Genomic DNA, 576716 nt, shown 5'->3' on the forward strand with positions numbered 1-576716 from the left:
CTTTGCTGTCTCTGGCCCAGTTTGCCGCAGCCTGTGTTTGGGGAAACATCTAATGCTCTGGGTTTCTGATTTATGGATTTTAGGAACTACAGAGAAAACCTCAATTCTCATATGTGAGTCATTCAGAGTAAATGTTGGGGCTGAAAATGACCTTCTTCCTCCTCCTCCTCCACATCCTCCTCCTCCTCCTCCTCCTCCTCCTCCTCCTCCTCCTCCTCCTCTTTCCCCTTCTTCTTCTTCTTCTTCTTCTTCTTCTTCTTCTTCTTCTTCAACAAGTTAAAGAAAATATGAAGGTTGAATCTTTATATTTTACTTAAATATGTCATTTGGTCGTACCCACAAAAGCCTCAATGTTAAAGTTCTCTTTTCCAAGCAAAATGACTTCATTAAAATGATACTAAGTCATTATGGTAATAAACAACATGGTATTTTATAGGGCACTTATATTCTGGTTCATGGGATCCTCAGAGGATACTGATGGCGAATAGTTACTCTGTGCCAGGAATTGCTCTAAGACTTTTATGTATGTTAATTCTTTATCAACACAGGGATGTTAATTAACTTGCTCAACATCACACAGCTTGTGAGTAGCTTAGCCAGAATTGGCACCCAGGCTATCTAGCTTTAAAATCTGTGTGTTTAACCATAAAGCTATAACTGACTCATAGGAAGGTAGATTTTAATATTCCTATTTTACATATGAGGGATCTGAAGATGAAAGAGATGAAGTGACTTATCTGGGTAAACCACTACCGCCTTTTTAAGGTGGTGACTCAGGATGTATAGGGCATACCACCTGAATTTTAGTGGCCATGTTCTTAAGACCAGTGGAGGAACACCTAAGAGTCTGAAGAGGGCCATGAGAATGAGTCTGGAAATCCTGGTGATAACTTCTAGGGTCAGGAAATCCCATTTTTGGTGGATTTGGTTGGCTTTTGGTGCTTTTCTGTACACCTACGGAGAACCAATTAAGTTCATATTAATGCATATGTTGTTAAAGCGAGGCATTGTACTAGGGATGGAGGGTACTGAGATGGATAAACTGTAGTCCCTCCTTGGCTTCAGGATGCTCACGGTTTAGTGTGGAAGAAAGAGAGAGACAAAATCATTTAATTATAAACAATGGTTTACCTGTGGGAACCACACAAAGGTATTATAGACAAGGGTGTGAGGAATCAAGAGAGAAGGATGGAGTTGAGTGAATAATATTAAGGTGAGATTTTCGGGCGAAATGGCATCTGAGACTAAAAGGGTGAGTTTGCCAGTCAAAAAGGGGTGGATGCACAATTGGTTCTGTGCATTAGATAGTTGTTTATGATGTACCAATTCTCCTGCCAAAAATAACTGGAAAGGCTAGGTTACAAATCAAACAAACAATTGATAAAACAAAAAACAAAAACAGCTGTTTGAAAGGACTGAGAGCAACCCAGGTAACTAGGACTTGAGAGCAACCAAGGTAACGAGGCCTTGAGAGCAACCAAGGTAACTAGCAAACAAGGTGACTAGATTGTAGACAGAAAGGAGCTGGAGAGAAGTGGGTGACAGTGTACACCACTTTCCCCCTTAAGGCATGTGCAGTTCATCAGGAAAGTCAATTAGAAGATGACAGCTGGAAGGCCAAATTTCTAAGCAAAATTTTTGTCAATCTCAAGGTACTGGGGGAATTCAAGTTCTGCCAGAAAGGGAAGGTCCTGGTAATTAGACCAGACTTTTAATGAGATCACTGAAGGTATATGTCCTAAGAGAAAGGGCAACTGGAAATAAATAGATCAGACCTTACAAAAACAAACTCACACTCAAACCATTTCAATTTCTGATTGAATTAAGGGGAACTGTTCCTATACCAATTATATCCAAGAAGAAAAGTAAAACTTCTCTAGAGAACTATAACATCATCCAGATTCTCTATAATTTTTTCAGAAGAATTCCAAGGCTTTTAGTTAAAAATATTACCAGATATTCCAATAAAAGAGAATTGAAAGATCAAAATCCAAAGGAAAAAAATCAGACAATAGAAACAGACCCACAGGTGATCAAGACTTTGAGGTTAACAAACAGTCTTTAAAAAACTGTTATTAATTTTTTTCAAGAGAGTGATGGAAAGGTGGAGAATTAGGTCTATAGAAAAAAATCATATAAAAATCTAGAACTAAACAGTCCAATAATTGAAATTAAGAATTTAATAGGTAGATTTATTAGCAACTTTGATATGATAAAAGAGATGGTTAGTAAACTTGAAGAGAGGATAACAAGAAATATCCAGATCTAAGCACAGAGGAAAAACTGTGTAAATTATAAGAAAGAAGGAACAAAATATATAAAATACGTTGAAAAGGTCTAAATGCAAGCAATTGAAGTCCCATAACAAAAAGGGAGAAAAGTACGGTGAAGAACTATTAGAAGATATACAAGCTGAATGACGTCCCAGGATACTCACTGCTTGCAGTAGTCTACTATTCCATTTGATCCTCACAGCACTTTGTGACCACTGTCAAAAGAAATGAGTTATCCATTTCACAGGAAAGAAATGGAGTCTCAAAGAAGCTAAGGGCCTTCATTCATGTGTTTAAAATGCAATAATTCATTTATTCAGCAAACATTAATTGAGTGGCATCATTTGTAAACTTATTACACAAAGCAATAAAGAGCTTTAGAAATGACAAATGTGTGAATAAATATAAATTAATCTTTCTTATTTTTAATAAAAAAAATAATTGGCTGTTTAAGCCAAAAAATGTAGACTTTATGTGGAAGCATCAGTGTGACAACAACAAAATCACACACACACATAAACACAATCAGAAGGGAGAGAAATAAAAGTATACTTTGTGAAGGTCCTTACAATATATATGAAGTTTTATAACACTATTTAAAAATAGAATTGTTAACTCAAAGGTGCATAATATAAAACCTAGAACAAACCCTAAAATATACTTAACAAATCAAAAGAAGGCAAAAAAAAAAAAAAAAAGAGGAAAAGAGGAACAAAGAACAGATAGGATAAATGGAATATAAGTAACAAGATGGTTGGTTTAAACCTGACTATACAATAATTACATTAAGTGTAAATGGTCAGACACTTCTATTCAGAGGCAGATATTTGTCAGACATAGTTTTAAAAGTCCAACAAAATAGGTACAATTTAAAAACTGATAATCTCAAGTGTAGACAAATTTATGGTGCCACTAGAACTCTCAATATTAATAGTGGAGAACTGGTTGGCAATATCTATTAAAGCTAATTCAATCCAGCAATTCAACCAGCAGAAATGCACATATGTGTTCAGGATCTTTTTAATCGTTAAACCCTGGAAACCACTCATATTTCCACCAACATTAGACTGAATCAATAAATTATCGTATAGTTATACAATGGAATATTATACGACAATAAAAACACACTGCTGCCATATGCAACAACATGAGCAAATCTCACAAAATAATGTTAAATGGAAGAAACCAGGTTTTGAAAAAGCATATACTGTATTATTCCATTTAAATAAAGTTCAAAATCAGGCAAAAATAATCAATTTGGAATGAAGTCAGAATATCAGCTACCTTCCAGGGCATGGTGTCTGGGAGAGGGCAGGATGGAGGCCTCTGCTGGGCTGATGATACTCTAACCCTTCATTTGTATAATCATTACTCCAGTACATCAATTCTGTAAAAAGGCAGCAAGCTCTAAATTTAGAACGTGTCCATTTGCTATATTCATCCTATATGTCCATAAAAGATTACCTGCTTTAAAAAATAGAGATGAATGACATTCCAGGCAGGGGAGATAGCATAAGCCAAGGCATGGGAAAACAAATAATACGGTGTGTGGAAAATGACAGCTTGCTCGATGAGCATAAGTGTGAGGCAGATTATAGCGGGGCTGAGGGAAGACATTACCGTGGCCAGGTCAAGAGGGCCTTGTGTGCTTCACTGGAGGGTGTGGACTGCCTAATGAGGTCAATTAAACACTGAAAGATTCTAAGCCAGAGGTGACATAATGAGATTTGAAATTATTTTTTAAAATCCTAGTGTCAATTGTTGAAGAAGGACAAAAACAGATGCAGAAAGACTAGTTAAGATGTTCTTGCAAAAACCCAGATGAGAGATGATGAAGTCTTGAATCAAGGCAGTGGCTGTGGGCATGTAAAGGGAATACAACTCCAGAACATTGAGGAGGCAGTATTAGTAAGATCTTATTGGATGTAGGAGGTGAAGAAAAAAGCAGAGTTGAGGGTGATTCCAAAATTTATGACACCAATGACTGCATGGCTGATGTTTCCACCAAATGAGGCAGGGAAAAGTCAGGGGTAAAGGGCAGAAGACTCATTTGATTTTTGTGATGGACAAGTTTACCAGATAAGGCAGCACTCAATTGAGGGGGATTCTCTGGGAGTTATTTTGAGCCCCCTGTTTCCTGGAATGGATGATCGAATTAAATGTCAGGTCTCTGAAGTTCTCTACAATTACTGTTTGGTTTTCTTGCCCTTGCTGGTCCTGGTGCACATTCAAGACACAAAGCCATGGTTGTCAGTGGTAGATGCTGCAGCGCGGCTGCCCTGGGGTCTGAAAGACTTCATCTCGCTCTCCTCCACTGCTCCGGACAAAGCCTGTCTTATGCACCATCTATTTCAGTCATTTTCATGAGGGCCGGGGAATATTTTCAAGCTACCCCTTTTAAGCATTATCTCTTGGCAGTTAAGAAAATAGATCCATTGCAAGCACTGGAGTTTCTGAAAAGGGTTTTAAAAATAGCTCAGGGCATTAGACAGCTGCAGCTACTGGGAAATCGAGCCCTTCCCTTGCACTTTTGCTGGTTTCCATTTTAACCTTGCAGCTGGAAATTGGTAGCTCTTCCTCTGTTGCGAACAGATGCAAAAAGAGGAAGGGATGGGTCAGGGTCCTCTCTTGACTTGGGGTCACACTTGGCAATCTGTAAATGCTGAGAGGCAGCGGGGTAGTGGAGAGCAGGGCATAGCAAACTCTTGGGTTTGATAAAGCCTATTCAATATTATGATATATCTTTAGATTTGGAAATGAAAAACACAAGCCTATTGGTTTTGTCATGCAAATTATAGGAAACAAACAGGGCAAAATTCTCTTGGCTGGTAGGGATAGGCAGAAAACACAGTGACTGTTCATGCTGTGCTGGCTTCTCCCACGGAGCACTTGACATTGCTAGAGGTAGTGTAGCTGTTATCTCCAATCCCATCTCATGGGTGTGAAAACTGGGATTGACCCAGGCTGAGAGGACATCCCCCAAGGGGGCTAGCTGGGCATGATGACAAGAGCTGTCTCTGAATTTAGTTAATAAATTCTGGCTGCAGTCTTATTTTGTAAAATAGGGACCACACTTTGCTTTCACAGGGTTTCCATGATGATCGGACCTAGATGAAAGTTTATGATTGTTGAAGGCCCTCGAAGAAGATTCGAAGAGAAAGTTCTGAACATTAAGGTGACACATTGCAACTTAAAGGGAGGCCTTTGCTAGACAAATGACCTCACAGTTTTCACTTCTAGATAACTCTTCTGCAGAAACATTGGCTCCTGTCCCAGAGATGTACGTACAAGGAAGTTCCCTGCAGTTGTGACTGCAACAGAAAAAGATGGGAAACAACCTGGATGTCCGAAGATAGAGAAATGGCTAAATATACATTGAGGTACATTCTTACAATGGACACGATGGAGCCATTGACAGAACGCCAAGGTTCTAGAAGGACCAGTATGGAAAGAGCCCTAAGACACAAGGTTAAATGAACAGGGGGAGTCTCAAAACAATATAATTTGATCTGGTATTTACAAATGAAGTGATATATATTGTAAATATAGGTATATATTTAAAAAACAATTTATATATTATATAAGTATATATTAAAAACCCAATCACATATTGTAAATGTATTATTAAGTGTATTGAAAAAGTCTGCAAGGATTTGACACCATTTGTTAACATTGGACACCCCTGGGGAATGGACTGGCATTGAGGAGAGGATAAGGAGGTGCAAAAGAGAACTTTTAAAGATTTTATAAGCACATTTGGTCTTTTATAAAGATGTATAATGAAAATGTATTTGTTTACTACTTAAATATCTAAGTAAGACTATCAAGTTGTTTGAAAAAATACGTAACAATTCCCAATGATGAAATTTCAGACACCAGTAAACAGGTTGTGTCCATTTTCCCTGAGAGCCGGGATCTCTGGGTTCTATTGCTTCTATCGCTGTCTCTGACCCTGGCTGTGTGATTTTAGACAAGTTGTTTTCTCTCTCTAGGCTTCAGTTGCCTTTTGTAAGGAGGGGCTGAACCAATTGATAAGCGTTTTTATTATTTACTTTTAAGTATCTGACCTCTCTTTGCAAATGTGTTGATGTGCGTGGAAGCCCAATATATGAAATAGAAGAAAGTGTGTCAACCGCCCGCCATGTGTGGCCCGGATCCATTTCAGTGCTCACATTTTCTGACTCTAGTTAAACGCAGTGAAACCACATCCCCCAGTCAGAGCTGCACTGCCTGCCTCTCAACTGAGTGGAAAATAACTAGGTGATGTTAAGTGACCCAGCAAAGCTCACATGTAATCGTTGCTCTTGCAAAGCGTTTCCCTGAGCACTAAGCCCAGATGTTGGCAGCTGTCTGATAGCTCAGGAACTGTTTGGGCTCTAAGGAGCCCATTGCTATTTCTAGAAAATTCTGTGAGGACCTGGGGTCTTTGGAAGAACATCCATGGGTGCTTTTCAGGAGAATCAGATTCCAGGTGACTGTGCTCAGACCTCTCCAGCCCCAGCTCCAGCCCAAGCTTCAGCCCCCGACCCAGAGCCATGACTGTGGGACTGCAGAAGGCAAGGCGCCTGGGGGAAGGGTGGGGGCAGGAGGAGGAGCCAGGTGCAACACACACCATGTTGTGAAATATGAGGAAGGCTCACCAGTGTCCTTTCTCTGCTTTGAAAGGCGCCATCTGGACTTCTGTGCAATTGGCTCCCGCCTCTCTGGCTATAACTAAGTAAACAGGATCATTTTGTCTCCTTTAGGGACAGGGCAGGACGCCCTATGACTCTCTGCATCATTAGAGCCCATGGACTGTAACGTCCATGTCCTGAGTTATAACGAGCAGCACAGCACCCAGAACAGAGCCTGGTTCCGATGCTCATGGGACGCCATCTGCATCTGGCCCAGGCTGGCAAGACTCAACCTCAGAGGAGGTGGAGCAGAAGGAGCGAATCTTCTAAAGAGGACCGTTCAGAAAGTTTCCTTCCCAGCCCAAGTCTTCTCCATGGACGGAAGCAAAGTTGGCAGCCAGTGTTTCCTGACTTTTCCTGACCCTTTGTGGGACGGAAAACTAAGGACCTTGGTGCATGACCAGTTGCAGCCCAAGTCCCCACTCCCATCAAGGCAACCCTGTCTGGGAGTCAGGAGACCTGGGTTCGAATCCCTCGTGAGTAACTTTTTCATTTAAGGCTGTCACTTGTCTTTCCTTGTTTTCAGTTTCATTTCTTAAAGAATGTGGAAGTAGATGCTTTTCAAGGTCCCTGCCAGGCCCAACAGTGATGCAGAAGCTAGATTAAGAACCTTGACAGGGTTCCACTTCCTTAGTAAGAGGAAGGGAGTGAGCTATAATGGTTACGGGTGTGGAGCTGGGAATCAGACTTCCTGAGTTTAAGTCCTGATACTCCTTTCCTTGCTGTGACTTTTGAAGCAAGGATTTAGATGTGAGTCTCAGTTTCCACATTGGCAAAAGGAAGATAAGAGTTGCAATTACTCCATAATGTTATGAGGAATGCAAGAGATAACCTGCATGAAGCTCAGGGCCTGACACAATAGTGTTCAATAATCCTTAGCTTAGGATTTTTATTCCTTCAGTCTATTATGGTGCAGAGATCAGAGCAAGTACTGGCTAAAATTCTTTCTTGATAAAACATCACACCTTACCATAGATTCAATCATACTATAAGTCAAACCATGCACCCGATAAATTTCATTCATTCATTCAATACTAATCAATCAATATTCATTGAATGTCTTAGGCAGGCATCCAGGGCTGAGGATGCAAAAACATCAAAATCCACTCCGGAACTTACTCTAATACAATCATAATACAGAACACACCTTACTGAGTAAAAAGTGTTTGTTGAGCATTTATGAAATTCAGAGAAAGAGCTGTTCTGATGTCACTGGGGAGTCAACATGATTACTCATTTCCTGCCAATAAGGAGTTTAGAATTTCAAATGAGAAGAAAAAGATATACTTATGAATTTAAGTGAATTTAAGCCCCCACCCACACATAACCTCCTATGGTGACTAATTTGGACATTTGTGATATATACAGAGCATTTATGTGTCAGGAACTGTGTCTAGAGTATTCCATGCATTATCTCACTCAACCTCAATGAGGAAGTCCCTAGTATTAACTTCATTTTCACAAATAAAGGAACTAGTCTTAATAAGAGTAAATAACTTGTCCAGGGTCACATAGCTGCAAAGGACGGAGTCTGTTCTTGCTCCCTGTACCCCACAGTAGCCATTTGCTAGGGCTGTCATAACAACGTACCACAAATGGGAAACTTAAAAACAAGAAATTTACTGTCTCACAGTTTTGGAGGCTGGAAGTCCAAGATCAAGGTGTTGGTAGGATTGGCTCCTTCTGAGGCCAGTGAGGGAGAATCTGCCCCCTGCCTCTCTCCTGGCTTCGGCCGGTTGCAGCAATCTTTGCTGTTCTTTGGCCGGTAGATGCATCACTCCAATCTCTGCCTCCATCTTCACATGGCATTGTCCTTACGTTTGTCTGCATCTGTGTCTAAATTTCCTCTGTTTATAAGGACAGGAGTCATATTGGAGTAGAGCCTACCCTAATGACTCCATCTTAACTAGATCATCTATAAATTCTCTATTTCCAAATAAGGTCACATTCACAGGTCTTGGGGTTAGGACTTGACATCTTTTTGGAGACACAGTTCAACCCGTAACACTTACCTTTGAGGCGTTGGCATCCCTCAGGCACAGCTCTTCTACTTCCTTTCAGAGACAGCCTCAGGTAGCCCGAGTTTAGCTCCAACCGGCATCCTAATTAGCTGGTGCTCATCTGCACTTGTCAAGGGTCGTTGGCTTGTTGAGGAAAAGCAGTGGTGCCAACCACTGTCCCCGCTGGAATGGGTCAGCTGCATGATAAGAGGGTAAGTAAGAAAGGCAGGTCATCTTCTTCTAAGTGTAACTACACCAAGAAGAGTGTAACAATGACTTCTTGTCGATCACTTACTATCTGCCAGGCACTGGCTTAAGTATTTTACGTGCATAATCTGTGTATTCTGCACAGCAACCCTGAGAGCTAGGTGTTTCATAGATGGGGAAAAACCAACAACTAAGGTTCATAGAGTTGAAGCTTTAATCCAAAACCACTGACTACAAGCCTTAGCCCAACACAGTGTCTGGCATACAACAATTACGAAACATTAGCAAATATTTTTACTCTGTTGCCTCCTTTCTTGTGGGGCTTTTGGGTTAAAATAACACTCTTTTCTCTCCTCTCTCTTCTGGTTAACTTGGAACCCTGCCTGGGCCTTATTAGTTCATACCCTGGGGCTGTGGATGAAGTCCGTGAGTTACAAGGGCAGTAGCCACAGGCAGTGTGGCCTTGTAACAAAGCTGGGCAAGGACACAGGAGGAAGCCTGTCCCCAAGGGCGCACCCTGCACAGCTTTCCCAGGGCTGTGGGGCCTTCACACACTCTGCTACCTCACACAGGGATTGAAGTGAGCCCAGGCTTATTCTGGAAATTGCTCCTGACGCTGCTGTGTAAAGCACCATTGTTTTAATTGTTTCAGAAAGTGGGCTGGGCAGCCTTTCCCAGGGGCTGAGTCCTTGAGCAGAGCCGCAGCAAAGGCCAGAAGCAGGGTCAGGGCTGGAGGGACCCAGGCCAGGCTGCCTCCTGCTACACCCTGCGCTCTCCAAAGATTTTTCTTATTAGAAAAGTAATCAGTGATTGTTTTTCAAAAACTACAGAAGTGTGTACAATGAAAAGCAACAGTTCTTCTCACAATGCTAGCCTTTGGTGTATAGGTTTCCATAATTCTTCTACTCACAAATAACATAGACACATACATATCAATAAAAAGGCATGAGTATTATCTGCTTTTGCCTCTTAGTGTATGGGAACATTGTGTTTTGTCTATATTAAATTATTTTTTTATTTAACTATTCTACAAAGTTTGATTGTTTCATTGTGTGGATGAAGCATAATTTATTCAATGATACCTTTTCATCTCCTGGCCACATAAACTAATTACTAAAATTCTGTGGCACACCAAAAAATATATTTTTTGCTTATCTGACAAAAAATAGGTATAGTTTTGAGTCATTCACACCAGATGGCTATTGTTGTGTTGGCTGTTGTCATTTTTTATTTAACAATCTAAGGGAAAAGAAGTCAGTGTCCCTGGCTAACTAGTCAGGTATGGCACGTTTTAACATTCCTGAGGCACACTGGTTGAAAATCACTTAACTAGACTGTTCCAGGCTTTTGTACTCTTTTCTACTTGTTATGCTTACAAACAATATGTAAATAAAAATTCTCATACATAGCCTTGGTTCTTTGCCCAATTATTTCTTTGGGATTAATTCTTAAACGTGAAGTTGCTGTATCAGAAGCTAAACATATTTCCAAGTTCAAAATTTTTGATGTGTATTTCCAGATTGACCCCCATAAATGTTAGATATGGTAACATTCCCACCAGTATTGAGACTAGTACCCGCCTCTGCCCACAAAGGGTTATACATTTAATAAGAAAAAGTTCTGTCTCATTTTAAATTACACTTTTAAAAAATCATGGGTGAGGTGGACCATAGTTTATATTTCTGCCGATCTATATTTCCTTTTCTGCAGTTGCTGGTGATGTTGTTTCTCTGCTGGGGTGTACTCATGGGATCCCAAGGAAATTCTATCCATAGCTTGTATCTGGGTTTTCTTTACCAAGGCGGGATCCTTGCATGGTCTGGGGAAAGGGGGCCAGTGACCATGAGACTCAGTGGTCAGTTATAATCTTTCCTTCATGAATTCAGGACAATTCATTCATTTACTCTGTCATCCACTTGGAAATTATTCCTGCCTTAATCCTTTGCCCTGGATTATTCATTTTTTCAAGTAGTTATTGAGCATCTGCTGCCTATGAAATGCCAGGTTCCCTGGGGTGTGTGTGGGGGGCGGGGAAGGAGGGATATCTGCCACGGTCTGGAGTAGTCTCCACGTCTAATGGGCACATCAGTCCTGTAAATGGTGTCCCAGGAATTCTGAGCCAGCCTGGTTGGTGGAGGGAATGGCAGGAGTGGTTGTGATCTGGGAGGTCTTCCCAGAGGTGGTGTTAGCGGGGCAGTGTGGTTTTGGTATGAAAAGACGGACAAAGGGGAGAAAGGAAAGGGGACAGAGGACAGGGGACAGGGGGCAGGGGGCAGGGGAGAGAGAACTTCATAGGTGAAGAGACCAGTATAATAAAAGCGACAGAAGCCTTAGGCTGGTATGAGGGTGACTGGAGCCAAGGCCCTCATTCAAGGTGACAGTGGGACGGGCAGTGGTGTGTGCGCGCGCTGATGCATGTGCACTCACCTCTAACCCCCAGGAACGGGGGTAGGAGCTGTGCTTTACTCCCGCAGCAGCATGAGGAATTGGAGGGGGGGAGGGAGCAGGAACTTCAGTGGAGCTGCAGGAGCAGCAGCACAAAGGTGAGCGCTGGGAGAGGCTGAGTTCTGGAGGAGGGGCTGTGTGAGGAGATGGAAGACCTGGGTCCCACTCCCTTCCCGCTCCCCCCCGCTTGTCTAGAAAGGGATCTGCTTTCAGAAAGGTCAGAAGACGCCTCACAGACAGCAGGCCCCCAGCTCCTGTCAGTCCAGGAATCACAGTGAACTGTGGAGCATCACTTGTTTGGGGGCACTCTGCTGGGGGGTGGGGGGCAGGGGGCAGGGGAGGGTATACTCTGCCAGGTGTGGGGGGACTCTGCCAGGTGTGGGGGGACTCTGCCAGGTGTGGGGGACTCTGCCAGGTGTGGGGGACTCTGCCAGGTGGGGGGGCTGATTGAGAAGGCATGATCACAGGCGACAAGGAAGGCAGCCCAGGGTGAAGGCGTGACTGCACGCGAACCCGTGAGAGAAGAAATGAACTGTAGAGATATTCTTCTTTCCCTTCGTGCTTTCTGACAGCTGCTGAGCAAGCCCTTCTTACGGCAGCTCCGTGATTTAGTTACCCAATTCCTGATGGGTGAACACCGGCGAGTTAGTTCTGTGAGGCAGTTTCTTGGTAGTGGAAGAGCTCGTGTCCCGGGCATTTCGATAGCTGTTGCTGAACAGCCCTCCCCAAAGCATCCTCTTTAATGTTCGGGCAACTAAAGGTGCAGGGATGCTGTGTCACGTGCCTCAGGCCATGTCAATGATGTGATTTATCAGAATTTGAGGCCAGGTAGGTCTGTCTTCAAACCTCTTCTTCCTCCATGATTCTAATCTACACTATACACTCCTGAAAAGTTCCCCTGTGACTCTCACCGCGCCCTCCTGCGCTGCAGCCAGCAAGAAGACCCTTCAATCAGGCCTCAGGCATCTGTTTGGAAGATAGCGAAGAAACAGGGTGGGCTAGAGTTCCACTCCAGGCTTGGGAGGGGGACAGGGCACTCCCCAAAACTGGAGCCTATGGTGGCAGCTCAGTGTGGGGAAGGAGGCAGGCCGAGTCTCTGGGGAGTGAGGAAGGCAGCCCAGCCTCAGAGGGACCCTGGGGGCTTCCTGGGAGAACTGAGAAGTGCCCAGGCAGAGAAGTCTTTATAAAAGGCGTGGTCAGCTCACATGTGACCTTTCCACCCCATAAGGTGCTGGCGAGGATATGTGTGTGCTGGTGTCAAAAGCATTTTTCCTGGGCCCCTTCACATGCAGTACCAATTCCTGGCTTCTCTCTCCTTCTGCTTCCGTGGGTCCCCAGCTCCCACATGCCATCCTGGCAGACTTGAAATGACAATTCATGAAGCTGGGAGCTTCTCACAGTGCGATGCAGCCTCCCTTGGTGCCTGCCCTACAGGGTGCATTGTTGGGCGGGGATGGAGGGCTGGAGCCAGGCAACCAGGGCTCAAATCCTGGACCATTGTCTTCGGAAGCGGAGGTGAGTGATTCAAGTTATCATCACCGGTAAAATGAAGATTCTGATGTGTCAGTCATAGGGTTGCAGGGAGGGTTACAGGAAATCATCGTTTTTCATTTCCCAGACTCCCCAGGCTGCTAAGGTGATGACTTCTGACATTCAGCACAGAGGTGAAGGATGATAAAAATAATGATAGCACTGAAGGAAAGCTGACTATGTGCTAGGCAGTGTTCTAAAGTCTTTGCATGTATCGTATTAGTTACCTATTGGTCCATTACAAATTCCCCCCAAATGTAAGCAACAAATATTCAACAATATTTTATTCTATACATCTCCCATTTTCTGTGGATCAGGTGTCTGGGAGCAGCCTAGCTGGGGGGCTGTGGCTCAGGGCCTTTCATGAGTTTGCAGCCAAATGTCAGCTTGGGACTGTGTCATCTGAAGGCTTGACTGGGGCAGGTGGATGCACTTCTAAGGTGCCCCTGATGCCTGGATGTCTGTGCTGGTTGTTGGCAGGAGGCCTCAGGGCTTCACCATGCAGACCTCTTCAGAGTGCTGTGGGTGTCCTCATGACAGGGCGGCTGGACTTCCCCGGAGCGAGTGCTCCAAGAAAGTTACAATGACGCTATGACCCAGTCTCCAAAGTCAGTCTCCGTCCTTTTTCCAGATGCGTAGGTTTGTCCAGTAGGAGAGGAGATTGCGCAAGGACACGAGTACCAGGGTGAGGGTCATGTGGAGGCTGGCTGTGCATGTGCTAACTCCTTTAACTGCTGAAATATGCCCGGAGGCTCAGTTAGAAGAGACCCAGGTGAAGAAGGAGGTGCTGAGTGTGGGAGCTCCAGCCTTCAGAGGTTCTGGGGACACACTCCATGCCGGCACCAGTGATGTGAGCGCGGCCTTCCTGTTCCATGTCACCAGTGTCACCAGTGGAGAAGCTGGGCCGGGGCAGTTAGCAAATTGTTCTTGGCTGTGTCCCTTCCAAGCCGGAATCCTCATCTCTGCTGGAGATTCTGTGAGCTACCAAACATGGTATGTTTACCCGCTTAAACGAATTTCATGGTTCTCTTATCTGCAATGAACATTTGCAACAACTCTCACAAAGGGTTCCGAGCACAGGGACAAAGGATTCTCGCAGGTTCAACAATGGGATGGTCCCAGCGCATCCTCTTCGTTTCATTGGCATAAACTTGGCACCTGGAAGAAAGGAGGTGAGAGCATGGTCTGATTCTGCGCTGGTCAGAAGACACAGGGGCAGTGTGTCCGGAGGCTATTTTTTTCCAAGAGGGACAGTGACAAAGTGGAGCATGCCCAGAGGAAAGAGGTCAGGAGTTGTTTTCCCTGGAGAAGCGGAGACACTGAGGGGCCACGTGCGCTGTTTTCACACGTGTGACGATCTCCTGCGGTATCACGGTGCAGAGTGTGGGGCACACCTGGTCACTCTTCTGCGTGGTCCTGGACAAGACCCCCGTCACTCGGAGTCACTTACAATGACACCTGGGACATAGTCAATGCTGATAACGATGGGCCCCCTTCCTTTATCCTCAGCATCAGTGAGGGTAACAGAGATTTGCAGCTGTTCTGAATGCGGAAGGCAGGCAGGGCGTGCCTTGTCCTCGGAGGAATCCAAGTACAAATGGATAGTCCACTGGACCCTCACTGAGCGCTTCTGGAAGGCGGTGTCCCAAGCCAAGCATGTTTCATACATTTTCTCACTATGCCTCCTGGCGATCTTAGGAAGTTGGCATTATTATGCCCCTTACAAATGGGAAACAGAGGCCCATCGAGGTTAAACAGCTGGGCATTTTAAGTGGCAATGTCAGAATCTGAGCCAGCTTTCTCTGCCCCGAGATGTCCTTGTAAACACTGTAGTCCGCTGAAAGGCGGGCGCGGGGGTGGAGGGTGAGGGTGGGGAGGGCGGGGAGGGCAAGCGCTCAGAGGCTGGCGCAGAGGCTGTCTGGGACTCTCTAATGCAGAGCCTCAACATCCTCTGGTTTCCTCCGGGCTAAGAAACAAAGCTCTGGCTCAGGCTGTGCCTCAGCCCAGACTCCCAACCCCCTGCAGAACGCCTGGCTCGCACTGCACCTTCCCCTTCTGCAGCCTGGCAGGGCCCAGACAGCCAAGGAGCCTGCATGCTCCCCAAAAGCCATGGCAGGCCCGCGCGGTGGGGCCCGACAGCCAGCATTATGCGAGCAGGAGAAGCAGGGCCCCGGCTCCTTTCTTTCCCGGAGAATTTCTGTGCAGGACAAAGGGAGCCATTATCCCCAGGGCTGCCAGGCCTGGTGCCCAGGCCTGTGGCCCAGGTGTCACATGCTGTCCCGTCTCCCAGTCTGCTTTCTCCCTTTGTCTGTGGGATCACAGAGTCTTGGCCCTTGCTCCCTTCTCTGACACCTCCCGGCCCCCTTTGGGCTTCGGTCTCTGATCACTGATTTTCTGAAATGAACTTGAATGCACAGGAGACGTGGAGAGACCAGAGGCAGCTGTGCGGGAGCTTTGGGGTGCTGCTGCCACTGGCTCCCCATTCTAGTCCTGTGGCCAAATCTGGACCCCAGCCCTGGGGGTGGGGGCCTGGCGCTCTGCCTGGTTTTGTACCAGGCTGTTTCGGGGATTTCCCTTGACTGCAAAATCCAGCCTGAGCTCCCTGGCTGGGCGGCCAGGCTTTCGTGCACTGGGCGCCATCTCCCTTGCTTTCATCTCTCTCCCCACTCCTCACTCCCATGCACAGCAAACCGGAACCAGCTTCGGGAAGCTTCTTGTCAGCCAGCACACATTGCCCACCTTGGTGCCTTCACCATGCTTTCCTCTTCACTTAGAATCCCATCCCACCCTCCTGCTGGCTAGCACTGCCTCACCCCTCAAAGCTGTCCAAGAAGGCCTTGGTCGCCCTCCACTGTGCCCCGTTAGCTCCTGAGTTGACACACTCAACTGCTTCAGGCCAAAGGTGACATGGTGTGCTGGTTGCGAGAGGGGCCTTGGTTCAAGTCCCAACTCTGCCATTTACCAGCAAGTGACTTTGGACAAGTCATGTAATCTCCCTGGGCCTCAGCTTACTTACCTAGGAAATGGGATGATTGGGCTGCTGTCAGGATTAGTGAGGTCACCCTGTGGTCATTGCAGCCTCGGCACATACTGAAATGGAGCTGGCCTATTTCCATCATTCAGTAAAACACTTATTAGATGCCCCCAGTGTGTCGGTATCTGGGCTAGGCTGGGGAGACACAAAAAACAAGATACATGTGGTCTTGCTGATCAGGGAAACAGGCAAACAGAAACCCAAGAGACCTCACAGCTCCTGGATTACAGGTTGTAGGAGGGATGGGTTGAGGTTCTGCAGAATCAAACCTGGAGAGGGGAGTGGCCTGAGATGAGATTCTGTGTCCACGTTGTTGGGGGGAAATCCTGTACCCCATGAAAGGCTGGGTTGAGGGGTTGATTTTCTGTCATCCTTCACCCCTGCTCCTGGCTCAGGGTGGATGGAGCACAGAACTCCAGGTTTGAATCAAGTCTCCTTCTTGCTTCATCAGATTTCTGCTTTTCTCTGAGGCCATTCTTATCAGCATGCAAGCACGTGGTAATATCTCTCATCTTCAAAAACAAGAACAGAAACTCCCTTGAGGCCACATTCAGCTCTACCCCATGTCTCGGCTTCCTGTTCTAGATTATTTCCTCCAAAGATTGGCCTCTCCCCAGGTTTTACTCCTCCTCTCCCACATTTCCTCAGTCCTCTTACATTTCCTTTCCTGCCCATCGAACATATCTGATCAAGGTCCCCGTGACCTCCATTTTGCCCAAAACACTGGGAAATTGTTATTGTCATTTTACTGCCGCTTTGATGGTGAGTTGACCAGCTGATCACTTCCTCACTGTGTTAGTTTTCTGCAGCTTCTGGAGCAAATCACCACAAGTTCTGTGACTTAGAACAACTCGGGTTTATATTTGACGGCTCTGTAGGTAAGGAGGTGGAGGGGGTCTTGCGAGGCAAAGATTCTGGAAGAGCTGCACTCCTTTCTGGAAGCTCCAGGAGAAGAGGTTTCCTGCCTGTTCCAGCACCTACGGCTCCTAGAGGCTGCTCACCTTCCTTGGTTCGTGACCTCCTTCCTCCACCTCCAAGGGCGGCAACATGAATTCCTCTGACCAGTCTTCCATAGTTCTGGCTCCCTCTGGCCTCAGCCAAGAAAGGTCCTCTGCTTTGAAGACCTACCCAGGTAATACGGGAGGATCCTGCATCTCAAGGTCCATGACTTTGGTTATACCTGCGATGTCTCTGCCAGGTTGAGTGCCATTTACAGCGTCTGGGGATTAGAAAGTGAATATCTTTCGGAGGCCATCATCCTGCCTACTGCATTCATTCTTAAAATTTTTCCTTCACTTAGCTTCTAGAACTCTGCTCGTTCCTTGTTTTCCTCCTTTTCTGAGCTTAGTTTTAGCCTCTTCACTGCATCTTCCTTCTCATCTCAACTTTTAGATGCTACCGGGACCAGAGCTCACTCCTCAGACGCCTACACTTACTCTCTAAAACTCTCATGCAGGCCATTGGCCTTGCACATGTCCTCAGCTTCTTGTCTCCTCCTGAGCTCCAGGTTCAAAGACCAGTAAAATACCTGCTTCTCATCTTCTCTTTCCCAGATAAATGGCACTTCCATGTCCAAGCTGAACTCTGAATTTTATCCAAATATCTTCTTCCTCATCTTCTTTCCTCAAAAGAAACACCGCCCTTAGCTCAGGCCCAGAGCCTGGGAGTCATTCTTGAGATGGTTCACTTTCTCACACTGCACTTTCTATTTAGCAGCGAGTCCTGTTGACTATTCCTTCAAAATAAGTCTGGAGTCCACCTCTTCGTCATCACTGACACCATCAGCACGCTGGTCCAAGCCACCTCATCCCACCTGGGCCACTGAGCAGCCTTCTAAGTAAGAGCCTGCTTCCACCGGCATCCTCCATCCCACCCCCACCACCAGGTCTCCGCACAGCACCCAGAGTGAAGCTTTCAAACGGAGTCAGAGCATCCCCTTCCCTGCTTAAGCCCCCTCCACTGGCCACAGCTTCCCATCCCTTCTCATCAAATGCAATATCTTTGCCATGTCTCCCTAAGCCCTGATATCAATCCAGTTCTTTCACCGTGAGTTTTTCCTCATTTCCGGCACCCCCACCCTATGGCTGCTTTGCTGTTCTTCAAACACACTGAGTATGTTATTGACACCAGGTCTTCACACTGGCTGCTCCTTTGCTTAAAAGCCTCTGGTCAGATATCCATTCTGGCCTCTGCTTAAACATCACTTCCTCTGAGAGGGCATTTTGCATTATTTTCTTTGTGTCATACATTTATTTGTTTATTCTTTCTCTTCCCCACTAGAACATAATCTCTGGGAGGGCAGGGACTCTGTTGTCTTGTTCATTCTGGATCAGCAGCATCTACAATATGACCTGGCATGTATATAGTAGGCATCCAACATGCTTGTTACCTGAATGAATGAGTGAATGAATGAAGAATGAAAAGGGAGGCGGAGGTCAGCCTGGGGCAGGGGCTCCCTGTCAAGAACATGCGGGACTCAGAGATGGGAGGCAAGGCCTCTGAGGGAGACAGTCTCCATGGCAACAGTGGCCAAGAGGCCCAGTGGCTGCTCTTGGGGGAAGGCCAGAGGAGGCAGGCGAGCTGACAGCTCCTATGGGGACACCAGGGGAAGCAGAAAGTCAGTGCCCAGGCTGGCATCCAGCTCAGACACTGTGACTCCTTCCCGGCTTCTATATCTTGGCTCTGGCCTTGGCAGACCCAGCAGATGGGCTCCCAGCAGGGACCCGGGTCTCACCCGGCACAGACTCTGCTAGTGCAGGACAGGTGCCCAGTCTCCGGCTCTCTAGCTGACAGAGGCGCCCAGAACCATGTAATCCCGGGTTGGAAAGCTCAAAGGCAGCCCACTAGGTAGAGAGCAGCCCAGCAGCAGGGCTGTAATGAAGGCACAATAACCATGCTGCCTCGAGTGGTAATAGGAATAGTACAATTGGAGCGGCCAGCCTGCCTCTCCCTGTGTGCGGGGAGCCACTTAGCTCACCCACCTACTCCTCACAGCAACTCTCCGAGAAAGGGGTGTCTGTCCTCATTCAAGAAATATGCCAGAGAGGTGAAGGCGCTTGTCCAAAGTCACACAGTGCAAGAGCGCTGGACTGGAGACTCAGTAGCCCCTTGTCCTTCTGTTCCTCTCTGGCAATCAGCATGGGCCCCACCTGCACCTTCTCCCTAAGCTGCCACCGTGGGAACCTTTGTCCCCCATGTAGCCATGGCACCGTGTATCTTGTCCTCTGTGTGCCGTTGATTCCAGACCATTTTATTTTAGAAATAAATACACATCAGGTGGGCAGTGATGAATAGTAACAGCTCTAATGTGCTCTGCATGCATAGACCCTTTCAGTTCTCACAAGTACCCTCTGGGGTAGGAAATGCTATTGTACCCATTTTTCAGATGAGGAGACTGAGCTATCCCAGGTGAGTGAGTGGGGTGGAAACCGAAGCCATCTGACTCCAACTCTTAATCCCTGGTCTATACCAAGTATTAGCTGTGAGAGAGGAACAGACCTGGTGCTACGGGGATGCAGGGAAGGGAGTGACATGTTTGGGTGGACTCCCATGAGACAAAGAGGATGTAAGGACTTCACCAGGTAGAGGAGACAAGCACAGTCAGAGGAACAAAAGTCTAGACCAGTGGTCGGCAAACTCATGAGTCAACAGAGCCAAATATCAACAGTACAACGATTGACATTTCTTTTGAGAGCCAAATTTTTTAAACTTAAACTGTATAGGTAGGTACATTGTTATTAACTTAATTAGGGTACTCCTAAGGCTCAGGAAGAGCCACACTCAAGGGGCCAAAGAGCCGCATGTGGCTCGAGAGCCGCAGTTTGCCGACCACGGGTCTAGACAAAAGCACAGAGGCTCTAAGGTACAGAGTGAGTTCATGGACATGATGGTTCCTAAGCTCCTTGAAGGCAAGAAGAGTCTTATTTACTCCTCCATAAATATTAGTTGAATTAAAAAAATTAAAGATTTCATCTGGCATGGCTCTCAGCTTTGGGGTAAGACAGGAAGAAAGGTGCATTTCTTTTTTTTTAAAGTATATTTTTATTGATTTTTTTTTTTTACAGAGAGGAAGGGAGAGGGATAGAGAGTTAGAAACATCAATGAGAGAGGAACATCGATCAGCTGCCTCCTGCACACACCCTATTGGGGATGTGCCCGCAACCAAGGTACATGCCCTTGACCGGAATCAAACCAGGGACCTTTCAGTCCGCAGGCCGACGCTCTATCCACTGAGCCAAACCAGTTAGGGCAAAAGGTGCTCCTCGAAGCGCCAGGCCCTTTCGTGTGTGTATGTCAGGCAACCCTCAGACAGGCCTGTGTGGTAGCATCTCTGCCACTTCTCAGACAAGGAGACTGAGGCGCAAACAGGAAGTGCCTCCCACTCACTTCCCTCAGACCTCAGAGCCCATTTCCTCCACTCTTCCCAGGCCTCTAGAGCCGTTTCCAACTTTTGAGGTAACAACTGTGAAACCCGGGAAGGAACGTCTGTGACATAATTTCCTCTCTGCCCTGTGCATTTCCTCTCTCCCCTTCCCCTTGTCCCTCTTCACCCACCCAGGCACTGCGCTCCCGGGACCTAGCAGTCCACTGCCCTTCCGAGTCATGTGGGCAATAGGACTTTCAAGGGAATAAACATTTTTAAAAAACACACACTAAAATTTACTTTATTATTCCTTTTTCTATTACAGACCACTCCATGTTCGTTGTTGACAAAGAAGATTCAGAAAAGCCACGTGCCCACTGTGTAACTAGGGGCAAGCTTCAAAGGCAATGAGCCTCAGTCTCTAAAAAACATCAAAGGGGAATCAAAATTATGCATCCTGAGTGCACAAAGACTTTTATGTACAGATCTGCTCACCACAGCATTGTCCGTGCTCTTGAGAAATTAGAAACTAACCCTGGGTCCATCAATAGGGAATTGGTTAAATAAATTTGGTACATTCACATAAGGGCCACTAAAAAGCATAAAGCCAGTCTATAGTCATTGAGTTAGAAACCTCTTGGCTTGCCATGGAGTGACAAAAGCAGTATTATAGTGGATGTAATGGATATTTTCTGCTTGCCTCTCCTACTTGCTCTGTTTTTCTCCACCCTGCTCTGTGCCCTGTGGTATTGGCCTCCATGGACGGCTGTCAATGGGCTTCTATGCCTTCTAACTCTGGCTGGGTTGGCCAGTGGGAGGCATCAGCAGTTGAGGGTTGGGGCAGAGTGAGGTCAAGGTATTTATTCCTCAGGCTCCATCCCTGTTGCTCTTCTGGGGCTGGCTGTATCTCTACTGAAGGGTCCACCTCCTGAGGGGCAACCTTCTCTGTACAGCTCTGGTTTGCAGCAACCACTCCTTCCCCTTGACCTTCAGACCTAGGGGTGATAATGGCTCTCCCCTGTTGCTAGCTGTGGTATAAAGCACTATTCCTTGCTGGTGTTCCTAACCTCTGCCCAGACCAATGTAAATAGTCTCTTTATTAAACTCTCCTCAATTACTCAATTGAATGTTACATCTATTTCTATCAAGAGCTCAACTAACACACTGATATAACCCCATTTAGGTAAAATTATATCCACCTGCAATCCAATAAGGGCAGTTTGAAAGGATGTCCATGAAAACATTGCTGTTTCAGTGTGGTGGGAATTGGGTGAAATTCTTTCCTCTCTATGCTTTTCTGAAATGTTAACACTTTTCTGCCACAAGCAGGCATTTCGCTTTGATCTAGAAAACCAAGCAACCTGGAAAGGGCTTGTACATCGGGAGCTGTTCACTCTTAAGGTCCTAGTGAGTGAGCCCACTCATGTGGGGATTTCTCGATGTTTGCATTGAGATGTGATTTCCTCAAGAGTGAAGGACTCTAATGTAAATGGGCCAGCCCAACATCCCTGGCTTTCTCACGAGGGAGCATCTCAGAACAAGTTCAGTCAACTCAGTCAAGTTCAGAGGCTCTTTCTGCCTCTCGTGCCCTCACGTCAGTCAGCAAGCCACCAGCTCTCTCCCAGCCCCCACTGGGTACAAGGGCAGAAAGAGCCAGATGAAACCCAGGCTAATAAACTCACAGCAAAACTGCCCCTCTGGTCTCGTGGGTCAGCATATCTCATCCAGAATGAAAGAGAGGACTTCCAAAGGAATGCCTCCTTTTTTCATAGAACTTGGCAATGAATTAATCTTTGTTTATTGGGGCTGTGTGATCCTGGGCCCCAGTAATGGTGCTAAGACATAAATCACAGCTCTTTGGGGGTGGGGTTGAGGAGGGGGCCCAGGATGGCAGTAAAGAGCTGTTCTTCTAGCACAGGGGGAAAAATCCTGTTTTCAAGCAGCTGGGAGTGCACTCAGGGCTATTTATAATCTGCTGCCGAGCTAAGGCATTTCTGCAGCTGGGCCTGGGAGATAATCAGCCCCGTTTTCTTCTCAAGCCAGGTCTGCAAAACAGAGCCCGCTCCTCAGTGGCCCACCCCACCCCATCTGCCTTGGGGCTAACGAGCCCGGCCTCCTTTGCTTGGCTTCAGCTTCCAAAAAAGCAAAGGGTGCATTTAAAAGCAGAAAGGCCAAAATACCTCGGCTCAGAGATGAAGGCAAGAATTGTGACCCGCTGGCAGATGGATTTGTCTAGGGCAGGCCTGTGGAATGTCCATGAACTTGGCACAAAGGGCCTTTCAGAGCCTTGGGGAAGGGGCACATGCCACAGGCTCTGTTTCCTTCTCCCAGAAGTTGCTCCAGATAGAAAAACAGAGTTCCAGGGAGGGTAAATTCCAAAGTACTCCCTGTGTATGTCTTGGCAGGAGAGTGAGTGTCCAGTCAAAACTTGTGGGACAGGGCTCAAAAGACCAGCCCCCTGGTCCTGTCTCTGGATTGACTGCCTGAGGACCCAGGGCAAAGCCCTTCATGTCTTTGGACCTAGGTTTCCTCATCTATATAATAGGCTCAGGTTTTTTTTTTCACACTTTCCAAACTCATTTAACACGTTCTTTTATAAAAATAACATTGCGTAGAAGCAGAGTTTATAAAACAGATACAAGCAGGGAAACTGGTTGACGTGAAGTGGGGAGGGAGGTGGAGATGGACGCCCACCCATTCGGCCTCTTTCTCCGCCTGGCCTGATGGATGATGGCTGTCCAGGAGACGAGGCTCCATGATAGTTCGCTCATTGCTGGCTTTGAAATCATTCATTCATTTATCCATTCATCTTCCACAAATATTTACTGAACTCCTACAATGTATCAGGCTGGGCTTGGTGTTGAAGGTAAAAAGACAAACAAGGCCTGGCTAGTGTTGCTCAGTGTTTGAGCATCGACCTATGAATTAGGAGGTTGCAGTTCGATTCCCGGTCAGGGCACCTGCCCAGATTGAGGGCTCGATCCCTAGTAGGAGGTGTGCAGGAGGCTGTTGATCAATGATTCTCTCTCACCATTGATGTTTCTATCTCTCTCTTCCTCCCTCTTCCTTGCTCTCTGAAATCAATAAAAAAATATTTTTAAAAAAGACAAACAAGAACTTCATTGTCCTTCCTTGTGGAGTTTGTAACCTATTTGGGGAAATAGATATTGATTAAATATGCACATTAGTTAATATATTGATTAATTAAGTACTTTAATATAGATATTGATTAAATGCATATATTTTTGAATTACAAATAGGTAAAATAAATGTATATCTGGGTTAAGTAGAGTCCTCTCCCCCAAATTCATGTCCTTCCCAGAACTTCAGAATGTGATCTAATTTGGAAATAGAGTCTTGGCAGATGGAATTAGTTAAGATGAAATCATATTCAAGTAGGCTGTGCCCTAAATCCAATATGACTGGTGTCCTTACAAGAAGAGTGAAGAGACACAGAAACAGAGTCACGTGTGAGAGAATGCCCTTTGATGACTTAGGCAGAGATGCAGCTGTGGGCCAGGGAGCACCAAGGACTGTCCGCAAACCACGGGAAACTAGGGAGAGGCAAGGGAAGGGTTCTCCTCTAGCACTATTGGAGGAAGCGAACCCTGCTGACACCCTGATTTTGGACTTCCAGCCTCCAGAACTGTGAGAATAAAATTCTGTTGTTTTAAGCTACTCAGGTTGTGGTACTTGCTGCAGCAGCTCTGAGAAACCGGTAAAAATACAGTTCATTCTTATTGTTTATGGAAATTATGTTTTATAAAGTTACCGTAAGCATTGTGTTGGTGAATATGGCACCATTGCTTCTAGGGGAAATACAGGGTTAGGTTCCTACGAGGATCCAGTCACAGCATTTTCATCAACCAATCCATACATGACCTTATTTCATGTGTACTTCTGTTTAAATACACCTTTTTAAATATACAGTGATTCATTATTGTTGCACTCATGGCCAACCGCAGTACAACTCATGCCTGAATGAATCTCTTCTCCACAGGACACCTCCCAGCCTTCTTGAGCCTGGGAAGTAGCACTTTAGCACTACACTGGGGGGCCATTCCAAACAGCAAAACCACCAACCAAAAGCCCCCAAATGAAAACATGGTACAAAATTGGCCGTGAAAAGGACACTTGTATGGAGCTTGAGAGCTGAGTAAGAAGCAGAGTGTCACCCTGTTGGACCTCATCTGCGAATGTGGGCGCTGAGTGACTCAAATGTTTCACCTTTTGTGCGTGTCCACAGATGACCTCAAAAGCACTGGGAGTACTGATTGGGGGGCTACAAATAAGTTTAGGGTGTAGGCAAACTCACAGAATCTATAAATAGTGAGGGTTGACCACACACACACACACACACACACACACACACACACACACGCACGCAAATAGTAAGACTGTAAAGGAAAAGAACAGTTTGAAAGAGGGGATACTTACCGTAGCTACTGTTGTCAGGGGGCCGCCTAAGTGGTGGCATTTCAAGCCGAGGCCTGAAGGACAGAGAAGAGCCAGGGACAGAGGGAAAAGGTCAGCCAGCAAAAGAGGCAGCTTGCAGGAGGTCCCAGAGCAGGGAGAGCTCAGAGCATTTGACTGAGGTGGGAGTTCAGTGAGCAAGATGATGAATGTATGGGTGAGGGCTCTATTTAAAGTACAGTCAGAGCTATTGGAGCATTCTGAGCAGATGAATGAAATGTCCAAGGCAGAGAGCTCATGCTCTCTCTCTCGGCCCCACAGATTTGCCAGAGCAAGATCTGGTGGCCTCAGCTGGCTACTCTGAGAAATAAACTTGTGAGAGTCTCAAATTCTTCCTTGGATTTACACATGGATATAAATAAATGCCAAGTAAGGCGTCATGGTGTGGTCATGCCTCAGTTTATTCTGCACACAGTGCTATTTAATTTTTAAATCAGATCTACTAAGAATATAAAGCCTCAAACTAAGAGAGTAGCACTCCCACGTGACCATTCCAGCTTCCACAGCAGGAAGGGGGGAGGTATTTTTAGCAGGGAGACCTCTTGGTGCCCCGAAGCCACGCTGGGTGGCTCCCTGCCCCGGCATTCGGCATTCGGCATTCGGCAGCCTTGCCTATCAGCTTTCATCACGGACCAGGCGTGGGAGGCCGAGGTGGCCCTGCTGCCAGGAATGCCTGACCAGAAACTGCTCTGGGGTGTGTCCCGGAGCTGCCTCCCTTCATTTGACCCCCAGACTGATGGCTTCCTGGCCTGGTGAAATCTTCTAGAAGCAGGGAGGAGCCTGAGCTCTGGGTGAGACAAAACTTCACGGGTTTGTCTCCGGCCCTAGAACAAACTGCCTAACCCGGTGATGGCGAACCTTTTGAGCTCGGCGTGTCAGCATTTTGAAAAACCCTAACTTAATTCTGGCGCCGTGTCACATATAGAAATTTTTTGATATTTGCAACCATAGTAAAACAAAGACTTATATTTTTGATATTTTATATATTTAAATGCCATTTAACAACGAAAAATCAACCAAAAAAATGAGTTCGCGTGTCACCTCTGACATACGTGTCATAGGTTCGCCATCCCTGGAGCCTCCTCATGCCTCAGATCAGGATGTCGGTCTCACATGAACCCCCAGCCCCACGGCGACCACCACCAAGTCCGACGGGAAGAAACACCGAGCTGGTGGCATATTGGGCACTGGCAGGGGAAACACTGAGGCAGCCATTGTCTTTCCTTCCTCGAGGAGCAAGTCCTGTTGGCCACGGAGACAGCCTGAGGCAGCTGCTCCCTGGCATGTGATGAGTAAGGAGGCCTCTGCTACCTCATCATCTTTTCTTCCTCTTCCCCGGGGCTCACCCACACTCCCTTCTGTAGGACACGCTGAGGAGTTATGAGGAGTCAAAAGGAAGAATGACGAATAAGTGATTTTTCTGGTCTGGTATTTGGAGGACTAATTCAGTTCAAAGGTTGGCGGTGTAGAGGCTATTGGGCGAACACCTTGCTGTTTTAATATGAAAACTGCCTGCCTGCCCCGAGAGGCTGCCTTTGTTCCTCAGTTTACCTGAACACCAGCCTTGTCAGTCAGCAGAGGGTTGTAGTCAGTTCTGGGCAAGAACTGTGAGCCTTTGTCCTGGTTCTGACGCTTCCAGGGGGGCCCCGGGCAGGTCACTCACCCTCTTGAGCCCGCCACCCCCACCCCACCCCCGGCCGTCTGCAAAGGCAGCCGAGGCAGCCGCCTCCACGTCCAGGGGCAGGCATTTTATCACATTCTTCTGTGCTTAAGGACTCCAGAATTAGATCCCCAAATATGCCTGAGAAACATCCACTCCACAGGAGTTCAAACAAGTAATGAAAACCGTCACAGACAAGGAGGCGGCCCTGTCCTGAGGCCACCTCTCCCTGGGAGGCCCGGGAGCCTCCCGCCCCTCACCCTGAACGTGACTTCCCTGCCCGCCCCACAGGCAGTGCCCGCTGGTCAGCAGATGCAGTGTTTGCACGAGATGGGCGACTGCACCCTCAGCGGGAGACACTGGCCCAGGGGAGGGCCCGCTCATAAAGCAGGACTGGACATCTTGCCTCTGTCCTCGAAGGTCATCTCTGGCTAAAAGGGTCTGGAGGGCTGCTCCAAGGCGCCCACGTTCAGCTGCGTCAGCAAGAGTGGGCAAGGCACCTCTGGGTGCAGGCTCTGGGCTGGGAGCTGGAATGCACACAAGGAAGAGAGTTTCTGCCCCAGATTCCAGTCTGGGGAGGGAGGGGGGCCTGAGGAAGTTACCCCCTCCCCTGGCCACAGTGTTGTGACGGGGTAAATACAAGTGCTAAGAGGAGACAGACAAAAAGCTCCGCTCTCTGTGAAATGTGCTGGTAACTCTTTGATCCATCACTTCTCGATTTTTTCTTTTTGAGTTTACCAAGCATTTTCACACAGAAGAGCTCATTTGTTCCTCACACACGAGGTGACTTTCCCCGCTTGAGGCTAAAGTCCCACCTGGGACGGCTCCACGGCAGACACACAGCAGGTGCTACTAATCAGAGTCATGAGCAACGCTTCCGTCGGAAGCACCTTCTCCGGGCAAGGCCTGTGCCGAGCCTTGACAAGCGAGGCCTCTCGCCTCCCAACTCCAAAACACGCATTAGCATGTTCCCTTTTTTAAAAAATTGCGGTAACATATACATCACATAAAAGTCACCATTTTCACCATTTTGAAGTGCACGCCCAGGTCAGCGGCATTCACACTGTCTTGCTACCCTCACTGCGTCCATCCACGGAACTTTTGATCTTAGTGCTGCGAACGGTCTGGATTTGTGTCGTCAGACTCTCTGGGTCCAAATCCTGGGACAGCTGCCCACACGCCGTGTCACCCTGAGCCGAGGGCTTGTTACCGCTCCTGCCTCTGGCTTTCCCATTCCTGAGATAATGACAGAGCCTGAGTCACCAGGCTGCTGGGAGGACTGGGCGAGGCAGCGTGCCTGGCATCATGAAGCGCTCAGGGCCAGCAGCCTGCAGTGTTCTGGTGAGGATCAGAGTGAGCATCGACTTCCTGGCTTTGAGATGAGAGACCATGAGTAGCAAGAAGGGCTGTGGTGACGCCGAAGGTAATAGTCATCTGTGAATCTTGGGGTCCCCCTGACAACGGACCGACATTAAAGGTTGTGGCGGGGATTAAATGCGGTGATAAGTGTAAAGTGCCTGGCCTAGAGTGGGCGCTTAATAAATGGCTATCTGTGGTAGAATTACTCCTATTTTAAAGTTTTACAACTCCGTTCCTTCTCTTATGTTCTTGGAGAGAATGTAAATTGCTACAACTCCCATGACGGGCAGTTTGGCAATAGCTATTAAAACGGCCCGGCGACCCCACGCCTAAGTACAGATGACAGAGGGGAAGTGACAGCTGTCAAGGTTTTCCGTTGCAGCATTGGTTGTAAATGTCCACCAGTTCAGGGCTGATTAAAACAAGCTATGAACTGGAAAACTGCACGGCCATGAAAAAGACAGAGGAAGCTCTTCCAGTTCTGACCTGGAAAGATCTCCAAGGTCTAGTCACTGAGGAAAATGAGGAACACAACACTAAGTATCACCATACAAGGCTTATCATATTTACAAAAAGGAGTGGCGGTAGATAATCATATTAGCATGTGCATTTTTAAAGCTCTGGAGGGATATACCGAAGGCATCGAGTCCCTGAGAGCTAGTGAAGGGAGGGAGAATTCTTTTTTTAATTGTTATTGATTTCAGAGAGGAAGGGAGAGGGAGAGAGAGAGAGAAACATCAGTGATGAGAGAGAATCATTGATTGGCTGCCTCCTGTGTGCCCCACACTGGGGATCAAGCCCACATGTGCCCTGACCAGGAATTGAACCATGACCTCCTGGTTCACAGGTCTATGCTTAACCACTGGGCAACACCAGCCCAGCAAGAGAGGAAGAATTTTAACTGTACAGTTGTAATAGTTTTTTGTAACCTCTAGAATGTATTACTTATTTAATTTAAAAAATTAACTAGAGTAAAATTTTATTAAGAAAAGAAGAAAGGGTCAGGCTGTGGTGGCTCATTGAACTATGAACCAGGTAGTCACAGTTCAATTCCTGGGCAGGGCAAATGCCTGGGGTTGCAGGCAGGGTGGGCTCCATCCCCAGTGGGGGCGGGGGTGGGGGGGCGCGGGACGTGCAGGAGGCAGCCGATCAATTGTCTCTCATTATTGACGTTTCTATATCTCTCTCCCTCTCCCTTCTTCTCTGAAATCAATAAAAATATTTAAAAAAAAAAAAAGAAGAAAGAAAGGCAGAAAAGCAGGAAGGCAGGCAGGAAGGAGGCAGGGGAGGAGGGAGGGAGGGAAGCAGGCAGGAAGGAGGCAGGGGAGGAGGGAGGGAGGGAAGCAGGCAGGAAGGAGGCAGGGGAGGAGGCAGGGAGGACAGGAGGGAGGGAGGCAGGCAGGAGCCTGTTCCTAGCAGACCTGGGCAGGGTAGGAGCGATCAGGCAGGGCTGGGGAGAGCAGGTCTGTCCGGGCTGAGAAGAGGGACGTGCAGCGGGCAGCGTAGCACTGCGCCCTGGATCTGGCTGAGCCTGATGGTGATAAGGGAGAGGACGCTGACTTACCAGATAGCACCTGACGCTGGAAGTCTGGTGGCCCGTGGCAGGCCGTCTTTGGGGCGTGGCAGCAGCGTGGAGCTTTGGCTCGGCCTTTTTTCAGCAGCTGCTCCCACACTCGGGGCCCCCTTCTTGGGTCCCGCCCCACTCCCAGAACGGAGGACACCCTTTTAGCCTGTGGGCACTCCCTCCCCCTGAGAAAAGGACGGAAACATGAAAGCAAGGGCCTGGTGCATTTTCCCTCCTTTGTACGGTCTGATTTCTTAGGTTAATTTACATGCACATGTACGAGCCAGGGGTATGAAAACCTTCTGGAAACCAGAAAGTCTTCTCCACATAAAAGGCAGCGGTGGTGACATTCAAGCCCCTGGCTAGCACCTCTCTGCTTTCTTGGAAAATAATTTAGAGATGTGATTGGCATTCTCAGCCCAGGAGTTATAATAATTTCTTGTCATTGATGGTATGAATATAGACACGAATCCACAGTCGTATATTTCTGATTGTTTTCTCAACATTTGAATACACAAATCTCTTTGCCTAGGCTTTGGCACCTATTACTATTTTAATAATATTACTAACGTATATATTACATATGTAATATAATACAAAATAATATAATAATACATATGTCTGTTTGTATAAAATTCATAAATGTACCCATGGACAATAATAATAAATGTAATAGTAATTTACAGTTTTGTTTTCATATTCTTTATCTAATTTAATCTTCAAATATACCTATAAGGTGCATATTTATTTGCCAAATATTTACTGAGCACCCATTGTGTCCAAGATGCCGTGATAGGTCTTGGCACTTTTTAAAAATTGGATTGCGAGAGAGGGAGGAAGGGAAAGGGGGAGAGAGAGAAACATCGATATGAGAAACATCAATCAGTTGCTTCCATTTGCATTCCAGCCAGGGATCAAACCCACAACCTGGGTATGTGCCCTGACTGGAAATCGAACCTTCAACCCTTCAGTGTATGGGATGACACTCCAAGCAGCTAAGCCACATGACCTAGGGCCGGCCTTGGCATTTCAGAGACAAAAACGACACCACAATGGTGTATATAAGGTCTAGATTAGTCACAGACCAACACACAAATGAACATGCAATAATAGAGCTACATAGGACATGCTGTGGGGGCCCTGAGAAGTGGTATCCAACCCAACTGAGTGATGGGGAAAGACCAGAAAATATTTTCAGGCAAAATGTGGCTGAGTTTAGACTTAAAAGGTGAACAGGCCACAACTAGGCAATATCAGGGACCTGGGTGACCTTTGGCAGTAACCACCCCCACAAGTTTTCATCCCCTGAGGGAGGAGGTGGAGAAAGAGTAAGGCATGGTAGGGGGAGGGACAGATGGAAACAAAGTTTTTGAGATAGAGACCCATTTTATTTATTTACTTATTTTTTTGTTAATCCTCAACTGAGGATGTCTTTTCATTGATTTTGAGAGAAAGAGGAAGGGAGAGGGAGAGACAGAAACGTCGATGTGAGAGAGACACACTGATTGGTTGCCTCCCGCATGGGCCCCCAACCAGGACCAGGGATCAAGCCTGCAACCGAGGTATGTGCCCTTGACCAGATGGAACTCAGGACCCTCCAGTCTGCGGGCTGACGCTCTATCCACTGCGCCAAACCAGCAAGGGCGAGAGACCATTTTATAGCAGAGAAAACTGAGATGGATCCTGACCACTCTTCAGTTCCCAAGCCAAGTAACCCTTACCCTACCCTTTCCTCTTAAGAGGAAAGTAAACCAACTAGGACATTAACCTTGGCAGTTGCAAACAATGGCCTGTTAATATGTCTTGAATTTTGATTCCATGTGGACCAAGATAGGAGAACCACTGAGTCAGATGTCTTAAAGGGACCATTGGGTGTCTAGCATATTTCTCCTTTGAGCTGCAGCTAAATGATGGGAGAAATTCGACTCCATCTTAGGTGGCGAAGCTTAATGTCATGTTACACATTCTCCAGGAAATCTGTCAATTCAAGATGTATTCTTTTGTGCTGGGCCTTTATTTATCGGTTTGGCTTCCATCCCTGGGGAATGGTCTGTCTGGTTCTCTCGCCCCAGACACACCAGGCTGATCCCTGACACATCTGGCTCAGCACCACCCACGAGTCTGAACAGGGCCCTGAAAACCACCGCTGACTTTACAGCCCGTTGTCCCACGCCCGGGAGGTGGGCTGTGTCTGGGCTTGCTCAAGCCTGGGAACTTCGAAAGCCTGCCAGAGCCTGCTCAGCTCAAACCCTGCTGAAGGTGGGCACAAGCTCCCACATTGGCCTCTGGCTGGAGGTGGCTCCAGGGATCTGCAGAGGGAAGCCCTGTGGGGCATGGGGGCAGTGGGTGAGGGGTGGGAAAGGAAAGTTTGTCTCTGCTCCCTGGGGGGAATGTGAGCAGCTCCTAGAAGGTAAGAGTGCTAAGCAAAGGCATGGTGCCCTGATAGTGGTTCAGAAGCCAAGGGAAAGGGCATCAAACATGTCCCAGCTCAGCTTCTACCTTCGTGACCAAGGGCAAATTATGTTTAGCAGAGGGACCGGGACATGTTAAGAATTATTTATGGCGTCTAAGCCCAGCAGGTGCCCTTCTGACCCATGAACTTGAGTTCCAATGCCTCTGCGTCTGCTCTGGGCATTTCATTCCCTTCCAGAAACCCAGTCCCTCTGGGCTCCTTTGCCTCCCAAAGCCTCATTAGGTAAAATCTTAGGACCTCGGGCTCCATCCAAACCCCTGTCCCAGTTGCTTCCTCACCTTGGCCTTGCTGCCAGAATCATGATAGAACAGGGGTCAAGAGTTATGGAGCCAGGCAGTCGGTTCTAGCACAGAGTGTGTGAACTTGGCAAGGTGCTTAGTCTTTCTGTGCCTCAGTTTCCCCTTCTATCTAATGGAGACAACCATTGCCCTACCTCTTGGATCTGCTGTACGGTGTTTGTGAAATGATGCAGCAAAGTGCTTGGGGCACAGTGCTCAGTGCATGTTTGCCAGTGTGCTCATTGGCATAAAAGTCCTCCTGGGTCAGATCCCATCTTTGTTTTCTGCCCTGATTCTGGGGTTTATAATTTCCTGACCAGCCCCTGCTATTTTCATCCTCTAGCTCCAGGTTGGGCTCCTACTCTTGTCCCTGGGACAAAAGGTCACTTCCTGTTGGAGCCCAGATGGTCAGCACTAGAAAAATCAGCAGCACGTGCACAGCACTTTCTGGGTTTCTATCATCAGCACAGGTCTGATTTGATCTGTGCCCCCTTTTTTAAATGAGGGTACCGAGGCCCAGAAGGATTAAGTGACTTGCCTGAATTCACCCAGGTCCCAAGCAATGGAGCCTGGATTGCCACCTACCAGGAGAAACCAGGTCAAAGAAAGATTTTGGGGGCTACACAGGCTGCCTTGAGGAAGGGGGAGCAGACTTTTTGTGTGGTCCCAGGAGGCGGGGCTAGGACCAGGGGGCCTTGGTGGGATGAGTCTTTCTGGCTCAGGCAATGAGGAGTGTGTTGTTTGTGGAGAATTTGAAAATGACAAAAAACACATGAAAAGTTGATATGCTTTCATTAGCATTGCACAGTAGAAATTCTAAACAACAAAGTGGTAAAATATTTGCTCCTGCTGGGACAGACAGCTCCTACTGCCCCTCTATGTACTCAAGAGGAGAAATTATAGGGAGTTAAGTTTCAACTTAGGTACAGAAAGATCTTTCCAACAGGGCATAATGGAAAGTGTGTCTGATGAATAATCCATCACTGGCTCTGTACAAATACAGGCTGGAAAACCACTCTTCCAGGACACTATTCTGGAGGCTATGGAATTCAATGGGGATGACCTTAAATGACCTTGAAGACACCATCTAATCTCACAAGTCACTTCAAGCAACGACAAGTGATGGATTGAAATGACCCTGTTCAAGTTAGAAAAGGGTCTTTGAATCATGGCCAGCTAGCTTAGTTGGTGAGAATATTGTCCTGATATGCCAAAGTTGTGGGTTCAATCACTGGTCAGGGCCCACATGCAAGAATCAATCAATAAATGCATAAATAAGTGGAAAAACAAATTCATCTCTCTCTCTCTCTCTCTCTCTCTCTCTCTCTCTCTCTCTCTCTCTCGTCAGTCAATCAATAAAAAGAAAAGGGTCTTTGAATGAAAGGATACTTGGGGTCTTCCCCATTAGACTGTGAGAAGCAATAAGATAGAAATACTCCAGGGTCCTCTGAGCACTAATGTGCTCATGAACATTGCAAACCAAACCAATTGAGGGTCTGGAAAATAGGAGATTGAAGTCTTGTTACTAAAGGTCAGAATCATACAAAGTCTAAGATCCAGGGCATGAACTAAGGGAGGTCCAGAACCCAGAAGGTCATGGAGAAGAAGACCCAAGGACTAGCAAGGAGACCTCAAAGTGAGCATGATCCCATCACACTTACTTAACCCTTCTGCATAGGTGCCACACCTCATTGACTTACAGAAATTAAATGAATTAATATGCATACAGCACAGTGCCTGGCACAATGTAAGTGCTACATATATGTTAGCAAGTACTATCCTTTTTAAAAATATGTTTTTTAAATTGATTTTAGAGAGAAGAAGGGAGAGGGAGAGACAGAAACATCAATAATGAGAATCATCGATAGACCGCCTCCTGCACTCCCCTTACTGGGGATTGAGCCTGCAACCTGGGTATATGCCCTGACTGGGAATCAAACTGTGACCTCCTGGTTCATGGGTTGATGCTCAACCACTGGGCCACACCGGCTGGGCAGCAATTACTATCTTTTGTTAAAGGGCCTATCCTAGTGAGCTGTAAGTCTCTTTCTACTCTACACATTTGTCTGGACAATGTTATTTATGCCACTCACATCCCATTCCAACTCCTTAAAGCTATTACTTGGTCTCTTGAAGTCTAAATTGTTATTTTCAATATAATACCTCAGTGTCATTAGAATATGTTTAACATTACATAATATTTACTTGTTCCTTTTTTTTATTCATTAACATATATACTGAGCACCTACTTACAAATTGAGGTATGAGGGATAGAATGAACGGTCAGTAAAAATAAAGACCCTTGTCTTCACGTAGCTGACAGTCTGATTGGGATAAGGCGGTGGGAGATACTGTGGGACAGACATAAGTTAATAATAACCACCAAGATGCATGTGAAATCACAGGTGTTGGTGCTATCAAGAAAGGAAGACTGGGCTGTTAGACTCTGAGATTAGGCAACACCTTGGTTTGGGGTAGGGTTTTGCTGAGTAAATGATGCTTGAGCCAGGATCTTGAATGCATCTTAACAAGGAAGTTGGAAAAGTTCCAAGCAAAAGCATCATTGTGCTCAAGTGTTCTAACGTCCATCTATCATCGACCAAGTGCTGACCTTGTGTCAGTCACTCTGATAATAACTCTATGTTCATTATTTCATCTAGACATCACATCAACTTTTGAAATGGAAATTATTGTTTGGTCCATTTTACAGATGAGGAAAGTAGGACTCAGAGGGGTTCAGTAACTGATGCAAGCTCATCCATCTGTCCTATAAGCAGGATTTAAATTCAGCTCCACCTCCAGAGCCTGGCCCTTAACCATGAGGGCTGAGCAATATAGAGAAAAAGGGAAGGAGAATGGGCTGTTTGGCAACATCTAATGAGACAAGAAAGAAGGCTGAAAGAGGAGAATGAACAGTGCAATACCTAGAAGGAAGACCGTGGGAACCACAGGATCCTAGAAACTAAATTGAAGGCTTTTTCCAAAGGGAGAACCTGAGAAAGATTAAATGCTTTCCATAGTCACACAACCAAAAAGTGGTATAATTATTATCTAAGTTCAGTTCTTAATGAGGGAAAGGGAACTACAGCCTTTGTGTGTAAAGCCTAGAACAGTGCCTGGCAAGTAGTAGGTGTCAGTCAATAAATGCTGTTGTATAAACTCTAAACTGAATAAAATTGTACTGAGGGGGAAGAAAATCTCCAATGTATGGGGAGATAGGTGACTGGACTGTGTATTGGCAGAGGGTAGGGAAGGAAGGGTTTCAGGAAAAAGGCACCCCACCGGCTAAGCCTGCAGGTGGGAATGCACATGGTCTAAGTGGAGATGCTGCTTGAAAGAATACTCTTCTTTGATAGATAGTGTGCTCTTTGGTCATTAGAAGTATTCAAGTGCAGATGGAATGAACACTTTGGACAACCCTGAAAATATATAGGTGTCAGTGATCTTACACACATCTTCCGTTCTGGTGGTGATCTCATACAAAATGTTCTTGCAAACAAGCACCAAAAACTTACCATTTTCCAATACCTATGTGGGGACTTCAGGAGAGTGAGGGTGAATGGAGTGAGCTGGCAGCCACTGAAAGAAGCCAGACAACATGGCAGACACCAGAGAAAACAGAGCTACCACCTGGATATCAGATGGCTTCCAAACCACAGCCTTAGACAAAAGAGATGGGCGTGAGCCCCTACGGCAAAGCCGAGATATAACATCTGAGAGGCAGTACTGTTTCTCGTTATTAGGCACTCCATTTTTGAAAAAAAAATTTTTTTTTCCGGATCACTGCTTTTATTTCATAAAATAGGGCTTTGGCTCAAACTGGAATCCAAGGGGTTGAGGAATAAAAGATTATTTTCCCTTCCTGCCAAGAGATTGTCCTTCGGAGCTTGCAGGGTGGATGCTGGCAAGCACTGTGATTTCATTTTGTTTTGCTCATGCAGGTTAAGTGAGTGTTGCCAGGGACCCAGGTCCAGGCCTTCTGTGGCCTGCAGAGCCTGGAGATGTGTGGTTTTGGGGAAAGGGTGCCTAAAGCCCAATTTCCCCTTTCTGGGTTCAAAAAGTGAAAATGAATATTCGAGTACATTTGCGAATTCCAGGTCTTCAAAGCATAGAACCCTAACCTTTGTGCATTGCGGACAATATATGATCCTGTCCTCATAATATTGCAGAGGAGGTACTATCTTTTTAGGGGGTACTTTTATTGTCCCCAGTTTATTGGTGAGTAAACTGTGGGCTAACTGTGCCCTAGGTCATACAGCTGGAAAGTGGTAGGGCCTGTAGTTCCCTTTCCCTCATTAAGAATGAACTTAGATAATAATTCTACCACTTTTTGGTTGTGTGACTATGGGAAGCATTTAATCTTTCTCAGGTTCTCCCTTTGGAAAAAGCCTTCAACTTCGTTTCTAGGATCCTGTGGTTCCCATGATCCTCCTTCTAGGTATTGCACTGTTCATTCTCCTCTTTCAGCCTTCTTTCTTGTCTCATTAGATGTTGCCAAACAGCCCATTCTCCTTCCCTTTTTCTCTATATTCTCTTCTTGGCAGTCGTGGTCACTGTGGCACAGGAAAGCGTGAATGGAGAGTTCCATACTGGCTTTTAAACTTCCACTTGAAAATATGACACACCCCTTGTGCTCACACATCATTGGACAGAGCAAATCATAAGTTCATATCTAACTTCAAGCTGGATGTGCTCTTGAATGGGAGGGGGACCAGGTGAGGAGGACATCTGATGTCTCCTTCAGAGCTCTGTTGTATAAATCCGAGTCCTCACATCTCCTGTTCCGAACATTTACAGATGTGTATTTCTCATCCATTAGAAATCTGACAACTGACCATTGCTTCCTCTTTTTGTTTTGGTTGCTAGGAAGTTCAAAGCCACAAGTACTTTCCACCTCTAGCAATTTGACAGGATTTTATGGCATAAAAATGATATGTTTACCTTATGGCTTAAATTTAATTTTGTTTCTCATCCTTGTGCTTTCCTTTGTCTAATTTCTCATTTTAAAAAATTCTGATGTGTATATTTGTGTGTCAGTCAAATCATTTTTTTAATGAGTCGGGGTATTTAAAAAATGCAGACATATGCAGGTATTACACATCCATATAGTAGTTCTCATAAGAAATACAAATGATAATTTATCACTGATCACTGGGTATGTCCTCCACTGGGATGTCCTACAGTTACCTCAAATGCAACATGTTCTACACAAAATGTATCTTTCCCCCAAGTGGTCTCCTTGTCTTAAAATCCTCTTTCCACTAGTAGCTTAACCACATGTGGGAGACAGCAAAAAAAGCTAACAATCTTCTACCCTTCCCTGTTTCTTCATCCTATAGGTTTATCTTTCACAACTTCTTAACAACCAGTCAAATGAGTCACTCCATTTTCTCCAGATATACCAAGTGTTTCCCCCTTACCATATCTTTGCTCATGCTATTTGTCTCCATCAGCAACTCTCCAGATGTAGGAATCCTTCCCATTCTTTAAAACTCATCTCAGCTGTCATTCTTTTATAATATCTGGCCTCATCAGCCTCCAAATAAGAATATCCTTTCCTTCCAATCTCACTTACTGCACTTGACTTCATTGACTTCACATTATCCATTTCTCATATACTTACTTTACTTCCTAACATTTAGGAAGCTTCTTGGGGACAAATTTCTTACTGTGCATTTTATTTGTAGCACCCAACTCTTTCTGGCATAGTTGTGAATTGTCTTGAGCGAACTTGATTACCTATCAAAATGGAACATGTGTATGCCTGGTCCCTACCTGTCCTTCACCCATCACATCTTCAAGTACCTCCCTCATGTATCTTAAATCTATTCTCTCTTCAACACTTTTTACTACCTAGGCTCAGACCCCATGCTTCCCAGTGCATCTTCTGAAATCCATTGATTCATCTTTTATGTTGTCAAAATTTTTTCTCTCTGTTCCCTTCATCCTCTTGCTGTGACCTTGTGCTGCCTGAGGACCAACAACCCCAAAGGTTATGTGAAGAGGTGAAAACACTCACTGCCCCTTCTGGTTGTAGTCCTTGCCAGACCCATGTGATTTCCCATCATTTCCTGAGGATTCTAGTTCCTGGCTTCTCATTCTCTCCTAACCTAACCTAATTTTTGGTAATTTCAAGGTCCATGTAGACAATTCTTCCAATGTCCTGGCCTCTCAGTTCCTTGATCTCCTCCTCCACCAAAGATCTTACATCTCAGCTACCCACAGCCACTGTCATACCCTACACCTTATCATTATCAGCATCTGCAACCCTGTCTATAATTTTAATTTTATTTGTTCTTATCTCTGATCAATACCTCTTATCTTTCCAGCTCACTCTCTCTGGTATCCAATGTCAACAGTTCTTCAGCTCCATCAACTATGGTCTGCTCAGGAAAGTACAACCCTTACAAGGATTGACAACTTGGGCTCTTGCTCTAGTCGTGCCTGCACCCTATTAGCTTAACTCTGTGGCTTTGGGCAAACTAACTTTGCTAAGCTTTAGATTTCTATAAAACACTGATGATGACAACAGCCCCAACCTCATAGGACTATTTGAGGATTATACAAGATATGTAAAATGACTAGCACAGTGCCAAACATATATAGAACTCTCAATGAAGAAGATTGTTTATTATATGTAATAAATGCATGTATGCCTGGTCCTGACCTGTAATTGTTGGTCAGCCTAGCAATTGTTTTTCTTACAGTAGCAGCATCCCAACTTGAGAAACAGATCTTTTCCTGGTGCTGGAAGGGGCTCTTAACCCAACTCCACAGCGGACACTGGCCAGTAGGAGTCCTCCATCCCCTGAGAGTGAATAGTGACTGACTCAGAGATGGGCACAGGATGAAGCAAGGCCATTGGGACTCTCCTCAGGGACTTTTTGTGGGAACAATTGGGACAGAGAGGTCCTCCGCTGGATGTGGGGTTGGTAGGACTTAAGCGTGCAGCAAGAAGAGCTCACCTGAGAGCAGCTAACATAAAGGAACATTGAGAGGAGGGCCTGAGGAAGGCTGAGATGGTTGTCCTCGTATCCAGCCATGCTTAAAGTCTGCTTCTGCCTTTTCAGTTACATGAGCCAATAAAACCCTCCATGGTGCTTAAGCCAGTTTGACTTGGGCTTCTACCTCCCTCAGAGTTCTGACTGCTCCATTATATTACAGTGAGATACTGGTCTGCCATTAAACAAGGTGATATAAAGCAACACTGAGACACAGAAAGGTGCTTATTTTATATTTCATTTTTTTATTGAGTAAAATAACTTAGAGAATAAGAAGATACTAATAAGAATGAGAATAATATTCTATTTTATAAAAATATATAGAAAGAAGTCTGGAAGGCTATATGACAACAGATTAGCAAAAGGTATGTCTATTAACAGTTACTTATGCTACACAGCTTAATGCTGAATTTCTATGGGTGATGGGACTGTAGTAATTTGTATTTCTATGTTTTGGCTATATTATCTAATGTTTTTACAATGGATGTAGATTATTTGTTCAATTTTTAAAAGGAGGTTCCCCAAATGAGAAAAAGCAGCTCTTTCTTGCCACACCCACAGCAGAGCATTAAATTCTAAGGACCCCTCTTGACATCCTTCAGGGCGTCTGGGGCTGGGTTAACCTGTTCTGTGGGTTTGTGGCTCCTGGGTGTGCCGGGACTCACAAAGGTTGAACCAGTTAGAATCACAGAATCATCATTTACAAGTTTAAACAGTCTCAGGGCTGTTGAGAATTTCAGAATTAATCAACTGTGCCCCCTTGGGAGACGGGCAGGCAGAGTGATATGTATGCAGAGCTTTCAAAAGGGATTAATCATGGCTTTGGGAATTGCCCACGTGGTGGGAGGGGCTATGGGGATATTTACATGTGGTGTTATCCAGCACACACACAGCACCCTGTTCATTGCTAAGTGTTTTACATCATGAGAGAGTTTCCCAGCAGAGAAAGGTAGGTTTGTCCACATTTTGAGGGTGGAGAAGTGATGGATCCAAAAATCATAAATGACTCTCTCAGGAGTAGACAGCAGGAAGTGAGCTGAGATTTAGGGTTCGTGTCTGTGCCCTGTCTGGGTGCCAATCTTTTTCTATTAGGGCTGCCTCAGACATGTGCAGCATGCTGCCTCAGACAGAACAGGCCTCCCTCCCTCTCCTTCTAGGGGTATATTTTAAAAATTCATAGCAAAGTTTTCTCTGGGTTTTTCCTTTTAGAAACACCCAAGGTTCTCTCCTGTAGACTATTTTTATCCATGCCCTAACTCAAGAAGCCAGATTCATTGTTGTGTATCTGCAATAGTCTCTTGGCTTCAAATTGGGGTTATTCCGCGGAAAAGTCGCTACATTGCACACATGCCCTCCACTGAGGTTTAGCTCACCTCCATCCTAGGCGTCCTCCTCCATCCCACTTCAGCCCACTGCTGCCCACCCTTCCCATCCCTTTGTGCACGCCGAGCTCCAGCCCTTGAAGCATGCGCTGTGTTCCCATTTGCCACGTGTACCTCCTGTGGTTCCATGGCTGGAACACCTTCCTGCACCTTTCTCTGCTGTCCATCCTACACTGGAGTGTACCAGTCACAGAGTGCTCACTTGGTGTTAGGTTGCTGTTTAAGACTATGAATGTTAACTCGCTTAATCCTCACCAGAACCTAATGATGTAGGTACCATTACTATTCTCCCATTTTACAGATGAAGAAACAAAGGCACAGAAACTTGTTCAAGATTCCAGAGCTGGCAGGTGCTGCAAGCAACATTTGGACCAAGGCAGCTGGCTCCAGAGTCCACCCTCTTAAACCACCCTGCTTGGCTTCTCTTCTACATATCCTTTTACTCTGACCTGTGAAATCACTCCTGATACGTATTTCGGGAATTGTCCTCCTGTTCTGTGTACCCAGAGCCCTTTGCTGGTCCATATAGGATTCCCGTTGTCTTTGAGTGAGGCTTTTATTAGCCTTCGTCCCCTACCAGTGGGGAGCTTTGTACGGACTGGGATTTGGTGCATCCAGAGCATTCTCACTTCCAGATTCTTTCCTGGTGATTTGAAGCATTTGTGGGCTAAAATGAACTGAAACTTAATTAATTAGAAGGTCCCATAATGAATAAACTCTTAAAGACAGTCTTGGTAAGATGCTCCATAAAAGATTTAACTTAAGCTTCCAAATGTAGATACGTCTCCATTCAAGGGCTGGTTGTTTGAGATTTTTTCAACCTCCTGCTTTTCCTTCCATTTCTTCTGAACTTTTAGACATTTCATAATTTGAGAGAATCACCATGAGGAGGTAGAGGATGAGGAAAAGCATGTTGAGGTCATAGCAGTTCTGTCTCTTACCAGTTCAGTGACTTTAGGAAAGTCACTTGAGCTTCTGGAATCTGTTTCTTCAGCCATAAAGTGGGGTCATTATCATACTTAGTGACCTGGTACTGCATGTAAAGCAGCTGATCCAGGGCTTGGCTAATAATAAAAGCTGCATAATTTTCTTTTTCCTTCAGTCTTCAGTTCCTTCTTAAATAAATAGAAATTGGAAAAAAATATATCTGAAGCTGTGCAATGTCCTGACAGAAACAATTGCATAAATTTGCCCTGACCCATTTGGCTCAGTGGATAGAGTATCAGCCTGTGGACTGAACGGTCTCAGGTTTGATTCCAGTCAAGGGCACTGCCTGGGTTGTGGGCTCGATCCCCAGTAGGGGGCATGCAGGAGGCAGCCAATCAATGATTCTCTCTCATCATTGATGTTTCTATCTCTCTCTCCTTCTCCCTTCCTCTCTGAAATCAATAAAAATATTTAGAAAAAAAAGAAACAATTGCATAAATTCAACTAAACCCATATTTACCATTTGATGCAAAATTATTAAGTACCTACTATGTGCCAAGCACTGAGCTAGCTTTGGAGTTACAAAGCCACCTAAGACACAGTGTGTCCTCAAGGAGCTCCCAGTCTGGTGGGGGGAACAGACCTGTAAGTAAATAACTCAAAATCAGAGCCAATTCCAAGGATTTGCTTTTCTATTAGAGAATTTATAGGACTGTGGAAGAGGGATGGCTTAAAGAAAAGCTTTGTGGGGAGGTAAGATCTAAGCTGGGCCTTAAAGAGGGATATGTTAGACAGAGTTCTTAGCTGCAAGCAACAGAAAGCTTCTTTAGCTAGCTTAACCAAAAAAAGAGCAAGGTATAAGAAGGAGATCAGGAGATCATGGAATTTACAGGAGGCTGAAATGACCAAATGAGCAGAATCAAGGGAGCCATGGATGAAGAATACACACCCCACATGGGAAAAAATGGGCTGGTTTGGCCTTGTTGCTACTGAGAATGTCCTTTTATTACCTGTCAAAGTCCCAGGACAGAATGTATAACAAACTGAGCGAAGTCACATGTTCAGCCACTGGCCAAGTCAGGGTGAGGAATTGAAGGCTAGTAGCTTTGGCTTCTTTAGCAAGAGTTGGTCATTCCTTTCCAACTCTAAAAAACACACCACTAAGTTATTGTACTACCAGCAAAAATTAATTTATTCAGGAATAGCAAAGAATTGCAATTCAGGATATTCAAGTTATGGCAAAACCATAGGCAAGTTTGGAGAAAGAGAAGAACTTTGTTTTTTTTAAATAGAGGAAGGGGGAAGTTAGGAGGAATTAATACAGAGTCCATTGGAAGAAACTGGAAGTTTGAAGTGTAGTGACTTTTCATTGGCTGAGTTGTGACAGTCTCTCATTGGCTGAGCTGTTGCCAGGTCAGGAGAAAAATCTTCCATTCTCCTGCCGTGGTAGTAAAGTAGAAAACATCTTCCTGTAGGAGATGCAAGGTACGGCTCTTCCTGGTTGGGGTAACTGACGAGTAGTAGAGTGTGAGAGCTCCCCCTACAAATCCTCTTGACTCCAATTGTAGTTGAGGCTTCCTTTATTCATTTTCACACCATCAAGACCACAGACATGGAGAATGCCTTTAGGATCAGCATTCTACTAGAAAGGTAGGGATGTTGGGTACTGGATGGCAAAAAGAACCCCAAGTTCCTCTATGGTAAGTAGAATTCCAACAGTAGGTGGCAAGGAAGGAAAGGCATGCCAGGAACAGAATAGAATCTGCAAAAGTAAGGGAGGGGGAATGTTCAGGATGGTGGAGGGAATGCAAGACAGCTTCGTGCCTTCAGACTGCGGTGCAATGCAAAAAGAGTTATATTGAAAGACAAAGGCAAATAGGTGGAGCCCAAATCACAGGCCTTATAAATGCCACAATTAAAAGCCTAGACCTTATGTTGTAGCCAAGAGCAGTCACAGAGGTCTTTCAAGAAAGGAAGCCATGCCTGGGAGAGAAGACCAGGTTGAGGCTGTGTTTCTAACCTGTTTTCTCCACAGGCTCTCATGGGTGCTGGCTGCACTGTCACAACATCCATGAAGACTATGGGAGCACAGCCAGTGGAGGCAGGAAGGAGTTCTCCCTTTGAGATCAGATTCAAGAGCATAGCTGGAGCCTGATGGCCTCGCAGAGCCAGAACTCAGAGCAGGAACTGAACTAATGAGATCGGCTTCACGGGAAGAAAAGCTTTTAAGTTGCTTCGTTTGCCACTGGATTTGCTCTCCCTAATTAGTCAAATTTAAGGCAACTGGGCAACTGTCCAGGTCTCCCTGGAAATATGGGGTAGTATTTTCCTACACAATATCCATTTCCATTTTCTGTGGTAACAGACCCTCAATTTTTTAAAAAAAAATTGAAGGCCTCCACACACTAAGTCCGAGAATTTTTAGAAGGGGTTGGCTACACTGGGGAAGATATGTGGTGAGAGGAGGTCACTTTCCCAGTGCTACTCAATTCATAGCATTTGGGAGACCTCCCAACTTAATTTTTATTCAGGTCAGAAGTTACAAAATGGCGGCTCATGAATCATTGCTGTCCATGGGATTCTGTTTGGCCTGCAAAATAGTGCCATTAAAAATAAAAATCACTAATTCACAGCACCAGCTGTGACCTGGTGCAATGCCACCACAGGGTCCCAGGCCCGATGCTCACCCCAGGGCCGAGCACTGAGTGCTCAAGGCCCCTCTATGTTGAGCTCCCCAGCAGCAGCAGCAGCAGCAGGAAGCGCAGGCCACGCAGGCACCCAACTGAGACAGTGTCGGCTGCAGAAAAAGAGAAACCACTGAAATGGCGGAAGCTACCAGAAACGTCATAAATGGTTTCATTCCGTTGAAGAAGCTATTATTGTAGCAGTAAATGGCCCAGCCATTGGACTGGGAGCATCCCCACATATTGCCTTTCTGTAATTGGTTTGGGCTGATGAAAAGGCTTGGGCTCAAACACCCTTTATTACCTTCGGACAGAGTGCAGATGACTGTTCCACCATTACGTTTCCCAAGATTATGGGAGGAGCATCTGCATGTGAAGCATGGATAGACGGCCCAGATCTGGCAGCGAAAGAAGGCCTGCTCCCCTGGGTGTCCTGGCCTGGGACCTTCACCCAAGAAGTCATGGGTCGCAAGCAGCCTGCCTTGTGCAATCCAGTTGTGCTGAGGAATCCAAAGCATCCCTGCACTGTAACATGATGATGGAGTTGGAGCCGGCCAATGGGAGGGAGTGTGAAGTGCTAAAGAATACCTGGGGTTCCGCCCAAGGGAGGGACTCCCTGTTGAAATACTTGAGAGGAAGATGGATGAGTTTTGATTGGCAGGCTGCCCGCTGATGACCCTGAAATTATAGAGCGGGACATCTGTAGCTCCAAGGTGCTCTAATCCATTCCCAAAGCCTGAAACAAGTTCACTCCAAGGTCACACTGGATGCAGGACTTGAAACATCCAAGCTATTTATTACCAAGGAGTTTTTAAGTACTGTAACTTTCAAATAAATGACTGCAAAGCTCCTTTGTCCAAAAGTCATTATTTTATACTTAATATATACACAAGTATGAACGTACAATGGCAAGTTCTAGACAGCTCTTTGAAGCTCTCGGTTTCTGTTTATCTTTTGGCTTGTACTGTATACAAAAGGAAAGTATGTTTTGCTGGTTTGGGGTGGCAGAAAAGTCTAGAATAATGTTTGGTTTCCTTATTTTTTCCTTCTAGAACAGACTCTAAAGAGGCACCAGACAGCCTCACCTCCCCTACACCAAATAGAGATACCGAAAGACCTGAGATGTGCTTTTGTTTCCAGGAAGGTACAGGTACCTCAGATGAAAAATCTAAATCAAAAGTAAGACATCTTTTCGGATATTTTTGATGAAAACTCCACTGATGAACATGGCCCCAAACTAAAGTATGCTTGGGATTTATGCCGCAAAAAATTAATTGCCTTTTCCTTCCTGTTTAATGTGTCTGGTTCTTACCCAGTTAACATGAAGAAACCACTGTCTCCAGAAGAAAGCTGGTTTTGCAGAAATAGCGAAGCACTGGATAGCTTAGGTGTAAATATCTAAGTTACACTAGCCTTCATGGGATTGATTTAAATAGTGTCTCTGACCCATTTGGAAACATGACTGCAATGCTTCTTGTTGCTGGGTGAGAAATACTACTTCATATTACACAATTTTGGTTTTCTATTTGCAGATAAGATTGATGGATTACACCAAAAAATATGTTTATGTTTGTAAAGTGCAATTTTTAGGTTCACTTAGGATATGTTTTATTTAGTAAGTTAGAATTTTTTTGGCCCTAACTGGTTTGGCTCAGTGGATAGATAGACCGTGGGCTTAAGGACTGAAGGGTCCCAGGTTGATTCTGGTCAAGGGCATGTACCTTGGTTGCGGGCACATCCCCAGTAGAGGGCGTGCAGGAGGCAGCTGATTGATGTTTCTCTCTCATCAATGTTTCTAACTCTCTATCCCTCTCCCTTCCTCTGTAAAAAAACAATAAAAAATATTTTAAAAAATTCTTTTGGCACACTATTAAATGCAGAGACTCCTTTTTTCTTAAAAAAAAAGAACTACCTTATATTTGACATTTAATGTTCTTGGTATCCGCTTTCATGTCAACACAACATTCCGAGTACAGTGCAGTGCCCAAGAGTGCCCTGCGTAAACAGAGGTGCGCATTGCTCTCAGGAGTGGCGGCTGGTTCCTGCATACAGATGCCTCTTATTAGTCAGGCTTCAGAGCTTGCAATCATACTGAATGTCTGGAAAGTGAAGTCAAAACCTTCCTTCTGTACAGTTTTGAAGTTTATACTTAGAACCGACCGCCTCCTGGCTGCAGGGAGAGCTCTACAGGGGGTAAATCTGCCTTTACCTGGGATTGGTTGGTGCAGTATTTTTGCATCAAACAAGGGCTCAAACACCTTTTTTTTGTTCAGTATGAAATGTATATAAACTATACAATCTGTAAAGTTTTTATAAAACATTCAGCTGCCAGAACTGGTTAAATAAGATTAAGATTTTTAAATAAAAAATCATTAATATTTAAAAGCCAGGAGATTTTATCTATATTTCTGATTATCTTGAAAAAAAAAATGGGAAGGTCTGTCTACACTGGATTATTCTGCTCCTGGCAATTCTAGTATGGAATTGAGCAGCTGCCCCTTTTAGACAGGTGTGAGCACCATGATTTTTCACAGTCTCCACCCAGCTGCTCCATTCACTTAGGTCACCAGCCTGGCACCTGAAGCATATGATGCACTGGAAATATCTCAAATTCTCCAGAACACAGATTTGGCTAAACACCTGCTTGTGGGTTTGACTTGCTATTGTTGATAAAATAATTCCCTGGAGGTATGAATAGACAAGTTAAAAATCTCTGGGGGTTTCATCCTGTCACACACACATACAAATAAACCCTGATTGGGTTGGAAGCAAAAGTTCAGGACATCCGGAGAAAAAGAACAGGAGAATAAGGCCCCGTCCTCCTTGCCCTTACTCCATACCAAAAGAGTAGAGACCCTGGAGCCAGAGTGCCTGAGTTTGAAAGCCAGTTTCTCCAATCATTGTCAACATGCTCTTAGTCAAGTTCACTAACTGTGCAGTGCCTATTTCCTCATCTGTACAAAGCACTATATTCCCCTCTTCTGTAAAATGTAATGAAATTCTCATCTCATAGGGCTGCTGTGAGGATTCAAAGAGTTAAAACTCTTTAGAACAGTGCCTTGCACACAGCAAACTCTCAATGTTAATGTATCCATTTTAGATAATGTTTTTAAATATATTTAAATGTAAATTACATATGAGGCCATATTTATAGATATATCATTTATCCTGGAAAATTACATGTTCCACATACATTTGTTGGAAGCACATTTCTATATAGCAAAATTATGATAACTTGGACCCTATGCCCTATAGTCCATGAAATATTTGGAATGCTTTTCCCTGGGGTAGGATTACCTAATGACCATGGGTCTCTTTGGGAAAGGATGAGGGACATCATTGCCATATGTGTTTTCCATAGTGTTACTGCTCCTCCCTCCTGAGGACTTAACCATCTCCCTCAGGCAATGTGCTCTGCGTTTGAAAATGGGCTCAGGCCTGGAAACTGAGCAAGGAATCAAGTTTTTATTGGAGCAGCTGCCCATAGCCTCCTGATTGTCACTTTTGGTTTCTTTTGTTTGTAGGTAGAGCAATATTTTCCTTTGTTGCCCATACAAACACAGGAAAAGAATTAAAGCCAGAAATGGAGATTCCCTCATTGCAATTGAGGAAAACCCAATTATTGGCTTAGATTTTTCTATTTGAATTTTCATCATTGATTCAACTAGATCCATTTAAAGTTGTTTTCTCAAAGCTGAAAAATTCTACCGGACTGGTGCACTAGGGGGTTCAGTCTCCTGTGATTTTCACAATTTGCTTCAGGTGGGGGAGTATAATTCTGACTGGGAGTATAATTCTGACCGGGAGGCGTGTAGAAAATCACCCCTCGGTTGGAGGATTGGCCAGAAGCATCTCTGCTTCCCCCTTTGTTGTGTGCTCATCAGCAGAGCAGGTGTTTTCCTGGGAATCTTGGCTGCCATCCTGGGGAGGTGAGATCACCGAACAGTGGGGGTGTGGGAGAGTTAGGTGCTGTGCGCAATAACCGCTTTGGAGAATATTCTGGATTGAGGTAGTGGGGTCAGGAAAACACCCACAGGCTAAAGTTCTCTCATGAGTGTGCTGGCAGCATCTCAAACCATCTGGGTGGTCGGACAGAGTGCTGGAAAGCCTCAGCTAGAAAAGCAGGAGGTGATGGGATAGTGTGATGCTGGGATTACCAGCCTCTGCTGAGGTTTGTTTTGGGGTGAGTCATCTCAATGTCTAGAACAAGCAACTACGGCCAACTTCATCAGCTAATTGCTCGGTCCTCATCTGCATCTCATGAGCATGGACAGAAGCTTTTCTTCTCACCAGAGATTTGTGCTCCTACCATAATCGATCAACAGGTCTGAAATCCCACAAGTGATTTTCTCTTTCTTCAATCCATTGATTTATTTGGTTCTATCCTTCCTTCTTATGGCCCTAAATCTATATATCATATACATTATGTACCTATATTTTTGTATCATGTATTACATACTTAAATATATTGATTATATAACATTAGATATATTTTATACATTAGAATACAAAAATATATTAAATATAAATAATGTATTATACATATACTAGAGGCCCGGTGCACAAAATTTGTGCAATCAGAGGTAGGGGGGTCCCTCAGCCCAGCCTGTGCCCTCTCGCAGTCTGGGAGCCCTCGGGGGTGACCACTTGCTGGCTTAGGCCTGCTCCCCAGGGGATTGGGCCTAAGCTGGCAGTCAGACATCACTCTGGCAGCCCGGCAGCCCTCGGGGGATGCCCACTTGCCAGCAGGGAGCAGACCTAAGCTGCAGTCGGACATCCTTAGCGCTGCTGAGGAGGCAGGAGAGGATCCCACCACCACCGCTGTACTGGCAGCCATCAGCCTGGCTTGTGGCTGAGCAGAGCTCCCCACTGTGAGAGTGACTGACCACAAGAGGGCAGCTTCTGCATTGAGCATCTGCCCCCTGGTGGTTAGTGTGTGTCATAGTGACCAGTCATTCCCAGTCTTTCTGCTATTAGGGTCAGTTTGCATATTACCCTTTTACTATATAGGATAGAGGCCTGGTGCATGGGAGGGGGCTGGCTGGTTTGCTCTGAAGGGTGTCCCTGATCAGGGTGGGGGTCCCGCTTGGGTGCCTGGCCAGCCTGGGTGAGGGGCTGATAGCTGTTTGCAGCTGGTCACACCCCCTTCAGGGTGGGGGTCCCCGTTTGGGTGCCTGGCCAGCCTGGGTGAGGGGCTGATAGCTGTTTGCAGCTGGTCACACCACCTTCAGGGTGGGGGTCCCCACTGGGGTGCCTGGCCAGTCTGGGTAAGGGGCTGAGGGCCGTTTTCAGGCTGGTGGGTGACTGAAGCTCCCAGCCTCTTTTTTTCTTCTTCTTTTTTTTATTCTGGGATTTATTTACCTTCTATGGCTGTCACTGGAGCTAAGAGCCAGCTCCAGCTCTGAGGCCATGGCTGGCTGAAAGCAGGTATCTGGGTTTGTTTAGCTTCTATAATTGAAACTCTGTTACCATCACTGGCGCTCTAAGCTCTGAGCCTGCTGCCCGCTGAAAGCAGGTATCTGGAGTTTTAGCTTCTATAATGCAACATTGTTGCATCCGGAGCTCAGAGTTGGGCTGCAGCAGGCGGGGAAACTTGGCTTCCTCTGTCACTGGAGCAAGCAAGCCTCATGTTCGCTTCAGCTGCATGGCTGCCGGCCGCCACCTTGGCTAGCAGTTAATTTGCATATCTCGCTGATTGATTAGCCAATGGGAAGGGTAGCGAAGTTACGATTTACTACCATGTTTCTCTATTATTAGATAGGATATATGTATATTTATAGTAATATACCTTCATTAAACCCTTACCATATGTTCGAGTTACTTGTCTATTTTTTTCCCATTGGACTGAACCCTCTCCAATTATAATTGGATTATATTAATCAGAATTTAATTAGTACCTTTTGAGTGTCTGGTCCTCAGAACTCAATAAATGTTTGTTGAATGATTGAAATTAGTACAATGTCTGCTCATAGATAATATTAAGCAAATGCTTGATGGATGGATGAATGAATGAATGAATGAATGAACAAATTAATAGATGAGCATAGTCTTGGGCCCAAAGTGGATCAGTCCCATATGAACATTTTGCAGGGCCTGAGCAAGAAAACAAGTTGAGACCCACTTACTAGATGTCCAAATAATTAAAGTTACAAAACAAGTTAACATACTGCTAAATACAATGTTGTCTCCTCCTACCTCAATAATACATCTTTATAACAAAAAAGTCAAGAGATACATGAAGTTATATATGTATATATGAAAAAATATCAAAGATGTCCAAGTCTAATTAATATCACAAATATTTAGGTATTTTGTTGAAAGGCTGATGATGTTGGGATAAATAATAAAAGAAAGGCATACATGATGTATACATTATTACAGAAGTAACCATTTACTTTTCTCACCTTTATTTTAGCAAAAGCACTGGTAAGTTTTTTGTTGTTATAATTGAGCCTTTCACAAAGTTTGTGTTCTATTGACAGTAATGCCAGATTATACAACCTTTCTTCATTAACAACAGTGTGTAGCTCACTTTATGCAGGAATTAATTTAAATTTGAGAACAAATATACAAGCTCATAGGGACAAGAGTATCAAGTGCAGCAGTCTATTTTAGTTAGGGTTAGAGTGACTAAAAGAGAAACAAATGGGGCTATCACTGTGGGAATGGTCGAGTAAATTGTGGCCTAGCTACACTGTTAAATGCAGACAAAGGAATAAGTAGGTGCCATTAACAATTGACATGGAGGGATTTCCTTGAGTTATTTCTGAGAAAAGCCATATGTAAAGAAATGTGTATAATTCAGCTCAATCCTGTAAAATAGACAATAACAAAAACCTGTGTGTATGTATTTTTTACATATTTATATATGATTTATTTGCATATGGAGAAAAGTATGACAGGAATCACAATTATTCTTAACCTAGATATATATATATATATGTGTGTGTGTGTGTGTGTGTGTGTGTGTGTGTGTGTGTGTGTGTAGTGATATAGGTATAATAGGGAGGTGGCTATGAAAAGGTAAAATCTGGCTAAAATGAATTCTCCACGTTTGATTTGATCTCAATTATTAAATACTAGAGGCCTGGTGCAGGAATTCATGGGTGGGGACAGGTGGGGTCTGGCTGGCCCCGCTCCCAGTCGGGGTGGGGGGCCAATTGAGGGTGGAGCCAGCCAGGGGGAGGGGCCATGGGTGGTTGGCCAGCCAGCCCTGTCCTCTGGTTGAACTTCCGGTAGAACTCCTGGCCAAGGGGACAATTTGCATATTAGCCTTTTATTATATAGGAAGGATTCTATACGTGTTTTATGAAAGATAGGAAATTGGGGGAATGTTTGTATTCATATTTACTGATATGTAGGGGTGATAAGATATATAATTGTCCTGAAAAAAAATACTGTGCTCGTCTTCTGTGTCATTCACAGTGAACAAACTAAACACCCTGTCCATATGTGTCTGTGCTTTTAGACGGATGAAGAAGGAGAAAGATATGGAAAGACATGTACCAGGCTTTTAACATGAGCTCCCTTGGGGGGGCTGAATAAAATATGAAGCAGAACGAAGACACATCTCTTTTTTTATTTTACTGGTTAATGTAAACTTTAATATATTGCATTTATAATTTGAGAAATAACAAATCAGGACTTTCTTAAAAAATAGAAGTCCTTGGAGACCAGCTTTCTTAAGATATAAGGCCAAAGTGGCAAGACCATAGAACTTTAACATGCATCAGAATTACTGTAGTAGGGCATTTGCCCTGTGGTCAAATCTTGAAGGCAGAGAACTCCAAACCCAGCCATCAACATCTGTAAGAGGCTCAGGTTACAGAGAGACTTGAGTTCAAATTCTTGCTCTATGACTTAAGAGCTGGAGAGTTTGGGCAAGTCATTTTATTTTCCCATGGCTTAGCTCTTTCACCGGTAAAATGAGCATAAAAATAACTACTTCAGAGGGGGGATGAAGAAACAAAAGGAAATGCAAGCCAGTGCCTGACACCAATTCAAATACCAGTTTCTGCGAGTGTTAGTGGGCAGGCCTGTGAAATCTGTGTCGGCAACTCTGCTGTGGGTTGGAATGTTTCCAGATTCTTAGCTCTAGGGGTTGGAGGGGACTGCTGGGCTAAGCAGCCTTGCTTAGTGAGCTGTGGCCCTGGCTTGTTAGGTAGGGCTCTGTTAAAGGTGCTGCAGGCTCCCAGGCACTGTTCCCTACATGTCCTCCCTTGGGGAAAGGCCTCTCTATTGAGGGACAGTTCCTGCCATCCAACCTGGGAGTTGCTGCTATGGAATAACACCGACTTAGGCCTGTCTTCCTCGGTGTGTCTAGTTCATTCCACTAGATCATTGGACAGGTGTTGTACCCATAAACTTCAGAGTAAGTCTGGGTGCAACCCATAAACACGGCTCCTCCTCTTCATGGTACATACTTGCAGTGGCCAGGATTTCAAAATTAGATTGTTATGGGTTTGTCCTTGGCTATGCGATGACAGAATAAATAAGGATTGACATATGAGTGCTCTTATTTATTTCCCACCCCCTGCTCATTAAAGAGGATTCTGACTTGGACTACTTAGTTCTCACCCTCCTCCACCCTCCGAGAAGGACCTGGTGTTGCCAGACCAGTTGACAAATTAGGGACACCTGCTTTGCTGTATAACGTGGTAACCCAATCACAGAGTGAAAGCCCATCATACTCTCAAGTCCCTCCCACCCTCCAAGGGAAGGGATGTGCCTCATAGCAGGAATCTTGGGGACCGTGTGAGAATTCTGCCTACAACCATATCTAAAAATCCAGGGGATGTGGCAGTGTTATGAGGAAACTTTGATTCCCAGTTTCTTTATGTGTCTTCCTGCTCCACCTGAGGGCTGTACTGGAAGTAGCTCTCTAGATGCCCCTAGATTAAGAAAACTTATTTCCTACTCTTTCTGTAGCCTTTCCTCCATTTCCCCTCAGGTTGCCAAGTTGCCCTGGGTAGCAAATAAACTTCAGCTTTCTCACCAACCTGCTGTCTACTGTTTATTTGTTGAGAATTGTCGGATTGCATTTGGGGTTCCTCAGAAAATGAAGCCCCAATACCCTAAGCACTGATTGTAAGAGATTAACTTCTCTAGTGCAGCCATGGTGGGACTAGTTAAGTAACATTCTTATGACAATTGAGAAAATGGTTGTCTCTGTCTCTGATTCAGATGAGGAACACTGGTTAAGATTAGGCCGTCTGATGAGCTGCTGCTGTTGGCCATGGGTGGTGGTCAGGGAAATGATATCATGGGTGCTGTGCATTTGTCAACCAAGTCCCTGCCTTCAGGATTTATGCATCGCCCTGCAGACCAGCCCTTCTTGAATTTCTCCCAAGTAGGCAGTTCCAAGGCCTCCACTGCTGTGCACACAGAGCGTGAGGGAGAGGGTCCTTCTAATAGCTGGGGGGCTGAGTTTCTCCCCTTGAGCCCCCTTTCTAACGCTACTGTACTTTTCACTCCTCTCCTTCTTCCTAGTATTAGTAAAAGGAGTCACATCCCAGAGCTAAAGCAGAAGGCACTGGGCAAATCATGATTGTCCATCGAAAGCCTTGCTTTGCCTTTGAGTCCTTAATACTTAATAAGAAACAACAGGCCCAAAATGGAGTAACTCGTGCTAAGCCCCACCAAGACTTAATGGCCAACCCGGCTGAAGTTTCAGCTCCTCCCAGGAGTGAAATTTTAAACCAAGAAGACATCAATCTTAGTAAATATGAGCACTATTGTCTTTCCTCAAACAAAGGCAACCCTGCCTGGGAAAAAAAATCATTCTTCTTTGCTAATAACTTTTTTTTTTGCTAATAACTTCCTTGTCCCACCCAGTTTCTGCCTCTAAAAACTTATTTTGTACAACTTCTCTGAGTACCTCTTACTTACTTACTAGATGGGATGCTGCCCAATTCATAAATTGTTCAATGCAGTCAATTAGATTTTTAAATGTACTTGGTTGACTTTTTGTTCTTTAACAATACATTGTTAGTAATGAGAATGCCTTGACAATTTCAACCAGATCAAATCAGCAGAAATCATCCTTCCTTCATTCACCTAAAACATGAAAATGCACTTTCAACAGTAGCAGCTAAGCTAATTCACACTGCCCTCCCTTGTAAATGCCTGGGGTGTTTGTGTTGTCTACAAAACTGTGAGTTGACAGAAAGAGACCACATCTTGTTCTTCATTTAACTGCTAATGCCTGCATATGGCTCATTCAATTCTTGAATGAGTGAGCTTCAGTAAATTCTTGGTGGAATGAATGAATTAATGAGTACATTTACTACACGACTTCTCTGTACTCAGGACCAAATAGCCTTGTTTTCTGTCTGTTTTTTAATAACGTCCAAAAGTGCAACCTCTCTCTTGCCTTCATCTTTATAAGACAGTCTGGTTTGATGGCAAGGGAAACAAGCCGTGGGAAGAAGGTAAGTGAATTACACCAGGATCTGAAAGGAAACAGATAATGCTGGTGATTGTTCTTGCCAGCTTGTAACAGGCAGGATATACATATAAGTTAGAGAAGAGGAAATTCAAAACAGACACAGGGAAGCAGGTTGGAGATTTTGAAGAATAGCATGATGGGAATCTACTTACTCAGAGGCAATTAGTCTATGACCCTAGGCATATCATGTGTCACTTTGCTGTTATTGTTTGAATGAAATGAAATTTCATAAACCTGGAAGCCCCACCCCTTCCTGTCTATTTCATTGGAGCAGGAATTATTTTTTAAGGGGCGAGGTTTGGGTTACGAATGAGTGCTTTCCCCTTCATTGTAAGCTCATGTTAACAGAAGGGGAGGGCTGTCTTTCTTCTCCATGATCCCCCCTCAACCCCCACAATCCCATCTTTTTTGCTGAACTTTAATTTTCAAGGCATTCATGGAACATAAAACCCTCGATTATAGCTTTTCACTAGACATACCATGGACAACTTAAATTTATCTTGGTTTTGGAAAAAAAAATGTAGCTGCTTTCATCTAAAAACAAAAGTAGTTAACAGACGGCTATTTTGAGCTCAGGAGAATGACTTCCCTTACCCATGGCAACTTGCAACTCAAAGCCCTTGAACTGCCCCGTGAACTAAATGGTTGCTACTCTAAATGACAGAGATGGGCCCACAAATTGTGCTTCAAGCACTGCAGGGGTTCAGAAGCCAGTGCTTTGCAGTGGAAAATCTGGGCCTGATGGTGAGTCTGGTTAAACTCCAGACCAGACAGATAGGGTACACAATGGGGAACTGAAGGGTAAAAATCATGTGCTTGGCTCCCACGGAGCTAGCAAGCTTGGCAAAATGCTGGAAGAGGACCCAGGGGAGTTCTCAAGACAGCCAGCCCCCTGGGTTCTACCTCCAAGTGCCCCAGCTGGCCACCTATTACGTTCAACTTGAAATAAGCAAATATGCAACTGCCTCCTGTCCCTGAAGAACTCCAGGACTCGGCCATCCATCAGTCTTCCCTCACGTGCAGTGTGTGCACAGTGGCTCTTTCCTAAACAGGGTCCTTGCCCCCATGCATTACCTTCCTTGTAGGATAAAGATTTGCCTCATAGATATATTCAAATCCATTAGCTCCAAGTCTCCGATGGATTCCTAGAAAAACGGGAAGAGGGGCTCAGGAAAGCTTCCTCAACTGCTCCCGGTGCCAAATAAAGGTTTTCTAGAAGGGAGGCCACATGAACACTTAAATGCCTTCGGGACAGCAGGGAATAAATGAGAGAATTAAGTGGGGGAGGTTATGACAAAATCCATTCCGTGTCTATAGGCATTCAAATTCAGTTGTTTGTTTGTTTTCTTACACTGTTGACCTGCCAAACCAAACACAGCTGCGAGCTGACTTTGGTTTCTACACCAAGAGTTTGCCACACCCTGCCCAGGTGGTCTTCTGGACTGGTTGGGTGTGCTGTGTTCCTCACATGGCCGTGGGAGGAGGTCAGATAAGCGCTGGGTCTAACCCTCACCCCAGGCCAGCACTACCCACGTGGGGACTTTGGACAATTACCTCTCCTCTCTGAGCTTCAGTCTCCTCATTTGTAAAATGGAGATAATGCCCTCCTTGCAAACTCAATGTGCGAGGACTGGGTGGGATTTTGTATTGAGAGTATTTGCCACTGCACCTGGCATCATTGAGAAGTGGCAGTGAAGCCACCAGCCATGCTCACGCATCAAGCCTCCAATACAAAGCAGCTGTGAGCATCCAGCCGGGTCATGTCTAACCTCAGAGCCTCCGCTTGCACAGACAGCTGTCTGGTTCCTCACCTCCTGATCCGTTCCTGGGTCTCTCGCATTCTGAGCCCCAGCTTTCTTCCCTCCTGGACCCCATTCACTCCTGGTCCCCAACTATAAGTTCAGCTTCTCTGGTTGGACTCTGAGGCTCCTTCCTGGAGGAAGGTTTGCAACTATCCTCCAGATGTAGAGCCAGAGCATCCCTTCAAGAAATATCTGGCTGCTTCAAGTCTAGATTCTGAGGTGCCTGGTTCTATCACCCATCAGAAGGGGAGAAGATAGTGATATTGGAAACTGATTGAAAATGTGACACAGAGGGGCTCGGCTCCCAGCCCTCATGGGGTTCCAGCAGTGGCCCAATTCTCTATGGTCTCAGAATCTTCATAGATGCTTTTTCCTTGCTTCTCTATTTTCCCTGACCAAACCATATCCATGCTTCAGTCTCAGTATAACTATCCCTTTCTCAGAGAAGCTGTTAGGAGTAAATGTTTGTGTCCCCCAAACCCCAATCCATATCTTGAAGCCCCAGCTCACAAAGTGATAATATTTGGAGGTGGGGCCTTTGGGAGGTAATCAGGTTTAGATGAGGTCATGAGAATGGGACTCACACGATGGGATTGAGGCCCTAATGAGAAGAGTTAAAGACCAGAGCCCTCTCTCCCTCTGCCATGTGAAGGCACAATGATACACAGCCAGCTCAAACCAGCACCTTCATCTTGAACTTCCAGCTCCAGAACTGCGAGAAATGTTTGTTGTTTAAGCCACCCAGTCCATGGTATTTGGTTACTAGAGTAGCCTGCAATGCTAAGACAGAGCTTTCCTTGACTAACAATGATACATTTGAGCTCCCCCCTCAATTCTATTCCCTCAGGGAAAATTCTATGTATGTTCTTTCTTGTTGATTATAATTTGTACTTATACAAATTATGTCCTTGAGTGATGATTTGTGTAACATTTTCTTCTCCTATATTTATTAGGAGATATACATACCCAAATGACATAACAGAAATTTATTTCTTTTTCACATAAAACTTGGACTTGGTATGGGTCCCCTAAGTGGCACCTTCACTTATGTGGTCCGAAATAGCAAATCACAGGATCCTCTTGCCTGCCCGCGGAAGCAGGAGAAGGGGAAAGGGGAGTCACAGCCTTTCTCTTTAAGGGCTGGAGCCAAAAGTTGCATGTGTCACTTCCACTCAAATACCATTGGTCAAAACCCGGTCACAGACCCACATGCAACTATGAAGTAGGGGAGGAAATGGAGTCTTTATTCTGGGCATCTGTTTCCCCAGCTGAAAAGACATTCCATTGCTGTAGCCGAAGAGCAAGTGGATGCTGGAGGACAGGCAGCAGACTACCTGCCACCCCCTCTGACTACAGGAAACATGGCTGGAGGGACCAACTTTCTAACTGTCAAGACCTTGGATTTAGCGTCAAGTCTAGCGCTTGGTGTAGGTGAGAGATGGGTTAGATAGCAGAGTGGAGATTTACCATAGTGGACAGGCTTGGGATGCAGGGCTTGCCAAGGGGGATAAGCTTAGGTGTCTATGGGGAAGGGCCATGCACCCAAATGTGTTTTCTCTTGTATCATTTACCTTTTCAAGCATTTCTTCCTTAACTACCCAACTAAATTCTAAGCTATTTAAGTAGAAATTCAGGAAAAATATAAATACAGGTTCAAATCCTGTTTCTACCATTTAACCAGCTGTAGGAACTTTAGCCTCAGGAAAATTGACGATTAAAATACCATGTAAATGTAAATGCTTAGCACTGTGCCTGGTGTATCTATTGAGAACCCAATAAATCAATTGTGGCTTTTACACTGCTGTGTAGCCAGCCCGCCCCTTACCCATTCTAGAACCTAGCGCAGGGAGTGGCAGTCACTATTTGTTGGTGGATAGGTATGGGAGTAGGACAATCTCTATGCACTGAAAAGACCGGCACATTTTCTAGGGAAGAATTTGTGTCTGCTGGGCCTCTACCCGACTTCCTGTTCAGAGTGGTGCCTTCCCCAAGGGCCCAATGGCTCCTCTTTCCCAGGCAACAGCCTCTTCTTCCTGGATAGGACAGGCTGAGTTCTGTGGCAATGACCAGTGGCTGGTTTTCAGAGGCTCAGCACGCACACCCAGTTCAAATGTCACCTCTTCTGTGAAGCCTCCCATTCCTCTTCCTCCCATCACTTCCTGCCCAGGAAGGCCTAGTGGGATGAGTCACTTCCTCTGTAGTCTTGCTGCTCCCTGCCCGTTTCAGGGGGAGATCTCAGGCTGGTTCCATTTAGTATCACCCAAGCACAAGCCTATGAAGCTTTTCCTTCTGCCCCTTAACTACTCAGGGCCTCAGGCCATTAAAAAGAAGGTTATCTATGCAATGTGGGTCAGAATGTGGTTGAGCAAAGTTTAGGGGGCACACACGGAACCACTTTTTCTGGTTGCTGATGAGAAGTTCAAATGCCAAGGACAAATAGTATCTTCCCCAGCATGGGGGATCTGGGCAGCTCAGAGGTAGAGAAAGAAAACAGGCTGCAAGTGAATGCCAACCAAGTAGGAAACCCTATTTCTGGCATTGAACAAGTGATTGCTGGAATGGAGACCAGGTGGTTCTATGAATACTGGTTCTGCAGGCTTCTCTCTACCTACTTCCTCTAGGTTGGACCATTTATCTCGGGCCTCATAAGCCCCATTTCCAGCTCCCCTTCAGGAGTGGGGAGCCTCGTTTCTCATCTTGGAGGTGGGGTGGCGGGGGCTTCACCCTGCTTCCCTTTGTAATTTCTACACTTTTAGTCTCCTCCAGTTCAGGCTTTTGACTAAACACTCAAAACCTTTTTCTCTAATTCCTCTGTATCATCCCTTTGCTGAGACACAGATGCAATACCATTTGGTTATCTGGGGGTGGGGTAGGGGAATGGGTCACAAGGCAGCAAAAAGCATGCGTGGGTGGTTGGAGGGAAGTAGCCATTAAGATTTCAGAGATCTTCCACCACATACAGTCTTGTGAGTGAAGCGTTTATTTTCATCTCCCTCATTAGACAGTGCCTTGCCCACTGAAACTGTGCATTATTATTTTTGCGTTCAAGGCCTTTGTGGGGTGACATTTTTGGTAAATACTTATAAATGAATGGCCATAAATGTGTGTGGGAATTCATTTGGAAAATGATCCTTACATTGTGAGCACTTTCCAGATTTGTCTCCATTACTTTTAATCCTCAAAACAATCTGTGTGAAAGGACAGGCATTATTTTTTACTTTATGGAGACTAGAGAATCAGAAGACTTATCTAGGGTCCCTTTGCTGCTAAAAGCAAAGCTGAGATTGAGACCAAGGTCTACTGGCTTCAGCATGAGGAGGGAGAGCAGGAAAGGGACAGGGTAAGGGTACGTGCCATCACTGGAAGTCTGGGGCCCCTGTGAACATGCTCAGCTGACCTTTGAAGGTCCTTATTTTAGGGACTTTCATACTGAACCCTGCAGTTGGAGAATAATCTGGAAAAGGATGCTAATACTGGGTAATTCATCACTTGGTCGCAGGAGATAGAAGGTTTCACCACTTTAGCATAAAGCAGTTCTCCAACTTTTGGATCCCCTTCGCATTCTTAAAATTATTGAGGACCTAAAAGAGCTTTTGTTTATATGGGTTATGCCTATTGATCTTTGCAATAATCAAAATTAAAATGGAGTGTTTTTAATGTTTATTAATATAAAGATATTTAGTGTAAATATCATTTTACATTTTTACATCTTCACAATAAAATATGTTTGTTGTTGTTAGTTTTTGTTTGTTTGTTTTCACTTTGTCTCCAGTGAGCAGCAGAATCAGTCCATCCCCACATGGGAAACAGATCCCAAGTCAAAGGGCAGCATCCACTTAGGCAGTTGAAGGCAGGGACTTGGGGGCGTTATTCAGGCTCAGACCACCCCACCCACTTGGTGTGAACTGTATTTGGAGAGCCCACACCCCAATTCTGGATAGGTGGCATTTCACCTTCTTGGCAACAAGCCCCTGGGGGCATCACAGAGGACAAGGGCAGGGGGAGAGGAGGAAGGCTGGGACCCCTGTCCCCTGGGACAAGTTCAAAATTAGGGGAGGTTGATCCTTGCCCCTAGGAGATGTTAGAGATTTGGGGGCAGGGCAGCTGGAACCCTCCTTTGGGGAGGGAGTGGCTAAGAGATTGAGGAAACTTTCTGAACTCCCCTGACAAGAGCTGTAAATTAGAGGGGACTAGTGTGGGTTGGGGCTCAGCTGTCCATTAAGTTGTCTGGCTTAATGGATGGCAGCTGGATTCTCTAATCTGGCTCTGCATTCAGTCTCCCCCACCATAATATTTTTAAATTGAAGTCCATGTCAAATGTCCAGCCTCTCATAGCTAGGTAATGGGGAAAGGAAGAAGTATTTTAATAGCCTCTTCAGATAATTGTGGGTATTCTTTTTTGATACGCCACAAAACTCGACAAGTGGAAGTTTCAAGATTAATTGCAATATGAAATTTGAAAACATATTAATGAAATGTTTATACTCTGTCATATTAAAACCAATTGATGGATCTTATGCTTTGAATGGACCTTTGATCCATGCTGACTTGTACCATCCTGCATTGGTCACTTGCAGATTACTAGTTTGCTGAGTTATGCTGCTCTCCTAAGTGTAAGCAACCCCCCCCCCAAATCACTTATTAATATGACCACTAATATCACTGGAAAATCATTTTTAAGTATTGGAAAGCTCTCAAACTCATAGTGGCAAGTTTTTCTCAAAATTCTAATTTTCACTTGAGAGCTCAAATTTTATCATTAGCAACAAATATTGTTTTAAGATCACTGTTTAAGTGACAAGTTCACTTCGTTCATTTGTTAGGAAAATGTCTGCCAGATATCCCAGGCTAAATAACTACAGTGTATTAGTCATTCTCTTGTACTCCATTGCGGGGAAAGAGAAGATAGGTTAGCTTGCAGCAGCACTTTTCCTCAAGACAACACCTTATTTTGGTACACAGCAGAAAGCTTTTTGTGGTCCCATTTAATCACACGTTAGTGTGAAATTGGCTATTTTGCCACCTGTGAGTACTTGTGGGTGAAGAACTCAATGACAACCAGTACATGTTGGTGTCACTGCCTTAATTCACACTACCAGCAGTTTTATCCACCTTTGCTTTGGCACCATGAATTAAAATGTGAACACAGTAAAAAGGCAACTGTTGTCTTAGTATTATAAAGGAAGTAACTCTGACCTTGAAGACCTTCTGAAAAATCTTGGGGATCCCTGGGGGTCAATGGACTATCCTTTGAGAACCACTCATCTCAAGCAATAACTAGTGGTAGAAATTCAAGTCAACTGATAGAGGAGAATAGTCATTACTTTGGGTAGCAGGAGATTTGTGTTTAGACCCAGCCCTTCTCTGGACCTCAGTAGTATCTTCTGTAGACAGGGATAGACAATTCTTAATTCTAGGAGAATGGAAGCTTGGGTCTCTAGTCATATTGCAAGAGGACCATCTGCTAGACCTATGTAACTCCAGCCAGAAGGAGACGGAGCTCTGACCCCATAATGTCACCACTTCCAGAGAGTAGAAGGTGCCTCTTCCTGCACCTACCCTTGAATCTCAAGTGGGCCCTCAGTTCTGTACAGCAACCCTACATTTCTTTAGTCAGGTACTCTTCAACTTTCCAAGACAAGCACAGAGGAAAACCTCTGGGCTCTAGGGCAAAGAAAAGAGGTCTTTTGGTTTGGTGTCAAACCAAAAGCACAGTCCATAAAAGAAAAAACTGATAAATTGGATCTCACAAAAATTAAAAGCCTTTGTTCTATGAAAGATCTTGTTAGAATGGAAAGACAAGCTGCACACCAAGTGAAAATATTTGCAAGTCATGTAACAAAGGACTTGCCTCTAGATTATATAAAGAACTCTCAAAAGTGAACAACAAAACTGTTAAAAACAAAAAAAATAGAAAATGAGCAAAAGATACAAACTTTTCATTGAGAAGGATGTATAGATGGTAAATGAGAATGTGACAAATGTTCAGCATCGTTACCACAAGGAAATGCAAGTGAAAACCACAAAGTTATCTTGGTTATGATACTGTACTGGAGTTTAGCAAGATGTTACAATTGGGGGAAAATAGGAAAAGGGTACACAGGGTCTTTTTGTCTGATTTATTACAACTGCATTTGAATCCTCAAGTCTTTTGGGCGGGGGAAGTAGTTTAAAAATAGAAGCTGTCACACAGCTCACACAGCCCTGCTCCAAACCCCCAAGATTTCCCCATCATGCTTAGAATAAATCTAAACCACTGATCATGTTTGACAAGTTCTCCAGGGTCTCACCCATCCCTCCAACGTCATCTCCTACCACTCCCTTCCTCACTTATACTTCTCCTGGAACACTGGCTTACTTGTGATTCCTTGAATATCCAGGCCAGTTCCAACCTCGGGCCTTTGTATTTGATGATTCCTCTGCTGGGAATTTTCTTTCCTCAGATCTTTGCATGGTGTTCCCTCATCACTTGGTCTTTATCAAATATTATAGAAAGCCTTTTTTTTTATTATCTAGCCAAAATAGCATCCACACTCTCACTCTTGCCCCTATCACTCTACTCTGACAGTATTTGCTTATTTGTGTATCATTTGTCTCCCTAACTAGACTATAGGCTGCTTGTGGGTAGGGTCCTTGTTCACAACTGCATCTCCACATGCATGGCACATGGCAGGAGCTCGATAAATCTTGTTGAATGGATGAATGAATGAATGAATGAGTGAAAATGGCAAGTTGACATAGGGGAATGTTTGCTTTGCCACACATTGCTCTGTACTAAGCTCTCCTCCTTACATTCCTAGCAAAGCAAATCTGCCCAGGCATAGGAGAATAATTCCATCAATAGACATACCCAGGCTTGAGTCCCACCTCGGACACTCTACTGGCCATGTGAATTTGAACACATCACAGTACCTTTTTGAGTCTCTATTTCATCATCTGAGATAAGAATTGCCCCAAGGAGCCTGGAGATAAGAAGATATTTATATCTCTCCCTCAACCCTGCTTCTCCCGATTCCCATCTCAGCACATGGTCCCCCATCCACTTGCCCCGCCAGGAACCTGGATGAGTCAGTCTGTGCCTTTCTCCTTCACTGCCCCCACGACAGGCAGCTGCCAAGTTTTAACTAGTCTACTCGTAAATCTCTCCCACATCTCTCTTCCACCTCTCTTCTCAACTCATCATCTCTTACCTAAACCATTGCAATATCTGCCCTAATTGTCATTTCCCATTCATCATCCACGCTGCAAAAAAAAATTTTTTCTACTAAGCAAATCTGGTTATATCAGCACCTTACCTAAAACCTCACATTGCTCCTCATTGCTTTCCAGATAAAGAGTAAATTCCTTACCTCGGCACTGACCTGGCCCCTGCTCCTGTTCATCTCTTAATCCCAATTGTTCATCCCGCCCCAACACATCCTGTAAGCTCAGCTATTTGTGAAACAGGCAATTCTCAGTCACCTCTACCTGACTGCGCTGCTGTTCCATCTGTCTGGATGGCCCTCTGTTCTGCCTGGCACCTACGAGATTGTCAGGGTTCAGCTCAGCATCACCTAGTGACATCCCTGACTTACCAGTCTCTTCTGTGCCTCTTTCAACTTTCATGATAACCCATGCCTAACTCTATCAGAGCACAGAGCTTAGCACATAGTAGGAACTTAATGTTTCTTGAAGGAATGATTTGTGTTAGGCAATAATATGAATGTTAAACTTGCAAATCCTTGTACAAGCTGTATGAGCTGTTAAGGGATATGTTTTCCCCTTTCTCTAGCACTAATTTAAGATAGCATTTGTAATCTTCTAGAGACAATCTGGTTTGACCCTGCCCAGGGGCAAAAAAAAGTGGCTAAGGGGACCTCTGAGATGACCCATCTTTGAAGTTCTTCCAGCTCAGTGTGTGATTTTGGCTAAAGAATGAAGTCTGGATTCAAACAGACATGGGTTTGAATCGCAGCTCTGCCACCTGGTAGCTGAATGACCTTGAGCCTTTACCTCAATGAGAAAAATAGTGGGACTTCTACAAAGGGTTGTCATGAGGAGTCAATGAAATCATGCAGAAAAGGCACACAGAATGGTGGGTGCTTGGCACATAGTAAGCATCCAGTAAGTATTAGTATATCTCCATCTAGTGGTCTTGGCACAAGAAGGCAAAAAAAATAATACTAAGGGGCAAGAGGCACCAGCGACTCAGTGAGCATAGGTGAGGAGCAATAGACGGTGAGCTTGGCCAGGACTCTAGCTCCTGCAATGCAAAGCAAATGAAGCGACATAGAAAGACAGAAAGAAAAGTGGGCAGTAAGTAGTTTGTGGGGGTGGACTTCACTGTTTAGAAACAATTACTAGAGCAGCCAAGGGTTTGAGGCCTGGGTGGCTAATCCCCGCCTGTAGGCAGAGCTCGATGCATCAAGGTGTTTGCTAAGAGTTAGAGAAAGTAGAGGCCTGGGCCCCCCTGCCATCCTGGGGTAATCCTACCTAAAGGTCATTTCCTGCCTACTTTCCACCATCATGTTACAAGCACCTACTTGATGCTGAGTACTGACTGTGCTAAAGGCTGAGCCCCGGGTTGAAGTCCAAAACAAAAGTCCTGAATGGTCAGCCTTCTGTGCTGCAAAGAACACTGGCTTTGGAAGTTGAGCGACCTGGGCTACACCTCTGGGTGAGCCTAGTACCATCTGTGTGACATTGGCTGCATCATTTAATTTTTCTGACACTCAATTTCCACTGAACAATGTTCATAAACTACTTCAAAGTAGTTGAGGATACTAACTGAGATAAAGACAAAAGGTGTCTAGTAACTAAGCAATCTGAGTTACAATTCTCTCCCTTTTATCCAACTTGCTCATTTTCTTTTATTTCTAGTACATAAGGCCTAACGTTCTATAGAATTTACTTGAGATCAGGCACTTTGTCTAGTGTCTCGCTTGCCACTGAAATCTCCGCACCCTAAATTCTACTCATTCCACCTCTTCCACCAGGATGTGAACTTTGTAGAAAGAATCGCGTCAGTTCCCTATCCCTGCTTAGCAAACTCCAAAGCTTAGTGGCCTAAAACAGCAAGAAGCATGGCGTCTGAGAGTCAGGAACTTGGAAGAGGCCCAGCAGGGCTGAACGGGTCTCTCGGGTCTCTCAAGGTTGCACCTCAGATGCCAGTGGGGCTCTAGGCATCGAGAAGCTTGACAGAGCCTGGAGGACCCACTTCCAAAGCGGCCCACTCTCATGGCGGACAGGTGCTGCCAAGCTGGTTCCTCGGCCCATGCACATTTGTCGGGGCTGCATTCCCGTCTTCCTGACATGGCAGCTGGCTTCCCCTAGAGCAGCAATCTGAGAGACCCCAAAGAAAGCTGGACAAAAGCCTTTATGATTGAGTCTTATGCTGCAGAGCATCAGTCACCTGTCATCATTTCTGCCACATGCTGTCAGTCATACAGGGCAATCCTGACTCAGGTGGGAGGAAACCAAACAAAGGCATTGAGTATCAGGGGCTGAGGCTCATTGGGAGCCATCTTGGAGGTTGGCTACCGCAGGGCAGTTTATTTATTACTGTAACACCTTTGCCTGGCACGTGATCAGCATTCAAAAAGCATTGGTTGAATCCATGAAAGGATGCCTATGTTATTGTGCAGGGCATTGTAAAGAACTCAGGCCCTGCCTTCAAGAAGCTGTCATTCTAGTGGAAGAGAGGGACACACAGACCTTTATAATTGTGTGTCCTGTGGCAGAAGACAGCCTGAAAACTCTGGGGAGGTATATTCCTGGTCAGTCTGCTGGGAGAGCAGATCAGGGAAGAGTTCCCACAATGGCTGACATGGTGGGCTGAGTGCTGAAGGGGAAGGGGAAGCAGCCACAGGAGGAATAAAGAAATGAAATTCCAAATGTTAAAGAGAAATCACAGGCCCAAAATGGCATCACTTGTGCTAAAGCCCATAATCTAGAACCGAGACTTAGTACCTGACCTAATTACAGTGTTTTAGAAATTATATACAATTCCTGGAAGTCTGATACATCTGGCATAAAATGTTGTCTGTTGTCACAATTGAGGCTCATACTAAAAGGACTGAACCTGAGGATCAGGGAAATATCCGAGCTGACTGGGATGCAAAGGTGGTGGCAGCAGACTTTATAGTGATTGTGGCACATAGGGATGAAGTCCATTCTGCTTCTGCAAAAATGACACTCCCCCCACCCCCATTGCCACATTTTTGCCCTCCCAATCTCCTTGTAACATGGCAACAGCCTGCTTCTAAATAAAAATTAGGATGCATAAACCATCTTAATTTTTATGAGTAGTTGAGGCTCCGGGAAACCCAAGACGGCCACTTGGTTCTCACACGCTCCCTTTGCAATCCTATTTCTGTATTCCTTCACCCACCATAGTGCACAAAAACGGTTTCTGCCCCCAGTGACCTCAGAATCCTTTGAGGACATGCCACAGGACTTCAATTGCCACCAGTATGGGTTATCAAAATGTCCCTCTTGTGTGTATGTGTTCCAGACGGGTTGCCACCTTCCCCTGCCACAAGGCTGATGCCCTCACAGTGGCATACACTGTTAGAAATTGTGTTTTCACTCTGCAAGAATCCATCACAAATAGACAACTGTCTATATTGCCTTCTGCTACTCTCTTGTCCCATGCTAGCATGACCAGCTACTATAAGTCTTCAATGTCTTGTGCTCAAGCCTATCATTGACAGGTTAAGAAAGCTTCCCAAAATACCAATTCTAGGAATCCTGTTGGTGACAGTACAGAGACTGCTAACTGGGTGCTTTAGAAGTGTCACCAGAGAATGACAGCCTCAAGCACTGACACTGCTGAAAAACTACAAAGCATTGAGCTTTGGATGCACACCTTACGGCTGAAGAAGGCTCCACCTGACATCTGATCCTGTACAAATGCCGGAGACCCTCAAATCAAACGGACTACGAAGAGAAGTAGCTAACATCATGTAGACTGCTGTCGCTCAACACACCCCATCAAGACTTGCTACTTCATCTAAACATAAAAACCCTTCTTTCCTTTCTCAGATTTCCAAGGCCATTACTACGTGGGGGTAACCACTGGAATTTGGAACAATGTTTTCTTTCAGGCCACGAGAAAAACCGAACTGATCCCTGGCGCAAGCAGGTCATTGTGCCCTATCAGGATTTAGCTTTGTGGCGGTCATTATTCTCCTTGGCCCTATGACTGCCTAGTTTGCTGGTGCATAGCAGGGCAATGCCTCTTGGGTGATCTGTGTCCCTCACACTCTTGTAGAAATGACCTCCCAGGAGGCATTTATAATTCAGGAGTTGCTTCCTTTGGCAGGGCTATGTTTTTCTGGCAAGGAGTAAAAGCCAATTGGAATAAATATGATCAGCAACTTTTTGACATTGCACACTTCATTGCTGAGACATGTGCTACCCAGAGAAGATCCTTAGACTCTCCAGCCAAAATTGTTCTTGAAAACAGAATATCCCTTGGTTATCTTCACCTGAGCAAGGAGGTGTCTATGCTGTGGCTAACACCACCTGGTTGCACCTGAATCAAATGTTTCTAAGGAAGTTGAAACTCAATCATATAAGATCATCGAGCAAGAAATTCAATTATATAAGATCATTGAACAAAGGAAAACCATAGGGTTTTTTCTTTGATTGGTTTGGGTCTTGGGGTCTATGGCTCTGAAGTGCACTCCAAACATTGGGAATTATCCTACTTATAGTTATCATAATCTCCCTGGCATTTTATTCTCTCAAAAGGTTTAAAGGTATGCTTGCAGCTGCTAAATGCCAAGCAAATGATCTTGCTAAGACTGGAATGTCAAAAAGGGAATGCCGAGAATGACCAATTTAAGGGTTATTAACCTGAAACTGTGACCTGTGAATGTCACGGAGATTAAAAGCTTCATGCCACACCAAGGAGCAACAGAGCTGCAGAGTGGTTGGTAGCCCAGACTGACATTAATGTCTCAATTTTCTATTACATCTCTTCATGAAGTTGAGAGTCCCATCAACAGAAGGGAATTTTTAAAAAGAAACCTGCATTCCCAGAATGGTGTCACGTGTGCTAAAGCCCATGATATCAAACCTAGACTTAATATCTGATCTATTGCAGTTTTGACCTTCCTCAGAAATGTAATCTAAACTAGTCTGGAATTTCTGGCCAAAACCAATGATATAATCTGTCCACCCACAGGAAGGAGAAGCAGATTATCTGCATGATAAAAACCCTTGCCGTTCCCTTCCCCCCAAAAGATTAAAATCATCCTTTTCTTTCTCTGAAAACTTCCATCACACCCTTCTTCCTGTACAAACCTTCCATCGTACCAACCCCTCAGAGTGTAGCCTGGATTCATGAATCACTTAATAAATCCAATTAGATCTTCAGATTTACTCAGTTGAGTTTTGTTCTTTACCACAAAGAGGAAACAGATTATGCAAAGACCCAAAGAAGGAAAGGAATCCGTAAGTAAAGGGAAAGAGAAGGGATAGATATGTATAATCAAAGTTATGTTTATTTGCCTTTTTTATCCGTACATTAGATTGCCATTAGCTTCTTTGCCTATAGTAATCCTATCTAATAATAGATAAAAAGGGTAATTGACCATACCTACGCTATGCCTCCCATTGGCTAATCAGGGTGATATGCAAATTAACCGCCAACAAATATGGCAGCTAATTTGCATACTGCAGGCAGGGTGGGCCAGTGCGAGCCGCTATCTGGCCCCCATGTGCCACCTAAAGCCCGCCCCCAGCTGGGACCCCTGTGAGTGGCCCTGGGTGGACAGGGCTTGGCGGTGCGATCAGCCCGAGGAAGCCCTATTCTTGCAGGAATCCTCCTGCAATGGGCTTCTAGTAATAAATAATACTGTTCATATTATATATTAGTAATAACATAATATCATATAGTACTAGTGATATATAATGATAATAAAATGAGGGAAGAACTGAAGACAAATGCCAAAATTATGTGTTGAGTTTACCTCAGGGTTGTTTCTATTCAACAAGTGTGGAGCACCTACCAGGGTCAGGCTCCATGCTCAGTGCTGGAATGCAGAGATTAACAACAGAGACGGCCTTTGTTTGTAGCAGCTGAGGATATGAGGGGGTGGGGCAAAGGCACTACACAAATTACTGTGGTGGGAATCAAATATATGTTCCTTGAGAGAGGCACATAGCAAGGGCTCAGAGGGCCAGAGGCGCACACTACTACAGGCATTTGGAAGAAGAACTGGCTATACACGGAGGCCTAAGAAAATCTAATAGACCATTCTGACGCACTGTCAACAAAGATCCAGTTCTTTGTACAGACCTATTCAATCTTTTTTCAACACCCTTCCTATCTGCCTTCATGAACCGCCAAGCCGCACAGCCCTGCCCTGCTCACCCGGGAGCTCTGGGGAGAGATCACCTGGGGTAGGGACTGGTGGCAGGGGGAGGTCTGTGGGGGTCCAAATGCCTCCTCCAGTCTGCTGCTGTCCTTCAGCTGTGGAAGTGTGGGCAGCCACACTCCCCAAGCCCCAGCTCCTGACAGCTCAGGCTTAAATTATTACTTAATATTACTTCTTCTCCGTGGGGTTTCCTCCACATTCTTAGTCATAAGGAAATGAAAGTACTTCTTACATGGTCTCCCCTGGCACACATTGTCAAGTGCAATGAGTGGAGGAGCAAGTAATTGCTCCATTTTATTTATTTATTTATTTATTTATTATTTTAAAATATATTTTATTGATTTTTTACAGAGAGGAAGGGAGAGGGATAGAGAGTTAGAAACATCAATGAGGGAGAAACATCGACCAGCTGCCTCCTGCACACTCCCTACTGGGGATGTGCCTGCAACCAAGGTACATGACCTTGACCGGAATCGAACCTGGGACCCTTGAGTCTGCAGGCCGCTGCTCTATCCACTGAGCCAAACCAGTTAGGGCTAATTGCTCCATTTTAAAAACGAAGGGCGGACACAATGGCATTGCCTGTGGAGATCGGGGACCAAGAGGCAAAGGCAATTTGCCTTCCGCCTAGAAACCATGTTGTAAGCGCTTCAACCATCACAATTGTGCGCCCAAGTGTAACTGTTTCATCAACAGTGGGCAGAAGTGTTGCTGTGGGCACTGGGTTCCTGCTCGCTGTCTTCCCTCAACTATACGACGTTGGAAGCCAATCATTAAATCCATATATACGAGATAACAGAGGTGTGCTAATGAAGCAAGGAACTTATCACCCTTGGACACCTCCTGATGGTAAAAGGCCGACAGCTGATCATGTCAACTGCATTGTCAAGTGCGCTTTAGGTATCATGTACCACATGATCGGGAAGCCTCAACCAAACCCGAACACTCAAATCCAAAGAAGATTGAGTGCACTGTACTCCACAGTGAAGCCAGGTGTTCAACCTCCTCCTGTCGATATAGATCCTATCTTTGATCTTAAGGAGACAGCAATGTGGCTATCCTCTAATGGGCTAGACACAATCATCCTGGGAACCTTGCTTGAGCTTGAAGATCACAGCACAGTTGGGCCGACTGGCAAGGCATTCATATCTCAGCTCAAGCTTGTCTCATCATATGCTGAGATGACACCTTACTTGACCATAAAGTCATTCATCAATGATGGGTTGTCAAAAGCTTTCATGCTACCTGGTGTTGGCTTGGAGATCCAGGCCTTCTCAAAAGCTGAGGAAGAGCTGAAGGAGCAACATGGGGACAAAATGTTCCCATATCTGAAGTGCTTGCGTCTACCTGGGCATGAGCGTCTTGCACCTGTGAATTTCCCGAACCTATGCAAGGTGACCAACACAAGAAAACGACGGATTGACAGAACATTCCGGGACAAATCCACCAAAGAGTCCATGTCTTCATTGACCGACAGAGAGGTAGAGGAGGCAGTTGCTCAACCACCCATGAAGAAGAGAATGATGAGCCAAGCAGATGCAGAAGGGCTGAAAGCAGTATTTAGAGTGAGTGATCAAGATCTAAATGAAGCAACCAGTAGTGCTCAAAGCAGCATGCCTGTTGGCCTAGAAGCTGCCCTGTTGACACTTACTGAAGCTCTCATACGCCCTTAGAGAATCTGTTTCAGTTAGAGATTAACAAAAAATAAATAAATAAATAAATAAATAAATAAATATAAAAACGAAGGGCACTGAAGCAGGGAGGCAGTGACAGACTTGCCCAAGCAGGGCTTCTGCCCACCAAAGGAGGGGCGAGGCAAGTCCTTCAGGGATGGCCTGGGAACAGAGTTCCAAAGATAGAGCCTGAGACTCCAGCCCACCAGTAAAGGGCTGGCCAAGGCCAAAGGACATTAGAAGTAGGTTCCACTGTGTCACGGACTGGCTCTAGTCTCACAAGACCCCTTGGGGAATTTGTGGAATTTAGAACCAAAAGGACAGCAGGCAGCTCTTCGCACCTTTCCTTAGCAGTCTGCTTTCCCAGGGAAGCCACTTCCAAGGCTCTGAGGGCCTTCATGCTCCCCAGGCCACGTCACAGCCCAAAGACAGCAGTCAGCTACCAATGCATTCTTCTGTATACGAAGGGACATGAACTTCACAGCTGGTTATTATAGCCCACACCACTGAGACAGTGAGAAGCAATTCTCCAGTTGGCATGGGTCAATCAGGCCACAGCAGCCATAGTTATAATATTCATACAGCACAACCACATGGAGAGGAAATCAGACTCCTGCCCTCAACCCTTGGTCATAATATGTAGGCCCAGATAGGGCAAAGTCCAAGGGAGGAAGAGGTCAGTTCTCCAAGGGGTTGGGAGTACAACATCTGGAAAGGCTTCATAGAGGAGGCGTTCTTTAAGTTGAACCTTGGGAGATGTGTCTACCAGACAGACTGCATGAGGAAGGCATCTTGGGGAAAGGAAAAATTTGAATGAAGGCTAGCATGATGCATGAGCACCTTCAGGCAGCTGTGGATGGCTCCACAGGGCTCAATGCTCAGGTGTCAGGGTGGAGCACAGTGGGTGATAAATCTGGACACACAGACAGAGCCTGGGTCACCAAGGACTCTGTGACAAAGCTGAAAGTGTGCATTTTGCCCTGGAGGTCAAGATTTGGGGAGTTATGGAAGGGACAAACCATTGAAAGAGGCTTTTCCTTTTAATGGCTATGAGACCACAGACAAGATGCTCTGTACCTCAGTCTCCATATCTGAGAGACTGGAATAATGGGAGTAGCTTTTTCATAGCTTTTTTAAAAGGGAGATTTTAAAAGAGATTAAAATGTAAAGAGCTCAGCACAGTGACTAACATATATAGTAAATGCCCCCTCAAGTTTACATTAGCTTTGGTACATTCTAGAAAGATCACTCTAGTTTCCTGGTGGGGAATGAAGCAGAGCTGAACAAGAAAAGACCACGGGTGCAGTGATGATGGTCCAGGTGTGCAGTGATGATGGCCTGAGCTAACACAGAGGCACTGGGGAAGGCCTGCACAGGAGTGAAATGGGAGATGTTGAGAACAGAGAACCTTCTGGAATGGTGGCTCTTGATGAGGGAGAGAAGGAGTATAGATTTTCCTGCTTGTAACCGAGATGGAAAATCCAGCTTGGGAGACTAGAAGAGGGAACTATTTCTATATCAGTGGCTACATGATGAGTTTGAGAATGCCGACTAAGGTCATCCAGAGCTGAGCTGAGAGTCAACAGCACAAAGCTGGCAAATGAAGTCTTCACAGAAGACGAGATGGCTTGGAGCCATGCGCAGCCTCAGAGAGAACCTTGTCCAATTATGTGAGGAAGTGGGCCAAGGCCTCCCCTTCACCCACAGTCATGCAGGAAATAAAGAGACCCTTGAAGTTCTTGGCTATATCATCCATTGCGAATGCTGAGTCCTCTAGAAATCAAACCTCATTTTCCATGCTCTAGATGTGGTTGCAAATCAAAGTGAATAATGAGCTCTTAATCTAGTCTATTTTTTAAACACAGATAGTCATATCTTGGGGAAGTTGGACTACTTTAACACTTGACATTTGAAGCAGGGCGTTATCCCATTTCATGGTTTTAACCCCGTGCCTTCTGCAGTTAAGGACGTCACAGAGTGCCCCAACTCTGCTGAGCTGCAGCCGCCTGTCTTTCCATGCCTGGAAAAAATGCCACCTCTTCCACCTGTTCCTCCTTTCCCACCCAAGGCTGCCAACATGGAAATAGTTCTGAATCACCTCCCACAACAATAGCAGTGAGACAGGATTTTTGGTAAAATAAATTTCTCAACTCTGCCTGAACATCAGAATTACCTAAGGAAATAAAAGAAAAACCCCTGCAGAAAACAGAACCCTCCTTTAAAAAAACAGATTTTTACTCATGAGAAGCAAGCTCATGATAACTGGCTGAAAGCTCACGCTGCAGGAGCAGCTATGGCTGAAGAGAAAAGGGAAGCAGCCAACTTGAGAAAATTACTGGTATTAACCCAAAAGATGGCAATGCTATAAGAACCTATATCTGTAAAACCAAGGCCAGGAAGACCCAACGCATAAAACCCTCCATGAAGAGGTCCACTGAGCCAGAACGGCTCATTTGGCCCACTGCCTGTGAGTGGTGGTGAACATGGCCCTCCACTGAAAGACCCACCCACCGAGAGACCCCTCTCTGCTAAGCAGCTCAACTGAAGAGATGTGCCCAGAAGTAAATTTGCTCCACAAGCTGGAGCAACTCCAACGATGAGCAGCAGCCGAAGCAAGTCTTCCCCTTCTAAGGTGATGAATGAGGGCAAGGTGTCCCTCATGAGCTCCCTATGGGAGGCCCTCTGCTATTACCCATCTGACGTGGACTACCTTCTCAAGTCTGCAGGCCTGTCGGCCCTCAGCCATCCACTCCCCGCCGCCCCGCTTCTCCCCAATTTGGTCCTGGTTTGTGGCCACCTCTAGGCTTAAGACAATATGCACCAGGTGTTCCGCCTGGAAAACGGGATGTGCCTTTCAACCCTCGAGAATTTGCACCAGGATCCCACACACGTTTGAAACCACAAGGCTCTCTTGGCCCTCAAAAAAACGTTTTAAAAGATCTAACCCTGTTTTTGAATTAAAATAAACCTGGAATGCTTGGAAAACTATCTTTTGCATTAAAAACATGTTTTTCATAACACAATGGCTTTTAACCTCCCTTTCAGTTATTAAATTAGAAATGGTTTTAATCATAAAAAAAAAAAATACCCCTCCCGGGTTAATAAGAAGCTACGTTAATAAGAGGTTAGGAAAATTTCCTGGCAAGTGGAATGGGGAAACTGAGATAGCTAAACAAGGCTGCGCAATTTATAACCAGCTAATAAATTGAAAGATCTAATCTCCCCTAACCAAGGATGCTTAGGAGCAAATGGTTTACTCATTCCAGACTATACTAGGGCAGATCTGCCTAGTCAGGTCTCTTTCCTGTGTGACATTCTTTGAAGGTGAAACTGACCAGAGAATGACCTTGATCCCTCTATATGCTCATTTTGATGCACTGGCACACTCATTAGTCAACAGAGCCAAATATCAACAGTACGATTGAAATTTCTTTTGAGAGCCAAATTTTTTAAACTTAAACTATATAGGTAGGTACATTGTTATTAACTTAATTAGGGTACTCCTAAGGCTTAGGAAGAGCCACACTCCAGGGGCCAAAGAGCCGCATGTGGCTCTCGAGCAGTTTGCAGACCATGGCACTAGCATATCAAAGGACACACCTGGAAAGCTGATGAATATTCTATTGAGATCCTCCCCTGTGATCTCCCCTAAAATTCCTGCCTTTAGAAAATAGATAAAAGCCCTTAAGAAAAAGGACCCAGTAGGTGCTCTCCCTTGGGCATGCCCACTCCTCCTGCCCCCAATTTCTTTCTCAGGTATGTAGTACCTTTGCTCTCTTTCTCCTAAGCTCCAAGAGTCCCTGTGAGGCTTGCAACCAGGGGAACAGTGGGCAACAGCAGCTTGTCCTGGGCTAAGGGCCCTCCTTTAGCCTAACTTTCAGTGAGCCCAAAAACCTAGGCTCACTCCTATTGCTGTAATCTTACCTCCTCTATCTTAAGCCCTTCCATTGTTTCATTGTCCCAGTTTTAATAGACATGTACTCTCAAAATCATCTGGATTCATATTGTGAGATCTTTCCTGCATGAAGTCAAGAACCCACACATTCCAGGCTGTGCTAGGGCAGATCCACCTTGGTCCTGGACCCTTTCCAGTGACACTGCCCCGGAGCTATCAGAATCCTTGCAGGAATTTGTTGCAAGGTCAGGATTGAGAACCACCACAAACCAGTAGCCTGGTCAATGGTCACTGGCGGGATAGTAGCTCCACAGACCAGGGTGAGAAAGGGCAGCTGCCAGCTGCATATGCCCCGCCCCCAGTCCCTAGTTCCCATGGACAAGGCAGTTGTCTTGCCTTGGACCTCAATGACAGCAGCCTGTGCTAGTTCACTTTGCCAGACCAGAGGGGGCTGGTATGAACTCTTTGGATCTTTTCTAGACAACTGATATCTGAAATTGTGTGGAAAGGGCTATGAGCTAAAATCTTGGCTCTTCTTATCCCAGGCTATCTCCTTGTGATTAAAAACTCCCAGGAATATTCCATCTGTCTAGAAATTTTTCTCTTCAGTAATTTTTGTTAGATGAGCCTCTGGCACCACTGGCTTGTCATTTTCTTCTGCCTTGCATGACAGTTCCTGTCCCATTCTCGTCATGATTGATGTTTTAGGCTAAAATTTCTTACTGGGTGGGGGGGCCATCTGGTGCATTGTAGGGCATTTAGCAACAATTCTGGCCTCTACCCACTAGATGCCAGTAGTACAACCCCATCCAGTTGTGACAACTAAAAATGTCTCCAGGTATTACCCAATATCTGCTGGAAGCCCAAATCACCAGTGCTCTGGGAGAACTGTTTGAGGGTGGGGTTCATACCTAGTTCATGTCTTTTTCTTTCAGTGCTTGGCAGAGTACCTAGCACTTGGTAAGTGTTCACTGGTGACTGTGAGACAAAGTCCCTTTGGTTTATAGATGTGATGTGTAGAGAGCTTTGCAAGATGGTGATATATGATTTTTCTCTCTTTCCTCCTCCCATTCAAGGCCCTGTGCTTCTGTCTCTGTAGAGACTTGTGCCAGATGCTTGTTTCCAAACATTCATTGAGGTGAAAAAGATTAGAAAAACAAAAGGATTTTCCTCTGGATTAAGAAGAGATTTCCAGAGACTTGGGCAAGTTGTAAGAGAAAGGTTCTTAGATCCAAGAGTCTTCTGAGGATGCAGCTGGAAATGCACAGGAGACTGTGCGAAGGCCCATAGGCTTGGCCAAGCCCCTGGGACCCAACTGTGGCACTGATATGGCAGAGACCTCCTGGACGAAGATAAGTACATCAGAGTGGATGGGGGACTGATGACTAACAGGACCCTCCAGAAACCTGGTCATTATGTTATATCTTAGGAAGACTCAGGGAAGAAACTCCAAGAAGTACTGAAGCAGTAAGAAGTTCAAAATGAAACCCAGTTGATATTTTGAAAATAAAGATGCCAGTGTTTCTAACACACCTGCCTTTCTGACTTGGGATCCATACATGGTAAATACAAAATGCAAAATTAATAATAGTTATATTTATTGAGTGCTTATTATGTATCCCTTTTCTTTCAGCATTTGGTGAATTGTGTCTTTTAATCTTTAAACTATTTGTTAGTAGGGTCTCCAAGTCAGAGATAAGGAATTAGAGACATATTTTACCTGGGTGACTTGCTCAAGGTCTTGCATCATCTAAGTGGTAAATGCAGAACAGTAACAATAACACATAACACTGTGTCAGGCCACAGTGTTTCATGGGCTTTCCATGTGTTAATTTAATCCTCACAACAATCTGATGAAGTATGTATTATCATCATTCCCATTTTATAAACAAAGAAACAGAGGTTAAATGATTTACCCATTTCTCCCAGATCATAGTTGGCAGACCTGGAATTTGAACTTGGAAAGCCTGGCTGCAAAGTCTATGCATCTAATGACTAAGCCATGCTTCTGAGACTCCAGGACCCACGCTCTTAACCAAGCTTTGCTGGATGGGCAGCTGGGTATTTCCAAATGACTGACTGGTAAATCAGGTTTTTAGTGGGAACCAAAGGGTGGCTAGAACCCAAATGGCTTGTTTGTGATCCAGCAAGAAGAATCAGGCAAAGCTATGAGTTGTTGGCCTACATCTGGAATTTACAACTAATACTGAGCTCACGACCAAGTCAGCCACCAATGAAGCTATGAGCTCTATCTCTAAAGTAAGAGATATCAATGCTGACCTGAGGATTGATAATTGAGGATAGCAACTCCTTATGTCTATTAGAGACATTAACCAAGTGGAAGATGCTAAGAAGGGAAGAATGGGAAGGAGGAGAGAAACTATGTCATAGAGAAACCATGGTGGGAATTGAGAATGTTCAACTTGGAGAAGTCCGAGGGGAACACAACCCTATATATCTGGAGTCAAACAAACCAGGAGCTAATGTGGCGTGATCCTTGACAATTTATGTTTGGCCTCCCAGAATGTTTCGGGCTCAGTTGTATCAGTTCATATCCCATAAGCAGGTTCCCCCAAATACAATGAGTGGACTTTGTGTAGACCCTGATTTAATGTAACAGTAAAGACAGTTGGGTTTTTTTGTTTTAGATAATCAGGTAAATTTAAATTTGGACTCAATATCGGATGATATTAACAAATTGTTATTTTTAACAGGTGTGCTACTGACATTGTAGTTATGTAAGAAAATGCTCTGCCCCACCCTGCCACCTAATTTTTTTTCAATGCATTTTTTATTATTTATTATATTTTTTGGGGGGGGGGGGGAGGAATGTGTCAGCATGTGCTTTTATTTATTTTTTAAAAATTTTTTTTGGTTGATTCTTTTTTTTTAAATTGTTTTATTGCTTAAAGTATTACAAAGAGTATTATATATGTCTCCTTTTTTTCTCTCCCCTTGACCTTCCCCTAGCGTCCCATACCCCCCAGTGTCTTGTGTCCATTGGTTATGCTTATATGCATGCATACAAGTCCTTCAGTTGATCTCTAACCCCGCCCCCACCCCCCCAAACCTCCCCGGCCTTCCCGCTGTAGTTTGACAGTCTATTCGATGTTGCTCTGCCTCTGTATCTATTTTTGTTCATCAGTTTATAATGGTCTTACTTATCCATAAATGAGTGAGATCATATGGTATTTTTCTTTCATTGACTGGCTTATTTTACTTAGCATAATGCTCTTCTCCAGTTCCCTCCATGCTGCTGCAAATGGCAATTCCTTCTTTTTTTACAGCAGCATAGTATTAAGAGTGAAATGACTTATTAAGTGGAATCTGCTTTGAAATACTTTAGAAAATAATTGGTTGGGAAAGATGAAACAAGTGTGTGCTGATGGTTGTTGAAACTGGGTAATGACTAAGTAGTTCCTTGTATTTTCTATTTTTGTTTATATTTGGAGATTTTTATAATAAAAAGGAACACATTTATTCATATGTAACTTTTACCCATTGATATTTTGACAATTAAGGTAGGTAGATGTTAAGTGGTTAAATTTGACTCTCTGAGATTTTTCTTTTCTTTTTAAATATGTTTTTGATTTTAGAAAGAGAGGAAGTCAGAGAGAAATAAAAATATCAGCGAGAGAAACATTGATCAGCTGCCTCCTGCACTCCCCCTACTGAGGACTGAGTCTGAAACAGGGCATGTGCCTTGATCTGGAATTGAACCAGTGACCTCTTGGTTCATGGGTTGATGCTCAATCACTAAGCATCTTTGAGATTTTGCGACTTTGAGATTTCTTGATGTCTCACTTAAAAGAATCCAGGAGCCAATAACACAAGTGTGGCAGGGGTCTCAGTCTAGGTCATTCCTCTCATTTTTAACACTAGCTTAGCATTCTTATGAAGATAAAAATGATAAGCAGTTGTTCCAAACTGCCTCACCCCAATCATTTTTTAAAAATTCTCACCCAAGGACATGCTTAGAGGGAGGGAGGGAGGAGAGAGAGAGAGAGAGAGAGAGAGAGAGAGAGAGAGAGAGAGAGAAACACCATTGTGAAAGAGAAACATCAATTGGTTGCCTTCTTCATCTGCCCTAACCAGGGATCAAACCCACAACCCAGGTATGGGCCCTGGCTGGGAATCAAACCGGCAATCTTTCGGTACACAGGACAATGCTCAAACAACTGAGCCACTCCGACCAGGCCCAATCATTTCTTTAATAAAGAATATCCTCATCCAAGGTTACATGAAGACTTCTCAGTCAGCACATTTAGCCCCAGAGATATGTACTTCACCAGAGGTCAAAGTTAGGATGGCCCCCAATCACATGGCAGAAATCAACTATGGTATTTGAAACCTTGGCAATTTGGCCTTGACTAATGGAAATAGATTCTGTATTAGTCTTTCTTCTCCAATAAGGCAAGACTCTTAATGGCTACACAGAGCTTTGCATGTGGTAGCTACTCAAATACTTCAGTTACAACAGATGAATAGAAATCCTTGCTTTTATTATATGCAACAGGGCTTATAGTATGGTGACTTTCCTATTAGAAAGGAAGTAATAAAGTAAATGTGCATATAAATATATATATATATATATATATATATATATATATATATATATAATGGTAGGATAACCCCAGGGAGCAGGGTAGAGATGTGAAAACTTCTTTGACAGTACTGCTATTCAATATTATGCTTTACCTAATTACAAAACAAAATTAAAATACCTGGCTGCAAATCTTGATTTTTGGAATGATGTAAAACATTACGTTTTTTAAAATTAGACAAGTAAAAAGCAATCTCTAAAAACTTAAAACCACTGAAACAAGTGAACCTGACTATACATCAAGTTAGTGGCATCATCAGACAGAAAATAATGCTATCAAAAGAATTTTAGTTCAGTATTTTGACTGTATATTCATTCCTAAAGCAGTAGTCTTTAACCTGGAGCAATTTTGTTCCCCAGTCAACCTTTGGCAGTGCCCAGGGTCATTTTTGGTTGTCACAACTGAAGTGTTGTTACTGGCATCTAAATGGAAAGAGTGTAGAGGCTACAATGCACAGAGGTGTTTCCACAGTAAAGAATTATCCAGCCCCAAATGTAGTGTGGAGGTTGATTCTAAAGGAATCTACATAATAAAAGCCTAAGTGACCATTACGGCAGAACAACCAGGACAACCAGCCGCTATGATGCACACTGACCACCAGGGGGCAGACGCTCAATGCAGGAACTGCCCCTGGTGGTCAGTGAGCTCTCACAGGGGGAGCGCAGCTCAGCCAGAAGCTGGGCTCATGGTTATTGAGCCCAGTGGCGGTGGCAGGAGCCTCTCCTGCCTCTGTGGCAGTGCTAAGGAGCAGCGAACAGTAAGGAGTGAGGGGTCCTGGACTGCAAGAGGGTACAGGCCAGGCTGAGGGACCCCCCGCTCCAGTGCAGGAATTTTGTGCACCAGGCCTCTAGTCTACACTAATAAAAGAAAAACATGGTAATTGGCGTATGACCGCTACCCTTCCCATTGGCTAATCAGGGAGATATGCAAATTAACTGTCAGCCAAGATGGCGGCCGGCAGCCAGGCAGCTTGAAACTAACATGAGGCTTGCTTGCTTCAGTGACGGAGGAAACCAACGTTCCCCGCCTGCCTTGCAGGCCTCTGAGCCTGCAGTTTCAAACATTGTAACAAATATAGACGCTAAAAAAACACACCCAGAAACCAGCTTTCAGCTAGCCTGGATCTCAGAGCTGGAGTTGATACAGAGTTTCAAGAACCGAAACAAACCAGATACCTGCTTTCAGGAGCAAAGGCCAAAGAGCTGGAGCCTCAGAGCTAAAGCTGGCCCAGAATAAAAAAAGAAAAAAGAAAAAAAGGAGCAGTTGGGAGCTTCAGTCCCAGCCTGAAAACAGCCCTCAGCCCCTCACCCAGACTGGCCAGGCACCCCAGTGGGGACCCCCACCCTGATCCAGGACACCCTTCAGGGCAAACCAGCCAGCCCCACCCATGCACCAGGCCTCTATTCTATATAGTAAAAGGGTAATATGCCTCCCCGCACTGGGATCAGTGGAGCTGAGAGGCCTCCCAGCACCCGGATCAGTGTGACAGGGGGCAGTGCCCCAACCCCCTGATCTGCCCTGCTCTGTGTGTGACAGGGGCGGTGTGCCAACTCCCCTATCGGCCCTACTCGGTGAGTGACAGGGGGGAACTCCTCAACCCCCTGATGGGCCCTGCTCTGTGCGTGACAGGGGAGAGCTCCCCCACCCCCCAATCGGCCCTACCCTGAGCGTGACTGAGGGTGGCATCGCAACCTCCCAATCCACCCTGCTCTGTGCATGACAGGGGGCGGCGCCCCAACTCCCCAATCGGCCCTGCTCTGAGCCCAACCAGGGGCTGCACCTAGGGATTGTGCCTGCCCTCTGCCACCCGGGAGCAGGCCTAAGCCAGCAGGTCGTTATCTCCCAAGGGGTTCCAGACTGGGAGAGGGCACAGGCCGGGCTGAGGGACTCCCCCCTCCCCCCCGAGTGCACAAATTTTTGTGCACCGGGCCTCTAGTATATTATAAAGACCAAAAGAACTAAAAGTTATCTTTTCAAGATCACAATCTCAATCCTATATAATAAAAGGCTAATATGAAAATAGACAAATGGCAGAACAATCAAAAAACCAGTTGCTATGTTGTGCACTGACCACCGGGGTGGGGGCAGAGGGTGTGTGGAACATGGTGGGCGTTGGCTGCAGCGGGATGGTGGAACAGGTGAGCGGGGGCATCAGACCAAGGTGGGGCGCTGGTCACTGTCATTGGGGTGAGCCTCTGATGGTTACTGAAAATTCTTTGCTCCTGCGTGCAGCGATCCTGCCCAGCGTTCACACCCACTGCCGGCGCCGGCCCTGCTCACACCTGAAGCTGGCACCGGAATTGCCACTCGCACCTGTTTCCAGTGTCTGGCGCTGGTCCCAATCACTCGGCACCATTAGCTGGTGTGAGGGGTGGCTACAGGCCCTGATCACCCCTGAGGGCTTCTCCACCTCCCCCTGCTCCTGAGGGGCGATTGGGGCAGCAGCAGCCACTCATACCCACTGCTGGTGCCGGTCCCAATCGTTCTGTGCACCATCAGTGGGTGTGAGCGGGGCAGGCACCCTCAGCATGTGGGAGCGCCAGCGGCAGGAGCGGCACTGCCAGCAGACAGGAGAGCGGGGGCTGCGGAGTGAGGGACCAGGTGGGGGCACAGAGGATGGGCCAAGACCCGCCCCTGTCCCTACTGCAGCCTTGTGGACCACAGTTCCTTTCAAGGTGCATGAATTCATGCACTGGACCCCTAGTATTCTAGTAAGGTTGGCATTGCCCTATTTATTATTTGAAATGTTTGTGGGTATATTTGTAAAATAAAACTGATGATGTTAACATCATTAGGATTCAAGATTTTGAGCATGAGAGAAAGAGATACAAGTATAAATTCCGAGAGGAATTAAGTTAAAATTCTATCATTTTAGGTGTTTCTATGTCTGGGGCCTCAGTGCTCCTGATCCTTGCTCCCTTCCTTCGGGCATTTCATCCTCCGGGGCCGCTCCCAGTGGGCTTTTGTACTGCTCACAGCAGAGTTGTCTCAGGGTATAGATGGACTTCTTAAGTCCTGGCTGGCTTCTGAGCGGCAGAAATCGAAGCCCCAGGCCAGCCCAGGGCTGTGCCGGAAGTGTGCAGCAGCACTTCCGCTGTGTCTATTAGTCAAAGCAGTCCCAGGGCCTCCTGGCTGCAAGGGGGTGGAGGAAAGAGACTCCACCTCTTCATGGCAGAGTGGCAAAGTCACAGTGCAGAAGATTATACAGGATGAGAGATCCTGTGCCGACACCTGGGAAAACACAACCACAGTAGGGCGGCGCAGGCGGATGTAGCAAGGCCCAGCCTTCCCACCGGTGGCTGCAAACAGAGCATCTGACTCCAAGAACCTCAGGGAATAGCAAATCTCCAACCCATCTGACAAATTCCCAATCCACTTGACATTAGCTACCAACCCCTGCAGGTTCATCAAGCGTCTTTCCAAAACTCTCGAGTTACTCTTGACTTTGAGACACAATTCCACATTTACCCCAAGGCCGGGGCAGTGTGGTCAAGTGGGAAGTATTGGGGGCCCGAGACAGGAAATCCACAGCAACCTTTGCCTTGGAGGACAATGAGCAGGGAAATCCCTGCTCAAAGGAGGGCCAGGTTTCCTTCCTGAACTGAACCCTAATGGTGAGTGCTGCCTGCAGGCTACTGCTGAGGGAGAATCGGCAGGGCCAGGAAACCATCCTCAAAACCATGTGGCAACAGTGCTGCTCCCTTTGACCCGTATCTGCCTGTCAATCATCCTGCCAGCCAGAGTGAGAGGATCAGACTAGACCAGCCGTGGGCAAACTACGGCCCGCGGGCCGGATCCGGCCCGTTTGAAATGAATAAAACTATTGAAAAAAAAGACCGTACCCTTTTATGTAATGATGTTTACTTTGAATTTATATTAGTTCACACAAACACTCCATCCATGCTTTTGTTCCGGCCTCCGGTCCAGTTTAAGAACCCATTGTGGCCCTCGAGTCAAAAAGTTTGCCCACCCCTGGACTAGACGCTGGAAAGATGGAGCAAGATGGGTCCTGGAGGAACTCAGGAAGGTGGGTTCAGGTAGGGTGGTGGGTTAGAGTGGCACAACTTCAAAGGAATAAATGTGGTCCAAGTGCTATCATCCTAAGAGCTTCTCAAACACGTGCAGACCAGCACCATTATTACTGCAGTGCTCATGCTCAGAGAGTTCTAGGGGTGAATATATGGGTGAAAGGAGGGCCGGTTGGTGAACGTGGAGTCATGTAGGGGAGTGGAGGACTGTGGGCCTAAAGAGCAGTGGGGTGTGCAGGCTGGAACATACCCTCGCTGTTCTCGGCCTGCTCCTGCCCCTCCTCCAGGGGTAAAGGATTTAACTTTAACCCTCCTTGTTTTCAGCCAAAGAACACTCCTCTTGTGTCTGAGTCTAAGCCCACGCTCAGAGGCCCCCCTCTGCCCCAGACCAGGGCAAGGACACTAGCATGAGAGAGAGACTCAGTTTTGGAGAGGGAGGCAGAGAGAAAGAGGAGGGTGAGGACAGAGGAGCTTCGTTTGGAGCTTCCTCCAGCCCGGGGAAGGACCAGGCAGGGGCCATGGGCAGGTTTAGGGGCACACTCAGGCAGATGTGCATCAGTTTTGAAGAGGAAATGATGCTTCTTGGTCTCCCTGTGGTTTCCACCTGGCTTGAAGAGGCATGGCCCCCATTTTAACAACTCATATTACATGAAAATGAGTTACTTAGCAGTTCCACCCTCTTTACCAAGAGCATTGTTGCCCCAGTTGGTGGCCCAATGTCCTGGGTCTCTTTCCTTTGTGCTGGCCAGCCATACCCGCCCATTCAGTCTGATAGCACCCCCTCAACTTCTTTGGGGCAGCTGATATCTCTGCCTTTTCAGTGGTCCTGGCCAGGTCCCCTGCCATGGTGGTCTACACAACGGCAGACTAAGCCAAAGAACTCCATCTCCTGGGCATAATGACTGATTTGGGGTGGGCCAATCGGGAACTTCCCTAAGACTTCACGTATGGATGCTGGTGTGATTGTGTATGCCCTCCTCAAAAATCAGGACCTGGTATATTTAGGAATGCAGGTGGAATCTGCCTGAGTGAGACCAAACCCAGAGGACAGCACAGGGGAGATGGTGAAAGAGAGAGAGACATCTGATGATACCCTTTGAGTCCTTGGAGGGGGCTTTGAGGAGTTTCCGCAAAAACTCAGACTCTGTCCCCAAGCTTTTCTCAAGCGCCGCTATGCAGTTTTCTGCCGGATGGCACACAAGCCAGAACTCAGGACTTTGCCTTCCCTCTCAAGCCTGTTGATTTCAGGCGGACTCAGGACAACTGCACTTAGATTGAGCCATGGGGGCTGGGCAGAGCATGGCAGCCAGTAAATGAAGTGTTTAGGCTAAACCTCTGTCAAACCAGGTATTGGCTGTCGTCATTATTTGCACATGAAATGGACTGGAAGCAAATAGACTCACAGCTTCCTCGGGGGGCTTCTTGGGGAGGTTTATTGCCTGGGAAACTGCAAAGCTGACCTAACAAAGCCCGGGACCCAGCAGCAGGCTCCAGGCTCCAGGGCTGCACCTGCAGGGACGGCCCGTGAAGGCCCTGCACACCCTGCCAGGCACATAACCTGGAAATGCTATTCCGGCTACACAGGCAGAACCACCCAAAAGGAAAAAGTCAGAACAGGGTCCCCCTGGGTGGGGAGGCAGGCTAATAACCAAGCAACTCACTCGGTGGAAGAAATTTTCAGTTCCTGCCCTGCGAGACGTGATCACTGCTCTGGGCCAGTAACTTAGGTGTGCTTCCTTTTCATCCTTTTTACGAATGGCACTTTTTATTGCAGCTTTCTTGGGAAGAGATGGGGGTGAAGGTGACCACTTGTTTCAGCTGTCATACCACCAGGGCCTATTCCCAGCTCTGATTGCTTGTCACTCAGGCATTTAAGCTGTATCAGTGCATTTGGGGCTTGAGGCTTGTTTCCCTTGGAGAGGAGGTAAGTGTGCCTGTGGGTGAGGCGTGCCCACAAACACTGGGTGGCCAAGAGCATGGACAGTGACAGGCACTTAGATATCACCCAGTGCTGGTTCTCTTAGATTAAAAGAATACTCGATTTTTGTCTAGGCACCTGGCCAAGACTTTTCCAGCCTCCCTTGCTGGCTAGGTGCCACGTGAAAACAGCAGAAGGGATAGAAACAGCCTCCGGGTCAAGCCCTTGAAAGGAAGGGACGTCCCTTCCTCCCCATTTCCCCACGGCTGGGACCCATTTGGGACCATGCGGTCAAGGGTGCTTCTAGCAATGACCGACTCTATATGAAAACTGCTGAACCTGTAAAGTTGGCTGGCCAGAAGTTGTCATCTTTTCCCTTTTGAGGCTTTTATCAATCGATCAAATCTGAGAGAGCAGAGAAAGCACACCCTATAAAAAGGACTAATACTACAAAGACTTAAAGTAGTGACCCTGGAAAACAAAGAGAAGCAGCTTAAATTCACGACATTAGCACTTGCACTACTGGTTTTTGTGGTGCGAGTGCACGCAGCTTTTCAGGTGGGCTACGTAACAGGGAAAAGAGACTTTCTTCTTCCTACTCTTGCTCTCCTCTCTCTCTAGAAAGTTCCTGATAGAATTAGCCCAGCATACAGAATGTGAGCAGAAGTGTGGGGCCATAAAGAGCCTGAGTTGTTAACCACATCCCCTGTGCAGAGCCCTGGGGCCCCAAAACTCCCCAAAGAAGTGTGCCCTCCGGAAAGCACTGTCCTCAGGTGGGGGAGAGTGAAGGAGGTCGTCCAGTGCAGCAGAGCCCCAGCTATGGCTGTGCTACGAGATTATGTCATCATCTTAGGAAGAAAGGATGCTAGCAATCCATGCACTTAACTGCACAGATCTCCTAGACCGCCTCCTAGTTTTTGAGCCCCGTGGCATCGGCAAGGCCCCTTCTCGTCCAGGAGGAGAAAACACACTCGCTTCCCTGGCCTCCAGGAGCAAAATAATATCTTCCCTCTGGCTCCCCAGCATCTCAGAAACCATTTCCCCATAGTACAATTATTTCTGTAATCAAAGGGAGGTTCTGTTTATTGTCTACTTCTTAAGTCTTTAGAGCACGTAAAAGAATCTGATTTATTAGATTTGTAGTTTTAATTGTTTGTTTATATAAGAGCTTGATTACAAGTTCATAATCAATGTTTAAATGTCCAGGGAAATTTAATGTTAAGCTTTTATGCTTTGGTTGATTATGTGTAAACAGTGAATATTTAGGAATGTGAAGCTAAATATTGGAAAAGGTGTTGTTTTAGAGATTGAGTTAGCACATTCATTAACTAAAAGACCGGTGAGTTTTTCATTTTTCTCTCAGGATTAATAGCTATTCAGACACTATTGCTATGCCTAGCCAAGAATAAGTGATATAAAAGCGAGTTTATTAACTTCTATGAGTCTTAGTTTCTTTATCTATTTAGAGAAGGGATTGGACTCAAACATTTACCAAGATTTCATCCATCTCTAAGATACCAGAATATTAAGATTCAGGAACTCTTTTGCTCACGTATTTACCAGATTTGTACCATTCCAGCACAATTAAACACACAGATAAACGGAAGCCATATCCTCCATAACAACTTAGACCTCCAGCATGCCTTTCATTCCTTTAAAACATCACAGCTGCTTCTGTGTAAATAGACTGTCAGCATTTCATCAAGGCACATGTCTCATTGATAGGTTTGCCTGGCACACAATCAAAACTCAGCCCATCTCCGAGATAATTACCAGCTTCAGCACATCTCAGCTGCTCTCAGTAAACTTATTCTGTGCGCCAGCTTCCCACAATGTGGGGGGCGGGGGGGGGGGGCGGGGGGGGGGGCGAGGGGGAAAGAACTGCCCACTTCTTATGACAGTTTCCATTGAATTTTTACAAAAGCTGAACATTTCAGTAGTTCACTGTTTACAATTTCCCTTTCTCCCAGACACCCTTGCTCAAAATGAAGAAACTAAAAATCGGAGAGACCAAATGACTCCTCAAAGTCACACAGCTAGTGAGTGGCAGGGCAGGACTCCAACCCAGGTCCGTCCAACTTCAAACCCAAAGGCTTTCCCACAGAAACACCCCCAACTTCAGCACTATCTCTACCACAGAGGCTTGTCAGGAAAGCTGCGTCTCAAGTTTGCTAAATTTTTTATGCAGATCCCCAGTATTACGAGTGACACCAGTTCCAATATACCTTCTCTGCACGATTTAGCTCTGGCAGAGTTTGTCTCTAAAGTTTGGACAGAAAAACACCTGTGGGTTCAATTAAAACCAGTCAAGAGAACTAAGAAGAGCCCCATAATATTGACACCTTTCCGCCTGCTGTCTGCGCCTAGAGCTTATCTCTTATGTAGCACAATGGTAACTGCTGCTTCCTCTCAACTGTCAACTGCCAACTGCCAACTGCCCAAGGTGGCCTTGCTGATGTCATGGTCACATGACTTCCTCCGGCCAATGAAATGCAAGCAGAAGTGCCATGGGCCACATGCTACAGAAGAAGCTTCCAAAGCCTCAGAGCTGTTCAGTGGTTCCACTCTCTCTTTTTCCTTTGTCATGAGGTCAGCATATTCTACATAGAGGCTGTTCCCACTAATTTGGTCCCATAATGGGAAGGTGTGGAGCGGAGCTTCAGCCAACCTATCAAGATCAAGTAATATGAGGGAGAAATAAACCTTGTTATAATAAGCCACTGAGATTTGGGGTATCATTTGCTATCACAGCATAATTTGGCCTAAATAGATAGATCAGTGGTTCTCAACCTTGGCTGCACATTAGAATCACCTGGGAATCTTTTTAAAATCCTGATTTCCGGGCCTCGTCCTCCGGAAATTCTGTTTCTTTGTTATGTGGTGGGGCCACAACATGAGTAACAAAGAAACAGAATTTCCAGAGGATGAGGCCCGGAAATCAGGATTTTAAAAAGATTCCCAGGTGATTCTAATGTGCAGCCAAGGTTGAGAACCACTGCAATAGATTCAAGTAATTATGCTATTGTATTGGAAATGTTTGTCAACTCCATAGGATACAAGGCTCATTACTATACTTTAGCTTTCAATCCCAGAACCTAACAAAGTCCCTGGCATACAATAGGCAGTGAATGAATCTTTGATGACCATCTGGGTGGATGGAAGGAGGGATGGATGGACAGCAGGATCTTAGAATGTTACTCTGAGTTCCAAATGGAACACAAATGCCTCAAAATAAACCATGCACTAGTAAAGCTCACATGGATACTCCTCTGTGCTCTGATTTTATTGATTTTATCAATTCCACTGCTATCCAAATATCATGTAGGATATGGCTGATTATTTCCTATCTTAATATTCTAATACCTACCATTCAAATCCACACTTCCTAAAACAACATCTTTAGTTCTTGCAATTTGTGTCTCTACAAGTCAGTAAATTCTGTTGATTAACCAGGAAAACCCAACAGGAAAAACACAATAGATATTGGCTCTGTCCCCAATCACATAAGTATAGCTGACCCACCCTCCCACTATGCCTCATGAGCAGAGAAAGGCAGGTTCAAGCTCCTGGTCCAAACATTCACCAAGAAGATACCATTATGGTTCTTCCTCCTTTCACTTCTTGCTATTTTCTGCCTGGTTTTATTCTAGCACAAATGGCATAGTAGTTAACCCATTGTCTGCCATAAGCACCTGTAGACGCAAGCAGAGGACCTTCCTCACACGCCACATGCATCTATAAAAGAAAAATGTTTTCCCTAAGTGGCAGCCCTGACCAAATTTATAATAATTTTTTGTGAGAATTTTCTGCTGAAAATATTCAAGAACATCTGAATTGTGAGCAATATATTTATTTGTATAATATTCATTGCACATTGAGTTTTTAAATTAAATTCAAAATATTGTGGCGTGTGGGGATGGTTTCCATTTTGGACACATGGTAGTCAACTGGTTAACAGTACAGTTTCTTGAGTCAGAAAAATCTTGTTCATATCTTGATTACACTACTCACATGGCATTGATGCCACGAGGAACTCTAGAACCAGAATGGCCCTTTGCTATTGTCCCAAGTTGAGAAGAGCAGGCCTTCCTACTCTCCACAACAGTCAGTCATTGGATGCAGGCTATGCAGAGAGATCCATTTCTTGAACCCCTTTTCTCCAAGTCCCCGGTCACACTTTCCAGCTTTTTGAAGAGCAACCTGTTTGCTATAACCCTGAACTCAAGAAACCTGCTCGACCATGGATGGCCTGGGAGCTAGAATTTGCAAGTTGAAAGCAACCTATTATGACACTTCTCTTCTTGCTCCTCTTCCAGCTCTGACAATAGACCAATACGTTTTTCCAGAATCTGCCATGAAAAACCTGACCTGAAGCTGTCAGGACAAGCCATCTGTCATCTGCTCTATCATAAAAGTCCTTCAGAGTCATCAGGAACTTTTTCTCCTTGGCACCTGCCATGGCCCATACAATGGTGTCTGCTGTTCCCAGGGGAAGCAGAGTAATCATTCATTTCATTCTTTTCCTCCTTGCCCCAAGTGATCAACTTCCAGTACCTTTTTCTCCTCTTGATCTCTATTCTAAGTCACAGCCTCCACCTGTGGGCTCAACCATTTTCTCCCTCTGAGGTAAGCCAGGGTTGGAATGCTGAGATGGAATTCCACCTTTGAGAGTGGCTAAACAACAGGAAGATAAGAAGCAGTGCCTGTCTTTAGTACAGTGCATTGGTCTATTGTCAGAAGTGTCATAACAGTTTCTTTCAACTTGCAAATTCCAGCTCCCATAACATATACTAGTACAAAAGGATGCACCCAAACTGTGCAATACCAAGGTGTTCTCTTGACACCATGAGCTAAAGTTTGCATTAAGATCCTCAGACTTTACCCCTTTCCCAAGGTGGTTCCACCAAGTTGCCAATGTATGAGTAAGCTCTTCCTGCAAGGTCCCTTGTAGGCTGCTTCCTACTGGAGCCTCATGCTCTAGCTCTGACCTGGCACCCTCTCATGGGCCACATCCATGTGGACCTGCTCTGACTTCCAGCTGGGTAAGGAGCTCACTGCCTTTCCAGTGAACCCCCAACTTTGCCCCCTTAGAAGCTGTGAAGAGTCATCCACAGATTGTGAAGTGGCAAGGGGGGATTGGACGTGAAGCATGAGAAAGCACAAAAGGTATGGCTGTAGGCCTAACACAAGTCTGTTCTTATAAAGCTTGTTCAATTTACATTTCCAGTGACTTCACTGGAAATTCTAACTCATGGCATTGTGTTTCTGAGGAAACAGAAACACAAATGCAAAAGGTGGTTCTAAAAAAGGGAATTCCATGACTTGTTTCTACCTGGACATTTTCAAGTTATTTAGTTCTTAGAAACACGGAGAAGTCCCAGCACGCATGCTCAGTGTGTCTGGCACCCTATGGACGGAGAAGAACCAAACCTAATACATGCTCTGTGTGCTGGGTCCTGTTCCCAGCACTTTCCACATATTAACCCTTTCAATTCTCCTGACAACCCCATGAGATGAGTCACTCAATTCTCTAATTGAACTCTCAGAAACTCTAGGTAAGTATTATCGCCTCCTATTTTACAGGTAAGAAAACTGGGACTCAAAGAAAAAAAATTTAAGTAACTTACTAATGTCGCAGAGCAGGTAAGCTAGGATTTGAATGCTGAGATGGAATTCCACCTTTGAAAGTGGCTAAACAACAGGAAGATAAGAAGCAGTGCCCGATTCAATACAAAGGCGCTGGGCACGCTTGTGGCAGGAAGTGGAAATGAACCTGTCCAGTGAGGCTGGGCACTGACAGTGTCCTCGCAGATGGCCCCCTTCTGGTTCCAGCCTTGGCCAGCAGCCCTTCTATGCTCATGCCATGACCTATTTTTGCTCACCCAGTTAGCTCTATGGCCTATTTCTTTCCCGAAGAATTATTTCATAGCTTCGCCGAGTCGCTACCGCATGCTGAGCACAGCATTCATGAACTTGAGGATGAAAAAAAAAGTCCCTTCAAATTGTGCAGAGCAGTGTTTGTGATCTCGGCAGAAAGACTGGAAAGAAAATTAAGCAGAGTCTTGGACCTGCTGTTTGCCTTGCTTTCTGGTTTCGTTTATACAGCAGCTGCCCTAAATCACCGGCAATGGGGGCCCAGATTGCTGGAGCAGATTTCCAGCTGGTCCCTCTGCATCAGAAATTTCTACAAAATAATAGGATAAAACTCTTTCTCCCTCCTGCTTTTTCTTCATCGTCACATCTATGGACCTCAAGTTGTCCATGTAGGGCCCTGCAGAAGTCAAGGAAAGAGTGAGTTTAATGTGGGTAAGTGATGTAAGTGTTGCTTAGGCAATATAATTAGGTACTGTTAAAAGATCTGGCTATAAAGTTCTATGTGATAAAGGGGCTGCCTATATAACTAAATGATTTAAGTAGATGTAAGAGCTCCCTTTCTAAACACCCCCCCTCTTCCCTGTTCTCAAGCCCGAACCTGCTGGTGCAGTTGTTTCCATTTTTTGCTGCAGGCCCCAGGGACTTGGCTGGCTTTCTTCTCCTTGGCCAGCTGCTGCCTCCTCCTCTACACCACCGTAGGCTTCCTTATCCTCAGCTCCATCTGATCCATGAGGCTTAAGGACTTTGCGGAGCATAAGGTTGCAAAAACAATAAACATCAGAAAGTTCAAAAGTCTACACATTTCTTACAGGCTGCTTGTCTTTAATCCCGGCTGCCTCTGAAATGTTGATTGGAAGCCCCAGTTGGGGACTAGGACTCAGTTCTGAAGGCGGAGCTAACCCACTCTTCACCTTCTCACCTGACTCCCACCTTGGATGACCTTTTCAACATACAAATCAAAGCACATCCCCTCCCCCACCAAAAACCTTCCCATTGTACTCTGAGTAACCTCTGGGCTCCTTATCTGGGCCTCCAGGCCCTCCCTGACCGGGTCTTTGCTTCTCCAGCCCTACCTCCACAGCTCTCTTCATTCTGTGCTCCAGTCCAATCTGGTCCCCTTGCTTTGGTCACCTCCAAGTGTCTCCCCCATCTATAAGGCAGGCTCCTTCTCATCTTGTGGGTGTCGGCTAAAATGTCACTTCCTCAGAGAAGCATTTCTTGATCACTTTATCTGAAGAGCCCTCACCCCAGCCATTCTCTAGCACAGTGGTTCTCAACCTTCCTAATGCCGCGACCCTTTAATACAGTTCCTCATGTTGTGGTGATCCCCAATTTCATTGTTACAAATTGAACATAATTAAAGCATAGTGATTAATCACAAAAACAATATGTAATTATATATGTGTTTTCCGATGGTCTTAGGCGACCCCTGTGAAAGGGTCGTTCGACCCCCAAAGGGGTCGCAACCCACAGGTTGAGAACCCCTGCTCTAGCATAATTCTCTTATTTTCTTCAAAGCACTTAATTCACCACTATCAGAAATTATTTTTTCACATCTGTGTCTCTTGTCTACCTTTGTTGCTGCATATGAGCACAAAGACCATGTCTGTCATATTAGCTGGTTTTCCCCCAGAAGCAAACAGGATACCCTCAAATATTTGTGAAACAAAGGAACAAGTGTTATTTCACTTGCCACTACCTGGTTAATTGGATTTACCCTTCATTTCATGCAATTGCATCTGCTCCAAGAAGCCATTGTTGACCATGACCTTCACATCCCACACTGGGTTACCTGAATTGCACGCATTCATCCACTAGCCTCCATTAGGAGGCCATGTACCAGATGCTATGTTAGGCAATGATTTCACAAGTCAAAGGAGGCATGGTCCCTGTTTTCAGAAAGTTTCTAATCTAATGGAGAGCAGGCAGGTAAATTAGTGGGAGTGATCCCTGCCAAGATGCTATGCTAGAGGAATACCCAAAGTGCCAAGGGCTAGATAAGAGGGGCACCTCACTCAGACTAGGGCAGTGATGGCGAACCTTTTGAGCTCAGCGTGTCAGCATTTTGAAAAACCCTAACTTAACTCTGGTGCCATATCACATGTAGAAATTTTTTGATATTTGCAGCCATAGTAAAACAAAGACTTATGTTTTTGATATTTATTTTATATATTTAAATGCCATTTAACAAAGAAAAATCAACCCAAAAAATGAGTTCACGTGTCACCTCTGACACGCGTGTCATAGGTTCACCATCACTGGACTAGGGTGTTCTGGCTAGGCTTCTAAGAGATGACTTTTGAGCTACATTTCTATAGGTAAGTGAAAAGCAGTGTGTGTAGAGGTGAAGTAGGTGGGGCCATTTAGTCTCATGAACTAGAAAACTATGGTGTGGATACCATGGGTGCTGTCCTGACCTAAGCAGGCAGTGGGCTCGGAGGAAGGTATGCTTGGCAGGGAGCTTGGGGAACGGGTTTCTGCCTAGTCTGCCTCTAATGCACTGTGTGATTTTGAGTGGGTCACCTCTCCTCTGAGTTTCAGATTTTTTCTCTGGCTGCCATTTAGTGAAAACAGAACTAGTCTTAATATTTCAGACTTCCTACTTATTGCATAAGTGTTCAGTCTCTATACTTGCTGTCCCCTAACACCCATTTACTGGGTGCTCACTTTATGCCCCACATAGCACTAATTAATGGAAAATGTGATCTTTGCTTTGGATGTAATTATATTTGGAAAGGCAGAATATATGCTGCAATAAAATGAAGAGGACAGAGCAGTTTAACACAGCATCTTATTTCATTCACTAACTGTTTCATATGGGTTGGTCTTGCCCCAATCACATGCCAGGCTTAAGGTTGAAGACCCTGTATTCTATTTCTATTTAATCCGGTCTCCCACTTTCTAGCTGTAAGACAGTGGTCTAGTTACTTAACTAAGTTCCCATTCCCGACACATAGCATGCCCTGCATAATAACCACCACCACCTCCCCCTCCCCCTCCCCGTACAACCTCCTCCTCCTCCTCCTCCTCCTCCTCCTCCCCCTCCTCTTCTTCCTCCCCCTCCTCCTCCTCCTCCTCCTCCTCCTCCTCCTCCTCCTCCTCCTCCTCCTCCTCCTCCTCCTCCTCCTCCTCCATGCTGCCAGGCAGAAAGGGACTGGAAGGCACAGCAACAGAGGTGAAACATTAACAGGGCTGAGGAGTGATAAACAAGCAGTGCACACACACCTTCCCGGAAGACCCTTGGTGGAGTTTATTTAAGGAAGTAAATTCACTGAATTGTTGGTGAAAATAGGCAGGAACAAAGGCAGGAGACTGTTGTAATGGTCTAGGTCAGTGGTTCTCAACCTGTGGGTCGCGGCCCCTTTGGCGGTTGAACGACCCTTTCATAGGGGTCTCCTAAGACCATCCTGTATATCAGATATTTACATTATGATTCATAACAATAGCAACATCACAATTATGAAGTAGCAACGAAAATAATTTTATGGTTGGATCACAATATGAGGAACTGTATTTAAAGGGCCAGAAGGTTGAGAACCACTGGTCTAAGTGGAAGGTGGATTTAGGACTACGAGCTCTGAAGCTAGCCTGTAAGGAACTAACTTTATGTGTAACAAAGTGTGAGAAAGTTCAAGCCTAAGGGCATTCTCAAAAAACAATTATTTTTTTTTTAATTTACTTTTATTGTTGAGGGTATCACAAATGTCCCCCATTTCCACCTCCTTTGCCCCCTCTACCGACTCCCGCCCCACTCCAAGGCCTTCACCGAACTATTGTTTGTGTCTGTGGGCTATGCATGGAAAGCAATGAAGAGGAGGCCCGCAGCTTCATGAGAGATACAGGCTAAACCATAGGCCAGCTAGTTTGTCCCTGGGAAGGAGGTAGTAAGAAGAGCCTACCTGGAGTCAGAACAAAGTTAACAATGACCTCAAAACCAGCCTTACAAAGGAGCCCAAGTTTAACTGGTTAATTGTGGAGCAATTTATACCCCAGAGCAGTGCCCCAAAAAGAGAGCGTTTGCCTGGCAATTAGTGAAGCTAAAAGCTGGGTCTGCACAGGGAAAGAAACAGGGAAAGAGAAAACCTAGTCATCCCAGGATGACAGTACACAGGCCCAAGGCTGAGCCCTCTGAAGAGCCTTCACACCGTGGGGGAAATAAACAGAACAACCAGTCGCTAAACAAATAAGCAAACAATAGCAAGTTTAGGAGAAGGGAAATTCAGAATTGCTACAATACATTATCTGAAATGTTCAGTTATCAACTAAGAATTGTGGGACATACACAGGAAGAAAGCAGGAAGCAGAAATTGTCTGTGAGAGGGACCAGATGTCAGACTTCACAAAGAATTCAAAGTAGCCATTAAAAATATGTTCAAAGAATTAACAGAAACTTTGATTAAAGAAGTAAAGGAAGGTATGATGTCAACATCACATCAAATAAAAACTATCAGTAAAGATATAGACATTATTATAAAGAACCAAGTGGAAATTCTGGAGTTGAAAAATACAATTGAAATTTAAAATTTATTAGAGGGGCTCAACTGTAGATATAAATTGACAGAAAACCTAGGAACACCTCTGTGATATTTTCATCCAAAGGACAAAACCTGAAACAGATCATGGGGAAACATCATATGAAACTGACATTCAGGGACATTCTATGTGCAAACTGGCCTGTACTCTTCAAGGATGTCAAAGTCATGAAAGTCAGAGAAAAACAAGAATTGTGCCAAACTAAGAGAGACTAAAGAGGCTTGTCAACTAAATGCAATGTGTGGTTCTGAACTGGATTCTATTGTTGGGATCACTGACAAAACTTTAATGAGTTCTGAGGATTATCAATGTTAATTTCCTGATTTTAATGGTCATATTTTTGGTTCGTAGAAAAATTATTTAAAAGTCACATTGACAAAGGTAAGCGACTGTGGTAGCTTGTCTCCAAGATGGCTGGGCACCATGGATTCCTTCTCCCTAATACACAAGCCAGAGTTACAGTCTATTCCACTGCTCCCTTGAGTGTGGCCTGATTTATGATGGCTTTGATCAACAAAAGACTGCCAATGTCATTCTGAGACTAGGTCCTAAGATGACTTGCAGCTTCCTATGTTTCTTAGAACACTTTCAGGAAGGCAACTGCTGTGTAAGAAGGCTCAGTACCCTGAAACCACCATGTTGTGAGGAAGCTCAAGCTAGCCACGTGGAGAGGTTGATGCCCTTTGACTGTCACCATCTGAGGCACTAAGTAAGAATTTCCCCACTAAGCCCATCAGATCCAGAACTCTAAAATATAACAAATTGTTGTTTTAATGACTATGTTTTAGGGTTGTTTGTAACACATTTATATATAGCAAGAACATTTATATTTGAGTGGTAATGAGACTATGGATGGATGCAAGCTTCTTGGTTTTTCTTTCTTTTTTTGCATTCAGCATATATTAAGTTTGTAATTAAAGAAATCACTTATTTTTCCCCAGCATTTTGGGTTAAGAGTACCATTGCCTAGAGCAGCGGTTCTCAACCTGTGGGCCGCGACCATTGGAAAACACATATAGCATATCAGATATTTACATTACGATTCATAACAGTAGCAAAATTATAGCTATGTAGTAGCAACAAAAATAATTTTATGGTTGGGGGTCACCACAACATGAGAAACTGTATTAAAGGGTTGCGACATTAGGAAGGTTGAGAACCACTGGCCTAGAGTGTACCTCCCACGATATGGCTATATCCTCTTCTAGACAGAATAAATTATTCACCATGATATCCATCACATCCAACACAATGGCTGGATGTAGTAGGTGCTTAATATTTGCTGAATTATTAATGTATGGGAGAACATTGAATAAATTTTCCAAGGATTGATGGCTTTTTATTCATTCATTTATTTACTTAGAGAGATTTATATTAGTCTGGCATCATACTATTTTTCCAATGACTTATTGCCTTTTCCCCCTATACCGGTGGTCAGCAAACTCATTAGTCAACGGAGCCAAATATCAACAGTACAACGATTAAAATTTCCTTTGAGAGCCAAATTTTTTAAACTTAAACTATATAGGTAGGTACATTGTTATTAACTTAATTTGGGTACTCCTAAGGCTTAGGAAGAGCCACACTCAAGGGGCCAAAGAGCCGCATGTGGCTCCCGAGCCGCAGTTTGCCGACCATGGCCCTATACATTCATCCTTCCATGGAATTTTTTTCCTCTGCTTCCTTCTGTGACTTCCCCACTCTAGCTATGTAGACATCTGTACATGCCTAGATAATGGTAGCACAAAAAAATAAAATTATAAACCAAGATTTTTTGTGAATAAAACTTAGGTGAAATACCAACAGCTCAAATCAACAATATGTAACAAGGATAATACTCATGATCAAGTAGAATTTCAAGAATACAAGGATAACATAACATTAGGAAATTAATTAACATTAATAAACTATGTTTCACAGATCAAAGGAGAACAATATAATTATCCTAGTGTTTTTAAAAAAATTTAAACTGTAAACTGTATCTTGAGAGATCTTTGTTGACATTAAGATTTATGTTAAATGAACTCTTATTGAGATATAGCATATGCAGGACATTGTATTAAGTTTGAAGGATTTAAAACATTAAATAGGTAAGTCCCTGCTTTTAAGAACCTAAAACATAAACTATTACTCACAAAACATTGCCAGCCTCTTTTTTTTGGCAGTGGACCTTTAACCTCGTGACTGGGAATTAATCCAAAAGAAATATTTCAAATTAAGGAACTTGCACAATGATCATCACAGCGTTATTAGGGGAATAGTTATGGAAATTTCTTTATATGAACTCAATGTTCATATAAAGTGCATTATGCATTCACTAATACATGTAATCAATACCTACAATGTAGATTAAATTAGTTCAAAGACAATGTAACAATATTGAACACTGTAGATGAAGTAAAATTAGTTCTAAAAAGTGTAGCAAAGTTTCTGAACCTCAGCACCACTGACATTTTGGATCAGATAATCGTTTGCCTGGGAGTGGGGTCTGGGAATTACAGGATGTTCTGCAGCATTCCTGGCCTCCACCAGTTGGCCATAGCATACTCCCTGTAAGACTGACAACCCAAAATGTCCCCATACCTAGCATAATGTCCCCTGGGGATAAATTTGCATTTGGTCAAGGATAACACATGTTTAACCTATAACACTATGTCCCATATATAGCTTGACTACAATTATATAAAAAGCTGTGTACAAATGAAAATTAGAAAAAAAAATGAATACTTGCTTTGATTATTGATGAAATTTTGGTTGTGATTTCTCATATTTTCTAATTGTTTTAGCAGTAAGTACAGCCCTTCATATTTTTGTTTTTATTTAAATATATTTTTTATTGATTTCAGAGAGGAAGGGAGAAGGAGAGATAGAAACATCAATAATGAGAGAGAATTGGCTATCTTCCGCATGCCCCCCACTGGGGATTGAGCCTGCAACCCAGGCATTCCTGACCAGGAATGGAACCCTGACCTCCTAGTTCATAGGTCATGGCTCAACCACTGAGCCACAATGGCCCTTTTTAAAAATGTACTTTCTAAATAGATTTAGGAATAGCTCTCAGCACAGGAATACCAGCTATACTCTCTGGCAATGTCCATTTTCCCTGGTGGGCTGATGCCTGGTTGCAATTTCCTTTATGTCTCCCCTGATTTCTAGCACTCCACAAACAGGCCTTGGCTAGTTGCATGCCTCCTTATGGGAGTCGGTCAAAATCACTGACTTCTGCTTATAGCAGTTCCCAGACCACTGTCTGTTAATTTTGATACACCTTTGATACCAGCTATGATGGTCAACTTGACTGGGCCACAGGGTGCCCAGATATTTGGTCAAACATTATTGTAGGTATTTCTGTGAAGGTGTTTTTTTGGATGAGATTAACATTTACAAATCACTAGACTAAGAAAAGCAGATTGCTCTCTATAACGTATATGGGCTCATCTAACCCATTGAAGGCTTGAATAGAACAAAGAAGTTTACTGTCCCCTGAGTAGAAGAGAATTTTCCTGCCTCAGAGCTTTGTACTGGGACATTGGCATTTCTCGTGCCTTTGGACTAGAACTGAAACGTGGGCTCTTCCTGAGCCTCAGGCCTTTGGACTTGAGCTGGAATTAAACCATTGGCTTGCCTGAGTATCCATACTTATTGTCGGCTCATTTTGTAGATCTTGGAACTTGCCAAGAGCAAATTGTAGGAGCAAATTCTGTATAATAAATCTATTTATATGTAGAAACAGAACCAGTAGGTATGTAATTGTATACCTACCCACCATTTTGGTTTCCACACCTAATTCACAAATGGCTTTGACCTTGGGTGGACCTGCCATATCCTTACTCAGATATGACCTTTCTCAATAGGTAAACCCACAGTGACCTTTCCCTTTGATTCTTCTTTTACTCTAAGAACACAATTTTGGCAAAAATAAATAAATAAAATTTATTTAGATATAGCTTCAACTTGCTATTTCTATTGATTTCACTTCTCCACTTTCATGCTGGAAGCTGACAGAGATCAGCAATGCCCTGCTATGTGGTTGAGAGAGGACAATTCGTTCCTAGCGCATTGAGTTATGACCACTGACACAACCGATCACACAGCCACAATTGTAGCCTTAGGATGTAAGTGAGCTTTCAGGTATAGGCAAACTTGCTTCAAGATTCCAATATCCAAGTGTACTTGTAGTATCATTACCCCAAAGGCCTCTGACCAGGATCGTGCTGTTGAAACAGGCTGGGTAACGATGGAAAATAAACTTAGCCAATCTGTGTTTATTTTTCTTCTTCTTCTTCTTCTTTTTTTTTTTTTTTTTAGCATTTGAAGAAATTATATTTCCAGAAATAAAGGTACAGGATTCGTGTTTTCAGGAATAAACAACTGTGAGATCACTTAGACACCCCAGTATACAGAGGATCTGATCCTGAACAAGTCACTTGGCTTATCCATAATTAGTTCCTTACGTTGCTTTAAATAGGGACAATAATGTTTTCTTGTGCTTTCACGTCACTTCACTCTGACATCACCATGGAGCAAGTGAGTCTGTGCTCCCATCCAAAGGTGTTTAGTTAATGAATTACCCAAAGTCCTTGGTTATAAGGAAATTCCACTTCTCTGCTGCAGTAGAAGCTCTCTTAACAGCAGCAAATGGGGAAAAAAAATAGTCAAATTAACCTGCTCCACCATCCTGCCGAGGCCGACGCCTGACATGGTCTGCATGCGCCCCCTGGTGGCCAGCACACGTCATAGTAACTGTTTGTCCAGTTGTTCGGTTGTTCGGCCATTCGTTCTAGGGGTCCCTGTTCGGGCACCAGATGCTGGGGTCCAACCCCAGCAGGTCCAGGGGTCCCCAAAGGTGTGGACGGAGTCGGCGGAGAAGGAATGACACAGAGACAGCGTTCAGTTGATCAGCAGCCTAGCCAGGATCTCTAGCCAAGTTCTGGTCAGGATCTCCAGCCAGGTTCTGTGTCCATGTTCTCTTGCTAGGTTCTCCAGCCAGGTTCTGTCCAGGTTATCCAGTCAGGTTCACTCACCAGGTTCTAGACAGGTTCTCTTGCCATGTTCTATCCAGGTTCTGTAGCCAGATTCTGTCTCTAGGTTCTTCAGCCAGGTTCTCTTGCTAGGTTCTGTCTCTAGGTTCTGTGTCCAGTTTCTGTCCAGGATCTTTTGCCATGTTCTCTTGCTAGGTTCTGTGGCCAGTTTCTATGTCTAGGTTCTTTTGCCATGTTCTCTCGCTAGGTTCTGTCTCTAGGTTCTGTGTAGGTTCTGTGTCTAGGTTCTGTGTCTATTTTTCTTCTTTGTCAGTTCTGCTCAATCCATTTTGTAGGGTATTTGTGCAAGTCAAGGGAAATAATAATAATAGAAAATACATTGTACTTATGTGTCAGGCACTGTTCTAAGCACTTTACATGTGTGAACTTATAACTGTGGTAAAAACACTAATAATTACAAAAGCATTCTGCAAAGATTATGTGGTATTATTAGAAATATAACTGTAATCACTGTTATACACTTTTGCCTGAGGGACTATATTCAGAAGCAAATTCTTGCTAAAATAGATAATGTAATCACCAGCGAGATATTAACAGTGACCAGGGAACAAAATAACTAGCTAGCCAAATGGGGCAGTGTATACCCACTTTAGGAAGCTTCATGGTCTTATCCACATGGTAGAATTTGCCTTTTCCAGTGGAAACACATGGACACAAATAATAACACCCATGCTGCTTGCTGCCCAGCTATCAGACCATAAGTTACCCAGATGGTCCTTTCTGACGATTCTCATCAGCCTCTTACTCTGTGTCCTGCAAAAACCATCTTTCTCGTCTTTCCTTCATTATTCTTGAATACATCCTCCAAGCACTGGTCATATTTCTGGAGCTTTGTGGTCCAAACTGGTCGGACACGGTGGCACAAAACAAAGAGAACTGGTTCCTCCTTACTTGACCCAACTGAGTCTGTTCATTGAACTCTATTCTCAGGACTGAAAAGTCACTCCTTTCAACAAATAAGAAAAAAAATGTATGTCTCCTGCCAAAGAAAAGAGATGGGCTGGGCAGTGTGTAAGGCACCTGTCTCCTCTGCTTCTGCCCCATGATGAAGGAGACTATTCATCCAAATATTCCGGAGATAGTCCTGGTTTCCAGTTGTTGTCTCAGAATAATTATTCATAGAGCCTCTTTCGTGCTCCAAAGTAGGTGACCTATCACATGGTCACACTACATATGACCTACCGTGGAATCTGCATCCAGGTGGAGTATAAGACACACTACAATGGGGCTGGGAGACCAGGGCTCTTGACTGACTCCTCCACTGGCTCCATGGACTTAGACAACTCACTTCCTCTCTCGGATCCTCAGTTTCCCTGTCTGAAAAATGGACATGATTCCTGCTCTGTCCTCTTCACAGACTTGTGGTGACAAGTAAGTGGCATATTGTGTGAAAGTACTCAATCAGCTTTGCACCACTAAGCAAATGAAACTGACACAGAAGGATCAGGAGCCCATTGTTTCATCCTATTATCCAATAGCTTACTAGGTGGTTTCTCCAAAGGTAACAAATGACTTATTCTGCAAGTGAACTTGGCCTTAGGCAGATGTCACATGGTAAAGTTTCACACCCTTTGTGGACCCACCCTTTCTTCTTCCCTTTCCCACCCTAATAATGAAGCACCATGTAATTCATCCCAAAGGAACATGGTTGATCTTTCCCGATACTAATAAAGAACTTGATGGTTCCAGTCCTTTGTGAAGATGCACGTTCTTGGTCACTTGACCTGACCTTTCCTAGGACATTTATTCTTTTGTGGCAAAGAAAAGTCTCAGTGCCGATTGCCAGAACTCAGTGATCTGAATGCACACGATTTCCTGATAGGATTGTTTTCTAATGCAAAATCTGGTCTCCACCTTTTCACCCATATTCGCTTCCCACAGGCATGATGGACCAGGAGGTGTGACTTCCTTCAGTAACATGAAATGCTTCTCTGGGCAGTTCCATTAAGACCTACTACCTATTAGGTCCCACTGCTTGGAAGGGGGAAACATGACCAGGTTTGCTTGCCAGAAACAGGCAAACACCCAGGGCTTCAGCTCTATTTTATCTGTGCACTTCCTGAACAATCAGTGGCCCAGTGCCATCACTTGTGACACTATAAATTGTGCAAGGGAATTTAAAGTAAGAAGACACGGAGTGCAGAACAAAGGACACTGAATCAGAGATGCGCCTGTCCTTAGATCTTTCAGGATGCAGTTTTACAAAGCCTGCTCTTAGGAAATCCTCTGCGAGTAGAGGAAATCCAACAAATGACTTCAAAAGCTTCAAAGATATCCCCTCAAATAAAATTATTTCTTCTACTCCTTTGTTTAGATGTGGAAGGGAGATGAAAAGGAAAGAAAATTCATTCATTCATTCAATAAATATTTATTGAGCTACCTAGTACGGTTTTAGATGTTGGGAACACAGCAGTAATTAAATGGACAAAGAACGATCTTATGGATTTGACATTCTAATAAAAGGGAAAGACAATAAACAAGGACACAAACAGGTATAAAACGAGATGAACATGAGTGATGGGGGTGCAATTTAAAAATATATGTATATTTTATTTCAGAGAGGAAGGAAGAGAGAGAGAGAGAGAGAGAGAGAGAGAGAGAGAGAGAGAGAGAGAGAGAGAGAAACATCAATAATGAGAGAATCATTGACCGGCGCCTCCTGCATGCCCTTCCTGGGGATGGAGCCTGCAACCCAGGCATGTGCCCTGACTAGGAATCGAACCATGACCTCCTGGTTCATAGGTCAGCACTCAGCCACTGAGCCACATCTGTGGGGTTGGGGTGCCATTTTTAGACAGATTACCATGGAATGGAGGAGCAGATAAGAGCATTACAATATTAAACACATTAATCAATAAGTCTTTTGCATATGATTTCCCTATTAATACCAGCCCCATGTATTGAGCAGTTACAGTGCCAACCAGCCAACCAGGGTTACCTTTCTACATCTCAAGTTCTTCACCTTCAGCAGAAGGGCTTCCCTGCCCCAGAACCACCCCCTTCATCTTCTTTCTCAAATTCCCATTGGAAGAATTTTTTCCTGAGCCCCTAAAGAAGGCCCTTGATATGTACGCTGAAGGACTCTAACCAATCCTTCCTCCAAACAAGAACTTGGAAAAAAAATGCTATTATTGTCTTGCAGCAAAATCTAATTTTTGAATGTCGAAAGGTAAATATTACCACGGTCTCTCTTTGTAGTCCCTCAGTAACATGTAATGATATCCACACCCACGCTGCCCCGACACAGATGGATGGCTCAGGTGAACTGAGGCAAAAGGTAAAATGCATAATAAACACATGAATAATTTTAAAGATATCACACCCTCACAATTACTAAGCTCCTATAGAGTGCCAGACACTGTGCTAGTTCCTAGAAGAACTAAGGTGAATAAAATATGGTATCTTCCCTCAATGACAAGTGTGATTGGGTCAGCTCTAAGATGGAGAGTTGAGACCAGATAGGTGTTTCTTTAGAGAACATTTGCATTTGGGGGTAGGATAATTTTTCAGTCTGCAAAATCTGACATCCTGTACTTTGTAGGGCATTTAGTATTCCTACTCCTTACTGTCTCAGTTTGCTAGGGCTGCTATGACAAAATACCACAGGCTGTGTAGCAGGAGTGTCAGGCAGGAGTGTCAGGTGGCGTTGGAGTGCTGGTTTCGGCCTGATCCCCGCAGGGCATGCTGAGGGACCCCACCTGTGCACGAATTTGTTCACCAGGCCTCTAGTAGAAACAGAAGAAGACAAAGCATGACCTGCTAGCTGAGCTGCGTAACAATATTAAATACATTAACCAAGAAGTCTTTTGCATGTGATTTCCACATTAATACCAGCCCTATGTATTGAGTAGTTACAGTGCCAAGCACAATAATATGAACATCCCACATATGCCATCATTTGTTTTAATATTGTTAAAAGGCAATGATGATATCAGGATATTTCTTCAGCACTTCACTCTTCCTCAACTGCCCCTACTCCAGACATACCCTACTTGATCCAACCTGGAGACAGAAACACGTTAGGTACGAAATGATGGTGGACTGACCTAGGAAAGTGACAGTGGGAGAGAGCTGAGTAGTGGACATGTTTGAGTTATTTAAGAGTGGGATCAACAGAATTTGGTGAGTGGTTGGTTATGGGGTAAGGGAAAAGCTATAGTCAAAGATGGTGCCCAAAATATGGTGCGGGCAACTTGTTACCTGGGAATAGCATTCGTTCACTACAGTAGAAAATACAGGAGAAGTAAGTTCATAAATTAAATACCAATTTCTATATCATATAGGATGGTTGTGAGGGTGAGGTGAGAGGAGCATGTGACAGTGTCTGGGCTGGGAAAGGCACTGACTGAATACTATTCTTCTTTACCTTACCTCCTTCCAACGCTTGGTCTGTGATTCCACAAATATTGTTCAACCTGCCCAGCACCCATAAGGATGGGTTAAGAGACAAAGAATAAAATGCAAGGGCTGAGTCAAACCGGCGTGGTTCGGTGGTTGAGCGTTGACCTATGAACCAGGAAGTCATGGTTAGACTTCCCGGGCAGGGCACATGACCAGATTGCGGGCTTCATCCCCAGTGTGTGGCGTGCAGGAGGCAGCTGATCAATGATTCTCTCTCATCATTAGTGTTTCTGTCTCTCTCTCCCTTCCTCTCTGAAATCAATAAAAATACATATTTTTAAATGCAGGGGCTGAAAGAGGTAACAACTGGTAAGGGCTCACTGATGGTAGATTAATCTGAAATTGGAGGGCAGGTGCAGAGTTGGAGGTAGGGGGTTGGAACCAGAAAGAGGAAGTGGAAAGATGTCCTGGAGAAATGTTGCTATTTTTAGTTTTGGCTGGTCACCACCCTTCTTTTCCAGCATTGGGTGGATTTACAAATGAATCAAGTGCCCTTTGCTTGCTTCATAGCATGTCATGCTTCATGACACGTACTCAGACCTCACATTTCGAAATGGTGCCCTTCTCTTCTAGGTTCCTGCATAATTTGAGACCAGTTTTGTAGGTTTCTACAACTCCGTGGCTCCCAGAACGGAATTCTCCTATAGTACTACTAGGAATGCAGCCTGTCTGGTCTTGACCTTTTGTCTTCCAGAGGAAGACTGATTTGCAGTTGGGTGGGAGCCTCGAAGAGAACATTTGAAGACAACTAACCTTAGAGAAAATCTCTGGCCAAGGAGGAAAACTGACCCTTAACATTCTGGAGAGTGGTGTGGCACTCAGGACAATAGTCTCTGTTTCTCTTTAGTAATTTCACATGGTTCACATGACAGCGTATCCATGCTCATAATCTCCTATTATACTCAGGTTTATTCCTATTTAATCTAGTTGGAACAGTATCACTTTATGTCTGCGTCAAGATTCCTTTGGATCAGTATACAAGGTTGGGTTTCTCTGCAGCATAATTTACATTTTGCTGCAATTCCACCAAATAGTTGCCTCTGGAGCCACCTGCTGACGCAGTTTAGAATATTGAATTTAATATGAATAAGGAAAGTGCCATCCTGAGTGAACAGGAAAGAACGAGAAGCGCAATCTAGACTCTGCCCCATTGATGCCCTTGACTTGCCATTAGCACCTGAATCAAATCATCCTGGACATTTCCTCCCCTCCCAACCCTCACACCCAACCCTCCCACCCACCTTCAAAAAACATGTTGCAATCTCCTTTGATATCTGTTTCAATATCGTCATGCCCCTGCATTGGGGACCTATGGTTCTTGGGCTTCCAATAGCTTTGGAGCTCTGTGCCAGCCTATCCGCTCTCCCTAAGCCAAGGCGCGGCTCTGTTTCACTCCATCCTGTGGATACTAAACCAGCGAAATGTACTTGGAGCAGCGATTGTTTCAGTAGCTATTCTCTGTATATACCCCCAAATAATGCAGGAAGCAGTGGGAGGTGGTATGATGGAGAGAAGGAACCAGACACCCCAGAAAGCCCACCACTAAAAGGAATCAGAACAATCCCCATAGCTCTGGAGCATGGGCATCACTGTACCCAAGTTACTGAAGCTTAGGAAAATTGAGTTTCTTGGGAAAGGGTCACAAATCTTATACATGAGGCAAAGAATTTGCTGATTATGACATCACACTGCCCCTCACCAGATGGCTCTGAACCACCTGCCAGTTAATGAGCCCATCATTTTAACCAGCTTCTCTTTTAAAATGCAAATGTTCCTGCAAAAAAGGAAACCTGACCATTGACAACTTAGTGTGAGCTGTTCTGATCGCATAGCTCGAGCTGCCATAACAAAATACTGTACGATTGACTGGGTGGCTTAAACAATTGAAATGTATTTTCTCAGAGTTCTGGAGGCTGGAAGAATGAGCGCAGGATGTCAGATGGTTAGGTTTCTGGCTTGCAGGTGGCTTCTGATAGTGTCCTCATGTGGTGGAGAAAGAGCATGATTTGGGGGATTTGACACCAAAAGCAAAAGTGTGAAATTAGATCAAACTGAAGAGTTTCTGAACAGCAAAGTGTAAAGGCAACTTATGGAAAGGGAGAAAATATTTGCAAACGACACACCTAATAAAGGGTTAATAGACCTCAGTAGACATTTTCCCAAAGAAGACAAACAAATGGCCAAGTACAAAAAAATGTGCTGGATATCATTAATAATCAGTAAAATGCAAATCAAAATCTCAATTAGATATTACCTCACACCTTGTTATGACAACTATAACAAAAAGACAAGCGATAACAAATGCTGGCAAGATAGCAAACACTATTAGTGGGAATGTAAATTGGTACAGCCACTATAAAAAACAGTATGGCTCTGGCTGGCATGGCTCAGTGGTTGACCCTTGACCTATGAACCAGGAGGTCATGGTTGGATTCCTGGTCAGGACACATGCCGGGGTTGTAGGGCTCAATCCTCAGTGTAGGCATGCAGGAGGCAGCTGATCAATGATTATCTCTCATCATTGATGTTTCTATCTCTTTCTCCCTCTCCATTCCTCTCTGAAATCAAAGAAAATATATTTTTAAAAAAACCAGTATGGATGCTTTTAAAGTAATTAAAAATAGAACTACCATATGATCCAGCAATCCCACTTCTGGGTAAATATCCTAAGGAGACAAAATCACTATCTTGAAGAGATATCTATACTTCCATGTTAATTACAATGTTATTCACAATAGCAAGGAATGGAAGCAGTCCCAGTGTCCATCAATGGATGGGGTCATGGGTGAAAGTACTGGAGTTATATTTGAAGGAGTTATCTCAGATCCATGCCCTTCAGAAAGCTGGTGGATACCGCTGTCCAGAAGCTTCTCCTTCTGTTTCATGTTTGTCGTGGCAGACAGTTTGTTACCGTCAGTCTTCCCCTTTTTACTAATCTGGTTTGGGCAAAGTGTTCAGTTCCAGAGGATAAATCATGTTGGCCTCAGCCAATCACAAGAATCCCATTTCCCCTTGCAATGATTGGTCTAATCAGAGGGCATGGGATCAATTTCTGGCCAATGAGACAGGAGTGGAAGTCTAGGGGGAGGGGGGTTGAAAATATGTTCTTCCTTAGGAAAAGAAAGGGACATAAAAATAAAGTATTTTGTCCTCTTCCCTTTGTTTCTTGCTTTGCATACTGTGGTGATACAGTGTGATGCGAGGAGCTGATGCAGCCATCTTGTAGCCAGGAAGTGAGAAGCCTGAGGGGGCGATGCCATCACAACGCTGAGGATGATGGAGAGTAAGGAGTGAAATGGCATGGGTTCTTCAAAAAAATCACTGACCTGTTTAATCCATCCCGCACTGCCTGCCTTAGACATTCTTAAGTTAATAATAATTTCCTTATGGCTTAAACCACTGTAACTTGAAGCGGAAAACACTCCTAGAGCATCCCTATGAAGACAGGTTGAACTGTTTCATCATTGACACTGATGCCTGAAAGCAGCCATGGCTGGGGAAGGCCAAAGTTCACCTGCCAGTGCCTGTATCAATCAGTTAGGGGTGAGGAGAAGCTACACCAACTTCAGTTCAGGTTGACCCTGTAGGAGTCAATAGTAATTGACACTACATATCTGCTGAATAATTGAGTGAAAGAACAAGGAAACAAGAAAAGTGAAAGGAGAAATAAAGGGACTTGAATTGTCCAGGCTTCACAATAGGATATACCATCACTGACGTCTATACCTTGTAACCTAGGAGTTTATTTAACCATTCAGTATCCATAGCATTTTACTATGTGCTGTGTGCTTGGAATGTAAGACTAAAACAGGATTCCTGTGTTCAGAGAACTCTCCTGCTAACCTGGATGACAGATATCCACATAGTTTATAATATAAGACAACCTGGTGAGAAAGTTTGTTCATTTATTCTTGTTTGAATCCAGTCTGTGATGTTTATTGAAAGGCACCTTCAAGAATCTTACAGATGTAAAGGAGAGCAATTATTTTCTGATCCCCATATTTCTGCAGCTTTATAAAATAAGAACTTCCATTTTTGTGGAAATCTTCTGCCCTTCATTCCACTGCCTCAAACTTTACCCCTTATCACTTATGGGGTCAGAAACAACAGCTTATTTAATAGCTGAGACAGGGGGAAAAAGGACTGAACATGTGTGTGTGTGATTTATCCCTCCTTGGGGACTCTAAGATCTTCCCACCATGGAACATTACCTGTCATCTGCTTCTTGTGCATGTGGTCAATAACATTTCTAGGGCAGGATTTCTCTGTCCTACAACTGAGAGAGTAAGCCAGTCTAATACATGGGGACCTGCAGGAAGTCTTGGACCCAAGGCCAACGCTCCAATCCAGCTTTACCTGTCACAAAGGTGTTTGTTTTGATCCTTCTCTGATACCCCTGTCTATTTCTCAGTTGGTTCAGAATTTTTGGGGACATAGAACACTGTAATCTAATAAACAGAATACAGTTTGGGGAGGGAAAGGATCTAAGTCTTCCTGGGAGAGTAAAAGGGTACTAAACTAAGGAGAAGATACTTGAGCTGAAATGAGGAGTGGACATTTTCTACACAGCTGGAGGTAGGCAGAGGGACACGGCTAGACGTGCCAGAAGCAGTGATATGGTGGAAGGGAGTAAGGCACAAAAGCGTGAAAGAGCAAGCTGTGTTCTGAAAACCACAAGCAGTTTGGCATCCAGTGGGAGGAACACAGTTGCCAAAACGAGGCTCAACAGAAAGCTCCTAAAATTTAGATATTCTCGTATTGATAGTGGAAAAGAGGAAAAAAATCCTTTTCCTTCTACGTTCTCAGCTTGGACACACGTAACAAAAAACAAAACAGCCAGATTAAAAAACGAAAACAAACAGAAGTTTATTAACATGTATTATCTCATTTACTGGGTTGGGCAAAAATAGGTTTACAGTTGTGAGTACCGGTATATGAAAGTTTATTCTTGTATTATTTATTAATTATTGTATTGTTTTTCCATAGGAACAATTGTAAACCTATTTTTGCCCCACCCCATGTACATGGGAGAAACTCAGGGAAAGAGTAACTCAAATAGATGACTTAGAACTCTGGCTCATATAACATCTTCAACAAAGAATAACACATCTATAGAGAAATGATAAGACAAAGTAAAGCAGTTTTAGGCTTCCAAGGGAGGCAAACTGTAGGAAGGTAAATATATGGTGGAAGGGGAACTGATAGAGTAGCGTTTGTTTGCAGATTCCTCTGGTTCTGATAGGAGTCTAGAGCCATCTCCAGTGAAGGAGCATTGATATCCTGCTTTATGCAGAAAAAGAGGAGAGTAGAGAGAGCTTTCCCTGCATTTGTTGCTTCTTGATTGCCCTCAGCTCAAAATAATGTTTACGTTAAAGAGGCATATTTGGAGTAGCATAATTTGGTTCCCTTCAACAGTAGCCCATGTTTGTGCCTGAGTAGTTTTCATAGCCTTCTTTCTGCCAGTAAAACTTGGGGGATCAAAAGATCTCCTATCATGTTGTGCTGTCTCTGTGGCCCTCAGTTCCAGCTGATATAATCTTTCAGAAATCTCGAGGCTTTTGGCATGTTGATGTAAAATTCACTCTATTAGACAAAAGCTACACCCATAAAACCTCATGAGAGAAGCCCTTTTCTGCCATGGCTTCTTTGTGTGGTTGCTGTGGGACAAGACCCTTAAGGCTCATTGGTATCCTTCTGTTTAGCAGAGAAGTTCTTCAAGACACACAGGTAAAATGTGTAAAAGGCCTTTTGTAAGTTGCTGTACTTGGACCATGTTTTTTGAGCCTGACTAGAGATTGTGGAGAAAAAGGAGGACAGTGTGCTATCACCTCAAAAGAGTGTTTCTAGGAGTTTTCAGCAGTGTCTAAACTGAAGGAAGGATCCCGCTAACAACACGGAAGTCATCACTAATCTTAGTGATTTATTGTTTTTGCTGCAGGAGAAATGGTTTAAAAGGTAAGTGGCAAGTGATAAAGTAGAAACATTGTGAGGAAAATAATTAACACTGAGGGACTATTTTGGGATGGAGCTGTGAGAAGTGAGAGGTTAGTTGATAGTGTAAGGATTCTAAGAAGGTGGGAGGGAAGGTGAGCACTACCAGTAAAGGCAGCGGTTCTCAACCTGTGGGTCGCGACCCCTTTGGCGGTCGAACGACCCTTTCACAGGGGTCGCCTAAGACCATCCTGCATATCAGATATTTACATTACGATTCATAACAGTAGCAACATTACAGTTATAAAGTAGCAACGAAAATAATTTTATGGTTGGGTCACAACATGAGGAATTGTATTTAAAGGGCCAGAAGGTTGAGAACCACTGAGTAAAGGGCTTGTTTTAAATGCAAGGTCCAGTCCTCTGATGTAACAGGAAGGAAGAAAGCGAGTGTGACCATTGCAGACCTACAGAGATTTGCAAGTTTGGTATGAAGAGGTTGGCTTCTATTTTCTCTGTAACAAGAGGAGAGGTTAACTGTTTCTCCGAATATTAGTAATAACGGTGCTTTGTAAGCGACTTGTTTTATATGTGGATGGATGCCTTAGCTCCTCAAGTTTCACAGGGAGCTAAATGACATATCCACAGCGGTGAGAACAGAAAGAATAGGTGCTTAATAAATACTCCATTTATTTTGATTCTAATGGTTGTAATGATGATGTTAAGTAATGATGCCCTTAGGTCAAAGAAAAGCATATGCTCTAATCAGGCCCCTATTACAGGAACCTGACTAGTGTGAGGGAAGAGAATCACAGAAGGCGAATGGCAGCCCAAGGGAGGGAACCCCACCAGCTCCCTCCTTTCTGTCCGGGGCCCTAAGAGTTAAGAACAACGAGCTGGCTGCCGCTGTTTCCTAGAGAGGCCCCGGAAACGCCGCTGGCGGCTGGGCCACTTCTCGCTCCCATCTAGCGGTTTGGGTTTAGGACCCTGGGTTGGTGGGGTCAAAAGGAGAGGGGCTCCCTCCTCCCGGACTGCTGGGCCTGCGGGGGGTGCAGGGCGCCTTGTGTGTAGCCCCCAGAACAGTGAGTTCCTTCTTGGGGCGGGGGGCGGGAGGGAGCAGAGGGCTGCGGGCAGGAGTGGAAGCTGCTCTGCGGGTCCCAGAGGGGGTCCCGCTGCGGCGGGCGAGCGAGGGAGTCCCTTAAGGGTCTGGTCAGCTGGTGACGCTCCGGTCTCCTGGAACCTCACCTCGCAGCGCACCCCAGCGAATAGTCCCTGCCAGGGGTTCGTAATTAGCCCAGCTTCGGTCAGTGCACTCAGGCCCCATCCTAAGGCCCCTTTGGGCGCTGACAGTGAAGACTGGCCTGCTCTATAGAGTGACACCGTAAGGACAGACTTTTAGTACCGGCTGTGGCTTGGAGTGTGCTGCCCTTTGAGGGAGCCAGTGCAGGGGAGGACCCCTCTGCTGTCAAAAGTGATAGTGTCTTAGCAGGGAACATGCTGGCACGGGCTGTTACCCAGGCTCTCGCTTCCTTTGTAAGGACTTTGATAGAAATATGTAGTAACTTAGAAAGCAAAACACTGAGACTGGTTCCACCTTTTAACACACCCCTAATTGCTCAGGATGCTTAGGGAATGCCAGCCCCGTTTGGTATAAGGTCTAGGGATGTAAATCCGTTCTCATCCAGTCAATGTATTCTCAATAAAGGCCTTCTTTGAGGGTCATTTGAAGTTTGGGGTTATGCCCAGCTCTCTGCTTCCTGCTCTAGTTTACTGTAATAGCCGAGTGTGTGAAAGTCAGTGTCCAGACAGACTTGGGACTGAATCCTGCTCTCCCGCTTTCGGATTATGTGGCCTTGGGAAAGTTTCTTGATGTCTTTTTGAACTCATCTATAAAATGTTGGTAACCGTTTATATGCCTCAGAGGGTTATTGAGAGAATTAAATGAGAAATAGTATGTGCAAGTTACTCAGTTTACTTCAGTAGTAGTCAACTTTTTTCTTGTTTTTCATATGCACACCTTTGTATATCTTTCTTTTAGGCTTTCATTTTTCCCAAGTTATGTATTCTTTCTATCTTAACTCGGGTGCCAAGTTCATACATAACTGCCTTCCAGTGATAGATCACATTTTTTCGGTCCCTTAAAGTAGGTCAGGGATTGTATTTGCCCGAAGAAGATAAAGTTGAGGCTGAAATGGATACTGGGATTATGATAGACTTAGAGGCAAGAAAGAGATCTCGCATTCGCTTTTTTTTATAGTTACTGGTTATTGTTTAAAATTATTATCCGAGTCCTGCTTTGCACTGATTTCTTGTTACTGGTTATGGAAATCCTAACTTTCTTTTGAAATTGACTTGAAAGGTTTCATCCTTTTAAGAACCAAGTTATTCTTTCTAAACTAAACAGGGTGCTTTCTCTTTAGTGGCTTCTTTACCTGCATGTTGATTCCTTGAAGTCTTATGATTGGTTCCTTTCCCCTGCCCCAATAAAAAAAAACTTTGTTTTTTCCATTAAGTGTTTCTAAGCTCTGAGTGGACAATTAGTATTGTATTCATTCTAATGATTTTTGAAGCCTGATCTTCATATTTTAATGTGAAAATTTAATTTTTTAAATTATTTCCTTGGAAAAGATATATTGGGTTAACTCTTAATTCTAAACACTTGCATATGAGAAAGGATTTTTCTAAAAGGACTTCTAAAGATCATATTTCTTATTTTCAGGATTATTAGCAGACCATTCTATGCCTACAACTGTTATGTTACGATGACTGGGAAGGAAGAAGAATACATTTTAACAAATGCCTCCCAACGTGACCCGTTTCCTTCCGCAGGATTTCTGACCGCTAGCGTGGCTGTGACCATTGTGATGGAGCAAGAGAAAAGCTTGTTGGTCTCAGATTCTAAATGCTTCACTGAAAGGAAGAGTTCGAAAAGCTCTTTTACAGGTGAGGGATCAAGAAGATGATCCGAATGCTTTGGAAATCCATTATAAGATGCGCTATAGGGTGTGTAGAGAGAACAGGGCATTAGAATGAGACAGACTTTAATTGTGTTAACTCTTACAGCCTTAATTTTTTCTTTAAGAAAAAGAAATGTGATAATATTTGTCTTACATATCTACGCTAATAAAAGAGAAACATAGTAATTGGCGTACGACCGCTACCCTTCCCATTGGCTAATCCCCCTGTCACTCACAGAGTAGGGCCGAGATATGCAAATTAACTGGCAGCCAAGATGGCGGCCGGCAGCCAGGCAGCTGATGCGAACAGGGAGTCTTGCTTGCTTCAGTGACAGAGAACTCCAACGTTCCCCGCCTGACTTGCCGGCCTCTCAGCTACAACTCTAAGCAACTATGTTGCGAATAAAGAAGCTAAAAAAACCCCAGAAACCTGCTTTACTCAGTGGAGCTTCAGCCAGCTGGACTGCAACATTGTATCAAATACAGACAGTAAACAAAGGCCAGAAACCTGTTTTCAGCAGCTGAGGCCTCAGAGCTAAAGTTGGCCCAGAATAAAAAGAAAAAAAGGAGCGGTTGGGAGCTTCAGTCCCAGCCTGAAAACAGCCCTCAGCCCCTCAACCAGACTGGCCAGGCACCCCAGTGGGGACCCCCACCCTGAAGGGTGTGTGACCAGCTGCAAACAGCCATCATCCCCTCACCCAGGCTGGCCAGGCACCCCAGTGGGGACCCCCACCCTGATCCAGGACACCCTTCGGGGCAAACCAGCTAGCCCCACCCATGCACCAGGCCTCTACCCTATATAGTAAAAGGGTAATATGCCTCCCGGCACCGGGATCAGCATGACAGGGGGCAGCGCCCAAACCCCCTGATCGCCCTGCAGCTCTGTGTGTGACAGGGGGCGGGGCCCCAACCCCCCTGCCCCCCACGGGCCCTGCTCTGTGTGTGACGGGGTAGAGCCACAACCTCCCCATTGGCCCTGCCCTGAGTATGAGAGTGGCGGCGCCCCAACCACCTGATCGGCCCTGCTCTGTGGGTGTTAGAGGGTGGCGCCCCAACCCCTGCCCCGCCACGGGCCCTGCTCTGTGTGTGATGGGGTAGAGCCATAACCTCCCCATTGGCCCTGCCCTGAGTGTGACAGTGGCAGCACCCCAACCCCCTGATTGGCCCTGCTCTGTGGGTGATAGAGGGTGGTGCCCCAACCCCCTGATCCGCCCTGCCCTGAGTGTGACAGGGGGCGGTGCCCCAACTCCCCTATCGGTCCTACTCTGTGAGTGACAGGGGGGAGCTCCTCAACCTCCTGATCGGCCCTGCTCTGTGCATGACAGGGGGGAGCTCCCCAACCCCCTGATTGACCCTGCTCTGTGCATGACAGGGTATGGAGCCCCAACCCCCCTGATAGGCCCTGCTCTGTGCGTGACGGGGTGGCGCCGCAACCTCCCCATCGACCCTGCCTTGAGTGTGACGGGGCAGTGCCCCAACCCCCCAATCGGCCCTACCCTGAGCGTGACTGAGGGTGGCATCGCAACCTCCCAATCTGCCCTGCTCTGTGCATGACAGGGGAAGGCGCCCCAACTCCCCAATCGGCCCTGCTCTGAGCCCGACCAGGGGCTGCACCTAAGGATTGGGCCTGCCCTCTGCCACCAGGATCAGGCCTAAGCCAGCAGGTCCTTATCTCCCGAGGGGTCCCAGACTGCAAGAGGGCACAGACCGGTCTGAGGGACCCCCCCCTTCCCCCGAGTGCACAAATTTTTGTGCACCAGGCCTCTAGTATATATATATATACACACATACACACACACACACACACACACACACACACACACACACATATATATATATATATATATATATATATATATATATGGATTAATGAGATATTATATGCAAAGCTACTGTTCTTAGTAAATACATGCATACCTTAGAGAAACTACAGTTTCAGTTCTAGATCACAATAAAGCAAGCATCTCAATAAAGTAAGTCATAATCTGGTGCAGGTATTTGCTGTCAATTTGTAAAAAATGCAACATCTGTGAAATATAGTAAAGCTAAACACAATAAAATGAGGTATGCCTGTAGTGGCTATCATAGTTATTTCTGTATACACTCAGACATTGTCTTGTTTTCACCTCAGATGGTGTCCTATTCAGTTTCTCCCCTACTCAGATCCCCTTTTTTCTTTCAGGTCTTTAAGAATAAAACTAGTGAATTAATTTTAATGAATACATCCCTTGGCAATTGCTGACAACTGTTCAAATACTTGATTAGTGTTGTTACTAAGTACAAAAATTTCATTTGCTTCTGATGTTAAGTAAAACTAACTTAAAAAAAAATTATTTACAAGGTTTTACTTTGTTATTTCCTCTTTCCACTGCAATTCAGAATTCCCCTGTCAGAGGTTAGGAACTATATTTAGAATATTTATTTATTTTTGCAGGACATGAAAGTAAGAATAATTTAGAAACTATTCAACACAATAACCGTAAGGCAGATAAACTTAAAGAGAGAGCCTCAAAATGGTCTAAAAAAGATGGCCTACAAAATTGTAAGCATGAGGATACAAAAGAAATACCACTGACAGGGTCCCAAGGAGATGAAACTTGGCATGATGGTTTCTATGAGAATAATGGCAAGTCAGAGAATCAGGAAAATTCTACAGGAAAAGAGGAAGAAAAACCCAATGATGGGGGTTGGGACCCAGGAGAACATGCCAGTGCCTCTGTCCAGCAGAATTCATCCTTCAGAGACAAACCCTACAAATGTTCTGAATGTTGGAAAAGCTTCAATAACAGTTCTCATTTGCGTGCTCACCAACGGACCCACTCAGGAGAAAAACCTTATAAATGTTCTGAGTGTGGGAAATGCTTCAGTAACAGCTCTCACCTGATTCAACATCTGAGAACACACACAGGAGAGAAGCCCTATCAGTGTGGGGAATGTGGGAAAAGCTTCAGCAATACCTCCCATCTTATTATCCATGAGAGGACACACACAGGAGAGAAACCCTATAAATGTCCTGAGTGTGGGAAGAGTTTCAGCAGCAGCTCTCACCTGATTCAGCATCACAGATTACACACTGGTGAAAAACCATATGAATGTCCTGTTTGTGGGAAATGCTTCAGCCACAGTTACGTCCTAATAGAACATCAGAGGACTCACACTGGAGAAAAACCTTACAAATGCCCTGACTGTGGGAAGGGTTTTAGTCAGAGTTCCAGCCTGATTCGCCACCAGCGGACACACACAGGTGAGAAACCCTACAAATGTACTGAGTGTGGAAAAAGCTTTGGTTGTAATTCTACTCTAATAAAGCATCAGAGAATACATACAGGAGAAAAACCCTACCGGTGTACAGAATGTGGGAAGAATTTCAGTCGAAGTTCAAACCTCATAGCACACCAGAAAACACACACAGGAGAAAAACCCTATGAAAGTTCAGATTGTGAAGAAAGTTTGAGTCAGAACTGCAGTGTGATAGAAGAATGTAGGACTCAGCCAGGAGAGAAACCATATAAATGTTGTGAATGTGGAAAGAGTTTTGGCCTCAGCTCCCATCTCATCAGACATCAGAGGACACATACAGGAGAAAAACCTTACAGATGTTCTGAGTGCTGGAAAACTTTTAGTCAGAGTTCCACCCTGGTGATTCACCAAAGGACACACACAGGAGAGAAACCTTATAAATGTCCTGATTGCAGTGAGTGCTTTAGTCAAAGTTTTAACCTTATCAGGCACCGGAGGACCCACATAGGAGAAAAACCTTACAAATGTACTGACTGTGAGAAATGCTTTAGCAGAAGTGCCTATCTCAGTCAGCATCGGAAAATTCACACACAAAAGTCTTTTGAGTCTCCTGAGGCTGAAGATTTTCCTCCTGAATGGACTTGGGAAGACTGTTCAGGGGAACTGGCCCTCATCTCATCATTTTCAGTCCCAAATTCATCTTCCTCTTAAGTCCCAAAGTCCACTTTTCTTTTTGGGACATTATTATTAAGGTGTTCTCTGATCACTGCACTACAAAGTGAACCCTGTCGGCCAGGCGGGAACCTGAGGAGGGGCGGTGAAGGATTAAAGCAGACAAGAGAATACACTTGGGACCAGGTGGATCACTGCCTGGATGAGGAAACAGTGACACAGCCTGTAAGCCGAAGCTTTATTTTATAGTCAGATCACACAAAGCAAAACAAAGGCAGTGGTCAACATGTTTACAATAATCTATTTTGTTACTCAAGCCTTGTTTTGGCAGCAATTGATACATATCCCACAGCCCATTAACTAGACCTAGGAACAAGGGAGGACTATAAGGTCAAGCTTAATTGTGCTAGGAGGGCTCTGCCCTCCAACCTGGGACTTGTATGAGGCTCTGCCACAGGTCAGTCTGAGGCTTGACCCTATAGCTGCTCCCTACACAGTTTCTTTGGTTTGTTTGCCAAAACATCTAGAAAAGGTGAACCTCTTGGGAGGATGGGAAGATCTAGATCACTAACTAGGTCATTGAATCTGCCCAGTGAGAGATACTGCCATGGATGGAGAAAAAGAAGAAATTTGTTTTGATCTAAGGTAAAACAGGAAGAGCTTCAAAAGAAAACTTTAAGTGTGCCCTGGCCAGTTTGGCTCATTGGATAGAGCATTGGTCTGCAGACTGAAGGGTCCCAGGTTCAAATCTGGCCAAGGGTACATGCCTGGGTTGCAGGCTTGATCCCCAGTAGGGGTTGTGCAGGAGGCAGCCGATCAATGACTCTCTCATCATTGATATTTCTCTCTCTCTCTCTCCCTCTCCCTTCCTCTCTGAAATCAATTAAAAATATATTTAAAAAAAGAAAGAAAAAAAACCTAAAGTGTAACCCAGAGAGTAAACAAAATGACACCCAAGAGCCTGCAGCTGAGATACCCGTTGAATTGCCTTATTTTCTCTTTCCTGATTGGGTGGCAATAAATCATTACTGGTCTCAGGGATTTATCCAGAGAAAGATTTTTTTGAACAAATAATCTGATTTCCTGGCTGTTCTTTGGGTCTTAAGGAAGAAAAGATTCATTTTAAAAAAATGCATTTTCAATTGCTGAACATTAACTTTTGTAGTATTAGAACTGCACTAATAGAATAGCCACTAGCCACCTGTGTCTATTTAAATTTATATAATTAAGATGAAATTTAAAATCCTGTTCCTTAGTCACACTGGCCAGTTGGATCATCTTGAACAGGGGACCTCAAACTATGGCCCGCGGGCCACATGCAAATACAAATACTGTATTTGTTCCCGTTTTGTTTTTTTACTTCAAAATAAGATATGTGCAGTGTGCATAGGAATTTGTTCATAGTTTTTTTTAAAACTATAGTCCGGCCCTCCAACGGTCTGAGTGACAGTGAACTGGCTCACTGTTTAAAAAGTTTGAGTACCCCTGATCTTGAAGGTAGCCTCAGACACCTGGGTGTCCTTTGGACCCACTAAAATTGCACAATCCTTTTGTTATTGTTTATCCTGTGAACATGAAGTTCACGACTAAGAGTGAGTAGGCTGATAATGTAGCACATCAGTATCGTAATATGGCAAGCATTTGGGTAACTGCTGCCTTTTCTGTTGGAAATTACCCTTCCTGTTACTCCCCTCTCTCTTTCATTTCGCGTTTGTTTTCTACCTCTCTTTGACCCTAACCTCCTCTGCCTTGTTCAACTGTATTCTAACCCAAAATTAGTGTGTGTGTTTTCTATCATTTGTTTTGTTTCCCTTCCTTCCCTCTCCCACCTTCCCCTCCCAATGAACTAGGAATCAAGTCAAAGCTAAGGATAGTCCAAATGCTTGGTTATAAAAGATACAGGATGCTTGGCAATCATTAACATCATGGGCATGTGGCCACTTACAAGCAGAGGTAGCTTGTGGGTGCTAAGATAGATTGCTGGTCTAACATTGCTTGACTGGTAAAAGCAACAAATATCCTAGGATTTGACACAGTGTGGGATGAAGTAGATGCTTTAGTTGAAAAAGGGTCAGGATTAATTTTGAGCCATGGATAAATGGTCAGATTTTAAAAAGTATTAGTTGATTAGACTGACAAATACAGGTGGAAGATTTTCTCTTAAAATAGCTTACTTTCTGATCATTAAAGTCAGAGTTGCTAAAATATACAAAGAAGTATAAAACATATAAGATTATGAACACCAAAATAAAAATCACCTGAAATCATTTTCCTCTGAGATCACTTACCACGAAAGTTCTGGGATCTTTACCTATAACCACTTTTCTAATATATTATTGTGTGTTACACACACACACACACACACACACACACACACAGTCATATATTATTGTCTTTTTTCCTAATTTCACATCATTTGTCAATTTACTTGTTTTAAATTATTATGCGGTTTTTCATGGTTTCATAATATTGCATTGAATGATGTACCATAACCACTTGTTTGATGTTGGATGTTTATATTGTTTCTAGTTGTTTGCTATTAAAAATAACACTACAACACTACGGTAAACAGGGTTTATTTGTCTTTTGGTGTTGGTTTTGTTTTGGTATGGTGGTTGCGATTGCTTTTGCTTTTTTGCTTTGTGTTGTTACACAAATCTTAGTGTACATCTCTATTTCCATAGAGTGAATTCCTAACAATGAGATTATTGAGTCAAAGGGCATAAAGTTTTAAAGGCATATTACTTAATTACTTTCCTGTGCTGAGCCAGCTCCGCCAAGGGTTCACAAGCCTGGGTGAGGGTGGTGAAGGATGAAGAAATGACAGAGAGAATAAGCTGGGTCTAGGTGGATCTTCCTGTGCCTGGCTGAGGCCAGAGAGAGAGATCTAGAGGCAAGCTGAGCCCTTATTTTATAGCCAGAGGTAAACAAGGTAGTGGTCACCATAGTTAGTGTTCTTGTGAGTTTCACGTGTTTTGGTGGCACTTGCTGCATCTCCCTCAGCCCATTAGCTTCCCAGATAAGATCTAGGGAGCATCAGAAGGTCAAGCCTAATTATGCTAAGAGGACTGTGCCCTCTAAGCTGGGACTTGTTTGTGGCTTTGCCAACAGGTAAGTCTGAGGCTTAACCCTATAGTCGCGCCCTACACTTTCCAGAAATGTTTATCAATTTAAATGACTCCAGTGAAATAATTTTGTTAAATACCTTTTGGAGGGGGTGGGAGAGAAAAACATGTAATTCAAGGTCAATAACTTGAAACCTCTTTTAAGGCAGCTTGTTTGGATAATCTTTCCCCAGCCTATTCCTTCCCCTCTCTTGGGTTAGGGTCAGCTGTGTGAGACTTTGGTTGAATCATTTTAAGAATTACTTGGATATTTTCTTACGCAGCCCAGGGCACAATTCCAGTAAATGTCAGCAGAAGCTGCTCTAAGAACTAGAGAAGTGATCTGAGGCCAAAGCCCAGAAGTACTAAGAGGAAGAACAGTTGAGGAAAGCTGCTTTGGGGGTCATGTGATGCTCAGGAAAGTGTTTTGACACGTGATTATTTTAGTAGCAGAGAAAACATAGTATTTGGGGTGAAAATGGTAACTGGTGCCATACTTCCTTAAATTCAGCAGGGTTGCGCAGGATGGCAAGGAAGATGGATGCCCCCGCCCCCATGGTGACTGACTTTTGATTTGTCCAAGGTCACAGAGCTGGTTCCTGGCAGCCAGAATTTAGGTCTCCTGATTCTAGTCACCCAGTCTTCCTACTATACTACTGTCATTCATCATTCATTCATTCGTTAACTACATTCTTACGGAGGATAAATTAAGTTCAAAGCATTGTGGTAAATGCTGTGATGCTGTGGATGATTCTGATTTATCAGACACAGATCCTTCCCTCAAGGAACATAGGGACTAGTGGGATGATAAGACTTAACCCTAGATGCACTGTCAGAGCTTGGAACAATAAGGTATGAATAGTCTATGATGTGACTTGGTGAGGGTCAGTGGAGACTTGGAAAAGGTGACAATTCAGCTGTGCTCCGAACGGCAGAAGGGATTTGTACATGAGCCATAGGGTTTAAAGCTGGTCATCCACCATTAAATAATGGGTGAGCAAGGCACTTACCTCAGGCCTCACTAAATTCTATGGAAGCCCTAGCCAGTTTGGCTCAGTGGATAGAGTGTCGGCCTGCAGACTGAAAGGTCCCAGGTTCGATTCTAGTCAAGGTCACTTATCTCAGTTACAGGCTCAATCCCCAGGGAGGGGTGTGCAGGAGGAAGCCCATCAATGATTCTCTCTCATCATTGATGTTTCTATCTCTCTCCCCCTCTTCCTTCCTCTCTGAAATCAATAAAATATATTAAAAAAAAATTCTAGGGAAGTTTCATCATTTTATAACAGGGGCCATCTTTCACCCTGACTCTTGCACACTTTTGTTGTTCTCGTTAGCACGCTTGTCCTGAACAGATTCAAGTTTAATTTCCCCAGACCTTACCTGAGTCCCTCCTGGCCAGTGAGGACTGTCTCCTGTTCGTTTCCATGGTTCCTAGTCCACCCACTCTCTCAGGGCACTTATGACACACCTCTCTTTGTGTTACTTCTTTGCCCCTGGTGTGTACTGGTTATGATTTCAAATGAATTTGTTTGTGACTTAAGTGAAGTTGCTTTGACCCGTGGATGAATTTTGTTTAAATCAGGGGTGGGGAAAGTTCGGCCCGCCCTCGGACCATATAAGACCCGTGAAATCATTTAGTCTGGTCCTGCCCAAGGCATTGGGGGTGAGTTAATTAAAAGTTTGACCAAGTATAGCAGGCTAATTTTTAAGTTGACAATTTCATATGGCCTGCACATGATGTTATCAATACCCGAATGGTGCTTGGTAGGAAACAGGTTTCCCACTTCGGGTTTAAATTAAGGGCGCTGTGCCGGGATGTCACTGACACCTGTTGAGGGGCATCACCGGGACCTTATCTATAAGAACCTGTGGAGGAAAAACGATCATGTGATACTGTTTTCTTGTGGTTTAAGACAACATAAGTTTATTAACTTACAGTTCTAGAGGGTTAGAAGTCCAAAATGGGCTAAAGTCAACAGAGCTGCTTTCGTCTGGAGACTCTCTGGGACCCTTTTCAGGCCTGAAGAGGCCTCGTGCGTTCCTTGGCTCCTGGCCCTCTTCCTGCAACTTCAAAGCCAGCACTGTTAGGCCGAATTCTTCTCATGGGGCCATCCCTCCGGTCCTGCCTCTGAGTCCTTCCTTCACTGGTGAGGACCCTCATGACTACCGGGGCCACCCGGATACTCCGAATGGGACATTACCGGGAACTTGAGGCTTTACCGAGTGTGTGTGGCTTGGACAGAGCTGCTCCCCGCTGGCCTATCTGAACAGCTCCAAGAGATCTTGAGCCACTGGGTCCGGGTGTGGTCAGGCCGCCCTTGCAGGCAGGGACCGTGGCCATACACCGTGCAGCAGCATCAGGAAGAGAAGGGACATGTTCCTGGCGTGGGAGGCCCTTCTCTGTAGGCAGTGCTGTGTACCAGGGACAGGTCCCTGCAATACCCTTAGGAGCAACCCCCCGGCCACTGGCCCCGGCAAGCCAGGGACTACGCTGGCAGCTGGCGGGAAGCGCGGACTCCACCGGAAACAAACCTGGAGAAAGTTATTACGTCACTGAAGCTGGACTCTCGTCCCCCCTTTGCCTGGTGCGGTAGTGAATCTGCCATTGGTTTGTAATGTTGCCAGTTTAAAGGACGGTATCCTATATGCTATTGGCCTGTGAAATATTACTATTGTAAGTTATAATGCCCACAGCGAACCCGTGTTAAGGAAATATCTGGAGAAGACAATCTCAGTCTCTGAACGCAACACGCCCATGCCCCCCCCCCCCCCCATGTCTTTGCTTTTGAGAGAACAGGGGCGAGGCACGTCAGGGCATCTTTAGTCTGAGCACAGCGACGAGTCTTCGCCGACAATGTGTGAAGGAAGGGGACACCTGGCAGGGCCTCTCCCTCAGGCAAATGCCCGCCTACTCGCTCTTCCGTTTTCGGCTCGAAAGTCACGTCCTCCAGCCCTTCCTGCCTACACACCGGGCACAGGACCAAAAGGTTGTCTCTGACTCGTCTCGACAACCCCGGGGCCGGCAGGTTAGGAAGCGCCGAGTAAGTGCTCACGGAATGAATGGGAACATCCAGACTCTAGGCGGGAGCGCTCCGGGCGGGATTTCCTCGGAACCGACCCCACCTTCCCCAGGACAGGACCTCAGCGGCTGGGGCTGAGGCGGGTACACTGACCTCGGGACCCTGGGCCGAGCCCCACCTCCTCCGGATCCAGCCGGGCCTTCCCCACCGCCCACCGAACAGCCAGCCGAGCCCCACGCCCCCAGCCCACACCACGCAACATCGCCCTAGCGCCTGCCGGGGCGTCACCGCGAGGGCTGCGCCGCCCGCGATTGGCCAAACGCGGCATAGCGCCACCTCGGCCTACCGCGCGTGCGCGCCCTCATTGGACGGCGGCGGAGGTGGGCGGGGCCCGCGCGGAGGGCGCGCTGGGCGGGGCGGGCTCGCTCTCCGGAGCCACGCCCCCTGGTCCCACGGGTGGGTCGGGATCTCGGGCCGCCGGGCGCGCCGGACCCGGCGACAGACGCAGGGCGCGCGGCCGTTACTTTGGTTACCGCGCGGGGGATGCTGGAGAGGACGCCGTAGGGAGCCGCCGCCGCCGCCGCCTGGAGACCTGTATTCACTCGCGGGGACACGAGGTGGCGGACTGGAAGGTGAGGAGGCTGGATCGCGAGCCGCCGCCGAGGAGAGTCTCCAGGTAGGGCCGCTCCCCTTTTCCCGGGCGCCGCAGCATGGAGTCCTCGTCCACCTGGGGGGGCAGGAGGCAGCCCTGCCGGGCAGGTTCCCCTCGGCCGCGGGCTGCGCGGGCTCCACCCGTGGGATCGCCCGGGAGAGAGAGGGGCGGGTCGAGGACCCCGACTCCGCGCTCGCCCCGCCATCGCCGGCGGAAGAGGCAGGGCCGCATTTTTCTCGGCGCCAAGGTATTTGACTTTTTCCTCCTCCATCTTCTTCTCGTAGGGCACCTGCTGCTGTTGAGAGAGCGTTTTACAGCACGATGAGCCACCATCAGAACTGAAACCATCATCCGCAACAACCCTCAGGGAAACCCATCTCACAAAAGAAAGAAAGAAACATAAATGGATGGCCCCAGAGAGAGGAGAGTCTAAGCCGGAGCCGTGGGAGCAGGCGGTTTTGACAGACTGCCAAGCCCCGCCTTCCCCGTTCAGATACTTTCACACTCGGTTAGGATTTTCTAAATGAGCCCGATTGGAACTGTAATCCTGTGAGGACGGTCCTTGGAGCGGGGCCGGCTCCGGTGCTCCTTTTGGGAACACATTCTGGGGAGAATCCCGAATCATCCGCGTCCTACAAGGACCGCAGAGGACCTCAGCATCGACCATGTGGACCTTCCTCGGCCTTGCCACCTTCACGTACTTTTATAAGAAATGCGGGGACGTGGTCACGTGGGCCAACAAGGAGCTGCTGCTGTGCGTGCTGGTGTTCCTGTCGCTGGGCCTGGTGCTGTCCTACCGCTGCCGCGCCCGCTCCCGCGGCGGGGCCCTCCCGCGGCGCCAGCAGAAGGGCTCCCAGCTCGCCGTCTTCTCGGACCTCCTGGCGGCCCTGCCTTTCATCGGCTTCTTCTGGGCCAAATCCCCGCCGGGGACAGAAAATAACGAGCAGCTCGGGTCCAGGAAGGTGGGTTGAATATTCAAAGTGGTCAAAGGAATGCGTGCCTTATTTTAAAACTAGGGTTGGGGCCACTCACATGTCCATTTTCTCTAAAAGGCGTAGATACTCAGGTATGAATTCTCATGTACTTGTTTGGGTTTTTTTGTGTGTGTTTTGTTTTAAAAAGCTTTTGACTGTTCCTTGGCACTCTTAGCAAGGACTTGGAAACATTTCATGTAGTGTTGGCGGGGCCAAGACTAAATGAAATGTTATTATGAATGTTGATTTCATCATGCATATCGGTTTGACTATGAAAGGTGACATGGAAGGTTAGAATTTCATTTTGAAGGAGGACAGAATCACTTTCTGTGATGGAAAAAAAGACTTATTTAAATCCCTGGGTGAGGTTGGTATCGGTACCCGGAAGAAGGACACCTGCTGCAGGTGAGTCCTCCGTGTCCAGAAGTGACAGCTGGCCGGGCAGAATGAAGGTGCCCAGCACTCTGCAGCCAGGGGCACAGTGCTCTCTTTCCACATCGCTGGGGCCTTGAGCAAATCGGTGCAGCGATGCCCTGATGAGGTGAGTAAGTGAGCAATGTCCACAGTGCAGTCGTGTTTCCAAACCAAAGACGGCCTCAAATCCACGCGAAGTTACGATCCGTGGGAAAGCAGCGGAGGAGGACAGTGGAGATGATGGCAGTTAAGCCAGAACTCTAGGCCTGTTGGTCACTTGGTGTTGGACCTCTTCCCGAGAGCACTGGAGGATTTGAAGCACGGGAGTAACAGTATTGACTTACTTTTTAGAAAGAGCGTTCCAATTGCCGTGTGAAGACTAGATTGTAGGCAGACAGGAATGGGAGCCAGGATTTCAGGGCCGAGAGCAGCGGTAGACCAGGTGAGGGTGGGCGTAGGGTAGAGGCCCGCAGAGTCAGGGTTCTGGGGCTGCGTTAGTTTTACATCCACAGTACAGGCCAGCAAGCCTGCAGGAGGCAGGGGCTTGGTTTAGAAGTTCTGTTCTGCTGCTTGTGGCTGTGAGGCCTTTGGCAAATGGCTTAGTCTCTGTAAGACTGTTGTCCCTTCTGTTAGATGGGGACGGCAGCAGCCTTACTGGTAGTTAGGGGATTAAATGATTTAATGCTGGGTCCATAACTGTCTAATAGTAGTTATTAGTGTTAGTCTAAAGGTAGGATGCGTCTGTTAGGAGCCTTCTGAGTAGTGGGCTGGTGGGTGTAGGCTGGAGGAATGAGAGCAGGGAGGGGGAAACTTTGATTCTCAGATTGAAATCTTGGGTATTTTTGTCTGCGATAATGTCCCTCAGGGTCCTTGAAGGAATGGTGTCACATCATGCTGTGTAGACAAATCTTGGGGTAGGAGCATTGGGTTAGCTGCAGTCTGCCTTGCTCCCACTCTGAATGCCTCAGGCTTTCTGCTTTTTATTAAGTACTAAGTTCCCTTCAGTGCTGCTTCTCCTGACTAGGTTCTGACTTCCTCCCGTGTTGCATTCCACCAGGATTGAGTGTGTGTGTGTGTGTGTGTGTGTGTGTGTGTGTGTGTGTCTGTGTGAGTGTAATAGGGAAAACCTTGAAGAAAAACTAATTTAAAATGGCATAAGATGACAAAAGGAGCTTATCTTGCTCTCTGGCCAGTATATAAGAACAATACTTTATATATACTCAGTTACTCTGGCCAGTAAGAAATGCTATACTAATGGGAAGAGTCTACTCTTGGCTTCTCTTGGTAAAGGACAGAAAGTTAATTTCCCTAAGAAAAATGATAAAAAAATGGAATGGACAAGGCCCCAGTCCATTATGGAAACATAATAAAAGAATATTAGGATCACAGAGAATTAAAGTTCTAAAGGATTTTTGGGGTTATTTCCTTCCTTTCTGCCTGAGGTCTCTTTTATTAAAAACACTTCAAAATGACAATTAGTCTTATTTTAATCCTTAAGGTCAGAGAACTCAAGGAAGATGGTTCCTTGCAAAACTTTACCTGAAATGAAATGTAGTCATATTTGTGAATCCATAGGCCAAAAAAGAAAAAAATTACTTATTACAGCATTGAATTGTTCATAAAAAAAACCCCCATACAGTCACTGTTATTATCAGTGGGCATAAATCTCTCAAAACAGGACTTTTTCATCTTCTTATGTTCAAAGTTGAAGTTTTTACTGTCAGCCCAATTAGTGATAGGTTTAATGTTTGTCCTTATTAGTAAATTGGAGGACCAACTTGGTTGACATTACTGACCAGGCTCTCTTAGAGAATCAGAGTTAAAATGAAGGAGTAAATTAAATATGTTCTTACATGTCAAAGACTAAAATTGTGAACAGGTCAAGTTCCAAGGGACAAGGAGTTATTTTGTTCTTTTTGGAATTTTATAGAGTTAAATAATTCTCAATTAGTAGATGAGTAGGCAAAATCTGACAATTTGTTACATAGAAGTGATTTTAGATTGAGGTAGATTTTTCAGATGACAGCGCAGAAGGAGAAAATAAAGGTGAATAGTGGCAATAGGTAAAAGGTGCTGAATAGTAGTTTGCAACATGAAGTCCAACTGAAAGTTGTATGTGATTTGCATTTGGCAGATCCTCAGACTATGTTTGAAGAATTGAGTAATTAATGATAGAATTTTCCCTATGATAAGCCTGTGAAGCTCCTTGTAAACATTTTTCTTATATTTCTTATATTATATATTGTGAATTTCTAAATATATCTGTATCACAGCATTTTCTAAATACCATATTTGGAAAAGGAATATACACTTAATTTTATTGGGATATTATTATACATTTTTATTTCTTCAATATTTTAGTGTTGTTGGTTTTCATATATGATCAGGATTTAAGGACATAATGGTTCATTTGGTTTGGTAATGGTTAGGGGGTAGCTTTGCCCAGATGCAAAAGTCCAATGTGTCTGTATAGTAGCAATAAGATTTAAGGATAGTAAAAAAAATAACTTACTTTTTTTTTTTGAAACAGTGCAAAAAAGGAACCAATATTTCAGAAACCACCTTAATAGGAGCAGTTGCCTCTACATCGATATCTTCTCAAAATGACCCGGAAGTTATCATTGTGGGATCTGGTGTCCTTGGCTCTGCTTTGGCAGCAGTGCTCTCCAGAGATGGAAGAAAGGTGACAATAATTGAGAGAGATTTACAAGAGCCTGACAGGATAGTTGGAGAATTTCTGCAGCCAGGTGGTTATCATGTCCTTAAAGACCTTGGTCTTGAAGGTAGGTTCATATTGGTGTTGAGGAGTTCTGTGGTATAAGGAAGCACTGTTCATTTTAGACTACCCTATCCCTGGTAAAAAGGTATTCTATTTTATTTTCATTTAAAAAAGATACTCTACTCACTTTTAGTGTAATTAAAAAGTGTATCAGAAAACTATTTTGATCTAGGCATAGATGTGTGATAAAAGTTTTTCTTTAATCAGAAATGAAATTATTTTAATGTACTTTATCTTAACATTGTATTTTAATGTATTTAAACATATAGTATGTGACGATATTAATATACTTGCTAAACTCCACTTTTTCATGTAACACAAGTATATTTTTATTACTGTTAACCATTGTTTTTCATTAAAATTGTATGTCTGTGCATAGTATTTTCTTAATTGATAGTTCATAATGTACCTTACCTTTCTAACTTACATTAATATTTAGGTTTTTTATTAGAGATAACACTGTAGTGAACCTATCCTATATATTAAAAGCCTAATATGCAAATTGTCCCCTTGACTGGGAGTTTGACTGGGGGTTCGACCGCTCGCTATGACGTGCGCTGACCACCAGGGGGTTGCGTGGGACATGGTGGGTGTTGGCGACATGGTGCTGGCAGCGGGTGGCAGTGGAGGCACTGCCAGCCCCGATGGGCCCTGATGAGAGTAGAACCCTGGCGGGATGGTGGAGCAGGTGACAGGCAGCACCAGGCCAAGGCGGATGGGAGCGGGCTGCTGCTGGGCTCCCAGGCACTAAGGAAGCCTGGCAGGGACCCAATGACTCAGGCAGAGAGAGGCGCAAGGGGGCCCAGAGGCCCAGGTGCTGCCCAGGGCCCAGAGATCAGCTGGGACCTGCCCTTCCACGCCACACGCTTGTCCTTCGATCGCCAGCCAGGCTTAGGGACCGCACTCGTGCACGAATTTTATGCACCACGCCTCTAGTTCTTGTATATAACTTTAAAAGTTATTAAAAATTATATTTTCAGCGTGAATGTCTTAGATGAATTTTCAAGACTAAGATTACTAGTATAATGTCAGTGGATAACTTTATGATAATTATTGCTTTATTATTTTCTAAAATGTTATTAGTTTATCACATGACCAATAATATATAAATTTATCAATTTCCTCTAATCTTACCAGCAATTTTGATAGATTTCGTATTTTGTTTTAATTTAATTTATTTTTTTAAATCAAGTTTTGAACCTTTTTCTGATATGTTCAATGTTTCTAGATTATTTAATGTGAATCATCTGTATACTTTCTAGCCATTGTTATTGGGTCTTAATATTTTTCCTATGGATTTTAATGTGTGAGTTTTATATATAAATATTAATCTTTTGTGATACTATAAATTTGCTAAGAGTATCATCTTACAGAAGCATTAAAATTTCTCAAATAGTTTCACAAATGTCTACCTTTTTGGAAACAGAGACTTTCCATGCCTTCATGTTCTCTTCATGCCTACCATAACTCTGGGCATATTAACAAAATTGATTTTTTTTAACGGAATTGTTTTGTAGATACAGTGGAAGGTATTGATGCCCAGGTTATACATGGCTACATAATTCATGATCGGGAAAGCAAATCAGATGTTCAGATCCCTTACCCTCTGCTAGAAGACAATCAAGTGCAGAGTGGAAGAGCCTTCCATCATGGAAGATTCATCATGAGTCTCCGGAAGGCAGCTATGGCAGAGCCCAAGTAAGACTATGGCTCCAAATATATAATGTTAAAGAATTAACATTTAAGTACAAATACTATTTTATAAATTTCCGGAAGTGTTCAGATGTGGGCTAGACCATAGTCTTACGCTAAAATAAACCGTAAGTTAGAAGAGTGTTAAATCTTTTCAGTGCATTTATTAAGAATATCATATAGAGAATTCTTTTTGGAATGACATGGAACTGTTGTGAATTTTCCTTTGAATAAATAAATTGTGGGATTGTTACGTGGTTGGAATTGAGAAGATACAGTTATTGTAACTATGAAGTCAGTGCATGTGTGCCTATTGGGAGTTAGGGTTTGTGACTATAATACTTCCTATTACATCAGGACAGAGGCCTTCAAGGGAAAGTCCCTGTTCCATTGTTATGAAAGACCTAGTGTGACAGGACTGGCTTCTTCTCTTTTCTATTAACTTGTATTTGCCTCTAGCCTTTAAACATTATAATTGAGGAACTTTTAAAATATGAGAACCTCATGTCATTGGCATAAGCTTAAGTGTTGAAGTGATTTTATCTTTAAGACTGAAAGGATTTTATATCTATGGAACTAGAATATGTTTATTGTAGAAAAGTGCCCCAAAATATAAAGAAGACTTAAAAAATTATCCATGATCCTTCTGACTAGAATTAACCACTCTGAATACTTTGCTGGATAAACTTCAATTCTGTATTCTCATCTGCGTATGAATTGGTTGAGGGTGTTAAGTTTATTTGCATGTAAATTAATTGAGATAAAAATCTAACGTTACTTTTTAAAATATTACATTAGTAATGTAGTCAGTTCTTAAAAATTAGATATTAAAAACCACACATAATTCTAAAAATCATTAATGATGTTTTTGCCTTTTTTGTCACTCCATACCTTTTTTTATGTACATGTGTGCACCCACATGCATGTCCAGTTTACGTGGGTAAATAAGATGAGGGATAAGGAATTTATGAGTCTTTACTTAAATTGCTCCAGTGAGCTACTATAGAATGTATTTGTTTATCTATCTTTTAGTACGAAGTTTATTGAGGGCGTTGCGCTCCAGTTATTAGAAGAAGATGATGCTGTGGTTGGAGTTCAGTACAGGGATAAAGAAACCGGAGACATCAAGGTGAGATATATCAGGTGTTAGCTTCTCCTAAGAGATTTTCCTCTTTCATTTTCTCCTCCTCCTCCTCTAAAAAAGTGGGCTCAGCAAATTATTACTCAACAAATGGAGTTGAGTTCTTTTTAAGCGTAACACATTGTCTTTAGTGCACCTCAGAATGTTATACAAATAACTTTGCAAACAAACACCACTCTATTAACAGTATTAAAAACTGAATGAGAAATATACACTAGCAGAGAAGCTGAGGGGAACTGGAAGGTGAAGGAAGGATTCAACATAAAAGAAATGACTAAGCTAAAATAAACAGTTGTTTAAGTAAGAAAAGCAAAAGTAAGAGAATCTAAGGAAATAGCAGAAGAAAATAGTTTCCAGTATCTGCTCCTGTTGGCCTAGTAAAAGGCTAATCTGTGGATTCTTCTGAGCTGCTCTATAGGCTCACCCCCTCCTAGAAATTGTACTCTAATGAGGGTGATTGCCCGGTAATAATAAATTGTATGTACACCCATGCACACAAAAATTCTTCAAAGTCCTAGCCACTGATTGAAGTACTGTATCAATTATGAAATTCTAGAATACAAAAAATTAGCTCGTCCTTGGAATTTGTAAAGAATGGGATTTCAGTCTTCTATTGGCTATGCTTGCTTTATGGTTTTCTTCATTGTTTATCAAGTGCAGCTTAATCCCAGATGGTTTGGATGGTAGAGCTTTGGAGGAAGGTGATCCTCAGGGACGCCAGGAAGTGTCTCTAAAGATTGGGCATGCATTAACCTAAGCCCACATAACAGCTTCCTCAATAGTATTATCTTCAAATATCCTCTATAATGTTATCCGGTAACATATTAAATCCGTTCATGCACATTTTAAAAGAATGGTCCTTTTACTGTGTATTTCTAACTGCTTAGCTGAATGTTCTTTATCTTTGTTGTAGGAACTCCATGCTCCATTGACTGTTGTTGCAGATGGACTATTTTCCAAGTTTAGGAAAAACCTGATCTCCAGTAAAGTTTCCGTTTCATCTCATTTTGTTGGCTTTCTTATGGAGGTATTTACTGTAGGGGTGTGATTATAAAAAAATAAAAGCAACTTGAAATTCTAAAATTATTAAAATATTTCATTTTATTTTTTCTAGAATGCACCACAATTTAAAGCAAATCATGCTGAACTTCTTTTACTTAATCCAAGCCCAGTTCTCATCTACCAGATTTCATCTCATGAAACTCGAGTACTTGTTGACGTTCAAGGAGAATTGCCAAGGAATTTAAGAGAATACATGGTTGAAAAAATTTACCCACAATTACCTGGTAAGAAATAGGATTTCACTTTCATTGTAATCTAAGTGTGAAAGCACATCTCACAAAAGGTTCTTCATCTTCAGTCCTCACTAACGCTGTGTCTAAAGCAGGCCAGATTTAGTCACATAGGAGTCCACATTTCCAGTTCTAGGCAATAAATATACAAAGTTATCATATTTACTGGTTTTCAGATTCCAGAATAAATATATGAACAAAACACTTTTTTACAGTTGCAGAATACACTGCACATAATTTATCTATTTTTAGCCAAATGGAGTATTTGTGTGAATTATGAAATAGCAGCCCCATCTGCAAGAGACTTTACAGCAATAACTATACAATTGTATGATGACTATGAATGATGGAACTGCCTGGAGTTGTCTGTAAAACCATCAACTGTGGCCCTGGATAAATTAACACAACTTTTAGAGACAAAAAAGGCGGGATTCCTGGAGATGCACATTTATATGTATTACCTAATAGGGAGTCAAAATATACATATTTAAGGTTATTGGATTAATAAAATATACTTGTTTATCATGAAAAACTATTAATATTAAGCAAATGAAAGCCAATATATTTTCACTAAAATTTGTAAATTAGAGGAGAGATTGGTATTAGTATATGTGAGCTAAGTTTCTTTCATAATGTGTATCCTCTGATAAATCCCTAATGGAGTTATGAAATTATTATTGAAGTCATGAAAGTAGGTATCAAAAGAATAAAAATAGAAATGGTCTAAATCTACTGCATATACAAAGAAAGATGAGAGAATATAATTGGACAGAAAACTAATTTTTTATTTCATACCATTCAATACTGTTCTTTTTAATATTCATTTTAGATTGTTTTTATAATCCTTTTAAGTGATATTTATGAACAAATGTATAAAAGATACACCAATAATAGATTTGTTTATGTCTGGGCTATGGAGCTAAGTGATTTTGTTTAATTTTAGATTTTGTCTATTTTTAATTTTTCCAAATAGTCTTGTGTACTATATTATAAAATATAAATTATCATCAAAAACTGAAAGAACCAAAACAAAACAAAAACAGGCCAGAGATAAGATTGGCAGGTGAAAAATGCATCCAGCCAATCAGATACACTGGAGCTGAACTATTTATTTAAACTAGCACATAGCCGAAACCGGTTTGGCTCAGTGGATGGAGCGTCGGCCTGCGGACCGAAGGGTCCCGGGTTCGATTCCGGTCAAGGGCATGTACCTTGGTTGCGGGCGCATCCCCAGTGGGGAGTGTGCAGGAGGCAGCTGATCGATGTTTCTCTCTCATCGATGTTTCCGACTCTCTATCTCTCTCCCATCCTCTCTGTAAAAAATCAATAAAATATATTTAAAAAAAAAAAATAAACTATCACATAAGAAAATCTCCATGTTAAAAAAAATAGTTTCGATATACTTTTCATATCAATGAAGCATAGTTTTCAGAATAATTATCATTATTGACAAAATTTTAATATTTTTAAAAGTAGTCTGGCTAGCAATGTAAGGTCTGTGAAGTTTTGAAATATCTTTATACTTAATTACTTAAATACTGTTTCTAGTATACATAGCCTTCTGCTGTTTGTGAAATGTTAGTATATTTCATCTGATATTACCAAAATATGGTGGTGACAATAAATTGTTAATTATGACAGCTGTCAGTTAACATCTGGAGCAGAGGCAGGTGGTTTTCTCCCTATCTCATGTCATCTGAATTTGCTTCACTGTACATCTAGTTTTTTATTTATTTAGCTGTATTTCTTTTTACATTAATTTTCTCTTAAGATTCCTTAGTCATTCCTTAGCATGAATAAGTGCTTAATAAACAGTTTTATTAATAAAATAATTAGCTTTTTATTTATCACAAGGAATATATGTAACAACCATAACAGATATATAGTAGTTATTTCTTTATATTTGATAAGAAAATGTGGTAATTGGTAATTGAAATGTTATAAACCGTTTATTTGGTGGGGTGGGGTTTATTGCAGATCACTTGAAAGAACCATTCTTAGAAGCCACGCAGAATTCTCGTTTGAGGTCTATGCCAGCAAGCTTCCTTCCTCCTTCACCAGTAAACAAACGAGGTATTATTTTATTGGATTTATTTTATAAATGTTATTCCAAATATTCACATTCAGTATTCCAAGTGACAAATACATGGTTAAATTTATGCTGCTGGGAATAACATGTGGGACAGAGAATTGGTTTCCATGAATTAACACATTACTAATACCAAAATTAATTTATGATAGCTGTAGTTATTATTTAATAAAACAATTATCCATAATTCTGACAATGGACTGGGAATCTCAGTCGGGCAGCAGTCAGGAGGTGCATCTAGAGGCAAATTGTGGAGCTTCCTAATTTTCAGATAAGATTCAATCAAGGTTTATTCTCCTAAATTAACTTCTGATGGTTTTGAGAATATCTCCCCTGATGCCTTTCAGCTTGAACTATGATGTGGCTGGAAATAATCTTCCTAGGCCTACCCTCTTTCCTTAGAATTGTACAGACATTTCTCTGTCGTGTGCTGGCAGTGAATATTGCTGTGAAATGTCCATGACCTCTTGGGTTTTCCCCCCTTGTTAGAAGACTTGTTTCTTATGCCTGGATACCTGTAGATCCTTTTGATTTTTTTTTTTTTCATGAAAGAGGCCTTATAAATGTCTTGACATTGTTTAATATTAGATTCGCATGTGGATTTCATGAGGGCAGAGATCATAGTCTTTTTCTCACTGTATTCCCAGCATCTGGCACATATTAGATATCCAGTAGCTATTGACTGAACCAACTCTTGAATTTTTGCCTCAACAAAATTTAGTCATGATCTGTACCCTTGTTATTTTCACATTACTATTTACTAACTCCCATCAATAACGTTTTTTTTTGGTCTCAAGTGATGCTGCAGAATGATGTCATACTTTAAATTACCTCTTTCTAGGTGTTCTTCTTTTGGGAGATGCATATAATATAAGGCATCCTCTCACCGGAGGAGGAATGAGTGTTGTTTTTAAAGATATAAAACTGTGGAGGAAATTGCTAAAGGGTATCCCTGATCTTTATGATGATGCAGCTATTTTCCAGGTAAGAGATTAAATTATTCTGACAAAAAACGTCTCAAAATAGATTTCTTTGTGGGGCCTAAGAGGAATGGGGCCTTGATGGGGAGATCTGATGCTTAATGGTTCTTATGCAATCCTCTGCAGGCTTATAGAACCTGATGGGCAACCTGTGAATCTTAGAGAATCTCAATTTCTGTATTTGAATATTAGGTAACACTTGATTGCATGTGCCACTTTGCTCATATCGATTGTAAACTTAGCTGCGGTGATACTCTTTGCTTCATAACTCATTGCTCTGAAGACGTTTTGGTAACTGGCAGGGCATAATTCTACGTGGACCTCAGGATAAATATCTATTTGAGGGGATTATAAACATCAGTTGGTGCTTTTTTTTTTCCTTCCTTACCATATAATAAGTGATCTTTTCCTTTTTTAGGCCAAAAAATCATTCTATTGGTCAAGAAAAGCGTCTCATTCCTTTGTTGTGAATATCCTTGCTCAGGCACTTTATGAATTATTTTCTGCAAAAGATGGTAAGTGCAGATTTTTAAAAAATAAATATTATTGTAGATTTTTAGTAGATGAACAGAATTGAACTATAAAAAATTTAGCAATTAGGCTAGAAACAAATGTTTCCTGAGTTTGCTGACTCTCAGGTTGGTAATCATTTTTAACTCCATCCTTGAGCATCATCATCATGAATCTGTTAGACATGGCTGCCGTCTTCCCCTTAGACAACCCTAAAAGCAATACACTGATAATGTATTGTTACTTTTAATTCCCTTGGTCCAAACCAGATGCATAAGATTGTAATGGAGAATCTTGATGGTCATGAATTAAAAGGCAATATAGTTGTTCATTTTTCTTCCCAAACACTAGTTTCCATTTTTCCCCCAAATAGAATTTTATGAAATGAATGTGAGCTCCAGGTAACATTGTTTTTGTCATCACACGCACAAGTAGCCCGGCCAGTGTGACTCAGTGATTGTGTGTCAACCTATGAACCAGGAGATCTCGGTTCTATTCCTGGTTGGAGCACATGCCTGGGTTGTAGGTTTGATCTCCAGTAGGGGGTGGTCAGGAGTCAGCCAACTAGTGATTCTCATCACTGAAGTTTCTCTCTCTCCCCCTCTCTGAAATCAATATATATATTTTAAAAATGGACAAAGTAGCAGAACGCATCCACCTTTTGCTTATTTGAAATCTTCCCCTGCTTTTGTTTTCATATTCCTATAGAGAGGTGGTGGTCAATCTATATAGTAAGGAAAACATGACTGAGGAGAAGCCAATGTTAGAAATGGAGGGAAGGCAAGACTGCCACCTCCCAACCACAGCAGTGTACAAATCAGTTAACAAAACTAGACCTTCAGGTTTTCAAGAGTAACTATAACTCAGATCCCATTCCTTCAGATCCCAACACTATTTCTATAACCTGGACAAGGCCTTTAGCGATCTGTGGTTTGGTGATCTGATTACAAACGATAATACACTACAAATGCCTTCTGTAACCTCTATAACCATTATTCTTGTTAAAAGAAAAACCCCCCAGAAAACTCAGTGATGGTGATTTGCCAAACAAATCTCTCTTGCTAACTGGTAAGGAAGTTAAATGTCTGGTTGGGCAAGTAAAAAGAACTCAGTTTTGAGTTTTTCTAAGTTCTTTAAAGCTTTTCTAAGCTGTTGTGTTCCTTACATTATGAATTTGAATCTGTCAATCTGTGATAAAAAAGTTATGAAAGATTGGAGAAAAGAGCTTTATTGAAGTACAAGCTTGTTTTTTGTTAATCCTCACCTGAGGATATTTTTCCAGTTTTTTTTTTTTTTTTAGGGAGAGTGGAAGAGAGAGGGAAAGGCAGAGAGAAACATCAATATGAGAGAAGCACATTAATTGGTTGCCTCCTGCACAAGCCCCAACGAGGGCCTGGGCCTGGAAGGAGCCTGCAATTGAGATATGTGCCCCTGAAGGAATCAAACCCTGGACCCTTTGGTCCGCAGGCCGACACTCTATCCACTGCCAAACCGGCTAGGGCATATTGGAGTACAAGTTTACCTGTTGTATCCTATTTTATTGGTTTTTAAGAAAAAAAATCTAGGCAGACCTGAAAAGAACATTAATTCTAAACTATCAAAATAGGTTATGGATTGATTATACTATGTTGTGAGTATTTAATGAGTTATTTTGAAAAGTGTAAAAAGCTATATAAATAGGAGACATTTTTTATTATTCACAGCTGTTTTTTTAACTTGATAATTTACTGCCTAAAGGTATGGGTTGGGCATCTCAGACACAAGGTATTTGGTTTCCAGAATTGTGATTTTATAACAAAAAGAGTTTACAGAATATTTTGCATCATTGAATGAATTTATAACATAATCAAGGAAATAGTTTAAACAACTCTAACTTCTGGGACCTACAATTTTGGTATAGTCATTATTTATTAACAGAAAAGTTTATTCATATCACTATCCATAATGTTGATTGTGGAATGTAAAAGAAATCTTAGATTGTTGAAATTTCACGACTAGATTTAAAAAAAAAATTATAGGTTTGATATTTGTTACACTTTTATTCTGATATGTCATTAGCACCCTAACATAAATGTATAAATAATTTGAGAGTAATTTTTAAATTTTATTTTAGATTCCCTACATCAGCTAAGAAAAGCCTGTTTTTTATATTTCAAACTTGGTGGAGAGTGTGTTGCTGGTCCTGTTGGGCTGCTTTCTGTGTAAGTTGTTTTGACACAAAGGGAACATAGTCCAGATGTCCTTAAGATTGTTATGAATTACTGCAAAATTTTCTCCTTATATATTTTGTCATTTTATTATTCATTAGTATGCAAATCAGGATTCCCAGAGAAATGAGAAAAGACAACATTTATGCTTGTGCTTTATTTGGGGAAACAGCATTGATTAGAAGTTGTCGGTAGACGAGGCTAAAACCCTTGATTAAAATAGAAGCTTGTTTTTTGCCTGTGGGCTGATCCACATCTGATCTATGGGAGCCATGGATGACTGAAAAATCTGTATTTAAAAATTAATTCCATTCAAGTGCAGGGACTCAAGAAACTCAGTGATAATTTTCACAGTGCAGATGTTGTCTTTTCTCTTCTATAATCTGAATGTCAGACTCCCATAGCCCAGACTCAAGATTACCGAAACACAGGACTCGAGTAAACTAGACTAAGAGCAGTCACTGAATTCTCTGACAGGTATATTCCAAGTAGATTCTTGTAAAAATATGTTTTAAAAGTTCATCCCTGCATCAAACTTAGCAGGCAGACACAAGCTTATAAAGTCCTCTAAAATGTAGAATGTTTAGCTTTATAGATCATACACACAATTGAAACTCTTTTCTAGTAAATTTGATTTCTGTGTCTTACCAATATTTGTTTTGTTTTTCTTCTATTACAGGCTCTCTCCTAATCCTCTAAGTTTAATTGGACACTTCTTTGCTGTTGCCATCTATGCCACATATTTTTGCTTTAAATCAGAACCTTGGATTACGAAACCCCGAGCCATTTTCAGTAGTGGTGCTGTATTTTACAAAGCATGTTCTGTGATATTCCCTCTGATTTACTCAGAAATGAAGTACTTGGTTCTTTAAAGAGGGACCATTTGTGAATGAATATTTGGAACTCACCAAGTCCTAAGTGACTTTCGGAAGAGGATTTATGCAGTATGGTACTATACCACTTCTTGGAAACTCTTGGACCAAGACAGGAATTAATTTGTTTTTGAAGTTATTTGTATATAAACATGTAAATATATACTTTAATTTTCAATTTAAAATGAAGGGTCAAATAAGATAGTTCAAAAGAAATGATTGTTACCATAAATTAGTGCTAATACTGAGAACAGTTTTTCTTTTGAATTCAGTATTTGGAATGAGTTACTGAGGGACATACAAATAAAATGAAGAATGCACCCTCAGGTCGTTTTGTTTCTTGTTGTGGACTTCTTTACGTAGCTTCAGGATGATGGAAAAGAAGACCACAGTGGGATGCAAAATGTAGAGGGAAACCTGTTCTGACGCTGATGCTGGGGGAAGTTGCCTTAAATCTCTGGACCTGATTTTCCTCATCTATCCAGGGAGACGGTGTGATAAGGTTCTTTTCTGAGTTCTTAGAAAATATCACACTTATACATTCATACAGGAAAGCAGCAAGGGCTTTATAAGGTCCACTGTAGAGCATTAATAAGCCAGGCTAGGATTGTTTCAAGAAACAGTGAATGAATAAAAAGCACTTGTAATGCCTGGTATAATGCCTTAAAACCAGTATGTTTTTCCAAGTTTATGGTGTATTTGAAAAGATTATAGACGTGAGTTAATCACAATATCAGTAATGCTCCCCCTGAAATCAGAGCAGTAAAATATAACCTGGACTATTAAGTAATGACTTTAGATTCTAATGATTAGGGCTAAAATCACATGTAAGCTTTTAATAATAAAACTTTATCTTTTTTAACTTTTAAGTTCTTTCGGTTGAAAAACTTCCTCTGGCCAACTTACTAGTGGACTCATTTGCATCCATCACTTTGCCTTGATTTAGCAGAGTGTCCAGCTAACTCATTCCCTTGGTTCCCAAAGTTCTATTTTCTGTTTAAAAACTCACTTTCTCAGAAGAGATGCTGGAACCCCTGAGGGTGTCTGAGATTAGAAGAGGGACTGTGAGCCACAGACACTAAGAAACTTCCTTACTCTGTAGTCCACAGATTGTGTGGTCACTGCATTTGCTGCTAGTTTGACTATCACTAGGAGCCACCAGCCTGTCCTGGGTGTGTCCATAGGACCTTCCAGACAAGGTGTTTGCACAGTGAATACATAGTTTTCGAATAAACCGGAGCACTGGGTACTGGCAATACTATTTTACTGAAAATCTGGAGCTGCACAAATAGTTCTTTAGAACATAAAACTAAATGGATTTATACGTACATTCAGCATTTTTAAAGAGGCAGTACAAAAGTGTGTTCTGCTCCTACATGATATAAATTGCAATAATACCATGATTTCAACAATAGTCTTATCTATTCCATGAGATACATCTTACTCAGAATGTCTGATGTTTCCCACGATAAAGGGAAAACATGCAGTTTACATGAGCAGTTGAGTTTCGTCCTCTTAATTCATTTTAGTGATGGTGGGAAGATTTAGGGATAATCCTTTCATCAAAGTAGAAGAAGAAATCAAGTTACAGTACTGTTCTGAACTCATCAAAAATGAAATTAGGCACGTGTGCTTCAGCAACCTGAAATAATAAAATGAGTTAAATTATTCATAGTGTTATTCAGAACACATGCAACATTTCCCAAATGAAAACTGAAGAAATGAGATCCTTCTAGCAGGAGGAATCCCAGGGAGCCCTGGCCTCAAGGGGTGGGCCACGCCTTGAGACCACGCTTCTGTTCCTGGTGTTCTCCATTCTGGTGCCTATTTTCTTGGCACTGCTGACATCTCAGGGGATGCTGACCAGCTCCCCCTGCCTGCAAACCTGAACTCTTAAAGGCACTGTGATCTGCTCGGAAGTACTAAGAGGTAATATCTCCAGGAAGATCAGGAAGTCTGGCCAGTGACCAAGCCAGAGGGGGATGAGAAGAAGGCCCACATAGGCACCCATTCCTGAGCTGTTCTGAGGGGTGGGATGGGGTGCGGTGTAGAGCTAGGCAATCTCCAGGTGCTAGAAATTGGTATTTTTTTAAAAGCAGTGCTTAATTTTTTATTATAAAGGTATCAACTGCTTATTAGAGGAAATTTAACAAATGCAGGAGTATAAGAAAGAATCTGATCTCAATCCCTTAGAGAGAACTACACTGATAATTATTTTGTATTGAATTCTTCCAGATTACACACACACACACACACACACACACACACACACACACACACGAAAACAATTCTTAAAAGGTAAAAAGAGGTGTGTCATTTTTGGAACAGTAGTCATATGTAACGTTAGCCGTAACATGAACTTAACCCGGTTACTTGGAGAGAACACACCACACCTGGTTGTTTCTCTACCCTGGCACTGAAGGAATTCTCTCCTGGACTGCACATCTCACCTCAACTGGGGAAGCTGCTGCCAGGGGTATGGCAGACATTCTGTCTCCTTGCGAAGCTCTTAGCATGGTGGAGAAGGAAGGACGTATCAGAGCTGTGTGCAGAGCAGTGGCGAGGGGACAGGCATCCCCTGAGAATGAGCTACTGAACTTCACTTCTAAGTCGGGGCCACGCAATACCACCTTTTTACAAAAGGCATAATGCTGTTCTTTATCACTTACCCTCCTGGGTAGTTTTGTGTACCGAACATAATCCTCCAGGAACAGAAGGGCACCCACAACATCTGCAGGCATTTCAGGGACCTTCTGGCTGTAAGAGAACACTCTGGATCGATTAACTGCGTTGCACATGGGAGACCCCCAGTCAGGATACTGAAATACGAACTCAACGACAGATTACTAAATGCAGTCAAAGAAACACCTACAAGAACACCTCGATTCATACCAAGTCATTATCTGCTCACCTAGCTTCACAGTAGAGCATAGAGGATAAACTGTGGTTCGCGTGGACCTGGCCGTCTGGACTCACCCCTCGGTATCCCTCAGCACTTCATGGTTCAAAGACTGGCAGGACCCCGAACAGGCCACACTTCCCCATGCCCTCCAGCCTCTGCAGCTACTTTCGCTCTGCATGCGTATTTGAAGGTAAACTTCTACCCAGCTTGGGTACTTCCTCCGCGGCGCAGTCCGCCCTGGCGCCTGTGGGCGGATGGCCTTTTCCTGGTGCTCTCAGTGTGCCTGGAATCTTCCCCAGGCCTCTGACATTTTCGGTTGTTCGTGTGCTGGTTTCCCCGAGGGAGGGCCTGGGTCATGTTTTCATCGTTCTGCCTCCAGTACCTGGGACTGTGCCTGGACCAGTACTGTATATAGGAAGGTGTATATTTTCCATATGGAGCCTACTCATGTATTTATTCACAGTTATAGTGGCAGCCACTCTAGAGCTGGGAATGCAGCCGCATGCATGATGGTTGTCTTGTGCAGCTTACATTACTTTTCTCAAGATGAGTTTTTGGGTATGAGAACTATTTCCAATTTATGTACAGATGGGCATTTTCTAAATAAAGAATGCTACGGAAATGGATTACTGATGTATTTCTCTAATGATTTTTTGCTTTGAAAAGGACGTTTAAGATGATTGCAACTGGAAAAGTCCCCACTGCTCTCAATCTTTCAGGTGTGGCCAGGGCTACATTTATATTTGCTCTGCTTGGAACCAGGGAAGGAAGGCGTCTCCATACATCTCGAGTCCCCACGTCACTTCACTGAGCCGAATCAGAAATCCTGAGCTGCAGCTTGACCCCTGTAAGCTGGTGACCTCTCTCGGGTTGCCAGGAACAAGCCAGACCAGAGGCACACTTACTCCTTTGTAGTCATTGGCGAAGAAGAAACAGGAGGTGGACCCGCCAACCCCTGACAGACGGGGCACTACGACTGGGGGTGGCCGGGTGTGGAGGTGACTGGAAGCCACTGCCCTGGTGCCACCTGAACGAGTCCTTGGCCTCCTCTCCCCTCCCCATGGCCATGGGCGAGATGCATCAGATTTCTGGGGCCTGCTACTTTCCTTTGCAATTATTTTGTGATTGTGACAATTTCATTATTGAGATTTCCCCATCCTTCCAAGTGCTCTTCTATATTTCAATTGTTAAAAAATAAATTTGCTCTTTGAAAAAGGCTGACCACATGTCCTAGACAAATATCCAGTGTTATTCTAACCGTGACATAAGACCAGGGAGGGCTGGCCTGGTTGAGGCCCATGGAGAAAAGATGGCAGGATTTAAAATGAATATAAAATCACTATGAGCCACTGGTATACAGTGGATGCCAAGGACCCAGTACTGCGATTCTGGGTGCACTGAGGGGGACCTCCCTAAGGGGAGGCTGGATTTGGAATCTGGGAAAACACATTGTGAGATGGCCAAACTAGTAACAAACGAGAACCCCCGGAGAGGTCACCAGTACATCAGGAACAGGTGGAAGCGCTACCCCAGAGAGAGAAGCCCTAAGGCGGCGGGGACAGTAACAACCTGTGGTGATGCTGCCAAGGAAGGAGACGGCTTTATTCTGTTTAATGAAAGGGTCGGAGAAGGCCCAATGAATGACATTTCCGAGATGGGAGGGCATTTTCCACTTATTGTGTGCAATCGGGAACCTTTCAATGATGAGAATGATGCTACCAGTGTCTGGTGTTGCCTTGAGAGGTAATGAGTGCCTCATGGAAGGGCGTGTCCCAGGGGAGACGGGATTACTACCTGCCCGGACATCTGAGAGCTGATCTTGCCTGTGGAAGGAGGCAAAAAAAATGGCCTCTGAAATGACGTCCGATCAGCAGAGGGCTGGGAAGACCATCCTCGTTGTCTTTAAGTCACACCGACACGTGTGGCCAGATGGTAATCTCCCAGGTTTTGGATGTGTGACCTGACAGAATTTCAGTTAGCCGGGCTGAGCCAGTAGGGTACCAGAGAAGGAGGCTCAGGACCCAGCATCTCACGCAAATAACTTTTTGGGGAGGGGGGAGAATGAAAGGTTTACAAGCTTTGTATTCAGTAGGAACTGGGGTGTGCTTTCGGTCTCATTACACACTGGGGCTTGAGCTGTGTCCAGCGTCTGACAGACATGCTCCCTGCCTCCCTCCAAGGGGTGGAGCTGTCCCTGGCTGTGGCCCAGGCAGGGCACGAAGGCTCCTGAGGTCTGAGAGAGGCATCCCCGCACTAATCATGGTCGTGACTCATTCATGCAACATCCCTGTGAATGTACCTGGAGCACCCTGGGCGGGGCAACTAAGGAGGGGCCCACCTTAATTTCCTTGAAACAAGGAGATGTGCCCTGACTTGCTTTACTGAGCAGGCTGAGCAGCCCATCCCCATCTGCCCGGTGAGGTACTAAGAACGCCCCTCCCTTACGGGTCCCATGCACTCCTGGCCTCCGTACCTGGTACACTGCTCCACTGTGGAGCGGATGAACTGGCCGATCAGCGCCAGGAACTGCTCCGTGTACCGTGAATGAAACTGCTTCAGCAGGGTGAGCAGTCCCAGGACGAGCGGCGGCCAGTCCACGGGGTCGGCAGGTTTGCGGCAGACCATTCCTGCAAGGAACCGCAGACCACCAGTTACATCACCAGGCCAAAGGCTGGCCTCTGGCGACGTCCAGTCAGTAGGGACGCTCCTGTTTGGCCACATCCTCACTGGCACGGGACTATTTGGAAGGAATAATAACCCTGGGCATTTTGAGTTAGACCCGGGATTGGTGGGGGCTGCCTGTGGTCTGAAGGATTCAACATGATACAACAATTACTCAGTTTTACAATTGTCATCACTCTGTCTTTTGGATTATATAATTACAGCATGCGATTGTAGAAAAATTTAAAGATATAAAAAATATAAATGAGCCTGGCTGGTGTGGCTCAGTGGTTGACCATCAACCTATGAACCAGGTCACAGTTCAACTCCCAGTCAGGGCACATGCCTGGGTTGTAGGCTCGATCCCCAGTAGGGGGCGGGCAGGGGGCAGAACCATAATCAGCTGCCTAAATGTTACAGAAAGGAAAGAAGCCAAGGCCCCACACCTTTTACAAGTTGAATAATCAACCACTGGAAATAACGGTGGACTGTGGTAGGTTGATAGGAAATTCACTGTCCCCATTTCATGGAGGGGCATTAAGTTTCAGAGGCCCAAAGATATGGATTTTATAAACATAGATTTAATTAAGAAAATATCTCATATGTAACATAGCATCCTATACAAAGAGCTGTTTTGTTAGTTATTGATCTATTGATATTGCTACTTATTGCAAATAATAGATTCATCTCATACCAAGGTTTTTGTTGTACTGAAGTTTTGGCAATTGAGCGATCAGAAATAGAAAGTTGACAACGGGGAAGTAGGGTAGGCGCTTGGTTGTTATGTATATCTGGAAAGAGAAAGGTACAAAAAATGGATGTTTTTTCACATTGCACAACACTGCAGAACACATTTATAAATGGAAGGGTTCCTTTTTATTTCAATTTCCTTTTCAGACCACCTAAGACTAGGATGTTCCACTAATTTGCTGCCTTCAGAGTTTATTTAACATCACTGGATCCCCGAAAACATAAATACCTATATAACAATTAGCCCTCTGGGAAAGGAACAATTTTGCTTAGAGATTAACAGCTACTCCTCCCTCCTCACAATCTTCTGAATGTCATTAACAAAGGGAGGGAGGAAAAGAGTGATGAGCAAGAGTGGGATAGAAAGGAAAGCAAGTACAATAGTCAAGGCAAAGCTGGAGGGACGAAGGGAGGATAGAGGGAGGGTGGGGAGGAGGCAGAAGGAAGGAAAGCTCCACAGGGCTGCGCGTGGCAGGACACACGCAGAAAGCAAGCAGATGTCTCCGGTCATTTGCTGAGCCCTGGGCAGTGTCACAGAGCAGTCTCCCTCCCAGTCCACCTGGCAGGAGGTAGATACTTAGTCCTCTCCCTCCCCCCAGCAGCCCGAGTACAGGGTCGTTCTGGCTGGGGAGCAGGGCTCTGCTTCGACTGCCTGGCTCCACCCTAACTAGTGAGGAGCCCGGGAAGTGATCTGCCTCTGAGCCTCGGGCTCCTCGCCCAACAATGGCACACTGATCGTTGTAAGTACTCAAAAAATGTGAGCTGCTATCTAGGTTCATGATCTTTTAACCAAAAAACCCAGGGGATCATACAGATTTCAAAATTTCACACGTTATAGATTTTACCAAGGTAATATAGGGCTAGATAACACCCTATAATCAAAGTCATCAGAACATGAACATTCACAGGAACAGGTGTTGCCACCAAAGGAGATCTGATACCAACTTGTGAGAAAACGTCCAGTTCTTAGAGGACTTCGGTGGTCAGGATTGCAGGGACGTGAGGAGCCCCAGGTTACAGCTGTGATACATCAGACACAAGCAGGAAGGATCAATGCCACCATTTGGTTGCAATTCAGGTATCAAACCCTGGACAAGCCTAAAAGGAGTCTCTTACAGACAGAGCACGTTTTGCTTGCTAAGGAGCTCTGGCAAACACTGTATCGTCTGACCCTCAGCCAGAGTCAGGCAGGAAAGGTGTGAGCACACCCTCCTGTTACCTGTGGGAAAAGGCGCTCAGAGGGGGGGGACTTGAGTGAGGAAGGGAGGTGCTGGGATCTGAACCCGGGTTCTCCCAGGACTTTAGCCCAGTGACCTGCTACCCGGGCCAAAGCGCCTTTGTGGACCACGTGTCTCCCACCACACCATTATACGTTTTAATCATCAACCTTATTTAGTGGGTTGTGAATGCCAGCTGCCTCCAAGTAGGCTGTGATTTCATACAAGAGTGTGTTATCTTCTTTGGGGTAAGGCAGGGAGGGGTCCTGGTAGTGGGCTTCGATGTCTGCTAGGAGAGCCCTGCGTGGAAGAAACACAAAGCAGTGATACATGTTCGAAGCTCATGGAATTTTACAACAGTTAGTACAGACTATGATGTAATCTTTAAGGGCCTCAGTCTCCTCATCTGGAAAATGAGGGCTTGATCCTTCTCATTCTCTAGTGCCAGGCCTGCGATTGGGTACACATGAAAAATTTAACCTCAAATTGCTTTATCTTCTGGAATTCACCCAGATCAAATGCTTTTACCACTCAAGTTTTGTGAACTGACTGAACTGTTTGACCAAGAAGCATGATTTACTTATCTTAAGTAGGAAGCTGGGAATGAGAACAGGTTGCTGGGAGGAGGAGGACTGTACCCAGGATGTGTGCCCACAGCCACGCCTCGCAAAGAAAACACTTCTAATTGCCCACAGGATGCTCAGTGACTCAGTCCTATGGACGGCCAAGTGGGGGTTTTGGTAACAGTTGACCCTCGAACAACATGCGCAATCGGAAACCCATGTATAACTTTTGGCTCCTCAAAACCTCAATACTAATAAGCTTACTGTTGACCAGAAGCCTTACTGATTACATACACACCGATTAACACATTTTGTAAGTTGTATGTATTATATGCTGTTTTCTTAAAGTAAGCTAGAGAAAAGTGTTAAGAAAGTCGTAAGAGAAAAAACACTTATAGTATTTATTGGAAAAAAAATCTACATTATAAGTGGACCCAAACAGTTCAAACCCGTGGTGTTCAGAGGCCAACTGTAATTGCTTTCTCAATCTGTGCAAGTACCTAGAATGGTGTCTAGTATGTGTTAAGTGATCAATATTTGTTGGTTGAAGAAATGAGTCCATCAAGAAAAAGACACACACACACACACACACACACACACACACACCCAAGGGACAATAGGGAAGCAGCCTATTCATCCAGAGAGCCTTCTTACCCACAAAGAACTTAACGTTTTGAGTAGGTACGGAAGAATCGGGCTCTTTCAAATGCTGGCACTTACTTATTGAGATTCTCCAGGGCGGCTGCCAGATGTTTGGAGTCGAATCGACAAGAGTAATTTAATTCGTTGGCAATCTGTTGTCTCAGAATCTGCATCTGCCCCACCTGTGAACAAGCGAGAGCAAGAACAGGGGGGGCAGGTGGGCATCTCAGCGACGGGAAGGAGGCAAACACTTTTCACTGGAGGGTCACAGGTTCTACAGGAAAATGGGGGGACCGCCTGGACTGGCTGCCTGCTGAGAGCAAGTCGCCCCGATTGTGCACAGGAGCCCACGCCAGGAAATCGGACGGACCCCAGGGTGCCGACCTCACACAGCCCGGGTCTAGTATTCTGCAAAGGGGCCGGGGATGCTCAGCGTCCGTGTGTTAAAGGTGTCTCTGTTTTGGAGTTCTGTTTGCTCTTTGGGAGTAAGTTCTCCAAGTGCAGTAGCTGTTAGGAGCAGCCCTACCTCCTTCATTTGTCCTCATCTAAACAAGTGCTCAGGATGCCATTCCCTTCAATACTCTAAAATTGGGTGAATATGTGTTCCCCATCACTCAGGATAAACATCATGTAATAATCTGGATTAAAAAATAATAATCCACATAAAATCTACCAAGAAAGTCCCCTAACGATGCTACACCCAAGTCTAGGGGTCCTTAACCTTGTTTTTGTACCTTGAGCCCCTGCTGGAATCTGGTGAAGCACACAGACCCCATCTCAGAGTAATTCTTTCATGTGCACAAAATAAAGCAGACAGGATCCTGGGAGCCAACTGTAACCAAAGGTAATTACCAGACTATTAAAAACAGATTGGTGATACAGTTATGTCAACACAGTGCATCAACCACTGTAATTCCCAAGGAACGAGGTGATAGAAACTACTTAGGGATCTGGCTTGAGATAGATTTCAGCCTGCTCCCATAAACTTGTTGGCATCATAAAGACAACAGCATAACTTTCTGTGCCAGTACATTTCTTATGTTCCATTCTAGGAGAGGTATCCCTAAATGGTTAGTGATGGGGAGCGGAGGGGCAGGAGGGGAGGCTGTTTTATAAAACAGCAACAACAAAGGGGAAATGAACACATTTACTCTGAGTTGTTGGGAGCAGAGAAAAATTAAGAAAAAGAGAGTGGCCTTCTCTACAAACAAAAAGACAAGGTATCATTTAGATAATGGAGCTTGTAACAGTTACAGTGTTAAATAACCTCAAATGTATTACTTTCGACCATTATTCTTACCAGGCTATCATTCTACTTGCGTGAGGAAAATAAAAGCCTATGTAAAAAATGCTATTTATAAGTGAGAAACTGTTTGTTACAGAAAAATACTACTTTAAAGTCAAAATAGGGCAAGCCAAGAAAACAGTGGGTTCTCTCAAGCCACTCAAAAATGTGCCTCCAACCTTGTATCTGGCCCATCTAATTCCTTGCTTAATTCCAGATACTCAATGTCAAGGGTTCCCTTGAAAGTACCAATCTAGAAATGGAAACAAACAAAGTCAGTTTAACATAACTCGTTCTCATTTAAAGCGCACTGAATACCGGTGACCAACACTTTCTCTTTTTGGTGCTTACTTACTTACTCCAAGCCTTCCACACAACGCTGCAGCTCATGCTACCCATTTGATTGCCGATTTAGAGATATTTGGATAGAAATACAGCAGCCACTAGCCACATGTGGCTATTTGTGTAAGCTGATTAAAGTGAAATAAGATTAAAGGTTCGGTTTCTTGGCCCCCCCTGGCACGTTTTAGGTGCTCAACATCAACACGTGGCTAGCGGCTATGGTCACTATTGCACAGCAGGTTATTTCCAAGGTGACAAACTTGTCCCTGGGGCTTTAGGCAAAGGTCACTAAAGCACAATACTTGGCTACTGCAGAGTCACCAGCTAGGACAAGGAACCGTGGTCCGTAACAGACAGTGGCCTTCGGACTGCCTGGCCACCAAGCAGAACACACCCAAGCCTTCCCGGAGAACCCGTCGCCTCCCTCGGCTCCCACAGACCGACCTCAGGCCACTCCTCACTCGGCCCAGGTTTTCCCACGATTAGAAACTCGGCCTGGGAAGCTCTCAGTATTTGAAAGTCACTTGGGTTTCATAACAAGAGGCCAAAGGCTCCCAGTGTTGCCTATTCTGTTAGTTTCTAAATTAAACACACACCCATAACAACTCACCAAAATGATGGGAAATACATTGTGAGTTTGGCCAAGACAACAATGAGTATTGACTCAATGAGCAACTTCTGTATGGAACTTTTGCAAATTCCTATGCCATTCTAGACTTTTCCTTTATGGGACACTTAACCATGAATCAGTTTTCCAGCAGGAAATCTAGCAGACAGACTGTCAATAGGTATTCTGAGGAGACAGGTAGCGTTTCCTTTAACTTTGTGTCACCCAACAACTGACGATGCTTTGTACATAACGAGTGCCAGGAAAGGGCTGTCGAATGTCTGGGGTCATCAAGCGACAAGAGAAGGACACTGGGAAGATTCAGAGCGTCCGTCACAGTGCCAGGCGGGAGAGCAGAGAGCGGGTTCCACAAGCTGATTTCCATCCAGCAAATTAATTTCCTCATTTCACTTTCCTGTTCATTTCCAGGGACACAGTGTCCTATTTGCAGTGTAAGGACGATTGATGCCCCAGAGAACCTGGCTTTTAACATCCATGCAGACAGAGGGGAAGGAGATAAACGACCTGTAACCGGACAGAGCAGTCACGGAATGGACGTTTTTGTAAGATGGACGATTAATTTCCCGTTTCCTGTGGAAGCACTTCCTGCCAAAAGGCATTTCAGAAAGAAACAGATTCCTTGAGCAAAAAGAAAACCACAGGCCAATGAAAAGCACAGTCAAGAACGGCCCCAAGAGAGGACGATAAAGAGACAAATAAATGACAGAAACAATGACAAACTGAAGTGTTTCTGTTTTAGTGACAAAAGAAGAGTGGCTTTCTTTGAGCAACAAAGTTATAAGAAATTAATAATTAAAAAAACACAGCATTATCACTCTTTCTTCCACAACATACCTTCATTATAGCCTCGAGATAAGCTGTCCAAATCTTCTGTGTTTTGGCAATGGCGGAAAAATAAATTTTATTCGAATTGGCTGAAAGGTTAAAATATAATTTTCTATTTAGTGAATTTGGAAAGGTTACAGTGTTATCTGCACCTCAGGCTAGTTTCAGAACACTTACCTACAATGCTTTTGAGGGGGCTGACAGCATTCATGAGGGTTTTTAAAGTATCCTGCACAGTTTTGTCTCTCATGATAATTTTCTGAAACATACTGAGGAAATTCTAGAACAAGAAGAAGGTAAATCAAAGAACCAAGTATAATGAATAAGATGAGCAAGTACTCCAGTTACCTAATCGTTCAGTAGCACACAGACTGGCCCATGTCACACCACGCTGTAACGAGGGTCCCGGGAAGCAGCCGCCTCCGGTTCCCATCAGAAACACCCACTTTTTGGAGGAGCTAGTTGCTGGCTTCAATGAGAAAAGGTCTTATCTTGCCGAAACCGGTTTGGCTCAGTGGATAGAGCGTCGGCCTGCGGACTGGGGGGTCCCGGGTTCGATTCCGGTCGGGGGCATGTACGTTGGTTGTGGGCACGTCCCCAGTGGGAGATGTGCAGAAGGCAGCTGATCGATGTTTCTAACTCTGTATCTCTCTCCCTTCCTCTCTGTAAAAAATCAATAAAATATATTAAAAAAAGAAAAGAAAAAAAAGGTCTTATCTTCCCAAGATGAAACGCACAAAAACCATCTGTCCACAAAAATACTATGCTGGCTGCGAGATTCTAGTTGCTTCTCATCCTTACCTACCTATGGGAGTCTCATACACGTCAGTACGCGAAAGGATGAAAGGAAAGTCGAGTGGCCCACTCCCGTCTCGCCGAGCTCACCTGGAGCTCCTTCACGATCATAAAGCACAGCAGCCTGTCCAGCCCGTTCAGCCCGAAGGTCCCCAGCGTGGTCTGGATTTCCGAGAAGAGGCGGCTGCTGGTCACTTCTTGGTGCGTTTTCATGTCATACCATGTGTTCAGCTGGTCGATGTGACATGTCATCCTGCAACACAAAACACACCCAGAGCCCAGAAGCAGCTGAGTCATCCTTAAGAGATGGAGGACTCCGCGGCTTTGGGGCATCAGACCTGGAAAACAGCAGGGACACGGCTCGTGCTGAACCTCTGCCTCCAGGCACCCAGCGTATGCACCTTCACGGCGATGCCCGAGGGACCAGGGCGGTGCACTGCACTGCACCCCCGTTTCCTGCCCTACACTACGTCGCTGGTTGGGCTGTTGCTTGGAGTCATGCCAAGAGGACAAGGTTAGACTTGGGTGTCAGGCTGGAGGACTTTAGGGCCCAGTGTCTCTCCATGGGGCCTTTCTTTAAATTTCCAGAAACTGGGGACAAGTCATGTATTAGCTGCACTCTGGTAAGAAAGAAACTTTGAATCCTATGTAACATGTGAGAGTACAATGACAAGCCATTTCCTCTTTTCTCCCAGTTCTGGTAGAAGAACTTCGTTTAGACTCAGGAGCGTGACCAGGACGATAAGCAGCCTTTTGCTGAGCACTTCTCCCAGGCCAGGTGCTGGGCAGAGCTCCGCCCGTGTGCTCTCTTTTTCTTCCTCATGAGAGGGAGTGGCCCTTTCTCTACAGGTGAGATGACTGAGGCTCAGAGAGGCCTGATTCCAACACCACACTCTCAACCACCACTTTAATGGTTCCAAACGTGGGGCCGGGACCTTGAATCACTGGGAAACTATGGTCAAAGCAGACGGCCAAACCCACTCCTGGGGAGTTTGACTTGGCAGGTCTGGCGTGGATTCCCAGCCCCTGCAATTTCACACTCCACACATGACGTGCCCAATTCTAAGAACCAGAATGCGACTTTACCGAAATGGAACTTGGGAGGCAGTGAGAGCCGCGAGGGCCGGGAGATGTAACTCTGGAAGTAAATGAGAAGAGCGAGAGATTTCCAGAACTGCACACGGAAACCTTTCAGGCTTCGAGGTGTGCCCTCCGTCGCCCAGTGCTGGCACTTTGTGTCACTCAGGAGGCTCCCAGCACCAACAATCAAGTCAACAACTGACCCGAAAGCCCCTATTGCACTTAAACCCTCTGTAACTATTGGTGTGGCATCTGGGGTAGTTTTCTAGAAAGGATTCAGTGATCAACTCGTGGGCACCAAGAAAGGAGGAGCTACAAAAGGTTGGATCAATTACTCTTAGACAACACTCATTTCCGATGGGATTTTTGGATTAAGTTTACATATTGACAAGGGCAGTTTTGATTATCTAAGTTTTTGTGACTCTATAAACTGACTCACTGCATGCAAACCTATGTGCATATGTGGTCTGCCTTTGATCGCCAAAGGACTTAAGGGCTGGTTCCTGGTGTGTATTCTGGGTCCACCATTTACTAACTCTGTGAGATTTTGGGCAAGTGACTTATCTTTTCTGTGCCTCAGTCACTTCATTTTTAAAATGGAAAGAGTAACAGTGCCTACCTCATAAGACTCTTGTAATGAGTAAGTGAAAGAACGCAGATCACGTTCTGGGAAGAGAGCACAGGGAAGTGCTCAGGAAAAGGTTAGTTCTTGCTATCAAAGGTGCCTTGGTGCGGGCTAAGAAACAAGAGGGTCATCTTAAAAGGCCAGGATATGAACCGACAAGTGCAAGACCCTGTGGCTGGAATGTGTGTGTGTGCGTGTGCATGCGCGCACGTGTGCTCGTTTGCGCACACACACTACTACAGAGAAGCAATTTGTAATTTAAAAAGTAATTTGATATATTGGGATGTCCACTGGTCCAAGCAAGTAGAATGTTAAATGGGGAGCAAGAGGAGCATAGGTGGCCAAACAAACCTTAGGGTTGTTTTGATCTCTTATCTCTTTGGACTGAGGAAAATATGTAGTCTCAAAAAAGTGAATTTCAATAAGCAAAGCTGTGACCTCAGTATATGCAACACATGTGTAGACGTCTATCATCCATGGTGTTCAAGGCCAGTGGAGCTCAGATGCACCTACTTTGGGTCTGTGATCCGCAAGATTTCTCTGCAGAGCCGACCAATAAACGTCACAGACTCATCCACAGGGGTAAACTTTGGTATTGGAATATGAGTGGACTGGTACATACTTTGCCAGTCTTGAATCTAGAAGAAAAAAACAAATGTTTGGTACATCTTTGACCAGGTAACCTAGTTATGCTTTTCCCACATCTAATAAAAGAGAAACATGCAAATTGACCATACCTTCGCTAAGCCCCAAGCCATGCCCACCAACCAATCAGAGCGACTATATGCAAATTAACCCAACCAAGATGGCAGCCGGCAGCCACAGAGCTGGAGCAAGCAGGAGACTTGGTTTCCCCAGCGATGGAGGAAGCCAAGCTTCTCGCCTGCCCCGGCTGGCTGTGGCCTCTGCTAAAGGCAACAAAATTTCAATTATAGAAGATAAATAAATCCCAGATACCTACTTCCAGCCAGCCTCCACTGGGAGCCGTGGCCAGCCTGCAAACAGCCATTAGCCCCTCACCCAGGCTGGCCAGGCACCCCAGCGGGGACCCACACCCTGAAGGGGCTGTGGCCAGCCTATAAACAGCCATCAGCCCCTCACCCAGGCTGGCCACACCCTCATGGGGTGAAGGTCCCCGCTGGGGGGCTTGGCAGCCTGCAAACAGCCATCAGCCACTCACCCAGACTGGCCAGGCACCCCAGCAGGGCCCTCCCAACCTGAAGGGGCTGTGGCCAGCCTATAAACAGCCATCAGCCCCTCACCCAGGCTGGCCACACCCTCAAGGGGTGAGGGTCCCTGCTGGGGGGCATGACCAGCTTGCAAGCAGCCCTCAGCCTCTCACCCAGGTGGGCCAGGGACTCCAGCAGGGACCCCCACCCTGAAGGGGGTGTGGCCAGTCTGAAAATGGCCCTCAGCCCCTCACCCAGGCTGGCCAGGCACCCCAGTAGGACCCCCACCCTGATCCGGAATATCCTTCAGGGCAAACCAGCCAGCCCCCACCCATGCACCAGGCATATAATAAAAGGGTAATATGCAAATTGACCCTAACAGCAGAATGACTGGGAATGACTGGTCACTATGACACACACTGACCACAGGGGGATCTCTGCTCAGCCACAAGCCAGGCTGATGGCTGCCAGGACAGCAGTGATGGCGGGAGCCTCTCCTGCCTCCTCAGCAGCACTAAGGATGTCCGACTGCAGCTTAGGCCTGCTCCCCGCTGGCAAGTGGACATCCCCTGAGGGCTGCCGGGCTGCCAGAGGGATGTCTGACTGCAGCTTAGGCCCAATCCCCGGGGAGCAGGCCTAAGCTGCAGTCAGACATCCCCCGAGGGGTCCCAGACTGTGAGAGGGCACAGGCTGGGCTGAGGGACCCCCCTGAGTGCACAAATTTTTGTGCACCGGGCCTCTAGTAGCTTTATAAGGATTATGTTGCATAAAGAGCGACAATGAGTGCTCCTTAGTTTCAAAAAGGAAACTTCTAAAACTGTGTTAATAGTCATTCCAAAATGCCACATATAACATTTATTAAAAAAGAAACATTTGTGAAAAAGTAACATGAATGAGGATAAATAAGAAGAGACACAGAGACATCTGGCTTTTGGCTCATGAGCTAACACATGTCAATGAAATAACAAAACCCAAAATATCACAAGGCTGGAAGATATTTAATGTTTCAATGCATGAATCATCAATTCTCTAATTAAAAGCGTATGGAGTAGCTCCTTGCTAACTACTAAAATCTAACTTCTCAGCTATGATACTTAAGAATTTGGTGCTCAAACAACCCAATTAAAAAACAGGCAAAGGACTTGTGTAGACATTTCTTCAAGGAAGATATAGAAATGGCCAAAAACACGGGAAAAGATGCTCAACATCATTAGTCATTTGGAAAATGCAAATCAAAACCACATGAAATACCACTTCATACCAATGAGGATGGGTATAATACATTTTTTTTTTTTTAAAGGAAAACAAGTGTTGGAAAGGATGTGGAAGAATTAGGAAATTAGAACCCTCAGATATTGCTGGTGGAAATGAAAATGGTGCAGGCACTGCGGTAAATAGCTCGTTGGTTCATCAATAAGCTACACACAGAATTACTATATGGCCCAGCAATTCTGCTCTTAGGTATATACTCTGATCAAACCCAACTGACCCCTAAGTCTTCTGAATTCTCGATCACTTGAGTTATAACAATGACAACAAATGGATTCATTCTGCAACCATTTAATCATGTTTTCTCCATAGGACAGTGAACTCCCAAAGGTCAGGTATCATATAAACTTTGAAACCCTCACAGCTCCTATAGGTACTCTGAAGATATTTGTGACTTTCTAGTGCTTACTGATTTTTAGTCACTGTTCAAATAAACTTTCTTGTTGGCATTTCTGAAGTCTAGGGTATGTATTTTAAAAGTCAGAAATAACAAACACAGTCAAGAATTTAAAAATGCACTTAGATACCTTTGTTCGTAAGAAGTTATTACACTCCTGCTCGACATTGTAATTTATAATACGAGATACTTCTTCCTGCCAAATCTTCAGAGCATAAATGTTGACATAGTCCTGTATGTATTCAAAAGAGCGGTGAAATCCGTCCATGGTCGCTCCCAATTCTTTCAGCTTGGGCATCAATTCACTTGGCTGTGCAAAAGGGGAACACAAATTCTATCATATTGCAGGAGGCCATTAACCACTAATGCCCATGCTGGGCTTTAAATGATGCCCTAAGAGACGACACTGATAGTTCACGGCGCCTTGGAAAATGCTCATTTCCTACTCATCTAGGATCAGTGGTAACCAAGGTCCGACATTCAGCAAGGAATAGGTTTCATTCACCTGGGAAGGAAGCCTCATACAAAAGAATATAAAAAATTAATGTTGATTTCTCACACATCATTTGATGAGTATATCTATCTTAAAACACTTCAACTATTTTAAATTGAATTTCCTGATGTGAAAAGTGCCTATTTCTTTTTTCTCCTGAGAAAAATGACCATATTCCTTAATACATTGAACAAAATAAAAACTTACTTCCTATCTGCTTTACGATTAAGTTCTGTATCTAGAAGAAGTAACTCTGAATTACAAACATCAGTTCAATTCTTGAATTAGGGGTTCAGCCCTGGCTGGTGGCTGAGTTGTTTGGAGCATCGACCCATACACCAAAAGGTTGGGGGTTTAAACCCTGGTTGATGTATGGGAGGCAACCGATCCATGTTTCCCTCTCACATCAAGGCCTCTTTCTCCCTCTCTCTTTCTGTCTCTCCCTTCCTTTCTCTCTAAAATCAATAAAAACATATCCTCAGGTGAGGATTAAAAAAATATTAGCGAATCAACAGGTAAAGAAAAACAGGACCGATTTTAGAAAGGATTTTTTCATAATATGAATACATTACCATATTGGATCAAAAGGCACATCTATTGATTGTATTGTAAATCAGCTATCAGATATATGTTAGGAGGAAGGGTTTTGTTTACAATAGTTAAAAGTGATGCTCTAGTCCATTTTTTCAAACTGAATAGACAGCAAGAGAAAGGACAGATGTAGTTTGGTCATGTGGTACCTTGGCTCGAGGGTTGAAGATCAATCCCCGATGAAGAGCAAAAGCAACACGTTTAACGAGCTCTTTCCTTATCCCGTCTTCCAGCAACTGTTTGGGATCCACCTGAGTGAAAATCGAAGAGTAATAAGTGGCAGTGAGAAAAAGCCGGGCCCCCAAGTCCAGAGGAAAGAACTTCCAGTGGAGCGCTTTCCGCCTCTTTTCTGAAGGACTGGGACTGCTGTCCCTCCCTGTCCCTCTGGGATCTGCTCAGTAGGACGGAATTATCAGGCCTGTCGCCTCTTTAGGATCTGGTTTACCTCAGTAAAACTCATGATAATTTTACAACATGACGTTTCAAAGGTGGAGAGTGGGTATGGAAGTTTCAAATTGTCTCACGTTTTAATCACTTCATTACAAGTTAAACTTCCTTTTTTATCACCAGGAGGGGGCAGAATAAGGGGTCTGCAATTGAAGTCAGTGTGTTTTTCCTCTGGATGTTACCTCAGGGCCTCTATAGCCATATGGGCAACTCAAGGTTGGGGTTGGACGCTCTGCAGATGGAACAATTCTCTCTCCTTTCAGCACCCTGGGAATGGTGTTGGAAATTAGGGAGATAAAATATGAAAGAAAATCTGTTCCCTAAGCTTATTTTGCTGATTCTTTTTTTCTGTAATGAGAAAGCTTTTGTTGTTCCCCAAAAAAGTCTACTATCAGATCCGTAAACATTAAATAGCTTCACGGCATCCTCTGGATTCCTTGAGACTTGTCTCTCTTTTTAATCTGTAAAGAACCATTATTTCAGAACGTCATAAAGGTAATTGATGGGTTCCATCTGCATTTGGTTACATCTAAACTTCAAGGAAGATAAATGCAATGAAAGCTACAGAATTACAAAAGCCAGAAAAACATGTTGCACGACAGCATGGCTATGCAATCAGCAAAATCCAGACTGGGAGACTACCGGTTGAAGGCCTGGGTTCTTCAATAGAAAAAAAGAATAAAGAAACCTGGAGATTAAAAGAGACGTAAAAGACATGATATATATATTTTAAATGTAAACCATAGCGTCGAGAGATTTATTTTTGGATAATAAAACTATAAAGAGAGAGACTGAAATTAGGTCAGAGCACATGAGTGGGAAGATAGGTATGGGAGCTGGCTAAATTATGTGTCTTGACTTAAGTGTTGGTAAAAACGAATGATATTTACCTTATAATAATCTACTAAGCTTCACAATTGTTTCTGCAGCTTTTAATATCTATGCTTTATAATAAAAAGGTAAATTATAAATAAATAAAAACAATGAGAGTAAAATCAAAGAAGTAACGTGAAGTTTTCAAAGAAACATTCCTCATAAGAACAGGTTGATGAGAAGAAGGTCAATGTTTTCAGGAATCTAAAGGTCTCCAATGGACCTTCCCGTTCTCCCTAGATTTTCACTCATCTATGGAGTGTTCACAGCAGAGAGAAAGCCCCCCTCACACACCCCGTCCTCACCTTTCTAACCCTTCCCCTAAAGTTAGCAACAGGGAACCATTTTCATATGGATCTTCCAGAACTTTCTCTATTCGTTTACATACATAAATATTTGCCCTTAAATGCATATTTAATTTCAAAAATCTAAATGGGATAACACACACACAGTTCTGCAATTCACTGTTTTCACTTTAACTCCTGGAAATCTTCCAGTGGCAAATTCATTTTGAACGGCAGCAGGACCAGCCATAGCATGAGCACACCAGGATGTATTCAGCCAATCTCTTACCATTAAATACTATTTAGATTATCACTATTTTAGGGGGTAACTCTAACAATGAACACATATCGCTGTGTACATCTCACTTGCTTTAAGTCATGACTAAAGTGAACTTCTACTTTTTACAAGTGTCTGAAATAGATCCTTCACATTGGTAGGTTCCAGATCCGTAAGGGGCCTGGGCTGTCGGACTGGCAAAGACCGTCGTCTCCCGGGTGGGATGGGGTCAGGACGATATGCCCTCTGCTCTTATTACCTGAAAGTGTGGGGGAAATGATGTACACCTTTCTTAAGCAGCCTTTGCTTTGATAATTAGTGCTAAATGTTAGGTTTTATTACATCCTTCTTATGAGGGTCACTTTACATGTAAGATACTTAATCTGGTCCTAGGATTTATCACTACTGGATTAGTCAGAAGTGGTAAGCTGCATGCATAATTTCTCCATATCAACTGAATCCAACTGTCATCAGGACTAGAGCATGTTTAACGGATTCTATTAATACTCCAAGGGTAAATGTACTTATTTTAAAGCACTCCCAGAGATCATACACTAAAGTTCCGTATCTCTTTAGGTTCATTTCCTCTAGTTTCTTGGATTTTATTAACGTAAATGTTACCCTGGGTATTCAATAGCTTTACACTTCATTAAAAATCAGAAATGTTCAGGTTTTACTGCTCTCAGATAAACAGAAAAGAAAATGAAAGCACCTTGAACATCATTAATCTCAGGATAATAAACTAGAACAGCAGTGAGATACCACTTTATACCCTGTGGCAAGCAAACATTAGAAAGTGGAAAATAACAAGTATTGGGGAAATGTGGGTAGATACAAAGAAAATGGTCATTTCAGAAGGCAGCCTGGTCGTTATTGAGACAAATTACATATAAATTAAGGCATGCCTGACCCAGTGACCGCTCCGGGTGTGTGGATCTCAGAAATTCTCATACAGGTCTGCAGTGGGGATGTGTTCCAAGATGATAAAGGGGAGGGGCACAGGTGAGACCCTGGGCAGCACAGGTGTTTGCCCTCAGGCAGTGGTTATGTAAAATGTGAAATCAGTGCAGCAGTTAGAAGTAACCAACTACCTGACCCACAGCAACGTAAATGTATTTCAAAAGCAATACCTAGTGAGAAGAGGTGGAGAAAGAATCAGAGACAGAACACAGTAATTTAGGTAAATAAAAAAAACACATGCACTCATAAAATAATAGCACATGCTAAAAAGAAGGATACTTGCATGTTTAGGGACAGAAACCAAACATAGAGTGGGCTCTGTGGGTACCCAGGAAAAGAGAAAGAGAAAAATAAGAGACAGCTTACATGCATCAGTGTTGACAATGACCTGCTAATGACAATAAGGTAGGACGACCTCAGCTCTCTGCACCTGGGTGCAATATAAAAATACTCAAAAGGAAAAGGAAGCGGCAGAAAGAGAGAGGACTAGCCAGCTATTTTGTCTAAGGGCACTAACCATTTTTTTAAAATTATAAAGTCAATAAAATGGATTTTTCTTAGATTTAAGTAACTCTTGGGTATTACGAGAAATAAAGATTATAATGCTCTCTCTTCCTCCATCAATACGTGAGTAATATAAAGCTCGGAAGCTGAATGTGAAACAGCAGGCACACAAGGGCATGATGTCATTCCCTGTTCCCCAGGGGGTAAATACCACATTCATTCAAGCTAAGAGTCTCACGGTGAGGACACACAGACCAGCATCAAAGCCGTTACCTTGATGATGCCGACCAAAGTCGTTTTCATCATTAAGATGCCTTCAGTGAAAATGGAAATCGCATGAGTCAGCTTGGCAACCTTTAACAAAGACAAAGTGGTTAGTGAAGCACTTCAGATAAAAGACCCATTGTTGGTAGGGGAAGGTAAATAATTGGCCGAAGGTCCTGGAATGGGCAAAGACAACTGGAATGAGCGTGTAGCTTTAGGACCCCTGTGTGCACGTGTCCTAGTCAGAAATGAGGCTTCGGGGTGTCCCTGAGAGACATTTTGGAAAACTGAGTCTGAAGACATTAAATAGTTCATTAAACTTTGACCAACTGTTTTCCCTTCTTTGGGCCTCAGTTTCTCATGCACAAAGTGGGGGCAGGACTCAATGACATGGATGATCCCTTCCAAGTAGAAAAGGCCGGTGGAGCCTCTACGCAGGTATCTCCCCTTACTGCCGTCCACATTGTTTTCAGGCAACACCAGGAGACGCTGATCAGGTAGATGCTATGTTGGAACAGATGTGGCAATCCCAAGCTGGGAATCTAAATTTACGGTATATAAATTTATGGTATAATTTTGGAGCTGTGTCAGAGGGTGTGAAATTGACACTGGGATGAATGTGAGGACCCCAGGCAGCACATTTCAATTTTCACTTGATTTCACTTTTCAGGGAGAAAGAAAAGCAGAGGTGTTTGAGAATAATGACCTCAGAGGCTGCTTAACTACTGAGTGGACCTCTGAGTCTGGCTGTAGGCAATGGTGAAACGACCATCGATTATTTCGAGCCACTGGTTGGATGTAAAAGCAGGGATCCAAACATGAAAAGTCTAGGCACTCCAGCCCCGGGAGACTAAGGCCTGATTCACCAGGACTACTCTAGAGAACAGTGATCAGCAGACCCCCACTTCCTCTGAGATTACTCAGGCAGGCAAGGCCTCACATGACACCAGGACAATGCAAGAACTTCCGAGGCACTAAAATAGCAAACGGAGTTAGCACTGAGAGTAGGAACAAACAAATCAGAATTGGTCTGGTGGTCCCGGGCATATGGCGGGTGACACAGACCTGGGATATTTCATGGTTTAGGTTTTAAATAGCGAAAGGCAGGAGTCAAAGGGACAAGCCACCTGGTATCGTGGGCCCAGCTGAGCGTAGTCCCTCAGCTTGTCCTTGTCCAGGCGGGTGGGCACCTCGATGATATCGTGGGTCTGAAGCTTTATGATCTTTAGAAGAGAAGTAAACATGCTTTCTGGAATGATCTGCAAAACCTTTAAGGAAAGAGAAAAGACGAAAAACAATGAAGCACCTCTTTTCTTTTTCTTAGCTGATAAATGCTCTGATGACAGCAAGGAGGGTACCAGCGTGTCAAAGCCCGCTGCCTGCAGGAAGGGACGCTCAGCATGGGGCTTAAAGGAGCTTTTTCAATACCTGCTCTCAGGCACAGGGCTACGCCCCTTCAATCTTCAACTGCTCACAGGACAGAAAGCTAATCCTCATAGAAACGCTACAGAAAATGTAGCTTTTTCACATCACCAACTTTTATTTATTTTTTTTACAGGCTGCTGGAGACCTTTAATTAATTAACTAATTACATTTATTTTTCAATTACTGCTGACATTCAATACTGTATTAGTTTCAGGTGTCTAGCATGCTGGCTATTTATATAACTTACACAGTAATCCCTCTGATAATGCTAGCCCCCATACAACTATTACATTATCAGCTGTATTCCCTGTGCTGCGCCATGACAAGCTTTTAAAAGACTGAGGTTCTGAGATGCTAAGTGACATGGCCAGAGGCCATTCAGCTAGTCTGTGACACAGGTCAATTTCGAATCCAGGCCGGTGCTGCCTCCTAAGTTCTTGAAACAAGGACCAAAGTCCCCTGAAAACATTATGTTCGGACGAGGACATGCTGGATCTAGATCTGGCTCCTTTCACCAAGCAGTGCTGTGACTCTGAAGCCACTAGAGTCTGTTCCTCAGTTTCTATGTCTACAAAACGGAAGTTGAAACCACCCGCATTTAAAAAACAGGAATGGAAGTTCTTTCAAAGGGAAGACACACCTGCGCATCCACAGTAACAATACGCTTATTCTCAGCCATTGCAAATTGCTGGAATCAAATACAAACAAGGGAAAGAAACGTGGGTGGACTTTTTATAGGGGCCCAGCCATACTTTTTGTATTTAAAATAGCAGCTACTTTGCCAAGAAAAACGAATACAGCTTTGACGCACTTCTTACCTTTCTCACATAGGACACCAATTCGCCCGAATAATACTGAGACACGCTGAGAAGGTCAGGGCTGTTGGCTTGATTAATGCGGAGAAGGGGCAGGTCAAGGGCAGAGGCGAGCTGGAAGAAAAACGATAGGTCTGCCATTTCCGTGTTTCGGAAAGCCCGAGAAGTCTCTCTTTTTCCAGCGATCGTAACATATAACAAAGCTCCTGGGCTTTACCCAAGAGAGAGCAACAACGGCTGAGCTTTCCAATGTCACTAACAGTTTCTGACATGGATGTAAGTTTAAACAATGAAAGTCTTTGCCTGCAGCAGGGGTTCTCAAACTGCGGTCTCTGGACCAGCAGCACCAAGAGCACCTGGGAACGTGCTGCAGAGGCCAGTTCTCCTGCCCCACCCAGACTTCCTCAGCCGGACCTCGGGGCGAGCCCCACGATCAGTGTGTGACACGTGACACCCCCCACCCCCCACCCCCCACCCCCGGGGATGCTCATGTGCCCTCAAGTCTGAGAGCCACTGTGCTAGAGGACAGCTGTTCCTCTGGAAACCAGACGTCCTGGTGGATGGACCCTGCACTGAGTCCACGCAAATCTGTCATGCTGTGAGGCGTGCCGTTATTTATGTCCCTCTCAGAAAGAAACACCCGCCCAGTGGCTCAGCTGGTTGAGCTTCATCCTGTGCACCGAAGGGTCGCTGGTCCATTCCCGGCCAGGGCACACGTCTGGGTTGTGGGTTCTATCCCCAACCGATGGATGTTTTTCTCTCACATCAATGTCTCTCTCTCTCTCTCTCTCTCTCTCTCTCTCTTTTTCTCTCTCTCTTTAAGCTTGTCCTTGGTGATGATTAAAAAAATAAAACAATATTTTTAACAATTAAATTAAATTTTTAAAAAAGACAAAACATGCTGACAACAAACGACGATGTGCCATCGATGATAAAACCCATCCCCAACGACAGAGATGTTAAATATGAAAGAAAGTGCACCTCAGAATTCATATACATGGTAATTCTGTCAGAAGACATTGCGGAAGTTACTTGTCCATTTATCATGACCTGATATTACCTTGAGAGCAAGGCCCATGCAGAATTTTTAAAAAATGAATAAGTAAAAGGATCTAATTTACATCCAGGGAATAAAAGACCCATAGGGTTCACATTTTTAGTATACTGGTAAAACTACAAAAACTATTTCTTCATTTAAAAATAATTTTCTGGAAGATGCTCCAACTTATTCACACTTCCAGTATTTCTGGCACTTTTGAAACCATGCTCTCATAGAAAAGCTGCTAACGATTTCCAGTCTATAGCAATACTTAAGATTATCCAGCTTTCTAAAAGGATGAAATGTTGGGCTGAATGAATGACTGAGGTAACAATGAAGGCCACCTCTCTCCTCGTGGCTGAGAATGTGATCTCACTGGTCTTCACTTACCTTTAGGAATGTAGCTCTGAGTTTGGTAACCATGGATGGGTTTACCCTTATGCTCTCTTGCATGATAGACGTGAAGCTGTTAAGAGAGATAAATGGTAAGAAGCCATTCACAGTGGTTTCTTCAAGGGCAGATGTCAGGCTCTCCACATTACCTGTCAATCAACTGCCAAGCGAAAGAAAGGTCCCCCGCGATGTGCATAGTGATGAGCACCTCCTCCTTAATGTTAATGGTTCGGATCATCTGGTGCAGGAACTTGCGAGTGTCAGCGAGAAACTGACACACCTGCAGATTTGATTCCAGCTGGTGAAATTCCTGAACCTGTTACAGAAATACATGTCCTTTTAAAATCCTGAATGGCCTCTGTGGAGTTTGCTTTTCCTTGAAAACACTTCAAATAAAGCACACTACTAATGAAGAATTTCTTGGCAAATTTTTAATTTCAAATGATAATTTCAGGAATGTGTAAGCCAGGTCATAAGCCCATGCGAAACTTTCTAGGATTAGAAATTGAGCGGGACTTCTTATCCTGTAAATATAGGATTGATATAGTAAGTGACTTCTCCCCATTTCCAGTTCGGAATCAATAAACACGTACTGGAAATCCTCTTAATTCTGAAGATTTGCAGGGTTGCTAAAAAACAAAGCAAGTTCCTTCACAACCAAGGTGCTGGCACATGGGCATTATTGAGTTCCTTTGATGTGCTCTTTAAAACAAAATAATGATTCCACGGTGTCCTGAACTTTAATGTATATAATTCAAGGGGCCTGGGCTACATGCCAGATTAAATAACGCAAACGATAAAAAGCCATCCGAGTTTTACCAAGTTGTTTATAGTTATACCACAGACTAGAAAATCCAAAACAACCAAATAAAAACAGTACAAGTGAGCAACTGTTCTGGAACGGTCAGGGAATTTGGCACGCTAACAATGCTCGATTATACTTTGTGGCCATTAATGGTGACCATCCTAAAAACCTTGCAAAATTAACAAGCCTGTAAGAATGTCTGCCAAGAAAAAAATATCATGTATCTTTTAATTACAACAATTAGTCCAATTGGACTGGGTTACAGAAGAGTATAGGTGATGTTTTAAAAATAATAGAGTTTATAGTTATTGCTCTGATGTTTTAAAATGTCTCCATTTTAAACCTAGTTAAACATACACTTAACATTTTAAGAGTGAGACGGTATAATAATTCTTTTTGGTCCATCATTTTTGAGTAACTAAAAAAATAAACTTTTATTTCACAAAAGAAAACATACCATTTATAAGCATATAATTATCATACAACTATTTCACTTTTCTGTATGCCTTCTAGTTTTTTCTAGGGTATATTCTTTTTATAAACTTAAAAATGATATATGCAATGCAATTTCCTTTTTGCTTTTACTTCCTTACCACAATTTTCCCAATGTTTCTATCTTGTTTTCATAATTATTTTTCTGAGACATCATGTTTCCACAATTGAAATATCACAGTTTTTGCAACCATTCTCTTCTTGCTGTCCATTAAATTACTTTCCCAAATTAAGGACACTATATAATATTACAGTGAGCAGATTAATTTGTATTACTTTTGCTTTTGATAAAATATTTTCTTAGATACACTTCTAGGAACAGATTGGTGGGTGGGTCAGAGGTATGATTCATGATCCAAGAACTGTCATTTAAAAAGACTTCCCTGCCTGGCTGGTGTGGCTCAGTGGTTGAGCGTTGATCTATGAACGAGGAGGTCACGGTCTGACTCCTGGCCAGGGCATATGCCTGGATTGCAGGCTCGATCCCTAGTGCAGGGCATGTAGGAGGCAGCCGATCAATGATTCTCTCTCATCATCGATGTTTCTCTCTCTCTCCCTCCACTCTCCTCTCTGAAATCACTAAAAATATATTTTTAAAATCACTAATTTCATAGAAATAAGAGCATTAAAAAAAAAGACTCGCCTTACCTCCTCCAAAGCCTGTATCAGTTGCACAGTTTTTCTGCCTGCAGCAGTAGAATCATCATAATTTAAAGACAGTATTTGCTTGGAGATCTCTCTGAACCAAGCTTGAAGGTTTTCTATTAATACAGAAAGAAGGAAAGACTACTGGCTTTGAATTTAATTAAATTATTCTTCACAAATCTAGTTCTTACTCACAGTTTTTACTATGTGCCTACCACTGCTCTCAGGAATTATCCAAACAACAAAAATGCCCAGGGCATATGACCTAGAAGAGTGGTTCTCAACGTTGGCTGCACATTAGAATCACCTGGGAATCTTTTTAAAATCCTGATTTCCGGGCCTCATCCTCTGGAAATGCTGTTTCTTTGTGACTCATGTTGTGGCCCTACCCCATCACAAAGAAACAGCATTTCCGGAGGGTGAGGCCCGGAAATCAGGATTTTAGAAGATTCCCAGGTGGTTCTAATGTGCAGCCGAGGCTGAGAACCACTGCTCTAGACCTTTCTTACCTTAGACAAGTGCCACATTTTTAAGCTCTGGTTTCCTTACATACAAAATAAGAACGAAGATGTTTAATCTCACAGGATTGCAAGGGCCAAATGAGAAAGACTTGTGGAAGTACTTCCTAAGCTGAAATAGGCTATGTAGCCAGAAAAAGTACAAGACATTGTTTTGAATGACCTCTGAAACAATGCCGGTATTTATGAGGACTTGAAAGAGACTGAACAGGGATGAATGTGCCAATTCCAGGTAACTAATCTGGTTACAGGTGGCTCTTTGTTTTTCAGTCACAAGATGGTGACCTGCAAAACCTGTTGGCAATTTAAATCACATCATTAAAAACTGGCCAACTTTTTCCAATAGGAATAATGACGTCATTTGGAAATATACTTTAGACAACCATTCGGCATCAAATAAATCAGTGGTTCTCAACCTTGGCTGCACATTAGAATCACTTGGGAATCTTTTTAAAATCCTGATTTCTGGGCCTCATTCTGGAGGAATGTGCAGCCAAGGTTGAGAACCACTGAAATAAATCAACAAAAGCCAAATATAGTAATCACAAGCTCATATTGATTAAAAATAGTAAAGTTTTTAAAAATAAAAATCTATACTATTAAGCAATTTTACGGTATAACTATCGAAATGGATTTGATAGTTAAAACAAACATTAAACATTAAAAAAAAGTGTAACTTGTCATCTTTAAATTCAGAGTGGCAATTTGAAAGTTTCCTAGTTATATAAAAAATGAAGTAATACCATAATTTTCCTATAGATAAAATTTCTTAAATGAAGCAGGATTACTAGTAAAATCAAAGTTATACTTAAGTTTAATTTCAAAACAGTCTGCAGGTTCCTTCTTCTGCCACTAGATGGCAGGCGCAACAGTGAAAAAGAACCAAACAAGATCAGAAGGTGAGAATCTTCCTTATCATCTATGTTAGTAGTTATTAATGTTTTGGGTGAAGTATCCTTCTGAGAAGATCATGACAGTTATAGGTCCTTCCCCGCCCCAACACACATAAACTGACACTCTAGTATTGCATACTATAGTGGGGGTTGGGGGATGGATTATCCTTTATAATAAAAGCCTAATATGCAAATTGTTTGAGCAGGAGTTCAACTGCTCACTATGATGTGTGTTGACCACCAGGGGGCAGCGCGGAACATGGCTGGTGTCAGCACTGGCAGTGGGCAGCAGTGAATGTGCTGCTGGCCAAAGGGCCTTGATGAGAGTGGGACTGTAGCAAGATGGTGGAGCAGGTGAGAGGGCGGTGCGAGGCCAAGGCGTGTGCAAGTGGAAACCTGATTGCCTGGCAATCACCCCGCAGATGGTGACCAGTGACAGTGGCGGGGGGCCCAACCCCAATCAATCTCCCCACAGGCGGGATGGAGGAGCAGGTGAAGGGGTGGCAGGGTGCCAGGCAGGGCTGCGGGGCTGCAATGCTGGGGGTGCGAGCTGGGGCCTGATCCCCGCAGGCCACACCGAGGGACCCCACCTGTGCATGAATTTGTGCATCGGGCCTCTAGTGATTCTATAAAGACTATGAACCAGAGAATAAGAACCCTTGATTTAGTTTAATCTCATTCTTCAAAGATAAGAAACCAGAGAGGATATGGACATTGCCCAGGGATCTTCATTAGCAATGTCCTAGCCCACAATGGATAACAACTAAGGACTTTTGTCTGCCCATTTCTTCTTCAGCAATTACCATTTTTTTCCACTCTGGTTAGGGGTTTCACTCCTGAGAAGACGTCAGCAAGCTCCGTCATCCGCTCTGAGCCCTCCTTCTTGTAATGCTCCCACTTGGCTTGCTTTTCTGAAAGCATTTGCTTGAACATCTGTTGAAGGGACAGACGAGATTCATTTACTTAAGAGAAAATCCAGATTAGGCCGTTTACTAAGAAAGCCTGGATGACACCCAGTTTATTAGAAAAATATAATGTCTAACATTCACATTACCCTGCTAACATCTCTTAAGCCTAACTTCTTATACAAATGGAGGGGCAAAGCTGGCCCCTCCCTAATGCAGTGTTTCTCAGATCAACTGCACATGAGCACCCCCTGGAGGGCTTTCATGGTTACAAATTCCTGAACTCCACCCCTGAAGATTCTGGTTCAGAGGTCTTGGGCACACCCAGGAATCAGCATTGTTAACATGAAATGAAATTTGGCGACTACTGCTCTACGGTCCTTTCGAGGCAACAATTTCTATGATGCTCAATATAAATAGAGCAAAACAATGATAATATGACTTTCTGATGGTTCAGTTTGGTTCCTTAACCTATGTGTTCATCTCTCCTACCTCCTTCTACCCAAACCCTTTTTTGAGCATCACTTTCTGATTCTCCTATAAACCCACTAATTGAAACTGTGCTGCTTCTGATCCTTACAGGAAGGTGCATCTCCTAATTTAAGCCCCACCCCCTACCCCAAATCCCCTCCTATAATTTATGAACCTGTGGGTTCAACCTGTGAATGAGTGTTTGAAGGGCTCAAAGCCATTTGGTCTGTAATGAAGGCCTCAGGCTGATAGTGTTGTTGCTATTGCAGGCCAAATGGCATTGATGGATCCTAGGCACTCAAAAAGATAGGGTGAACTCTATAAATAATTCTCACTGTTCCTCATCCTATTATTTATTTCATTGGTCACTCATCCTGCTCTATCACTAAGATTCCTCTACCACTGGCCCCACAAAATTCCACCGAGCTTCCATCTGCAGATGGAGTCTCCCCACTCCATTGCTCGTCTTTTCAATATTCACTATGAAAAAATAAAGTATTTCTTAAGAGGAAAACCAGTATTAATGCGTACTTTCCTATTAAAATCCCAGGGAAATAAACCCCTGTACTTTTGTGGTATTTCTCTGATAATACAAAGTTATACGGAGACTAGTCGCTGAAATCATGCAGCACACACATTAACACCAGGTTAATCATCAACATCTACTTTTTCTGAGCGCCCTCATAGGAGAACACAGTGTCCTCATACCTAGGAGCTAAAGAAACATCCAGTATACTTCTCACCAGACTGAGGTAAGCTTAAGTATTGGTTCCGAATGGGCATTATTGTCCCAGGCTAGTTACTGGGCTCACCCGCTCCAAACCCCCAAGGTTACTATTTCCAGAACCTGGGCATTCCCAGCTATCTGCAATTTTTTGTTGTTGTTAATCCTCACCTGAGGATATTTTTCCATTGTTTTGTTTTGTTTTTTGAGAGTGGAAGGGAGAGGGAGAAACAGAGAGAGAAAAACATCTATGTGAGAGAGACACGACTGGTTACCTCCCACACATGTCCCGACCAGGGACCCAGGGACGGGGGATTGAGCCTGCAACTGAGGTACGTGCCCTTGACCAGAACTGAACCTGGGACCCTTCAGTCCAGGGGCTGATGCTCTATCCATTGAGCCAAATCGGCTACGGCAACCTGCCACTTTTATCATGCCCAGAGAAGCTTCTTTCGGGGTAAGACAAAGCCCAGAATTTCAGTGAACTCAAACTCCGAAAGTCCTTACAAGAGGACCTGTTCCAATGCAAACCACCCACCCACTTGGCCCTTTGCAACAGGCTATCATGGCTTTTACATGAAGGCAAATCCTGCAGGGCCCAGCATAGGCTGGCTCCAGCCCCCTGTTCAAGCTCATTCTTTACCTCTTCCCACTTTCATTCTCTCCCCTCCAGCCAACTGGTCTTTTAGGTTTTGAGCTGGCCAGGCTGTTCCTCACCCAGAGGACTGGGACGTAGTCTGTCTTCTCTTTGGAATGTTCTCCACGTTCCCTATCACTGTCTTAGCTAACTCGGACAGGTTCCTTCTTCAGGCCCCGTCAGAAGCTTCTCTTCTCAGGGAAGTCATCAGAGCGACGACAGGAACCTTTACTTTAGGTTCCCAGAGGACTGTGTTCCTTTCCTTTGCAGTGATTCTCAACCTTCTGGCCCTTTAAATACAGTTCCTCATGTTGTGACCCAACCATGAAATTATTTTCATTGCTACTTCATAAGTGTAATGTTGCTACTGTTATGAATCGTAATGTAAATATCTGAGATGCAGGATGGTCTTAGGCGACCCCTGTGAAAGGGTCGTTCGACCGCCAAAGGGGTCAAGACCCACAGGTTGAGAACCACTGCTTTAGAGCATGCATCTCAGCTTGTATTTGCATCTTCGTCAGGGGGAGTCTCTGGGTCATGTCCATATCCCTCACTAAACTGTAACCTCCACAATCACGTGCACTTCCCCCCCATCACCGTGGCTCCAACGACAGCTGGCACTAAATGCTTGTTCAGTGGTTAATTCTGTCCTTTTTCATAAGAATTATCTCAGACAGTGAGAATCTGTAGCTTGAATTAAAGATACTGCTACTAAATCCCAATCTTTCAAAAAAAACCCACACAAACAAAATACTAACCATAAAAAAACTTAGACTTTGGTGATTATCCATTCAATATTTTTACCTCTTTGAGTATGAACTCAAACTGTGCAGTATCCAACAGAAACTGGAAGAGGATCTTGGGATTGTACCTCGAGTCTGTTAGGATCTGGTCCTTGATCTGACGAAGGCGTTTGTTGTTTGGGTCACAGGCTAGAATAGAAAAGAGTTTCCATTTATTAAATGTGTAGGGACTACCTATGGAATATGAATTCTTAAATATTTTCCTTCATTTTAAGATTTTAAAAGGTAATCAGCAAAATGTATATCAACAACATGATAAAATTGATTGTAAGTACATGTATGCTATGGGAGAAAGTATAATTGAACTGTTGAATGGAATGTATTTCCAGATTCTGCAAGCATTTGGGGGTTGATTTATTATCGAGTGTCCAATAGTGGCAGGCAGTGCCTCTGACACTTTCTTCAGTAGCTGCAGGCAGTCCTGAGCCTGGGTGAATGCCTCCAGCCGGTTTATAGGAGGCAGATGAAGACCACACTTTCCTTCTGCACATATGACTGAAACACCATAAAAGCGAAATAAGCAGTTATTCTTCCCACATATGACTCACAGCCAGATAGGCGGATCATCTGTTTCTGGTAAATTATGACCTTGTGCAATCAGGTCAGACAGTTTCCAGGCACAGAAATGGAAAACAGATGTGGCTGAAGATAAAAGCAGAGGACCCTGGCCGGCTGAGGTGGTCCCCGGCAGGATGCAAATCCAGGGAACCACTGGCTCCAGAGTCAGAAACATGGAGATGAGGCTGAGTCACTAGAAAACCACAGCTGGAGAGGATAAAGTGAGGGCTTAAGTTGCTTATAGGCTTGAGAAGGTAAGACTTTTGGTAAAGAAGATTATAAGCTGAGTTGATAATAATCCACAAATTAGAACTAGAGTTTATGTAAGACAAACTCAACTAATTAAAAAAACAGATCTACCCTAGCTGTTGCTCAGTGGTTAGAGCATTGGCCTGAAGACTGAAGGGTTTCGGGTCCAATTCTGGTCAAGGGCACGTATCTTGATTGCAGGCTCTATTCCTACCGCAGCCATGCCTGTGAAGGCAGCAACCAATCAATGTGTCTCTCTCACATCAATGTTTCTCTCTCTATCTCTTCCCCTCCCTTCTACTCTCTCTAAAATTCAATGGAAAAAATATCCTTGGTGAGGCTTAACCAAAGAAAAAGAAAAAAACCAAACAGATCTATTACATAACTAAAAACTTTAGCTATCAAATTCATGCTGTGAGTAAGCTATACTAGTAAACTGAAGAGAGATCTGGGCCAAGAAGCAAAATAATGGGAAGAGCAAAAACAGCTGGAAAGTAGCTCTAGTGCAGTGGTTCTCAACCTTGGCTGCACATTAGAATCACCTGGGAATCTTTTTAAAATCCTGATTTCTGGGCCTCAACCTCAGAAATTCTGTTTCTTTGTTACTAATGTTGTGGCCTCACCCCATAACAAAGAAACGGAATTTCCAGAGGATGAGGCCCAGAAATCAGGATTTTAAAATGATTCCCAGGTGATTCTAACGCGCAGCCAGGGTTGAGAACCACTGCTCTAGTGAGAAAGGCTTAAGAAGCTGAAGACTTCTATTGAGAAGACAGGCTGAGGAGAATTGCCACACATTTTCAAAGATACAAAGGATGAGGAAGTCCAACTACTGACCACTCACAGGAAGTGGAAACAGATGGCAGCTAGAGGGACATTCTACCATTGAACCAGGGCTCCCCTGTGGAGGTGTTTCCCACAACCTGTGAAGCGCTCACCTTGATGGCCAATAGGGTCTCCGAGAGGACCTTGACCCAGAAAAGGTCAAGACCAATCTACCTTAATTAAGTGCTCCTGTCTAGATAGTTCCTCAGCTCAGTGGGCCCATGCTTTCCTATTCTTCCCAAATCATACCTTTTCTTCTAGCATTTCTTCAGTCTACAACAGCCGTGGGCAAACTACCGCCTGCGGGCTGGATCCGGCCCGTTTGAAATGAATAAAACTCAAAAAAAAAAAGACCGTACCCTTTTATGTAATGATGTTTACTTTGAATTTATATTAGTTCACACAAACACTCCATCCATGCTTTTGTTCCGGCCCTCCGGTCTAGTTTAAGAACCCATTGTGGCCCGCGAGTCAAAAAGTTTGCCCACCCCTGGCCTAGAATCTCTTCTGTGTTTTTTTTTTTTTTTTTTTACTTTGAAACTTATCAAAGGCCAGTCAGCTCCTGCCTCCTGCGTGGAGCCTTCCCTGACCACCACCACCTCTCCATCCCAAGCTATGTTTCTCTCTTGCTCTGGACTCAGATCCCACCATCTGTCTGGCTCTTAGTCATGGGCACAGCCCTTGCATTACTTTCCTATTGCTGCTATAACAAATTACCACAAACTTAGTGCCTTAAAAAGACACAAATTTATTCCCTTACTAGAGGCCTGGTGCACGAAATTCGCACACGGGTAGGGTCCCTAGGCCTGGCCGGCAATCAGGGCCAATCTGTGGGGTGACCAGCGGGGTGATTGGAGGGCCCTCTGCTGGCACCCGCCTTGGCCAGCCTGGGGCCTGTAGGCAGCTCCTGTGTTGATCATCTGCTCCCTGGTAGTCAGTGCGCGTCATAACGACTGGTTGTTCTGCAGTTTGGTCGATTTGCACATTAGGCTTTTATTATATAGGATAGTTCCAGAGGTGGAAAATCTGAAATGGGTCTCACTGGGCTAAAAGCAAGATGTCAGTGGGCTGTGCTCCTTCTGGAGGCTCCAGGGAAAACCCACTTTTTCATGATGCCATCTTTCTAGTTCTGACTCTCGCTTCCTCTTTACCTGACTTAAGGACCTCTGTGACTGCACTGGACCCACTGGAATAACTTCCTCACTTTAAGATCAACTGATTAGAAGCATAATTCCATCTGTAACCTTAGCCCCCCTACAATCCTCTTTGCCACATAATATAACACACCCACAGGTTCCAAGGATTAGGCCATGAACATTTTGGGAGGGAGTAGAGAGACATTATTCTGCCCACCACAGATCTAGTTATATTTTTCATATGTATACATCTGATCTTCCCAGTTTGATCAGTGACAAGATCCTTGAACAAGGGAGGTAAATTTATTCAGATTCCAAGCACCTAGCAGTACCTGACGAAGGGGTTGTTCAGGTGGGCACTGACTTGTCCAAGTAGGCACAGCATGACTAACTTAGAAAGCAACTCAATTCTCATCCAAGAGCTAAACCACTTTGCATCACGAAGCAGACCTTGGCTCTGAACGCCTTCTCGTGGAGCGATGCAGACGGCCACACCTTCCGTGCCTTACCTGCGTCCGCCGTGTGGAGCATGAGCCATCGGATGGCCACATTGCAGTCTCTCAGGCAGTTTAGAAGCCTTGGAATGTTGTCCAGGACCATCTCCTCCCTTAGGTAACCTTCTTTCAGGAACTGCTGCACTTGAGCGTGCACTCTTTCACTGGCAGTGGCATATCTGCTTGCCTTTGCAAATAAAAAACGTGAATCACATTTAAAAAGCGAATCACATTGAAATGAATCCCTGGATGGATGATGACATTTCTATATAAGATGCCTAACATATGGACTGGAGTGGATAAGGCTCAACGGGAGTTTACTGGACATTTTTAAAAAGAGTATTGGACTGCCCGGCCAGTATGGCTCAGTGGTTGAGCGTCAGCCTATGAACTAGGAGGTCTTGGTTTGATTCCTGGTCAGGGCATATGCCTGGGGTGCAGCCTCGATTGCCTGTGTGGGGCATGCAGGGGGCAGCTGATCAATGATTCTCTCTCATCATTGACTTTCTTTCTCTCTTCCTCTCTAAGATCAATAAAGACATATTTTTTTAAAAAGAGTATTGGATTTAGGATTGAGAGACTAAAATCTCATTCATGCTGTGATTAAATATTGGTGTGACTCTGGGTTTAACCGCTGTGTATTGGTTTCTCCAAATGTAAACTGGAGAACTGGATCAGGTGGTTCCCTTCTATTCTTGGGTGGAAAAGAAACATAAAGGCAGAAGCTAAGTTATCTGTTCTTCCCATTACTATCAATAAAGGAGTCAGAGCAGAGCAGAAATACTCAAAAGATGAGACTTCTACAGACAGATGAAAACTTCACAAAAAAACACACCTCAGTGCATCAAAACTGAATTTGCAGACCTTTGGTAAATTTGGTCATTCTGATTTGCCCTCGGCAAGACTTAATGTCAAACATCATTAACCTCGTCAGATTAGCTTAAAACTATCACTAGACTCTGAAGAATTTCTTACAATGTCACAAACAAGACAATGCAATTTTGGAAAGAGATTTCAGTAATGAAAAATTAATGTTCTGATGCTGGTAAGTATGAAAGCACCACTTTCTCCAATATATTTCTAGGAGACATTCCAGAATTGCAATTATTTTGTGCATTATTTATGGATTGCAACGTATCAGAATAAAACATGCGAGGCCTTTGAATCAATATTATTCTATCCACACTGGAAACTCAAAAACTCAGATAGGTAGGCTGAGAAAGACAGCTGTTCAGAAATACCAAGTATGTTCCCCAATAAAAGATTTTATTTTAATTCCTCTGTTGCCGCCCGTAAGTACCCTGCCCAGGGATCGAACCTGCAACCTGCAACCTCTTGGTTTACGGAACAAAGCTCCAATGAACTGAGCCAAACCAGCCAGGCCTACCTTGTGTTCTTTATTGAAGAGACACAATGTAGCCATTTAAACTTTAAGGAGAGGAATGCCTTCAGTCTTGTTGCTTATCTTGCACATCAGAAATGATGAATTTAAAGTACAGTGACGGCATATGTGTACATTCAGTTACTGTCTTCAACACCCATCTTGTTGATGACAATATTAAAATTTTGATTACCAGTAGAAGTAACCAGAACATAAGGACACAATCTTTAGCAAGAATAAAGCAAGTCAATGGGAACCACATGTCACACGGGTTCATCTTAGGTGGCTGAATCCTCCTTAGGACCCAAGCCTCCCACTTATGTCTAAGATACAAGTTTAAAAAGCTACAACTAATCTATCTTATTCTGCAAAAATCAGCTTTCATTAATCATTGCATTCATGGTTTTGTGGACATCTTCCAAATGCCTTGGGAAATCTACTGGGCTCATTTCCTGCCCTATTAATGCAGGCTGGAGGTTGTTTGAGAATCCTCCCCAACCGGCCAGAACTTACCTGTTCTCTGACATTTGCAAGGTCCAGGGTATTGTTTAAAGCAGTTTTTGCAGCTTTGTAAGGTTCCCAAGCATCTGCTAGATTAACTGTGATCCCCATGTAAATGCTAATTACCTGAAAGAGGAGACATTCACTCAGCATTTGCTTAGCACCCACCCACGTCAAGGCAAGGGGCTGGGAAAATACACAGTTAGAGGACACATCTCCCTATCCCATTTTAAATTCCATTCCAATGAAAACCAATGAGAAAGCAAGACGTTCCAGATACACAGGGAAGTGTTCTTACTTAGGAGGACTCTGGAACAAAAGTGACAATGTTGCTGTTCATGAACAATAAGTAAAAGGAGATTTTCCTTTCAAACTGTTAGTTAGATTCCTAGGTGAAGAAAAATGAAAGGGGAAAGAGAAGCAGAGACAGACTGGACAATGTTCTCAAACATTTTCATCTCAGTCTTTACACTCTTAAAAGTCACTGAGGACCCCAAAGAATGTTTTTGAAAAATGTGGATTATATCTATTGATATTTATCGTATTTCACACTAAAATTGAAAAATTTCATTTAAAATAACAATAAACTCATTACATGCTGACATATTTTTGTATTAAAATAATCTAAGTTTTCCCTCCAAAAAACTGAGAATGGCATTGTTTTACATTTATTTTTTTTAAAATATTACATACAATGCCTCTTTATCCCTATTAGTGTTTTTCTTTAAAATTCTCTTGATGTAATATTAATATTTTCTCACTAGCTTTTTATTGGTTGGCATTTGCCTGGCATATCTTTTTTCCCCTTACTTTCAGTGCACCAGGTGGGTCTGACCTTCCTTCATGCTCAGAGTGTTTCTGAGAATAGCATTATGGCCAACACTTCTGTATGAAGCTCAGGCAAATGGAGCCAGACAATCAGCGTGTGCGTCTCGGTGGCTCAATCCTATTGTGTGAGAACGATCATTCGTGGGCAGGGAGCACCATCTGCTAATTGCAGTCTGTTCTTCCCACCAGTAAAGGCCCTCATTCGGGGCCTCATCACATATAGTTTGAGACTCAACAGATGGTAAGAAATCTGCTGCCTGAGAACATGATCCAACTCACTGTTTGTGAAAACCTGTATGAGCGAAGAAAACATTTCACATATATTATGTTAAGTCAGTTTTATTCTTTTAAGAATTACTACTGTAACATTAAAAAGTGATAAGCAAATCCCTGCAGGAAGCTAAACCTTCATAGCCCTATCAGCATGAGCGTATAGAGAAAACCTATTATAAAAGTGAAATTCTATTCATAAAACGACAAATTAGATCAATTCTGCTAGCTTCGAGTCATAAAATAAGAAGGCTTGTGTAACTTAGCTGCAATCTCTGTAGCTAAAAAGCAAGACACGTTGAAATATATGGTTTTACCTTGAGAGTGCCCATTTGAGAAAAAAAGGAACAGGTTCAGGAAATTTTACTGGCTGATCTATTCCTTCATGTTATGATTTATAAAATTCTCAACACACTTAAAGTAATTTTACCTAAGTGATTTTTATGTCTCACTATGCACAACATTATGACCTCTGGGTAACAGGCCAAAAGAATGGAGAAACCAGTCCTTTAACAAGCTTCTTACAGAGTAAAAAATCCTAATAGCAATACTTGCCCAATTATCTGGAAAGTATTTATCCACTATCTCTCGCATTTTTGCTTGATGGGTATGAAGGATGGAAGGGTCAAAGTAGAGAATGACATACAGCATGGCGGCCTGATTTGCCAGGGCCGTGCTGCGGTGCTCCGGCAAGGGGTACGCTGAGACCTGCAAACAGAGGGGAGACCAGGAGAGGCAGCTGTTGGTAACAGCTGAACTTCCACGCGCCAAGAATATGACTGCATCCTAGGACACACCCGTCTCCAAAGCCACCTCTTCAGAGCGCCCGGACACGGGAAGCCATTCTCCCGGCTTTGCTGGCGGGGCCTTCCTTCTTATCCCCGACCACGCGACCTGATGCTCTTCCTTCCAGCCCTCAACTCGGCTGCAACTCTAAGCCGTTTCCTTACAAAAAGAGAGTTGCAACCCCAGGACTCCCACTAGTTGTCCATTTTGTGTCTTTCCCATTACAATCTCTTAGAACTGACAGAACCCACGCTCACTATTGCTATTTTCTCACTGCCTGTTGGCTCGTCCCCTCATTGAAATGTCTTCCACCGTCCCCTCAAGGGGGTTTCCGAAGGTCCCTCACAAGCTCACCATCACGCAGTTCAATGCCTTTTAGCGCCCGCCCTTAAGCTCTCTCAGGAACGACATTCCCTCCGCCGGTTTCCCAGCCACCACTCTTCTAATCTGCTTTGCGGGGGGTTCTCCTGCCAGCTTCCCAGGGCTGGTGTGTCCATCGCCTCCTGCCTGAGGAATCTCTGGCTGCTCACAGGGCATATCACCTCAAGGACCGAGCAGGAAGGGAGGAATGATTACAAGGACAGCAGAGTGATGTCTCATGGAACCTGGCCAGCACTCTGGAAGGGCCTAGAGCTGTGAACCACAAAGCCCTCACTGTTTCTCCTTTTGATGTGTTTGCCCAACTTTCCTCTCTCTCCAGAATGTTTTCCCTAACATGGCAGAATGAGGCTGCTCCAAAGTCCAGGTTTTGCATGTTGGGAGTAAACACATATCCAGAAACTGTTTTGCAGGCCCAATTCCAAATTACCTGGAGATGGAATCTGATCCATCTTGGGTCAAGGGACTGCCCCACTCCAATCAGCCAGGGACAGGGGAGGGCAGGGCAGAGTGGGGCAGACAGACAACACTTTGGTGCACTAGCTGTTGCTCTAACCACTTAGCTACACTGACCAGGGCAGGCAGGGTTTCCAGTCATGCTCATGCTGCCTCCTCTGCCTGGACTGCTCTCACATCCCCTTTGACACCTGTTCCCTGACACATGTGCTTCCCCCAAGATATGATGCATCTTGCTTTCCTGTAATTTCTTTAGTTGTCTGTCTGTCTTCTTTCCTCAGTTACGAGCTCATTGTACACAGGGGCCATGGCCTCGCTCCATCAGCGATGTATCCCCAGCACGTGCACAGGCACATACATCCACTCAATAACTACTTCTTTCCAAACAGAGCTCAAATCCCATCTCTTCCCAGAAATCTCCAATTCTGCCTAAATCAATATCCCTCTTTTCTCTCCCATCCCACAGCATAGCTCAAAGGTCTTAAATAATTTTTAGCTGCTTTTACTCTTTTGAGAAAGCAGGAAGGGCAGGAGGAATTGAGGAGGAAAGTGAAATCAGACTTTTAAATGACTAAGATCTTAATGGACTCAATTCCCACCTGGTTGTAAATATCGTCAGATCTCAGTCGACCAATGACCATACTGATGAAGGATTCATTGATAGGCACTCTCTGGAAATAGCTCTCAGGATAGTTGGGTGGTCTTTTGGCTCCTGGTTGGCTGGAATAACCTGTACTTCGCAGCAGCTTACAAATATCGTCCATGTTTGAATCAGCAGAAGATCGGGCGGCACTGAGTCACATGCACAATGGGAAATAAAACCACAAACCAACCACACACATCAGAAACGGAAAAGTCCAACAAAGCAGAAGAATTTCTTGATTTCATCTAGTTTTAGATATCACCGTGGGTCAATTTATATCCTTAAGATTCAAAATCATATTTTCAAAAAGCCTGTTAAAATACAGCAAACATATAAGATGGGTTCTTGGATGTAAGTACAGTTTTAGGTCAAGGCCCACTGTCCCTTTTCCAAAATCTGTGGGTCTGGATTTGTTTCAGATTACAGCATTTTCCAAATGTAAGAAAGTAATATGTACATAGACTATGTACAATATGATATTCCAGTAGGGTGTCAGCTTGCATTCCATGATCATCACACATTAATATTTAGATAGCAAATTTTAGGAATAGCACACAAGAGAGATAAATCAAGACTATCTATAGCCTCATATTTGCTCTGGTCAGGTTTTGACTCCATATGATTTCAGGTTGGGTCATTTTTTGCTGCCAAAGGAGTTACTGTGTGTGTGTGTGTGTTTGTATTTTACATAGCTCTTTGGATTTCAGAGTTGTACATAAAGAATGTGAACCTGCGCCAATGTTTCATAAGTTAAAAAATAATTAAAAAAAAATCAAGACAATTTAAAGTGGGATATACATTAATAGGTTTATCTTGTTAAGGGGCACTTTCTACATAGATTTAATCAAAACATCTATGATTTTCGGGGTGGTTTGGAGTAGGATTTCCTCAAAGAGACTCAAAGAATCTTAGACTTGATGATGGCCTCCTACTGAATGTAGGAATCTCCTCTGTCACAACTCTGACTTGCAATTTTTCCGTGTCACTTCAATAATGGAGCCTCACATTCCAGTGAATTAGCTGTTGTACCCAAAGGGACAAAGCCAGATTGTCCAAGCTGGGCTTGAGAAGCAAACTTTTCTCTTCTTCTTTCTGTCATTTACCTTTTTTGTTTTCCTAGGTACTTTCAGAAATATAGGCAAGGCCATTCGAAGTTCATTTTTAAACCACAGATGTTAAGACAGCTCTTGGTCACGCAGATGAGACTGAATTATGCATGTGGGCGGAGAGTCTCCTCCCATTGATAAGGCTGAGAGGAAGCAGGCCAGCTCGGTAGCTAAGAGTAATTTACTGCTGAGCAGGCAGCAGTCCCAGGGGTCCCCAAACAATCCCTCTGTTGGATATCCCGCCTTGCCCTATTTAGGTTGTCCTAATTTGTAAGTTTGAAAATGTTAATTCTAGTCCACGCATCTTTAGCTCAAGTTCCTAACTGACTCCTGCTTATTGACTGTTTCTTCTCTGAATCTGACTATTTCTCACATTAACCCTGCATCCAGATTTTGACTCATTAAGTCAACAAATTGAAACCTGTGTACTAGGTACTAGAACTAGAGTTGGTTGAAGTGGTACTCCTTGAAGTCACAGCGCTTTGTAGACATACCTAACACATGATCATGATGGGGTGCTGTTGCTTGTTTTGTGTTTGTCTCATGCATGTATATGAGTGAGAACTCCCTTTCAACCTGACCTCTGAGTGATAACTTTTCAAAGCCATTAACCTGAAACTGACAACAGAAAATTCATCCATTTCCTTACATCTGCCAAGGAGTAACATTTGAAACTTAAAAACAAAAACAAACAAACCAAAAAAGAACATTGATTAGACTTCCACATTTGCAAATTTATCTTTAAGGTAAAGAAAGAAAATTCAGATTCCCTTAAAAAAACACACCACACCCCCAAAAACTGAGGTACCATCATGGACATGACAATCCGTATATCTCTAATAATTTATAACATATATGTAATCTGGAGATTATATGATATCTAATCTGTTATGATGACGTAAAATATATAGTAACTGCTGTCATTTCTATTGTATCTTCAGAAGAAATTAAGAATCTTCTCTTTTTTTGCTTTCTAGATCACACTGCTGCACAATAAAAGCAATATAGAAACCTACACTGCCTTGAACCGATAGCATGCTTCTGGCACGTGCAGCCCCAGCCCAGGGGTACCTGTATCGATAGTAAGAAACCAGCATTCTCTCTCTGACTTCCCCTTCAATCTTTTGGTCAATGACCAGCAGCATGACTCCGTACAGGTACAGCGCTTCACACTAGGAAGAGAAAGAGACAATGGCCAAACTCACAGGAGGACACATTCTCATGGAGGGATGCTGATGACGGTTAAAAAGATCACTTTGCTCCCATTCCTCCTAAAAGCTTCATATTACAAGGAGAATGTAGGTTTCTCCCGAAGGGTTTTCTCACCTTCTGTACAGAATGAGCTTTAACAATTTTATGCAAAATAAATTTCAACTCAGAGTGCTTATCTTTCAGCTGGCCTGGTTTTGATATTTTGCTTGGGATACTAATATTATGAACACCCCTGAGTCATTCACTTACTTAACAGACATTTCTTAAGCGATCACTCTATACTAGGTACTACCTAGATGTCTGGGATGCAAAAGATAAAGAAGAGAGGACTGTTACACTGAGGAAGCTCAAACTCGACACAATCTTTATTCACTTGTAATTCTGTTCAAAGTCTACAATGTTCTACATTCAGAGACAGATCTGTTAGTTAGAAGATAGTTATCAGTGAATTTTGCTTCACTTTAAAGGGTACTCTGTATGTACTTGTGACTTACAGGAAAAAAGTGCTGTTAAGCTCGACATTCTGGAACTTCTATTTAAATGGTCCCTAGCACTTACTAAAAGTTGTTTTCCATCTTCATTGAGAAGCACAGTTTCTATGGTTTGCTGAATGTAAACACCTTCATTGAGATCTTCCAGGTATCTAGAAATGAAACCCCAGAGCAAGTTATTGATAATGAAAACTTGAACAATATCTTTGATGAAGAAAAGTAAAGATTTCTAAAGGTAAAGCAAGATACTAGGCATTCTGGCCTTCAAATAATTTTTGAGCTGAAACTCATGGCAATTAGAGCCATAGGTTGCTAGTTATGGCTACTCCAAGTAAAAGGAAGATTCCCTAGTCCCAATTTGTGAATTACAAATATCTTAGGAAGTAATGGCATACAAACATGGACTAGTTTAAAATGCTTTTAATTAGTTTTAAAGCTAGTGAGTAATGAATTCCTAAGGGCTGGAACAGTGGTTCTCAACCTTCCTAATGCCTCGACCCTTTAATACAGTTCCTCATGTTGTGGTGACCCCAAACCATAAAATTATTTTCATTGCTACTTCATAACTGTAATTTTGCTACTATTATGAATCATAATGTAAATATCTGATATGCAGGATGTATTTTCATTGTTACAAATTGAACATAATTAAAGCATAGTGATTAATCACAAAAACAATATGTAATTATATATGTGTTTTCCGATGGTCTTAGGCGACCCCTGTGAAAGGGTCGTTCGGCCCCCAAAGGGGTCACGACCCACAGGTTGAGAACCGCTCGGCTGGAAGGAAGAGAATATTGTGTGGTTAGGGATAAGAAGGAAAGTATGGTTACCAATGCTATGAAAATATGTTCCTTTTTTTCCACTTCTCATATATAATATACTAAAATATGATCATAAACCACAGGATTGAAAGACATTATGAGTTAGTATAGACCAGGATTATTGTAACACTTTACAAGAGCAGGAAATCATAATAAAACTCTAAGATACTTAAGATGACTAGTGCCACAGGAAGGACAAGACAACAGTGCATGGTATAATCTAGTACACTGTGGAATAATAACTCAGAAAGATTGACATGTTCTAGAATGTCCCTTTCCCCCGCCACAATTTATATCAGAATAAGCTATTACTAAATTAATCAATACCTGTTTAAGTCTACAATATATTTATGCACACTTTGAAATGCTAAATAAAATCTGGTCACAATTTCTATGTTGTTTTCACGAAATTCTTCATCTAAATCCTGTAGCTCTGGCTTAGCTTCCAGTTTGCTTTCCCATAATTCTGGACCCTAAGAAGAAAAACACATTTATGGAGATGTCAATAAAAACATACTTGTGGGTAACAATTTCTAAGTAGTCTTAAAAATGTGCTCATATGCCTTAAGAGCGATGTCAAAAGTTGAAAGCAGAGCAACAGAAAGTAATAAAGATAATAGAAGCCTAGATATAAAAGCATTTTGAAACGAATTTGAATTACAACCACAATTAGCATGCTTTAAATATGAAATATGTTATATCAAAGTTATCTTAATAAAATATAATTAGGGCTGCACACAATACCTTTACATTATTTTCAAGTTAGTTGGCTGATATTAAATTTGGTTTAAAAATCTCTCCTATTTGCCCTAGCCGGTTTGGCTCAGTGTAGTAGAGCATCAGCCTGCGGTCTGAAGGGTCCCAGGATTGATTCCAGTGAAGGGCATATACCTTGGTTGCAGGCTCAATCCCCGGCCCTGGTCAGGGTGTGTGCGGGAGGCAACCAATCAATGTGCCTCTCTCACATCAATGTTTCTCTTTCTCTCCCCCTCCTTTCAATTCTCTAAAAACCAATGGAAAAATATCCTTGGGTGAGGATTAACAAAAACATAAAAATAAAAATATCTCCTATTGAACTCTTTCTCCATAATAACTTAACTTCGCAGCATCTCATGGTCCCCACAGAAAGCATGCTTTCTTAGAAAAGACAATGGTAAAAATGCTATAGGGGCAGATTACCTTAAAGTAGCTGAAATCAAATATGATATCTCCATATTTCTGTTGATCAGCTCGGTCCTTTAACCTGAACACAGCAGGAATAAACTCAGAGAGCCTCAGAAGTTCAGCAATGATGGCATTGCCACAGGAGACGATCCTGAGGATGGCCTGGCCGCAGAGGTTGTTCTCAGCCAGGAAGTCCAACATCCTGAGGACCAGCAGCTACTCCGCGCGCGCGTGTCCCCACTGGCCGGTGGGGACGGCCAACCGGCTTCAGAGCTGGGGTCTGCGAATCATTAGTGGAAACCGGGTCTGCTGACAGATGTTTGCTCCATTTAAGAAACTGTATCCAAAAAAAGAAAATAAATCTCCATTTTTTAAGGCAGCATGTGAAACACATAGATACTATTTTTCTCCCAAACTCCCTAAAAAACAAACAAGAAAAATGATTTCTGATGGGGAGGGGGGTGGGGGAGGGCATTTCTTCACGTTTTCCATGTGGAAGGGCTTTGAAAAATGAACACTCTTGGCCTCTTTTTCACCCCTTGATTCACTTCTCCCCCCGAGGAAAGACCCAATGTGGCTACCACTGAGCCTGGGAGAAGGAACCGCTGAGCATGAGTGTTCCAATGTGCCCTCAATTGGGCACCGGTTATTACATTTTCCTTCCAGGAGCTGTCTCTTGTTTAACCTTCGGGAAAAGGTATGCCCTAAAATCCACTAGAATTAGTTGAAGGAACACCTTTAGAAATGCTTTTCTCATATGTTATGTGCAGGAAGTCCTTATTATCGAGGATAATACATGCCTGAGAAAGGCTGCGCAGTGACTGTAAAGTAAAGATAAGCATTTCATACCAAGCAGTAGGCAAGCCTGATTAGTTATATCTTAAAACATTGTAACCCGATGAAAATAAGTTTCTGCTTAAAAAAATTTAGGATAAAATTGCAACAACGATGTACTAATTCAATGGACAAACAGCAGAGTCAAAAGTTTATTTTACCAAACTCTGATTTTGATAACACAGCATCTTATACTTCATAGTTGACTTTCATTATCATGATCTTTAAGGAGGTAATCTTTGCAAAACAGTTTTAAGGCATCATTCATTTTTCCAAAGTCTCTCCCAATTCCTTCTCAAATCACTATCTTTTCAAGTGCTAATTTGTGTCATCTTTGTTGCATTCCTCTCCTCTCTGTATTGATTGGCTAGGTCATCATTTGTCAACTTCATGGAAGCCTGATTTACTTTTCAAAATCTTGAAAGCCCAGGTCTTTCTCAACACTTGCACTACTTTCCACCTCCCTGAAGCTAGGTTTAGACACGTGACTCAGTTTTGACCAATGAGGTATAAGAGGAAGTCTATGGTGGGACTTCTGGGAAATATTTATTCCTCCTGCTACAAGGAGAGAGGCATATGGAGAGAAATTTCACTCTCTACATCCTGGCTATCCCCCTTCCTTCCTGCCTTTAAATATGGCTCAATGAACATTCGATGCCTGAAGCCACAGTAGCCACCTAGAGACCATGAGGTGGCAAGTCTCAGAGAAAAGCCACCTGCAGATTGTGGTGAGGCCGCTGCTAGAGTGTTTGGCAAATACCCCATTGCTGGCTGAAAAACTGGCCCTCCAGAACAGAATTTAAGACCATCATTAAAGATGAGTACCAATGCTGCAGCAATCTCAGACAGGTAGCTTCACAGGTGTTAAGACTTAGTTGAGCTTAAAAAAAAATCACTCTAGAATGACATGTAAATAAACATTGTAGCAGAAGCTATATTAAATCTTCCATTTGGTTCTATTGGTGCTAGGGATGAAGAAGATTCCAATGCAGAGTGCACTGCCATTTGGCATGGAATGAAACTAGAGATCCCACTCAATTTTCTGTCTTTACAAAGCACCCAGAAAAGTGGTATTTTATCTTTAAGAATTTGGTATGAAACTGTTTTTTAGTTTGGAAAGTGATCCTAGGCAAAAAGACATCCTGCTTTCAAGAATGAAGCATGACACCATCCTACCAGTGAGCCAATGAGTACAGAACTGCACTCTGAAGGACATTAAATTGTCTTGGGACAAGCCGCTGTTGAGGACAAGAAAAGACAGGTCTATTTTTATCCTGCCACACACTTCAGTACCAATCCATTATCAGGAAAAAATATGATGGTTGTGGATCAAGATAAAAGTGATGGGAATCTCCAGAAAAATTCTGAAATGAGTCTGATCGCTCTAGTTTGATTCATGAGTCCTGGAAAAGACAGCAGAAGGAAAACGGGAAGGTGTTCCTCATGGTGGGTCCAGGCAGTAAGACCTCCGCCCCCCTCCCACCACCCTCACCCCATCTCTCATCAGGGAGGGAGCCCCGCGCCTCCTATGGGCTCTGTACGGTTTTGGTTTGTTTGGTTTTGGGGATCCTCTGCACACTTTCCCGAAATGCAAAGGGCCTTGGCACCGCATGCCACAGGCGCGGGAACTCAGGTGCAGAGGCACAGTGACTTGCCGGGACTCAGGGCCATGGCAGACCTAGGATGCGCTCCCGTCGGGCGGTAAATCGCTCACTGAGCCGCAACTCTCTGCAGAGGCCGTGGAGAATAGCGACGTGCACCCGCCTTGCTCCCGGGAACTCGGAAGGTTCAGACGCGGGCGGAGCAGGGAAGCAATTTCCATCCAGTGGAGAAGAGGAGCCCGGGCTGCGGCAGCCCCGCCCGGAGTCCCACAGCCCTCCCCGCCAGGCACGCCACCCAGACCCCACCCAAGTCCCCTCGGCCAGCGCGGCCCAGGAGGGGAAGGGAGGCGCAAAGGAGGGGCGCGTGCACCCCGCCACTCACTCACCTGCCGTCCGGGCCGCGAGGGGCAGAGCCGGGCCGCCGATCGCGCGCGGGTTTGGCACCGGGGGGGGGGGTCCCCACCCCGCCTCTCCGCGGGGGAGCTTCCTACCCTCAGCCCCGGACCAGGAGCCCGCGGGACCCCGGCTTCCGCCCCTGGCTCCCCTGGCCGTCACGTGACCCAAGGGGCGGTGCGTCACGTGACCGCAGGCGGGCAACGGCTGATGACGTTTGAGCCCGCGCTCGGTTAAGGGAAGATTTGGGGTCCTGTTGTGGGAAATCGGGGTGCAGCCGGACGGAGCTGGGAGGGACGGCAGGCAGGTAAGGCAGACGCGCGGGGTGGCGATGGGGAGGCCGGGAGGTGTCGCCTCCCTCCCGGGGCCTCCGCGGGCCTCCTGGGCTGGGGTCCCCTCCGCGTCTCGTCGGCGTCGAGGCTGCGGCCGCTGACCCCGTCCTGCGAGACCCCCCGCTCCGCCCTGCAGCCCGCGGCGTGGGGGACGGGTCACGCGTTCCGGACCCGGGAGATCTGTTCCGAACGGTCTCTACACCAGGGCGGTGGGGAGGTCGTCCAGACACACGCTCGGCGCTGCAGGTCCGTTCGGTCCCGTCAGGGTTTGCGGGGACCAGAGGCGACGGGGATGAAGCCCGGGCCCCGGGGGCGGCGCTGCGGGGGGCGGGGGCGGGGGCGGGGTGGCTGCTGCTGTGACTTCCCCGAGGCTCCCCCGCCGCCTGCCTGGTGGGAGCCGAGTCGTGCGCCGGGACGGGTCCTGGGTCGGAGCGCTGGTGCCAGCTGCTCCCGGGGCAGGAGTGGCGGGCGTGGGAGCAGGTGGCTGTGATGAGATTTATTGAGAGAGAGAGAGAGAGAGAGAGAGAGAGAGAGAGAGAAGAATGAATATGACAGAGGGAACAGGCTTGCACGGAAAAGGGAAGGTTTTAAACAGAAAGCGCACCCTTGCATCCTGACATAGAGCTCCGCTTCAGCCTGCGCAGGCCGTGCGTTTGAAGGCGGCCAGCACATCGCTTTAAGTTCTGTGCCTACCACTGAGCTGTGCAGGAGGGAACCGTTGGACGTTTTTTTGTGTGTGTGTTTTTAATCCTCACTGGAGGATGTGTTTTTATTTATTTTTGTGTGTTTTTTAAGAGAAGAAGGGAGGGAGCGGGGAGAGAGAGAAACATTGATCAGTTGCCTCCTCTACACACCCGGATGGGGATTGAGCCCAAAACCTAGGTATGTGCCCTGAACAGGAATCGAACCGCAACCTTTTGGGGACTCCGCTCCAAGCAGCTGGGCCACCGGGCCAGGGCGAGCAGTGCTTTTGCATTAGCTAACCATTGGTCCTGCCTGCAGCGAGTCTTATAGACCTGCTAGGGTCGGAATGTCTGTGTCCCTCCGCCATTCACGTGTTGAAATCCTAATGCCAGTGTTATTTTATTAGACGGGGCCTTTGGGGGGTGCTTAGGACTAGAGCAGTGATGACGAACCTTTTGAGCTCGCTGTGTCAGCATTTTGAAAAACCCTAACTTAACTCTGGTGCTGTGTCACATAGAGAAATTTTTTTATATTTGCAACCATAGTGAAACAAAGACTTATATTTTTGATATTTATTTTATATATTTAAATGCCATTTAACAAAGGAAAATCAACCAAAAAAATGAGTTCATGTGTCACCTCTGATACGCGTGCCATAGGTTCGCCATCACTGGACTAGAGGGCGGAGCTCATGGGTGGCTTAATGACTTTATAAAAGAGGCTCCAGAGAGGTCCCTTGTCCCTTCTGTGGTGACAAAGAGGTAGAAGGCATGGGCTGTGAACCCGGGAGAGGGCTGTCACCAGAACTTGCTGTACCTTGATCTTGGACTTCCCAGTCTCCAAAACTGTGAGAAATAAATTTCTGTTATTTATAAGCTACCCAGTCTGGTATTGTGTTATAGCAGCTGGAATAGCCTAAGTAAGACAAGGCCTGTTAGGGGAGGCAAAATAACATGCTGGAGGAAAACTCAGGAAATGTGTAACCTTATTTAAACTTTCTCGGAGACTATAGGGTACAGGGACCAAAAGGATTGCTGTTACCGGGGAAGGCTCCAAGAGGAGGTCGAGTTAAACCAGGGTTTCTCAGCCAGCGCACTGCTGACACCGGGGCCAAATAATCCTTTCTTTGGGGGGCTGTGCTGTGACATATACTTAGCTGTACTTCATGGGAAGAATGGAAACGTGTGTCTACTCCATGTTTCTGCCCCATCCACTCTCTGTGCTTCCCAATCTGAAACTTTTCCTTTGAAATATTCCAGAATCACAGGAGAAAGTTTTCCCCAGCTCTCTGCAAGTGTGAAGTTGTATTGGAGTAATGTGGATTTTGCCTTCACATAAAAGAATAGCTACTATGTGGTAGACACTTTTCCACTTATCCTGAATTGATTAATCCTTATATATATTGTATCTTAGTCAGCTGGGGCTGCTATTTTAAAAAAACTGTAAGCTGGTAACTTAAACAATAGGAAATTATTTCTTAGAGTTTTTGGAGATAAATGCTGGCGTGGTTGGATACTGGTGAGGGCTCTCTTTCTGGTTTGCAGTCGGCCCCCTTCCCCCTTCTTGCTATGTCTTTACTTGTGAGGAGGAGGAGGACGAGGAGCAGAGAGGATGAGAATGCACCCTAGTGTCTCTTCTTCTTCTAATAAGGACACCCATCTTATCATGGAGGTTCTATCCTCATGACCCCATCTAAACCTGATTATCTCCCAAAGGCTTCATCGCCACATACCATCACATGGAGTGTTGGGGTCTCAACATATGAATTTTGGGGAGACACAATTATCTCAATGTCCACCATACATGTGTGGTCCTAAGAATCATCTGGGGGACTTCATAAAAACACTGTTTCCTCTGTGTGTCCTCTAGAGAGACTCTGATTCAATGGGTCTGAGATAGTATCCAGAAATCTGTAATTTTAGTAAGTTTTCAACTGATTCCTAAGATCAGAGAAGTTTGAGAAAACTGCAAAATTTAATGTATCCTTAACACATTGTATGTGGGAAACGTATTTATACGTTTTACGTATTTATACGTTCTACCAGTGTAGTAGAGCACGGGACACGTATTAATACGTTTTTTATAGACTAGCGGTAGAATGCGGGTAACGTATAAATACGTAAACTAAAGTTATCGTAATTTTACTGAACGTTGCCATTTGCGCAAAAATGGCCCGCGCCACCTGTTAGTGCGCGATAAAAACTACCCGCAAACAATGTGTTAATAATGCTATGAGAGAGATGTGGCTTTTCTGCTTTTACACAGGAGCAAGCTGCAGATAGAGAAGATAAGAAACTGAACCAGGGCGTAGCCAGGATGGAAGTTCCAGGCCTCTGTGTCCACTATCCATTCTCTTAAGCACTACTTTGTATTGCCCCTCACAGTGTTATAATAATGAAGTTGATGGTAATATCTGTCCCCATGTTAAAAGATTTATGTGCTGGGGATTATCCTGAGTGTTTTATTCTGTATCTATATCTATCTACTAGGGGCCCGGTGCACAAAATTCGTGCATTGGGGGTGGCGGGGGGTGGGGGGGTGCGGGGGTGGTCCCTCAACCCAGCCTGCCCCCTCTCACATACTGGGAGCCCTCAGGGGATGTCCTACTGATGGCTTAGGCCCGCTCCCTGCTCGCCTTGGGGAGCGGGCCTAAGCCGCCGTCTGGCCTCCCTTTGTGGGAGGCGACCGGGCTGATCAGGGGAAGGCGCCAGCCCCATCACCCTGCTGCTGCAGCCACTGCCAGTCACCGCAGCCACCAAGATGTTTTCATCAACATGGACTCCAGTCCCTTCACCATGAAAAAATGACAACTTTCTTTAGGCATTTTCAAGATGTGTCTTTCATAGGATATGACATTTCTTTATTATTATTTTTTTTATCCTCACCTGAGGATATGTTTCCATTGATTTTTAGAGAATGTGGAAGAGAAAGGGAAAGAGAGAAACATCCAAGTGAGAGGAACACTTTGATTGGTTGCCTCCTGCATGAGCCCTGACCTGGGCCCCGGCCAGGGAGGAGCCTGCAACCTAGGTACATGCCCTTGGTCAGAATTGAACCCAGACCCTGCGGTGGGCAGGCCGAGGCATTATCCACTGAGCCAAACCGGCTAGGGCAGGATATGACCTTTCTTAGCCCTCCAGCAGCGGACCTTCGTTTTTTCCTCCAGGAGTGAGGTGGAAAAACCCTACATCACCTTCTTGGATTTTTATTACCCAAGTTACTAAGAGTATTACCAGTGGCATACAGGGAGCTTAGCCAATGAGCAGTCAGAAAAGGTGTTTCCTCTGTAGTTCACACGGATCCTCAGCTCGGCCCCTGCCCAGGCCTAAAACCTCTGGCTGGGGTGTTAGACCTGGGAAGGGGACCCCCAGCCCCGTGCCATCGCGGGCTCTGCCCCTGCCCAGGCCTCAGGCCTCTGGCTGCGTGTTAGGCCTGGGCAGGGGACCCCCAGCCCCATGCGATCGCCTGCTCTGCCCCTGCCCAGGCCAGAGGGGCATTAGGCCTGGGTAGGGGACCCCCAGCCCGCTCCAATTGCCTGCCCAGGCCTAAGGCCTCTGGCCAGGGCGTTAGGTCTGGGCAGGGGACCCCCAGCCCCGTGCCATTGCTGGCTCTGCCCCTCCCCAGGCCAGAGGGGCATTAGGCCTGGGTAGGGGACCCGCAGCCTGCTCCGATCGCCTGCCCAGGCCTAAGGCCTCTGGCTGGGGCGTTAGTCCTGGGCAGGGGACCCCCAACCAGCTCCGATTGCAGGCTCTGCCCCTGCCCAGGCCTCAAGCCTCTGGCTGAGCCTTAGGCCTGGGCAGGGGCCCCCTCGGCTCTGATTGCAAGCTCAGGCCCTGCCCAGGAGTCCCCTGGCTCAGGCCCTTCCTAGGCTGCTCAGGGCCCAGAGGGCCCTTGGAGTGACCTGGGTGCCCTATGATGTTTCCTGGACCCAGGCCACTGGTGACTAGTATGCAAATTAACTGCCATCTTAGGTGGGTTAATTTGCATATTTGCTCCTGATTTGCTGATGGGCATGGCTGGTGGGTGTAGCAGAGGTATGGTCAATTTGTATGTTTCTCTTTTATTAGGTTAGGTATATATCTATATCTACATCTACATCTATATCTATATCTATATCTATGAGCAAACTCATAGTCACTGGATCATCCTTATTTTGCAGAAAGATAAGGTGTAGCATTGAGAGGTTAAATAATTTGCCTGAAGTCATTCAGCTACTTAAGAAGTAAAATCAGGCTTTGAACTCCGATAGTCTGGTTCTTGAAACTGCATGCTTAATCCCTGCTCTGTATTGCCTCCATATTCTGCTCTATAATGCAGCTAATGTTTATTTTAATCTAAACATGTTTCATGTTATCTGTAAGTAAAATTGATATTCCAGGAAGATGTGCCCTGCTTATACTGTGGCTTTACCCCCTAGTTCATATATGTAACACGCTTTGAAAATCATGTCTATAGAACTGTGCTGCCCAATGCAGCAGCCTCTAGACCAGCGGTTCTCAACCTGTGGGTCATGACCCCTTTGGCGGTCGAATGACCCTTTCACAGGGGTCGCCTAAGACCATCCTGCATATCAGATACTTACATTACGATTCATAACAGTAGCAAAATTACAGTTATGAAGTAGCAATGAAAATAATTTTATGGTTGGGGGTCACAACATGAGGAACTGTATTTAAAGGGCCAGAAGGTTGAGAACCACTGCACTAGACGCACGTGGCTTTTTAAAGTTAAATTGATTAAAATTAAACACAATTAAAAACTCAGTTCCTCAGTCACACTGACCACATTTGAGGTAATGGATAGCCACACATGTGCCTAGTGGCTACCATATTGGATAGTGCAGAGCCTTGACCATTTTTGTCGCGTCTGAAAGTTCCTTTGGGTAGTGCTGCTCTAGATCATGTAGACTTACACAGAATCCGACTAGGAAACTGAATACTTGAACCATATCATTTGATCCCTGCAAGTTTGTATTTTTTGAGTAATGGTAGTATGACAGGCAAACCCCCAAATCAAAGTGGCTTTGCAAATTTAAGTTTTTGTTTCTTTCATCCATTGAGCCTGTTTAGTGGGGCAGTTTTCCTCCAAACAGTGATGCCGCGTCTTGGGCTTCTTCCATATTCTCCATCTTCAATATATAGCTTCCAAGGTCACTGCTTGCCTGTTTCAACCTATCAAAATGGGAAGGAGCATGGAGAAAGTGTGTTTTTTATGGACTGGGCCTGCATATGGCTCATATATCATTGCCTTGAATTCAGTCATATGACCACACCCAACTGCAAGGAAGGCTGCAAACTATGCTCAAGCTAAGTGACCAAGTTGAAGAGGAAATGGGATTGGTGGGCACCAAGCTGCTATCTGAGGATATTTTTCAGTATGACTCTTATCTCACTAGAAGCCTGATGCACAAAATTCATGCAAGAGTAGGCCTTCGCAGCCCTGGCTTCCTCTGGAAGGGCATCTGGACAGTTGTTCCGCTGCTCGGCCGTTTGGTCGATTTGCGTATTACACTTTTATTATTATAAATATGTGATGATCCATGATGCCTTGATTGCCATGGACAGACTTATTTTCCAGGAATTACTGGTGTACTTTTTCTTTATGGAGAAAGAGAATTCTGAAAGTAACTTAAAAAAAAATTTTTATTGAATTTATTGGGGTGACATGGTTAATAAATATATATAGGTTTCAATATACACTTCTATAATACATCATCTGTATATTGCATTGTGTGTTCACCACCACAAGTCATCTTCTGTCACGATTTATTGACCCATTTTACCCTCTTTTTAAAAAAAATATAGAGAGGAAAGGAGAGGGATAGAGAGTTAGAAACATCGATGAGAGAGAAACATCGAATAGCTGCCTCCTGCACACTCCCCACTGGGCATATGCCCGCAACCAAAGCACATGCCCTTGACCAGATCGAACCCGGGACCCTTCAGTCCACAGGCCGACGCTCTATCCACTGAGCCAAACTGGTCAGGGCCATTTTACCCTCTTGTATCCCTCACCCCCCTTTCCCTCTGGAATCCTCTGGTTGTCTATGTCTGAGTTTTTGTTTGTCTTATTTGTTCATTTGTTGCTCTCAATTTTATATGCCACATAAGAGTGAAATCATATGGTTCTTTGTCGGTTTGACTTTGCTTAACATGATGTTCACAAGTTTTATTCATGTTGTCACAAATGGCGGTATTTCATTTTTTCTTCTGGCTGAATAGTTAGTATTCCATTGTGTATATGTATCACATCTTCTTTATCCAATCATGTATTAAGGGACACATTGGTTGTATACATGTCTTAGCCACTGTGAATAATGCTGCAATAGGGGTACACATGTCTTTACGAATAAATGCTTTCTGGGTCATAGGGTAATAACTCTGTTCTTAATTTTTTGAGGAACCTCCATACTGCTTTGCATAGTGGCTGTATCAATTTATATTTCCACGAGCAGTGAATGAGGGTTCCTTTTTCTCCACAACCTCTCAGACACTTGTTATCTATTGTCTTGTTGATAAAAGCCATTCTAACAGGTAATGAAGGGGTAGCTCATTGTGGTTTTGATTTGCATTTCTCTAATAGCTAGTGAATATATCAGCCATTTGTATGATTGTCAAGATGCTCATAGCCAAGTCTGTATTACAAGTATACACTGAGTGGCCAGATTATTATGACCGGCCAGATTATTATGACCACCCCATCAGTACTTCATTGACACTTCCAAAAATACTGAATATTGAAAACTTCCTAAGCAAATACTCTCAAGGTTTTATTATTATTTGCATAACTAATTGACTTCATTGTACTGATGGGGTGGTCATAATAATCTGGCTGGTCATAATAATCTGGCCACTCAGTGTAATACTGGTAGAATTCTAAAGAATCCTAAGCCTACATGATTGCATTCTAACTTTCTCATGTACTTGGTTTTCTCTTTAGTCTTTTTTTTATTCTGATTTTTATGAATTTATTATATGTGTTTGTATTTATATTGTATAATCTGTCTCAACTTATTTGTTGTAATAAAGTAAGATTGTAAATAACACTGTCTTTCACTAAAATGCAAATATTCAAAAATCATCACTGGTTATTTATAGTCATATATTCTCTCTCTTTTGGTGTAAAATATTAATACCGCAGAAAGTTCCAGAAAATGACATAACATGAACTCTTGTTTTGTGATTTGGATTTTAGCATGTGTAACATTTTGCCTTATGTGCCTTAGTCTTGATTTTTAAGATAAATAAAAAAAACCAGATAAAGCCATTTTTCTTTATAAATTTTATAAATTCTTTATCAAAGCTCATAAATTGTATTTCATTGTGTTTGAAAACTTAGGTAAAAATTCAAGATGCCGGGGCGTTCCAGTTCAAATTCAGGTTCAACTGGTTTTATATCCTTCAGCGGTGTAGAATCTGCTCTCTCCTCCTTAAAAAACTTCCAAAACTGCATCAACACTGGAATGGACACAGCTTCTAGTGTTGCTTTTGATCTTGTGGAAACTCAGAGTAAGTAGTCATAATTAAAATGTATTTCTTTTGTGTCTATTTGAGGTAACTTGTGTGGGGGCATTATGGTAGGGATGCCAGGTATTGCTCATTTTGTGTGTACCCTTGGGGCAGTCATTTAATCCCGCTGGGCACCTGTTCTTTCATCTTGTTCTGTATGTCATATAGTGATGTGCTGAGGATGAAATGAGAATGACTCATTCATGTGTATTCAGGCAGTTATGTGCCAATAGGAACCGCACTGGAAATTTATGGGCTAAAATATGAAGGTTCCTGACCTCAAGGAACATACAATCAAAAGTATGTGGCATTTGTGAACTTTACAGTATACAAATGCATTTGATAAATATGTTTTCCAGTAACTTAACTCTGCAGTGGAACATCAGTTCTTGAACTTAATTTGTTCTCGGAAGGCTGGTGGAAAACTGAAGCATTTTTTTCATTAGAAATAATGTAAGTTGAATTAATCCATTCCAGACTCCCGAGTGGTTCCCTGTTTTAACCTTTCTTATATACAGTAAATGTCTAATGTACTGTTTAACCTATAAATAAACACTTTAAAAACAAAAAGGACATGAAATGTAAATAAAAATTTAACAAAAAGGAAAAGAAATGTACAGTAAAAATGAAAATTTAATAATAATAATAAGCAGCAACAAACCAAAAAAAAAACCTATGAAACTATTCACAGCACATTATCCTGAGATGTTAATGATGGTAAACTGACTCATACTCTCAAATTCTCTCCTTCATTTGTTGCCTGAGAGACACATGGTTGATTAAAGAGATAGTATGAAAGGGTTGTTGAGTCAAGAAGCGAATTGTTCGAGATAGGAGATATTCAAGAAATGAGGTTTAACTGTATTTTGATCACCTTATAGACAGACTAAGCTTATGCTAGAGGTACTACTGCCAAAGGAAGGCCTCTACAAAAGAGACCAGCTTCAATGGACTTGACCAACATTTTTGGATCAGAATATCTAGAAAGATGTTATTTGCTTTCATTGGATTACAGTTGTTTTTAATCTTATACTAGAGACCCAATGCACAAAATTCGTGTAAGAGTAGGCCTTCCCCTGGCTGTCAGCACTGGCTTTCCTCTGGCACCCGGGACCCGTGCTTCCCTCGCAGCCCTGGCTTTGTCGGGAAGGACATCTGGTCTAATTAGCATATTATGCTTTTATTATAATAGAATAGATGTGGAGGCAGGGGATCAATATTATCTTTTTGTTTTCTTTTTAATATCATTGGTTTTTGTAATTTGATTGTGATGTGCCCTGGTATGATTTTCTTTGTTTATTCTGTCTAGTGTTCTTTGAGCTTTATGGATTTGTGGTTTTACAGTTCTGATCAAATTTGGGAAAATTTCTGCTGCTATTTCTTCAAATACTGTTCCTTCTTACCCCCTCTCCATCTGGGACTCCAATTACAAGTCTGAGGCTCAGTTGGTTTTTTCCCCCAGTCCTTTTTCGCTCTGACACTGATTTGAAAAGTTTGTATTTCTATGTCTTCAAGTTCACTATTCTTGTTTTCTGCAGTGTCTAACATGCTGTTAAGTCTATTCAGTGAATTTTTAATTTCATGGGGTGGATTTTTCAGCTGTAGATGACATAAGAAAGAATTAAATGGAACCTTATTTCTATCTTGCATTTCTCTCTTCATTATGTTCTTGTTCTCTTCTATATTCTTGAATATGTGGAGCATATTTATATAGCTGTTTCAATATCTTTGCTAGTTCTGTCATCTCAGTCTATTGCTGCTGCTTAACATGGACATTGTATGTATTATGTTGTTGAGCGTTTGGATTTTGTTGTCTTCCTTTAAAGAGTTTTGGTGTTTGTTTTGCCAGGAAGTTATTTGTGGATTGAGCTGATCCTTTAAACTTTGTTTACACTAGGGAAGGTCTAGTGTAGTTTTACTTTAGGGCTAATTTAGCTTTGTTACCTTGGCCTTTCTGGAGTCTCTGTTGATTGTCTGGAGGGTTCTGTGAGAGCTTTGCTCTGCTGGGTGGAATCTGAATGTCCTTTTTTATCTTTTAAGGTTTTTTTTTTTTAAATTATGTTGTTTTAGTGATTTTAAAGAGAGGAAGGGAGAGGGAGAGAGAGAAAGAGAATCATGGATGTGAGAGAGAAACATCAACCTGTGCCTCCCATATGCACCCCAGCCAGGACTGAACCTGCAGCCTGGCCATGTGCCCTGACAAGGAGTGTCTTGCAGTGCTGTATGAGTGCTGGGAATTGTTCACTGTACGGCTCCCAGATGTTCTCAGCAGCTCAGGCTTCAGCATCAGGCCCACGGGATCCCTGTGCAGATTCCGAGGGCACTTTCCCTGCGTAGCTCCCTCCCAGGGCTCTGTCTTGCAAACCTCTGCTGCCTCAGCCTTCCGTAACTCCAGTCTCTGGCTCCTAGGTCCTTTAAGACTTCTGTGCTCTCCTTGCTGCCCCCCCATCCCCCCCGCATCTCCACCCCCTCTCCCTTGCAGGGAGAAGGACTCTGGCAGGACTTATCTCACTTGTTTCCTTTTTTGCAGGAATCATAGTTCCCCTCCACCGATTGTCCCGTTGTCAAAGCATTTGTTTCATATATTTTGTCCAGGTTTCTAGTTGTTTATGGCTGGAGGGCTAGTTCCATACCAGTTATTCATTCCTGGCTGGCAGCAGAAGTCACCCGTCATCTTTAGTGGGTGGCCTCTAAAGGCCTTCAGCCTGCCCAGCCTGATTTGTAGTCTATTTTTGGGTATTTGGCTTTGGTATGTAGCCTTGGATAAAAGTCCTAATAAAATCTTAAATCATAAGAGGAGAGAGCTGGAACATAAACCTCCTGTAAGATTGTATCTGTTTATTTTCAGGATTTGCTTCTGAGTGTTTTCACTATGAAGTTCCTTTTTTTTTTTAAGTATATTCTGGTACAAAATACAACACGCTCTATGTAATTTAGAAAGAACTGTGAGCATTGCTTTTTGAAAGGTTCGTGCTCTAAAGTGGGAGTCAGCCAAGTTTTTCTGTAAGGGAGTAGATAGCAGATATTTTCAGCTTTGTGGGTCATGTGGTCTCTGTTGAAGCTCTTATAATTATTTTGAAAATAGTTTTGACTCTGCGGACCTCATAAAAGGTTCTCAGGGACCACAGCCCGAGAACCACTGGTTATGAAAGTGAATGGGACTGCGCTGAGCAGGCCAGAGATGGCATGAGGAATTTCCTACAGAGGGAATGCCATGATGCCCCCCACTGGAGTAATTCAGCAAGAGCTTATTAGAAAAGCAGGGTTAATGTGGCACCAGACTGACGTGTTTTCTAAGCACCCAGAGAGGAGGAAAACTCCTGATATTTCAGGACATTTAGTTACCTGAGAATTGAATTTCTCCCTTGCTAATGGGAATGGGGTTCTTGGACACCGCTGGAATGAGCACTTCTGGAGGCCCCCACTAGAGGATGAGCTGTGGTAAAAGGCTTTATTTTTGTGGCGTTACATTCCTCAGGCTCCAAAGTCCCACCTCCCCTAGTCCAGTCCTGAAAGAGGGGCAGCTGGGCGTTAGCAGAGTTTAAAGCAAAGTCAGTATCCAGAGCTTCGGTTCCGTGGTGAAGCTGAGTCCCCTGAGGCTAAATTCAGTCCACTGTGTGGGTCCCACATGGCCATGAGCCACATGGGTGAGTGCAGAGCGTGGGAGCCCCACAAACCAGGAGTCAGGCACGAGCAGCAAGAAAGCAAGAGAGAGAACTCCCTCTGTTCTGGAGTTTAAATATTAAATCTTCCCGAGTTTCCAGTGGCCACACCTATTCTGGCCACTGACTTGCTCCCAGGTGACTGCACCTTCCCACATCCCCCAGACTTTACTGGGCATGAGATCAAGAGGACTTGATTTGTGTGCTTTGTATCTTGTGCGCACACTGTCAGTTAGGCAGACAGTGCAGGGCTGTGCATGTGGAATGCCTGATTCTCATCCCAGCTCTTCACTTACAGTTTTTGTGACCTTGGGCATGTTCTGTTACCTCTCTTTGCTTTTATTTCTCATTTGTAAATGAGATAATACAAATTATGTAGAGCAGTCCTAGATGCTTAAGTGATCATGAAATGTTAGCTATAATTATTTCAGTCACGTGGTTTGCATTTGAGTTGACTATAGTGAATGGATTGTGAGAAATTGAAGTGCAGAAGAACAGGAGGGGAAGTTCATGAACTATCCTCAGAGCAGTTCCCTTTTCCTCTTAACCTTATAAGGTGAGGCACACTTTGTGTTGATCTTTTGGGTTGTCCAACTTCTTTTTCTTTTTTTTTTAGAAGGAATGAGCTTTGTTCAAATAGACGGTAGTGATCACTTAGGTATCATCTCACTCTGCACTGCAATTCTTGTCACTTTATTATTAAATCTCTGTTGAAGGGGATTCTTGCCACCAAGAACTTGAGGGGTGTGAACGTGTTCTGTTTTGTTTCCTGTTGGTTGCATATTTCTATACCAGATGATTTTTCTAGCTTATTTGAAATAACCACTTTTGACTCTGTTGTATTACTGCATAATGGGGTTTAGGCCAGCTGTCGCCAACCTTTCGGACCTCGGTGCGCGGACCACGGGTTGGCAACCACTGGTCTAGGCCCGTGGTTGGCAAACTGCGGCTCAAGAGCCACATGCGGCTCTTTGGCCCCTTGAGTGTGGCTCTTCCTGAGCCTTAGGAGTACCCTAATTAAGTTAATAACAATGTACCTACCTATATAGTTTAAGTTTAAAAATTTTGGCTCTCAAAAGAAATTTCAGTCGTTGTACTGTTGATATTTGGCTCTGTTGACTAATGAGTTTGCCGACCACTGGCTAGCCTAGGCAATTGGACTCTTACTGCCACCGTGTCTATTAGTCTTTCTCTAAAATTGTTGATTTTCTAGAAGTAGCTTCTTTATTTGACCTAATTGGGAAATGAAATTTGTTACATGAGGAGATTTTTCGAGATAACTGGAACTTATTTTTCAGAGTTTTAAATTTATTGTATACTTTCCTGCTTTCTTTTTTTTTTTAATTTAATAGTACATTTATTAAAGCTGAGGACAGTGAAACAAGGAAGGGTCTAGGATAGAAGAAGCAACAGGAGAGAGCCTAGGTGGGGTTGCTGTCAGCTCACTGGAAAGTAAGAGAAAAGGGGGCCTTGGAGACAGGTTCAGGGGGTTAGTTCAGGACAAGCTGCTGCTGCCCATTGCTCCCCTGGTTGCAAGTCTTGTGGGGTCCTTAGAGTTTAGGAGATGCAGGCCTGTGGAGGGGAGGATAGCGGGGAGGGAAAGGCGCCGTTTCTGCTTGCTTAAACAGAGTGTACTGACCTACTTTACCAGAATTGTTGTTATTCACATTATCCTTAAGCAGTTGAATTTTTGTAAACTGTTTGAGTTTAGTTATGTGAATTTGAGAAGTGGCCCTTCCCTGAAATGTTAATGTCCCTCAGGGTTGTGTCCTTTCTCTTTGTACCTCTCTGCCAGGGCCTGTCCATGGATGGACTTCAGAGGTTTGCTTAATGCTCTTCTAGGGAAGAGGATTGAAAGTTTTTTGTTTGTTTTGTTTCTTATCCTCACCCGAGGATATTTTTCCATTGATTTTGTGAGAGAATGGAAGAGAGAGGGAAAGACAGAGAGAAACATCGATGTGAGAGAAACACATCGATAGGTTGCCTCCTGCACACACCCGACCAGGGCCTGGGCCAGGGAGGAGCCTGCAACCGAGGTATGTGCCCTTGACCAGAATCGAACCTGGGACCTTTTGGTCCACAGGTTGACGCTCTGTCCACTGAGCCAAACCGGCTAGAGCGAGGATTGAAAGTTTTTATCAGATCTTGCTAAATATTTGTGAGGAACATTTGGAAGAAGAGGATACATTTTAAATTGCTCAAGGGTTCTGTAGATAAGAAACCTTGTTGGAAGCTTCTTGGTTTTTCTCTCTCTATTGCTTTTTTCTTCCTGTGGCTTTGTGGAGCCACAGGGCAGAAAGACTTCAGTAGTTATGGTCAGCAGATAATCGGTGTTTGCTGAACTGTGCCAGGGTATGGTGATTATGATGGTCATAAAGGTGAAGGTAACATAGCTGAATGTTACAAATTTCCAGTGTGTGTAGGCACTGCTTTCTTACATGTGATATCTCATTTGGTCCTAACAGTAATCCTGTGAAGGAGGGACTCTTGTTATTCCCACTGCATACATGAGCGAATGGAGCTTGGTGAAATTGAGTCCTTTCCGAGGATCACAGAGTTAGAAAGCGTAAGAGCTAAGATTTGAACATGTATGTTCTGACTCCTTAGTTTCTGCCCTTTGATCTTACACTTGATCGAAAATTGATCGTGTTTGCCTAATGGCATTTGCAGTAGTCAGATACCACTGAAATAATCTTTAGCTCAGAAAATTTTTTGTTGTTGTTGAAGCTAGCATTATCTGATTTTTTTTTCCTGTTCTTTCCCTTCCCTTTTTCTCCCCTCCCCTCCCTTTTTCTCTCCTTTTCTCTTCTTTTCTTTCCTTAATACCCAAATGAGGTTGCATGATTTTTCTGAAACAGCCTATCAGCTTTTGTCTCTTCTGCTAGAGAAGTTCTCAGCAACTTCCCGTGGACATTCTCTCCCTCTGAAGTCAGAGGGTGCCCTCTCTTGGTTTCAGCCTCTTCTGTTGGTTTTTAATTTTTTTATTTATTTAAGACTTTTTTATTGATTTTTAGAGAGTGAGGAAGGGAGAGGGAAAGAGAGAGGGAAGGAGGAACATTGGTCTGAGAAAGAAACATCGATCAGTCACTTCCTGCACTCCCCCAGGCGCCTCCCTCTTCCCCCTCCCCCCCCACTGGGGATCCCAGGCATGTGCTCTGCCCCTGATCAACTGGCAGCCTTTAATTTGGGTGCACAGAAAGAGGCTCAACCACCTGAGCCACACTCGCCAGGGCAGCCTCTTCTGTTTTTAAAGGCAGAGTTGAATCTGCTCATGGAGAGAGGAAGTTGGGGCCTTTAGGGGCCATTATACTCTCCCTACTCTTTTTCTTAAATCTTATTTCTGAACTCGTAATGGCAGGAAGAAAATAATGGCTGTCAGATTTTCTCTTTCATTCCAACAGTTGCAGTCCTGATGGATAGAAATGATATAGTGAATTGATTGAATGATAGATAATTCTTTCATGTCCAAAATTTATATTTTGACTAAAACTCATCACATTTATTTATTTACTTACTTACTTGCTTTTTAAAATCTTTATTGTTGAAAGTATTATGTATGCCCCCTTTTCCCTCCCCATTGGCCCCTTCTAGCCCATCCCCACCCCTCGCCCCAGGCCTTCATCACCCTATTGTCTATGTCCATGGATTATGCATATATGCATACAAGTTCTTTGGTTGATCTCTTCCCACCCACTCACCCCCCTTCCCCCTGAGATTCTACATCTGATTCCTTTGTACTCATCTTAGTCTCCACTCAGGTGAGAAACAGTTTTCACTTTGGATAAAACACCATTTCTTGTCTACTGTTCATCAGAGTTAATGAAGAATAAAGAACAGCCATTAAGTTAAAAATTGCATGGCCTTGGACATTTGTGGTCCTCAGGAATTATTTGAACTTTCAAATTTGCAAATGTTAAGTATTTAGTCCAGTGAATAGTTCTGATTCTGGGTGATTTAGGGATAATATTCTAGTTTTACTGCTGCTATAAGGCATTCTAAAAATTGAATGAATATAGACAAAAATAAAATTATGATTACCCATATCCTATTACCCATCACCTTATTTTATGAAAAAGGAGTAACCGTTTACTTAAACCTTTTACGTTAAAATTGTTTGACATTGCTTAATGACTTGACAGGCCAGCATATTACCAGCCTGAAGGCTTATTTTCTTAGGAAGACCCACATTCTGCCTTATCATTATGTTGTAATACATTTCTCCATTTAGAGTGTTGTTTCTTGTAGCCAGGGCTCTAGTTAAGGTTTCTTTTTTGGCTTTGCTCCTGTTCTTTATTCTGTAATTATGTTATTGACTAGAAGCAGGGATTAGAAATAGGTGATTTAGTGATGGTGGTGGCCACAATGACAGTAAAAATAACAATAACCACAAGGAGCCAAAGTTTGCGTTTCTTGTGTAGCTTTTATAACTGGAGCCAAGCATCAAAGCAAAATATTATTGTAACTTAAATAACTGAAGGCAATTGAATATACATACTTATGGGATCTATAGTGCTAAACGTATAAAGGCATTGCCTAGCAGGGGTCCTCAAACTTTTTAAACGGGGCCAGTTCACTGTCCCTCAGACCGTTGGAGGGCCGGACTATAGTTTGAAAAAAAACTGTGAACAAATTCCTATGCACACTGCACGTATCTTATTTTGAAGTATAAAAACCAAAACGGGAACAAATACAATATTTGTATTTGCATATGGCCCGAGGGCCGTAGTTTGAGGACCCCTGGCTTACAGAATATACAAAATCCAGCTCTCTAGGAAAACTCCGTTATTTTGCTGATGTCACGGTGTTTCCCAGGTATAAGAAAAACACTGTTTCTTGTCTACTGTTCATACCTCTGACACGTCCCCTAAGACCTAAATAGGAAAGAAACAGTTTTGCAAGGCTTTATCAGACCTGCTTGTTTCTCGATTACTTCACATATAATTGCACAGAGCAGATGTATACAGTGGACTCTTTAGTGGTGTCTGTTGCATTTAGGGTAGATGACTCTCAATATAAAAAATCACCAATATTCTACCTCCTTGGCTTTTCATGTGTTTTCAGGTGAGTTCCCTTCCTTCTTAAGATATAGTAACGTGTCATTCCTGATATCCTGGTAGAGTTAGACCTTTTCTTTGCTTCTTGGGCTTTTTGTATTTACATCATATTTTGTTTTGTTAATGGGTCTGGTGTCCCCTGTGAACTTGTAACCGGACAATCAATGGGTCCGTGCTGCCTGTCACTACTTGAGCCAATTAAGCAGAGACAGGGTTGGATCATTAGGAGCATTTATTCCAATACTGCCGGCAGTATGGGAGAGCAGTAGGTCATCCACAAAAATCTGCTCTGCAGCCCCCCATAAGCCAGCTGCTTATATCGGGTAGGACAAGGATTACATGGGGAAGTAGGAGGCTGGGATGGGACTCCATGGTTTGGGCAACAAGGTTGTTAATTTTTCCATGATAATAGGCAGTTCTTGAAAGAGAATGGTTCCAAGGTTGATTCCCAGGTCCAAGGTTGACTGACTCCCAGGTCCTGGGGGCGTACAACTCCCAGCCAGGTCAGAATGTCCTTTCTTTAACCAACACAAGGCAATCATGGTTAACAGAGCATGATTAATATTTCACATAACCATAGCTTGTCCCCAATATTCGATTTTTGCCCCTAACAAACTGGGTTTGCCCAGAGAACTCATCTGATATTTTAGAGGCTGGGACTCATTTGATGTTCTTAAGTAGCTTTAAATCTGTTCTTTAAGTACAGATATTTGTACCCAAAAAGTAGGGGGGGGGGAGTTGCTTTCCAAAAATTAGAAACAGTACTTTTGTTAGGTTATGAACCTGATTTTATTTAAGACTTTTCACTAAATCTTTGTATAAGGACTGATTAATCCAGTGGTTCTCAAACTTGAAGGTGCATTTGAATCACTTAGAGAACTTGTTAAAACACAGTCCACTGGGCCCGACCACTAGAATTTCAGTGGGTGTGGGATGACCTCAAGAATTTCATGTCTAAGAAGTTCCAAGGTGATACTGGTGCTGCTGCTGGTCCAGGAACCACCCTTTGAGAACCCTGCTCTAATTATTCATTATTTCCCTTTTGACAGGACACAGATGCCACTAGGTGGCACTAGAACACCTCAGTTATGAGGTGGCGATCAGCCTTATTGACCAGTTTGCAGGGCTCAGGGTTGTGTCAAAGGTACAATCACTAGTCTATTGGAATTTAGTAACTTGGAGCCTGAATTATCCAACAACAACAACAAAAAAAGAGGCAAAATGTGTTAGCCACATCAGAGCAGAGAAACTGTAGGACTAAGGAACATACCTCTCATTTCTGCTGCTTTATTTTCAGTTATCCAGGTTATTCAATTGCATTTACCAGAGATAGATATAGGCCTTGCCAAAAATGGAAATATACATCTCATATTTATTATTCTAAGTTAATGGATCCTGATTTTGTTGTTGATTACATTTCAAAACCACTTTTAAATGATTTATACCTGCTATTCACATAAATATCATGTCATTTTGTCTTTCTATCAATGGGTCAGTAGTGCCTGGGACAGTTTGAGATGAGTTTCCTGTCCTGTTGGCTTCCTTGGTCAGAAAGTTGAGTGGTTTTCTTTTTAAGAGCTCTAGAGAGGAAAGTTTGGGCTGCTGTTTACCTTGTCTCACCTCACCTCATGTTTCCGTGCAGTCTCCCCCCATAAAGCTCCAACTGTTCTGACACCTCCAGCTTGTCTTTCTCCCGCTGGCTGTCCCAACCTGAAAGTTGGTGTGATTTCTCCACATGATGGAATGTGTTCAGATAATTGCTTGCAGGTAATACCTGCTTTCCTGTTAGCTAAGCTCTCCCATTCCCACTGGGATGTCACATTTTGAAATAGTAATTGAATCACATTTTAGGTTTTAAAACAGGAGATGGACAGTGTCTGAATACTGCCTGGGTTTTTCTAGACTCTTGAGAATAATCTTTGCATTGACTCTTGTTCTTTATCTTTGGAGCAGAGGCATGGGTTAGGTTTCATTGACCTAATAGAGCATGAAAATGACTACTAACGAAAAAACTGAATTGGAGATACTCAGGCAGATTTTAAAATTAGATCAGCATGTTATCATATACTAGAGGCCCAGTGCATGAAATTCGTGCATGCGTAGGGTCCCTAGTGGCTGCTGGCTGCCAGCCGGGGCCTCACTTTGCCAGCTGCGGCCAGGCCTCCCTTCCCCGGCTGCTGGATGCTGGCTGGGGCCTTCCTTCGTTCCACGCCGCCCCCTGGTGGTCAGCACACATAACTAGAGGCCCGGTGCACAAAAATTTGTGCACTCGCGGGGAGGGGGTCCCTCAGCCCGACCTGTGCCCTCTCCCAGTCTGGGACCCCTCGGGGGATGACCACCTGCTGGTTTAGGCCTGCTCCCTGGGGGATTGGGCCTAAGATGACAATCAGGCAGCCCTCAGGGGATGTCCACTTGCCAGCGGGGAGCAGACCTAAGCTGCAGTCAGACATCCTTAGCGCTGTTGAGGAGGCAGGAGAGGCTCCCACCACCACCGCTGTACTGGCAGACATCAGCCTGTCTTGTGGCTGAGCAGAGCTCCCATGTGAGAGCCCCCTGACCACCAGAGGGCAACTCCTGCATTGAGCGTCTGCCCCCTGGTGGTCAGTGTGTGTCATAGTGACCAGTCATTCCCAGTCTTTCTGCTGTTAGGGTCACTTTGCATATTACCCTTTTACTATATAGGATAGAGGCCTGGTGCATGGGTGGGGGCCGGCTGGTTTGCCCTGAAGGGTGTCCCGGATCAGGGTGGGGGTCCCACTTGGGTGTCTGGCCAGCCTGGGTGAGGGGCTGATGGCTGTTTGCAGCTGGTCACACCCCCTTCAGGGTGGGGGTCCCCACTGGGGTGCCTGGGCAGTCTGGGTGAGGAGCTGAGGGCCATTTTCAGGCTGGCGGGCGACTGAAGCTCCCAGCGTCTCCTTTTTTTCTTTCTTTTTTTTATTCTGGGATTTATTTACCTTCTATGGCTGTCACTGGAGCCGAGAGCCGGCTTTAGCTCTGAGGCCGGCTCCAGCTTGAGGCCTCAGCTGCTAAAAGCAGGCATCTGGGGTTTGTTTGGCTTCTATAATTGAAACACTGTTGCAGCTCCAGCTCTGAGGCCTTGCTGGCTGAAAGCAGGTACCTGGGGTTTGTTTAGCTTCTATAATTGCAACATTGTTTCTTAGAGTGCCGCTTAGAGCCCGGCAGCCGCAGGCGGGGAACCTTGGCTTCCTGCAGTGCTGGAGCAAGCAAGCCTCCTGTTCGCTTCAGCTGCCTGGCTGCCGGCCGCCATCTTGGTTGGCTGTTAATTTGCATATCGCCCTGATTAGCCAATGGGAAGCATGTCAGAGGTATGGTTAATTACCATGTTTGTTTTTTATTAGATTAGATTATTTTATTATCCAGACCTGTTTCTCTGTCTTCTGTACTTAGAACTATAACTATATATTTGTGTTCTATATAATTGCGAAGCATTATTTATATATAGCAACAGTGTCCAATAATAACATGGTATGAGCCAGATGTATACTTTAAAATTTTCCATTATGTTCCTTATAAATGGTGAGAAAAAAGAGGCTAAAAAGTGTTTTTCAACATGTAATCAATATAAAAATATTTGATGAGCTGTTTTTACTTTTTAAAAAACTTACAGTGCATCGCAGTCTGTACCGGCCACATTTCATATGGTAAACAGCACATGTGGCACATGCTGTTGTCATAGCAGCAAGTACAGAGGATTTCACTTTTCGGTGGCTGTCAGAGGAAGGCAAGAAATTATAAGGGTACTTAAATCAGTTTTGCCGCTTTAGCAGTTTTGGTGAGTATTAAATCGAATCAGTTGGTAAAACAAGATAATACTGTCCATTGATTTGGTGGTGGTGTTGTTGCGCTTGTCACTCCGCTGCCACTGGTGTGCTTGGGCTTTTAGGTTTTTCCCAAAGTGTTTTAGCGCCTTAAAATGACTGACTTTGGGAGATCTTATGAATATTTGTTTGAAATGTCATATGCTATTTGAATCCACACCTCCAAAACTTCCTATTGTGTAGCTGATGTGGTAAATTAGTTTCTTATGCTATTGGGCAAGGCAGAGAGGTTCAGCCTCTTCAGCAGCCAGATATACTCTAGTTGCAGTAAACAATTAGGGCTGTGAGCAATTGACCTTGGAAATGTTCTAATTTGCTTGTCCCTGGGTGCTGCTTAAGGCGCTGGCTTTCTCTGTGGGTGGGAGTTATGAACCCAGTTTGGAGAAGCTTTAGAGGCACTTGGGGCAAGCTCCAAACAGATGTGCTTCTTGCTTCATCTTTGCATGTGACCAAGTTGCAAGAGGCATGTTCCTCGCATGCATTTCTTTGAATGCCTTGTGGAATCAGACACTTCCGCCTAAAGTTGAGAGGAAGCTTCGGTTACCTTTAGGTCTACCCTTCCCCTTCCTTCCAGCACTGTCTGCCATAATGATGGCTGATTAAAAATGATTTCATCACTATTTCATCATATTTCTTAAATTCACCGAAAGAGGACATAGAAGCCACCTTTTAAAGTTTTGTCTTTATTACTACTGTTGTAGTGTCAGATCTGGAGGCTAGCTGAATAAGTGAAGAGAAGGAAATGTTAATTGGAAAAGTTATACACAGTGAGAAGTTATAGGCAATATTCAGTAGACAGAGGTGAGAGAATATGTGTAAAATGCAGTTACACTCTCTAAACTGGTGGTGGCAGCAGTGATGGCTTTTGCTCCCACACAAAGATTTAGGCTTCCTTTTCTTTGGGGCAGTGCGTGGGCAACGTAGTTTTCTCCCTTTACTGTTGTACTATACCGATTCAAAACATTTACTTGTGTTTGCTTGGCTTTCACTGTTCTTAGATGATTGCTGATACTTGGTTGATAAATTACTAATATTTATTGGCCCATGTGCTCAAAAAGCTAATAATTTAGTTAGCAGGTAAGACAAATATAAGGAAGGCTACATGGTAGTAAATGGTATGTTTCAAATGAGATGATGGGTCTGTCTGTCTCACTCATGACTTTTTACATTGTGACCTAACAGCTTGAATTTCTATCCGGTTGGCACACATCTTTTGTAGATGACACTTACTAGGCAACCTACCAGTGACAAACATACAGTGTTCTTTGTTCTAAATACCTCATGGGTATTCATTCATTTAATCCTGCAACAATGCTGTAAGGGTAGGTAGGTAACATAATTAATTGCTGTTTTACATATGAGTACACTGAGCCTTTCTCAACCCTTTTCCCTATGTGTGACTTTTCCCTTCTTGTTTGCAGTGAGCTCTGAGATCAGTCCTCTCACCCACCCTGCGCCTGTGCTCATTGGAGGGACAGCCCTTTTGCTGAGCTCTGCCATCATTGTACCTGAAAGTTGCATATCTATTCTATACTAGTGCTCATTATTGACTTATAAGGTTCCCTTGCTGGGCTTAAAACAAAAGGCTTTGACTAGGAAGGACTGTATTTAAAAATCTTGATTACCATGAATTGTTTCTACTGTACAGATCATCCTTGCTTGATCTTGCCTCTGGCCATGACCAAAACATCTGGCATTTCCTCTCTGAAAAATGGAAGCTGTTAATTTCTATACCCATTTTAAACTGTTGAGCCTGGTTTACAAGAATGTTCATGATGTCACTAGCTATACCCCTCCTTCTGCTCTGTGTGCTCCAGCTAGAGAAACTGGGTCGAGTTCCACCATGTGCTCTGTCACGCCTCTTTGCCTTTGCTCACATGACTTCCTTTTGCTACAATGCTCTCTCCCTGTTGACTGCTTGGAGGGCACTTACTCATCTTTCCAGGCGAAGCATAAGTATTATGTTTTCTACAGACATTCTTCTCCTACCCAGACCCAGTGGCTCTCTTTGGTTCCTCTGTATGGGTTGTGCATTCATTTATCAAAACAATACAGCACTTCTTTGCATTTAATTGTTTGTAAGTCCACATTCCCACCATGAAATCCAGTTTGAAAAGGCCAGTAAATAGCCTGTTTCCCAACCAAATCTTGTCTCTGTTGCAACTGCCCAACTCTGCCATAAATAATATATGAACGAATGGGTCTGATTTGACCAGTAGTGGGCTGCATCTTACTGACTCCTGGTCTAGGTAAAAGTCATTCTGTGATAGTCTCTGTTCATATGTATAAGGCTAATAAGGATGGGTTCAAGTTTATAAAATCAGTGTACCTGGAAAGGAATTACGGAGAAAATAACAGAAATGTTCTTGTAAATAACCTTTTTTTTCCTGGCCATTTCACTTAATTATTGGTAGAAAATAATTTTTAATTTCACATAAAAGAATATAATGTGAGCCTTGGCAGCTTCTATCTCATGAGTTCGTAATAACTCGAACTTGAAAGTTCTTCTAGGGTCAGGCCTGTCCATAGTGAAGTTCATGTGATTTCCTCCTTTCCTTAGCCCTTTACATTTTCTGGAGTTAGTTCCACAAATACATACTCTAGATACAAGGCCCTTATCAAGTGTATGATGTGTGAGTACTTTTTCCTGTTCTGTGCGTTGCTGTTTTACTTTCTTGATAGTGTTCTTTGAAATGTAGAAGTTTTTAATTTTGATGAAGTCCAATGATCTATTTTTCTTTTGTTGCTTGTGCTTTGGGTATCATACCTAAGAATCTATTGCCAAAATCTAAGGTTATGAAAAGTTAATCCTATTTTTTCTAAGAGTTTTATATTTATAGCTATTATATTTAGATCCATTTTGAGGTAATTTTTGTATATTTTTGAATTTAAGGTCAAATTTCATTCCTTTGTATGCACGTGGCTATCCAGTTGTCCCAGCACTGTTCTTTCCCCAATGAATGGTCTTGGTACCAAGTCGAAAGTAAGTTGACCACACAAGTTTATTTTTGGACTCCCAGTTCTGTTCCATTGATGAAGTTGTATGCCTGCCTTTGTGCCTGTATCACACTGTCTTGTTGTGTTGCTTTGTAGCAAATTTTGAAATTAGGAAGTATAGTCCTCCAATTTTGTTCATCTTTTTAAAGATTGTTTGAGGTACCTTGTAATTCTATATGAATTTTAGGATCAGCTGTCCATTTCTACTAGGAACCTAACTGGGATTCTGATGGGATTTTATGAATCTGTAGATTAATTTGGGGAGTATTACCATCTGAACAATATTAAGTCTTCCATTTCCATGTATTTTTACATATTTACATTTTTCATGTTATTTTTACATTTTTTAAGATATTTTAAAATTTCTTTCAATAACATTTTCAGAGTATTAGTTTTACACTTTTTGTTAATTTATTCCAAAAAAATTTTACTCTTTTTGATGTTAATATAAATGGAAGTGTTTTCTTAATTTCATTTTCTGATTATTCATTACAAATAGAATTGATTTTTATATGTTAATCTTATAGTAAAGTTGCAGGCTGAAGAGATGTCTTACATCTCTTCAGCCTGCAACTTTACTGAAATTGTTTATTAGTTTTATGTGTGTGTGTATATATATACACACACATACACACTGAGTATATATCCCATACGATGCCAGTGTACAGCTAATTTGCCTACAAATGTCAGGTGATTCCTTAGGATCAGAGCATGTCATCTACAAATAGAGATAGTTTTATTTTTCCCTTTTCTAATCTGGTTGCTTTTTGTTTATTTTTCTTGCCTAATTGCCCTGACTAGAAACTAGAGTACAATGTTGAATAGAAGTGGTGAGAACTGACACTCTATCTTGTTCCTGATCTCGGGCAAAAGCATCTAGTCTTCCCTCATTAAGTCCTGTATAACGTTAGCTGCAGGATTCCCTCCGGCAGTGTCCTTCCAGCACCCTCTATTGAGAAAGTTTAACATGCTCGCTGTAAAAGGAGATGCTCAAAGCAGTTCCATTCATTACCCAAGGGTGTGTATTAGAAGATACATTTGAGCTGAGTGGCAACAAATTGGTTAAGTGGAACAGCACACAAATAAGCAAGTGGAATAAAGCCTTAAAGGTGTGTGATAGAAACCTCTGTTCATAAGCAATCCTAGCTAAGGACTTATAGGAAAAATTTCATACAGAAGGTGAAGAGAAAAAGATGGGTAGGTGTTTCCTGGGAGAGGTTACTTCTGAGGAAAGCAAAGGAGAAGAGGTGTGAAGTCCTTGGTGTCAGGTTCTGTGGAGAGTAAGTTTTCATCCTACTTGGTAGTTACCATGTTAGCCACCAGTTTCATGGATGCGGGCAAAAGACAGGAGACTTCTGGATGAGAGACAGGTCTTTATTTCTTGTAGCACATGTGCCCATGGGTTTGCCTTGCTGCCCAAGTCCTTACGGGAGTGATATGGAAGGGTCCAGAGTGATTCTGCTGTGGGTTTGTGTTACAGCTATGGGATCCAGATTTCTACAATGGGCTTTGCTGGAGGAAGACATTATCTTACTGTACTGCCCTCTGCTTTGGGGGGAAACACTGTCCCAGTCTTCCAAAGCTCTGTTCATTGTACAAACATCTTTGAAGAGATAGTTTGCAACAAAAGGGCCCTTCATGCCTCTGCTTGCAAACTGTGCCGATATGTGTGAGACCTATTAAGAATTGTTTCCCAACACCTGGCAGATTCAGGGACCTACGGGCCGTTCAGATTGAAGATTAACTTTAGTTTGGGCCTTTCTGAAATTTTTGCCACCACATGTTACAGCTTCAGCACTTACGTCAGGAAGATGTAAGACATCTCTTCATGTAGGAAGGGCATGGTTGCTGCTGGGTTCCTTTCTTCTTTCCCTTTTTGCCAAATAAGCCAGCACAATACTTGGTTGGCTGAGCAGAATAATTTAGGACTTGAAAAATTCTGGAATCAAATAACCTGGGTTCAGACTCAGTTCTGCCAATTAATAGCATTGTGACTTTAAATAACTTTGATTTTCTCATCTGTAAAATAGGAATAGTATTATAAACTAGCAACTAATACCTAATAACGACTTAACTATGTGTCCACAAATACCGCCCTTATTCCTACTTTATTTAGGGTTGATATGAGAATTAAATAATGTGTGTAAAATGTTCCCCACTGTGCTTGGCACATAGCACTAACATGATTTCATTTTTGTTAATAATTATTTAGGCCCTTTGCAGGTGAGAGAGAGGGGTCCTTTGACATTCTTGGCTCAATATGAATATTACACAGAATTAATATTGTAACAGTTTAATATTATACAGGTAGCCATGAGGTAACATGCAAATCCTGCCACCTACTAGCTGTGCGACTTTGAACCAGTTACCTTCACTTCTTTGCATATGAACAGTATCTTTTTTTCATGGTTGTTCCTAGTTTGAAGCAGCTTATACGCTTTGTTATGCAGGATTTACTTCTCATTGGCTGGTCAGACCAGAAACACTTGCTTTGGTTATAAGAATCAGTGGGAAAACAACTTAAAGCATATACTTTTCTATTGAGATGGAGAATGGCACCAAGATGTTGAGGGCCAACTGTGTTTGTGTGGGTGGAGGGAGTATGGGCCTTATCTTCTTAATAGAAAAAAAGGAGACATTTATGGTAAGGTCTGAGAAGCAGGAATGTGTTCTAGTTTCAGAAAAATTAGTATGGGATTTAATTTCAAGCAAAAAGGATCAGAGTTCCTGTGGGACAGACTAAAATAGACATTTAAACCAGTTAACAAAGAAAGATTATGTAATGTGTTACATAGAAGATGCAGCTTGTTAGTCTGTTCCCTTGTAATGGAACCTTCCAGAGTTCTTAGGTAGTTTTGGAGTTTGTTGAGTTTGAAGGAATTACCCTGTATCTGCCATATCTTTGTTCTCTCAATGCTAAGTTTATGAGTTCATTTGGACCTTGGCTGGAACTCAGTAATAATTTTATAATTTTCAAAGTGCACCATGCACCTGTGTTTAGGTCAGGGGTGGGCAAACTTTTTGACTCGAGGGCCACAATGGGTTCTTAAACTGGACTGGAGGGCCGGAACAAAAGCATGGCTGGAGTGTTTGTGTGAACTAATATAAATTCAAAGTAAACATCATTACATAAAAGGGTACGGTCTTTTTTTTTTTAGTTTTATTCATTTCAAACCGCGGGCCGTAGTTTGCCCACGGCTGGTTTAGGTACTTAATAATTGGGAAGCAAAATACAAATAGTGTTGCTCTAATGAACCCTAGCAGATTCATATACCAAGAGTGTATTACCCAAGAGTGTAATACCCTGTAATACCCAGAAACTTTCCTTAGACCCAGGTGGATGTCAGATGACCATACAAGGTCTAATCCAGTGGTTCTCAACGTTCCTAATGCCGCGACCCTTTAATACAGTCCCTCATGTTGTGGTGACCCCTAATTTCATTGTTACCAATTGAACATAATTAAAGCATAGTGATTAATCACAAAAACAATATGTAATTATATATGTTTTCCGATGGTCTTAGGCGACCCCTGTGAAAAGGTCGTTTGGCCCCCAAAGGGGTCGCGACCCACAGGTTGAGAACCGCTGGTCTGAGGTATTTCGGATGCTCAACTGTGAGGCGGCTTTTTTCCTTTTCCTCTTTTATTTTTTAGTTAACTGATTGTATGTTCCAGGAATTTATTTTTCATTCTTTTTGTTGTTGTTAATCCTCACCCAAGGCTATTTTTCCATTGACTTTCAGAGAGAGTGGAAGGGAGGGGGAGAGACAGAGAGAGAAACATCAATGTGAGAGAGACACATTGATTGGTTGCCTCCTGCACCCTCCCTGACCAGGGCCAGGGATCAAGTCTGCATCTGATGTACCTGCCCTAAACCGGAATTGAGCCCAGGACTCTTTAGTCTGCGAGCCAACGCTCTATCCACTGAGCCAAACCGGCTAAGGCTGTTTTTCATTCTTGTATTTAAAAAATATTTGCATCTTCACCCCAGTGTATTGCTTCTCATTCTTATCACTCTTGGCCATATCATCAATGGGGGGTGGGGGGGTGAGGGCGGGAGGGCCTCTCAAAATATAAGCAGAATCTTTTACATAATCTGCCCTCACATGTTAGTGTAGTTACAGCCAGGGCAGGGTAGACGGCCATGTGACCAGGGATTTTAATGTCCTTTGTTCTTTCTTTCTTCATTGGTTTTGGTTGGCCATGGGAATGGATTTCTTCTCTAAAGGGGAAGGTATATTTGCCAAAATATTATGTTATTTGTTAGAGTTGAACAGGTGATTGATTTAACTTCCTGTTTTCATTAAGAACACATTTTAAATGTAGATCCGGAAAGGAAGTGAGGCGTAAAAACGTAATAAATGTATGTAGGTCCTCATACATTTATTAGAGGCACTGATTATCACGTCACGTGCCATAGTGACTGCTCTCCAGCGCTGGGCCCCAGCAAGTCCTCCCTTCACTGTGCTTGCATTCCGTTCCTTGCGCCAACAGATGGAACTTACTGGGGTAATCACCCCAGCTTAGCAGTAGTAGCAACAAGTGAAATTGCTACCAGGAGTGGGGTTTGAACCCACATTGGCATATGTCCATATTTCTGTGAAACAAATGACTTTAAACCTTAATGTTTTAAAACTACAAACTCTTTTTGTCCTAATGTCTCATGATTTAGTGCATTACCTGACCTGGGCTGGGAGGTTCTTTTACTCACGTGGTGTCAGTGAAGATGGCACCATCTGGGGGCCTCGACTGGGTGGGAACTTGCAGGATGGCCCTGTTGCGCAGCTGGCAGTGGGTGCTGACTGTTGGCCAGTGTCAGCTGGAATTGTTGACCAGAGCCTTAGCATTCCCCTTCATATGGCCGCTTCATGTGGTTTGGATTTCTCCCAGCACGGTGGCCATTCCAAGAGGAAGGAAGCAGGAGCGGCCAGACCTCTTAGGACCTGGACTCAGAAGTTACAGAATGTCGCTTTCACAGTTTCCAGTTATTCAAAGCAGACACAGGGCCAGCCTCAGTCCATGGGTAAAGGACATAAGCTCTGCTTCTCAACGAGAGGGTAACATTCATGTAAGGACCAAGAGAATTGATGTTTGAAAACCACTTACTGACTGTGCTGGATTTTGGAACTCTAGCAGTGACTAAAATAGATATGGCCATTGAGTGCTGGCAGAGGCTGGAGAGAGGAGGAAAGGGCCAAAATAGGGGTGGCAGGCTCTTGTAAGTCAAATGAAAGAGTTTGGACTCTAGCTTTAGGGCCGTGAGAAGCTATAAAATGTTTTTAAAAGAGGAATAAGGCGATTTGTATTTCTCATTAGTTCTCTGGCTATAATGTGGGAAATGGTTTTGCAGGAATGAGCCTGGAGGTAGGCCAACCAGTTGGGAGGCTGTTGCAATAATCCCCAAGTATTAGATAATAGTGACTTGGACTCATGGTATGGGGTTGGTGAGAAATAGACAGATTCCTAAGAGACAAGGAGAAATAATGGATGAAACTTGATGATTTATTAAGTATGCAAATTAGGGGAAAGCAGCTGTCAACGATAATTAACTTAGATTTCTGACTTAACCATCCACGTTAGGTCCTGTATTCTAATATGGTGTATCACTGTGCTATTGCCACAGTCATTACCACAGTTAGTGGCTTAAAGCAACACAGATTTATTCTCAGAGAGCTTGAGGTTAGAAATCTGAAGTAGGTCACATTGGGATAAAATCAAGGGGTCGGTATGGCTGTGTTTCTTTCTGGAGACTCGGGTTAAGAATCCTTTTCTTGCCTTTTCCCAAGCCAGCAATGGCTGGTCACGTCTTTATTACCCTGCATCACTCTGACATTGGCCTCCTGCTTTTCTACACCCAGATAATCCAAGATCACTCACCTTCCCATCTCAACCTCATTTACACCTTAATTCCCTCCTTTCAAGGACTGTACTGTACTCACAGGTTCTGGGGATTAGGACATGGACATTTTGGGAGGGGGGAGCATTATTTTGCCTTCCACGATGGGCACCTGAAGACTGGGATAATTTTTTGGGGGATGGGGTGAATTCAGTTTTATTCATATCTTCAGGTGGTATGACCACTATGCAGTTGGTCTTTGAGCTCAGGATGAAGGTATAGATTCAGAAATAGCCTGTACATGGGAATGGAAGCCACAGAATGAATATTGTTTCTTAGGCAGAGTATGTGGATTCCTGAGGGCCTGGGTTAGCATCCTGAGGGATTGGGTAAAGTTGCAGAAAGAAGTGATTGAGAAGGAGCTATTGGAGGATAGGAGGAAATGTAGAATTTGGTTTCAAAGAGGTTGCTAATCACCTTTGTAGAATTTTGTATCTTTGACTGAAAGGATCCTTAAACTTCTTTTTAAACCTGCTTTTGTTACAGATAAAAAAAAAACAAAAAACAGGCCCAGAGAGATGAAATGCCGTGTGTAAGACTCTACAACTAGCTAATAGATGTTCTTCTTAATTCCCGCTTCAGTTTATTGGCCAACCTGAGCCTGTTTAATATTTTCTTTTTGAAGATGGTATTGAGGAAAGATTTTGGCTGTGTGTTTGTGTGTGTGTGTGTGTGTGTGTGTGTGTGTGTGTATGGGTATGTGTTTTATTGGCTTTATGAACTCTGAGAGAGAAAGTTGCTGGGATGATGTTGTTGTCTAACTAGTGCCTTAGCTACATGCAAGTCAAATTCTTTATACCAAATAACAGAGTTAAGATTTATTTTTTTAATTGTGTAGCTTTTCCTAAGTACAGTGTCACTTACTTCCTTTTGCAGTCTCCCTTTCACTTCATTTTGTGTGTATGCTCTCTCTTTTCTTTTTGTAAAATAAACATTTTATTTTGGAATACTTTTAGATGGATAGAAAAGTTGCAGACAGTTCCCATATACCCTCACCCAGCCCCCGTTTGTCAAAACTAGAAAACAACACTCATCCATTACTATTGACTAAACTAAATAGTGAGCTCCAGACTTTATTTGGATTTCATTGGTGTCCATTTTTAAGACATTGTCCAGGATCCAATCCAGGATCTGCATTGCATTTAGTTGTCATCTCCTTGGTTGTTTCATAGTCTTTTTTATTTTTTAAATTAAAATAAAATTTATAACTTTGACAGTTTTAAGGAATCCTGGTTAAGTATTTTGTAGAATGTCCCTCAATTTGGGTTTGCCATGGTTAGATGGGGGTCATGTTATTTTTGGAAAGAGGATTATAGAGGTCAAGTGCCCTTCTCATCACATCATCCCGGGGAGTACATGACATCAGCATGACTTACAGATGGTGTCGACCTTGACCACCTGGCCCCAGCTGTGTTTGTCCAGTTTCTTTACTAAAAAGGTGCTTTTCTTTTTTCTCCTTTACATACTATGTTTTGGAAGTAAGTGACTAACTCCACCCACACGCAGGGGGAAGAATTAAGCTCTATCTTTTGGAGGGCCATGTATCTACACACATTGTTTGGAATCTTCTGTAAAGAATTGCATTTTCCCTGCCCCAGCCCCAGAATTAGCTGTTTCTCTAAGGAGCTCTTCTTGTTCCTCTTGTCGGAAAAATGGGGTTTAGAAACTCAAATCTGAGTTCTGGGTGTGCTTGCTGCTACCAGGATCTCACTGCTTCTAGCCCTTTTGGCAGACAGAGTTGAGAAGCACCTGTAGTGTACTAACATATGTACATACTAGTACATACCTGTCATTATTTTTGTATCTGTTCTTCTGTATCTGTAGTAAGGTAAACGTGTTTATACTGATGCTTTCATCTCTAATTTAGTGGTACCACATGGTCAACTCTCATCTTCCCTAGTTTGTAATTTCTCCAACACTGAGAAACCAGGCCCTCACTGACCATCGTCCATTTATTTATTTGTGTAACCTCAGTAGACATGTAAAGCAGTTTCAGAATTATTAACTCACTAGAGGCCCAGTGCACAAAATTCATGCACTTGGGGGGCTCCCTCAGCACGGCCTGTGTCCTCTCGCAGTCTGGGAGCCTTTGGGGGATGTATGACTGATGGCTCCCGGGGGGCGGGGGCGGGGGGGGGGGAAGCGGGCCTAAGCCATCAGTTGGACACCCTTAGCGCTGCTGCAGAGGTGGGAGAGGCTCCTGCCACCACCACTGCTCGCCACCAGTGAGCTCGGCTCAGGGCTTCTGGCTGAGCAGTGCTCCCACTGTGGGAGTACACTGACCACCAGGGGGCAGCTCCTGCATTGAGCATCTGCTCCCTGGTGATCAGTGCACGTCATAGCGACTGGTTGACTGGTCAACTATCTGCCCCTGGTGGTCAGTGCACGTCATAGCAAGTGGTTGAGTGGCCTTGGCATATCATTAGCATACTAGAGGCCCGGTGCACGAATTCGTGCACGGGTGGGGTCCCTTGGCCTGGCTGGCGATCGGGCCTATCGAGGCAGTCTTGCCCAGTCCCTATCGGGGCCAATTGGGGCTGGCTGGCGGGGGTGGGGGGTGTACCACAGGAGGTTGGCTGTGGGAGCGCATTGACCACCAGGGGCAGCTCCTGCATTGAGTGTCTGCCCCTTGGTGGTCATTGTGTGTCATAGTGACCAGTTGTTCACTTAGGCTTTTATATATATAGATTACACTTTGGTTGAACGGACAACCTGACACTTAGCATATTAGGCTTTTATTATATAGGAATCCTCTATGACAAACAGCACCATCAACTAGCATACAGTGTTTATATGTACAGTGCTTTTTGTCTTTAGTCCTACAGTTTTGAGTCCAAATAGAGCTTTCAAGGTTACTTAGGTCAGTTCCTTTTTCCCTTCACTTCCTTCAGGGAGGTTATGTCAAACATTTGTAATACATTTAAAGTCCTTGGTCATGGTCTGCATTCTGCCGTGGGTTCCCTGATCCCTGATTGCTACTTTGTTGTTCTTGTTGTTTTGTATATATTAAAAGTTTTGTGAGTTAAATTTATGCAGGTTTTGACACACTACTATCTTTTTTTGAAAATTTGTACTACACTGAAGACATAATGGGCTGTTTGCTGGCAGCAGAGTTGGAAGTGTTATTCTGAGACTAGGACTCTGAATGAGGCCATGGTCAGGTTTATAGGTCAACGGTCAGGGTTAGTGAACCTTCTGGTGTGCAGAGGTCAGAAATACCAGGAACTTTCAGTAGCCACAGGTTTGGAGGTGTTGGGGTTTGGAGGATTGGGAAGATCTCAAATATAGGTAAAGAGTTGAGCTATAGCCTTGCATCAGGACATAGATACTGGAACTTAAAGTGATGACATATGGAATCTACATAAAAGGACCATATTAGGTGTACGTGGTACACAGCCAACAGGAGCAACACTGTGGTAGCTGCAGTGAATTCTGAAATGGATCAGAGGCCTGGAGATTATAAGTATTTAAAGGGAGGGGTCCTATCTCTTTCGCACCCCTACAGAAATGTTTCTCAGACTGCAATCCTCAGCAGCCTGCCTTAGAAACCTTAAAAAAGTGTAGAGTTGGAGCCCCTGGAAGCTGAGCCCAGGAATCTGCATTCAAAACTAACATCCTATCTAATACAAGACAAAAAGGGTAATTAACCCTACCTCCACTACACTTCCCATTGGCTAATCAGGGCGATATGCAAATTAACTGCCAACCAAGATGGCGGCCTGCAGCCATGCAGCTGAAGGGAGCATGAGGTTTGCTTGCTCCAGTGATGGAGGAAGCCAAAGTTCCCCGCCTGCCACGGCCGGCTCTGAGCTCCAAAAGCAACAGCTCCAAAAGCAACTATGTTTTAATTATGGAAGCTAAACAAACCCCAGATACCTGCTTTCAGCTCGCCGCGGCCCCAGAGCTGGGAGCGCCAGTGAAGGCAACAGAGTTTCAATTATAGAAGGTAAATAAATCCCAGAAAAAAAGAAAAAAAGAAGAGGCTGGGAGCTTCAGTCCCGGCCAGCCTGAAAACGGCCCTCAGCCCCTCACCCAGACTGGCCAGGCACCCCAGTGGGGACCCCCACCCTAAAGGGGGTACAGGCAGCCTGAAAACAGCCGTCAGCCCCTCATCCAGGCTGGCCAGGCACCCCAGTGGGGACCCCCACCCTGAAGGGGGTGCGACCAGCTGCAAACAGCTATCATCCCCTCACCCAGGCTGGCCAGGCAATCTTATATAATAAAAGGGTAATATGCAAACTGACCCTAACAGCAGAAAGACTGGGAATGACTGATCACTATGACACACACTGACCACCAGGGGGCAGACGCTCAATGCAGGAGCTGCCCTCTGGTGGTCAGTGCGCTCCCACATGGGGGAGCTCTGATCAGCCACAAGCCAGGCTGACAGCTGCCAGTACAGCGGTGGCGGTGGGAGCCTCTCCTGCCTCCTCAGCAGCACTAAGGATGTCTGACTGCAGCTTAGGCCTGCTCCCTGCTGGCAAGTGGACATCCCCTGAGGGCTGCCGGGCTGCCAGAGGGATGTCTGACTGCCATCTTAGGCCCAGTCCCTCCGGGGAACAGGCCTAAGGCAGCAGGTGGTCATACCCTGAGGGGTCCCAGACTGCGAGAGGGCACAGGCCGGGCTGAGGGGGATCCCCCTCCCGAGTGCACAAATTTTTGTGCACCGGGCCTCTAGTTCCAAATAATTCTGATGCATTCTGAAAGTGGAGAAGTCCTGCCCCTAGGGTGAAGGTGAGGCGCCTTGCACAAAGCAGGTGTACTTTACCCTGTGTGTTTACTATTTTGAATTGCAGATCGGTTCTGAAAACTTCTGATGAGAGAGCTGACTTTGGAAGTAATATTAGTAAGAAAAAATCTGATGCTTATTAAAGGTTTCAAGAGTTTAAATGAATTGCCCAAGATCACAAAAAGTTCATAAGTGGTAGATCCAGAACTCAAACCCAGGCAGTTGCCCCCAGAATCCACATTGTTTGTGACACTGTGAAAGCTTTCAGGGTCGTACAGTGCATCCCATAGTTTCAGAGCTAAATTCAACAGTTCAAGAAAGAGGAAAGAGACTGCTAAAATCACACTGTCATTTTGGTGTTCAGCTACTAAGAGTTTACGTGTGTTTATAGTTTATAGTATTCAGATTTCTAGGAAGCGGTATTACAGTGATGTTCTTGAACCCTAAAGAGAAGCACATTCTTAAAACAATTTTAAAATTGATAAAAATAGACACTATACAAGGAAATAATTTGGCAACACCTTATCAATGTAAAAGTACAATACCATCCTATATAATAAAGAGGCAATATGCAGATTGACCATCATGCCCTCACACAAGATGGCCACCCCCCTGTGGTCACAAGATGGCTGTGCCCATGTGGTCACAAGATGGCCATGCCCATGTCATCACAAGATGGCCATCACAAGATGGCCGGCAAGGGAAGGCAGTTGGGGGCGAACAGGTCAGCAGAGGAGGGCCGTTGGTGACTGGGCCGGCAGGGGAGGGAAGTTGAGGGGGACCAGGCCTGAAGGGGAGGGCAGTTGAGGGGGACCAGGCTTGCAGGGGAAGGCAGTTAGGGGTGACCAGGCCGTCAGGGGAGGGCAGTTAGGGGCGACCAGGCCGGCATGGGAGGGCAATTGAGGGGGACCGGACCTGCAGGGGAGAGCAGTTGAGGGGGACCAGGCCTGCAAGGGAGGGCAGTTAGGGATGACCAGCCCTACAGGGGAGGGCAGTTGGGGGTACCAGGCTGGCAGGGGAGTGGTTAGGGGCAATCAGGCAGGCGAGCGGTTGGGAGCCAGCAGTCCTGTGGGATTGGGCCTAAACCAGCAGTTGGACATCCCCCGAGGGGTCCCAGATTGGAGAGGGTGCAGGCTGGGCTAAGGGACACCCCCCTCCCCAAGTGCATGAATTTTATGCACCAAGCCTCTAGTAGAGTATAACAGTACGATCACAGATTTATAGACTCTTAGACCTGAAATGGACTTCATAGGTCATCTACCTCAACTTCCTCTTACAAGTGAGGGAATTGAGCCCCAGAAAGATTAAGTTACTAACTCAAGGTCTCTGAACAAATTACTGACAGCCCCAGATATCCTGATTCAGTACAATATCATTTCCACTTTCATTCTGCTTCTAAAGTAGCTTTATGAAACAATTAAAAATTTATAACGAGTTATTTTTAAAATCCATTCCATTTAGATGAGCCTAATTAAAAGTTGCACAGATGTTCTCTGGAGAATGAAAGTTTGTAGCTAAAATTAGAAGCAAACCTAGTAAACTTGGAAGGAATGTTGGGTGCAGTTGCAAAAATAAATGTGAGTAAATGGCTTAGGGTATTGAAGTAGAAAATTGGTTTTCAGACAGGGGCTTTTGTAGAGTGCATTATTTATGGGATCTTACATTCAGTGTTGGTTTTATAACGTAATAAAAGGCCTAAAATAATTCAGTAAGTATAGAAATAGGGAGATAGCTGGTTGACTTTGAGATTTATTGAGAATGTATATTTGAAGTAATATTTCCTTTTTGTCTTCAAATTCTGTGAATTCATTAAAAAATCTCAGAGAAAAGCCAATTTGTGCCTTAAACTTTAAAACATGTATTAGAACAGTGGATCTCAGCTTTTACCAGGCTTCAGAATTACCCCAAAGGATTTGTTCAAATACATATTTCTGGTCCCCACCCTAGAGTTTCGGAATCAGTTGTCTGTGTAGGCCTCAGACTTTGGGTTTCTAACAAGTTCCCAGGGATGCCGATACTGGTGGTCTGGTGACAACACTTTGAGAACCACTGAATTCGAGAAAACAAATTATAATACAAAGCAATTAATACTCTCATGAGGTCATTATAGACAAAAACGCTGCTTTCTTTGATATCTCTTACATGAAAAATTTGTTAACTTAAGTTTCCATACTTTACTAGTAAAACCGTAATGATAACACAGAGATATGATATTTGAAGTCCCTTTTGAGTAATTATGATAAGATTAAATTATATTAACTGGTTAAATTATACATCAAAGTGTACTTTTTTGCTAATATTATAGTTTTCTGAAAATTAGGAACCTATGTGTGGAATACATTAAGGTAATTCTCTAGTCACTCTACATCCTTGTCAACACTTGATATGTCAGTCTTCTTAATTTTAGCCACTTTAATAAATATGCAGTGGTATCTTATAATCTTTTAATTTCATCTCCTAATGACCGATAATCTTGAATACCTTTTCATGTGGTTATTTGGCACTCACCGATTTGGTGAAGTGTCTATCCAAATCTTGCTCCCCTTTGTTATTGGACTATTTTTTAAAACTTTCATTGAATTTTGAGAATTCTTTATATATTCTGACTACAGTTCTTTATTGGATATATTGTTTTTGAATATTTTCACCCAATCTGTGCTCTTAACAGATTGTTTTGAAGAGGCAGAAGTTTTTAATTTTGATGATATCTAGTTTATCAGTTTGTTCTGTTATGGACATGCTTTTGGTGTTATATCTAAAAAAGTATTTGCTTAACCTAATAATTCCTTATAATTCTCTCTAGAAGCTTAATAGTTTTAGGTTTTACATTTATGTCTGTGATTTGAGTCTTCTCTCCATAGCTCATTAGCTGTATGACTTGGTTCAAAGTAGTTAACCTCTCTGAGTCCATTTTTTTCCTTTCATCAAATGGGGATAATGATACTGTCCTTTTCACAGAGTTATTGTAAAGATTAAATAAAATGATGCATGTAAATTGGTTAGCTAGTGTCTGGCTCACATAGTAAGTGCTCAATAAATGTTAGCTATTGTTTAACTATTGAAAAAAACCAAGAGAGGCAAGGTTGTCAGACTTATGGATCACAGGACATAGGGTGAACTAGCTGGTAATTAGATGACATGTTGATATTCAGAAAGACCTTCACCTCCTGAATGAAATGGAATGCCAGATTTCAGTAACATAGAAATCTCACAGTCTTATGTTTTGAATTTTAGATAGAAAGACTCAGTGGTACTAGTGTAGGAAACGAGAGGTCTGCTTAATAGCCATTTCTGTTGAATTTTTTTATCGACAAGGTTAACCCAAGATTTCAGTGGTATACATGTAATTATAGTGTTATCACTAGGGGCCCGGTGCACAAAATTCGTGCACTGGGTGTGTGTGTGTGTGTGTGTGTGTGTGTGGTGGGGAGTGTCCCTCAGCCCAGCCTGCCCCCTCTCACATACTGGGAGCCCTCAGGCGTGGACCCCCATCACCCTCCGATCGCCTGATCGGCCCCTTGCCCAGGCCTGACGCCTCCACCAGAGGTGTCAGGCTTGGTCAGGGGACCCCCATCTCCCCCCGATCACTGGCTCTGGCCCCAGCCCAGGCCTGAGGCCTCTGGCCCAGGAATCATGCCTGGGCAGGGGACCCCCATCTCCCTCTGATCGCTTGCTCCACCCCCCGCCCAAGCCTGACGCCTCTGACCCAGGCTTCAGGCCTGGGCAAGGGGACCATCATATCCCCTCAATCCCCGGCTCCGCCCCCCGCCCAGGCCTGATGCCTCAGCCAGAGGAGTTGACCCTCATCACCCTCCGATCACCAATCACCGGATCGGCCCCTTGACCAGGCCTGAGGCCTCCAGCAGAGGTGTCAGGCCTGGGCAGGGGACCCCCAGCTCCCCGCGGTTGCAGGCTCCGCCCCTGCCCAGGCCTGACACCTCTGGCCTAGGCGTCCGGCCCGGGCAGCGGGGACCTGCAGTGGCAGCGGGGGGCGCCGCGATCATGGGCTTCGCTTTAGGCCCAGGCTAGGGACCCCTAGCTCCTGGGACTGCCAGCTTCGACCATGCCCAGCTCCCATTGCTGGCTCCACCCCTACTTCCTGCTATCACTGGCCAGGGCGGCAAAGGCGCCTGATTCTCCGATCATGGCTGGGGGGCAGGGCAAAGGCGGCCCCAGGGCTGCCTTTGCCCTGCCCCCCAGCTCTTAGCTCCCCCCTGGGTTTCAGATCACTGTCAGTGGCAGGGGGCTTCTTTCTGTTTTCCCTTTCGCCTCCCTGCATTGTGCCTACATATGCAAATTAGCCGCCATCTTGTTGGCAGTTAACTGCCAATCTTAGTTGGCAGTTAATTTGCATATAGCCCTGATTAGCCAATGAAAAAGGTATCGCCGTACGCCAATTACCATTTTTCTCTTTTATTAGTGTAGATGGTCTTCATTGGTCAACCCCCTGGCTGTAATTCTTGTATTTTTTTATTCTGTAGTCCACCTTGAAGGCAGGTCAGCCAATGAACTTGCCGGGTAGGAAATATTTAATAGCCGCCTTCAGGTCTTTGAAGGACTGTGATCTGGAAGAGTTGGCTCTGTTTGGACCAGCAGGTGGCTCTTCTTTAGCTCTGGAGTTGAGGATCAAGGGTCAAGTCCTACTTCTGATAGTGAGGCATGACTTCATTGGAGCCATTTAACCTCTCTGAGCTTCAATTTTCTCAACTGAATAAAACAGAGAGTAAAATCACTCTATATGCAGGTTATGAGGTGTAAATCAGTTAATGTGTGTGAAAGAGCCATTCAACTTTATTGTTGTCATTTTCTGGAATTGTTCTAGGAAGGTGCTGGCTCAGCTCTCTCTTTGGAAGGAATCTAATAATGAGGTGTTCAGCAGTGGAACAAGATTCTCCATCCCACACAAAGGCAGATACTAGGACTTTGTAGAAATTTTGCATGGAGTAGAAATTTGTCAAACTCTGAGAGAAGGTACAGTGTTTGCCTTGTTACTGCTTTCTTTACGTCTCCAAGCACACGGGGCTGTGCTTGGTAAATATTTGTTAAATGAGTGAATTGGAAGACCCCCCTCTAGCCTTCATACTCTATTCTTAGCTTAGCATCACTGCTTTCTTGTTGTTAATATGTTTGCATTGTGTTCCCGGATATATTTATTTGCCTTTTATGTTTTATTTTAGAACTAGAGGGCTGATGCACAAAATTCGTGCAAGAGTAGGCCTTCCTTTCCCCGGCTGCCGGCACCAGCTTCCCTCTGGCACCTGGGACCCAGGCTTCCCTCGCAGCCCCAGCTTTGTCGGGAAGGACATCTGGTCTAATTAGCATATTACACTTTTATTATTATAGATGAACATTTTGACACCAAACTTTCTATTCAGGTGCACTTACTGAAGACTAGGGCACATGATTTTCAACATGAGGCATTCTGAGAATAGTTGGGCGATTTTATATTCCTTATTTCTGCTACTTCTGTAAGTATTTTTATTTCTGTAGTCCTTTTACAAGAAGATGCCTTTTACATGGACTATCTCTATGAGATTACATTCCCAGGACCCCTTAGCAATGGTTGCCTGTAAGGAGAGAATTTTGGGATTGGAGACCCACGTTTGGATTTTTCAACCCTATGCTCAACGAATTTCTTAGCTGTATGCTTTATTGATTTTAAAAAGTGGGTGAGATGACTCTATGATTTGATACTAGCTTAAGTGGAAAAGAAAATTTGTATTGGGAAATATTGCCAAGCACATGTAGTTAAACAGCAAAAGAGAGGCTCCATTTATCGTGTCTACTGAATTTAAGACATAATGTTGGATGCTTCACTTACGTTTTCATTTAATTTTCTTAATAACCACATGACATTTAAGCCTCACTTCTTTTATTTTTGCTGCCATAAATTCATGCTGGCACTTTGGTCATGAACCAGAAATCAAAGTCAGGTTCTGTTCCTTAAGCCTCCTCCTGAGCCTTCAAGCTTCATACTGTAGGTAGACCTTGGGCAAAGCCGAGTCCTAGAAATTATGTTGGCTGGGAAATGCTGTTGTGAATTTTGCTTGCTGCCTTGCATTCACTATTTCTTTATAGTGAGTAGGAAGAAGTAGGTAAGAATGGTATAGAAAAAGAATTTCAGTCAAATAAAAGGCAGGCTTGACTTTAAATAGTCAGGGACTTTATAACGGGTAACCAAAGACATCTGTGGATATGTTTTGAAATTATAGGTGCCCATAACCTAGGGTTCATAGTGCTTTTGATAACTGGCAGAGATTAGATTGTATCCAGAGATTGACTTCTGTGGTTTTATGACTTCACTTCTTCATAGAATTTACTTCAAGCAGCACTTTGAGTTATAACTTTACTATGGTAGTTTCGAGAATATTAACTATGCTCTCAAAGGAAATATCTGTGTATATGATGAAAGATAGTCTCCATTCCTCTGAGAACTGTTTAAGTCAGTGAGTCAGTCTTTCTTTTTCACTTTCTCTTGTTCTCTCTTAAAATAAGTTAATGTTGAGGAGAATTCCTTTAGCTAGAGAAGCAGTTATTCATTATTCCATGACTTTTGCATGAAGTATATTTTAGTTTTCCTGGGTAGCAGTTCAGACGCTATAGCACGTGTCTTCCATGCTAACTTTAAGTCACACATGAGGTCATTCCAAACTCCACCGTTTATTAATGTGTGACCTGGGGCAAATGATTTAGTCTCTTTGAACATCAGTTTTCTTATCTTGAAATTAGTCTAATGATACCTAATTCATATTGTTGTAACAAAGGCTAGGATGAGTAGTGTGTTCAAAGTGCCTGGCACGTAGTCACTGCTCAGTGAAGATTTAATCTTTGTCTCTCTCCTCAGTTCATGCCCAATGTTTTTCTTTGAGCACTTAAACTCTAAGTCACCCTCTGTGGAGAGGCGTGAGGGCATTTGTTTAGCCTCTACCCCAGTCTGGTGAACATCTGGCACACACTTACTCATCCTCCAAGAAACGATGCAGATTTACCCTCCTGCTAAATCTTTCCTGCCATCTGTGGGCAGTGTTAGCCACTCCTTCCGCATCAAAACATTTTTATCCTCTGTCTGATATGTATTAAGTGCTCAATAAGGATTTGCTAGGTACATGGGTTTCTGGGCATCAGTTTGTTTACAAAGTTTCTCATTGAACATCACAGTCTTGTGAGTTCAGCTCAGTGCTTTGGGCTCGAGTTAGTAAAAATAACTGGAAGTTAAGGAGGTGATGTTCACTTGATACTTTTTGGTTCTAAGGGCAAAATGCTTTTTAGCATTAAGATTAATTACATTTGCAAAGTACTTATCCATTCTAGAATAATTTTAATGACAGATAATATTTTGTTAGTGCTGACTGCGGACCAGGCCCTAGGCTGATCATTTTACCTACATTTTCTCATTTAGTCCTCATATCATTTTGTGAGTTAGATATTGTTATTTTACCCTTTATTTAGGAGAGGAAACTGGGATTCTGGTAAAGTGACTTGCTAAAGACTACAGAGCTAACAATAGAGCCTAGAGTTGAAAGTAATCTGACTCGGGAGCTGGCTTTTTGAGTTACTGTATTATACAACTTTACTCTCTATATTATAAGCAGATTGTACAGGTGCGTAAAAATTATTATAAACGTCAACATTTCTTGAAGATTTCCCCCATATTCACTGTTTATAAAAGGATCGCTTGCTTATTTGTTTGTGCCATACACTGTTATACTCTTCACTATTATTTCTGGTGGGAAGCAGTTATAAAATGTGGATTTGGTTTTAATTTTACCACACTAATATCTGTGGAGGGATAATTATGACTAAAGTACAGTGTAGTGAGAAGTAACCAAGTTTCTATTAAATATTGCTCAAGCAGTGAGTAAGTCATTAAACTCAACGCCTGATGACTGTATACCGATTGCTTAATACTAGGCTCCAGGAAAACACTCACAGCTACTCTTGGAGGAGATCCGTGCTGCGAGAGATAGTTGGGGCCCCCTTTTCAGAGGAAGAGTGTACTGTGGAGGGAGGGAACGGTGGTATGATTTATGCTGCCGTTTATTTCAGTTTATCCAAAGAAAAGAAATGTCTTGCTTAAATATAGAAGAATCAATTTTTAATTTGAAGAGAGTAGGAAGTATTTATTCTGTGTTTCAGAAAATAAGATCTCCCTGCTATGTACATGTCCCATCTACTCTAGGAAATCTATAACACAGGGAGGTGATTCCCTGCCTCCTTGCCTTCCTTTCTCCTTCCCAGAATGATATGCACTTTATGGCATTGAGTATTTATCAGATCCTTCTGAATGTGTGATTCATGCTGAATTGGAGTCAGCAGCCCCATAGAACCCTAAATGGATGCTTTGTCTTCATCTGGTATTTCACTAATAAAATGCACAGAGTTGAATTTAATCAACTATATGTAATTGGCATTGTTCCTATTCAGATACACTTATACATGACTTTGTAGAAAAAACAACAACAACACAAAACACTTGATTCTGCAATTTTTATTTGGGACAAAATTTCAGGAAACATATTGGCCATGGGCAAAACTGCAGTTGAATCTGGGACAAAAAGTTTGAAAAGATACATAGGTGAAATTTGTCTTCAGGGTGTGCCTCTCTAACACACACACACGCACACACATCCCAGTTGTAAGGTAAAGAAGTTTTATGGTTTTATGAAGAATGATGCATTTGGTTCTATTCTGGATGAGAGGGAGCTTGCTTGGCTCTGGGACCTATTTCAGCTGTGCTTCCCCAACCTCGTGGCTGGGCCTCGGGGTTTGTTTCTCTGTAGTGCATGGCTTGGGCTGCAGCTGTCTGACAGCTATGGCTAGGAGGGGCCTTATTTGGAATAGTTGATCATGAAGCTACAGCTCTGAGCTGCATCACTTACCTTCTGTTCTTGCTGAGTTAGTTGCTGGTCTAGAACTCAAGCTTGATTGTTCTGGTGACCATGCCCATCTGAACTTGGGGAAGCCAAGATGATGAATGTTCTGCTCCCCCATTTCTAACTTGTGACCTAGAGAAGGCCATTATATTGATCAAATAAGATGTGAATAGATCTGGCAATTTTGAAGCTCATCCTGGATCAACTCATGTGTCCATGCTCTGCTACATAAGAATTCATGTGCCTTACTACCTACATCTTCTAGTCCAGGGCCTGGAATTTGTCTCACCTGAGTCTATGTCTATAAAAATAACTAGTTTGTCTCCCTTCCTTTCCTTTCACAGACCTATCCCTTCTCCATCATTTTGCCCCAGTCGTCCATATCCAAGACAACCAGCATTGGTTGTTACCACGTTGCTTTCACACTTGTTCCTGCCTCAGCTATCTTCTTACTCTCACAGAGTTCTCGTGAATGTTGTTTTCAGTTGAATTTGATTGCAACACTAAATCACCCATTTCTGCTTAATGTCTCCTGATCATGTAATTTGAATGCCTATTCAACACTTCAAAAAGAGAGAGTTAGTAATAGTTATAATATTGCTGTTAGTGCATTTTGACATTGAGTAACAGATGACGTGTCTAATGAATAGCGTGGCTGTTCAGATTGCATAATTATAGGTTGGTTTGACTTTAGGAAAATTATGTGCAGGCCAACTTCATCCATTCAGATACTTTTTATATTACATAAATGTCAGAGTACTTCGGTCTAAAAAGAAGCCTTCCTTTAGTGATTATCCTTATTTTTCTAGAGTTTGCCATTTAACAGGAAAAAAAGAAAAGAAAAGAAACAAAACATCTTTTAAGAATGGTTTAATGCTGTGGCCCTTCCTGGTCGAAATAACATTTTTAAAGTTCTTCGGGTACTTTTAGCAGCTCATAGTGTTTGGGGTGGTGTTGACCAGGATCACTGGGTACAGCCACGAAGATCTGTGGGAGGGCAGCCCTGGTATTAGTATTAACAGAAATAGTTATACATTTATAATGTAAATTAAGGTTTATCTGTGCCCTCTGGACTTGATTTGTTGGGGCAGGGGCAGGTGGACATATTTCAGCTACTTATCGTACTAACTTCTTAATTAGTATACCAGATGTGTTACGTAGGTCTCACAGTCACAGAGCTCCCCCCAAGCCTTGCCCACGTATTTAGTGGCTTGTAAGTGCATGTTCAAGTATATCACTTAGGTTCAGATGGTTAGCACAAGCAAGGGTTGGCTGGACTAAGTGCATACTCATAGAATGGCACATTCAAGAACTAGGAAAATCCCTAGCTCTCCAGACCCTGCTCCGCTGGGGAAGGCAGAAAAATAGAAATGGTTTTGACATTGGGCTCCCCTCAGTGTTTCCAGCACTTTCCCTGTCCTCTTGAACATTTCCCTCCTGCTGCTCCTCATTTGCTGCCCAGTAATCAGTCCATGGCTGCCATCTCTATCTTTGTTGCTGCCATGCTCTTGGCCTAGTACTGTTTGGCTTCTCAGCTAGAGTTGGCTTAGTTAGTCTCCTCGCATTCAATGGTGACTTGTTTGCTTGTATAGCACCTCTAGTTAGCCTTGCCGGTGTGGAAGGTCACTCTCTTCACTGGATTTAAAATTTAGTAGAGTTGAATATACACCCCTATGATCATTGCAGCATTATTGACAATAGCCAAAATTTGGAAGCAGTCCAAGTGCCCATCAGCAGATAAGTGGATAAAAAGCTGTGTTATATTTAAACAATGAAATACTACTCAGTCATAAAAAAAGAAGGAAATCTTACCTTTTGCAACAGCATGGATGGACCTGGAGAGTATGATGCGATGCTAAGCGGACTAAGCCAGTCAGAGAAAGACAAGTACCATATGATTTCACTTACATGTGAAATCTATTGAACAAAATAAACTAACAAGCGAAATAGAAACAGACTCACGTATACAGAAAACAGACCGACAGCTGTCAGAGGGGAGGAGGGTTGCGGGGCTGGTGAAAAAGGTGAAGGGAGTAAGTAAAAAACAACTCATAAACGCAGACAGCGTATGGTGATTACCAGAGGGCAAGAGGGATGGGGTGAGGGAGAAGAGAGCAAAGGTAGGGATAAATGACTTGGGGTGGTGAACACAAAATACAATATACAGATGATGCATTATAGAATTATACACATGAAACCGATATAATTTTATTAACCAATGTCACGCAAATAAATTGAATTAAAAAAACAAACAGTACAGTTGACTCTTAACCAACGTGGATGTTAGGGTTGTTGACCTCCACTCAGTTTAAAATCCATGTATTTACTGGCCCTAGCTGGTTTTTCTCAGTGGATAGAGCGTTGGCCTGCGGACCAAGGGGTCCCGGGTTCTATTCTGGTCAAGGCACGTACCTTGGTTGCAGGCTCCTCCCCGGCCTGTGCCCTGATCAGGGCTTGTGCAGGAGGCAACCAATCGATGTGTTTCTCTCACATCGATGTTTCTCTCTGTCTTTCTCTCTTCCACTCTCCCAAAAAATCAATGGGAAAAACATACACCCATGTATTACTTTTGATTCCTCAAAATTTAACTGCTGTTAGCCTACCATTGATCAGAAGCCTTACTAATAACATAAACAGTCGATTAACACATATTTTGTATGTTATATGTGTTACACACTGTAAGATAATAAAGTAAGCTAGAGAAAATGTCACTGAGAAAACCATAAGGAAGAGAAAATACATTTGCAGTAATTTAAAAAAAATCTGTATGCAAGTGGACATGTGCATTTCAAACCCATGTAGTTCAAGGGTCAACTGTAATCAGTTTCCTCTCCTTACGGAATTTGGAAAAGCTTTTCCAGGACCAGGTCTAATACCATTTGAATGGCAGTACCTAGTGTCCTACTTGGAAGGGATCACCAGGGAGCTAAAATGAAACTAGGGCCCTGACTTTCTCCCCCTGAGGGTTTGTTCGGTAGATATTCTTGGAGGAGTTGGGTGCTTGTCCTTGTGTTTAAGCACCTTTAGTGTTGGTGGCAGGTGTACATCTTTGCAGAAAGGAAGCCTGAGTTGGATGTGGCCTCTGCCTGGGGCAGGTCACTTCACTGGCTCAGTGCTTCAGTTTCTCATGTATGAAGTGGAGATAAAACTCTGTCTCTTCATGTTGCTCTGAGGCTTATGGTAAATATGGTGCGCTCATACAGTCTTGGCACATAATAAAGTGTTTACTAATTGTTAGCTACAGCTACTGTTATTATATACTTTTTTTCATCATTGTCATTACTTTCCATGCTTTATCATCTGCACCAATTTTCTCTAATGCCAGGCTTGCAGAGTGTGGTGCAGAAGTACTTCCCTCTCTGGAACTGTCCTGTGCATTTTAACATCATTTGTGTGGTTCTCTTCCTTCCTGCTCTCTCCCCTTATTGGTGCTAGCCTCTTTCTTATAGAAAAATCACAATGAAAATATAATAGGCAAATGAATCTATATCATGTTTTCTTCATATTTTAATTGAATTGAATATTTGAGGCAGGATAATTTATAGTTGGCAAAGGTTTAATTTCCAAATTTATTAAATTAAATGGCCATATAACAATATTGAAGAGAGAGGTGCTATAATTCTTTGTTGGAGCCCCAAAACACTAAGGCATCATTCTTGCCCATAAGTGGATTATAATTTGTTTGGAGAAATGTGATGAATGCATATAAGAAGACAAGATTATTTATGGTTAAAAGTGTCAAAATATCAAGTATAGTTATGGTAAGTTAAGCGCTATCCTTCTAGGCTGACATAGTTTAAAAGCAAGAAGCGCCTGTTCGCAGTCCTCGAAGGATGTGCAGTGTAGAATTTGGTGGGTGTGGATTTTTAGGAAGGGCTTTCCCTGTAAATTTTTAGGGAGGGTTTTGTTTTTTGTTTTGGTGTCAGGAGTGGGATAAGTGGGAGGTTTTTGATAGTGGGATTATATACTGTGGAATAAAGGAGCAGGAACCTCTGGCTGGTCAGTCCCTCCACACTCCCCTACTCCCAACCACTTTTTTAGTCAACAACCAACTCCCTTTTTATTTGTTCATCCCTTTTTTCCCTTCTGAATTCTTGAATTCTTTGGGATTTATTTGGCCTGTTGGCTTTTTTTATGCAACAATATGCTTTTCTTTTTCTATAGTTCTTTAGTAGAAAAAGACACAGATTCTCTGTCTTCCCTAGCCTAGTGTTTCTGAAACATGAACCCAAATAACATTTAAAAAAAGAGGTTATAGCCTGGCCAGCATGGCTCAGTGGTTGAACATTGACCTATGAACCAGGAGATCACAGTTCGATTCCCAGTCACAGTACATGGGCACATGGCCTGGGTTGTGGGCTTGATCCCCAGTCTGGGGCATATGGGAGGCAGCCGATCAATGATTCTCTCCCATCATTGGTATTTCTCTCTCTCCCTCCCTCCCTCTCTCCCTTCTCCTCCTCCTCCTCTCTCTCTCCCTCCCTCCCTTCCTCCCAGAAGTCAATAAAAATATATATTAAGAAAAAGGGATTATGATTGCAATAATAAAATAAATAAGGATTAACAGAAGAATAAAAAGAATCACAAAAATAATTTTAAATATTTAAATAGTGGAGGTAGGTTTGCAACTGGATATGGACATTCTCATGGCCTGTCTCCCAGATACTGTTATGGAATCTCTGCTAGTTCTTGTCTTCAGTCTCTGGTCTCTGCAATAAACCAAGACACTGGGTTTAGCCTGAAGTTATCTGACGACATCACTTCCAGGTGTGGTGTGATTCTCAGTTATTTTTAGGACTAGCTTCCTGATCTCTTCTGGTGTTTTCCCTTTGTTGCCTCAGGCTGCTCCATTCATCAGGTAGGTTCTTCAGCTTGTCCCCACATTCCTGGGCCCTGGAACTTTAGCTGAGGCTGCCTGTAGCCCCAGTTGGCCTCCCTTAGGCTTCATGCTATGAAAGACCCAGCCATTGCTCACTTTCTCCTTTACAGGGAGGGTCTCTTGGCCTTGTATTTGAAATTGCTATCTGATTCAACTCCTGCTATTATCCATGGGACCTTGATAATGAGAACCATCATCCTATTATTTTACTTTGCAAAACTTTTCATAGCATTTTCATGTCAAAGGCACATTACTAAGTGCTTTCAAAAGGTTGACTACATTTTATCAAATGATATTATAAACCAAGAGGTATTCTCCCAGAAGCAGATTAACTCTGGATATATTTTATGGGATGTGTTTATAATTAACTATTGTAAAATTAAAGACTAATGGTAAAGACTAGGAAAATCATCTTTAAAAGCCAAATGTAAGTGGCTTTTATTATTTCACTAGAGGCCCAGTGCACAGAAATTTGTGTACTCGGGGGGAAGGGGGGGGTGAGAGGGGGGGGTCCCTCAGCCCGGCCTGTGCCCTCTCGCAGTCTGGGACCCCTCGGGAGATAACGACCTGCTGGCTTAGGCCTGCTCCCAGGTGGCAGAGGGCAGGCCCAATCCCTAGGTGCAGCCCCTGGTTGGGCTTAGAGCAGGGCCGATTGGGAAGTTGGGGCGCCGCCCCCTGTCATGCACAGAGCAGGGTGGATTGGGAGGTTGTGATGCCACCCTCAGTCACGCTCAGAGTAGGGCTGATTGGGGGGTTGGGGCACCGCCCTCGTCACACTCAAAGCAGGGTCGATGGGGAGGTTGCGGCGCCACCCCCTGTCACGCACAGAGCAGGGCCAATCAGGGGGGTTGGGGCTCCATACCCTGTCACACACAGAGCAGGGTCGATCAGGGGGTTGGGGAGCTCCCACCTGTCACGCACAGAGCAGGGCCCATCGGGGGTTGGGGAGCTCCCCCTGTCACGCACAGAGCAGGGCCCATCAGGGGGTTGAGGAGCCTCCCCCCTGTCACTCACAGAGTAGGGCCGATAGGGGAGTTGGGGCACCGCCCCCTTTTACACACAGAGCAGGGCGGATCAGGGGGTTGGGGCGCCGCCCTCTATCACCCACAGAGCAGGGCCGATCAGGGGGTTGGGGCGCCGCCACTGTCACACTCAGGGCAGGGCCAATGGGGAGGTTATGGCTCTACCCCGTCACACACAGAGCAGGGCCCGTGGGGTGGGGGGGTTGGGGCGCCGCACCCTGTCACACACAGAGCCGCAGGGCGATCAGGGGGTTTGGGCGCTGCCCCCTGTCACGCTGATGCCTGTGCCGGGAGGCCTCGCGGCTCCGCTGATCCCGGTGCTGGGAGGCATATTACCCTTTTACTATATAGAATAGAGGCCTGGTGCATGGGTGGGGGCTGGCTGGTTTGCCCTGAAGGGTGTCCTGGATCAGGGTGGGGGTCCCCACTAGGGTGCCGGGCCAGCCTGGGTGAGGGGATGATGGCTGTTTGCAGCTGGTCACACACCCTTCAGGGTGGGGGTCCCCACTGGGGTGCCTGGCCAGTCTGGGTGAGGGGCTGAGGGCTGTTTTCAGGCTGGGGGTTACTGAAGCTCCCAACTGCTCCTTTTTTTCTTTCTTTTTTTTTTTTTTTATTCTGGGCCAGCTTTAGCTCTGAGGCTCCAGCTCTTAGGCCTCCGCTCCTGAAAGCAGGTATCTGGTTTGTTTGGGTTCTATAATCAAGACACTGTATCAACTCCAGCTCTGAGATCCCAGCTGGCTGAAAGCTGGTTTCTGGGGTTTTGTTTAGCTTCTATATTTGTTACAATGTTTCTTAAACTGCAAGCTCAGAGGCCGGCAAGGCAGGCGGGGAACGTTGGAGTCCTCCATCACTGAAGCAAGCAAGCCTCATGTTCAGTTTAAGCTGCCTGGCTGCCAGCCGCCATCTTGGCTGGCAGTTAATTTGCATATCACCCTGATTAGCCAATGGGAAGGGTAGTGGTCGAACGCCAATTACCATGTTTCTCTTTTATTAGATAGGATGCTTTGGGACGATATGTCATATTGTTCTTCAGTGTAGACAAGAAATACCAACATTTGAATGAAGGGCCTTTGAGTGACTGCATTTCCAAATGTTTATTATCCTGTGTTCTTTCTCTTTTCCTTTGTGTTTAGAGCTTAAGAAAACTGTTTTAAAACACTTTTCCAGTCTGCTGGTCACTGTTTATTCTCGTGTTCCCCGAGGGTATTTTAAAATTTTAAGCATAGTAAGCGTAGTTGCTTCATATTCTGATAGATAATCCCAACATCTGAAACATCTGTGGATCTGTTTCTGCTGATTCTTACTCTTGGTGGCATGTGTGTTTTAGGGTAAGGTTCCCTCCTCCCCCTGTAATCTGTTCATTATCCTTAATGATTATTTATTGGGATTATTTGAGGCCCAGGATGAGTGACTTCTCTAGAGGGGAGTACATGTGGGTACCCTCACTCTGGGACCACCCCAAGATCAGAAGTTCTTAGGTTCCCAGGACCACTCAAGTGAGGGGGACCCGGGCTGCAGTTCAGGAGGGCTGGCTCTGGCCACAGTGTTTCAGAAGCAGGTGGTTTTCTCTCCCTCTTCCCTCTGTTCTGCTCAATGGACAAGGTCAGCCCCGCGGCAGCCGGGAACAGGGTGGGATTACTTCCGGCTCATCTTTATTCTGAGGAAGGGAACCCAGCTGACTACAGGGCTTGGTTTGGTGCTTCGCTTGTCTTTTTCATTTCCCCCCAGATTTTGCACTGATGGTTTCTTACTATCTCGTGGCTCTTTTGTTTTTAAGATTTCTTTTTCCCAATCGTTTTAGTTGTCTTCAAAAGGAGGATTGGCCTGCATAACCCAAGCTACTGTTATTAGACGTGGAAATCTTCCTTATTTGGTCTTTAACAGTCCTGTGAAGTCAATGTGTAGGTAGATGACTGGGGTGCTTTAGGGGATGAGGGAGCTGAGGCTGGGAAAAGTGTAGTGATTGGTTTAAGATCATACAAGTAAGTGGCAGAGCCTGGAACCCCTGAGTCTGAGTCCACCTTTTTGCCTTTGAGCCTTTTTCAACTGGGTATGTTCTTAGAATTTTGAATGAAGCACCAATATGTTGAGGAAATTTTAAAAAACATGTAATACCTTTACAAAATCATTTAGAGCATTGATTGATATACATTACATTGGTGCAACTTTTCTCAGATATGGCATTTTAAATGGAAAATAATAATTGCATTTTCTTTTTTTCAGCTGAAGTGAGTAGTGAATACAGTATGGATAAGGCGATGGTTGAATTTGCTATGATGGATCGGGAACTAAATCATTATGTAAAGGCTGTTCAGTCGACGATAAATCATGTAAGTTTATACCACTCACCTCGTTATATTTGGTTACAACTCTGACCTAGAAATAAAAACACAGAATCAAAAAAATCTCTAACCTTTAATACTAGTATTTCCTTATTAGTTTTTTCTGTAGCAGCCATTAATGTCTTCCTGTAGCAGCCATTCATGTCTTCTTAATCAGGAAGTTCATAGAGTAGGAATCTTAAATATTTTTTCCAGTTCGGCCACCCACATTTAATTAGGACATTACATCTATTTTAGATTTTCCTGCATCTTTTGGTATTAGACTTCAGTCTAAGCCTCCTTAGGCCTAAAAATTCCCTAAAACTTGTTTTTATTTTTCTGTTTGCTTAAGCATACAATTTAGACGTGGTTTAGTTACTCATTCTCCAGCTTTAACTAATATGTAGCTATTGCAAAATTCATAGAATCAGATAATACGGAAGAGTTTCAGAACAGGTTTTAAAATAAAGAAGCTTGGCATTTTAGTTTTTCCAGAAGCCAAACTTATCTTTGTTGACTCCAGCTGTCACAGGAACAACAGATAGGCAGTTAAGGTGGGAACATAGCAACCTCCTTTTCAGCAGTACCGGGTTGAGTAAGAAGTGAGCAATCCGATTGCACTAATGTTTCTGAGAAGTCTTTTGTCTTCAGAGCAGTGGAAACTCCCTTTTGAACTTATTTCATATACCTGTGTAATAGGATGTCTTGTACTTCTGGTTTCTTTATTTGCCTTTTCTAACTTATATCTATGGGAAAATTCCAAAAATCAAATATTTTACAAGATTGGCTACTAGTCAGGGGAAGATAACATTTTAATTATGGTTTAATACCTAAACCATGTGTAAATGAGCATTACATAGTTATATGAAGTTATAAAAAATTAAAAGAAATAATTTTCTGGTTTAAATTTTTTCCCCCTTTTCTGGATGTTGGTATTTGACTAGTATTTATGAAGTATATTATTTGTGATTAACTTAAGAGTATCTGCTTATATCTAAGTAATAAACTCCTTCAGCTGATGAAATTCTGATGTTTCTAAGCATGGTGACTGTTAGTACTGGTATTGTGACTATTTCTTGCATAGGAAAATATGAAAATGACCTCCTGTTGGGGCATTTGAAACTGGGGGGGCGAAGCACTCAGACCAGAGGCTTTTGATTCTAGCCCACCCCTAGAACTAGCCCATCTCTACCCTGAAGCGATTTTGATTTCATTGGTTTGGAGCAGGATTGGGGGACAGTATTTGTAAAAGCTCATTTTTAAAAAAAATATGTTTTATTGATTTTCTACAGAGAGGAAGGGAGAAGGATAGTTAGAAACATCGATGAGAGAGAGAGACACCGATCAGCCACCTCCTGCACATCCCATACTGGGGATGTGCCCGCAACCAAGGTACATGCCCTTGACCGGAATCAAACCCTGGACCCTTGAGTCCACAGGCCGACGCTCTATCCACTGAGCCAAACCGGTTCTGGCAAAAGCTCATTTTAATATCTGTCTCCAGGATTGAAAACCACTGACCTCAAAGAACAAGGCTGACTTTCTAGAATAAAGAGTGTTTGCTACCAGAGATCAGAGTTAGCATATTGTATAGGTTAATCCTGCTTGGACCCTTATGTTCTGTGGAAGTTATTTGATAGGCTTTTCTGTCTTTCACTAGGAAGTTGTGCAAATTTAACAGCACAGTGTACATTAGAGATAAAAAAACAGAGTTGGGAAGTTAAAGAATTTAACGTAGATTTTTTTATTCCTATTGAACTCGAGGATTCACAGATACTTAAGGTATTTTTACATAAAGAATTGAACTCTTGCCCCTTCAGAAAACTGAGCCACTCATAAAAAACAAAAGTTAAAGACAAAGAAGCCCTCACCCTCACCTTGCCCTCACTCATTCAGTAGTTAACAGAATTTCTTTCATCCCATTGCCCCCCACCCTACTAAAGAGAAAAGATTATGCTTTGAGTTTTATCCCACTTTTGGGTGCTAACCTCAGAATATGGAGCAACTGGATTTAGTGATTCTTGTGCTGTTAGGAAGGTCCCTGGTCTTTCATAAGAAGAGGAAACATATTTTTGTTATTTTCTGATGCAAAGTTATGCTCTCTGTAAGCTTGACACAAGACCAAGAATAGTAGACCATAATTTTAGAAGGTTTCAAGACCTGAAACCACATGGGGACATGACTTGTATTTTGAGGGAAATGTTTTACCCCTTTTAACATACTATGTTCTTTATATACTTGAAGTTATGGACATGCTATCTTGTTGCCTGTTTTGGTGAGGGATAAAAAATGAACACTAGCTTGGGAGGGGCCAGAATGGTATAGCTCTTTAGAAATAGCAATGATCTCAGGATCAGAAACCCTTCCAACCCTAATTACTTCTTCCATTTTCTAAGTTATGACCCTGGGTCAACAAACGAAACCTTTTGGAACTTTATGTTCTACATCTGTAAAGTCCTTGGCTTGCCTATTTCACAACATTATTGTGTGACTCAGATTAGAGTACTGTCTGTGTATCAAACCCTTTGACTTTCATAAAATTGGATGAAGATATGTTACTGCTGCAAATCCAGATTTCCAAATGTATTACTTAGAAAGATGGAACAAAGTCTTTCTTAAAAACAAGTACTTTGCTCACTTCATTTCAAGGCTTTGAAATAAAACTTACATTGGCTTTGACCTGTCCTAGTCTAGAATTCAGTAATCATAGGATTAGATATAAGCTAGTTAAGTTACAGTATGAGGTGTTCATGATCCCTAAAGCAGAAACTGTTTTAAGTCAGATTACTCAGAAAGAATACAGATAATAGGAACCTGTATGAGTCCCTGCTTAACTTCTGCTCTGTACAGACTTTGAAGAGCTTTATTATGTCATTTGCCTAGATTCTAATTCATTCTGTGGTCTTTCTGTGTATGAATGTTCATATAGTCATGGTACATTAAAAAAAAATGTAACCATCAAAGAGCTTTAGAGCTTATTATTTAAACTCATGTCTTTCTCCCACTCTCACCTTCACGGAATTCTGGAGGCTATCTACCTCTGAAGAGGTTTTAGAAGTTTACTGTGGAACCTTAGAGGTGTAGGTCAGTTTACCCACAATCCCTGGGGACCCCCTTTCAACAGAAGCTCTCGGATTGCCTCTCTTTGTCCTTTGAGAAAATAGAGCTGCTGTATATTCTCCAATGCCTGAAGATTTTATTTGGAGTCAGTATTCATTTCAGAGCTCTGAAAATAAAAAAATAGGACTTTGTCCCAGATAGTTTGCAGAGGGAGTATTATGCAGTGAGCACTAAAGAAAGTTCCAGATAGTCTGTGTCATTTCTAAAAACTTAGAATAAATGGGTTACATACCTGTCACAATTCTTTAAAGCATTCATTTCGAACCACAGAGTGCTGTATGACTTCTTTGGCCACGTTCATCATGAGACCACCAGATGATGGAAAGGTTTCAAAAGCTGTAAAATGACTCACAGAAAACTGGTGCAGTTACTGCCTTTCGCACTGTCACTTGCCAGGGAAAAGCTTTTCTCAGTTTCATGTTGAGAACAGTGATGTGCTGAACACCAGACTTGATGACCTGATGGTCCTTTATCCTTTACTTCATTTCTAAGCTTTTATTATCTGGGTGTATGGAATGGGCACCATTGGTTGGCTTTTTGTTCTCAAACATTCACTGAATAAATGTTTACTTAACGCCTCTGTGTGCCAGGTCATTCTAGGTCCAGGACGTAGGAGGTCACTCAGCAAAGCCCACACAACCTCCATGATGTCAGAAGTGTGGATAGGGATACAGAGCAGTACAGACATTAATGACTGTTGTGGCATGTGCGACAAAGGGAAAACACGGTGTTCAAGGAAAATTAATAACTCAGGAGGACTTGGCCAGAGTGGTTCAGTTGTGTTGTCCTGTGCACCGGAAGGTTGCCAGCTTGTTTCTCCGTTAGAGCACATAACCTTGATTGCAGTTTCCATCCCTGGTTGGGGCACATATGGGAGGCAACTGATTAATGTTTCTCTCTCTCTCTCTCTCTCTCTCTCTCTCTCTCTCCCTCTCCCTCTCCCTCTCTCTCTCTCTCTCTCTTCCCCTCCCTCTCACTCTAAAAAAAAAAAAAAAAAGGAAAAAAAGAAGAAAAACATATCCTCAGGTGAGGATTAAAAAAAAAAAAGGATGAGTGCCATGAAGCTAAATGATGAATGTCCTAACAGGCTCAGATTATTTTCATGTATCATTAGCAGTCAGTGATAAAACACACATCCTCTTTGCTTTCTGATGAGTGGTCTAGTCCTAGAATTTAGCAAAGTAACTAAAGCTTGTGATTCACATTATACTTTGGCCTTTATTTTTTTACTAGGGGCCCGGTGCACGAAATTCGTGCACTGGGTGTGTGTGTGTGGGGGGGGGGGGTAGAGTGTCCCTCAGCCCAGCCTGCCCCCTCTCACATACTGGGAGCCCTCAGGCGTTGACCCCCATCACCTCCGATCGCCTGATCGGCCCCTTGCCCAGGCCTGACGCCTCCGCCAGAGGTGTCAGGCTTGGACAGGGGACCCCCATCTCCCCCCGATCACTGGCTCTGGCCCCCGCCCAGGCCTGAGGCCTCTGGCCCAGGAATCATGCCTGGGCAGGGGACCCCCATCTCCCTCTGATCGCTTGCTCCACCCCCCGCCCAAGCCTGACGCCTCTGACCCAGGCTTCAGGCCTGGGCAAGGGGACCATCATATCCCCCCAATCCCCGGCTCCGCCCCCCACCCAGGCCTGATGCCTCGGCCAGAGGAGTTGACCCTCATCACCCTCCAATCACCAATCACTGGATCGGCCCCTTGACCAGGCCTGAGGCCTCCGGCAGAGGTGTCAGGCCTGGGCAGGGGACCCCCAGCTCCCCGCGGTTGCAGGCTCTGCCCCTGCCCAGGCCTAACGCCTCTGGCCTAGGCATCCGGCCCAGGCAGCGGGGACCCGCAGCTGCAGCGGCCCCGCGATCGTGGGCTTCGCTTTAGGCCCAGGCAAGGGACCCCTAGCTCCTGGGACTGTCAGCTTCGACCGTGCCCAGCTCCCATCGCTGGCTCCACCCCTACTTCCTGCTATCACTGGCCAGGGTGGCAAAGGTGCCTGATTCTCCCCCCTGGGTTTCCGATCACTGTCAGTGGCAGGGGGCTTCTTCCTGCTTTCCCTTTCACCTCCCTGCATTATGCCTACATATGCAAATTAGCCGCCATCTTGTTGGCAGTTAACTGCCGATCTTAGTTGGCAGTTAATTTGCATATAGCCCTGATTAGCCAATGAAAACGGTATCGCTGTACGCCAATTACCATTTTTCTCTTTTATTAGTGTAGATCATGATACTTAATTGTGTAATGTTACTTTAACAAACTGTAAATCTCAAAAGAATGGTCAGGTTTTACCTATATATAATTCTCTTAGTATATGCTGTTTCCACGTGTTTATGTATTGGAAAATCCAGAGCATTTGTATTTTCTTCACTTTCCTCTCCTACTCTCTTTGGTGCTACTTGTATCTTATAGATTATGTAAAATTTGAAAACATTGAAATTGGGTTATTGTGGCACTTTTTTTTTTTTAATTAGTGTTTTATAACAATTCCCACCAAAAGCCTGGGGAGGGAGAGTATTTTTCTTCTTAACTACTAGGAGCAATAAGGGCTAAATTGGTCTACTTGTGTTGTTTCTTACAAATCTGTTCATGGATGTGCCCCGTGTGCTGTGGTTTTTATTTGATAAGCCAAATCGAACATTTAATCTGGTTGAGAGTTAGAAGAGTGGAAATATACCTCGTGTAAGCTGTTGAAACCAGCACAATCTTAGATATAATAAAAGAATGAGGTGGGTCAAAGGTATAGCTTACCTCAGCCTTATGCAACTCGTTTAGAATGTTTTTGACATGTCACTTCCCTGTGCCTCCTCACCCTTCTACCCTCCATCAACTTTTGTAAACCTTACTTTAGAGTTACCTTATCATTCATTCACTACTTGAACATCAACTCTTACGGAGTATCTTGCAAGTTGGAAGTTACCATTTTAGTTAAACCAGATTTGGGAAGTATTTTTTCACTTAGAAAGCTAATAATTTATAGTATCTGAAGGATGTTCCAGGCCAGATGGTGTAGTTTACTGGATATGATTGTTTACTGACTGAATGTGAGGTGCACCCACATTGTGAATCATTGACAAAGGAGAAAGGAGAGGAAGGGGTTTATAAAATTTGGGGACAGGAGATTCCCGAGCATCAGAGAAATTACTGTGGTCATAGAATAGCAAGAAGGTGAGAGATGACAGTGGAATTAGGAAAACCTCTTGGAGCCAGATTGGAAGCTCCTGGAGAATACCCTCTTCTCCACACCCTGTCACACACACTTGACTCTTAACACCTTTCTTGTCAAAAATTTCCAAGTGATTTATATCTGAGCCTTTTCATCTATAGGAATATTGCCCACAAGTGGGAATTAACCAGGAAAGAAAAAGGTGACTGTAGGTATTCACTCTTCAACCACTTGGCCCCAGGATGTGTCTGCTTTGGTGATTACTGGAAATTAATTTTTATGCCAGTGCTTTAGAACTCCCTCTGTAACTACTTCCAAATTAAGGTTGTGTTTGGTAGCATTTTGTCCAATATGCAGAGAGAGCTAGGTTTGGATATAGTACGTCACTAATTGAGTTGCCTCTATAGGAAAGAATCTAGATAGACATCTCTCAGGTCACCAAGCAATGTAGCTGCTAATAGTGAACGTTCTGGTCTGTGCTACATTGAGGCTGATGTTCATGGGTAGTTTATAGAAATCCATCTTCGTGTTTTGTAGGTATTAAGTGTTGGATTATTCAAAATTATAAAACCTTTACACTCTGCTGGGCCTTAATGTGCCTCTAGTGCAGCATTTTCAAAACTTGGCTCCAAATACTAATTTATTAGGCCGCGTATAAGCATGTGAGGAAAAAAGGATTTTGTGGTCAAATAAGTTTGGGGAATGCTTGATTGAAGAATATCCTTAAAGACTCTAAAGCAGGGGTTCTCAACCTGTGGGTCACGACCCTTTGGGGGTCGAACGACCCTTTCACAGGGGTCGCCTAAATACATCCTGCATATCAGATATTTACATTACGATTCATAACAGTAGCAACATTACAGTTATGAAATAGCAACGAAAATAATTTTATGGTTGGGGGTCACCACAACATGAGGAACTGTATTAAAGGGTTGCGGCCTTAGGAAGGTTGAGAACCACTGCAAAGTCTACACAGAGCAGAAGTTAAGCAGGGACTCATACAGGTTCCCATACAAGTTTATGCCTTGTGATTCTCCAAGGAAGGAAGGTGCTTTAGTAATCTGATTTTGTTCAACCAGAAAACCACTCTCTTTGGAGGAAGGACTGACACTCTACAGAACCCACTTTGGGGTTTGTCCTGTCTGACAGGAGGCTAGGGGATGGGCCCAGCAGGTTGGCTGGCGTTTTTGTGGCCTCAGGGAAGTGGGGCGATCTGAAATGTCCTCGGAGGCATTTCTGTACAGTGGCTCTCAACCTTCCTAATGCCGAGACCCTTTCATACAGTTCCTCATGTTGTGGTGACCCCCAACCATCAAATTATTTTTGTTGCTACTTCATAGCTGTAATTTTGCTACTGTTATGAATCGTAATGTAAATATCTGATATGCAGGATGTATTTAGGTGACCCCTGTGAAAGGGTCGTTCGACCCCCAAAGGGGGCTCGACCCACAGGTTGAGAACTGCTGCGCAGAAGCTCTGGAGAGAACCAGGCCTCTGGAGACATGCAGTCATGCCCAGCCGGTGTGACTTAGTGGTTGAGTGTCAACCTATAAACCAAGAGGTCACGGTTCGATTCCCGGGCAGGGCACCTGCCCAGGTTTCAGGCTTGATCCCCATTGTGGGGCGTGCAGGAGGCAGCAGGTCAATGATTCTCTCTCATCATTGATGTTTCTATCTCTCCCCTTCCTCTCTGAAATCAAGAAAGATATATTTTCAAACAAACACCCCCCCCCCCCCCACTAAAGAAAACCACAAAAACAAACCCAAAACATGCAGTCGTCACTTGCCTATCAGAGTCTCCATTTGAAGCAAACAGGACCTGTGTGTGGAGTGCTCAGGAGAGCGGAGAGGAGGAGACAGTTTCGAGGAAAGGAAGAGAGGGGCTTACAGAAGAGGCGGCGGGGACACAGCAGCAGTGTGGGCAGGAAAAGTGTGCAGACCACTCCAGGTACGCACTGGGTGCCAGCATAGTCCATGTATAGCATCGAACCCTTATTTGGGGCCGTTACTTTAGTCTCCTTGCTTATCACACTTTTCACCATAATTGAGATTTAGGCTTTCCCCCACCCTCTAGCACAGGGGTCCTCCAACCACATGCAAATACAAGTATTGTATTTGTTCCCGTTTTGTTTTTCTACTTCGAAATAAGATATGTGCAGTGTGCATAGGAATTTGTTCATAGTTTTTTTTTAAACTATAGTCCGGCCCTCCAACGGTCTGAGGGACAGTGAACTGGCCCCTGTTTAAAACGTTTGAGGACCCCTGCAGCCTAGCAGTAGAAGGGAGGTGAGGAAATAGATTACATGGGGAAAGGGATCACGAAATATTAAGGTTCACTGTAAAATGGATGCGTTTTCAAAGTGTGGAGGTGAAAACATTGCTGGTTTATTAACCTCATAATTAAGTTGTTCAATTAGTGCCAATAGTATGCTTAGTCTAATAAAGATACAAAAGCCTCTTGGCATGTATACACAAACTCGCCACAAAATAATATTACCAGTAACACTGAAATAGATGGACAGAGAGCGAAAAGGTGCTGAAGAAACTCAGAATAAGGAGAAGGAGACTTTGTTTAATTCTGGCTTTTCTACACGGTCATTCTGAGCCTCGTTTCTTCTTAAAGTGGGGAGTATAGTAAAAGTCATAGTGTTCTGGTAACAATGAAAAGTGATAGCATGAAAGCCCCTAAGTTATGTCATACTGATTTGTAAAGTTGCCAGAGAATTCTGTAAAGAAATCATTTCCTATGATCAAATTTAAATAGTATCTGAAAGGGAATTTTGAGTTAAAATTTGGGGAGTAGAGTAGGCAGCCAGAAATAATTGGGGAAGGCCAGAGACTGTTTGTTGAAGGAAGGGCCTCTTTCCTTAGAAGGAGTCTTCGTAATGGGGGCAGGGGGTGTTGGTAATGGGGGCAGGGGGTGTTGGTAATGGGGGCAGGGGGTGTTGGTAATGGGGGCAGGGGGTGTTGGTAATGGGGGCAGGGGATGTTGGTAATGGGGGCAGGGGGTGTTGGTAATGGGGGCAGGGGGTGTTGGTAATGGGGGCAGGGGATGTTGGTAATGGGGGCAGGGGATGTTGGTAATGGGGGCAGGGGGTGTTGGTAATGGGGGCAGGGGGTGTTGGTAATGGGGGCAGGAGGTGTTGTGGGAACCTAGTACTAACTTACGGACAAATCCTGGGGACCAGGCCAGTGCAGAGGCCACTGAGTAGCATGGTATTTGGTCGACTGGATCAGTTAAGTCTACTTAAGTCTGTAGCATTGAGAAAGAGATTATGCCTTTAACATAGGCTAGTTAGAGGTGATGAGGGGCGCGGGAGGGGCCAGTCATACTAGAGAAAAGGATCAGACAACTAAATAAAAACTTTGGTAATTCAGAAATAACTTTTGATGCTTTCTTAGATAAAATAAATAAAAATTACTTAAAAGATGTGAGCAGAATAGTTCAATAAAGAGCATAATTAGACACTCAGGTGCCTGACAGAAATATTTCTTGAGACATTTCCATCTTTAAGTAATTTTTATTTACATTCTTAGCAGCACCCATTGAACAGTATTGGGAGAGAAAAATGTGCTGGATTGATTCCTCTGATGTATCATATGCGAGTTGTCAGCTGTATTTGAAATGTGTAGTCAAGTTGCTGCCAAGTGACAGAATGGGAAGAGTATAAAGGGGAGACTATCAGTGGGCATTATTTTTCAGTCCCTGTGTGAGTGCAGTTGTGCCGGCAGCACAAGCTCTTTCATTCAGAAGTGGAGCCGGGCCCGGGAGCTGCCATTGGGAGAACGGAGCCATTTCTTTCTCCTCTGCTTCTCTCAAAGCATCGAGCTTCAGGGAATAGTGACACTCATCTTCCTTGTTCCATGTCACGGCCAACATGATATTCTAACCACTGGAGTTTTAAAAATTTGATTTCCCTACCCACCCCCAAGGAAAATGTATGTCACATAACACAGCATTCTTTAAAATAGTGGAAATCCCTAGGTCCATTTTTCATGGGCTGGAGTAATACAGTCTGCTACTGTGAACGGATTTTAATTTGATTATGTCTTCTGTCCTTTATTTCATCTTCAACTAATCATTTTTATTATCTTCCAATAGTGATATTTCAAAAGACCAAATCAGTGTTTCTTAAAAATGGAACCAATAACCAGAAATAGTTTAAGATGATTACATCACATGATTGGTTTCCAGACATCCTGGCTCGCTTGCCTTTTACCTTCCCAAGGTCTCATACACTTCATCATCTGCCTTCCCGTTGCCTCAGCTGTTTGTGATTCCTGGAATGTTACTGGTACCAAGAAAGCCCTTTCTACCCATCAGGTTACTCTCTGTCACCCTGAGGTTTATTTCTGCCCCCAACATGAAACAGAAGCCAAAAATGCCACATTACTAAATAGGAACTGTAAATGGACTAAGTCCTGGGTGTGTTCAGAACATTCCTCTTATTAAAATCAGACATTAAATTTGATGCATTAGGTTACTCCGTGTTTTTAAAAGTCTCAATACAAACATTGTGTGCTTCATTTTTTTTAGAAGAAATTCTTAAGACATGACTTAAAGCACCTATAAGTTATATAGATGCAATTAGAATATGTCCTACCACCTTTTCTATAATAGTAGTGTAATTGGTGCTCTAGATTATGGGATTAAAGTGCTTTGCTTTTGTAACATGGAACGTGTATGATCCCTTTACAGTGATAAATTGGTGTCAACGTCCAATTTAATTACTGAGTTTTTTCTACATCTGCCTCCTGAATGGTTGTGTGGCCTTAAGCAACTCTGCAAAATGAACTTAGTTATATCTGCCCCTATCTCTCTCAGAGTGATTTCTTGATTAAAACAATGAGATAACGTATGTGAAAGCACTTGAGAGGTAAAAGTGCTATATAAAGGCAAGGTCTGGGTGTTCTGTCCTGTTAACTTTTAACTTCTTTTCCTTACCACAAAAAACTCTTGGGCACCACCTAAACTCAGAAAAAAATGAAAATAGGTGACCTGTGTCTTGTTTCCTCACATTTGTTCTCCCATCCCACAGCTTAAACTAGCAGGAAAAATGTCTACATTTTACATGCACTTTTTGTCTTTAATTTAGTCATCTTTTGGGTAAATGTTTATTTCTGTCTTCCCCATAGTTTTGCATGAATCTCCTGTAACTGTTCAACAAATGACTAATATAGATTGGGCTTGCTTCATCCCTGAGTCACTTTATTATGAAACACTTAAAAGTTGAACATCTATATATAACAATGAGGAAATAATTTAAAACAATTTCTACTTCTGAGCTGAAGGTTTTAGTGACTAACTTATCAGGCGACAATGAAGAAGGAAATTAATGAAAATTCACCAAGCCAGACAAAATTGTTTAAAAATAATTTTAAATCAGATTTACTTCCTTCTCCCCCTTTTCGAAGCCTTTGCTGTTTGATTGATAAGAGTGTTGGGCTGGCAAATAAAGATCTGACTTCTGATCCTCATCCTGCCAGGCTTTGACCTTGACAAGTCACTTAACTTTTGTACTTCAGCTTCCTCATTTCTGAAATGAGTAATAATAGTATTTGTTCTACATACTTCACTGGGCAATTATAGATAAAATGAGATTATAAATAGGAATGTGGCCAAAAAAAAAAAAAAAAAGGTGAAGGATGGTCCTATAGTTATTATATTCTGACAGTCTGCAGCTGACATCTCTTATCTGAAAGGCCACAGGACCAAAGAGTGAAAGCGACTTCCAGAATCTGCCAGAGGGAGTCTCTGAGCTCATGGACCTGGAAAAACAAAAGATAGGCTCCCAGCATTTGGATTTCTGAATGGAATTCTGGAATATAGACTCCCACAGAAATAACGCTCAGTGGCTAGGTTTCCAGGTTAAATTAAAAATAAATTTTAAAAATGATTTAATCATAAGTAGTTCATTGTAATCCAATTTCTATAAAACTGGGACAAAGCCCATGTGTAGTATAGGTATTGGTTTGGTGTTTAGAATGTTCTAGCAGACTTAGCCCCAAACTGGGAAATAGTGAATTCACGTCTACTGGCTGTCCCAATGACTGATATTTGCCTGGGGTCATTGATCGTGTGTTAAGCCAGACTTGGAAATGTAGGCAGTTTCTACTCCAGTCCCCTGGCCCTTTAAGTAAGAGTCTGGAACCAACTTCCTTTGTGCCAGGTAAGGGAGGGGGGAGCCCGCTTGGATCCCCGGCCTCTTTAAAGACCACAGTAACCTTCTGAGGTAGGTAAGTAGATTGGTGGACTCTGAGCCTTGGGAGGGGTCAGGGACATGCTTAGTCTCAGGAGGCATTTGACATGTAATTCGAGGCTCTTTTCATGACACTCTGTGCCTCAGGGCAGACTGACTTCTTTGGATTTCTGTTGGGAGTAAGAATACTTTTATCTAGTTTCAGTTATAAAGTGTGCTTTTGATGTTCTACATAGCTTACTGTAATTTTCCCAAAGATGAAGGTTTGGGACTTTTAGCCTAAGGGACTCCGCACACTGATGTGACACATAAGAAGGAGGGAATCTATTAGTATTACAGAACTACTTGAGAAGGTGAATATTGTTAAGTGGAACTGCTATATTAGAAAGAGGGAAAACTTTAGAGGGGCTAGTATCATCGACCCTTCAAGAACTTTCTGTTTGTGGTTTATTTTTAACGTGGCAGTGGGGTGAATATGAAGGAGGGTTTTTTTTATAGTTTTAATGCGATGCTTTGTGTTTATGTTTGTTAAAATATTTAGCCCTTTCCATCATAATAGTAAGCCCAGCTAACTAACATTTCTCTGGGCTCGCTCTGTGCCAGGCAGGATTCTCAGTTGAGGCACTTTTGTTGTCCTGCCAGGTGAGCCATCAGATGTGTTCATGACCAGTTTTCCGAGCAGTGAGGGAGAAGTCTGCGTGAAGAAGGGAGTGATGCGGCCAGTATGTGGCATTTTAGGGAGCGGGCAAAGGATGTTTCACCGGAGTGGTTTGCTACTGCTGTTGGAATCAGGAGACCTAGCCTAGCTGTGTGACATTGGGCTAGTGACTCGTCTTCCTAAAATCTGCAGTTTCTGTGTTTATAGAAGGAGAATGACATGCGTGCGGCTTTGGCAAGGATAAATGAGATGATGTAGGCAAGTACTTCATGACCTCACCGGAAGCGAGGCTTCGTATAACAGGCACTGAGAAATATGAATTGCCTCTTTTGGTCTCCATGCACCAGGTGGTTTTGAAGTTAAATTGGAGAAGAGAATGTGAAAGCTGGTTTATAACATTTTTAAAGGATCATCCCAAGTTAAGATATTTTCCGTTGTTGCCTTCTTGAGCACTTCCGAGTAAAAGTATGGGGGAGTTGAGGGAAATGAGTTATGCTAGAAGGTCGGGAGTGTACAGGGTGGCCACCAAGTGTGGAAATGTCGGGGAATGCACAATAGCTGGCTTAGGGATATAATATTACAGTGCCTTATGAAATGGTATTACCTGCGCTTCCAGACTCGGTGGCCACCTCGGGGTTCTCACCTATTTGGTGTTTGGTTCAAGGAAGTTATTTAATCTCTCTGGGCCGCGAGAATCAAATTATATAAATTATTCTGAAAAGTGCTCTATAAACTATGAAGCACCAAACCAGTTTTTGTTTATTATTTTACTTTTCCTGTGGTGCATTGGGATTTTGATTAGGTTAGCAGTGGATAGAATTCATTCTCATTTAGTCGGGAACTCTTTCTCAGAGGGAAGGGATTGGAAGTCGAAAGGCAATTTGATAGCTTTAGTCGTGGGAAGTAATTTCAAATATGAGGAAGCCATATTAATTATAGAGAAGGCAACATCAGAGAATTTGATAGGCAAGAGTAAATGAAGCAGGTAAGGGATAAGGAGCATTACTCAGTTGCCAGGGTGTTAGTAATCCCATCGTCTTTATTGTGTTGGGTGAGATGTGATAACTGAGGGAAAGACGGGGCCTTGCTCCTGGGATTGCCCTCATTCTGTGGTGTTATGGGTGGCATGGTATCAGCATAAGGGATTTGACTTATTATTTACCCAAACCCTCAGGGCACCTGTGAGAGTTAGAAGTTAACTTATAGATTTAGAGAAAAATGTAGTAGCCCCAGAGTAGATATTTTGCTTCTGTTTTTCCTGTTTCTATAGACATAGGACGTCAGTTTTCTGTTTGGTTACAACAGAAATGGTGAATGTGTTGTTTTGGTTATAGTATCCTCGGGTTCATGGAGGGTGTGATCGGAGGACCCAGGGCAGACATGGAGCCTGGGGAAGCTCTCACAGCCTCCTCCCAGCTGCCTGGTAGTGGCGGGGTGCCGCCCCGTGGCCCAGGAGCAGCAGTCTCGGCTTCCTGGACCAGAATGCTCGGAAAGGAAGGGCTTCCATGAAATTAACACATCCCAAACCTCCTCCCACCCCCACCCCACCCCGGCTTATTTTTAGGCTTGATCAGTGGTTCCCAACCTTTCTTTGCCCATGCCCCACCTAAGCATCTCTAAAATGCTGATGCCTCCCCTGTGACATAGAATTCTTACTCAAAAAGTGAACTCCTATTCGTGTGGAGGAAGCCTAAAAGGACATTAACTTGGTCTAAACAAGCTTCCAAAGAACATGGCATTCATGAAAGAGAAAAATAAAAGAATGAAAGGACAGTTGAAGTACTGAGGAAGAAATCACTAAGAAATTGTTTAAAAAATAATATGAAGTGGTATGAAAAAATAGAAATAAAGTTTCAAAACAGATAATAGAGAACTGAAATGCATAAGTATGTCAATACATATTTATATACTGTACATGAGGCCCCTAGAACCGTAAGAAATGCAGAAAATTCGCTGTTAATAACTCATTCTCAAATTGCTCCCCTTAAAAATAAATCACCCCTCTGTGGGGTGTGTGCCCCACATTGGGAACCACTGGGCTAGATAGTACCAGGTGTGTATATCCCTCCTCTTCCACACACACTCACACAAGGACTGGGGCCAGGATTACTACTTTCATTGTTCAGATCCTGAAGCATGATGTCTCTTTACCTCCAAATAAGCTTCAGTATCTCCTGCCACTGCTGCGTTGTATGGAAAAGAGAAGTTTATCGGAAGGAGTATAAGAAAGTTGAGATCCTCATAAATGAGGACTTTTCTAGGAAACTTGACTTTGATGGATGTAACACAGAATAAACAGGTAGAAAAGGGATTATAATATAGACTTTGTGTATTGAAAGAATTGCAAGGCTGATCCTACAGAAAAGAGAGTAGGAAAGAAATTATGTTAGGACGGGGATAGTTTAGGTTAAATCGGTGGAGTTCTTCTAAACTACGTGTTTCTTACATTAACAAAGCAAGCATTGGAGACATTTTTCCCAGGTCCACCTGACCCCATGTCTTTGAGGAGGTGAGAGCAAGAAAGGGTGAAACCTTAATTCTCGATAGGAAAGTATATGCCACCTGGGAAACTTCTATGTGACTGTTATTTTGCCAGTGTCGAAACTAACCCAAGAGTCAATTTGGTTGTCCAAAGGTCTTCTTAATCAGGTAGTTAGAATATTTCATTTGATAAATATTACTTAGCCTATCATTTCAAAAACTGTTGGAAGAACTTATGAAATCACTAAACGATAGATTCGTATCTACAGAACACTTACTCATTTATTTGTGAATTGCCCTTCTTAAGAGTCTGGCATCTCTATCACAAACTCTGAGGATTGTGGTAAATGGCCAAGCAGAGTGCTTGGTGTAAACACGAAGGTATGCTTAAAAGGCCCCTTTGACAGGGCCTGGGAGCTTGTGCATCAGAAACTGCATTTAGGAGGGAGGAGGGGAGCACTGGGAGAGAGGTGGGGGAAAAGGCAAAAGATTCTAGGTCTTGCCTCCCAGTTGCCCTTTCCAAGCTGCAGTTTCCCTTCCCGGCCCCATGTGGTTCATGCTGTCAATCCCCGTTCTCCGTGTTACCTGGACCTGCCTGTCTAGCATGCATAAGGTATGTGCTAATAAAAATAGAGCGCTATTCCTGTGCCCTGTGGGTCACACGTGCTAGGTACTTTATACGCATCACCAGGGTGCAGATCACAGAACGCTCTTGTGTGGGAGAGGAAGCGGAGGCTGCCTGCCCGCAGTTGCACACCCAGTGAAAACCTTCACTCGTTCTCTTCTCCGACTTCACCGCTGCTAATAACTCCCTTCTTTCTGAATCAAGTTCCCTTGACTTCCATGACCACACACCTATTTTTTCTCCTGGCCTCCACTCTCCATAGCCTCCTTGGTGGACCCCACTTCATCCATTTGCCATCCATTAAATCTGGGTATGCCTACCTGCTCTTTGATTCTTTTCTCACATTGCACTCTCTTCCTGAGAGGTGACATCTATGCTTACAATTTGACTTAATTTTTATGCTGCTGAGTCCCAAGCCCTTAGCTCCATTCCAGATCTCGTGTCTGTCTGACATCTCTACCGAAGTGTGCTCTTTAAATTCAGAGGTCCCCGAGAGAAGTTTCTCCCCTGGTTTTCTCTGGGCTCCTATTACTTTGCAAGTGGCAATACTATCCACGCAGTTTCCCACATCAGAAACATGGTTAGCATCCTTGCTCCTCCTAGCTCCTCACGTCTCTCATTCCATCGGCAGGTTTTGTTGCTTTTCAGATCAGTTCACCTCCTTCACCCCCAATCAGTTCGCCTCCTTCGCCCCCATTTCACAATCTCAGGTCTCCTATGGCAAGTTTGCTGCATGAAGTGTTGCTCTCTTCTGATATGTTTGTTTTCTCTCTAGTAGTAGCTCAAGAGGTCTTTTTAAATAGAAAATTTGATTATTTTGCCCTCCTTTTTCACAACTTTACCTCTGGTAAGGAATCCCTGCTCTCAGGAATAAGTAGTTTCAAGCTTCCCCTGCTTAGCTCTGCAGTCTCATTTTTACCACTCTTATGCTCATTCTTGGAATGTTCTCTTGCCTTAGCACACTGGTGGTGCCCTTCTTTCACTTTCAAATAGCTAACTCTTTCTCACGCTTTGCAAACTTAGACTAGCTGCTTTTTTATTAGCCCTGCCTGCCATCACCAAGTCTGTCTGCCAAATGTATCACTCCTTGTGCTCTTATAATACCATGCCCTTCATCATTTTTCATAACATTTGTAGCTATAACCTTATCTTCTCTCCAAGTCTCAGATATACAACTGTCTTCTTTTCATTTGCATTCATTTCATCCCCATAGGCCTTTCACATTTAACCTGCCCAAATTCAAGTCTGGATTTCTTTTTTCTCCCAAACCAGCCATTCCTCCAGACTTGCCCACCTCAGAGGATGGCAACGGTACTATTTCTTTATTCAGGCCAAACCCAGTTGTCCTGAGCTTTTATCCAGCCCATCAGTAGGCCCTATTGTTCCATCTTTATAGTATCACCTCACCCAGCTGGTGTGGCTCAGCGGTTGAGCTTCGACTCAGGAACCAAGAGGTCACCGGTTCGATTCCCGGACAGGGCACATGCCCAAGTTGTGGGCTTGGGTTGCAGGCTCGATCCCCAGCGGGGGCCGTGCAGGAGGCAGCCAATCGATGAATTCCTCTCTCATTAGTGTTTCTATCTCTTTCTATCCCTCTCCCTTCCTCTTTATCTAAAAATCAATAAAAATAGTTTTCAAAAAACAAAACAAAAACATGACCACCTCTGCTACTTTAGCTATTACCTTAATTCATACCATCATCACCTTTTGCCTGGATGATTGCAGTAGCCTATTACCTGGTTTCCAGCTTCTCACTGGTTTCTTGCTTTTGTCCTTTCCCCCCTAAATCTATTCTTATCATAACAGCCAATTATCCTTTAAAAAAGAAAACCACGCAGGTTCAGACATTTGGTGTATGTGCTTGGCTGAGGAGCCAATGGGGCGAAGCTACCATCTGTGGGATTATGGCTGACGCCTCTAAGTCAGAATCCCGCCCAGGCGGAACGGCAGTGCCGCGGGAGCCTCGGATAGCCGGTTCCCCACCGTGCATCGGGACCGGGGTCTGGTGCAGAGAGCCCTTTGTCCTGGAAAACGGGGTGCGGCTGGAAAGGAGGCCGCCCCCACGCCCTTCACGCAACGCACGTTCGTGGGGAACCTGGCACTAAACCAGCCGTGGGCAAACCACAGCCCGTGGGCTAGATCTGGCCCGTTTGAAATGAATAAAACTATTGAAAAAAAAGACCGTACCCTTTTATGTAATGATGTTTACTTTGAATTTATATTAGTTCACACAAACACTCCATCCATGCTTTTGTTCCGGCCCTCCGGTCCAGTTTAAGAACCCATTGTGGCCCTCGAGTCAAAAAGTTTGCCCACCCCTGCACTAAACCATTCATAGACGTCCTGCTTCTGGGTCGGGGTTTCAGGGTTTCGTACGTAGCAGAGCAGCTCCCTCGCTGCGATCTATTGAAAGTCAGCCCTCGACACAAGGGTTTGTAAAAAAAAAAAAGTAAAAAAAAAAAAAGAAAACCAGATCTTCTCACTCCTTCCCATCTCTCTCCTAGAGGAGAGGCTAAAGGCCACACATGGCTCCCTGGTCTGCCCCACCCTCCCTCCATCTTCACTTCTGACCTCATCTCCTTTCACTCTCCTGCCCTTTTTAATTTTCTTCAGGTCTTTGTTCAAATGACATCTGTTCATTGAAGCCTTCCCTGGCCGTCCATCATAGGAGCTCACCTATCCCGCCCTGTTTTATTGTTGCTCACAGCACTTACTACCATCGGCTATTATGTATTTTCTTATTGTTCTTCCCAACTACAGTGTAAGCTCCACGAGGGCCGGGACTTGCTCTCTTTTTTGTACTCCTGTATTCCTGGCAGCTAGAGCAGTGCATGGCCTCTAGTGGGCACTCAGGAAATACTTGTGACTTCTAAGTAGTTGTTAAGACATGAACTTACTAGTTTAACAGACCTACCAATGCAAGTTCCAGCTCCAGCACCGATGAGACTTCTGACTACTTGCAGTTAAACCACTTCTGAGCCTCCATTTCCTAACCTGTAATATAGGGATGTGTTGGTTCTTACTTCCTAGGTTGTTTGTTTGGGGAAGATTAATTAAATAATCCATGTGAAGTGCTTAGCTCGATAGCTTGCCCATAATACTAGTAAACTAAACTACATTGAGAGCAGCTGTTGCTATTGATACTGCTGCCAGTCCTTATAGGACTCCATTTAATGGCCTCTTAGTTGTCTATCTCCTCTACCCGATTTTAAAATTCTGCTGTATCTTAAACTTGCTATTATAATAATGATGATGATAATGCAGTTGCCAGAGGTGAGAGATGTGGAAAATTGGGTAAAGGCTGTCAAAGGTACAAACTTCTAGGTATATGATAAGTGATTTCTACGGCTATAGTGTAAACTAGAGGCCAGGTGCACAAAAATTTGTGCACTGGTGGGGGGGTTGGGTAGGGGTGTGAGGGGGTTGGGGGTGTCCCTCAGCTGGACCTGTGCCCTCTCACAGTCTGGGACCCCTTGGGAGATAACCACCTGCTGGCTTAGGCCGGCTCCCTGGGTGGCAGATGGCAGGACCGGATCCCGTGCTGGGTCACAGATGGTAGGCCTTCTGCCGCGCCGCCCTGTTGCCCGCTGCACACGGCAGGCCTGGCGGGCGGTGGGATGGGGTGGGCAGATCTCGATCGGCCCGGCAGGCGGTGGGGCGGGGCGGGGCGCAGGGCAGGCGGAACGCGATCTGCTGTGCCCTGCTCTGCCGGCCGTCGGGCCGCGCACACGGACTGTAGGCCCCGCCGGCCGCCGGGCCGCGCACACGGACTGCAGGCCCCGCCGGGCCACGCACACGGACTGCAGGCCCCGCCGGGCCACGCACACGGACTGCAGGCCCTGCCGGGCTGCGCACACGGACTGCAGGCCCCGCCGGGCCGCGCACACGGACTGCAGGCCCCGCTGGCCGCCGGGCCGCGCACACGGACTGCAGGCCCCGCCGGCTGCCAGGCCGCGCACACGGACTGGTGGTGGGGCGGGCGGATCGCACTGTCTGCCCTGCCTGCAGTATGCAAATTAGCCTCCATCTTTTTTGGAGGTTAATTTGCATATCACTGATTAGCCAATGGAGGCGTAGCGAAGGTATGGTCAATTACCATGTTTGTCTATTATTAGATAGGATAATGATAATGAAAACAACACTCCTACTAATAATAGCAACATTTACCATCTGAGTGCTTACTGGGTGCCAGGAAGTGTTCTGTGAGTCAGTACTTTCCTGTAGCACTTTCTACAGTGAAGGCAGTGTTCTCTGTCTGCATTGTAAAAAGGTAGCCACTGGGTGCAGGTGGCATGTGAGTACTTGAAATGTGGCAGTGTGACTGAGGCATGAAATTATTAATTTTATTTCATTTTAACAGATTGTGGGCGGGTCATGAGCATTCTCGTGTTTTCATATTACACAGTGTTTTACAAAAATGTTAAAGGCATGTCTTAAAATTAAATACCCATTGCATTTTGAAGTTTTTTGTTACATGTTCTTACAAGTTAATATCTTTTTAAAGTATGATACTTTGTAAAACGTTTTTTGTACTCATTCAATAGAAACTTATCTGGCCCCTGGGTAAAAAGCTAGCAATAAAACTACTGGTGCGCAATGTGTTAAATTAGATTTAAATAACCATATGTGGCTAGTAGCTACTGCATTTAGATTTCAGATTCCTAAATTCTTTATACAACCGAATGATTTAGGCAGAGTTATAGATGAAGAAATCAAATTTCTGAGAGGCTAAGTAACTTGTCCAAGATTACACAGCTAGTATGAGGTAGAATTGGGACTTAATGGTTAAATCCCTTGGTAATCTGGTCTCAGAGGCTGTATTGGCACCTTTTATACTGCAGTCCCACAGACAATGGGCCACAGGCAAAGGACCAAGGTGATGTGTCTGTGTTCTTGCTGCAAAGGAGGCTGAGAAAACGAATTGCTGGTTCTTATCCCAGTAAGGGATCACTCCTAAGGTGGGAAATTCCCCAGACATTGGAAAGATGTTCCAAAGATTCTGGACCAATGAACAGGCTTGGCTGCTCAAACTCTGTTGCATCCACTCTTCTTCCAGACTTAAATTTGCAAACAGTGACAACTACAAAATGCTTCCTGCTAACATTGCTGTCTTTCATAACAGTGAAAAACATGCTCTCTCTTTCCACAAAAGGAGGAAAGAAACAACATCTTATCAGTTACAGTTTCCAAGTCTTGAATATTGGGGCCATGCTTATGACTTTCATTATTGTTTCATAATGGCACCCTATAACTAATGAGCCACCAACTCACTTTTTATAAAATACTAGTGGCCTGGTGCATGAATTGGTGCATGGGTGGGGTCTCTTGGGGTGGCCTGCAGGGATCAGGCCCCAGCTTGCACCCCCAGCCTCGCAGCCCCACAGCCCTGCCTGACACCCCACCTTGACCTGGTGCTAACCCCTTACCTGCTCCACCATCCTGCCTGTGGGGCTATCGATTGGGACAGGGCCTCCCTCCCAGCTTTCTTAGCGCCTGGAAGCCAGGCAGTGGCCCCGCTCCCTCGGTGCCGCTGCTGCCGCCACCGCTGGTCACTGCCGCTGCTGATCAGCCCCCTGCTTGCACCCACCTTAGCCTGGTGCCACCCTGTCACCTGCTCCACCATCCTGCCGTGGTCCTGGTCTTGTTGGGGCCCATTGGGGCCAGCAGTGCCTCCACTGCCACCTGCTGCCACCACTGTGTTGCCGATGCCTCCATGTTGTGCGCTGCCCCCTGGTGGTCAGCGCATATCATAGCGAGTGGTTGAACTCCTGGTCAAACGACTGCCCGAGAGGACAATTTGCATATTAGGCTTTTATTATATAGGATTAGAAGAAAGGGAAAGGGAGAAATCAGTTAAAAACATAAAGATGTACATGCCAAACCAAAGAAGAAATAAGAGTGGATACTTTAGTCTTAACTTTTGCTGTTGGTCCTGAACTCAGTTGGTATTTTAAACTCCCTTTCTCTACTACCCATTTCATGTTCTCTCTGCTCTCAGCCAACTCTGAGCTGGTAGAGGTTTTTATCTGACTATAACACCTGGGCTTTCATTGTTGAGATATCTATGTTCTTGATATTCTGTCTGTGTGGAGTTGTTTCTGACTTCCATTATCTTTTACCAGTAGACATGGCAAAAATCTGGGGGATTCCTACTTCCAGACACACACCTTCCTTTTCTCACTCTATAGCAGCAACCCTATTTACCCTTGATAATGAAGATTCATGGTCCCAGCCAGTTCTGTAACCTCTCTTTTTGTCTGTCTGTTGAGTATCATGAAGAGCTCAAAATCTCTAGGTTGCAGTTTAAGCTTTCAACTCAGTGGAGGCATTGTGAGTCCCTTAGTGAAACCATTCTTTTCTTGGGTGCTGAGACTGTTAAACCAGCAGAACTAGAGTTACAGCCATGGGGACAAATGCAAGTTGGTCATTAGGTGTGATGAGGGGGAGGAGATGTGTAACTAATTCTACCTTTGTCCCCTGGCTCCTTGGCCCATGTGTTCTGGCTGTGGGAGAAACAATGCCATGAATTATTCACATGTTACAAGCATCCTGTGGGCCATCACTCTAACCTCAGGGGGTGGTGTTGCTCAGGTAGCACTGGAACTGAATCTTCAGTAGGTGACAGCATTCTGACAGATCCTCTTGCTGGATGATGGGGTACTTGGTAAGACCAGTAAATCCCACTAGCATCAACCCGTTGCTGTACTTTCTTCACTGCAAAATCTTAAGTGAAATTCTGTGATGATAAGTAAGGCATTTAGTAATTCTGTGATTGACAGAGGTATTTTGGACAGGAAAGGCAATTTCAAATTCAGAATAAGAACTAACATATTGATAGGAACAGAAATAGAATATTGGAGACCAGTTATAATTGTAAGAAATATTAGTAATGCTCTGTTAACCATGGTTGTCTTGTTCTGATTAAAGAAAGCACATTCTAACCTGGCTGGGAGTTGCACGTGGGACCTGGGAGCTCACCTGGAAATGCGGCACATTCTCTCCATCTGGGAGCTGCCTGTTTTCATGGAAAGATTAACAATCTTGTTGCCAAAACCAGAGCTGCCAGCCTTTTGCATGTCACCAGCCCTTTGAAGACCCCAGCCTTTGCATACCTGCAGGCCTTTGAAAATCTCCAGCCTGCATTTCCTGTGAACTGCCCATTTGGCATACCCTTTTGCCTATTTACCATGTAATCTTTGTTCTTCTACCCAATATAAGCAGCTGGCTTATGGTGGGGCACCAGAACAAGTTTTTGTGGATGACCTGCTGCTCTCCCATACTGCCGGCAGTATTGGAATAAACGCTCATATATGATTCAACTCTGTCTCTGCCTAATTGGCTCAAGTAGTGACAGGCAGCCCAGACCCTTTGATTGTCCAGTTACAAAATGACCCCTGAAGTTTGAGAATATATGCCTGAAATCAAGTATGCTTTCCTAAAATTCAGTTGTGGTATAAAAGTTGTTGGAAGCACATGCAAAGCAAAATGAGGTTGAAAGGGGGTTTGAATGAGTTGAAACCATCTGTCACTGACTCAGTATGACCTTGGGCAAGACGCTTAACTGCTGTGAGCTGCCCATTCCTCACGTCTGTAAAATTGGGATAATGGTTCTTGTGTATGTCAGGCTTTGCATCTCTCAGGTGAAAGGTGCTATGCAGGTGCGCAGTAGTTGTTAATAACAACAGTAGGCAGCCTCGTCCCACCCTCCCTGCAGCATGGCCTGTGTTTAAATTGTACAGCGCTTAGGTTGCCTATGAAAAAGGTCCTCACTGTTTACGTTGTGACATGCTCTCTCCTAGCACCTGATAGGTTTCCTTCCCAGCACTCACCACAGTTGGTGGTAGCATATTTGTTTGACTATTTGAATAATATTTGTTTCCTCCACTGGATCCCAAGCCCTGTGAGAACAACAGGGGCCAGGTTAGTCTGTTTGCATTGCATCTCCAACGTCTTTCACCGTGCCTGCGTGGGGTAGGCATTTGGTAAATATTTATTGAATGGATGAATAAATAAATAATGCACATGTCTTTAAATTCTGCCAAAACAGAACAAATTCAACAGTTTGTCACCCCCACCCCCTTCCTGGCCTCCAATATGATAATCTTAATGCTGCATTCTGTGTAAATAGGTGATTGCTATGGCTCCTGTTTGTCCTAGTCTTATAGTGGGGATGGTGCCGTGAGAAATTAGAGTGATTTTCAACAGCATGAATGTTTAGTAACAGATGCACATTGATGGCAGGTTGCCTCACTCAACTGCCATCTGTTAGACAACGGCCTGCTCCACAGGATTGGCCCATTAGGACTAGACCAGTAGCGCTCTCTCGCACTGCGTAAGTTTTTTCATTTTCAACATTTTGCTGAAAGGCTTGAAGGAGGAAAGATGTTTCCATGTCTGGTGGCCACTGCTCACTAATGGTGTGTTACAGCACCTTGGCAAACTGTGAAGTCCATGGGATGTGTGGTAATGCTCAACAAGGAAGTATTCTCTCTTAAGTGTTTTGTCAGAAGTCAAACTAAATAATGGCACAGGGAAACTCACTCAACTATAAAGAATTGGGTCCAAAGAGTTCAGTGCAGGTTGTGCAATGGGCAACAGAAACTGGCATGAGATGAAGGGTATAATTCCTGCTGGTCATCATTAGTGTGTATGATTTTTTTTTTTAAACAGAGCGAAGACAGTATAGTAAACTCTGTAGAAAATGTGATGTGTCTCCCCATGTACATGCAATTAGGTTCTAGCCACGGAAAGCATAATGATTCTTAGCCTGGACATGCCTTTCAATAAAAACGTTACCAAGCCTTTTTGCTGTATAAAGGTGGAGACGGTGTTGGCCTACATAAATTCACCCTGTGCATGACCAGTTGGATTGGTGGTGTGTCAGAAGCCTGGGCCGACTTCCATAAATGTCTCAGTGCTTAGCATATGCCTGGTACCCAACTGGGATTCAGTAAATATTTGTTGAATGAATGTTCTAGGACCAGCTAGGCCATTTCTTCTGGATACCCAGCATGAAAGCTGGCCCCATAGCCTTAGACCAAGCTGACTCTGACTCAGAACTTGGAATTCTTAGTGTACTGAGCAGAACACAAAGCAAATTGCTTATCACTCTATGTGCCCATAATACACTTCCAAAGGCTGTGTGATATCTAAAATATAAATCAGAAAGAAGTCTGAGAATTGCAGTACCCACCCCCCCAAATACTGTGAGTCTCAAGAGTTATTTTGGGAGCCTGACATCTAACAGTGACTCTGTTGGAGAGAGTAAATTCATCTGAGTCTCGGTTCAGTTACAAGAATGACTGATTTTGTGCTAGATTCTCACATGATTCAAAAGTGTATGAATGAGTCAGCCCATTAATAGCTTTAGCTTCTCTGATCTTCCCTTCCAGTGAGATGGTGGCTATAAGGCAATAATGATAATTGGAGGAGACCTTGACTTTGCCCTCTGGCAGTAAAATGACACACTTTGAGTCACTGCATATATATATATATATATATATATATATATATATATATATATATACACACACACACACACACACACACAGTCTTATTTAAAAGAAATAAAGTATATTATCATATAAATATTTGAAAAGTTAGGTTAAAGCATGTTGAAAATAATATGTAGTCTCACTGTGGGTAAGGACTGAGTTCCGCCTTTTATTCTACCACTAGGGGCCCGGTGCACGAAATTCGTGCACTGGGTGGGGGGGGGGGGCGGGGAGTGTCCCTCAGCCCAGCCTGCCCCCTCTCACATACTGGGAGCCCTCAGGCATTGACCCCCATCACCCCTCCGATTGCTGGCTCTACCCCTTGCCCAGGCCTGATGCCTCGGCCAGAGGCGTAGACCCCCATCACCCTTCGATCGCCTGATCGGCCCCTTGCCCAGGCCTGACGCCTCCACCAGAGGTGTCAGGCTTGGACAGGGGACCCCCATCTCCCCCCGATCACTGGCTCTGGCCCCCGCCCAGGCCTGAGGCCTCTGGCCCAGGAATCATGCCTGGGCAGGGGACCCCCATCTCCCTCTGATCGCTTGCTCCACTCCCCGCCCAAGCCTGACGCCTCTGACCCAGGCTTCAGGCCTGTGCCAGGGGACCATCATATCCCCCCAATCCCCGGCTCCGCCCCCCGCCCAGGCCTGATGTCTCGGCCAGAGGAGTTGACCCTCATCACCCTCCGATCACCAATCACCGGATCGGCCCCTTGACCAGGCCTGAGGCCTCCGGCAGAGGTGTCAGGCCTGGGCAGGGGACCCCCAGCTCCCCGCGGTTGCAGGCTCCGCCCCTGCCCAGGCCTAACGCCTCTGGCCTAGGCATCCAGCCCGGGCAGCGGGGACCCGCAGTGGCAGCGGGGGGCGCCGCGATCGCGCGGGCTCTGCCCCTGCCCCTGCAGGACGCCTCTGGCTGAGGCGTCCGGCTCGGGCAGTGGGGACCCTCAGCTGCAGCGGCCCCGAGATCGTGGGCTCCGCTTTAGGCCCAGGCAAGGGACCCCTAGCTCCCGGGACTGCCAGCTTCGACCGTGCCCAGCTCCCATTGCTGGCTCCACCCCTACTTCCTGCTATCACTGGCCAGGGCGGCAAAGGCACCTGATTCTCCGATCATGGCTGGGGGGCAGGGCAAAGGCGGCCGCCTTTGCCCTGCCCCCCAGGTCTTAGCTCCCCCCTGGGTTTCCGATCACTGTCAGTGGCAGGGGGCTTCTTCCTGCTTTCCCTTTCGCCTCCCTGCATTGTGCCTACATATGCAAATTAGCTGCCATCTTTGTTGGCAGTTAACTGCCATCTTAGTTGGCAGTTAATTTGCATATAGCCCTGATTAGCCAATGAAAAGGGTAGCACCGTACGCCAATTACCATTTTTCTCTTTTATTAGTGTTGATTATCTTTTTTCCCTAAAAACAACGAGGCTGAGTTCTTGACAGTCACCTCATTGATATTGCAGTCACAGGAGCATTGGGTTCCATTTCAATGCTCATTTTCAAGTGATTTTGAGCTGAAACTGAGCAGTTGGAGAATTCATGGAACTTTTGGGATTCTGTGTGTGTTTTCCAGTCACTGCTCCATCTTTCTGAAACAGTTCATTAGACAAAGACCTGGGTATTTCGGAGTCAGCACCTCTCTTGCTAAAGTCCCCAGTGACCCGTCACTGAGGCCAATGGACACTTCCAGTCCTTATGAGCTTGATTTCTCCGCAGCATTTGACAGATCCTGATATTTTTCCTACACTTTTGGACATTTTTTTTGGTTGTCTTTTTCACTCTTGTGCTTTTTCTTTTTAGACTCTTCTAGCTGCTTCATAAGTGTGGCATTCTCCAGAGTTCTATTCTTGGTTCTTTTTTAGTTTCTGTGTATTTAGTCCCCTGGTGATCCCATTTATTTCCACGGTTTCCACTGAAATCCGAACTGATTCCCTCCACATGGGTATTTCCATGTCAGTTTGCTGAGCTGCAAACCTGTACATCCAGAGACACACAAAATGAGAACAACAGCAATAGCCGCTACTCATTGCATATTCTCTGTGACAGTCAGCTCTGTGCCTTACTGCTTCATTCATCTCTTCCTCTCAGCCACACTGTGAGGTGAACACTGTTATTATTTTCTATTTACAAGTGAGGGAACTAAGGTTAGATGCATTTAGTAACTTTTCTAAAGTCATTCAGTGAGTAGCAGAGCCTTATTTTTAATCGCAAGTCTAGAGCCCAAGTTTTTGGTCATAAATACTTTGGAATAACATGTCAAAATGGGATTCTTTACTTTCCTTTCTCTCCCCCACACCCATCTTTTCCCATTATTCTCTGTCTTGCTTGAGAGGACCACATTTCATCACTAAAGTAGAAAGAAGTCTGAGAATTGCAGTACCTCCCCCATCCCCACCCCACCCCCCAAATACTGTGGATCTCAAGAGTACTTTTATTTTTATGTCTAAAACATGTTGTTGGCATTAAATAGAGGTTTCACATTCATGGCCTGTGGGCTGATGTATTGTTTGGACTATATATTGTTTTAAAAACAAGAAAATGTCTCACAACAATCTAGATTTCTAACCTTTCTTTAAAAACAGGGCTTGCTCTCTCAGAGGCAGCAGTCATCCAGAGCTGTGTGGCAGCCTCCTCTCACCTGGGGCTGGTGCCTGCTACTCAACACAGCCCTCACCACTTCCTGTTGTCCTACACTTTGGGGGCAGGTTCTCAGATCCTTGCCCAGCCCTGGAGGCACTTATGACACCAGGTAGAGACTATTGCGCTTCCCCAGCAGGTCACCTTCTTCCTTCTCTAGTTTTTGTCCTAGTACTTGAATGATTTTCTCAGCTGAAATCTGTTACTTGCTTTCTCTTAATGTTTTGGACTTGTTTCCCCATTGGCTCCTTCTTTTGCGTCCACAGATATGCTAAGGCTCTGTGCTAAAGTTGGAAGGAAAAGAGTTGAAGCTTCTTAACATTTCTGTATGCCAGAGTTAAACACAAACATGATTTAATTGAATCTTTGCAGCATTTAAGTGGGTATCCCTGGTGCCTAATTAAGAAAGGAGAGAAATCCAAGGTCTAGAACAGTGATGGCGAACCTATAACACGCGTGTCAGAGGTGACACTCGAACACATTTTTTTGGTTGATTTTTCTTTGTTAAATGGCATTTAAATATTTAAAATAAATATAAAAAAATATAAGTCTTTGTTTTACTATGGTTGCAAATATCAAAAAATTTCTATATGTGACACGGCACCAGAGTTAAGTTAGGGTTTTTCAAAATGCTGACACGCCGAGCTCAAAAGGTTTGCCATCACTGGTCTAGAAGCTAGCAGGACTGTCGTAAGATTCATGCACAGGGCGGACCGAGACCTATCGGATCCCAAGATATATGTTCTTTCTCCTTCATCATGTCAACTTCACTTCAAGCTACTGTCACCGTCTATGCAAATAAACTAGTCCCTTTAGCTCTCTCTTGCCCGATCTACTTCCTGCACTCTCTCCTTCCTTTGTCACCAAAATGTATTCATATGTTCACACAGAACTCCCTGAATCTCTTTTGTCATCTCAGTGCAGCATAATTTGGCCTCTCCATAATTCACTTGTTCACCAGCATCATTTGATGGCCTGGACACCAGTGGAATAAGCCTTGCCTGAGCGCAGCTTCACAGGCTGTAAGGCTGAGACAGATCAATAGTTTCCATGCACGGTACTGAGTGCCTAGTATTTAAGTCCTGTGGTCTCTCTTTAGACCTTAGCTTACTTGAGCTCTCTTGTATCATTTTTCCCAAAGAACAAGCATCACTCTATGGAAGTTTTCTCTTTTCTTTCTCTGTGACATTCCTCACTCCTGGCTTTCTTCTTTGCTTTCACATCTGTTCTTTTTCTTCCCATGTTCTCATTTTAAATGTCTTTCTGACCGCCTTCTAATCTCTCCACTGAGATGTTAAACAGGCATTCAGGATTGCCCCCTTTTTCCCCAAGAAAATGTTAGTAGCTAGTTGGTTATATTAAATATTGACTGTCTTAGAGTCATCATCAGTCCCGGTCTTCCTCTCACGAAAAGACTCAGCCATTCTGCTTCTCAAATAGCATTTATAATTGGACCAGGCTGCCAGCCCCTCTGCCATTAGTTAACATACAGCATTAACCTCATTCTCCCTCTCTGTCTGTAGGGCAGCTTATAATACTTTAACCATAGTAATAATTTTTTTAGAAGTTCTCATGGAATTATTGCTTTAATCCATAAAATATTTTAGTGTCTTTTCTGCTGCATTTCACTTGCATAGCCTGGCTCCCAGAGGTGTTTACCATCTGCTCCCATCCACTTTTCTGGTCTCCTCTCCTGTTTAGCTACACTGCTTAGCACATAGAGGGCACTCACTGAATACTGGATGGGTAAGTGGGTGATGCATTAAAACTTGACTTTTTCTCTCCTGAGGGCAGTATGAAATTCTCCTTATGTCTGTGTGATACCTGCTAAGTTTACTTCCCAGTAGTTCTATCGTTTTAAAATTATAGTGGTATAAAGATTAACCATTTGTAAACTATTTAAAGAATTCTGTTTTAAAAATTCATTAATCCGCCCTGACTGGTTTGGCTCAGTGGATAGAGCATCGGCCTGTGGACTGGGGGGTCCCAGGTTCGATTCCGGTCGGGGGCATGTGCCTTGGTTGTGGGCACATCCCCAGTGGGGAGTGTGGGGGAGGCAGCTGAATTGATGTTTCTCTCTCATCATTGTTTCTGGCTCTCTGTCCCTCTCCTGTTCTCTCTGTAAAAAATCAATAAAATATATTTAAAAAATATATTAATCCAATGTATGTGCTGAATTGTGTTCCCCGAAAATTCTTATGTTGAAGCCCTAATCCCCAGTACCTCAGACAGGGCTTTAAATTGTGATTAAGTTTAAATAAAGTCATTGGAATGAGCACTAATCCAATATGACCGGCGACCTTATAAGAAGAGAGAATTTGAACACAGTCACACACAGAAGGAAGACCACATGATGACACAAGAAGACGGCTGTCTTCAAGCCAAAGGGAGAGGCATCCAAAGACACCAACCCTGCTATCACCTTGGTCTCAGACATTTAGCCTCCAGATCTGTGAGAAAATCATTTCTCCTGTTAAAGCCACCCAGTCTGTGGCTCACTAACAGCCTTAGCATACTAGTGTACCCAGTGCTTTAATTCACTGAGGTGTCAGGTCCTGTATCTAGGGCTTTGTCCTTAGGGAGGGGGTGGCCTGGGATCTAATAGATCCTCTCTTCCCCTCCCAAAGTTCTTGGAGGTACTTTAAATTTGTCCTAGAAAATGAGGGCTATCCTTCATGACACTTATGATCAGCCACCAACCAATGGCTTTTTTATTTCCCTCTTGGGATTATGTATCTGTTTCTCTTGAAGATACAAACAAAGCAAGAAACCATTAAAAATATAGTTGATCCCCATATAGTGCATTGTTTTAAACAGATAATGAATTTGATATTTTGCAGGCTCTCGTTTTTAAAGCTAGAGTACAGTAATTCTTTTTGCAATGTGTAGCTATGCCAACTGTAGCATCAGATTTCCAGAGAAGATATCTGCTGCTATGAATTTATGTGCTGTGCAGCAGTTCTCTTGAGGTTCTGGCTGTGGGGAAGAAGTTCTCTGAATCACTAAATTTGGTTTATTCAGGTTTTCCTAGTCATATTTCAGATTGCCATGCTGTCAACCTCAAAATGCTTTTCCCTCTATCTTCCCTCCCCGTTCTCTCCACCTCTTCAGCTGTGGTTGTAGTTAAATTAGGAAAATTAAGTATGTTGAGTGAGTTAGAGACTGTGTTGAAAAAGAACATTTGCATTTACTGACCATCTGCTCAGACCAGATCTTTTCTGATCACCCCAGATTAAATAATAATTTGACTCATTAAAGACCTGGAGAAGGTTCATCTGTATGCCTGCTTGTAGTATTACCATTAACATCTCAGGTGGATGTGAGTCGGTCATATTTTATAAATCCAGAAAAAGAGACTATGATTTCTTTCTGAGAACTCATAATTTATTTTCTATATCCACTTTGAACTCTTCATGCTGCAATCTTGAACTTGTTTCATCTTGTTCTATTTAGTGTAGGGGTAGAGGGTAGTAGTCACCATGTGTAATAGCTCTTATTCTTGAGACTTAAAGCATTAATAAATTGCCTTTCTACCTTCTCTTTTCCAAATTGAGCTTTATTGTTTCTTTAGCCTTACAGGACTTATTTAAAAAAATTTTTTTTAAAATATCTTTTTATTGATTTCAGAGAGGAAGGGAGAGGGAGAAGGAGATAGAAACGTCAGTGATGAGCCCTGACTGGTTTGGCTCAGTGGATAGAGCGTCGGCCTGCAGACTCAAGGGTCCCGGTTTCGATTCTGGTCAAGGGCATGTACCTTGGTTCCAGGCACATCCCCAGTAGGAGGTGTGCAGAAGGCAGCTGATCGATGTTTCTCTCTCATTGATGTTTCTGGCTCTCTATCCCTCTCCCTTCCTCTCTGTAAAAAAATCAATAAAAATATATTAAAAAATAAAAAGAGTATTTAGAAACGTCAGTGATGAGAGAGAATCATTGATCGGCTGCCTCTTGCACACCCCCTACTGGGGATCGAGCCCACAACCCAAGCATGTGCTCTTGAATGGAATCCAACCTGGGACCCTTCAGTCTGTAGGCTGATGCTCTATCCACTGAGCAACACCAGCTAGGGCTTATTTAAATTTTTAAATTACGTATAAGACTTGTCATTAAAGCCTCTCTATGTTTCCACAACTCTCTTTGCTGGTGGGTCCAGCACTGGTAGAGTTTCATCAATGCAATGAGAACACAATCAATTCCTTCACTCTGTACTATAAATATAAATTTAGGCATTTTGATTTTATACTTAATTTTCATTTTTGAATTAGCTAATTAAAATGCATAGCAATTAAGCAAGATTATATCAATACCAATAATTTTTTGTATCTATCTTACAGTCTTAGCATTGCTTCTAACTAACTGGATGATAGTAGATAAATCATTTACCTTCTTTCTATATCATATTATTTGCTTATGAAATTGGAGAAGGTAGGTATCAAGGTTAGATGATCTCCAAGTTATCTTGGAGCTCAGAAAGTGTGGAAGATAACTTGGAAATGAGGAAGCAGAAACAGTGGGTACAGATGATTTTTTTTCAAGGATCTGGACTTGGAGAGAAAATAGCAGGGGAGTGGGCAAGGATTAAAGAGGTTGTTTGTTTTTAAATATGGGTGTAAAGAACCAGTTTAAAGGCTTTGGGGAAAGCACTTACAGGGGAAAGTTTGCTCTGCAGGAGATAAAGAAGATGGAATTCAGAATGAACTTGAGAACAAGAATACAATTAATTCTTTCAAGTTTTCACATTTGAAATTTTTATAATAAAATATTGGGAGGAAAACCAAGAACATAGATTGAGAATTTAGCTTTGAACAGAATAGGAGGCATTTATTCCTTGTTGTTAAAGTCTCAACTTCTTTTGTGAGGTCGCAGCCACTCTCACCTGCTGATGCAGAGGGCCAGAACGGAGGAGTGATGAGAATGGAGGGTGGAGTGGCTGCAGGTGAAGCAGGGGAGGGCACTGAGCAGACCTGGGTTAAAGGAAGAGGTGGTGCTCAGGCTCTGGTGCAGTGGAGCTCACAGCGTTGGGCTGTGTGCCATTTTTCTCCAGTATTTGTGAGGAGAAGGCAAGTTAGGGCCAGTGGAATACTACTCAGCCATAAGAAAAGATGAAATATTGCCATTTGCGACAACATGGATGTATCTTGAGGGTATCATGCTAAGCAAAATAAGTCAGAAAAGGACAAGAACCACATGACTTCACTTATGTGAGATATTAAACAGGAAGCAACAGTGCTGGCTGGTTTGGCTCAGTGGATAGTGTCATCCTGTGGCCTGAAGGGTGCCACGTTCATTTGTGGTTAAGGGCACGTACCTCAGGTGCAGGCTTGATCCCCAGCCCTGGTTCAGGCTCCTGTGGGAGGAAACCAATCAATGTGTCTCTCTCACATCAATGTTTCTCTCTCTCCCCCTCCCTTTCACTCTCTCTAAAATCCAATGGAAATATCCTTTGGTGAGGAGTAACAAAAAATAAAAACAAAACAGAAATCAACAAATGAACAAACAAAACAAATAAAAAACTCATTGACAAAGATAACAGTAAAGTGCTTATCTGGGGGGAGGTTGAAAGGGTAAAGGGGGTGATGGAAGGAGATTGAACTTTGGGTGCTATATTACAGAATTGTACACTTGAAACATATATAATCTTTTTAACTAATTAGCATTAACTAATGTCACCCCAATAAATTTAGCAAAAAAAAAAAAGAAGAAGGAAGCGATGAGTAGATGGGATGAATGATTCCCTCCATTTTTCCCTTCAATCTGTCCTGGAACAAGTCCCAATCACTTTGGTTCTCTAGTGAGGGGGGGTTCTGTTTTCTACCTCATTGTATTTTCATTTGAATGAGATGAAGTAAAAATAATGTTACAAAACTGTGTTATTGATAACATTTAACTAAGATAATTTTATTGTCATTGTCAGGTAAAAGAAGAACGTCCAGAGAATATACCAGATCTAAAGTTATTAGTGGAGAAGAAATTTTTGGCTTTACAGAATAAGAATTCTGATGCAGACTTTCAAAACAATGAAAAATTTGTGCAGTTTAAACAACAGCTGAGAGAACTGAAGAAGCAATGTAAGTCAGCATGCTTTGCTTTGCTTTGCTTTGCTTTGGCTTTTTGAAATTAGGGAACTGACTTGATGGACAGTCCCAGAAAGCTGATTTTATGAAGTTTGCTTATCTGCTTGGCTTGATCCTCTTCCTAAATGGCTTTTTATTATTGTTGCAACTCTGTGTTTTGTCTTAACTTTTGGTTCAAATCAGCCTGTCTGTTTCTGAAAGCCAACAGTTTCCACAAAGTGCTAAGAAAATTCCCTACCAGCTACAGAATTTACACTGTGTTGTCCCCGTGTTGGGGAGGGGTATGGGGGGGAAAATAAAACTGAAAATTATTTTATTAAAATAACAAGGGTGTTTTTCAAATTTTAACTGCTGTGCCAAGCTTTAAAATAACTATACTTGATTCTAGTTTTGTTGCTTTGGAATATAGTAGAAACAATGTTTATTCAGACTATATTTTTTCTTCTCAAATATGGACCAAAATTCTCTTGATCCCTTCTATCTTTGTGATAGTATAAATTCCATGTGATTTTGAAATTTATTGCCTTCCTAATCAACTTTATGGTACTCAGGTTTTTTAATTAACAATTTTTATTTTAAGATGAGAATGGGGAAAATGATTTATTATATGAAAATGCGTTTTGTAGACATATTTGCCAGAAGCAATACATCTTTTCTACTCAGTGAAGTACACATATCCTTGTTTTCTTTTTTTGCCATGAAATTCACATACCGATTTTATGTAATTTGATTGTTTTTACCTTGGCATCAGTTGTCTTTTTTTCTTTTTGGCTTGAGGCACTTTTATTGCTTAAAGAATTGAAGAGTGGAGTAAGTCACTTTTTTAAAAACTTAAGTTTCACATCGCCTTCATTTGCATACACATGGAACAAGAGGAATGTTGTATGATACGACATACCAATTTATGACTTTATTTTGTACTAAATATAGGGATTCGTATTTTGAAATAGGCTTTCTTTTAAATATAAGCATTTTCTTTAAGTTGATGCTGAGATCTCAAAACTAACTGAGGAAGCTGGCTTACTTTCGTCTATTTTACAGATTAAGTTTCACAATTTGAAATGTTTTGCAATCATGGTGAGACTTTTGCTTTTACTGTAGATTTAAACAGTAAGCATTTCCCCACATTTTAAGGCTATTTTCTGTTCTTCATTGAGCATCACAACTACCAAAATCTTTCCAATATAATTTGCACTGTTGCCCAAATGAGTAGTAATCCCCTAAACAGGTAATAATTTGCTAGTGGCTTTCTGATTTTAAAGATGGTAGTGAATTTCAGTTTGGGTGTTGTTCAAAATAGCCAGAAGTGTTTTATTTTACTAGTTGGAGCCAAAATCACAAATTATGGCAGATTTAGTATTTGATTATAATTCCTTTTTTTTGAGTATTTTATAATGCAGGTTGAAGATAAATATCCTAAAATACAAACTTCTTTTTTGGTATTTACAAAGTTATTATTCCATAAGAGATTTTTAGAGTCATATACTTGTGGCGAAACACTTTCTAGTTAATGTATAATTCAACAAAATGATTAATGTTGGAAATCGTAGTTATTGTTTAAATCTCTCTAAAATTCGGGTTGGGGTTTGGGGGGTGGACAGGATTCCCAAGGCCAGCAGTACACATCATTTGGATAGACAGCTCAATCTTATGACAAAGTTAATTTATATCGAAAGAAATGCTTCCCTATATAAGGTTTCCTTATATGGTAACACTGGAAATAAGATCACTTTTCTTCTTATTTTCTAAAATATTCTTTAAAAAAATTTAAATCTCAACAGAACAAACCAAATGTTAATCCTCTCTTAAAGATGTTGCAAATACAATTGACAGTGCATTATCATTGGCACTGCCAATAAACTGGCATCAGGTCTGATGAATTTTCTTTCTTTAGATTTCAGGCTGCCCTGAGGGCTCCCACAGTTTTTGCGGGGCCAAGTCAAAGGGTCTCTGATTTCTAAAGGAGCCAGTGAAATCTGTTTGTTTTGAGCTATGTTCTCATGGAGGCAAGGAATCACAATACCTTTTTTTTAAGATTTGAAAATACAAGCCAAGGAGGCATCGTTGCATCATGTTGCCTGTTTTGGCGAAGTAAAAGCTGAAGTGTGTTTGTGGGCTGCACATTTCTGAAGGTCCTTTCATGAAGATGGCCACCTTGCCTTCACCAATTCATTATCCAAGAACATAAATTGCATGGGATTAAATTTTACCAAATCAGGATCGAATCAGAGAAATGCCAGAAAGCTCTTAGGTGGGGAGAAGTCAGGATGGAGACTGAAATCAGGTGGTCTGTCTGGTGGGTGGAAGTGCCGCAGGAATGAGTCAACCAGCCGTAGTCAGCAGTTAGTTCTCAAACTGTCTGCTCTCAAGATCCCTTTACATTCTTAAAATTACTGAGGGCCCCAGAGAGCTTTGGTTCACATGGGTTATAGCTACTGATACTCATCATGTTAGAAATCAAAACTGAGGAATTTAAAATATAATAATCCATTTAAAAATCTATAATAAACCCATTACATGTTAACATAAACAGCTTTATGAGTATCTGAAATATAATAATGCATATAATAATACCATAAAGAATTAGTGAGAAGAGAGACGTTGTTTTACATTTTGGCAAATCTCTTCAATTTCTGCCTTAATAGAAGGCAGCTGGACCCTTGTACTTGTGTCTGTGTTCAGTCTCTTGTCATTGATAACACGGAGAAAATCCGGCCTCACAGTCACACACAGGGAGTTGGACTTGTTGACTGGATCTTGTAGACCACCAGAAATTCTCACTTTGAAAATCTCAGATCCAGGCCAAGGGTCCATGAACTGCAGCCTGTGGGCCGAACCCAGCCTGCCTCCTGCTTTTCTGTGGCCTGCAAGCTAAGAATGGCTTTTTAGTTTTTAATTGGGGGTGGGAGGTGGGGATCAAGAGAAGAATCCTTTTTTTGTGATATGTGAAAATGGTATGGACATTCAGACTCTAGTGTCCACAAGTGAAGTTTATTGGAATATAGATACATTTATTTACAGATCGTCTGCGGTGCCTTACACTGCAATGCAGAGCTGTGTGGTGTCTCAGAGACCATCTGACCCACAAAGCTCATATTTATTATATGGCCTTTTTCAGAAAAGTTTACTTACCGCTGGTCTCAACCATAATCAGAAACAACGGCAACTTTGTGTTCCAGGTGTGTTTTTTTAAACCTGAGTTTTTTCCATAAATACCATACATTTGTCTCCATCACTCAGAACACTTTGAGTTGATGTTCTGAGATAAATAAAAGGCAGAGTCCTGGTACTGGGAGAAGACAATATATACACACGTGAAATAATGTGAGAAGCTTGAATGGCAGTTATCAAATGAAAAGCAAAGAAAGGATGTCAGAAACAAATGTAATACAATGTGGGACCTAAATGCAGAGAGTCAGGGTAAGGAACGCAGGTTTTACCTGGGTGGCTTGTCTTGCCAGACAGTTGATAGGGGCTGCCTGGAGCTGTATTTTCAAGAAGATTCTGAAGCTGGGTTCAGACCCAGCAGGACAGAGTGTGTGAAGGATTATGGTGGGAAAGAGGCAGTACAGATACCTAGTATTTACCATCCCTAGAATGCAAGCGTAACAGATACACTCTACTCCTTTGAAGATATGATTACTCTAAAGGTAACATCCTTCAGTAGCACATGGTATTTTTTTAGTAGTTACTTATGTCTTATGGGTATTACCAGGCATTAGATCCAACCTCTTTGGACAAATCATTTTATCCCTGGGTACCAAGTATCCTGTATATTAGAGAGATTATGTCTGCCCTATTTACTTCTCAGGATTATTACTGAGATCTAATGAGATAGTGGATCTTGGTAGCCTCTTAAAGGCTTACTTTAGATTTAAGTTATTATTGAGAAAGAGCTAGAACGGCGTAGTGGGAAGAATATGAACTTAGCAGCCAGAAGTCCTTGGTTTGAGTCACTTAATGTATAGCCTGGTCTTCCTACCGATGTCACCCATTTTTCTGAGTTCTAATTCTTTGAGTCATACAGAGCAAGATTGTCTGAAGATAATGTGTATACTTCTAGACAAGATGACTATGATGGTGGTGGTGATGATAACTGAGTTAGGGAACAATTTCGCAGAAAAGAATTCCATTTTCCTAAATGATAATCATGTTCTTACTAACCCAAGTTGTGAAATAAACAGTATGATTTGGTTTAAGGCTTTAAGATGTAGTCAGACTTTTTTGGATGAAATTATTTTAATTTATCTAAACAATATGTTCAGGTAATGTTCTCTCTTCCTTGCCTTTTTCACTTACACTGTCTCCACTATTGCAACCTATGATTTTCTGCAATTTTAACATCAGGAAAACTTAATTAGAATGTGCCTACACCTCTGTATAGATTTCTCAAGCCATTAAGCAATCTTTCTGGCATCCTTTATTCATTTCCCTATTATATGATTAGCAGGCATAAGAAGTTTTAGTGCAGGTCAGCAAGGCAGAAGTTAAGGGCATCAGACAAGAATTGGTACTTAGAAATCTTCAAAATATAAGGGCTTCACTTTGTGGCCAGAAATAGAATTGACTGTGAATCTGAGATCTTTAGTATTAAAATAGCCTCATATAAAATGTCATTTTGTTGCTACTTTTAAAGGTTAAGAATAAAGAAGAACATGCCTTTTTAAAATGCAAATATGCTAATTTGAAGATGTTCATAGATTTAATCGTAGACATGTTTGGGTCATATGTGAGAAATGCAGAAAATAAGATATGGAGATATTTGAATCCATGAGTGAATCTTAGAAATCAATTTCAGTGACAATAACATTTGGTATATATCTATATAAATTTATACTCTAATCTTTTAATTATATGGACTCACAAATTAACTGTGTACCTTCCCCTTTAAGCATGCTCAATCTAGATCTCAAAACTGATAAAATAGGGTGTGGCGATTCACTTCCCTCAAGGATCCCATTAATAGGGAGTTCCTTGGGAACGTGACATGCCTTCACTTTGCTGTTCCTAATGGGGTGCTTTCCCTTTCCTTAAGCATCTATTCAAAACCACAGGTAGTTCCTCCGGGGCTGGGCCTTTTGTGTTTTGCTTACTGCTATATTCCTTGAACTTCAGCGTGAGATCTAGACACATAGCATCTATAGCCCAGGTCCTTGGTGTTCACAAGAATTTTCAGACCAGAGACTTGAGATCTCATGCCCTGCCTAAAGGAGACACTGCCACCATGCCAGTCTGTTGTTGCTGGCATGGCCAGATCTTCAGGTTCATTTGGAAAACCCAGAAATCTAGCTGATTGGTTAGCAGATTTTCAAAACACTGTGCAAACAAAACAATCAGTTTGTGACCTTTGATTTAACCTCATAATTTAGTGCCTTGTTGTACACTTAACAAGGGACATTAGCATTAATTTGGCCAATTAACAGTAGATTATAATTTCTTCAGAGAAAGGGATGGTTTTGCTTTCAAGATACTTCAAAGTAAGGCCATAATGTGCATTCTGTGTCATTTGGGAATGCAGAGTGGAAGCCTCATGGGTTCTGTGGAAAAGTAGATGGAGGTTTTGTGGTGAGGAGACATGTGTGGGAGCCCCTAACCCAGATGCTGATGGACACTGGGGAAGATTATAGAGAAGATTCGCACCTTTGCAGATTGGGAAGGTGTGTGTGAGTTTTGAGACCTGGAAGAAAAGAGATGAAGACACAAAGGTAGTGAGTGCCAAGAGGGAAAATGTTTGGCTGTGCCTGGAAGTATGTTGAGTGCATTTAAACTGGGCAAAGTGTTGACCAACCTGACTTAATCCTGATATATCCTCCCACCTCTAAATATCTCTTTTCCTACGGTGTTTCTGTCCATCCAAACACTGTGTATTGCTGGTTGGCAATTAACCAAAACCCAAGATCCTTTAAGGCAGGAATATAGTTCTTACTCATCTCTATATTCCTTTTGTTCCTCACATAACCAGAGTTCAGATAATATTTACAGAACAGAATTATTAACTAGATAAAGAGGGTCAGAACCTAGTTAAGGAGTCTGGTGCTAAAACTCCTTTTCCCTTCAGTAATTTATCATCAGTAAAGAAGAGAAGAAGAGGAGGAGGAAAATTAGCATTTATAGGGTTGGGATCTGAAAACAATCCTTTAAGTTGCTCAAAAAAGTCAACATAATGATTTTGTGTACACAGTCCTCTACAGTGATGTGTTGGTGCAAATGGATGGTGTATATAGCAACAGACAGTTTTTTAATAACAGCAGCGTGTGCTCCGGAATTGAGGATGGCTCACTTCAAATGTGACTGCTTAGAAGAATATTTAACAAAATTTATGAAAAATTCAGTTTTCTTGTTCTTCTATAGACAGTTTTGTCATCTCTGTGGCCCTCAGTTGGTCTTCATTTTATTCCTTGATATTGATGAAGCCATCACCATTTGCCTGCTCTATGATCATAATTATTGGGAAATGCTAAAAACCATACATTTCACAACAGAGATTGACCTTTCAGGCTGGATTGCATCCCTGGCCTGAGGACATATGCTCATTGAGTGAAATTCTGTCCTATGCAAATTTTTTGTTCCTTGTATATTTGCTTCTATCCCTCTTCCTCTTCTCTGAGTCAGCCTCTGACTGACTCTTTTCTGTGTCTCTTTCCTTCTTTCCACTTTCTTGGTTTCTCACTCCATACTCTTTCTCTTTCCCAAATGTCTTTATTTACATCAGTGAAGCTAAATGGTACCCTTCCCACCTTAATGATGAAGCTGCTTCAGAGAAGTACAGTGATATTTCCAAGGTTATGAAGCTAGTATATCATTGAACCAGCAGACAGGAAGTGCCAGCGATAGAGGCGGGCATCAGGGAGGGTTGTGACTATCCTCCTCCTTCTGTTTTATTTTATTTAATTTCCAGAAATGTTTATATTTTAAAGCAGGTTGGGCACCAAATAAGTAATTGAATAAGTGAAGAAAAATAGATTAATGCAAAATAGATTGATTCTGTCATGTTGGAATTTTAGTCATGGCCTTAAACCAGTAGTCGGCAAACTGCGGCTCGCGAGACACATGTGGCTCTTTGGCCCCTTGAGGGTGGCTCTTCCACAAAATACCGGCTCTTCCACAAAATACTGACTTCTGCGCACGGGCCACGAAATTTCAATCCCACTGTACATGCGCGCCCGCATGTGGTATTTTGTGGAAGAGCCACACTCAAGGGGCCAAAGAGCCGCATGTGGCTCACAAGCCGCGGTTTGCCGACCACGGCCTTAAACTATCAGGGAGCTCCTTTGTGGTGAGAAATTAGCTTTTCTATATGCCCTTTATAATGAGCAATAAAGATGTCAGTCTACTCAGCCTTCACCTTAGATTTGCCCTAGTCCAAGGGTGGGCAACTTTTTTGTGAGTGCGTGTGCCAAAACCAGCAAAATCTCTGACTCAAAATTCTTCTGCGTGCCAACCCTAATTTTTTGAGAACATGTTGTGCCTACTTGATATCTCTTAAGGTGTACGTATGTGAAGAACCCTGAAGAAATAATAAAATTCATTCGAGTGACAAAAACACAGTATATGATGATGAAAAATACATTTATTTTTAATGTATACATGTACACTGATAGTCAGAAAGAAAACTTTATGACTCCGTTTGATATTATCAGTGGGACTTTTGCTGCTGCATCACTGATGACAGAGATTTTTTTTTTTAAATATATTTTATTGATTTTTTACAGAGAGGAAGGGAGAGAGATAGAGAGTTAGAAACACCGATGAGAGAGAAACATTGATCAGCTGCCTCCTGCACATCTCCCACTGGGGATATGCCCGCAACCCAGGTATATGCCCCCGACCGGAACCGAACCCGGGACCCTTCAGTCCACAGGCCGACGCTCTATCCACTGAGCCAAACCGGTTTCGGCGATGACAGAGATTTTATATCAGGTTTATATTTCGTGACCTTCAGAGATATGCACAAGCTACTACTTTCATCTGTCAGGCTACTCCTATTATGAGACTTAACAAAATTCATCACTGAGAACAAAGATTCACAAGCGTATGTGGATGAAACCAAAACACTGGTCGGATCTAGGAAGGCAGGGAGAGTTAAGGCAGAGGCATAGAAATTGCTCTTCCCCTCTCTTGTCAATCCATGTCTATGGTCTTTAAGATAACTTGTTATGTAAAATTATTTATTTATCTAAGATGTACCTGCCCTAGTCCTTTTGGAAATTAGTAATAATAAAAGTAATATCCAGGCTTTGTATGGTGCCTAGTCCACATGGTACTTAATGAGTGCTTATTGAATTGATGAGTAACTACAGGCAGCATTGATTTGAGTGCCTACCTGTGCACAGCATATGGAGCTTACATTCTTTATATTATTGTTGATTTCTCACAACCCTACAAGGTAACTATGCCCATTTTATAGATTAGAAATATGCAAAGAAAAGTCATATAACTTCCCTGAGTCCATAAGTGCTGAAACTCAAAGCTCATGTTGTTTCCCCCATACATATTATACCAGCTCTTAAAAACACTCCCATGTGGTCCTCTTTTCTCTCAATTTAGGTGTTTCTTTCATTTCTTGAAAAATTGATTTGTCATAGGGCTCTTGAGTAGAGAACAATTTATTTGGGCCTCCATGGATCTGCCTTGATGTACTCCGATGACAATGAGAGACTTTCTTGCTGGGTCACTTCCATTCAGAAGTCAGGGGTAGGAGTCATATCAGACATTATGTAGTGGCTTATTACTGTGTGCCCCATCTTGCCTTCGAAGTAGCCCCTAGAAAAACACGTAGTTGTTTTATAGGTAAAGTCTCGTTTTATAGGTAAAGACATGAGATTCGTAAAAGGTAAGTGGTTTGCTCAAGGTCACAGAGGAAGTTGAGAGAGACTTAAAACTGGGCCCTCCTTTTCCAGATCCTATGGTTTTGGCATTACCAAAAAATTCAGTAAGTAATACGTAAGAATGCTACTTCCGGTGTGAATAGTTGCTATGTTATGCCAGAGAGGAGTGGGATATTTATTGCACTACAAGCTTAGAACAAATTCCATGAAATTTATTTCAAACGTAACAACAATAACCCCATGCAAATACACCATCTCTCATAATCTTTGTGACATCAGTGTGCAGGAGAGGAATGCATGAAAAATGCAGGTTCTGTTTTTAGCAGACTGGGTCCTGGAGGTGACATATTTGCCCTGTGTCTCATAGTCAGGAGATCACAGGGATAACAAATTCGTTCCCAAGGAAAGGGGAAGCTTTAGAATGAGAGATGGCTATAATTAAAGTTATTAGGAAAGAAAGGTTCAGTTATCAAGGGAGAAATGAGTCAGCAGCAAGTTTAAACACAAACTGTGAGCTGTGGATGTCTTGTGGTGGCTTATTTTGAGAGAGTGTGATGCCATCGGTCCTCAGAAAGCAACCTGAACCTGGAATAGGGAGGCAGAATCATATTGTCCTGGGATGATATACATCATACTTCAGAAAATAAATATCTTGTCAAGTTATTCATTTCTGAGCTTGGAAGGATTTAAGTTTCATAATTGTTAGATGCATATAATGGGTGTCCTTTTGTAGTTGATACCTCTCCCCCTTTTTCAGCCTCTGGAAACCAGTGTTTTGTTTTCGTCTCCATCATTGTAACTTTTCCCAAATGTGACATACATGGAATCATACATTAGACAGACTTTTACGTGGCTTCTTTCACTGAGCAGAATGCATTTGAGATTCATCCATAGTGTTGCTACTATCATCAGCTTGTTGCATTGTGTTGCTGAATAGTATCTCATCCTATGGATGTACCATAGCTGACTTATCTAGTCAGTAGTTGAAGGACATTTCGGTTGTTTCGAGCTTGGGGGCATGATGACTAGAACTGTTGTAAAACAGTCATGGTTTTTATGTGAATGTAAGTTTTAATTTCTCTTGGGTAAATATCCAGGCATGGATGGGATTGCTGGCTCGCATGGTGAGTATATGTTTAACTGTAGGAACTGACAGGCTATTTTCCAGTGTGGTGTACCATTGTGCATTCCCTCACCAGTATTTGGGTATTTGGGGTTCGTTTTTTCATTTTAGCCTTTCTAATAAGTATGCAATGGTATCTCACTGTGGATTTAATTTACATTTTCCTGATGACCAGTGAAGCATGAAGTTCCTATTTTAATTTAAAATTTTCAGATAATGTTCATGTTTTTCCTATTTGTGCATCTTCTACACATATAACTTAATTCATTCAAGAAATACTTAAGAGAGTCTGCAACAGTGGTTCTCAGAGTGTGGTGCCCGCCAGCAGCAGGAGCACCACCTGGAAACATTGAAAATGCAGGTTTTCTGGGGCCACCCCAGACCTTCTGAGTCTGAAACCGTCGGGGTTGGGCTGAATTTTAACAAGTCATCAGCTGATTCTCATAAATCAGAGTTTGAGAGCCATTGGTTTACAGTTGTGGCGCTCACCCATCGCTTGATATCTAGTGAACTATCACTTGATATCACTGTGAACCTTAAAAATAAAAATGAGAGCACCATCCTCACCTCCAGAGATTCAGATTTTGTTAGTGTCTGGTGGGGCTCTAGGCATTTTCTAAGTTCCTCGGGTCGTGTTTATATACCGTCAGGGTTGAAAATAACTAACCTATTAAGGGTCATTTAGCGCGGTATTCTAGAGGCTACAAGTCTGACTTCTCATTCCAGGTCTGATGCGGTTTATTCTGTCATAGGGAACATTCATTCATACATAGCATAGCGAGGCACTCATAAGTCCCTTGGTAATTACCTAAAGAATTAAGTTGTACTCAGTGTCCTGGGTTTCAGTACAGGGTTGAGCAAGAGTAGGTTTACAGTTGTGAGGACACAGAACACAAAGTTTATTCTTGTATTATTACTTATTAATGTACTGTTTTCCATATGAACAGCTGTATAGCTACTTTTGTATAAAGTAACTGTATAAATTAACTCCATCCTTTTGTGTCTGAGAACCTCTTTTTTATACTTCATGTTGTACTTAGCATTCATTCACTCATTCATTCAACAAGTGTTTATTGAGTATGCTGGGAATACAGGTGTGAACAGACTGACAGGTGTCTATTCATATGCATAACTGATAGCCTTAATAATGATCATAGATAGTTGTGTGTTTGTTATACTCAAGTACTGTCCTTCAGAGTTAGTCACCTTGTATTTGTTAAAATTTATATTAGTCCTCAAATCCTATTTTGTAATCACTTTAGCTATGTTCATAACAGTGTTAAGGATGGAGACTGTCCAGGCCTGGAAAGATCCTGGAATTTGGAATCAGAAAATAGAAATTCAGATTCTGGCTCAACCATGGAGTAGTTTGTGTGTTTGTGTTGTTGTTTTTTAAATAAAATCAGTGGAATTTTACTTTCCTGTAAAGTCTGTGTAAAATTAATAATAATTAATAATACCTAATTCACAGAGTTGTAAAGGATTAAATCAGATATTTAAAAACAAAAAGTGAAAGTATGTTACAAACTTAGTATACTCCCCAAATATTAGTTACTCTCTTTTTGCTTGCTTAAAGGCATTTCCTTTAATCGTTTTTACTTCAAGGAATATACATGCTATGAGTTATTAATAGTTGGCATTAGTTTTTTACTTCAAGGAAACCAACTCAGAGTGTTTTAGCTACTTTGTTAAAGCATTAAGACATTTTAGTGAAGGATAAAATATTGCTCGACTTTCAAGTGGGTAAGAAATGTTCTGTCGTGGACAAGGGTGTGAACAAATGTTGATAAGGTAACAAATAAATTTTCAGTACAGTATTGGTTTTGGCAACTTTTTTGTGATAGGGAAGTAGAAAGCTCAGTACTGTTCACATCATGAGCCAGCCTGTGTCTGATGAAATGTATTTCTTTTGAGCAAATATAATAGCTGATGTAATGGAGCTGCAGCTATCATTGCGTGCTCTGTGGGCCTCTAATATGCTGGGGGTTCTCTTATGGGTATGCACTGGATTGATTGGAGAGCATCTGCTCTGCTGTTTGAGCCCAGTTATTTAAGTTAGCTTTTTTCCTAATCAACTGATGACATATTTTAAAAATATTTTGTAGTGAACAGGCACCTCCTATATGCAGAGCACTTTGCTAGGCACAGGGGACATAGGCAAGTAGTTAATGTCTTGGGTGTGAGAGATAGAGGGCACTGTTCACTTGAGATTGCAAGCTCTTAGAGCTTGATGTGCAAAATTTGGGGAAGAAATGGGAGTAGGGGGTGGTGGTGAAAGGTGTTGAGTAGCATTTTCTAAAATAAATGGTCAGCTTATTAAAAATAATAAAATGCAGTTTTCAGAGTTGGATAAATTAATCTATTATCTTTATCATGGGATTTCTTCGTCTTCATTATGTATTTGCCTTTGGTTAGAATGTCAGTTCAGTGAGAGCAGGTACTTGTCTGCCTTGATTGCTACCCTCTGCGGTGCCTAGGACAGCACCTGGCATGGATCCAGGGCTTCCTATATATTTGGGGAATGAATGAAAGACTACCAAAGGAGTTAAAGCCTAGTTCAAGGAACTTGTCCCCCATGGGACAAATATTCCATGCCAGGTACTTGGACACACACTCCTCCTGGGAATTAGAGGATGGGGTGAAGCCTTGTGTCCCTTTCTCCAAGGTCCCCTTGGGCATCAGCTCTGCTCTGAGTACAAGTGTGGTTGCCAATTGGCTGGTGATGTTCCCAGACCTTGCCCAGTTTGACCATTGGATGCTTACCTGACTGGTGGAAAGTACTTCCTTTCTGTTTCCCTAGGGGGACACTATTTTTTTTACTTTATTTCAGTTACATAAAGCAAGAAATTTACAAGTCAGACTCCAGAACTTTTAATTCCTGCCCCCAGCCATCAGCCTTAACCTCCATCTCTCCTGTTATGTGGTAGCTTTGGTCCTCACCCAAAGTATTAGGTTGACAATGCTTCTTACACTTGATAGGGTTAGAGTCAAGATAATATAGTTGTAACTCATTTAGGTATATTTTCCTTCTCCATCAGAGCTTTATTTTTACATTTATCAAAAGCAGAGAAATTATTTCTCCAAAGAGACAAGTAAGAACTTTCAGCCAGTTAACAAGATGTGCTGTCTAGTCCCATTCCTGAAAAACCTCTACTAGTCCCTCCCCCATTTCCTTCTGCTGCTGCTGGTCTATTTGTGATTTTACCCTCAGCCTGCTTCCTGCTCCAGATTGGCCTCCCCCAGTTTCTGCCTGAGTGATTGATCATCCCAAAGTGCAGGTCTGGTCATGGTTGTCCCTCACGTGGCCCGTCCAGCCCTCCTGGCATAGAGGCCATCTGGCACTGGCTTCTTTTCCTCCTTCTCTCCCCTCTCCTCTCCAGCCCTTTGATCCAGACACTTGCAGTTCCCTGGAAGTATTGTGTTCTCTTTCACTTCCAGGCTGTCACACTCGCTGCCCTCTTCATGGCATGTTCTGCTTACCTCTCCCTCTCTTCACGTGGCTCGGCAAGCTCATCCTTCTGCCTTAACACCGATAGCCCTGGCTTCCCGGAGTCTTCCCCAGGGTAGAGCAAGTGCACATCTGTAGTGTGGGGCCTCTTAAGAAGTCTGGATTTGGAGAGGCTTATCTCATAGCATGTGAGATGGTTCGGCAGGAAAAGAGGAATTTGAGGCCATGTTTGATGTAGCTTTGAAATATGATAATTATTTTGTTTAAATGGTATGCAGAATGGAAACCAATAATACTGACATGTCCAATTTATAATCTGACATTTGAACATGTATTAATACTGTCTTTTAAAATAAAATATTCTGTGTCCACTGCTTTTGGTGACAGTACATGCCAGCACAGACATCCTGTCTGAAACATACTAACTTTCTCATCTGACTCATTGGACTTGAATACAGGTTCCCCCATGACCCCACCTCTAAACATAGAAAGTATATTATTATGTTTTCAGAATGCCAAGCTCTGAGAAGCAGTGAGCTATTCTTTGTGTTTGCTGTAATGGCCATTGGCCTGCAGCTGCATTCTGGTAATTGCATGGGCTGGAGACTGGAGGTCATCATTCGGGGAGGAGATGAAGAGGCCCTGAAGGAGGAGAGGGTTCGGAGAAGCATATTGCAATTATAGGTTATAAATGCCAGCCTTGTGGTTAGTAAATACTCCAACTCTATCTGAGAATCAAGCTTAAGCTTTGATAATACAATGATAATTTAAGATATCTGTAATCAATAAAATAGTACAGGTACAGAATGTATGCCATGACTCAAATTTGTGAAAATTGTTTACCAAAAAAATGAAATGTTTAGGAATTTCTTTATCACAATGTTAAATTTTAAAGCAGTGCAAATTTTACATATGTATTCTGATCCCCATTATTGAGCAAGGAAATACTGTAAACCATGAACAGAAGTAGAAGAAGACACAGGACATGAAAGACCAGTAAGTAATCCAGTTCGATCATAAGTAGATGGCAGATAAGAGTACAAGGGTAAGTTGGGAGTGATTTGTGGAGTTATTTGTTGCCTTGAATAGGACAGTTTAATTAGTAAGTCATGGGGACATTAAGTTTTTCATTAGATGAGCCATTTGATTAGATTTGAACTTTAAGAAGATAAAATCATTGTGGTATATATGATAAATTGGGATGGAAACAGGTCTTGGTAAAGTGGTTCAATCAAGTACTGATGATATTCTGAATTACGATGGGGGAATTGGAAAACAGGGAATGCATACAAGAGGTGTGGTGGAGGTTAAATCTGTAGGACTTGCCAATTCGTTTAAAACAATAGGAGAGCCCAGCTGGCATGGCTCCCTGGTTGAGTGTTGACCTATGAACCAGATGGTCAGAGTTCGATTCCAGGTCAGTGATGTTTCTATCTCTTTCTCTGTCACACACAGAGCAGGGCCAATCAGGGTGTTTGGGCGCTGCCCCCTGTCATGCTGATCCTGGTGCTGGGAGGCATATTACCCTTTTACTATATAGAATAGAGGCCTGGTGCACGGGTGGGGGTTGGCTGGTTTGCCCTGAAGGGTGTCCTGGATCAGGGTGGGGGTCCCCACTGGGGTGCCTGGCCAGCCTGGATGACAGGATGATGGCTGTTTGCAGCTGGTCACACATCCTTCAGGGTGGGGGTCCCCACTGGGGTGCCTGGCCAGCCTGGGTGAGGGGATGATGGCTCTTTGCAGCTGGTCACACACCCTTCAGGGTGGGGGTCCCCACTGGGGTGCCTGGCCAGTCTGGGTGAGGGGCTGAGGGCTGTTTTCAGGCTGGGGGTGACTGAACTCCCAAACGCTCCTTTTTTCCTTTTTTTTTTTATTCTGGGCCAGCTTTAGCTTCAGGCTTGGCTCCAGCTCTTAGGCCTTCGCTCCTGAAAGTAGGTTTCTGGCCTTTGCATACAATGTTGCGAATCTGCTGGCTGAAGTCCAGTGGTATTTGTTAAAATGTTTCAAACTGCAGGCTCAGAGGCCTGCAGCCGCAGGCGGGGAACGTTGGTTTCCTCCGTCACTGAGGCAAGCAAGCCTCATGTTAGCTTCAAGCTGCCTGGCTGCCGGCCGCCATCTTGGCTGATAGTTAATTTGCATATCTCGCTGATTAGCCAATGAAAATGGTAGCAGTCGTACGCCAATTACCATGTTTCTCTTTTATTAGTGTAGATGTGTTTTTTAAAAATCAGTCAAAAAGCTAGCAATTACTCTTTATTTAGAAATTGTGCTTTAATCATAATTAGAATTTTAATATTATTCAAAAGAAATTAAACATTTAGCAGTGATTTTCATTAGCTGTAAAGTGCAAAACTGCTGTGGAGTAGAAATTAGTATCGTGACACCTTGTAAGTGTTCTGTTTTAAATGTCAGTGGTGATTTCTTTCTAGTTCTCCCAGTTAGCTTTGTGGTGGAACAAACCACCACAAACCACCCCAAAACTTTAATGACTTAAAACAACCACCATTCTTTTGGCTCGTGCTTCCATGGATTGAACTGGGTTTAGCTGGGTGATTCTTCTGCTGGTCCAGCTAGGTTCACTCACACATTTGTGGTCAGCACCCCGGTTGACTTGGGGCTTCCGGTTCTAGGGCACCCTCAGTTGGGACCGCTTTTTCCCCATCCTTGTGGTTCAGGTTTGTTCACATAATGGCAGAAGGGAGATAAGAGCCTCAAGAGCAGGAGCAGAAGATGTCTGGAGGTCCCAGCTTGAAAATCACACAGTGTAACTTTTGCCAGACTTGATTGGTCAAAGCCATGACCAGGCAGCCCAGGTTCAAGGGTGGGAGATTAGACTCTTCTTCCTGATGGGAGGAGGTAGAAAGTGTTGTGGCCAGGTTTTCAGTCTACCACATTATCATTTTTAACTACTGAGACAGCACTGGCCGTGTGTGTGTGTGTGTGTGTGTGTGTGTGTGTGTGTGAGTGTGAGAGAGAGAGAGATTAACTCTCTTATGCAACTCTCAGAAGCAAGGGGTATTTGAAGTATTCTCTCACTTTTTTGAGTCATTCATTCAATCAGAGACATATCTATTCAGATACCAGAGCAACTGAAGAGATAATTTAACTTAAGTAAAACTAAACTACACCTGGTTTACCTATACAGTATTTGTTGAGTCTTTCAGTGCTGTTTTGTACGTGGCATTGGGCTAACTATTCAGAAGTAGAGAGAAAAAGAAGTGTGGCATATTCTTTTCTCTCAAGTTTGTGTTTTTATAGGATGGGCAAGATTTATGTCTATTCAAGCAAACAAGGACAAGGCTTTAATCAAAGGTAGAACACAGATGAACATGGTTTAGACCTTTGAGTGGAGTAGAGAAACAGAGACTTAAAATAACTGTAATTCAAAGCAGAATATTAAGTGCCATGAGAGAATACACACCGTGTGCTATTGAATGATAAAAGAATAGGAGGAGACTGATCAGCTGCCAGGATGTGTGATTTGTATAATTAACACCCGACACGGGAGGGGTCTTTGAAACAGAGGGCAGTGGCTTCATAGAGATGAGTTTTGAACAAGACTTTGAAGAAGTGGTAGAATTTGAGTAAGTAGAATTGGAGAAGTGAGAATCCTACTGAATATAGGAGTGAGTTGTGTTTTCCCAAGAGGTAATTATTTAATTAAAGAGAGAGTTCTTTAAAGTGGCAAGTATTAAAGAGCATGAGATAATACTGTAGGGAGACTTTAGAAAACATGATGCTGGATGGTGTCTGGCACATTTTTTCCCATCCAGTGGTGCCAGGGCTTAATTTTCTTCAGATATTTGTGTGCTTCAGTTGGAAAATGGGAGTCGAGAATGTTTATTTTACTTTTATAAGGGAAATACACATTTCACTTTCACTGAGTATTTCTAAATAAAACAGAAACAAATATTGTGTCCCTGCTAGCAAGGAAATCCAAAATTAACAAAAGTAAGGAAACCCCCATTGAGTAATGTCAGCTGGTACTTTCTACACGTATATCTGGATCTACTTAAGAGCTGAGCTAATAGAAAGAAATGGGGGATTTCCTTTCCCAGGTTTGACAGATAAATTTGCTTTTCAAGCTTTCTGTTCTAGTTTGTCCTGTTTTAACAATTTTAAGCGATTTTGAGAATTGGATTTTAAGGATTGATTAAAATGAATTTTATTTAGTGGTAATTGCATACACAATATTTTAACATATACTAAACTGCAAAGGTGTTCAACATGACTATATAATTAAAAATAGAATATAAGAATTATGGTTTTTTATTTTAGTAAATCCAAGGCAGTATTTCACTGTTTAAATGGCATTTAAATATGTTGTGAATCACATTATCTAATTTATTTCATTGCCTTTCCTATGAAAGCCGTAGATGCTTGACTTATATTGTCTAATTTTAATGTTATCATGTGGTGAATTTTTTTAATCCTCACCTGTGGGCATGTTTTTTATTGATTGGAGAGAGAGAGACAAAGAGAGAAACATCGATGTGAGAGAGAAGTATCCATCAGTTACCTCCCTACATGCCCCAACTGGGGATCGAACCCGCACTCTTCGGTGCACAGGACGACACTCCAACAAACTGAGCCACCCAGTCAGGGCCATTGGTTGATTATTGTATGTGCCCTGACCAGGGATTGAACCACAACCTTGACATATCAGGATGACACTCTAATCAACTGAGCTACCCGACCAGGCCTATTTTATTATTTCAGATCACAAGACTATTGTAAGTTGAGATAGAACGCATCAAAGTATTTTACAAAGTCTTACGCAGATAAATGTAAGGTGTATTATTCTGAGATTGGCACTTCTTTGAGGGTCACTAGTAGGTCATAGATTAGTTCTAGAGCCACCTTTTTGGGGTTCAAGTCTCGGTCCAGCCCTTACTACCTGTGTAACTATGGATTTTAAGTTTTAAAATAAAAATAAAAAACCTCGTGTCTCAGTTTTTCCACCTATTAAAATGGTATGATAGGAATATACCTTCTTTATAGAGTTGTGAAGATTAAATGAATTAATATATGAAAGTACAAAAGACGATGTGGTGAAAAGGTCTTTGCCTCCCAGGAAGTAGTTACTGCTGCCAGTTTCTTATGTATGTCTGTAGAAATATCTCTCTGTGTGTATGTGTATGTGTTGATGACAGCATATAGATACACTGTTCTACTTTGCTTTTTCACTTAATATATTTTGGATATTCTTTTATATCCGTACATATAGGGCTTCCTCATTCTTTTTAATGCTACATGGTAGCTCATAATTTTTAACCAGTCCCCTGATGATGGGATAATTGTTCTTTGACTGCTATCGATATTACTGCAATAAATATACTTACACATGGAAAATTCCACACAAGAAGGTCTATATCTGTAAGATAAGTGATGGTGAAACTGCTGAGTCAGAGCACATGGGAATTTTGAAATTGTACCGTGGAGGACAAATTGCCCTCCATAAAGATTAAATTCATTTAAATTCCCATCTAGAAGGTATAGGAGAGCCCATTTCCTACATACTGGCCAACTCAGGTGGTACTAAACCTTTGGCCTTTGCCACTTGCATGTCCCAGACAAGCTGCTCTTACTCTGTTTCACTTCGTTTGTTATCCTTTAGAGCAGTGGTTCTCAACCTGTGGGTCGCGACCCCTTTGGTGGTCGAACGACCCTTTCACGGGGGTCGCCTAAGACCATCCTGCATATTACATATTTACATGACGATTCATAACAGTAGCAACATTACAGTTATGAAGTAGCAACGAGAATAATTTTATGGTTGGGTCACAACATGAGGAACTGTATTTAAAGGTCCAAAAGGTTGAGAACCACTGCTTTAGAGAATTTCCATCTGTCTCCCTTATGTTGTCAGCTCTTTGCAGTTTTGGATGTGGTATTTTCATTGACTTTGTATTTCTTCACTTTAAAGAAGAGTTCTGGTTTCTGATATTCTAGCCCGTTGGCCTGTGCTGGTCAGACCATGTGTCCCAAGTTTTGGTGTGAACAGAGTCGTTCTGTGATGCGGTTCTGTGTTTCCCCCTCGGTGACTTACGTGTCACAGTGCTCTGTGGATTGACTGTCCTAAGTGGGCAGAATCAATCTCTATGTGTAATTTTGAAGAAGGGAGGATTGTCACTTTCTAAATATTTTATACTAGTTTCTGCCTTTGTGTTAAATATTTTAATTAACATTATTGGTATCTCTTACTATATATATCAATCATTCTCACAGCTCAAACTTTTACCTTGTTAGAGATGTTAACACAAACTCACTTAGAGATCTCAGTAAGATTCTATGACTTGTTTCCTGGTGGCCCTGATAGAGCCTTTCAGGGTCTGCTCTGCAGAGCCGGCTCAGTTAGCTGGGAAGAATCTCATAAAAGATGTCATTCTGGGGCAATGAGGAAGCTCAGGGACTTGGCTGAGCTGGCAGGGAGCCTAGCTCACCACCAGGGGATTCTGTGCACCTCTCTGGGCAGCAGTGGGGAGAGTAGAGTGGGCAGGAAGTGGGTAGCCACACTGAAGGTGGAGGGGGGAGGATTCAGGTAAGTGGTTTGATATAAAACCATTGAAAGGCATTGACAAGATAGGAATTATTTTGACATCTTAGATAGGTTCTAAGACATTCTAGGCTAGACAGTACTGCCTCCCCAAAACCTAAATAATTCCTTTATTAAAATAATTTATTTCAGACAGCTGTACAGTTTATTGTACATTACACAAAGCACCTGGCTGAGGGGGTAAGGGGTGGCCAACAGCTAGCCTGTGTCCCAGTCACCAAGGCCAGAGCCTAATTGACCTGCTAACTCAGGTGCGCAGGCCGGGCCAGCAGGTTTTGTTCCCTTTACCCCATCGTAGGTTTAATGAGAAGAACATTTGCTAATCTATTTAAAAAGTCTTGAAATCAACGTGCAATAATATTTTCTGATCTAAAAATTGCGTTTAGAGGTAAATAGTAACAACAGATCATAGTTCAGTTCCCTCTTCTAAAATGAGAATAGGAAAGAAAAAAATGTTTTTGTTTTTGAAAAAATAGACCCCTTTTATAAAAAAAGAGATCTTGAACATTTGTGTGTGTTTTTCTTTTGAGGCTTTTATTCTCTGCCCTACGATTTTCCCTTGGAGGACACTGTGAAAGCAAAATGAATTGGGCCACAGAAAAATGTATGTTTTGCCTTCACAGGGTTATCTACATCTTGACAGAGCACATGAAACTAGTCATGTTATTGATTGCATTCTCACGTGGCCAGAGGTTTAGCCATTCTGAAATGTGTCTTGATTGCCATAGCATTCTTAGGCCTAAGCTTTTCTCTGGTGTTTTAATAAATAAACATGTTTATTAGGAGGTGGCTTAACTCAAATTTAGTGTCTTAAATAGTAGAGTCTACACAAGGTACTAATGCTCCCCCCTGCCCTCCCGTTCCAAATCAGTTCTGGCATTTTACACTTAGGATGTCCTGTGAATATTAAATTAAGGTAGGAAGTTAAAAGATAGAATAAAATTCTGCTCCTAAGAGCCTTATAGGGAATCATACATTTAATAATGAACTTTTTTATTTCTATTTTTAAGAAATGTCTTTCAGTATTATAATTTTGTGCCAATATCATTCCTCCAGGCCCTCTTCATGTGTAGTTACTATTAGGCTGGGCTGGGGCTTACAGCAAGATGAATGTGAGGTTGGTAGACAGAATTAGGGAACTGTATCAAGGTTTAGAGTACCAAGGGTCAGAAGTAGGCCAGGCCCTTCCAGCCCGCATATACACAAACAGTGAGGTCAAGACAGGTCATAGGTCAGAGTGAGTAGTCAGACTGGGGAATAGAAATAGCATCCTGTGCCGTGGGAACAGGAGAATCCAGATTCCAGGCTTCTAGGATTAGGACATACGTGAACAAGAGATGAGGTCAGAATCGGCAGGAAAGGAAGCTGAGTAGTGGGGGCTCACGGTCCAGACATAATGTCATGTATCTACTATGATAATATAGAGAATAGTTTCACTGCCCTAGAAAACCTCATGCTTTAACCATTCATCCCTCCCCATCTTTGCCTCTGCATATATTTTAATTTTCCTTCTGTGAACATTGTTTGTACTCCTCTAACCTGAAACTTTCATGTTGTTAGTAGAGTTAGTGAAATTAGTAATCAAGGGAGTCAGAAAGCCAGAAATTCTGATAAATTATTTATAGTCCCTTAGGCTTTCAAACTCTGAAAATTACCTGTGTAATAAACATGTGGATAACAGTCGCAGAGCTTTAGCATGCATGGCTTTCCAGTAGGATGTTTGGTGGGCAAATAGGTATGTATCCCACCCATTCATTCCACAGAGATTTATTTGAGCACCTCCTCTATACGCCAAGTCCTGTGCTAGATTCTTTCCATGGAATTAGAGATCCATTCAAGCAAGTTAGAGACTATTTTAGGAGTTCTCACCTTTTGCACCCCTGGTACCCCTTTCACAGTTGTTCCCCAGGAGCCATGTGTTGAGAAAGATGCCTGTTCTAGAATTACACTTATGGTGGGCTTTCCCAGTTCACTAAAAATAGCTTTTGGACCTGCATTATAATTTTCCGGGAGTCCTGACGGTCTGGGGATCTTGAGGAGAGATCATTTTTTTATTTAGAGCAAGGACCATTCAATTGGGCTAGTTGGTCCGGGTGAGCGTCGTCATGCCCAGCCCTGTCGTTAGGTACTTCGTGTGGCCGTGTCTCAGCCTTGCCTTGCTCGCATTGCCATTTCTCGCTCTTCTCCAGTTGCTTGCTGACCTAGCCTTTTCCACTCTACATCCTTTGTGCCAGGGACCATTTGAATGTAAAAAACACGTTGTACTTGGATCAAACATGAAGAGAAGGCTCCGTTCCCTCGGGAGGCTGTGCTCCTTAAAGCACCTTTGACTATTCTTCCCCGTAGTGGAGCATATGCCTCTCAGTATTTCGTGTGTTCATATTTATACATGTTCACCGTAATGGCAATGTACATTATTGGCAAAACCTAATTTTTTCGATAAAAGTTAATTATCAATAGAAGTTTTAAGATTTTGCACATCCTCTGAGATGCATGCATCCTACTTGGAAACCCTGCACTGGGATATTCTAGCTTTCATATTTTTTTACTGAGAAAAATACCAAACCACTGTATGTAACTATAGCATAGATTCCATAGATAATGCTAATGATTTTAACAGCCATAAACAAACAGGTGGGTTTTAATTAGGGAAAAGTCCTAGCATCTATTTCGAATTCACTGTACTACTCAAGTATGCATCTGCAGTAGGAATAGCACATTCTGAAAATTTTAGATTATTTTTTCCAGATCAGTCTTATTCTAGCCGTTTATCTCCCGTAACCAGTATTTTTCGAACACCTCCTGAGTATTCACATTGCCAGACTGGCCATTCACTGCCCACGATGCTGCAGAAGGACTCCATTTGGTGTCTATAGTCCACCTTTGCCAGCTAATTTTTACGCATTTTAGTTCCCTATGGCTGCACTGTCAGAGAAATCTAAGTGGCTGTGACTCTTAATACAGAGCCACATAAAATCCATGAGCAACAATCCACTAGAGCCTCTGTAAATAGTACAGGTTTTTAAATGAATCATTAGTAATACACACCCTACATATTTGCTGTTCGGGTCTGGAGAGGCAGCTACACAGAAGGAGATGGAAGAATGGCCAGAATGGCATTCGGGGTTGCCAGTGTTCCAAAGCCTGGACAGGAATGAAAGATGCGCATTTCTGCTTAATTTATCTGGCCGGCTTCCTGTGCCTAATGGCTGCATATATACCATAAACACCAGGAAGAAGCAACCATGGAAACACTTGTTTTCTTGTTGGGCTAAATTTACTCTGGGTTGAATATTAACACAGTGCCTGGCAGTACTTTAAAAGCAAAAATAGCTTAAGCGTGACTCACTGTGAGTCATTTACTGCTAGTGTTGCTATCCTGCCTAGAGCTTGACATTGAACAAGTTGGCAGCCTGTATTGCTACATTTTTTCTAGGAACTCTGAACACATTTCATTCTTGCGAATTCGCTTGTGCAATGATATTAAATAGAGTAATATGTTTATTTTGTTTCAAAGTCAAATGAATTTGAGAATGGTGAAACAAGTATTTTTCTTGGGCTTTCTGGAAAGGCCAGATTCTCAGAATTCTCCTGTGGTTCAAAGACTTACTTTATTTTATAAAGAATTAATAAAATGTCACAGAGGTTTTATTTTAGAGGCTTGGGCTTTTCTGATTGAAAACATCATACGGCCTGAAAATCATTGTCAAAATGAGCTTAGTAATACTACCATGTAGGATTCATTAATTTTCTGACATAACCTGGATCATGCCATTCACAAAGCTTTTTCTTTCTATTTATTTAATTCAACATGCAACATAGTCTGCCTTATAGTTAAGTTGGCTGTGTGACTTACACACTTCTTTCTTGTTAGTAAAGGTTATATAATGAGAAGTTCATTGGTTTTGAAAGGCAGGCCAAACCCACCCACAGGAGTTCTTATTGGCCCTTTAAAGGCACTGCACGCCTTTCCCTGAGTAACCCCTGTGGCTGCGGCGGGAGTGAGGCGCTCGCTGGCTGACTGGAGGGAAAACCTTGGAAGGCTGTGGGCTGGGGTCAGAATGGCTGAGAGTCTAAAACTGTATATATGAGGATGGTTTTCCCTTGATGTTGCAATCTGTATTTTAACATGTTTTTGTGTTTAGTTTTTGGAGTTGCCTAACAATATAATTTCAATTGAGGCTTCGTTTCAGCTCTTTTATTATAAACTGTTGGAAACACAATTCAAAAAAAAAATATTTAAAGGAACTATCATTTTGCCTTAAGATTTCAATGATTTGTATTCAAGGAGTTTTCCTATGACAGCCTAAATAAGCCTAACCCAGTGCTTGATATTATTTTGAAATTGTTTTACCATAAAATTCTTACATTAGAAGATGTAACTCTGGTGGAGAATTTCAACACAGTTGCATAAATTGTGTTTCATATTACAACTTGTTCTCTACTTGACTTCATTGAAATGAATAAAAGGACTCTTTCAGAAGGATCTGGTGAGTTAGCATCATTATTTAAAAAAAAAAAAAAAAGTAAAGAACTTACTCATAATGTATCCTGTGTTGCTAAGTTTTCAAAGTTAGCTATCTCAGCCACACCCAAGCCCTTTCAGAAGACTGAAATCCACTTATTCATTACTCTGGCTCAGAATTTTCTTCCCAATAAAGTAAAAGGTAAAAGAGCTGAGATCGATATGAATTTTCCCTGAGGTATATGATGATTTCATAAAGAATTAACGTTTGGAAATTGACTTGCGGCCAAGTCTTGAATGTAATACATGGTTCCTTATTCTGTGGTTAAAGAGATCCTTTAAACTTGGGCTTTCTCACTGAGGCCCTGTGGGTGCTAAAAACACCCCAAGGTGCTTTTTATAACCCCAAAGCTACCATCACCCTGCCCGGGATCAAGAGGAGAGAACGCCAGTCCTCCCACGGCACTCCCTGGAAGGGCGTGCGGGCCCTTTCTGCTGCATTTTGAAGCATGTAAATGAGTTGTTTGTATGGCCTAAAAATTAACAACACGATTTAGTCAACCAGCCCTTTTCAGGCTGTAGGCTGAGGGGCTAGTGAATGAGTCAGCATAGCCCAGAAGCCACTGTGTTGTTATTGCAGTTACGGAGCTGTGTCTTGTCCATGGCAGTGTATTCAGATAGCATAGAGTCTACGCAGGGCCTGGCATAAAACAGGCACTCAATAAAAGCTCATGAAATCTGAATTTATTTATAGGACAAATATTACCATTGCTCACCTTATTTGGTTTGCAAAGCTTTCTTCTTTCTCTTTCATTTTTTTCTTTCAAACATTTATTGAGCTCTTATTATATGCTTGAAACTGAGGTATTTGAGACAAAAGATTAATAAGCCTTCAAGAAGTACATTCTTAGCTTGGAGAAGCAGATATGCATATTATTAAATACATTAATTATATGCTTTTTATTATTATTAGTTTGTTGTTGATCCTCACCTGTGGATGTTTTTCCATTGATTTTTAGAGAAAGAGGGAGGGGGAGAGGGAGTGAGAGAGAGAGGGAAACATTAATGTGAGAGAGACACATCCATTGGTTGCCGCCTTCATGCATCCTGGCCAGGGGCAGACATTGAACCTGCAACCCAGGTATGTGCCCTTAACTGGGAACCAAACCTGAGATCTTCGGTGCATAGGGCGACGCTGTAACCATTGAGCACCACCAGCCAGGGCTAATCATATGCTTTTAAAAAAAGCCTAGGTACAACGGTGTCATAATCTTGCAGTAGTGACTTTATTTTTAACAAGTAGCAACTGTTGACTTTCTCTGAGCACTGACTGTGTACCAGTTCTGCTCAGGTGCTGTGAGGTAGGTGGTGGAATCATCCCCGTTTCACAAAGGAGGATATTGAGGCTCACCGAGGTTGAGCAATTCGCCCAACTTCATATTCATGATTCAAACCCAGGAAATTTGGCTGCAGAATCCATGCCCTTAACCATTACATAAGCTGCCTCTCATTGGCTGGCTTGGTCGAGGAACAAGAAAAAACTTGTAGAAATCGGAGAAAATAGAAAGTCAATTCATCAGTGACACTGTGATCTCTTTTGTGGGACATTCGAGTATCTTAAAACTGAGTAATTATTTTGGAATACCTTTGCTAAAATCTGTGTTGCTAAATCAGAGTGTCTTCCTCAGTGGGCTAATTCTGAGGGTTATTCACCACATCTCCAGCACGTCTTTCTTGGGCTATCTGTGCTAATCCCTACAAGGAGCTGAGGCTGAGAACTTGGTGTTCTCACACATGACCTCAGAGACTAAAATCGGCTCTTAGACCAGTGTGGGCTCTGCCACCCAGAGAGGCCCAGTGAGCGGGGCAGCTGGAAACCACTTAGCTCACAGTAGAGCTTGCCTCCCATCGAAGACAACCGCCTTCTTTCATCCTGGGGCTCCTTTAAGCTCTGACAACCTCTTTCTATCCCTTCTGTTCACCCCAAACCCAACAATGCTTTTTTACAGTCAACACTACTGCACAGTTATTCAGAGCCCTGCAGCTCTTGTTTCTCTCTTGGCTTTGTCCAAGTGGAAGCAGTGAAAATTATCAGCTCATCCTGACCCTATATATCCTGGAGTTTGCCAGCAAACCCCCCAACCCCACCCCCAAGAAGCAGGGGCTAAAGGTACAGGGAGCAATCTTTCCGGGAGGTCCCCACTAGTTCATTTGGTTCATGCTGTTGGGATACATTTATTTAGCAAGGCACTTCCTATTTATTGCTTGGTATATTTTACAAGACAGTGTTTTCTCTTGGAGCAATTCTGCTTGTTTGCTGAACAAAGTTGTCTGCAAAGACATTTTAGTTTTCACTTCAGGCTGCACAGCTTTTGACAAATTCTCATCCTGTTTGGTGAGGTAGAGAATAACACACATAAACTAGGGAATGAATGCATTTTCTGGTAACTATTAACGTTTTCTTATTTTTCAAGTAATGATGTCTAAGAGATGAATTAATGGACTCGTGACAGTGGAATCGAAGTGTATCATTGAGTCTCTGAAGTTGCCCCCACTTAGCACCCACAGATGGAAGAACACTGAACAACTATTTACACTTTTGATTCAATACAGCCATTGTATTTATTTGTAAAAAGAATGCATAGAATTTTCTTCAAGGAAACCAGAAGTAAGCAGTTTAGTCTGGAGCTTTTCTGGCACATGAGACTGACATATTGGGGTGCACCGTGGAAATAAATGCGTTCCCACCCTGAGGATATTATGACTTCTGACTGTATTCCCTGGCTCGGTCTTTGTGTGGACTTTCTTTTAAACATGTCCAGTCCTGACGTTTTAAAATAGCATTTCATAAATTCGCCAGAGAGGGACGGTGGCCATACAATTATCAGATGGTAAGTCCTCATCATGGGACATTCGCGTGGGTCGTGTGTAATTGAAGACAGTGCATCCTTTGTAATTGAAGATAGTGCAAATGAGGACATGGGGTGGCCGGGAGCAGAAAGCAGAGAGGTGAACAGCTGCTCCCTCTGCTCCATGCCCCTCGTGTCTGCAGCCAGGATCAGTTCTAGATCTCATCCCTGAGGCCTGGGGGTGGCAAGCCGGTTTGAGCCTTGCAGGCCACTGTAGATGAGTTCTTTCCTAGGTTTCCACCTCCTCACTCCCCAGGAAGGAATGCCACTTGTCAGAGAGCAAATGGGAGGACTCTTCCGAATAGAAATGGGGTTTTGGAAGTGGAGGAGCGGGGGGGGGGGGGGGGGGGCAGGAAAGAGGAGAACCAGGGGAATGAGCACGAAGGGGGAGAAAATTTGGGGAGGAAGAGACGGCTTTCCCTGTCCCACTTACTCTTCCCTGTTTGGCAATCTGGTCGTTTCTGCTTCCTCCTGAGGCTTCCTCTTTTCTCTGCCCCTTCCATGGACCTGCCCTTCAGGGTTGGTTCTCTCCTCCCTCTCTCTCATCTTCTTGTGCCGTCCCAAACTCCCTCCTCTCGTTTTCCTTCAGTGGCCCCATCCCACTCTGCAGAGGGGTCCACCAGTGAGCGCCACATCCATGGCCGTGGCTGGCACAGTCCCAAGTACCTGCGGTCACGCAGCGTCTGTTTTAGAATCACCCTTGACTACCCCACAAGCTTCAGCAGACCTTCCGGGTTCCCTTCGGGTCAGAATGGCCCCTGTACACATCCTTGTCCATCTTCCGATCCGTGGACAATCTCCAGACCCGGGAGATGGGAGACAGAAGACTGCCTCCGTGTCCCGGACACGGCCACAGCCATTTCATAAATGGCAGCTGCATCGGCTCTGCAGGTTCCCAGTGAGAAAGAGTGGCTGTGGCTCAGTGAGAACGAGGCCGACAGCGGACAGGGGTCCAGCCGAAATGCCAGCCGCGTCCTCGAACCTCCAGAGCCGGTGCTGCCCGCTACCCACTACGAGTCAGATGTTTACTGACCGCTCTCTCTTTATGATTAAGGAAAACATTTCTCAATATTAAACTGCAGCATTAACTCTCGGTTTTTAATGACATCTACACGAATATATTGTGATTAATATTAAAAACCAGGAAGTCTCTTACTGGGCTAATAAAACTTTTCTAGTATTTCCGATATGATTAAACTTTAATTAGCATTTCTTTATAGTCAGATTTTTAAGTTACTTTTTTAGTGATACAAATGTGTATATTATAGAAATTTCAGGTAATCTAAAGGACAAAAACTTAAAATCACCTGCAATTCTTTCTCAGAAATAACCACATATTGACGTCCTCTGTATTTTCGTAGTCTTTTTCTCTATTAAGTGTAAACTTATAAAATTGGGATCTCTTGATGCCCTGAGTGTTTCCCTTAGTATACTGTGACTCATTCGGTATTTGAAAACATGATTTTAAATTGATGCCTAATATTCCACTTTATGTATGTATATGAATTTCCTCTTTTAATCACTACTCTCTATTAACAGTCACTCACTGGTGCTCTGTCAGGGCATAAGACTTGATATTATACATTTTTAAAATCAGTTTAACTAATTAAAAATAACTTGTTTTATGCACTCAGCCTGAAGTCTCAAAAGTGCATCATTTTTAGTTCATTTCGTTGTTATTTTTAATTTATGTATTACAAAGGCTAAATAATGATCTATTTTTCAGGTAGAACTGGTTTTCTAAAAATTACTTTAAAAGTTGAAACAAGTGGTTGGTGTTTTGTTCTGGTAAAAATTTACTCCCTCTGAAAATGTTTTCATGCACCTATGTATTCATTCAGCAGACATTTACTAAATCCCATCCAGTGTTAACTGCTGAGAAAATACAGAGGACACGCTTTCTGCCTTCGAGAAGCTTATAATTCATGCAGGTAACACATGTACACCTAACCTCACATTCAGTATGCGGACAGTAATGTTCTAGCACAGAGAATAAAGCACTACCACGTGAAGCTGCAAGCAGAGTGCAGGGAGCTCACGAAGGCCATGGTTAAAGCTGATCAGTGGAGAAAGGGATGAGTTCCTGGAAGAGTTGACACTCGAGCTGGGCCTTGAGGCTTGGGTAGAATTTCACTTGGAAAAGGCAGTAAAGGGCATGTGAGGATGAGGAGATAGTATAATCAGAACCACAGGGGCTTAAGAGTGCCGGTCACATTTGAGGAAAGCAGGTGTTCCAGAGGGTTGGTGGGTAACGTGCCAGGATCATGGTGGGGCAGGTGAAAGGGGAGCGAGGGAGAGGGCATTTGTTGCAGAGCAGGAAGGGGGCCAAAATGGACGATCAATTCGTGTGTGCCTGGCTCTGCACTAATTTCCTTCTGTTATTATAATCTCAATGGATTTACATAACAGTTTCATGAGCTATTACTGTCACCACTCAAAGGTGGAAATAAAAGCCCAGAAAGCCTAAGGAATTTTCCCCAAAGTCATTAAGCTTGTAAAACTTAAGCCTAGGCCTGAAGTCCATGCCTTCCCCCCCTCCCCACCCTCCCCTCAATCCCCCCCCTCCCCCCTGCTTCCCTAGAGTTTTAGCTAAGAGTGTAGAAAGTGCTGAAAACGAAGGTGTCTGGATAATTTTGTGGGCAGTGCTGCTTTTTGGTGAGTGATATCTGACTAGTGAAGGTATTTCTAGTGGCAGCGAAGGATGAGTTGTAAGAAGATATTGCCAAGAAGGGAGACTCGCTAGAAGCTGCCGCCGAATTCCAAGCAGGACACGGAGAATCGGAGCTGCTGCACTGGTGGTGGATATGCAGAGGGAAAGTGGAAGGGACTGAGAGAATTTACTAAGCACTTAGTAGACCGATGGTCTGAAGACAGTGAGGAAGCCTAGGTTAGGCTAGTAGTCTTAACTTCTTAAGTAATCACTCATCCTTAACACTTTTGCCAGGCGCCAGTGTGCTCAGTGGTTGAGCATCGACCTATGAACCAGGAGGTCATGGTTCAATTGCCAGTCAGGACACATGCCCAGGTTGTGGGCTTGATCCCCAGTAGGGGGTGTGCAGGAGGCAGCCAATGATTCTCTCTCATCGATGTTTCTATGTCTCGCTTCCTCTCTGAAATAAATTAAAAAATATATATTTTAAAAATATTTAAGTGCTTTTGAGCATGTGTCCAGTACAAAAGTTTTAATATTTTACCCCCCTTTCTTGTGCATTTTCTTTGACATACCCCTTTTAAAGATCACTAGAATTAAGAAGAATAGGTGTCCGGGGAGGTTGGCAGGAGGAAAGGGTAGAAGCGAATTAGAGTTTGGCTTTGGACATGACTGATTTTGAGATGCTTAGAGGAGTGCAGTCACTTGAAGATGCTTCATACAAATTTGCAAGCGAGTATTCAGGATCATAGGAGGAAAATGATACCAAACTTATGTTCTACTGGAATTCAGCTTTAGCCTCAAAATAGAGTCCAGTGGTTTTCTCCACAGTTCTACTTTCTGTATAAGAATAATTGTGGATTAAAAAGGAGTCTGCTTTATATTATTTTTAGCAACATATCTTTAGTTGATTGTTTCACTGTTTTATCATTTGCTTCTCAACTAAATATTTGCAGATTTTTGGAAATGTTATCCTTGGTCTAAATTAAAGAGTGAGTATTCTTACAATAGGCCTTTTGTGTGTTCTAAAACATGAAGATCTTTTTGAAGACCTTGTGGATTGTAGTTCATTGACCTACTCAGACTTGTTTAGAATATTCAAAGGTATCAAGCCTAAACGCATCTTCCCAACCAAGAGATTCATCCAAAGAAGCAGACTGTCTTTACAAATGGCTTATGCTTTTTAGTAACTTTCTCAAAAGTATAATTCTCATTTCCTTCTGGCAAGTCCTGTGTTACTGAATTCATACCTAGAAAGTCTAGCCCAGGAAACTTTCCATATACTGAGACCCTACAATTATATGATGAAAGGCACAAATACTAGTTGGTGTTTGGGGGTTGTTTTAGTTTGGTTTGACTTTAATTAAGATTGCTATTTTTTTCAACCTTCAGCCACAAAAATCTTTTATTATTGATATTCAGAGCATGTTTCCCTTTGGGAAAGTAGGGATGAGAAACAGCCTGTAGTTCCTCCAAATCTCATGAAGTCCAATGAACTTTCTTCCTTTTGTCTATTTTCTATTCAGTGTCAATATCAGTATCCTTGATGAATATTTATTCAGTCCCTAGTGCATTGTTATTCTATTGTGAGCTAATCACAGGCTGATTTGGGAAAGCACCAATTATTTTTTTATTGCTTAATGGATAAAAGAAAGAACTTACCAAATTAGGTCAAGTTCACAAAATGAGTCTTTGGGACAATTGGGCAAAAATGGATTCTCAAAACAAGTACCTGAGAATGGAAACCTTCCTATTGGAGGAAATGGCAAAGCAAAATGTAGTCCAAGGGTCCCCTAATCTTTCCGTCTTTCTCAGACAGCAGGAGGCAGCAGCATGAGATAGTAGTACTCATGGAGTCATAGGCTTTTTAATTTTTTTAAATTCTTTATTGATTAAACTATTACATATGTCTCCTTTTCCCCCATTGGCCTCTCCCTGGCCACTCCTCCCCCTCCCCCAGCACATGCCCTTACCCCGCAGTGTCTGTGTCCATTGTTTGCTTATATGCATGCATACAAGTCCTTGGTTGATCTCTACCGTCTCTCCCCTCCCCACCAGCTCTTCCCTTCACTGAGTCTGTACAAAGCAGGTACAATGAATGGACAGCAAATGAGGTAGAGGATTAAGGCATTGAACAAAATCCCAATGTGGATTGGTGATTGATAAAAACTGTAATATCTAAGTTTACCTCTAACACATTATCCTGTTCTCTTGCTTTTTAAGTCTTTGCTCTAGAGGACAAATATTTAGGGCTGTGAGTCATAGACTTATAGTCTCAGGATGTTTACAGTTGTTTTACAGGTAGTAGCAGGATGATCCAATAGACAGGAAGTGCAGATTTAGTGCATGTGAATGAATGATCACTGACATCCCTTCAAGAAAACAACTTGTTTTCATAGCTTATCAGTGAGTTCACAGTCTGTTGCTGTTTTGTGTTTGGCGAGCGTGCAACAACAGCACAGCTATTGCAAGAGCAAAGTGATTAGAGCATCGTAAGACCTTTGGTCCAGTTCTGCCACTTTAATATTGAAAAGTACTTAGAGTCCAACCTCTTTAATGCCTTTCTCATTCCCTGGAACAGTTTTTGCTTCCTTCTGTGAACTCTCTGTGATCAGAACTCAGACCATACTCATCACAGCACAATGGAGGTAGCAGCCCACTAGTGAGTAATGAAATCATTGTAACAGCTTGTGATCGGAATTTTCTTAAAAAGGAAAAGATTATTGAGTAGTGTAGATTAGAAAATGCCACAGTGCGCATCATGCATTGGAAGAGGATTATTTCATAAAACTTTTGTTTCACTTAAACACATTTTTGTATATATTGGGTAGGAATATATTTCTTACTGCAGGTCAGGGTTAAAAAATTTTTTGAGATACACTTCATTGTAGCATGAATCACATCATCATGTGATTATCAGTTTATAAATCTGTTCTCCTGATTTCATAGAGGAAGGGGAAGGGAGCGATAGAAACATCAATGACGAGAGAAAATTATTGATCAGCTGTCTCCTGCGTGCCCCACACTGGGGATCAAGCCCTCAACCTGGGCATGTGCCCTGACCAGGAATTGAACCGTGATGTCCTGGCTCATAGATTGATGCTCAACCACTGAGCCACATCGCCTGGGCTAAGCAACACACCTCTTGAAAGAGGGAATTACATTTTGTCTTTTAATTCCTTATATCTCAGTCAGAACTGACTGACACATACTAGATATTCAATAAATGTTTGTGGAATGAATGAATGAATGAAATGAAAGTCACTTACTCTGGGCTTCATATTTCTTTTTCATAAATTAGAATGTTACCCACGGTATCTCACAGTGTTATTGTGAATATCAGTTGAGATAATGGATGTGAAAATACTTCGTGTAAGCGCTATGTGCTTAACAAGGGTTATTGTCCAGTATGATTATTGTTACTGTTGTTGGGCACATACACCTCAGGAACTCTTGAAATTGTAACTCAGTGTTCTAAAGATGATATGTTTATTGCAGTACTAGTTATAACTACTTATAGTACTGAGAGGTCCCTCTTTAGGTGTTGAGTTAGGAGACAATCCTGAACTATTCGCTATGTGCCTTTTTTTAACTTCTTATTATGGAACATTTCAACATACAAAGTAGGCACAGTAGAAGATGAACTGTGCACTTATCGCCACCTTCAACCAACAGCAAGTCACAGCCAATTTTGTTTCATCTGTGTCTTCTACCTCCCCCTTCCCATATTACTCTGAAGGTGTATTTCCTTTCTCCTCCTCTTTCTTCTCCTCCTTTTCATCCACTCCCCCCCCTTTGTTTTTACCTTTGTAAGTATGTATAAATATTCTTGACATTCTTTTGAAATATAATCATAAGTACAAAGAAACGTCAGTTGGTAGTTTAGACTAAAGTACCATTGTAGTGTGATGTGAAAGAGTTATGAGTTATTCTCTCACAGGAACTAGCAGGTAACCAAGATGTTGTATTTCCCAAGATTTTCATATGATGGTGACCAAGTGCATTGCAAAACAGTGGTCACATTCCAGAGCGGTAACTAGCTCTGGAGGCTCAGTTACACAATTGCCTCTCTCTGTCATCCTCTGCAGGGATGTGGCCTGACAGAAAAGTAAAAAGTCTGACAGATCACGAGTAAACTTTTTAATTTTTATTTTCTATCATGTATTAGTCCTCAAGCTTTTGACCTCTAGCTAGACAACAGAGTATCCAGCTGAGACTTTGGAATGCTGTAAGCTCTGCTTTAGGACTGTATCCAGGGTTGTAACATGTCACTCAGAAGTCAGATTCCACTTAGAAGAAAAGAATTTATAAAACAGTAAATTAGAATCACTTATGGGATTCATTTTTATTGTTCTATCTTGGTTTTCATAATTGTGTGGTTCAGACTTTAATATAATACCAATACAAATAATTTACAACCCTACAGATATTCAATCTGTTAGACACTTTATTTATATAGAATTTTCCTTCCATAAAGTCAAATGTAGAGTTGGTTTTGATTTTTTACAAGGTATTGGTAAGTTTTGCTCACTGCAACCATTGAATAGTCAGTAACTTTGCATGCTCCTATTGTTTCAAGGTTTTTATACATTACTGAAAGTAATTTTCCAAAATAAAATGAATATAAATGTACTTTGGGTTTAAAATATTTCGAGCCATATTTGCACTAATACAAGGAGCTTGCCCTATACCCAAATGGAGGGTTGTGGGTCAGGAGTAACAGAGATGGAGAAGGTGAAACTCATGAGGTCAGTGACATGACTCCCAAAACGTGGATCACAGAGGGAGGTCAGTTTCTAGGTGTTCGGACCCTTCCCCAGGCCTCCCCTGCTGGACACCCAGAAATCTCCATTTTCCCCTCTTTCATTCCCTACATCTAATGAGTAGATCTTTAGGGGTTCTTTATTTAGAAAAATCTCCTGGGTTCAGCCTTTCCATTCCCGTGATCAGGGCATCAGTTCTGATCTTTATCAGCATGCCTCTGGACTATAATTGCAGTTGAGAAGAAATGGACTAATGCGTTTTGACCTTACAATTAATCCCTGCAGCAATCCTGGGAGATTGGAAGTTATCCGAATTTTTTTCAGGTTGTGAAAACTGGCCAAGTTCTTTCAAGTATGTTATATTGCTAAGGAAATGTCCTTGCTCTGAGTCTTTCTTCCCCGTAATGCATTTTATACAAGAACTGGGACCCCTTGGACATCCCTCTCACAATCCGGGACTGGTGACTCCTATCCACTCGCCTGCCTGCCTGCCTGATTGCCCCTAACCGCTTATGCCTACCAGCCTGATCACCCCCTAACTGCTCCCCTGCCGGCCTGAACACCCCCAACTGCCCTCCCCTGCCTGCCTGATCACCCCCAACTGCCCTTCCCTGCCAGCCTGACCGCCCCCAACTGCCCTCCCCTGCTGGCCCAATTGCCCCAACTGCCCTCCCCTGCCGGCCTGGTCCCCCCAGTTGCTCTCCCCTCCTGGCCTGCTTGGCCCAACTGCCCTCCCCAGCCGTCCTGATCGCCCATACCTGCCCTCCCTGCTGGTCATCTTGTGGCGGCCATCTTGTGATGACGTGAGGGTGTGAGTGCCGCCTAGGCTTTTATTAGTATAGAAACCAATATAGTCTCCCTACAATAGAATTGTAATAGAATAACTTATTTAATAAAACCTAGAATTATTGATGTAGCACTTTACAAATTACCAGGGATTTTTCATGTTTGAGCTCATTCTACACAAACTCTACCCGTGAGATTAATACTATCTCCTATTACAACCTTGTTCAGGTCGTAATGACTTCTATTTCCCATCAAAGCAATCATAAACTCTTAATTTTTATGACATTCCACATTTTATGCTATGGCTCTGTTTTGTCCCTTTAACCATATATCTCAATGTCAGCTGGTTTTAGCGTTAGCCAGGTGAACTTCCTTATGGTCCTCTTCAGGTAGCATCCTCATTTCCTCCCTAAAGTCTACTCAAAACACAGCACGACCCCACCTCACCCTCCTTTACCCACCCTGTTCTCTCATTTAAATTCTAGTCCCGCAGTGCCCACTCCAAGTCCTACCTTTTCAAAGAGGCCTTCCCCAGGAATTTCTGTCTTCCTGTTTTTTCTTCTTGATTTCCTTTGTCACATATGTTTGCCCTTGATTATAATTTAAAGTTCCTCCTACCTATAAAAGTAATATATGCTTTGCCTGGCCGGCATGCCTCCGTGGTTGAGCATCGATCTATGAACCAGTAGGCGCACATGCCTGGGTCGTGGGCTTGATCCCCAGTGTGGGACATGTTGGAGGCAGCTGATCAGTGATTCCCCCTCATCATTGATGTTTCTATCTCTTTCTCTCCTTTCCTCTCTGAAATCAATAAAAATATATTATTTTTTTAAAAGAAATATATGCTTCATGTTAAAATATTACATAAGATATTTGAAAGTGAAAAGATAACTTCTGGCTAGCCAATCCTAGTCCGTAGAAGTACCCACCATTGTATGTCTTTTTAGATTTCTGTTTCTGTGCATAAACAGGAACGTTCATGGATGCATATGTGCGGACACACCTGTTTACAGACAGGGAGATAAATGTAAATATATATTTTATGCACAGATATCATCCTACAGTTTTTTTTTTCACTTGACAGTATATCTTGGAATTTTTTCATGTCAGTGAATATAAGGGATTTCATTCAAATATCTCTCTTTATTGCCTCAAATTGTTTCATGTCAAATTATTTCATGCATATACATCTAATCTTCCTTCACAAAATGAAAACGGAAACTCTTGAAGGGCAGGACTACTAATCACTTACATATTCATTCTCTTTTCCGTTCCTGTATTCTTTACTCTTTCTGCATTTACTGCATATTTCACATATTTCACATTTGTGCTGTAGGAAATGAAAGATGTTTGCCTTTCATAACCCCTAAGGACTTAGGTCGGATCTAGTGGATAAGAATCTAATTTTATCCACATAACTGTAACACAAGGAAGAAATTGAGAAGTGACACACATTTCTGTTACTGGAAATATGGCTAGGTAGGTTATTTGCTTTTTGTTTTAAAGTATACTTTTAATGATTTCAGAGAGGAAGGCAGAGGGAGAGAGAGAAACATCAATGATGAAAGAGAATCATTGATTGGCTGCCTCCTGCACGCCCCCTACTGGGAATCGAGCCCGCAACCCAGGCATGTGCCCTTGACCGGAATCCATAGGCTGACGCTCTATCCAGTGAGTAAAACCAGCTAGGGCTAGGTAGGTTATTTGAACAATTCTCTTGCTGAAAATAATTGGAACTGTTGAATATGTATAAGAAGATATCCTCAGAGCAACAAAGGGCTGAAAAGAAGAAATTAAAGGCCAAACTTGAGTAAAAGTGAGAGTTCAGCAAGGCTTAGAGAGTGGAAGCTGCTTTTACCTTGAGGGCGTTTGCTGATAATAGACAAATTTGAATTTTGTCTCATAGGCAGTAAAACTCAGCAGAAAACTAGGAAATGGTTATCGTAAATTTCAGGATAATGGTTTTGGAGGGGGTGGGTTTCTGTTTCTTGGGTACTCAGAACTTTCTTCTTATTGACCTAGTGGTAGTAGCTATCCAGGGTCATTTATTTTCTAAACTGAGCATATTTATTTTATGCGCTTTTCTATACACATGTTATAATTTACAACTAAAAGGACAAGTTATGGGACAGTATATATAGTATCATCCCACACCTGCGTGCATGTGCATGTGTATGTGTGGATTATCTAAACGGGATGTCTAACATAAATTTTACATGTTGATATAATAAATATATAAATTTATGTTTATGTATAAATGTGTGTGTGTGTTTCATACACAGAGAAAAAGGTCAGAAGAGTATTCACAAACTACTGAGGGCAACCTTGAGAGGCAGAAAAGGGTTGGGGAGTAGCAGGAAGGAACTTACATTTTGTGCTTCAAAATTAACTGTTGTTAGTTTTTTTTAAATAATCATCATTTTTATTTAGTATGTTTTTAAAAATCTGATTTTGAAAAGATGTGCTTCTGTCTCAGCCCTAAAGCCCTCCCCTAGCATCCTCCATTGCACTTGGATCCGTACCTTTAAAAAAACACGTCGTTCCTTTGCTGGTTTATAAGCTTCTAAAGGAAGAAGGATGGTGTCATGTGTGTGTTTATATGTCTTGTACTTAGTAAATCCTGGTACACAGTAGAGGGTGTGTAAATACTAGAGGAAAATGAATGAATAAATGTACCTTAAGAAGAACCTAGGGCTGTAGGCATCCAGTAGATACAACATTTCCTTAGAGGTTCTTGTTATATATCTTGAGAATTATTTTGTGCCTGGCACAGCAGTGGGCATAAAGTTGGCACAGTGAATACAGGTTGATTTGAATTTGACGACACTTTGTGGAACCTGTAGCAAATGTGGAGTCTGCCTTGCAGTGCCCCCTCTGGATCCCAGAAAACAGGAAAGCGAAAATGCTCTCTAAAAATTAAACTGAGAAATTAACACCCTACCTCACTAATTCAATCCAGGAGAGGCAGTGTGATCTTAAGAGAAATGAATACTCCTTGGCAGTAAGACTTGACTGTAACCAATTGAAGGTATTGACCTCTTACACACACACACACACACACACACACACACACACACACATCAAATCTCCATCAGAAGAGCATTTTCTCTGCCTCCAAAGCAGAGAAAAGCAAAAGCTGTTAATGTAACTGTCACGATACCTTGCAAAGCACTCTCTGACCAACAGCCCCTGCTGGTTGAGGCCTGGCAGGCAGGTAGCCCTGTCAGAGCCTTATGCCATTTGCACTGGAATCCTGCAATTGACTCCACTCACCCGCCTCCATGTGTACCCAGCTTCCCTCTGGCAATTGGCCTTCCCACCACGATAATTCACTCAGGCCAGTACAGACATCGTGTACCTGAGTCCTCTGTTATTCACTGTTAATAATAAAGTCACTTTCTTTTGTTTTATACATCAGTGTCTTGTGAGTTTTGTTAGCATGAATCTGCATTCCTGGGTGCAGTCAGTGAGGAGGGTGCCAGCCTGCAAGGCTCATCAAGGTAGACGCTACCTTGTGGGCATCTGTTGGAGTGGACTGCTGGATTTTCCCGGTGATGCCCATGTGTCCTCCTTCTCCATGCCCCTGTCCATTCCACACTTCACGAGAAGAAGTCTTCTCAGAAGTAGTGTGTTGAGAACATCTTCATAATGTGCACATTTCAGTGAGAGGACACCATATATTAACTCAGTGCATTAGATCCTTTTCCTCTGGTGAGTATTATTTGTTTGGCTTTGCAAATTTCACACCTGTGTAGATGAATGGAAAATACACTATAGACGCCCTCCAAAAACTCATTTCCCATTCTGCTTCTCAGCCTCTTGTGGCTTTGCTTCTGCCTCTCATCTCATTGTCAGCCTTGATCCTGGCACCATACTCAGTCACTTCCTAACCTGGTCTCTCTTGCAGCAGGGAAACCTAAAGAAGATGGAGGACACAGTGAGGTCGACAAGATTAAGGATAAGGATGCGAGTAGAGCAGGCAATGAACGAGGTTATAGAATTTTTTCTTCCATTCTCATCTTCCTCTCTTTCCTCAAACAGTTGTACTTGAAAGGGTTTCAGACCCCACACACTGCTGCAGAACCAGTAAAGCACACATTCTCAACGACATGTTCAACTGGTCTGTGAACACAGCGGGCCTTGCACCAGATTTCAAGAAATCATTAACATGTCTCCTTGCCAAAAAGGACATCAGAGTAGATAACGGCAAAACCCTCAGTGAATCCTGGAATTTTTTAAAAAATTAACTGTTGAATCAAATAAGTCGACTGTGCAGTGGGATTTTTAATCAGTTTTTCCCCTTTCTCTTCTATTCTTCCTCTTTCACTACAATGTCCAGCCAGAATAACTGACTATTAAATTTCACCATAAATTTACCAGGAATTTACACAGGGTAATCCTCAGTTGTCACTATGATTTGAAATACTCTCTTTTATTCATAGATTAGGACCTCACCAAAATTTCAGATAGGATAGGTAAATATAAAATCTTGAAAATACTTTTTTTTTTTTTTTACAAACTTGGTTCCTAAAAATGATTATTTAAACAATCACAGTTAGGTTCGTTTATACAGTTGGAACTCTGCAGCAAAATAGGACACTTTTGGATTATTAGTATGTCTAGTAAGTTGGTAAGGCCTCTATCCCTGTGTCACTGCGGGCTCTCTGTGTAGTGACGTGGGGCTGAATTGCTAGATAGGTGGTTACGGACCATTCTTGATTATTTAGGTGCTAGTTAAGCAATCAGTGAATTCTTTAGGCCTTTTGACCAAATTCACCATCGTTTAGCTTTCATTTTCTTGAAAATGATGGGGTGAAGGATGATGCTAAGGAGGACAGGGTCCCAGTTTCATCCCCGTGTGAGCAAGTCTCTGGTTTCACACCAGAGACTCTTGGATGTAAGATCCCTAGCTACACTGTGGCCTCAGCAGTGGTGCAAGTTAGGCTAGGCAGCATTGAAACACTCAAAACCAACCTTGTACCACTGCTGAAGTGCTTACCCTAGCTTAGTGAACTAGTAACAGCTGCCTATGATACAAAAGTTAACATTTCCTAAAGCAAACTAGGCAGTATAGTATGTTATATGCTGACATAAGGAATTACCAAAAAGGGAAAAATCCTATTCACTTCCTTCATTAAATGTTATATTTAAGGGTGAGAGGATAAACAATCGTCAACATTTATAAAAAGTACCCACAACTCTCAAAACTACCTGTAATTTTCAGAACTTTCATGCATCTTCTCATTTTACCAAAGTACATATATTTTTAAGATTCCTGCACATGGGGAAGTCTATAAACTGTGCTCTAAATAAAGACAGAGGAGTAGAAGGAGCCAGAGAAAATGGTCACCTGAGAAGCAATGAGTGTTTACCCCTCTCCCTGCCCCTCCTTTCCCAGCAGCCCAGGCCATGGCCTTCCGAAGTGCTGACGGTATGATGAAAAGAAGAGGGCGAGTTGGAAGGATATGTACTGTATTGACTGAATCCTTTTCCTCAACAAGTATTTGTTGTGCTGCTGTCTGTCAGACACTCGGTGGGATACGGTGGTAAACTAGGGAGTCACTGTCTTTGTGCTCAAGTCTGGTGAGGAGGACTTGCAGGCTTCTGGAGTGGGCAGCTCAGTGGACGATGGTGCCGGCCACCAGAGGTGACATCGACGTGTCACAGACCAGAGGTCCCGGGCAGAGAAGTGTTTCTTCAGTCTACCCCTCCTGAGATTCCAAGATAGCCTTATAGCTGTGAATCGCTGTGTCTAATGAGAGATGTTACTGCTGGGAGAATGTGTCTACGGAAACGGTATTCGGGAATGTAGGTGCCAGTTGGAGCTAGGAAGTGATGCATGGCCCAGCTAGTGTATGTGGATGAGAGAGGGGAGGGCTGAGCCCTGGACATGACGAAACCGTGGAGACAGAAGAGGAACTGACGAGACAGCCAGGAGTGTGTAAAGAATGTAAAGCAGGTTCCACAGTGGAGCCAGGGGAGCAGACGGGAGGGTTAGAGTGGCAGCAGCAGGCGGCCTCAGGTGTACCGGAGGGGTCTCTGGTTCGAGACGATGACCTGGGCTTACATATCAAACTTCACACATTCACCACCATCTCAGCTGAAGAGAGTCATGACTCCTCTCATCGAAGGGCTCAGGGTGGTCAGCAGAAACTACTGAAAGAATTTGTGCCATGGGAATTACATCTCAATAAAGCTGTTGTTAAAGAAAGAGAAGGAAAATTCACTCTTAAACACATTCTAGCAAATTGTCATTTCAAAAATGAATTAATTATAAGCATCCAGGTGTGGGGATGGGGTGGGGTGCAGTGAGGGCGATGTTATGCACCAGAGGAGGATAAGTTTGTATCTAGTCACTTAGCACTCTGTGAAAACACTGGCTCACGCCTTAGCCCTTAGAGAGGAAAGGGTTGTTACTCAGATTTCACAGCCAGGGGAGGCGTCTTTTCTTGAAAGGGCAACAAAAACATTCTCTTTGGCATTGAATGACTCTCAAAATATCCCGCTCTTGTGTTTGCCCTAAGAAAAAAATATATATGCAAAGACATCCTAACAAGTAATAAGAATAAAGAACCCAGTAAGGGAAAGAAATTGTAAATAGAGTATTTTTAAGTAGTTGGAATTAATAGTGAATAACAGTTGTTAATATAGTAGTAGGCCAGACGCTAAATAACTCCTCAAAAAAGAATAATGTAACAGACTAACAATAATAGGGATCTGTGATCAGTGTTTCACCAGTTCGGCAGAAGGAAGGTGGAAGAGCACAAGGAAACTCCAAAATGCTGGTGTATTATTGGTGCCAGTAAGGAAGGCAGGATAAAGAAAGTGTAAGTTTAAGCAGTGCTAGTGTAGAAATAGGATGAATAACTCCCCCACCAATTGACTAAGAGCTGGGGAGAGGACTTCTTAGCCAAACTGGCAAAAATAAAATTAAAAGGAAGGTTTTTCCTCCCCAAAGTACAAAGTCTAGACATACTCATTTTTCTTTTTCTTGTAAGTTAAGAACACTTTCACTTAAAACTACATATGTGAAATTTTAAGTCCAATACTAACAATAAAATCTGGTAGCATATTGCAAGAATCGTAAATCTGATCAGTACAGATTTGTTTCAGTAATGTAGCATGTGTTCATCATTAGAAAACCAATACTATGGTGATCACATTGATAGATCAAAGGAGGAAAGCCTTTGTCAGCCATTTATTCCCGTGAGCCAAGCATCACTCCGGTGGGTCAGCGGTTGAACTGGAGCAACCAAGTCCCTTTCTTTGTGATACCTAAGGGAGAACATTGAGAAATAGACAGCTAGCATAATAATCACATATACGATTTTGTTGTATGATAGATTTTCAAATCAGTGGGGAAAAGTTGGTTTATTCAAGAAATTATTTTGGAACCATTGGCTAATGTTTTAGTGACTCTTAACCCAAAATTTATACATTAAAATACATTCCAGATGAATTAAAGATTTTATTGTTAAAAGTTGAAACTGAATATGAGGAGCTATAATCAGGGAATACTTGCATTACCTCATGTTCTGTTAGACCTCATAGAGAGTTAGAAGGGGGAGTTCTTGGAAAGATTTGAGCTAAAGCATAATGTCGCTCAGTTTCTGAGATGATAAGGACAAAAGCAAGGGCTTCGAACTTACAGACAGTCCACGAAGCATAACATGTTTGGAAGATGTGTTAGAAGGTTACAAAGAACTGAAACTTCAAGGGGTAAAACCCAGCGTCATTACCTGACACATCAAAGTTTGCAGCCAAAGTCCAGCTGTGCTATTAAGACTCATGGACATTTTCCCAGTGGTTCCTGCAACCTAGATGTTCTGATGCTTATCTGCCTCATGTAGTACTTAAAACACGTCTGAAGTGGGTACAGATAGTATTTTACGTATCTTACTGGTAAAGATAGAGCAGAACGGTCTCAGTACCTGCCTGAGGGCACCCAGCTAATAAGTAATTGGCAGAGCCAAGTTCAAACCCCGTCTAGTGCCCCCTCGGCTCTCCTGGCCATACTGAACGTGCTGTACTGAACGTGGCTGCTAACTAGTACTAAAGTTCTCAAGAAGCAGGTTCCTGCAGGTGAATTCAGGGAGGGGAGATTTTAACTTAATTTGTCTGGATAATAAGTTTGGATGATAGCTTATCAACTCCCAGCTGGAAAGTCCACTTGGAGTTGTGAGGAATCCTCTTCTCACCTCCATCCTCTATTTGCCAGATCTCCGTGGGGATTGTCTGGAACTCAAATGTTCAGTTGCCAGGATTACTTCCAGAAAATCACTTTGAAGTATTTTTGAGCTAAAATTTCCCTGTTTACTCCAAAACAAATGAGCGGGCTTCGAATGCCACATATGTCGTCAGCCTGCATTTATGAGGCTGGTTTTTCTCCACTTGTGACAGGGCGGGCAAAGCAGTTGGATCAGCACGGCCCCCACCGAGTTCTCTTCCCCCACCACGTAGGTTAGAAGGCGGAGGCCATCGAGCAAGAATGCTCAGTGTTGATGGTCATCAGAGTTTTTAAGCAAAAAATTTCCCAAATCTACCATTTTCATATTTGAAGTTCACAATATTTATCTCTTATTTTAAACATTAAAGGCAGGCTTGAGATTTTTTAAAGTTTATTTCAAGGTGACATGAACTTTTAAAAACATTGAGAGACATTGTTCTGTGTGTTTGCTTCTTGGTATGGAAAGGTAAAGATGCACACAGTGTGTTTTTCAAAAAAGCATATCCTTCTCCACCCTCTTGGATTCTCTAGCCCTCTATTTTTTTTTTTTAATTAATATGAAGAGGATTGAAATACTGATACTATTTATCCCTCTGTTTTTAAAAAATGAGTTTGGTGTATCTCTGTTAACATAGCTATGGAAATACTTGTAGCCTAGCTTGGCCGGTATAGCCCAGCTGTTGAGCATCGACCCAGGACCAAGAGGTCACCAGTTCAATTACAGGTCAGGGCACATGCCAGTGTTTCGGGCTCAATCCCCTGTGGGGGGCCTACAGGAGGCAGCCTATCGGAGATATTTCTCTGATGTTTCTTTCTCTTTACCCCACTCTCCCTTCCTGTCTCGCTAAAGAAATGAATAAAAACATATTTTTAAAAAGAAATATTTGTAGCCTAAAATCCTATTATTTTTTTTTTTATTGTAAGTGAACATTTATTAACTAAAATAATCTACTTTTACTTGTTTCACTTTTATTCTCATGAATTCAGGTTTGTCTGAAGTTATTGTAGCTACAATTTCTTCTGATTCTCATTTATTTTGTCATTTCTTTTCCAGCCATTTCTTAGTTTTTAGATTTTAAATCATTTTGAATCCTGATCTTTAAATAGTGACGTTTATGTTGACAGTTGATAACGATGTTAATTATAATATTAATATTAGTCTACATGTAGTAAATGTTTATGTATATGTATTATAAAACAGCATGCTTAATATGATCTATTTTTATAAAATAGATTTAAATCTATGATATGCCATATGGGAAATTATCTAAAAGGATATATACACAGCTATTGATAGTAGTTGGTTATCTTTGATGGTGGGACTACCAGTGATTTAAATGTTTATTTATGTGTATATTCAAAGTTTTTATAGTAAAAATGTATTATTTCCATAATAAAAAAGTTTAAGTAATTACAAAGGGAGTAAGGCAGTCTGCTGTAGGACAAAGTAGACAGATGTCAGTAGCTGTCTTATTTACATACCGGCCGTACCCACTGGGAAGTATAGCTGGGGTGGGGAACACAATAAGCAAACATGCCCTGACCGGTCTGGCTCAGTGGATAGAGCATCGGCCTGCGGACTGAAAGGTCCCAGGTTCGATTCTGGTCATGTACCTTGGTTGCGGGCACATCCCCGGGAGGGGGGGGAGGGTGCAGGAGGCAGCCGATCGATGTTTCTAACTCTATCCCTCTCCCTTCCTCTGTGAAAATAATCAGTAAAATATATTTTTAAAAAATATTTATATATATAAAAAATAAGCAAACAGTTCCATTCTAAATAACAACATGACACAAAATGCCCAGAAAGGAACTTAAGAAATGTGTAGATCTTTTCCAAAAGCAAACATTTGTCTGAGGTACTTGAAACAATAGAATTTTAGGTCACGGATTCAGTAGGAAGACACAGTGATTTTTTACGTGGGAGAGACTTGAATATATTTAAATACTAATACAAAAGAGAGGAAAGTTCACATTTTCACACAGTGGAAGGAATGATATTTCTTCAAGTAGAATCAGTAGCATTTGGTGCTTGAGTAGATATAGAGCTTGAGTAAGAGCCAGAAGATAGTAATATTTCCAACTTACATTCCTGGGAAAAAGAGGATCTCCTTGACTAATAATAGCAATGTTAGCAACTATTTATCGAGGGCCTATTATGAACTACACAATGTGATATTATTTTCATGTGCACTGATTTGATCTTACCACCATCTGAAAGTTACCGATATTAATCCCACTTTTTAGATAAAGAAACTCAGGCTTTTTTTTTTTTCTTCAATAATGAGAGAGAGGAATGGAAAGAGAGAAAAACATAGATTTTTGTTGTTCCACTTATTTATGTATTCATTGGTTGATTCTTCTTTATATATATATATTTCAGAGAGAAAGGGAGAGGCAGAGAGAGATAGAGATAGAAACATCAATGATGAGAGAGAATCATTGATTGGCTGTTTCCTGCACGCCCCCTATTTCGGATAGAGCCCACAACCCAGGCATGTGCCCCTGACTGGAACTCAACCCGGGACCCTTCAGTCCGCAGGCCGACACTCTAGCCACTGAGCCAAACCAGCTAAGGCACATTGGTTGATTCTTTAATGTGCCCTGACCTGGAGTCAAACCCAAAACCTTGGTGTCCTGAGACGAGGCTCTAACCAATTGAGCTAGCCAGCCAGGTAAGAAACAGGCTTTTATAAGCAATGTTAAATGAGTTCCCAAGTTCTGACAGGGGCTAGGTGTCAGCTGTGGTTTGAACTTAGACCTGTAGTCTAAAGACTTTCCCCCTTCAGTATACTACACTAGACTGCCACCACAAGGCACGATGCCGGAACGGGAAGCAGGTTTGGGTTAGGACAGTGAGTCTGGCTTCTTTAACATACGGACTAAGTTTAAGAGATCGATACAATATCAGTTTGGAGGTAACTCATTGGAAATATGGTCTGGAGTCTGGGGAAAGAGCTAAAGGCATGCTTAGGGGTGCCATCAGAAATCGCTTGTAGCCTTGGAAATAGATGAGATCGTTGGGGGTGGGGTAGTAATCAGCAAAAAGAGGAGGAACTAATTCTGAGAACACCAGCCTTTAGGAAGCAAGTAGCAAGAACTAATGTGTGGGACCTGGAAGAGGATGGTAAATAGAAGAGGAGCAGGCAGGTAAAAATAAACATACACTGCACTTCATCGGTTTTAAGGCAGACGTTTTCCGGGTTTAGTATCTCTGAAATTGGCACATGTCTTTCCAGCAATGAAGTCTTATCATGGACAGCTCAGTAATATGTAAAATAATGGGGCATTTTATAACTGAAGGGTTATTTTAATCTGGTAGTTAATGGTTTAAAAAATCTATTGTTTGAATTTATCCGTTTCTAGGTTATGCCATAATGTAAGCATACGTTAACTTCATCGTCTGTTTTAGCAGCACACAGATCACATTAAATGGACAGTTGCATGTTGAGGGGGCAGTTCAGAGGTTCAGAGCTCAAGGTCTGGAGCAAAGCTGGACTGTTCAAAGCGCCCTTGCCTACCAGCGCCCGTGCTCCTGGGCGAATCTCTTTACCCCCGTAAGCCTGGCTTTTCTTACCTGTAAAACGAGGACTGAGTGAAATAGCAGTACATAGAGAGGACTCAGCTCTCATTGTGCCTAAGCTCTCAGCTCTCACTGTTGTTTCCTGTCTTGCCTTCACAGATGAACAACTGTCCTCCAGGGTGTTGCCATGTCTAAGGCTCGGTGGCATCCAGATGAGGGGACTACGTAGGGAGTTTATTTACCCCATGTGAGCTCCATGTTACCTTGTCCTGAGAATGTTAAGTGCTGTTATCTGATAGAAAATCTGAATTAGCAGGTGTACACAGATGGTGACATTTTTTGTGCCTAGCCCAGAGCCTTGCTTATAGTAGATACATAGTGAAGTACTGACTGATGATAACTAACCCCAAGGGGCAGGCTTCTTTTTGGCTCCACACAAAAAAAGATGCAGTCTGTGTGGATGGGTGTTTGGGGAATTCCTGCAGTATGTCTCAGATGGATCACATTAGGTTTTTTTTGTTTTGTTTTTTTATGTGTGTGTGTGGGGGGGGGGAGTTTACTCTGTACTTTATCTCTGATATCAGGGGATTTTGTGGTTTCTCAGATGTTGTGCTGGGTAAGAAGTAGTAACTGCGTAAACACTGGGTAGGGTGTGCCGATAGTGTCATAAATATACCTCTTAGTTTTTCTTAAAAAACCAGCATCTGTTACGGAGTTGCCAAATTAGTATTGAGCCTTCCCTCGAGAAAGCTTACGAGGAAGTCATATAGGCTGTCTGGTTTACAAGGTAATTACATTTAGGAATTACATTTTCTAAATGTTAGACCACACAGAAAGAATTCTAAGAAAAAAATCCACTCCTTTGGGGAAAACTGATTTTATTTTTTTTTAGTCATAGTCTTAATTTCTCCTGTAAGATTATTTAGTTTTGGAAGCTCCTTAGAAAACCTAGAAGAGATTAAATATTTTCAGATGTAAAGTGTTTCTAAAGCTGTAATTAGGTATTTCTGCAAATTAGCAAACTAATTTATTCTTTCTTTTATTTAGTCAAAATTCACCTTTTAGAGTAGGCTTTTATTTGATCCTAATTGTCAAATTATTTCATTTTCTTTGGCTTTAATAATTACCTTTAATAATTCAAACTCAGATGCCTTTGTTGTTCGCATCTGAGTCTCAGTCATATTTGCAGATGTCTGATAACTAAGGCCCTACGCAATCTTTCATGTTGTGGTGAATGGCTAGATGCACATCGGTGCATAGTACTTGAGCCACCAGTGTGCCATGAACCTTCTAGCAACACATGCCGTGCACCCTCAGATCGTCCAGCTACCATGGGACTCAATTTGCAAAAGTAAATAGTGTCCCTTTTTAAAAGAAAGAAAATTAGCAATACTATCATTCAAATTCTGAGGTTTAAAAGACACCGAGCAAGTAAATAGTATAAACTTCCCATGTGTAGCGAATTCTGAATCATTGCAGTTTTTGTATAACTGACCCACATAGATTCTTTGCTGTGTTCTTTTACTTATACGCCGCAGGGTTTATCGCTCCCATTTCTAAAATGCTCTAAGACATCAAGTCTGATTTTCTTTGAGCCTTAATTCTCTTGCTGGTCGATGCGGCTAAGCTGTCTGGACCCTCCTTGGTGCGAGTGCCCGACTGACACTGTGAAGGCTGTGAGGGCAGTTTGGGGCAGGAGTGGATCCATTTATTCAGCAGACACATGCCTTGTTCGTGGCTCCAAAGGAGCCCAGCGTTCAGTAGAGAAGTGTGGTGGTTTTACAGCACAGCCCCTCAAACTCTTGGACGCTCCTCCCATGGGAAGGTGGGGCTCTGCCTCCTCCCCTTGATTCTGGGTTCTGTGTCTGCTTGACAATAAACTATGGCAGAACTCTATTCAGTTTCTGGTCCCAGAGCTTAAGAAACTAGCAGTTTCCACTCCTGTCTGTCTCTTGAGGACGCTCACTTTTAGAGCCCATGCTGTGAAGAAACCTGAATTGCTGGGGGTGGGGAGTGGGGGTGGGAGGAGGGACCAGGTGGAGAGGAACTGTCCGCCGCATCCCTGCAGCTCTCTGAGCCGCTGGAAGTAGACTCTCTAGCTCTGGGAAGCTGCCCCTGCCACACTGCTGTGTGTGGAGCAGGACAGGCCCCTCTCGCTGAGCCCTGCCCCAATTGCAGATTCATGAGCGAATAAATGACTGTGCTAAGCCACCAAGTTCTGCCAAAACAAGAAGGTAGACACGTAAGTGAGCAGTTGCGAAGCAGGTAGACGTAAGATGACAGTGAGTGTAATGAGTATCACAGCAACACTGAGCACAGACACCTAATCCTTCAGTGCCGAGGAAGACTTCCTCAGTGACATGACAAGCGGACTGAGTCTTCAGTGAGTAAGGGCTAGCCAGCCAGGGGGCGGGAGCAGGGGGTGTTCTGGGCAGGAGGGCCCGTAGTGTGGTCAGAGCAAAGGCAGGGTAGAGAGTGTTACCCATTTACAGACTAGGTAGTGTGAATCCCTGGTGTTGTCATGCTGGCTGCTGCTAAGTGGCTGAGAGAAAAATTGAGATCAGATCTTCTAACGCCTAAGTTTTGTCAGTTGTACCACCCTACAGTTTTGGAGCTGAAACTCCATTGGGTTCTATAACCCAGCCTCTCTCCTTGTAGAGATGAAGCAACTGAGGCAGCAGCCTGGTGAGGCGACTTGATGGTCTGGGAGCCGACTGAGATGGAGATTCGGGTGCATAAGTTTGTGGGGTGTGCTTGGAATCAACAGACATGGGAGGGGAGGGGAGGGGGCGGGGCTGAGCGGAGGGACAAGCCAAGCGGGGAAGATACAGTCTCAGCAGAAGCTTCAGCCAGGCCTTTCTGTCCTCAGCCAGCTGTGGGGTGCTGCTCGCCCCAGGAAGGCCGTGCTCTGAGACTCTCTGGCTAAAGCAGTGCCCAGAGAGGGCTGAGAGCAGACGACTTTCTGCCATCAGCACTCCCGGCCATTTCATTCCTGAGGCCCGTCCGGAAGGCACCTCGCAGTGCCCACCATGGACTTTGGAGTTATGCAGACCTGGGTTTACATCCTCTCTCTGCCACTTCCTAGCCGCTCAGTGAGCTGGTTATTAGGGAGAGTCTGGATAACTTCTTTAACCCTCAGGGTCCTCTTCTGTAACCTAGGAGCAGCAATGTGAACACATAGCCTTGGTTTCCTTATTTGTAAAATGGGAAGAGTAATTTTACCTTCCTTTGGGGAAGGTTTTAGAGGATCCAGGGAGGGCATTAAGTTTCCAAAGTACCCACTTTTAGGAAAGTAGTTGTTATTGAACTGTATGTAAAGTGCCTTCGTCCAGTGCCAGGTACATAATATTTGCCACGAAAGTTGCTCAATAAATATTTCATTAAAAAATGTTCAGTGACTTTCTAGAGGCCAACGTCAGTGTCAAAGGAAGAGCTGGAATGCGTCCGACTTACACTACTCTTAGGTTTGGGTTTCAAATTAAGGAATATGGGAGGAGATGTCTCCACGGTGAGTCAGAGTGTGTTGGAAGGGAGTGGGTCCCTGAACGCGACGTTACCTGGGACAGCCTGATTCCTTAGGTGCATTCTGGTGTCAGCCCAGTGTGAGCATGTGTTTTTCAGAAGAGAACCACAAAGATAAAATTAAAGATGAAATCATCTGAGTAGTAGTGCTGCACCAAAAACAGCACTGTTGCAAAAGGATGCTAATAGGTGGGAACAGGTTACTTTGATTCATTTTAGAAATATACATATTCCCAATGATATGAGTATGCAAAATAAATAAGTGTATTAATTATTGTATTATTTTCCATACAAGCAACTGTAACCCTACTTTTGCCCACCACATATATACACATATACACGACTGTACTTTTGTGCATCTTCGCCAGATCTGATTGTTTTCCCAGCAGATTTAGATTCTAGTCCTGCTGGTTCCCTCTCTCAGTGAATGTTGACCCAAGGACAATTCACACGCTCTCTCTGTGCTGGAGTAGCCTCTCTAAAGTGATGCTTTGGATCTAGGTGAGGGCCTTCATGTTCTGTCATGGCCTGATTCTTCCATTCCCAGTGTACCCTACAGCACAGATTTAAGGCAAAACCTGGCTGTATTATCCTACAGATAAATGCTTATTTCACATGGACCAAGGAGCATGATGTGTTGAGCGAAGCCTTCAGAGGACAATGTTCAGTGGCTCTTGCTAAAAAGCCCTGACACTTACCTTTCAGTGCAGGAGAGAAAAATCACTGTTTTGTGAGTCAACCAGAATACACCATAGTCACCACAGAATCATGTCCTTACCTGCTGCTTTTTGTGTGGAATCATCCAGATTTGCTGTTTAACATTTATTGACAGTCACTATTGTGTTGGATACTGTGCGGGGCAAGCTTATGCAAGCTGTACCCCAGTTGCATCAACCGAGGAAGAGAATGGAAAGTGATGAGTTCACAAGGTTGGAAATGCAAGACTTCATATTTTCTATCAGAAAGGCTGTTAGTCTCAATCCAGTATTATCGAGCCTTTGTGATTTGTAGAGGCATCTTGTTGTTGTTTTTTCATTTTGGCTCCTTTTGCTATTCTCATGGAATTGGGTTTATGACTTCAGTAGCTTTTGAAATTTCAGCAACTAAACTCTCATTGGAGATTCATCCCACTTAAGGCATTTTAATATAACTCTTTTATTAATATCTTGAATTCTGGGAATTGAATCTGTATACTTACACTTTTAAATTTGTTCTTGCCTGAACCATTATACATTTTCACAGAACAAATATTTAATCCTTACGATTTTGTAACCAAGGGATTTAAAGATTAACTCTGAAAATGGGTCAGGGAAAAACATCTACTCTGGTTTGCAGCTAATCAGGCAAGGAAGTGAAAAAAGCAATGTGGAAGCTTTTGCAAAGCGTTTGTGAAATTAGTTTTATGTAACTTTCTGAAAGCTGCTATCTATAAAGCTGAAGTATGAGTCAAAGCTTCTTTTAGTTCTGCCACTCCTTCATCCATCCATTCATTATTATTCACCCATTCATTGTTCATCCATCCATTCACCAAATATTGCTCCAGACACTGGGGTAACAGAGATGAATAAGACGGCAGGAGCTTACTGTGTGCCAGTCCTGTGCCAGGAGCTTTGAGACTTGGGAACCCGATGCCCACAGCTCCACAGTCTGGTGTCACAGGCTGAGCATTGCGGGGGGTGCAATTGTTTTCCTGCACTCTCGAGTAAGCTGTGTAGCTTTAGGTGAGACCCATTCTGTGTCCATTTCCTCATCTCTGAAGTGGTATTGCTCACCCGATTTACTAAGAGCGTTGATGAAAGAATCAGATGAAATACTGATTTTGAAAGAGCTTTGAAAAATAGCATTACAAAAAGACAAGTACTGATCTTGTGACTGATAAGTGGTTTTGACCATTTCATTGCCTCTGTGAAAAGGGTGGAGGTTGAGAACATTTCTGTATGTTTACGATGGTTCTTTCACATGTGCAATTGCCCTACTTCCTGTCCACGGGGCAGAGACTTCGTAATGAGGCAGCTGTGGGGATGATAGCTGCAGCTGGCAATACTTCATCTACTGCATTAAATCAACAAATATTAAGTGGCCAGACTAAGTGGGGAGAAGATAATGGCTGAGATGACAGCCATCTTCAAGAAGCCCAGACTTCTCCTTGGCCAGTGTGGCTTAGTTGGTTGAGCACCATCCCGTGCACTGAAAGATTGCTGGTTTGGTTCCCGGTCAGGGCACATACCCAGGTTGCATTTCTGTACGGATCTTATCGCAAGGGCACACCACAAAAGTATTGCCTTGCTTCAAACTAAATTTTGTAACTCAAGAACAAATGAATACAGCTAACTCTTCATGAGCTGGGGCAGAGGAGGTCTGTTTTTCAAGCACCATCAAATTGTAGAATGGAATAGTGATTAGAGTAGCGACTAGGGATTCAGCAGCAGACCTTTTTATTTTTTAATCTAACAGTATGTAGCTTTTTTAAAAAAAAAATCAGCAGCATGTCTTATAAAGTCAAGATTCCTACAGATTTTCCTCATGAGTGAAGTTTCTTGAATATTAAAAATAGTCCATGGGATGAACAAGAATAGATCCAGAGACAAATGGTAGGGGAGGGGAGGTGGTTAAAGAGCAACCAAAGGACTTATATGCATGCATATTAGCATAACCAATGGACACAGACACTGGGACGGTGGGGGCTTGCCCTGAGGAGGGAATAGCTGGGGGCTGCGGGGCGAGGGGGTCAATTGGGAAAAAAGGAGACATATGTAAAACTTTAGACAATTAAAAAAAAAAATTAAAAAAAAAAACACCAAAAAAACTAATCTGTGGAAACCAGGACAAATACCACCATCCATGCTCACCTCCTATGGGAGGAGGATGGGTAGGACTACGTGGAGGTGTCAATGGTTCTTTGCTGTGAAGATTTTGTTTTTCTAAAGTGCGTATCACTTGGTCCTGCTATGTAGTTGGGAAGAACAGAAAACTGTTCCGCTGATCACTTTCCTTACTTGATCTTCTGAATATTTTACAGGAATCCTTAAGAATTTCAGAATGAACAGCAACAACAAAAAGCACTGGGAGCTTGAGATTAGAAATAGGAGGTAAAAGAAAAGAAAGCAGTAGTAGGCTTCTGTTTTTCTTTGCAAGTAAGTCAGGAAAGGGGAGTTGAGGACAAGGAGACAGATCTTGAAAAACACTCCAGTGTTTCTTAAGAAGGACAAGGAGAAACGTTAGGAGTTACTATGTCCCTGGAAGCATCATAGGGTAAAACACTGGTTTATAATAAAGGCATTGAACATTTGGTTCAAGGGCAGAGTGGAAAAGGGTCCCTTTCCTAAGCATGTTCTTTTATTGCTTTACTTTAGTGAGTGCAATGATATATAGAGGCTTTCATTCATATCGTATTTTTATGGGAGTTTATGAGAAGTGAGACTGGAAGGTCAGGACTAAACTGCTGAGGGAGTTGAATGCAGGTTAAGAAATGAATAATTTATCTTATAGATCAGTGGTCGCTAACCTTTCAGACCTCACGGACCACCAGTAGTTCGTGGACCACCAGTTGGCTACCGCTGTTATAGGTGACATTAAACTAGAGAAGTCTTTTGAGTGGGGGAGGGCCTAATCATACTAATATTTTTTAAAAGTTTTTTTTAATACAAAAACCCTAAAGTTTATACTTAAAAAAAGTTCATACTCAAAAAGTTTATATATTCAAAAAATTTAATATGGTGACATTATGAAGGAAAGAAGAAACTGGGATACCGGAGAGGACTAGTTTGCATGTTAAACAATAAGTATTTTGAGCAGTGTTTTGATTGGTTAAATTAGGAATGCAGGGAAAGGGTGGCTGTGATTTGTGGGAGAGGAAATGGGCATTTGTCAGTGGGACTTATATTGGTGGTTACAAGAAAAGGACCCCAGGTTTTTATCATGAGTGCCCTAGAAAATGATCACTCCATTGCAAAAATAATTTTTAAAAGCAAAAGGAACTGTGGGGCAGGGAGGTGAAGGAAAGGATGGTCTATTCAAGTTCACAGGTTTTCTTGGAAGCCATGGTATATGATGAGCAATTAAAATGTACACTGGGCTGTTGAGGATGCAGACTGCCATTGGGAGAAAGGTCATGGCTAAAAACGAATTATTTGGAAGTTTCATAGCCAGATCGAATGTTGACGTTTTAGCAGGAGCAACACAGAGGGCTGAGATGGACATGTGTGCATTGGCTTGAAGGAGGAAGAAAGGTCTTAGGAGGAGTGGTCCGAGATGGAAGAGGTGCGGATCCCGTAGAAGCGCAGAGGCCAGAGGAGGCGGTGATTTCAGAATGGTGCGGCCAGCAGCACAGAGCCGGCAGATCAGAACTAAGGAGTCGTCAGGAGCTCAGAGAATGAAAACTGATGCAGGAGGACGAAGAATGTCCAGAAGTAGGAAGCTGAAATAGTGGCTCTGTTGGATGGCCATTGTGTGAACTTTCAATGAAATTAACTTGATAAATGATGTTTTTCCTGGATGACCAGTAGACGTTTAAATCTCTTGTGTTTTACCAATTTCAAAGACTTTTTGAATTGGCAGATATTAGGGGAGAGATCATGCCTTAATTTTAATGTATTTTTAAGTTCCATAATTCTTTTTTATTTCCACAAAATATGAGCTTCTTGTACATGCCTGTCTTTGCTCATCCCCCGAAATGGATTAATATGGATTTGGCTCTTTTACTTTGAGTAAGAGAAGTTGGCTTGTATATGGCTGGTTAGATTTTATGTATCCAATGGCATTCAGAGCAAAGAATTAAAATGCTGGTTGCCTTTCACCTTTTCTCTTACACTTATGGAGCAAATAAAACCATACCACTTTACAGTGACCTGCCTCTGTATTCCACTCGCTGCGTGGTCAATTTATTTTCTGTCCTATTATGACTTTAAGGAAGAGAAGTTTTTTTACAGCAGAGGTTGGCATAGATGTGTGCATTCCATGATCACAGCTTTCTGCAAAAATTAAGACTCTTGTTTTATGCTTCGAGTGTGTGCTTCTTGGCAATAGTTCTTGGAATATGACTAAATCTAAAAATGTAAAAGGCAAACTCGAATTGTTGAGGTCTGTATTGCAAAGAATAACTTGGTTCCCTTGAGTCTAAATAACAAGACTGCATTAGTCATCATCTCTATAGTTAAAAACGTCTATCCAGTTTATTTCCTGAGAGCCTTTACCAAGCTGAGACTGGAGCAAAGTAAGTTAACATGTCCTCTGGAAGCCTCTGTTCATTCATTCATTCATTCATTCATTTAACACTTATTGAATACATTCATACTTTCTGCCAGGCTGAAGTAAAAATTGGCCACCGCCTCTAGGGTTCTTCAAGACTAGTGTCTTTACAAGTGATAGGAATTTGAGCGCAGTTGTTGTAGCAGAAGTAAGCTGAGGAAGCTATAAGAAGAGAGTGAGTAGAGTATGATGAGAGGGGGGGAAAACATGAAATTGTAGACAGTATACAGGAGACAGTTTTTGCAGATCGTTACGTCACTTGCTAAAGGACCTGAATTTTATCCTGAGAGCAGTGGTGTGCATTGAATTGTTTCAAACAGAACCAAGTCATGATCAGCATTATGTTCCATTCTGGGTAGGTGGACAAACAGATTTGAGGGGAAGGGAAAGCTAGAGGCAGGAAGACAGTTATAAGACTACTAGAGGTCTGGTGCACGAAATTTGTGCACTGGGGGGGGGGGGCGGGGGGAGCGGTGTCCTTCAGCCCGGCCTACGCCCTCTTGCAGTCCGGGAGCTCTTGGGAGACGTCTGACTGATCGCTTAGGCCCATGGGGGAGCGGGCCTAAGCTGGCAGTCGGACATTCTTAGTTCTGCTGCGGAGGTGGGAGAGGCTCCCGCCACCACCACTGTGCTCACCAGCCATGAGCCCAGCTTCTGGCTGAGCGGCCCTCCCCCTGTGGGAGTGCATGGACAGGAGGCAGCTCCTGCATTGAGCGTCTGTCCCCTGGTGGTCAGTGTGCATCATAGCGACCTGTTGTTCCACTGTTTGGTTGATTTGCATATTAGCCTTTTATTATATAGGATTGTAGTAATTGTGGTGAGGAGAGTCTTATCTAAGATGGGTTCAGAGAGGAGGAATTGAATTTGAAAGATAGTTGGGATATAGCAGTAATGGGTCGAGTAGAAGAAATGGGAGGGAGTAAGAGACAGATAGAGTCAAGGACAAGTTTGTGGCTTAAATGCCCAGACCATGGGAGACAAAAACAAGAGGTGTCAGCTTTTGGCTATCTCAGACATGAGAGAGATTATAGTGGCTGAGTCATCATCCGAGGCTGATTCAGTCCCTGACAGGAATCCTACCTGTTCATCTTTGAAACCAAGGATGAAATGGCTTTTGGCCTCTTAAAACCTTTGGAACTGTGCTGAATAGGTATGAATCAGGTTTCATAGGTAGGAGCCCTTGGGTTTCTACAGCAGACCTGGAGGGTGCATGCTTGCTTTTATTGCAGTAGGGTATGCTTTTGATAGTGGCTTTCGGTCTTGCTTTTTAAATTTTTTTTAATATATTTTGATTTTTTACAGAGAGGAAGGGAGAGGGATAGAGAGAAACATCGATGAGAGAGAAACATTGATCAGCTGCCTCCTGCACACTCCCTACTGTGGATGTGCCCACAACCAAGGTATATGCCCTTAACCAGAATCGAACCTTGAACCCTTGAGTCTGCAGGCTGATGCTCTATCCACTTAGCCAAACCGGTTAGGGCTCGGTCTTGCTTTTTAATAACTGTAATCATATGTATGTTTCACCTTGATAATGGCTGTTATACTTAGCACTTTCTATCTTCAAAGAGCTCAACAACATTAACTAATTAATCTGCATAATATCCCTGTGAGTTTTCCCAGATGGGAAAATGCAGAGATGTTCAGTGATTTACTCAAGGCCACACAGCTTTGCAGTGACAGATCTGACTTTTGAATCTGCAGTTTCTTTATCTTATCACATCCATACAAGTTGATGGTTGGTCTTACCTTATCAGACCATATTTGCCATTTTGCTTATTCAAAAATCTCAGCATTTAGATCTAGAAAAGGCCAATCAGGGTACAGGGAAGAGTGAAAGTGGCCAAATGAGAGTGAAGATGACCCTGCATGTGGGGGCATTGGGAGAAGGAGGCTAGGAATAGTAATATCAGATCTCAACTCCAGTTTATCTGGGGAAAGAGACCATCTTCCAGTGGCGCTGTGACATCATTTCAGCTACCAGACCAGTCAGTCCTTGTGTCAAGGCATCTTGTGTGGCATAACACTATACCCAGCAGCAAGGGAACAATTACAGAAATTGTCTCTTTTGCAGTTTTTAGACGGCTATGTGTAAAGCAAGAGAGCCACTTGGGAGCTAGTCAGACCTGAGTTGAAATCTCTCCCAGGAGGGAGCTGGATGACACTGGCAGGATCCTTATCCTCCAATGGTGTGGGAAGGACCAGATGATGGTGTATGTCAAGTGCCCAGCATGGAACTGACAATTATTGCGTTATATATATTGTTGCTGATCTTTTCATTCTCATTCAGAGACAGGATGTCATGATGAAAGGGCCCTTTGGGGGGTTTTTGCTGTTGTTTTCAGTTGAATGACAGGACCAGGTAAATTCCACTTGTGAGGAATTACGGCCTCTTAAAGAAGCCAGTGAAACATTTTGATATTGAGTCACCTAGATACAGTGTCACCCCCTTATTCACTGGCAAATATGGGAAGGTAATTTCAGTAGGGCAGTCATCAGTGTGGGCCTTCCAAAACATTATAGTCATGTTACAGTAAACTTTTTATATTTGTTGCGTCACAAAGATTTATTGAAGTGATAAAAGTTATTATGGAAAACAGTGTGCGGTAACTATGGTAACAGTTATTTGATCTCACAGTAATTAGCTAAGCATTTAGTTGCACAATACTTTCACAATGCCTTCCTGGTTAGTTCATTAAACAAAATTAGCTTTTGTTTGAACTGCCTTCCTACAGCGTCCTGAATTTGATTTTAGTTCAAAAGAATTGGAAAGTGTATTTTAAAACTACCTTTCCAACGGACAGTTTATGGACATATTTGAGGTTGCGACTGGTTTTTATTTAATTCTTTTTTTATACCACACTATGATTGTGATTCATCAGCTTATCCTTTGAATTGTATCTTTCAGTTTAGTCCAGTGGGCTAAGCCATGAAGGGCAAATTGAAGGTCAGTTTCTTAAATCTGCCTCATTTCTGGCTCAGCATTCAGGCTGGGGCCAGCTGGTACCCTCCCCATAACTTAGGTTCTGTACCTGTGAAATTGGGTTTCTGTATTATGTGTTAGAATCCTGGGATCTCATGAATGCGGTCATTTCTTGATAGTCTTCATGTCTCATGATGGGGCCAGAGCCAGTTAGGTCCCAGGTTTTCTGCAGCACCCCCAACCAGGTGCCTCTCCTTCCCTGTTCAGCACAATCATGCTGTGCCCAGGTACCCGTCCTTTTGCAAGGAGGAATGTATTGCTGATGATTCACCTCAATGATGTCATTCTCAGAGGACTTGCAGAGCTCTTGAGACAAGGGCCTCTCAGGCTGTGTTTAAGAAAGGCATATGTGCTCTGGGCCCCACTCCCTGCTCAGCCCACACTGTTGGGCAGATGGGAGGCCCTAAGTACAGAGGAAAGCTTCATGCATTCAAGATTTCAAAACAGAGAAATCATGAAAAAAGAAACAAAAACTGTTTTGACTTATTGGGCTTCTATGTAGGATGAATATATCGTTAGTTTCACTGACGAGGGTTAGAATTCTAATGATAAGAATTGATTTGTTCTTGATTGGTCTTGAAACTTTTCTCTCGCTCCATCTGGAAAAAATTGGATGTCCTTTGATGCAACTCTGATCGCAGCTTTTGTGAAACTTCCCTAATTTCTCTTCCACCCTGTCCCCTGTTCCCTAACTGTCCCATGTCATCTGTACCTAGTTTGGGGACACACTTTTCATCATGCATTATAACTTTGGGTTGAAAATGACTCCCTCCACGAGCTATGAACTCCACCAGCAGAGTACTCATTGTGTCTTCCCTTGGTATCCAGTACGTAAGACCATGCCTGTGGACTACCAGCCAACCATGACCCATCCTCATCTCACCATTCCCTGACTTCCTGAACTCTCATCATTTGTATTTTCTCTTTTGCTTCCAGGCCCAGCCACACTGGCTGTTTATCCTTGCAGTCCTCTGATTTCATATTCCTTTTCTCTAGACCTACAAAATGATCTACGTGTGGATCTCCAGTTATTTCAGGAAAGCAGGAGGGGAAGGACTATTTATTGTATTCTAGGTACTGTACATTGTTTTTAATCATTCCCACAACTCTGTGAAGTTAATATTAACATCCATTATTTTTTATTGAGAGAAACTAGATTCAGAAAGATTAGGTGGCATAAGAAACTAGTAAGTAAAAGAGGTGGGATTTGAACACAGGACTCTGCCTCCAAAATCCAACCTCTTTCACTTTTTCCAATTCATTGGCTTCGTTTTGGTGATTCAGCCCAACATGGAGTCTGGGCTAAGCCACTTCATTAGCGCAGTCGCCACCACCCTATATGCCTTTGATCTCTGGCCTGCTGCTGTGCTTCTGCCAGCCAGAGGTCTGTCTCCCCTGGCTCCTCTGTTCCACTCCAATGCTCTAGGTCTCTGCTAAAGAAATGACACAGATTCTTCCAGACAAGCTTTTCACAAAGGCAGGCTGCTCAATTTCATTTAGACAAAGAATGCCCGATCCATTACTCACGCCTCACCCCCCAGCCCCTCCAATGCCCAAGGCTGACACTGACAAACAACCATGAGTTCATTCTCAATGCAGCCTTCCCGAAAGTCATTACCCAGCGATGAGAACAGAGATAGTAGACAAAACCTATTTGCCTCTCTGTTCTAGCCTCTAACTTGCCTTTGCTGCACATTTTTCCCACTCTTCCCTCTGAGTATTACCACTCAGAGACTAAGTATAAGTAACACCTTAAAACCCTTTTCCCGAAAAACTGGACAACTGTTCTCTTTGCTTTTGCTCACGCTAATTCTTCTACTTGGCCCACCTTCCTCCTATCACTGCCTGTGGAATAATTAGTAATAGAATCATCTCAGTTCATTGTAACTTTCATGAAGGCAAACCCGTGTGTATTGCTCCTTATTGTATATGCAGTGCCCAGTAGAGTATCTGATTCAAGGTGGAAGCTCAGTGAACATTCCAACAAAGATGGAAGGAAGCCCTGGCCAGTTTGCCTCAGTGGATAGAGCTTCAGCCTGTGGACTGAAGGATCCCGGGTTTCATTCTGGTCAAGGGCACGGACCTTGGTTGCAAGCTTGATCCTCGGGCCCTGTTCAAGGCAGGTGCAGGAGACAACCAATCGATGTGTTTCTCTCACTTGGATGTTTCTCTCTCTGTGTCTCTCCCCAACCCTTCCACTCTCTCTCTAAAAAAAAAAAAGATGGAAGGAAGGTGGGCTTGGCATAGGTAGTGTACTGAACATGCATCTTTGTCTCCTCCTAGTAATCCAGTGAAGTCAGTGTTGTTATTCTTATTGTAGATGAGCAGACGGGAGCTCGGAGAGGTTTCTCTGCTAGTAAATGGCAGAACAGACCTCTTGCTCAAATGCGATCTCTTCTAGAAAGACTTGTATTATCCCTTCCACCGTGATTGTGGCGCACTGGTCCCATAGACGACAGTGTGAGTGACCCCCCACCCCATGGTGTATAATTTGGTGGCTCGGTGACACTCTATGGTTTGATGGTACCGGAGGTCTTTCTTACAACAGTTTTCACACTGTCTCACATCTGCAGTCAGTCCTCGTTCCCCTACCAGGTTATGAGTTCCTTGAGGGAAGGGAAAGTGCTGCTTTCATCTGTGGCCGCCGTTTGAAATACACAGAATGGTTGCTGAAGGGCCAGATATCCTGTCTGCTGTTCTGCTGAGCCGAGTCTCTGTGGCATGGGTTCCATCAGCCATCCTCTCCCTCCCCTGGGGTTTTTCCCGCTCTGCTCACCCGGATCTCTCCTCCAGTCCCCCAGGAAGGCGTCTCCTTCTCAAACTGCCTCTCCAGCTATTACAGCCAAGGCCACCGTGGGGTTCATCAGGCCCTAGGGGCCCAATGACTAAGTTATATTGTACTTTTCAAGAACATCAAAAATGTTGATCTCAAAAGAAAAATTACTGGCTCTGAAACACAAAGAAGTACAGGATCAAAAATAAGTGTTAGGCAAACAAGTCTAAAACCAACTATTTTGTCATCTCCCTTAAATGTTAAATTTAGCATTGATTACTAGACATCATGGCAAAGTACAAATTAAATGAGTAACTGGTAGCCATATAAGTTCAAAAACAAAAATACAAGAATTTTTTCAAAAATGTTGTGGCCATAAAATTATTTTTAACGTGGGTTGTGAATACAACTTTTAATATGTTTGATAGGATGTTGGGGAGGGGCTCTACGAAAAAAGAAACATACTTGAGATCTTAAAATAAATTGCCTGGGTTCCCAAGGCAGTGCACAAACTCAAGAAACATTTGCTGGATTTTAATTGATTGTAATGAAATGGTGGTGGTCTTTGTTGTTCCGGAGGGAAGGGAGCAGGGTATGTAGGTATCTTACTTTTTAAAATTTAATTTATAAAAAGAAAAGAGTTCAGGGAATTCCCCCCACTTATGCAGCATGAGTGCCACATTCAACCTGTGGCCCCTCAGGTCCTCCTCAGCTCTGAGTCCTGGCCTCCACTCAGGTTTACCTGCCACCCTGTCTGCTTCCTTCCTTCCGAGGGCAGGAAGTTGGGGGTGACATGGAAGCCCGGAGGGCAGAAGCAGAGGGATGCCCTGGCTGGGACCTGGGAGGCTCACACTGTTGCATTGCCAGGTTCACCAGAACTGACCTTTCCATTTGCCCTTCACATTGGGTGCGACCCAGGGTGCTGAGCCATTGTTTTAGGTGCCGACTCTGCAGTGGCCTTGTGGGCAGTGTGGTGAAGGTGTCTCCTCAGCCATGAGTATTGAAGAACAAGGTAGGTTTTTGGTAGGCTTTTGCTTCAGTCAGAAGGGTTTTGTTCCTGTCTTTTGTTTTAGATGGTCTTTTGTTTTTCATTCTGGAATAAAAATTAGCAGCCCCAAAAGATGATAGTCGCTTTATTTTTTTAAATATGTTTTTATTGATTTCAGAGAAGAAGGGAAAGGGAGAGAAGGATACAAAGATCAGTGGTGAGAAAAAATCATTGATCAGCTGCCTCCTGCACGCCCCTTCCTGGGGATCAAGCCGCAACCTGGGTATGTTCCCTGACTGGGAACTGAACCTGTGACCTCCTGGTTCATAGATCGATGCTCAATTATCAGCCGGGCTGATAATTCGCTTTAACCTGTTCAAAAATTGCAATAGACCGTCATAGCTTTCACTTGCTGTGTGTAATGTTGGTATGCCATCGCTACTAAAGGTTCATACCTAATATTGTCTCCCTGCTAACCATCTAGCAAGTTCAACTAGAAATGAGAACCAGGACAGAATTGGAATTGAGGCACACTCAGCTGGAGACCAGAACCATAGTCAGGTGGAAATGTAAAGCAAATTAAATCCGTTGTGTGCTTGTAGAGTGATTAGATATATCACTAGATATATATCAACTAGAACTACCATGAGGGGAATTTTGGTTTGTGTTTTTGTTTTTTTCCAATAAGTGGGTTCATGTGATCTATCTCCAAAAGTTAAGAATTGCCAGTTAAATGCATACGTATTTTGAAAAGAGATCATCAAATAAGATCATTCCACTCTTATTACAAAGCTATTTTCGGGGTAAATATTTTGATAGATGTGGTTCAGTGCACCTGGGAGCTGAGAGAGACATGGGAGCCCGAGGCAGTGAGCAGATGGAGCAGGAGATATGTCAGGGATGTTTTCTTCCCCTTGTATATTGCAGAAGGTGGATCCAGCAGCAGGGGCAGTAACATTTTCTCTGCCACCGTGGAAAGAGCAGCTTCCTTGGGGAGAGAACGGTCTTGTTATTTAAGGATGATAATGACCAGGCTGAGACCTCTCCCACATATTTGTAATGGAGTGTGTATGATACAAGCATTGTGTTAAGAAAGAGTACTGATTAGAACCAAGTCAGGAGACGGGAGTAAGCCAAGTCTGCTTAAACTTTTCACAGCATGTGTGGGGTTAGGGCAGTGGTCGGCAAACTCATTAGTCAACAGAGCCAAATATCAACAGGACTTCTTCAAAATAGACTCGCCCAGGCCGAAACCGACTTCTGCGCATGGGCCACGAAGTTTCAGTCACACTGTACGTGCGCCTGCACATGGTATTTTGTGGAAGAGCCACACTCGAGGGGCCAAAGAGCCGCATGTGGCTCGTGAGCCACAGTTGGCCGAACACGGAATTTGCTGGTCATAAGGCGTTTTTGTTTTGTTTTGTTTTGTTTTTGATGCATTGAACTAAGACCACTGCTTTAATTTTCTCTCTTTTTTTGAAACTAAGAGTTGAAACACTAAGCAGACTTAAGTTGTAACTTTAATTCACTAAAATAACCAAGTAGATCCCCAACTTCATTGTTAGGAAATAAAATGTCGGCCTCTTCGCATGCTTGCCTATCTTCTCGGTAATTAGGTTGTCTTAAGTAACGTTTTAAAATTGCAACACCCTTTTTCAGCCTTAAAAAGTTTGTCCTTCTGAAGGTGGCATTTGTATTAGCAGAAATGACTTAGTAAACTCGGTACAGTTTTTTACACGATCCATAATTTAGCAAGAAGTGGGTTAAACTAGATACCAATGAGCATGTATTTTTTCTGTTGTTTTCCTGCTGCAGAATAAGTTCCTTGAGGGCAGGAGCCATCTGTATGTGCTCATCTAGTGGTTGTTTAAGGACTCTGCTAAGAAAGCAAGTTTTCTTTAACACCCCAGAAGCTGTCAGCAAACAAATGGTAAAGATGGGTTTTTCTAAGAACCCATCAAAGTGTCTTTATTAGCAACACAAGCAGGAACAGGGGTAATGGGACCTAGTTAGAGAGTTACACTCCCTGTGGCCACGTTTGCTGTAAGTTGGTTCATTGTAAACTTAGTCTTGTGTTTCTACTAGAGAAAAATAGGCCCAAACGTCCCCTCAGAGAGAGGCTGCAGAAATTCAGCAGCTGATTTTTGTTTTCTCCGACTTTCTAAACTGATGACATGTCCTTTTAAAACCATTTACCTAAAATGTTCTGTGATTGCAGCATCTGCTAAGCCTATTATGTTCTTTCATTAAACAGTTTTATTGTTCTGTGTGCAAACTGCTTATTTGAAGCAGTAAAGCTGAATTGACGGCAGACTTTCTAACAAGCAGGGATTTTTTAACAGTGAAAGAAGCTGCATATTCCCTATCATCAAACACAGAATGAAAACAAAATAAATCCTGTTTAGAAATGATCTTATTAACCTCATTTTTAAAAATGTCTCTAGCTGACATCTATCTGAAATAATATAAAGTGATACCAAATGGGTAATTCTAGCAATGCATTCGATCCCTTCTGGTTTTTAGTTTTTTGTCTGGGATCCAGACAGAAGAAAGCAGTTACATGTGTGTAGATCCTTTATTTAGGACGAGAACATTCAATGGCAATTCACTGACTAATTGAAGAAATATTTTTATTACATTATAAAATCCCAAATTTAGTAAAGGAAATCCCGTTTTATACTGGCGTGGTTCATCTGGAACTATATTTGGATCGGATAAACCTATTTAATTGAGTAATTTAAGACTTTCTCAAATGCATACTCGCCTCCCTGGCTCCTGCCCCTCAGACCTCCCGTCTGCCTGAACAGAGCACAGCTGCAGACCACGGAGGTTTTAGGAAGAGAGCCCTGCCCATCTGCCCAGAAGGGGTTAGTGCAGTGGTCGGCAAACTGCGGCTCGCGAGCCACATGCGGCTCTTTGGCCCCTTGAATGTGGCTCTTCCACAAAATACCGACTTCTGCGCATGGGCCACGAAATTTCAATCGCACTGTATGTGCGCTCCGGCACATGGTATTTTGTGGAAGAGCCACACTCAAGGGGCCAAAGAGCCGCATGTGGCTCGCGAGCCGCAGTTTGCCAACCACGGGGTTAGTGGATGCGAATGTAAACGTTTGGGACAGTTATAAGCAGATGGAGATGGCTCTACCAAAGATTCAGAGTTTTTGCCAGTGGGAGCCTTTCTCCCTTAAAACACGAAGACACTCGGGTGAGACAGACTTAGCCTTTGCCCAAGGTGTGCAGGGCACACGGAGTCATTTGACCTGGAGCCAGAGAAAGGTCACTGCTGCGACAGGCCCTGCTGATGGCAGTGCTTTAATGCTGGAGACATTGTCCTTTCAGAGACAGCCAAGCCAAGTTGAGAGGGAGCTGTTGGTTTATCTTGTCATCTGAGGCGAAAACGGAAGCTTCGTTACTGAATGACTGAAATGTCAGTGTGCTCTAGGGAGGCTGGCAGAGGACGCTGTTGGGTGTGTTGACACTGACTCGAGAATCTTAGAAGGCTCGGAGGCACTTCCAGGTCTTCCCCCACACTCTCCAACTCATGTTTCCTAAGCTCACCATCCAGAAGGGACCACGGAGGAATAAATGGGTCAAACTGGTTCTGTCGAAATTGGTGAGCTAGAGAGAGAGCCCGTGCCCTGTCTGGTATCATATCTCCTAGTTTTTCTTAGAGAAATTGGAAGTTTGGATTTTGTAACGAAATGTCTTAATTTTTAAATATGGCTAATGATTGCTAATTAAAAGCAATGTGGAACAGAGCGAAAGCCGTCTGCAGGCCCCATGTGGTTGGTGGGGCACACATTTACCTCTGCTCCACTAACTCCTTTGATTTAAGAGGAAGAACTTACCCTTTGATTTCAGCCTTTTGTCTCCTAATCTTAAAGAACAGATATAACCCTGAGAAAGTCAGTACTTCAGCCTACGTCAGTGAAGATGCAGTCATTTCCATGGAGTTTCGTTCAGCACGTAATCACAGTGTGTTGTCTGTATAATTCATCGCGCTTGGGCACGGGGGGTGGTGCTGTACAGCCTGTGCCCTCCGTGTTTACAGCGGCTGCGCTGTGCTCCGGCAGCTGTGCTTGTGTTCAGAGCAGGGGGCCGTTCCGCCAGCGCCCGTGTCTCGGGGACTGGGAGCTCCTGTGTAGAGCCATGTTAGGGAAGCCTGGACTCTTCTCCGTGAAACTGTTGTCACCTAAATTGTGGGTGGAAACTGCGATGAGGGCAGCTTGGCTATTATAAAGTCCATCTAATTGCTGTCTAGCAAGTCTTAAAGCAGTGGTTCTCAACGTTGGCTGCACATTAAAATCACCTGGGAATCTTTTTAAAATCCTGATTTCTGGGCCTCATCCTCCAGAAATTCTGTTTCTTTGTTACCAGTGTTGTGGCCCCACCCCATAACAAAGAAACAGAATTTCCGGAGGATGAGGCCCAGAAATCAGGATTTTAAAAAGATTCCCAGGTGATTCTAAAATGCAGCCAATGTTGAGAACCACTGTCTTAAAGCAAACTGCTTGAATTAGAATCTTGATGGTGCTTCCTAGTAGCTGTCTGACCTTGGGCATATTAGGTAACCTCTCTGGGCTCACTTTCCACATCTGTAAATGGGAATAGTAATAATATCTACATCATTGAGTTATTATGATGATGAGATAAGATAAGCTCCAATGTCGAACTGTTGGCACACTGCCTGGCACAGTAACACACAGTAATTATTAACCACCACTGCTACTGTGGTATCCAAGAAAGCACTGAACTTAGAATCAAGAGAACTGTGTAGGCACCATCCTGCCTCTCTTGCTAGTTGTGATCAACTGGAAATTGCCTCATTAACCTCTGTGCATATCCATAAGATGGGATAATATGAAAAGCATGCTTGATGGTGGGGGAGGGCATGGCCCTTGAGACACACCGCAATCAATGTGGAGACACCGTTTGGGTTTCTTCTATAACTTTATGATTAGGCCGACTTTGCCTGTCTCTCAGTTTCGACTCAGGCACCTTGATCTACAGCACAATATTGGAATATTATTGGCTTCATAGTAACTAAATAAAAATTCAGAGGGTAAAAAGTTTACTTTTGGGTACTCCCACCTTATTAAAAAATACCCCCTAAGCATGGGACATTTCCTCGACTCTCACAGCTCCTTTAGTTGACTTGAGTTCAAAGAGTTCCACACTGGCCAAGACTTAGAGTGAAAGCAGATGCAGAGCCCGAGAGAGCCGAGCAAAGTGGCCTGGGGTCTGGAGGCCAGTCAGCCCAGTGGTCCTTGCTCAGAATGGAGGATGCCGGACTGCTGAACAGAGGCCTGTGTACCACCCCAGGGCACTTGGCTTCCGTTGTTCTTCGGGTTCTCAGCTGTCTCTCTGGCTTCTCACTTTTTTGAAGGCCTGTCATTCACATTTGCTTTGGTTATCTTTAATCTCTTGGGAAAATGACACAGTGGACATGGAAGCATTTACAGAGCTTCTGCGCCGTGTCTCAGTGTTACTTGAATCTGAATCTAGAGAAAGGACTTTATGGCCTCACTTTATTCTGTGATGATATTAGAATAACTACTAACAACAACAGAACTCCAGGGAGAACTTTATTTTTTGTTCTGTGAAAAAAATAACTTGATGCAACCAAAAGAAAATAGATTGATCCACACAGTGAAAGCCCTATTCCCATCTTGGAGCTCGTGGAAAGGGAGACTGATTTGTACATTTTTAAAATGTTACTGATTTTACAGAGACAGGAAGGGAGAGGGAGAGAAAGATCGATGTGAGAGAGGAACATTGATCGGCTGCCTCCCGTTCACAACCAACCAGAATCAACCTCCAGCCTTGCAGTGTACAGATGATGCCCCAACCACTGAGCTCAGAGGCCACATCCTTCTTACAGCTCATGCGCTAATGACTCAGACAACACCTGTGTAATTTATTTTTAAAAACCTTACTAAAACCTTCCTCTCGGTAAGATTCTAGGAAAGAATAGCAACAGTTGTCCCCACATCTGCTTGAGTGATGCAGTGTGAAAAGGATTCTAAATATAGCTGGATTTGAGTCAAATGCACTTCCATGCTGTGTCGTTGGAATTGGATCTGAAGGCGCTTATTACTACAGTAACCTAAAACAATGGCATGGTTTGCTCTGGAAAGCAACAGATATGTACCTTAGGCAGTCATTGTTCGCAAACTCGAAATATGGCTGGTCCATTCCCATTTGCCAGATGGAGAGAAAGATTGCATCCAAGTGTAGAGGAGTAAAAATAAGTCACATCGGCCCAAGAAAGTGGCTTTTTGCAACAAGTCTTCACCACATTCAGTAGCCCAGGGGTGCCTTGTTTCCATCCTTCTGTCTTGAATTTCGTATCCTCTGAGTTGGCATCTCTCAACATCCATCCCTCCTTCCCTCTTTTTTCTCTGCCTCACTCTCTTCCTTCAACAAATATTTTCTAAATACCCACTCTGTGCCGGGTACTTTATACCCTGAGGACTCAGAGAAAAATAGATAGACATAGTTTTTACTCTTTGGAGTTTTAAAGTCTAAGTGACATAATAATCTTATACTTTAAGCGTGTATGTTTAGATAACAATGCACCTACGAAGCTCATACTAAATGTCGGGAAGTAACAGCTACATGGAGAAGTAATGCAAGGTGCTGTGACGCCTGCACCAGAGGTCTTTGTTGAGCACGTACAGCATGCCGGGAACTGCACACACACACACGGACTCACATAGATACATACAGTGTGTGTCCACACATGACAGCATTGTGAGGGTAGATGCTGTTACCCCAGTTCACACGTGAGGAGACTGAAGCTTGGCGCCGTTGGGTCCAGGAGGTCGTGGCTAATAAGTGACTGAGTCAGGATTCAAACTCGGGTTTGTCTTGGCTAAAACTCAGTCCCTAACCATTAGGCTGTACACTGGTGTCTCGTGTGTACAGTCTCCATTGCGCGTTGCCACACTTGTTGCCCTACCTCCCAGTGCCTGGGGTAACTAATTTGTACTCCTCTCAACACCCAACCTTCTGGCTCCTTCTCAAGCTCACAAAACCACCAGAGAATCCAAAGGAATTAATTGCCAATGAAAGCTGGAGGTCTTTCTTTACCACTTACCTTCCTTGGTATTGATATGACTTTACAGTGGTAGCCACAACAACACAAACTAGTCAAGGACCAGTCTCTCCCAGATTTGCCCAGTTTTCAGAGACTCCAAACAGCACCTTCAGATGTACATCATACAGCATATACCTGCACAGAGCGTCTATTTTACAAAGTACTTGCATGCCTTGGAACTTGCCTAAGCCTTGCTGTCTGGGCTGTAATGACACTTCCCTCTGTGTGTTTTTTGTTTGTTTGTTTGGGTTGTGTGTGTGTGTGTGTGTGTGTGTGTGTGTGTGTGTGTTTAAGGTGTCTTTTAAATATATGTATTTTTCATTGATTTCAGAGAGGGAGAGGGAGAGAGAGAAACATCAATGATGAGAGAGAATCATTGATCCGCTGCCTCCACACAACCCCTACTGAAGACTGAGCCCCCAACCTAGGCACATATCCTTAACCAGAATCAAACCCCGGACCCTTCACTCTGCAGGCCGACGCTCTAGCCCCAGAGCCAAACCAGCCAGGGCCCCTCCGTGCAGAGGAAGACACTGAGGCCGAGAGCAAAGCAGTTGTCCAAAGCCAGCAGTTAATTTCAAGCAAAGCTGAGGCTCAGACTCAGATCTGACTCCTTGCAGCCTAAGAAAGTCATGTTTATGTCGTGGCTGTAATCCCCTGCTTATCCCAGAACTGCAGGGGATGCTGGGAGGGGTGGGCTTTCTCCCATCTCACCACCTATGTGCCTCCTCTGTCGGGTTTTATCGAACTTGTAAGAAACCTTCAGATAATAAGATGCAGAATTTATCTCACTCTCTGGTGTTGCTCCAAGCCCCGTGTCACTGCTCCGTGCCTGCCACTACTGCTTTGCACCTATATTGCTTGACAATTAAAAGCTAAAATGTGTTAAAATAAAGTGCACAGTTAGGACAGCGTTCTCCTCCAGGACCTTCGCTTCAGTTATGTCTTCTTCATTGTATCACTCGTCTCCATCTCTGCGGCTTTCTTCTCAGCCTAGGAACCCACTCGTCTTTCTGTCTTTCCCTTTCAAATGATGGCTAGGTGAGAGAGAGATTGAGATTGTCCTGCATCTAGCAGATGTCCCTTCTCTCGCTTCCCCTTCCAAAGCAGCCTTCTTAAAAGAGTGGTCTCATACCCAGGGACCGCTTCCTCTCTCCATTCTCTCCTCCCCAGCCTCATCTCTCTCAAACACTCCAAGCACGCTTCTCCAGACCATGTCTCCAGCAACCTGCCGATTGCAGAATTTTCAGTCCCTATCTTAATGGACTCTTTGCTTCACTTAAAACATTTGCCTACTTCCTTCTCCTAGAAACTCATTGCTCCCTCACTGCTCATCTCTGTGAGCTTCTTGGTCCTCTGCCCACACCTAAAGTACTATTTTTTAGGATGCTGCTTGTGGCCAGCTGCCCTCCTTTATACTGTGTCATTTCAGTTGTTTCCACGGCTTCCGCTCCCACCCCCACTTTACGCTGCTGAGCGAGACCCTGGCCGTCGTCTTACTTGTAATACTCCTCTTTCCACTTGGACGGGCGGCGTTGCAGCTTCTGGGTGACTTTTTTCTCCAGAATCAGCTGCTCCTCCTGCAGTCTCCGCTGCAATCAGTGGATCGCCCACTCAAACCAAAACCCTGCAGGCATAATAGGCCAACTCCCTCGCTCCCTCCCAACGATCACATTGCAGTTACTTTGGCTCCTGGCTATTTCTCAGGTTCGTTCTCTCCCGGTGCCCTGGTCCTTTCTCCCGGCAATGCCTTTTTTAAAAATTTGTTTTCATTATTACATTAGTGTCCCGTATGCAGCACAGTGGTTAGACATTTGTGTAACTTACGAAGTTGATCTCCCCCCCCCCCCCCATGAATCTAGTACACCTGGCACCAAGCCTAGTTATTACAATGTCATACCCGGCGATTATCGTTGTTTATGTTCTTCCTGCACCTGAAATGCTTCTTCACTTGTTGTTCCTGTTGTTAAGCTGGCTGGTGTGTTCTTATTCATTCTGAAGGACTCGTTTCAGGCTCTTTTGCCCCTTCACCTTCATGCATGTAGTTTTCTTAACACTCTGGACTCTGTGTGTCTGTCTTCCCTGCGAGGCTCAGCTGTTCCGGACAAGTGCTGTCCGCGGTCTCACTCATCTTGGTGCCCCCAGGCTACAGCAGTACCTACAACTTACTAAATCCTCAGTAAATAGTGGGTGAACTGAATCAAACTTGAGAAATCAAAATATATGAAAAGCACTGGGAACCGTAGCTTTGGAGGAAAATGTAGTCAGTTACCTGAAGCATCTTGTGTGCACAACCGTTTTCTGGTCGGCCGGCAGCTGACACGCAGACCCGCTTCTCCCTCACGCCTTCGCCTTGTACTTGAGCATCGTGTGCTCCTGTCTCTTAGCAATCCTGCCCCGGCCTCTGCTCTGGTGCTGCCTAACTCTCCCCTATTCTCTTGGACTCGGTGCAAGGCCTGGCTGGGGAAACCTCTCATCCACACTGGGATCTCCAGCATGTCTCCTCTCAGAGGGCATTATGGTCTCCTCTTTCCTCGTCTGTCCTTCCCAGTGAACTGTGAGCTCATTTAGGACAGAGCTTACTCCCCTTACGTTCACAGTGCCTGAAGAATGAACAGAATGCACTTTAAAAGTAGCAGAGGTTTGTGGGTGTGTTGATATGGAAATCTCTAGTGTATTATCCCCTCCCCCCCCCCCAATATAAAGCTTAAGTTTCTTTTCTTGGTAGGGCCTTAAAACTATGTGTTTTAGGTGTGTTCCAATTCTGGTGTCTCCAGTTAACAGTTGTTAATCAGGCTAGTTGATCAACTGCTGAGCCGAAATCAAAGCATTCGTCATCAAAGCCGTTTTGTTTATGAGTACAAATACACCATTGATGTTTATAAGAGGAATTATTTTCTCCCCTGAATGTTAACTGGCCACAAAAGCTGGTGGACACATGTGATAGTGTTTTTCACAGGAGTTTAAAGAATGTTGGGCTTTGATGTTCTTCCCTTGAATGGAAATGGGTCTGCATTATAAAGTCACCAGTGAGGAAATGGGAAACCTCGTGGTGAGCACCTGAGAAGTATCGTTAGAGTTCCCAAGTTTTAAAATCCAGCCGAGGCATTACCGGGGTGGGGAACGTCCAGCTGTGGGCCAGATAAGGCCCGAGGAATCATTTGGCCTGGCCCTGCCAAGGCAACTGCAGGTGGGACTAGAAATTCAATAAATCTAGGAGCTTTTTTCACAGCAACATAAATTTATATTAAGTGAATTATATTAATTGAATGATGTTATAAATCTCCAAATGGCCCTTGGCAGAAAAAAGATTCCCCACCCCTGGTTTATAACATAAAAAAGTGACATTCTTTGATAATAACCCATCCTATATAATAAAAGCCTAATATGCAAATCGACCAAACAGCAGAACAACCGGTGGGAATGATCGGTTGCTATGATGCGCACTGACCACCAGGGGGCAGACGCTCAACGCAGGAGCTGCCCCCAGCCTGCAGGCCCCAGGTCAGCCAAGGCAGGTGCCAACAGGGATCCCCCAATCACCTTGTTGGTTGCCCTGCAGAGGGAGGCAACCAGCAGGGCCAGGGCCGGCTGGTGAGTGGGCGGCACCAGGCCAGCCAAGGCCAGTGCCAGCGCCCGCCTCCCCACCCCCCTGCCCACCCATTGCCCCGCCAGTAGCCCCATAGATCGTACCTGATAGCCAGCCAAGCCTAGGGACCCTACCCATGCACGAATTTCGTGCATCGGGCCTCTAGTATATCTTATATGAAAGTGACTGAGATTAAGTAGAAATCTTTCAGTTAAAACATGGTTGAAAGCAGAATAAAGTAACACAAGATAGGTTTAGCAACAACAATGAACAGCTATCAAGAAGCAGGGGTGTCTCAGGGGGAAAGGGACAAGAACCAGAATGAGAAGTGGGCTCTTGAGGTCTTCCTCATCCATACAGTCTCTCATGTCTCCTTTCCATCCCTGCTTCTTTCTCCTCTCTCTGGGCCAGCTTTCTCAGTGTCCCTGGCTACCTGGTAGAAGATGACTACCACATAGCACTCTAGGGTACATATCCTCTTTCATCTCAACTACAGAGCTCAGATCAAATTAGAATCTCTCAGTTCCAATTCCAGCCTCTCAGAAGGGAGAAGTTGGTTGATATAGCATAGGTCAAAGTCTACTGTAATCCAAGCAACTGTGGTCAAGGGGACAGAGCCATGTGATACAAATATGGGTGTCAAAGATATGAATACAAAAGAGGCAGTTCTCAGACTGGCTGGGCTATCATGAGATAGAAAGACAGTCCCTTCTACCACCAAAAACCAAGGAAGCATGAAGTGATAATACACTATAGTAGCACTCATCCCCACATATATTATTTACTAGAGGCCCGGTGCACAAAAATTTGTGTACTCGGGGCGGAAGGGGGGGGTCCCTCAGCCTGGCCTGTGCCCTCTCGCAGTCTGGGACCCCTTGGGAGATAACGCCCTGCTGGCTTAGGGCTGCTCCCGGGTGGCAGAGGGCAGGCCCAATCCCTAGGTGCAGCCCCTGGTCGGGCTCAGAGCAGGGCCGATTGGGGAGTTGGGGCGCCGCCCACTGTCATGCACAGAGCAGGGCGGATTGGGAGGTTAATTCTCTTGTACCTGGAACAGGGCCTGACAATAGGCATTCAGGGAATATTTATTGGATGAACAAAACCAGATGTGAGCTCTGCCTTCATGGGAATTACACTCTAGTAATGAAATCAGGCAATAAAATAGCAACTAAAAAGCTATAATTGTAGTGAGCACTAAGACCATTAAAGAAAGGGAAGAGAAAAAGGAGGTGTTACCAGGCAAGAATAGAAATTTGCAGAAAGTTGTTGATGGTGTTAAAGCCAAGGTAGCTGTACAAACTTGGTTTATTCATCCCAAGAGGTTGACAACAGTAATTATAAAAGATTTCATTTACATTTCACTGCATTTGTAACTTTAATCCAAAAAAATTGTGGTTACATTAAATACATGGGCTACTTACTAAAAGATTGCTATAAAGAGTTATATGAAAATTATAACTAAATGTAATCAGTGTTTGCTGATAGCTTTTAATTTTTGCCTGAGAGTTTTAAATTGGTCAACTCCTCAGAGCTTGATGTAATTATAAAACAATTTTCTGAGGTGGTGACTAATTAAGTGCACAGTAAGAGGTATCCCTTGGCCAGCTCTGCAAAGAGATCTGTATTAAGATTACAAGTAACACAATGCAGAAGACATCCTCTCCAGAGGAATCCAGCAGGATCAGATAACACACCTGGATATGTTTTGTGGGTATGATTGAACGATTGTATCTAGTGATCATGGTGATGGTAAAGGAGACTAAGCAGAAGGGATCTGTGAAATGTGTTTTATTAGTGTAAGTGTTGCCAGTATCTAACAGAGAGAGAACTATTCTGGAAGCAAACCTGATCCGCTAAACAATAATTAACAAAGCTCTACCTAGCTGCATTAATTAGAGTAACTAACAGGTGCTTCTATATAAACAATTCCAAAACCCCAGTGGCTTATTACTGTGTCTTTTTCCCTTTGTAAATTACAGTGTGGTTTTTGGGCAGTCTACTCCAGAAAGTTAATCAGGGACCCAGGCTCCTTCCATCTTGTGGCTCCCTCCTCCTGAATCCCCTCCATTCAAATTGGTCCCATGGGGAAAGAGTAAGTTGGGCCAGATCTAGACCAGGAAATACACACACTTTCGCTCACATTTTATTGGCCAGGACTGAGTCATGTGTACCACACCTACCTACAGGGAAGGCTGAAAAAATAGATAGTTAGGGACCCCGGAGGAAGAGGAGAATTTTGATATTGGTAAATATTCTTAGTATCTACCACACTAGCAATAATAGAGAATCTATGGAAAGGGAAATAGTGCAAAAACTCCCTTTGTATCATCAAGAATTTTGTTGAGGAAATTTGAAATTGTTTCAAATTGTCTTTTACAAAAAACAAGCAAAAACACCTGTAGTTTGGAATAGTATTTCCCAACCAGGAACTTGGAGAAGAGTGTAATTCCATAGTTTTACTTTGATCTGTCTCGGTAGACCTGGTTTATATTTGGTGCTGTATGTTCCTCTCTGTGATAACAATAGCTGTGCCTGAGTTCTGTTTCAGGGATTCTGCAAATTTGAATTCTACTATAGTAATAGCTTTCACTGTTGAGCACTTGTTATAGGTACTCTTCCAGGTGCTTTATGTCTTCACAGAAATCCCGGGGCACATATTTTACAAATGGTGAAACTGAAGTATGGAGATGTCAGATAACTTGTGCCAACCTTAAACACCTAGTAATAAATGGTAGAGCTCAAATTTAAAGCCAGGCTGGACTAGCAGCTACAAAGCTCATCCTCTTGAACATCAAGCTGTAATATAGGAAAAAGCAAAACAAACAACAACCACAATAGACCACCTGGGTTTTTCCTGACATTAAATATCAGAGAAGTGGAATGTTGCCCCACCCGTACTCTCAGGGCTGTTGTATATAAATCACTTTGAAAGTGACTGCTGTCCAGGACGGTTCAGATTTTATCAAGGGAGATACAAACCAGGCAGGTGAATAGCATGAATCTTACTGTTATAGCCAGCACTGATTAATATTTTAGGGACTTCATTGCATTTCAGATGCCCCAGATTTAGTGTGGTAAAGAGCTGTAGTGGTGCCCTCGCTGGTTTGGCTCAATGGATAGAGCCTGTAGACTGAAGGGTCCCGAGTTTAATCCCGGCCAAGGACACGTACCTCAGTTGCAGGCTCCTTCCCAGCCCAGGCCCTTGTCAGGGTGCATACAGGAGGCAACCAATCGATGTGTTTCTCTCACATCAGTATTTCTCTCTGTCTTTCACTCCAAAAATCAATGGAAAATATCCTCAGATGAGGATTAAAAAAGAGAGCTATAGTGGTGCTGATCATCTTTCTTCAAATAAGCCAAATATTCTTCGATTGACTTTTATTTATGGTCCCCAATTGGTTATTTTTGAAATGTATTTGAATTCAATTCAAGAAATAATAAGTGAGCATCTACTCTGTGGAAGTTCCATGCTGATTAATGTAGGACTACAGACAGGAAAAAAGCTTAATCCTCAAGGATCCTGAGTAGCAGAAGTAGCAGGATGGCTGTAAGCATCAGCAAGGTTGCTAAAATTTTTGAAAATCATTCATTCGGTCCTGACCTCGTACCTGACAGGTGACTCCCTGAGAGTTGTGAGAGAGGATGCCATCAGAGTCCTTAAGCAGCAACTCCTGCGGTAGTTGGTCGATCATACTGCCTTTTTATAGCAGCTTTATTGAGATATAATTCACAATTGACCCATTTAACCTGCACGATGCAATGATTTTTATTATATTCCCAGAGTAACTATCACCACAAGCAATTTTAGAACATTTTCAAAAAGAATCCCTGTACCCATTAGTATTCACTTTCCATTTCCTCCAAGCCGCCCCCCCCCCCCCAGCTCTAGGCAACCACTAATCTTTTCCCACTAATCTGTTTCTGTAGATTTGCCTGTTCTGAACATTTCTTACAAATATGCATATGTGGCCTTTTGTGACTGGCTTCTCTCACCTCACGTCATGCTTTCAAGGTTCACCCATGTTGTAGCATGTGAAAGAACTTTCTTTTTAGTGCTATGTAACATTCCACTGTGTGATGATCCATTCATCAGTTGATGGTCATTTGAGTTGTGTCTTATCTTTTGGCTGCTAAGAATAATGCTGCTATCAACATTCGTGTACAAGTGGACATGTTTTTACTTTCATTTCTCGTGGTATATGTCTGGGAGTGCAATTGCTGGTCATATGGTAACTCTATGTTTATCCTTTTTAGGAACTGCCAGGCTGTTTTCCAAAGCGGCTGCGCCATTTTACATTCCCAGCAGCAGTGTGTGAGGGTTCCCATCTCTCCTCGTCCTCGCCGACACTTGTTGTTATCTGTCTCTTTGACTGTAGCATCCTAGTTGGTGTGAAGTGTTATCTCATTGTTTTGATATGCATTTCCCCTGATGGATTGATATTGTGATATTTATTTTACCAACCTACGTCAAAAGCTTCAATCTGATACTTTCTTATGTGCCTAATGGAAACTGTCTTGCATTACAGGATTCTTTTCTAAAACAAAATCATAGTTCTGTTCAAGACAGATGTCATGTATGGGGTTAGAGTTGTACCCGAAAGAACACAAGGGTAAAGGAGTTAATGTTACACACTCACCTGGGAAATTTGTTTTGCAGTGTGAAATCATTGACAGTGTTCCGAGGCCTTTATCTAAGGCACTCAAGTATGATTATGTGACATTTACCGGATAATCCGGACAGCACTTTGATTAAACCCACGGTGTGATGTCATCCAGTAAACACTTGAAAGCGGAGATGCATGTCTCTGCTGGTTTTATCAGTTAAGATTAGCAGTGGTTCACGGCACAGTGAACTTTTTCTCCGTATCCATCAGTCTGTGTCTCATTGTGAGCCAATAATCTGTCACCTGAAACTCCTTAAAATAGGTTGGACTTTCTTGAATGTCGTGTGGCTGTGATGACATCGGGTTTGGCTGCAGAAGAAGAAAAAGCACCTTTTTATGGCTTTGGTTTGCCTCCATATCCCTTGTTTCCTGTAAAAGCACTGTGATTGTTAGCCAGCCCTATGCTTGTCTCCCTAGACTTGAGTTCCTACCCCTTGTACCTCCCATCTCTTCCCTTTGTGGGAACTCCTAGTGTGGTTATTTCTGTGTGTCTGTCAAAGAAAGAAGAAGATGTGGGGCTCAGAAGGTGTCAGTTTCACCATCTTGATTTCACCTCCACAGATAGGTAAAAAGCGCCTCCACAAAGCCATTTGGTGAGAAACCAAAACCAAATTAAAAGTTGGTCAGAATTCAGAGGATGCTTTCTTCAGAGAAGCTCTCAGTTTTTCTCAGAAAGTTCCCCCAAAAAGAGACCCTGAGGGAAGATTGATCACCCTCCCCGACCCACAGAGAAGACCTCCCAGATCTAGATTGTCCTCCTTGGGCTCGGCTCTGAGCGGGCTGGGAGGACCGAGGAGGGAAGGAGAAAGGCCTAAGAGTGGATCATTAATCCCTTCACAGTGTATCACATATGTTTTGCCTTATTTGCTCCTTGACTTTTAATATGCATTAATGTAGCTTAGTTGGGTGGGGGGTTAGGGGGTATCAAGTAGATTTATGGGCAGAGCTTGAATTTTGCCTCCCCAAGTAAAGGGAAGCAATAACTTTATATATTTAAGGAGCTGGGTTTGTTTGTTTGTTTCTTGGTTATTTAGCTTTAGTAAATTCTATTTTGAGCCTTCTATTAACTAAAATATTATTTGGGCTAAAACTTAAGCATATCGTTGCCCAATGGTAATTGTTGCCTCTAATGAAGACCCTGAATTACTGTGTGACCCTGACCCGTGTGCCTTTAGAACTATCCAAGAACTAAATGCTATTTATTAAAGTATTAGTAGGAATTATAGTTTAGAGTCTTAGTTTTGCAAATGATTAACCCTTGAGTGGTAATAAAAATAACAGTGATAACTAGTGCTCGTCAAGCATGGATGTGTGCTGAGCGCTGTAGTAATAGCTGTGCATTGGTGATCCCGTGTCTTTCTGTTCAGGACACTCTGAAACGGGCACCATTAGGGATTATGTCCATTTTACAACGTGAGCTTTAATGACATTTCATGCTTGCCTTATTCGGAACTTGTGCCCTTAGCGTTTCAACAATCAATGTCCTCTGTGTACCTGGCATCTTTAATGAACACTATAGCCCTCCCTTTCCAGTGCCACAGCACATACTAGAAAGGGAGGGGTGTGAGAGAGAAAATGAGTGAATGAATGAGAGATAGCATACCTCGAGTACAGAAGCAAGCTGGTGAGTTTTGCAGTAGTAGAGCCTTTTTGTTGGTTTGTTTTTGGGGGGGGGGGTCATAGTTGTTTCTATCAGAGCTTTTAAGATTGCCTTCCCCTCCTTCATGTTGTCGCACATAAGCATGAGGTGAAGACTGCTAAAGAGAAGCCCACCAAGGTAGGAATATGGCCAAGATGTATCTTTCCTGGAATGAAAATGGATCAGCGATTTTACTTCTTTCCTCTTAAGAAATCTAAAGAACATTACTTATACCAGTTTTCCCTCCAAAAACCAAGGACCTCTGATTACTGTTTTGCATAGAAAACACACCATACGTTTAGAAATTCAAGAAGTATTTGCCTTCTCGCTGTAAACCTAGTTATTCGTGGTCAATTAAATTACTCTTAACTTCGATTAAATTGCTATAATCACTTCACTGGGCCACTTACTGTAAGAGATCCTAAAATCAAGGAATTAATTAACATCTCACATCCACTCACAGGCACACCCATTTGTAACAGCCTTTATTTCATACCGTTCATGCTTTTCAGTTAAGGTAAGTGAGGATGATGTCACTAAAGTTACATCCCTATACAGTAAAGAGCCTGGCAAAAGGCAGCCCTTTTGCTAATATCTTCTCCAGTGTCAGGTGTGGAATCGCAGATCAGCCCTGGAGCTTGTCTCACCCCGTGCTCCCCTGCCCCGAGGGTCGCAGTTCTAACCCGCCCTGTACAGTCTCACTCAGTAGTCACCGTTGATTGAGGCACCTCCTGGGACAAGCAGCTCATTCCATTTCCAGGCAGCTCTCAACGATGGGAATGATTTTCTGTGTCGAGCCAAATTCTGTGTCCTTTGATGCCTGCTTCTCAACACTAACGCTTCCATCTGGAATGAAACAGTGAGAACTGGAGTGGACTTTCTCCATTAACTTTCACTGGTTACTTACCGAGTGCAGAGCAATTCTGAACTGTTGCGGAGGTGGATTTGTTAGTGTTGTGCTTCCTAACACTGACCCTTGCTGTGGAAGGAAAAGCCTGGGCTCTGGAGTCAGACAAGAGTGGGAAGAGTGCTGCCTGCACGCCCGCACTGGAGCAAGCACTTCATAAACGTTAACGCATTCACCCTGACCACAGCCCTCTGACATGTGTGCTCCATTTTACAGATGAGAAGACTGAGACACAGAGTTAAGAAACTTGCTCAAAATCAGCCGGCCAGTAAGTGTCGGAGCCAGCATTTGGAATCGGGCAGTCTGGCCTCAGAGAGCCTCCTCTCCATCCCCTGGCAATGCTGTCAGCCAGCGCTTCAAATCCCGAGGGTGCATTGTTAGGAGAGGCAAGAGGTTCCTCAAACTGCTTCCTTTATTTTCCTCTTCTGTGGAAATGGACCAGGTTGTTATAAGAACCAAATGGAATGCCATTGCACGTGACCAGCGGTTCTTATGGGTTTAGTTTTTTGGGGAGGGGAGGATTCTGTCTTTTTTGGGGTTTTTTGGTGTTTTGTTTTTTTTTATTTAGGCCCCACCTGCCCTGGAACTTCTGATTCATTTAAATACTTTGTGGTATGTGGTTTGTTGTCACCAGTTTGAGACTCATGTCTACATTGCTTCAGAACAAGCAGGATGTGTTTTTTTAAATTAATCTCGATAACCAGCACAAAATTTAGTCAGCATTGATAGGATTAAGTTTGAGTGATTTAGAGAGTCTCACTTCAAAATCCCATCGGGATTGTTCCTCAGATGCTTAACAGTGTGCTTCCCTGCCCCATTGGCTGCGGAAATATTCATCTGCATGCGGACTCCAGGCCCCACAGCTCATAGCCTGACGCCGGTAAAAAGGAATGCGTTGTTCTTTCCCCTGCGTTTGATAGCTCCTTTGCAGTGACCCAGTAAACTAGTCTGAAAGTAAGCCCTTGGAAATATTGTCAGCATCCCTTACAAACATTTTTTATTTTTAAATCTGTACACAGTAGAACTCAAGAGCTTATAAATATTCTCGTTGATACAGGCTTCTCATCAGCCAGTGTGTTGGCTGAATCGAGAGGAAATGACGATTTATTGTGCTGCCTTTTGCAGAGAGGAAAGACCCCTCAGGAAAATGTAAATGGCTCTTTGAATACATTTATGTAATGAGAATTAGGGGTAATGAATTCATCGAGGCCAGGGGGAGAACTTTTGAGCAGATGGCAAGGACATTGGGTTTGAAGACTGTTCCACATAATCGTGGCTTTCTTGAACTAGAACTGGGTCCCGTCAAGGGCTGTGCCATTTGGATCTCCGTCTGAGTCAGGTCAAAGGTGACAAGGCAGATTCGGAGATCTCCGAGGTTGTGGTATCGCAGGAGGGCGGTCCTAGTCCATTCCACGGTCATTTATGGGACTCCTCTGTTCCTGAGGCACGGAGGGTACGAGCATGTGGCATTGCCCCTGCTCCCCGTGTCGGAGGACAGGTAGTTTCCCTGCAGTCCAGCAGGCGTCATGGCGGAGGACAGAGGCTTAGCCTGGAGGGGAGGCAGGAGGCCGAGGACAGGGCTGGTCTGAGCTTCAGCGGGGACAGGGTGCTGATGTGAGTCCCGAAGGATGGATGGGCACTAGAGGGGGAAGGAGTGACGGGAGGACATTCCAGCTGACCTCTGTGTCCTCGAACAGCCCTTTAGCATCCTGCCTAACCGGCAGCAGCGGCTCCAAACAGTGCCCTGTCCAACCCACCGACTTCAAAGCCTGTCATTATTTGTTGGAGAAAAAAGTCATTTCTGTGTCTCAATGATCGGCCGGCTTTGTGAAGAATAAGTTGTAAGAAAAACAAAGCAAAACATTTGGGCCTTTCTGCCCCTGAAGTGAACAGTCTGCCTTACCGCTTGGTCTGACCTGCTGCATCATAGCCCGAGCAGGATGAGCTGAGGAATCTGCTGGAACCCCAGCAGCAGGGGCCAGTGGAGGAGGCGCCGAGGAAAGTCGCCTGCCTGTATTGCTGGCTTCGGAAAGGACTGTGAAATCAGGGAGAGTCGGACAGTAAATAGCATTCAAAACAGTCATCCGCCTGGAGGTAGTAGGGTCAATGGCACATGACATCAGCCTACATCACTCACTAGCTTTGTGACCTTCAGCAAATTAACCTCTCAGAGCTCGGTTGTCCCTAAAATAAGCACTGATAGTAATACCTCACCACACGGTGAAGGGTGGGGTGAGGATTAAATGAACTGATTCGTGGAAGCACTTGGAATAGCTTCTTGTTAGGGGTAGGAGCCAGAGTCCCGGTTCTCTCAGAAGCAGGCCCAAACATACCAAGACCTCTGCAGTTAGGTATTTAGTCCAGAGTTCAGTCCTCCAGAGGCATTATTAGTTTACCGTACAAGCCAGTTCATTCATTCTTCATTCAACACAGACTTGGATGTCTCCTCTGATCCAGGCACTGCCCTCAGCACATCAGACCATGTGGGGCACCTGGTGTATGAGTAAGCCTGGCAGGTGGCAGCAACGACAAAGATGTCCCCATGGAGTGGGTGAGGGGAAGAAAAGCAGGAAGTGAGATCAGAGAGGTAATGAGGGGCAGATCTGGAAGGGCCTCAAAGCCATTGGAAGACTTTGACTTTGACTTTGAGAACAATGTGGGGTAAGAATTGAGAGAGGAATTCTAGCAAGTACTGCTGATTATTGAGCTTATAGATGTAGCAGGCACTGTGCTAAATGCTTCACCCCTGTTGTTTGATTTGATCAGATAGAAAAAGCAGATGAGAGCAATGATGCAAGGCAAATGACATTGTCCCCAGAGAGGAGACTGAGATGTGGGTTAGGGAGCCAGCCCGGGGCAGTAGGCAGGTCCGGGTCTGTGGGACTTTCAGGATGTTACACTGGAATTTAGTGAGTATAGGAATGTGCCTGCCACCAGACTACTTGTAGCGAGACTATTGTAGATTCCACTCTACAGGCCCACTGCTGAGGAACCAGGCAGGAGCTCGGCGCCTGTGCAGCCGGAGGACTCTGAACACAGGGACAGAGTGTCTGCTGCACTGTGCTCAGCACCCACAGGGCTTTCCCCGGGACACTGCAGGTGGACCCAGTGTTGCAGCTCCAGCCTCAGGCTTCCAACGTCTTCTGTTTGTCCAACGGACACATGAGATGAGCTCACTCTTTCCACACGTACAGACCCCGCTGTCGCTGCGTGCTTTTTTAAGGGCAGGGTAGAATCAAAGCCCAAAATACCACAGGTTCGATTTCCTGTTCCTGACCACACTAGACCAGAAAATGAGGCGGCTTTCAGAGCAGCTGTCTCCACCCGTGAACCTGCACTTCAGCTTTGACTCAGAGGAGCCTGTGGGAACTGTCAGACTCTTGACTTTGCAAGATGTTGCTCGCAACTGGATGGATACCTGCAAAGTCTGGCTGAACGTGCGTCAGCCACTGCAGTGCAGAACATGGAGGCATAAAAGTCTTGTTGACCATAGATCGTTGGTTTTTGCAGGATCAGATGAGCACCTACCTGACACTCCTCTTAACCCACACTCAACTAATTCGACATTTGTGATGACTATTAAAGGATGTGAATTTTCCCCCACAAGTGTATAAATTAGCTGCCCATTACATGCAAAGTACCATGCTAGGTGCTAAGAAGGCAAAGGGTCTCTGCGCCCTCTAGCTGCTTGGGAAGGACAAGTAATTTCCATGGTGCATTCCAAGTGCTCTGTTACCCTGTTCCAGTTGCTATACACAAAATCATCTGCACAGGCTCAGCAAAGACAGAAAAGAAACTGCAGTTAAACAGCACAGGTGATGCGTGGCAGCTCCTTCCTTCATCTGGTGCCAGCCAAAGAAACGGCCTTCTTTCCAACGCTAAAAGGGACATTGGCTGTGTTCACTCAACCTTCCTAAGCGATTATCCGGTTGGCTCCGATTTATATGAAATTTCCTTTTGTGCCTTGACTTTTAGAGCTTATTTCTGGAGATAAGAAGGGAAGTCATTGCTCTGACAGATGTACAGGCTGGAGGCAAACCCGATTGTGAATGGACAGATTATTTGACTTGCATTAGTGGATAATGATTAGCCTTATTTTTTTCATCTGTAAGACAAGGATCATTGTATTTATTTCATTGGCATTGGTGTGATGATTAAGTGAAAAATATATAGAACGGTTCTGACAAGTTATGGACATAAGCGATAGTTCCCACTGTATTTCTTAAAAATGCGGATGGGGACTTCACCTGTGGGAGCCCGTGAACGTTTCCAGGCAGCAGAGTGACATGATCGATGTAGGTGTTGACAGAGATGACTTTGGTGTCACTGTGATGTATGGGCTTACGTACAGAGACCTGAAGCAAATGGTGACCGTCGTTTAGATAACAAGGGCCTGAATGAGGGCAGGAGCCATGGAGAAGGAGAGGACAAAGCCAGGTTAGGAGTCTGAGGAGCCGAATTTATAGAATTGGGGACTCTGACGTAAGAGGGAGCGGAGGGATCTTCAGAAGTAAAACATGGCTTTGAGTTTTCCAGTAGAGGAGGCTGGATGCATGGAGACCGAATGGACTGGTATGGAGAACAATAAAAGGTGCTGTTTGCTGCAGGCTGAAACTGTATACTGGCTTAGAGCTAAGGAATTTCCTAGATTAGGTGATTTCGTCTTCATGACAACTCTGGAGTAATACTGTGCCTTCTTAGAGAAGTAGAAATCGAAGCTCAAAGAAGCCCGACTTGTACAACTAGAGAATCTGAACATGGACTTGTCTGACACCAAAGTCTGCCGGGAATTGCAGCAGTGAAAGTGCCCTCAGTCAGGAGAAGGGAAAGGGAGTAAGGTTGGGAAGGTGAAGATAAAGCTGGGTTCTGGAAACGTTCACTTGAGTGGCTCACGGAAGGCGGGGGAATCTGAGGCCAGCTGGAAAACCAGACCTGGAGTTTGGGGGGAGGCAGGAGAGATATAAAAACTTGGGCGTTGTTGGCATATGGTTGTTGTAGGGGAGTGAATGAGATCACCCAGCAAGGGACGTCGAGTTAAAGAGAAACAGACTCCGAGTACAGGGAAGTTAGAAGGGGGATGCTCGCCTCGTTTAGGGCTGTGCAAACACACGCCTGTATACAATGTGCTTTTTCTGACCAAAGGGTGGCATGTGCTGTGGTATCTAAATTCACATGGCGTTAATTTTTCATTGGCTAGGTATTGAGCGTTCACTGTGTCAGTCATTGTTAGAGGCGGGTTCCCGCCTCCTCTAGTGGAGAGCCATAAACAAAACAGCAGTAACAAGCCATCATCAATGACCCTACAGGCTTTGGAGTTATTACCGAGTGCTCTTTTAGGGGCCCGTGTAAGATTGGCACCAAAGCCATACTCGGGAGTTAAGATCACAGGTCATAATGGGGAATAAGATTATATTTAAAACAACAACTGCTGGGCCTAAAAATAACCAGAGATTATATCTTTAGAGAAATGCTTGCGAATGATCACAAGAAAAACTGAGATAATATATGCGAAGTCAATTTGGCTATAGTTTATGCAGGAAGCTGGGTGTTTGAAGCGTGCGAGGCAGAAGTTGTACATAAGATTCCTTCTGCAAGCCTTTCAGGGGGCCCAGGCGCCGGCGCTCAGGCAGCCCCACACGGGTGCCTTGTTTCTCAAGTGTTGTAACTTGTTCTCCATTGAGCAGCAGATGAAGTAGTTGGCTTGCCTGGAGGAGCCATGTTATAAAAAAATAAAAATCCCACTTATCTTTAAATCACAAACTTGCACTTCACACAAGACCTGTGTAGTAAGGGAGGCGTGCAGGGTGCTGGGGCCACTGCGAAACTGCTGCTTCCACCACCCACACCATTTCTCTCTCTCTCTCTCTCTCTCTCTCTCTCTCTCTCTCTCTCTCTCCCCCCCCCTTCCCACAATGAGTATGCTTGAATGTATGTGGCTGTGCAGCTCAGCTATACAAATATTAGTCAAATGTGCAGATTGAAATTTCGTAGATTGTTCTCCTGTATGCATGATTGCTCTGAGACCTGCATAAAAGGTGAAAGTAGCAAATTTCCATTGGAACAGAAAATTCCCAGGCCTTCTTATTATGCAGTGAGTAGCCCAGTCTCTAACTGTGGCTGTTACCTCATACCCATTTTGAGAGGTTATCTAGCTAAATGGTTAAGAGCTCAGCACTGGAGCCAGACTGTCTAAGTGTGAATTCCTGTTCCACGCATCACTAACTGTGACCTTAGGCAAAATACTTAACCTCTGTGTTTAAGTTTCGACCTCTGTAAAATGGGGATGATGCAGCACCTACATCCTTGGGGTGGTGTGAGGAATAAATACGTTCATACATGTAAAGCACGTAGAACTGCACCTGGCAAATGCGTAGTAAGCAGTCTGTAACGGTTCGGTCTTAGTGCCATTGCTGTGCTATGCCAGTGGGTTAGACAGCATGTTCAGAGGAGAGCAGGCCAGTGAGCACAGAGTTCCCCCAACCCATTGTAACTCAGTCACAGGCCAGCTCTCCTGTCACTCAGCGTGGAGACAAGAGTCCCAAATCTGTCGCCTCTTCCTCGCTTTTAACATGAGGTTCAGTGGTCCCTGGTAGAACAGTGGGTTGTCAATTTCAAGCTGCATAGCCAGAGACAAGGATCTTTCTCTTCTTTAAAATAGACACCCCCTTCCTTCCAAACACATGTGCAGTGGCTATGTTTAGAACTCTTCCGCGAGCAGTATGGAGAGAGCTGAGAGCCTGGTGTATGGCATGATGCCTTGTGCATGATAAGGAAGATAGGCAGGCAGCCAGCCGGCCGCCGTGTGGTCTCCCTCTGTACGTGTTGTCAGATCAGCAGGGATTATGCTTCTTTTCTAGCTGAACTTTTCCATCCACCCTGCTGAGCTGCCAACTGGAGACCCTGGTTGATACATCCCTTGGGTTCCTGTGTCTCTAGCAGCAGCAAAGAACAAAGCCTAGATTTCTAACCAGGGGGCATGAGCCCCAGCGTGGAGTCATTGTTCAGATCTCATTCTCTGAGGCCACAGCACATCTCCCTCACTGAACCCCTTCCCTCACCCGCCCTACAGATCTGACACCGTCCCCTTCCACCGGCAGGCTGCACAGTGGGAAACTGGGCATTGCTCGCAGAATAAACTCATCAACTTCTCGGACTTATTTCTAAAACCCCACACAGTAGAGTTATGAAGAGCCTTTTGACCAAGCAATGGCATAATTTACTCTCTGGAGGATATGTCCATCTTGTTAACTTTTAACTGCTTAAGAGTTAAAACCATCACTGGTCACAGAGGGCAGACACCAGAGTCTCGGCGCTGGATCCAGCCCACAGATGTGTTTGGTTTGGCCCGCGTAGCTGGACATGCATACATCAGTTAGTTGCAACATGCAAAAATGAGAGATTTCACATAACAGTCTGCATTTCCAACTTCTTGTTTTAAAAATTCCAAATTGGACAACACTCCCGCATGGCGTAGTCTGCCTGTGCGGGCAGCAGGCTGCGCCACTTCGCCCTGGTCCCACCAGGTGCTCCCTCCCAGGCCCAGAGGCGTCGGAGTCTTTAATTCTTAGAGCCTGATGCTGTTTTTGGTCTTGCTTTTTCTTAACAATATGATCCCAATTGAAAAGTGAAAATTCTTCTCGTTACTCCCCATGACCTAAATGTAATAAGATGCTAAGTACTGAGTCTCGGGCCTTTGCTCTCTGCTTTGAGATGAAAAAGTCCCAAGTAAAACATTCACTGTGTCATTTACTTAAAAATCACACAGTTGAAAATTCTCCCACCTGATATGTTCCCCGAGTCAGAGAACAATCTTTTTCTTTTCTTTTTTTCTTACCTCTTTCATTGGTGGCATTTTATGCTGTTCTGGTTGCTACCAGTAATACAGGCTAAACAACAACCCAAAGTTGCACCCTCTGGCCTCGTCCTTAGTCATCTGCTTTGGCGGCTGAGGCAGTGGAAGTTGTAGGCTCTATCTGGGGACCGGAGCACGGCGATCTAGAGGGGAAATAATGTTTCACTTCCACGGGCTGACCACTGAGTCATGGGGCCCCATAACCCAAAGGTGATGTGAACAGTTTTTCTAAATTTCTTCCTCTGGGAGCCATTTGCTTCTCCCTCTCTCTCTTTTGAGCTGCAAGACCAGCCTCCCCAGCCCAAGTTTTTGCAGCTTCCCCCCTCCCCCTACCCCCCAATTCAGGCAGGCAGGCGTCAGTTGCTACAGTCTGCCCCTGCTCAAGCTCTTCTTCCTGTGAACATTTCTTTACTCTGTAGATAGGCGTGCATTTCTGGAACCACCTGCCAGCCCCTGAGGGCATTGGAGCATGATAACATGAGGCAGGCCAGCAGCCCGTGAAAGGATTGTGTCATGAGAGTACAACGTGGAGTTAGTTATTGCTGGCAGAGAAGTTTAATCGGTTTGCACAAATTCATTAAACACTTCGAAGGCTTTGCATAAAAAGTCGTAAGTGAATATTAGTGATTCATTGCATTGTCATCATTGTTTCAGCTTGCCATGGAGCTGTTTATTAGTTTGTCCAAATTCCCACGACTCCGATTTCACATCAGGTTGCAGACTCCTTCGAAACGTTTTTCATAGCTTCAGTAGGTCTGAAATTTCAGAGTGTTGAGCAAGGCCTACACTGAGCTAGGACGTGATCTAATAAGGTTGGACTGTCAAAACAAGAAGCACCAGTCTGTGGTTATAAGGTTTTTAAGAAGGAAATGTTAAAACTCTGCAGTGAGAACCTCAGAAAGATGATAACACAGGCTGGGTCGGAAGCCAGTTTCTTTTTCGTTTCTGCTGTGGTCAGAGGGACACTGAGGCAGAGACTCTGACGTGGGATGAGATGTGATTAAACAAGCTCGGTAGATGGTATCTTCCTATTGGGAAACGCTAATCACTTATGTAATTAGTAGGATGAGACGTCAGAAAATGCTGGAAATGTTTCGCAGGGACCCCGAAGGGCACTCGAGACTGGCTCCAAAATGCTCAACTAGAGAAGCTGCGCCATCAGCCAGGAGCTCAGACTGGAGTGGGACGGGAGTGATCCCATTCCCAGCCCTCCAGCTGTGAGATGGCAGGCAGGTTTTTAACCTTCTTCCTCTTCAGTTTCTTTAACCCTAAGAGGGGGAGTGAACATGATAGAGTTGTCATGGGGATTGAGAGAGAGAATGCGTGGAGCATGCTTGGAGCAATCTAGTCTATGATACGTGCCCTATAAGTGGTAGAAGTTGCTGCTGGTCACAGGGAAATTCGTACTCGCTTTTTGTTTTGGCGATTTACTGTGGTTTTTAAAATAAAGACTGCTGCCACAGCTTTTATCTCTACGTTTTCCTTAGTGTTCTGTATACCTACCAGTCTCTCATTCCTTCTCCACTAATCTTTGACTCTCTCAGCCAATCTAATGAGTAATCTAATGACTAGATTAGCCAATGTCATGAGTAAATGCTCAGGGCCCATCTGAGCAGAGGTTTAGGCTGACTCTGGGGCTGAGTCACTGGGAGCTGTTTCAGGCTTCGTTTCTTTGTATCCTGTTCACTTACTGAAGACCATAAATTTTACATCATCCCTGCTGCTGAATTACAGTGTAATGATTAACAAGATATGTTTGTGAAATGCCTTGTGTGTTTGTAATCACCTATAATAAAGCATTAATAAAGCACATGGTGGATGATGGCTTTGTGATTTGTGTAGACTACACGGGGGAAACCCAGTGCTCATGGTGATGTCATGTGTGATACGTTACATGATTACTTCCACTGAAACCTAACTGATTTTACCAGATTAATTGGGGGCCAAAGGTACAACCTGGTAGTTACTACCTTCAAACTGTCTTCCTTTCAGAACTGGGAGTGGGGAGGATTTTGTTCTGGGGACCTGACGGTGGCATTTGCCCTCGCTGCCCCCTGCAGAGAACTTTGATCTGTGCACCCACACCTAGAGGCAGAAGCAGATCACACCTTTCCTCCTCCAAGTAATAGACACCACAACGAACAGCGCTCTCCTCAGTGCTGGATGGAATTAGATACCAGATTAAGGGCTCCCTCCAGCTCAGTTCTTTGCTTCCTTTAAAATCCAGAATCTTTGTCCAAGTCCACGGTTGAGGTCAGCGGGGGAGGGGGAGCGGGGGAGAAGGGTGCACAGACTGTTAGATGTTTCCTTTTCCCCATAAAACCTTCAAAGAAGTAAATCTTGTTTTCACCTTGGACTCTCAGAACCACGGACAATAGAAGCAGTTCATTGGCTCCAACATAGTTTATGATGTCACTAGGAATTCTTGATAAAATGGTCAGCATGAGTATGCCATTCAGCTAATAAATCATGCTTTATTCGTGGTATGTTGTGCAATATGTCAGCATTTCCCCTTTCTTTCCGGTAAACTGTAACTTTTCTGGTGATTAGCATTGAAACCCTTTTCCTGATGAAGGAATTGTCAGCTGAAATCATCAGGGATTTCCCCGTCGCTGTTTTGAAAGAAATCTGAAGAAGTTAATGTGTTGCTTGGAAATTAAGAAATTTGGAATAATTTCTGTGACTCTAAATGGTGAAATAGAATCAAGAGATGGTTGTTTTTCCTGAAATCAAGATAACAAGAGAGCCAGAGAGGGAATAAGAACTTTAGAAAGTATGAAGCCTTTAAAACATTAAATAAGCTTTCATGTCGCTGAGCCATGCTTTTCAAGAGATGTACCTGTTATAGTTTAGGAGCTAAAGTGAAATAGAAACATTAAAATAAAAGTTCAGATGCTCGGAAAGTGGTTTATTAATTAAATTCCCTGAATTCCTCAGAGTTAACAGAAGCCTTTATTGTTTTAAGACTTTGTTAGAAAACCTTTTGAAGTATCGATCCATGTTGCATCCATAGTACCACCAGCACATGGAGGGCACACTATGGTAGTAGAAGGCGTGCTGGCCAGGGCCAAAGGCAGGAGATCTGTTTTAGGTGCAAGGGTTATGTCATGAGCTCTCTGCCCAGTGGTGGGTGGGCTGGGGAGCAGGAGACAGCAGGGTGAGGGCCTGTTTGAGATGAGTGGTCAGAGAAAGCCTCTGAGAGGAAGTGACATTTGAGCTGAACCAGAAGGGGCCCACAGGAATAGAGCACAGGAAAGAGCTCAGTAAGTACAAAGGAATGAAAACAGCATGTGCAAAGGCCCTGGGGCTGGAATGAACTGGTGTTCAAGAACATTGAGAAGACAGATGAAGCTGGAGTACAAGGCAAGAGTGGTGGGATAAGGCCTGAAAGGCAGAAAGTCCATTACAGGGAGAAAAAGTTAGCAATTAGGTTCATTTTATGCAAACTTCTTTCCACTGCCCTTCACTATCACCCCAAATCTAAAAATGCCACATGAAAAACACATTTAAAAAAAATAGTAATGGCCTCTACGCCAAGTCTGAACCAGCTGCAAGCTCCAAATTTGTATTCGATGGCAGATAGCTTTGCTCTTAGCGGTAAAGAGCAGGACCTCGTGACCTGCCAGCTACGCGTCTCTCTTCAGCTTCCACCTAAACTAAGGAGACTGAAGCAGGTCCTTGCGATTGGCTATCATGCGACTGACTGCTGCTCTCCATCCGCCCTCAACCCCAGCGTGTGCTGCACGTGCCCCGTTGTGTCTCAGTGCCCCGTGTTCCTCCGTGGACAGGAGTGACTGCGCTCAGTCTGGTGACAAAGAACGGAAATAAAACCCACAACTTTCCTTCTCTGAACAGGTAAGAGAAATTGGTTTGGCAGGACAAAATGAAAAATCAGCACAGCCGAAATGATAGAGACAAGGTTCGGTCTACCAGCTGTTCCATCAGGATAGTGGCAGAAAGCTACCGATGTCTTCCTCGTATCTGCCACCGCTGGGGCCTCTGGACAGCCCTGTGTGCCCAGGTGCAGGCGCTCCCGCGCTCCCAGCGTGGCCATTGAGGATCACGGAAAGTGAAGCAATGGGTGTGAGGTATTCAAAGACCGGTACTCAAATAGGGTAGCAGACGTGCAGAGATTTGAGCTGGGTGGTTGTCGGAGATGATTCATGCAAAATAACTTAGCAACTGAGGCAAAGTGTTGACTGCCTCCGCGGATGTTGGGGCAGCCGGCTCCTTGTGCCTCTGAAAGCTGACACAGATCTGGAAAGAGGGAGGTGCTTTCTAGCTTTGCAGTTTCCCTTCAAGGGGCCTTGCATCCTAAACACTCTGTCTCTCCCTGGAAATGGCCCGGCTCAGGTGGTGGTTGTCTGCAGGGCATCTTTGTTACACTCTGCAGGTGGGGCTGGGATCCTGACTAGCTGTTTTTCTCGGGAGTAAGTGCTGTACAGCAAGTCGGTAGGCTCTTGGAATTGCAGTGAAATGATGCCTAACAAAACCAACTTTACCATAGGCTAATTGGGATGACCAAAAGGGAAGGTCCCATGGCATCTCATCCATGTTCTAACGAGACGGTGTTACCCAGGGACCACCCACGTAGTGATATGCAAGCTTTCATTCAAGCTCTTGCGTTCTTTCATGTGCACTGTGCCTGAGCAGTGTGCCAGGTGCTGGTGATGACTCAAGAAGATGCTAGAGCAGTGGTTCTCAACCTTCCTAACGCCGCGACCCTTTAATACAGTTCCTCATGTGGTGGTGACCCCCAATTTCATTGTTACAAATTGAACATAATTAAAACATAGTGATTACTCACAAAAACAATATGTAATGGTATATGTGTTTTCCGATGGTCTTAGGCGACCCCTGTGAAAAGGTCGTTCGACCCCCAAGGGGGTCGTGACCCACAGGTTGAGAACCACTGTGCCAGATACAGTCTAGATGGAGAAATGGGCAGAGTGTGAGGGACACTGAACTAGCAGAGGTGTAAACCAAGTGATGTAAAGAGCATAGTGAGAGCAACTGATTCAAGAGTGAGAGGTGGGGCCTGCCACTGTGGCTCAGTGGTAGAGCATTGACCTATGAACCAGGAGGTCACGGTTCAATTCCTGGTCGGGGCACGTGCCTGGGTTGCAGGCTTGATCCCCATTGTGGGGCGTGTAGGAGGCAGCTGGTCAATGATTCTCTCTCATCATTGATGTTTCTATCTCTCTCCCTCTCCCTCTCTGAACTGAATAAAAATATTTATAAATTTAAAAAAAGAGCGATAGATGGGAGTTGAGGAGGGCTTAAAGGAGTGGGTGGACTCCCATGAAGGGTTCAAGGGAAGAAGATAACCAGGCACAGATGAGCCAAGACACACAGAAGAATGACGCTGCATAGCATGTCCCTCATCACTGGCCTCTCTCACGTGACTAGACCTTTTTTCTTTTTCCTTTCCGCGTGTGTGTTGGGAACAGATGGAAGGACAGTTGCAGGGCTAGAGAGAGATGGACAAGTGCGTAGGGGAGTACAGACTGAGGCTCCATGTTGCGGAACAGTGTTACATGAGCCTGAGTCAAGAAGACCTGGACGGGCCTTGGGCATTTCCTTGACCTCAGAGCTCCAGCTTCCACAGCAGCAACATGGGAAAGCGTTGGTCTGGGTTGCTCTGAGGATGGCATGAGGTGCGCTGTAGCATAGTCAGGGGCTGGGCTGGGAGTCAGGTAGACCTGTGTTCAAATCACACTGCCTTTTTGTGTTTCCTGAGTAAGCTTGTGTGTGCCTGAATCTGTTTCCCATCTATAAAGTGGGAGTAACCGTATCTCCTTCACGTGCTTGTGAAGATTCAGTTAGCAGATTCATGAGAAGTGCTCATTAGGACGATGCTGAGTACATGGTACACAGCAAAAGTTAGCTCACCTCCTTCAGCGCATGTCATAGGCCCTCGCTGGAGGTTAGTTCCTTTTTCCTAAGGAAACACGGTTTGCTGAACAAATAGAATTGAAACAGACTCACAGATACAGAGAACATTTTGACGTTTGCCAGAGGGGAGGGGTTGGGAGACTGGGTGAAAAGGTGACGGGATTGCAAGTACAAATGGGCCATTAAAAATAGTCACTGGGCTGTAAAGCACAATATAGAGAATAAAGTGAAGAACATTGTGATAACTGTGTGTACTGGAAATATTGGGATAACACTATGTAAAGTGTATGATTGTCCAACCACTGTGCGCCTGCAGCTAATACAAAACAATATTGAATGTAAGCTGTGATTGAAATATAAAGTTTAAAGTTATTTTTTTAAAAGAAATGTGAAGGTTTGCAATTTTAAGTCCCTTGGTGATTTATTCACAGTAACTGTGCTAAGCAGAAGCCTGGCCGCTAGCAGTTATGCTTCCCTGAAGACGTGTTGCATTCAGGCCGCACTGCATTCACTTTCTTTCGTTGGGCAGTAGCTTGGTTCTTGTCAAACACCTGATGATGACATGCGTCATTCTCAGGCAAGCAAATGAATAAATAGCATGCCCTCTTCTTGAAATCGATTCACCTAAGTTGAGGTAGTTTCTACAGTTTTCCTACCATCAACAGCACATGTATAAGCTCCATACAACTCAATTAAACTCTCTCTCTCTCTCTCTCTCTCTCTCTCTCTCTCTCTCTCTCTCTCTTTCTCCCTCTCTCTCTCTCAGCTCAAATTTGTGGAAAACATTGGCTAAGGTCCTGCTCTCAAATGACTAACTGTCTTGTTGGGAAAATAGAACTTACAGAAAACAACTAGGCAACATTATAAAGTATATGACAAGGTACAAAGTCTATTCTAAGTCTGTTGTCATGAGAGGGTCCAGGCTTTAGGAACTAGCTTATGGCCAACCAACATGCCTTAGAATTATCATAGCTTTGGGTTTCACATCATCCCTCCACCTTCCTAGCAAACCCTAAGAAGAGTCTATCCTGGGAAAAATGAGACACTGATTTAAAACCAATGATTCCCTTTTTGTACCTCTACTCTCCTCCATGCTTTGAAATTCTTCATTACCAAGCTGAATTTGCACATAATTTATATCTTCCATGTTTTATTAATCAAAGATAGTTGCCCACCAGAGATCTTGATGAGCATAAGTTACATGAACTTAGTGTAGCAATACTGTTATCTAAGTTCAGTTTCTAGAAAAAAAAGAAGAAACTAAAAACTGTCTCACTTATTAATTATGAATTTAGGATATAAACTCCTGTTACCATCGTGTACATATGCACACCCAGAAAACACGCAAAATCCAGAAACCACACAGAAACGCACTGATAGCTTGGACTACATAGAAAAACTTAAGATTCATTATGGCACAAAACACCCTGAGGAAAGTCAAAAGAAAAACTATTGACTGGGGGAGGCGGAGGGGTGATTTCCTGCACAAATTCGTGCAAGCCAAAAGGAAAATGAGAAATGAATTTTCTAAAAATTCAAAGGACATAAATAAGCAATTCTAGAAAAAGAAATATCAGTTACTAGTAAGCATATAAAAGGTTTGACCTTAAAAAAGAAATGAAATTAAAATAGCTTTTTTACCTATCAAAGTGGTAAAGATGTACACATCTGATAATACTCAGTGTTGTAGAATACATGGGGAAATAGGTGTTTTTAAAAATGTTAGTAGGATTATTGATTGGTAAAGCCTGTTTAGAGATCATTTTGGCAAAATAATCTGTGTTTAAAATGCATATACCCTTTAACAGTGGCACCGTAAGTAATTTATTCAACAGACAGATCCACACATTTTAACCAAAGGTATGTATGCAATGATGTTTATTACAGGATCTATTACATGAGCTAGAAAGTAAAAGCAAGACTTCAGCTTCTGATCAAGATGAAGTAACATGGACCATATTTAACCTCCACCTGCAGCTTTTAAAACAAGAGAAAAACTGACAAAATATATGAAACAGTAGCACTTGGGACATTGATCTTTGAAGATAGAAAAGAAAATGAGCCACATGATTGCTTCAGCTTATTGCCTAGAGACAGTCTCCAGGCCACAGTATTGAACACAGGCAGATCCCTGTGGTCTCTCTGACTGGAGACGTAGTGAGGAGTCCAGAGCCAAAATGGCTAGCCGAGAATAGGGAGCTGCACAGAGACAATCTGGAGAGCTGCGGACATCTCCCTCGAGTGCTGAGTTGAATACAGATGAGCACAAGCATGTGGGGAAACAGCCCAAGGACAGAGAAAGAACAATCTAAGGATTAGAGAGAACTGTGCCTGGAACTCACAGAGGGATGGGAATAGTGTCTCTTCTCAATAACAAGGAAAAAGAAAATTTCATAATGCAGAGGCATTAGAGTTTTGCCTCAATAGTGAGGAAAAATTAACCATAGATTAAATCAACTCAGCTCTAATCACCCTGAACAAATCTTAAAAGCAAGCCCCAAAAGGATCAAACTGTTTCCAATTAATTTTAACTGCATCCAAGAATAAAACTCAAGAATGTTTATAAGAAAACAAAAGTAAAGATTACCCCACAATGCCTGGCACCCAATCAAAAATTACCAGGCAAGTAGCAGGAAAATACAATCTATTGAACAGACTCTAAAATGATGAAATGACACAGATATAAAAATAAGTAAGCAACAGCATTAAAGCAATTGTTATGACTGCATTCCATATGTTCAGAAAGCTAGAGGTAAGATTGCCCATGTTACCTAGAGACATGGAAGAGTTTATATATATAAAACTGCTAGAGATGAAATATACAGTGCGTGAGATTTAAAAAAAATAACGGTGGTATCAATAACAGCCTAGATATTGTATAAGAAAAGATTAATGAACTGGATGACACAGCATTAAAAGCTCTCCAAAATGAAACAAACAAAAAAAGACATAAAAAATGAACATGGTACCAGTGAATTGTTGGACAGTTTCAAGGGGTTAAAATATATGTCATTAAAGTTCCAAAAGGAGAGGAGAGAGAGAGAAACTGAAAAAAATATTGTGGAAAAAAAAATGGCTGAAATTTTGCCAGATTTGTGAGAACTGAACTCACAGATCCAAATTCAACAAATCTAAACACAAGAAACATGAAGAAAACTATACCAATGTAGGTATATTGTAATCAAAGTACTTAAATGATAAAGAGAAACATTTTAAAGCAGCCAGTGGGAAAAAGATTTACATACAAAGTAACACATACAAAAATGATAGCATATTTATCATAAATAATGAAACAGTGGAGCAAATATTTTTAAGTACTACAAGGAAAAAATTCTCAATCTAGAATTCTAAACTCAGAAGAAATATCTTTTTTAAAAACGATGAGATAAAGACATTTTGATGTATACAAAATGTGAAAGAATTTACCCCCATCAAACCTGCATCTTAAAAAATGTTAAAGAAAATTCTTCAAGGAGAAAGAAAATGATACCAAATGTAAAGCTAGATCTACACAAAGGAGTAAAGAGTACTATAAATAAAACTATATAGGTATAGATGAAGATATTTACTTTGTTATTTTAACCTTTTTAGGTAATCAGACTTTTTAAAGTAGAAATAATATCAATATTTATATCATATTTAGAAATAAAATATATGACAATAGCACAGAGACTGGTATAGGAGAAATGGAAGTATATTGTGGGGTTTTTTGTTTTGTTTTGTGGTGTGTTTTTTTAAAGGGGAGAATGATGATTTTTATTTTTTTAAATACATACAGAGAGGAAGGGAGAGGGATAGAGAGTTAGAATCATAGATGAGAGAGAAACATTGATCAGCTGCCTCCTGCACACTCCCTACTGGGGATGTGCCGGCAACCAAGATACATGCCCTTGACCGGAATCAAACCTGGGACCCTTGAGTCCAGTCCGCAGGCTGACACTCTATCCACTGAGACAAACCGGTTAGGGCGGAAGTATATTGTTTTAAGTCTCATAATATAACATGAAGTAGTATAATATCACTTGAAGGTAAACTGTGATAAGTTAAAGATACATACAGTAATATAAAGAAATCACTAAAATAACACAGCAAAGGATGATTCCAAATAAGGCTACAGAGAAGATAAAGTGGAATCATAAGAAATACTCAACTTTGTCATAGCCAGTTTGGCTCAATGCATAGAGTGTTGGCCTGTGGACTGAAGGGTCCCATGTTCGATTCTGGTCAAGGGCACTTACCTCAGTTGCAGGCTCAGTCCCCGTCCCTGGTTGGGGCACGTGTGGGAGGCAACCAAACAATGCGTCTCTCTCAAATCAATGAAAAAATATCTTGGTGAAACTTAACAAAAAAAAGAAAGAATCTAAAAGTTACCAGGTCAAATAAAATAGAGGAACGAAAGGAATAATGAATAGATGGAACAAAGAGAAAACAAATAGCAAGGTGGTAAGTTTGAACCCAACCATACTAGTACTCATTAAATGTAAAGGGTCTAAGCACAGCAGTTAAAAAACAGAGATTATCAGACTGTATATAAAAGCAAGGTCAAACTATATGGTACCTATAATAAACCCACTTTAAATATAAAGACACAAATAGACTAAAAGTAAAGAATGGAGACTCATGCTGACACCAACTGAAGGAAGCCAAAGTGACTATTAATCAGACAATGTAGATTTCAGAGCAAAGAATATGACTAGGAGTAAAGAGGGTCATTATATAATGATACAGGGGTTGGCTCATCCAGAGGACATACATTAATAACACCTAACAAAACTTCAAATTTTATGAAACAATAACTGATAGAACTGCAAGGAAAGGTAGACAAATCCACAGTTATAGTCAGATTTCAACAAGCACTCAGAAAATCAGTAAGGATATAAAACACTTGAATAACACCATCATCCATGTTCACCTAACTGACATTTATTAGAACTTTCAATCTAACAGTAGAATATGGTTTTTCTTTTCAAGTGCATATGCTGCATTAACTAAAAGAGATCATATTCTGTGCAATAAAATTTGTCTCAATAAGTTTGAAAGGTTTTAAGTCATTTAAAGTATGTTCTGACCACATTGGAATTAAATTAGAAATCAATAAAAGAAAGAGATCTGGAAATTTTCAAATATTTGGAAAATGAATATATACTCTAAATAACCTGTGGTCAAAGAGAAATCAAAAATGGAAATCAAAAAGTATTTCGAGCTAAATGAAAACGAAAACACAACATATCAAAATGTATAGAATGCACCTAAAGCAATAGAGAGAAATGTATTTAAACACCTGCCCATACTAGAAAAGGAAAAGGTCTCAGATCAGTCATCTCAGGTTCCAGGTTAAAGGCTAGAAAAAGAAGAGCAAATTAAATTTAAAATGGGCATATTAAAGATAAGAGTGGAAATTAATAAAATAGAGGTCAGAAAATTAGTAGAAAAACTGAAACTAAAAGCAGATTGTTTGAGAAAGTCAATAAAATTGATAAACATCCAACCCAGACCAAAGAGGAAAAAAAAAACAAAACAATGGAAGCTTATACTAGTTACTAGTATCTGGAATGAGAGGTTACATCAGCATAGTTACTACACATATTAAAAGTATAATAAAATAAACTTAAAACCTCAAACTGCCCAAGCTTACTTAAGAATAGGTTAAACTAAATAGTGCTATATATATATATTATATTAAAGAAATTGAGTTATAGTTTATTTTAAAACACACACAAAAAAAAACATTTCCACAAAGAAAACTCCAGTCCCCAGATGGTTTCATGATGAATTCTAAATATTTAAGTAAGAGGTAATACATGTTCTACACAAACTCAATTGAAGAGGAGAAAATATTACTGAACACATTCTATGAATCCAGTATGACCCTGATACAAAAAACAGACAAAACTACAGACCAATATTCCTCATAAACATAGATGCAAAAATGTTAAATTTTTAGTAAATGGAATCCAAATATATATTAAAAAGATAATACATCATGACCAAGTGGCATTTATTTTAGGAATGCAAGGTTGGTTTAATATTTAAAAATTGATCATTATAATTCACCATATTAACACATTCACCATATTAACATTTTTTTCTTGCCTTATTGCACTTGTTAGAATCTCCAGTACAATGCTGAATAGATATGGTAAAAGTAGACATTCTCGCTTGTTTCAGTTTTTTTGTCATGTATGATATTCGCTCTAGGTTTTTCACATAGATGGTCAATAGACGTATGAAAAGATGCTCAACCTCATTAGTCATCAGAGAAATACAAATGAGATATCACCTTATGCCTGTCAGAATGGCCATCATCAATAAATCAACAAATAACAAGTGTTGGTGAGGGTGTGGAAAGAAGGGGATCCTCATGCACTGCTGGTGGGAATGCAGACTGGTGCAGCCACTGTGGAAAGCAGTATGGAGTTACCTCAAAAAATTAAAAATAGAACTGCCTTATGACCCAGTGATTCCACTTTTGGGAGTATATCCAAAGAAACCCAAAACACTAATTCAAAAGAATATATGCGCCCCTATGTTCATTGCAGCATTCTTTTCAATAGCCAAGATTTGGAAACAGCCCAAGTGTCCGGCAGTAGATGAGTGGATAAAATAGCTGTGGTACATTTACACAACGGAATACTAGTTGGCCATAAAAATAAAGGAAATCTTACCTTTTGAGACAGCACAGATGGACATGAAGAGTATTAGGCTAAATGAGATAAGCCAGCCAGAAAGACAAATACCAGATGATTTCACTTATATGTGAAATCAAATGAACAAAATAAACTAACAAAATAGAAGCAGACGCATAGATAAGAGAACAGACTGACAGCTGTCAGGAGAGGGGGGTTGGGGACTGGGTGAAAAATGGTGAAGGGATTAAGGAAAGAAAAAACAATGTATGGTGATTGCCAGAGGGACAGGGGGAGTGGCAGGAGGTGGAAGAGGGCATAGTGGATCTAAATGGTGGTAGAAAGAGACTTGACTTTGGGTGGTGAGCACACGATGCAGTGTGCAGACTATGTGTTGTAGGATTGTACACTTGAAACCTGTATTGTTTATTAACCAATGCCACATCAATAAATTCAGTTTTTCAAAAAGCATCCAGATTGGGAAAAAAGTAGTAAAACTCTTTATTTGAAGATGACATGATCATCTGTGCAGAAGATCCAATGGAATCTACAGAAAAAATACTATAAATGAAAATTGAATTTAGCAAATTTGCAGGATACAAGATCAATAAATAAAAGCCATTATATTTTCACATACTAACAACAAATCATCATAAATTAAAAACTATTAAATGCCATTTATCATATCAAAACATATTAAATACCTTTGGCTATATCTGACAAAAGATATGCGAGAACTGTAAAATGTTGCTGAGAGAAATCAAAGAAGACCTAGATAAATGAAGAGATACATCATATTAATGAGTAGGAAGACTCAACATACTTGAGATGCCATTTCTCACCAAATGTATCTGTTGATTCAAGCAACCCCAATCCAAACTCCAGCAGGTGGTTTTTGTTGTAGTTGATATTGACAAGCTTATTCTGAAATTCATGTGGAAATGCCAAGGACCTAGAGCAGCCAAAATAACTTTCAAAGGAAGGACGAAGTTAGTGAACTTACTCTACGTGACTTCAGGACTTATAAAGCTACAGCCCTCAAGACAGTCTAATAGTATCTACACAAATAAACAGATTAATGGAACAGAATAGGGTCTAGAAATAGACCCACAGATAGGCAGCCAATTAATTTTCCACAAATGTAAAAAACAGTTCTGTGCCTTTTCACAAACATGCAAATACAATTCATCCTTTTTCAACAACCGGTCTTGCAGCAATTAGCTATCCTTATGTTTTAAAAATAAACGTTGATCCATATCGCACTTCGTATATAAATATTAACTCAAAATGGTCATAGAGCTAAACGAAAAACCTAAAACCATGGAAGTCCTAGAAGAAAATGTAGGCGACACTGTGACCTTGGTTTAGGTAAAGATTTCTTAGACACAATACAAAGGAACAATTCATTTTTTTAAAATTATAACTTAGACATCATCAAAATTAAGGATTGCTCTTCCAAAGATATTCTTAGCAGAATGAGTAGGTGAGTGACAGACTGGAAAATGTTACTTGTATGTCACAAATCTAATGAAGGACTTGTATCTAGAATGCAAAAAGCACTCTCAAACTCAATTTTTTAAAATCCAATAAAAATAGACAAAAGAGCCCTAGCCAGTTTGGCTCAGTGGATGGAGCATCAGACTATGGAAAGAAGGGTCCTGGGTTCCATTCCAGGCAAGGGCATGTACCTCGGTTGCAGGCTCCTCCCCGGCGCAGGCCCTGGTCGGGACACATGCAGGAGGCAACCTATCCATGTGTTTCTCTCACATCGATATATTTCTCCCTGTCTTTCCTTCTCTCTTCCACTCTCTCTACAAATCAATGGAAAAAATATCCTCGGGTGAGGGTTAAAAAAAAAAGAAAAAAGATTTTGAAAAGATATTGAAATGGACAAAAAATATTCAAGTGAACAGACACTGTAAAGAAAATATGCAGATGACAAGTAAGCACGTGCAAAGATACTCAACTTCTTCAGTCACTAGGGAAATGCAGATTAAAATCATAATGAGAGCTCACCACATCTGTAAGACTGGCTAAATAATAATAATAATAAAATAATCCTATCTAATAAAAGAGAAACATGTTAATTAGTGTATGACCACTACCCTTCCCATTGGCTAATCAGGGTGATATGCAAATTAACTGCCAGCCAAGATGGCAGCGGCAGCCAGGCAGCTTGAAACTAACATGAGGCTTGCTTGCTTCAGTGACGGAGGAAACCAACGTTCCCCGCCTGCCTTGCCGGCCTCTGAGCCTGCAGTTCAAGAAACATTGTAACAAATATAGAAGCTAAACAAAACCCCAAAAACCAGCTGTCAGCCGGCTGGGATCTCAGAGCTGGAGTTGATACAGAGTTTCGATTATAGAACCTAAACAAACCAGATACCTACCTTCAGCAGCTGAGGCCTCAGAGCTGGAGCCAGAGCTAAAGCTGGCCCAAAATAAAAAAAATAAAAAAAAGGAGCAGTTGGGAGCTTCAGTCCCAGCCTGAAAACAGCCCTCAGTCCCTCACCCAGACTGGCCAGGCACCCCAGCAGGGACCCCCACCCTGAAGGGTGTGTGACCAGCTGCAAACAGCCATCATCCCCTCACCCAGGCTGGCCAGGCACCCCAGTGGGGACCCCCACCCTGATCCAGGACACCCTTCAGGGCAAACCAGCCGGCCCCCACCCGTGCACCAGACCTCTATTCTATATAGTAAAAGGGTAATATGCCTCCCATCACCGGGATCAGCGGAGCCACAAGGCCTCCCGGCACTGGGATCAGCGTGACGGGGGCAGCGCCCAAACCCCCTGATCGCCCTGCGGCTCTGTGTGTGGCAGGGGGTGGGGCCACAACCTCTCTATCAGCCCTGCTCTGTTCCTGACAGGGGAAGGTGCCCCAACCCCCTGATTGGCCTGCTCTGTGCCTGATAGGGGGAGCTCCCCAACCCCCTGATCACCCTGCGGCTCTGTGTGTGACAGGGTGCGGCGCCCCCATCCCCCCACCCCCAACCCCACGGGCCCTGCTCTGTTTGTGACAGGGTAGAGCCATAACCTCCCCATCGGCCCTGCCCTGGGTGTGACAGTGGCGGTGCCCCAACCCCCTGATCGGCCCTGCTCTGTGCGTGACAGGGTACGGAGCCCCAACCCCCCTGTTGGGCCCTGCTCTGTGCGTGACAGGGGGCAGCGCCCCAACCCCCTGATTGGCCCTGCTCTGTGGGTGACGGGGTGGCGCCGCAACCTCCCCATCGACCCTGCCTTGAGTGTGACGGGGGTGGTGCCCCAACCCCCCAATCGGCCCTACCCTGAGCGTGACTGAGGGTGGCATTGCAACCTCCCAGTCTGCCCTGCTCTGTGCATGACAGAGGGCGGCGCCCCAACTCCCCAATCGGCCCTCCTCTGAGCCCGACCAGGGGCTGCACCTAGGGATTGGGCCTGCCCTCTGCCACCTGGAGCAGGCCTAAGCCAGCAGGTCGTTATCTCCCGAGGGGTCCCAGACTGCGAGAGGGCACAGGCCGGGCTGAGGGGCCCCCCGCCCCACCGAGTGCACAAATTTTTGTGCACTGGACCTCTAGTAATAATAATAATAGACTAACCATACCAAGTGGTAGCAAGGATATGGAGTATATCACTCTATAGATAGCTGGTGGGAATGTAAAATGTTACAACCACATCAAAAAGCAGTTCAACAGTTTCTTTAAAAGTTAAATAGATACCTACCATACAACCCAGCCACCCCCTTCCTAGGTGTTATACAAAAAGCATTGGAAGCATATGTCCATACAAAGATTTCTACTGTACAGATGTTCATACAACTTTATTTATGACTAGAGGCCCGATGCACAAAAGTCGTGCAAGAGTAGGCCTTCCTTCCCCCAGCTGCCAGCACTGGCTTCCCTCTGGCACCCAGGACCTGGGCTTCCCTCCGGCTGCCAGCAGGCACCCAGGACCCAGGCTTTCCTCACAGCCCTGGCTTCATCCAGAAGGTCAGGTCATCTGGTCTAAGTAGCATATTACGCTTCTATTATTATAGATTGTTCAAAACTGAATACAACCCAAATGTCTATCAATTGCTGAATGGATAAATATTGAATGGCAAAACAATGGAGTATAATACTATTCAACAAAAAAGCAGAGACAAAACTATTCATACATGCAGCAAGGAACTAAACAAAAAAAGAGCATATACCGCATGAGTCTTTATATGAACTTTTTACAATGCAAATTGACCTAAAGTGGCAGAAAACATCAGTTATAGCCTGCAGGGGTGGGGGAGGGAGCTCTGGAAGAGAGGGATTACTCGGCTCAAGGAAAATTGATATGTTCACTATCCTGATTGCAGTGATGGTTTCATGGATGCATACATGCCAAACATCAAATTATACACTTTAAATTTTAGTTCATTGTATGTCAATTGTACCTCTAAAAGGAGCGGGACTGGAAGTTACTTAAATGTTCATTGTTAGGGAATTGACTAAATGAATTCTGGATGCCTAGAAAACAGAATATTAAGCAGCTACTTTTAAAAATGAAGTCAACCTATATGTGTCATTATGAAATGATACCCCAAAATATTATCGAGGTTAAATAGCAAAGGTGCAGAACAATGCACATTAACGTATGATCTCTTTTGGGGTGAAAATAGGCATCATATGTGTGTGTATGTGTATGTATCTCTCCATATAAAGTATGTATGCACAAATATGGTGTGTGTGGTGTTTGTGATTTCTGGAAGCATATGCAAAAACATAACGATGCTCATTTCTGAGGATTGGGATTGTGGGTTTGTGGACAAGGGAGGAAGGCTTGTACTTCTCATTTTATTCACTTGTGTTGAAATTTTTAACCATATGTGTGCACAGTTCTCTATAAGTTTAGAAAGAAAACTTGATTTAAAAAGATAGAAAAGGAAAGACAACAAAAAATTGAGAATTGTCTATTGAACTCTAATTGCTCATTGAATAATTACGAATTGAAAATTATAATATAATATAGTTAATATACTAGTACAACCCAGTTTGTTTTTATCCTTTGAATTGTTATAGAAATCACCTTTATAGAAGACATTAAAGATTATTCTGGCTTAAGAAATTGATTTTATAGGTTTGTCCCAAAATACTAAAATATTTCGTGTTTCATTTCTTGATCAGATTAAATTAAGAGAGTATTATGTTTTTCAAAAGGCCCTTTAAATTGAGCTAAAAAAAAAATAAAAACTTTTTAGTAGTGTGTGAGAGCTACAGCCTTATTGCAGGAGAACAAGTAGAGATCTAAGGAGGTTAGAAGTATTTTCCATGCAAATATCGGATGCAGACTGTAAGGAAATGAAAGGCGTTGAAAGTAAGATTTCTTTAGGAATATTATAGACCTGAACATTTGACCTGAAAGATCCCATTTCTCCAATATGGTAAAATTGTTGAAGGATTTAAAGGCAAAACCATACGTAGTAAGTCATCAGTTACCAAGAGGATCATCATGAATGGGTTTACAAAGACTCTACTGTCTCTAAATGGGTCTGACTAGATTGATGAATCGGTCTCCTGGGACTCCCTTTGAATCTTTTGAGATTAGTGTGGATTAAAGAGCTCCTCCTCAATAAAGGATTGCCATATTCCAGAGCTATCATAATTATGGGTGAGGTTTCGCCTGCACAAGGAAATACATTTTTTAAAAACTAGACTAACTTTTGAGGAAATAGCACAGGCCAGTTTTCCAAGTGGATAGTCACCCTCAAGAGGCAGACACCACCCAAAGGCTGGCTCTTTTCTGCAGATTCTTTTGATCACTTGTTATCACATTGAAACTGATGGTCAGAACCATGTCCACACGTAGCATTTTCTAAACCTGATTGTAGGAACCTTTATGATGCATCTGTCTGTAGAGCAGATTCCTAAATGATATAAGACATGTGTTAGTGCAAGGGAGGTGGAGCGAAGTATAAGAACGGTGTTCCCCATTGAAGGGTCATTTTCCATGCCTGTTGCATCAGCTTGTAGTGAAAATAAAATAACTGTGTATAAAAGCATGTGGGGAGCTATGAGCATGTAAATGACTGAGCTCCTTGAGGGCTGGGACCGGGTTTTGTGACAGGCACAAGGAGAGTCTCAGTGCATGTTTACATTGGAGAAAATCTAAACACAGCCTTCTGGTTTGGGAACGTGGTTTGTTGCAAAGCCAGAGGTGGTGGTGAGTAGTTCTCTTGTGAGAGCCCAACTCAGGGATGTTCAAACTGTGGTCTTGAGGATCCTCCGTATGATTCAGAGGCTGGTGCACAAAATCTGACTCTCACTGGTTTCTGGCGTGACTCACTGATAGCAGTCTTCCTCGGTGCTTCATCAGAAACAGGGTCAGCCTTTCCATTAATCCCAGTGGGCTGCGTTTCCATTTTCTGGTGTTTTTCTTTTCAGTGTCAGAGAAGTTGTAATTTTTAAATGTTATAGTTAAAAATAGCATCCCAGGTCATCGAGTCCCAGCCCTCTCGCAGATGAGGAAATGTCTGGTTACTGCTTCAGTGGGACCCACGGGCAGGTCTCTGACCCCAGCTCAGTGCCTTCTCTGCTACCCACCGTGCCCGTGCCCTCAGTCCGCAGACCTAAGAAGTGGGAGGGGCATTGTCCGGTCTCACCCCACATTGAGCTGTGAGCTGTGAGTTTAGACCCAGAGAAAACTACTCCTGAATCATGTCACAGCAACATCAAGGAAGGCTTCCTCTCTCAGGCCCGTCTCACCTGGGAAACCAAGTCGGAGGTGTCAGCAAGACCAGCCTGGCCTCGTCCGCAGCAAGGCATCCGTTCTTGCTGGTGATCTCGGGAAGACAAGGATGAAGATGTTTTGGGGGAGTGGGTAAAGGCCTGGTGCAGCCTGGCTGCTGTGCCCCAGGTCCATTCAGCCACTCCCACCGCCGGCGCCCTCAGCCATGAGCGACTGGCTCTGTCAGCCTGGCTCTTCCTTCAGAGCTGCCACAAAACCTTTGAATTGCCATTGTCTTTGATATCCTGTTTCCTTTCATTTTAGTTCACAAGAGCACTTCCTTTTGAACAAATAGCGTGCTTGGCTTACATTCGGAGCTTGGTGTTTAGGTTGATTTCTACTTGGGACCCACATCTGCCTTTGTTGATAGACCACCTCGTTGCCAGATGGTGTTACTCTGCAGCCACACGCCTGTCTGAGTTGTTCCCTGGACGAACTGAGTGCCCGCAGGCCCTTCTTTATCTGTGGCCCCACAGAGTGGTAACTAACCAGTGTGGCCCCTGGGACCAGACTTATTAGCCGTAGGACGTTGAGTGAACTCACCTCTCTGTACCTCAGTTTCCTTGTCTGTAAAATGGGAATGGTATTTGTAAGCTGCAGAGTTGTGGTGAGACACGTTGCACATTGGGTTTATCCACACAGAGTGCTCACTTAGCACAGGGCCTGGAACACGTGCGTACTCAGTAAAATGGAGGTGGGGGTGGAGGTAGTATTAATAGTAAGAGTGGTTGTTATTCTCACTTTACTCCAAGCACCTCCAACAGAACAGCACTAGAAGAGCTATTGACCTTTGGGCCAGCGCGGGTGGGAGTTAGCGTTGACAGTGGGTGAACTGAGGGGGAGGGATAATGACAGAGAAAGGGCGGGAGTGGGCATCTTTCAGAGAAATGGAAATAAAGCTGCCCTCTCGCTGGGGGAAACAGAACTAGCTTTGGACCCACCCTGAAGTGTGGAGATCGAATCCTCTGCCCTTTTGATCATCTTAAACCTCAGGGAAGAAGGCTAGTCCCAGAGGATCTAGGATCCTGCTCTGAAGGTTGGAGCATCCATGGGCCAGATGATACGCTTGCCTCTGGAGGAGTCTAGGTTTCATTCCATGGCCAGCGACATTCATTTCTTAACCCTTCAATGTATACTTGGTGCTAGAATTTAGATCTACCCCTTAAAGCAGCGGTTCTCAACCTGTGGGTCACGACCCCTTTGGCGGTCGAACAACCCTTTCACAGGGGTCCCCTAAACCCATCCTGCATATCAGATATTTACATTATGATTCATAACAGTAGCAACATTACAGTTATGAAGTAGCAACGAAAATAATGTTGTGGTTGGGTCACAACAATAGGAACTGTATTTAAAGGGCCAGAAGGTTGAGAACCACTGCTTTAGAGTTTCACACCTCAACGAGAAGGGACGGGAGAGAACCTCTGGGTTTCAGATGTAGGTGAGCAGTAGTCATCCTGACATTGGCTCTAACGAAGGGGAGGCCGTGGGCGCTCACCTCTCTGGGCCCCATCTGGAAGGTGCAGGGTTTGGACTGGATGGCCACAGACCTCTTTCAGTGTTAATGTAAGACTGAGTCCACTAAGAGGAAACCCAGGCCCTGTTCCCATTATGCACTAGGTTTTTGTGTTTTCCTACAGATACTGTGAAAGAGGTGGTAAAATGTCCTTGATTAAGGCAGAAAGTTGTCTCATAAGTTTGAACGAATCACAAGACTTCTTTGGCTGTTTCCTCGCCTTTAAAATGGTTATCAGGACCCAGGGCCCTCCCTCCGAGGGCGCCTGTGAACATTTGATAATAAAAAGATTGTAAACCACTGTGTAAATGTCAAGTGCCATGTGATGGGAAAGAGTAACCTTGGAGAGGGGAGGAAAACCCAGGCTGCGAGAGATGAAAACCCTAACTGCCCTTCTTCCTGAGGTTTGAAAAACATGCATTTTCTTCTTTGCTTTGTAGCAGAAAACAACCAAGTTCTTTCTATACACTTTCCTATTGATGCTTTATGATAGCAAGTTTGGGGGACTCCCAAATCTGACCATGTTGTGAGAAGGTACTTCACTGTTTCAGAACTCAGATCCCCTTGCAAGGAATTTAGAGGAGCTTACTGTATTTCAGATTCTAATCAACAGTAGAGTTGCAGCGTAAAGCTTGGTCCACATTTTGAAACCACAAATTTATTTGCAGGGATAAAACTTGGAAAGTTTAGAGAACAGGGGATGGCGGGGGGGGGGGGGGGGGGGGGCGGGGCGGGGGAGAGCAGGGAGAAGTCTCTCTTACAAGCCTCTGTCCGCAACAGCCTTTGCAAGGGCAAATAATATTTCCATATTTCATTTATTTGGCACCTTTCCCTCAGGAGATCAAAGCTGCTCTGTGGACTCAGTCTATTTAATGCTCACACATTCTTGCCTTGTAAGTGGCTTTGTCATCCTCAGTCCACTGACATGGAACCTACAGCCACTTATGAAAACTAGCTCTTCAAGGGCACAGACACCAGAAACCCACATGAAGAGAGCTGGATTCCAGTTTTCTAAATTGTATTTATTATTCTCTTCCCATTTGTCCGAACCCCTAAGTAAAGCAGATCTGAGGATTCTGTGCCTACTTCTGTCTCCCATCCACCGATCCTTCGAGCATTGGCGGGTTTGCTGGTCCTTCCCATTCAGCGTCAGGTAGTCTAGAAAATTCGACCTCAGGTGGATTAGCTCTTGAGGTCATGTTTGCAGTATTGTGTAATTTATGGAGTCACATATATCTGTTCAGCTTGCTCTGTGAACTTCAGTTTTCAGTTAAATGTGATAATAGTGCTTGCATCAGAGCCGTGTCCGTGGAATGAGGCAGTGTGTGTAACACGCTTGCACAGGGCCTGGCTCCCACAGTCAGTTTCACTACATAAGAGCGCTCATGTGACCAAGCTGGTGGGTCTTGGGTTAGCTCTTCCCTTGTTCAGAGACTTTCACTGAATCTTTAAGCCGTAGCCAAGCAGACCCAGAAACACTGCAGATTCTCTTTTAAGAGAAGCTTGGCCTGCCCAGCTGGCGTGGCTCAGTGGCTCAGCGTCGACCTATGAACCAGGATGTCACGGTTCGATTCCCTCTCAGGGAACATGCCCAGGTTGCAGGTTCAATCCCCGGTGTGGAGCATGCAGGAGGCAGCCGATCAATGATTCTCTCTCATCATTGACGTTTTTATCTCTCTCTCCCTCTCCCTTCCTCTCTGAAATATATATATATATATATATATATATATATATATATATATATATATATATATGAGAGAGAGAGAGCGCAGCTTGGCCTGCTGCTCCGTGAGCATGCTGCCGTCTGCCTTCCCTTTCGGCATTCCCTGTTGACCACGGGAAGCTTGCTCAGAGAGGAGTTCCTGCACTTTAGCTTGGATTTCTGTCAGAACAAGGTTACCTCTTTACTTGCCCTGTGAGTCTTATGAACTGTTAGATTTCAACATTTTCTGGGTTCTCATAAAAGTGCTAAGCTACCATGCAATATGCTTGGAAATGGTCCACAGTTTGGGTTCTCAGAGGGGAGGTGGAAGATGACCTAATGGGTTTTGGAACTTGGAGAAATTGTCTGAATGGAACACTAAACTGGGACTCCAATGTCAAAAGCCTTTATTGCTGCCAGTGACCTTTGTTCTCGTGTGTGTGTTGGGGGGGGGGGGGGGGGGGAACGGGGGACGGGGACACACATACAGAAATCAAGTGTCCTAGGCCTCAATCCAGGCCTGTGGAATGAGAACCTCCAAGAGTGGACCTGGGAATCTGGATATATTTCTAATCTCGTTTTCCTTGTGGTTCTGATACCCAGCCCAGCTTTGGGACCACTGCCCGAGGCCATTTTCCAGAGAAGACTAGGCCTGGGAAGTGCCTCCTCCAGGATCCCATGCTCGGTTGGTGGCAGAGGCAGCCCAAAGCCCAGACCTCCGTCCCCGTCAGTTAGGGTTCTTCCCACCCCACCCCCAGAAGCCGTCTATCCGCTTTCTCACCTGTGTTACAGAGATAAAGACTTCTGACCCTGCGGAGCCACTGTGAGGGTGAATGAAAGGGTGTGCAGTTCACCTTCTGTTTTGTAGGCAGCGGAGAGGGTCTAAATGAAGCCGTTTTGCAGAGGCCTGAGTCATCTGGTGGCAGCTGTCTGCTCCACCGGAGGCACTTTGATCACTGTCATCTGAGCGCGTGCGCAAAGCCAATGATGGCCCAGCACTGCGGGCTGCGCTACGGGAGTTACCCAGAGAATGGTCTCTGCTCTTGAGAACAGCCTCCGAGGCCAGGGACTTCAAGGTCATTCTCACAGCTACAGAACAGCACCATTAGGCAGAGAGGACAGGAGATCCAGTGTGTGAACTCAGAGAAGCTAGACTCCAGCCCAGCCTGTATCCCTGGCCTAGAGGAGTGAAGGGCTTTGTCTCTGGCCACATAACAGGTTGGACCAGAGTTCTCCCCCGGCCTCCCTGAGCTGGAGCTGAATCGGTTTCCTCAAGGGTCATTGTGCAAGGGTGTCCATTCTGTTGAATCAGTGAAGGCTTTAGCTGGCGTTGGCATTTCAAGGACATCTTGAGGTGAGGCCTTTAGAGCTTGGGATGTAGCATAGGGATGCTGGGCGGAGTGTGTTTGAGAAGGATTGTGTTCTCTGTCTAAAAAAGGTTATGAAGTATCTTGAAGCAACCTAGAAGCAGTGGATAAGGTTCTTGGGGATGTTTTGTCCTGCCGAGGCAAGTCAAGGTAGGGCCCTGAGTTTTGAGCCAAACCCTCAAAAATGCTGCCAATAAAAGGAGTGAGCCCGGCTGGTGTGGCTCAGCGGTTGCACGTCAACCCAGGAACCAAGAGGTTACCGGTTTGATTCCTGGTCAGGCACATGCCCAGGTTTCAGGCTCAGTCCCCAGTAGGGGGCATGCAGGAAGCAACCGATTGATGATGTATCATTCTCATCAATGTTTCTGTTTCTCTATCCCTCTCCCTAAAAAAAAAAAAAAAATCAATAAAAACATTATTTTTAAAAAGGAGTGGGACAGGACATGATGGAATGGTGGGTGGTGGGAAGCAGCGCTGGAGGGTTAAGAAAAATCTTTTTCTCATTTCTTGATGGCTGTCATGTGCTGAGCTCCGGATTTAGCATTTTACCCAAAATGTCTTTATCCTCGGAGCAGTCCTAGAAGGCAGGTGTTTTTCCCCTTACAGATGAGAAAACCCTCAGGAAGAGTGGGGGCTTGCTAAGGGGACTGAGGGAGGCAGTATTAAGCCCATGTTGTCTCCTTTCATGAGGCCTCTCTGATGCTGTAGGGAGGAAACATAGATAGCCAGGAGGTAACTAAAATTTTCATTTTTGATAATAAAGAAGGGAACAAAATGGGAGGTATTTCACAGGATGGAGGGGTTTGGGGGACAATCCAAGCCTTTGCAGTGTTCTGAATTATGCTGAAGGTCAAGTGGAAAATGATTAGAAGTCGCTTATTTGGCAAATCATTGGCATGGTGATGTGACCCAGTGGGAGAAGAGGAAGGATCACAGAAGAAAGATAAGCATATGTCATATATAATAAAGGCACTTATGATTGAGAACCAGGCATTGCTCAACCAAAGGGGAAAGTGCAAAGTGGATAGGTAGTTTCGTGTGTCATCTGAACAGATAACACAGTGGCACTGATGGAGGTAGGTACACAGGAAACAGCATTTATGGCCCTGTGTGCATATGGCATTAACCCAGGCACTAGAACAAGGAAGCAAATACACAGGACTAGGAAAGTGACAAGCTAGGAGCGGCCGTCTGTTATCACCCGGCACCTTGTCACCCGGAGAGAAGAGCAGGGCCCCACTGCCAGTAGGAATGGCTATTGAAGTGGTTTTGAAGGAGATATGAAAGGCAGGGTTGAAGCAGAAAGCAGAAGTAAACACATCCCATATCCTGGAGGCCAAGGGAAGGGGAAAGAAGAGACCTGTTGAGCGCTTTATGATGTGCTGAGTACATTAAATAATCATTGAATTAAGTTAAATTAGGTATTGGGTTAAATGCTCAATCCTCACAGCAGTCCTGCCAGGTAAGTGTTGCCCATTTTACAGGTGAGGAAACTAAGGCTCTGAGAGGTGGTGACCTCCCAGAGATCAGACAGCGAGGGGAGGCAGGGTTTCCCTGGAGCTGACTGAGCCCCTTGGCCCTCCCACACTGCATGCCGCTGCCTCCGTCAGAGTGGGGGAGGGGCACGGGGGCGCTGGTCCTGTGCAGTCAGAAGCCCTGAGAGGATGGTGAGGATCAGAATGGGTTGGGAGACATGGTGAGGATGCTGGGGTCTTGTTGAGTGAAACTGGTGCAGAGTAAAAGTGGGAGAAGTTGAGGTGACCACAGGGAAATTCACATGGCTGGTTCACAGTTCTGTTTTCCATGTGTGACATTTTACTGTCTGGAGCACAGATGATTAAGCATTAGCTGCATCCAACTCACTCTTTGGGGAAATGTGAGTTTCTTTTTTGCAAATCCTTTCCAAGACTTGTTTCATTCTACATGGGAATGGGTTGGGCTTCCAGGTTGGTGCATCTTCAAATAGTAGTGCCAGGAAACACACCAGCTCCGTGTGTGCTTTTAACAGCTTCAAACGGATGGTCCTGTTGGCATCATAGACCTTCACACCAGCAAGACCTCTGGGAGCTGTGGGAACCCTCACTAATACCATGACTTGCCAATCTCTGTCCAATAATGTCCCCGGCTGTGATCGCCTTGCCCTTTTCCACGACCGACGGGCTGCTTAATGTTTGTGAAATGATGGGTTTGTATGAACTAATTGGTAGAAGTCTTTGAAAAAATAATTATAACTTGGGAAAATGGGCTTAGTGTATATGAGATGTTTGTAATCTTGAAGGCTGAAAAGAAGAGCAGGCAAAGGTTTTGCTTCAAAAGTAGGGTAAGTGTCCCTGCCACAGTAAGAAGTCTGTTTCTTCTGGAAAAACAAATTCAGCAACTGATTTAGTATCTGTTACTGTTGCTGACTTGCAACCCTACCCCCTTCTAAGCATATGACAGGTCTAAACAGAATTCTGCTTTGTAGTCTAGTGACTTTTGGAAAATAATGCTGTGATTATAAGGTTCCCCAAACACACTTTTTAAAGTGTTGGTAATGAGCACATTGCACCTACCTGCGCTTCTTGGGTAACCATCTCTGTTGCTCAATTTATGCTTAATATTGGTCAAAGTGAAGCATGTTTTCATCACTTGAAATTCAGATTTTATTTGCTCAGTTACTAATGGCCATTTATTTCTGTAACATAAACTAGGATGTTATGCAAGTTTGGTTTGCAAATAGGTTGACTCTTGAACGCAACAGTTTACTTTGAGATCAGCACGGGGAGTCATTTGAGTTGACTCCCTAAATAGTCATAAAACCTTCTTTGTTTTTAACGTAGTCTGGTTCCTCTCAGGGTAAAATGTTGATAGTGATTGGAAGGATAGAGGACTTAAAACTGGAACGGGTGTTTGAGACTATAGAATCCACCTCCCTTACCCTTCTCGTCCCTTTATTTTTCAGGTTAGAGAAAGAACAAGGTCAAGAGCAGGAGCAGCTGTGTGGCCTGTCACATTGGTGACAGAGCCGGGACCTTTCACTCATTCCGGTGCACTTGCCACCAAAGTGCTATTTTCTTGTCATTGGCAAACAGTTGATTTAAGGCACTGTGTTTTTGTACCCTCGATATTGGTTTGGGGGAGGTGGGGGGAGGGGCCTTTTATATAAAAGCTCTTAAAAATCTTTCTCATACAGTCAGATCAACAGAACCCAAAAGTGTCCCCCAGCCAAATTTCCCCAAGTGTCCTTTGCTTATATTTTCTTCTCACTGTTCTTTGGAAAAGCTGTATTCCTTTCACACTTAGGAATAACCAATCTTATTTGCTCTGACAGCGGTGTGCAAACATCTGTTGCATCAAAAGTCCCACATGGAGTCAGCCACCAATGATCCTTTTCTGAATGTCACTAGCAGTGGCAGCAAACATTTCATCAGAACCTCAGAAGCAGTGCAGAGAGGAAAAGGAAAATCAGGTTAGCAGTTAGCTGGTTAATATTGTACAAGCTGTAAGCCTGCATCGTAAAATCCTGAGTGCAGTGAACGCTGCTTTCGAATCAGGCTGTCTGTCCCTTCCAAGCACAGTGCCTGTCAGCAGCAGGGTTTTAGGTGAAACTTGTTACCGGAGTAATAGACACAGTGTTGACACTGTGATGGTGACACTGAGTGTCTATGGAAAAGGACTTTTGACAAGGACTGAGTCAGGCCATCGTGGTGTTTATGAGATCTTAGGATCTGAAACCAGACCACAGGTTTTGAGAGGATTCTCTGAAAATGTGTTCTAGCTCTGGCCCTGAGTTTACACTTGGATGAACAGCAGGGATGAGCAGACCCGCTGGGGAGAGCACAGAGTACTCGTCACAGCGTCTGACTTACCTGGGAAATCTGTCAGTGTTTCATGTTTGTAATCCTCTATGGAAACAGTTTTTAAAGTGCCCTGACGCCTTGTTGCTGGGGAAGAGCCCTGTGGAGCAGTATGTGGTGTCGTCCTGCTCTGCCTGCCTTGCATCCCTTCCCTGCCACCTTCCTCTCCCCCAGCCCTCCACCCAGGCACTCGAGTTCCAAGTGCACCTGGACCCCTTGCCTACAGGCCTAGCAGGAGCTCCTGCGCCCCTGCTTGGAATGGCCTGTCTCCTTGGAGTCCACTGTTGAAGCTCATGGCATTTATCCCGCTGTGTTTCAATGGCACCACTAGACGGGGGGCCTGTTAGGGCAGGGCTCTGTGTCACCCATCTTGGTGTACACAGGGCCACCATCCTGCCAGGCCCTCAGTGAATGGTCCTTTCACTGGGTGCTGGGTGGATGGGCTGGATTGCAGGCAGACCAGCTCCTATCCAGCTTACATTTTAGGAGGCATTTAATAAATAATAATAATAATAATAATAATAATAATAATAATAGTGTAATATCAGAAAACCTGACTTTAAAATATTTTTATCGCTTACTTTATTAGGCTGTACATATAGGGTATTGGTACATGTTATTGGCGTGCCTGCTCTTAAGCCCCCCTCCTAAAAATGGAGGCACATCAAGCATGCTTGCTCTCACGTCCTTGCCCTTGCTCATCCTACCTCCTTTTCCTTCAGGATCCCTCCCACTGGAACTGTCCCTCCCACTGTCAGGCTCAGAAGCCTCCCTATGAGCTCCCCTGGTCCCCCAAGCTCACGGCTGTTGTCGTGGGCTCCGCACACCAGGCTATGGTCGTGGGCTTACTTGTCTGTTTCAACCCCGGCTCTGCCTCCTCTGTGCTCAGGAAGCCATGGTGCTCAGCAGACATTTGCTAAAGAAACTTGCATGAACCATACCGGGGGCTCCCGAATGAGGAAGAGAAAAAAATTTCCTTCAAGTTTTAGTCCTGACCCTAGGAGACTGTCAGCCTCCTACACGGCAGACCTTGAATACGGCACGGAGTGAACCTTCATTAGGGCTGCAAGTTTCAGTTACTGCAGAGCTGTGGGCATGCTGCTCACGGTCGCTGGGAAACCAGGCTCCGACGGGAAGGCCAGCGCTCGTTCCCGGGTGCCAAGTTCCCTCGCCATCTTTACATGAATTCTGAAAAGTACTGTCACTGAATTCCTTCTGAAAAACAAAAGAGGCCGGGTTTTTCGTACTCCCCTTTCGTTAGCGCTCAGCTCTGGCTCCGTTGTGAATGGAAGCTGGCTCGACTGTTCCGTTTTTCTCACTTGTTCTCACTCTGCTGGTCTTGATCTCTTTAGTGTTGAGTCATATTTTTGGAATGAAAAGAATCGGAGGCTCTTTGTTAGCTCCTTTACCATTGAATTTAGAGTAGAGAACAATGATAAAATTAGGCACGCCAGGCCTCTGGGTCATAAGTAGCCTAGTCTACTTTAGCTACCAAAAATCAGGCCCCCTTTAAATAATTCCCAGCTCATTTGGAGGATGAATGGCCTTCCGTCTGCGTGAAGAAGACGGGAGACTCATTTTCCCCTCACGATGGGCCCAGCAGAGGCTTTCCTGGCAGTTAAAAATTTCCTTTTCTTAATCCCATTGCTTCTAATTACGACCCCATAATTAGCGCTAATTACCTCCCTGCATAACTTCCCTCCCTCCGTGGTGCTCACCCTCGCGTGCTGTCAGCTCTTCTCCGTGGGCTCCGGAGCTCCTTGCTGCCTTTTCCCGCATGGGCTCCTGGCGGAGGGTCTCGGAGGAGAGACAGGCTTCCCCTCCCCCTAACCAGTTGCCTCCCCATATTGCTTTTTCTTTGTCTTATGAGAATCTTTAGCTGAGGAAGAGAATTGTAGTCAGAGAATTGCAGAGCCACAGTAAGCCTGGCCCTCGGTGCCTGCTCCCTGCTTACCGCACCCCCTAGGTCAGAGCCACACTCCGCACTGGAGACTGTGGCTCCAGCCACATTCTGTGCTCAGGAAGGAAGTGATCCAGATCTTTTCCCTTTCTTCTGGAGCTGGTAAAGCCAGTTTTGATAGCCCGTTTTCTTCTTTCTTTCTCCGTCCTTCCTTCGTCTATTCTTTCACTGCATCACGCTGCCTGTGAGCTTATGGGTGACTACAGACGGTGCGCAGGACCCCACAGGCTGCGAAGATGAAAGACAAGATCATCCCATCACCTGCTTTGCCCCCCCCCCCCCCCGAAACTTGTGATGTTCTTCTTATTCATGTGTTTTTGTCACTGTCTCGATGTGTTTATATTAGGTTTGTTCCTCCGATGAGGACAAAACATTTATCTCATCTTCATAGCATCCTAATGAAATAGGAACAAGACTGATGGCCGGCAGGAGATTTAGCACCCAGTTTACCGGAGAGCCCAGGGGTGCCTGGCCCAGCCACCTGAAGTCCCTGCCTCTGGGTCTTGCACAGACCCTTTCTGCAGAAGAGCTAGGGAGTGGACAGGATTTTGAAGTCACCAAGGACCACTTTGGATGGGGTCCCTTGTTCTGACCCTGAGCCCCGGCATGAGCCATGCACTCGGGATCCAGAGATGAACAGGAGGGGTCCCTCTCCTTGCGTTGCTTACAGATTAGTGAGGGGCGCCGCGGCATAAACAGAGAATTACTGAGGATGTGTTGAGTGCCTGGGTGGGGAGGTTCCAGAGGAGGGCGGTGGCCTTGGTAAATCCCTCTCCGGGGTCTCCGTTCTCTGCCTGGACAGAGGCTTGACACCCACAGCCAGTGCCTCCCGCCCCTGCCTCCCTGTCCTGCTGCCTCTTACTGTCTCCTGCCCTGGAATCAGCTTTCGGTGAGAAAGGAAATCGTCCCTCTTGATGACTTGGGTGTGGATAAGGAAAAGAGTAGATGTTTCATGCTAAGCACATTGTCAAGGGCTGTAACATCTGAAGGAGGAAGTTTTAGAAGTGTGATTTCTTCATGTTTACACAGTGAACAAATGACTCAGATCTAGTGTACACATCCACAAGAGCTGTGGCCTAAGCTGATCCCGGTTTTGAAGTCATGTGTCTTCTTTGCATGTGGGGAGTTTTAAAGAGGGTGGAAGGTGGAGAAGGAGGGAGGTGGGAGAGGAAGGAGGGCGTAGAGGCCAGGGCTTGTGCCTTTCCTTGTGGGATCGGAGACTTCCACATCCTCCTGCTTCTTTCTTCTTTCTCTCCTGCTCTCTTCCCTCTCCTCCTCCTCCTCCTCTTCCTCCTCCTCCTCCTCTTTCTTCTCTCCCTCCCTCCCTCCCTCTCTCCCTCCCTCCCTCCCTCCCTCCCTCCCTCCATCTCTCATTTTACTTCTTCCTTCCAGTAGGCAGGGGTTTGGGGTTATATTTCCTGTTATGCTAACTTCAGGCAAGACCCTGAAAATAGAGGTCAGGGCCCACCACAGCGTGTGTGGCCTCCTGCCTCTTGGAGCAGCCCACCCAGATGGACCCTGGGCCTGTCACAGGCTGGGGCTGAGCTGCGTTTTGGGTGGTGTGACAGGATGGTTGAGCCTCACTAGATTTGGGCCCTCACGCTTTGACGGTTTTAAATTTCTTCCATATTGATGGCACTTTGGGACTTGTTCTCCTTTTTTTAACACGACTACCATGTGCCGCCATAAAGAAGAATTGTGCAGTGGGCCCAAAATAAATCTTGACACTCTGTTACAGGCAGGGAAATAAGCCTGTGTAATGGATACGTGGGCTCTGTGGCATTTTGTCACGGCCGTGCTGCGCAGTCCTGGGGAGTGACTACTGATGAACCTGGGGTCTGAGGAAGGGACTGTGTGTCGGGCATGACAGTCTCAGGACAGTGCTTCCCCTTCACCGCTCCTCATCCCAAAGATGCCTGCAGGCGCTCTTCATCCTTTGAGGATGAAAATGTATCATTTTAGCTTAAATTGATCATTCATTTTGAGAAGCCTTACAAAACCAAATATGATATTAGTGCTAGTTTTATTCTGTTATTAAAGTATCGCATTGTCTCCAGGTATTTCACTATTGTTAAACAGACATCAGAGGAGATGGAAGAGAAGATATTACATAAATTAAATTGTGATGTATTGCCTTGTTATGGAGCAGATAAGTTTGAAATATTTTTAGCTGTCATTCGGATGATACAGCTAGAAAATATCAGGGTTGGAAATAGTGTCATTAGCCCCTGTTCTTGACTCAAAATTGAAACGTTGCAGTTTTCAAGTTGAGCAATTATCATTTTTAAAGTTCCTTTTTTAGTAAATGGTCCCTGGGCTTGATTTCATAATGTGTTTCAGTTTGACAAAGTGAATAAACAAGTCCGTCCGTCCTCATTGCCGTCGGCTCCGCTGACCTCATAAGTGTTACTTGGTCTCCTGAAGAGTACTAGATGTAAAATGTGCAAGCTAAATAATTACTTTTCTTTTTTTATGTATACATTTTTATTGATTTCAGAGAGGAAGGGAGAGGGAGAGAGAATCATCAGTGATGAGTGAGAATCATTGATTGGCTGCCTCCTGGGATCCAATCTCATCCCGCACTGGGATCGAGCCAGCAATCCAGGCACATGCCCTGACTGGGAATCGAACCGTGACCTTCTGGCTCATAGGTGGACGCTCAACCATTGAGCCATGCCTGCCAGGCTAAATAATTACTTTTCAGAAACCTTAGAAATTTTCCTTAATTTCTCCATCTCCAGTTCACACCTACACTAATGATGTCTCCTGGGCATCATGGACTGCAGTATTCCATCAGATTTTCTTCCAGCCTTTTTTCTACATACTGTTGTTAAGATGAATTAATCATATAGTTTCAAATTTCATTTTTTCATCTCATGTTATGACATAAGCATCTCCAGTGTTACAGATTTTCAATAACTATCAGTAGTTGTGAGTGGTGATGCCACAGTTTCCTTAAGTCCTCAGTCTATTTATTTTTTAAATAACTTTTTATTGATTCCAGAGAGGGAGAGACATAGAGAGATAGAACCATCAATGATGAGAGAGAATCATCAATTGGCTGCCTCCTGCACACCCCACACTGGGAATCGAGCCCACAACCCAGGCATGTGCCCTGACCTGGAATCAAACTGTGATCTCCTGGTTCATAGGTCAATGCTTAACCACTGAGCCACGCCGGCTGGGCTGATAACTGATTATTATTGTACTTTCCTATGAACGTGGGTGGTTTGGGACAAAGAAATAGATTTAGAAATGATCTAAAGACAGTGGTATAGTTTGTTTCTTGGAATATGACCTCTGTCATCTTGCCGTTTGGTGATTTGCTTTCGCACAGAAGTGGAACAGAGAATGTAGAGCAGAATGCCCTCCGCAGTGTGTTATGACTCCCTTTCTATAAAATTAGTAATTAGATCAAGGGCCAAGCTGCTAAAGACTTGCCTTCAAAACAGCCCTCTCTGTGTTCATCATATTATTACAGTCGCCTTATAGACAGCACTATTCAAAGCATTCTCTTGTTTCCGCAGCCATCACTCGTGAACATTTACTAAGTTCTTGCACCTTGCCTGGCTCACTGAGAATCTGAAGATAAGTAAGATGGAGTTCCTTCCCTTAAGGAATTCACACTGTGACAGAGAAAATAGAGAATTAAAATATGATTATAGCACATGCAAAAGATAGGCTGGAGGCGAAGGAGGATTCACCTTTGCTTTGGGATTTCATAGAGGAAATTCTGAGTCTGGAAGGGTGGTCAGAGATTGCTAGGTGCAAGGCCAGCAGAGTGCACAAGAGCGTGGCCAGTGTGTGCAAACTAATTAGTTCAGGTGGACATGGGAGGTGGGGTGAGGTGGGAAGCAGTAGGAGATGAAGATGCTCTGAGCCATGTAATGAAGTCTTGTTGTCATGCTTAGGAGGCCGTGGTTTTAGAAAGATGGCTAGTTGTAGTAGAGAGAATAGATTGGGGAGAGACTCAGACAGAGAGATGAGTAAAGAACCTTTTGCAATATTCTAAGTAGGCAGTTCTGGGGACTTGGGTTAGGGCAGCAGTGAGAATGAAGAGGAGGAGACAGCGTGAAGACAGTTTAAGGACAGAGATTGCATGTCTTAGCTACCTGGACGGGTGGTATCTACAACCCTCAAAAATAAAACGTACGATTAGCTCAATTGGCGTTTCTCATCTTCCGATCTTTGCTTGCTTCATACTCTACTGGGGATCTAAATAATTGCGAGTTGTGGACCTTCTCTGTGCGGGCGCTGCAGCTTTCCTATTATGTGGTTTTCTAGTTAATTGCAGAATAAAGAAACAGAATGTGTGCATTAGATTTCCTGCTTTTGCTTGGTAATCTAGAGATAGTCATTAAATCTTCTCTTATAAGAAGTCTTAAATGCATGTACTGAATTTGGGGATATTTTCAGTATTTGTTGGCTTGAGATGGATATTCTATGACCATAAAAAACTGATTGGATATTGTCCCACTAGTAGAATGCACTGGGTTTTACTTATTTTAAAACCTGCATATTTTGGCATATGACAGATATGACAGCATTTAAGTAAGTGGAAGCAAATTATTACATGATGTCAGTTGAGGACGAAGCACATGCCTAAAACAACAGTAGGTAAATTAGTGAGTGCATGATAATGTGAACGGGTACATCTTATTATGATCGTCAGCTCATTTGGAGGAAATATTTTGAAATTCTTCATTCAGTGTGCTTTCAGGATCTTTAGTAGAGTGTGTCGAAAGAGCCATGGAAGTGAAAGCGGCCAGAAATTGAAAATGTTCATAGCGCTGTGTCAGCTAAACACAACTGAGCTAGCTTGGGCCTCACTGCGCCCTGGGGCATGAAAGAGCTCATCCCATTTAGAATCCTGGGTGGGACCATCTTGTCTTTTCTCTGGGTGATCCCATGGCGTATCATTTTTATTGAATTGAGCGTACATATTGCATGTGCCTACTACATGCTAGCTAGGTCTGTGGGTATTCTGAGTAATAATGTTAAAAATCATACCTTTTCTTTTTTTTTCTATCTCTTGCACTATTCTAAGACCTTTCACACATTAACTCATTTAATTCTTATACAACTCTATGAAGTAGGTACAATTATTAGCTCCATTTTACATCTGAGAAGATTGAGACAAAGAAAGATAATGTAACTTACCCAAGCTGAAAAAGTGACGGAGCCGGGATTCCAACCCAGGCAGGCAGTTTCTGGAGCCCCGGTTCCTGAATACTGTACAACTGCCTGAATGCCCTTCCCTCTTCTTATCACACCCCCCTGGAGAGGCTGGCTTAGTCATCACTTTCTGCAGGAGGTTCACCTGGATTCCGCACCCCACCCACAGAGATCCTCTGGGTTACTTTCATACTTTGTACACAGCACATGTATTATTTCACTCATTGCACTGAATATAAATGTTTCTATGTGTCTCCTCTGCCGGACCCAATCTTAGTCCTCTTTGTATCCACGCCTGGCGCTTGCGTAGTGTTTGGCACAGAGCAGATGTTCACAATGCAACTTGAGTTGAGTTGGTTTGACCGCTACACACTCAGTGCTTGTCCTCAAAGAGCTTTTGGTCTCCCTGGAAAGGAAGCTCCATCCACATGCAACAATTGGATAATGAGGAAGTAAAAGCTAAAAAAAAATATGGTATAGGCAGTAGTTGCTGTGAGATTTCTAAAAAGGGAGACTGGCTTTAGTGATTGGGTAGAGATATCTCCACATACATACAATCTGAGATGGGAATAGCTTATAACCAAGAAAAGAGGAAGGACATTGATCAGAATGTTGACCTCAGGTGGCTAAGACTGAAATGCTTACATTTAAGGGGTAGCAGAGCTGCATCAGGAAATGTAGGTTGAGAGGCCCTTCTTTATGATGCAGTTCACATATCAGCTCTTCGAAGAGGCCAACACTGTCCTTTTCTGGGAGAGTTTTTCCATACTATCTTGTGTATGCAGAGCCCTCACAAGACGGTGTGCATGACATGACTAAGCCAGGCTCTCGGGAGAGGTGTGATAAGAAGAGGGAAGGACCGTGCAGCAGTGAGGATCACAGCAATCTGGAACGTGGGCTCCCACACAGCCTGCCCATCCGTCCTACGTGGCTGAGCTCCCTGAGGGCAAGGACTGTTTTTTGCCAATACCAGGCATAGTGCTTTGGGCACATAGTGGTAAAAATAATAATAATAGCAATAACAATTTTATCAGTATATAACATTTGATTCTAATAAAATATATATGATAAGTAACATTTATTGGACCCTATCTTCTAGCCATTGTTGTGATTGAATTGTAATAACTCAGTCTGTTCTTGAACATCTTTGTTGAAACTTGATTTTTGGAATGATGCCGTCCTATGAAGGCTGTATCATCTAGGAAATTTAGTTCTGTAGGCCCTCTCTGTACATGACCTGCATCTTAATTCTGCAGAAGCCATTCACACCCAGCAGAGGCCTAGGTGCCAGAGAGTATTGGAAATAGGATTCAGTTCCCTCAATGGCAACTTGGCCCAACCAGACAGCTAGCATTCAGGACAGGCCGGGCCACCAGTCTCAGGAAGAAACCATGATGCAAAGCTGGACACCCAGCAGTGCCATAGAGAGACCTCAAAGACACACACACACACACACACACACACACCTGTACCTCTTTTCCCACTTGGAGTCTGAGATATGTCCAGGCTGACAGGTGGGCCCCCTGGAGGCCCAGCTGTAGGTTACTGGGGAGGAGAAACAAGTCAGCAACTGGCGCAGACACATGTGCAGATACTATAACGAGAGAGTTTCAAACTTGGAATCCACGTTCTTTTGCACATTAGGGAGGCCCCCAAACCTTCCGTGTACAGCTCAGCCTCTCCAAATAGGCTGTCCTAGAATAGTGCCAGCCCAAGAGTCTGGGCAGCCCAGGAAGCATCTCAAGCAGGCAACAATATTTGTAAAGTATTTTCTTTATGTGCTACTAACCCCAAGAGAAAGGTGCTTTTAGAAAAACGTCCAGGCTTCCTTGAAAAAGCACACAGCCATCAGCTTGTGTTCCTAGCTGGCATGAAGCTGTCTAACTGGTGGCCAAAGTCAGGAGGCCTGAAGACAGACAAGTGACTAATACTAGGCTGTGTGTGGCCAGGACCAAGTGTATTTTCTGACCACAAGACCATGTCTAGAGTCTCCTTTGTAATCACCACATGGCCTACTGTAATTGTAAACCTTATATTTACTTCCTGCCTTTGACATGTAATTCAGGGTCCCAGGCTGCACCCCAAGCTGGGGTGAAATCCTCTGTCATTTGCCTAAAACCTATAAAATCATTGTTGTGTGAGGGTGTGTGTGTTTGTGGTTGCCACATCTGTCAACTATGTTAAGTATATCCTTATGAAAAATATGCCCACTCCTGCCTTGTTAGATAAAGCCCTTTACTAAATCAGATGTTTACTGAACACCTATTACTATATGCCAAGGATATTTTAGACTCCAGGAAACATCAGTGAACAAGACAACAAAGACCCCAGAGGGAGACCAAGGGAGGGGAGGGGAGGGGAAAAAGGAAGGAGACAGACAAAAACATAACTCACAGCTCGGACGGTGTGGCTCAGTGATTGAGCATGGACCTATGAACCAGGAGGTCACGGTTCGATTCCCGGTCAGAGCACATGCCCGGGTTGTGGGCTCAACCCCCAGTGTGGGGCATGCAGGAGGCAGCCGATCAATGATTCTCTGTTATTATTGATGTTTCTATCTATCTCTTCCTCTCCCTCTCTGAAATCAATAAAAAGTTATTTAAAAAATAAAAACAGCTCACAGATAAGTGCTATGGGTAGTGTCACAAAGGGATGTCACGGGGAATGCCTAGGTGGCTTCTTAGGCTGGGACGCCAGAGAAGCCTCTCCGAGAGGTTACATTGCTTGGGCCTGGAGAGTGAGAGGGAGATGGTCAGAGAGTGGGCTCCGTGGGCCACTGTGAAGAGTGTGCACGGAGTCTCGCCAGAAGGCTGCTGCATAGGCCCGGGCAGCGGGCCGCAGTAGTTTGTTCTAAGATGGAGTGGAAATCAAGAATCTAGATCCGGATTACGGAATGTAGCTCAGAAACTGTCCATAGAACTCGCTGATGTTTTGGATGAGAGGAATGAAGGAAAAGGAATAATCAAGGATAATTGCAAAGGCTTTGGTTTGAGCCATGAGGAAGATGATGACTGAGTGAGAAAGGCTGAGGGCAGCCCTTCTTAGCTCCTCAGTAACAGTCATAACTGACTAACCGTGAGCCTACATCTTGGGATCCAATAAACGCCTTCACCGCCCTCCCCCAGTTCACATCACTGGGGAATGTTCATGGCATTTGGAATCCTGAACTGTTCACACTGCTTCAAGCATCCCCCTGGCTTCTCCCCTGTAGTGCTCACTTTAGGACATCAAATGAATCACAGGAAAGCCACTGGCATCCCTCATGGGTCCTCTGTAAATGCCAGCTCCTGCCCAGGCCTCCAACCTCGGCACCTCGCTGGGGCCAGGGCCCAGGCTTGGATGGGAGAGTGCATCTGAGCTCTGCCCCACTGCTCAGAAGTCCGCAGCTGGCACAGACCAACAACATGCCTCTAATATGTTCGTGGCAAACAACAGGGCCAGTTTTCTTGTTTTTCTCTTTGTAATCAGAAAAAAAGTTTGAGATCTCTTTAATAACAAACAACTTTGGGGAGTGAGGGGTGGCCCCTGGTTTTAGTATTCAAATGAACCAGGCCAAGAAGATAGAGCCAGACATCGCTTGACTAAATCCCTGATTTGATCTGTATTTTTCCCTCCAATTTTCTAATACTGGGCTTATCAAAAAGTTGTGTCTTCGGGTCAGCTAAACTCGTGTAAGTGACATTTATTGCCAGACGTGACCTTTTGTTAGCACGTTGTAGAATCCCAGCGTCAATATCACTTTCTATAAATACAGGTTTCGGGTGAGGGAATGTTCTATCTGGAGAGAAGTGTAGCTTCGGAGAACCTTTCTCCTTTTAGCCTGCTGGCCTGTGGGCTCTTACTCACCGCTGGCGCTCTTCCTCGGCTTACGCGTCAGACCTCCTTCCGTGATCACTCATGTTGGTAGCCACCTACGGTGCCAGTTCCCCACTCCGCCTTCCCTCGTGGTTGGCAGTGCATTTGACTTGTGCTTTCTTGCTTCCTCTACGTTTTCAAATTTAAAAATAGAAAATAAAAAACAAACCCACAGCCGTTCACGCTGGCTGAGCTCTGTAACTCATCTAACAGACTTTCCGGTGAAGTCCACAGTGTAACACATGCAGTCGGAAACCAGCCACTGGTTCAGAACAAGCCCTGCGAGGCGTGGACAGGGGTCACTCTCGCAGAGACGGTCAAACACACGCGGAGATGGGCAGTGGCCGCCCACAGGAGGCGGCTTGGAGAGCCAGCGAGAGAACACTCCACTCTGCTCCTGACTCTCCTCCTCTCCTGTCTGTCCCCTTTCCTGTCCCTCAATAACATCTAACAGAATAGAGGGGTTCTAAGACCAACAAGTTAAAGAACCCCTGCACCACCTAACAGTCATTGCGTTTAGTGAATGCGTCCTCGCGCCTGGGGCAGTGCGAAGCGCACCACCTTCTCCATCTCTTCATTTTTGCAACAAAGCTGTCAAGTGGAGCTTTAAGAAAGGCCTGGCTGGCCAAGGCCTCGCAGCTGGGCGTGAGAGAGATAACCAGGTCCGTGGGCCACCAAAGCCGCACGCCTGGTTACTGGACAGCACGCCTTCAGAGGAATCCTCTGGAACTGGGAAAAGTGACTTACTGCTCTGCCTCGGTCTCCTCGTCCAGAATGGGCAGGAGGGTTAATAGGCACCCAAGTGGCCCCGCACAGGGGCTGGCACCGAGTAGACCCTGAGCGACTATTGCCCCCTCCTTCCACTCCTTCCTGCCCTTGGCATGGTGGACCCGGAGGCTCAGCCACTTCCCTTTTTGCTTCTAGACGGTCTTCAAGCGGACAGAGAGGCTGATGGACCAGAGGGGGTTGACGAAGATATGATTGTGACCCAGAGTCAGACCAACTTCATCTGCCCCATCACGCAGGTACCGTGTCCTCCTCCCTCCCCTGAAACCAGAGCAGTTCTCTCCACAGAGGCCAGGGGCTCCGGTGTGCTTGCTGACTGGGTTTCATGTCCACGGTTAAGAAGGGAGGAAGAAGGAGGGATGGGGATCAGAGAGTGTATACACGGGAGGTCCGTGGGCTGGAAAGACTTTTCAATCCGTCATACCATTTGGGAGTAAACTACTGGCCCACAGGCCACGTGACAGTGTTACCACTGGTCTCCCTGCTGTTTCTTCTGTGGCCCTCAGTCCTAATTAAGCCTGGAGATTGGGAGGTTAAACATAGAAAGCCCAACTAGGAAAAAACAGCGCCAAGCAATCAGTGACTTGGAGAAGTTGCTGGAAGTTGGTCATTAGCATTCCTGAAAGCCTCATGTCTCCTTGATTGCAGTTGGAAATGAAGAAGCCAGTGAAAAACAAAGTGTGCGGCCACACCTACGAAGAGGAAGCCATTGTTCGAATGATCGAGTCCAAGCACCGACGGAAGAAAAAGGCCTGGTGAGTTGGCCCCGGAGGGGAAGTGGAGCCTTCCTAGGGCTGGGCTGGCAGAGGCGCTGAGTTCACGCCACGGAAAAGGTGTTTTACCGGCCCCCTCAGTAAGCCGCCTCCCAGATGGCGTAAACATGGGGGCTGGCTTCCTGGGAAAACAATCCAGGAGGGAAAGGGTAGTAACCTCCTCGGGAAGAGCCAGGGAACGCCAGCCACACGTTTCTAAAGTCGGAGAGAAAGGAGTTGGACTGGATTGTCATCATTAGGTAACAGGAGTTTGGTGAACTGGTGCTATAGCCTGAAAACAAATGAAAGAACTGTGATACTAAGAGAAAGATGAACAATCTTTCGTATCTTTAATTACTTCAGTAACTTCCCCAAAGGTTTAAGTAAATGTGTGGATAGGTGGTCAATGAGAAATTATTATTACTTTTAAATGGGAATGTTTGAAGGATCTTTCATATGGATATTTCTACCTCCTTCTCAAACACACCCCACCCCCTTGCCTCCCATGACCACAGAGGACACAGCTGGGCTCCTGGAGGCTGACTTGGGGAGGTGTTACACTCTTATCACAGACTTGGAATTATCAGCAGGAATGGAATGGCAGGTGTGGCCAGCTCTCAGTGGACTTGTGATAACAGTCCTTGGATGTGGGCTCGCTTCTCAGGGCCCAGAAATGTGCGGTCGGACCTGGAGTTGGAATCCCCACCACCCCTCACGGGTGTGGGCTTAGAGAGAGGGCGTTGGAGACTGCAGCTATCTCGATGGTCATTCAGTCAAGTGATTGACCCTATTTATCCTAGGAGGCCGGCCTACTGGTTGCAAAATGGAGACAGTTGAGTGCATTCTTATCTGCTTTGAGCTTTCACCTTACAGTTATACTGTTGTATTTCCCTAGTGAAACCTCCCGTTTCACCCTGCGAATATCCTTTTCTTTGTTTCTGAACTTCTCGCCTTTCTTTTCTATGAACTCTTTCCTCTCTTCATTCTCTGCAAAGCAAAGTGTCCATTTTTTAACATAATTGCTAAGAAGAGGTGTTCCCAGCTTTCTGTTTCCAGCTCTTCTTTCTTAGTTTGGAATATTCTCCAGGAGTCAGATTTGCAAAGGGCAGCCTCTGGTACAAAGCACGTTCTCACAGTCCCAGGGGGAGGGGGAAGGTTGGGGGGGGGGGTACATCTAGAACCGGCTTCACATTTAAGTGGATCTTCTTAATTGCACACTTTGGCTTTCTCATGCCCTTGGCCTTTTTTGAATTGTGCATATTTGGAAGCTCTTGTGTGATACTTGCCATTTAGGAAAAAATAAATTTCTCATATTTCTATAACTTGGGTTCAGATTCTGCAAACTCTTCGGATTCTCATAGCTTAATAATAACAATTACGCCCAAGTGGAAGAAGTCTGCGAGATTGACAGAGAAAGTAACGTTTTTCCTGGGCCTTAAAATGAGAAAGATTTCGGAACCTCAAAGAAAAACCATTCTGAGCAAGGGGCTCACCCCGCTCAGAGCCTGATCGCTTGGTGGATAGTAGGGACTGTTTCAGGGAGTGTGTGTTGGAGGGAGAATAGAAGGATAATGGATAAGAGCAATAGAGGAGTGGTGTAAGGTCTCAGTATAGAGGGTGTTAAATGTCATGATTTTGTTAGTTTTCTCATCTATAAATTGATGCTAATAGTTGTAATTGCCTGATTAGTATGTCTTAAATTTGAATAAGATATATATAAAGTGTTTAAAGGGCCTGGCACATGGTAAGACTCAGCACACGTCATCCCATCATCATCATGGTCGTCATTCTTTTGCCACTATTATTCTATAGACATGAGAGGACATTATTTGGAGGGAGTAAGGTAGGCCACCCTGGAGTTTAAGAAGTTACTCCAACAGCAGTTCACAGGATGGATTAAAAAGGCATGAGGAGCCTGGCCAGTGCGCCTCAGTGGTTGAGCACCACCCATGAACCAGGAGGTCACAATTCGATTCCCAGTCAGGGCACGTGCCTGGGTTGCAGGCTCGATCCCCAGTGTGGGGCGTGCAGGAAGCAGCCGGTCAATGATTCTCTCTCATCACTGATGTTTCTGTCTCCCTCTCTGAAGTGTGTGTGTGTGTGTGTATATATATATATATATTAAAGGCATTAGGATGTTTTTGCAGTATATTGAGTTATAAATAATGAGAGCTTGGATTGAGGCGAGATAGGATCTGAAAGGGGAATGAAGATGAGAGTGGTTACAGAGGAAAACTGTCAGATTTGGTGACGGAACGTTGAAGAGAAGTGAAGGAAGACTGGAATTTATAAACGGTGTCTAGAAGGACGGACATGTTAGACAACCGAGAGGGCCTAGGAGCGGAACACATCTAAGTCACGTGGAGTTTGAGGTCGCAGCGATACAGCCGTTTGGAAGTATCGTAGAGGCTCAGAATGTGGATTTTTTTGAACTTGGGAGAGAGCTCTGAGCTGGAGACGTTGATTGTGAGGTTGGCAGCACAGAGGAGTCAACCCCACTGACCTGCCAGCCCAGACGCAGCTCTGCACTGGACGTGACCACCACCTGAGAGCCCGCAGGGACAGGACCTGGCTGGGCTCTGCTCTGCGCCCCGCTGCCCTCAGCACCTGGCCCCGGGCCTGTGGTGGACCCTCAGCGATGAAAGGGCGGCCAGAGGAGGCGGACCCGTGGGGCCGGCTAAGACATCGTCAGGAGCACACGGAGAGAAAAGAGCGTGGGGGAGTGGGCGGGGCCTGAAAGCGAGGGGCACCTGGCAGGAGGGATTTAGGGCCTCTGCACAGTCCGCCTCAGAGGCTCCTGATGAAGCATGGCGTCGTGCCACTTCCCTGATGCACGCCGGCACGATGAGCAGCTCTGGGTCCCTTTGTTTAAAGTGTCTGTGACACATGCATTTGGGAAGTCTCCGTTCTTCCTCCTAGATGTCTGATTGTGTTTGCGAGGCTGGAGTTCCAGGTACACTGTGTTGCTGGGCGCTGACTAAATGTTACTGTCCCTGCCCTGGTCTCTGGCAGGACCTCTCCCTTGGTTTGAGTCAGAATAAGACTGGTGAGACGTCGGCCCTAACTAAATAGAATGATTTCCTGGAATATCTCTCATAATAGCCTGTTTATCTGACTAATAAAGCTGTCTTACGATTTTATTAATTTAATGTTGAAAGTATTACAGATGTCCCCTTTTTTCCCCTACTGACCCCCTCCACCCTATCCCCACCCCTGCAATGATTTTTATATTAATAAGACATTTCCAGTTTTCCACCATCATTTCTTTCCTTTTTTGTTTAAGAACCTGAACAGTAGTAACAAAGCCACATCTAAGAGCATGTAGAGCAAACTTAAGTCGACCAGAACTGTGGTGTTGATCGGCAGAGCTCCGGCACTGCGCGTGTGGTCCCTGTGCTAACCTCTCCGAGCCTCCGTGTCTCCACGTGTAAGGCGGAACTACCATCTCCCAGAATTCGGGATTAAGGAAATGGTGGGGAGTTGCAACCTAGCTCTGGACCACAACCTTCTCGACAGTGGAGAAGCGAGAAGCCAGGAGGAAGCTCTTCTTGGACGACAGAGCTTGAGCAACTAGCAGTCTGGCTCTTGACAGGGAGCCCGTTGGTGTTACCTCACATTGTTTCAGACTAGGGATGTGGGATGCAGTTGCTCTGTGTTTAGGTCTGATAGGAATCCATCCCACTCAGATTTCCAGAGGGGGCTACAGACCTTCCTTCTAGAACTTTCTAGAGCTGGGTTGGACCTTGGAATTCTTGGGACCAAAATCCAGGAGCTCCTAGGACTCAGAATCTTGTCCTTTTGAGCTGATGCTGAGGCCAAGGTTCCCCACAGCCTCCGAGACCCTTTGTTCAGCAGACGCTCACTCTGGCTCGCTGCCGCAGGGGTGCTCTCCCCTGGCCGTGACCTGAGTCAGGACCCAGCCTCTCCTTCCAGGCCTGTGGGTCTGACTCCTGCATAGCAGTGACGCCAGAGCTGGAGAGCTTAAGACTGGGCACTGCCACACCCGACTTGCTCACCAGGATGTTGTGGGGATTAAAGCACCATTGCTTATGTAGAGTTGTTTCCCTGGAGGAGTGCCCAGATTCAGAATCATGTCATCATGGCCTTGTCCTAACCTTTGTATCTTAAAGCTTTGTTTACTTGAGATGGGGTGAGAAGACAGGTTCTCCCCCAGCTCCTGCAGGGACCCCTCCTCCAGGAAGCCTTCCCTGAACCCTCATTCTTGCTGAACAAAAGGCGCCTCCCCCAGGCTCCCGTGGCACTATGTCCATGTGGCCCCAGCATTGTGGGTGGGCTGGCTCTTCTCTACACGATTCTTTTTTTTTTTTTTAATTTACTGATTTTTTACAGAGAGGAAGGGAGAGGGATAGAGAGTTAGAAACATCGATGAGCGAGAAACATCCATCAGCTGCCTCCTGCACACCCCCCACTGGGAATGTGCCCGCAGCCAAGGTACATGCCGTTGACCAGAATCGAACCTGGGACCCTTCAGTCCGCAGGCCGACGCTCTATCCACTGAGCCAAACCGGTTACGGCTCTCCACACGATTCTTAGGTGCAGAGATGTGGACTAGAGCAAGAACCGCACATTGTAGCACCTGAGTGAGTTCCTTGACCCTTGTCAGTGTCATCTACTTATTTCTCTCAAAACCCTATGCTCTACCGTCATCTTTCGAGAGGGAGAACCTGAGGCACAGGAATTGAGTCACTGGCCCAGAGTGTCCAGCCAGGAGGCGAGCGCCGGGTCTCTCTCACTCCTGAGCCTGTTTGTGTCATCGGCCGTCGGGCTCCCCTTGAGAGGGCTTTCGGTCGATGCTTCTGTCCGGAGTCATCCCTTCAATGAGCTGAGGCCTCTCTGTCTGACACAGGCCCCGCTGGCTCCGTCCCTCCGGGCGAGTGTGCCTGCTGCCCTGCAGTGAGCGGTGTGGCTAATCCCGGCAGACATTCTCCAAATGCTCTCATCTCTGACTGAAACCGCTGATGTCATCAGGAAGTCCTCCACCTCACTCTCCACTTCCCTGTCCACCGCTTATTCACTGTCTGGCCGGCGGTGTGAGAGCCTTTGTTCTGGGAGGGCGAGACCACGGCTGGCGGCAGAGAGGATGCTCGTGGGAAAACACTGAGTGAGGGTCGCCCCACAGTCCTCCCAGCCACCTGCTTCGGGTCGCATTTCCATGTCCCAGACGTTGAGCGATGCAAATGCCTTCTCTGAAGTCAGGAAAGTGTCCCTGTCCTTTTCATAGTTGCAGCTGTTTACTTCCTTCCTTAGAGAAAACATTCACGTGGCAGCACCAGGGGGCTTGGATGGAGTGTCAGGCATTTCCAGGCACCCGATCCCTATCCTCACCCAAAGCCCAGTCATCAGAATGAGGCGAACCTGGCCGGGTTCCTGATCTCCTTCCCACGGGCGCCTTTCTAGACTTACATTTAACACAAGGACCTGACCATCCAGGGCACCTTCACCTGACCATCCAGGGCACCTTCACCTGACCACACAGGGCACCTTCACCTGACCACACAGGGCACCTTCACCTGACCATCCAGGGCACCTTCACCTGACCGTCCAGGGCACCTTCACCTGACCGTCCAGGGTACCTTCACCTGACCACACAGGGCACCTTCACCTGACCATCCAGGGCACCTTCACCTGACCGTCCAGGGCACCTTCACCTGACCATCCAGGGCACCTTCAACTGACCACACAGGGCACCTTCACCTGACCACACAGGGCACCTTCACCTGACCATCCAGGGCACCTTCACCTGACCACACAGGGCACCTTCACCTGACCATCCAGGGCACCTTCACCTGACCATCCAGGGCACCTTCACCTGACCATCCAGGGTACCTTCACCTGACCACACAGGGCACCTTCACCTGACCATCCAGGGCACCTTCACCTGACCATCCAGGGTACCTTCACCTGACCATCCAGGGTACCTTCACCTGACCACACAGGGCACCTTCACCTGACCACACAGGGCACCTTCACCTGACCATCCAGGGTACCTTCACCTGACCACACAGGGCACCTTCACCTGACCATCCAGGGCACCTTCACCTAACCATCCAGGGCACCTTCACCTGACCATCCAGGGTACCTTCACCTGACCACACAGGGCACCTTCACCTGACCATCCAGGGCACCTTCACCTGACCATCCAGGGTACCTTCACCTGACCACACAGGGCACCTTCACCTGACCATCCAGGGTACCTTCACCTGACCACACAGGGCACCTTCACCTGACCACACAGGGCACCTTCACCTGACCATCCAGGGTACCTTCACCTGACCACACAGGGCACCTTCACCTGACCACACAGGGTACCTTCGCCTGACCATCCAGGGCACCTTTTAGCATTTTTAAAACCGACTGCTCACAGCGCAGAGTTCACCTCAGTGTCTGATGTCTCTGCTCTAAAGTCGCCTTGGCCCAGAGACCAAGAGGGTGTCTTGCAGGGTGAGCTGTGGGCTTCCCGCTGCTGGACAAATCAGAGCTCCATGGTCAGCCGTCTCCCCCTCTGGGTTACGTCTTTTGTCTTGTATTTGTTATTTTTATCTCATTTCGTACTTGTTATCTTTGATCTCACTCCACCTGTGCTGTTTGGCGAGCTGTCTCGGGTCACTAGGCCGGGCTGTGTGTGGGCAGGAACCTATATTTGTCATTCACACTTGGACGCCCAGGTCCTAGCCCAGGACCAGCCACACAGAGGGCCGTTGCATGCATGAAAGTGTGCATGTGTGTTGATGTATAAAGATGTACAGAGACCATCAGCTTTAAAATGTGCTAGAAGAACGGTCGCCAAGGAGCAAACGAGAGTCATGGGAGGCCATGAAGGGAGCCGGAGAGTCCGAGCAGGGCGCTGCCTGCAGCCCCGTCTTCACTCCCGGCAGCAGAGGCTCAGGAGGGTCGCGTGAGTGGGCGGCGCAGACAGGATTCAGACTGGGTCAACTTGACTCCAAACACTGGGCACTTCACTCCACACAGTCTGGCTCCTGTTGAGAAGAAATTAGGTGACTTCATCCAGCCACTGCCTTCAGAGGAGACCGTCCACAGAGCCATGAGCTCCCCCACCCCCAGGAGGATGAGTCACGCGCTGATGTCCTCGGCCACAGCCGAAGTCCCCATCGGCCCACTCAGTCTCTCTCCAGGGGAGGGCAGTTCCGAGGGAACACACACCTCCTGGGACTCCTGGATCCCCCCAACCTGGTTTGCAGTTGTTCCCCTCGGAGATGAGGCACCACCAACCAGTTGCCTACCGGCTCGGCCAGAGTCGGAATGAAGCTCTTCTCTGTTCCCGCCGCTCCCTCAGCCAGTCCTAGGGGTTCTGCTGGCAGCTCTGTCCTGAGGCTCCTCTCTGCTCCCCCTCATCCACGCCACCCTCCCTCCTGGATCGCTGGGGTCCCCAGTGTCCCTGCATCCGCTCCGCCTTTGTCCTCCACTCAGCAGCCAGAGCCCTGTTGTCTAATGTCACCCAAATCACAGCCCTCCTTGTTCAAACCCTCCGCTGCTTCTCTCCATGTTCAAAAACAAGACCGCCCTGCCCCGCCTCCGCCCTCCTCTGCAAGGGCCTCCCTCCTGCTGAGCTCGCTCTTCCTCCAGGCCACCAGCTGCCGCCCAGGCCCTACACCTGCTGCTGCTCCAGCCCGGCCCACACGGGCACCTGTTCTGGACGAGACCTGCGAGGCGTGGCTGCCCCCGCGGGACAGCCTCTCCCTGCCTGACCGCTTCCTTGCCTTCGTAGCACTTAATGCAAACTGAACTTCCAGTCTGCCTCTAGGTGGTGACTTTGTGACTACCTGTGTCCCCCATTGGAAAGCAAGAGCCGGGGAGTGGGCACTGGATGGGCGTAGCCTGTGCCCCCAGCACGGGACGGGGCCTGGCACAGGTGGGCATCCGTTCATACTCTAATGCATGCCCATCACATCTGATTTTTAAGACGTGCTTCTTTGGGGTAAAATGCCCTCGTTTAAGTATGTGTGAGCGAGAGAAGTTCATGCAGAAGGCATTCACTGGCCTGACCTCATTTTCTAATCTCTCCCAGTTGCCCTAAAATTGGCTGTGGCCACGCGGATGTGAGGATGTGTGACCTGGTCCAGGACGAAGCACTGAGAAGGGCGATTGAGAGTCACAACAAGAAAAGACACCGTCACTCCGAGTAGGAAAAGCCACCCGCCCGCAGCCACGCCTGCAGCCACGCCCGCAGCCTACCTCCTGCCCCAGCCATCTGTAGAGAGCGCGCTGGTCACAGCGCTTCGACTGGCTGCATCGCACACTTTGTTTGGGGTAAAACTTGAATATTTTAAATGCAATTGAAATCATTTTTCTATGTTACAATAAAAAGTCAAGGAAATTATATTGTTTATTTTTAAGTATTTTATAATTTGAATAAAACTTTGATAATCTACAGCTTGTCCTGTCTGTGCGCCGCCGGAGGGGTAAGCTGTTCTGATGGTGCAGGCTGGGAGGTGCCAGGCCCTTCTAGCTCTCCTACCTCAGACTGTCTTTTTTGTAGTTTGAACTCAGTGATGCCTTTCAAGGGATATTGGAAATAGAAACACATCGAAACACCCCAGCTGCAAGCATTTCCCGTCAGGACAGTAAGCAAAGCGTGAGGTGACGAAGCAGAGCATGATGCTCCGTAGCAGGCTCGTTAGTGCCGTGGTGACTGCTGCCACCACACAGTGTCACTGTGGGAAGCCACCACATCCTGTCCATCCTCTGCTGTGGCTCCAGCCCCCGGGCCTTGGGGTCTTTGGCCATGAACTGAAGGCGCTGAACCAGTTATTTATTCTCTGATGCCCCTTTAGCCCAAAAGTCAGTGGACTTATGACCAGCAGGGTCTTTAAACTGAGTATCATTGATTATATTCTCATTGTGTGAAGAGTGAATGCTACTCTATTAATAGTCTCCATATCAACCTTTTACCAACCAGAATAGTCAGTGAAGTCAAACACATCCTGACTACACTAGGAAACCAAGAACAGCACATAATGGCTAGTGCTTATTGAGCGCTTACTGTGTACCAGGCTCTACTCCAAGACACAAATACAGTAACTCCCGTAATCGGCTAATGAAGGTGCTATGGCTATTATTCCCATTTTCCAGATAAGTAAAATGAGGCACAGAGAAGTGAAGTAGCCCATGGGACTTCCCAGAGCTAGTAAGTGGCTGAGCTGGGATGGGGAGTTAGGTTGTCAGGTCTCAGAGTCTTCATGCTTCTCCTCCTGATTAATTCCTGTAGAATCTTAAAATACATCCCAAGTCCACATTGGAAAACTGAGCCTTTTGTAAATAAACAAGCATGTACGTGTGTGTGTGTGCAAAAAAATTTTCATTAAAATGCAGGGAATAACTGGATTGGACCTCAAAGAGGCAATGATGGCTCTGAAATAACATACATTTCCATAGAAAAGCCTAGTCTGAAAATGGCAGAAGCAATGTTGAAACCGGTTTCATGGAATTCAGAAAGCAGGGTGGCATTCAGTTGCTACAAACTGAGTGATTTTGAATTTCTTAAGATGCTTTATCTGAATCCAACTTCCTGAGGAAACTATTATGTTTAAGCCAGAACAAACATGCTTCCCATGGAATGTGGTTCTTTTGTGAAATACTTTATTTCCTAAGCAGATCGAGGCCGACATGAAATGCTCACCCGAGGTTCAAGCTGCGTTTTTCCCAACTCTTTCCGAAGAGAACGCAAGATATTAGTGTAGATGCCAGTCTCAATCAGAAAAATGCGAAATGACACCATTCCACTGGGGAAAAGGGATAGTGCTTGCATCCTGTGGGCTGCTTCCTTTCCAGACTTCAGAAGCCATGTTTCACACATTTTTTAGCCAACTTAAGAATTGGAAGTTTTAGATAAATTTTTTTTTTTTTTTTGCATCTTTGAAGATGCAAACATTAGGTTGTCATTGTCATTCTGGCATATGTGTTCAATGTCTATTACAGGAGTTTTCCCAAGAAGTGAAACCTTTTCTTCACATGAAATCATATTTACCTTATTACTGAGAAACTCTATCATATAAGACAACTGAAAGGGGAGTCTTTCTAGTCAAGACGAGATAGGACTCCAGCCCCTTCCTCCCGGGGCAGCCCCGGAGCCTCGCCTGAGATTACCCGAGGCCCCATGAGTGACATTTGAAAACCACACTACACATTGGAGCTAAACCAGCTTTTCAGATATGACTGATTTAAGACTTGGACAATTGTGTGAACATGGCATTTTTTATGTGTTAGTTCCTTTAAGAAACTTCCAGTTGGGTAAGTTTAAAACATTACCACAAACTCTGAAAGATGAGATCATTTATTCCTGGCCTGATACAGAACTTTGACCACAGGGTGTCCACCTTGGAGCAGCTGCGTTCGGTGAGGGCTGCATCCGAGTGTTATGGGGGGAGAGAGAAATTACAGGACTAAGGGAACCAAGGCTGCCCTGAACTCATCGCTGGCTACACATCAGACTCAGGTCCAAGTGCCTAAATGTCACCTAAGTGAATCCTTTAGAATATCTTAGAACAGTGGTTCTCAACCTTCTGGCCATTTAAATAAAGTTCCTCATGTTGTGACCCAACCATAAAATTATTTTCGTTGCTACTTCATAACTGTAATGTTGCTACTGTTATGAATCGTAAGGTAAATATCTGATATACAGGATGGTCCACAGGGGTCGTTCGACCGCCACAGGGGTCGTTCGACCGCCAAAGGGGTCGCGACCCACAGGTTGAGAACCACTGCCCTAGAAAGTAGGGTTGTTAGCCCATTTTACAGATGCAGAAACTAAGGCTCGGAGTCATCCTAGTCATTTGCCTGAGGTCCCTTGCTGGTGTGTGGTGGAGCCCATAGTAGGTCAGAACAGTGAGTGCAGAGCAAGCGATCTGACCCACCAGGCCCTTTGTCCCAGGCCCCTAGAGAACACTGGTGACCAACCGACCTCCTCTTCTGTCCCATCTCCCTTATTTCCGTTACTGAGACCATTTCCTAGGCTTGCAGGCCGCAGTCACCCATCCAGTTAGCATAGCCCAGTGCTTCTCTTCCAAAGTTCCCTCTGCAAACACCCCGCCAAGTCCAGGCCCTGCTCCCTGCCTTCATACTTAGACTTTTCGGCCGCCTTCCAGCTGGTCCCCGACCTCTAATCTTCCTCCTCCCTTATTAACCTGCTAGATTGCCGATGGGGTCATTCCACGTCCTCCTCAGAAACCTTCCTTTCGAGGGCGTGCAGTTCAGGCACAGCACTCGGGATTCTGCCCCAGACCAGCCCCATTCCCGCCTCCCCAGCACCCCCACAGTCCCCACACTTCAGTTCACCTCCTCTATTTGACAGGGTTGCCTCCAGGACTGGAGTTAACCCTCGGCACTCCTGACGAGCACCTGTAGATGACCGTGGGCAGGTCACTGCTCCAGGCCTCAGATTTTTCCTAAAAACAAAGATTTGGACTTCTCCCCAAGGTTTCTCTAAACCCTAATTTCCAGGCCACATTGTCAAGGAATAGGACATTGGGGAAGTATATGGCCCTTGGAAGGAAAGCAGGCTGGCATGCAAATCAGTATGTATGTGAACCAAATGTGATTCTTCAAATACTTGTTAAGGCCCACTTTCTGCCATGTGTTGTACTAGTTTCTTTGGATACAGAAATCTCCCCTCTGAAGGGATTCTTGTCTAGTTGGGGCAGACAGATATGTAAAAAAGTAAACTCCACAGAAGGTCATATGCGTGCCATGTGTAGAGAGAGGACAGTAACACAAAGAAAAGAAATGCAGAAAAATCATTGAGTAAACAAGTTGTGTTTCAGTAAATCAGGTAACAGGAATCAAAACAAGTTAAAAGTCTGAACCCTTCTGATTGGCAGATGTGGGTAAACCCTGGAGGCGGATTATCCGGCTGCATTGGAAATTCGTTATATTTTGGAAATCTGCCTTCTGGCTTTTACCAAACTTTGTGGAGGGGTAACTATTCTGAAAGAAGGCCATTAAAACGGAAGGGAGCCGGAACTCCCATGCATTGCTGGTGGAAATGCAAATCCATGCAGCCACTTGGAAAAGGTTAGCTTAAAAAAAAATTAAACACGCTGAAACCGGTTTGGCTCAGTGGATAGAGCGTCAGCCTGCGGACTGGAGGGTCCCAGGTTCGATTCCGGCCAAGGGCATGTACCTGGGTTGCGGGCACATCCCCAGTAGGAGATATGCAGGAGGCAGCTGATCGATGTTTCTAACTCTCTGTCTCCCTTCCTCTCTGTGAAAAATCAATAAAATATATTTTTAAAAAATTAAACAATTTACCACACAACCCAGCAATTCCACTCCTTGGTATCTACCCAACAGGAGTGAAAACCTATGCTCATACAAAGACTTATGTACGAATGTTCTTTTTAAAATCTATTTTTATTGATTTCAGAGAGGAAGGGAGTGGGAGAGAAAGATAGAAACATCAGTGATGAGAGAGAATCATTGATTGGCTGTCTCCTGCACACCCCCTTTCCCCCACGGGATTGAGCCTGCAACCCGGGCATTGATCGGGAATTGAACCATGACCTCCTGGTTCATAGGTCAACACTGAGTCATGTTGGCCAGGCTGAATGTTAAGTAGCATGATTTATAATAGAAAAAAAAGTGGAGGCAATCCTTATGTCCAACTGGTGAATGGATAAGGGAAAGGGGTGGGTCCTACAAGGGATTACTACTCGGTACTTACTAATACATGCTATGACGAGGTTGAACATTGTGTACTTAGATGAAATGTCCAGAAAAGACAAATCTGTGGGGACAGAGAGTAGATTAGTGGTGGCCTAGGGCTGGAGGCGAGAATGGGGAGTAACTTGCACAAGGGGTCGTTTTGGGGTGAAGGAAATGTTCTAAAACTGGATTGTAGTGATGGTTGCACAACTCTGGATTTACTAACAGTCATCGAATCAACACTTGAAACAGGTGAATTTGATGGTCTATGAACGACACAAACAAACAAGCTGAGAGGGAGGGAGAGCTTAGTCACTTAAAGAGCGAGCGGCTCTAAGAGCTCCCAGTGCCCCACCTTCACCTGGTAACCGAATCTCATCCATCTTCTAAGAAGAGTCTTGGAGTCTTAATCACACAGATTAGACGGAAAGAAGAATTCTAATCAAGCCTCAAGAAACCCCATATTAAAAGATGCAATTACTATAAAGAGAAAAAGTTATGGGTTAATGAAAGGATAAGATTAGTCGCTGATAACAATAAGGAACTTAATTTGATCCATTTCTATTTCTTTATCTCCCAGTTGTATATTTCATTTCTATGCGGTGATTACTAACAATAATCAATGGTTCTTATTAGCTACTTTTTTTTTTTTTAAGTATAATGGAGTGAAAATCCCAGCCAGTTCTTTTCTCTGTTGGTCCTGCCACAAAGGATGAAATTCAGCCCCTACAGATGGCCTGGTAGTCATTTGGTGGGTGGCAGAATGACCCAAACTTAAAACAAGGTCATAAACATTTATGGCCACAGAAAGAAACATTGAGTGGGAATATTTTTTATGAACAAATACAAAATTGGTTTGCAAACAAAAACAAAAGGAAAAAGCAAGCTGTAATTACGAAAGGCAGCAACCCAAGGACCGTCCTTGGGCATGGACGAAGGGCTGTCCTCGGAGTGAGGGGAGCACGCCCACCGGGCTCTGCGTGGGGTCCCAGGCTGAGCTGCCAGGCTGGTTCCCGTCACCACAGCTCTGACTGGTCCTGAGAGCAGTAAAAACCAGGCTGAGGATGATGAAACACCAGCGATGTTGAAAGGAGTCAGGATGGTTTTGCCCACGAAAAAAGAAGCTGAGGTTTCTCTTTTGTACAAAACATGGGACTATGTGAGGAATATGCTGCAAGCCACTTAGCAAGGGCCAGGAGAGGGCCACCCAAAGGCCCCCTGACACTCAGAAGGGAAGTTACTGTTCGCTCTTAGCACAAGAACTCTTGTCCAGGGCACCATGGGCTCCCCAGGGGACTGTGGGTAAAATTCAGGTTTGTAAATGAGTATGGGGGGAAAATGACATCTCTGCTTTTACTAACCTCTCACTGCACCTCAGCATTTCCTACAATTATGAACAAGGCAAGGAAGCCCAGTGCAATTAGCAGTCCCAGTTGACTTCCTCGCTCAGAAAAGATGATATTTTCATATGCATTCCAGTTGCTGTAAAGATAAATGTGCACCCACCTCTTCTTTTAAACTACAGTACTTAGGCCCAGTTGGTGTGGCTCAGTGGTTGAGCATCAACCTATGAACCAGGAGATCACGGTTCAATTCCTGGTCAGGGCACATGCCTGAGTTGCAGGGTTGATCCCCAGTAGGGGGCGTGCAGGAGGCAGCCGATCAATGATTCTTTCTCATCATTGATGTTTCCATCTCTCTCTCTGCCTCTCCCTTCCTCTCTGAAATCGATAAAAGTATATAAAAAATAAAATAAAATAAACTACAGTACTCAGTTCCCCTCTGGTAGTGATGAACTAATAGAAATTGGACGTGCCATCTCACCTTTAACAACTGTATGCAATGGTGCATTGGGCCACAGCCCTTCCCTGCTGCCTGGAGTGCACAGCCACCGCAGCCAGCATTCGGAAAGCAGAGAGCTGCTCAGACAGAGCTCTGGAGATGCGCAGAGCGTCCCCCAGAGTTTTTGGCTGAGTCTTCGTCAGCTGAGGAAACTACCTGAGGCCAGGAAAGAACCTCCAGGAGGACTGAGGGAACAAAAACCAGAACTCACCAGGCCCCAAATGTTCCTTCCCCTTGGGCCAGAGGGAGTGGAGTGAGCAAAGGATGCTCTCACCCTGTCCACCGAGCTTGCAAGAGAGCCTCAGGAGCAAGGCTGGGCAACCCTTTGTGTGAAGGGTAAACCAGAACGAGGCATGCATGAACACAGATGAAGTACCCCCAGACCAACCATAGTTACACCTGTCAGCGTTCATCCGACACCTTTCACATTCATGACCCCACTAACCCTCCCAGCAGCCCTGGGTGCGGGTGAGGAAGCAGGCCCAGGCCCAGCCCTGCAGGCCTGTGTTCAGGATCTGAGCTTATGAGTAATGAGCTGCCTCTCCTGTCCTCCCGCTCCCCACCCCCCCCCCACCCCCCCAAGCATGTCCCCGTGACAGAGCTGGGCGTGAAGGGCAGGACTTCTTGGTGGAGGCTGATGAAGTCCTGAGCCAGACCACAGGGCGGGTGTGGGTTCCTTGAGGAAAGCCCCGCCTCGGTGGTGCTGGTCCCCTCAGAGGGCGCCCAGGTTCCTCTAACCCTTGGGCAGATTCCCTTTCGTGAGGGTGAACGCACGCCCGGCACCTGAGAGGCGGCAGGTGGGGGTCCGAGGGGCGCTTGGCCCTGCCTTAGCCACACAGCCTGTCATCGCTGACTTCCTTCAACCCCCTCCCCCACCCCCTCGGGGCCTCTTTCTTGATCCCCAGAAGGAGTGGAGGGCGGGCCTTGGAGGCTGCACCTCATCGTTACACTTCCCAAGGCTCCCCAGTTCTCGCTCCCGGCATCTGATTTCCAGTATCCGAGACACGTTTCCACCCCTCCCCAAGACGAAGATCCTGCCTCGTTGAAACGGTGCTTCCACTAGAGCAGGAGTAACACGGTGAATAAAGAATTCCAGGTTGGTCGGAATACAACACAGCGAAGGTGTGGAGCCTTCGGGGTCAGGAGGTCACCTTGTTTCCTGCTGTCCTGCGGCCTGGGCCCCTTCTACCTTGTGACTTACAGTGGGGGCCTCGTCTCCCTCCCTCCCTTCGCCGTGTCCCGTGGGTGAAAGTACATCTGACTCATACGTTCCCTACGTTCGAGGTTTCTCAGCGTGAGGTCCAGCAACACCTTTATCAGAGACCTGAAGACCTGGTTAAAATGCAGACGCCCAGGTCCGCTCCGGACCCACTGCCTCAGAATCCTGGGAGGCAGGCCCCGGAGTCTGCATTTACCACGTTCACCAGCTGCTTGTGACTCACTGCACTGGAGGACTCCCCACCTGGCACACAGGGAAAGCCAGACGAATTAACATTGGGTTACGAAAGCCGAACAGAGCAACAGAAACCCTAGAGATAAACTTTCAAAACCCACATTCTTATGTCAAAAGCTCAAAAGCCCGGCCAGTGTTGCTCAGTGGTTGAGCACTGACCTATGAACCCGGAGGTCAGAGGTTTGATTCCTGGTCAGGGCACATGTCCGGGTTGTGGGCTCAATCCCCAGTGGGGGGCGTGCAGGAGGCAGCCGGTGGATGTTTCTCTGGCTCATCCAGGCATGCCCACCCACTGGGGTTGGGGTTTCAGCAGGAACAGCAGAAAGGACAGGCCTGGGGGGTGGGGTGGGGGTGGTGTGGGTGCTGCCCCCGCCCTTGAGTTTCACTTGGGAAGTATGAGCTGGGGAGCATGGCTTTCTGCGCCTCTGGGGCTGCCCATGCTGGTCCACACCCACAGAGGGCCAGGCGTTCCCGTCTCTCCGAGGCCCTGACCGTGAGCTCGCCAGCATGTCCCATCTGTTTCCTTGAGGCAGGTGACACCCCAGCCAGCTCCTGGCCCCCTGGAGCACTTGTGTTCTGCAAGTCGATGTTTCCTGTGGGCCTGTGTTTGCCTTTGAGGCAATGCCTGCATCTAACCACGTGTCGCAGGTGACCGGTCCATGCCAGCAAGAGAATATCAGCTTCACACCGGGCTGAGCGAAAGGCGAGGTGCCAGCTGCCTGATTGCCGGTGGTTCACCCAGGTGGGCACTGAACCGCGGGCCTGGGAAGGGCTGCCGCGGAGGGCACATAGCAAGTCACAGCTGAGAACCCGGGCTGGGCTGCCCGGCCAGCCGGGAGGGATTGCAACACGGTTTTAGCTAACCTCAGCTCTGCAGAGCCGCCGGGCACTCGGGGATAAGGTTTAGGGAACTCAAGCTTCCTTCAGCGTTTTTCCCTGAACAGCTGGGTATGTCAGAAGACCCAAGTTCCAATTTCACTCTTTCTTACAAGCTCTGTGACCTGAGGTGACTCCCTTCGCTCATCTGTGCCTTGGGGGCCTCACCTGTGACAAGGCGCCTCCTGGGGCTGCCTGCCGAGCAGGAGGGGCAGGAGCCGGGCTGACGCTTGGTGAGCCCACACGCCTCAGGCCTGCTCCTGCCTCCGAGGCAGCTGTGTGTGATGGACTGTGCTCGCGGTCCACGAACCAGAGATACTGCCAGGAACCAGCGGAACTCGTGCTTCCTGCCTGGCGCGGGGGCAGGGGAGGGGAAGGACCCGATTTGAGGTTGGGATAGTTAGTTAATTTTCTAAAATACGTATTCACATCTTTGTGCTACATTCAGTCCTTTTTGGAGATAATTGTAAGAGTTGAATTGTGCGATCAGATGAATGAGGCAGACACAGTGGGGGGTGGGGGGGGCGGGTGTGAGAGGGGTGAGGGAGCCCTGAGGTCAGAAAAGACGTGACACACCTGGGAGACTGGAAGAAGGAGACATATATTAAACTTAAACAATAAAAAAAATAATAATAAAATAAAGTAATTTTTTAAAAATGGGGGAAAAATGAAGGAGGCACCAATTCGGAGAGGTGTTCTCCCAGGGGACCAGCGAGAGCAAACCTGTGGAGGGGGGGGGGCGGGGGGGGGGCGGCGGCAGGAGTGCCGGAGAGGGGAGGCCACACACAGGGACCCGTTCCATGCCGATCCACATGCATTTACTGCCCGAGCATAAACTGTCCGGCAAATGCTGCAAATGTTAGTCCTTGGTTCATTTAAGAGGCAACTAGGAAAGAAAACACTCAGGTTTTAAGAGGGGGTGGGGGAGCCAAAACCATAGCAAAAACACCCAGGGAGAGTTAGACCACGGAAAACGTAGAAAGAAGCTGTGCTGAGGGATTTAATAAAATTTCCACCTCTTCAAAGTGCACTGGGTGGGGCCGGGAAGTGCGAGGTGGACTCATTCATATCACCCTTTTCTCCCCCAAGGGAACCAGCCCAGAGCACCCACAGGGGCGATGGTGATGGAAGAAGCGGTGGGGCTCCAACCTCAGCGCCCGAGACAGTGGGTGTGGCCCCATCCTGGGGATGAAAGGACACCCCTGAGCAGTGGTGGGGAGGGTGAAATAAGACCAGGCCTCGGTCAGGGTGCAGCTCCCTGTCCATGTCCACGTCCACGTCCACGTCCACGCTGTTTATTCACAGCAGGAGCCGGAAACCTGCAGGTGGCAATGGCTGGGAACGTGGGCTCCTGGGGAGAAAGGACACTCCCTCTGTCATGTCCCCACAGGCAACCGCCAGGGTGAAGTGTGGAGCTGAGGGAGGGAGGCAGGAGGCGCTGGCTCCCCGGCAGCCTGGACCCGCCCCACAGGCTGTGGAAAAGGGCACCGTGGCCAGGAGTTCCACTCAGCAGCTTTACCGACAAACTCGAGTCCCGGGTCGGTGAGCTGGAGGTTTATGCCAATACCTTAGCGAACGCCATCACTGCAGGAGAAATGCCTGCCCTTCTTAGCGGTTGTCCTGCCTTCTCGCAGATGCTAACGCGTTTTCCGGAGGGCACCCAGCAGCAGCAGACTCCGACTCTGGGTTTAAACCCCAGCTCTGCCATTGGCTAGATGTGCATTTGGAGCAAGTGTCTTTATGTCCCTCGGTCTCAGTTTGCTCGTCTGTAAAATGGGGGTGGTGATGAGGGAGCACATGTGAAGCGGGAGGCAGAGGTGGCACATTCCGAGTGCTCAGTAGGAGTTGTGGTTAGCGGTTTCATCCATCCATCTTTAGCGAGTAGCTACCATGTGCCCAGCACCGAGGCTGTGGGGATTCAGCAGCAGACAAAGGATTCAGCAGTGAGTGGCGAGGGACAGTGTGCAGGCAGAGGAGCAAAGGGTGGGTGGTGGTGGCCAGGGCCACCTCTAGGAAGGGAGCACGGCCTCCAGGGGAGGAGCACAGCCTCCAGGGAAGGAGCACAGCCTCTAGGAAGGGAGCACGGCCTCCAGGGGAGGAGCATAGCCAGCAAGAGGAGAGTGTAGAGGTTACAAAGGGGGTAATTAGGAGGGCCACCTGAGAACATGCTGTTTAGACAAAGACCAGAAAGGGGAGAGGAAGCCCCGGCGATGTGGGTGTCGGGGAGGTGGGTGCCAGGGAGGGAGACCCCTCAATGCTGCTGTCACTGGCACTGGGCCTCCATTCCCACTGGGGTTGGGGGAGGCCGGATGCTGTTCTGGACTCTTAGTGTCAGCCCATACTTCACTCCCAGGACCCCCGATTCTTCCTGTGGACACCCCAGGCCTCTAGCCCCTGCTGTTCCCTTCTCAGGCCCTGCTTGCTGTGTCTGCTCTATCCCCATCACTCTACTGAGGGTCCTCCTCCCCCAAAGGCCCCCGCCTGCCTGTGGCCTCTGCAGGGGCCCATCTCCAGGTCTGGACTCTTCCTTGTGCCCTCAACTCTGTCCTTCTCACCTGGCCAGCTCCCCTCCTCCTCCTCCTCCTCCTCTGCTTCCTCCTCCTCCAGGTCTCAGCTCAGCCATCCTCTCCACTCAGCCTCCGCCCTTAGTCTGCATCAGGTCCCGCTGCCTCCCCGGTCACAGCACGGAGCACAGGGCTCCTGAGCAGCCACTGGGCTGCCCCAACACAGGAGCTGCGCCCAGGCCTGTGAGAGGAGCCGGTGGAGCAGGGAGGTGCCTGGCTCCCCCTCCCGCCTCAGGATCTCGGTGGGGACCACCCCCTCCAGGTCGCAGGTGAAGCTGAGCGCCCTGGGCTGCCTGCAGGGGAGGCGGTTCCTCTTTCTTCCAGAAGCTCGCTGAGCATGTGGGCGGAGAAAAGGCTGCCTTCCCCATGGGGGCGTGTGTGGGGGGGGGGGGGGATCCTCCTGGAGCGTCCCTGAGTCACCCAAGGGATTCTCTCAGTTTGGAAATCATATGTCGTGTGGGAGGCCTGAAGGAAATCACGAAGTTCTAGAATGATCTTGTCTTTCACTAATTTCAAGAGGGGCCCTGGCAGGAATGAAAATGGAAGCAAAAGCTCAGAAAAAAAATTAGTGAGAAAAAGAGAGAAAAGAAACCGAGCCGCAGGGAGTAGCTCTGGGGCTGAGAGCCTGCCCTCCTTTCATCAGGCCTGTGCCCGGGACGCCTCAGGCCAGCGCCCGCAGTGCTGACGGTGAGAGGGTGGGGATGCGGGTGAGGCTTCCCCAGGGCCCGGGAGAGCCCCTGATGGTGCCGTTTTTGCACTGATGTCATGGCCTCTGCCCTGCCTGGGAGCCAGCAGTGGACGCGTGGCCTCAGCAGGGGCCTGGAGGTGCGTTCCTCGAGGCCTAAGCGGGAACATCAGAGCTCTCGTTCCCGGGGACAGCGAAGAGCACAGACAGCACGCACTTATATGCACTTAGACCTGCAGGGCCTCGTGGGCACCGCCCGCATGCCCCTCCCTCCGGACCGGCATTCCTTTCTCCAGCTGCCGGGAGCAAAGGCTGCTGAGAAACCCCCCCCCCCCCCCCCCCGCCCGCCCAGCACAGAGTCCCTCACCTTCCCTGGGGCAGCTAAGCACTGCTGGATAGGGGAGCAGAAAGGGACTGACTCACCCGGCTTGGCTCAGTGGTTGAGCGTCAACCGATGAACCAGGAATCGTGGTTGATTCCCTGTCAGGGCAGGTGCCTGAGCTGCAGGCTCCATCCCCAATGCGGGGCATGCAGGAGACAGCCACTCAATGATTCTATCTCATCATTGACATTTCTCTCTTCTTCTCCCTTTCTCTCTGAAATCAATAAAAAAAAATTTTTTTCTTCAAAAAAAGAAAAGGCCCTAGATGGTTTGGCTCAGTGGATAGAACGTCGGCCTGTGGACTGAAGGGTCCAGGGTTCGATTCCAATCAAGGGCACATGCCCTGGTTGTGGGCTCGATCCCCAGTAGGGGGTATGCAGGAGGCAGCAATGATTGATTCTCTCTCATCATTGATGTTTCTATCTCTCTTTCTTTCTCCCTTCCCATATGAAATCAGTAAAATATATATAGATATAGATATAGATATAGATATAGATATTTTTTTTTTTTTTAAGAAGGGGACTGACTCTTGGGACCGCCCCAGCTCTTAGACAGAGGGCTGAGCCTCTGTCGCCCGGTCTGCTTCCTTTACCACCTCCTACCCCCAGCTGTTGTTCCCAAGAGCACCCCTGACACACCTGCATGCAAATCTGCAGCTCAGAAACTGATTCCAGGAAACCCAACACAGAACTGCTGTGTATACTGTGTGTCAGCCATCAGGGACCCCTGGGCAGGGCATGCTGGCCCGGGAGCCCCTGTGACTGCGTTCAGAGGCCACATTGAGCTCCAGGGCCTGAGAGGACAGAGCACTGAGACCAGCCCTGCTCCATGGGGAGAGGTGGGCCTCGGCGTCTCCGGGCTGACCGTGTTCTCATTCTTCCTGGCAGTTCTAACCCAAGGCTGGCAGCCTTCACCATCTGGAAGCTCTTCCTCGCTTCCAACCGGAACCCCTCTTTCTGTGCTGTATCCGTTTCCTCTCTCTTTCCTCCGCGGAGCTGTGTTCTTGCCAAGAAAGAAAGTTAAAACGGAACAAAGACATATGGTTTTCTTATTAAGATGGACGCCCATGTTTCAGAAGAGTCAGAGGATTGCGTTCAAAGAAGGGCTGAGGAAATGCATTGGCATTTGAAATGGATTTTTTCAAAGGAGTGCTCCTTTTTGCCTAGTTTATGTATGATTTGAGAGAGAGAGAGAAACATCAATTTGTTGTTCCACCCATTGAGGCATCCATTGGTTGCTTCCCATATGTGCCCAGACTAAAGATCAAACCCACAGCATGAGCAACCAACTGAGCTACCCGGCCAGGGCCATGCCCAGTTGGTTGAACTTGGAGTCATAAGAATACACTGGAGATCCTGCTCAGAGCAACGAGCCCTGAACTGGGGGAGCCTGCCATCATTCATTCAAAACCTGTCCCTGCCACTCCGTGCCATGTCACCCTGGGGACACCGGCACCTGCCTATGTCAGGGTTATTGAGAGAGAGTTAGATTGAGGACATGACAAAGCTCAGAAAACCATGAAACCCTGTTGTAAGGTGAACATTCAAGACTGAAGCCTAGCACGGTTTGATGAGCAACTACTAGGTATAGGATTTTACCGCATTTTCTTTTGAGAAATTGACAGACTGACCCTGTAATTCCTATGGAAATGCAAAGGGCCTCGAACAGTCAAACAATTTTGAACAAGAATAAAGTCGGAGGACTAACACTACCTGGTTTCAAGTCCTGTTATAGTTACAGTAGCCAGCACAGTGTGGTATTGGTGTAACAACACACAAACAGATCGATGCAACAGAAGAGAGTGCAGAAACAGAGCCACACAGACATGAGCACCGGTGCTTTTTTACAGGGAGCAAAAGCAGTTCCGTGGAGAAAAAACTGGTTTTTCAACAAATGGTGCTGGGATAATTGGATATGCACATTCTAAAAAATGAACTTGGATCCTACCTTGTGCCATACACTCAAAATGGAACATAGGTCTAAGTGCAAAAACCTAAAACTATCCAATTTCTAGAATAAAAAATATAGGAGAGACCCTTTGTGACTTTGGGTTAGAGAAAGATTTCTTAGATGTGACTCCGAAAGTGTAATAAATGGATAGACTGAATTTCACCAAAATTAAAAGACTTCTGCTTTTTAAAAAGATACTATTAAGAGAATGATAAGCTAAGCCACAGACTTGGAAAAAATATTTGCAAGCCATGCATCTAATAAAGGTTTTGTACCCAGAATATATAAAGAAATTTCAGAACCCAATGATAAGAAAACAAACAATACATTTTTAAAATGGGCAAAAGATTTGAATAGATTTTGCCAAGTAGAATAAACAGGCGTCAAATGAGGACACTGAAAGATGCTCAATGTCATTAATTATTAGAGAAATGCGAATTGAAACCATGGCTCCTTGCTGAAACCATGACGTATATGTCAGAATAGCTGTCGTGGACTTTGGGAGGTAATTAAGGGCAGAGGGGGTCACGAAGGCGGAGCCCCGGCGATGGAATTGGTGGCCTTACGAGGAGATGAAGAGACCAGAGCGCTCCAAGGTGGAGGCCAGTGATGTTCCAGGCGGGCTGACACTGACCTTGAGCCGGCCCAATCTCACCCGCCTGGACCCTCAGAGACTGGCCAGGCCCTGGAACAGAGGTGGCAGCACGTGTGGGTCCAAAGCCTGGGTCCGAGCACTGACCTGGCATTACTTGCCCTCTGACCTCAAGCTAATCCCTGAATCTTTCTGGCACAACCGAAATATTTCTGTGGCGTGGAGCAGGGTGCATAGGCTGGTGGCTAGCTGGTGGCCTCAAGTTCACCCGCCTGGCTCATGTGTGGGGTGTGCCACCTGCGCGCCTGGTTGGGTTTCTTGCAGGTTCCCACGGCATCGCCCTTTTCTGGGAGGTATCTGGCGCTGCTGTTCCTTGCTGACCAGGCGCTGAGTCCACTCATCCCTCCAGAGGCCTCAGCCTTCAGCCCCACCACTTACTCAGGGGAAGTCAGAGCACATAATTATTTGACTAATCCTCATGTGGCAACACACTGGGGATTGTTTGTTTAGCAGGAGGCTGAGCTCCGGTGAGCTCCTCTCCCTGCAGCCTTGCCCTGACTGGGTCTGCAGGCTGGGAGCAGGGCGCCCCCGTCCTGGGGGCCCGGAGATGAGATCTGGGTGGGAAGGTTCAGAGCTGAGAGCCCCCGAGAACCCGTGTAATGCCGTGCACCAGCTGCCCAAGGCTGCTGAAACGGATTACTACCATCGTGGTGGCTTAAACAGCACACTCATGCTCTCACTGTTGGGGAGACCAGAAGTTCCAGATCAAGGTGTCTGCTGGGCTTTAGGGGAGAATAGCTTCCTGGCTCTTCAGCTTCTGGCATTCCTTGGCTTATGGCTGCATAACTCCAATCGCTGCTTCCTCTTCATGGCCTTCTTCTGTGTCTCTTGTAAGGACACCACTGGCCAATGGATTTTTAGGGCCTATTGGGATAACCCCAAATGTTCTTGTCTCGAGATCTGTACCTAATGACATCTGCAAAGATCCTTTTTCAAATAAGGTCACATTCACAGGTTCCCAGTGGATACATTTTTTTCGGGGGGGAAGGGGGGTGTCATTCAACCCACTATATCCCAGAACTTGCCTCTTTCAGAGCCAATCAACAGCTAGATGCCTCTCTCATTGGTCCTTTCCTCTCCATCCCAACAGCCACTGTCCTACTCAGGTTCTCACTTCTCTTGCTGGGACTGGTGCAGTAGTCTTCCAGTCCACCCCAGCCTCCTGCCCCCATTTTCATCTGCTCCTCTCATTCTCTTTGCTGCTCCAGAGGGGTTTTTCTAACTCTCAAATTACCCCGTGCCATTCCTGCTGAAGGCACTTCAAAAGAACAAATCCAGTCTCCTCGGTGTGGTGTCTGAGGCCCTGACCCGCCGCTCAGCTTCTTGTCCAGGTCTCTGCCCACACCTTCCACTCTGACCCACCAACACTGTAAGGCCTTTGAACAGACTGACCTCTGACCTTGAAATGCCTTTTGCTTATTCCCATCGTCCAGTGCCCAGCTCACCAGCAGAACCTCTGGGAGGCTCCTCCAGTCCTGCCCCGTGTCCGGAGCACCTTGCTCGGCCACTGCCCCTGTCACCCATCCGCGTTAGCCACTGACGTGCCAGGGCTTTCTTCAATAGGGTCAGTGATCCTTGGGGGCCAGCGTGGCCACTCCTTTACCTTTGTGGCCACCATCATGCCCAGCACAAAATGTAGCACATAGTAGGTGCTGAATAAAGGTCATTGAATGGGTGGTCTGGTCATGGTAGGTCTCAGATAGAGACCTGCTTGATCACTGGTTTAATTCTGACAGCATCTTTTATTTTTTTTGGCATGACTTAAAGTTGTGGGAATTCTGCCCCTCAATGCACAGTGGAATAGGCTGAAAGAGCTTGACTTTTGAATTTGCTCCTAACTATAAGCAAAGCCTCCTCGGCCACTTAGCTTTGTACAGCATGGGCAAGTCGCTGGGTTTTTTTGGAGCCTTTATTTCCTCAGCTGAAAACTGGAACTGCTCTGGCCTCCCTCAAAACAGGGGCAATGAAAACTCAGGCTTAACATTTGACCTTGCGCTTCTGCTCCTAGGTGTATGCCCAGGAGAATCACGTCCATGCAGAAATCCATGTGTGGATGTTCATAGCAGCTTGTTCATAAGAGGCAAAAGGTGGAAACAATCAAATGGCCATCAGTGGACAAGTGGAGAAACAAACCGGGTACATCCATACAATAGAATAATACTTGGCAATGAAAAGGACGCAATACTGATATACATTACAACATGAATGAACCTGGAAAACATTATGCTAAGTAAAGAAACCGGCACAAAAGACCACATACCCTGTGATTCCATTCAGAAGAAGTGTCCAGAAGAGGCGAATCAGGAGAGAAAGTAGATCAGGCATTGCCAGGGTTAGGAGGTGATGGAGGGAGTGGTTCAGGGGAAGCAGCTAAAGGCCTGGCTTTTCTTGGTGAAAATGTGGAGAAAATGTTCCAAAACTGACCAAGAGGATGGTTGCACCACGGTAACCATCATGCACGGTGAAGGGAACTGTATGGGAGCGAGGGCTGCGCAGCTGACCGGTCGGGCGGGCACCTGGGTTCTGGCCTCGAATGCAGCTTCACTTCAGTCCTGGCTCCACCACCAACCTGAACTGGGGGAAGGGAATAAATTCCCACGGCGCCAGGGTTTCATCTGTAAAATGGAGACGTCCAAATGCCCACCTCCCAGGGCTGTTTTGGGAGAAATGAGAAGGAACTGCTGAAGCCCTTGGCCTGAGATGGGAACGCCAGCGCGGGCCAGCATCACCCCACTGTGGCGTGCCGGGTGGGTTTGACAGCGCGTGGGCAGAGGGCGCTTGGTGTGTGGGGGGTGCAGTGAGGGGCTCCTCTCACAGTCCTCGGCGGGTCTGCACCTCCTCGGGAGGCAGAGGTGTGGCTGCTAACCCGGGTGCCCGGCCCTGCGGTGATGCGAACCACGGAGGGAGAGAGAAGGAAGCTATGGCCACCGTCCTTTTCTCTCCTGTGTCTTTAATGTGTGTGGGCGTCACCGGGGATGGTGCCAGGGAGGTGGGGGACACTGAGGACTTAGTGAGTGCATCTCTCACCGCGGCCATCCACATGCTCAGTCTAGGCCGCAGGTTGCCGGGCCCCGCTGGCCCGCCCCAGGGCTTGTCCACAGTGTTGCCCAGCAGGGCCCGGAGTTCCAGGAGAGAAGGGATTTTAAAAGGTCTCGAACCAGAGCCTGCCCCTCCCTCCAAGCCTCCTTGCATGCTCCCCCCACCCCCCTACCCCCCAGGCTTTTAATCAACCCGCATAAGGGGCACAGGGTTAGGCTATGGTGGCCATAGTGGAAAGGCTGTGTGACCTTGGGCAGGTCCCCTCCGCTCCTGCCGTCGCTGCCTTATGTGTAGGCTGGGAGTGATGGTGGTGCCACCTCTTGGGGAGATGGAGACAAGAGGATGGATCAGAGTGGAAGGGCTCAGAGGCTGCCCCTACCGTTTGATGTGACCACTTCCCAGGGAAGCACCCAGCCCTCCAGGCAGGAATGTGACGTTCATGGACCTGTTCACTTGTTTCTCCGACTCCCTGTCCAGGCTCCTGAGGGTGCGAACCAGGCCTCACCTGGTCACTAACGAATACTCGGTGCCCAGCACAGTGCCTGGCACACAGGAGGTACTTCAGAAGTATTGTGAACGAAAGAATGAATGAATGAATGAATGCGAAAGGGGGATAAAAGTAGGAACGAAGCTGGTGTAATGTGTCAGTGGGTGTCTAAACTGCATCCCCTTGAATCCCCTGCTGCATGTGGCCCGTGTTCCAGTCTCGTCCGCCCCTCCCCCACAGCCTGGCCAGCTCCTCCTCTGCCTGCCTGTGAACGCCAGTGTCCTCTCCTGCTTCCTCAGCCCCATCTCTGCACTGGGCACCCTCCAGGTGCTGGGTGCTGGGCTTGACGCCAGATGCTGCCAAATGGTTTTCCACGGTGGCTGTCCCCATTGCTCCTCCCACCAGCGACGGATGAGAGTCCCCATTGTCCCAGGTCCTCATCAGCACTTGATGGTGTTAACTCACCCTTCCACTGCCCTTAAAAAATTCTAAAGGCAACTTTCCGCAGGAAGGCCCGGTGTTCTCTCTCTGTTTTTCTAATAGCCATGAAGCAAAAGCATAGATGCTGAAATGGAAACGATCCGTTCAGGCACCACTTTGAACCAGGTGGAGGGGCCCACTGGGCACCTGCCCCATTGGAGACCTGTTCCTCCCCAGGCTGTCCCTTCTCTCCCTCCACAGGGCCTCTCAGAGCCTCTGAGTCCTTTGCCTGGAACTCCCTTCCCAGTCTGTGTCCTGAACCTAGAACACAGCTCAGCTCTCACCTCCTCCAGGAGGCCTTCCCTGATCTCACCTGGATTGATTATGTGGCCCTGCTCTGTTCCTCCAGGGTCCCCTGCTTCTCCCCATGCTCTGAGGCCCTCTCCTCCCTGAGGATCTGACTTTAAGGCCCGAGGCTGCTGTGGCAGGAAACAGGTCTCCACCTCGGCTGAGGTGCACTTGGGCTGGCGGGGAAGAGAATGGTCTCGGGGTGGGAGGGACCTTCAGACATCCTCAGGAGTGGAAATGGCTTTGGGCGCCTGTGGGAGATATGACTGGTATGCAGGCTCCCCCACCCCCACCTTCTGTCTCAGCTTACACAGGCCGGTTCTGGGGGGCAGGGCTGGGCCCCACACTCCCCAGCAGACCTCTGAGGGGCAAGAATCCCGACTGTTCATGTTGTCACAGAAGAACGACCACATTGCTTAGGATTTTGGTTCGTGTTGGTCCGAGGTAACACACTCCGTGTTTCATCTACAGAGGGGGCGCGGGAGCAAGGCCGGGGGAGGGGCCCTGAGACTGCCCACTGCGGGGTCCCTGCCTGGAGACCTCCAGGCCCAGCTCAGGCCTTTGAACGACAGGCTAGAAATTCCCCACATTGTCCCTCAGTTAATCCCCACGGAGGAACCAACCCTAAAACAGGGCTGCTCCCGGGCTCATTTCAGACTCGGGAAACTGAGTCACAGAGAGTTCACATCGGCCACCTCTCTGGAAGGCTGCCAGGGGCTGCGAAGCTGAGCCTTTCCTGTGTGGTCTCCATATAAATAGCGATGACATAACGTCGTTAGAAACAGCAGACCCGTGTGCGCACATGGAAGGAGCGGAGAGCATGCTGTGAGTGGGAAGAGCTGCGGGAGTTATTCCCTCAGGACCCAAAAGAGCCACGCAGCCCCCCACCCCAACTCACGTGGCCAAGCTCACGGCCCCTCAGGGACCCTCCTCTCCCACGTCCCTCGGCCAAGGCCTGTCCTCGGTCAGGTGTCACGGGAGGCGTCGGCTGTGAGGCCGCTGGCCATCCTAGTTACCACCAGGTCGTGCCATTGGGATTGGATGGGGGTCGGGGACCAACGTGCCTTATCACAGAACCTGGGCCCCTGGCAGACCTCCCACTAAATGGGCAAGCCATTTTCCTCTCGGAGCTCAGTGCCTGCGTCTGAAAAGGTGGGTAGAACCATCTGCCTGGCTCAGCTCAGAGGGCAGGTGTGGGGCTCGGAGGTGGGGGAGCAGGGGGGAGCCCTTCCCAGCCCGTAAGTGATCTGGTAACGGGAGAGTCCGCGAGGCTCTCACCCCTGGAAGCCTGAACTCGCTTCCTGGCTTCACCTGCCCCAGGAGCTCCCCTGGGAGCCCAGCAACCGCTCCTCCCTGAACTAAGGAAGGACCAAGTACGGACGTGCTTAGAGGGTGTTCGAAACACAGTGAGTTGGGGAAATATGTCAGTAGTTCAGAGGATGCCTGCCTCCCCCCCGCCCCCCCTCATCACCCTCATCAGCCCCAAAGAGCAGAACCGACTTCTCCAGTCGGCACACTCGGCCCAAGGCCTAGTGCCCGCGATACTGGGGCCCATGGAAGTGGTTCAGCTTTCATGTCTTTTAAAATCAGAAGAAGAAATGCATTTAATAATAATGAGCACGTAATAACGAATCTGGCCTAGGTCACATTCATCCTTATACCAATGTAGCCTCAAAACAGTTTTCATTTCATTCATTTATTTATTTTATGGAGGAAGGGGCCGTGCAGGCAAAACTGCCTGGAGCCCACGACAGTCATAGTGAGGCCCTGACCAAGGGCAGGATTGGGAGCGAGGCCTATGTTTTTCTCTGTTTGGGGCCGCTCGGCTGGCACAAGCAGGTTGCAAACATGCCACAGTTCTTGCAGCACTTCTCACTGAGGAGGCGGCGTCTGTCTGCCGGCCTGCAAGCCCCACTCACTTTGGACAATGGATGTGGCAGGCATGGTGCTGGGTGGACTCTGAGCCCAGGCCTCCAGGGCGTCTGACCTTCTACTGGTACTCACCAGCTTTTAGCACCTTGGACTGACGAGTGAGTTATCCTGGCTACCCTGACGGATGATGAGGGGCACTGGCCCAGTTTCTCTGTCACCCTGGCAACAGCCAGCCAATCCTATGAGTCAGAGCCGCCCAGCTGACCACGGACACGGAGCATGGCCAGCTGAGAAAGGCAGAAGAATAGCCCAGCGGAGCCTGGCTCAGACTGCTGACTCACACGACTGTCCGCAGCGTCGATCCTGGCTGGTGCAGTCACTGTGTGTCGGCGTGGTTCCGGGAGGACCTGTGAATGGGGCCAGGCCGTCATCTCACCTTCTAACCCAAGCCGGAGGAGCCAAACCTGGCCGCCTCGTCCGATGGAAATGTGATTTTCAACTGTCCAGGAGCCATGGCGCTGAAAGAGTTCAAAGAAGCCAGGGAGCGCCCAGCCGGTGTGGCTCAGTGGTGGAGCATCGACCCATGAACCAAGAAGTCACGGTTCAATTCTGGTCAGGGCACATGCCCGGGTTGCAGGCTCAATCCCCAGTAGGGGACATGCAGGAGGCGGCCGATGGATGTTTCTCTCCCATCGATGTTGCTATCTCTCTAGCCCTCTCCCTCCCTCTCTAAAAATCAATAAAAAACATTTTATTTTGCCGAAACCGGTTTGGCTCAGTGGATAGAGCGTCGGCCTGCGGACTGAAGGGTCCCAGGTTCGATTCCGGTCAAGGGCATGTACCTGGGTTGCGGGCACATCCCCAGTAGGAGATGTGCAGGAGGCAGCTGATCGATGTTTCTCTCTCATCGATGTTTCTAACTCTCTATCTCTCTCCCTTCCTCTCTGTAAAAAAATCAATAAAATATATTTTTTAAAAAAGAAAACATTTTATTTTATTTTCAGGTAATGTGCATTTTACTAGTTACCCCCCCATTTCCAGTGCTTGCGAGCATTCTGGTAAATGTTCTGGGAAGTAGCACTTGGCCACCCCATGGAGCGAATCCCTCCCTCCCTCTGGCTTTGCTCTGAGCTGTGCTGCCCTGGATGTCTGTGTTGTCTGTGCCCATAGAGGGTGCCCAACTCGGTCAAGTTCCCCACTCTCAGCAAGCGGCCCTCACAGTGTGTTCTGCCCTGGGGAGCAGGTTGGCAGCGTGGGAACAGCATCTATAAATCTGGACGCATCCCCTCCTGCCCCCAATGCAGCCCATCACCTGCCCCTCTGGCACTCCTCTGCCCCAGGGCCTGTGGTCCCCATCACACCTGTCTCTCCACCCTGCCCGGCAACCTCCTCGCTTTCCCAAGTCCCTCCTCTGCCCACAGATGTGATGTCAAACTTCCCCCAGGCCCGCAGGCTTAGGAATCGCTCTGCCTGGCTCCCGCTCTTGTGCTGTCTCCCTCGAGTCTGGCACGGGCAGAGCGTTCCTGAGTAAGGGACACCTCCTGTTCCCAAGAACCCCCCCCCCCCCGCCTCTACCCAGGAACTGCCCCCTCCCAGCCTCTCCATTCCAGTTACTCACACTTATTCTTGTGCAGAACAACAATGGTCCACAATTGGCCCAGTGTTCACAGAGAGAGGATGGCAAAGGGCCTCTCTGAGTCACCCTCAGGGCTGTTCCAGAAAAGGCTGGCCTCCCCTCCACCCCTCCGCCCCACTCGGGAAATGCAAGTTCAGACCCCATATCCTGGCTCTAGGCAACAGGGCGGGGTCACCATCAGGGCTGAAGGCCAGTGTGAAGGAGTCTGATTCCACAGGGCAAGCTCTGACTCCCTGCAACCCTGGCAGCTTAGTTTAACCTGCTCTGTGACCTTGGCTGCTTAATTTAACCTGCGGTGTGACCTTGACAGCTTAGCTTAACTGCTGTGTGACCTTGACAGCTTAACTTAACCAGATGTGTGGCCTTGGCTGCTTAGCTTCACCTGCTGTGTGACCCTGGCAGTTTAGCTTAATCTGCTGTGTGACCTGACAGTTTAGTTTAACCTGTTGTACGACCTTGCAGCTTAGCTTCACCCCTCCGACACTGCTCAGCAGTGAGAGCGGGAGCTCTCTCCCAGGCTTTGTGGGGTCTGAGTGCTGCTGGAGGGGGCTCGGGACAGGAAGGCCATGCTGACGATGGTGCAGATCACGATGATGATGATGACAGTGATGAAGAGAGGTGACTTGCAGATGTGGAATGTCACCAGGTGGCCCAGGGACCTCTGGGAATGCAATCAATGCTTTCTCCCAAGTCTGGCCACTCCCCAAGTTCAGGGGACACAGTGGGAACGGGCTGCTCTGGCCTCCCTGGCACTGCCCTGGTTGGGATGAGCCCACCTAGGGGATGTGAAACGGCCAGGCCAGTGGACACCACGCTCTGGCCAGAAGGCAAGGGGGAAGGGGCCTTTCCCAGAGAAACTGCTGCTCCAGCCCCCAAAGGTCAGGTGTGGGAGAGCCCCATCTGTCCACCCAGCTGTCCACAGTCTCCCCACATCCACTGACGCACCCCAACCGCTGGTCCTGCTGGAGTCGCTCACCGTTCTGGGGACACCATCTCTGGGGCGGTGAGAGCTGAACCTCACCGTAGAAGGTGTTTTTCTTTTTAAATGTATTTTTATTGATTTCAGAGAGGAAGGGAGAGGGAGGAAGAGAGATAGAAACACCAGTGATGAGAGAGAATGATGGATCAGCTGCCTCCTGCACGCCCCACACTGGGGATCGAGCCCACAACCCGGACATGTGCCCTGACTGGGAATTGAACCCTGACCTCCTGGTTCATAGGTCGACACTCAACCACTGAGCCACGCTGGGCGGGCCAGCATGTGTATTTTGGTGAGGATGGGAGATGCCTCAATCTACCTCGGGGTCCCCTGCTCCTAACAGGAGGCTGAGGATGCTGAGAAAGAAAGAGATGAGGTACCCTTGGCACAAAGGTGGGCAGGATACCTTTGTGAGCAGTTCAATCAAAAATGTTTATTGAAAACTGATGTTCACTTCTCATTCCGTCATTTGGACAACTCGGCCACAAGCCCATTGTATGGAAGAGGAACTGAGGCTTAGAATGAACCATCTGCCCCAGTGGCAGCATGCGGGCTGACTGCTGATCCTTCCTGCTCTGACATTGGTGGCAAAATTGAGTTTTAGATTCAATCTCAATGAAGTGACAGAAGAAACAAAGAAAGCCAAAACCTGCTCATAATCATGGGAACTGTCCCGGGGTCCCTACGCCATCCCGACGCTGGGCTTTGCGCTGTCCTCTCCCGGGACTTCCCTCCCACGCCGGGCAAGCCCGCCCAGCCTTCAGGGTTGTCCTTAGGTGTCCCTTCCTCCCCAAAGAAGCCTCTGGAAGCAGCAGCAAACGGAATCATCGGGACTTGGAAACTCTCTCCCAACATGTAGTAAGGGAAGCGATGGAAGGTCCCTGAGTCCTTGGGCTCCATAGCGGCCCCCTCTGACCCGCCCCCTCCCCCCCCCGCCCCCCCCACACACACTTAAAGGCTGAGACTGCTGGCATCATCATCCTCCAAGCCCGCGTCAACAGGTACTGCCAAAATACCAACCACTCCTGTTCAGGTTTGAATTTCTTTTTATGTGAGCAAACAAGCCCCTATCCTGTATAATAAAATCCTAATATGCAAATTGACCGAACAGCAGAATGACCGGTCGCTATGACACGCACTGACCACCAGAGGGCAGACGCTCAACGCCAGAGCTACCCACTGGTGGTCAGTGCGCTCCACAGGGGGCGGGCTCACAGCTGGTGAGCACAGAGGTGGTGGCAGGAGCTTCTCCCGTCTCCGTGGCAGCGCTAAGGACCCCTCAGAGGATGTCCAACTGCCGGCCCGGAGGGGTCCCGGACTGCGAGAGGGTGCAGGCTGGGCTGAGGGCCCCCCTTCCCCCAGTGCACGAATGTCATGCACCAAGCCTTTAGTCTATAATAATAAAAGCATAATATGCAAATCGACCATATGGCCGAACAGCAGAACGGCCGTCCAGACGACCACACTCTGACACCCACTGGCTCCAGGCCAGCCAAGGCGGGTGCAATGCGATTGGTTGGGGGCCCAGCTGTTGCCCCATGATTGCCCTGCAGAGGGAGGCCCAGGCCACCGACCAGCGGGCGGTGGCGGGTGGGCGGGGCCTTTCTCTGCAGGGGCGATCCTCTTTGGGGCAGTCAGTCAGGGGCTCCCGGACTATGAGAGGGCACAGGCCAGGCTGAGGGACCCCCCCTCCCTCCCAGTGCACAAGTTTCATGCACTGGGCCTCTAGTTGATTATAATACTGTAATTTCCGTTACTTATACACTGAAGAACTAATATATGGCAAGTTGCCAGGCCTTGGAGGCAGCTGGGAAAGGGTCCAGGTAGTCAAGAATTAAGAAGACATGCCCTGGCCAGTGTGCTCAGTGGTTAGAGTGTCAGCTCTCCCACCAGAGGGTCTTGGGTTTGATTCCTGGTCAAGGCACATACTTGGGTTGCGGGTTTGATCCCTGGCCCTGGTCGAGGTGCAGGTGGGAGGCAACCAATCAATGTGTCTCTCTCACATTGACATTTCTCTCTCTCTCTCTCTCTCTCTCTCTCTCTCTCTCTCTCTCTCTCTCTGTCTCTCCCCCTCCCTTCCTCTATCCCTTCCACTTTCTCTAAGAATCAATGGAAAAAATATCCTCAGGTGAGGATTAACAACAACAACAACAAAAGGCAGAAGCGATGTTTGATGAGGGGAAGTGAGACCTGGGTCCAGTCGTGTTCGTTTCCTCTCCTGAACCGTGACATGCCGTTGGCACAGACGCCCAGAGATCATGGTTCTGGTGGAGGGAGCTGGGAGGGCCCCGGGTGGAGACCACCAAGTCCGGCCTCGCTGATAAGACTGGCGCTCTCGTCCCCTCGCCGTGGTTTCTATGTGGAGAAGTGACTCATGGCAGTTACAAAACGCCGAGGCCCATGTATTTACATTTCTGCCCTTTCACTGCCCTGGCCAAGATTTCCAGCTTGAGGTAGTTCTCCCAAGGGAATGGCTGCTGGGAATGAGGAGTGGCTGGAAGGAAGTGGCGCTTGACTCACAGGGAAGAGGCCGTGGAGCACATAGGTGAAGGCCAGGTAGTTGTTTCGGGCCAGGCTTCTGTTCCTTCCTCCTTTCTAGAAGGTTCCAGTTCAATCCGTGGAGAACCCTCCTGCCCTTCCTCACACACACACACACACACACACCAGGAATGTGCTATCTTCTTTAATCTCCAAAAGCTCTTTGTTCCTTCATTTTGCAGATAAGAGCAGTAGACATTTATTGACTGCTCGCCATAACCCGGGCTCGTGCTAAGAGCCTTCCTTGTATTAGCTAAGGAAATCCTCACAGCCAGCCTGTAGGTGGGTTTTAAAATATTCACTTAACAAACAAGAAAACTGAGCACAGAGAGGTTAAGTGACTTGTATAAGTAGAGCAGCCAGGATTTAAATCCAGGCATTCCCACTCCAGAGCTCCAACAGGTGACCAAATAACCCTGTCTCACTGCAGAGGAGGCGGGTGAGGCACAGAGAGGTTAAGTGACTTGCCTGATGCTGCAGAGCCATGATTTGCACTTGAATCAATCCGGCTACAGGTTTTTATCCTTCTTCTTAAAAAAAAAAAAAAACTGCTTGCTTCCAACCCCTCCGGACAGCATCCCCCATCGCCCCTCCCCCCAGTGCAGACCCCCCACTGTGGAGAACGGGCACCAGACCTCAGTGTGAAGGTCAGATTTCAGCCTCATTGCTGCTGTTGACTCCTTCGGTGACCTTGAGCAGGTGAGCGCTCTCCTCTGTAAGCGGAGACCTGGGCTTGCCCCTCCCACCTGAGAGGACTGTTGGTCAAAGGCGATGAGGGGTGTGAGCCCCAGCGCGGCGGTCGCTGGCGTTTCTGTTGTTTTCCTAGCGCCCACCTCCGGGTAGCTGCTCCTCCCGACCAGCCTTTGACCTGCAGGGCCCTGTTCTGGGGGCTGGGTAAGTTTGGGGCTTCCTGCTGCTGTTCAAAACTACCACCCTCCACAAAATGCTCAGGGATGCGAGGGTTTTGCAATCAGTTATTGCATCAGGAAAGCTCTCTGAATAGCCCCATTCTACCCTCTTCCCCGCCCAGGTGCTGGCTCAGCCAACGACGGGAGGATGGGCACTGAGGGGAAGGATGCAGATACTTCCTCTCCCACGGCCCAGACGGGGCCTGTGGCAGGCACAGCGGAGCGTGGGTCTCTCCCAACAGCCCCAGCAAAGGGCTAGTCCTCTGGGCGTTATGAAGAGAGCCAGGGAGCCCAAGCCAGACTGGGGAGGGGGATGGGGCATGAATGGATTGGCCAGCAACCCCCAACCCCAGCCCAAGGAGCTCACAGCCCTGCTAGGGATCAGCCATGGCTAGGGGCCAGTTGCACAGGGTCATTGCAGACCGGGTCACAGCTCAGCCCTATCTCACAGGGAGGTCAGTGTGCGCATGTGCCCTCATTAAAGTCAGGCCCGCAGTAAGTACTCACCATGATCGTCCTTGTTATTGCCCTGCCACTCAGGCTGGCCTGCTTGACCCCAGAAGCACCATGGAAAATCCACAGCTTCAGTCGCCACGGCCCTGCCACCATGACCTTGAGACCGTGGCTCTGACCTCTGTGAACCTCATCTTTGGGACGGGACTACACCCACCATGTCCATGGGCTGTGGGGTGAATTCGGTGAGAAAATGGATCTAGAGGACCCAGCCCAGTGCCTGGCACAGAGGAAGCGCTCATCAATGGTGGCCTTTATCAAGGCTCTTGCTGGATGGGACCCCGAGGGAAGCGGAGCCCCGGGAACAGAGGAAGCGATTGTAGGTGGTGAATGGGGGAGGGAGCCTCCCTGGGGACGGCAGTGAGAGTCCTCACCCCCCTGAGCCTGGCTGAGTCCTAGGTCCACTTCATTCTCTAGGGTGGCCTTTATCCTCTCAGCCTGGGAACAGTGAGGGAGGGGTACTTCCAGGATGGCATCCTCGGGATTTTCCCATGCTCTGGTTTTTCCCAGGTTCCCACCGGGGGCTCCTAAGACATTGTTAACCCTCTCCTACCCCATCAACAATGTTCCTACAAACATCTGGGACTCGGACTCTCAGAGGACACGAAGGCGATGCATCATCCCTGAAGGCCACGGGCGGTGCCTGCTAAGCAGCAGTGTCTTGGCTGCAACGTGTGCATCTCTCTCCGATGCTGCACTCAGGGACCTCATAGGGGCATTCGAGAACGGACCATGGCGGGAGTATTTACACCATGGAAATCGGCAAATCCTGCAACCCCAAACAGATTGTTAAACGTACTGGCATCCCACTATTCCTATGAACTTGTAAATGAGGTTGTCGAAGTTCAAGTAGGGTTGGCCTTCAGGGGAGGAAACCAGGGGGCCAGCCACACAGGTGTGAGAGAAGAGCTGGAGGAGTCCCCCCAATCACCCAGCAAGGTGAACTGGAGAGTGAAGGTAATGTGGGGAGCAGAAATCTAACGAAACATTGTCCTGGTGTTGTTTGGAGAAAGAGAGCAAGGGGGCTCATCTGAACAGAAAGGGAGCTGGTCAGAGGAGAAGCATCAAGCAGCACCGTGGGGTGATCGGTGACTATGCCCCTGTCATTGTCACCACCGCCGGACCCCGACTTCCCTCTCCCATGCAGCTGTGTGCCCCTCTGACTGCACCCCAGGAGTGGACCAATTGCCACCTGCACCAGTTAGCTCGGGCTACCATAATTAATGCCACAGACCAGGCCGCTAAACAACTTATTTTGTCACAATCTGGAGGCCTGTGTGCATCCCTTCCCAATCCTGTGACCTCATGTGGGTGCTTCAAATCAAGTCCAAGTTCAAGGTGTGGGCCGGTTTCGTTTCTTCCAAGGCCTCTCTCCCTGGCCTGTAGATGGCCACCATGTGCTCACATGGTCATTCCTTGGAATGGGTGCTACCTGTGTCCCAATCTCCTCTTACAAGGACACCAGTCATATTGGATGAGGGCCCACCCACATGACCTCATTTTAACGTAATGAGCTCTTTAAAGGCCCTATCTGCAAACAGCCTCGGCAGAGTGGCTTGACTGTTCATGGATCTGCGGATACATTCACCCGGGTCTGCCGACGGCCTTGATCGTCGTAATTCTCACTCTATCAAGGTGCAGGAACCAGGTCAGGTGAATCTCCACACTCCACAAGTTCAACGTCAGGTTCCAGAGCCTGTCCATGAGGGGCTTTCCACAGAAATGACCTCTCCCTCCGGTGTGTTCCTCCTCTAGTACCTACTCCATTCTGCTCAGCTACAGTGCTCCGTGCCGCTGCCTTCCTCCCCCTCCGCTGGGAGCTCGCTGAGGACAGGGCTGCTCTCTGCTTCAGGTCTCTAACACGAAGCTTGGCGCATAGTAGGAGCTCAGTAAATACCCACTGAATGACCGATGACTCTGGCCAAGAACCAAGATCCTCCCAGAGTCCCAGTTCAGGTTCATCCCAATGTACAAAATAGGAGCACTCCCCGAAGGTCTTAGAACAAGTTTTGGGGAGTTGAATCGTGTTTTGCATGAGCTAGGTAAGCCCTCTCTCAAACCCACAGGGGAGGCCATATGTAGTCTTACCCCATAGGTTAGCAGAGATACTCTATAACAGTGGTTCTCAACCTTTGGCCCTTTAAATACAGTTCCTCATGTTGTGACCCAATCATAAAATTATTTTCGTGGCTACTTCATAACTGTAATGTTGCTACTGTTATGAATCGTAATGTAAATATCTGATATGCAGGATGGTCTTAGGCGACCCCTGTGAAAGGGTCGTTCGACCGCCAAAGGGGTCGCGACCCACAGGTTGAGAACCGCTGCTCTATAGTTTCCTACAGAGGGAGATGAAGAGAGTGAGTGGGAGAGAGGGAGCCGGAGTGGGAGCAAGCCTGGAAGGAGGCAGAGAGGGGATGAGAGAAGTGACTTGAGGTGGGCAGACCTTGAGTTGGAATCCTGACTCACAGTCTTTCTAACAGTGTGACTTTAGGCAAATTAATTAGCTTCCCTGGGCCTCTGGGTCCTCAGTCGGCAGACAGAGAAGATGATATTGATCGGTAGGGCTGTTGCGAGGATAAGTGAGATAAGTATGCAAAGCTCAGTGAGCGACAGCGTGGCCCTTCAGCAGAGGCGGTCCCCTTCCCCTTCTCCGGGGAGGAGGCTGTCTGAACACAGGCTTCGTGGACAACTGCCTCGGATTCTTGTCTCCCAGGTTTGTGTGAAGTGAGTTATAAAGTCTACAAACCCCAAGAGCTGCCCCTGCTGAGCCTGCAGCTGCCAGTTACTCAGACCAGAGGAGACCAGCCCTCCAGGGAGAGCCCGGAACCGAAGCCGGAGCCCCGGGGAGCTGAGGGATCTGCCCTCCCGCCCCCTGCAATTCCCATGAAGGGACAGTGGAGATGCCACAAACAATTGGCGACCCGACCCGCTGTGGTTTGCCCCCAGCCCACTTAACCTCTCAGGTCACAGTCTGCAGCCTTCCCCAGAAATACAGCAGAAAAGCCACAGGCCTAGAGTTTGTTGTTGTTGTTGTTGTTTTATGAAAATCCCAGAAACCAAATAGCCCCTTGCATGGGGCCAGGGGGCTGCCTTTGAGAGCAAAGGGAGGTATGCTTGGCAAGCTGCCACCACAGCCTAGTTCAGCTGAGTCCAGGAAAATGGCATGTTTGGAGAGGCAAGATGAATTCATTCAGAATAGCCTGCAGACGCCAGGTCAGAGGGTGGTAGGGTGGGGACTGTTTTTTAATAAGCAAAGGGAAAAGGCAGCCTGTAGGATATGTGTGTGTAAATATAAATGTGGATATTTAAATCAATGCTTATGTGTCAAGATGACTCATTGATGAGGCAGAGCTAGTGAGGGCTGACCCGGGGGCCTCCCCAAGTCCTGAGAGATGATCAACGGGTTCACAGGGCACCTGTATGAGTGTTTAGAAAACGCCTTTTTTAGGTCCATACCTGCTGTTGCAAAAGGTACGACTTCCTTCTTTTTTACTGCCGAGTAGTATTCCGTGATGTAGATGGACCACAGCTTTTTATCCACTCATCTACCAATGGGCGCTTGGGCTGCTTCCAGATCTCGGCTATTGCAAATTATGCTGCAAGGAGCGCAGGGGTGCACATATTCTTTTGAATTGGTGTTTTGTGTGTGTGTGTGTTCTTTTTTTTAATATATTCCCAGAAGTGGAATGGCTGGGTGATAAGGCAGTTCCATTTTTAATTTTTTGCAGTAACTCTATAATGCTTTCTGCAGTGGCTACACCAATGTCACCCCAATAAATTCAATAACAAAATTTTAAATAATAAATTAATTGTAAAAGAAAGGAAGGAAGGAAGGAAGGAAATGCCTCTTTTTCTGTCCTCTCAGCTCACACTGATCCCGGCAGCAGGGAAGCAGGGCCCCTTGGACCAGGTTGTAAAGCCTGGCCTGCACTCAATTGGCCGAGCCCTCTGCCCGCTGTGGCTGTGGGGTGGCACCGTCCCCAGGTGTCCTACGGCCTGGCACACCCCACCTGCCACACCTCCTAATGTATCCAGAATAGTTCCAGCACGTTGCAGTTATCTATTGCTATGTAACCAGTCACCCCCAAACACAGGGGTAAACACTCCTGTGGGCCAGGAACTCCGAAGGGGCGCAGCGGGGTGCTCCGGTTAGCACCGTGAGGTCTGGGGCCTCAGCCGGAAGGCATGGAAGGCTGAGGCAGAGGACTCCGCCCAAGGTAGCTGCCTCGCGCTCCTGCCTGGGGTCTGGGCAGGACAGGCTCCGCTGGGTCTGCCACCCGGAGGTCAGGGAAGAACTTCATCTCCTGTGCTGGAGAGGCCCCAGGCAGGCCTTCCGGGTGACAGACCCAGAAGGGCTGGGATGTGTTGGCTGGGATGTCTGGCCAGGAGAGAAACTAGGAATCGGATCACAGACTCGGGTTTGTACTCTTGTCCAGGCCCCCACAGAGTTAGGAGGGGGCTGCAAGGGTCACTCTAAGGCGTCTTGTGTGTGCACTTAGAATAAAATAAGAGAAATCCGGCCAGTGCGGCTCAGTGGAGGTCACCGTTCCATTCCCGGTCAGGGCACATGCTTGGGTTGCAGGCTTGATCCCCAGTGTGTGCAAGAGGCAGCCAATCAATGATTCTCTCTCATCATTGATGTTTCTATCTCTCTCTCTCCCTCTCTATTCCTCTCTGAAATCAATAAAAATATATTAAATAAAATAAGAGAAATGTTGGAATAGAATTCCTCTTCATTGGCAGTTGGATGTAGAAAGAGCAAGGTTAGGGGTTAGTCTGAGCAGGGTTCCAATTCTAACTTTGCCACCTTCCCGCTGTGTGATCTTAGACAAGCTAATCTACTTCTCTTAATCCTTCTGGTGAATCTGTAAAAGGATGGTGATAACTACTTGGTGAGATTATCTTGAACATTAAACAAGAGAATAGCTCAGGGTCTAGCATAAGGAAGGAACTTAGTCAATTTTCATTTCTTCTCCAGTTCTTGGAACCTTGTCTTAAACACTAATATTGTCTTTCTTAGATATGTCCCAGTTTTGTTGTTGCTGCTCATTCCTTTAGAATTTAGGGGCAGGGAGCATAAGGCACGTGGTGTGGCTGTGAAGCCTCGTACCGTGAAGGAGAGAGGCGGAAACGGGAGCCCTGGTCGCTCCCTGGTTGAGAATTCCCCAGCATTTAGAAGCGGGAATACTCAGAACCTACCTGGGCGTGAATGAAAATGAATCAAGCCCGAGCTCATCAGCGGCCCAACCTTATCCAGAAAAATCAATACAGGTTTCCCCATATTACGCAACATGTGATTCCTGAAAAGTTGGAGATAAATCAATGTTTTCCCCAGTTCAATACGTATTACACATCAGGTGTGAGCTCAGAATTATGCCGAGGCTAGAGGACACACACACATGTACACATGTACACACACATACACATGCACACACACATGTACACACACGTACACACATGTACACACACAATCAGCTGTGATTCTTGCTCTCAAGGTTCCCACATTTTTACCAAACCACTTCCTAAATGCACGAAAGGAGCTTGCTAATGGCATCACGTGGTAGATGCTTCCAAAAAAGCTAAGAACTCTTTTTTTAAAAAAATATATCTTTATTGATTTCAGAGAGGAAGGGAGAGGGATAGAGAGTTAGAAACATCGATGAGAGAGAAACATTGATCAGCTGCCTCCTGCACACCCCCCTCCTGGGGATGTGCCTGCAACTAAGGTACATGCCCTTGACCGGAATCGAACCTGGGACCCTTCAGTCCACAGGCCGACGCTTTATCCACTGAGCCAAACCGGTTAGGGCTAAGAACTCTTTTAATCTGGGAAGAATTACTTCCTGATTAACATCCTATTTATTTATATGTTTGTATTTGTCAACTTGGATTTTCACAGTGAAGGTCTTTTCAGTTCAGCATATTCAAGCCTATCATGACTATTTGTTGACTAAATGAGCATAGTTCAAAATCAAGGCAAACCCTCGATCACATTTGTGTAGAGGTAGATAACTCAAAAATACTTTTCACGTCTCTACCTATTTGCTTTCAGAAGAACCTCGAAAAGAAGGAAAAGCAGGACTTTATTATGTCCATTTCACAGGGGAGACACCTGAGATCCCTAAAGAGCAATTAGCTTCTTCAAATCAGTGTCCAAAATGTCAGTCCAGACTTTGCCAGCAGGGAAAGCCCCAGCAATGAAATCAAGATAATTTTAGCTCACTTGTCCCCTTGGCTGACCTGCTCAGGCCCTGCTAAGGGTACCCGTCCATCCTCCCAGGCGTCTGGGCTGGGAACCCTCCAAGCTCAAGCCCCTTCTTTCCCCAGCAACTTGCATCCCATCACCTTCCCTGTGGGTGACCGTCTGTCCTTGAATACATTTACTTGGTTGACACTTACTAAGTCCCCCTCCCCCCTTCATAACCAACACCGGGCTGAATGAGACATGGCCCCTCCTCTCTATGAAAACAGTTGAGTAGAAAGTGCCATGACAGAAACAGGACTCACCCCGCCTGGGAGGACATTTACCTCTCTGACTTCTGTGCTGGGGAAACCTGGGTGGTGTTTTGAAGGATGAATAGGAGTTCATTAGGTTGGCAGGGAGAGGCGAGGGAATTCCAGTGGGAGGGAACAGCACAAGCAAAAGCACAGCGGTGTGAACTGGCACACTGTGTTTAGGGCCCTACCAGGAGCTGGCATAGGTAGGGTGGAAGTGAGAAAACAAGGAAGGTGAGGCCGGGAAGGGAAGGGGGGGGGCAGGAAGGAGGGCCTATTTTTCCACACTGGTGGTTGGATTTCATCTGAAGGTCCCTGCAAGGTTTGAGGCCAGGGCCTGATGTGATCAAGTTCAAATTTTAGAAAACATGCTCTGATAGCTGTGTGGGGCACAGATGGAGGAGATAAAGGGCATATTTTGGCTTGTGCACCATTGCACCTCCAGCATCTAGTAGGTGCACTGGCAGATGAGATGCTCAGTTTATGTTGAAGGGATGAATGAGTGACCCAGTTAGGAGCTTATGCAAAAACACAGAAGGTCCTAAGCTAAGCTCACAAGAGTGGAGAGGCATGGGGAATGTGCAAGGTTTGTATCAGTCAGGAAAACCAGGCCAGGAAGTTCAATGAGAAGAATTCAATGGGAACTCTTTACACAGCTGGTCTGAAGCCGGGGCGCCCTTCAGAATCGGCCCAAGTTGTAGCAAGGAGGCCAGACCTTCATAATCACCAGTCACTGGTGTAACCTCCCTGAAAGGGAGTGTGACCATGAACAAGGTAGCTCTTCTCAGTAAAGACAATGTCCAGAAAAGGCTCCCCAGAGGCACCCAGCCTTGGGTAGACTAAATTCTCCAGTTCTGGAGGGGGAATCTCACAGCACATGGTAACAGCCACACAAAGGGGACTTCTAGGGGCTGGAGCCACAGAGGAGGTGTAGCCAGTCCCAAGCAGAGAGAGAAAGGAATAAGTAGCCACAATCCTCTCTTCCTCCCACCCACCATCTCCCTCCAGGGCCTCCCTCCTACTGAACGTGGGAAACAGTTTGCAAGCAGCAGCCCCAGGGAGCTGCGCAGGGATGGCTCTGACAGCAAACCGTCTAGGTGGACCCCGGGACCCAGTGGCGCTGGGAGACGGGAAAAGGGTGGATTCAGAGGGAAATGACTGTCAGGTGCGTGGAGTGTGTGGTGGTGCTGCCCCTCAGGGGAGGCAGTGAAGGAGGGACACACCTGGAGGAAGACACTGATGGACCGTGCTAAGTTTGCCGTCCAAGTGCAGATGCGAAGCTGGCCGTTCTGTGGATCTGAATACTGGCACAAATAAACATATTAAAAAATATATTTTTATTGATTCCAGAGAGGAAGGGAGGGGAAGAGAGAGAGAGATAGAAGCATCAATGATGGGAATCACTGATCGGCTGCCTCTTGCACGCCCCCCACTGGGGATCAAGCCCGCAACCCAGGCATGTGCCCTGACTGGGAATCCAACCATGACCTTCTGGTTCATAAGTCTACGCTCAACCACTGAGCCACGCCGGTCAGGCCAAAATAAACTTTTAAGACCAAACACCTCAGGTGGGCTCTCTCCTGGCCACAGGACTGAGTGCAACCAACTCAGCATGGCATCGGGGTCCTTTACATTTTTCCAAAGGACTTCTGCAGGCTCAGCCCCCTGCTTCCCTTGCAGCCACTCAGGCATCTGAGCCAACATCCCTACCTGGTCCAGCCTAGCCACCCACCATTATACCTCCTCCTAAGCAACCACCTCACCATCCCCCAGCCCCCCAGGTCAACTGCTTCCTAGATGGAGTCCTTCCTCTTTTCTCCCTGCAAATCATAATCTCTCCTTTGAGTCCCCACTGGTGCTTACCAGCTTGAAACGCCGCCACTTAACTAGGGACTTGACCACAGTAAGTAACTAATTCTTTGCAGGCCTCTTCCCCTGTAAAATGGGGCAGAAAAACACAAAACACAAAACCCTACAGTGAAGTGGTAATACCAAGTTAAGCAATCTGTCTAAGTGCTAAGAACAGTGCCTAACACATTACGGACCTCAGTAATGTTAGCTATTAGCATCATTTTAATTTTCATCTCTTAATCCTCAGCGTCTAGCTCTTAGTTGATGCTTAATTAGTGTTTGTTGAATGAATGGAAACTTAATATGGAAAAGGATTTATCCGTGGGTCTTGGACCTGGTTTTAGAAAATTAAGTATTTAGCAGAAGAAGCACAAGGACTCCAAACTGACCTGGTTCTCTCTTTAAAGGAAATGACAGATAAGGTGTGTGTCCCCCACCCCCCACCCCTCGGAGCTTTGTGCAGAGTTTGGCACACGTTTCGTGCTCACCCAAACCACACTGCACGAACGCACGCACACGACCTGGCAGGGTTGCCCTAGTGTAGGCAGTATCATTGTCTGTGGCCAGAATGACTTCCACTCCCCTACCCGCCCACCACAGAACCGGGACTGGCGCCGGGCCCCAGGCTCTGCTGTGGAGGCTGGTGAGGGGGCAGGAATCGGGCGGCGGCCACGTGGGCCCCTTCCGTCCGCTCCCCACATCCTTTGTTTCCCACTGGCCGCGGCTCAGGAAGCTCTTTCTGCGAGTCACCGCGAAGGGGCGGCTAGGGAGCCTGGAGAAGCTATTTCCGTTCAATCCGGGCGGGTGGCAGGCGCGGGAGGGGCGTGGAGGTGGAGGCAGCGCAGAAGGCCTAGTGTTTGCTTTTATTTCATCCAACAGAAGGTTCTATTTGTGGAAGCGAACAGACGCTGAGGATTAGAACTGGGAGGGAGGCAGGAAAAGGGGGGGAAAAAAAAAGCCACATCCACTACCACGCACAGGTCTTCCCCGGAACTACCGCGTGGGGGTGAGTGACTGGTTCTGGAATTCATCACCTTTCCTATCCTCCCTTCCTCCCGCTGCACCCGGACCTCAGCGGCGCCCACGGCTCCAACCGGAGGTTCCTAGGCGCGGGGCGGTGAGGGGGATCCCCGTGGCCAAAGGCTTAACGGCGGGGCGACAGCGAGCGGGGGTGCCGAGAACGGCGGCGCGCGTGCCCGCAGACCATTGTGCTAGGTGTGAATGGCAGCGCGCACCAATCACCGGCCACTTCGCCTCCCGCAGCCCCGCCCCTCCCGCCCACTTCCCCGGGACCCTGACGTCACGGGAACTTTCCCCCGCCCCCCTCCTCCGGCTTCTGTAGCTGAGCTCCAGGCCTGCCCGGGGGCGCGCGCCGCCTCCTGCCCAGCCCGGCCCCGGGGGTGTGTGCGCGCGCCCCAGCCGGCTCCGGACGCACCACCTGCGCTGGAGCGCGCGCTGCCCGGAGCATCCCCAGCGCTCGGGCCACCCCTAGCGCCCCCGCGGACCCAGCTGCACCTCTGCTCCCCCCACCCTCGGCCTCCCCCTCCGCTCCGGTGATTGCTCGCTGGCGGCAAGGCCCGAGTCGTCGCAGCCACCTCATTGCACAACCCGGCTTCCCAACTGTTTACACAGCCCGGCCTGTGAGTGTGTGTGTATACAGCGTGAGTCACCGGGAGGCGGAGGAGGTGGAGGAAAAGGAGAAGGAGGAGTGCACTGGCCGGGATCGCTGCGGCGCACACGCTCGCTCAGTCACTCTCTCCGAGCGCGTCTCGCTCGCGCACACACACGCCGGGAGCTCGGAACGCGCACACTCCGAGCGCCGCGGAAAAGTTGAGACGGCTCTCGCTCCGGACTTCTTTGCGCTGGGAAGTGCATCTGATCTGCCTTCTGTGGAACCTGCGGAACGCTGTCCTCGCGGCTCGGGACCTCGAGAACGCCGGCCACCGAGACTGTCCGCAGCCTCGACAACAATAGCGGCGGCCGACCTCAGCGAGGCGCCCCGAGCCGGAGCCCGCGGGGATCTGGGGACCCGAGCCGGCCTCCGATCCCCGGACGCGTGGCCTGCGTGGTCCCCGCGTGCAACCGGAGCTCCCGGGAGCGGCTCTTGCTTTGCTCCCCGTGGGGGCCGAGCCCAGCTCCGTCTTAAACTCCCCCTTCGTGGGCTGGAATAAGTCGCAGCGCCTTCCCGCGCGGATCCCAGGACGTACAAAGCCGGGACCGTCCCGTCCCGGGATGCGGGTCGGTCCCGTGCGCTCTGCCATGAGCGGCGCCTCGCAGCCCCGCGGCCCGACCTTGCTGCTCCCGGCCGCCCGGGGCGCCCCGGCCAAGCGCCTACTGGACGCGGACGACGCCGCGGCCGTGGCGGCCAAGTGCCCGCGCCTCTCGGAGTGCTCCAGCCCCCCGGACTACCTCAGCCCTCCCGGCTCTCCCTGCAGTCCGCAGCCTCCTCCCGCCGCGCCCGGCTCCGGCGACGGCTCGGGGAGCTCGCCGGGGCCCAGCCGAATCGCCGACTACCTGCTGCTGCCCCTGACCGAGCGCGAGCATGTGTCCCGGGCGCTGTGCATCCACACGGGCCGCGAGCTGCGCTGCAAGGTAGGCTCCCGGGGGTTGGAGGGTAGGGGTTGGCGGGGGGTGGGGGAATCGGTGGCGGGCTATGGTGCTCGGGGTCTCGCCTGCCGGCGCCTGGGGGCTCGAAGTTGCCACCAACGCTTGAGTTTGGGGTCAGGCAGATAAGCGACTTGAGCCAGGTAAGGCAGCGTTTGACCAGGTTCACCCTTTTGGGATTGAGGGGTTTCCGATGGACTGATACAATGGGGCCTCGGTGGTCAAGAGGAAGAGCAATATTCAATTTGCTTTATTTCTGTAGTATTTCCTTAGCTCCCCGTGCAGCGCATGGCGTTCCATATAAGTTATGGAATTGAAATGGATTCCAGGGCCATGCCATTCCCCTTCTCTCATTCTCGCTCCCCCCGCCCCTTGTCCTGGAAGGACGCCCTGCACCGGGTGCCTCTTTGGGGCTTGGAGCAGCCGGCAGCTCCCTCGCCCGGGTTTCCAGGCACCGGGGCTCAGCTGTTCGTGGGCTCCGGTCTTGGAGATTCCAGCTTGAACCCGCGGGGGGACAAGAACCCCGTTCTCCCCAGAGAGCAGCCGGATATTGGAAAGCCCATTCCGGCTAGGAAGGTTACCTTCCATTCATGTCTTTATTTGCCGGCCAGGATTTTTTTTTTTTCTTTTTCTTTTTCCTGAACATAAGGGATTCCATCCAGGAGGAGATAACCACTCCTAGAAACTGGATCCTCCAGCGCCCAGAGACGCAGAGCACTCCCACAGGCCACCCTTCGCGAGCCTCAAACCCCCGTCTCAGGCAGCCTGAGAACCCTCTGGGCTCCTTTTCACCCGAAGGATAGGGTCACCCCAGTTAAAGTCGCTCTTTGCTTTTCCGCAGCTCACCTGACCCACCCCTTCCTGGGTTTGCTGCTGCCACCTACTGTCCGACCAGAGTGAAATTTCCTGGTCAAGCCCAGTTAAAACCGGGGAAAGGGTGTCTTTTCTTGTGGGTGGCTGGGGGGCTAAGAGCTGTTTGGGGAAGAGTCTGTGCGCGCGATGGGTGGGGTGCCGCGGAGGGGGAGGCGCGGGGGCAGCAGAGAGGTTTTCCTAGCTGGTGCGAGAGCAGCCAGGCCTCAGAGGCGGGGTGAGTCTGGCCGTTGTGCAACCCCTTCCAGTTCCTCTGAGCAGATAATAGCTGAATCCAGATGGTGACAACCCGTGTGTCACCGTTTCCAGTTGAGTCCTAGGATATGAGTAACTGAGCCAAACAAAAGGCTCTTACTGAGCCCAGCCAGCTTTTTGGTGGAGATACTACTCATTTCCTGGGTGCAGGTGGAGGTGGGAGGGGTGGGGGGGGAGGAAGGGATAAACAAACAAATGAAACACACTGTGGAGAGGATCCCATATCCCGCCTGCGAGAATTTTCACTCAGGCTGCTTGTGCTGGAGCCAGACTGTAATGCAGGCAGGTTGCTTAAGGCTGCGTTGTCAGTCTTCTCTCTCCGAGTCATCTGTTCCTTCTGACTGATGACAGCTCTGCCTGCTCTCCAGTCGCTGCTTCCACAGTCCGTGCTCTCTCTGTGCTGAGCACTTGGGCCTACAGGAGGCTGTGCATTTCCAGGGCCTGGTTTTCAGCTCCTGGACGTCCCAGGGGGCCCTTGGTGCAGCATCGCCTGCCAACAAGGAAGGACCACAGAGGGCCGGGACTTGGGGGCTTAGCTGTCGGAGCTGATGGGCTCATGGAAGGTGGGAACTTATATAGAAAACTTTTCTTCCAAACCTTCCATATGGTAACCTGTTGGCTATTTGCTAGTCCAGAGCCCTGGATGCTGCTGGTCTGGGGTGTTAGGAGTAGCCGGGGTTGCCTCAGATGGGGCAGGAGAGATAAGGGGGGTAAATGAATGGGCCCTCCAGTCAACCAAAGCCCAAAGATTGATTGAGAACTGCAGCCCAGCCTGGGATTTTGGAGGTGGCCTCTGCTTTTTTTTTTGCCTCCTAAGTGGGTCAACTTCTCTCTGCAGGTGTTTCCCATAAAACACTACCAGGACAAAATCAGGCCTTACATCCAGCTGCCGTCACACAGAAACATCACCGGCATCGTGGAAGTGATCCTTGGGGAAACCAAGGCCTATGTCTTCTTTGAGAAGGACTTTGGGGACATGCACTCCTACGTGCGAAGCCGGAAGAGGCTGCGGGAAGAGGAGGCTTCCCGGCTCTTCAAGCAGATTGTCTCTGCCGTTGCCCACTGTCACCAGTCGGCCATCGTGTTGGGGGACCTGAAGCTTAGGAAATTCGTCTTCTCCACGGAGGAGAGGTGAGTAGCCTCCACAGCCCCTCCCGTGGCCTTTTGGAACCAAAATGAGGGTGCAGGGCGAGCAGTTAGGTGCCGTGTGTTGGCTCAAAACCACACCAAAGGCTCAGTTGTCCCGGTTCGTTTCCAGAGTGCTCTCCGGAGGAGCCCTGGCCAAGGCTGGCTTATCCTGCACCTTGTGGATGGGGCTTGGGGATACCTCGATGCTTTTGTGGGATGTCATGTGATGGCAGGAAGCCCTCACCACGTCACCCCAGGATCAGGTTTATTCTCCTTTGTTGTGAGAAAGGTCAGTTCTTCTGGGGGTAAATGTCAACCTGCCCTTCACAACCTTGACTCCCAGAGGAAGTTCTCAAATCCTTGTTTTCACTGAGTGGGTTGTTTTTTTTTTTTTTTTGTTTGTTTGTTTGGGTTTTTTTGTTTGTTTGGGTTTTGTACCTGGAAGGTATCACAGAGCTAGCGATACAGTCGCATTTGCAAAATTCTGCCCTCCTCCACACCGCATTCCTGTCCCATCTCACTCAGGCTTGGCCCCTAAAATTTTCTTTATATTCTCTGGTGACTTTGTGGGCATCTTATTAGGTTATGTCTTTAGAAAATAGGCACACTGAATAATAAATGGAAGTTGGCTGGAATTGGTTGCTAAATATAGATCATGGCTTACCTCATAGAAGACAAGATGGGCTTGGTAAGAGAATAATGAGACCTTTAAGATTCAGAATTGAGATTTTAGACAAGAGAATTCAGGAAGCCACAGGAGATAAAGCTTACCTGATTTTAAGAGGTGAGCCACATCCCTTGTGGAAAGATTAAAAGCAATATTCTTGTAGAATTGTGGAGGTGGCTGTGTGTTGTTTATTTGGTTGTAGCTATTCAGGTAAGGCTGATACCAGCTGTGATTTTTCACCCTGAACTCCAAACCCTATGAAAATGTACCAGTGGGCACGTGGTGCAAATGTACAGATCTTGTAATATAGAAACCCACACCTGAAACCTGTAAGTTCAGGTTGACCAGTGTCACACTAATACATTTGATAAATGAAAAGAAAGAAAGAAAGTACTGGATTGAGTTACCAGAAAGCATGGCTTTGTATCTGACCTTGCAAGAATTATTGGAACATACCGATTAGCAAAGAAAAGCAAAGTGTTTGCAATGGAGAAGTTTCCAATTCCCGGCACATGCTCCTTTGACATGGTGATGTATTTTCTGAAACATGCCTTTCACACCTCTTTACTAGCTTTTGAAATCCGCATTGCACAGGCGAATGTCATGTGCATGGGGTTTGGCAACCCGAGGGTTAAGCAATGGCAGGCTGACGCTAGCGTGTAACCAGCACAGGTGCAGGGTTTTAGTGCAAAAGCAGCCAATCAGGGGCAGACAGTGCGGGTTGAGTCATATTTTCCGTTTACAGAACCAATGGGTATTTTACATAACGACGGGGAGGTCAGGTTGAGGACACACCGAAGTTAGCACACGCATACTACACTCCAGGGAACAGGAAGGCAGGAAGATAAAAAAAAAAAAATCCAACCAGACCTTTGAGAGGAAAAGGAATTGACCCATTAGCCAGTACCAAATGCTTGCGTTTAACTTCACAGCAAGCGACTTATTGCAACGGGCTGTTTCTGAGAAGCAGAGAGGGGCACAGGTGCCACCAGATAGCAGAGGTTCCCCCGTGGGTCCGCGAGGCCTGGGTGTCTGGATCTGGATAAGGGGGCCCCTGCAGCTTCATGGAGGAGCCTTGGACTAAAGATTTTCAGACACTAGTTGTTACCTGAACAGGTCAGCCTCCACTCCGAGTCCATATGCTCAGGTGTTGCTGTACCCTGTGGGTAGTTGTTTTAGGGCCCCTGCAAGCAGCTGCTTCTGTTTGCTCATATGGCCTCTCTGTCCAGGCCGAGCGTTCTTTGCAATTAAACACTTCCATAAATGTCATGGACCTTCCTTGCACCCTTCCCGGCACGTAATCCGTTCCCTCTGTGTGTGTCTATCAGTGTAAGTAGGAGTGTTGACAACCTGTGGGCAACAATAGTGACTCTGGGCTCTGTGTTCCGTAATGCAAAGTGCGGGTCTGGTAGCTTTGGCCGTCAGCGGTGTGATAAGGACAAGAGCAGCTGGGGCCCTCCGTGAAGAATAGCATCGCCTGCTCTTCTCCGCCAGCTTTTGTAGGAAATGTCAGCATTCCCTGGAGACCAGCTCCCACTCCTGCAGTGTGCACTTGGTGTGTTGTGCAAGCCCTGTGAGGAGATATCTTCTTAGCTCAGGCGTAACGAATAGTGTTTGGGGCTTTGCATCATACGCTCCAGCCGAGGTGCTCTCTCCATACTTCGCAAACGTCTAATGCAATTTGCACTGGTTTGTGAAATCCCGAGTCCTGGCGATTGCAGGACACTGCTTACTGGATGAAGGGGTAAATGGCATTCCTTGGACCTTGGCAAGGAGTGCCTGTGGGCGCTGTTTGTGGGGAGGGCTCTGTTTTGCATAGCAGCTGATCCGGAAATAATGGCTTGTTCCCTCTCCTGCAGAACCCAGCTCCGACTGGAGAGCCTGGAAGACACACACATAATCAAGGGGGAAGACGATGCTCTGTCAGACAAGCACGGCTGCCCTGCCTACGTGAGCCCCGAGATTCTGAACACCACGGGGACCTACTCCGGCAAGGCGGCGGACGTCTGGAGCCTCGGGGTGATGCTCTACACCCTCTTGGTGGGACGATACCCCTTCCATGACTCAGACCCCAGTGCCCTTTTCTCCAAAATCCGCCGTGGACAGTTCTGCATTCCTGACCACATCTCCCCCAAAGCCAGGTGCCTCATTCGCAGCCTCCTGAGGCGGGAGCCCTCCGAGAGACTCACCGCCCCGGAGATCTTACTCCATCCCTGGTTCGAGTCCGTCTTGGAACCTGGGTACGTCGACTCAGAAATGGGAACTTCAGACCAGATTGTCCCAGAGTACCAGGAGGACAGCGACGTTAGTTCCTTCTTCTGCTAATCCCAGAAACCTCAGAAACCTCAGAATTCTCACACATGGCATTTCCATTTCCAAAGATGGACAGGCCTTTCGACGCGGTGCCAGCCAGACCTGCGATGGCATAAAGACTGTAGCCCCTCGGACTGCTGTGTGGAGTGACTTTGTGGATGTGAGCAGCGTGCCCTCTGACTGGCTGCCCTGCAAAGCTGTTTCCCTTTCGTCGAGCCCTCGCCGACTGTCCCTGTGTCAGATTCGGGGGTCTGCATCTTCTATCGGTGGCAAAGAGTATACATCCTACAGCATGTACTCAAGTGACATGAACATAAGGGAGAGGGAGTGGATCGCACAATGGCGTTTGGGACAATAACCCATTTTAACGGGATGACAAGTAATTTGGGCCAATACACCTGCCATCTTTGAACTTGTCTTCGGTAGCTAGACTTGCGCTATCTCAGCTCCTCTGATTGGAGAGTTCTTTTTTTTTTTTGGTTTGGTTTAACACTCACCCTTCCTTCACATACATTTAGCAATGACTGCTCCGCTCTGGGGCGGACTGTTTTAGGAGCATAGGAGCCTGCCTGCACCATGAGCCCAGACTCTCTCCTCTGTTTCCTGCCAAGACCTCATTTGCACTAATGCCTTCGTCCTGACCTTGAATCCTCTCCCACTTCACTCTAAAACAAGCATGTCAGACATGCGGCCCGCCAGCCACGAGTTTGACACGCGTGCTCTGAAAGCACTTACCAGCTAATGGTGAGGTGTCACAAGCGATTCGGACACCTGGCTACGCCAGAACTCTGAGCTCAGAGACACTGCAGGTTGTTTTAAATGATTTGAGCACTTGGAAACCGTTAGATTTTTTGGTTCCTCTCAAATACATGTTAGCATTTATCTTTTACTTTTCCCCCAGCACCGTCTCAGGGTGGAGTGTTTTGTCTAAGAGGAGAAAGATACGGAGTCTCTCCACTCCTGTCTCCCAAGAGCAAACGTTAACCTTCAGAGAACGTGAATTTTGGGTGGTTCTCAGACCAAGCCCCAGAATTACACTTTAACCAACCCCCTCCCCGTCCATGGATATGGTCTGCCCTTGGCATTGTGTGTGTCTGCAGTTTTGCATGATGGGTTGTTGATATTTCAAACGTGGTGTGGTTCATGAATACATCTGTATACTCAGCATCTGGAGGAAATAGCAAACCCCAAATCTTTAAAGTCGGAAGGGACTTTACGAGACATCTAGTCCTACTTCTTTTTCTCTTTCTGCCACCTCCCAATGCAGAAATCCCCCCCTCCAGCTTCTTTGGCAACTGGGACTCCAGTTCTCTGAATGCTTCTAGGGATGGGAATTCACTCCCTAGAGCTTAACAGAGAAACTGCAACTTGCATTAAAAAACAAATACAGATGAAATACCAGTCAATGTCTTGGACAGGACTGAAATTAGGTGGTTAAACGGGTAAACCAAACATACTGTATTTTGAGAAATGGCACAAAAACAGGCAGTCATCTTTAAGGGCTACGCCTAGGCAAACTACTAACATGCGTTGTTAAGAATGCCGTGTATACCTCATGTACTGTGTACTTTGTACAGATATTTTACCTTTTATACATATGTTCGATATTTTTGTTGTTGTTTTGGCTCTGAGGCTTGTTTTGTTGTCTGTGTCTGTCTGAATAACCTGCGTGTCTAAAACCACGTGAAATGTGAATGATTATTGGCAATATTACCTTGACAGAATCATGGGACTCGGAGAAGAGGGGGGACAGAGGCCTCTGTGGCACTAACGCTCTCGTGGTTGCTCGACTGTTGTATCTGTGATACATTACCCGGCTGAGGACTCTGGCCGGGCTGGCTGGGGCTTCTGCCCGGAAAGCTAGAAACACTAGATCCTTCCTGTACATGTGTATATATGTGAACAGTGAGACGGCTGTTTTTGACTTGTAGAGAAATTGTAATAAATCTGGTTTCGTAAGTAGGCGCTGTGGTGTCTTTTGAGAGCAGCCTGCCCCTGCCTTGTACACTGTCATGCCGGGGGATGCAGGGGCCTGGCCTCCAGGCTTAGAATCTCCTGGGGGAAACGGAAGTAGACAGATGAGGGTTATTAGATATGATTATTAATGTGACTTTTGGCAGGATCCATTCACTTTTTTCCACTGAGGTGGGCAAACTCATGTAATGGGTGGAACCCATTGGGCGGGATCAGGTTGGCAAGGGCTATGGGTTGAATTTAGAAAGAGGTGCAAACATAAATAAGCCTTGAGCTGTAAGCATCCCTCTGGCTTTTGGTCTTTTTTTTTTTTTTTTTTAGGTCAAAGGCCCTTGATAATTTGATGAGGGCTATGGACACATCTCAGAAAAATGTATATATGCGTCCCACAGGATTTTGCTGTAATTTCAGATGTACATCCCCGAAGGCTTCCCAAGGCTTCCTGTTGAGAAGTGCCCTCTTCCCACCCACTAGACTTCATTTAAATGGCTAATTGAGGCATTTCCTTTTTTTCTAAAAGTGTCAACATGGAAGTAAAAAACATATTGAATCACAAAAGTAGAGAAAGAAACGATTTTGACTTCATTAGGTTTATGGCTTTACTATTACATCAGAATCTAGTCTAAATAAAGTCAATTCGCATCTAGAGTGATTTTAAAAACACTTTATATTGTAAAGTAACAAATACATAGAAAAACATGTACCTATACGTGTATAGTTCTGAATTTTAACACATTGAACACACTGGCATAAGGAGCAGCCAGGTCCAGAAAACAAAACAGACCCAGGTGGTCTGGCTCCGTGGATAGAGCATCAGCTTGAGGACTGAAGAGTCCCCGGTTTGATTCCGGTCAAGGGCACCTACCTCGGTTGCAGGCTCAATCCCTGGCCTGGGTTGGGGTGCATGCAGGAGGCAACCAATCGATGTGTCTCTCACATCAGTATTTCTCTCTGTCTCTCCCCTTCCCTTCCATTCTCTTTTAAAAACCCATGGAAAAATACACTTGGGTGAGGATTAACAAAAAATAAAAAAATTTAAAAGAAAACAGCGCCAGGAGCCCCTTCTGCCCCTTCTAGTGGCGGCCTGACGCCCCTTCCCAGGGTGCCCACTGTGGTACAGAATTTTCTCTCTTAAGTTTTAGCTGTGAAAATTGGAATAAGGGCGAAGTCATCCACTCTAGGCTCAACTGGAGAGGCCTAGAGACGTTACCGATGACACACTCCCCTTTTCTAGGACGCAGGCTGAGGTCACCAGGAAAGCAGACCTATGACACCGAAGTAAGTGCCACTCCGGCCTCATGACTCAGGAACTCAAGGAAAGAAGCGGAAAAGGCACATCAGGATAATGTGGGAAAGGCCAGAGGCCTGCGTACGCTTAGAAACGAAGAAGCTGGGGTCGGTCTAGGGCAGCGATTTTCAACCCTTTTCATCTCCCGGTACATAGACTGATTATTAAAATCCTGTGGCACAACCCAAAATATATTTTTTGCTGATCTGACCCAAAAAATAGGTATAAATTTTGATTCATCCACACCAGACAGCTATTGTTGTGTTGGCTGTTGTCATTATTTTATTTGACAATCTAAGGGAAAAGAGGTCAGTGCCCCTGACAAAATAGTCAGGTATTTCAAAATTAGTCATGTTTTCAAAATTAGTCATGTTTTCAAAATTAGTCATGTTTTCAAAATTCTTGCGACACACCAGTGTGCCGTGGCACACAGGTTGAAAATCGCTGGTCTGGGGCCATACAATGAATAGGAGCCTTCAACCCCAAATGCGTGGGGCCGGCCTCAATCTGAGAACATACGTTACAGTGTGTCCCTGCTCCAAGGAGCTCCGATGAGCCTCAGCCTGGCTCCTTGGGCATCCAGCCGACTAATAGGGCGAATGCTTTGGACTTCACTGAGCTTTTTCATTTAAGGATTTCAAAACACTTTGCAAGCAATTAAAGTTACAACACCTCTTTGTACTGTTGTTACATGCACCTAATGGAGAGAAATATGGGTCAGGATTGGCTGGAATGATATGTGATGCCACAAATCCATAAATTTAATCTCTTCGAAGATTGGAACAAATCTGGGGCAATCGCAACCACTTACATTTAGAAGACTGGAAGGAAAATGTTGCGCGCTGGGTAAAACACGGATCTCTTTCTCTTGTGGCCTCCATGTACTCATCACCAGAGTAAACTATGCAAGTAATTTCTCGCCCTTTTATTCATAGTGTATTTTCTAGAAGTTTTCTTTCCTCTTCCCCCCCTCCCCCAACAGTCCAGTGAAACAGGCAAGTCCAATATTACTTGCTCCGTTTTATAGATGAGAGAATGGAGGCTCAAGTGTTTTTCAGTAGCCACTCAGGAATAAACAGCTCAGAACTGGGCCATGAACTTGGGTCTTTGGACTCCTTGCCCAATGTTGTTTCTCTCTGCTCAGTACCGCACCAAATCTCCTGGTGAAATTGGTGATTGGAGGGCGGAGCAGGAGGATGAGTGAGCAGTATGAATCCAGAATGAATAGCTTTTTTGCTAAAATATTGGAAAAATGTTTAAATATTTTAAAAAATTTTAGACAGGAAGGGGGAGAGAGAGAGAGAGAGAGAGAGAGAGAGAGAGAGAGAGAGAGAGAGAGAAAGAGAGAGAAAGAGAGAGAGAGACATCGCTTTGTTGTTCTACCTACCTATGCATTCTTTGGTTGATTCTTGACATGCCCTGACCAGGGATTGAACCTGCAAACGGACAATGCTCTAACACAGTGGTTGGCAAACTCATTAGTCAACAGAGCCAAATATCAACAGTACTACGATTGAATTTTTTTTTAAATATATATTTTTATTGATTTTTTACAGAGAGGAAGGGAGAGAGATAGAGAGTTAGAAATATCGATGAGAGGGGAGAACCAAGATGGCGGCATAGGTTAACGCCGGAGTTTGCTGCTTTGAACAACTACTTCAAAAGTGAAACCAAAAAACGGAAGGGACATCACCCAGAACCACAGGAACACTGGCTGGGTGGAAGTCCTACAACCAGGAGGAAAGAGAAACGCACACGGACACTCAGAGGAGGCGCAGCGCTGAAGTCAAATTCTGAGGTGCGGAGTGCGCGGAGCGGGCTGGCGGCGGAGGGCGCGGTTGACGTTTTCAATCGGGAGGGAGTCGCAGACTCTGAGCTCCAGATCCGGGCGAGTCTTTAGGGACCCAGACTCAAACGGGAGAAGCGGGACTGTCTGGCTTCGGTCAGAGCGAGTGCAGCTTTCTCTCCGAGCTTTGCAGCGGGTGCTGGGACTCAGAGAGGCAGAGCCCCTGGGGACAGGACTGTGAGCCGCCATCACTGCTCTCTCCGGCCCACCCTGTTGATCCTGTGCGACCCGCTGGCCCAAGCCCTGCACAGAGGCATTTGCCGGATAGCCTCAGGCAAACGCCAGATTAGCACCTCCCTAGAGGACAGAAGTTCTCTCACTGCAGACACAGCTGATTCTCATAGCCACTTGGCCTGGAGGTCAAACCCTCCCTGGCATTAGCTACAACAATCAAGGTTTATAAGACTGCGCACAAAGACCACTAGGGGGTGCACCAAGGAAGCATAACAAAATGCGGAGACAAAGAAACAGGACAAAATTGTCAATGGAAGATATAGAGTTCAGAACCACACTTTTAAGGTCTCTCAAGAACTGTTTAGAAGCCGCCGATAAACTTAATGAGATCTACAAGAAAACTAATGAGACCCTCGATCGTATATTGGGGAACCACCTAGAAATTAAGCATACACGGACTGAAATAACGAATATTATACAGACTCCCGACAGCAGACCAGAGGAGCGCAAGAATCAAGTCAATGATTTGAAATGCGAGGAAGCAAAAAACACCCAACCGGAAAAGCAAAATGAAAAAAGAATCCAAAAATGTGAGGATAGTGTAAGGAGCCTCTGGGACAGCTTCAAGCGTACCAACATCAGAATTATAGGGGTGCCAGAAGATGAGAGAGAGCAAGATATTGAAAACCTATTTGAAGAAATAATGACAGAAAACTTCCCCCACCTGGTGAAAGAAATGGACTTACAGGTCCAAGAAGCGCGGAGAACCCCAAACAAAAGGAATCCAAAGAGGACCACACCAAGACACATCATAATTAAAATGCCAAGAGCAAAAGATAAAGAGAGAATCTTAAAAACAGCAAGAGAAAGAAACTCAGTTACCTACAAGGGAATACCCATACGACTGTCAGCTGATTTCTCAACAGAAACTTTGCAGGCCAGAAGGGAGTGGCAAGAAATATTCAAAGTGATGAATACCAAGAACCTACAACCAAGATTACTTTATCCAGCAAAGCTATCATTCAGAATTGAAGGTCAGATAAAAAGCTTCACAGATAAGGAAAAGCTGAAGGAGTTCATCACCACCAAACCAGGATTATATGAAATGCTGAAAGGTATCCTTTAAGAAGAGGAAGAGGAAGAGGAAGAAAAAGGTAAAGATACAAATTATGAACAACAAATATGCATCTATCAACAAGTGAATCTAAGAATCAAGTGAATAAATAATCTGATGAACAGAATGAACTGGTGATTATAATAGAATCAGGGACATAGAAAGGGAATGGACTGACTGTTCTTGTGGGGGAAAAGGGTGTGGGAGATGCGGGAAGAGACTGGACAAAAATCGTGCACCTATGGATGAGGGCAGTGGGTGGGGAGTGAGGGCGGAGGGTGGGGTGGGAACTGGGAGGAGGGGAGTTATGGGGGGGAAAAAAAAAGAGGAACAAATGTAATAATCTGAACAATAAAGATTTAATTAAAAGAAAAAAAAAAAAAAGAAATATCGATGAGAGAGAAACATTGATCAGCTGCCTCTTGCACATCTCCTACTGGGGATGTGCCCGCAATCCAAGTACATGCCCTTGACCGGAATCGAACCTGGGACCCTTCAGTCTGCAGGCCGACGCTCTATCCACTGAGCCAAACCGGTTTCGGCTGAAATTTCTTTTGAGAGCCAAATTTTCTAAACTTAAACTATATACATAGGTACATTGTTATTAACTTAATTAGGGTACTCCTAAGCTGGCCTTTGCTACAAACGTCCTCAATCTGATTGAGGTACGTTCGCTGAGGTCGACCCCTTCCAACTCTCCCATCCACACTCGTCTTGTATACTTGTTTCGTCTATCTCCTTTCCGAAAACCAACTTCTGCGCATGGGCCACGAAGTTTCAATCGCACTGTACGTGCACGCCCACACGTGATATTTTGTGGAAGAGCCACACTCAAGGGGCCAAAGAGCCACATGTGGCTCTCAAGCCGCAGTTTGCTAACCACGGCTCTAACCAATTGAGCTACCCGGCCAGGGCTTGCTCCAGCTTTTGTAATTGCTTGTGTGCTTAGCCTCATTTCCACCATCTACATGGCAGCCTCAACAGGCAGAGACTTCTGCTCTGAATATCAAAGTCCAGTTCAAGGGAATTCCAGTGCTTTGAACAAAAAAGCATCTGGAAGGACTTCGCCAGGGACGAGGCAGAGGAAGAGCCTGACAATGACGCACTGTTTCGGGAGCATGGCACAGTGGGATGCGGAGGCGGTGCGCACTCTACCGCAAAGGTGTGTGGGAATAACCGAGAGAGGACAGGCTCATTGATGTGGCCACAAGATGCACGAGTTTCACACTACGTGGGCAGCTCATGGAGAGGTTTGTGGACCCCGGGAACCCCAATAGCGGATTGATCTGCTTCGGACCTACCTTTGGCGTTGCCAGTTCCCTTTACCTTTCATTCATCTAGGTGTGATGCGTCTGGGGCTTTTTAAAAAAATATATACATATATTTTTTATTGATATTTTAGAGAGAGGAAGGGAGAGGGATTGAGAGTTAGAAACATCGATGAGCGAGAAACATCCATCAGCTGCCTCCTGCACACTCCCTACCAGGGATGTGCCCGCAACCCAGGTACATGCCCTTGACCTGAATCGAACCTGGGACCCTTCAGTCCGCAGGTCGAGGCTCTATCCACTGAGCCAAACCGGTCAGGGTGCGTCTGGGCCTTGATTGGGCTTTGTGTTTGCACCTGCCGAAGCTTGTATCCCACCATCACCGCAGGCGTTCCTCACCTCCGTGCAGGTCTGTGGGCACTGGTTCAGCTGGTTGTTACGTTGCTGCGATTGAACTGCCTGAGAATGTGTGGATGAATCTGGATGCTCCTTCTGTGTGGCTGGGTCTCGGCTCCCTTACAGTGCGGGGCTTCACCTGGGCAGCTCACACCAGCAGAGTCCACCTTAACGAAGGCGTGGCGTGTGGCGGGGGAGGGGGTGGCGCGAGAGGAGAGGGGGGGAAGCCAGCTGCTTTACAATGGCCATTTTTATTGTTTTTTAGGAGTAATATTTTCCCTGGTCTCTCCCCACCCCGTTTTTAATTAATTTATTTTTTGTGGATATATTGTTTTATCTTGAAAATCCATTTTATTTACCCATATAGTTGTTTTTTATTTTTTAAATATATGTTTATTGATTTCAGAGAGAGGAAGGGAGAGGGAGAGGGAGAGATAGAAACATTAATGATGAGAATCATTAATCGGCTGCCTCCTGCACGCCCCCTATTGGGGATTGAGCCCGCAACCCAGGCATGTGCCCTTGATTGGACTGGAACCTGGGACCCTTCAGTCCACAGGCCAACGCTATATCCACTGAGCAAACCGGCTAGGGCCCCACAGGGTTGTTTTTTGAATACAATTACAATTTACATGCATTACTCTGATTCCATGTGAGGAGGCGTGGCCTGTTTGTAGAGGACAGCGTGGGGGGGGGGGGCGGGGCTCAGGTGCACTCCACACAGATTTCTCATCCAGGTTCCATGCCAAGAAGAGGCTGTCTGGTGTCCGGGAGGTGAAGAAGCGCCTCATCCGCTCCCGGGGGTCTACAGGAGGGCTCCTCGCCTTTGTCTGAGCTGGGCTGCTGCCTCCGCGGCCGGGAAGCAGGTAAGCCAGGCTCCCGCTGTTGTAGATGGGAAGCCGCACCTGAGGGAGGGTCCGCTCACCAGCACCTTCCTCACGTCGTCACTGGGGATGGGGGTCTGGGGATGACATTTCACAGTCGGAGTTTCATCCCGAGCACACAGCATGCCTTGGACACTCTGCTGGACGGCCCGGCCCGTGCCTGTGCGCCCAGGAAATAGATAATTAGAATAACAGCGATGCTGGGAACCCACAGGTGTTGAGTATTTAGTAATTGCCCAACGCGGCGTTCGCACTTTACAAGCGCGGCCTCCTCACTCCTCCAGGTCTATAGGAAGATATTTTTATGTGCCCCGTTTTACAGGTGAGCACCTGAGAGCCCTGCTCAAGGTCACACAGCTGATCAATAGGATCTGAACATGGGGAGTCTCCCTTTAAGGCAGTGGTTCTCAACCTTCTGGCCCTTTAACTACAAGTCCTCATGTTGTGACCCAACCATAACATTATTTTCGTGGCTACTTCATAACTGTAATGTTGCTACTGTTGTGAATTGTAATGTAAATATCTGATAGGCGGGATGGTCTTAGGCGACCCCTGTGAAAGGGTCGTTCTACTGCCAAAGGGGTCGCGACCCACAGGCTGAGAACCGCTGCTTTAAGAGGCTGCTTTTAACATGCGAGCAACCTGCTGCCCCACTTGGGCATGCATTCACCTTTTATATTTTACTACCACAACTGAAGTCCCTTCGTGTCCGTATCCCCTGACTTCTCTTGAGGGGAAACACTTGATGTTTGACACTTTTCAGGGCTGGCAGTAAAGAGGAAAGAGCTTGAACCTCAGGGTTAGAGAGGCCTGGTCCCAAATCCCAGCTCCGTAGCTAACTAGCCGAACGACCCAGACAGGTCACAGGACCGCCCCGCCTCCTTGCAGTGATAAGGGGAATGGTAGGCTGTTGCTGTGAGGGTTGCGGGAAGCAGTGCGTGCCCAGGGCCCAGCCCCAGGTGCCATGGCGCCTGCTCAAAATTCAGGCAAATCCCTGAGTGGGAAGAACCCAGGCTGGACTGGGAGCCCAGTCTAGCTCCTTATTTGCTCTGTGACCTTAGGTAAATTGCAGATCTGACCCCTGAGGACCTCATCCATGAAATGGGTACATCATGAGAAGGGTTTGCAGGGCTGCCTCGTGTAGGGTTGCGGTGCTTGGCAGAGAAGCGGGGCTGTGGGCGGGACTGGTGAGAAAACAGGCGAAGGGCCTGGCCTGGGGCTGCAGCCGGGATCAGCGCACCCGTCCTCATTTCCAGTACACAGCTCCCCTCCCGCCTTTGCTTCCCCGGAGGGTCTTCCCCTTCTTGCTTACAAGCTTGCTGAGGTCAGAGAGCTGACTGCTCCGGAGGGGAGGGCCAGTAGAGGGAGCCGGGCTACTCGGGGAGGTGGGCCTCCCCTCCCCTGCTCTGTGGGGTTGTGGTGGGAGTTGGGGGCTGCTGACCTTGATCTTAGCCAGTTCAGGTGAGCATCCAGCGGTCTGGCTTCTCAGACCTCAGCCAGCTGGCTGCCTCCTCCAATGTCTCAGAAACATCCTAGCGGACGGGGACTTGAAATCGCATGTCTCAGACACCACCTCGATTCCCAAAGCAGAGGCCTCCCTGGAACCCCACAGGAGGGCAGGGGTTTGAAAAATGAACACACAGCTTCTGCTGAGGTAGAGACAGCTGAGTCCCAACCAGCGGGGTGACCGAGTGAGGAGCCTGGACTTGCGAAGGCCAGCGTTTGAAGAGTGGCTCCAGTACTTAGCGCCCAGGGAACCGAGCCCCCTCAGCCTCGGTTGCCTTCTCTGTGAAATGGGGTTAGCACGGACTCCCACCTCCTGAGACTGTGCAATTGAAATAGGATCACACCTGTCAACCGATCCCCAGGGCCTGCCATCTACAAAATGCCCCACAGATGTGGGCTGCCCATAACCGAGGCCAACGATGGTCAAAAGCAGTGTCAGCCCATGACACAAAATTGCTAAACAGTGTGTCTCACACGTGTGTGGGGGGAGGGGTCTTGTTGAGATGCAGATTCTATTCATCAGAGTGGGAGGTGGGGCGTGAGATCTGCATTTCCAATCGTTTCCTGGGCGATTCGATGCTGCTGGCCCTTCAACCACAAGTATAGCAACCCATTTCAGAGGCCTGCTAGGTCTCAGTTAAGATGAGCTAATTCCTGAACACAGGAGCATTGCTCACATCCAGGACACAGGGGAGTGGAGAGGAATTAGTATGAGGAGCTGTTAAACATGGGGTGTGTTGAATGAATTGTGTCTTGGAATCCTCACAGCATCTCTGAGGGATGTTAACCCCATTGTACAGATGGGGAAACTGAGCCTCAGAGGTTATGTGCTCAAGGTCACAAAGCTTAGTAGAGGGAGGGGCTGGGGTACAGGCTTGGGTTTCCTTGCCTCTAGTCCCTGCACCTTTCTGTGACCCTCCCAGGCGACAGCAGGGAAGAGGATCCATACAACCAACCTCCTCCCTCTGGACCTGTTTCCCTGTGGGCAAAGGAGTGGCCTGTGTGTAAGTGACCTGTGAGCTCCCTCCCCGCCCCCGGGCGGAAGTTTATCAGTCCGCGTGCTCTCTACTCTTACTCAGCATTCACTTGGCTGCTTCCCCACTCTGCTTCCTAATTTGGTGCCGAGGCTCTGGTTGCAGACATATCAATGTCACCCTGTCAAGCCAGGAACGCCAGCAGGACTGCTGGACGCGGTCATCTTCCCAAAAGCAGACCGAGCGGTGTAGTGGTGACCAGAATAGACTCGGGGCCCGGGCCAGAGAGAACATTCTTCCACTCCCCAGGGATGAGCCTCTCGGCGTCCCTGCAGGTAGAGAAGGCCACTTGCGTCAACTGGAAGTCACGCGGGACCCAGTGTCACCTGCCTTGGAGTCTTAACCCCACAGGCCCTGAGTGCGAAAGGGATCGGTTTGAACCCACATGTGCAGAGGCAGGCAGACGGGCCTGCGTTTGTCAGCTGGGCTCTCAGGCACCTCCTGGGCTCGCAGACCAGAGGCTCTGAGGATGGGGCAGGATCTCAGAAGCATGCGGGCCAGAGCTGACATCTCTGGGTTCAAGTTCCAGCTCTGCCACTTCCTACCTAGACTCGACCTAGAGCAGTGATGGCGAACCTTTTGAGCTCGGCGTGTCAGCATTTTGAAACACCCTAACTTAACTCTGGTGTCGCGTCACATATAGACATTTTTTGATATTTGCAACCATAGTAAAACAAAGACTTATATATATATTTTTATATTTTATTGATTTTTTACAGAGAGGAAGGGAGAGAGATAGAGAGTTAGAAACATCGATGAGAGAGAAACATCGATCAGCCCCCTCCTGCACATCTCCTACTGGGGATGTGCCCGCAACCCAGGCACATGCCCTTGACCGGAATCGAACCCGGGACCTTTCAGTCCGAAGGCCGACGCTCTATCCACTGAGCCAAACCGGTTTCGGCAAAGACTTATATTTTTGATATTTATTTTATATATTTAAATGCCATTTAACAAAGAAAAATCCACCAATAAAATGAGTTCGCGTGTCATAGGTTCGCCATCACTGACCTAGAGCATGACCTTGGCAAGTTAGTTCATCTCCCTGCACCTCGGTTTCCCCTTCTGTATCATGGGACTCATGGTGGCAGTTGGCAGGTTAGGGTTGTGGTGAGAATTAAATGAGATAATATGTGGAAAGCCAGGCGCATGGTAAGCGCTGAGTACATGTAAGCCATGCCCATAAATGTGAAATCTGTCAGGGCAGGGCAGGGAGGTCTCTGTTTTGTTCATTGTTGGGTACCCTGAACCCCAAACAATGTTTAGCACATGACAGACGCTCACAGGTAATTGTGCAATGACTGACCCAGGGAGCCTGTAGAATGGTGAATTTCAAACTGTGTTCCTAGGAACCCTAGGGTGCCTGGTGTCACTATGTGGAGGGAGTGGAGGAAGAAACCCTTGAGGAGGAGTCAGGATTATCCTGCTCCCTTCCCCCGCCCTGAGCCTCTTTGATTTATGTGCTATACTAGTATATGTGGTTTTCTGGGTAAAATTTTACTTGGAGGAAGATTTTTGCAGCTTGAAAAATATCTAGAAAATCATCAATATCCAAAATTTGGTTTCTGGATCCTAGATTGCCCTGGGTGAGGGCTGAGAAAGCCGCTGCCCTGACCCTGTTTGTGATCTACTGAGTCAGATTTTCTGGGGCAGGGGCATGCATGTTTAACCCAGTTCTTAAAGAATTTCTATTCACGCGAACATTTGAAAAACACGTGGCCAATCAGTTCACAAATGGGGAAATTGAGGCTTAGGTGAGATGCCTGGCTCAGAGTCTCAAGGGGGGTGCGGGAAGGGCTGGGGTAAGGTGTCAGTCCTAGGCAGTGCTCCTTCTATGCTGTGGCTTCTGTGACTCTTAGCACAGGTGAGGCCCTGAGAGACCTACCAGGTTCCAAGAGGGGGTGCTGGGAGGGAGACGAGCATGGTCACCACTATCTCGGCCTCCTGGCAAGTTTCTGGTTCTTAGGGCTTTGGCTTTGCCCACATGCGCCCCAGGGCGGGCACTCAGTGGGTGCTGGCTGAACGGAAGGAGTGAATCAAAGAATGACTTCTCATGGGGAGGTATAAGCAAACAATATTCAGTGTAATGGCAGGTAGTGCTAAGCTCTGTGAAGAAAATAGACGAGGTAAGGGGTAGCCATCCTACACTTATTTTCTTCTAGACATTTTATAATTTTCGGTTTTACACTCAGTGATCCGTTTTGAGATCTCGAGTTAACTTTTATATATGACGTGAAGTGAGGATCAAGTTTTTGGTTTTTTAAAAATATTGTTTTATATTGATCAACTGTTCTAGTCTCATTTGTTCAAAGATCTGCTTTAGAGGTAACAAGACAGAAAGATGTCTGGCTTTGCCCACGGCTCCGTGTAGAGTAGAATTTCTAGGCCAGTGGGAGTGAGGCAGAGACGGGGTGAAGCCTGTGGGAGAAATGGGCTCCGAGTGACCCACCAAGTGGCCCTCGTGGTAAAGACCCCCGAGGACCCCACAGGGAAACCAGCCCCGGGAAGCAGGGTGCAGGCCGGCGGGAGGGGCCCGGTGGGGTGTTTCTCTTGGCCTTCTCAGAGATTTGCACTGGTCTTGCGTAAAGTGCAGATTAGGAAAGCATTAGGTAACGAAGGGTGGCCGGAGCGTATTACACAGCAGCCTGGCGCGGGGCCACGGAATGCGGCCTGCGGGGATGGCCTTGCCGAGCAAGTCACATATCGCTGGAGCCAGGACAGGGATGGCTTCCTCTCTCCCTCCTGCAGCCAGAAGGGAGATCCTGCCTGTGCTGCGGGTCCCTGGAGCCTCCGGTGGCCCTCGGCTGGAGGAGGTGGGAGAGAAAACTGGGAGCCCCTGGCGGCTGCATAATCGAGTGCATTTTAAGGAGGCATGTTGCTGAGCCTTTGCCCAGAGGAAGGTTGGCAACAAAGAAAGTTCACTCCAGTCTTCCTGCCTCCTCCAGCCCCTACATGGCCAGCCCTCCCCAGGACCACTTAGATCAGTGGTTCTCAACCTTCTGGCCCTTTAAAACAGTTCCTCGTGTTGTGACCCAACCATAAAACTATTTTCGTTGCTACTTCATAACTGTAATGTTGCTACTGTTATGAATCGTAATGTAAATATCTGATAGGCAGGATGGTCTTAGGCGACCCCTGTGAAAGGGTCGTTCGACCGCCAAAGGGGTCGCGACCCACAGGTTGAGAACCACCGACTTAGATGTTTGACCCCCCCACTGTCCTGCCCTGGGGACCAAGGAGGGACCCCACAGAAAGCTGCTTGTTTCAAGAATAACACTGTTGAGGCTCAAATATTTGGTGATCATTTACTATGAGCTCACAAACTTGCCCATTCATAGGCCCTGGACACGATCCCTGCCCTCTCCGGTGTTCACACTCAAACTGTGGGAGGTGAGAATTCACACGTATTACAGGTGAAAGGGAAACTAACCCTCACCAAGGGCCTCTTCTGTGCCAGGCGCTAGGTCAGGGGTCTCCAGACATTGTCAGATGTATTCCCACAACTACTCTGCAAGAGCAAGATGCTCATCTTCATTCCTAATGTGGGAATTGGGGCTCAGAGGGGTTAAGTAATCTATACAAGGTTGCACAGCTAGTAAGCGTCAGAGCCGGGGCATGAACTCAAGGCTGTCAGACTCCAGGGACTGTGAGCTTCTAAGGATTTGCACGCTCCATACCCAGAGCTCTGCTGGAGGCTGGGGGTCAGAGGGAAGGAGCCACAGTGTCTGACAGCAGGACGTTGAGGGGCGAACAGAAGTAACCATGATGCTGAGATGATGCAGGCAGTGCCACGGACCCCAGGGGTCTGGGTAGCACGTGGAGGAGGAGGCATGTGAGCCTGGTCTTGGAGGACAGAGGCCCACATTCTGCAGATCCGGGGGCTGGGGAAGGACATCCTGGAGGCAGACAACCGTGGTGGGGATAGCGGCAAACCCAGCCTTTTATGTGCCACGCCCTGACGTGCTTTGCAAGTATTAACTCATTTAGTCCTTACAATAGTCCTAAGAGGTAGATGTTATAATTTTCTTTTTTTTCTCGGAGGCCCGAGAAGGTTCAATAACTTGATTATGGTGGCGTGGCGGGGGGATAATGGAGCCAGGGGGTACACCCGGCAGTGATAGGTTTGCGGGGCCAGCAGGGTGGAGGGTCAGATTGAGAAGGGAGGTTGGGGCTGGGCCGAGGAGTCTGTCCTCTGTCCAGGGGCCTTGTGAGCCCTGGGAGGTTTTGGGGTCGGGGAGTGGCATCATCAGACCTGTATTTAGGCGATGACTTGGGCCGGGAAACTGTGGGTGAGGAAGGCAGCCTGGGCAGGTGGGTACAGAGATGGAGTGAGTAACAGGGAGAAGTCACATACTGCAGGCTGTATCACACCTCGGCTAACCTTCTCTCTGGTCCAGAGAGGCGTCAAGCCAGAGGCCCCTGACCCATCACTGCCGCTGAGGCGCACTTGCTCCCTGCACACCCTGTCTATCCTATGTCCTAGGGACTAGAAGCCCAGGAGGAGGGGGCGGAAGATCTGTTTTTCTCATGGATATTTCTCAATGCTTAGCACGCAATCACATCAAAATAGTTTTTTTTTTTTTTAACATGAATAAATGGTCACGTTTGGACACCTGGGATAAGCAAATTGTTAATTTTTAGCTAAAAATATTAGAGTCATTTTTATTTTTGAATCATGAAATGGAGGGCATCCCAGAAACAAAACACCCCCTCCTCCGGCCCCCAGCAACTGCTTTTAAACTTAAATGATATTTTAAGATGCTTTGGGGGGAAACACAAGACAGGTGAAACCTCCAATGTGTTAAAGTCTTGATGATCAGGTACATTTGGGGGCAGGAAGTCAGTGGCACAGGTTATTGACATTTTGGAGAAGGCTTTGCAGCAATTAAAAAAAAAACTATTTTAAAAAATAGCTTTTAATTTGCGGAATATTGCACAGTGGTATAGAGAGTTTCACTATATACTTGGTGCCCAGTTTCCCCTACTCTTAATGTCATGTATTAGTATGGTATTTTTCAAACAATTAAGGAACCAATATGGGTATATTATTAATTGACTAGAGGCCCGGTGCACGAAATTTGTGCACTCGGTGGGACAGTGTCCCTCAGCCCGGCCTGTGCCCTCTTACAGTCTGGGAGCCCCGCAATTGAACACCCCAAAGAGGTAGGCCCTGTCCACCTGCATGGGGCTCCATGATAGATCGCCTCCCCAGAGGGAGGCCCCGCCCACCCACCGCAGAGCCACCACGGGGTAGCCTGAGCTTCCCTCTTTGGGGCGATCATAGAGCCCCCTGATTGATCGATCGCCCCGCTGGCCAGTGGCCTGGGCCTCCCTCTGCAGGGTGATCATGGGGCAATGGCCAGGCCCCCAACCTCTCGCATCGCACCCACCTTGACTGGCCTGGCGTCAGTGGGTGTCATAGCATGGTCGTCCAGATGGTCGTTCTGCTGTTCGCTCGTTCGGCCAATTTGCATATTACACCTTTATTATTATAGGTTATTATTATAGATGCCTGTAGTTTATTTAGATTTCCTTAGGTTTTATCTAGGTTTGATGTGTTAAAGTCTTGATGACCAGGTACATTTGGGGGCAGGAAGTCAGTGGTACAGGTTACTGACATTTTGGAGAATGCTTTTGCAGCAATTAGAAAAAAAACTATTTTAAAAAATAGCTTTCGATTTACGGAATATTGCACAATGGTATACAGAGTTTCACTATATACTTGGTGCCCAGTTTCCCCTACTCTTAATGTCATGTATTAGTGTGGTATTACTAATGGGACTCCGGGGTCCCATCCAGGAAGTGTCATGTCTCCTTAAGCTCCACTCTGTGTGACAATTTCTCAGACTTTTTTTTTTATGACCTGAGCAGTTTTGAGGGGTACTTACTGGTCAGGTATTTTGTAGACCAAGCATGTCAAGCTCGTGGCCCACACGCCTTATTTTTGACATGCTTGTTGACTATTCCTTAATTCGGGTTTGTTTGATGCTTTTCTCATGATGAGTCGGGAGGTACGGATTTTTGGAAGAAGATCCTGGAGGTTCGAGTTGCACTTATTTTTAAGGCCTCAATTCAGTTAGTTTAGATCAGTGGTTCTCAACCTTCTGGCCCTTTAAATACAGTTCCTCATGTTGTGACTCAACCATAAAATTATTTTCGTTGCTACTTCATCACTGTAATGTTGCTACTGTTACGAATCATAATGTAAATATCTGATATGCAGGATGGTCTTAGGCGACTCCTGTAAAAGGGTCGTTCGACTGCCAAAGGGATTGTGACCCACAGGTTGAGAACCGCTGGTTTAGATGAAGATGAGTGTGGCTGACATGCTGAGCTTGCAAAACTGCATGCTGATAAGGGACAAGAGGACCTGAACCCAAAAGCAAAAACAACAATAAATCACACAACCCTTTTTCCTGCCCCGAACTTCATTCTCCCCCGCCCACCCCAAACCAAGAGCACTGCAATGTCTGGATCTTCATAACTCTTCCCAATAGAACAAAACCGACTCTGAAGGAGCCAGGAGGCTGCTGCATCCCCTGCCTCTTCCCCATCTCCAGCCTCTTCCCCACACCTCTTCCTGGTTCAATTTTCTTCCTGAACAAATCTCAGGATCAGGAGGGAGGGATGTGGTTCTGTTCTCAAGGGTCTGTCCCACCAGGAAGGCCCCCTCTCTCATGCATTTATTAAACTCCAGGAGCCACGCTTGGGTGCAAAGATGGCCGAGACAGGGCTGCTGCTCCCAGAGCTAGGGTTTGGGAGGAGAGACGCACCATGAATGGAAGCTGTCAGTGGTCATAGGTCTTGCAAGAGGAGGTTATTCTTTCGGGTTTGTGTGAAGCTTGCCCATCAAACAGGATGGGGCAGGATCGGATGCCAATAAGTGAGCGTGCTAACGAGCGGGGCCCCACCTGTCCGGGCGATGGAAGAGGGATTTAGCAAGGATGGTGTTTTCCCAGGTACCATCAGCCTTTCGATGAGTGAGCGGTGTCTTTTCCCTTCCCAGTTCTGCATGTGTGATGGCAAACGGCTTGCTTGCACCCAGGCTGGCCCTCGGAGATAACCCAGCTTATCCAGCGGCTGTGCCATGTTGTACCAACCCTAATCCTTAAATCCCTGGCTCTTTTCCCCAAAGCTTATGTCAAACCACTCCTAGGAGAGGGCAGGATGGTGCTCAGCAACCCGAGTTTCCAGCCAGGAGGTCTGGGTTCACTTTGAGATGAATGAAAATTGCGTCCATTTGGGGGACATATATGAAAAGCCAGCTTTTATGCTCAATGCCTTATGTGCAGGGTCTCCTCTAGTCCTCCGGGTAGTCTGAGATAGTAATCATACCGCCGAGAGTTACTAATTATTGAGCATTTATTATGTGCCAGGGCTGCTTAAAGCGCTCGACATGGATTACCTCGTTGAATTTCACAATCGCCCTCTTAGCATGCATGGCTTCAGCAGGGAGCTAGTGCCGGTTTCACCTCTGCAACCACCCACCACATAGATTCAGGCACAGACCGTTTCCCAGCAGGCTCCCTCAGGCCCCTCCCGGTCATTACTGTCCGCCCCCCACCCCCGGAGGAACCATCTTCTGACTCCTCGCACAGTAGGTAAGTTTGCCCCATTATCAATAGGAGTTATTTTTATTAAGGCGGACTTCACATAACAACATTAACCACTTCACAGGAACATCCAGTGGCATTTACTGCGTTCACAGTATTGTCCCACCATCCCCTCGATCTAGTTCCCAAACACTTCCATCATCTCCAAGGGAACCCCTTACTCATTGAGCTGTTGGCCCATCGTTAAACATCAGATAAATGAGTCTGGGTCTGGTTTCCTTCTCTCAACAAGCATTTGTGAGGGTTGCCCACGGTGTAGGTGCAGTGCACACCAGGATCATGCCCGTTTTATAGATGAGCAAACTGAGGCACAGGGCGATTGCATAACCTGCTCCCCGTCATTCTCCTGGCAAGCGGTTGAGCTGTGGGCCTGGCCTGTGGTTCCTGGAGTGGATGCCACCCTGCGGAGCAGGACTGAGCTCCGGGGAATGAGGCGACAGTGGAAGTTAATGAGCCAGGATTTCAGCGCGATTCCTGGGACCGCCAAGGCCAAGCTGGCACCCACTCGGCCCTCTTCCCCTCGACAGATGAGTGACTTGGGCCTTTCTTTCAGCCTCAGTTTCTCAGTCTCAATAAAGTTTCTGAACTTTTCCTGATGGGCTGTGAGCGGCTTGGCTGAGAGCCTTTGTAAAGTTGGGGTGCCATATAGACACAGCCATTAGGATTTAGTTGACTTGATGATGTCATGGTTCTTTGATGGATGGGCCCATGAGGAGAGCCCTCACTGCTTAGGAGTAGGGGTGGGGGGGAGGGAGGGGCCTGTGGGAGCCCCGCCCCTCCTTTTCTCTCTGAGTGTTCCTAGAGCTTTAGAACCTCCTGTGCTGAGCTTAGCCGGAGGTCACTGTGTCAAACACCTAACCTCCAGGGTCTCCACGTTGGAGGAAGTCCACCTTCTGACCCCCCCGCCCCCAGCCCTCCCTCCCAGCCTGGTGGCCAGGACCCGCACCCTCTGGGCAGGCCCTGTTGGAGTCCCATAGGACGGCTCTGCCATCGTTTATGAAATTAGTTACCTGTTGATCCAGAAGTCAGAGTAGGAGGAAAAGAGAAAGTCCAGTGGCCAAACATGGACAGGCGTGCTCTCTGGGGGGGAGGGGGGATGCTTTATTGAAATGAGTCCCCATTATTTATCCAGGGCCAGAAAGCTAGCATATTATCATCTTCCATAAGGTTGACTTTAGGGGTCCCGTCTGTGAATGAATGTAGAACCATGTCATATCGTGAAATGTCATCGTCCTGAATGACACCTGTCACCTCTGTCAGACACGGAGGTTCCCGGGCAGGCAGCCCCGTGGCCGTTCCACGTGCCCACGGGGACAATGACCGTGGGGTGTGGCTGCCTCCTAGTCCTGCTCTATTATCCCTCCAGCGCCAAGTCTTCCACCTGAGTCCTAGTGCTTCCCTCTCCAAATGGTTTCCAAGGGGAAACTTAAAAAGAATGTTCCAGAATGCTCTGCTGACCCGGGGATGATCTGTCAGAACCGTTTCCTGGATTACGGCCTCTTCCCCCATCAGCAAATCCTGTGACACAGCCTCCTGTCAGCTGTAAGCCCTGATGTGGGAAAAAGAGCTGACACACAGGGCTGTTTTCATAAAGTGGACATTTCTCATGAATAGCAAATTCCTCAGTGTGGGCAGTTGACCAAGACCAGGAATTCTCATTAGCTGGTGATAATCAGGCATGACTCTGCCTGCGGAAGGCAGCGGGGAGGAGAGGTCACCCGTGTGGGCAGGGCCGACCCACGGATAGCTGAGCAGGGTCTGGCCAGAGTGGTTGCTGAAATATTAAAATGCTCTGCATGGGCGGGTAACTCCCTTCACCTCCCCAAGAGCTCTGGCCTTCCTTGGGGACCACCACCCTCCCCCAATCCAGCAGCTGAAGGGTTACTGGGGACCTGGCGAAGCCTTCAGACCAGGCCGGCTGGGGTCTGACCCTCCTCGGGTGGATCTGTGGCAAAGGGGTGGGTAAATGCATTGCGTGTCTCTCCTGGCTGTGGCGACAGTCCCTTCCCGATGAGACCTAGAAGGCCCCCGCCTTCTTCCTGTTTCCCCGAGAATTTGACCTCTGGTCCCATTTCTGTAGATTTGAAGGACATTTAGGAAATGAGTTAAACTGATCGTTTCCCATCCAGAAGCCCAGTCCCACCCGCCTCACGTCCGCACTCCCCAAACACTCAGCATTGATGTTTTTCTCCCCTTACCCTCATCTCTGTAGCATTTCCTAAACAGATTTGTCACTTCCTTCTCTGTGTTCCCATAAGATTAGAAGCCATCACCTCTCTGTGATCCAGTTTTATGTTATGAACACAGCGATTTTCCCTAATGGACATAGGAAAGCTGGTGACTGCTGCTTTTTCTCCTTTTGCATTGGCTTCTGGGAAGCTCAGAGCCCAGGCTGTTGCTCCCCTCAATCAAGTGATGTGTGCCTTGTGAATTAATCTTCTTTCTGGCTTTATCTTGCCTTACTTAACCTTTCCCCCTCCATTTCTTTACCTATATACATCTGTATTATATTTATCTACTAGTGGCCTGGTGCACGAAATTCGTGCACATTAAAAGGGAATTAACTAGAGGAAATATTTTAATATTGCTATTTGCTCTTTCTCTATAATAGAAGTGTCAGAGATGAAAGAAAATTAGTAAAATGTCTATGAAAATCTCCCTCCTGTCAGAGTTTGAGGCATGCCTCGGGACCCAGAGTCAAGTCCCCACCAACCCGCGCATGCCTTGAAATTGTGCGTGACCCAGACCCAGCCTGTCCCACCCCTGTCAAGCCCCACAGCGCAGAGGGCACAGCCTCAGGTCCCCCAGCCCGGCCTCAGGTCCCCTGGCCCCAGCGTGATGGTGTGACAATAAGTTACAAATTAGCTCTTTATTATATAGGATGCGTCCCACTTCAAATTAAAAAATTTTATTTTGCATTATCAACCTTAATAAGGTCTAATTTACATAAATAAAATGTGTCCATTTTAAGTACACAGTTGATGCGTTTGACAAATGTAGACACCCATGTAACCACCACCATAATGATGACGTGGATCACTTTCCTATGACCCCCAAGTCCCCTTGTCCCCCTTTCTATTCCATTTGCTACCCCCTGTGGTTCCAGGTACCAGTGCTCTGCTCTCAGCCACTACATCTTGGGTTTGCCTTTCCCTGGCGTTTCAGATAAATGGAAACATAAGTGGTACGTGTGGTGATCTTTGCATAGTGGTCTTTGTGATGGGCTTTGTTCACTTGGCTTTTGAGAGGCATCTGTGTTTTTGGTATGCCAGCAATGGTTCCTTTCTATCGCTTAGGAGTAGTCCATAGTGTAGATATGTCACAGTTTCTTTGTTACTCTACTGATGGACACATGGGCTATTTTCATTTCTGGGTGACTATGAATAAAGCTGCTCTCAGTATTTGTACATACATTTGAGTGTAGGAAAAAAAAGGACAGTTGCTGTATTAGTTGGGGTTCTCCAGAGAAACAGAACCAATAGGATTCATTCATTCATTCACTCACTCATTCATTCTAAGGAACTGGCTCACATGCTTATAGAGGCTGATAAGTTCAAAGATCTGCAGTCAAGGAAGGCACATTGTTACCCCAAGTGAAATTAGAGTCAGCTGGAGACCCAGGAGAACTCCTGGTATAGTTCCCATCCCAAGGCCAGCAGGCTCAACCCCCAGGAAGAGCTGAGGTTTCAGTTTGAGTCTGAAATATGCTGATGTCCCAGATGGAAGGCAGGCAGGTGGCATTCCCTCTTACTGGGGGGAAGGTCAGACTTTTTGTTCTATTCAAGCTTTCAACTAATGGTCTGAGATCCACCCACATTAAGGAGGACTATCTACTTTACTCAGCCTGCTGATTTAAATGTTAATCTTATCCGAAAACATCCTCAGAGAAACAACCAGAATAATGTTTGACCAAATAACTGTGGCCCAATCAAGCTGACACATAAAATTAACCATCACATCTGGTATTAGCAAATACACACATAAGTATATAACCTAATTTGATGATTGATTTTGGCTTCGGGGTTTGCCGTCCTTACTGAGCATGCTCATTTATTAATTAGGAATGCATTCACTTGTAGGGAATAGAAAGTCCAATGTCAAAGCTAAAAGAAATAGATGGTTTTGCTACTCACGTGCAGGAAGTCTGGAGGAGCGTGGGTGTGGCATTGCTTCAGCTTCCCAGTGGTGCCACCAGAGACCCGAGCTCTGCCTCTCTTTCATCTTCCATGTTCTGGTGCCGTGGCCCTACGACTGCAGGATGGGAGGTCGCTGTCCCCAGGTCTCCCGTCACCAACGAGGCAGAGGAAAGAGGTACAGGGAAGCAGGGAGACACAGAGGCTGTCCCTTTTTATCAGGAAAGCAGAATCTTCCCAGAAACCACAGCTGGTAGATTTCTCTTTTTATCTCATTGGCTGGAACTGGGTCATGGTACCACCCCCAAGTTGCAAGAAAACTGGGGAGCAGGACTGGTTTGGTCTAGTCAAGGAAGGGCCCATTGTCACCCCAAGTGAAATCAGAGCTCTGTAGCAACAAAGGAGTGTGGAGTGGGTGTTGGGCAGTGGCTGAGGGCATCCGCCACTCATGTAACCCATCCTTAAGGCCGCAGCATGGTGCCTAGCGCACTGTTTGGTTGGGCTGACTTCAGAAGCTCCCTGGATGGGGAGACAGAGTTGGACCATAAGCCGGAGAAGTAGGGGTCTTGGTCCCAGCCCTGCTACTCCCAGCTGGATGATCCCTGAACTTTTCAGAAACTCAGTTTCCCAAGTCTATAAAATGGGACCAATTCTTCCTAAATTAGGATAATGTCAGTGAGAGCGCTTAGCAAAGCATGAGACAGATATTAGTGAAGACCACCATTACCATGGACCCCGAAAAGGTTGAGCTTTTCTCTCAAATCTCAAATCCTCCACTTTCCGTAATGGCCCATGAGGTCCCACAGCTTCCAGGGGAGAATTGAGGTAGTGCCCACCCTCCTGACTAGACTTCATCCTCACTTCCTTCTGAGCGGCAGGCAGGCAGATGCTAGGATTCTCCAACTTTAAAAAATGTATATTTTTATTGATTTCAGAGAGGAAAGGAGAGAGAGAGATAGAAACATCAATGGTGATAGAGAATCATTGATCGGCTGCCTCCTGCATGTCCTCCACTGGGAGTCAAGCCCAGATGCCCTGATCGGGAATTGAACCAGTGACCTCCTGGTTCATAGATCGATGCTCAACCACTGAGTCACACCAGCTGATTCTCCAACGTTTCCCCCTGCTCTGAGCACACTTCTAGAGACTGGAGTCTCGGGTAGGATCTCGGTGTCTATGCTGCTCCTTCCGGGCCAGCACTGTGTCGTGGGGGCTGTTTACTCCCCTGACCCTGCTCTCTGTCCCTCATGAGTCAAAGTTGTGCAAGGGCATCTAATGGCTCCCTGGGAAGGGCTTCACCAGACACCACTGTGGCCTGGACATTGGATTCCACATGATGGCCCGTGAAACTCCTGGCTCCTGACTTCTCTCTGTCACTCTCTGCCCTCATCTTCTCCTTCCCTTTCCTGCGAATTTTAATGAGCCATCTTCCCTGTCTTGACATTGTCACTTGACCCCACTGACATTAACTCTTTAATTGTATTTCCTTTCCTTCCCCCTCAGTCTCAACTCATTGGTCCACTCACCTCAATGGGTCCAGCACGCGCATCCCCATCACTTCCCTGAAATAAATGACCTTCCCAAATGCCAGGCTCCCCGGGCACGGGCCAGGTCTTCTCTCTCTGTCTTTGCGGCATCTGCACTCGCCCTGACACTGCCTGGAGCCATCCTTTCTTGTCTCTTTCAACCCTCACCCTCCAGCTGACCCTTGAATGCAGGTGTGTCCACTGTTCTGACCGCACCCTATTTCTTGTCTGGGAACACACTCCACCGAAAACTTCTGCTGTGACTGGATGGTGCCCAGATCAATATTTCCGGCTCAGGTCTCTCTCTCCAGAACATTCCTTACCAATATGGAAGCTGACGAGCACAGAGGTTAAGGACTGTGTCCATGTTCCCCAGCTGTTTATTTCACTGCCTTGCCCTCACACTGCCCCAGCCGGGGACTGACCTTCGTTAGCGAGCGTGCCATGTCCTAAGAACTGGCAGTGCTGGGCCCTGGGGTGGCATTTCGTGGCTCCTTTGTCTTTGCAGTTATCCCTGTTTCACAGCTGAGGAGACTGAGGACCAGGGAGGTGCAGTACACCGTCCTTGGTCCCTCAGCTACTGAGTGGACCCGTGGGGATTTAAGCTCAGGCCTCTGACACCAGAGTTAGGACACTCGTTCCACTGTGTATCTCTTTCTTTAAAAATCCAGATTTAGACAGATGGCCTTTTCAAACCAATTAGTCTAGAGCATGTGAGCCTTTATGCCATGGTTTTGGGCCAGGGCCCCGTTGGGAACAGCTGCAGCATGGGCCCATGACCGAGCAGTGAGCACGGACGCTGTCTCGAATTAGACTGGGTCAGCAGTAGCCGGCTTGGGTGTGAGCAGCCATGTCATGTCACACAACGTCAACCCTGAAATACCTTGGGCTGGCTCCAGTGGGATTCAGGGCCAGCTGGACACGGAGAAAGCCATGGAAAATCTGCTATTCACTGCTGTCCCTTCCTGGTAAGCGGGGGCTCAGATTGCTCCGGAATTACCTGGCCGCTTGTAACTGCAGGGGAAGGAAGGCGTTCATCCTCCTGGCCTTGTGAGGAAGCCCCGTGCTTTGGTTATTAAGAGTCTGCAAAATGTGGGAGGGACTCATTGGGCCCTTCTGGGCGCCTCGTTAAGCAGCAGAAATATTTTTCTCTTGGTCAGGCACAGGTGGGGGCTGGAGGCCTGCCCGCCTGCCCACAGGTTTTGGAGGCCGGAGCCAGGCCTTGGGTCTTGTGCGCCACACTCCTCCATTCATTTAGTGAGACTGCCTTCTCCCTTGCCTCCTGAATCAGGCTTCTGCCCGGAGCCCTGTGCTCACAAAACTTCTGAACTGCCTTTTCCGATTGCCCCAATTTTCTCTTTCTTCCTCGGTGGCCATTGCCATAAATGAAGATTTCAAAAAGTCCCAACACACCAAATGAAAACCCTCCAGAGAATTAATTGGGATATGTAAATTTCCTTTCTAAAATCCCCCAGTTTCTTCTTGCAAACGGAGCTCTCTAGACGAGGTGTAAACACCATTTTAAATCATTAAAAACAAATGACAGCACAAAAAACACAAACTGCAAAAGAAAAAAGAAAAAAAAAGATCAGCTCTATTTCGTCAAAATGAAAACTTACGCTCTTTGAGAGACACTATTAAGGAAATGAGCTGACAAGCCACGGGCAGGGAGAAAATATTTATAAGACAATCCAATTAAGAAATAGTAAAAAAAAATGTTATAAACACTTTGCTGAAGAATACATATGAATGACCAAGAAGTCTGTGAAAAGATGCTCAGTGTTATTAGTCATCAAGGAAATGTAAGTGAAAACCACAGGGAAGTACTGATGCATACCCACTGGAACGCCTGAAACGACAAAGACTGACAAGGCCAGCCACTGGTGAGGATCTGGAGTACGTGAACTTTCACACTCTGCTGGTGGGAAGACAACACAAGATAATTTTTAAAAATATGATAAAGATGTTTATTATATTTAGACTAGAGGCCCGGTGCACAAAAATTTGTGCACTTGGGGGGGAGGGGGACCCCTCAGCCCGGCCTGTGCCCTCTTGCAGTCTGGGACCCCTCGGGAGATAATGCCCTGCTGGCTTAGGCCTGCTCCCGGGTGGCAGAGGGGAGGCCTAATCCCTAGGAGCAGCCCCTGGTCGGGCTCAGAGCAGGGCCGATTGGGGAGTTGGGGCGCCGCCCCCTGTCACGCACAGAGAAGGGCCAATCAGGGGGTTGGGGCGCTGCCCCCTGTCATGCACAGAGCAGGGCCCATCAGGGGGGTTGGGGCTCCGTACCCTGTCACGCACAGAGCAGGGCCCATCAGGGGGTTGGGGCGCTGCCCCCTGTCATGCACAGAGCAGGGCCCATCAGGGGGTTGGGGCGCCACCCTCTATCATCCACAGAGCAGGGCCGATCAGGGGGTTGGGGTGCCGCCACTCTCACACTCAGGGCAGGGCCGATGGGGAGGTTATGGCTCTACCCTGTCACACACAGAGCAGGGCCCATGGGGGGGGGGGGTTGGGGCGCCGCACCCTGTCACACACAGAGCAGGGCCGATCAGGGGGTTGGGGCACCGCACCCTGTCACACACAACGATCAGGGGGTTGGGGAGCTCCCCCCTATCAGGCACAGAGCAGGGCTGATCAGGGGGTTGGGGCGCCTTCCCCTGTCACGAACAGAGCAGGGTAGATAGGGAGGTTGTGCCCCCCCCCCCCCCCCCATCACACACAGAGCCGCAGGGCGATCAGGGGGTTTGGGCGCTGCCCCTTGTCATGCTGATCCCGGTGCCGGGAGGCCTCTAAGCTCCGCTGATCCCGGTGCTGGGAGTCATATTACCCTTTTACTATATAGGGTAGAGGCCTGGTGCATGGGTGGGTGCCGGCTGGTTTGCCCTGAAGGGTGTCCTGGATCAGGGTGGGGGTCCCCACTGGGGTGCATGGCCAGCCTGGGTGAGGGGATGATGGCTGTTTGCAGCTGGTCACACATCCTTCTGGGTGGGGACCCCCACTGGGGTGCCTGGCCACCCTGGGTGAGGGGCTGAGGGATGTTTTCAGGCTGGGGGTGACTGAAGCTCCCAACCGCTCTTTTTTTTTCTTTTTATTCTGGGCCAGCTTTAGCTTTGAGGCTTGGCTCCAGCTCTTAGGCCTCCACTGCTGAAAGTAGGTTTCTGGCCTTTGTTTACAATGTTGCGATCCTGCTGGCTGAAGCCCGGGTGACTAAAGCTGGTTTCTGGGGTTTTGTTTAGCTTCTATATTTGTTACATAGTTGCTTAGAGTTGCAGCTCAGAGGCCTGCAGCGGCAGGCGGGGAACGTTGGAGTCCTCTATCACTGAAGCAAGCAAGCCTCATGTTAGTTTCAAGCTGCCTGGCTGCCGGCTGCCATCTTGGCTGGCAGTTAATTTGCATATCGCCCTGATTAGCCAATGGGAAGGGTAGCAGTTGTACACCAATTACCATGTTTCTCTTTTATTAGATAGGATTAGCCAACTGGACTCGACTGAGATGATCTCCATTTTTGGACGACACTCCTCAGTAATGTAGTCAGGGGAGGAATGCACGCTTTCTTCTGGCCGTGGGATCCAGTCAGAGTGTTGGCTTTGGCCGGTCAAGTCATAGAGCTTCTTCACATCCTGTTGGATTTGGTGCCTGTTGGCCTTGATGTCCGTGATGGGCACCAGTGTGACCTTGATCTTCATGGCCAACTTCATGGTCAAGGAACTTGATGACGGCAGATGGTCAAACCTGTTTCTCCTGGGGATGCTCTTCTGAGGTTACTGGTGCTGCTGTCGGAGCCACGGCGTCTTGGGCTGCTCGAAGGAGGTGATGTGGATCTTCACGGTTTCGGTGGCTTTGGGCACCTTTCAGCACTGTCTTCCTAGTCCCTGAAGCCTTAGCGTTAAATTAGATTTCCTTTACGGATAGGGCTTCCTTTTTCGCCGTTGGTGCCATCTTTGTACAAATCTGGAAACCACTCTGGGAAACAGTTTGGCAGTTTCTTGTGAAGTTAAACATATACTTTCTGTGGGACCCATGGATCCCTAGAGAAGTGAAAATCTGCGCCTACACATACACATGTATGTGAGTGTTTTCAGCAGCTTTACCTCTAACAGCCCCAACCTGGAAACATCATTAGCTGGTAACTGGGTAAACAAAGAGCGGTACCTCCATGCATTGGCAGACTACTCAGTAAAGGAATAAACTATTGATACGTGCGATGACGTGGGTGAATCCTCAAATCGTTATGCTTCGAGAAAGAAACCAGCCTTGAAAGCTGCAGACCTAATGATTCCAAAAGTTTAGTGACGGAAATCGGGTCAGTGGTTGCCAGAGGCTGGGAAAGGAGAAGAGAAGGGGCTGACTGCCAGAAAGCACAAGAAACCTTTCGGGGGTGACAGAAATGTTCTCTAGCTGTGCTGATGGGCACACGACTGCATATGCCAAACCTCACGCAACTGTATCTTTAAAAGGATCAACTTCATTGCATGTATGTATATAAAACTTCAATAAAATGGACAAAAAAAATAAGTCATAAGAGGCATTTTGAGCCCAGGCTTTGGAATCAGTGGGTTTACTAGTAAATCCCTGAGTTCCCACATGGCATCTTTGCGACACTGAGCAGATGTTTTGACCTCTCTGTGTGTCCATTCCTACATTTGTGAAATGGAGTGTACTGGTTAGGGCAGGCTAATTGCTTCATGGTTCAAGAAGGTGTTTTTTGTTTGCACAACAGTCTAAGGTAGTTGCAAGTTGTGGTGGCTGTGCACCATGTAGTCATTTGAGGAGACTGGCTTCCAGTGTCTTTGTCATCTTAATTATATAGCTTCCAAGGTGGGGGTCATTTCAGCCAGCCAATCAATTAGATGTGAAAGACTGCATGGAGGTTTTTAAGGGCCAGGCCTGAGTATTACTTCCATTCATAATACTCTGAAGAGAACTCAGTCACATGGCCACACCCAGCTGCAGCGGAGGCTGGGAAATGTAGTCTAGATGGGTGTCCAGGATGAAGAGAAGCACATGGGTTTTGGTGATCAGCAAGCAAATGGGGATAAAAAGATATGGTACATAGGAGAGTGAAGTAAGTAGCAATGTGACTGGGATAAATTGCAGTCATAACATCTCAATAATATTATCTCAGGTGAGATGGTGACTCACCTTTGGCCATCCTGACAGCAATCACGTCCTAGTCTAGGGAATGATGGAGAAACAGGAAGTGGGAACCTGGGTCCCTGAGTGACCACACGGAGCAGAGCCTCATTGCTGACCCGGACAGCTCACCTTGACACTGTTCCTTTAAAGAAAAACAAAAAAATTTGGGAAACAGCAGGAGAGAACCAAGATGGCAGCATAAGTTATAAACTTGTATGTGATGCCCCCACAACAACATTAAAACTACAACTATAAGACAAAGCAACTATCATCCAGAACCATGGGAAAGCTGGCCGAGTGGAGGTTCTACAACTAGAAGGAAAGAAAAAAGCGCATTGAGACTGGGTAGGAGGGGCAGAGGAGCCAAGAGCAGAGGTACAAAGGCGCACACGAGGCGGCTGCACCTGGGTGCGTGGTTTTTTTCAATTGGAAGGGGATACAAGCTCTTGAATGCACTGAACTCATTTACGGCGAGACTCTGGTGTCCCAGACTCCTACGGGGAGAAACTGGACTGTCTTGCAGCAGGTTGGAAAGCGAGGGTGGTTTTCTCGCAGAACTGCTCGCAGGGATCATTGTTGCTGTGGGGGCGCGGGACTCGGGGACGCAGAGGGACTTGGGACGCAGAGACGCGGAGTCGCGGGAGACGCACGGAATCGCGGAGAGGCTGACAACAGTCATTGCTGTTTGCTCCACCCTGGTGATTCTCTGAGACCCCACCCCACTCAATTTACATCCCCACCCAAGCAGGGCAAAGGAACTGCCTGCCCTTTTGCAGACTAACCTAACAAACTGCAGCTGGGTCAGAGAGCTCCAAAACTTCCAAACCCCAAACAAAGAGGAGAAATCTGCTGATATCGCTGTAGCTCCTGCTGTGTGGACTCACACAGTGGTTGACTTGGATATCCAGGAGCCAGGGTACCCCTCGTCAGATACCAGATTTCAGCTACTCACATCCATAAGGGACACACTCAAGAAGCAAACTCAGTGAGCACCAAAGCCCCACTGAAGCAAGTCTTACCCCATAAGGGTGTCTCCAGCACAGAAGTTCTTCTACTGTAGACACAGTGGGTCCTCACAGTCAGCCAAAAGTGCGGAGACAAAGAAACATGTCACAAATGAAAGAAATGGAGGAAAGCAAACTAATGGAGGTCATAGAATTCAAAACCACAGTTATAATGCTACTCAAGAATCTTCTATGAACCTCCGAGAATACCAAAAAAATGGAAAAGGACCAGTCAGAAATTAAACATACACTGACTGAAATTAAAAATAATATACAGAGATCCAACAGCAGACTAGAGGATCCCAAGAATCAAGTCAAAGATCTGAAATACAAAGAAGCAAAAAACACCCATCCGGAAAAGCAAAATGAAAAAAGAATCCAAAAATATGAAGATAGTGTAAGGAGCCTCTGGGACAACTTCAAACATACCAACATCTGAATTATTGGAGTGCCAGAAGAAGAGAGAGAGCAAGATACTGAAAACCTCTTAGAAGAAATCATGACAGAAAACTTCCCCTACCTGATGAAAGAAATAGACTTACAAGTCCAGGAAGTGAAGAGAACCCCAAATAAGAGGAATCCAAAGAGGACCACACCAAGACACATCATAATTAAAATGCCAGGGGCTAAAGAAAAAGAGAGAATCTTAAAAGCAGCAACAGAAAAACAGTTACCTACAAGGGAGTACCCATACGACTGTCAGCTGATTTCTCAACAGAAACCATGCAGGCCAGAAGGGAGTGGCAAGAAATATTCAAAGTGATGAATAGCAAGAACCTACAACCAAGATTACTCTACCCAGCAAAGCTATCATGTAGAATTGAAGGTCAGATAAAGAGCTTCACAGACAAGAAAAAGCTAAAGGAGTTCATCACCACCAAACCAGGATTATATGAAATGCTGAAGGATATTCTTTAAGAAGAGGAAGAAGAAGAAAAAGGTAAAGATAAAAATTATGAACAGCAAAGTGACAACAAATAAATATCTATCAACAAGTGAACCTAAAAATTAAGTCAGAATAAACTGGTGAATATAATAGAAGCAGGGGCATAGAAAGGGAGTGGACTGACAATTCTTGGGGGGATGGAAGTATTGGGGGTGTGGGAAGAGACTGGACAAAAATTTTACACCTATGGATGAGGACAGTGGCAGGGGGTAAGGGCATGGGGTGGGGTGGGAACCAGGTGGAGGGGAGCTATGGGGAAAAAAAAGAGGAACATCTGTAATAATCTGAACAATAAAGATTTATTAATTAAAAAAAAATTTGGACTTCTGTGTTCTAGCAGCTCAGTTTTCACCTGACTAATGTAGTCAGACTCTCTCACTTGCCAAACAACTTGCCACTCTCACCAGCTTTATTGCTTCTGCAATTCTAAGTCAGGCCCCAGCTGAATTAAAAATCATTTTGTATCAGAGGCCTTCAGGGTTGCTCATGAGTGCTCAAAGCTTCTGATTGTGAAAAATAACAAAGTTCCCTTCACTCATTTGGTCAATCAAAGAGCATGTTTACAAACGGTTTATTTTGATCTTCGGAACAAGGAGAACCATCTCAGGAAAAGGAGCAGGTCTGCCGTGCTAGATCCTGGACGAGGCACGTACAGATACAAGCCCAGGTTCAGTCTCCTGAGTCCGCCCACAGAGCTGCTGTTACTTTACTTTGTAGATGAAGAAACTGTGGTTCAGAGAGATAAAGTCACTTGGCCAGTACCCAGTGTGGAGTCATGGGCTCAGACCATGGTGGTGTAAAGGCCATGAGCCCTGCACTGGCTGCGAGGTGCCCATAGCCTTCTGCAGACTCTCGGAGGTGGAACCCTGAGGACGCCTGAACTTTATGAGGGCAAATGACCTGAGCTTCCAAGGTAAATCTGATCATGTCTTCCTCTTGTTTCCCATCCTTCAGTGGGCCCTCATTGCCTTCCAGATAAAACCCCCAATTCTTAATAGCGTGGCAGGCAAGTCTTTAGCCACTTGACCGCTATCTTTTCGTTTCACCTGTCATCACATCCCTTTTGTTCATGCTTTCATTGTTCCCTCGGCTCTTGCCCTTGCAGTCCCTTCTTCCTCACCCCTCCCCTTTGCTGACTCCTCCTTCATGTTGCAAGATGCAGACCTCACCTCCTCCAGGAAGCCTTCCCTCCTGACAAGCCCCTTGCTCTTGCTGGGATACATGCTCCTCCTCCGTGCTCCCCTCTCTCGGAGCAGCTGATGAGCCGTGTGAGCCTGTGAACATTATGTAGCCTATCGGAGCCTCGGGTTGAGCAGCTATGAAATGGCTGATAACAATCGTACTTAGCCATGTAGCGATGTAGCGAGGTGGAAAGGTATCATCTCTGTGGAGCTCTTTGCATCGTGCCTGGCTCGGAGCAAGTACTCGCTGCACTTGCTCGGCACCCCTAGTGTGTGTAGCTCTCTGTGTCAACCTCTGCAGAAAGCCCATGTAGCATTGTACCTCCGGCACCTCACCCGGGGCCCGGCACAGCCCTGATCAGTAAGTGTTCGTGTAGGGAACAACACTTAGGAGTGTCTTTGGCTATTTTCTTTGGGGAAGGCCCAGCTAGACTAATTATGTGAATGACTAATTGATGTAGTGTTTGACCAGCAGCTGTGGTTTGCAGATATGTAGTGACCTGCCCAAGGCCACACAGACCGTATTTGTCGGAACAAGGACTTTTATCTTCTGTGCACAAAGGTTACCACATCCACCTGATGGGCTGAGGGAGGGAGATATTTTGTTTTGGTGTGGGAGGGAGAGAGGATAAAGAAGGCACCAAGACCCACCCTTTCTTTATTTTGTTTGCGGTGGCTCCTATCTGTGAACCCCCAGGGAGCAAGTTCATGTGCTAATAAGAGCCACACTGGCCCCCATCGCGCCCCAGCCCCTGCGTTCTGTTCTGATGGACTCTTTATGGCATTCTCTTGCTTATCTGCATAGAAATCCTTCTGAGTGGGAACTAGTTTAACCCCCACTTTACAGATGAGGAAACCGAGGGTAAGTTTCCTAACGTGCCATAGTCGCCCTTGATAAGGAGCAGGGCTGGAATCCAGGCGCAGGCTTTCCAATTCAGGCTCATCAAGCGCTTAGCACATGCTTCCTGGGGACTTCCTGGGAAAGGCATTATGCCAGTGCAGAGAGTGGGCGATTCCCAGAGGAGGGAATAAAGGAAACCCACACACAGTAATTAGCCATCGCTAACAGGGAGGCAGCACTTGCTGCGTGTTGGGTGCTATTCCAGAGGCGGTATATGTGTCAGACATTTACTTCTCACAGGGATCCTTTGTGATAGCTGCTAGGATTGCTCCCATTCTACAGATTCGGAAACGGAGGTTAATAGCTTGCACAAGGGCACATGGCTTCTGAATTGAGGAAACTGGATTTGAACACAGGGCCATCACACCAGGATGCTTTGCAGAGTGCAGCAATAGCAGAGGTAGCATCCAGAGTTGGCTTTGAAAGAGAGAAGGCCAAGGGGAGGTGGGTGCAGCTTGGAGAGACACCAGTGAGAAGGCACCCAGCAAACCTTTCCTGAGTTTAACTCAATTCGTGTGGTAATCCACGATCCACATCTGATACCATCTCTGGGAACGGGCCTGGAACACCCATGAGAAACTGAGCATGGTAGTTGAGCAATGCAGCGTCACCTCTTAGGGAATGGAAACATCTAGAAAGGAAGGATCTAGGAGTTTGCAGAGGCAGAGCCACAGGTCTGAAAGTCCCTCTCATTTTCTCACTCTACCCTAAATTTACCCGGCCTGTTTCTCCACCTGCCCCTCCGATCCCTCTCTGCATGTCAGGGTCCCTAATTGCATGCGACAGTTTTAGGGCCTCCCTCCTTCCCTCCCCAATGCCGAGCAATTGTGGCGCCATTATGGGCACCATTCTTGAAGGGCCAGCTGAGCCTGGGTGGTAGCTGGGCTCTGGAGGCAGACCAACCTGCACGGAAGCTGGTAGCATCATGATACTGACTTAGCTCGCCCTGGACTTGCCCCGGATGGAAGGTTCAGAGCACATCTCCCAGGCCACGCAGAGCCGGATGAGAGCATTCTTCTCCTGGTTCTGCTGAACTAATCGGAGCTTTAAAATGGGAATAGGGATACCTTCAGGGCAGGATTCCCCTCCTTGTTCAATCAATGTGGACATTAGCCCTGCTCCCCACCCAGCCCATTTGTCTTTTCAGATACTATATGAGTCTTCTTTTATGAAACGGTAGGAAATTGGAGGTCAGAGGATCTTCCTTAGAGTATTTCATTAACCCTTATAGGGCCTTGCCTGTAAAAAAAAAAGAAAGAAAGAAAAGAAAAGAAAAAGAAAAGCTCAAGGGATGTTGGTTAAGAAAACAGCCTTCCAAAAATTGTCCTGAGCCAAAGCCAGGTCCAGCACCCCTGGGGCTGTTTTGGCATTTCAGCTGTTTTGTCAAAATGGTGCCCCGTGGCGTGAGGGGTCAGCTTTCTGGATAGACCTGTCCTGCAGACCGAGCCTAGCCCAGGGGACGAGGGTGCTAGTCAGCTGGTCCAGAGCGAGACCCCATTTTTCTCCACTCAGCTTGTTGGAAAGGAGCTGAATAATCAGTTAAGCATTCATTGCGACAGGCGCCGGGGCCCAGGTTGAGACAGGAGGCCCCAGATGGCATGGGTATTCATGCTGCTAATTATGCGATTGCTTCACAGGGAGATAGGAGATAGGATCAGGCCGGGAGTCCCAGTGGCCCAGCCCTGGGTGCTGTCTGGGAAAACCGAGGTGGCCCAGCCAGTTCCTGGGGTGGCTGGTCCCTCACAGCTGCTCCCTGGGACAGCGTGCCCCCCCGCCCCCCGAAGATCTCGGCATGGCTGAAGAGGGAGACAGGACCTTCCGGGAAGGAGGCGCTCTGGGGCTCGGAGAACAGGTGCTGACAGATGGCTTGGTAATCTTCAAAAGGTGCGCCTCCCAGCTACGGAGGGAAAAGCCACCCCCTGGAAATAGAGAAAAGGAACAAAACTGCCAAGGACGTGCCCTTGTAGAGTATCTGATCCCAGAGAAGGGCAAGCCTGCTTTCACTGTTGGTCTTGCCTTGACCTATTGCTGCCTCTGAGGGGATAAAGGTTTAGGCTCCATTTGCTGCTCCCTGTGGCTAGCATTGGCCACACTTTTGTTGGAGCTTTTAAAACAAGAAAAAGATGAAACCAAAGATCAGTGCCATTCACAAAGTTACCGACTTCACTTCACAGTGACTGAGCAATGACACATCAGCAAACACAACCCGGCCCATTTCCCTGTATCTCTGCCCTCCTTGCAGGCACCAGAGCCCAGGGGTCTCCCAAATAAAGACAGCAGATTCGCGTCATGATCAAACCCAGCTCAAGAGCAAGTCAGTGAGGCTCAATCAGGGGAGCAGGAACCAGCCAAACTTTGGAAAGGGTCCTTAAGCACAGCTCGCAGAACACCAATGGGCAGATCTCCTACCTATTTTTAAAAACTAGTCTCCTGGTTTTTGTGAATGTCGATGACTTTGGGAAACATTTATGGTGTTTATGGATGTTAAAAGCTTTCCACACATTCTGGGAAAACACTGAACTTGGTTAGGCCGTCACTTCTTGGGGGGTGCTTTGGGGGGATGGGGATGAGGGTGAGAAACAAACCCGCAGGAACTTGGCTTTTCCTCTGTTGCTTGTCAGGAATAAGGATCCGATCCTTTGTCAGGCTCAATTGGCAAACTTTCTCCTTCCCTTGTAAGTTCTTTCCTTTTCCTGCTGTTTGATGAAACAAAATGTGATGCGTTCAGCACTATTCTTGGTCCACAGAAGATGCCTAATAGATGCTAGGTCCTTCCTGCTTCTCTTCTGATGCCTTGCTCTCCTCGTTGTCACGACAACGTATCCCCTCTCCCCTGATTGATTATAAGATGTTGTATTGATTTAGTAACAACCTTTACTTACTTATTTATTGACAAGCTTGGTGTGGGTGATGGGGGAAAATGTGATTGCAAAGGGTACCCTGATTTCCACAATGCTAGAATTTGAAAACAAAAAGCAAGTGTTAGAATCGAGGGGATTCAGTAGCTTATTTGAATGGACTCAGGAGCAACACTGCTCAGGAAAAGAGGAGGCACTCGGCAGCATTTGACAGAGCTGTCACATCAGTTATTCAGAGGTATTTTGGTCTCTTGACTTCAAGGACACACACCTCTTGCTCTCTCTCTCCTTCAGAACCCAACCCCCCTCCCCCCAACTTTATGGAGATATGATTGACATCCAACATTGTGTAAGTTCATGATGGACAATGGGATGACTTGATACACGGATGTATTGTGAAATGATAGCCACAAAAAGGTTAGTTAACACACCCTTCACCCCACATCATTACCTTTTTTTAAAGGTAAGAACTTTTAAGGTCTACTCTCAGCCACTTTCAAGGGTATCATACAGTATTTTGCATTGTATTGTTGCAATACAATACAATATAGTCACCATGCTGTACACTAGATCCCTAGAACATATACCTGGAAATTTATACCCTTTGACCAACATCTCCTCATTTCCCCCATGCCCTTGACCCCTGGCAACCACTATCCTCCTCTCGGTTTCTAGGAGTTTGTTTTTTTAGATTCCACATATACGTGAGATCATACGATATTTGTGTTCTCTGACTTACTTCACTTAGCATAATGCCCTCAAGCTCTATCTACATTGCCAATGGCTCCTTTTTATGTCTGAATAATATTCTATTATATATATCTCACATCTTCTTTATCCATTCATCTATAGATGGATACTTAAGTTATTTCTATGTCTTTCCTATTATAAATAATGCTGCAATGAACATGGGGGTAGAGAGATCTCTTCAAGATAGTGATTTCATTTCCTTTGAAAATACACCCGGAAGTGGAATTCCTGGATCATAGGGTGGCTCTATTTTTAGTTTTTTGAGGCACCTCCACACTGCTGGCCACAGTGGCTGCACCGGTTACACTCCCACGGGCAGTGCACCAGGGTCCCTTCCACGCATCCTCAGCAGCACGCCTTAGCTCTTGTCCTTGATGACAGCCTTCTAACAGGCATGAGGTGACACCTCCTTGAGGCTTTGATTTGCATTTCCCTGATGGTTCATGAGCACTTTTTCATGCACCTACTGGCTGTCTGAATGTCTTCTTTGGAAAGACGTCTATTCAGGTCCTCTGGCCATTTCCTAATTGAATTATTTTTTCTTCTTATTGTTATTCACTTGGGCACCATGGAGGCACCTCAACCAAGAGACATCCAAAACTAAACCCCATTTCCCTCACAAATCCCTTTTTTCATAATGTTCCCTATCAATGAATGGCATTCCCATTCACCAAGTTGCTCAAGCTGCAAACCTAAGAATCATGTGGAACTTGTCTCCTCTCACATCCTACAACAAGCGTTTGTTATGCTTCTATGAAAGGCCAGACACAAGTGCCCTAAAGTGGTCCAAGGCCTTGGATGGGCAGGGGGCCCATGGAGGGCCAGGTTGATGTGTCTCTTGGCCTGGGGGTTCACCGTTATTGGAAGGCAGTAGCTTTCAAAGCTGGGTCTGCTCCCAGTAGCACCTTACCTGGCAGCCCAGGTGAGCCATTCATTCTCTTCTGCAATCACTCCCATACCCTATGCACATGCCCGGTGGGTACTTATCAAGCCTTTGGTGGAGGAACAAGCCTTGCTGTACCTCAGATTCCTCAGCTGCGCTGTGAGGAAGGTAAAATACACCCCTACATCTCACTGGTCTCTCCTGGGGATGACCTGGGAGAAGTGTGACCTCTTAGTGAAAGTAAGAACCGCATGTGACTGCTTATAAGGTATCATGATCCTATGGAGTAGAGACGGGCCAGGATTATCTGCTACCTTACTGCGGGAAAATGATTCTGAGATGTTTAGTGACTTGCCTAAGGTTGCACAGCAAAATATTTTCTCTGAACTTTGACCTATCCCATCCTCAAATAAATCATGGGCAACTGGACTGCTTTCCAGTGTCCTCTCCAGTGGCTTTGTCTCCTTCCCTGGGATGGGACAGCTTGGGGCGTTGGGCAGTGCGGCTGATGCTCAGGCGGCAGGGCCTTCTCCTGGCCTCCCCCACGCCCTGGGGCTCTTCACTGAAACATAGAAACGGGTCAGGGAAGGTGGTTCTCCTGGGTCCCAGATGTTCACTGGGTTGAATGACTGGTTGCAAAACAAAGGTTGGGAAAGGGGACATGGTGGGCAGGGCCTGGGTTCTTGAGATGGTGGCTGGACACCCTCCTGCCCCCCCCGGCCCTCGGGCCACAGCCATGTGCCCGGCCAGCCTCGGTGCCAGCTGATCCTCGGGCCCCACCACGTCCGAGGGCAGCAAACATCTAAGTGCTCTGTAGGGCCCACAGCCCAGGTGGGCACCAGGCTTGTAGCACTTAGTGCCACACCTGTCAGCGAGTGAGTGCTCAGCACGTGGGGCCACTTGCTTCCACTGAGAACTCTGTGGCTGGTGCTGCTCCATTAGGACATGCCCCATCCGCATCACGTCTCCTCCCTGGGACTGGTCCCACCATCCAGGGCTGGAACTGGGTCCCTGGACATCCCAGGATGGGCAGGAGGGGCTCTCAGGCCCTAACATAGCTGCCAGCCAAGACTTGACCTCTTCCCTTTGGGCCGGAGCATCTATTGGGCCATTTGATGGTTCTGGACTCTAAATGGAGCTGATATCAGCAGATTCCAGAAACAGAGATGCAGAAACAGCCGACAGCAGGAGCGGACCCATGGTGGCAGCAGGAGGCAGGAGAGGACCCGCTCAGAAGTTAAGAGTCACCTGACTTAGCACCTCATTTTCCTGCAAAAGGTGGCCACAGTTCCCATGGACTCCCTCTAAGGGACCCTGGAAAGAATGAAATCAAGGGAGGGGCAGAAGCTGAGGCTATAACTTCAGGCTCTGCCATTAGCTTTCTGGCTGTGAGCAGATCACTTGTGGCCGCTCTGAGCCTCAATGTCCCCTTCTGAACAATGGGAAGTTGCAGTACCAACTGCTGGGGTTGGTGTGGGCGGTGTGCAGACTCTGATGACAGCAGCGCCCTGGGGAAGGAAGGGGCAAGACGGGGCTGGGTCCGGAGCTGGGCCTCCATGTGGACTTTCAGGTGCCACAACCCCAGAAAGTGGCTGGTCTTCACACGGTCTCCATCCAGATTTAAGAGCCTTATGCTGTGCTTGTAACCTTCCCAGGGAGACTGCCAGCACCAGGAACCCAGGCAGACGTTGTACAGAAAACCAGAGGACCCGGAGGTGGGGTCCGGAGCCAGGCTGCCTGGGTTCGAGTCTCTGAACCCGGCTCTGCCTCTTCCTAGCTGTGTGTGCCGTTGAGCAAGCCAGTTAACCTCTCTGTGCCTTAGTCCCTAATCTCTAAATGGGACAATAGCAGTGCCCTCCTCAGAGACCGATTGTGGGGACGGAAATGAGTTCCTGTTTCAGAGCATTCTGAGGATCGCTGTGTCTGTGCTTGTAAGTAACACAGGTCCCGGGCCCTTCCGCAGGCCCTCTCTCTGCTTTAGGCCCCTATCAGGAGGTGTGGGCGGGACTTGAATCTCTCTCATCCTCAAATGATTAGATGAGAGGGGAAGATGTAGAAATAGCCTGCCTGCTTTGGGCTTCACCTACATATTCAAAGATATTTGGGGGATATCTGCCTTTTGCCAATAGGTACCCAGACACCAGAATTGGTCAAACTGGGCCTCCTGCCCTCCCCCCTGCCCCCCCACCTCACCTCTAATTATAAGCCATGATGCCCATCTCTGCAGGCAGGGGCCACTTCCTCCACAAAGCACAAAGCAGAGGGTCCCAGGCCCAGGCCCCAGGTGCACTGAGCACTGGACTCAGGGCCCACAGAGCTGGTTCTGGGTCCCGGCCTAGCTTGGTGCTGGGGCAAAGCCCTGAGAGCTCTCTGAACTGCAGCCTGCCCGTTGGTAAAGTGGGGGTTGTTATGAATACACTGTGGAGTGTTCAGAACAGTGGATACGAAGGCATAATCTCAGGACACCTGAGAACTGACCATCGGGAGGTTTCTGCGCGGCCCGTCCTCAGCGGGTGTCCAGACCTTCAGCTCGTGGTGTCAGGGCTCCCCAGAGGCTGACCTCAGGCATCTGGGGCTGCAGCCATATCTCCCATCTGTAGCCGGGAGACCTGAGTTTTTGTCTGGTTCCTGCCACTGTGTGGTTTGAGGCAGATCTCTCTCCTTTGGGTCCTGTGAAAGGAGAGGGTGGCGGCAGGAAGCAGCGCAGTGTGGCTCGGTGTGGACCAGCTAGGAGCCACACGTGAAGTTCTTCTGCAAACTATGAGGGGCTACAGCCCGGAAACAGCACGGCCAGGGGGCTTCAGCCCTGCCGCTGCAGCAAGCATGCTGAGCGACCTTGGGCAAGTCACTTCTCCTCTCTGAGCTGTTTTATTTATCTTTAAGGTGAGTGTGTAGGGCTGGATCAGTGGTTCCCAATCGAGTACACATTGGAATCAACTGGAGGGGGTGGGTCTAGGAGACACAGACGCCCAACTATCTCACGGAGCCATGGAGACCGAGTGAGGTACGTGGGAAGCCTCCAGAACAGGGCGTGGCCCACAATGAATAGCAGCCATCATTTGAGAGCAGGGACTGTGTCTTGTTCACGGCAGACCCCAGTGTTACACGGCGTATCCCTAGCAACAGCTTGTTAGGTGGGGTTGGGCAGTAGCCTGTCTGTAGCTGGGCCCATATTTCTAGGTATCCTGCCTTGATCTTACTTCCCATAAAGCTGCTTGGCTAACCCAGCAGTTCTTAACCCCGTGGCCTCGAGGCCTTGGAAGACCTGGTGCAATCATGAATGAGTTAAATGCTATCTGATCGTAAGCCAGAGGGCCTGTTTTCATTTTCAAAACTCCGTGTGTCAGTGACTCTAATGCAATGTCCAGCAATGTCTTGAGCAAGTGACCGGCAGGGGACATAGGATGCTGTTTACTCAAGATAGCCCCATCACGCAAAAGCAGCTTGCCTAACTGGCTTTGTAAGCGATGGTTACGAGACCACCATTGCAACAGGGATGGCCTGGGGTGATGGTCCCAGGAAGGGCTGGTGCCCCCAGGCCAGGTTTGGGGCCATCTCCCTCTTTGTGAAACCCTTGGGACCCTGGGTCTCTGGTAAAGAACAGGGAGAAGCCTTGTTGTGGATGGAGGGGTCTTTTTAAGGATGGGTGTCCTGGGAAGAAGGCTTTGTGCTAGCTAGGAGGACACAGCCCCCGCATCAGAGGAGGCTGGCGGGGTTGCTGGGGGTCATGGAAGCTGAGGATGATGTGGTTTGGTTCAAAGGCCAGTTGCTGAGCAAGAACGCGGGGACTTAGGCTCTTGAAAGAGTTGGTCTGGGTAATGGGTCTATGGGATTGGGGGGCATCACTCTTTTTCTAGCACCAAAAGTGTGGTGAGTGGGTGGCCGCATGCCCTGCCTACCTTCAGGGCTGGCCCTTATGCATGTCTGCTTAAGGTCAATATTAAATCCTTCCTTGTTTCTACATTTGTGGCTAGAATCTGAGTTACAACCACCATCACCACTCCCCACCCTCATCCGAACAGCTCTGTAATATTTAAAAGCACTTTCACGTGCTCTCAATTAATCCTCACAATAACCCCAAGAGATAGGTATTATTATACCCATTTTACAGCTGGGGAAATTGAGGCGCACAGAAGTGAAATACCTGGTGCAAGGTTCTAAGTCAGTGTGTCCCATAGAAATATAAAGTGGGTCAGAAATGGGAGCTGCATCCTAGTTTGATTCTGATAGTCTCATAAGAAAAAGCAAAAATAAACAGATGCCATTAACTTTAATAATACCCTTGAACCCAACATATCCAAATAGAATCATTTCAACATCAATCAGTATAGAACTCACTGTGCCATTTTACATTCTTGTTTCCCATATCGAACCTTTGGAGCCTGGGTGTGTGACTTACAGCACTTCTCAGCGTGGGCTCTCCCATTCTGAGTGCTTCACAGGCACGTGCGACCAGCGGCTGCTGAGTGGCTGGCAGGATTCCAGACCTTCCGCCTCTCTGGGCTTCTCCTTCCCCACAGCTTCTTTGCCCTCCCATAAAGTGCTCCCTATTTCCCCCATTTCCAAAGGGAGTGCTCAAGCCAAGGCATTTCAAGGCCCTTTCCAGCCCCGAAGTGTTCTGGTTCTGGAACACAGCCAGGGCTCTGCCCAGGCCTCTCTTAGATGCATGGCACTGAGGGCCCATGAGAAAGAACCCCCAAACCACACCCCTCCATGGCCTGCAGGGGTACACAGTGACAAATCCACAGACATACGGACAAACAGATGTAAAGACACACAGACAGGAGGACCCCAGACTCCAAGACACAGGTACCTGGCACACAGGTACATGGCAAACACAAGGGCCCCTGGGAGCGGGGTCGAGGGAGATTAGGGGAATGGGTGGTTCTGAATGTGTTCTTGCACAGAGAACCCAGATGTCATGCGGCCATTCTGCTCCTTAAGATCTGGATGAAATTGTCATGACACCCCCAAAGCTGAACTTCAACCCATCTCCATTTTTTCCATATATATACTAGTATATGTACTAGAGGCCCGGTGCATGAAATTCATGTATGGGCAGGGTCCCTAGACCTGGCCAGTGATCAGGGCTGATTGGGGCCTTCCGGCTGCCAGCTGGGGCCTTCCTTCGTTCCACACCACCCCCTGGTGGTCAGCACACATCAGGGCAAGCAATAGAACTCCTGGTCTCCTGGTCAAACTCCCGCAGGGACACTTTGCATATTAGCCATATATACATATGGTGTGTGTGTGTGTGTGTGTGTGTGTGTGTGCGTGAGCATGCACATACACAGGTCACTTTAAAAAATATGTCTTTATTGATGAGAGAGAGAGAGAGAGAGAGAGAGAGAGAGACATCAATGATAAGAGAGAATCATTGATTGGCTGCCTTCTGTTCATCCCCTACTGGGGATAAAGACCACAACCTGCACATGTGCCCTGACCAGTAATCTAACCGTGACCTCTTGGTTCATGGGTCGATGCTCAGCCACTGAGTCACACCGGCCGGGCATACACAGGTCACTTTCTATATGTGGATTCTGGCTCACCACATGAGAACGTTTCTGACCACGGGCTGTGTTTGGCAAAGTTTGACAGCCACCATCAAGAGATTCTCATGGCCTGACCCAGCCACCCTCCAGTACCGTCTCCCCATTCACTTTGGATTCTGCTTCTGTTTCCCCAACTTTCAAATGCTGTTTTCTTTCCTCAGAGCCAACCATGCAACCCCCACTTGACTGGCCTTTTGGTTTACAAATCCCCTTTACCTTCGCCCACGGGAATACAAAGCTCTCCCACGACTTGGTTACTTCCAGGTGAGCCTGGGTCCTGCCCGGCATCACCCCAGTGTGAGTTTTAGACCTTCCTTTGCTCTGTGCACCCCAAACCCCCAGCTACCTGAAACTAGGAGATACTCCTGCAGATCCTATGGGGCTCACGGGGGAGCCTCGTCTTCTCCCCCCACCACTGCTCCTCCCAAACCTCCTCCTTTCTGGAGGCAGAGCAGCTCCCTCCTGCTCATCCTGCCTCCCAGGTACCCATCAAGGTGTTGCTGGTCCCCCCTCTCCCCACCCCTAAACAAAAGCAGGCTCTCCTTCGGAGGAATCCTGGTGGCAGCTCTTTATATATATATTTCCTGGGGATCGAGCCTGCAACCCAGGCATGTGCCCTTGACCTGAATCGAACCAGGGACCCTTCAGTCCCCAGGCCAGCACTCTGTCCACTGAGGCAAACTGGCTAGGGCCTTTTCTATCTTTAATCCCTGGGTTCAGGTAATAAAAGGGCAAGAGCTTGTCACCTGGAGTCCCCAAGTGCTCAGCAGTTTGCTTAGCTCAGCTTTCGGGAGGGTGAAGGTAGCTGCCTCCTGGGGAGGTGAGCCCTTTCCGTCGCCTAATGCCTGTCCCCTCTCACTACCTACACGCCCATACACACCAGCTGTCTTCTGAGTGTTCTGTGTAATCTCACTGAATTTTCAGAATAGTCTTATGAGGTTGGTACCGTGATTATTGGATTGTACAAAAGAGGCACAGTGACAGGAAGGTTGGTAAGCTGCCCAAGATCATGCCACTCAGGATGGTGCCCTGGTTCTGTGCTGGTCTCCATCTTCCTCTTTGGGGCTTCCTGGCTTGGGTCTGTGCCGTGGGCAGAGCGGTGGGTGGGGCAATAAAATTGCTTTGTAGTTGAGCTGGGTCTGAAGGGATGGGGTCAGTGGTGGTGAGACGCCGTGGTCAGGCGGGGCTGGCACGGGCCTCCTGCTATCATTCCTCCACTCCTCATCTCAGCGTGTGAGCCTGGCCCAGCCACTGCAGAGCCCTCGGTGGCTCCCTGTGTTGCTCCCTTGCATAGAGGGATGCTCCCCGATGTCTCTTTTGGCCCCTGGAGGCATTGCCTAACACCATGTTTGTCAAAAGATCAACACAGGCCAGTGTTTTGAAATAAAGTTCTTAAAGAGAAGGCAAAAGGTTTTGTTTTGTTTTGTTTTGTTTTGCTTTTCACAGAACAGAATTCTTCTGCCCCACGGGGAGGGGTGTGATCTCAGGTGGATGGAGGAATCTGGTCTAACTCTGATCGGACGCTCATTGGCCTTTGGGAAAAGTCAGTTCTCTCCCCCAGTGATGCATGATGGCGGAGGCAGTGATGGCGGAGGCAGTGATGGCGGAGGCAGTGATGGCGGAGGTAGTGATGGTGGAGGCAGTGTCTGGAGCTTGGGGAGCAGGGAGGTGATTGCTTCAGGCTGAATGGTGGGGTCGGCGTGGTGTTTGGCCCATTTCTGGGCAGCCAGAGGCCCACCTGAGCATGGGGAGGTGCTGGAGGGGGTGAGGTATGGGAGTAGGGAGCTGAGGAAGGAATGGGTGTGCCCAGCTGGTGTGGCTCAGTGGTTGAGCATCGACTTATGAACCAGGAGGTCACGATTTTACTCCTGGTCAAGGGCACATGCCTGGGTTGTGGGCTTGATCCCCAGTGGGGGGTGTGCAGGAGGCAGACGATCAATGGTTCTCTCTCATCATTGATGTTTCTCTCTCTCTCTCTCTCTCTCTCTCTCTCTCTCTCTCTCTCTCTCCCTCTCCCTTTCTGAAATCAATAAAAATATGTTTTTTAAAAAAGGAGTGGGTGTCAAGACAGGATGTCTGGCACTTTCCTCGTGGTTCCTTCCTACAACCCCTACAAGGTGAGTGTCATCAACCTCATTGTAAGCACCGGGAAGCTGAACTCAGAGAGAGGGAGTTAGTTGCCCAGATGCCCCAGTTTGGTGTGTGTGTGTGTGTGTGTGTGGGTGGGTGTGTGTGTGTGATCCGGAGGGCAGAGGAGAGCCTAGGCATGCAGGGATTGGCAGGGATTGGAGAATCAGCCAGCGTTGGGGCCTCCTGTGTGGGTGGGTGTTGGAGACGTGGACGTGAGGAGGGCTCCCGGCTGCTTAGTAATAGGACCATGGAGAGCCTGAGGGCACTGGGGTGATGAATTCTTTGTGACTCATTTCTAACTGGCCCACTGGCATTTCTAACTGGCCCAGAAGCTCAAGCAGCCCTGGGGGGTTGGAGGGCATCTTTCCAAGGCCTCCCCAGGGCTGGTCTCTTTGGGGCTGTTGTCCTTGAGCCTTTGCACGTATCATTCCATCCTCAGGTGGCCTCCCTTCCTCCCCACTGAGGCCTGCTTTCACAAATGTGGAGCAGACCTTGCCTCCTTCAGGTAGCCTTCCCTGATTGACTCCACTCACCACACACACCTCCTACCTGGCACTTCGAGGGCTTATGCAGGTGGGTCCATTGTTCCGCAATATGAACGTGAGGAGGATCAGGGCAGATGAATAAAGGGGACTGCGCTTCACTCTACAAAAGATCCAGTACCTGCCGTGGAGAAATGTCAACCATGACATTTAGAAAATGATAGGATGGGTGGAAATTAGATTTGTGCCCAGACCGTCATTAAGACCTAAGATGAAGGGCCCTTGTGTTCATATTCAATCATTTACATGTTTTTGTTTTTTAAAACATGTTAAATTCACTTTCCTCCTCCCCTTTCTACTTTTGATGGGAAAAACAACATAAAAATAACATTGAAGGCTTCTTTTTTTGGAAAAAAGAGGAGAAAAAACCCTTTCTACCCATAAGCCCTCTGATTTTTGAACATTCCAGTCTCTGTTCACATGCGTGCCGACTTAAATAGCTGCAATCGTGGAACTTTTACTTGGCTGCTGGGCTGTGAGCTTCCTGAAAGGAGGCCGAGCTGCCATCCACCGGGCAGCCCGCAGACTGCTGGCCAGGGCCAGGCCCGGACACAGGTCATTGTTACGATGATCACTATGCCACTAGCTCTGAGTAGTGAGGGACCACTGCCCTCATTTGGCAGGTGGCAGGCACGTGCCCCTTGATCCTCTCCACAATCTTGCAGGGGAGGTTCTGTCCCCGGGAAGCCCAGGAAGTGATCTACCATATTACAAGCTTAGAAAGTGGCCAAGCAGGGATTTGCACCTGGTGCCTCTGAGCTTGGAGCCCATATTCCTTCCATTGCAGCAGGTTCCTCACCCTCAGCATGTTCATGTTTTGGGCTGGATAGTCTTTGCTGGGGGACGGAGGGTGCTGTCCTCTGCATTGCAGGATGCTGAGTAGCATCCCCTCCCCACTTTTGTTGTGACAAAAAAACAAGTCTTGTCCAGCTGGTGTGGCTCAGTGGTTGAGCGTCCACCTATGAAGCAGGAGGTCACAGTTTGATGGCCGGACAAGGGCACATGTCCGGGTTGTGGGCTCGATCTCCAGTGTGGGGCATATAGGAGGCAGCCGATCAATGATTCTCTCTCATCATTGATGTTTCTCTCTCTCTCTCCCTTTCCCTTCCTCTCTGAAATCCATAAAAATATATTTAAAACAAACCAACCGAAAAACAAGTCTCCAGATCTTGGCAAATAAATACCCAGAGTTGAGAACCACTGCAAAATACCCCAAAGCACAGCAGGCTGTGCTGCCCGGTCTCGGGTGTCCTTCCCCAGTGTCTAGGCTGCATGGAGAGTCGGTGCCCATCCATGCGGTTGCCAGCCAGGGCCCCTTGCTGTGCGGCTTTGTGGTTGGTCCAGAGGAGGCCCAGGCTGTGTAAGAGGCGCTGAAATGAGGATTCCTGTCCCGACCCCGCAGTCCTGCCGGCCTGGCTCAGCATCTGCTGGCCCCTGCACCCTGTGGAAAGGCAGGGCCTGGGTAATGGAAGCTACAGATAAAGCTTAAACCTGCCTTTCCCCCAAGATATGGTTTTTTTCCTCAGCTAGCTTTGCCGGGGACTTGCTTGCTTATTATTTCTTTATTTATTATTTTTGTTAATCCTCACCTGAGAACATTTTTTTCCATTGATTTTTAGAGAGAATGGAAGGGAGAAGGGAAGAGAGAGAGAGAGAGAGAGAGAGAGAGAGTGAGAAACATCAATTGGTTGCCTCCCACATGCACCCCCACTGGGACTGGGGATCAAACCTGCAACCCCGGTATGTGGCCTTGATTGGGAATTGAACCTGCGACCCTTTGGTGTGCGGGCTGGTGCTCTAACCACTGAACCACCAGCCAGGGCTGGACTTGCGTATGTATTCACTCAACAAACATATTAAGCACTTATGATGTGCAAGCCCCATTTTAAGAACTTAGGTTTGGAGCGTCAGAAATGAGGCAGTATGATGTAGTACAGTGATTCTCAAAGTCTGGCTCGGGACCTTCTCCGAGGCTCTGTGGGGTTCTAGAATTTTCTTCCTATACTCTAACCAAACAGCATATTGCACCATACCGAACCCAGCAGCAGAGAGTTGGAAACCCAACTCTCTTAAGCCCAACATTAAGGAAGTTTGCAAAATGTAAAACAATGCCTCCCTTCTCACGAATTTTTGTTTTGAGCTGGAAAATAAGGTGATTTTTCATTAAAAGATATATTTATGTCAATATGAAATGGGTTTGTTATTGTGAAGGGATTTCATAGGGATAAAGTTTTTCTGATTTTTATTTTCTAATAAAGCAAATACAAGAATGAAAGCTTCTGGGGGCCTCTATAATGGTTAAGTGTGAAGAGCACCTGAGACCAAAGTTTGAGAACTGCTCTGTGGTGGGCAGAGCCCTGGGCTTCGGGGCTGACCAGCCTGGATTAACTGGCTGTGAGCCTTAGGCAAACTCCTTAACTTTTCTGAGCCTCAGTTTTGTCATCTGTGTAATGGGAGTCTAACAGCCCCTTCCGAGGGGGACAGTGAGAATTTCAGCTCACTCGCTGGAACCCGGGTTCTATCGGAGGTGCTGCTGGTTCTGGACAGCTGGGGTACTCAAGGGGGAGGTGCTGAGTGGAACATTGCCAGGAGGAAGGGTGGGGGGTTACTAGCCTCCTCCGCAAGGTAAATATGTGAGGATTGGGAAAGTTGGTCAAAGGAAAGGAATTCAGTTTGTGAAATCGCTTCAAAGGGGAATAGGAGGCAGCCAGTTTTGCCTTTGATTATTTTGATTGTAACCTTTTCAGTTTTGTAAACCTCTGCTTACTGTCTTTCCCTCTCTTTTTAATGGGCAAAGAGGCCTCCTCAGGGTGCAGATGAGCCGTGCCTTGCTGGGGTCACTCGGCGGGTATGGCAGCCCTGTCTGCTGGGCACACAGGCCTGGGAGTGGCTTTGGAGAGGTTCATAGGCCCAGCTGTGCTGCAGCTGCAGGGGGTGCAGGCATTGGTCCTGACCGGGCGGCTGGAGTGGGCTCCACCCCCAGGCACGCTGTCTCTGTCGCCTCTGTCCCGGCGGCCGGATGCCCGTTCCTCAGCCTGTCTGTCCTGGGCCTGAATTCCCACCATGTGAGGTTTCTTGTTTGGGACGGGGTTCTTGTTTACCGGGAAACTCTGACCAAACTGTAAGCACCAGAACCACTTGTCGGGGGACCCTGATGCCTCATGGTGGCCTTGTGTATTTGGTAACAGAAAGCAGGGCCGTGGGGCCATGCGATGGAGGACAGAGAAGTAGTGAATGTCACAGGCCCCAGTGAGTTTCCGGCCTCTGCTTCCTTGCTCCTCCTCCTGGGGCGCCTTGGCCCATCCCTGGTCCCAGGACCCCTTCTGACCTGCAGCTGATGGATCTCAGACCTTTAAGTCTCAGCAGTAGGGACTTAGCGTCCATTCTCCCTGCCCCTCAGCTCCTTTTTGCCTTATTTGTCTCAATTTGGCTTCAGGTGTCAACAGGAAAATGAATGAAAGCCCTTACCTGCACTCAACTCTCTCTTCCTGGGTGAGCCTTCCCTCCACTCTCCAGGGCTCCTCAGTGGAGTGTGGGGTGGGGGTGGGGGGCTCTCCCTCCTCGTCAGGGTCCACGCTGACAGCCTGTGCCCTGCCCGCTCCGGTCGCTCAGATCACGGCACCTCACCCCAGGTGCTCAGAGGCAGCGGGTGGGAGTGGTTTGGGCTTTTCACAATGACAGTTTCCTGAAAGTCACCCTGACTCCGACTCCGACTCCGGGCTGAGGATGGCCGGGTCCAGGCCGAGGGGAGAAACTAGAAAGAGGAAGGCACTCCCTGTTAGAAAGCAGAGGGCTGCAGGTGGGCTGAGGGGAGCTGTGCGGGCAGGAACCGAAGGGACTGTGAGGGCCTGGCCTCCCGCCCTCCTGGGGCGCGGGGCTGGCATGACCTCCCCTGGCTGGGCTTGCTCCGACAGCCCCCTCCCCTGTCCCTCCCCTGGTCCCATCCGGCTTGGGGCACTGCCCTCCATTCAACTTGATGGAGGGTGCAGCTCTCCCAGTGCCCTCCTGGCCCTTAGACCCCAGACTGGTTGCTTTTGAATCTGCTTTAAAACAAAAAAGGAAGGAAGCGGAGGGCTTCCCTCTCTGAGAGGCCACCACCCAGGGAGGCCGAGCCATACGTGGTGGTGGCTCCTTCCAGGTCCCCTGTGGCTCCAGGAATGAGGAACCTCCCTGACTATGCAAGGCCCCTCCCCTGACCCTTCCCCGCCCATCCCCGGCCCCCAAGGCTCTTTCCCTGGGGGGCATATTAAAGGTAGCCAGCTTGCCAAGGTGCTGCCCCTTCACAGCCACACCCTCCCCAAGCTGACCCAACCGGTTGACAAGGACCTGCTTCTTTTCCTTCCCTCAGGCCCGTCTCTGCCCACTCACTCCTCTTCTGTGACTGCCCTTAGCTCTGGGGTCCTGAGCAGGCGTGGCCTGGGTCTCTGAACCTGTTAAATGGAGGTGTGACGCTGACATCCACTCTTCAGAGCCGATGTGACAGCTCGGCCATGTGGAGAGCTGCTCTTGCCGCGGCTGGCATGTCACAGCTCACGGTTCATGTGACCGCATGGCCCGCTTTGCCTGGGACAGCCTTGTTTGAGCCTGTTGTCCTTTTATTAAGAGCATCCCGTTACACTCTCAGACGTGTCCTGGTGTGGACCATCAGTAATGTGGTCACTGTTCCCTCTCTTAGGAAAGAACACTGGGTTTGTCCTGGTCCTTGTCCCGGCTCTGCCACCGAGAACAGTGTGGCTTTGGACATGTTGGCTCCCTGAGCTTCTGTTTCCCCAGCCGGGTGGATAATGTCACCTGAGGTTGTTCTGGTCTGCGCCCCCAAGGCCCAGCACACAGTAGGCGCTTAGCTGGGTGGTGACTGACTAAAGCAGCATTGGCTGTGGCTGGAGAAGCCACCACTTTTCCTGCCTCACATTCACGGGATTCCTGGTCCCTGAGTCAGGACCAGTGTGTGCCTGTGGTCGGCACCCCCGAGGCCCCTTCCAGTCACTCCCCAAGCCACCCACACCAAGGGCAGGCCCAGGCCCCCGCTCGATCCCTGCTGCTCCCAACCATTTCCCTGGCTTCTCTGAGAACCTGTTTCTTCGGCCTCAAGCTGAGAGATTGGGCAAGATGGGCAGGTGGCCAAGTCCAGCTGGGTTTCTGGCCCCAGGGGCCGTGCACTGTCATGGGCTCTTGGGACACCAAGACCTCGTATGGATTTTGGCTCTGCTTCCAGGTAAGGTGACCTCAGGCAAGTCGTTTAACCTCTCCAGGCCACCATTTCTCAAGTGGACAAGGGGGAAATCTTCAGCAGCCATCGAGGAGTCTGTGAGCAGCTGTGTTAGGGGTCACACAGTGCTTGGGGTCAAGCAAGCCCGCAACCAACAGCCAGGCGAAGCTGTGACAGGGATGCAGCTCCTTCTCCACTCCCTCCTCCTCCTCCTGACATGCCCCCAGGGAGGAGCTGAGTCCAGAGGGTGTGGCCCTTGGCCTCAGCAAGATGCAAGATGCAATTTTACTGAGAGGGGACGGTTCAGCGAACCACTGTCACTGAAAGTGTCAGACGTAGACATGAACTTGGCCTAGGCCCTCACATCATAGGCCTATTCCTTAGGGCGGAAACAGGAGCATTCAGGTGCACATCTCTGAGCACCTAACTAGGTGCTGGTGTCCACATACACACACACCACACTACAGACACACCACACACACACACTACACACACTACATACCACACACACTACACACCACACACACACACACACACACACACAACACACACACACACACACCACACTACAGACACTACATACCACACACACTACACACCACACACACACACACACACACAACACACACACACACACCACACTACAGACACACCACACACACACACTACACACACTACATACCACACACACTACACACCACACACACACACATACCACACACTACACACTACAAACATCACACACACACACACACACACACCCCACACACACTACACCCCCCACACACACACTACACACTACAAACACCACACACACACACACACACACACACACACACACATGATTCCTTTCATCTTTGCCTTAACTCCGAGGTGTGAGCACAGTTCGTCCCCGTCAGGATGAAGCCTGGAGAGCTGGCCTTGTCTAACCTATTTCAGCAGAGCGGAGACTTGAACGCAGGCGTGCCTGTCACCTGCGGTGGAATACCTCCCACCCCCGGCCCCACCTGGGGCCCCGGCGCTCATGCCATCCTTCTCTGCCACAAGCGCCTTGCCTCTCGGGACTGCCTCCGTTTGCTCTCTCCCCGGGACTCAGGCGTGCCTCCGACCTGGTTCTCAGGGACGCTCTGAAGATGGTAAGAGAGTGTTTTCCCAAAGCTCCCAGGGCCTGCTGGGGCCTCACCAGCGCAGCGTGGTATTAGCTGGAGCACAGTAACAGTAGCAACACAGCCGTAATGAATGCTCTCCAAACGTCCTGTCTCGGAGGCCGGGGAGGCGCCATTAGCCCCATTGGAGAGATGGGAAAGCCGAGGCCAGGATTATCACTGGTGACCTGCCCACGGCGCCATGATGAGTCAGTGGAGGCTTAAGGCAGCCTTCCTGCCCCTCTGTTCTTCTTCCCTCCTGAAGGAGGGTGAGAAAGAAGCATTGAACCCCTGGGAACCTCTGGCCTTTCCTGGGAGCGGGAAGGGGTACAGCCACACCTGCTGGCTCTAGCCTGGCAGAACCTGGCATAGGCTGGGAACAGTCAGAGGATGGGGGACTCCAAGGCCCGCTTCCTCCCTGGACACGTGCCCCCCGTGGCATTACTGGGACACTGTCCCCCAACTTCCGTCAGCTGTTACTTTGAGGCTAGCACCATGGCTGTGGTGGTAATGGTGGTGGTGGTGGTATGTATCCTGGTTCTTCTGGCCTAAAAGAGAAGAAAATGGCATAAAGGAGAGGATGAGAAGGAGGGCGCCTTTCATGTGCCATATACTATCCATGCAGATCGCCATCTCATCTTCACTCTGCCAATGAGAGGGAAGTAACTCAGACCAGAGTTGCACAGCAGGTGAGAAGCAAAGCTGGGATTCCAACCCAGGCTCACCTGGCTACAAAGCTACTGTTTTGGAAGTAGTCCACCCTGACTCCTCAGAATTTCTTTGGGAAGGTGGGGTCCACACAGGGCCAGTTTCATGGCTGTGACCAGGGGAATGCACAGGGCCCTCACTCAGAGGGACCCTGCCCTTGGTTTCGTTGGCTCTGCTGCCACTGTTTTAAAGTTCTTAATAATCTTTGAACAAGGGTCCTGCATTTTCATTTCACAAGGAGCCCAACGATCATGTGGCTACTTCTGGGTCTATGCACAAAAGGCTATGGGACCAGATGCCTCAAACTTACGGAGGGCCTTGGGCCAGCCACTGGGGCTCAAGGTCCCCACCTGCACCATTAGCCTGGAGAGATGGCCAGGTCTCACCAGCATCGTATTCATGGCACCTGGGCCATGAGTTTGGTGGGAGGAAGAACTTTGATGGAGATAGAACGTGGGGTTCAGACTGGGGAGATCTGGTACCTGGTAGAGCCCTAGAATGACTGACAGGTACTAGAGACCCAAGAAAGGAGACACAGGAGTCCTCTGGGCTGCCATGGGTTGATGGCGGGTACTACCCCAGCTATTAGTCTATGTCAGCAATTTTCAACCTTTTTCATCTCATGACACACATAAGCCAATTACTAAAATTCTCAGACACAACAAAAAATATGTATTTTGCCAATCAGACAAAAATAGGTATAATTTTGATTAATTTGCAAAAAATAATGGTAATTACCTATCCCCCTTTTTTTGCTCCAAAGTGACCTTAAAAAAAATTGGGTGCCTATACTTTTATATAAGGATTTCTGGTATCAAGAATTAACCAATCAGACGCAACCTTATTACGTGATGTGACCAATAAGATGCAGCTCTATTATGACCTATGTGTTTATGGTTCAAGACAGGTGTTCACACAGGACAGCTAGTGTTGTGTTGGCTGCTGTCATTTATTTGACAATCTAAGGGAAAAGGGGTCAGTGCCCCTGACTAAATAGTCAGGTATTGCATGTTTTGAAAATTCTTGCGGCACACCGTTGAAAATCACTGGTCTAGGAAGTTGCTGAGAAATTGTTGACACATGTAATCGTTACTTTCTGCTGGTTGGAACTGGATGGGAGGCCTGACCAGCTTTTTTTTTTCATATAAACACCTGGATTACTTTCAAAGTCATCGCCACGGAGACTGTGAACTTACTCCATCGACATCACTGTAGATAGAAGACGCTTTGGCGCCCCAAGCACATCCCCACAGATTGTCTGGTTTTAGCTGCACCTGTGGGTGATGGAATGATTCCTTGTGAGTTCTGGTTTCTGCTCACATCCTCCCACCTCAAGCAGTGGGCGCAGGACTCTCTGATTTTCTGCCTCAGGCCCAGTTGCAGGAACTCACAGCCTTGTTTAAGGGTAGCCCCTAAGTCAGAGGTCCCCAAAGAATCTAGCTCCGGTGCCTACAGGGCGACTTCAAAAACACGCAGTTATATTGACTTTTCCTCCTTCTCTGATTCATCCTCCTCGCCTTCCATTACTGCTTCCTGGGGTCACTCCTACGAAACTGTGTGAACCCTAGTCCTTGTCTTGGGCTCTGCTTTTTTGGGTCTGAAACAGGAGGCATCCCTATGGCATCACCAATCCCTCGTCTGGGCTGACTTTCAGAAGCTGCGGCCTGAGCTTTTGTATCTTTTCAAACAGGGCAAACCTTTTGTTTTCGAGATGGTGGAGATTTCTGGCAACAGCCGAACATGATCCAGAGCAAAGCCTGGTCCTGGTGGGTGATGATAAATCACACTCAGTGTGGAATGGTGCTGGGGAGGGGCTGGCCTTTGCCGAAACTCAGCTTCAGTCTGATCTTGATTGTGTCCTTAGCTGTGTGATCTTGGACCAGTGACTTGGCTTCTCTGGGCCCAGGGGCTTCATTTGTAAGATGAAGGACAGTAGCACCCGGCTCCCAGATTTGCTGTGAGGATCGAGCATATTTGTGAAATCATTTGGGGTTATAAACAGCTATGCTGACATACACGAGTGACGATTGGTTGAAAACAAGATGGTGGCTGCCAAGTAAGGCCCAGTCCCCACGGGATTCTGAGATCCCAGTCTAATGGGGGCAACAATGATAAAGAAATACAGATATAAGGTCAAGTTGTGTCATGAAAAAAAAAATATATATAGAGGGAGGTGAGAAAATGGAGTCACAGAGCACTGCTGTTTTAGAAAAATGCCCAAGGAAGGTAGTTTGAGGAGTTGACATTAGAGCAGAGAGTGAACCATGAGGGATTTGGGGTAAAGGCAAAGGTAACTGTCAGTGCAACGGCCCTGAGGTGGGAGAGAGAGGAGAGAGGAGAGAGGACAGAAGGAAGGAGAGAGAGGGGGAGGGGGAAGAGAGGAGGCAAAGTCAGAGAATTCAGGAGCTCATGAGGTAATGGGGTGGCCAGATCGTGCATGGGCCTATAGGCCAAGGTAAGGTTTAAGGCCAATCTTCACCACTAGCTGCCGTGCGACCTTGAATATGTCCCTTCTCCTCGGGTGCAAAGTGAGGGGTAGGACCTGGTGAGTAGTTTTCAACTCTAAAATGTCTGCTTGTAAGAAGCACCAGTGCCCAGGCCCCACTCCATCTGCATCTCTAGCGAGGGCGCCTCAGCATCATGTTTATGACATGCCCTTCCGCCCAGGGGGTTCTGCCAGCAGCTGGAATCCAAAAACGCTGGACCAGAAGCTCTTCAGGGCCAGAGGAGGAACTTTCCCCCCCAGTGTGTTCTTTCTTTTTTGTTTAAATCTTTATTTTTGAAAGTATTACATATGTCCCCCCCCCCCATTGTCCTCCTTCAGCCTCCCTCCCCCGCCCCAGGCCTTCACCACCCGATTGTCTGTGTCCATGGGTTATGCCTATATGCATACAAGGTCTTTGGTTGGTCACCTCCCACCCACCCACCCACCCTCACCTGCCTTCCCTCTGAGATTCCACAGTCTGTTCCATGCTTCCATGTCTCTGGCTCCTATCTGTTCATCAGTTTATTGCGTTACTTAGATTCCACATAGGAGTGAGATCATGTGATACTTGTCTTCCTCTGACTGGCTTATTCCACTTAGCATGATACTCTCCAGGTCCCTTCATGCTGTCTCAAAGGGTAAGAGATCCTTCTTTTTTACTGCTGCATAGCATTCCATAGTGTAAATGTACCAAAATTTTTTTTATCCATTCATCTGCTGATGGGCACTTGGGCTGTTTCCAGATCTTAGCTATTGCAAATTGTGCTGCTATGAACATAGGGGCGCATTCTGATTGGTGTTTTGAATTTCTTAGGATTTATTCAGAGGAGGAGCTTTTGAACATCTCCCCTCCTCCCATCCCTCTCAGCCTCCTCCCTCGGCTCAGGCCAGCGTGCCCAAGGCCAGCAGCCTCCTCACCACCAAACACCCGAATCTGCGGAAGAGCAGAGGGGCTGTCCAGGCCCTTCTTCCCATCCACAGACTCCGGACCCGAGGGCGCAGGGCAGCGGCCGCCTTGCTGGCAGATTTTGTTTACGGTGCACAATTCACCCCTGCAGGGGCCACGCAGCTGCGATCTTGCCTCATCGCAGTTGCCAACAATGGGGGGTGGCCTTCACCCCGCCTTCTAATTTCTCAAGTTCCTCTTTTGGGCATCTGCCTGTCCCTCCACGTTCCCGTGGCCGCGTGGCCGTGGACCGAGGCCCAGAGGGTGACTAAGAGGGGAAGCCCCTGCCCGCGAGGCTCCCAGCGGCTCCTGGGTTGCGTAAGGGCTATTTTTGAGGCGATTGCAGACGATCTGATGAATCATAGCAAACACACATGGCTCCGGCGGGGGACTGTCCTTCCTCCCGCTGCTGTGGAAAGTGGAGTTTCTCAAAATGAATCAGCAGCCGCGGAGCCCCAGGCCCGTGGGAGGAGGCGAGGGTGCGCATTACGCATTTCCAAAGTATTGGGGCGCGGCCTCCGGGGGCCTGGGGTGGGGGCTGCAGGGACCCAGCTCTCTGCTTTCCTCCGTGACTCAAGGGGCCTCCCTCACCCACCTGAGCCCGCCCCCTGGGACCTCGCGACACTGGACACTGGATCATGGACCGGTCCTTGCACCTACAGGGACTCGAGGACTGAGAAAGTCTGAGGCTGCGCCTAGTGCAGCTGCTCGATGCCCATACACAGGCTCTAATCCGGACCCCAGCCTCCCCTTGTCTGCGGGGCCCCACGCGAGAGATTCCTGCCCCTGAGGGATGGCTCAGGCCACTTCTGTGAGGGCCCCTCCCGGGTCTTCTGTGAAAGGGGTGGGTCTGCGCTCCATCTCCACAGGGAGGTAAAGGGGGCCGCCCTGGACCTCCATCCTCTCCCAGGCAGCCTGGCCCCTGTCTTTCCACTGTCCCGCCGACCACGGTGTCTCCTCTGCTTTGGGCGGAGCAGCAGGAGGATAAAGGAGGCCCAGAGTCGGGCTTCCACCGGCTTCGAGCCGCTCCAAGCGCACAGGGGCTGGGAGCCTGGGGCTTTGGAATGAGACAATCCTGGGTTTGAGACCCAGAGTCAGTGTGGTGACTCAGAGCAAGTCCCTGGATGCAGCCGGCCGTCAGCGCTCCCATGGTACAGGCAGGAGATCACGCTGTCCCAGGTACAGGCTGTCCCTGAGCACACACAAGGTTGGGGGGTGGGGGGGCATCTGCAATACTGCCAACAATAAAAACTAAATTAAAACACACATACACACAGACAGACACAAAGATTGCACGGGGCAGCGGGGAATGGCTGTAACAACCCAGGCTCTCCAGCCAGGGTTTAAGTCCTTGCTTGCTGTGTGTCCTTGAGCAGGTCCCTTGACTGTTCTGTGGGCCAGTTTCCTCCTCTTTAAATAGGGGTGACATAAGGGCACCTTCCTCAGAGAGGTGATAAAGAAGCTAATACATGCCCCACAGAATGACTTGTCAATAAGCGCTAGCTGTTGTCATTAGGAAATGAGTATCATAGCAAGTTATCACTGACTTATTCCAACCAAAGCTCGAGGACGGGTGGTTGTCATCGTTATTGCTATTATTATTTTTATTCTTTGGCGAGCTGGAGTGGATTTGGATAGAAGGTGAGGCCTGAAGGGCCCCTGGAGAGAGGAAAACCTGAAGCCTGTGGAAGCCGGACTCTGAGCCTCCTTTATCCTCCTGCTGCTTGGCCCAAAGCAGAGGAGACACTGTGGTCAGCGGGACAGTGGAAAGACGAGGGGCCAGGCTGCCTGGGAGAGGATGGAGGTCCAGGGCGGCCCCCTTTACCTCCCCGTGGAGACGGAGGAGCACGGATCGCCCAGGAACCCACACCTTACAAGGAAGACCCCAGAGAGGTCCCCGCAGACCACCGGCCTCACGGCAGACTCAGGCCACGGAGGTTGAGATGAGCGTTTCCCATCATGTTTGTCAGAACGACAGCTCTTTGGGCAATAGCTGAACATTGGAGAGACTTTCTGTAGCTGCTGGTGCGCAAGTTTCCTCACACACATGCTATTTGGAGGGTTTGAGATTTTGGCCGGTAGCTCCTTGAGGTTAACCGAATTTCAGGAACCAGATGTCCCAATAGAGTGGCTCTCACTCCTGGCTGCAAATCTGAATCACATGGAAAGCCTTAAAAAAGAATGCTGCTTGGGCCTCTCCCCAAAGTAATTGAATTTGAATGTCCACAGGCAGCCTGGGGCGTTGTAGGGTTTAAAAGCTCCCCAGATGGCAGGGGGGCGGGGGGGGGGGGGGAGGGAGGATGAGAACTGCTCTTATCCATCCAGCTGCTCCAAATGCTTTCCTGCTTCCTTTCATCTGGAACTACCTGCCCCTGCCCCACCCCATCTCACTCCATGTTCTTTATTGTGATCCGTTCTATTTGGTTACATTCCAATGAGATTGGTTGACAGATTCAATCATTCAGGAAGTATTGATTGAAGGCCAATTGTATGCTCTGCCCTGTCTAAGACGGGCAGGTGACAGCAGCTGCAGGGGGAGACCGAGGCCCTTCTATCGTGGAGTTAGGAGGCGAAGACAGGACATAGCCAATAGAGAATGTCTACAGATGGAGATTAGAGCAATACATCAGGGAAGGGCTGTGGGAGTGATGGGTGGTCAGGGAACGTGACACAGGCAGAGACCTGAATGAACTGAAGGAGCCGTCATAAGGATATGTGGGGGTAGAATATTCCAGAAAGAAAAAGGACATTATGAAAACTTGAGGAATGAGCATGCTGAGCACATTCCCCTTCAGTTCATTCCACTGCACACATCACATCTCTTCGTTCTGTTTATCTCCCACCCCATTCCAATCCTTTACAGGCTCTGCTATTTTATTATGCTCAGTCCTAACTAGTTTCTTTTCTTTTGTTTAAAATATTTTTATTGATTTTAGAGAGAAAGGGAGAGGGAAAGAGAGATAGAAACATCAACAATGAGAGAGAATCATTGATCAGCTGCCTCCTGCACTCCCCGCCACTGGGGATTGAGCCTGCAACCTGGCATGTGCCCTTGACCGGAATCGAACTGTGACCTCCTGGTTCATAGGTCAACGCTCAACCACTGAGCCACACCTGTCGGGACTAACTGGTTTCTTTTGGCTTGGCTTAACCAACTGGGTTAGTAGTTGGTATCAGGTAACAGATGATTACTTTTATCAATGACAATAAACACTAACTCAGAGGTTTGTTAATGGAGACGGCCCTGTCTCATTGGGCTCAACTCAAATCTGGGAGATGACCTGCCTGACAAGCACATGTAACACCACGTGCAGGTTTAGAGAGCAAGTAGAAATTGGTCACCTCAGGCATCTTTCCCAGGTGAAGTCCTCCTGATCTCATGGATTTTCTGTTTGATCATATACCACAAATAGAGGGCCTCAGAGGGCCCCAGAATCCATCAGGATTCAAAATAGGTACTCTTCTCTCCTCCCCTCCCCTCCCTTTCCCTCTCTTCTTCTCCCTTTCCTTCCCCTCCCTTCCCTTCCCTTCCCTTCCCTTCCCTTCCCTTCCCTTCCCTTCCCTTCCCTCCCCTCCCCTCCCCTCCCCTCCCCTCCCCTCCCCTCCCCTCCCCTCCCCTCCCCTCCCCTCCCCTCCCCTCCCCTCTCCTCTCCTCTCCTCTCCTCTCCTCTCCTCTCCTCTCCTCTCCTTCCCACTCCTCCCATCTGCCACATGTTTATGGGGCAAACGTCCAGCAGCACACGACGGGCCGCCCCAGGGTAGTCGAAAGGGAGAGAGGGGCAGAAATGAAACAAGGGCTTATAGGAAAAAGAGCGTCTGGACTTGGAAATGATTTCAGAGCTTATCTTGTCCAATGGCCTCATCTGAGAGACTGAGGGGCAGTGACCTACCCAGGTCGCCAGGGTCACGTGTGAGAGATTCCGGGGAGGGGGGAGCCATCTCACATCCGGACCCCTGCTTTCCCGCTTCAGCTTTTCCGGGCCAATGCAGGGCTCCGGGGACCTGGGCAGGGCGGCTGGTTCTAGGTTCACTGGATGCTTCTGGATCGCCCGAGATCTTCCTGGAAGGGACTCCTCATGGGATTCTTTACCTGCAGTGTCCTCCCTGTGTCCAGCCCTGAAGGCACTCAATGATTTAATACATTAAATATTTCAGGCACTTCTATGCCCAGAGCTCTGCTGGGGTCTGGGGCTCCCTTGTTGAGCAAGGTAAACATGGACCCTGCCCTCAGGGGCCGCTCCGATCTCTCGATTTGGAAGAAACACTCTCATCTTGAATGCGGGCCTGTTGCCTTTACTCTATGCACTGACTCCTCTGTGTCATAACAGGACTGTGACTCATCTCTGGAATCTAAGCTCCTTCAGGGCAGGATTAGAGCCCAGATCAGCAATGTCTCCTCTAAAGCATGTGGCTCCGCACCTGACCCAGCCGCCTTTGGGGGACAGTGAGCTCCCGGTCACTGTCAGATGGGGGGGTGGGAGGACTAAGGTGCCGGAGGATTAGTAGGGGATCCTCATTCCTCCAGCGGAGAGTCTCAGTTCCTCATGCCACGTCGCAATGGCACCTGCCATTTACCAGATGTCCACTATGCCCCAATAGGGTGCTGTGGGCACATGTCATCCTCACACCCACCTTCTCCAGGAGGTTCTGGACGGGGAGGCAGAAGCTGAGGCATTTCAGTGCTTTGCTCTGGGCACTAGCTTGGCAGCAGCTGCAAATGAATTTAAACGCAGGTTAATTTCTGTGCCCGTGTTTCTCAAATGGAAGATTATTAGGGATGAGGAGCTACAAAATCAATTTAGCAGATTATGATTCATATTTAAAAAGGGAATAGAATAGAAGAGGAAGCATAAGTACAATGTTTATAGTAAGACTTGAGAATTGGTTCCTAAAAATGTTTCAGATACACACACACACACACACACACACACATACACACACACTCAGAAAATGGTGTTTAAATAAAACACCATTGGTTAAAAATATTGGAAGGCCACTGCTCTAGGCTGTACTGCCCCAACACAACAATACTAAATAGCATTTTATTGAGCACCTACCTAGGTGCTGGGAATTACTCTTGAAAATGTGACTAATTCTTTCTCCAGAGAGGAAGCCAAGCCACTTTAACAGACAAGCCCCTGCCCGGCCGGCCTGTCCTCCCCACCCCAGTGAGTTGACATTCCTGGCTGCCTGGGACCCAGCCCGTGGGGAGGGAGCTGCCTCATCAGCCTCCCAGTGAGGCTGCGGAAGAAATTACTGGGCTGAGTTCAAGGTGCTGACTCTCTGGAATGGGTCCTGTCCAGACTGCCTTCTCTGTGCATCACAGCAGGATGACGTATGAGGGGATGCATCACAGAGCTGCCTGGGGTCTGGGCCACCATCCCCGCACCTGCTGAGCTGGGAGGTTGCTTCACCCTCAAGGCCGAGGCGCCTCTCATTATTTTAGGATGTGTTTGTTCATTTATTTCCATTCTTGAAGTACAAACCAGTGACGAGTTTCTAAAATTGGATTCAGGGAAGGTGGTTGTAACAGAAGACACAAGATGGGGGTGGAGAGGAGAAGGGACAGGAAGAGAAGGGAGGGGAGGGGAGGAGAGAAGAGGGGTGGTCAGCTCTTTCCTTGTATTTTCAAATTGTAGGTCGCAGATCATCAAGCAGGCAGTCTTCTGAGCTATCGCCCAATCCAGCCCCTAACTTTATAGCTAAGGACCCCAAGGTCAGGGAGGGGAAGGGGTTTCCTAGACAACAAGGCATGATGATGAGCCAAGGTATTCTCCTGCAGCTGGGTTCGGTCAGCAAGTGACGGGGCACACTGGCTGTTGAGTTGTCAGCTAAAGGTGCCTTCACACAACGTTTTCCTCCAAGCACCAGGATCGACCCAGCCAGAATCTCTCCCCAGCCCCACACCAGCCCTGCACCCCACAAGGAGGCAAGGTTTAGGGCAGGGCAACTGAGCTGCAGCCTGGGACGCACACATGCCATAGCCCCATGCAAGAGGGAATAATACCGGCTTTCCCAAACCAATGCAAGCTAGATGTCTGCAGCCAAAGCAAAGGGCAGGGTCACTGAAAAGAGCCATGCATGCGTCTTATTCTGACTAGACACCCTTGGGCAATGCCCCTGGCTGGCACTCTCAAACAGCCCATCCTGAGCCAGAATTTCACGGGTGAGAACAGTAGGGAGTTTTTTCCTGGGAAGTTGTTGGCAAGGCACGTGGGCGAGTCACGGGCAGAACTGGCCCCCAAATAAATAAGACCACATAGACCCGGGCTTGAGCAAACCCAGGGGAAGAAGGATCCATAGAACATCTGAGTGGGGGGGAGGGGAGCTTTGAGAACGGCTTCCTCTACTCCTTGGTTCCCAAAATGTGTTCCGCGGCACCTTAGGGACTCCCATTCCCCTCGCACTGGGTCAGATCAGCTGCAGGAATAGACTTTGTGGTGCTCCTAGTGAGGCTTGCCGCAAACTCCACGCAGGACCTTTCCCAGAGGTGCCTCTAATACGATGGAGTCTGCAGGGCTTCAGGCTCAAGTGCTGGGGCTGTTTGTCCCCCAGCCAGGACCTGCTGCCTGGGCTCCATTCAAAGCTGGCAGGCTTCTGTGTCCCCTGGGAATTGGCTTGGCGCATGAGTCCCACGTGTGGGCCATGCTAAACTCAGAACCGGAAGAGGCTTTCCAGGTGTGAGCTTTCGCCTTCGTGGGGAGAGATACAAAACTTTATCCTTCCCAGAGCCCGTTGCAGCAGATGCGGCAGGAAGGTGGGTGCTCCCGGGCTCACCTCCCACCTTCTGGAGCGCTGGTGTCGGATGGAGCCCTCCACGCACCTGCCGCTTCCTGCTCGTACTCACGGGTCAGCAGGGCTCGTTAATGCAGTCGCCACTGTGATGCTCCCGGGGTGTCCAGATGCTCTATTATCACAAAGACTGGCCCGGGGGGAAGACCGGAAATGTAATGTCCACACCCAGGAGCTGGAGCTGCTTCTGGTCCTCGGTCCTGAGAGACACGTAAAGGGGCATGTTCCGCAGCTCAGAGGCCACTCCCACCCGGGCTGTGCCTCTGCTCCGTAGAGAAATGACGTACAGCACGGCGGTTACAGCTAGAGCCACCATGTTGTGTTGACATCATGACATCACTGTCAGCCTCTAGGTCAGCGGTCGCCAACCTTTTGGACCTTACGGACCACCATTGTTTCGGGGACCACCGGTTGGCAACCGCTGCTCTAGATCCTTCCAGATTTTTTTTTTTTTTTTTTTTTTTTTAGTGGCCAGACTGGCAAATTAAATGGAGATAGGGTGGTACTCCCATTCCTGTATCCTTTAGATTTTTCAGGGCGGCAGTCATCTCTCTTGTGATGCAATATTGATTTTGATTTACTATCTCAGCTAGTGGAGGGTGGGCGTGTGGAGGCAATTTGCAAAGTTTCTACTTGTCTTTCCCCACAATGACAGGTCTTACCTCACCAGCCAAGCAAACAACATGGAAATTCTGCCAACAAAGTAGGCCCATTCTGGTTTTATATTCAGGGACTAAGGAAATGACCACTGGGTGAATCTGTGGCCCTGCTGTGAGCTAGGCCTAAGGCGGGCCTGCACACATCCGCATTCTAACAGGGAACAAGATGATGTTTGGGGTCCCCTGTGTCAACTCAGACCCTGCATCCAACCTACAGTCCTCAACATTTCTGGGTATTTTTTCCTTCCTGAGTAAAACTCTTCAGGTCACTTAGACATGGAGGTCAGGGGCTTCCTTCCTGGGGGGGGGGGGGGGGGGGAGGGTGCTGGTCTTATCTTCATTCCTTGGGTTTTATGTCTGAAAAAGGGCTCAGGTCTGGAAACTTGGCAAGAGATCCTGATCCTGACTTATTCTGATTTTGTAGATTGAGCAATTCCCTTGCTGGCTGCTCATCGAACTTGCCTTCAGGAATGCCAAGTTCTCTCAACCATCGCTGTAGCTCTCTGTGGGTCAGACCCCTGGCTGGCTTGGTGACTTTGCTGCTCATGACAATTTTTTTGCTCATGCAAATGGTTAAGTGTCATCTGGGATCCCATTATTCCCATTCCTATCAGGAAAGCCTGAAGACACAGTGTTTTCTGGCTGGAAAATATTATAACTTGGCCTTAGTCGTGGGCCTGGCAGTCAGGCGATGAGGTGGAGGTCTAAACTGAGCCTGGGGTGGGAGCACAAGTTTTCTTGCAACACAGAGAAAGGGAGATAACTTTCTCCACCATTTGAAAGCTGGCAGGAGTGCTAGGCAGGGCCACTTCTGCAGGGTCTGAGGGATCTGGAAAATGTGGGGGCCTCAAGGTCCCTGAGTGCGTCCACACGAATGGCCCATTTCCAAGACTCAGGGCCCCGTTTTCCTAATGAAAGCTCTGACCTTGCAGAACGGAATTGCCAGGGTGGAGAATTTTCTGGAGCTCTGTTGCCTTTATAATGAATACAGGGCCTAATTCGTGGCCTCTCTATCCTCTGACTGTAGGAGGTGAGAGCTCTTTAGATGCTGCCAGAGAGGCCCTCTGACTTGGACACGGTGCTGAAATCAGCGATTTCCATTATCTTTCTCCAGCACCTGAATGGCATTCAGCGAGGGCCAGTGATTTTAGTGACATGATAATTAGTACCGCATCTAAACCGTGCAAAAGCCCGAGATACTGCACCCACCGCTCTATTCCCTCCCAGTTAACCCGTTTGCCTCCAGTAAAAGGCTTTATGTTAAGCAGTGATATTCCTCCGGGGGCTATGCGTACTCCACAGTGTCTCCTGCCCCTCCCCCCCGCCTCTCCCAAGTGCCGAAGCACTCAATGTCACCAGCCAGCAAATGGGAGATCCAGCCCCCGAATCCCATTTTAATTAGCGTCCTTAGGCTACCCCTCTTCAGGTACCAACTCTCTGGGAAAGAGGTTCTGGGGCAGAAATTTGAATGCAGGGTATTTGGGAGGGAGTCCTTTGGGGAGCAACACCTGCAAGGGAAAAAAGAATAGGCCTGGGCAGAGGGAGAAGCTGAACTCTGATGCAGTCTCGACAGAGGCCTCGGCCAGTCCCACGGGAGCTCTGAGGCTGAGCTGGCCCGGCAGACTTGGCCCCAATTGAGGCCTCGGGGCTTCTGCATTGACCGCAGGGGGCTGCTCACAGGAAGGGAGCAAACTCAGGGTCTGAGACCCAGCAGACCCTCCAGTTAGCTCGAGCCAGCGGAAGCCTGAGCTCCCCGTTACCAGAGGAGGAGATCTAGCAGATCATCTAGGAAGCAGAGTCCTTCTGCCCCAGGTCAGTTTCAACATACCTTCATGTGACGGTAGGAAGTGTACGTATAGAGATGTCTATTTATAAATGGTTTCCTGGATCTATTTTTAAAAATGAGTGTGTGTGTTTCTCAATGGACTGGTGTGCGGGGGCCACTGGCTCATCGGCCTCACCTGCTTGGACGCTGAGGCGTTTCCCAGAGTTACCGCAGCTTCAGGAAGCACCTGAGTCCTGAGCAGCTGGGGCCTCTGGAAATGTGGACATAAATGCCAAACGGCCCAGGGGACAGGTGTGGGCGCTGACACAGGAGGACCTGGGTTCCGAGCCTGGCCCCCAACTCCTCTGTGTGCGACCCCACGAGACCACGCTTCCTTTCTTAGCTGTAGAAGACGCGGGTGCTGTGAAGGGTCAACGGAAATCTCACAGCAACGGATAAAAACGTGAGCTCTACTTCCACTTCTGGCGCCCCGGGTTCCAGTTTCTCCTCCTCCATGGCATGGTCTTGGGCACATCCCTCCCCATCTTGGGGCTGTCCCCACCTCTACAGGGGGTTCCTCGTCCTCCACTCTGAGTACCTGTGAGCAGGAGCCATGCTGGTTACCTCTGTCCCCCAGGCATTCAGGACCCACGTCCTCAGGAAGCGGGGAGTCTTCTGAGGTGTTTAAAATTGCCCTTCAAATCCGCCCCTGACTCCTGCCATGGCCCAGGAGGTCGGGTCTTCGTGGCCTGGCGGCCTCTGCAGCCTCCATGCTCCAGCCACTCCGTCTTCCCGGCCTGTGGGCCCGCCAGCCTGTCCCCTCACACAGCCTCTGCCCTTCCCATTCCCGTTCCCCGCATTCCGCCCCGGCTCCTGGCATGACTGACTCCTTCTCATCTCCTGGGCCTCAGCGCATTGTCACTTCCTCCGAGAACACCTCCCTAATCGCCCGCTCCATTCGTACCCACTCCCTTGACTCAGTTACTATCGCCTCAGCCCATCTGTTTCCCTCCAAGCCTTTTCACAATCCCAGGGCTCTTGTTTTGTTTTATTACGCGCTCCCTTGGCCATTGTCTGTGCTGTTCGACGGAATGTACAGCTCTGCGAGGCTGGAACCTCTGACCTGGCCTTCCTTGTGGCAGTGTCTCCAGCGAATGACCCTAGTTAACGCTCAACAAATATTTTTGAATGGGTGAGAAAGTGGAGACGTGCTCCTGGGAACTCTCTCTCTCTCCACTGGCCCAGCCCCCTTTGGCTCACATCGCTGAGAAATGGGTTTCAACAGGCAGGTCCGTTTCCTCCTGCCGCCACGTTACTACGCCCGCCCGTGGCTCGTGCCATCCAGCCTCAGGCACCAACCGACGGGGCGTGCCGCTGGGCTGGGCCTGGCTTTGCTACTGTGAGTGCCCACTCTTGGCCTTGGAGGCCAGGAGGGAGCAAGAGCAAAGAGAGAAAGGGGTTGAACTTGGCTTTGCCCTCCAATAAACCAGCAGACACACACACATACCATCTGGGTTTGAATTTCACTGAGGATGTGCCAGCGGAGCCTGGGCTCCACCAGTCGGGTGGGTGGAGAGGGAGATGGAGGGGGTTACGTCACTGCTGAGGTGTGGTGGCGTAATGCAGGGTGACAACACTGTACAGGCCCGGATGTGGTGTCAGCAAACATGGGCATGCGCGGGGGTGGGGTGGGGTGGGGGGATGGGGGGGAGTGTTGGGTGACCCCTCAGGGAAGGGAAGAGGGACGGTCATTTCCTGACAATGTCTACCAGGCGCCAGGTGCTTTCTCATGAGAATTCCATGAGAATTCTTTCACCCTCCAGGCAGGGCCCGTGTGGCTGATGTCACCCTCACACGGGAGGAAATCGAGTCTAAAGTTGAAGGAACATGCCCAAGATCATTTGGTGCAGGTGTAGAATGGGGACGTAAAGGCAGTCCCGTCAGAACCCTACACCCAGCTTTGTTCCCTCTTCCCAGGGACTCTGGGTGACGCTCTGACTCCCCTTCCCCCTCGCTTAGTGAGTTCCATCAGGGCTCGCACACTCTCTCAGTTTTCTCAGTTACATGGAGGCATCCTTTCCCCACTGATGCAGTTGGGATGAGGATCAAATGAATGGAGCTTGTGAAGCCACTCTGTGCCCAGACCCATCTTTCTTTCTTGTGAGCGTGCAAGTCCCGGCGCACTGGTGAAGGCAACACCGTGAGGGAGGAGACTGGCAGGGAGGAGGAATGCAGCAGTGAGAAATGGGATATCCTCTGATTGGCTCCAAGGGAGTGGCAGCTGCCTCTGGATCCCCAGCTGGGGGCCTGCCAGATGTGGGATTCTTTCTTCTGAGTAGGCGACTCTTTTCCCACCAAGTGCTAATGCCCAGGGTCAGTCTGCCTCCTCCCGCTCACTCTGTTGGCCATGAGAGCTGGGTAGGGCTGCAGGGGGAGCACTTGAAATCCTCAGTCTTGTTGACCCCTCTATGCTGATGATGGGAGAAGTGAGGCCAGTTCAGGAGTCACACAACACGGCAGTGATAGATCTGGATTTGAACTTGTGCCCATTCACCAGAAACTTGCATGGCTTCTGGCTCTGCTGTGACTGACAAGTCGATGCTTCTCCTCTTTGGGACTCAATTCCCCCATGTGTAAAATGAGGGAGCTGGACCAGATGACCTTGAAGAGCCCTCCCAGCTCTGACGTTTCCTGGTCTCCCTTAAGACAAATCTTTTGCTCCTGTCTTCCACATAGTTCCAGCTACTGTAGTTGAAACATGTGAAGTTGTTGGCTTTATAGGTCATAGATAGCTGAATTGTTGCAATTGCATATAGTTTTGCATACGACTTTGATCATTCCACTTCCTAGCAGAGTCCCAGCCATGGTATCTCTCTCCTAAAAGACTGTGATCTCACAGAGGGCAGGGCCTCACAGGGCACTGGAGTTGGGCTTTGGATGGATTGAGGGAAGAAGATGCGTTTGGGAGAGAAAGAAAAGAGATTTTCATTCAAAGTGTCTTCTATGTGGTAGATGCTATCAGGGGTGCTTCTACCTATATTCTTCTAATCTCTACTACAGCCCCACCGAGTAGGTGTGACTGTTGCCACTTTATAGAAGAAGAAACTGAAGTTCCAAGAGTTTCATGCCTTTTGATGGGCCACACAATGTAGGAAATGGCAGAGTTGGGGTATAAGACCAGGCCCACCTAGCTGAAGAGTCCAAGTTCTTTTCATATGAAGAAACTTGATATTTGAAGATCTCCATCATGTGCAGATTTTAGTACCATGTATTGCAGGCTTCATTCAGTAAATACTTATTATAATCCTTACTATTAGGACACTGTAAGACACTGTAAGGGGTTGGGAATATGCAAGGACTAAAATAGACCTGGTTATTGGCCTCATGGACTTCATAATTTAGCTTCCTATTTTTCCTCTAAGAAGTCGTGAATTTATCTACTCACTGATTTATCAATACACTCATCCACCTTCCATCCATCATCCATATATTCATTTAACTGACTCACACATTAACTTTTTCACATGCTCAATCATGTACTCATTTAATTATTTTGTTACTCTTTCCTCTCATTCAATCTCTTAGTTTATTCATTCTGGTTCATCCTTCTATTCCCTTACTCCCTTCACTGATTCATTTGATGATATGCTAATTTATGTAATCATTCACTCTCACATTCATTCATTTTTTTCAATCCTGTAATCATCAAACACTTGCTAGGTCTGTCCTGTGTCCCAGGGGACCCAGATACAGTTATCTACGAGCTCCAAGGAAGGCTGTTGCTGTGCTGCCTTCTTCGGGAAGCCGGTGAAGAAGAACCTCTGCGGTATCTATCTAGTGGGAGCCCCGTGGAGCGGTGGAGGCCAGGGCAGGCGCCCAGCCTGCCAGCATTGTTTCCTAACCTGGGGAGCCTCTCAGGTGAGGCAGCTGCCTGCCCACAAGTGTCACCTGTTGCCACCTCCTAAGAAGTGATCAGCTGGGAGAAGCTGCCAGCGTTCAGCTTTCTGTCTGTCCTCCCTTCTCCTCCGAGAAGACTCCCCTGAAGCTATTGGTCTTCCCTGACTCTGGGCCGGGGCTGGGGAGGGCCTAGCAGGGAGGAGGCAATGCCCAGTGAGATAGGAAGCCTGTTCTGTGAGGCTTATCTGAGGCCTGTGTGGCAACTGGAGACAGAAGCGAGGAGAGGAGGAGAAGCTGGGAGATCGCATCAGCAGCTGTTGTGTTTGTATTTACCAGAGGATGGGGGTGAGGTGGGGGAAGGAATGGGATTGAGTTGCAGCAAACAGAATTTAGACTAGACACCTGGAAGAGCTTCCCAGCATCTGTACCATAGGCCGAAGGGAGATAGTGCAGCTGCCTTTTATCCTGAATCCATGGTACTCTCTCATTACGTACAGGTCTTCAATGGATGCTTACTGAACACATAGGACCAGGGGTCTGGACATTTGGGCCTAAAGCCCCCTCTGTCATTCATTCCCACTGGGACCATGTCTCTCTCTATTTGACTCCTTTTGGCCTCGGGGTTGTTATCAGCCTGTAGGGCTGTGGTGAGGATTAAAGGCCACAGTATGTGGAAGTGACTAGTCCAGCCAATGCCTGGCACATAGTGTGTGCTCAAGAAATATCTGTGGCATCTGAATTCTGGAACTCCGGTGCCCCATGGTAGTCCAGTCACAATAGGCCCAGTAAGTCACTACCATGATTTCACTTATGGGGCCATGAAATATTTATGCATGTTGGTGAACAGCCAGCAGGTTTTGGAGTGGAACAGACCTGGCAATATTTAGAGCGAGATGTGTGGTGGCGGGTCGACTGAGGAGGACAGAGGGAGAATGAATGGGAAGAGTCAATGAATGAGTCAGAAGGACACTTACCCCACCTCCTAGCCCAGAGATAGGAGAGGTTTGGGAGGGGGAAAAATAGCCACTGAAAGATTTTAAACAGGAGAAACTATGTTCAGATTTTGCTCTTTGCAGAGAGCATTCTGGCTGCTAAGAGAGGATGCATTCGAGGGGCTCAGAAGTGGATGCAAGCAGTTCAGCCTGGAGGCTCTCGCAGAGGTCTAGGTGAGATGGCTCAAGCAGGGTGCTGTGATCATAGATGAGCTCAAGGGAAGCTGGGTCTTAGCTGCCTGACCTCTTTGTGAAGGGCGAGTACTGGAGGAGGTACTGGCAAAAGAGCTGGGAACTGTTCCGGGCACTGCCTACAAGACTCTGCCCAGAATGAGCCCCGCACTTCTTTTGTAGAGGAATTTGGTCCTGTGCACCCAAGGCCTCTCCCATTTCCATTCTCTCGGATCCAGTAATGTCGCTGGAAGGCAGTGCAAGCAGATTACCCAAGCTATGGAGGAAGGTGTGTGTCAGCCAGGCATTCTTTATTGAGCCCCGACTGTGCTGGACCCCGAGGGTGCATCAGGGAATGTAAAGGGGGAAACATACCTGGGAGAGATTCTGAAGGGCAGCTGAGGTCTTTTGTCTTATCATTTAATCAACAAATATTTACTGAACAACTATTATGTGCTTTTCAAGGCTCTGGGTTTACAACCAGACAGACAAGGTGTCTGCATTCTTGGAGTTCAGATCTGTGCCAGGCAGGGGTGAGCAGGACGGCAAAGTTGGAATGTTTGTGCTAATGTAGCAGGTTCCCTGCCTCCACCCACAATTAGGTTTGGATCTTCTCTCCCCCTCTCTCTTTTTAAAAATATGTTTTTATTGATTTCCGAGAGAGGAAGGGAGGGTTTGGTTCTTCTCTTATATGGTCTTCCCATCCCCCACAGTCACACAGAGGGGCACTCAGCTTCCTTTCTCAAGTCCCACTAAAACTCATCCTCCAGGTCTTTGTAGGAAACTTTCCTGAAGATTTAGGGAGATGGAGGGAGTGACACCATGAGGAGGCAAATATATTAATCTTCATTAAGTAGCCACCACTGTTCTTTCAGCTTCTTAGCCCAGCAAGAGGTTTGACCGCCCTCTCTCCCCGACTCTCTGCTTCCTGAGGGGCAGACGAGGCCCCACCCTGTTCCAGTTGTCACTAGTTTGGTCCCACGTGTACAAAGTCCGTTATGCATGCCCCATTGTGCGCTTTCTGGAGCACCTGCTCAGTGCCTTGCCCATAAGGGACAGTTTGAAAACAGTTATTTAGTGAACAAACAAATGGAAGAGTGAAACCCCCTTCAGATCACTGCGAATAAATGGTTTTACCCACATTTAAAAAAATATATATTTTATTGACTTTTTACAGAGAGGAAGGGAAAGGGATAGAGCGTTAGAAACATCAGTGAGAGAGAGACACCCATCGGCTGCCTCCTGCACGCCCCCTACTGGGGATGTGCCCGCAACCAAGGTACATGCCCCTGACCGGAATCGAACCTGGGATCCTTCAGTCCGCAGGCCGACGCTCTATCCACTGAGCCAAACCGGTTAGGGCATTTACCCACATTTTTGAGAGAAAAGAAAGCAGGTGATATTTTTCTCAAAGTGATACAGGCGGAATTCTGAATTACGAGGTGCAATCTAAATGGTGGCCTTGCCCTTGGTCCTTTTGTCTTCCCTGCACAGACCAACGATCAGCATGAGCTTTAGAGTCGGATGATGTGGGTTTGTTCTTTTTTATATGTTTATTTTTTGGATGTTGTGGGTGTGAATCTTGGCCCTTGCACTGTGTATCCTTGGGGGAGGTGTCCTCGAAGCCTCAGTTTCCTTATCTGCACAATGGGCACATTAGCAGACATTTGGGGCGTGGTTAAGTGCAGGCTCTAGAACTGAACTTTTGAATGCACATCCTGGTTTGACCACTTACAAGCGGTGTAATCTAATGCAAGTAACTTGTTCCCATCATCCTCATCTTCCGAGCAGGGATGATAATAACATTTACCTCATGGGCTGCTGGGAGGATTAAGCGAGTGAATATTCCTGAGGCACTTGCTACAGCACACAGTAAGCTCGATAGAAGGTTAGCTCACATTATCACTTTCCTGGGGGAGAAGGTGGAATAAGATAACACAGGTAAAGTGCTCGCTTAGCACAGTTCCTGGGACGTTCTGCTGTTATACCTGCTGGCTGTCATTATTATTGCATATTTTATCAACTGAAATGCACGTTCTTTTTCTTCCTATCATCTCTGCAGTGGGGATGATGCCTCTGTCAGTCACTTTGGGGATGGAGGCATTCATGGGGTAGTGTTTATGGCCTGAACTTTACGTTTTGCAGAATGACGTCAGCAGCTTGGAATTGCCCCCAGGAGACAATAGCGGGACACTCCCTGTAATGTTTCCTCTGCTCCAGGTGACACAGAGGGTGACACTGGAGACAACCACGGCTGGACACAACTCTGTGTTGACAGGGATTCAGAGGACGTGGATTCAGGACGTGTCCAAGTTGTGGGATTACCCTAATTAACTTGCTTTGCTGACTTCCCTTCTCCTGCCTGCATGAGAGTGCTACTTAGTAAAAGCTCATCTAAATCCATCAGAAAAGCTTTCAGTAAGTATAAAACACACATTTAAATAGTAATGATCCATTGTGTCCTAATTAGTAGGTAGCACGTTACAACCACTGGCATCTGAGATGGATGCATGATGGCACCTGCCAGTCGCTGTGGCTGAGCAGCCCCCTGTACCAAGTGCTCCAGGTGACACAGAGGGATGCAAGCCTGATGCGGAGAATGAGGCGCAGACGCTGAGGTCCCTGCGTGGGGCTGGCCGCAGGTTCTTCCTGTGCGGGGCATTGCCGGGCCTCCCACACTCTCCCCTGAACATCCTGCCGCCACGCGGGCCTGCTCTGGGTTTCCTCGGGTCGCCCGGTCTTGGCTCTCGGTCAGCTTTCAGGCAAGTCAGTTCGCTTCATCTGGGCAAGTTGCGACTGCCAGGCCCAGCCTGTCCTGTGAGTGTACAAGGGACAGGTCTGGGTCGGGCAGGCAAGTAGGTCTGATAAGGAGATGGGGCAATTTCTGGCCTGCACTGCCTTGCAGGGAATCTGGGCTTTCCCTCCAGGGCTCAGGGCCGGGGCAAGGGAAGGAAGGGTGGGGACTCGTATCCAGTGAAAGTGACAGGCCTCTCTGAGTATCAGAGAGAGAGAGAGAGAGAGAGAGAGAGAGAGAGAGAGAGAGAGAGAGAGAAAGAAAGAGAGAGAGAGAGTCTCAGAAGTAGGCATGTCTCCTTGTTCCTTTGTGCCCAGGGCTAACAAGAAATCAGCCAGTGACCCCCTGTACCCCCACCCCCACCCCCAACATGAAATTCTCTAGGCTTTCCTGTTTGGTTTCTAAGGGTTTCTGTGGGGAGAAGAAATGCTATTTGTTAAGAAGAGTAGGCGACAACCACGGAGTTTGGTGATGTTGGGTACAGGTGGTGACATGTGGTGTCAGGGAGGGGAGGGCCCAGGATGGGGCAAGAGGATGAGTGAGGTGGCTGATTGTAGCCAATGCCCACAGTGCATGTGGGGGAGGATCTCGAGCACCCACTCCTTTCTGAAAATCATTCCCAGGGTGTGAGTACATGTGTTTGTGTTTTTACTCCCAAGTCCAAGTTCTCTCGCTAATTAATGGCATTCTGAACACACCATGCACCATGAATGCACCTCCCAGGAAAAGAATAGTTGATTTGGTTTGGCCATTCCTAACTTGAAAACAATAAAAAAAGAAAAGAAAAGTAAGAAAAAAAGAGAAAGAAAAAGAAAGGAAATCCCATAGAGAACATTCCTTTCTGTGTTACAACTGTAGGGTGTTGCTCCGTTGCTATGAGTTAAGTGTTTCTTGATTGGTTTTTGGGTTGATTGATCCATTGAGCAAACGCTCATTGCCTAAGATGGGTCAGGTGCTGTGCTATGAATAAGGGGCACATGGTAATACAACAGAGGGTCCCTGCCTTAAGAAACGGCCAAGGTGGCAAATAAGCAAATTCTTATAAAATGAAACACTTGACTGAGTCACTTGATTTTACAGCCTCCCTTTGAAGCAGGTTATCTATTTTACAGATAATAAAACCGAGACTCCAAGAGTGGAAGAAACATGTATAGAGAGAGGTCTAGGGGAGTTAAAGGGGTGAGAAATCATTTCCATTTGGGAGTGGTCTGCAAAAGCTCTGAGATGGAGGCAGAGCTGGCCCATGGCAAGTGGGGAGCAGGAGCAGCCAGCTCCAGGCCTTGGGGTGCAGCCAGGGCAATGGTGAGGGGGATTGAGCTGTTCAGAGAGCAGCCAGTGAGGCTGTTGACTAAGACTAACCCCTGGGACCTTCCAACGGGGGAAGTGCAATTCCATGAAAACAGGTCAACATCCCAGGCAGATAAGCAGCAGTCATTGCAAAGCTGCCTCGCAGGGAGTTGCTCAACTCCGATGGGAGAAGCAGCTGCATTTGGAGGGGTAGCTCTGCGCCAGCCACATCTCCTCCGCCTCCCCACTATCTCCTCTGAGCAAAGCAGCTCAGCCACAGGGCCCCAGCCTGTGGACACCAAGGCGGGCCCTAGAGAAAGCCAGCTGGAGGCAGAGCTTTAGCAGAGGCTGTGGCCTCAATTGTTCATTTATTTCAGGGGTCCTCAGACTTTTTAAACAGGGGCCAGTTCACTGTCCCTCAGACTGTTGGAGGGCCGGACTATAGTTTAAAAAAAACTATGAACAAATTCCTATGCACACTGCACATATCTTATTTTGAAGTAAAAAAACAAAACGGGAACAAATACAATATTTGTATTTGCATGTGGCCCGTGGGCCGTAGTTTGAGGACCCCGGATTTATTCCATCCACAAATACTTACTAAGTACCTACTATGGACCTACTATGTCCTACTATGTCCCTGAGGCTCTGCTAAGAGATAATTAAGATGCCATCTCTACAATCAAAAACCCTGTGTAGTAAAGGGATGGACCAGAAAACAGTGGATCACCGTAATAATAACTAATGAAACTTGTCATGTGCCAGGCATTATTTAAATGCCTTGAATGATTAAGTCTTAGAATCTTCACAGCAGGCTGGTGATATTATTGCTCTTATGTTATAGAGGGAGAGACAGGGGCAAAGCGAGATTAAGGGACTTGCTCAAGGCCGCAGAGCTAGTGAGAGGCAGAGCCAAAATTTAAACCCAGGTGGACTGGCCCCAGAGCCCAGGCCTCTAACCACTTTGCCATATCACCTCTTGTGCATACAACCAAGTCACTTGTTTATTCAGTGCAGGATGACTAGACAGGATGCTATAAGAGCACAAAGAAGGGCTCCCCAGTCCAGCTGGTGGGAGAGGGCAGGAGGACTTCCTGGGAGAAATGGATGTGGAGGTCTGAAGGATGAGTGGTGGTGAGCCAGGTGGAAGAGAGGTTGGGGAAGAGAAAATTCCAGGCAGTGGAACAGAACCAGACAGAGATGCTGGTACTAGGAAGCACAGACTGTTGAAAGGACTCTAAGGAGTCCATTATGGCTGGGAGGGAGTGGGGAGGCCTCCAGGGTGGATAGGAGATAGTCAGAGGGGTCCTGGTTTGAGAGGAGCTGGAAGTATCTCCCTCTGGCCTGCTGTTACCCCGAGTTCCCAAGACTCCAGTGCCTGTAAACATGCCAGTCATACATGGGCCCGCTCAGAGGGGCAATCGCTTTGTGTAAATAAACACATTCTTGCATAAATCCTGCACATTCAGTGACAGAGGTGCCTACTGAGGCCATTCCCGAGGGTGGCTTGGGAAACCAGGGATGCAGGGACTTCGCCTTTGCAAACCTGCGTTTCATCATCTTAAAATGGGGTTTGGTAATTATACCAGCTAAGGTGGAGCCTGATAGGCTGTCTGCGGGGGCCCAGACTCCTTATTTTCAACAGATTTCCAGATGAGGGACCTTCACTAAACAAGTGTCAGACTTTACAGCAACATCTTTCAAATGGGGCTTTCAAAGATCTTTGCATATGCTAACAAAAACAACCTCAGTATTTCTATTATGTCATCATCTTCTCCCAGGAACAGTGTCCAATTGTTACCAGGGGAGCATGCCTTAAAACAAGAGTTCAGGCTGGCGGTGTGGTTCAGTGGTTGAGTGCTGACCTATGAACCAGGAGGTCAGGATTCCATTCCCGGTCAGGACATATGCCCGGGTTGTGGGCTTGATCCCCAGTCAGGGGTGTGTGTGTGTGTGTGTGTGTTTGGGGGGGGGGGGGTGGCAGGCGGCCGATTGATAATTCTCTCTCATCATTGATGTTTCTATCTCTCTCCCTCTCTGAAATCAATAACAATACATTAAAATACAAACAAACAAACTAAACAAAACAAAAAAACCCCGTAGAGTTCAAAATTGGATGTCAACCATGACAATTGACCAACTGGAGTGGGTAACGCTCATGGGTGAGGTTGAAGCAACAGAACACATGTGCCTCTCATCTGGCATGGCCAGCTTCTCCACACACCACTGGTTCCTTCCTTTGAGGCCCACCAGTTGGGCTACCAAGTCATTCTTAATAACCATCAAGGGCTAGTGCACGTCACAGTGTGTCCTAAGACACAGTGATAAGAATAAGCATTCTTGCTTGCTTGAGCAGTTGGAGGAATTGAAGCAAAATGCAATGGCTCGAGGCGTCAGAGGCATTTCTGGGAACACCATGTGGAATGACCTGTATGGGAGCAGTCGTGAGGGCAATTAAACTTTGCGTCATGCTCAGGAAAATGAAGCTATGAAACCATATGGACATCATATGGACATCAATATCCTTGAAAATTTTTTGCCTCTTTTTTCCACATATATACATATCCATGTAGATACATATACAAAATCTCAAAAATATTGTGTTTTTATGTTCTCCTAATGTAAATTAAAATTAACAACTAAGAAGCCAATTCTTAGTAATAAACATCACAAAACAATATATTTCTTTCTGAAAGAAAGAAGGGCTATCTGAAAGAAAAGGCCTATCTAAATTCTCCAAAAACGATTTTCTTTCAGGATTTTTATGTGTGGAAGGATGATTTATGAACTCTGATTATTTCTTGGCAGGATTCCTCTACTCCATCCTAAATAGTTTTGAAATGTTTATTGCTTGACTCAGATGATAAATAATGAAGAAAGAAAAAAAAAAAGAGGTGATCATAGATAATTGTATTTTGCAACCCTTTGAAAGAATTCCTGAAACCCTTAATAAGTGATCCATTTCAGACCAAGGATATGTTCAAAGTTGGAAATTAATCTCAGCATCCTGCTCAATTTATCAGACACTTGATCTTTGAAAAGTCATTTTAGACATTTTCCTAAATTTCGTAATCTCTTAAAGGATGTTAACCCCAAATGAACACAACATACCATAATGAATAGCTCAGAGTCATTTTACAGGAATAACACGGCTTCCTGCGAGCTGCCCCTTCACTCCACAGGGCAATGCTGGGAAAGATCATCAGCCTTTTCTCAGATGCCTTCATTCAGAGTATTGGGAGCTTTGGGGAGTTCCTTTATTTCCTCGCTCACAAATCAAAGCTTATTACTGCTGCATCTCAAACCTCCGGGTAATCATGTGTGGTTGAAATGCTTAGCTGTCTTTTCATCAGCATTGCTGCAAAGCCACTCAATTTTCTGCTCCTGTGAGCAACGCGATGATAGGCCTGGCCAAGAATTTTATTCAGATCGACTCCAGCCTGCACACTGTGCTGTTTGTAGCCACGTGCAAATCGGTTCCAGTGTTCTCTTCCTTCAACCTGGATGAGCCCTCACAGCCTTTCTTTGTTCTTGTTGGTCCTTGAGGTGTTCTTGGATCTCTTTTGCACACTTGACAAGTGTTCCTTCATTGAGCTGTGAGTTGGTTCGTTACATATTATTGATTAAGCTGAGGAAATATTGATCTCATTCTTTTTTTGGTTAGTCCTCACCTGAGGATATTTCCACATTGATTTTTAGAGATAGCGGAAGGGAGGGAGAGACAGAGAGAAAGCAACACCAATGTGAGACTGGTTGCCTTCTATATGTGCCCGACTGGGGCCAGGGGTGGAGCCTGCAATTGAGGTACATGCCCTTGACCTGAATCAAACCCATGACCCTTCAGTCCCCGGGCTGAGCCTCTATCCACTGAGCCAAACCAGCTAGGACTGATCTCATTCTTAATGCCTGAAAACATTTCTCCTTCATTGTTCTTTTAAAGAGTTCATCTTAAAAAATATATGTGTACTTTTATAGAGATCAGCTTTTATAGAGATATACTTTTATAGTAACTCCTCAGGTCAGGTAAGTCCCAGGAGGGCAAGGCCGTTTGTTTATTTTCTCATGGCTAGGCAGTGTCTGGTACACAGTAGGGACTTAAATATCTGGGGGAATGATCAAGTGAAGTTTTTCTTTTCTTTCATGGTTCACTCTGATTTCAAACATAATCCTAAATATTGTTTTTCTTTCCAGCTACATTTTTGGCAACATTTTTCTGTAAAGTGCCAGCAAGTCAATATTTTAGGCTTTGTGGGACACAAAGGCCCTGTCACAAGTACTCACCTCTGCCATTATAGCATGAAGGCAGCCAGAAACAAAATATGAATGAAAGAGCATGGTTGTGTGACAATAAAACTTTATTTACAAAAACAGGTGGCGGGCCAGATTTGACCTATGGGGTCATGATTTGTTTGCAACCATTTTAAACTACTAATTTTTTAAAAAAACCTGTTCACTTCAGTTCAACTTATTTTGGTTGAACAATGATACTTCCCCCCCCCCCCCCGCTCCCCATGGTTTCACCACAAATCAATACAACTGTCATTGCAATATTATTTCTTTCATGTTTTCTGAAATTTTTCATTTCCCCCCCTCCCCCCCCGCCAATAGAAATAGAAAGCTCCCTTTCCCACTGCTAAATTTTCCTGGCAGAGCACAATCAAACTGAAGAATAGAATGCTATTGGACTCCAGCCTTCGAAAATCTGTTTTCCAGAATCGTCGCACTTTGTAATTCGCCCTGTACTCTCTGTACTTTGAGGGCACATTTTGATTGATACAGTGCAGCTGCTTCTTATGTTACACATCCCACATCATGTGCAGGGTCTGAACTTGAGATAGCACTGCATCCTGCCTCCATGCTGGTCCCAGACGTCCAACGACGCACTGTCTGTGGTGATGAGATTGGCTGTCAGCACGGCCATGATGTGCCCTACCATTGGACAGTAAATTTGGTGAAGAATGATTACATAGGCTTTCAAACAATTACAGGCGGTGGGAAGAAACTACAATTCTTAACACCTAAAATATCAAGAGCCTATAGAGAATAGTTATTTTTTTTAATTTTAAAAGATTTTTCTTAGGGTGCTGGCAGGAATTAAGAAGCAGCAAGATGGGACCATGGGCAGGACAGCACGTAGGCCTGTTGAAATGTCATCATCAGCTGACTTGTATCAATACGCTCTTAGGTTTTGTTTGCTATGGTGATGAAAAATTAGATTAATACTGTCATGGGTCATATAAAAAAGTAATGTACATCTCACAATTTTGAACTAATTTCACATAACAACAACAACAAAATAGTTACATTTATTATTTACTATATGTCAGTACCTATATAGTGTCTTTGCATGGATTATCTCATTTAATTCCCACTGTAGACCAACTTTGTCCCCAGTTAGTGGTTGAGAGACATTATTTTGGTTGAACAAGTGATACCTGTTCTTATCTAAGGTCACAGAGTTGGCATGTGTGGAACTGGTATGTGTGTTTCTGATGGGTACAATGTTCTCTTCCTTTGAAAAATGTGGTTGGAGGAGAAAATAGGGTGAAGGGGACATCTGTCTCTAAATGAACTCTCCACCACATCCTGTGATTCTCATTACACTCTCCAGAAAAAAACCCAGAACCAATAGGTAACTATAGATCTATAGAAAGAGATTTATTATGAGTGATTGGCTTAGGTGATCATGGAGACTGAGAAGTCCCATGATCTGCTATCTGTGAGCTGGAGACCCAGGAGAGGTCAGGGGGATAGTTCAGTCCACACTCAAAGGCCCAAGAACCAGGGGAGCCAATGGTGTCATTCATGGTCTGAGTCTGAAGGCTTGAGAACCAGGAGCACTGATACCCAAGGGCCGGAGCGGATGGATGTCCCGGCTCAAGCAGAGGGAGCACATCACCTTCCCCTGCCCTTTTGTTCTATCTGGGTCCTCCTCACATTGGTTGATGCCCACATGCGTTTGTGAGGATGGTCTTTACTCATGCTACAGAGTCAAATGCTAATCTGACTCGGTAACACAGATACCCCCAGAATAATGGTTTATCAGCTCTGTGGGCATCCCTGAGCCCAGGCACACTGACACATAAAATTAACCATCCCGAAGAGCAAGACGCTGACCAAGGAATCTTGAGTGTATGAGTTGTTCTAAGAGTAATACCAACCACCACTTCAGTCTACTGTGCTAGGCACCCTACGGCTCCACTGCATCACACCTACTGCCACCCACCAGACTTTGCAGATGAGAAGCTCGGCACTCAGAGAGGTACAGTGATTTGCTCAAAGTTGCACAGCTCCACAGTGGCAGAGTCAGGATGTGAGGACAGCGCAAGGATGGATCCTGTTCAATTCTTTATTGACCAATGATTGGCCAGGATATGTCTGGCCTTGGCTTAGCCAGGGGTGGGCAAACTTTTTGACTCGAGGGCCACAGTGGGTTCTTAAACTGGACCGGAGGGCCGGAACAAAAGCATGGATGGAGTGTTTGTGTGAACTAATATAAATTCAAAGTAAACATCATTACATAAAAGGGTACGGTCTTTTTTTTTTTTTTTTTTTTTTTTTTTTTTTTTTAGTTTTATTCATTTCAAACGGGCTGGATCCGGCCCGCGGGCCGTAGTTTGCCCATGGCTGGCTTAGACTGAAGCAAAGGTGGTGGGAGCTAATGACCTTTGCTTTCTTGGCATCAGGTTTAATAAGCCTTAGTTTCACTACCGATAATTAACAGAAATAACTGCTTGACTATGGATCGTTAAAAAGCACTTTGACGTCTGTCATTACATTTAATCCAGGCAAGTCTGTGATGTGGGTCTATTTATTGAGCCCACTTCATAAACGAAGAGGCTGAGGCTGGAGTTTCTTCCAGGCCCATCCAAGCCAGGCTCAAACAGGGAGAACAGTGTATGAAGTATAGGTAAGAGCATGTGGCCCACTGCTTGGCTTGGAGTCCTGGTTCTACACTCCCAGGGGCATGACTGGAAGAGAGGTGAGAGAGAAGACAGGATCTGGGGAGAGGGGAGAGCCTTTCTAGGCAGAAAGAGGGCCTACCTGAAACAGTGAGGGGCAGTGGGAGCCATTAGTTAAGAACAACCGTCTTGGAATAATTTATTTGCACTTGATTTTGCCTCAACTTGGAACCTCAGATGCCTAAAATGGGGCCAGTAAAACCATCTCTCGGTGTTAGGGTGCGAGCAATAGGAAAGAAAGTGCCTAGCCTGGTGCTCAGCCTGCGGTCCGAGTTCCACCACGTGAAGGCATTAGCGCCGTCGTGTCTGAACCGGGGGAAGCCTGAAGGAGCTGGCCTGGGTGATGATTGAAGCTGTCAGAGTCCTGGGACTGGGGTGTCTCAGGGGCAGCTCTTGAGGGTGGGTCGTGAGATCCAAATGGCCCTTCAGGAGCCACGCTCGGGCTGCCATTGCTGAGCGTGGGACCGTTGTCTGAATGTTGGCCATGGCCAAGGCGTTGCTCCTGGAGGCCACAGTGCCCTTGGGGTCTCTTTCCTCTCCGCTCCTTCCTGTACTCATCTTCGTGGGCTTTGGTCACTCTTGGCAGGACGGACTACATCACTTGCGAGGCCCAGTGTAAGCTAAAAACTAACAGGAGGCCCTTGCTCAGAAAGTATTCAGAATTTCAAGATGGTGACAGTAGAACATTGCACCAAGGCGGGGTTCTCTGAGCGCGGGGCTGTGTGTAGCTACGCAGGTCTCCTGGCCATGAAACTGACCTGACTCTTGGCCAAGCCTGTCTCTTCCTAGACATCTGAATAAACTCCGAACACCTCAGTCAGCTGTCCAGGCACTCTGGACTGCCCACCAAGCACGTAGGCATTGGGGAACATTCCTTTTTAAAAATGTGTTCTCTCTTAAACCATTTATAAATGCATTTGGAGGCATTGGCAAGACCAAGACTTTCTTTGAGCAAGTCCATGTCTAGCAAACAAACATCTGTGTTCACACACACTAATTAATTAATTACTTTATTCACTTAGTCCACACACAATTATTACTATCTACCATGTGCCAGGCACTGTGCTGGCATCAGAGACAGCAATGAATGAAATACCATTAAGGGCCCAGCGTTGAGGCCACACTGCTGGGGCTAGAATCCTGATTCTATCACTTACCTGCCATGTGACATCAGGCAAATTACTTAACCTCTCTGGGCCTCAGGCTCCTATCTATAAAATGAAGATAATGATAGTACTTTCCTCTGAGAGTTCGTGTAAGGATTAAATGATTTAATCCCCACATTAAGTGAGCTAATACGACAGGGTTTTGAGATCGGTGCCTGGCACATCGGGCGTGCTACGTAAGTTATTATCTCCTCCAGGAATGAAAAGTCTGGGGGCAGAGAATGACGCGCACATACAGGCACACAAAATGCACACAGCCATTCATCTATTTAACAAACAGTTCATCGCATCCACGCAGCCCCACGCTTTGTGCGTGGCGTGGGGGGATGTAAGGGGAAGACAAGCTGTGGCCTCTATCCTACAGTCCCGTGGGTGACGGACAGCGGAGCAGGACCCTGTCATGGCAAAACCGCCGCTTCAGAATATGTTCTCACGTCTCCATCCTGCGCTTGGGACAGTGATGTGGGGAGAGCAGATGTGTGGCCCGGGATTACTAGTTGCTGGGAGAATGCAAAGCCAAGTGCCACCCACTGGCCAGGGAGGGGAGAGGGGTCAGGGGCGTGTGGAATAGTTTCCTCCCTCCATCAGGGATCTGGCTGGCATGTGGAGCAGACACGGCCTTGGGCTCTGGCAGCGTGAATGGCAAGACGGAGCAGAGCCGAGCCCATATTTGGCCAGGGAGACGTTCACTTCACTACACACCCTCTGAGTCACCCTCCCAGCCCAGCAGCCGGGCTGAGCTCTCAGCCCCTCTGACTCAGGCACCGGGCAAGGGAGGAGACTGTCCTGCCCCTCAGCCTCCATCCCTTAGTTGGCCTCCCATGGCCTTCATCTCTCTCTGCCAAACGCATGTTGGATGCTTGGCTTGCCTCTGAGACTGCCACTAACCCCCACCCCCCACCCCCGTCCAGAAGCCAATTCCACAAGAGCCGACTCCTCCACGGGGAATTTCTCCCCAGCCTTCCCTTGCAAAGTGAGCTAGAGGGTGCTGTGATATGGACGGGTGGGTGAAGCCGCCTGTCGGGGGAGGCAGCACTGTGCGATGTGACAGCAGAGATCTGGGTGCTCCTGCCTCCCTGTGTGACTGTGGGCTACTCACTGTCCCTCTCTGGGCCTCCGCTGCAGAAAGCGTTGGGGAGACAGCAGGTGTGGAGCCCAGCTGGCTCAGCAGGGAAGCGCATGCTAACAAGTACTGTCTTTTGGTCCCTTGCCTCCCGCTAGTAAATGGGGCAGCCAGATGCTGACCTAGATCTAATAACTAATCCAAAGCCCACACTCCTAACCACTTTTCCCAACGGACTCTTGGTTCCAATAGAGCTACCTCTTCCTTTTTGGTGGCCGTGTAGTATTCCATTAGAGAGCACTTCTAAGTATTCAAAATGACCCCCTTCTCCGTTATTGTCCCATGTCCTGGCTGTGTTTTGTTCATTATGCCTGAAATGCACTTCTCCATCTTTCTTTGTAATTAACTTCTATTCATCCTTCAAAACCCTCTGCAGATAGCACCTCCTCTAGAAAGACTTCTTCAACCACGACTCTGATTTCTCCTTGTTGTAGACATTTACGTGGTTCACTCCCCCACTTGACAGTGAGCTACCACTGTCTCTATTTTACTTTCCATTGTGGATATACATCATCCCAGCTCTTAGCACTTGCTTGGGGTAAAATAAACTCTTAGTCAATGTTAATGGAATGAAATCAAATCATACACAATCCTTGTACCTGTGGCATGTTTTCTATTTTAATCAATTAATAGAGCTAATTTATAGGTGAACAAACCTGTAAATTAATTTTTATTATGGACATAACATATGGACATAGTAAAAATTCAAAAGCAAGAGGTATACCAATGAAAAAAATAGTTTTCCCACTTTACACCCCTAATTCTACTCCCCAAGTCACCCTTGGCAGTTTCAATGTACCATTACTGTAACTTTCCATGTCTACAATCTTTAAAAACATTTCAAATGGCAGCAATGTTTTGTTCTGCCCGTTGACTTTCACCCTTCATTAATCGCGACTGTATTTCCACATCAACAAAACTGCTCCACTTTTTAAAAGGAGCCTCACAGGATCCAACTGTATCATATTGAGTGTATCAAGTTGACCTTCATAAATGGGCTTTTTATTTGTAACGTTTTTGTTGATTTTTACTATTACAAAATTTGCTACAGTGAACATTCTCAGATGTTCATTTTGCTTTTATATTTATCTAGGACACATTCCTAGAAATGGAATAAAAATTTTTAAAATTTAACTTTCAAAAATAACCCCGTACAAAGGTGGTGGAGAAAAGGAATTACACTGCGGGTGGACACTGAGCTCCATTCTTGAATTTTCTGCTCCACCTTGGCAAAGGACAGGGCCTCTCAGCTGTCCAGGGTCTGAACAGCTTTCAAATTATAAGAGTCATGTGGTGCTTGGCGGGAACGAGGCACTGCTACAGAAGATGAAGGGGCTGATGTTCCTCTTGGCAATGCAGCTGTTGGACACTGGGGTTTAGGATCTGAGAGCTGTGGAATATTGACAGGGGATGATTGGAAGTTACTCTCAGGGAGATGGGACCCTGGGAATACTCTTCTCCAGCCAATCAGAACCCCTGTGATTTCCCTGAACCTCCCAGTGTCCTGCCTATGTTTTGGCGTCTGCCTGGAGTGGTGGGCCCAAGTTTCCATCCAGGGGAGATCCTACCATCTTTCTTGACTTATCTTACATATCACCTCCTCCGTGAAGCCCTCCCGGACTTCCTCCCAGAATCATTCTTTCTTAACGTCATGCATTCAGCATACAGATTTGTTGTTGTAGCAGCTGCGTCACCCCAAGTATTATTTGAGATGCCCTGGAATTGTGCCTTTATTCTGTGTTATGGTGCTGCTGCATAGAACTGTGTGATGAAGAGCCGGGGTGCCGAAGATAGACTATCTGGGATCAAAACCCAGCTTTATCGCTGGCTCCAGGACAAAGCAGAGCTGCGGGGTAGAAAGGGGGCTGGGGCCTGGATCCTACCCACTTGGCCTTCTTTCTCTGGGCAGTGGCTCTTGGGAGGTTACCGTGGACCCCTGGGGGTTCTGGAAAGTACAGTTTGCAAACTGCTGATCTGCTTCACCCCTTTGCTTCCACAGTCACACAACGAAGGCCTCACGGGACCGTAAGGCCTGGGCCTCTTCACGACCCGTAGAACATTGAACCCAGTGCATCATGAGCTTCCCCGCAGCCAAGCGGGGGCGTGAGCTGAGCAGAGCTCCTATCCTCGTTCACTGGTGCATTCCTCGGCCCTCACACTGAACAGTCCCTGTGCTCCAAGCTCTGTGGGTGGGGGCCACGCACTGCGACCGAGAACTTGGGCACCAGGCGGGGGAAGGGCAGGGAGAGGCTCACGCCATTCCCCATGCAGAGTCTTGGCGGAACAAGGCGGGAATAAAAAAAAAACGCACAGGGCAGACCCATCGCACAGATCCAGGGACACGTTGCCAGAAAGCTATTTTTAAGCTTCAGTGTAGGAAGTTTATTGAGCTCCAAAGTGACTGTGATTCCAAGCATGCCCTTAGTTAGTTATTCCGTATGCAGCGCAGTTCTGAGAATTTGGGCCAGACCTGGATATAAGCAAGGGGTTGGGGGCGTTAGCACTGGCAGGAAAGGTGGGGGTGGAGAAGGAAGCTGGTAACAGACAGGGAGGCCCTCTTTTCAAGGGTCTACCGGGTAGCAGGCCCTGGAAGAGGCTCTGCCTATACAAAGAGGAGTGAGAGAGTTGCCATCCACCCAGATAGTCCGCCCTTTCTGATCATGGACCTGTCAAGTTCCCAGGGGCCTGTTTTCTTCTGATCTACCAGCTTTCCCTCCAAGCAAGAAATGGAGTTCATCCCATTCGCTCCCACATGTTATTTTTCATGGACAACTATTGAGCAACTACGTGGCACCCAGCTAGGCACTGGGGGTACAGAGGCAGGGCCCCTGTCATTGAGGAGATTCCTACTTTGTGGGAATAAAATGCACCCCGACATGGCTGGTTGGGGAGGAAGAAGAGGTTGGAGCGAAGTAGCAAGTGAGTTGTCTGGAGTTCTAAATAGCACTGTGGGTCTGAGAGTACTTTTCAGTAATTTATTTTAAAATTGTTAATTTATCCCATGATAGGGGCAACTGAAGTCTTAGTTTCTTCACTTTGGCTGGAATTAAATAATCAAATCAGAGTTGCATCTTGGTCAGACTCTTCCATTGGCTGTTTGATGGCACTTTTGGCACTGTTGGTGACATTCTAGGCAATGTTGAAATGTAATTAGCAGATCAAAACCATGGTAGACATGGTGCCTAAAGTGCACATGTCTGGTTGTGGATCTCTCTCTCTCTCCCTCTCTCTCCCTCTCTCCCTCTCTCTCTCTCTTTCTCTCTCTCTTTTTCTCTCTCTCTCTCTCTCACACACACACACACAAAACCGTGATTAGTAAGAAGTGAGGAAATGTATTTGTTATTACTCAATAAGTGCCATTTGTTTGTTAGACAAAATCTTTCAAAACATGAAGTCCAAAGGGAACAATTATGAAAGGGGCCCTTGAGAATGAAAAGTGTGGGAACCACTGGTGTAGTCTAGTCATCTGATGGAAAACTTGATTCTTCATATCTCCACCAAGTGCTCAGCCTCTCTTTGCCTTCTTCCAGTGACAGGGAACTCACTACTCTTTAAGGCAAGGGGGCTGGGGCCTGGATCCTACCCAGTGTTAGCCCCTGCCCTTCCCCATCCCCACCACTATTTAGTTTCGATGATGCCAATGTTCCTCTCAGCTCTGTTGATGAATGGCTATATGTTTTTGGCAACTTATTGGCATTCTTTGATTTTTAAAGTGGTCATTTTCACGATGAAGGGACTATTGGCTATTGGGTTGTGGTAGAGGATGCTGAAGTTCACACCATCTAGTGTCTTCTCCTCTCTGGGCACCGGAATAAGCCACATTTCCCAGCACTCTTTGCATCTAAGAGGTGCCATGTGACTTGCTTTGTCCAGTGGATTGTAGGAGGAAGCGGTCTGTGACATTTCCATGCCTGGCTGTTTGCACTGGAAAACATCCCGTGGCCTAACTGATCTTCCAGGCTTTCCCCTGGAAAAGCTCATGGCTGCATGATTCCAGGTTGACTCGGAAGCCACATATGGTAGAGGCAGCATATGAAAGCAAACTGGGTCCCCGAGTCACCCTTTCCCAGTGGGGCCTCTGACCAGAAACATATAGACTGGACTTGGTGAGACTAAATGCACCGAGCTGAGCACGGAGACGGTGCTGAGTTAATGCCTGCCAGTTGGACCCTTCCGGGGAGGGTGTATAGTAGCAGAAATAAAACCTTCATAGCGTTAAGGCATGGAAATTTGGGGGTGTTTTGCAACAGCTGTCAGCGTTAATTATCCCGAGGGGCCAAAAATAACACTCATTCCTTTCCGAGGTCAGAACCAAAAGAGAGATGGAGAGAAAAACATCAACTTTTTAAATGATAAAAGCTGGGCACAGGTGTGTCATTACAATGAATGAGCTTCCTCATACTGCCTCCTAGAGTTAGACAGACTAGTCCACCGTCAATGGAAACTCTGGGCATGCCAAGGTTCCCCCACATGGACACGATCCTACTGGCGGATCCTAAAGAGAGAACCCAGAAGGGCTCATCTCTTGCTCCTCTAGAACTCATCTATCAGACAAATGGCTCCACCACTCATCAGGAGTGAACCTCGTGGGAAAATGAGGCAGGAAGTGTTATCGTGGATAACTCCCTCCACATGAAAATGTGAGGCCAGGAAACCAAGGTTCCCACCCAGGTTCATCCTAGACATAAGATTTGTGAGAACCCATGACTGTAAGCTCCCTGAGGACAGGAGCCACATCTCCTCTTTCCTCTGCCTCGCCCCACAGTACCTAGCACAGTGCTGGGCACAGACATGGTGCTGAGTTCATGCTGGCCGCCTGACCGGTGACACTTTGTGAGCTTATGTGACATTTCCCCCACTGGGTCACTCCAGAAGGAGCAGAAATTGCTGTGGTTTGACCCCTCACACTGCCAGTCCTTGCCTAACCCAACAATTTGGGAGTGTGAAAGGCCAAGCTGATGACCCAATCCTTCCTTGGGGAGATACCCATGCTCTCCTTCTGCCCACCAAGTCCCATATTGGCTAAAACACTTGACTCTCATCAGCTCCTAGCCAGCCCATTGCCCTGGGGGTCACTGAGTGTGTCTGAATCCCATTGTTGGTTGTAAGTTCCTGAAGTAAGGGCCTGAATCTTACTTACAGCATCAGTTGACAAGTATCTTCAGCAGGTAGTAACTGAAAGCAGAGGGGTTTCTTTGTTTCTGTGCTGAAAGCTGTCTGGGTAAGGAGACAGTCCGGCTGTGTGACATCATTGATATCCCAGGTTCCTTTGGTTTGTCTGCTTTCCCATCCTCAGTCCCATGGCTCCCATCCTCAAGTCGACTTGTCATTGTAAAATGGCCATGGCAGTCCCAGTCCTTATGTCCACATTTCAGGTAGCAAGAAAGAGGAGGGAGAAAGGCATATAAGGCCCCCCCGCTGAGTCTACTCATCTCGTTTACGAGTTGTCCTGGAAGCACCAGACAACAAAGCATGTTTATTTATGCCACACCAACCAGAATACAGCCAATGGTTTCATTTCTCTACAAGGGTGCCTGGGAAATAGAGGATTTTAGCTAGTCCCATCGCTTCCCCTTCAAAATTAGAATTGTGTTATTAAGGGAAAAAGTGAAGGTGGGTAATGGCAGGCAACCCAGAGTCTCTGCCTCACCTGTCTCTCTTAAAGTACTGATCACACAGGAGGTATGTGTATGTTTCATTCATCCATTAATTATTTCAAAAAAATTCACTGAGTGCCTACTCAGGGCAGGCATATGTCTATACATTGGGAAGAGAAACAATACACACTAAACAAACTAAATAATAAGATAATATTAGCTAATTATACATGCCAAGAAACAAAAGTAAAACAGGGCAAAGACGAGGTGAGAGACAATGTTAGATTGGGCGGTCAAGGGTAGCCCCTTGGAGGAGACATCATTGAAGCAGAAATCTGAATGAAGCAAAGTAGTCAGCCATGCAGGGTTCTAGGGGAAGAATTCTCCTGGAAGAAGCGCTGGTGTGGGAGTGAGTTTGACATATTCCAGAACAGACAGGCAGAATGGACAAGTAGTTAGAAGTCACGCCTTATGTGATCTTGTAGCCCATGACAGGAACTTCGAAATCTGCCCACACCCCCACGAGTGAGGGAAGCTACTGAAGACTGAGCAACGAATTGACACATTAAATTCAAATTCTCTCCCATATCTTCTTCCAGCTACCCAATTAGACATATGTTAGACCCTCTCATTCTAGCCACCATGTAGTTTTTTCTCTCTGTAGTGCAGAGTGGGTAACACTTTTAGATTTGTTTTCACTAATTTTCCCTGCAGATGTATTCATATATTGTTTTAGACATCTGTTGGGTTTCTGATTTTAATTACTACACTTTTTCATTTCTAGAAGTTCTACTTATTTATTTTTTCAAACATGCCTGGTTGGTTTTTTATTCTCTTAGTACACACTCGGTCCTCCCTCGTGTTTTATTATCTACATGATTGCTTTATTCATTGTACCTATTAATTGCAGCATCTGCAGTCTTTGTGGGGCTGATGCCATAGTTTGTTGATTCTGCCAACTCTCACTTATGAGGGTTTGTTTATTTGTGTGCTTATGATTCCTGATTGTGAACTTACGCTCCTTGGACCAATATCTGTGGCAACTTTTTGAGGCTGGGGCCTATTTGTGGTGTGTTTCTACTGGGTACACAGGTCTACTTGGGTTAGTGCGGCCCATCTAGGATATATGATTAATGGCCCCAAACGCTGTGAACTTGTGCTCAGGAATTCTCAGGGGAATCATGTTTCTTTTGTTTCTGTTTGACCCACAGCCAAAACTAGACCAGTAAGTTTCATTCTATGGAGTGAGTTTTTACTTCTTATTCATCCACTGAGGTTGTCATTTTGGGAGGTTTGACTTTTCATGGGAATTTCCAGTCTGACTTCCCACCTTGCTAGGGCCCCAGGTCTTGTCTCCTGCTTCCTGCCCATGTCCTTTCCCTGTCAACGCACAAAATCCATTCAGCCCTTGTTTCTTTGCATGGGGATGCCCTGACCATGGGCACATGTCATCTCCGCTGTTGCTCACCCTTATGGAGTCAAGCTTTTTTAAACATTGTTCCTACCTTCCAGAGATTTCTGTTTTGCTAGCTTAGCCATTCACCAACGAATATGTTTTTAAAAAGACTTTATCATGTTCATTGTGCTAAGCTGGGCAAGTTTCTGCTGTATTTTAGGAAATCACATGACCACATTTACACTTTAGAAGGACAGAATGGCTCTTCGATGAAGAGGGGATTGTAAGGGGAAGGCTCTAAGACTGGGAGACCATGTAGGACACGATTGTCATGGTCAGGCATAAGATATGGTGGCTTGGACTAGGGATATGGTGGTCCAGTGAAAACAGGTTGGATTTGAATTGTACATATTTTGAAGTTGCTGATGACAAGACTTGTTGATGCTTTGGTTAGGGGGATGTGAGAAAATGAGATAAGTTGAAGGTGATTCTAAAGGTTTTGGCCCGAGTATCTGAGTTCGGGGTATATCTCAGTGAAGGAGGTGGCTGTGGATGAAGGTGGTTGGGGGCCTTTATCTAGGGTCTGATCATTCCTGGGTAAGCTGAACAATGAGCCTCTAGACCAGGGGTCCTCAAACTTTTTAAACAGGGGGCCAGTTCACTGTCCCTCAGACCGTTGGAGGGCTGCACTATAGTTTAAAAAAAAACTATGAACAAATTCCTATGCACACTGCACATATCTTATTTTGAAGTAAAAAAACAAAACGGGAACAAATACAATATTTGTATTTGCATGTGGCCTGCGGGCCGTAGTTTGAGGACCCCTGCTCTAGACCCACAGAGCGGGGGATCAAATCCTGAAGTGTGGGGAGGCTGTTGAAGCCTGAAAATCATTCTCCCTCTTCAGTTAGGTTGCCCCCCTTCATCCAGGCTTAAATATAACCACAAAGAGAAACCCTGGGCAGGGTGGGGAGCGAGTGCCCTATCACTTAAGTATGTGTGCCGACAGAATCCGTGGTGCCCAGGCCTTTGGATTATGCTAACTTGCAAGTTAAACCAAGCTCCATGGATGAGTGAATAATAAACACAATGTGGTCGATGCATACAATGAGATATTATTCAGCCTTAAAAAGGAAGGAAACTCTACACCATGCTACCACATGAAGGAATCTTGAATTATGCTAAGTGAAATAAGCCGGACACAAAAGGACAAATACTGTATGATTCCACTTAGAGCAGGTACCTGGAACAGACAAAGTCATGTGACAGAAAGTAGAACAGAGGTTGCCAGGGGTTTGGGGAAGGGGAGAATGTGGAATTAGTGTTAAATGGGTTCAGAGTTTCAGTGTGGGATGAAGAAAAAGTTCTGGAGGTGGATGGCAGTGATGGTTGCGAAGCAATGTGAATGTACTTAATACCACCAAACTGTGCACATCAAAATGGTAAAACAATTAAAACAAGCAAACCAATATCATACAGTTGTCAACTATGAATTTTGTCCATTGAAGGCATGAGAAACCAAACTAGAATATGTTATAACCATCATGTCATCCAAAGAAAGGATATTTTTAAACCTCAAGAAAGCAAGAGAGAATGTGTTCTCAAGGCACATGATAATTCTTTGAATGGGCTGTATTGGCTTTATTAAAAAGCTAGATAATAAAACATATTGCCTTAATTTATTTAATTCTAGAGGCCCAATGCACGAAATTCGTGCAAGAATAGGCCTTCCTTCCCCTGGCTGCTGGCACCAGCTTCCCTCTGGCACCCAGGACCTGGGCTTCCCTTGCAGCCCTGGCTTCGTCCAGAAGGTTGTCCAGTCTAATTAGAATATTACATTTTTATTATTATAGATTCCTTAGTGGACTATGTGGTCAGTGTCCCCAAATGGCTAGATGACCTCTTCTTGGAGAGAGTCAAGAGGACTCAGGGAACATACTGGAGCATTGCATTTAAGCCTCTTCAAACATATTTGCTCAGGGGGATGGATGAACGGTTGGCAGGTGGGCTACAACTAGGGTGATCACAACTAGGGTGACCACATGGGACTGTGCCATTGTACTCACAACTGCTCTGGTTTGGACACTAAAGGGTACAGTTACCTGGCTACTGCTTGCTGTGCAGGAGAAGTACCTGGGCGGGGGCTGCTGCGCCAGGAGGATCTGCTCTGTGACTTTCTGTGTTTGTAAAGGGCTGTCCTAGGGCTTGGCAAGCAGCAGGGTCTTGATAAATGGCAGTTATTTTTATCCAGGCCATCTAGAAAAAGCGCTGGCTTTCGAGTCTTCAGATATTGGATTGCATCCCTGTTTACTAGGGCTTTGACCTTTGGCAAGTTACTTAAATTCTCTGAGCCTCAGTTTCTTATCTGTAAAGCAGAGTCAATGAAACCTTTCTTACATGCTGTCTGGAAGCAGAAATGAAATATAACAATATTGATTAATGTGTGTAAAGTCTTAACTTGGAGCCAGGTATACAGTAGGTGCTCAAAAATAACCTTCCTTCCTTCCTTCCTCCCTTCCTCCCTCCCTCCCTTCCTTCCTTCCCTCCTTCCTTCCTTCCTTTCTTCCTTCCTTCCTTCCTTCCTTCCTTCCTTCCTTCCTTCCTTCCCTCCTTCCTTCCTTCCTTCCTTCCCTCCTTCTTTCCTTCCCTCCTTCCCTCCTTCCTTCCCTCCTTCCTTCTTTCCTCTCTCCCTTCCTTTCCTCTTTCCTGCTTTCTTGCCTGCTGGCCTGCCTTTCTGCCTTCTGCAGATACACATTTAGCCTCCCGATTCCAATCCCTTAGATGCCTCCCCACGCCCACCTCGAGGAACCTAAATTGGCCAGGAGAGATGCAACTCTGTTGCAGGTTTACGTAGCTTTCCTGTGCAGAATAGCTTGTTTGAGCACTGTCTTGGTCCGCTTGGGCTGCTATAAGCAAATGCCACAGATTGGGTAGCTTATAAACAATAGAACTTGATTTCTCACAGTTCTGGAGGCTGGGAAGTCCAAGATCATGGTGCTGGCAGATTTGATGAGATGGCTGGCTGTTGAGGACTCTCCTCCTGGTTCATGAAGAACACCTTCTCACTGTGTCCTCACGTGGCAGGAGGGGTCAGGGATCCTTTCATAAAGGCGCTAATCTCATTCACGAGAGCTCCACCCTCATGACCCAATCACCTCCCAAGGGCCCACTTCCTAGTGCCATTATCTCTGGGAGTTAGGACCTCAACATACAAATGTTGAAGGAACACAAACATTCAGACCAGAGCAAGGACATTCTGCACTCAAGCTGTAGGTGTCCCTATGAAGAAGTTAAGTGTGAGGGTGGGAAGAAAAGGGATGGTTACCCAGACACAGAAAACACAAACTTCTATTCTCAATGGGCTGAGAGTGTCCCCGAGTTCAAACACCTGCTTACACTTGAAATATCCCAAGAAGTTTTTCAACTGGCATTCTCGAGGAGAATAAATGCTCTCCTCTCCCCTAATTTATCCCTAAGTTTCTATGACTTCTAAATACAACCATTCAATTTGGCACCCCTATGAGCACAGGAACACTGGGTCTCTTCTTGAAGCCTAGCAGAAGGTGGGAGTCTCTTCGGCTCTTAGCCACTCTAAGCTACTCTTTGAGCCTCTGCAAATGCATTTTGGTTGGTTCATGAAGAGGCTACAAGTTCATGGGTTGAGAAGAGATGCTGATTTAGGGGTTGGTTGAAACCAGTAAATGACTCTTGCCGGGAAGATACTCTTGAACTGGCATTTGAAAGGAAGACAGGAGGGGGCTGGTGAAGAGGGTGGGAATGGAGCTCTGTTGGAATCCCCCTACAACCGCTCACTCTCCCTGGCCGGTCTTGGCGTTCTGCCTGGTACCCAGTGGTGCTTCACAAATGCTGGCTGAGCAGAGCTCACCTTCAAGGCCTGGCTCACAGTTCACCTCTTCTGATCCTCCCGGGATTGCCCAGACAGGACCTATCCCTCCTCCCTCTGGGCCCCGTAACCGGTACACATTGCGGCAGCTGTCAGATTGTGTTGTAATTATTTGTGGGCTCCAGATGGAGAAGTCCTCGAGGACAGAGGCCTTGTCATTGTACCTCTTGCCCCAGCGCCTGACTATGAAAGGGACTCAGCACACACACAGCTCGCCTGGCACTGCTGGCGATCAGGAGGGTCCTGAGGAATTGGGGGCTGGCTGAGTACCAGGGGCCACTGAATACTGCACTCCGGGGCTATGATCTGCTTGGCAATAACTCTATTCCACATTTCCCAGAGATTGTTCTTGTAACACATGGGCAGCGTGCCCAAGCCAGGCTATGACTAGTTCCTAAAACAAGTCAAAGCGTTCCTTTTGGGACACGTCCATCAGCGGGACAGAGGAGCACGCGGCTCTGACAACTGGGGCTCTCACGGTTCTGGCTGTGGGACTGTTTCTCACCCGGTTCCTCCCGGCCATCGCAGCAGCCCTGTTGTGCTTGGCTGGGCTTCTGGCCGGTGAGGAGATGAGCTCTGCCTTCCCAGATCTTGGGGTGGAGGAGAGCTCCGCCCACACCCCACCCACAGCTGCCTGCACACGGCTGCAATGGAAACTGCTCCTCATCCGGCAGATCCCAGTGCAGATTGGAAAGCGCTCGTCGGAGGAGGGAGTTGTGTCATTGTTGGTGCGTGGAAGGCAGCCAGGCTGTGAATGAGACCACAGTCTTCCCGTCAGCCTTGCTTTCCACTCCGATGGAGGGCAAGGCCGCTCTCCAATGCCAGCTGCACAGAGCCTGGGCACTCTCTGCCTTGGATGGACCGAGGTTCATCAGATGAGGGTCATGAGGGTAGACCGTAGGCTGGCCAGACAATAGGAGGTGTGACTGCTTGCGAAGAACTCACAGTCTGAGGCAGTTCTATCTTCAGGATGGTGCCTTTCGACCCTTTAAGTCCCACCCCACACACCCGGGGTGTGAGCATGATTTCTGGCACATGCGCTTGTAAATTAGTCTCGGCCTGAGTCATCCCAGCAGCCTCCGCCCCGCCCGTGAGCTGCAGGGAGCCTGGGGTCTGAACCTCGGGAGTCCTTTCTGCTGAATCCCTTGACTAGGGGGCCCATAAGGGTGCCCCTGTGATGTGCATGTCTAAAGGGAGCGCACGGATGATTTAAATCTCACACTGAAAATGGAAGCGCTCATTTAACAGAGAAGCAGAATAGAAGAGTGTGCCAAGAGCACAGAATTGGGGGGGGGGGGGGCAGTTCCACGGACACCACCCGGTTCTGTGTATGTGGGCTAATCATGTCATTTTTGTTTTGTTTCTAAAATTCGTTTAACAAACATTGAGAGGAGCATCGTGGCAGCGAAGTGGACACCTCAGTCAGAAACCATCTAAATCAGGCGCCCTCCGGAAGGAAACATACCCGACACCTGGGAATACAGCCATGGAGGGTCAGGTGGGGAGCGCCTCTGACTCTGAGAAAGAAGATAAAAAAGATACGAGTGGTTCCGAGGAGGATGTTATTGAACCAGTAATTGATAGGCCTGGGAAGAAGGGGACTTCTGCAGAAATAGTTGAAGATATGGGGGTAAAGTCCAGAATATGCTGGAACACTCTTTTTGCAAAGAGAGAATGACTAGCAATGCACACCAAGGCTTCTCTCAAAACCAATAAGCAGAAAATTGAACATATTGGGAAAATCCAACAAGATCAAAGGCAGACGCTTAACCGAGAATATTCTCAGCAGTTTCTGACTTTGTGTCAGCAGTGCAAGCTAGCTGTGCAGAAAGCCGACGAACAAGAAGAAAACTAGCAAACTGGTTTCAATGGCAACAGAAGCTTTTTCAACAGCCTAGAGCTGCTCAGAGCTAGAAGCTGAAAACAAATAGTTATATGAGCAGTTCACAGAGTATGGGGGACTTGGAGAAGAGTCATGATACTCTATCTACTGGTGCACAAAATGAACGTTAAAAAGAAATGGCTATGTTGCAAAAACAAATTATGATGGACATCCAGGAGCAGGGGGGTGGCAAGTGTTTGAAAGTCTCGTCAATCCGTGTTATTCTGATGACTCTTTAAAGAATTTGAACCTAAGTAATATGATACGATTATAACATTAGCTAAGAGGCCTGTAAGCCTTCGAGTGGTTTAAAAATTTTGGTTAAAATATTACACCATGCTAATCATTAGCTTGAGTGCAAGCCTCCTTTTTCTGTTAACCTTCAAATAAAATCTAAACAGTTCCATGAGTAGCCGAAATTCCTAAATTGTATGCACCTACTTTATAGAGCAGAATGGGTAGTGGTGAACAGCAGGAGTGCTGGAGTCAGGCCACCTGAGTTCAAGTCGTGGTTCTTCCTTTTACCACCTTATTACCTTGGGATAAATACCTCATTGCCCTATGCCTGAGATTCCTCTTCTGCAAAGAGGGGATAATAATAATAATAATAATAATAATAATTCTGTTTAGAGTTCCTGTGAGGACCCAATGAGTTTAAACATATGCGATCATCTAGATCAGGGGTCCTCAAACTTTTTAAACAGGGGGCCAGTTCACTGTCCCTCAGACCGTTGGAGGGTCGGACTATAGTTTAAAAAAAAACTATGAACAAATTCCTATGCACACTGCACATATCTTATTTTGAAGTAAAAAAACAAAACGGGAACAAATACAATATTTGTATTTGCATGTGGCCCGCAGGCCGTAGTTTGAGGACCCCTGATCTAGATTCTAGATTCTAGATTCTAGATTCTAGATTCTAGATTCTAGAACAATGCCTGGGACATGATTCCCAATCAATGAATATTATCTATAGTTGCTAAAGTGTTTCTTTGAAAATTAAAATGAGATAATGTTTGCAAAAGCCTAGTATAGGCCTTGCCCACAGTAAGTGAAAGCTGTTATTGGTGTGAAGGTGAGCCCTTTAGTTCATTTCCTTAACTTACGATGCTCACACTTGGGGAGGTTGGGAGCAAGCAATCCCAATTCCCTCTAATTGCTCTGCAAATAACGAGTGTCTCATCTCATTTGTTGGAGTTTGCTAGTCACTGTGCTGCCGGTTCCTAGTGGCAGGGAGACTGTGCCTCTCAAACAGAAACAGACTTGGCCTGCGTCCCCTCCCTGCACACACTTAATTTCTGCTCCTGTGGGAAGTCCACTGCAGAGGAGTCCTCTTCCAGAGGAGGCAGACCTCTTTTGTCCCCTCTGTCCCCTCTGACTAGGGAGGTTAATTCCAGACACACCTGGAATTCCATCCCTTCTTCGACCATTACTGGTTTGTCATTACGGTATCTCACAGTGTCCCCATCTGTAAATGGGAATAACAGTACCTATGTCATGGGTTTATTGGGAGAATTAAATAAGGCCATATATATGAGATAGAACCTGGCCCATAGCAAGTGGGCAACAAAGGTTAGTGGATTCTAGTTGTTATTGTTATGTATAACCCGAGGCCCAGCTAAAAGTTTCCCTCCTCCAGGAAGCCTTCCTGAGCTTCTCCAAATGGACGTTCACATCTTCTTTCCCTGAACTTCCTTCTCACCTTTTCTCTAGTTTTTTGATATCATGTTTCTCTTCTAATTGAATTAGAATAATTGAGAAATGAGTCTCCTCCTTCATAGTAAGCTTCAGAGATGAGGTTTTGTGCTGGATCAGCCCTCATGCATCACAGGTTCACCCCAGGTCTGGGCACAGGACAGGCACTTAAGCAGTGTTCAGGGCAAGTATCTATACAATCATTTGCAACAATCATATATTAACTAGTAGCCCGGTGCACAAAATTTGTGCACTGGGGTGGGGTTGGGGGCGGGAAGGGCCCCTCAGTCTGGCCTTCACCCTCTCCAATCTGAGACCCCTCAGGGAATGTCCAACTGTATGTCTGTGCCCACACTTTTAACAGATAACAGCTCCATTGTTGTTTCTTTCTTATGCTTAAAACCATTGGAATTAGTAGGTATTCAAAGTGTGTATACATTTTGGGGGGACACCCTGTATATCTCTAGTCAGTGGTGAAAGAAACCAACAGCATATTTGGAACCCCCAGACAGGGAACCTCGCTCACTCCCCACATGTCTCCCGACTTCACTTTCCACCTTCGTGGGCAGCAGGAGAATCAACGTTTTCTCTCATTAATTCGGAAAAGCACGTCCTGTCACCCGCTGCCCGGCAGGAGTGCGCTAGGCCCCAAGCAAGCGAGGCTCAGTCAGGGCAGCCTTCGCTCATGGGTGCTGGCACCCAAAGTGCACATTCCTCCTCTACAGTCGCCCCGACTATCCCACTGTTTCACTGAGAGGACGGAATTCCTCTCCATCTCTGGGTTCTTGATCTTGAACACTGACTGAAGGCACCTCAGCGAGGGCCGCCCGCGCCCACCAGGTGTGTCTGCCTGCATCTGCTCCCGTCTCAGCACCTGCATTAACCCCCCAGAGGTGATCTCATAGCTGCACTGGCCTCCATGGGAACAGGGCATCACCACTCCGCCCTCTCACTGTCATCTCACAGGCACCCACCCTCAGCACCCAGAACACCCAGACACTCTCCAAAGGACGTGAGCGCATCAGAGGGGATGTGTGCACATCCTGTGGGGGTGTTAGGCATGCTGGGTTGATGGAAGTGCGGTGGAGAGGCGGGGGGAACTTGTGCACGCCTTGGTTTACAACTGTTGCAGGTGTGGGAGGGTGACAGTGTGCTGGGGGATGTTCGCACGCCAGGGGGGGATGTGCACACCAGAGGCCGCTGGCTTTGCAGATCCGCAAACCCCCGTGGTGCGGCCAGGAGGACGTCAGTCTGGCCCGCCATGGTGGCTGTCCTTGCGATCCTGCACCTCCTGGGCCAGGAGGTGGATCTTGCGCAGCCACTCCTGGGCGCTGATGGCCTGCAGGTGCTACTTCAGCTCAGCCTGCAGGCTCCTCTTGGTGCGCTCACAGCTGTCACACCGCCATGTGGGGAGTACAGGCCGCCCTCCGCCGGCCTGCCTCCCCTGTCCAGAGGCTCTCTGTGCTGCTCACCTGCCCAGTGTGACTGGGGCTGGGTGGAAGCCAGGGGTCCTGCCCTGCCCAACCCTGGCCGATCAGCCCCTGTGCAAGCTGCCGCCCTGCTGGGAAGGGTCACGGATCTGGGTCCTGGGACCACAGACAGCCTCAAGCTCTGCCCCCCGCCCGGCAGGGTCACGGATCCGGGTCCCAGGACTGCAGACAGCCTCCTGCGCTGCCCCCCGCCTGGCAGGGTCACAGATCCAGTCCCAGACCGTGGACAGTCTCCTGCGCTGCCCCCCACCCGGCAGGGTCACAGATCCAGTCCCAGACCATGGACAGCCTCCTGCGCTGCCCCCCGCCCAGCAGGGTCACAGATCCAGTCCCAGGACAGTGGACAGCCTCCTGCACTGCCCCCCACCCGGCAGGGTCACAGATCCAGTCCCAGACCGCCGACAGCCTTGCCTGCTGCCACCCGCCTTCAGTATGCAAATTAGCCGCCATCTTGTTGCTTTAGGGTGGGGGTCCCCACTGGGGTGCCTGGCCAGCCTGGATGAGGGGATGATGGCTGTTTGCAGCTGGTCACACCCCCTTCATGGTGGGGGTCCCCACTGGGGTGCCTGGCCAGTCTGGGTGAGGGGCTGAGGGCCATTTTCAGCCTGGCGGGCGACTGAAGCTCCCAAGTTCTCCTTTTTTTCTTTCTTTTTTTTTTATTCTGGGATTTATTTACCTTCTATGGCTGTCACTGGAGCTGAGAACCAGCTTTAGCTCTGAGGCCCGGCTGCAGCTCTGAGACCTCGGCTGCTGAAAGCAGGGATCTGGGTTTGTTTGGATTCTATAATTGAAACACTGTTGCGATCCTGCTGGCTGAAGCCTGGCTGGCCGAAAGCAGGTTTCTGGGTTTTGTTTAACTTCTATAATTGCAACAATGTTTCTTAGAGTGCAAGCTCAGAGGCCGGCAGCGGTAGGCGGGGAACCTTGGCTTCCTCCTTCACTGGAGCAAGCAAGCCTCCTGTTCGCTTCATCTGCCTGGCTGCCGGCCGCCATCTTGGTTGGCAGTTAATTTGCATATCGCCCTGATTAGCCAATGGGAAACGTGTCGGAGCTATGGTTAATTACCATGTTTGTCTATTATTATATAGGATATGTACATTAATGGAGCACCTACTATGGGCTAGGCTGAGTTCTAGGGGCTAAAATGAACCCATTCCTTCCTCATCAAAGAGTACAAGTCTTTCTTAGAGTTGTGCAGCTCTGGGCCCTCAGCCCTCTGACCTCACTTTCCTGCTCTGCACAACACGTCTCTCCATGCTTCCCTCTCAGTGTCTTTGGGATTAAACAGGATCATATGTGTCAAAGTGTCTGGCCGACAGGAGGCCCTTCCCAAACATAATTACTGTTTTTTGCTGTGTCTGGGAACAGCTCTGCAGCTCTGAAATGTGCGGCAAATGTCGCAGGTGTCCTATAGGAGGCGCCCGGCTGGGAACTCGACTTGGGCTTCTGTTCTCCTCTTTAGTGAGGAAGTTGCCAGTTACACCAGGGGACAGGCGCCAAGGCCAGTCTCCTGAGAAGAGCAGGTGAGGAGCCAGAAGCCCTCACGCTCTTGGGAGAAGGTTATTTTATAATTTTCTTTTTAAATCAGAGAGTAAGGGGGAGGGAGAGAGAGAGAGAGAGAATCATCAATGGTGAGAGAATCATTGCTTGGCTACCTCCTACACACCCCCCACTGGGGATCGAGCCCGCAACCCCGGGCATGTGCCCTTGATTGGAATTGAACCCGGGACGTTGCAGTCTGTAGGTCGATGATGCTCTATCCACTGAGCCAAAACAGCCAGGGCGAGAGAAGGGTATTAAAAAAAAAAAAGATTCTCTTTCTGGATGTTTGAAAGAGAGAAGGTGCTCCCCACAGTGCTCATGGGGCAGGAGAGAAAGGATTTGTGAGGTTGGAAAGGAGAATCCGCTGTCTCTTAAACCCTGGGAAATACTGAGCATGAGGAAATGAATGAGGAAAATTGTACTTTAAGAATTCAGCAGGGGGACCTGGGTCTGGGTCAGGGACTTGGTTTTGGCATTTGTATGTATCCGAGCAGTTGTGTAGTCATGAGTTTGTGTTTCTTTTTTAATTTTTTTAAAAATTTTGCTACAAAAGTTTTATTGCTTCCATTTGGTCCAATGCATGGGAGACGGCTTCAGGGGGGTTAACAGGATGGCTAGGGGTTTCAGGGAGAGGCTCAGGTAAGAGTCAGACACCATGGGATGCAGAGGGGCCCTCAGAGGCCTGGGCTCCACGGGCTGCTGGTCCTGCTGGAGGGGGAGCCTGTGGAAGAGCTCCTTGCCCAGCCCAGCCTGGGCCCAGCCTGCGGAGGGAGGCAGGTGTCGGCCATCTTCTGGGTGAGCTCCACCTGCTCGCCCGGAAGTGGCTCTGCAGGAAGTCACCGAGCGGAGGGGTGCGGACGGAACCGGGCCTGCGCTCCAGGGTCAGGTTCTCCAGGACCAGGGCGGCCTCCATGGCGCCCTGAGTGTCGCCCGCTGGCCCTGGGGAGGCCTCAGCCAGTCCTGGAGGAGCGCGGCCCCCGCTGGTTGCTCTTTAGGAGCCGCGGCTGCCCTGGGGCTGCTGCCCCGCCAGCTCCGGGAAGAAGGGCCGCGCCCTGCAGGGCCACCTCGTCCTGGAGGAAAAGAGAGGTAGGTGTCGGCGCAGACGCGGGGCCAGGGGCAGATGGCAGCCTCCGCGGTGGGATGATTCTGAGGATTTGGGAGCTCATGGTTGTTCGGCAACAAGGAGTTAAGGCCAAAAAAACAAAATGGCGTTGGCCGGTCCGGAGGCCGAGGAGGCGGAGGGGTTCTGAGGCGGCGACTGGAGGAGCCTCGGAGGGTGGCGGAGGCTGAGGAAGGCGCGTCCCTGGGTCTATTTTGTCCAAAAGACAGAGCCGGGACCGCCGAGGGCACTGCTGCCATGAGTTTTTTAAATTTTAAATTTTTATTGAATTAATTGGGGTGACATTGGTAAAAAATTATATATATATATATATATATATATATATATATATATATATATATCCCTTTGCGGTCGTATTAAATTTGGACATGGGTGTCGTACTGGTCGGAATTAATTTCCATTGAAAGAGCAGTGATACATAACATGCAAGATTATGAAGGATAAACAAGATTTATTAATTCTTTTTTGAACATTAGATGTATGTTTAGACAATAATGTGTTTCAATAACATGTTTTTATGTAAAAATTATGTTTTATATTTCTCCATTGTGTGGTATCTTTGAAAGCAGTCTCCAATATGCAGTCCTGGTTTTCGACTACATGTATCGAAAAAATAACTAGTTTGGCGTCCTCCGCCCCTCATCTTTCTGTTCGAACATACAGAGCAATCTTTACTTTTCACACCTTCACAGTGCCGCAATATATGCAGTTTCCCATTAAGCCTTTCATCTTTATCTCAGGCCGATGGTCTTCCTGCCAAAATAAAACTCTTCATCGTTACTTTCAGATTCGCAGTACACTTCTTTCGGTAACTTTCTTTTCGCCATTTTGGAGTATTATTTTGAAATATCTTAACAAGCGAGAATGCCTAATTACAGTTAAACGTAACTTGTAAAGCTTTATTTGAAATTCTGTGAAGTATCTCCGAAGCTTGTCGATTTGTTCACTCTCAAAAGGCGACTGACTCACCACGGTGTTTTGCATGGCGAGTGTGGAACGACCGCGTTTGTTTATATTGAGTTTCGATATCTCTGATTTGTCGGGGCAATGTTTTGGTTCGTGACAAGGTCGCTCAGACACTTAAGACCTTTCAGAGAAATTATGAACTGATACATGAATGAATAGAGTTAAGATTCGTACGGTTCCTTGCTGTGGTGGCTGAGGGCAGACATATGACCAGAACGGTAAAAAAGCTTTGGTGGCTGAGAGTAGACAAACGACCGCAAAGGGATATATATATATATATACAGGTTTGAGGTGTACCACTCCATGACACATCATCTGTATATTGTGTTGTGTCTTCCCCACCCAAGTCAAGTCTCCTTCCATCACCATTTGGCCCCCTTTATCCTCTGCCACCTCCCCCACCTCCTTTCTCTCTGGTAGTCGCCATACTGTTGTCTGTGATTATGAGCATGGGTTTTTCTTTCTTATTCCCTCACCTTTTTCACCCACCCCCTCCCCCCGCCCCCAAAGCTGTCAGTCTGTGGGCATGAGCTCCAGCAGTGGCACCGTGAGGTGGTGAGACGTGGCGGACAGGGTCCAGGGCAGCTGTGTGCTGCACACACTCCGGCTCCCCTGCGCCTGGTGAGCTGAGAACCCATTTTGTCTTTGCTTGGCCTGTCCCCAGGGCTCTGGGACAGTTTGCTGGGAAGGGAGGAAACCTCCAGAGAGAGGCTGGACTTTCCGCTGACCGCGTAGCTGTGTGCTGAGGAGATTCACTGGGGAAAAAATAAGTGGAATGTGACTATATCTGTGCTCTGAGTTGAGGGAGCAGCTCATCCCAGTTGTACTAATTACCGCAGAGGGCGTTGTGCAATGCTGGGAGAGATTTGGTTTTAATTAACTTGGGTTGTGAGGATCACAGGATGGATAGTTCTGGTGAGGGCAGGCGACAGTCTGCTTCCTGGGCTTGGAGGTGACGGAGAAGGTATGTTTGGGACCCATCAGAGGCTGGTTCGCCTGGGTCACAGGGTCTGTCACAGGCAGCAGTGGGAGAAGATGTGACAACCGGTTACTTCTGGGCCCTGGAAGGCTCCGGGGGCCTCTCTAGGGCTCTGGTAGTTCCTGGCACACTGGGAGGAGCCAGTCTCCCTGGCGGTGACTTTGAGGGGCCATGTCTCCCCAGGGTTGACACAGCCTCCAAGATGGCGTGCACCTTGGCCCTCCAATTCCTTATCCTCAGTCCGTTCTCAAAAAAACAGCCAACGCGGCAGCTCCCAGTGGCCAGGATTGCGACACCGAATGTGTTTGTTCCCTGTGTTTGTGAAATACCTCAGAGGCACCGTTCCAGTCCCACCTGACTAGTTTTCTGATTGCCACACAGCCCTGGCTCTAGCTGCCAATTCTCCGCCGGGGCTGACTGGTCAGAGATTTGGAGATGTTTGTGGATTTAGAATGTCAGAGACCTGTTTTTGTCTGCCTGAGTGAGGAGCTTCTTACCTTCCTGAAGCTTCTGAATATCACCTGTCAAACTTGGAGGCAACTCTGGTGTCCTGGAGCAAGTAGTGTGACCTTGGCCAGTGACTTGACCTCTCCAAGATCTCATTCCTTCAACTGCATCGCAAAGATAACAATTCCTGTCTTGCAAGATTGGGACCCACAGGTACACCACCAGTTAGGAGGCCAGGGGACCAGCTCACTCACTAGGCTTCCTGCCCCAAAGGTTACTAAAAGCAAAGTTGACCTCACATTTCTGAGTCATTAAAATTCAATCTTGCACTCAATTCTTACAAATGAATTACCATCAGTATTTGAGAGCAGGAAGAAGAGGCCTGGCTAATATATAACATAATGGGGACTCAGAAGCCCCTGGAAATTGGCTCAAGAATATGGTGTGTAGCTCTTACTCAGCCCAAAGAAGGGGCTGCAAGAGGCCTGTGACTTTACACATCATGTCCTTCATTGAACTCCTTCTACCAACAGGGGACAAGCTGGAGTTGGGGAGAGGAAGAGCTAACAGTTACTGGACTTCTATTAGTGCCAAGTACCGTGGACTAAGAGAGTAGTTTTACATCTATTTTCTCATCTCCTCAACCCTCAGAAGTAGGCATCATTTTCCCCACATAACAGTCATTCATTTTATAAATATTTATTGAGTGATTATTATGTGCTAGGCATTGCTCTGGGACAGTGGTTTTCAACCTTTTCCACCTCATGGCACACATAAACTAATTATTAAAATTCTGCCAAAAATATATATTATTTGCCAGCCTGACAGAAAAAAAAAGATATAATTTTAACTCATTCACACAGGATAGCTATTGTTGTATTGGCTGTTGTCATTTTTTTGTTGGCCAGTCTAAGGGAAAAGAGGGCAGTGCCCCTGACTGAATAGTCAGGTATTGCATGTTTTAAAGCTTCTTGCAGCACCCTGGTTGAAAATTGCTGCTCAAGGAACTAGAACATAGGAGATAACTGAGACCCAGCATGGTGACATGACTTGCTCAAGGTCACACACAGCTGGCACATGGACGATCGAGATAAGATCACACCTTTTCTGAGGCTGATTTCAGGGTTGTTTTCTTTCTGGGATGTTGCATAGACACAGACACACAAATATGCACATGCCTGTACATACACATAAATGCATCCACACACACCCCCGCGTGCCCACTCACATATCATGAAATGCACAGATTCTCACACATGTACTCATGCTCACACACGCACACACAGCATTCAAGCACTCAAACACAGATACGTATATACGTGCACATGGATTAGCACACAACATTCCATTCATTGGAAAGAATTTTTTCAAACTGCTGGAATCTCTGAATATCGCAGCTCAGAAATATTACAGATACAATCTCAAAGGTTTCATTCTTTTTGTTTTCTCCCTCTCTCTTTCCCTACTCTCTTCCTTTTTCTCCTCTCCCTCTACATTCTGTGAGTAGACTTCTCTTCCTGCTTTTTCCAGCCATGAAGTCTTAGGGAATTATTAGGATCACTGGGCTCAGGTGGGGAGACCCAACGAGAAAGCAAAGCCTCTCTCTAAGGTACCAAAGGCTGAACCTATTTGCCAAATTCTGCCTTGATCAGGCTTTCGTCCCTGCAGCTGTGCTTTTGCAGCAGCTTTTCCATATGAAGGGCCTGTTCTGCCTCAGGCTTCAGACTTTGCTAAGATCTCTCAAACAAGGAGCCGCTGGCGCCAGCATGCCCCAAACCTATCATTTCCCTTCCCACCCAGTCCTCTGGCTCTCTGCCATCAGGGGGACATGCTGAAGACCGTGAAGACCATGCGGCTGTGTCCCCAGCCCCAGTTCCCACCTCTCCTTCTCTCTCCTGCAGGTGCCAAGTGCCTGCGAAGACTTCTTCCAAGTGTTTCATCACGCCTTGGGGTGGGGGTGCTTTGGCTTTAGTTTCAACACTGCTTCCACCTGGCATCTCATTTGCCAGCTAATAGGTGAAGTAACTCCTCCCGGTGACTGGCATTCAAGGAGGGGAGCTGTGTTCTAGGCTATAAGATGTCGGTGGGGGCGTCATCTCAAGCCTGACTCGTCCTTTAGTGATGCCCGGGAAGTAGGCTGGGGTACTGAGTTTAGCTCGGCTCATCCCTGTAGGAAATTCAAACTCCTCAGAATATTTCATTATCCAGGGAGCTCAAGGTGGGGTGGTAGAATTGGAGAAACTTTGGCAACTCCCATGTCCCAATCCCTGAAAAGTGCCAAGAGAGTCACCTTACCCAACTCAACTATTTTCCTGTGGTAACAGGGATCTCTCTGTCGATATCAAAAACACCTTTGCCTTGAAAAGACCTTGGAAGCGTGCTTAGGGATTTATCGGGAACTTTGGAGTCCAGGTTTAAGCATTAACTCTCTCCATGACCATTGGGCTGTGTTGCCGAATGGGGATGAGTTTGTTGGAGGCAGGCTGTTGAGTTCAAGCACTCACAAATGACCCATCAATAATGGCTGTCCTAGGAGGTGGCAGAGTGTGCAGACAGCCCAGGAGTGCTTTTAGCAGCATGTGCTTTTCCTGGGGCAAACTTGCTGTGACACACACACACACACACACACACACACACACACACGCACACACGCCACAGGAAAAGATTAAATGGGAAGGTGGAAATAGGAGATCCAGTAGGGATGCTGAAAGAGGACACCACCCAGGGAGGAAGGGAACTGAGAACCCAGGTGCCTCATGGGCATGGAGCCAGACTCTGGGATTGTTCAGTGATAAAGAAATGGAATTCCGAAGCTGGGGTTCTCTTGGGCACTTAGCTGATAGTCTTACATGGTGATTACTAATGATCAGGTCTTCTCTTGTAACTGGGCTGAAAACTAGCACTCAGGGCCCAGGGCTTAAGCACAATTTCCCTCTCTTGTATCATCTCTCAGACCCTTTAGGGCAGTGTTTCTCAACCGTGGCTGCACATTAGAATCACCTGGGAATCTTTTTAAAATCCTGATTTCTGCCCTAACCGGTTTGGCTCAGTGGATAGAGCGTCAGCCTGTGGACTGAAAGTTCCCAGGTTCGATTCCGGTCAAGGGCATGTACCTTGGTTGCGGGCACATCCCCAGTAGGGGGTGTGCAGGAGGCAGCTGATTGATGTTTCTCTCTCATCGATGTTTCTAACTCTCTATCCCTCTCCCTTCCTCTCTGTAAAAAATCAATAAAATATATTAAAAATAAAATCCTGATTTCTGGGCCTCATTCCGGAGGAATGTTTCTTTGTTATGGGGTGGGGCCACAACATTAGTAACAAAGAAACAGAATTTCCAGAGGATGAGGCCCAGAAATCAGGATTTTAAAAAGATTCTCAGGTGATTCTAATGTGCAGCCAAGGTTGAGAACCACTGCTTTAGGGGTAGAGAGTGCTCAATCAGTGCAGGAAAGGGCCACATTTATATGATGCTATGTCATGTTCAAAACCCTGTACAGTGACTCAATCCCTTTTGGTGGCTGAGCTCACTTTCAGGCATGTGACTCCTCACCTCCCTTATCTGGGAGCCCAATTTTGTGTCTAACAGAGTCAGGCCTGGATGAGCTGTCTTTTAGCGGGAGAGGCAAGATTTACACACACACGGAGTCACCACAAACCAGTGTGTTTACTGAAGTGTCACGATGTTCAGACAACACAGCCATGGTGGCCATTGAGAGGAGTGTCCCCTTCCATTAGAGGGAGGCCTTCCCGGGGCAAGAGGGACTAAGGGGCTTGGGAGTGAAGAGAGGAGGCTGGTCTGGGCAGAGAGAACAGCACGAAGTTAAAGGACAGCTCAAGGCTTGCACACTCATTCATTTGTTCATTTTCTCTTGTGTTGACTCATTCATTCACCCCAATAAAGAATCACGAATCCTGCTCTGTGCCAGGCACTGTCCCAGCCATGGGGAGCAGGGATGTGGAAAGGTCCAGTTTATAAAGCTGTGCAGAAGCCAGATAATGAACAAATATCATAAAAGCACCAGCTGGAGATGAACGGAGTGTCATGACTGTGGAACAGGCAGGAGGCAGGGGGAGGGTTAGTGAGGCCTGGACCCTAAAAGACAAGGGTCAGTTTAGAAATGGAACAGGGAGGATAGGAGGAGTGACAAGAAGTGTTTTAAGCATGAAGTTCCGGGGACACAAAGAGCCTGGCTTTTGTAAGATCCTTGAAGAAGTCTTGTGCAGTGGAGTGTAGGAAATCCATCGCGGGGGCGAAGTGGGGCAGAGGGAGGGGTGAGTGAACACGATGTGGGTGGTTGAAGCCAGGAAGAGACCACACAGAACCTTCTGGTAAGGATTTTGAACTTCATCTACAGCAGTCTAAGCAAGAGATACTATTGCCTCGGATTAAGGCTCAGGTAGTGTGGAGTAACCTTGGCCACTTGGTGGGTTATTTAGCCGGGGAATGTCCTACTCACAGAGATATTCCTTATGGCTGTTTCTAGCTCTGCCCCTAGTGATGCGCCCTGCGCTGACCTCAGGGGCTTGTGGAGGAGGCCAAGGCTCTCCTGGGACCCCTCCGTGAGGCCCTCTACTCCCCAGTTGTACCTTCTTCCTCCCATAGCCCCCTTCAAGTGGCCCTTACCCTGCCCAAAGCCCCAGTTATCCCAAGGAGCCTGCTGCTCCCCTTCCCTCTGCCTAAATCCCCCACTTCCACCCTCAATCAAACCCCTTATATTGGCATCAAAAGCCAGGGCCCCCTGAGCTTGCTTGTCCTCTTACTGGCTGGGCAGCCTGGGCATCTTCAGTCTCGAGCTCATGGCTGGGTCTGTAAACGCTGCTGTCCACCATTATAGTCATGGCATATGAGGCCCTTCACCATCCACCCCTCACTCCTCATCAGCCTCACTGTTACCTCTCCTCCCAACTCGCCATCTCCCCAGCCACATTGGACACCTCCCCATGCCCTGAGCACTTTGCTCATGCTGTTCCCTCTGCCTGTAATGCCCTTCCCTCCCCGAGCACCCTGAGGCCTAGCTGAGGTCTGTTCATCCTGGGACCCTTCCTCATGGTAGGTTCTTCCTTCTACCTCCCCAGCACTTGGGGGCATTGCTTTATTATAATACTCATCGGTGAGTATTCCTGCAGTTGTTGGGGTCAGTGTCCCTTCACAGGTGTGTTTCCTATGGGTGGGATGTGTGTCATTCACCTCCCCATTCTGAGTATGCGGCACAAGGTCCAGAACATGGTGCCCTGCTCTGAGCTAGTTGGGTGAATGAATGAAACAGCCTCTGTGCTTTTCTGCTTGAAGGCAAAGACTGCGTCTAACTAATCTTCGTTTCCTCAGTGCCTGGCACCCAGCAGGAGTTCACTCAATTCTTGCCCTTGATTGAGGCACAGATAAGGCCGGTGTAGGCAGGGACATAAAGCAAGGAAAGGCATGAAGGGCCAAGGAGATGGGAAATTTGGACAATGAGACCAGGGACCAAGAGATGATGGCAGACCTCTGTGGGAAGGACCCAGGGCTGGAGTGCTGGGGTGTTAGGGTGGCGGGTGGTTCGCATTCTCTTCTCTGGGCTGGAACCTCGCCTGGTCATGTGGGAGGAAGGAGACCCCTCCCACCCCCTGCCTGAAAGGGAGTATTAACAAGTTAGAATGACTTGAGGAATATTTCATGGGCTTAGCTGTTAATAATAAAAATGAAATTATATTAAAAAACACAACCCTGTGTGGGTTGCAGGACTGGTTAGCGATTCCTCATGCAGTTGGATGAGTGCCCCTTTAATTGAAGCAGGTAATGACCGTGGTAATAACACCCTGAGTCTGTTTATGGTCTCTTTCTTCTGAGGAGCTCAAAGCACTTTCTCTTCCTATCTCATCTCTCTCCCCGACTTCCCAGGGAAGTGGGTCTTATGATGCCCATTTCTCAGGTGTCTGTGTGCTATGACTCACTCTTCGGCTCTGCGCTCGCCTCCTGGTCCCCCACCCCCACCCCCTGGCCTGGGTGGGGCCCATGCGCTTCTCTCCTCCCTGAGCTCTGGGCCTGGAGCACCCCATTTCCTGGGTGGCTGAAAAGCCTGGCTCACTGTGAAGAGTGCTCGCAGGATCATGGGGAGCTGAGGCACCATGGGAAGTGGAGGAATGGGGGCAGGTGAGTAGGGGAAGGGGAAGGAGAAAGGCCTGCAGAGAACGTGGGGGTGCAGAGAAGGTAGAATGCTAGACTCTCAGCATCCTGAGGGCAGGGACTGCATCCTGTTTATCTTTCTATCCCCTGGACCAACCACAGTGCGTGGCCTGCTGTATGACAGACGGAAGTACATGGCATCATTCAAGATCCAGCTCAAACATCAGCGCTTCCCAGAAGCTTTCCTTGGTTCCTCGCCGTGTCCCCACCACACTACCACTGGACTCTCAAAGCCCTTGGAGCCTCTGTTTGTCCTTCCCAGGCAGCTTTGTGTTAGAGTTAACTGTTCATGTGTCGGCCACCCTCATTCTGGTATCGGCTCCTAGACCAGGACTCAGCCCATCGCCTTAGGGTCTGTTAACACAAGGCTCTCACACAGAAGGGTGTGCCTAGAGGGGTACAGGCAAGGCTGGGAATTGAAATCAGAAAGACCCAGATTCCAACCCTGGTACTGCCTCTTATCAGCTTCATAGTCCGGGAAGCCCCTTGACCTCTCAGAGTTTCCCCTTCCTCATCACAAAGTGGAGCTGAGAAAGCCCACTGTTGGGTTGTAGCAAGGTTAACCACAGTGACACTGCTTGGCGCCTAGTAGGTCTAGCTTAGTATTTGTTGCCTGTGATTAATTTTAGATTTGGTGATCCCCAGCCCTGGCTGGGAACCACCCTTCTGAGGAATAGACAAGCCTGGAACCACCCCCCCCCCCCCCGCCCCAATTCTCTTCTAATGTCGAGAGTCTTAATTGTTGTCAAATGAAACATAATTGAATAGAAAATGGTACAAAAGTCCTTGAGTTCTCTGGTTTCTAGGGTTCAATTCAGAAGGAGCAGTAAAATCTCATGGGTAAAATAATCAATATTCCCTTCTTGATGGAACCCAGGTAATAGAGATTGCCTTTGGCCTTGACCAGTCCTGGCGATGGTGGGAAAGAGGGATGTCTTTGACCATTGGGTGCCTCTACATTTTTTTCATGGCCGAGGAAGCAGATGAGGGCAGTAGTAGGGCAGGTTGTGATTCTTTACTGGATGCTGACCAATGAGGAGGCCCAGCTGGGTGGCAGCTTGAGGGTCACCCTTCCATGGTGTGGGACTGGGCACTGAGCAGGGCCCCAGAGCCCGTTCCTGGACAAGTTGGACAAGATCTGCTTCCTTTGCAGGAACTTGGGAGGGTGGGCTGAATGATTTTTCAACCCATGTTTCTAGACTCCAATTCCAGTGCTCTTTTTATGACATTGTGAGGGTCATAGATCTCTCCCCTGGGAGCTCAGCCATTGATTTGTGGCAGTTGGGTAACAGCATGCTCAGGGAGCACAGAGAAAGAAAAGAGCCCCAGAGAAAGCTTGTGGAGGACATGACATGTGAGCCAGGCTTTTTAGGTGGAGACGATGAAGAAAGCAGTTGTCTCTACTTCTTCATCTCCCACTCCTTTCTGCAACACTCTACCCATTGCAGTCTGGCTTCTTCGACAACATGGACCTGCTCTCACTGAGGTCATTGGCGACCGTCTTGTGGCAAATCCAATAAGTGCGTCATAGCCTTCTTTTTACTAGTAAATAATGTGGGATCACATTTGACCTTGAGCTCATTTCTCCCCTGACTTCAGCTTCTCCCCAAGCATCCCCCCACTGTCCCTCTCTTCTGATCTCATTTTTCTCTTGTGACCTCTTCTTTCCTGTTATCTATATATCTTTCTTCCATCCATCCATCCATCCATCCATCCATCCATCCTAGCCATCTGTTTATTCTATCTATCTATCTATCTATCTATCTATCTATCTATCTATCTATCTATCTCATCTTCATCATCTTTGAAATTAAGGAGAGTTTAATGGAGGCACAGTTTATGACAGTATGGAAGGACTAAGGGAATCCAACAGGAAATAGTGCATCACTCTCAGGTGAATAATCTCTGGGAGCCATTACCAGTCCTAGGCTTGAAGGCCAAGAGGTTATTGAAACCCAGAGTATAGCTCTAAAAGGGACTTCCTGTTAGCAGCTTCAGTGTGGCAACCAGGGGCATAAATACTCCCGACTCTCCCTCGCATGCACTTCAGAAGGCCAGCTCCATGCCTGTGATACTCTGATGTTGCCCAGCTGTGCTGTCTGAGCTCCCTGATCCTGTCCTCCACACTCCCACCCTAGGATCTTCTCTGCTCCAATTCCTGGTGCACCCAAATAGCTACCTTGGACTGAGACTTGTCTCCTGAACACGTGAACACCCAACTATGTACTTACTGGACATCTCTGGCTGTCCTCCTCAAATGCAGTGTGTCTGCAGTGGGACTCATGGCCTTCCTCCAAACTGTTGATTTTATACAGTTCCTGGGTGTGTGAATGGCTTTCCTGAACCCTTCCCCTCCTTTCCTCTCCACTTCCCTCACCAAGTCCTGTCAAATCCAAACCCAGACATTTGACAGAAGCAGTCCCTTCTTCACCCCCACTCCTGCTCCCTTGCTTCCGTCTTTCCCATCTCTCCCTGGATTGTGAAAATTGCTTCCTAATGAACCCCCTGGTTTCCATCTCACATCTATGTTGTAGGACCTGCTAGTCACCCCTGAAGGTCCATTCTCTTTCCCTTCTTAGTTCAAGAATCACAAATTTTTAGTTAGGTGCTTAGCCAGTGATCTAAATGACAACACTTGTCAGCCTCTCATGTAGCTAATGACCACACGCCTAAGCGTTGGCCAAGAAGTTTCCTTAACATGGAGAGAGTGCACTCTTTTTCTGCTGCTCTATTCTGCCACCTGGAACATGAATATGATGGCTGAAGCTCTAAGTCACCTTGGTCCATTAGAGAATGGCCTTCCATAGCTCGAAGAATTCCTTTCACAAAATGAAGTCATAAATCACTATTTCTGGATTTCTTCAGTGCAACAGTGAAATAAGTCTAACTTGATTAAGCCACTATTATTTTTTAAATTTGCAATAGAACATAATTCTCACCAGTGCACCTTGGACCCAGCAGATTGCTGCAGGTGTTTTTGTGCCCACACACCTCCCTCGCGCCACCTGATTTCAGCACAGCTGTGAGGACAGTTTCATGCATGTTGTGAGCATCCTATTTTAAACATGCAGGGCTTGTTCAAAACCACAGAAGGCCATCAGCTCCTGCCCAGGCACAATCCGGAGGAGTGATGGGAAGGAGGAGAATTATTGCCTCCTGAAGGAAACTCTCAGGCTATGGGGACTGAACGTTGCTCAGAGGGTCCCCAGCAAGCCTGAGGCTTAGCTGCCCACAGAGGAAACCAGCTTAGCAACACACTCCTAATTGTCTTCCCTCAAATCCCTGACTCACTCTCCTCACTCTGCCCCTGCTGCTTCCCGGGGGTCACCTCTTAAGTAAAGCACCTCCATCTATGTTCTTGTCTCAGGCTCTGCTGCTGGGGAACCCATAGGGTTCTCCCCAAAATGCGGCTCTATTTATGCCCTTCCCCTCCCCGAAGTCCATCTCTAGCCTGTTAAATCCTGGGCGCTGATACACTTTTTTGGCCTGGCCCACATGGCCCCACCAGCTGTGGTCACCTGCTCCCTCGCAGCCCTGTCCCTCGCCTCGTGGCCCCCTGTATGCCCTTTGCTCCAGTCATGACCCGTCATCAGCAGTTTCACGCCCTGGTGCCTTCTCACAGACTGGAACAGCCCTCACCTGCCCCCATTGCAAAGGCTCAGGTGTTTTTCACCATTCTCCTCACATGCCCCGTCTTCTGGGAAGCCCTCCCTGACCTCCTCAAGTTCAGCTGGAGCTGCCCTTGTTCAGGGTCTCATTCTTATTTCACCCAGAACTCAAATAATCTAATTAGCCTTCTCTCCTCTTGACTCTATGCTTCTTTCTAGAACAGAGACTGCATACGCCCTATGCCGGGCCAACTACTGAGCAGGGTCAGAGTTGAAACTTGGTGTTTGTTGAATGGCAGTGTGAGTGGGGCCAGGGCCAGGGCGGAAAGCGCAGAGATGGGCATGTGCATGGTGTATTCTTAGACTGATAAGTGGTCCACACCCTGAGACCCCCCACTAGCTTCCCATTTCTGCAAGGTTTGGTCTCCTGTCCTTTCAGCCTCAGCTCCCACCACCTGTCCTCCTGCTCAGAGCTTTAACCACACAGCCGTTAGCCTAACACCCATGTGCTCTTACGCAGCCCTGACTGCTCAGCCTTTACCTGAATTACTCCCTCCCCCGACTTTCAGCCCACTGGTGATGACCCCTGTCCTTCAAGGCTGTATCTAGTACACCTGCATCCCTAAGCTGTTTCCTGCCAGAATCTGTGCCTTGTACACTGCGGGTTCTTAGGAAAGCTTGCCGTCTTTGGGTTGGGTGTGTTGGGTGGGGTGGGAGGATATGTACATATGTATGTATGTATGTATGTATGTATGTTTTTAACAAAAAAATTTACATAAGGCTTAATGTATTCTAGGTACTCTTCTTCATGCTGTACACATATCAACTAATTTAATATACATAACGATTCTATAAGGAGGGTCTTGCTATTGTCCCCATTTTATAGATTATAAAACTGACGCACAGAGAGGCTAAGTAACTTTTTCTGAAGTTACACAACTAGAAAGTGCTAGGAAAATGATTTGAGCTTGCTCAATTTGGCGCAAAATCCATGCTCCTGAGAGCCAAGGCAGAGGACCCCGACTGCCACGCTGCGGAGGGTGGCTTTTCTTTTGCCGGCATGGGGGCCTTGCCCACATGGCCGCGATGGTTCCGGTCACTCAAGAAGAGCTTTGAGTTCTGACAGTGTGGATGCAATGAGGGTGGCTCTGGAGAGGACTGGACTGTAAAGGGCTATGGGACCAGGGGTCAGGGGGCTACTCCACAGGCCCCACGGTTCTCAGCTTCTGGTAGGCCTTTGACCAACCAAAGCAGAGCATGTGCAGTGGCGAGGAAATCCTTTTGTACTGACACTCTGGACTAAAAAGAGAAAGCCAGCTGCTTGATATTCCAGTCAGCGTCTCCTTCTGGGCGCTCCAAGGCTGACACAGCGGCCAGGGCAGCCTGCAGGAGCCCTGAGGCGGCTGGGAACAGCTCTAGCGGCTGGGCTTTGGGGGAGGCATGGGTACCAGTCCTGCCATCATAGAGCAGGGAGAGGGAGGAGACTTCCAGGCAGGCCGCCCTTCTGCTCTGCCTTGGGGGTGAGGGGGTGCTCAGAATAGCAAAGATGGTATTGGCTAATGGATATGTGGTCATAGGAAGAACCCTGGACTAGTAGCCAGGAACTCTGACTTAATTTGCTGGTTGATTTTAGTGGTGAGCCATTTTGCACCTGTGGGACTCAGTTCACCATTTGTGAAATACAGAGGCTGGGCTGGATGCTCCTGATCTTTAATGATTATAGCTACATGTAGATTATCTTGGGGAGCAAAAGGAAGGAGGGAAATTGGAGTGTGTTATGGCCTGAATTGTGTCCTCTTAAATTCACAGGTTGAAGTCTTAACCCCCAGTACCTTAGAATGTCACTGTATTTGAAGATATGGTCTTAATGACCTTTGAAGAGGTAATTAAGGTTAAATGAGGTCCTTGGGGTGGGCCCTAATCCAAATGACTGGTATTCTGGTAAGAATAGGAGATTAGGACCCAGCCACACACACAGAGGGATGTCCACATGACACTACAAGCTAAGGAGACAGGCCTCAGAGGAAAGCTACTTGCTGACACCTTGATCTTGGACTTCCAGCCTTCAGACTTGTGAGAGCTGTTTGAGCCCCTCAGTCTGTAGTGCTGTGCTATGATGCAGGATGGCACCACCGGCTGATCCAATGGCAATGTCCCTAGCCATGGTTCCCACGGGGTCAGGCTACACTAAACATGAAGGGAGTGCAGGCAGGACAAGAGTCAGTCTAGGTCATCTTAGACAACATGTGTTGATCCTGCTGTGTGATCAGGGCTAGAGGACTAAGCCCTAGCCCCGCCCTCAAGGAGCTTCTAACCCAGCCGTGGGCAAACTACAGCCCGCGGGCCGGATCCGGCCCGTTTGAAATGAATAAAAAAAACCAAAACAAAAAAACGTACCCTTTTATGTAATGATGTTTACTTTGAATTTATATTAGTTCACACAAACACTCCATCCATGCTTTTGTTCCGGCCCTCCGGTCCAGTTTAAGAACCCATTGTGGCCCTCGAGTCAAAAAGTTTGCCCACCCCTGTTAATCTCACGAGGAGACAAACATGAGGTGATGCTTGCCCTGCAGTGATGAAACAGATGCACCACGCAGACACAGGAAGTCCACGGTGACTTCGCAGAGAAGATGCTTTGAAAGGTCAGCTGTGATGGCCACCAATCAGAGAACGAGGGAAGCGCATCTCAAGCAAAGGGATCAGCATGTGAAAAGGCACAGAGGCACACATGATGCCATGAGGGGAGTGAGATATGATGCTGGAAAGCAGGGCTGGGCTGGATCAGACAGGCCCATCTGTGGAGGTAGGATTTCATCCTGACTGGGCTGGGGAGCCTGTGGAATATTAGGAGGAGAATGACTATGCATTTCAGCATCAGGAGGATACGTTATAAGTTTGGGACTCAGGAGCCGAGCCCCTGGGGTCTCAGTAGTGTTGCTTACTAGCTGGGTGACCCTGGGCAGGTTACTCAACCTCTGGGAACCTTGGGGTTCACCTGGGGAAAATGATGATGATAATAGTACTTACCTGATAGAGTTGCCATGAAGATTAAACACCTGCAACACAATTTGAATGGTGCCTGGCATGTGGATGGCTCTTTATTCACTGGCTGTCAGCTCAGCCTCCTTTCACACCTGTTCCCACACATTGTGGCTGAAACCATTATTTCATCGGCCCTTTCCGCTTGGTGCAGTGGAGACTGAGGTCAGTGTAGGAAATCAGTCGTCACAAAGTGGAACTGAGAGGTTCCGAGAGGCTCCTGGAAATGCAAGGAGAACTTGCCAGGTTGCATCTCATAGGGTTCCAGGAGGCCCGGCCCTCAACGGGGAACCCTCTGAGGCCTCATAGGTTTGTGACACACATGGGGGAAGGAACCGAAAAGGGGACCTGAAAGATGTGTTTTCTCAGAAGTGGGCAAAGAGGGCAGCAGGGGTGGGGGGGCAGTGTGCTGGAGCTCCCGGGGCAGAGTCACCGCGGTCAGGGCTGGGAGGGCCTCAAGTTATCTGGCCTTTTAGCTGCCCGATGGCAGCACTGGGCTAGCCTTGGCTCCAGACCTGCTTTGTTTAACTTTATAGTGTTCGATGAGACTAAATGATGCGAAGAGTTGCCATCTTTAAAAAAAATAAAGTTTAAAATGCATTTTAAATTATAGTTGACATACAGTATTATATTAGTTTGAGGTGTACAACACAGTGATTAGCCATTTGTGGCCTGTACCAAGTGATCGCTGCGTTAAGTCTAGTAACCACCTGACACCATATGTAGTTATTACAATATTAGTTACCATCTATTTTTAATTCAAGGCCTATTTTGAGTCCTTTCACCCATTTTGCCCTGCCCTCACCCCCAGCCTCTGGCAATCACCAATCTGTTCTCTGTATCTGTGAGCTTTTATTTTTAAAATTTTTTGGGTTGAGTCCATAATAAGTAAGATCACATGGTATTTGTCTTTCTCTGTCTGACTTCACTTAGCATCGTGCCCTTAGGGCCCATCCATGTGGTGGCAAATGGCATGTCTAGCTTCTGTTGAAAATCAGAAAAACTGATTTTGTTCAGATTCTCTGTAGTCAGCGTTCCCATGTGGCAACTGCCAGCAGGAATTGAAAGGCAAATGTTCCCACATTAGGTTCCCTTAGCTCATTTTAGTTCCCTGGATGTCCCAGTAGGCATTTGCCTGTAAATTACCAAGTCTAGGCCAATATTCTCATGTTAGAGATGGGGAAACGGAGACCCAGAATGGGGCTGAGACTCACCCAATTGTGCTCCTGTGAGTGACCAAGCTTGGAGGGGACCCCAGGCCTCTGACACTCAGCCCCACATTCCACACCTCCTCCTTCCTGTGCCTTGGTGTCCTGGTGCGAAGGGCAGAGGAGCAAGGGGACCTGGTCTATTTGCAGCTTTAGTCAATCGTAATTTTAGTAATAACAGCAGCCACCTATGAAGTCTACAAAATAACAGGGGCTTCACACATATAACCCTCATAACAACCCTAGAAAGTAAGTATTATCATCCTAATTTTCCAGATGAGAAAACCGAAGCTCAGAAAGTTTGCGTAAGGTCACCAGCCACTGTGGAGTGGGGCTGGGACTAGAACCGTGGCCTAGCTGATGCCAAAGCTCTGATTTCAACAACTTAAAATCAACTTGTCCCATGAGCTGTATGGCAGAGGGGTGACTTGATCCCCTCCCTGACACTGCCTACCCCTTCCTCTCAGGCACTCCTCATCATGGGAAGATGCCCCCCACCCCGCCCCCAGCATCCCCAGCTGAGGGCTCCCCAGCTCCGGGAGCTGGCCTTGAACACTGCACTTGTCACTGGTGGTGAGGCTTCCTTCAGTCTGTTTCCCTCTGTAGATCATCTGCTCCCAGAGGCCAGAGACCCTGTTCCATTTATGTCTGTATCCCCATCCGTAGCACGGTGCTGGGCTCACAATAGGCACAATGACCACGTGTCTGTGGAATGAATGGATGGATGTCCGATGAAGGAACCATTCCTTCTCTCTGGGCTTGGTCTGCTGGGATTTGAATCTTGGCTCCACACCTGCAAACTGAGTGCCTCGGACAAATATTTACCCTCGCCGGGCCTCGGTTTCTGCGTCTGCCAAATGAAGATGGTAATCATGCTTGGACGTCAGGCTTTATTGTTAGACTTGATATACTAGTATTACCCATAAAGTACTTGGCACAGCTTCTCATACTGTGTTGTCTAATACAGTAGCCACTAGTCACATGTGGCCATTAAAATGAACTAAAA

At 45.8% G+C, this 576716-nt stretch overlaps 4 protein-coding genes, 1 long non-coding RNA gene and 1 pseudogene across 7 annotated transcripts in view; 4 read left to right on the forward strand and 2 right to left on the reverse strand.

Annotated features, from left to right (window-relative positions):
* Window positions 1-124739: 124739 nt before the first annotated feature.
* On the forward strand, window positions 124740-140759 carry SQLE (squalene epoxidase). 2 transcript variants are annotated; one of them, XM_081111430.1, is made up of 12 exons: window positions 124740-125507; window positions 125768-126445; window positions 129402-129654; window positions 131168-131348; window positions 132375-132471; window positions 133397-133510; window positions 133598-133769; window positions 135753-135848; window positions 136706-136848; window positions 137263-137359; window positions 139468-139555; window positions 140241-140759. In XM_081111430.1, exons 2-12 carry the CDS (start codon window positions 126149-126151, stop codon window positions 140431-140433), a joined length of 1731 nt encoding a protein of 576 aa, XP_080967556.1. In that variant the 5' UTR covers window positions 124740-125507; window positions 125768-126148; the 3' UTR covers window positions 140434-140759. The 2 variants fall into 2 exon arrangements, with proteins under 2 accessions (XP_080967556.1, XP_080967557.1); XM_081111431.1 differs by lacking the exon at window positions 139468-139555.
* A 551-nt stretch (window positions 140760-141310) lies between these two features.
* Window positions 141311-189140, reverse strand: WASHC5 (WASH complex subunit 5). The gene is made up of 29 exons (XM_081111429.1): window positions 188965-189140; window positions 186159-186480; window positions 185307-185452; window positions 184223-184307; window positions 183524-183624; window positions 181303-181495; window positions 179639-179791; window positions 177998-178111; window positions 176119-176290; window positions 172843-172970; window positions 170105-170234; window positions 167894-168006; window positions 166098-166264; window positions 165946-166021; window positions 164520-164630; window positions 163404-163544; window positions 162286-162366; window positions 158817-158918; window positions 157714-157893; window positions 155262-155386; window positions 153134-153296; window positions 152426-152528; window positions 152258-152337; window positions 149247-149350; window positions 148134-148263; window positions 146691-146787; window positions 145809-145962; window positions 143103-143190; window positions 141311-142075 (listed from the first exon to the last, which is right to left on the reverse strand). The coding sequence occupies exons 2-29, from the start codon at window positions 186342-186344 to the stop codon at window positions 142019-142021; spliced, it is 3480 nt and encodes a 1159-aa protein (XP_080967555.1). The 5' UTR covers window positions 186345-186480; window positions 188965-189140; the 3' UTR covers window positions 141311-142018.
* A 40-nt stretch (window positions 189141-189180) lies between these two features.
* Window positions 189181-412333, forward strand: NSMCE2 (NSE2 (MMS21) homolog, SMC5-SMC6 complex SUMO ligase). The gene is made up of 7 exons (XM_081111432.1): window positions 189181-189278; window positions 197326-197495; window positions 240670-240776; window positions 275028-275181; window positions 403310-403410; window positions 403820-403926; window positions 411971-412333. Exons 2-7 carry the CDS (start codon window positions 197339-197341, stop codon window positions 412086-412088), a joined length of 744 nt encoding a protein of 247 aa, XP_080967558.1. The 5' UTR covers window positions 189181-189278; window positions 197326-197338; the 3' UTR covers window positions 412089-412333.
* Window positions 412334-449766: 37433 nt separating this feature from the next.
* On the forward strand, window positions 449767-457895 carry TRIB1 (tribbles pseudokinase 1). Its single transcript, XM_081111555.1, has 3 exons — window positions 449767-450686; window positions 452662-452954; window positions 455478-457895. Exons 1-3 carry the CDS (start codon window positions 450327-450329, stop codon window positions 455941-455943), a joined length of 1119 nt encoding a protein of 372 aa, XP_080967681.1. The 5' UTR covers window positions 449767-450326; the 3' UTR covers window positions 455944-457895.
* Window positions 456271-464825, forward strand: LOC308533467 (claudin domain-containing protein 1-like; annotated as a pseudogene). Its single transcript has 4 exons — window positions 456271-456310; window positions 463252-463677; window positions 463915-464116; window positions 464729-464825. The product of its transcript is annotated as a claudin domain-containing protein 1-like (transcript).
* A 109030-nt stretch (window positions 464826-573855) lies between these two features.
* The window catches only part of LOC308533529, a 19634-nt gene continuing 16773 nt past the window's right edge, over window positions 573856-576716 (reverse strand). The window contains exons 3-4 of the long non-coding RNA XR_013997096.1: window positions 574491-574722; window positions 573856-574297 (exon numbers count right to left, since the gene is read on the reverse strand). This is a non-coding gene — a long non-coding RNA (uncharacterized lncRNA). The remainder of the gene's footprint in view (window positions 574298-574490; window positions 574723-576716) is intronic.

This window comes from Myotis nattereri, assembly GCF_964212035.1.
Source record: "Myotis nattereri genome assembly, chromosome: 17".
Lineage (NCBI taxonomy): Eukaryota > Metazoa > Chordata > Mammalia > Chiroptera > Vespertilionidae > Myotis > Myotis nattereri.

Coding starts and splice junctions, on each gene's coding strand:
- SQLE (XM_081111430.1), top strand. CDS start 126,149: ATGTGGACCTTCCTCGGCCTTGCCACCTTCACGTACTTTTATAAGAAA. Junction 126,446..129,401: donor AGCAGCTCGGGTCCAGGAAG/GTGGGTTGAATA, acceptor TTTTTGAAACAG/TGCAAAAAAGGAACCAATAT. Junction 136,849..137,262: donor ATGATGCAGCTATTTTCCAG/GTAAGAGATTAA, acceptor TTCCTTTTTTAG/GCCAAAAAATCATTCTATTG.
- WASHC5 (XM_081111429.1), bottom strand. CDS start 186,344: ATGTTGGACTTCCTGGCTGAGAACAACCTCTGCGGCCAGGCCATCCTC. Junction 183,625..184,222: donor AAGATGGAAAACAACTTTTA/GTAAGTGCTAGG, acceptor TTCTCTTCCTAG/TGTGAAGCGCTGTACCTGTA. Junction 153,297..155,261: donor TTGCGGATCACAGACCCAAA/GTAGGTGCATCT, acceptor TTTGTGTTGCAG/GATGACATGTCACATCGACC.
- NSMCE2 (XM_081111432.1), top strand. CDS start 197,339: ATGCCGGGGCGTTCCAGTTCAAATTCAGGTTCAACTGGTTTTATATCC. Junction 197,496..240,669: donor TGATCTTGTGGAAACTCAGA/GTAAGTAGTCAT, acceptor TCTTTTTTTCAG/CTGAAGTGAGTAGTGAATAC. Junction 240,777..275,027: donor TTCAGTCGACGATAAATCAT/GTAAGTTTATAC, acceptor TGTCATTGTCAG/GTAAAAGAAGAACGTCCAGA.
- TRIB1 (XM_081111555.1), top strand. CDS start 450,327: ATGCGGGTCGGTCCCGTGCGCTCTGCCATGAGCGGCGCCTCGCAGCCC. Junction 450,687..452,661: donor GCCGCGAGCTGCGCTGCAAG/GTAGGCTCCCGG, acceptor TTCTCTCTGCAG/GTGTTTCCCATAAAACACTA. Junction 452,955..455,477: donor GTCTTCTCCACGGAGGAGAG/GTGAGTAGCCTC, acceptor CCTCTCCTGCAG/AACCCAGCTCCGACTGGAGA.